At 40.3% G+C, this 488,580-nt stretch overlaps 3 protein-coding genes, 1 long non-coding RNA gene, 2 other non-coding genes and 1 pseudogene across 13 annotated transcripts in view; 4 read left to right on the top strand and 3 right to left on the bottom strand.

Moving 5' to 3' along the window:
* Nucleotides 1-21,905: 21,905 nt before the first annotated feature.
* LOC103660772 lies at nucleotides 21,906-23,120 on the bottom strand (annotated as a pseudogene).
* Nucleotides 23,121-32,432: 9,312 nt separating this feature from the next.
* Nucleotides 32,433-36,428, bottom strand: LOC103660725. Its single transcript, XR_005835014.1, has 2 exons — nucleotides 36,351-36,428; nucleotides 32,433-33,200 (listed from the first exon to the last, which is right to left on the bottom strand). It is a non-coding gene; the product is annotated as a JRK like (transcript).
* A 44-nt stretch (nucleotides 36,429-36,472) lies between these two features.
* Nucleotides 36,473-69,317, top strand: CCDC82 (coiled-coil domain containing 82). Of its 6 annotated transcripts, none has more exons than XM_008688383.2 (9): nucleotides 36,473-36,578; nucleotides 36,875-37,055; nucleotides 41,377-42,125; nucleotides 42,601-42,805; nucleotides 53,458-53,550; nucleotides 55,899-56,023; nucleotides 59,229-59,399; nucleotides 63,439-63,624; nucleotides 68,828-69,317. In XM_008688383.2, the coding sequence occupies exons 3-9, from the start codon at nucleotides 41,391-41,393 to the stop codon at nucleotides 68,891-68,893; spliced, it is 1,581 nt and encodes a 526-aa protein (XP_008686605.1). In that variant the 5' UTR covers nucleotides 36,473-36,578; nucleotides 36,875-37,055; nucleotides 41,377-41,390; the 3' UTR covers nucleotides 68,894-69,317. The 6 variants fall into 6 exon arrangements, with proteins under 6 accessions (XP_008686605.1, XP_008686606.1, XP_040486909.1 ...); XM_040630975.1 differs by lacking the exon at nucleotides 36,875-37,055 and adding an exon at nucleotides 40,153-40,274 and having other exon boundaries at nucleotides 36,533-36,578; XM_008688385.2 differs by lacking the exon at nucleotides 36,473-36,578 and adding an exon at nucleotides 40,153-40,274 and having other exon boundaries at nucleotides 36,610-37,055.
* Nucleotides 69,318-73,496: 4,179 nt separating this feature from the next.
* Nucleotides 73,497-405,230, top strand: MAML2 (mastermind like transcriptional coactivator 2). 2 transcript variants are annotated; one of them, XM_008688387.2, is made up of 5 exons: nucleotides 73,497-75,327; nucleotides 299,164-300,654; nucleotides 392,493-392,696; nucleotides 397,845-397,959; nucleotides 401,408-405,230. In XM_008688387.2, the coding sequence occupies exons 1-5, from the start codon at nucleotides 74,815-74,817 to the stop codon at nucleotides 402,421-402,423; spliced, it is 3,339 nt and encodes a 1,112-aa protein (XP_008686609.2). In that variant the 5' UTR covers nucleotides 73,497-74,814; the 3' UTR covers nucleotides 402,424-405,230. The 2 variants fall into 2 exon arrangements, with proteins under 2 accessions (XP_008686609.2, XP_008686610.2); XM_008688388.2 differs by lacking the exon at nucleotides 392,493-392,696.
* LOC121102897 lies at nucleotides 165,980-188,923 on the bottom strand. Its single transcript, XR_005835015.1, has 2 exons — nucleotides 185,695-188,923; nucleotides 165,980-166,040 (listed from the first exon to the last, which is right to left on the bottom strand). It is a non-coding gene; the product is annotated as an uncharacterized LOC121102897 (long non-coding RNA).
* On the top strand, nucleotides 388,184-388,313 carry LOC121102962. The gene has a single exon (XR_005835119.1). It is a non-coding gene; the product is annotated as a small nucleolar RNA SNORA11 (small nucleolar RNA).
* A 31,661-nt stretch (nucleotides 405,231-436,891) lies between the features above and the next one.
* MTMR2 (myotubularin related protein 2) overlaps nucleotides 436,892-488,580 on the top strand; it is a 118,824-nt gene continuing 67,135 nt past the window's right edge. The window contains exons 1-3 of one of the 2 annotated variants that reach the window (XM_040630978.1): nucleotides 437,011-437,099; nucleotides 445,772-445,842; nucleotides 479,248-479,353. Coding sequence is in view for 1 of the 2 variants with exons in the window: in XM_040630977.1 (XP_040486911.1) it covers nucleotides 437,020-437,099; nucleotides 479,248-479,353 (186 nt within the window). In the remaining variant the exon portion in view is untranslated. Of the gene's footprint in view, nucleotides 437,100-445,771; nucleotides 445,843-479,247; nucleotides 479,354-488,580 lie in introns of both variants that reach the window. The other variant, XM_040630977.1, reaches the window with a different exon arrangement.

Raw genomic sequence — 488,580 nt, forward strand, 5'->3', positions numbered from 1 at the left:
AAGAAAGAAAGAAAGAAAGAAAGAAAGAAAGAAAGAAAGAAAGAAAGAAAAAACTAGTAACAGCCTTTGAGGGAATCATTGGAAGCCAGTATTCAGGAATGGCAAGATGGGTAATGGAGTGTCAGGAGTGGTGATGGAAACACCTGTAACGGGAGAACCACAGAGGCAAGAAAGTATTGTTTCAATACAAACTGCTTCCAAAGAGTCATGGCATTGTAAGTAATAATAGTGTTGCCACCCTTTCTCCCAGTGGGAGAGATAGGAAATTAGCTAGAAAAGGTACATTTGATAATAAAGGCAAAAAGATAGTTCTTGGACAGAAAAATAAAAGTGATGGTGCCTGGACACTACAAAAAAATCTTCACTTGCACTGATTGGACAATCAACAAATACCTATGTACTTCTATAACCATTATTCTAAATCTTCCTTGATAAATACCTTACATGACCCCATGAGTTTTGTAATATATTTTTAGATCAAATTGTTTGTATAGGCAAGGGCTGGCAAAATAAATTTTGCCTGGGACTTCCCATATCCTGCCTTCATTCACAAGCCATCGACCAGAACTAGTCTCATGGTTTAACCTGATTGCAAGGGGGTTAAAACTGTATGTATTCTGAGTGCCCAAAAGGAGAGACCAAATATGATAGACAACGGTAAAGTTTGTTTAACACAGTAACAAACAAGGATGAAATGGAGTCTGGAAGTTGTACGAGTGGCTACATTTTAACAATTATAAGTTGCTCTCGGGAGGCCAATTCCCTTGTTTATCCCACAACTGTTTCTAAAGCCTTATCAGATATGAAAGCCTTGCCTTAGCTGTGCTGTCCCACAATCTATCATAGTGCTAACCACATATATAGTATATAAGTCAGAGTCCCCAGGATGCAGGAAGCAATCAGCAGGAACACCAGCTGTAGCCTTCGACACAGTGGAGATGAGGATTCCTAAGCCAGGCAGCCAAGGAGACGAAGAAATGACACAAGTGATTGAAAAGAAACTGATACAGAATTTTTTTTTTAACTGACAGAGAAATTTCTAGAGATTCTCCTATAGACACTGGAGGGAAGAGGAGTCTAAGGTCCTGAATGAGGGTTGGGACTGGGAGCCATTATAAATTGGGGTATACCTCCATCAAAGAACCTGAAATCTGTCTTTGAACATCTGTCTCCTCTCCAGAGGTCTGCTCTATGGTTCAAATCCTCAGAGCTGGATCTGACATCTAGACTCCCCTTCACCCTTCTAAAGTCAATTCCACTGAAATTACAGTAGGCACCATAAATATGAAGTTGTGTCATCTTTTTCTGTGAAATTTACATTTTTGGAAGACTTTAAAATAAAAGATGGTCGTGATCTGATGAGCACTGGATGTTATACACAACTAATGAATCATTGAACACTACATCAAAAATTAATGATGTACTATATGTTGGCTAATTGAACTTAATAAAAAAATAAAAATAAAATAAAATAATAAAATAAAATAAAATGTGGTCTTCAAACACTGGTCATTAGAGATCGTGACAGGTGGTGAACAAGCTATTTTGGAATGGGTGGACTTCTTGGTAGTCCTCAAACCCCAACACTTGGACTTGCTCATCAGTATTGCACTGCTATATGCAGTCATCCCAAGATGATTGGCACCTTAAGTATTGATCCTGCCCTGTAACACCTAGGTCTGCTCAGCTTCTCTCACCGCCTTGTGTTTGGTTCTTACACACACTTCCTGATACTTGAGAAACGTAAAGGAGCATGCCTCAACAGCATTGATGTCTTGAAGAAATTCAGGCAGCCCCAATAATTCAATGGTCAGTAACCCCTTGGGTAGAAGTGGGGTAGGGTGAGGGCTCAGTGGGCAGAAGGCACAACATGGAAGACCAAAGGGACTTATGTGCTGATGTCATGAAGCAAGATTGCTAGGATAATTTTGTATCCAAGAACTACAATTTAAAAAAACAAACAAAAACAAACAAACAAAAAACAAACGAACGAACAAAAAGTTTGCATATTCAGGAGGAAGTGATTCCAACATGTAGTCTTATTGATTATATGCAGCAAGAGTACAAGAATTAAATGAGGAAGGGCACATGAAATAAATTGTTTGCAGTGCTTGCAGCTTCAAAATTTGCTGTTTAGTTCCTAGTTCAAGTCCTATAACCAGCTAGAATGCAAGTATCCCTGTGACATATAAAATCGATGAAGGGAAAAAAATGTGCATCTCAGAAGCAAAATCAACATGTGAAATAAATTTTCAAAACTAACAGCCCAGGCATAGTGTCCAACAGGAGGAAATAGTCTGAAGACCAGCACAGATACTGGAGGATGAGAGAAGAGGGACTTTCAGGTCACTGGAGGCAGCCAAGCAAGTGTTTATTCATTTAATCAACAAATATTTACTATGTATCTATTATGCAGGCAGTATGCTAAATAGGAAGTACCTAGAAAAAAAAATAATATATAATCTCTCTCCCCAGGATCTTACTGTCTGGAGTGGGTATGGGACAGCCAGGTAAAGTCTAACTATAATACAGTGTAATGAGTACTCTAACAGGGCGATCACAGAACGTCACGGGATTATGGAGGAGGGAGACTCGTATAGTTTGAGAGGTTTATAAAATGATCCCCAGAGGAAGTAATACCGCCCTGAAATAGAAAAGAAGTGTGGGGATGTTATCCAGTTAAATGTGGAGGAAATTGACCCAAACAAATGAAACAGCATGTGTAGAGGCCCAGAGACAACTAAGTACCTAGTATGTTTGCAAAATGAATCCATGTGGGTAGAAGATTATGGGGGGAGGCGTCAAGGGATGCACAAGATAAATGGAGGAGTAAGCAGAGGTCAGATTATAAGGCATCAAAAGCATACATTGGACTTTATCGTAATAGTAATGAGGAGCCATAGAGGAGTATTGAGCAGCCTTAGGTAAACATTTCTTCTGCTCTTTTCCAGAAATGTACGAGCATTTAGCACAGTCCAGGGGGAAAAGTGTCCACTGTAGCAGCAAAGAGGAAACTTCTCACTCCCACCACCAGTCAACATCTCCACAGTGCTACCAGCTCTCACCCCACATCATTTGATAAAATCGTGTCTGCGAATAGTAAATGACTTCATAAATTTATGTTCTTATCTACCCAGCAGCTCTCACCAAGCCTTTAGACACTGTCTTATGGGCAATGTTGCTGCAGTACCCTCATCAGAACACCATGGAGAAAATTATATTCCAACAGTAAAATGTCAAAGCTAGTTTACAGAGGAATAGTGTTAACTGTCAATCTACCAGTAAAAACCCTAGAAAATCTGTAGGCCAGTAGGGCAGAACACTACCTTGATAGAATCTTAATAATGTCTCAAAATGAGAAATTAGGACAGAGTATCTATAGAGTTTTAGGGTCATGGCTGGGTAGGTTTAAGGTGAGTCTTGTAACTTGGAAACTGGTTGAGATTGAGCAGAATTTTTTTGTTATTATTAAAATCATTTTGGATTGGTAGAGACAGAGAGGCAGAGGTCTTGAAGCAAGTCTTGATGAACAAGCTGTTTCATTGATTCTTTCTTTTCCTGTGACTGATTTTCTTTTCTTCCATAAGCAGGCATTTCCATGAGCTAAGTTATTTTTGCCTGGTCCCAGCACTGATTAACATAATGATAAGAAACAATGTCTACTCCAATGTCGTTCAACATGGACAAGGAAGAGTGCTGGTTTCAGTTCTCAGAAAGCCACATAATTTCTTTGAACATGTTCCCACTTAACTGGTAAAATCCAGGCTAATAAATGGATGGAGTTACACAAATTATCACAACATCTATCCTGTCATTATTAGCTACCGTGAATAACTGAAAATTAAATGTAGATAAAATTTAAGAAGGGTAAATAAGGGGATAGCAAAAAACCACTATCTTTTTGTTGTTTGGTTGGTTGTTTGTTTCAGAGGTAGAATTTAGTGATTCACTTATTGTTTGCTTCCCTCTCAATTTTCATCTTATTTTATTTTTCCTTCCCTTCCACATGTTCAATTGTTTTGTTTCTTAAATTCCACAAATGAGTGAAATCATATGGCATTTGTCTTTCTCTGAATGACTTATTTCACTTAGCATAATACACTCTAGCTCCATCCATGTCATTGCAAATGGCGAGATTTCATTCTTTTTGATGGTTGAGTAATATTCCAGTGTGTGTGTGTGTGTGTGTGTGTGTGTGTGTGTGTGTTTGTGTATATATATATATATATCTCACATCTTCTTTATTCATCTGTTGATGGACATCTGGGCTCTTTCCATAGCTTGGCTATTGTGGACATTGCTGCTATAAACATTGAGATGCATATGCCCCTTCAGATCACCACGTTTATATCCTTTGTGCAATTGCTGGGTTGTAGGGTAGCTCTATCAAAACCACTATCTTCTTAGTAGAGTCCAATTTATTACAAATACTTGGCTAGACACAGATTATGATGAGGATTAAAAGAGAAAATATAGGTAGATACTATTATTATTCTTCGGGAGAATAAGTGACATTTTTAAAGTACAAAAATAATCACAACACTCCGGTTTTTATAAACACATTGTGTTTCTTCATCCAAACATCCCAAGATGTGAGATCTTTCACGGTCTGGCCTCGGCCTCATCACCTGCAATACTCTACTCTCATAAACATAACGTTTCCCCAAATACACCCTGCTTTTTCTGACCTTTGATCATGCCGCTCTTGCTGCCTACAGGGTCTTACTCCTCTTCCAGCCTTTCCCCACCCATCTGGATAATTTTCATTTACCTTTCAACGGTCACCTTAGGTATAATATATTTAAGAAAATTTCCACAACAATCTCGATTATGTGGAGTTAAATGCCTCTCCTCTTCCTTTCTGTAGCACCCTGTGGATCTCTCTCTCCCTTAGCAGATTTCACTCTGTGTAATAATTGCTATCACACTTGTCTCTTGCCCCTCATTAATCCATGGGCTCCCAAAGCCAAGGACTTTGCTTTGTTCATCAGTGCTTTGCAACATGACCGATACTTACGTTCACTAAATTATTTCTATTGAATATAGTTGGAGAGTTTCAACCTCCTACATGAAAGGATATTGAATAGAATGGTTTTAAGTGAATCTCCATATTGTAGTAAATATGTTTTATGTGTGTGTGTGACTTTGTGATTTATGTGTGTGACTTTGAAAACTTTTCAAGATTATCTCTGGAAAAGATTCTGTGGTATTTTCTGAATTGTCATAAACCAAACGGAAAAGTATTGAGTCTTGAGGAAACTAAGCTTACTCCTTATGCATATCATGACTTAGCTTGTAGGGCTCTTTGTCAACCCAAAGAAGTCAATGCTAATTAGGACAAATTTAGATATTCTGGCTACCCAAGCAAGGGAAATAACAATATCCAATTAGGAGGATAAATCTCTTGAGCTGCAGGAAATATTATCAATGCTAAACAATCAATACACTGATAGCAAAAATAAAGACTGTACATTGAGAACCACAACCTAGACCTAGACCTTGGATAAAGGACAATTGTTTCATAGGACTGCCCAGAGAATAATCATAAAAGAGCTTTACAGATCTCTCAATGATATCGTAGAGAATTTAGTGCATTAGATATAGCGACACAATCACTGTCAGTTCTATCAACTATATGCGAAGTAGGAATATAAATATCTTTAAACGATAATATGCACCTATAATTATAAAGCAATCCACATTTTAATGTGGTGATACCACGTTTTGCCTTTAAAACCTCTGTAAGTTCTACTGGAGATGGACACTTAGTAGACAAAGATGATTCATCAGCCCTCACCTTCCCCCGCCCCACTCAGCTCTGGACACTAGTGCCCTTCATCTGTAGGCTCAGTTTTGTCTGGTTCATCAACAAGACACGAACTAAGAAAGAAGTATTTCAAACACTTCTGCCCTCCCCTAACATCTGTAATCTGGAGCAAGTCTGAATATGGAGAATTGGGCTGGGTCTTCCACCGCAGATCCCAAGCAGCAGTCCACAGTTTTCTGCAGGAGCAGGAGCTCTTTCTGGAATTCCTGCCCACTTGCAAGAGTCCATATGATTCATAGGCCTTGAGAATGTCCCATCTCCAGGATTTGGAATTGCCCAGTGTTATCCCGGATGCTGACTACAAGCTGAAGATTCCCCTAGATTTCAATCTGTGAATATCGTTTTCATCCGCCTGGTCTGCTATTACAGAATGCCACAGAGTGGGTGCCTTAAACAACAGAAATGTATTTCTCACAGTTCTGGAGGCTGGGAAGTTCAAGATCAATGTACCACCCTATTTGGTTTCAGGTGAGGACCTTCCTCCTTACTCGCTGAGGCTACCTTTCCACTGTGTCCTCCCATGGCAGACAGCAAGTGAGAGCAGACTCTGGTGTTTCCTCTCACGAGGACGCTAACCCCATCTGGTCAGAGACCCACCCTTATGACTTCATTTAACCTTATTTACCCCCCCCCCTTAGGCCCTGTCTCCAAATACAGTCACACTGAGGATTAAGAACTCAATATATGATTTTCGGGGGACATAATTCAGCTCATAGTGGAAATAAAACTAATATAAATCTAAATCATGCCTAAGTTCTCTATGAATATTCAACAAAAATAACAAATCAACGATGTCTAATATTTATTAAACGCATCCTTTCACCGAGTTATTTCTTATTTTTTAGGATAATATTACTGAGTCAAGTAATACTTCTCCCTGCTTTGCCGCTGAGGAAGGTGAAGGTTTGAGGTATAAAACACCCTAACCAAGGCCCCACAGCTACAAAATGACAGCGTTGGAATCAGAGCCATGTCTGGAGGAATTCAAAGCCCAAGTGAGATCTGTCCACTGTGCCCTCTTAGGTGAAAACTATAATTCAGATCAACCCTCGGTCCCAGCCTCTTCCCTCTCCTCAGACATTGTTAAAGTTTGCCTCACACACACACCCGAGCTTTGCCAATTACAGAGCTGACAGTGAGTCAATCAAAATGCATTTATTCGGCACCTGTGACCAGACATGGGGGGGGCACTAGATGACTGCGTATATATCTGTATATGTCTGAAAAGATGAACATAAAACCGGTCCGTGCGGATGGTGCTCCGCTGACTCGTCTTGCAGCGTTCTGTCTCTCTGACCCACGCTGTTCTTATTTACGATTCCACATTGCTTTCTGTGTTATAGCGGCTTCCAAACTGCCATCGCAGCCAACTTCCCGTCACTTCGTCTTCCCCAGCACGACATCTGCTCATTCTTGAATTCAGCAAATACTAATCGAGCCCCTACGATGCCCTGGATGCTGCTATTCCACACCCTTGGGACACATCCGAGAACAGGCAAGCCTCCCTGCTTGCTCCTAGCACCGGGAAACAGAAACGAACGGCCATACTGAATATATCATGTGTAGCAAAATATATAATGTGTAGAAATGACGGACAAAGAAAAGGCATCACAAGGTAAAGGAGATGAGGACTAAGAGAGGAGAATGCCAAGGTGAATCTCTTTGAGGAGATTTGAATGAAGATAAAGGAGATGACAGACGTTTGCGGGAAGAGTATTCCAGACAGTAAAGAACACATGCAAAGAGCATGAGGTGAAAGCAGGCCTGGCTTGTTGGAGGAACAGCCCGAGGAAGCCAGCACGGCAGGAGCCAAGTGAGAATTAGGGGGCACCAGATGGCAAAGGGCCTGTAGGCCGTTGTAAGGGCTTTTGTTTTTACACTGAGTAAAACGGAAAATCATTGCAGGATTCCGAGCAGAGGAGTGATAATGACCAGACTCACATTTTGAAAGTATCATCGTAGCTTCCAAATAAAGGGTGGACTGTGGAGATAAAAGCAGGGACGTCGGTCAGGGGCCTGTTGTAATCGTCCAATAAGATGTATCTGATGGCTTGGACCAAAGGGAATAGGGGTGGTGATGTGGAAAAGCGGTTAGATTCTGGATATATTTTGAAAGTAACAGAAACCTCATCTACTGACCCAGCTCTGCCGGTTCTTGAGCCAAAGGACAGGCTTATCCCTCAATGCAGGGGGTGGAGGTGCTTGAAATAATACTAACATATTAAGCACTTACTACCTGCCAGTCACACTAATAGCACATCTTAAAGCCCAGAAACATTTAACGACTTGAATTAATAAGCAGAAGAGCTGGTGTTTGAACCCAGAACATCCCCCATATAACCACTCCTCACTGCTGGTTAAGGCACACATCGTAGGCTTGAGATCTGGTGACTCGGGTAAAAACAGCCGGGGCCAATGCACCCACGGGGAATCAGGGGAACCCCTGAAGTACCGCAGTCCCTCACTCACCACAGAGGCAGAAGACCATAAATAAAGCAATAACAACTAATCAACTAGATTCTGAAATGAATGAATCTCTGGGCACGAGGTGACTCCACACTGGGATGACAGCTAACCAGAAATAACGGCGATTTTACACACTTCCCTGTGTTCTTAAATAGGGGATGGCACATGATTGAACACTTTCTTAATGACTGGAGACAACGTTATGAACATTCATGAGAGCCCTGGACTCCAGGAAGCAGAGCTCCTTACGCCATTTGGCTTTGGGGGAGGTTTTGGTATGATTCTTTTTCAAAAGCGTATATTGAAGCTTGAAATGAGGAAAAGAGATTAAGTCGCTGGCAGAACACAAGGAGCATTTCTGCAGCTTAGCCTCAGGAGAGATAAAGGGAATTGATTCGGAGTACAGCCGGGCGTTTGGGACTGCATTTCTGCCTCTGACCAGGAGGGCACGGAGATGATAGGAAGGCGCTGCTGGGGGCTGGGGGGAGCTGCTACCTTATGACTGGCATTTTCCTGGGAGGACAAAGCCGTATGTGAGACTAGAAAAACTCAAGTGAGGACCCTCCCCTGCTCCAGGCTAGGGATGTGCTTACAGGTCCCCAAGCTTTCCTTTCATAAACACCTGAGGTTCACCATTCATGCACCATGCGTGCAGTGCTTACAGCTGCCAGGAGAAACAGCACAAGCAGGTGATACAATATGGAGCATCTTGATGGAGAGAGGAAAGCAAGGGTCGCACATCGATGGGAAAAACACCGGAGTGAAGTCCACACAGATAGTGGCATTACTTTGTTGAAATTTGAACTACAGGGGTTTAACTCCCTCTTAATATATAGCTGTTAAGACTTCTAACTAACTAACATCTTGGATTGGAGTCATATTTTTTAAATGGATTTTTAAGAAACCGAATCATGGTACATTTCACAGCTGTAAATCCAGGCAGAATTCAAGACCCAGCCCCACCCCTGCCCCCAATGCATACAAACTTCCTCCCATTTATTCAAACAAACACTATTCCAGGTGCTGCTGTGAAGGATTATGTAGATAAAATAAAGGTCCCAAATCTTAACACAGGGAAAATTATCTTCAGTGGGCCTGACCTAGCAGGTGAGCCCCTAAAAGAGGGGGCGTCTGGGAGGCTCAGTCAGTTAAGGGTCTGCCTTCAGCCAGGTCATGATCTCGGGGTCTTGGGATCGAGCCCTGCATCAGGTTCCCTGCTCAGAGTCTTCTTCTCCCTCTCCTGCCTCTCCCCCTGCCTTCTGCTAACTCTGTCTCTTCCTCTTTCTCTCTCTCGCTCACTCTCTCTTTCAAATAAATAAAAAATATATTTTAAAAAAGAGAGAGACCGGTCTCCTCCTGGTGAAAGAGATTCAAAGTGTAGGGGTGGATGGAGGAATATCAGAATTTTCAATTTGAGGATTTCTTAAGGCAAGGTCTGTCTTGCTCCTAAAGTATGTTTTGCTACTAAGTGGCAATCGTAACAACTACGTTTCACTATGAAGTTGAGTTAAAACCAACTAGCAAAGAAAACAATTCTTTTTTTTTTTTTAAGGTTTTATTTATTTATTCTACAGAGATAGAGACAGCAAGCGAGAGAGGGAACACAAGCGGGGGGGGGGGGGGGGGGAGGGGGAGAAGCGNGCCGAAGGCAGACGCTTAACCGCTGTGCCACCCAGGCGCCCCAAGAAAACAATTCTAAAAATGATCTTAGTAAATATGTTATAATTTACTTAATATGAAACCATCTGTGAATAAATTCATTTACCTCCCAATAGTTTATCTATAACTGATCCCTCTTATCTAAACTATTGACCCGTTTTTTTGCTTTCTAATGAAGTCCATACTGTTTAAACTTTAAAAAAATAAGTTTTAAGTCTGGGGTGTCTGGGTGGCCCATCAGTTAAGTGTCTGACTCTTGATTTCGGCTCAGGATGGTGGGATTGAGTCCCCTGTCAGGCTTCGCACTCAGTGGGGAATCGAATAGAGATTCTCTTTCTCCCTCTGCCCCTCCTCCACAATGCATATGTGTGTGTGTGTGAGCTCGCTTTCTCTCTCTCTCTCTAAAATAAATAATATCTTTAAAAAATAGATTAAAAAATAAGTATTAAATTATATTGAGTAAGGAAAGGGTTAAGGTAGAGAGGCAGGGAGAGGTAGGGGGCCCCTGGCTGGGCTCTGAGACTGTTCCTAGCAGGCAGAAGCTAAGCCAGAATGAACAAGAGATAAAGAAACACACCACCTGGCCTCCGATGGGAGTATTTTTCTTTGGCAGCTACAACATATCATAGAAAATGGCCAAACCTCAAAGAATTAAGTCATTAAGGGTGTTATCAATAGTCTGTGCTCAAACCAAGATGGCACTAGAAACTCAAGGCCATAAGCTTCCCAGTCAGTTCTCAACGAAAGACCAGCCTATCAGCCCTCAGTGGTAGCCCTGTCGGGACCCTCTCACTCCTGAGAGTGGTTCTGTATCCTTGCTTCATAAAACTCTATTGCTTTACTCACTCTCCTTTGTCCGAGAGATACATTCTTCGACTCCGTGAGACAAGAACCTCCCTCTCCCGCATCAATATTATCAACAATCTTTATATTTCTACATACAATCCATTCATGCATTTTACCCAGAAATAAAATACTTTTAAAAGGCTCTTCAGAACTCAAAGGAAAAAGGCTATACAAAAATATAACATCATGGTTCATAAAGGTAAAAGGAATTATAATGCCTAATTAGAGAATTTTCATCAGAATCAAGGAATTTTTTTAAATCATAGACATTTCAAATATAAAATTTTGGCTTTTTGAACAAACAGCAAGAACAATGTAGATATACTGAAAATATTATTTAATATACTCCAACTTTTTAATTTTTTTCTGATAGGGATTTTTAAATGGTACGAGGAAAAAAAAATCCTCTCTAATTTTTAATAAAAAATATAAATGCATTTGCTGAATGCAATCTATATGTCTCCCCTTCCAGTCCATTGTTAAAGGCAGGGACAAAAATAAAACTATTCAGCTGAGGCCTTCCAGCTGTGGGGAGTGCCTGTTTCCTGTTGCTAAGAGATAGAAACTTCAAAGATAGAGTCCGGATCCTAGGATCATGACTCAGCAAGATTTCTGGCGTTTGTTACAAACTAATGAGGCTCCTCAGAATCTTATCCACTGGCAAACTGATTGGATGTTAGAGGACTTTACTTGCCAGGGAAAATCCAAACCTGGCCAAGAAGGTCCTGTGTTTGTTCAACTTCTAAAGTGATTCCCAGTCTCCTCTTAAACTTCCGAGCAAAGTGTTCTGCTAAAGCAGTGATGCCCTGTGTAATTAGGCAGGACACTTCCCTGCAAATAACAGAACATTGCTTAAGCAATGAAAGGGGTTTTGTTTTGTTTCGTTTTGTGTTTAGGTCACTCAGCTGAAAAATCTAGAGGTAATACTACTAGAGGCACAGCTAGATGGAGTGCACAAATACTGTCCCTCAGACTTTTCTCCACATAGCAGGCATGTGGTCCCCGAGGACCCCAGGCCTCACAAACTCCAAGCCTAACAGCTCCAGCTGTTTAAGAAGATCCTCTCTAAAATCTCTGAAAAGGAGTTCTGAGGAGTCTGGCAGCCCTGGTTATTAGGGTCACATGCCCAACTCTGTAGCTGGAAGAAAAAGGGTGGGAGGAGCTATGGCAGGCTAAGATGTGCAATCACACCCAAAATATGTGGGATTTGTTTCCTTTCGAGAGCTCAGGTTCTGCGATGATCAGGTCACCAGCTAGATCCCAAGACCTGCCTTACTGCCCACCTGCTTATACTCACTAACCTTTGTCTTACCTTTCCCCCTTCTCTCCTTCTGCTCTTCTTTCTGGCTTTCCCCTTAACTCAAAGGAAACCGGAATCTCCCCACCCAGGTGATGGTGACTGCTCTGATAAAATCTCCCAGGAGCCCAGACCCCCCAGACCCTTTGAGCTAAACCTGACTCACTCCTGCACAGATGGACCATGGAGTGACCTCTGGAATGACCTACAATTACCTTTACCTCATTATAATACTAAAATCTCCACCCAGGGAGGAGGCTCTGCCTCATTTACGTCACAAACATGCCTGTATGTACAGGCATGTTTCCTTAAGACGCATGCACGACCTCATGCCCACCTCTACACAGGATGACAAGGCTGCCCGTCTAAATATTTATCCTAACCCTAAACAAAAGGAACCCGTTTCTCTCCCTCTCTCTCTCTCTCTCTCTCTCTCTCTCTCAGAGTCACAGCTTTGGAAGCCATTCCCCCTGATCTCCTTATTTGCTTCAAATAAAAGTTTTCTTTGTGAGACAACCCAGCCTGGTGTAGTTTCTGACTCACCAAGGAGTGAACTCACTTTGCTTCAAATACAAGAAGGAGACCCTTTATATGCTGGGTGACAAAACGGAGAGAGGTCTCAATACCTCCAGAGAGGAATCCTCTCATCTGTCCCACTCTCGGGAGCAGCCATGGATGCAGCAAACCAGGGACATACCACTGACAGCCGGAACCTGAAAAAACCGGTCTGACGGTGGACGAAATCAGCCCACTAACGAAGCAGGGAGATCCTTGATATACCTGTCCAGCGGATGTAGTGTAGTCATCAAAGGGCAACTTCACTGCACCTTCAGTTCTATCAAATAGGATTTTTTTTTATTGTAGTTAAAGTTGAATAAGGACAAATTCCAGTGTCATGTGTACGTATATAAAGAACTGGATTTACCGGAAAAAACATACCAGTTAAGGACTAGAACTAAGAGCCTCTTAGTCTGCATTCTCTCACCATCACAAAGAGAGGTCCATACACGGGGGACATACCACAGGTCCCTGTCCCCCAGGGGAGGGATCCTGACTCTCTGCAGTCTTAAGAGGCAATCATAGTAAGTTTAGGATACGGAGTCTAAACAGAAAGGATGTCAGCACCCAGCAGCCTGAGTATAAATGCCAACACAGCTGAGGGTTGTCGGACAATGCCAGCTGCCATCACCCGATGGCTGGTGGGGAGTGGGTTGCTGGGGCTGCTGGAAGGGAGTACCTGTTACTGTGGGTTCAGGCACAGCCGTTCCTTCTGGGGGACCGGAACCTCTATCTCTAAGTCCCTGAACAACTTTCCATTTCCCTTCCAGTATTTACTTTGTCATTTAGCTTTCAATTGCAGGGTCAAAAAGTGCCGTATTCAAACCTGACTTGGTGAAATAAATATCACCCAAAGATGCTGGACATGGGGCAGAATAGAGAAGCCAGAGAGGTTGTCTCCCTTTAGAGAGCATGTAAGTGCTTGCTGTCGCTCTTGGTGTTGGGTGTGGGATCATTTGTTGTGGGACTGGGACATTTCCAGGACTGGCAGAGTGAAATGAAGGCAGGCAGTGGGGGCCGAGGTATGCTGGGCAGTCAAGGCATGACATGGTGTGGCCCGTGGCAGCTATTGTCTGACGGCTGTCCCATAGGACTCTGGGGTTTTACCTCCATCCTCCTCCCCCTGCCAAGAGGCTCAAGAGGCCTCACTGTTCCTTTTTCTCCTTCCTGTAGATTCAGTGATTGAGTTATTCAGAGGCTGACATGCAGCTGAAGCAGCTCCAGTTAGAATCATTGTAAACTGGAATTAATTGAAAATGTATTTGGTTACATCCCTGCTCAGAACTTTAGAGTGACTTCCAGCTAGATTAAATGCAAACTCCTGACCATGGCTGGTAAGAGCAGCAGGATGTGACCCTTACTTCCGTTTCCTCGTCTATCCCTCAGTGTGTGCTGTCCTTCAGCCCCTCAGCACACGCCAGCCCTACCAGGTTTCTCTTATAATACATCAAACTTCAGTTTTCTTCTTTGGGGCTTGGTTTTTTGATATTTATTGATTTTTTCCCTTGGTAACTTTTTTAAACTTTCAAACTTACAGAAAAGTTATAAGAATAATAAAATGAATCCCTGTATACCAATTAGCTAAATGCATCGATTGCCACATTTTGCCCCATTTGTTTTTCAATCTCTCTCTACACTTTGTATGTATGTGCCTTTTACTTAAACCATTTGAGCGAGACATTATGCATCTTTACTCCTGAATACTTGCATGTTTCTGTCCTAAGAATAAGGACATTCTCTTTCAGAACGCAATTAATCAAAATCAAGACATTTAACATTAATACCACACTATTATGTATTCCACTTTCCATATTCAAATTTTATCAGTTGTCTCAGTGATAGTCTTTACCGCAACTTGTTTTCCACTCCATTATCTCAATGTGTCATTGTTCTATCTCTTTATTATCCTTTTATCTGGGGAGGTTCTCAGACTTTCTTATTTTTCTTACTCAGGTATACATCACAAATATAGGCAGTATCTTTAATTGCTATCAAATATAGTCATGAATATTTCTGACATCACGTGACTTCAGACTCCCAGAACATAAATACGTCTTTCTGAAGGCTGTTCTTCCCAGGAATTGTTATGCAACCTGAAAGACCGTGATCATAATAGCAAGGTCTCGGGTCCCCTCTCCCTGGAATAGCCTCCAGGAAGCATATCATTTGCACTCTTGTCAATGCCTGGCTTATGCTTTCTTAAGTCTGGACTGCAATTATACTTCATTCCGAGGACCCCTGGCTGCAGCTGGCTCTACTGCCAACAATTAGGTGCCTATGGAATCACATCAGAACTGCTGATCCCCCTCTCTCACACTAGCCTCCAACTGTTGCGGTTCTCCATTTGGCTGTGAGGTTAGAATCACCTGAGCTGCTTTGAAAACTGCTGGTGCCCCGTGCCTATTACATAAGACTTTCTGGAGAGGTTCAAGTAGAGTTACTGCTCTCTCCTCTCCTTATATGCATAGATATAGATTTTGATTAATTCTCTTTATCACAGCCCAAACCAGGCTCTATCTGAACATTACTGAAGACAGGAATAAGTAAAAGGACTTACAACATTAGCAGGTGTCTTCTGTCAATCATGGGGCTTTTTCAGGGTGCCTCCATGTGGAGCTTCTGGCCTGCCTCCTTGTGGTAGAGAAAAGGTCTCTCGTATGAAAGACATTAGAATAAGTTGGCCTTCTATATATTTCATAATTTTTCACCAATCATTTCTTTTTCCAAAAGGTTCACAGATTTTTTTACATTTATTCATCCAACTAATATTAACAATTAGTTAATAAAATCAACCAAATTTTGTTTGTTGGTTTCTATCTTTGAGGTCGCATTTAGAGAAGTCTACCATTCTCAGGTTATATAATTATTCATTTATTTTTTTCCAGTAATTTTGTTATTTCAATTTTTAATAGCTAAAACATTGATCTATCTGGAAATTGGATGATGCATGGAATGGGGTAAGAATCTAAATGTATTTCTTTTTAATGTTGGGTCAGTTGTTACCCAAAAAAAGTGTGTGTCACATTCATTTTTTCCTCACTGTTGTGGAATATTACTCTCATCATAAACAAAATTCTTATGCTACATAACTTGTCTGTTTCTGGACTTTCTCATCTCATCGATCTGTCTTTTTCTTCCCCTGCCAACATCAGGCAATTTTAATTTTAATTGTATAGTTGACTTTGCCAATTTCCTTCCTTTTTTTTTTTTTAAGAAAAAAATGTTAGCTCTTCTTTAATACTTAATTATTGAAATTAACTTTAGAGCCACTTTGGAAAGCTGGAGTTTCAATGGCAATTGTATTCTATTTGTAGATTAAGTTGAGAATTTACTTCTTTACAATATCATGACTTTGCACCCCAGAACATCCACTTAATCAAGACTTCTTTTATGTTCCTTTCCTCATTTTGTAGTTTTAAGACTTGAGCCTTTTTGTCAGATTCATTTCTAAGTTTTTCTAATTTGATTTTTGAAAAAAAAAAAAAGAAAGAAAAGAAAGAGTCAAGACCTTAGTTGCCCTGTCTTAATTTCTACATATGATCTTATGCTCTTCAGCTACAGATTCTCCTGAAGATGGTTTTTAAGGATTCTAAACCCTCAGGTGGGAAAAAAGACTATTGTCCACAAAATACTAAACACTTGGGTTAATGGAGTGGTGTTATGATTTTTTTCCATTAGTAGTTTCTGAATTATCTTTATCTTATCTTCATATTTTAAAATGTATTTAAAATGTGAATGAGGAAACTGGTAAAAACCAAAAACTCCCATTCTTTCCATTCATAATTTCAGTATGTTATGTGTAGCTGTGGGCATTTACATTCTCTAAGACATTTTTTTGTTAGTCATTCCAACTAGATTTAAAAGCCTTGCATTTTTCCCCCCAATACCTTTCACTTTTATCTTTCATGTCACCAAGGATTAGGAAATAGTAAGTGCCTAGCAAACCATTCCTCAGTGAGTTTATCAGATCAGTTAAATAAGGCGAAAGATTGGGGGGGAGGGAAGAACTACAAAATGTGATGTGGCATTTCAAAATTATTTATGTTGCCTTGTTTTATTTATTGTTAATTTCTTTCGAAGATTTTATTTATTTGAGAGATAGAGATAGCAAGAGAGAGCAGAGCAGGAGGGAGGGGGAGAAAGAGAAGAGGCTCCCCACTGATCCAGGGACCCTGGGATCAGGATTTCTTGTTTTTTTTAAATGCAGTTCTTGTGTGTATGTCCACATCCCCAGCTAGACTGTAAGCACCTGATGAATAGGAACTGTCTCTCATATTCCCTACTTTTATGTTCTAGTTACACAGTTTGGGCACATAAGAGCCAGTTTAGTGAATGTTACTAAATCCTAGCTTGACTAAAAATAAAACCTCATATGCTAAAGAACCAAATCAGCAACTAAAAATGTCAAATACAGAACAGATAATATGTTTACATTCCTAAGCATACATTTTTACAGCCCTTGTCCCATTTTATGGATAGCTGAAAAGGTTCCAGTCCTCTTCAGGAAGGGATTTTAACAAAGTAAGCATTGAGGTGGTTGAGGAGCAGGGGATGGGGGGCTGGCTGGTAGGGGCCCTCATGTTTATTACATTGTAGAGTGCCAGAAAATAAAATCAAGGGCACTTATAAAAATTAAAAAAAGAAAGAAAGAAACGTGTCGGCAATAAATTTAAGAAAAGTTAGATACAAATGTATGTAGATGGATCATTTCTTGGTTCTAGTTCTGAGGTTGGTAAAGTGAAGGTGACCACTGAGCAACCAACAATCAAATAATCAACATCTACCACTTACTGATGAAAAAATATTATAGATATTATAGATTCAATTTTCTGTGTAATTACTTTCCCCATTCACGTGAATAATCAAGTTAGCTAGATTTAACCTAGAACTATGTAAACTCAAAATGTCATTAAAAAGCAGAGTCATTGGGACGCCTGGGTGGCTCAGTCAAGTCAAGTGTCTGCCTTCGGCTCAGAACATGATCCCAGGACCCTCCGTGTCGGGCTCCTTGCTCAACAGGGAGCCTACTTCTCCCTCTCCCTCTGCCTGCTGCTCACCCTGCTGCCCTCTCTCTCTGACAAATAAACAAATAAAATTAAAAAAAAAAAAAAAGCAGAGTCATTATTCTGAATCACCACAAGATGGTGATGTTGCTCCATTTAAAATGTCTTACACAGACACACACACACACACACACACACACACACACGCACACACACACACTGAACTTTCTCCAGAGGGCTTAACCTGTGTTTTCTTTGTCAAAAAATTAAGATTTCAAGATCATCCGTGTTTCCAAATGAAAGAGTCATGTAGGATCAAAACCATCTATGTAATAAAAAATATAAAAGTGATTTCTACCTAAAAATGTGACTCAGTGGGGTGTGAATCATATCTTTGTCTCTCTGCTGGCTGTATGTTTGTTTTTTGTATGGAGCTTCAAGATGTGTGTGTGTGTTGGGGGGGGGGTTATCTCCCAGATGTCCGTTATCTTCCCTCTGTTCCTCTGTTGCTCTATATGTATGCCTCCCCTGTGCTGATTCTCTGTGTCACCATAATTGTCTCTCCCATTAACTTGTGTCTAATACATGACTGAAACCTCAGTGTCAAATAAATGTGTGTGTGCATTCGTCTTGTGAACAGGTTGGTATGACATCTTTTCTATTTCTATTCTTCATCTCTTCTGTTTTTTCATTAAAAAATATTAATACAGCAGTGGTATCTGGGTAGTCCATAACTATGATCAAAAAATATTTTTTTCTTTTCCCTTTTCTTTGGCTCTATTTTCTCCTGTTTCTTTCCATAATATTCATGAAATGTTTGTTTTTTTATAATTAGTTATTATTGAACTGAATTAGGAAATAGGAAACTATTTTACATGTTTTATGTGTTTCTGTGGAGGGGGGTGGGGGGGTGTTCGTGGACTTTTTTTGTGTTCCTCTGGAGACCCTGTACTTGATATAAGAAGGTCCCCCTATTCAATTGATTTATGTGGTTTATGGACATTGACTTAAATAAAAAAGAAAAAAAAATCTCATTTTCGTCCACTATATCAGTCAGAAATTACAGTCTGTAGAGTGAATTTAAATTGGTTTTCTCTAAAATGTTTCTACAAGAGGATTGGCCACCTACTGGTTGAATTTTTATATTTTAAGCTAGCATGGAGCTACACTGACTAATTCCACTATCACATTCATGAAATAATGAAATGTTTTCTCTTTAAAAAGTAACTATGTCCTTCTCACCACTACTTTTTGACATCATACTGTAAGTCTCACGAGCACAATAAAACAAGAAGGAAGTAAAGCATATGATTTGGGTAGGAAGAAATAAAACTGCCTTTTCTCACAAGTGACATGATTACTTATGCACAAAATCTGAAAAGAATTGACAAAAAAATTATTGGAACTAACTAATAAATGATTCTAGAAGGTTGCAGGATACAAGGTTAATATATAAAAACCAGTTTCTTTCCTATATACCAGCAAAGAATAACTGAAATTTGAAACTAGAAACACAACACCATTTACATTAGAACAAACCCCCAAAATTAAATATTTGGGTATAAGCCTAGGAAAACAGGTACAAAATCTATATGAGGAAAACTGTAAAACTCAGATGACAAAAATCAAAAAAAGGTCTAAATAAATGGAAGGATATTCAGTGTTCAAGGATAGGAAGATTCAATATCATCAAGATGTCAGTTCTCCCCAGACTGATCTATAGATGCAATGAAACCTCAATCCATATCCCAGCAAGTTATTTTGTAGATATTGAGAAACTGATTCTACAGTTTATATAAGAGGCATAAGAGTCAGAATTGCCAGGACAATAATGAAGTTGAAGAACAATAAGAGAATAAACACTACATGGCTTACTGTAAAGGTGAAGTTATCAAAACAGTGTGGTATTGGTGAAAGAATAGACAAATAGATTAATGAACTAAAATAGTGAACCTAGAAATAGACCTGCACAACTATAGTCAACTGATCTTAGACAAAGGAGCAAAGACAATTAAATACACACAGGACACTCTTCAACAAATGGTGCTGGATCTCCTAGACATACACATGCAAAAAATAAATCTAGACATGGGCCACACACCCTATACAAAAATTAACTCAAAATCTTTTATAGACCTAAATGTAAAATACAAAACTATAGAACTTCTAGAAGATAATGAATCTAGGTGGCCTTGGGTTTGGTGAAGGCTCTTTTAGATACAACCCCAAAAGTATGATCCATGAAAGCAAGCACTGGTCATTTAGACTTCATTAAAATGAACAACTTCTGCCCTGCAAAAGACACCATTAAGAAACGAAAAGTCACAGAAAATGTTTACGAAACACAAATCTGATAAAAGACTTGCATACAAAATGTACCAAGAACTCTTAAAACCCAACAATAAGAAAACAAACGGCCCAACTAAAAAGTGAGCAAAATATCTAAACATACATCTCATCAAGTAAAATATATAGACGGCAAATAAGCATATGAAAAGATGCTCAGCATCAGATATCATTAGGGAATTGCAAATTAAAAAGATGAGACTACTACATACCTATTAGAATGGCTAAATCCAAAACACTGAGGGTGTAGAGCAACAGGGACTCTCATTCATGGCTGGTGGACTGCAAAATGGTATAGCCACTTTGGAAAACACTTTGACAGTTTCTTACAAAGCTAACCATAGTCTTACCAGATGATGCAGCAGTTTACCCCTAAATATTTGCCTAAATGAATTGAAATTTTATGTACACACAAAAACATGCCTACAAAAGTTAATAGCAGCTTTATTCGTAATTGCCCCAAATTGGAAGGAATCAAGATGTCCTTTAATAGGAGAATGTATAAACTGTGGTACATCCATACAGTGGAATACTATTCAGTCATAAGAAGACATAAGCTATTCGGGCAATGGGTGGCTCACATGGTTAAGAGTTTGCCTTTGTCTCGGGTCATGATCTCCAGGTCCTGGGATTGAGCCCCATGTTGAGCTCCCAGCTTAGCAGGGAGTCTGCTTCTCCCTCTCCTTCTGCCTCTCCCCCTGCTTGTGCTCTCTCTGTTTCTTTCAGATGAATAAATAAAATCTTTTAAAAAAGAAGAAAAAGAAATAAGCTATCAAGACATGGAAAGACCTGGAGGAACATTAGATGCATATTGCTAAGTAAAAGCCAGTCTGTAAATGCCATAGTGTATGATTTCAACCTTATGACATTCTTGAAAAGGCTTAATGATAGAGAGTAAAAAGATCAGGGGTTGCCAAGTGTTCAGAAAGAGTAAGGAAAAGAGGGAGTGATTAAGGAATGAAATACCCGGGGCACCTGAGTGGCTTAGTAGGTTGAGTGTCAGACTCTTGATTTCGGCTCAGGTCATTGATCTCAGGGGCGTGAGATCAAGCCCCGTGGGTGAACCCTGCTTCTAGCCCCTAGCCAGGCTCTGTGCTCAGTGGGGAGTCTGCTTAAAATTCTCTACCTCTGCCCCTCCCCACCTTTAAAATAAATAAATCTTTAAAAAAAAGAGAGAGCGAGAGAGATGGAACACCAGATTTTGGGGTCAGGAAACAATTCTGTATGACACCATAACGATGGATACATGGTGTTATGCATTTGTCAAAACATTCCGAACAGGGCAACACAAAGAGTGAACCCTAATAAACTGTGGACCTTAGTTGGTAATAATGTATATTATTGGTTCACTGATTATAACAAATGTGCCACCCTAAAGGGAGATGTTAATAATTGGATAAACTTCAAGGAGGGGGTGGCAGTAAAGAAAAACGGTTTTTGAGAACTCTGTACATTCTGCATAATTTTTCTATAAACCTAAAACTGCTCTAAAAATAAGATCAATTAATTAAAAAAAATAAGTAACCATGTCATATTTTATACTTTTTTTTTACCATTATCTTTTTTATTCCCTTTAATCATTCAGGTTTGTTCTGAACATTAAAATAGGCATGAAAGGAAAAATAATCACATTTTTTAAACTCAGTCTGTCCAAAGTATATGATAATATATGAAACCATGTCATACCTCTTAGGGAAAAAAAAGCATTCAAAAATTATTTTGGTATTAAGTTTAAAAGATTAAGACCAACTTCCAGGTAAGCCACGTGTAAAGTTTAAGGGCAAGTGTATTCATTCCAGTGATTTCACAGAAATGAGAGAATGGTGTGTATGATTTGAAATATTCAAATTCTTGAAGGTTTCTGCACTAGCATTTAAATAAACACTAACAAGTTGGCATAGTTTCAGTGGCTTTCAACTTCCCGTTGGATCTCAGAAATGTAGGGATGATCTTTGTCTGAGCTCCTTCCATTATTACAATGGCCTTCAGGGCTTTCTCTCTGGCAGCTTTTGTTCCCAGGCCCCTGCAGAGCCTTCCCAGTTTCCCAGACCACAGGGAGGCCACGCTGAGGGGATACAGAGAATGCTGCTTGTGGTAGGGTTTAATGGTTTCTCTGCCCATATCGCAGGACTCCTTTTCAGTCTTGCATGTACAGACACTCATGACCTGGTACATCACGTGCAACATGTACACATTGCTGTCCTCAAACACAGAGCTCATCTTCTCCTGGCTGAGCTCACAGATCTTCAGAAGCTCACTAAGGGATTTGTAGGGCTTGGCCCTCCAGAACTCCTCGATGACACTGCATAAATATCTGACCATGTCATGGATAGTTTCTGCCTTTGGGGGAATCACTGAGCTTCTGGATTTCCACCTTGGCCTTATCCTTGTCTTTGATGGTACACTCCTGGCACCAACAGGTGAAGAAGAGAGACTCTCTTAACCAGCCATTCTTGTCTTCTTGGGTACAGGAGGTCAATGCAGCTGGCAAAAAAACACCTTTCCCGGGCTGATATCCTGTAGTTACTTCTGCTAGGGTCCCCTTGTAGGTCACAATGACACTGGGGCAACAACTATGATTCATTAGCGCAATCTCAGGAAATATTGCTGATTCCAAACGAGAAAGCTCTCCATCTTCCATTGTGAAGCCATCACAGTTACCCTGTGCAAAGAGGACCAACAAGCTATCACTGTCAGGGATTGGAGGTGCTTGGAGTAAAAGTGATGAAGGGCAGCAACATCACTCAGAATCAAGTCCTTCTTCTCATTGTCTGATTTATCCAGATGTGATGCAAACTCCTTCATGGCTAACAATTTCTCTGAAGGAGTTTCTCTGGGTGGATTTTCTGATTGTCCAGAATCCTTACAGTCTCGGAGAGATGCCAGTTTTTCCCCAAAACAACATTCCAGCCTCTGCCTGGGCCAATCTCCTGACACTCCACATTGCAGTAAAATGCCTACTTACATGTTCTGCATTTGGACAATCCTTTTTCCTGGTGAAGCAGTATTCTCAGTGGTTGCCCTTCTCCTTGACCATGAGCATATAAGAATACGTCTGACAGGAGAAGAGCAAGTCCCCCACATGGAAGCTTGCCCTCCCTGCTGCTTGCCTGGCCATCAGAAGTGCTCCAGGCTGCCATGGTCTGCAGCCTTCATGCTGGCAGCAGGGTAGGACTGGTGGGGCTGGCACTAAGGGGCACCTGGCACCTCCCTACTGGGAGCCACAGCTCCCCACCAGAGCTGTTATTGGAGAAGTGTTACCCAGAGCTGTGGGGGGGCTGGGGGGAGGTGTAGAGGGCAAGCTATAATACTTTTTAATGGCTATTCAGAGTAGTTGTGTGAAATCAACTGGAGCACCATTATAACATTGTTAAGTTTCAAAGGAAACTGCATAAAGTGCCTAAGTCTAGATGGTCTAATCATCTAATAATATACTTACTACGTTTTAAGAGATTTTAACAAGACCCTTTCATTAACTATGGGGTCCAAGATCCCGTTGTGGGATGTGGAAAATGCTAGTGAACATGATCTTAATATTGAAAATATAGTTATGACCTCAAATTCCTTGATAAGGGCTATCCCAATTAGCCTTATACTTATACTTTTTTAAATCTTCGTCAAGTAAATGATGGAATGAATGAATAAATGTATAAGTCGGTTGTAAAACACTCATGGCTTAGTCCTGTCTATTGATTTCTGGTTTTCATCTACAGCCAATAAAGTGATATTCCTTATTCCTCCTCTTGATTCCAATGAGCAAAAGATAATCATAAGCCTCAACTACAAATTCTTTAATGCACCTCGACTAAAAATTTTAATAGGAGTCAGAAGATGTATATATCAGCATTTGAATTAGAAATTCCAATGGAAATCTATTATCATAGATGTTTTAAGAATATAAGTCTCACAACAAACCACTACATGTTGTTAATTAGATAAAAGAGAGGTTTGGTAACCATTTACATGAGTTGTCATAAAATACTAATCAATGCTTATTTGTGCCATCACAATTTGAGGTTGACCTCTAGATCGGTTTCTTAAAAATGGCAAAAAAGAAATGTTGAATTTTTTTGACAATAAACCAAAAAATTGCTTTGTAAAATTGAGCTTAAAAATATGTTTTAGGTAATTATATTTGTTAGAAAACTTGTTGTAGAAAACTATTATACACATATATTGCAATCTATATTGACATAGGGGGTTAATTTTCTTAGTTTATTATGATCTCACTGATCTCAAATTAACTAAAGATTATGTAGATTTTCTTCAAATTAGAGAAATATCTAAATGTCATCCTAGTTGTAAAAATTAATTTTACAGATAAAAAGAACACGTTTACAAGTTTAAAATACAATTCAAAACTTTGATTTACCTAAGTTGTTGGATATACTGATCTAGATGGAACAAAGGAAAATGGCCTTACTTGGAAATGTACAGTTGAGACTTATAAAACTTTAGTGATAGAAACCATATCTGGGACAAGACTACTCAGGGATTATGTGGCATGGGACAAGAGCAGGGTAGAGGAGCTATACAGAATGCTATGAAATTCTTTCAATTTCAATAGGAAGAGGAAGAGGAGTCTATGAAGGAAAATCAGAAAGAACAGCCAGGTTAGTGTTGTTGAAACATTCATAAACTCCCTCTATAACTTCTTCCATCTTACTATATCCACTTCCTTTTCTCATATATTAACATTGCAAAACAATAACAAATGAGAATCAGTGTGCCAGGCATACAGATTCTCTTATCTACAAAGGTTCTATGGTACATAGTTAATAACACCAAATAGAAAACAAGTACAATGCACAGCTTTTTTGTATCATCTCTTACTACCTGCTTAACCTTAGGTAAGTTAGTAAGCCCCTCTATGACTGTCTCCTCTTTAGTAAAAGAGATACTATGACATAAACTACCTGCATCATATCACAATATTGTTGTGAAGAATAAATTGTATCCATGTAAATCATTTAGAAGGGTGATTTGCACATGGTAAATCCTCAGTGAATGACTTCCATTATTATTGTTATTGTAGCATAGTCATTTTAAATAGACAAGAGAGGAAAGGGTCAATCTGTTGACCTAAGTGCCAGAAACAACCACAACTCCCTGTGAAGTTCAATAAAGAAGATTATTGAAAGAGAAGCATATTATCTGTCTCATTATGTTTGTTGTCTAATTCTTTCTGGATTTCCCTTAATTTTTTTTTTTTTTAGATTCTGTAATTGGATATATTTTGATGACAAAATGTGGTTCTTTGAAGCTAGAGAAGTCAAAGAAAAGATTTATATTCCAAAACTCACCATACTTATTGTAAAAGCTAGATCCCTGAGGGTTAAAGATGGTGTCTGGTACATAGTAAGCACTGAGTAAATATTCATTGAATGTGTAAATGAAAGCTTCTGAAAGTATTTTTATTCCTGTTTGGTAATTTGATCAGTGCTCTCCCTACAACCGTTCAATGTGAGTGAATCATGGAACCTCAGAACTAAAAAGGGCATCTCATCCAACAAATGGTATCATGACTGAACCACTTCGCTAACAGCTTAGTGATCTGGCAGTCAATCAAAATTTTAGCTCTACTAGTGAGAGAAAACTCTATATTTCTGGGGAATTCACTGTATCAGGAGACAATTCTAACACCAAGTTAAGCCTTTTATTGAGCTACAAACTAGATCCTTGTTGTTAGTTGATCCATAGGGAAATAAACAAAATAATTTGTTGTGTGTAACCAAGGGCTAAAAGCAATATATAGCTGTCTCTTGCTAAATTCCTAGTACTTAGAGCAATTTCTGGCATATGTAAGTTTTCTGTAAATATTCACTATTATGTTGTTAACATACACTTCATTAATTACTGGTTGATATTAAACTATTCATAGCCTTTTCTACATTGGCTCCCACAAACCACATTCTTCATTCTTCTCCATCCTACACATTTTGTGTTGACCAGAAGTGTACAAAAGGACACCACCAGTCATCTTTAATAAACTTTACTTCATTAGATGATAGAATTTATCACAGTCATTCACTCTTGGATTTTTTTTAGCAGTACATTTTTTTAAAATGCTATTAAATGCTATAGATTGGGAAAAGGTGCCCTAATCTGGTGAACAGAAAATAAATATCATGAATGTCTACTTTTATTTTGAAGCTTTTGTGTATCATGCTTTTTAAAAATGCTATGTAACTTTGTATATTGTTATGAACTAGCAAGAAATATGTTGAATCCTTGGAAAATTAATTTTGTTTTTAGAATACATGCAGGGCTTTTTGTCAACCCAAATCAGGTTTAACCTAATAATATCCTAATTAGGCTAAATTCATATATTTCAGCTATTTAAGCAAGAATGATGACAATAGCTTGATTAGAAGGCAACTCTGTCAAACTACAGAGTATATGATTGATGTTAATGCATCCGCCTATAAAAATTTTAAAAGACCTTATTAAAGACCAGGCATCTTTGCAGTTCAAGAAAACTTCCATTACATTGGGAGACATTTTTTTAAACTCCTATATTGGATATTTTAATACTCTTAGAATATAATCATTATTGAACATTTTTCTTTAACTACTTTTATTTGTATTTGAATTTTTTTCTGTTTTAAAGCCATCAGATCATCTCTAGGTAATATAAAATATGGTATTGTACATACGTATCTTAACCGTGTGTCAATAAGAGTATTTGTACTATGTATTTATATAATTCAATGAATAAATGTTATACACTACACGCATTTCTGGTTTTTAAAACCAATCTGAATGCTACTCATCAAAAAGCATCAATCTTGCCAAGCATCTCTCTTCATCATCTCTCATTGATCAACAAAGTCGTACAGCAACCTAAAATATGAGTCATTTTTCTAACGTACAAAATACATAAGGATTTGATTTCAAGTTCATGATTACACAAATTTGCAAGAAGAAATTAGGGGATAATTACTTAAATTTTTTGGTTATGAAGTAGGTAAATATTCATAGGTAGATAAATATTTGAGATGAATGAATAAATGAACAAATGAATGCATGATAAAGGGTTAGTCCCCATATCATACAACAATAAGAGAAAGCAGTGTAGTGCATTGAAAAAGTAATGCCAGAGCCTGATTGTATACATTAGCTCAACACACTGTCAATACCTAAAGTTGCAAATCTTGACCTCTATAATCCCTCCCTTCAACCAGAAACTCCTACTATTTCAATTATCATACTCTCCCACTCTTCTCTTCGTCTTTGATGCTTCCAGTCCTTTAATCCTTCCTATTAATATTATAAAAACTAGCATTTGTTCACAAAGTGTTTTACATTATTTTATTTATTCCTCTTAATAATCTGTATTATTATCCCCATTTTATTTTTTATTTTTTTTTAAGATTTTATTTATTTATTTGACAGAGATAGAGACAGCCAGCAAGAGAGGGAACACAAGCAGGGGAGTGGGAGAGGAAGAAGCAGGCTCCCAGTGGAGGAGCCTGATGTGGGGCTCGATCCCATAACGCCGGGATCACGCCCTGAGCCGAAGGCAGACGCTTAACCGCTGTGCCACCCAGGCGCCCCATTTTATCCCCATTTTAGAGATGAGACTCAGAGAGACTTAGAAACTCACCCAAGATCACACTGCTAGGATTTCTGATATCAGGATAACTGGAGATATTAGGTGCTTTATTCTCATATCAATCACATACATTATAGGGGGAAAAAAAACCCATAAAATTCAAAAAGAAGCAAGTATAGCCATCCTAAAAACAAGGAGATAACCATAAATTGGAGAACCATAAATTGTGTAGGAGAAAACTGTGTTCCATATAATGAAGTGGTAAAAGCTGGAAGCATAAGTCCAGATATAACCAACAAGAGGCCTAATATAAGGATCCAGGCACATAACCGCCAATTTCCAGGCTAGGCACAAGAGAAAATTAGGCCTGTATTCAAGAAGGGGCAGACTGTGGGGTAATTAACAGCACAATGCCCCTGGTAGCTGGTAAAGTCAGGAGGAATGGGAAGCATCCAAACTCAGAAAACAAGCTCCCAAGTTCCCTATCTGTAAGGTTATAATGTCCATTCCCTATTCTCACTATCAATGGCTCTGTCCAAACTTTAGCAGATGTTTCTATACTTCGCACAATATGTGCTGTATAAGCAGAGACCATAGTCTTTCAGGAAATCTCAGCTGCATGAGGAAGGCACAATGAACAATGCCCATTGGCATAGTACCGACTCCATGAAAGACTACAAACTCAGTAAAGGTTAGAGAAGGGTCAGAGATTGTAGAGAATTCAAACTGTAACTTTCAAATAAGTAAAATTAATACACCTACATAATAGATGATTTTATACATGAAAGAATAGGCACTTATAAAAAAGAACCAATTAGAAATTCTAGAACTGAAAAATGATAAGACCGGGACTCAAATACCAGTTTTCTGCTTCCAAGTTCCATGGTCTCTCCTCTGATAGTTATCCCTATAAAGATACACAGATGCATATACATGCTAATTTGCTTATTTAGCTTCCTTACTGCTCTGCTTCTATACATAGTCTTGACCTCATGGTCCATCAGAGGAGACGTCTAGTCTCTTGTCTCCACATCTTCTACTCTGCTCACCCTGCAAATTCATTATCTTGTGGTTCTCAACCTTGGTTGCTTATTGAGAGATATGTGAAAACTTGAAAACAAAACAAAAACCAAAAACCCACTATAACTACCATAGACTAATTAAATCAGATCCTAGCGTAGCACTCACGCACTGATATTCTTTGTAAAAGCTCCTTAGATGATTCTATAAGAATAATTGCCACTGTTTTTGTTTCAGAAAGGGCTAATTATTCACTAATGTGTGCCTTCCCCTTCCAGAGTATAAAGTTGTCACCTGGAAGCAGCTGCCTAGCTAGGGAGTCATTCTCAAGCATTGCCTGTATGAAGGTAGGGGCCAGGTGATTAGTTCTCATCATTAGAATGTGAACTGAAATAATGTATATCACTTCTGAGAAAAGGAAGTTTCTAAGAAGCAGTGCATATTCTTCATTCTCTCTTTTTCCATCTGCTAACTAGATGAAGAAGATCGTTAAGAGTCTAGCAAATGCAAAATCACAGGAGAGGAGCAGCCTAGCTGCATGAGTCACTACTTAAAGAAGGGTCATGCTCCAACCAAGTCCTTTATCATCACAAAACTGCTGAGAGAAAAACACTTATTGTAAACCTCTAAAATTCTGAGGTGTGTTTCATCAGCTAGAGTTACCCAGATCAATAGAGAAATGGGTACCTTAAAGTGTGGTGTTGCTGTGACAAAAGTCTCAAGTGTGTGGCATTAAATCAATGATCAGGAAGCGGGCATCACAGAAGTAACTACCAGAGGCTGTATAATTTGGGATAGTGGCCATTTTATAAATATTACCTTCAGACACTTGGAAAGCAAACCAAGTACCTGTGATCTTGTAGCTCTCCAGCAGTCGCTCTCAAGTGGGGATGACCTGGCCCCCTGGAGGACATTTGGCAATGATGGAAGACAAATAAAACTGAAATGAAAATTTCAGTTACTTTTCAAGACCGATTCAATTGTTATGACTTCACTCCTATCAGATTACGCCACTTTATGTGGCTCCTATCAGAATTAATGAGTGTTTTCTTTGCATTCCGTCAGCATTGTAACTCTAGATTCACTCCTTTTTCTACATGTCTGTGTTATAAATCTCTTGAAACCGATAGTCTTATCCATGTATCCCATACATTGCCTAAGATATGTCTTACACAGAGAAAGTATACAGTCAGTGCTTGTGGAGTACACATTTGTTGAATGTCTACTACTCTGCAAAGCATTGAACCTTGATCTCATAATCCAGTATTAAGAGCCACAGATCTTACAGACACTAGTTTTCACATTATTAGGTGTCCCCAGTGACCAGTATCCTTTGGGCATTCTTTCATACCCAACTTCTAATTGCACAGGACTAGTTACTATGTGAGGTTGCTGGTTGCCTAAAATATGGAAAGCAGAGTACATTTCTAAAAGAAACAGGTCTTTTAAGGTTAGGGGTTGGAACATGACAAACTAAATTTTAGTACTTGAGTAGAAACAAGGATACCAAGAACAGAAACCACTATGGCTGTCTGTGGGAAAGAATGGTCAGAGGCAAAGGCATGTATGTACATCAGAAAAGGCTAACTAAGAAAGAGAACAGAGATAAGAAAATAGATAATTATCTGTTTTGCTATTTTAGACCAAGGAAGATAAGCTTAATTTGGCATTCGGTTTAAAAATTATTTCAACTCCTTAGCCCATCTAGGTAGCTCTGACATCAGAATGCTTAATGGAGAGTGTACTACAGAGGGGAAGAAAAGCAACAATTTAAATTTCCCTTCCAAACTTATACCCTCTTCTCAATTGAAGATACAAATTTGGACTTCTGAAGACAGTGACTGGAGGTAGATTTGAGGTCCTAAACATGCAGGTAATGGAAATGGATGAAGTCACTCAGGATCAGTAAAAAACAAGAACAAAGACAAGCTTAAAATGTAAATGGTATACAAAGTACAAGCCAGCAAAGGAACAAACAAGCAAAACTAATCATGATGGTTTCCTCACACAGTCCCTATCACATCATGTTGGTTGTATTATACAAGTTTACAACTGAATGAATGTTTTATTTTTTTCAAATGTCATTTTTCCACCTTAATTTCAAGATCCCTAAGGACAAGAACCACTCTACCCCTTCTTTTTATGTTCCTAAACACACCTCCCCCAGTAGTCTTATGCATATAGTAAGGCCCAACCAATTTTTGATTCACTAAATTTGAACCTGGCAAAGAATTCCACTTCCCTCACCATTCACCCCCCAAAAGTCCAACTCTTATAAAAAGTAAGTTCCTAATTTCCCGTATCAATCCCTGCAGGTAAACCTACTCTCACAGAATTCTTGGCTACTAGGAGTATGGTTTTAAAGAAACATTGTAACGTACAGGTGGGTTTTCTGAGAACTGTTGTTCTATTGAGGCTCATCAATGGGAAAACCTGGCAAGACTGGTGAGAAAAGATTTTATATATTTATTTGAGAGAGTGAGAGCAAGAGCGTGAAAGAGCATGAGCTGGGGGAAGGGCAGAGGGAGAAGCAGGCTCTCCACTGAGCAGGAAGCCCGATGCGGGGCGCAATCCCAGGATCCCTGGGTCACAACCCCAGCCGAAGGCAGACGTTCAACCAACTGAGCCACCCAGGTGCCCCTGTGGGTAATTTCTTAATGGAGAAATTGAAAGCCAAACACAGCCTCTGGTGGGACGTTAAGGGAATAGGAATCGGGAACTAAGGATTTATGACCTTGGGGCAGATACAGTACCCAAATAGTTTCTGTCATCATCCACTAACCATTACCAACTACTGATCAAATGCATTTAACTTGGCACTGACTTTTAAACATTCTGTAAGAAAGAAGAAAAGCAGAGCTTTCAGGGACCATCTATGAATGAACAGCACATACTAGTAAGCCTGGGACTACGATGCTGAAACACACATCATTACAAAACGAACCTCACTGCAGCCCACATGTTCCTTTTTTCTTCTCTAACCAACTCTTCTTGTATTTCAACCTGTCCTTCCTTCTCTTCACCGTATCATCTCCTTTGGACTTTGTTCCCCTTTGATCTATATGGATCTGAGTGTATACATACTCATGTGGTTTTGATAGTAGCAGTTTTCAGTATCTTTGGTCTAGCAAGATTTTCGTGTTAGTACAATACTGTGCCAATTCCTCAAATCTCTTTGAGATTGTGTCATAAACTGAAGAGAAATATTTGTGTGAACTGTTTATTTTCCCAACGGTGGGTTTTAAAATTGTTTAAGTGAGAAAGGATCCTCGCTGAGCATGGCTAATCAGAAATCAAAAGACTGATGATCCAAGTTTCAAATGCTATTAGGTTGGGGATAAATGGAAATAAACTACAGGGTAATGGAAGAGGAAGATTAAACTCATAAAAGAGTAAAAGAAAGGGCAGTTGCTGCCACAAGTGTACAGAGAAGTAAAGTCAGACATCTGTGACATGTTGGGGGGTGGGGGGCTGGTGGCAGGAAATACATTTGGAAGATTGGAAAAGGTTAAGAGGTTAGCCTAGGTTGGAAAATATAAGCATAGGCTTTTGGCATCAAATATCTGGGTTTAAATTCTTACCTGTACCCAGGTGATCTTCAGCAATTAAGAATATGAGCTGAGCATCAGTATATCCACCATAATTTGACAATTATATAAGTATATTGCTTAGAACATAACATGGTATTCAGTAATTGGCAGCTTTTATACTTATGCTTAAGGATAAAAGGGTCCAAAACAGAACTATAGCCTACCAGTGTTGGCAGCTTTTAGAAAGGAGCAAATAGCTATACATCCAAAAAACAAGAGCAGTCTCTCACAGTCTAGAGAAAGAGTCACAAGATTCACACTCAAGGCCACAAAACAGTGAACCTTTTACTAGATATCAATATTTAAAACCACACAGCTTAACAGTAATGTTAATTTTACCACTAGGTGGCAATGATAACAGCTGAATTTCACGGACAAGATTAATTTTAAAAATTGAGCATATCCAGACAGAAATTCCAAGAAGAAGCTTTTATACATTTTCATATTAGAAAAATGAAAAATTATTTTATATACAATTGAATTTATAGCAGGATGTATAATTATGATTCAATATGTATGTTAATTTCTGAGGCTTTTTCCTCTGTGCACCGAGGCAATTCATGCAGTAATTTTTAAACAGTTCTCATCACAGAAGTCTTTTAAAAAAAATCTGGACATACATCATGAAGATAACAGAAATTAGGGAAAGCTAAAAGTTTCTCTGAAGTCTTAGAATTCTAAGAAAGGCACTATAAATATAAAATGCAAAATATTTCAATGAAAAAGTTAAACCTTTAAAAAAATGACTGTTAGAGAACATTTTTTAAGGGCCAAAACATGAAATAATATGGAGATCCACATTGCTTTTAAATTATAAGTTAAATCAATATTCACATAGGTAAAGTCTTTTCAATGTCTCGAATAAACATATTAAATTTACTAAGCAAATTTATCAAAATTCTGACTTAAATGGATTCTAGAAGAAAGAATACCTTTTTACAAGTGTCAAAGGAGTAAATGATGAAATTCCTTGGAATCTGCCACTTTCCATAATTATTTCTGCTTTCTTCATAAAACAGGTCACAATCTATGGCTTGTTAAAAATAATAATAACTTTATTCTTTTCATTTTTTTCCTTTTCATATCAAATAAAAGGGGAAGGTATGATAAACTTTTTCAAACTATAGACATTTCCAAGTACACAGTAAAAAAAAACCCATAATTTTAAATTCCCAAGATTCTTCCCCACATATAAGGTGGGAGTTCATAATACCACATGTAACATTACAAAACCTGTACTATAATTATGAATAAATAATTATGCAATTCATAACATTAAGACCCAAATAAAACAAGCTTATTTATTCCCCTGGTATAAATAACCTAAAATTCCCCGAATTTTCAACTCGCAGTTTTCTACAAATGAATAGATCATATCTTTTATACATCAGCTTTCAAATAGTTTTCTTACTAATTTAGTAATCACCTCCTATATATTTACTCCCAGAAAAAATCTCCCCCTCTTGCCACCTAAACAAATGTTAACAGAAGTATGATTTCTAAGTTATTTTTATAATTCATAGGTCAGTTTCCTCACTATTGGACTTCACTTTAAATTATTGCAGATCACCCTGAAATCTAAAATATAGCTAGTTCTCATTCTGTCAGTGTATACAGATACACAAAACATAACCATTTAAGATGTTAACACAAGAAAAGATCACCGTGGCAGCCCTCATAAACCACAGATTTCAGGAAAGTGCTCAATCTGTTCACTGTTATCTGTAATTTTTTTTAAGAAAGTTTAGGGAATGCCACGATAATAGAAGGGATAATTGCAGCTCTACAAAAGTGAATACATGTGTATATGTAATTTATATCTATACAGAATCAGCTTCCAATTATCTGTACAAATAGACAGAGATGATGCAAAACACGTAATCCTGAAACCACTTCAGATACATTTTTGTATCTGCATTTCATAGGGCTGTGACTGAGAATTGAGAACACAAAGAAAATTAAGCCACACTGCAGAGGTTAAGAGTTACAAACACAATTACCAAAACAATGGTAACAATGAAATGCCATTATTGACTTGAGGTTGTTGTCATCTTCTGTTTATTTCTGATGGTGGCTCGAAGTTTACGTATCACCAGTTTATCAGGCAGAATCATATCACCTTGTTGTTCTAGATAATCCAATAAATTTTCAGTCCATTGGAGAGCAGCTGCATGATTAATATGTTTCTCTGGAATCAGTTCTATTTCCTCCTCCTCATTTTCACTAGATTCATCTGTCTGGCCTTGCGCTCTTCTGATAATTTCGCTGTCAGTTAACACTTCATAGCCTGGTTCAGTACTGTCCACTTCCAGCCATTTTTCGATGTTCTCAGTAGTCACATTTTCCAGTCCTTTGGTATGTTGTAAAATGGTGGCCACAGTAGCCACAGAAACATCTTCTTCATCAAAGTCCAAGCCTTCTTTCTCCTCTATGGTAGGAAGAATCTTTTTCCATGCTCTGCTAATGGTAACTGGCTTTACTAAATTCCAAGCCATTGCTATTTCATAAAGTGCATCTAGCAGAGTCAGCTTCTTCCAGAATGATTTCAGGTCATTACCTTCCTCCAAGTTGTTCTGAAGAAGACCCGCACGGTAATTTCTCTTCATTGTCGCTATGACTCCCTGATCCGAGGGCTGGATCAGTGAAGCCACATTAGGTGGTAAATATTTAGCAAATATTTGGCCATCATCTGACCTGAGGACGTTTTCATTTGGATGTGTTGGTGAATTATCCAACAGGAGCACAGCCTTTTCCTGCAGGCCTTTAGATCTTAAGTATTCTCGAACCTGTGGCACAAAGATCTTATCAAACCACTGTCGGAAAATGGAAAGATCCATCCATGCACCTTTTTGGCTGAAATAAGAGACTGGCAGGTTTGAGGTGTCAGTTGACTTGAAGGAGCGAGGTTTCTTTGCTTTCCCCACAACACAAAGTTTCAGTTTGTGTAAACCGGTTGCATTGGCACAACACATGATAGTGACTCTTTCTTCAATTGACTTGTGTCCAGAGACAGTGCATTTACCTTTGATCACAGAAGTCCTGGAAGGCAGGCATTTCCAAAAGAGTCCAGTTTCATCTGCATTGTAGATCTGTTCTGGCTGTAAATTCTCTCGTTCAATAAAGTCTCGAAAGTTGTTACAAAAATCTTCCACAGCAGTCTCATCTCCATTTAATCTTTCATTTCGAATGTTAATCTCTCTAATGCTGTGCCGCTGCTTAAAACGAGTTAACCAACCAGCAGAGGGGTTAAAATCACCATCCATTCCCAAAGCATAAAAGAAGAACTCTGCCCTTTTTGCACAAATCGGTCCAGATATGGGATTCCCTTTTGCCCTTTGCTGGTTGAACCATTCTAGCATTGCTTTGTCCAGTTCCTCATACATGGATGGTTTCATAGATTTCCTCTTGGCCAGAAGACTTGTGGAATCAGAACTACTTGCATAAGTTATAATCTTTTCCTTATTTTTTCTTATATCCCGGACTGTTGTCTCACCAATTCCATAAATCACTGCCAGTTGTTTGGAAGAACCTCCGTCTTCAAGTTTTTTTATTATATCAAGCTTATCTTTAATAGTTAACACCACCCGCTTCCGTTTCCCTGACATGCTGAGGCTCTGGGACTCAGGGCCTCACCCCACACTCACTCTGAAGCAACCTACAGAATCCTTCCTTCTTTGACACAGACTCACTTTAACAGTCCTACACCCTGAATCTTGCAACCTTACCAGGAACCTGGTGGCCCTGACCCCGTTCCCGGATTTGCTTGGCCAGCAAAGAGACAGCAGAGGAAGATGAGAGAGGAGGAAGTTTGAGGGAACAGGCCTTTAACTTAGATGGGCAGTAGAGGAGGCCCCAAGCCACCGCGGATAATCCGGATTACAAACATTTGTTTTACTCCCCCAGTGGCCGCGTTAAAGACTATAACCCCATAGTGACCACAAACCTCCCTCACGCCCCGATCCAGAGTAAACGTCCGTCACTAGCCCCTGCCACACCCCAAAGTTACAGCAGAGAGCGGAAGAACCAGGGAGTCGGGGACTAGCCCCCTTCCACAAGGGAACGGTTACGTTTAATTTCTTCCCCAGAAGCCAACCCCTTCCACCGCAAGCCACACTTCCCCGCGCTGGACTTAGCCTGGACAGTCCTCCCGGCCCCTCACAGCCCGACGGGCCCCTCTCCCCACCTCAATTGGAACCAGGACCCGCACCGCTCCCTGACTAACGCGCGGCGACCGCTCCTCCCCCAGCACACGCTCCCGGATGATGCCCCCTCCCGCTGCCGGCCCCGCCCCTTGCTCCTCCCAGAGGCGGGACTTCCCCTAGTCCCCGGAAGGAGGAGGAGCGCCGCCAGTCTGGAGTGGGTACCTGGGGCGGAGGCAAAGGCGGAGGCAGAGGCGGAGGGGCTTTGAAAGGTGAGGGCGCGGGGCGGCACGGGGGCAGCTTGGGGCGGGGACGTGCTCTCGCTCCGGCTGCTAATGGTTTATTAACAGAGCGGGGGAGGCCGCGCCTCCGGGCAGGCGGGGAGGAAAAAATTCCCACGGGCACTCTGGGGTGGGCGGGACGACACCCCTCAACGTCGTTCTCCACTCGCCCGCCGCCTGGGCTGAGCTGCAGTGGGCGGCGTGCCAGTTTCCTCCGCCGTGGGGAAGTGGGCAGGACTGTTGAGGGGAGCTCGAGTGGTGATTTCGCGGGTTTCTGGCCTTTCCAGACCCTTGGTGATTTTCTGGGTGCGGAGCTCCTCTGGGGCCTGGGGATTTGTGTCGTCTCTCGAACGTCATCGTGAAGCTCCAAGGGTCCGGTTTCCTAGCTACCGTGCCCCCTCTCCGGAGGCAGAGTAGCGGACTGGCGGGCTTGCTGCGCTGGGTACCTGCGTCCCGCCAAAGAGCCAGGTTTGTAATCAGGAAAATGACTCTGGTGTTAATTTCGTAGAGCATCCTTCCTCTGCCACTCAACCCTGATGGATTTAGAGAACCACCTTCAGTGTTAAAGATTTTAATGAATACTGTAGTTGTCCCGGATGCCAAGCTGGCAGGATGCACTCTATGCGAAATTGTGAAGCATTGGTTCGTGATTCTAAGTGGGGCAAATTGGCTTTCCTCTGTATGTTATCTTCCCATTTCTTATTTCTGTCATGTTGTGCTGCCCTGTTTTCCAGCAATGGAAGAACTGTGATAAATTTATTCACAACAACGTGAAAAGAACTTAGAATCATACACTGTAGCCCTTAAATCATGTATTATGCCGGCTTGTTTTGGTGTCCCTAGTAATTTCATCAGAGTGTGAGCTCCTTGGGAGGAGAGACCGTGTTGTTGATTTCTTCTAGTAACGCCGCAGCTCTGAGCATGTGCTGGCACATAGTGTGTACATTCAGTAACCATTTCTTTGATCAATAAAGGTTTCCTCTCCAAACTGTCATATGAAAGGAAACATCAGGGAGGGGTGCTGTTTTACAAATAGGAATGCCCCCCTTCTGGTGGAATTTCAAGTAATGGCCAGGGTTCCACTGTCCTTCAAACTTTAAAAATGTAAACTGTCACCTGACAGGGCAACTGATTCCTAGAATGAATCTTTTCTTTAGGATGAGTTAACCTCAAAGTCTAGACTAAAGGATATTTGTTCTGATGAGAAATTCAAGTAGCATCATCAAAGTACCTTTTAGTTGTAGAGCTACTGTGGGTGAGAGAGCAATATGGATTCTTTAACTTAAGTTCTTTGGCAGACAGCATAGCTATGTATGTGCCTTGTATGTGATATTAACTATGAAGCACAAAGATGTGATAGTATTGATCGTCTTCATTTATTTAATGCTTTCTGTTTGGAGTCTCTTTGTTTTTCTCTTTGCCTAATGGTAAGGTATCATTAAAGAATCTTGATTAAATTCTCATTTCAAGAAATTGAGTGTATACTCAGCATATAAAGAAATTACATCCATTGCATGGATTCTTTTTTGAATTCCAAAGACCAAGAGATGGCTTATTCATCAGCCTACCTTCACCTTCTCATTTCTCTCCTCAGATTCAGTTCACATACCTTTTCCCTCTGTCATCATTCTTCCCTCCCCAGATAACATAGTAAAAGTATTCACAATTTTAAAAGAGGAGCCAACCATATTTAAATTATCTTCTTTTTCAATGACAGAATTTTTGATGTTATTGATAAAATAGTTTTGAAATATGAAGAGAGAACTGGAAATTTGGCAGTTGGACAAATGAAACTTGATTTATTTAAACAAAATTTGCTTCTTCAAATATTCAATACTGCAGTTTTCCCAAATAACTTTTTTTTCTCTCGATGGGGAATCCTTAAATTTTGTAATCGGTGTTATCAATAAGATGGTAGAGGGAAGTCTCAAATTTTCATCTCTTTTGAACATTCTTTTCTTGCCTATTGGATGGATGATTTCCGGAAGTGTCTGGCCTAACTCATGTGCACTAAAATTCTGTTACATAATTTTTTAAAAAGCATGTTTGTAAACTCTAAACTATTTTGATGATTATTTTATGAAACTAAAATTTAGCATGAATGAGAGATAAAATAACTTTTTAAAGGCATGATTTTTACTACCTTGTATAAATATAATATTGGCAGCAGTCATTGTGTAGGACTGGATGGGAAATCAGGAGAACTGGTTTCTAATCCCTGCTCTGTCACTAACAAGCTGTGTGATCTTCGGTAAGTCATTTAAACTCTATGTTCTTGGCTTTGATATTTATGAATGAAGGTAGACAGTATCTTCCTTTTAGAATCATTGTCAGGATTTAAAAAGAGTTATGACAATGCAGTAAAACATTTCTATACCTATAGGATTTTTAATAGCTAAACCATGTACAGTGATAGTTATTTTTATAGTGTCACATTCTTACTCCTTCTACCATTGTCATAGGAGTCACCTATTGATAGGATAAATGTCTTTTGACATGGTATAGCTTTGTGAGATAGTCATCTGGTGTAAATGAAACTGCTTTTGAGTACTAAGAAAATCATCTTTCATTTAATGTTCCTAATGTTCACACTTGCTTTAGCGTATCTACTGAAGCCATATTTGTCATTTGTTCTCATAAATGTTTTTTCATTATTTCTCCTAATTCGGACAGATTTATTAGAAAGACATTACAGTGCAATGCACAGGCACAGTTTGTGCAAATTTAACTATGTACTCAAAAAATACTTATTTGTACTATATGGCTTCACAATATAAGCTGCCTAGTTTATCTGATGCTTAATTTTAAAAAAATTTTTAAAAAAACCCAACAGTAATCTCTTTAAAACCTGGAGAAGAAACTGGGTGGACCTACTGTGAAGCAGTATGATATATAAAAAACATACTTTACAGAGTAATATAGAGATTTTTTTAAAGGTAATTTTGACCACAATTCTCATCTTTGCTGACTTTAACATAAGCCTTCTGTAATATGCAACCCAAGGGTAATCTCAAGTAACAGAATATTTTATCTGTTGACTAGGATTTGTTAGATTGCTGCTACAATGCTCAGTATATCTCCTGGCAGTTACTGTCATAAGGTCACACTAAAGCCTACATTATAAAGAAAATTTCTGGTGTATAATCTGAGCAACTGTTATTCTGATTTTATATGAGGTGTTAACCATTGTAGAAACTGTCACATTGCTTTTAAACATAACAGAATTTGTAGAATCAAATGAGTGGTATTTCCCCCACTCCCACCCACCCAAAAAAGGAATCGTCTTGGAAAGTTATAAACTTGATTCAGTGATACTGCCATTGCTCAAAAAATTTTGGCGCTCTATTTTTGGATTCCCTTCAAAGTTTGAAGCACATTTAAAAAATATCTGCAGGTAATTAATGTTCATCTTTTGAAATTGGATTTCATTTCTGGAAGCTGCTAACAGTCCCCAGACTAAGAAAAGTAAAAAAAAAAAAAAATATTTAAGCCATTCTTTGGGATAAAAAAGTGGAGTGGGGTTATTTTCATATTTTTATTTATTTTTTGATACTATATTTTACAGAAAATCTGCAAGAATATTCTGTGCCATGGTGCAAATATTGGAATAATTAGCTTCATAAGGTGATTTCTTTGAAGGAGATAGCACTCAATAAAATATATGAGTTCTTATACATATATTATGAGGTCAGTCTCATTACATTGTGATCATATGTCTATATTCCTTAGCAACTACAGAAGTACATATACGTTACTGTTCTAGTTATCTTACTTGTCTCTAATTGTTCCTTTATTATGTACTTGTGTTAATTTTAATGGAGGTCAGCCTTTTGTGAATCAGAAACTTATAATATTTGTTTTCTTTTCCAATATCATGCTGTGTTTCACCATGAAACTTTTATTTTTTTCACCCAGTTTTGGATTGTTAGTAAGTTTTCTATTGGAGTATATCTTGAAGTGGTTTAAAGCCACTGCCATTTTACTACAGTATTTAGAAGCTACAATCTTAGTGGATAGGTGATCTCTTAATTTTGCAATGCTGTCTTCTGTCAACTACTTCTTTATAACTTTCTTCATATAAATTGATTGATCCTTTATGTTATAATTCATACCATTTCTCTGTTCAGAATCCTTTGCCTTAGGATGAATGATTCTGGTAATCCTACCCTATTTTTCTATACTTGTCTCTTTTTTTCCAGCATAAAGCCTTTCTTCACACCTTTTTGGTCATACTTACTTAACATAACTTGTGCTCTCTCAGTGCCAAAGTTTTGACCTTACTATTTTTACCTGCCTGAAATCCTTTTTTCTGTCATTCTTTTTGTTGAAATATAGCCAGTACTTTAGAAGTCTATCAGATCATATCTGTTAAATAAAATCTTCACTGAAGCACTTGCTATTCTGTTCTTCCTGCATCTTTATAATTTTATTGCAGTTATTTTTATCTCTCATTTTGTACTAAATGAATACCTTGAATTTTTCTTAATATATGTTTGTATGTTCTACCCATGGATAATAATCTTCTGGAGAACAGGGCCATTATTTTTCTATGTATCCCTTTCATCACAAAATATACCATAATTCCGAATAAATGTTCATACAATTATTTCATAGATGTTCAATAAATTATTTGTTGAATAGCTATTCTAGCATCTTCACTCATATTTTATATGATTTTTACCTTCGTGAACCATTTTATAACACCAAATAAATATAGTTTGTACCATAAATGCATTCACTGTTGTAATCCGGTTATCATTATTATGTTCCTAATAACTTTATTTTGTAGAAGCTTAAGTGAAAATGGTACATGTTAGAAGACACGAAACAAGGAAAAATTCTAAAACTCAAGAGCGTGAGCAGAAATCTCGAGTTGATTGGAGGCGGACTAAAAGAAGTAGTATCTCACAGTTATTTGATAGTGACGAAGAGCTTGACAGTGACGAAGAGCTTGACAGTGATGAAGAGTTTGATAGCGAGGAGCTTGACAGTGATGAAGATCTTGACAGTGATGAAGAGCTTGATGGTAACAAGGGGTTTGATAGTGATAAAAAGCTGGAAAATGAAAGAGAACTTAGATTAATTAAAGTTGAAAGTGAAGGTAGTAACTGTGAGCATCTCACGAACACTGGCAACAGTTCAGCGTATGGAGAAGAAAAGAACAAAAACAAACATAGAAGAATTGACTTACCAGATCATGAAAAGCATTCAAGTCAAGAGGATGATGATCTCAACACACACACAGGACAAATCATAGAAGAGGACTTAGAAGAAGAACACATCAAGCGAGGGAAGAGAAAAAGGATCTCCTCTGTTATGTATGACAGTGATGAGAGTGACGATAGTGATATCCTAGTTAGAAAAGTAGGTGTTAAACGTCCACGTAGAGTGGTTGAAGATGAATGTTCTTCAGTGGAGATGGAGCAAAAAAACCCTGAAAAACCTTTAGCTGCAAGAAAGCGAGAACAACTCCAGAAACTGAAAGAACTCTCAAAACAAAGATCTCGTCAGAGACGCAATAGTAGTAGAGATTTTGAGGTGTGTTTTATTTTATTGGTTTTGTTACTGTTTTTAAATTTTTCCTTAAAGTATTTAATTTTCATGAAAATCAAAGTGTTGAGTCTGTTCTGTTTCTCAATTCTTGAATTTATTTTTCAATCAAGTATCCTTGAACATGTTTGATTGCACTGTTGTATCTAATATACTGTTTTATCATGAGCTTCAGTTTATCACTTTTAAAATTGAAAGACTGTTTAATATGGTCTTTCCTCTTTTTAACTTCTACTTATAATCTTAATGTCCACTTTACACATATCAGTTACCAAGGTATATTATCTTCTTCCTAATTCCAAAAGTTCAACATTTAACATGACAAGACTTTTTTTGACCTTACAATATGAGGTTAATTTCCATGGATCATTGTTTTGGTTTCAGATTTAATCTTTTACTTTCATATCCATACTGAACATTTAAAGGTACAAATTTACTGAAGTATATGCTTTAATTTAATTAGGACTCTGAAAAGGAATCCTGCCCAAGCAGTGATGAAAATGATGATGATGAGGATGAGGATGATTATGAATATGATGAAGATGGAGATGATTATATTATTGATGACTTTGTAGTTCAAGATGAGGAGGGTGATGAAGAGAATAAAAGCCAGCGAGAAGAAAAATTGACTACATCACAACTGAAATTAGTAAAACAGAATTCTCTTTGTAAGTTAATATCAAGAAAATGTTTTATGATTTGCTCTGATGATGATATTATATCAAGTATCAAATCAGCCTTTTACTATCATGTTCTGAGTCATTGATTAGGAACTATGGTTTTATTTTTAGCTAATTTTGTCATTCTGATAATAGTCTATTCTAGTAGTTTCAGGAACCCTTTATATGAAAAAATTATTGAGGACCCCAAAGAGCTTTTGTTTTTGTGGGTTATATCTATCAACATTTACCACTGTAGAAATACAAAACAAAAATTTAAAATATATTTATTAATTAACAGACTTAAACTAACATTAATAAGCTTGTTACATGGTAATATAAATAACATTTTTTATTAAAAATAACTATTTAAAAGAGAAGAATGGCATTGTTTTACATTTTAAAATAATTGTATTTAATATATAGCTTAATAGAAGGCAGCTGGGTTCTTATACCTGCTTTTGGTTTCAGTGTATTTTGATGTTTTGGTTGAAGTAGATGAGAACAATTTTGCTTCACACAGATAGTTAGCTGGAAAAGGGAGAAAGATTTTTTTAAAGTATTTTCAAAATAGTGTGGATATTTTTGTCACTACACCACAATTCAACAAGTGATTGTTTCTTAAAGTCAGTTGCAATATGGAATCTGAAACCATAAAAATGAGTTTTTAGTACTTACTTACATTGCATTCCATTAATCTGTCTTGCAGTTTGAATGGATCTTTTACCCATACATGACTTTGTAATATCATGCATTAGTCATTTGGAAAATATTGGTTCACTGGGTTATGTAGATTCACCAAATGTTCACACATTTCTTTATATAATATTTTCAAAATCACATTTGTCAATATTACCACCAATCTCATCAAAATTTTCTTAGGTATGGGGAAGCTGTCAAGTTCACAGCAGCAGATACAAGTTTTCTAAAATTCTAATTTCTACTTGAAGATCTGTTTTTTTTAAATCTTTGGCAACAAATACTGTGAGTTCTTGAAATCACAGGTTCCCTTTGTTCTTTTTTGAGAAAATTGACAAATGCCTGAATGTCCATGGTTTGTCAGTTGTTTACTCCTTCTTTCCTCCCTCCCTCCCCCTTCCGCCTTCCCTTCCCCCTCCCCTTCCTCTCTCCTCCCCTTCCTCTCTCCTCCCCTCGCCCTTCCCCTCCCCTTCCCTTTCTCTTCCACTCCCCCTCCCTTTTCCCTCCCCTTTCACTTTCCCTTCCCTTCCCTTCCCTTCCCTTCCTTTCCATCCTTTCTTCCTTTCTTTTTCTTTTTCTTTAAGTAAGTAAGTAAACTCTGCACCCAGCGTGGGGCTTGAACTCACAACCCTGAGATCATGAGTCACATGCTTGTGGTGCCTGGGTGGCGCAGTCAGTTTGGCATCCGAGTCTTGGTTTCTCAGCTCAAGTAGTTATTTCAGGGTCCTGAGATCAAGCCCTACATTGGGCTCCACCCTCAGCACAGAGTCTGCTTCAGATTCTCTCTCCTTCCTGTTCCTGCTTTCTCTCTCTTTAAAATAAATAAATTAAAAAAAAAAAAAAAAAAGAGTTGCATGCTCTACTGACTGAGCCAGCCAGGTGACCCTGTCAGTTTTTCTTTCAAGTAAACATGGTGTTTCATGATAAATGACACTTTTTCAGCTGCCAACTCAGTTTTTCCTCAAAGTATGATTGATCATAGTATGATGTAGCATGGGTGCTTTATGCATACTTCCCATTTCATCCCATTGAATACTAAAAAGATGTATGTTCAAGATTTAATAAAATTAATAGTTTTTACTGCTTCATCAAGGACATTCTTTAGTGAAAGTAGCTTTTTACTGAGTGTATAGCAATGATGACTACAGTGATTACTAGTGGTTTGGTGCTACTGCTGTGATTCATGTTAGGGAGCCAGCTGCCTTACCCATAGTTACTTTTTGTACCATTATTTAAAATGTCAACATGGTAAAAACAGCATGATTAGCTTAGTATTATTATTTTGACCTCCTAGATCCCCTTGAATGAACTTGGGGACTTATAGGTGTCTACAGACCACACTTTGAGACCCTGACAATTTAAGGTATCTTAAAAAATGCATTATTTTTCTAATCCCTATAATTGTGCATAATTCAAAGACTGTTTTTATGTTTTACAACTCTGGTAGAAACAGGCTGTTGAGTGAATATGTTTTTTATTTTTTTCTTCAAGAGTGGATTCTTTCCAGTTTTTTTAAATGGTCATATTTACTAAAATTATGTGTAACATGGTTCAATATCAATCTCATGATTTATGATAAAATAGTAGATTGAGGTATGAATTAAATTTCAAGAAATTTATCAGTTATAGAGATGCCAGTGATAAGCATCTATATTTCAAAAGTCAATGACTACTTTCCTTACATCAGTAGTCACTTGTTTGCCTACGACCTGGACACTGAAATTTTAGGTAAAATCAATTAGGACATATCCCATCATTCTGAATTATAATATGTAGAATGTGATAGAACATTTTCTCAGTGATACGTACTCATGCCTACTCCTGCTAATTAATGAAAATTAAAGTTCATCATTGCTTCTCTATCCTATATGTCTATGCTTACTTTTATTTTTTTTAAGGGACAATTTTAGATTTACTGAAGAGTAGAAAGTACAGAGAGGTCCTACATAACCCCCTCACACACAGTTTCCCTTATAATTAACATTTTGCATTAGTTTGGTTACACATGGTAAAATTGATGAGCCAATATTGATGCAGTATTATTAACTATAGTTCATATTTTATCTCAGGGGTCACTCTTTGTGTTGTACATTCTGTGGGTTTTGACAAATACATAATGATGCAACAGGCATCCATCATTACAGTATCATACAGAATAGTTTCACTGTCCTCAAAATCTCCTGTGCTCTACCTATTCATTTCTCCCATCCTCCACTGAACTCCTGGCAACCACTGATCTTTTTAATGTCTCCACAGTTTGCCTTTGCTAGAATATTTTATAGTTGGAATTACACAGCATGTAGCCCCTTCAGACTGAATTTTTTCACTTAATAATATGCATTTAAGTTTCCTCCGTGTTTTAATGTGGTATGATAGATTATTTCTTTTTATCACTGAATAATATTTCATTGTATGGATGTACCACAATTTGTTTATTCATTCACCTGCTAAAAGACATGTTGGTTGCTTCCAAGTTTTGGCAATTATGAATAAAGCTGCTATAAATATTTGTGTGCAGATTTCCTGTGGATACAAATTTTCAGCTCATTTGGGTAGATACCAGGGAGCTCTGAGCTTGCTTCTACTGTTGAGCATCTCTGCCTCAGAGAGAGATGAATCTCATTTTTTATGCAATACATTTTACCTTGTGTGTTCCTAATTGCAACTTCTTCCAGCTTTATCCTTGCAAGTTGTCTTTTCTCAGCTTGCAACCATATTCATGCCTTTCCTCCCTTGAGTTGGTATGTTTCATTAACCACTATTCAAAATTTTATTCTTTGTTCCAGTTTCTCATTAACTCTACAAAGCATCATTGGGCTCTTGCACCCATCAGTCCAGTGAAATTGCCCTCATTGAAGTTAGTGATTACTTCCTAGTTGCCAAAATGCTTTTTCAGTTCTTATGTTAAGGTTGTATTTGTTATGTGCTTTGCCACCAAGAATTGATCACGCTTCCTTTTAGAAAGTTCTCTTTTTAGCTTCTGTGGTAACATTCTATCTTGTCTTCCCCTTTATAATATTGCTTTCCTCTTTTTCCACTTGCCATGTAAATCTTGGTGTTCTAAAGGTCATCCTCAAACTCCCTTGCTTGTGCTTCTCTTCCCCACAACTTTAGCCCAGTCTATAGGCAAAAATTGCCAAACTTTTATTTCCAGCACAGATTTCTCCAAAGCCTAAGTCACAATTTTTCATCTTATTGAACATTTTCATCAGGGTATCTTTCAGACACCTCAGACTCAATATGTGTAAACTAAATTATTGAGCGGTAACATAAAGGAGTTTTGGGGTGGTGTAGAACTATTGTTTTTTTGGTTGTCATGGTGGTTACACAACTTTATGCATTAGTCATAGAACTGTACACCAAAAAGAGTGAAATTTATGGTATGTAAAAAAGTAAAATTCAATAAAGAGAGCCAAATAAATAGGCATTCCCTCTTCCAAAAATAACCTCAATAGTTAATCCACTTCACTTCTCTTTGTATTTCTCACACTCTTTAAGGTTGATGATACATTATAGGAACTCATTATTAGTTGGATAAATGGATGATTAAGATAAGTGTATTGGCTAAAGGCTCTTGGGTCCATATTTCAAGACAGAGAAATGTTAGATCTGATCAGATTTCTTAAAACATCAGAGGAAAACAACCCCACACATTTTAGGTGATAATGTATGACTTGTTTTTAATACTTATCAATGTTTATGCCATTTATGAATATAATAAATAAAATATAGGCGGTTTCCAATTTGTCAAGGGATTATGTTCTGAAAGTCGCTGTAGGTTAATTGTCTTTAAAAATATATTTTCTCATTAAAGTAATAACCTATGTAATGAATAATAAACACTACACTGTGGCTTTGGTTAAACTATAATTAGGCTAATATTCCCAGATTCATTCTCTTCACAACCTCTATAAGAACACTGACAACTACTCATAGTTAACATATGGTCACAATTTGGGAGAAAATTTTCTAATTCCAAATTCATGACTCAGGTGAGAATCACAATGTGTGGCCAATGCAATTTTACCTTTTTGAAGAGAACAGTTCTACCTACAGGAAGACATTTTGTCACTTCCTCATTATCTGCCATTTGGCTCTGAGAGATGTATTGGTAACACCTCAGAATAGTTTCCTCTTCCACTACACCTTTGAAGCAGTTGAAGACAATCATGGTCTTTTTTCCTTCTCATAAACCCCTGTATTTCTCTAAATTTATTTTGAGACTGCAGCTCCCAGAAAAGATATGATAAAAAGTAGAGGGATAGACTAGCAGTGGTCCACTGTATTCCAGACCTATAATGTTCACATGCAAATACTATTACACACAGATAGATAGGAATAAACTTCAGATTTGTGGATACTGAAGATTATATTGTTTTTCCAGTACTCTATCATATGTTCAAAGTGGCAGAGAAGAAAGTACAGACAGAAGATTACATCTCAGTCTACTAGTGCCTTGCTAGATAAATACTTGCCTAGTGTAGTGTACTGGAAATTAGACTAAAAGCAAACATTAGCTTAGTCTCTACCTAGGAATTAAAGAGAATAATTCTATCAACATAACACAGAGTGTGCCTAAGAACAGTCTTGCAACCATTTACATTGAATATTAAATTCTAGAATCTTCCCTTTTTTTGTAGGATAAGTAAAAAGTTCCAGTGAAATCATATTGTAGCACAAGGGAAAGGTAACAATGCCCTGAAGACTCAGAGGAAGAAAATGCCTGTGAAAAGTGTTTCATTAAAGGAAACAGAAGAAAATTGTATAAAGCATTTGCTTTACAAGCTGTGAAAAGGAAATAGGAAGCTGTAAGGAGAGAACAACTTGAGGGGAAATAGAGCTACCTAAGGATAAGTTGCTAGAAAATTAAAAATATAAAGCCAGAAATAAAATCTATACTGAAAGATGTAAACAACAGAATTAACAGTACAGAAAAATCTTATCAGTGATATCTAGGTTAATAACGTAAGAAGTTCTTCTACCATAGAGAAAATGAAAACAGTTCTAAAGAAGAAGATAATACATAAATGAATAGAAATGATTCTATTTCACATATTTCTGGGGGGAAGGTACAGAACAAATGGAAATCTAAAGGAAGAAATTTATAGCTTCAATCGGAAATGTAAAAAATTTGAATGTGCATGTTTTTGGATGGAAAAACATGGAGCTGTGAATTCAGAGGTGTGATAGAAGAAAATATTAAGCTGCTGGACACATGCATTTATGCATGTTAAGGAGGCTCACATCCTAATAAGTTGATGAAAATAGATTTGCAAATAGACATATGAAGGAAATATTTTTCTAATTATAAGAATGAAGAAAAAGTTATCTAGCCATCCTTTTTAGAATCATAAAAATGGCTTAATACAGGGGTGCTGGGTCAGTCAGTTAGGCAGCCGACTCTTAATTTCGGCTCAGGTCATGATGCCAAGTTTTGAGATTGAGCCCTGTGTCAGGCTCTTGCTTAGCATGGAGTCTGCCTGAGATTTTTTCACTCTCTCTCTCCCTCTGCCCTTCCCTCCACTCACACTCACTCTGTCTCTCTCAAATAAATAAAATCTTTTTAAAAAATTGTTTAATATATTAATTGGTTGCATTAGTATGTCAAAAGACAAAAAATCATATCATAATTTTAATAGATTCTAAAAAAGCATTTGATAAAATTCAATGCCCATATCTAGTTTAAAAACAAAAAAACAAGTCTTAAAAAATTAGTCATATGAGTATTTGTCCTTTACATAACAAAGAATATTTTAAACAATATATACTTCTAATGAAGCGGTAGAGATACTCTCTTTAAGGAATAAGGAGTACCTGGGGTGGCTCAGTCAGTTGAGTGTCTGACTCTTGGTTTCAACTCAAGTCATGATCTCCGAGGTCATGGGATCAAGCCCTGTGTGGAGCTCTGCGTTGGGCTCCACACTCAGCAAGGAGCTGGCTTGAAGATGCTCTCCCTCTGCCCTTCCCTGACCCATGTACGCATTCTCTCTCCCTCACTCTTTCTCTAAAATAAAATAAAATAAAATCTTTTAAAAAAAGAACAAGATAAAATTTTTTTACTCTGTTCTAGATGTTTTGAACAATATAATAAAAGTAAAACAAGAAATATAACTATTGAAAAAGAAGACATTATTTGAACATATACACACACACACACACACACACACAAGCTACAAGTTTCTGACTCATTTAACCATGGATACAAAATTAAAAGAAAGCATATGAATAGATTGAGAGCAGGAGGACATGTAGCATATATTTCCATAGTTTTCTTAAATTCTTTTTTTCCTATTGGGGGAACCTGTTAAGAGTAGAAAAAGAACCCAATTTCTTGCTCTGTCTCTTCTTTCTTACACTAGGCTCATACTTCCATTTCAAAAGAAAGTACACCAACACTCTGTGTGCTTCTATTTAAGAGAATATTTACAAACATTCTCTTGGTTCTTGAAATAAACTTAGCACTAGCAAGACCACATCCTTCTCAGGGTTGGGAAAGTTGGGAAAGAAAGCAGAGTCACTGCCAAGGAATTCCTGAACAGTATCTCCCTCTATCCAGCTCCGTGATGTGCTAGGAAGTTCATTTTCTGCAGATATATAAGAGAATATGACTATGGGGATTTGCAAAAGATCTCAGAAAGATGACCAGATTCACAATGAATATGTAAAATTCAATAGTTTTCTTGTATGCTATCAATAATTATTTAGAAGCTATAAAGAAGGACAATTCCATTTATAGTAGCAAACAAAATAAAGTTCCTAGGCCTAATCTTAGGAACAAAAGCATGACTTTATAGGTACAAGAATAAACTTTACTGTGAAATAGCAAAGAAAACATGAATGAAAGAGACCTAGCATGTTTCTGGAAAGCAATAAATAGTACAAGAAATTATTTCTTCTGAAATTAACATTTTTTTAAGGGGGTGAGGGGCAAAAGGAGAGGGGGAGAGAGAATCTTAAGCAGGCTCCATGCCCAGCTCAGAGCCTGATGCTTGGCTCAATCTCACAACCCTGAGATCATGACCTGAGGTGAAATCAAGAGTCTGACACTTAACCACCTGAGTCACCCAGAGCCCGTGAAATTAACTTTTTGATTCAACTTTGCAAAACAATGCTAAAGTTCACTTGGGAAAAATATATGAGAATAAATAAAATTAGACAACAAACAGTAAATCAGAAGGACTTGCCCCACCAGCTATAAAAATTACTGTAACATTTCAGTAAGTAAAGCAGTGTAGTACTGGCATGAAAATGACAGCCAGATCATTAAGAAAGGTACATGGCGCTGAGACAGAATCTTAACATATATGTGAAATTAATGATAAAAGATGCATGGAAAATCAACAGAATGACTCAACTACCCTATGATTGAGTATGGGGAAATTGACTGACTACCTTGGAAAAATCAAGTTATGCATAAACACAAATATTGTTGATTTTCTCCCGTATTCTTTGGCAACTTTTTTATAATCAAAGAAGAAAAATTTAAATGATAGTCCTAGGATGTTCCACAGAAGCTCATCCAATATAGGGATTTGAGCACTGAAAAAAGCTCTGGAGGAGGTCTGAGCTCTAATCCTGATTCTTCCTCTATCTAGTTGTGTGAACTTGGGTAAGTTCTTTCATCATTGGGTCATTTTTAAAAATTTTAAAATGAGAGATTTGAGGGGTGCCTGAATGGCTCAGTCGGTTAAGCATCCTACTCTTGATTTCAGTTCGGGTCATGATCTCAGGGTTTTGAGATCAAGCCCCACATTGGGCTCCATGCTGGTCATGGAGCCTGCTTGAGATTCTCTCTCTCCCTCCCACCATCCCTCTCTAAAAAAATAAAATAAAAAATACGAAATGAAATGAGAGATTTGAATTATTTTCTCCAATTTCCCATCCACGTCTAAAATTCCATGTTCTGAACTATATTATCAAACCTAACTACAATGCAGAACAACATCTACTTAGGGGATAGTAGCATGAAATCTGGAGTACACTATTTGGGTTCTAAGCACTGATTTCAACACTTACTAGCTGTGTGATCTTGGGGAAATTTTTCATCCTCTTTGTATTTATTTATTTCCTTAACTAAAAATAAACTGAGGGCATTGATAGTATCTCATAGGCTTGTATTGAGAAATAAAGCAATGCATGTAAGTACATGCAACAATGCCTGGCATATACTTGCTCAATAAAATATTTTTTCAATCTGAGATGCCAGGAGCTTAATTCCTCCACCACCCATCTATCCACTCAAGCACAGTGAAACTGAGGCCTTCTTGACTCTCTTGAAGGAGATTCTGATATGCATTGATTGGAGAGAGATTCTGTGGTTAAGCAAAAATTCTCCAGATGATTCTGATCCTCTGCCCTTTCCTTTTACTCCCAATTCCTAAGAAACACCATCAAGGTCTTTAAATAGAACAATAGTTCCCACACTCTATAGCAGGTGAGTAAGGTTGAGCATCAGCACATTCAAAGACTGATAAAATCAGTGGGATAAAAAATTCTATTTCAGTTTATTTGATAGTTAAACTTAGGAGTACAGGGGATGAATTTCATGTTTTTTCCCCCTCAACATGTCTATTAATATTCCTAGAACATTTTCCCCTTAATATAGTTTGGGAAGTGCTAGATAGAGTTTAAATGCAGTTTAACACTCACAAATTAAATGATATACCAATACTATATTATATCAAGAGGTTGATGAAAATCTAGTCATAATAGAATGCTATTGAAGTATTATTTCATTTTCCAATTACATTCTTCTGATTTTTAAAAAAAAATACTCATAAATGGCTGTGATCAGTTCTTTTATATATAGGCCCTCTAAAGTCTAAGGGCCCTGGTGCAAATTATCTGCTATTGTCATTTAATTTTATTAGTGCTTTATTTTGGCCACTTTAGTACTTTAATAATATGTTTTCTTAAAAAAGAATGCATACTAAATATTTTTCCTGAAATCTAAAGAGTTATACAGCCCTCTTAGTAGCTAAAATATAAGTTAAAATATTTCTCCATGTTAAAGCTCATTTTTGTTTTATTTCAGCAAAAGTAAGGTCAAAATTCACTCATAAATGTTAACATAGGTCTTATTTTGCTTAAATTTCTCACCAAGCATCACCCACTTTTCCTGAAATCTCAGGCTGCCCCTAATATTCTTATATGTGCCCAGGCCAGGGCAAATTTCTGTGATGACCGTTTGGATCAAGGAAGAGGTTGTGTTTGGTTAGAGAGTATTTCTACAGCCATAGTAAACCCAAGAGCAATGGGAAATAGTAGGGACCTTCTCTCTTACCATTGCATGGCCCATCACAACAGATTCCACGGACCACATTGGGTTAATGGGAAGGCAGGCTTATATATTCGGTATGAGAAAGAGAAGACAGAACTTTTCTCAACTGATATGGAAAATCCTAAATCTGGAGCAGCAGAAAGGGAAATGGAGTTTTTATAGCCATTGGGGTTTTGGCTAGGGTAGTAATTTCTTGGGCAATTTCATATGTACCATGTTTCAGAGAGAAGTAAAGACAGGAGTTTCAGGTTCATATTGAACTATCTACTTATAAAAGTTTCCTCTTGCTTTCTCACTCTAATTGTTAAGTTGATGATTAAACTTAGGTCCACAGGGGATGATTTGGGTGTGGGTTTTTTTTGGGTTTTTTTGTTTTTTTGGGTTTTTTTTTACAATGTATCTCTTAATATTTTCTGAATAGTTTTCCCTTAATAAGTTTGGAAAGTGAAGATTATTTGAAATAACAACTTGAAATTTTGGATTAGAAGCCAGTAAATCTGGAAAATGGAGATTTGCTCAGTGATAAGACAAGTCACCGAGGCTAATTAATTAGCCTATCCTAATTAATTAGGATAATTAAGTGACTTCTCCTACTTATAGTATTAATTTCCTAGAGAAAGGAACATATTTAGGGGATTGTTTTATTTACTATATTCTAATATATATTTAAAATTAATTTCAGATTCTTTTAGTGACCACTATACTCACTTTGAAAGAGTTGTGAAGGCTCTTCTGATCAATGCTTTAGATGAATCTTTTCTGGGAACATTGTATGGTAAGTTAATACAAATGGAACAATTAGAGGTTTTTTCCTTTTCCAATTTTTAAACACCCTACTAATATATAATATAATAATAATATAATATAATATAATATAATATAATATAATATAATATAATATATACTTAAGCAAAACCAAGAGAACCATTTTTAGGCCCTCCAATTGTTCCCTCTAGGATCAACTACAGCAGAAGCCCATTCACATGAAAAACTTGTTACTTTTTGATGGCTGAGTAATATTCCATAAAATATTACTCAGCCATCAAAAAGAACGATTTCTCAACATTTGCTGCAACATGGATGGGACTGGAGGAGATAATGCTAAGCGAAATAAGTCAAGCAGAGAAAGACAATTATCATATGGTTTCACTCATTTATGGAACATGAGTAGGAAGGTCAGTAGGAGAAGAAAGGGAAGAAGAAAGGGGGTAAACAGAAGGGGGAATGAACCATGAGAGACTATGGACTCTGGGAAAAAACTGAGGGCTTCAGAGGGGAGGGGGGTGGGAGAATGGGATAGGCTGGTGATGGGTAGTAAGGAGGGCACGTATTCCATGGTGCACTGGTGTTATACGCAACTAATGAATCATGGAACTTTACATTAAAAACCAGGGATGTACTGTATGGTGACTAACAATATAATAAAAAAATATTATTTAAAAAACAACAAAAAAAAGAAAAACTTGTTACTGTTTATTATTTGTGATATGTGGAAAGTACAAAAGAAATATGTCATGTTCCCCTGCCCTAAGAGAGTTCATAGTGAAGGTGAGGATGTAGGACATAGACCCAAAACAGCAGAGTAGTTCAACAGCTATGTGTTGTCCCAGCCTCTCTAAGCTCATTGAGTTTCACTGAAAGTTATGTGCTGTTTTATGCTTTTGTGCCTTTGCCCATACTGTTCCCTCTTAAAATATAATCCCTTTCTACCCTAGATTTTCCAGGTAAAATTGTTTTCACTGTCAAAGCTACTATGATCCACTCAAGTAATATTTTTACTCCCTCATTTGTGCTCTCAGTGTCCTGGTGGTACTGATGTGTATACACTTTTCATACTGTATTGAAAATGTATTTTTGCTTTCCTCCCTTCTAAGAGTACAGAAGAAACACACCTTAGATATACACTTATCCCTTGCATCTAGCACAGAATCTGGAAGTTAATAAAGACTATAAATATGTTGTATTGAATATCTACCTAATTGCCTCAGTGAGATTTCATTCACAGTTTATTAAATAAATATTTATTGAGTGCCTAAGCCTGGCTGGGGATATTGCAATGACTATGATGTACAAGATTCCTGCCCTCATGTTGCTTAAAGTCTAATGGGAGAGACAGACCATGAATGAGTAAACAAATACATGACATAATATAATTTCAACTAGCGATTAGTTCTTGAAAAAAAAAAATAACGTAGGTTAAGGAGACCCAAGAGTGGTAAAGAAAAGGAAAGTATCTGTTAAATGGGTCAGAGAAGGTCTCTCAAGAGACGACTTTTAAATGAATGAAGTCAGGGAGAAAGTAATGCATAGATCTATCTGAGAGCACAGTAAGTGCAAAGACCCTCAGGTAAAAGTAAGTTTGATGTGATAGATGAATGGATAAAGAAGTGATATATATATCCAATGGAATATTACCCAGCCATAAAAACAACATGGAGGGTATAATGCCATAAAACAACAAGAGGGTATAATGCTAAGTGAAGTAAGTCAGTCAGAGAAAGACAAATACTGTATGATCTCACTTACATGTGGAATTTAAGAAACAAAACAAATGAACAAAGAAAAAAGAAACAAACAGACTCATAACTATAGAGAACAAACAGGTGGTTACCAGAGAGGAAGTTGTTGGGGGGGTATGAGTGAAACAGGTGAAGGGGATTAAAAGTACACTTACTGTGATGTGCACTGAGCAATGCATAGAACTGTTGAATTAATATATTGTACACCTGAAACTAATATAATACTATATGTTAATTTTACTGGAATTAAAAGAAAAGAGTAAGTTTGATGTATTCAAGGAACAATTAGAAGGCCTCTGTAGTTTTTTCCTTCCCCTAATGCTCTGATGGAATTTTTTTTCATTAATTTTTTAAAAATTTCAAATGCTTCTAACCAGTTAACCAAGTATCTTTTTAGAACTATGGTAAGAAATCCTTAAGTATTCAACTATTTAAATATTTCCTATTACTGTTTCTCAACCATGGCACTATTGGTATTTGGGGAGGCTGGATAATTCATTGGTGTGGGGGCTTAGATAGATAGATAGATAGATAGATAGATAGATAGATAGATAGATATTTCCAAAAGGGCTAAGTGATTATTTGTTGTTGTTCCCCTGAACAGATGGCACCAGACAAAAATCGTATGCACAAGATATGTTGACATCTCTTCATTATTTGGATAACCGCTTTGTTCAGCCTCGTCTAGAGAGTTTAGCTTCCAGAAGTCGTTGGAAAGAGCAATATAAGGTATATAGTTTAATTTGTTTTTGAGTCTCTGGTTGGGGGGATGGGAGTGGCAGACCTATCAGGATTTCAATATCCAGCTATTAAACTGAGTATTGACTGAATACTAACTGAATAATCTTCTAAATTATTGGCATTTTTTCTTTGTTAAATAATCAACTTGTTGTTTCTCACCTTTTCTAAAGGCTGCTATTGTTTTAATTATTATAACACTTATTATATGTATCCAGTAGTTAAGTAGTTCTAAATGATGAATAACTTTAGAACATCTCTGGGGCTTAGCCCATCTATTAAAATGAGGAGGTTATCTCACAGGATATTAATTGTTTTTTCAGAAAAGAGTTCCATTGATAAAGAAGTTTGAGAAACAGTGGGTTTAACTTAAACTTAACTGGAAGACTTTTCAAGGAACATTAATGTGTCAATTTATACTGTAAATCTTCAAGAGGGTTATGTAGAATGCAATGCTATCCAAATTTGTGTTTTCCTATGAGACTCCTTTTCATGAACTACCTTTTATCACCTCCTAGAATAATTGATTTCCGTAACATAATTTGGGAAACACTGGCCTAGGTTGTCTTTGACATCCTTCTCTACCTTAAGGTTTTGTAATTATTTGTAATTAAGATTTTGTAATTCTACCAATTTCTGGGAAGCATCTTTTTAATTTTAAGACTTATTGTATTCCATGTTATCTCATAGGTTTCTATTTTATGATCTCTAATAGTAGAGGCTGTCTTATATGATTTTTAATGGTTTTTTCTTAATATCCCTGCTTCTAATATTCTATCTTGTAATGATTAGCAAGAGGGAAAAAAAATGGCAAGGTAACAGAAGTTCAAGTTCCTAACAGTCCTTCTAGCACTTAAATCATTAGCTACACTACCTCATTTATGTCAGATTTGGTTTCATCTACGGCCTGTTCAGTCTTGAATTACCTGTTAAATTAGCCACAGATGGTTTAGGTTTAAGGGACAGTTATGGGATTACAGAAATAGAAGCCTTCAGTTCGGAGGATGGCTGAGTTTAGGGCCACCGTGTATGTATTTTTGACTTTGGGTGGGTTTTTAACCTCTCTAAACTCCACTCTCTTCCTCAGATACAGAAAATATTTACTTAATTTAAAGGGAAATATTTACTTACTTGGCAGATAAAATACATAGCACAGTTCTTAGAACATAGTATAAATATTTTCTTTAATAGAAAAATAGCATGTATTTATTGATCATTTAACTTTGCCAAGTAATTTTCATGCAATGCAAAGTATCTTTTGTTTCATAATAGTATTTTTATTATATTATGTTATTCACCATACAGTACATCCTGGTTTTTGCTGTAAAGTTCAATGATTCATTAGTTGCATATAACACCCAGTGCACCATGCGATACGTGCCCTCCTTACTACCCATCACCGGTCTATCCTATTCCCCCATCCCCCTCCCCTCTGAAGCCCTCAGTTTGTTTTTCAGAGTCCATAGTCTCTCATGCTTCATTCCCCCTTCTGATTACCCCCCCTTTCTTTATCCCTTTCTTCTCCTACCGATCTTCCTAGTTCTTATGTTCCATAGATAAGAGAAACCATATAATTGTCTTTCTCTTCTTGACTTATTTCACTTAGCATTATCTCCTCCAGTGCCGTCCATGTTGCAGAAATGCAAAGTATCTTATTTGATCTTCAGAGTACCCTCATGAGGAAGGCACTATTCTTTCCTCTGTTTTAGAGTTGAGAAAACTGTGACTCTGAACACAAGGTTACACAGCTAGTAATTAACTAAGCCAATATTTAAACCTAGAAATCATAAGTTCCTAGTATTTCTTTGACTCCAAAGCCCATGCCACTATGCTATTTTATGCTTAACTATACCATGGTATATTATGCTGAATTTGGATTACCTGGTGTTGAAATAATAACTGTGAGATACAAGAATACATTAGCTTAAAAATTTAGAGACATAGATAATTCAATATGATCTTGGAATGAATTCTTAGGAATTAGCTAAATTATGCTGCAAAAAATAAATAATATGACAGATCAACAATGAAAATCTTAATAGCTTAACCCAACAAAGCTTATTTTTCAGTTATATTATATGTCCAGTGTAAATCCACAAGAATGTTCTGTGTATTGGAGTCACTCACACAGCCAAGCTGATAGAGCTTTCGTCTTGGATGTGTTTCCATAAGTACCACAGAAACGAGAAGGGAAAGTGGTTTAGTCACTTATTCACTCTCAATGTCATCCTGTTAGTGACATGTGTCCCAAACTGCTATGAAATATGAGAAATATTAAAAGTAGAAAAAATGCAATGTAGTTGTGAGTCATACAGTGTTAAAAAGGAAACCATTGGTATACTGAATATTTAATTACTATTAGGCTGATAGAGAATACAAATGTGGATTAGTAACCCTGCTAATATGCTTACTGTATGTAGTTCAAATATTATGGTAAAACCTAATCTACACTACTAATTATGACAGTAGTATCTAGCACAGGCCTAGAGTGTGAGTAAAAATATGCAACCAGAAGTAATTGCACAGCTTAATAAAGCTTATTTATGAATGCCAAATATTTTCTCAGTTTGCTTACTCATTGCTAATTTAGCTAGTAGACTGTCCATATCAGTGCTGGCCAACTAGCAGTCTTAGTTCGAACTTGCTTATTTTCGTAGTCCTTTAGTAAGTAGCCATAAGATGATCAAATCATTTCTAGAATATTTTGTGGGAAATAGGATATAATTTACTCCATAGAGACTGAATGTGGTCTGGTTTTTCTCAATTTTTGACTAACCTCAATGAATTCATCTTTTTGTTATAGTATCCTGAATTTTTGCTGCTCTGTTTTTCTATTTTTAACTATAATACCTCATTTACACTAACTAGAGATGAGAAGAAGGAAAAGAATTAAAATCTGTGAGGAACACTACTTAATAGTAACTCAAAAGTAGGAAACTAATTTTTTTTTTCCTAGTCTGGTTTCTTTTCATTTAACAGCCTAAATTATAAATTCTTTTTTTTAACTTAAAAATATCTTGTCAAATATCTACTATGTGCTCTGTGTTAAAGTAAGAAAAAACAGTGTTTTGTTCTTATATCCTACCTCATTATTGTGATTCCAAATATTGGTTTTAATTTGGTTAGGTTCTTTTTATGTTTTATTTTGTTGTTATTTTTTCCAATCTTGGAAAGCTTCATTTTCAATTGTTTTCAGGAGAGGGTGGAAAATTATTCTAATGTAAGCATCCATTTGAAGAATCCTGAAAACTGTTCCTGCCAGGCGTGTGGCTTGCATCGCCACTGCAGATACTCGGTGCATTTATCAGGAAAGTTGTACAACACCAGGACTATGGAAACAGATGATTTCATGTCACATGATAAACAGGTATTTTTTCCTCTCATTTTAGTTTTCAGTATTTAGCTTTTAAATACATAGCTTGCACAAATAACCCTGTTATTTTTACAAATGGAGAAAGCACTAGGAGAAGGGAAAAGAGTACAAGGAAAGAGGGTATAATTTTTGAATGTGAAAAATATGTCTTGCATATGTTTATGGCACAGGATACTAGGTAGAAAGTTTTTTTCCCTTTAGCAAAGAGGAGGCACCTTTTTAGGCTGCTCTGGGTCTTCATCACTAACCTTGTGAAATGGTGTTTACACTTTAATAAAACATGATGAGAACAATAGCATTCAGAGCAGCAAGTTCCCATGTAAGCACTTAGACTCCTGGAGGGGTCAGTTGGTGTGGTTAGTTTTTACTACCTGCTATTACAGGAAGGACTTTCAAAGGTGGTTCAACATAATATGTATTTTTCAATCTACAATATCTACTGTCCACCTTACCTAAAAGTACCAATGGACAAAGAAACAAGATTAACATTCTTCCAGGAGACAATTATGAGAAGAAAATAGTTTCACTTACTTGCACAATAAACCGTATTTTAATTTTAAAAAATTCACTCCTAATTCAGATACTAAACTTGGTGTAAGTATCCATTCACCCGAACTGCGGGGAGGGGAGAAGGGTGTAAGATGAGGATGCGAAGGCAGATAACTGGGGCAAGGGAAGCTAAAGTCCCTTTGGCGTCCAAAAGAGAATTTAACCCAAGTGGAAAATTTTATGGCAGATAATTTACCAAATTGACAGTCCCCAGGCAAATAATTGAAGATGCCTGTCATCTTAATATGAGAATAGAAAGAAAATGATGTTTCAACTTAGAGTATATCAGGAGTGTGTCAAAGTCTAGATAATCAACACATAGTTAAGGTGCTATTAATTTTGAATGAAAAGATTAAACTGAAGAAAATATTGGAAATATTTGAAGAAAAGTATTTGATAAACAAGCAAAGCAGTACAGTGTGAAGAGAGAAGTGCAGGTGCAGTCTACTTCTATTTATTTTTTAAATCTTTATAAAAGTATTACATTTATAAATACAAAAATATTAATATTGAGAGCTTCCTCTGGTGAGTCTGTATATCCATGAAGGGTGTGTGTGTTTGGGGGGCTCTTAGAGTTTCCTCTAAATATTGCCAGTCAGTTATTAAGCTAGAAATAGATTATTAATCTAAATCCTTCTACTGTATTGGGTAGTATGATTCATCAGTACTAGTGGCAGTAATTGACCAGATCCCTCTAAACAATCTGCAAGAATCACTTAGAAAGTTTGTATGGGGATAATGAATTCAGAATTAGTCTTTAATGTATCATTTGACAAGTTACTATAAAAACACATTTCTTTTCTCAACATAGTCAATATGCAAATCTCCCCATTGTTTAAAAACCAATCTATGATTTTTTATGAATTAAGACACATAGAATCCTAATAAAAGTGTTTAATACTTTAAGGATCATGTCCTTTTGTATAGGTGAAAAATAGTGCTGTACATTCACTGTCTTCGCTGTCCACAGCCAATCCTAGAAAGGGAAGTGAGTTAGAAAACCATTTCTGGAGTTCTGATATTCCTGTGGAAGAGTAAAGATTCTGTATAAAATAGTTATTCAAATATCTAAAAAATAAAAGAGATCTCACAAAATAAAAGCAAAGAACTTTAATACACCAGTCACACAATGGAGAAACATCAAAGTTAACAAATATATTAGAAAATTATTATTCTCCATCTAAAGGTATACAATTCTCCCTCTACCTTAATATGCCAGTTGATAGCCCTCAAAGTAACAAAATATTTTTAAATCAAATGATTAAATGCAGTTCTGTCATGGTTGCATTGAAACTAGCAGTTTCACGGACAGTAAGATTCCTAGAGACAAAGATTGTGATACATCTTTTTAGAATACTGGATAATTACATATAGCCAGAATCATAAAACTATACATATTCAGTGCCCATAAGTTTATGTTAGGCAAAGTATCCAATAAAGGCAGATGACACAATCATGAAGTTCACTAAAGCATTTGCCCTTTTCTGTGAACACTTACTAGCAATGGTTTAGGCTTTTAAAATGTGATCACATTTTGGGGAAAAATAGTATGAGAATATTCTAAAGGTAATTTTGGGTTTTTGATCTACATAAGTTTAAGTAGCTGCCAAGAAGGTAGGAATTAGAAATGGAAAGAAGTAAACTATAACGTTAAATATTTTCAATGGGTATTTTTGTTTCATACAGGTAAAAAAAAAATTAATAAGTATTTTTAAATACCTCTCCTTCCCTCTTCCCCCAACTTAAAAATTTTATACAGATAAATTCCTCAGTTTTGTGGAAAAATAAAATACAGCGTGCTGGAAATTGTTTAAAAATTTTATCCAGAAAGCCATAGGAGACTTTATCCAGAACAGCCATAGGAGACTTCTCCCACACAATCTACTTTGATGACAGAAATGGAGAGACAGAGGGTACCCCTAGTGGCCACTGCAACTATTGTGGTACCTTTTTCACTCAAACTAAAAAAGGAGGTATTGGCAAGGGAATTGTTAGCATTGAAATGACTGATTTGATGATAATGTTGAAATGGGAAGGTTACTGGGAGTAAACAAGCAATGTACAATAATACCTGATTATTTCTATTGATCTGAAAAACAGAAAGGTTTTCATAGAACTTGAACAGAAATCTGAACCTGGTTTTCTTCAACATTTGAGGATTTTAGAAAGATTATAAGACGTCCCAAATACCATCTTCAAAAAATGATGCATCAAACCTGATTGTTGCTGATCATATGTAACTTTTATTCAGTTTTGCCAATACACTCTTCATTTTATTACTATTTTTTTTTGCCAATATACTCAGATTATTATACTCATCACCGCTGTGAACCCTTGTAGTGTGGCTTCAGAAAAACAATACAGTTCTTTGTCAGATTGTCAGATAGAATACAAGTTACACAGATCAATACTGTAACTATACCACTTGTAGTGAACTCATGAAAGTATAACCCATTAGTGAATTTAGGCACAGAGACAAATACATAATTTAATAAGACTTTGTCTATTTCCTCAGGTTACTCCATGAGAAGCAGGTTGATCATATTATAAAGTTTTTAGTTGTAATGTTTAGTTTTTGGTTTTCCTATTTTAGTTATCACTGTATATAACAAAGTACATATGCAAAACATTCTGAAAGAGGAATGTTCTGGTTGTTGATTTCACAAGAATATTCTTAATCATAGAATCCTGGAAGTCTATATAAACATAGAAATTAAAATTCTAGTAGTTTGCTAATAATAAAGTATTAATGTGTTATAATCATATCAGAATGACTAATTAAGGAAACAAATATGACTAAACACAAAGTTATTTTTTACCTGACAAAATTTTTTGGAAAAAATTATTCACTGAAAAGCTGCCAATACTTAGTATTGGTTATAAGAGTTTGTTTCAGTTTTATATTTTGCTTATAAGCTAGAAAATTATTGTAATCCAGGCATTTTTAACTCAGTAACTATGTACATACAATTGCTTGCATGCTTTTTTTCTTGTTTTTCATCTTGTTTTCAAGTATGTCTGTCCTTCTGCATTAAAAGCCATTTTTCTTCACTGTCTCAAACTTGGCTAGCTATTTTCTGAAGACTTAGTTCAAGCATCACCAACTCAAGGACTCTTCTCATTTCTGAATTGGTTTAATTGTCCCTCTTCTATACCTTGATAGCATCTCTTGCCCAGCATTTAACGCTTTGTTCTATAATCATTTGTTTCTCTCCCAAGACTATAAGCTCCCCTAATACAGGTAAGTACATCTTTCACTTAATGTATCTACAGTGCTTAGCCCAATACTTGAAACATAGCAGATGCTCAGTTTTTCTTATCTAAGTTATATAATGAGAGAAGGTAAGGGAACCATTGTATTAACATTTTAAAAATTAATAATGCATTTATTAGATTTTGCTAATATACAGCCAGAAAGGCTGTATAATCATTACTATATTTTTTACTTCATATGTCAGATAATAATGTTTATTTCTTGATTTAGGTGTTTACTGTTGGCAGAATTTGTGCTGATCGTACCAGAATTTATCATAAACTGAAACATTTTAAGTTCAAGCTGTACCAAGAATGTTGCTCCATTGCAAAGACAGAAGAAGTTGAAGACGAACAGGTTAAAGAAACAGTGGAAAGAATTTTCAGTCAGTCAAAAGAAAGTGGCTGGATTAAGGAGGTAAGGTGAATATAGAAGAATCATCTCATTCATAGATTCTGGAGCCTAATTATGATCAGCAAAAGGATACAAATGACTAGAAGACAGTGAAATTTAAAAGAGAATCTCTCCTTTTCCCTGTCTTTGTATTTTCTCTTCTTCCACCCATTCCTTTCATGCTTATCATTGTCCAACCCTGAATAGGTGCCCTGATGTTCTAAGCATTCCTTCAGCTCATCAGATAAATTGAAATCAGCAATAATACCGTCCTGTAATGAAGGACCTCTGTCCTTTCACTTTTATATATATGGTATTCCTTACATATATATTAAGTCCCCTTATTTTCTTTGACAAATTGTGGGACTCACCTCTGCTTGTCTGCTTCCTATTCTTTAGAACAGTTCTTGTGACCCGAGAGTGAAGAAGCACCTGGTGCCAATCTGAGGAAAGGATCTCGGCTGCCAGTTCTAATACCACCCACATCCTCTTCTTGAGGACATGGGCTGAGCAGTGAGCACTGTAACTGAAGATCAAGGGGAATGCAGAGGTTTCAGGCCACGGCACTGATTTTGACTCCCCCAAATCCTGTTGATCGCTAAATTTGATATCAGGGATAAAGTGGGGGTTTTGAAGAGTGCACTGGATTCCCGAAGATCTGCTGGCAGCTCATAAGCTCTGGTCTGCTCACAGAGCTTTTAGAATTGTTTATGGTACTTGGAAAGAATGCTAATATGATTGCAATCTTCTAAAACAAGTCTAGTTACGTGAATGTATGAAAGAAAACATATAGTAGATTTTCAGGCAACTCAGATCAACAGTATATTTAATCTTACAAAAAAAAAAAAAAAGCCTGACTTGAGATCTGTTGCCTGGGTTATTTATATCATAGGGAAATTTGTAAAAGAGGAAGATAAAAAAGAAGAGAGCTTAGTGAATAAACTTATAAGCAAAGGGAAAGAAAAAGAGAACAACAGGAACTTGTCAGGACATGTCATGTTCCACAGAGGTCTCCCAGTCCAGAGAGTGACATCAAAACTGGTTTCCCTTCTGACAATTATCCTCCCACCACAAGCCCCAACCCGGCTATCTCTCTGTCTCCCCCCCACCCATCTTGACCTTTCCGTAGTCTTTCTCTCATCTTACTCTCCTCAGCTTTTTATCTTTTACTTTGCTTCAACTTCTCTCCTGGTGCTTTCCTCCCTGTCCTCCTCTGTGCTTTTCCGTTTACCTTAGGAGGAGTCATTACTTATCCAGTAAGTCCCATCTTCATTTTCCATGATGACATGAAATTCTTAGCTGCTTTTATTGGTGCATTTAAGGGTTGCCAACACTCTAGTGGAGTTGAAAAACCTACTGGGACACCACATTTTTTAAAGAATTGTGTACTAGGTATAAAAAATCACTGTGCATGTATTATACATATTATATAATAATAGGATATATGGGGAAGAAAGTTAAACTTCTTTTTTTTTTTTTTTTTTTTAAAGATTTTTTATTTATTTATTTGACAGAGATAGAGACAGCCAGCGAGAGAGGGAACACAAGCAGGGGGAGTGGGAGAGGAAGAAGCAGGCTCATAGCAGAGGAGCCTGATGTGGGGCTCGATCCCATAACGCCGGGATCACGCCCTGAGCCGAAGGCAGACGCCCAACCGCTGTGCCACCCAGGCGCCCCCTTTTTTTTTTTTTTTTTTAAAGATTTTTGAAAGTTAAACTTCTTGTAGAGAAAAACTAAAAGCATTTCCAGATCATGTACAAGGTTTCTAACAGAAGGGACCTGGAATAAGAAAAAATATTCTTAGGAGGAAAAAAAGCCAAGTGTTCTCTTATGCTTCAAGTACAACACTTAGCATTGGGGAGTTAAGATATTTCAAGATCACGCATGTTAAGGACAACATGCACCTTTTTTCCCTACATGCAATACCAAAGAGCTTCATTTTCTTTTTGGGATGCTCCTGCTTTAAAAATATCTGTCTATAGATTTTTTTCAAAAGATGTCCTAGAAACTAAAGTTTAGAGCCACTGTAAACCCATATGCAGCTTTCTGTGCTGTGATTAAACTTCAGAATTAATCAAGTGCTCTGACATTTCTCAGCGTCACTCCACCTACCCCTCACAGAGTGTGAGTGTCCTTCTGTGACAGCATCGCATTTGCTTGTGATGTACACCTTCTTCTTTGGCTGCAGACTCATGGCCATAGCTACCCTAACTAACCCCTTTGAATGCCAGGGCTCAGTGCTGCTTGAGTGGCCCTATCTGTGGCCCTTTTTGCTCTTCCTAATTATTATGTCAACCCTTTCTTTTACCTCACGCAAACTATCTGGCCCTGGCTTTCCCCCCAGCTTGTATTACACACCTTGCTTTTTCCCTTACCTGCCCCTTCCTCCTCCAAGTGTTTTTCTTCCATTGCCTCAGGACATCTCAGCATTTCTTCCCAAAGACCTGCCAAGGAGACTGACTTCATTCTTCTTGTTCCTCCTCCTAACAGTTGAGCTAGGATGATCTGTTTTTAACTTAGGATGACATTAAAGGGTAGGAGTTACTTGAGTGTAAGAAAAGAATGAATGATAAGAAAATTATAATAAAACCAAAACATATAATAAATATAATAAAAATAATTGTCTCATTCTAAATTAGACTGAAAGAACATATTATCATATGCCACTGGCAAAATGCTAACAAATGTTTCTTGTTAAGAAGAAAGTGAATGTGATGATGGGATTTCCAGAGAAGTTGAAGATAGGGTTGTTGGGATGGGGTGGTGAATACATGAATATCAGGAAGTGGGGAAAGTACATCAATAAAAGTATGAAGTCTCAGTTTTACAATTGTATGTGAATTTCTAATGTATTACATAAAGATTGTTACATAAGAGAGAATTTTAAATAATGATTTGATATCCCACCCCTTCCTGAACCTCTCTTAATGTGGTCTCTTTTTCTTTCCCCCTTTAAACCTTTTTTTCCTTTTCTTTTTCTTTTCGCTCCTTAAACTGATGTTTCTCAAATTGTAGCCCTAATACCTATGTCAGAATCACCTAGAAGTTTGTGGAAAATGCATAGTTACAGGCCTCACTGAAGACTATTGAATGAGAATCTTTGGGGGTGTTAAACACCAAGTGTTTAACAAATTAGGTGATTCTTAAGCAAATTAAAGATTGAGGGCCTCTGCTTAAAGGTACATGTCACTCTAGGTTCCGTTTTGGCCTCTTTATAGCTCTCTGCCTTGGCAAACCCATTCCTTTCTTTGCGTCTAACTGCTGTTTCTGAGCAGAAGACTCCAAACTCCTTTTATGTTCTGACCTCTTTCTCACACTCCGTTTCCACAGTTCCACCGTTTTAATCAGTAGGTCCATCCAGGCACTCGAAGGGGTAACATAATAAGATTCAAGCTCTCCAGATTTTTGGGAAAAAAGAAGGATGGAACAGAATCTTTAGGTGGAGAGAATGACCAGGAAATATGAACTGCCTTCTCTCTGAGTTTCACTTTTCCTTTGGAGGGCTTTTTTTTTTTTTTTTCCCTTACTAAAGCTGTACCCTGCCTCTCCCCCCACTCTTTAAATCTCAGAAATAGCATACTATAATGGTTAAAAGCATGGATTTAAATATTTTCTAGCAGTAGAATTTGGAGGCAAGTTACTTTATTTCTCTAAGTTGTCTCTTTAGTAAAATAGGAATTAAAACAACAATAATAGAGTTTTGATTGTGGAAATTAAATGATCGACACGTTTTAAGCATTTAGTATTGGACCTAGCAATTAGTAAGTGATCAATTAATGTTAGCTATTATTAGTAATAAAAGCAAGGAGAGGTTTTCCTTCCTTTTCTTCATATAGCTGGGATAGATTGTAATTTTCCAGAAAAAAAAATTAATAAGAGAAAAAAACAATACAAAGAAAGATAATAAAAAAGCATAAAACCAATCAAACTTTTAAGGTATAGTTTTCTAATTCTAGGGTACTTTACTTCTATCTAGTAGAACCCAAGTACTTGGTCAAAAGAATCCCTAAGTTGTGCAAAGGTTATTTCCCCTCCTGTTCTGATCTTCATTCTTTCCAGAGCAGGTGATCCAGTCAGAGATCTTTGAGGGGAAAAAAGTTTCATGGCCCTGTCTAGAAGGAAAACACACTCCTCCGATACTTTTCCATAGGTTCCTATTACCACAAAAGTCAGGGTCATCAGGATCCTTTCTTCTTCACTGGGAGTAGAACCAGAGTTCTAAGTGGAATAAAGAAACCATTAGGTTAGTTAATCTCAACTGAAGTCAGCGCTTTGAACTTTTCAAATCATCTGTGAAATTTCCAAATCATCCTGACTCTTATCTTGTCCTACCCTGGTCTTGACTCTTCATCTTCATTGGCTGTCATTCGAATTTGGGATCTCATTACCGAACTTATTACAATAGACTCATAACCAAATGCCAAACTATTCTAGAATGGATGTTTTACCATTTTTCTTAAAATACACTCCAGATCATGTCAATCTCTGCCTTAACACTTTAGCAGTTTCACATTGCCTGTCACATTATTGCTAAATTCCTTCACCTAGCATTTCATACTTTTTATTCTCTGACCACAATGTCTTTGGTTCAGTCTCATCTCTCTCGATTCCTCTAAAAAACCTCAAATTGTAGTCAAACCCCATACTTTCTTGCCTTTTCACTGCTGTATGGACTGTTGCCCCCCCACCCCCACCAAATTTTTGCCAACCAAATCCTTTCTCCCATGACAGTTTAAGTGCTTCTTTTTCCTGATCACCTCAACTAACCATGGCTACTCTTTTGAACCTTCATACAGTGTCTGTATAGTTCTTTATGGCACATGTTATTGGTGTATTACCACTAAACTCTGGTCTCCTTAGGGACAGGGAAAGCAATTTTTTTGTACTTAGACAGTCATTAGGAAGTATTCAATATATGTTATGTGTTCAACAAATTTTTGTTGAATAAGTTATAGAAGTTGTTATACTTCTATAAATATGATAATAGAAAAATTATATTTTATAAGAACATTATGAGATTAATAATAATGTTCAGTTTGATCTCTTGCCAATACTTTATGAGTTAGAAATGCTTATTTGAAATTGTGTCCCTTGTTTGTAAGATTTTTGTTCATGATTATCTAAAATGAGAAGTGAAAGTGTTCCTGTTTGTGTCTATAGATAGAAAAGGCCTACCTTATCTTCTTTGCTTTGAGTAAAATAACTAGCTTTTTTATTGTATACACAGAAATATGGTCAACTTCAAGAATATCTAAATTGGGCGGATTACTTTCAAGATGAGAAGTTTGACTGAATTGTAACACATTTCCTTCAGAGAAGATTTTATAAATTCCTGTAAATGTGAAGATCATGAGTCTTGTTTCTTTGTATCATGTGACATATTTATATATTTTGTGTGTATTTTCATGGCAAATGCCTTGTTTAAAACATATGTTCATCTTAATTTCCATGAATGGCACTCTACAGTCAAATAAAAGTTTTATCTGCTGTACATAGAAGACATAAGCCTAATAATTTTTAAGAGTATTTTAAAGTGATAAAACAATGCCTTTAAACAGATGTTTATCAAGTGAATGAGCTGTTCATGTCCTGTCAGCTTAGTAGACAAATACTGTATTTTAAAAATGAATTCAGACTAACATCTACGTGTATTTATTATTGAATCCCTGCCCAGATGTGTTTATTATCGTTTCACAGTATTAAATGATCTGCACTGATATATTCTTTACTACTGTCATTATCTAAATCAGTGGGCCATGGAAGAAACCTAATGTTTCATTCAGTTCAATCCCCTCGAGTCAGAATCAGACTGTAGTTTACCCCTTCCAAAGAGGAGTGCTTTTCTCCTTTTCTAAAGTTTCCTTTAGAAATAGATCTCAGGCCTCCAGACTCTTTGAACCCTCACATTCAGGAATAATTTTGTGATATGTATTTTCATGCTTCATAATGTGCTTTCTATTTTTTATTCAATTCGTCTACATGTTAATGATTAAGATGTATTTTATTTATTTTTATCCATAACCTTTCCCATATATGTATTTATGTTAGGATCCAAAGACCTCAGAGAGACAAATTCAGCCAAAAATAGTTTAAAAGCATACTTTGGCATCTGCATTGCTTTGCACATTTAAATTTTCCCATAATATAATAAAGTGAAATGGTTTCATAGTGACCAAATGAACCCTGTCTATTCTGTATCTTTAATTCTTAAAGGTAGTGTCATAGTAGGATCTATTTTACAATGCAGTTTTCAATAGTTGTTTCTGACCTCAAGTGTTGATCGAACCTGGCTTCAGTTATTATGCGGTTCATGCATGGAGTTCAGTGTATGTGCATACATAAAAAGCCACATTTTATTAAGTCCTTACATAGAGATCACTTAATATTTTCTTCAGTTTTCTGAAATTATCCCTATTCTTATTGTAAGCAAAACGAGTGGAAAAAGCTCACAAAGCGCTGAGAATACTGATGCTGATGTTTCATGTGAGGAGTACATACTTTTTTGAAAAGTGTGAAATAGAAATTTCAGTCCATATCTCTATTCTTATTTCTCTGGCACATGGAAATAATCATTAACCAAAATGAAGCCATAGTTGAAAGTTGAAGATGAAGTGACAGTGTCCGAAAAGAAGCAAGGCAGAATTAGAGGAAAAGTAATAGTCAAGTTAGAAGGGTGAAGGATCATGAATGACTTGTAAAAAGGTAGGCTAAGGAAAAAGAAAGTGAATGCTCTGTAAAGTATCTCTAATGCCCCTGGAAGCATCACTTCTCATACATGTGTGACACTACAGATAAGTTTGAGAATGCTGAACAGGGAGAGTTCCTTCCACCTGGAGAGTTTTTCAAATTAATTTATGTATCGTTTTAAATACCATGCATTTAATTTGTAAAATATTAAGGCACTATTGATTAGAGGGACTTAATGATGGCAGCTGACCCAGTTCCTAGGTCAGGCATCTTGTTGGCGTGAAGCATTTTTCCCGTTGGAACAGCACTCTGACTGTTGATCAGTAAATGTAAAAGCAGTTTTGCTGATGTCTGAGGTTACTGCAACCAAGCAAACTTCTTCAGTGGGTGTTTGAAGAATAAAAGAGGCTTTTAGGTATACAGTAACACCAAAACAATGGCAGAGAGACAGGCTGTTAGGAAATGAGAATGAGCATGGATTAGGGGGGCCCAAAAGCAAGTAGTCCATAAGAAAATGGAAATGTTGAAAAAACTGAATCAATCTTTACAGGTATTATGACATACTGTATTGTTTTATCATCATCATAACCATCAATATCATTGATTTGATACAACACTAAAAAATACTTTATAAACTTAAAAGCTCACATGTCTGTGAACTATTTAGGTCTGGGCCTTATTACTGTGGTGGTGGTAGGTGCTTTGGTGTTAGGTAGCCATGGTTAGTAGAGATGATGAGACAAATTGACAAGTAAAAGGAAAGTAATGCTTGAAAGAATTCATATGGCTACACAGAAACTTTAGGGTTCGAGAACAATGCCATAAAAAGGGCGGGGGAGGGAAAAGAGGAAAAAATAAATGTTTATTTTATTGGCAGTTGGATGTAATTGACCATGTTTTCTCACTTGTCTGCTCTCATCTTCAGATGGGTAGTTCTATTCACTACTCATTTCTTTTTTTTTTTTTTAAAGATTTTATTTATTTATTTGACAGAGATAGAGACAGCCAGCGAGAGAGGGAACACAGGCAGGGGGAGTGGGAGAGGAAGAAGCAGGCTCATAGCAGAGGAGCCTGATGTGGGGCTCGATCCCAGAACGCCGGGATCACGCCCTGAGCCGAAGGCAGACGTTTAACCGCTGTGCCACCCAGGCGCCCCTCACTACTCATTTCTTGGAGGTATTACAGGACTGGCTTAGACTCCAGCAGGCTGATTAGAGTGTAATTGCAGCTTTGCTATACTGAGGCAGCAAACCCAGTGGTTAAGAGAGCATAGGTTTGACATCAGTGTTGAGGTAGAGTCCTGAGCTGTTACTTCCCAGTCACATGAACTGGAACAAGGCGTTTAATTTCTGTGAGCCTCAGTTTCCTCATTTCTAAATGAGGTTAATAATTCTTCTCTTTCAAGACTGTGGATTAAGGGAGAAATATGTGAAGTGCTGTGCCTGAAACAGTGATTAAATAAACAGTAGCTGGTATGAATGAAAATGAGGATGTGGATGATAATGATTTCAGCTTGAAATTAAATGGCTATAAAGGACAGACATATACAAAAGACACTCTAAAAAAGTGACTTACACTAGTAAATATGAACACTTCTTAAATTCCTGCTTGACAAGTTTTTAAGGTATGTCCTGTCTAGCATGGAAATCAAAGTTTATATCAGGAAGGAATAGCGGATTTGACTAAGGATTCTGTGTTACTAATGAAAACCAATGCTATGGCATGACTGTAGAGTGAACAGTGTTTTAAATTTAAATGTTACATTTTCTCTTTTATCAAGTACGATTGCTGAATGTGAAGTACCCATAGTAATGGAAGATAATGTCTAATGAAGACAACTTTTTAAAAAATCAAGTATAAAATGATCAAAAAACTCCTTCGATTTTTAATGATACCTCATGAGAGAGTTCTCCATCAAATTTGCATATGTAACAAAAATATATTTCTGCCTTTCCCCATATGAGTAGTGAGGAACTTAGCCTTGGAAAGGACAGATAGAAGTTCCAATGAAAAGTAAAAAAGTTACATTCCATCAGAGTATACTTGCCCCCAGTTCCAAACAAGTATTCCAGAACTTGTGAAAATAAAATGGACTAAAGCAGGCCAGCCTACTGGGAACTAAACTGTAAAAAAATCCAGCCTTACAAATGTTTGCATTGATACTTCCATTCATTTCTATCCATAGGTCAGTCTGGAGAAGGACCATGTTACTGAGATGGGAGAATTGGTTTAGATTAATGAAGTCTCATTGCTTGAGACCTCAAATCCAAGTTAGGACTCACAGCATATTTATGGTCCTGACTATCCCAATAGTGTGCTCACCTGCATTTACTCTCCATAAGTGATAATGAGAAGCAGAGTCCAATCTACAGTTTGAGATCTTAAAGGCAGGGTCACATGAAGATGAGGGGACAGGAGTCCGTGTAACTGATGTATTTGGTTTGTGTTATTAAACTTCTTAAAACTCGACTACTGCATACTCATTTTCCTCCTTATATACATAAACCAGATAGCCATGGAGACCTCAGGTCTTGCAGTTGTCATAGGTTATCTTGTATTTTCAAAGAAAAACCTTTATTTTCTTTTCTAGAACTGGTGCTGGTGATTTCATTGTCATAAAATATTTTATTTATCCTTACAGAGTTGCTTATAATCACCCAGGTTGACTTACCCAAAGACACACAAAACAGGCAGGCAGGTAGAGAGACACTCGCCTGCCCTTTCAGAGCTAGCAATGCGATTTCCTCTGTACCCCCGCCCTCCTCCCCCTCCCAACACGCACCCGTCTTCCTTATTATACTAATGAACATTTCCTCGGTGCTCACCCAGCTCTCGCTAGGGTGCTCAGTGGTGTCATTTACAACATATTGAAAAATGAAAATGATATCCTTCAGAGGGGCATAATGTAGGTCTGAAAGGGAAAATACATTCCCTGGCCGGGAATTTCTTAAACATTTAGAGCTGGTGAAGTAGTTGTGTAGAGGTTGGGGAATTTCCCCAGCCTTCCCCACTTAGCCAAGTGAGGCTAAGCGAGCCCCACAGACACGCGCAGGCTTTGGGATTTACCTCTTCGGCCACTGGGAGGCCCTCTGCGTTCCCCTTTCTCCGGTGCCTGGCTGCAATTACTCACTAGTGCAGTGGCACCAGCCTTCCACCAGGGAGCCGCGGATCAGCTCTCCCGCCCGCCCCCTCCCCCCGCCCCCATCTGCAGCTTGCTGGCTCTCTCTTTCTCCCTCTCTGTCTCACTCTCTCTCTTTCTCTCCCTCTCCTATCGGAGCACAATGAAAGCCTGTGTATCGCCGTGACTCCGGGCAGTGGAGCCAGTGTCAGCAAAGCGGCTAACAACAGACGGGAAAGAGAAAGGAAAATACAAGCTACTTTTTTTTTTTTTTTCCATCTATAAAGCGGAGCAATACAAGCGATAGAACCACATTGCTTATTGCGAGTCCAGACCCTCAGATCCACTGGCCGGGGATGGAATGTACAAAAGTGGACAGAAAAGTGGCTGGACATGACTCGGTGCAATTTGCTGGAAGTTTGTAAGTTTGACCATCGTTTGTAAATTACTCTCGGAAGAGTTTGTCTCTCTTGATACTGTATTAGAATAGAGCCGGGGGTGAGGAAGCGTAAGCGGGAAAGAAAAAATGTGTTGAAGGATCTCTCTCAGTGGCTAGCGACTTCAGACTGCTTTCATTTAAGACTAGGAAACCTTAGAGGGAATGAGGATTTTACCGGTGATTGGATTAGCTGAAGAAAAGAGCACGGTCCAAAAGTCCAATTACTGACATTGTTAACAATTGAAAAGCTATCTCCCTCTTTTGGGAGAAGACAACATCCTACAGTACCCCCAAAGAGGAGAAAACACCGGAGCCAAGGGAAAGGGAGGAAAAATTAAAAGCCAAAAGACAGTCTCTCTTGATTTTTGTACATTCTGAACATTGACTTCGAAAATTTTCTGAAACAGCACTTTTTTTTTCTAACCCGAGGAAAAGTAAAGGCTGCAGGTTACATAGAGGTGGTAGAGATGTGTTTCTCTGCAGAAACATCCCCATAGAAGATTTTCTGAAACAACTAGGTGAGGGGGAGTCCAGCTCTCTATTAATACCTCTCTCAATTCCCTTTGCTGTCTGTTTCTGTCTCTGGCTTGACAATCCCTGAATTCTTGCTCTAACCCCCAGATCGTGTGTTTACAAAGTACCTAGTCGCTCTTGTCAGTGTGGTGGGGGAGAAAAAACCCCACCAACTCTGTCCAACTTCTCGAGAGCTGTCAAATGCAATTAGAGTAAGTTGATAAGGGTTTGTTTCCAACTAATCCTCTGCGATTGGTTTCTGTTCTGTCTCCTAACCCTCTTTTTACTAACTCCCCTCCCCCACACCTTCTCCACGGCTCCCCCCCAACCTCTGAAGACCTCTATTCATGTGGCCCTGAACACTGAGCTCACATTGTCAAAAACAGATTTGCCTGCAATAGCCAGCAGTAGCCTCCTTCCACCTCACCATCCCAGAGGCAGCATTGTGTCCAGTAAGATGGGGGACACAGCGCCCCCACAGGCCCCCACAGGAGGGCTGGGGGGGGCCCCTGGGGCGGGGCTCCTTGGAGGGGGCTCAGTCACCCCGAGAGTGCACAGTGCTATCGTGGAGCGCCTCCGGGCTCGGATCGCTGTCTGCCGCCAGCACCACCTGAGCTGTGAAGGACGCTATGAACGTGGTCGGGCTGAGAGTTCAGACCGGGAAAGAGAGAGCACCTTGCAGCTCCTGAGCCTGGTACAGCATGGCCAGGGGGCTAGGAAGGCTGGAAAACACACCAAGGCCACAGCCACTGCCGCCACCACTACAGCCCCTCCACCGCCCCCTGCTGCCCCTCCTACAGCCTCTCAAGCAACAGCGACAGCAGCCCCACCGCCCCCACCAGACTATCACCATCACCACCAGCAGCACCTGCTGAACAGTAGCAATAATGGTGGCGGTGGTGGGATCGACGGGGAGCAGCAGTCACAAGCTTCGACCCCTGGGGACCAGAGGAACTCAGCCCTGATTGCGGTAAGGCACCTGGTTTTCTCATGATTCTGGCTGTGGTCCGGTGGCCTTTTGCGAGGGTAGAGCTTGCCTTGGCCTGAGGTGGAGTGGACAGCAATGAGAAGGGCCAAGATGTTACCTGACTACCTCCAAGGCCCTTGGGTGTGCAGTTTGTGCAGTTTTATACTCTTACTCGTTGAGTTCTGCTGATGCTCATTCATGGGTTTTCCTACACTCGTAGGGTGTTTCTTAGGCAGTAGATAGCCCGAGTTCTCCAGAGGCCCTCTGGAGTCAAGAGGGGGCTACAGGCCAGCAAGATCTGAGTGAGCCACTGAGGAAGGCCCTGTCCCCCCAGAGCCTCCTGTTTTGGCTAGCCACTCTGATTAGGCCCAGCAAGCCATTCCTCAGCCTGAATGCAACTATCAGTCCAGGTGACCTTCATCAAAGCCTTTTCCTTCTTTTCCCATTTCCCCCTCCCCCTTTGAAATGGCCTCTTCTTGGGTTAAGAGACCATAAGTGGCGATGTCTAACAGAGAAGTTCCATGAGTATCCCCTCAGTCAAAAGCGAAATGTGGGGGAAACTTCCCCAAGATTAGTGAGGGAATGTGTTTGAGAGGCTTACTCCTGATTTCCCATGGATGCCCCCACCGCGCCCTCCCACCTAGCTTCTCTTCCTCGGCACTACAGTCAGGTAGCGCCAGCCAGCAGCATTCATGACAGTGGGCAGGCACAAAGGGGCTGTTTACACGCTATCATCCAAGGAAGTACCTTGTCTTCGGCCACTCCTGCTGACAGGACAGCAAACCTGAAAGTTCTGATTAAGTTTCTGGCTGGGAGTTCTTCCTCAGAGGCACAGACACACCCCATCCCAGAGGGAGTATCCCTTGAATCATTGGTTCTTGGTGCCAGTCCTGGTCAGGTGACTGCCTGGTGCGCCGGCTTCCCCTGGAGCTGCTGGGCCAGTGGCCTCTGGGTAGAAGGTGGAGCCCTGCCCCGCAGCCCTGTAGGCTTCCTCCGTTTCTGAGGTCTGTGGGGCCCTTGATGTTCTGTGTCCGCTCACAGCACAGCTCCAGTGTACCCAAGCCAGCCCTAATGAAAGTCAGCAACAGGAAATGGCCATGCAAGTCTAAAAGTACTCAAAAAGCCCAAAGGAGAGGAGGGCAGCACATCGAACTCCTTTCCCAAAGGAACTTGGAAAGGAGCTCTAGGGAGAGGATGCCCCCCTAGCCTGGCCTATTGGATGCTTCTTTGTAGCTCCCCTTATCCCTAGCCTGGGTGTGTGGTTATGAAGTTTCCAGAAATTCTGGGAGCTAGGATAGTGGTCTTCTGCCCCACCACACACACATTTTGCTTGGGTTGCCTAGAACTGCAACTTCCTGGCACGAACTCCAGATGAAAAATAACTGCTAACAACTGCCCGGTGTTTGCTGTCTCATCCTAGAACGCAGTTAACCTGTGGGGTCCTGTTAGCGCTAAAAGGCCTAATTTCCCTTCCCTACCACCTGTTCCATCCCCACCTCTCCCTGGAATTCCCTAGGAGAGCAGTGGGAGTTTGTTCTGTGAAAGGGAGCTGCTAAGGTGAATGGGAGTGGGGGTGGGGGGAAATCACTCGAATGGAGAGAAGAATGAGGTTTGTATGCATGTGTGTGTCACTGGCATCTGCAGCCAAAATTATCTAAATGCCTTGATTGTCCCCAGTAAATTTATAATCTGTCTGCAAGTCTCCCAATAATACTGCTTTGTGTGCTTCGCAGTCTCCTGGTAAGTGTTTCTGGGGATGATACAGGGGAGGAGGCGCCTGGCCTTTTTCAGTGGAAAAGACTGATCTCTGTCCTGGGTGCCAAGACTGGAGGTGGCATTCACATCCCAGCCTCTGCAAGGAAGGTGGCATGTCTGCTTATGGCCGTGTTCTTTGGATTTTTGCTTTTTTCCAACGTGGAAGTAAAATGAGGCTGCCTCTTTTTGGGGTGGCAGGGGCGGGGGATTGGGATGCAAAATGAAACCAACCAACCTCAGTGGTTAGTGTGACTTTACCATAGCAATATCCATGCTGGGCGGAAGTGAGAGGATGGGGTCCTACCTTTCCCAACTGAAGGCCTGTTGGTGCAGGAGCCAAAGGTGGCTGTTGTACCACTCCTGTTTTAAGAGAGAGTCTGATTTCTCCCTCCTAACCACCAGCCATCTCCTAAAACATTGCCTTGGAGGAGACCCCTCTCCAAGCACAGTGATGATGAGAGGTGCCATGTGAGTTAGGAATAAAAAGAACAGTTTATTTCTGATGGTTGCCTTTCATTGAAAACGTGTGACATTGCAAAGGTTGATCCACCACCCGCCTTTTGGTTATTGGAAATTCCCTTCTCCATTTTAGCTTCTAAATTTGGAGCTTTGTTACTCAGCATGGTGCTCAGAGATGGTGATGCAAGTACTGTATTAACCTGATAACATTGTGTTTGAAGGGAGGCCTGGGCATTGGGGAGTGATTCATCAAACCCATTAGATCTGCAGGTCCCACTTCACGCGAGTTCCTCTTATTCTCAGAAACACTATTAATTTAAAGGGGCCTTTGCGCAGAATGAGTGGCAGAATTCTTTCTTAATTTTATTGCTGTGTCCGTAACCAGATTTATTTCTGTCTGGGTGTGCTGAATGTAGCACTTTAATAGTTAATTCGTATGCCATAAGTGGCCATAAAGGTCCTTTCAAAGAGAGAGAGAATATTGATCGTCTAAAATCAGATAAGCACCGCGTCCTCGGATGAAAGCTCTGTGTGCTGCCTACTTGCTAGTGCAACGCCTAGTGTGTGGTCAGTCGTATCTGAACGTGGAGGGCAGGGAACTTCTGGTCTGTGGGATCACGTTGACTTGAGGGCTTTTGTACTGCAGGAAGTATATAACGTCTGAGCTTTTTTCAATAGCCGAAGTTTCAAGAACAATGCAAGAATAACCTCCAAGCCAGTTCTAATTCTCTCCACATTGAGAGCCTAATTCTGCAGCCCTTACTCAGCCAATTTCTTCGTTTAGCTCAAGTACAAGTTCAGGGGAAGCCCCATTGCTGCAGAGACAGCAGGAACAGGGCCTTTCAGAGGGCCTGGATTATAGGGCTTTGAGCAGATATGCATTTCTAACCACTTGGAGCAGGCTTTAGGCACTAAATCATTTTCTGGTGAAGTATGTTTGAATCTTTGAATGAACTGTGAAACTGAATAATTGCTGGTCCATGGAACAGTACGGTTTAGAGCTTCTGAGGTTCATTATTAATCTTTCCCTTTTGCCTGAGACAAGCTCTTTTTTCTGTTGCATAGACTGTGTTGCTAGGATGGATAGATAAGTGGTTCCAAGTCATCTTTGGCTTCAGAGATGATCTTTTCTCTAACGTTGTGTGGAGGAAAGAAAGCAGATCAGACAAGGAGTCTGCCTCCTTGATTCTGTGCCTGCTTGCTCACTAACCAGCTCACTACCCTAGGACAAGTTACTTAGCAGTCATCCGTAAAACAGAGAGAACAATACTGCTGTCCTAGCTTGTTGAGAGAAGCAAATGAATCTACGTTTCTGAACAGGCGTTGGGGAAAATAAAGCACTGCAGAAATGCAAGGCATTATTACTAGTATTGCTAATAATAAACTACTAAGCAACGAATCATAATACCAGTTTTTCCAGGGATTAAAAGTATACTTAAGCTTTCAGTTGTCTGTTTTAAATGGTGAAATAGCTTTTATTGTAAATAGAGGGATTGGTATTTCAAATTTAGCGCTGCCAAGATAAGACTGAGTTATCAGTGTACTTAAGTGTTCCTGAAGGTCCCAGGAAATCTTAGTTAAAATGTACAATGTTGTGAAAGTGTTAAGTGTTTAGGGTCTTTGCACGCATGTCCTTTACAGGCCCTGGCACGGACCAGAGCAGCTTGGGAAAGGTGTGTCCACCGGAGCGTTTAAGGAATATTAGAAAAGTCGTTTGCACAAATGGCATGGGAAAGTTAAATATTTTGTCAACAATAGTCTAAAATGTTAATTGTTAGCTTAAGAAAGTCAAACAAGTTAAATCATTGCCAGAGTTCCCTGGTTATTTTTAACTGATAATAATCAAGTTTCCAATTGACAGTTCACAGTCTGAGAGCTGTAAGTGGGGGTTTGAGAACAGAAACAGTTCATTGGCCAGATCTGGGTGTCTCTAGCTGTCTACATGATAAATATCCTCCCCAGGACAGTGATAGGAGTGTTTACATTATTTATATATGCAGCGATCATTTCCTTAAGAACTGACCTATTTTTGTTCTGTTTTCCAGAACAAAGTAATAAAGGGAGAGTTCTTATCTCTCCAAGACCTTCCTACTACTTCTTTCAAGTAAATATAATTATAAGATCTCACAAAGGCAAAAGAGTTCAAGTGGGGAGAGAAGTTGGTACAATCCTTTTTCAAAAATGGACAGAAAGCTTGCTTTGACAGCGAGGGCTGTTATGTCAACCAAGATGCCTTGCTTGTTTGGGTCAGTGTTTGTTTACAGAAGGCATCTGTGTTCTTTGAAATAATGTCATTGTTAGGTGATGTTTTTCAAACCTTAGAGTTCTAAACCTTACAGTTTAATATTGTGTGGCTTCCCTATGCTTGTAAACCTTTTGTAAGTTACCAAGACAAACACGGGTTTTCAAATGTTCTAAGACATAATAATTAAATATGACTAAAAGAGCAGCTATGATTAGCTGTTCTTGTTTTTAATTGTTGTTGTGTGTGTGTGTTTTTAGCGCTGCTGTTTAATCTCAAAAAGCCTGGACAGAAATTTTAAAAAAATCATCCGTTCTGCCGTGCATGGCAAGGAAGCTATCCCGAGTGGATTCTACTTCCTTGTTCTTTATTCCAGGCCCTTATATATGTTCGTAGGCTGGATCATGTTTAATGAAAACAATTCCAAATTCTTTCTTCTGCATTTTCATGCTAATTTCCCTCACACTGTAACAGGCTCTGTGGGAGAATAGAGAGAAGTGCGGCTAAAGACATAGTCCCTGCTCGTTTACCAGTCCGTTTGGCAAATCAAGACCACATCGATAAAGGAGCAGTACAAGTACTAACTAGGTGGAACGGACCAAAACTGATGTAGAAAATCAGAAGAAAAAAGGAATAAATACTTATTGAGCCCTAGAATGTACCAGGCACTTTTATATTTTATATAATGCCTTAAAAAAAAAAAAAAACCCGGTGAGTAAGCAACACTTGCCCCACTTCACGAATAAGGAAACTGAGGCTTAGAGAAATAGTAAATGGAAGAATTTAGCGCCCAGATTTTATATTTTGACCTGTATTCGGATCCCACTTCACATCTACTAGCTTTATGAGCTTGGGGAAATAATTTCTTCTTCTTGGGCATCGGTACCTTTATCTGGAAAACAAAACCAGTGCTCTACAGCAGAACAGCGGGCACAGTGTCGGACACACAGTAGGTGCTCAAAATGTGAGTGCTGTTAGGAGCCGGTAGGAGAGAGCTTCAGACCTGGGGCAGCAGCAGGGCCTGGGAGGAGGGCGCGTGCGGAAATGTGGGATGGGGTAGCGGGGGGCAGATGGGTATCAACATCAGGTGTGGGACAGACAGGGTTGGGTGTGAGCAGTGAGGGGCACAGGTGAGGCTGATCCACTTCCTGGAGGGGCTGAAGCTCTGGCAAGAGTACACCAGCAGCCCTGGAAAATGGTAGAGCAAGGAAGGCTCAGAGGAGTCAGCATCTATGAAGCAATAATAATCCTTCATACACTTGAAGACAAGTATTACACTTCCCCTCCAGCAGCCTCTTCTCAGAGCACATTGCCTAAGTGTTCTGTATTACCTATCTTCCAGTCCCTTGAGCTGCTTAATGCCTTGCTATTTACACACTTCCCTTATTCCCGGTGAGTTATATACCGCAGGACATGGCCTTTGGCATGGAAAGGAGATGGTTTTAAAAGCATGCTCACTAGACACAGAAGAGAAACGAAAAGAAGCAGAACACACACCTCTCTTCCCAGGCTCGCTAGGCCTTCCAGTGCAAATAAGAATTGCCCTGTGGGTAAACGTGTCTCCTCTTGATGTGTAAACTTATCTTCCCAACAAATGAGTTTGCTGGTTTATGAACTTGGCAAAAGTCTTTTCATTAAAAAAAAAAAAAAAATTGTGAGCAGAAACTTCTGAGAAGCTGTGATTCCAGATGGCCTCTGAGATTTGCTTGCTTGCTTTTTAATGCACATGTGTTCTGTATCTTTGACTTGCCCTAAGCTTCAGTGGGATACCATTTTCCCCTATTTGGTGCATGTTCACACGGCACAGGGAAGGTACCCTATGGAAAAGATGGCAGAGGAGAAAAGCCAACACCTTCTGATTGAAGGTGTGATGATGTTGGGATGCTGACCATAGTGAATGGGCTCTCTATGGCTGCCAGCTTCAACCTTTTTCTACATGTATCTAAGGGGCAGATGTGAAAAATTCAAAGCTATTTCATTTCCTTGTAGAGGGGATGAAAAGAGATGTTCATATATTCTCCACAAGTCTTAAAGAAGGCTAGAGAGTTGGGCCCTACCAAATTGCTGAAGGAATGGCTATGAAAATGGTCAAATAATAGTATTTACATGCACTGTGCTCTCTACAGGTCTTAATGATTTTAGCAAAGGTCCTGAAATTTTATAACAAGATTGTGGACGTGGGTGCTTTATAGAGCTTGGAAATTATCTATTAATTCGATAAAGAATTGTTGTGCAGTAATTCTATGCCATGAAAGTTAATGTATCTATGGTGAGCAATTTGATACAGCCTTTGCCCTCTTAGTATTTACGGCTAAGAGGGGTGTGGATAGGGTTGGAAATAGAGGTGTGAAAATTGGCTTAAGGAGGCAAGGCGGCATAGCAGTTAAGAGCCTGGGGTCAGGGGTGAGACTAATTAAATTCTTCTGCCTCAGTTTTCTCAGCTGTAAAATGGAATGATTGTCATAGAACTACTCGGGGTTGTTGATTAAATGAGGTAATTGCCTGACACCTAGTAGAGGCTCAATAAAATTTAGCTGTTGTTGTTACTGTGAAAGGTGACGAGCCTGAGCCAGATTCGTGGTTTTTTCCAGCTCAGGATTCCCATCTTCAGAATGTGTGAGAGGCATTTTGTGGGGGCAAGGCTTTTCTCTTTAATATTAATTACAATGGTTAGTGATGGATGCCATATTATCCAGTATCCCTAAGCAGTTTTATATGGAGATGTCATCGGGAATAGATTTACATTTCCCTGGCATGAGTTTACTAGTGTTCCTCTTGAGAACAGGATCAATGAATAACCCTTCCATTCCTGGGATTCTAGGACCTCTGATCTAGAACTTGACTGGAGTGTTTATTTGACTTCTTCTGGAATAGAGGTTGGTTTTCCATTCAGTTACCTAGCAAGTGTGGCATGTAGGCTTTGTGGGTAAGTGAGAAATTTAAACCGTCTATTGAGAGTTTGGAATCATTAGAACTGATTAGTCCAAAATTACCAATTTAGCTGAATTATTAATTCAGACTGCTGAATAATTCTTAAGTGAATCTGGTCACCGAGACACAAAGAGTTAGAAGTTCCCTCCTGTGGAGATTTAAAATTATGCTTTTGAAAGCCAGATTCCTGGCTCAAGTCACTAAGGAATCAGTTAACTCACTGCAACCGCAAATGAACGGCAGCAGGAGTTTGTCCTCTTCCCACCCCTGACCTGGGGCGTGTGGAAAATTTCACGCCTCGATGTGGTTCTTCGCTTAGAGTCTCTTCCTTGCTCAGTACCACCTAAAGGTTGATTCCCTAAGAAACGCGAGGAAAATGTTGCCAAGGCGTCAAAGCAAGTTTTGTTGAGGATGATTCTTAATCAAAAGCATGATGTTTCTCTGCAGAAGTGACAGGATAAGAATAGGAATAGTCTTGTTGGGTGGATGATGTTTGGGCAAGGATGGATTTATTGGTCTTAACTCAGAGCAAAGAATGTAGTCAAAATTTTTTGGTTAGTGTGTTTATTCCCCATCGTTCACACTTAATCCCCCTCTTCCTCTCGAAGTGTAATATTCTTAGGAAATGTAGAGTCAACCTCATGTTGGGTTTGTTTTGTTTTATATTGTTTTAACAGTGTTCTTCCTGAGTCGTCATGGCAGGTTCATACGTTGATAGAGAATCATTAACATCGTCGTTTTAAAAAGTCTCTTCTGTCAGAAATGTGGCTGAGTTTTATTTGTGGACTTTTCCCAGCAACACCGATAACTGTCGTCCACATGCAGCCCAACACCTTGAATTCCTCATTGCGAGACAGAGTTCTCTTCAGGTGGTGCTCATGGATTTGAATGGAAAGTTAATTACATGCCTGGGTTTGGTTTTGTTCGTGTTGGTTTTTTCCTTTTCAGAAAATTTACTTCAGGCAAAAGTTTGCTACAACTTCTAATAACTTACCAGGAGACTTTTGGATACGCAGTATAATCTTTTAACGCCGTGGTAACCAGAGTGCAAAGATGTGGCTTAATTGAATACAGTATGTACCTGTACTGTGTCTTTGGAATGATGATTGCCATACTTAAATGAATGTGCACTGCTCATTTCTGGAGGTCTCAGGAGTCTCAATTACGTAAAAAACGAAAGCATTCTCTGGCTAAGCAGCTGAGAAACGAAGTTTTTTTGTTGTTGTTGTTCACCTAAGTGGACCAATACTTGCTAAACCAGCTATGGCTTGCACATTTGATTGCCACACTGCACCATGTAATTTCAGACAGCCAAAGCATGTGCTAGTGGTATTATCCCATTTGGTTGTTTCACAGAAGTGTTGAAAAAGTACAAAGTACAGACATAAAAGTAAACAGGAAAGAGCAGCGGTCCTCCTGACAGAAACAACAGGCAGAGGCAATAGTTGAGTGAAGTTTGCGCCCAAGTCCTGTGGCCACTGCACCAAAGAGAGCTTCCTTTTCTCGCTTAGGTTCTTTGCATGTGGATCTCTTTGCAGGCTCAGTCCCCCAGAGAGAGATTCTGAGCTGTCTTTGTGCTAAATTAAACATTAGTTTTCTCCTTGGGAACTTGATCTTCCACAGACAAGGCAACAATATCTTTCCGAGAGAGCTCCCAGCTAAGCATTTCCCTCAGGAAGACACCAGCTCAGGAGCCTTTTCACCTCCACTGTCTGCTTCTCGGGTGTGAGTGTGCGTTGCGTAGGAATTGTTCAGGCTAACCAGGTCTAGAAGCCCTTAGAGCAAGGACTTGTACTCCAATCCTTGGTATAATAAAGGGAAATGGTCAGAGCAGCACCCAGATCGTGGAAGATTTTAACCAACCGTGGGAAGGAGTAATTCCTTTGCTCGCTGCCTCCCAAATTCTGTACCCACAGCAATGAAAGGAAGTATGTTAAATACAAGCCATCTCGTTTCTAGCCATCTCTCATCTCCATCCTGCCCAGCCCCCAAGACGTCTAGTTCATACTGATCTGAAAATAGGACACTATTCTATCAATTTATGGAGTAGCATAAGGCCTTAGAAAACAGACCAAATTCTTTACTCAGAGATGAAAAAAAATTAAAGCCCATTTAAAAGAGTAGTAGAGGCTGGGCTAGACCCCAAGTTTTCTATTCCAGGTTATAAAGAGTTGTCCTTTTATTAAGTACTTTTTAAAAAAAGATTTATTTATTTAAAGATTTTATTTATTTATTTGTCAGAGAGAGAGAGCGTGAGTGTACAAGCAGAGGGAGGGGCAGGCAGAGGGAGAAGCAGGCTGCCTGCTGAGCAAGGAGCCTGACATGGGACTCGACCCTAGGATCCTGGGATCATGACCTGAGCCAAAGGCAGATGCTTAACCGACTGAGCCACACAGGCATCCCAAGATCTGTTTATTTGAGAGAGAAGGAGAGCACGTGTAGTGGGGGAAGGGGCAGAGGGAGAGGGAGAGAGAATCTCAAGCGGACTTTGCACTGAGCACAGAGCCTGACACAGGCCTCCATCTGGGGCTCGATCTCACCACCCTGAGACCACGACCCTGAGATCACAACTTGAGCTGAAACAAGAGTCCGACACTTAACCGACTGTGCCACGCAAGTGCCTCTTATTAAGGACTTTTTATAATCTATAAAAACAACAGGGGCAATCTGGGAATTTTTAGTAACATTTTGGTAGTAGAAGGAGCAAGGAGTTTAGAATAGTCTTGTTTAGAGACTACTAGATTGTCTTTTAAATGATTACAATGATTCTATCCCACATGCCCCTTTGTAATGTGACTTTATTCCTCCTCCCATTAAAACCTAGATGCCATTGCCCCCCTTGAATCTTGAATGGTCTTCTGACTTGTTTTAACCAGTGGTATCTGACAGAAAAGATGTTGTGCTATTTGTGAGGATGGGCTTAAGAAGCCCTCCTTGATTTAACATTTGTTAAGAGGGAAAGTCTTATGTTAAATGTTCTTACCATAAATAATAGTAAAATTAATAAAGAGGGCAGGAGAAAACCTTGGCAACTGATAGGTATGGTTATGGCCTTGATGGTGGTGATAGTTTCACAGATGTACACTTATCCCCAGATGACAAAGTTGTATATATTAAATACATACAGCTTTTTATGTCCATCATACCTCAATAAAGTGGTTTTAAAAAAGAAGCTTTTTGGAGCACTGAGGCCACCTTATAAGGGAGCTGGTGTAGCCAGCTGGAGGAGGAGTGTCCCCACGCAGAGGACCAGGGTACCCCTGTCACTGACCAGCACCAGCTGCCAACACGAGAGGGAGGCCGTCACGTGCCAGCATGTCCTCCAACTCCATGCAGCCCTATGAGTGAGCGAGCCCAGGTGAAATCAGCAGAGGAACCATCCAGCCAGCCTAGAGAATCATGGGAAACATCACATCATGGTTTGCAGCCACTATGTTTTTGGGGTGGTTTGTAACTTAGCAAAGGTTAACTGAATCAGAGCTGGGAAACCTTAGCAGGGGCGATGGCTCCCCCTTGTTAGACGTGTTACCCCAGCACTGCTTACTTAACATCTCTGAGACTCATTTTCTGCTTTTTCTGGTGGTAGCAACTGTGCCAAAGCTTTCGAGGATTAAAGGAGATAATACGCGAGAGCACCTAGCCTGTGGTCTGGCCCGTGGTGGAGTTGCACAAACATTCCTTTCCTGGCTTGCTCCTTTGTCCCTTCTCACTGGGCTCTAATTTAAGCCCCCCTTCCTTTGTCATCTCTCTTCGTCATCTTTGTCACTCTCACTTCATGTGCATCAACATTCTTAGAGCCTCCCCCAGCTCGCCATTCCTCCGAACAGCAATTTATTTTTTCCCTCCTGGATGACGGCCTGGTGCCGTCATTCCTCCTAACTACCAAATCTCCAGCGTTCTTGTTACGCTCCAGGGAACACACCTGCCTTCGGTAGTCTTCCCTTAAAATAGAAAAGGGTTAACCTCATAAAGATGTCACTCCCCTTGTACTGCTCTGCTGCCCTTGGGAGAGTCAAACAGCATAGCCAATATAGATGGGCAGTGTAATTGCATTCGATCTTCTAGGTCGCAGAAGACTTTGCTAGTTACAACGGCGTGCAGGGAAAAGAGTAAGCGTGTTCCGTCTTGAGGAGCAGTGTTTCTGAACTCACCTTTTCTTTCTTTCTTTTCTTTATCTTTCCTTTCCTTTCTTTTGCAGCACATTAGTCTAAGTCCCTCATTTTTCCCACCTTACACTTCCGCATATTCTACTTACTACGCTTACCAGTGATATGGTAAGAGAGTCCTGGCCTAGGAATTGGATGTCGAAGGCCTAGTGTCACTAACTAGTCAGCAACTTAGTCAAGTCTTTTTACTTACTTTCCTTCTTGGAAAAACAATAAGGGGCACCAGGTGAGTGGGTTGGATCACCTCAGAGGCCCCTTGTGGGTGACTACACTTTGAATAAGTTCCCTGGTATGTCATTTTTGGTTTTCACATTTCAGTCTCTCCTTTAAATGGGTCTGTCAGGAAGAACTGAAAGAAGGAAAGGTGACAAGGGGAGGATGTTTTGTTTTTTAAAGGAAATACGAGTGAGGAGGATCTGAAGTAATCTTGGGAGCAAGGTCCAGCTGTGGCGAAGGCCGAGCGCACAGCCCTGTTCATTGCTTAACACTCTTCCTGGGAGTCATGAGCAAATCACTCCATCGCTGACCCTGTTTGTTGGAGCTTTGGGTTCCAGTATGAAAAACACAGTTGTAGGCCTGGAGTTTGATTCATTAAATTTATTTTTAGAGGAAATACTGCTTTTGTTTGCCTAGATTATCCTAGCCACACTTGGAACATTTCTGTGGGTAAAGAATGAGTACCCTTGTGAAATAATTCATGAAATAGAAAATGTGAAATGAAAAGGGAAAGACTCTTATGGAGCCTGCCTTCCTTAGGAATTGACTAGTCTGTCTGTCTCTCATATACACTCAATTGAAAAGTGCAGATTAATGGATGGGATTTTATACATGTCACCACTTCATTTTAAAAATATGCTTCTGCTTTAAAGAGGAAATACAAAAGAGAGTCACTGAAAAATTGGTCTGGGGGAGGGGAATTCAGTCCACTGCCTCTTTTTTTTTTTTTTCTTCTTCTTATCACTAAAACCCTAAGCAGAGAGTGTAATCACCTATTTCCCAAGGGCAGCCCTAAGCCCTTAAAACTCAGATCTGTTTAGGGATTTAATAGAACTGGAAAAAAAGGAACGCACAGGATCTGCTCCAAACGAATCAACAAAGGAAAATTTACCTAGCCAAATAGTAAATCTAGAGGATTTCTTTGATAGCACAATTCCCTCCCTCCCTATCTCTTGATTTAGTTAGAGCATAGATCTGCAAACTTTATCTTTATGATTCCTAGAATCTTTGGGGTCTGTGGATCCCATCTTGGGCTCCAGGCCAGTCCAGTGCATTTTCTTTCACAAAACAAGATCTAACGAGCAGGAAGCCAAGAGGGTCATTTGGTTGTGGCTGTCATTTCATTTTGTTTCCAAGGGTAGACACACACAGCTTCATTGTCTGTTAGATTAGAGCCTTAGAGATGGTGACTTTTTTCTAGTAACTTTTAAACTCCTTAGCTTTTCTTTTAAGATTTTTTTTTAGATGAAAATGTCTTGGTATTATGCTATGCAACATTGCTTTTCTTTTTAAAAATACTAAGACAAAGGAAGTCAAGTTGCCTTTTTTTCCAATAGATTCTTAACTTTTGCTTAGAAAATAGACCCTGGATCCCCATCACACATATGCATGCACACACACCACCCCCCACATACACCCTTTTTTACCATGATTATTTTTAGTATATATGGACACAAATTGGTTACGTGGGTGACTTACCGAGAAAGTAGAATGAAGAAGTACATTAAAGAGTATGGGAAGGAAGATCAGTTTTAAAGGAAATTGCTCCAGAAGACAAGAGCATGCCAAATTGCAGAAACTGGGAAAGAGAACATTGTATCACAATGGTAAGTGTAGAGTGACAAGGGACCTCCATTCTGGTCCAAGTTTTACTGCTAACTAACAGAATCACCTTGTGGCCAGTCGCCCCTCCTTTGCTGCTTAGTTTCCCCATCTGCAACCCAAAAATGTTGGACTCCATAGCACTTTGCTTGGCTGGATTGTTCTTGTCATACAGGATTCAGCTCAAATATCACCCTAACTCACGTACACACATAAATGATCTCTCTTTCTCTCTCCTCCTCTCCTATCACTATGGAGGTGTTGTCTTCATGACTTTTATCACTATCTGAATTTATGTCCCTTCCTTGTTTTCTGGTGCATTTCCTATCTTTCCCCACTGGAACGTAAGCTTCGTGGCACCAGGAAGCTTGTCAGTCTTGTTCACTACATGTGTCCTAGCCCTCAGCAGTGTTTTGGTTCCACAGTAAATATTTGTTACATGAATGACCAGATCAGTGACTTTTAAACTAGAGATGTCTTTCTTTCTTTCTTTCTTTCTTTCTTTCTTTCTTTCTTTCTTTCTTTCTTTCTTTCTTTCTAGATTTTATTTATCTGAGAGAAAGAGAGAATGAGCATGAGTGGGGTGAGGGGCAGAGGGAGAGAAGCGGGCTGTCCACGAGTAGGGAGCCCCATGTGGTGCTCAATCCCGGGACTCTGGAATCATGATCTGAGCCAAGGGCAGACGCTTAACAGACTGAGCCACCCAGGTGCCCCAAAGATGCCCCTAGAGATGTCTTAGGAGTCTTTCAGGAATGGAGATACAAAAGAGAGAACAAAGAACATGTGGTGGGCCTCCGAAGTCCCCACCTCCTGTTTGATTACGCATTTTATACATCTACAGCACCAAGTTTTTAATCACACTAAAGTATATATATAGGCATATTTATAGGTATAGAGATGCCTTAATGTGATCAAAAACATGGTTCCAGTGCTACAACCATTTGAAAGACTCAAGAGTGTGATGATCATTTAAGATTTTTCCCAGATCGAAATTCCAAAGCCCAGTCTCTCCTCAGTAGAAAACTTTGGTACAAGCACAAGGATGATGGAGTAGAAGTTACATATACTCAGTGACTGCTGTATGCTGGGTCCTGTGTTAGTCCCTTATGCCACGCAGGAGAGACAAAGTTGTTCTTTGATGGAGTTTACATTTTAATGGCGGGTAGGGGAGGACAGAACGTTGAACAAACAAAAGAATGAGATAAATTTAACTAGTGGGACAGTGCACAGAACTTTGTTCCTTCAAACGGCTGATTGGAGATTGATTTGGATTGATTAAACGGAAGCAAATTTGGGAAACACTTCAGGAAGTAGAAAGTGATAAGCATAAACAAACAGCTGCCCTCTGAATAGGAGATGGGATCCTTGGCCAGTGCCTGGGCCCCTCCCTGCGATGGTCTGCCCTGTCCAGGCCACGTGCTGCTTTGGCCAGTTTGTGCAAAATGCGGGTTCCGATGCCCCTTAGGGAGGAAGGTGGTCATGTCAGCATCATCTGTGCCTTGGAGCTGTTGTGTTCATTTCGTTAGCAGGCATTGAGATTTGAGAATTAAAGAGAAACTATGGAAAGGCACCCTTTGAGGAAAAGAAGAATATTGCCCCTTTTTAGCAATAGAAAACAATGAGGAAACTAGCATCAGGACCAAAAGGAGGTGGAGGCATAAGTAGGTTCTCAGTGGGCAGGCCAAAACAGTAACTGGTATTTGCAATCATAATAATACCCTTTTATATGTATGCAACCCATATTGCCTGCGTGGAAACCCTATGCTATAAATAAGGCAAGTGGACGGGGCGCCTGGGTGGTTCAGCTGGTTAAGCGTCCATTCTTGATTTCGGCTCAGGTCATGATTTCAGGGTCATGAGATCGATCCCCCTGCTGGGCTTAGTGCTGGGTAGGGAGCCTGCTTAGGGTTCTCTCTCTCTCCCTCTCCCTCTGCCCCTCCCCTCTATAAAAAAATAAATAAGGTAAGTATAGCTTTTAAAAATTTTATATATGGGAAACAGACTCGGAGAAGTTGAGAAATGCTAATAATATCTTACTTTTGAATAACAAATTTGCAGCTTACAAAGTATGGACACACACATCATCTCAGTTTGTTCTCTGGGGTATTATTATGCCCATTTTAGAGACTGGTAAGGGACTCACACTGGCCTATACTAACTCCACTAGTGAGCAGAGATTCACCCTCCTGACCCCTGGGCCTGGCTGTGCAGGGCGCACAGCTGGCAAAGTTGGGGAGCTGAGCCCCAAATACATCACTGAATTTGCATCTAAGATGAGGACATTGAATGTCTTGCGCTTCCAGAAGCATACCCACACATGATTTGAAGCAATGACTCTCCTAGAAAGAATGTCAATCATGAATGGAATGAGGATGTCAGGCAACCAGGGCATATCAAATCTAGAATAAGGGAGGCTGAAAAAAAGGGAGTCTTGTTTTTTTGTGGTTTTTTTTCTTTTTTAAAAATTTATTAATTTGTAAGAATGAATACAAGGCAAGGCAAGAAAGCTTTTTTAATTTATGAAAGGCCACACTTTGCTACCCATATTTCTTATGGATCTAGTGAGCCAACTCGTAGGTCTGGGGAGAGAGGGCTACAAGGTTGTTAAGAATAGAAACTTGATCTGGAATCAAAGAAGCAGATTTGTCTCTGTAAGCGAGATTGGTCTAAGTTTTTCTCAGTGCTCTTGCTTATTTTGGAATGAATATCTTAGATGGAACTTAAGGGAGAGACCTGCAGCTCTTTGCTGAAAAGTGATTTTTAAATCCATTCAGATCCAAGTTGAATCTGTTTTTCATGCCGATGGGTGTTTTCTCATTGCCAGAGAAAATGCAGCAGTTCATAATTGACAGGATTTTGCTTCGGAGTGGAATATACCTTATTTATCTTTGTATTTCTGGGGCCTGCAATAATGCCAGATATCTAGTAAGCAAGCATTTTGTAAATGTTTGTTGAAATTAAACTGTGGTGAGCATGAATTTTTAAAGGACCCTAGTCCTTTCTATTTCTGTGACTAAACATACCATACACCTGATGTGAGACACTGATCTTCAAGAGACCGTTTTGGTTCAGTGTTTTGTTTTGTTTTTAAATCACAGTCATTAAGTGTTTAACTTGTCGGGCACTCTTCTAAGTGTTTTTAGAATATGAACTCAAGTGTCCTCATAATCACATGATGAAGCCGGTACAATCTTATTTCCATTTGACAGATGAGGAAGGCACATGCCCAGGTCACTCAGCCACGAGTGGTAGAGTCAGGATTTGAACAAAGCAGGATGATGCCACTGCTCGTGTGTTTAGGATGGTTTCCTACTGTGTCGCTACACAGGTAATATCAGACTCCAGCTCGCTCCTGACCCAGGTCTGGGTTTGGAAGCCCAAGTGCAAGAAGACATTTGAAAGTCAGTAGTGATTAGGGGCGCCTGGGTGGCACAGCGGTTAGGCGTCTGCCTTCGGCTCAGGGCGTGATCCCGGCGTTATGGGATCGAGCCCCACATCAGGCTCCTCCACTATGAGCCTGCTTCTTCCTCTCCCACTCCCCCTGCTGTGTTCCCTCTCTCGCTGGCTGTCTCTATCTCTGTCGAATAAATAAATAAAATCTTAAAAAAAAAAAAAAAAAGTCAGTAGTGATTAGAGCTAACTCATTGTCTGAGGTGCAGATGAAATTCGGAATGAATGCGTAGGGGCTGCAGATGAGTCTTTGAGACTGTTTCCAGCCTCCTGGTTTTCAAGAGGTGGAACACACTTGAACGTGTAGGGTCTGTGAGTGACGAATAGGTTTTGACTTGTATGCTGGGGGACGTTGGTAGTAACCACCCAGAGGGCTGCGAGGAGGGTTCTAAGGTGATATCCAAGCTTGGTGGGAAGAGGGCCACGGTGGGTTCATTACTGATAACCTGCGGTGGGCAGACAGAAGGTAACATGGCTGACAAGCCCCTGGAATGGATTCTTTAGGACCAGGAATCCAAATCTGGGGGATCTCGAATAAAGATTCCTGGTGAAATGTTAACTCTTTCCTTGGAGGAATACATCAAGATCAGATGACACCACTTTATGAAGTTTTGTTTAAATAGGTTAAATAAATTGTAGCTTTAGGTTGTAAGTGCCTTGAAGACGGGTATGTTCGTTGAAGATGTTATAACCTCTGTTCTCTCTGAGAGCTCAGAGAAGGTGACTGAATTTTTTTTCAATATTTTGTAAAGTGCAGTGCAAACTCAGCTTCATTCCCTCCCTGACTTGCAACCAGATTGCCCCTAAGCCCCTCTTATGTGGAAATTCTGGAGAGACCATTGCTTAAGATCAGTCTTCTGAGGGAAGTCCATTTTTGGTAGAAGCAGAGACAGAAACAGTGTAGAAATAGGAAAATGATGCCCCAAACGTGAGATCCCCAGAATTTTGTTTTGGGAATCAAATTCTCTGATAGCTTTGAAAAAAAATTTAGCAAATATGTATTGAGGTATGATATCCCAGTCTCATTTTAGGTGCCAGAATAGAGTAGCAAATAAGACAAGTTCTGTGCCCTCTTAGGAAATATTTTCTTATCAGTAGCTTCCCTAGAAGGTAAGTGATACAGCATCTTGAGTATGTCAGTTCTCTGAATTAAATGCAGATTTTTGTGTGATGGCCTATATGCGTGTTCAGTGTGGGCCGGCTGTCAGGGTCTCCAAACACTCAAGGGCTAAAGAACCTGTCGGTGAGGCTTGTGGTGGCGGGAAGAAGAATCCACCGAAACTAGGCCTAGTGTAATTCTTCACTCCACACAGAGCAGCCAGTTGTAGGAGATCCAAGTATTTCCTTTCTTTGTGTATCCGTTCATTCTGCTTTCGGGAATCTGCACAGAAAGCACACGTAGCTTGCTTCGTGCCTAACATATGTCCTTCACCTTGGACTTCTGTTACCTATTTTGTTAGCTATCTAAGCATTTTCCTCTTTTCTCAAAGGCAAGCCGTCCTCGAGCAGCAGCTGAACTCTTTTTGTTCTGTTTTGCATTTTAGTTTTGAGCCTAGTCCAGTGATTTGTTGCTTTGCTTTTCAGTGACCTCCCACCATTTTGAGGCTTCCTCCCCTCCCACCTTGACCTCGAACTCCAAATTTATGTCTCCGTGTCGTTGTGGGGAACGTCTTGGTGAAAAGGATAAAGCTGAATTGGAGCTTCGTCTCGGGGATTTTCATAGTAACACTGACTCTTTATTATTAGCTGTGCACTCCAGGCTGTTAGAGTTCATGTTTTGGCAGTGGACCATCAAACACCCTATTTTTAAGAGCCTTTAACTTAGTTGTAAACATGTGCTGGGACTGGGGCTCACTTTCTTTACTCATATTTACCAAGAGCAGTTTAACTGTTGAAAAGTTGTTATTAAAAAAAAAAAAAAACTCAGACTTCAGGATTATTTTTCCAGTCATCTAACTCAAAACTATGCATGATCTAAAAAAAGAAAATCTGGCATTTAGTTGCTTAATTTGATGGTCCAGTCATACTGGTAATTTGAGGGGGAGGAGAAATGGAACTGCTAGGTCCTTTTACTTTGACAGATGCCCATCACACACGCATGGAGGGAAGGATGGCTGCTACACATATTTACATGATTGAGCAGAACAGCTCAAAGAAAAGCAGTGCAGTATGCTGAGGAAATTGTTTATGCCCTGAAAGTCTTCTGTATTTAGAATAAAAGTATTCTGTAGACACATCTCCTGGGCGCTCGACATTCTGGAGACTTTACTAGTTCCATTAGGAAAACATAAATAATATCCCAAACTCTCACTGGCTTGTAAATACAGAGATGTATTCAGAAATTTGGTGAAGGGACGATTATCACAAATATATCTATTTCTTTTATCTCTGGGAGGAATCTAGGCAAGTTCCCCAAAATACATATTAACCTTCTGAGGAGACGGTGACTTACAGGAGCTTCAAGAATTTAAGTGTTCAAAAGGAGGGGTTGAACTTTGACATCTTCCTCTTGTGATTTAAGATTCTCAAGGTTCCACTGTTCAGTCAGCTGAACAGAGCGGCTTTGGGGCTGTGGTGATACTCTAAGTAGTACCTTTCATAATGACTCCCTTCTCTCAGCCTCCTGGTATTCCATCAGACCCTTGATTGTACCTCCTTGTTAGTTTTGAGGTGGGGCATTAATTGACAGGTGACATTTGCCAATCAGTATGAAAAGGAGTTAATTCCATCTTATTCCATTTTCCCTCTTGTTGAGCTGCAGGTATTCCACAGATACATCCTAACTTACAACCGCTATTTGATGGAAAAGCATCCTGCCGTGAAATCATCTTGCCTAGTTTGCATGTCTCTTATCTCCCTGGGCCATCCCGGAAAGCTCCCTGTAGCTTCTGCAGGATGCGCTGGCAGTTCTTCCTGATGAATGTTACTTGCACAACTTTTTGAGTGAGGTGCCACTCTAGGCACTTCGCCGTATTCCGAAAAATCTCAACTGGTTCTGTCTCAGGGCTGGCCTTCTATATAGGAGTTGTTATATGCTCATTGACTTTGTGGTGCTTATTCAATCCGAAACTAATTGTTTTGTTTTATGGGGTATATTTCCTCCACTATTGAACGTAAGTTGCTAAAAGTTTAAAATAGAATCAAAAGCAGGAAGATTTTTTTCCTTAAAAAATTGCAAGAATATTTCTTCCCTCCCTTTGGGGAGGTGGATACTGTTCCCGACCCTGGGCCTTTTTCAGAATAAACACAACTATAATGCTGCATCTGTGCCCTCCTGGAGTTACATATGTGCATAACTGTTCCGTGAGTAGCAGAGAAAAGGGGCCATAGGGCATCAGAGGAAAGAACACATATTTATGTTTTCAGAACTTTCAGGAGGGAGAAGAATCTGCAGACTTGAGCCCTTAGAATTTCCCGTAAAAATTCTTATTATGGTTTTTGTTCAAAAGTTAAATGCCATTTGCCATGTTAATAAGATGACAAGATTAGGTAATTGTATTCTCTGTTGATGCATAACAAATTACCCCGAAATGGAGCAGTGAAAACAGTATATGTTCCTTTTTTCGTTCTTTTTTTTTTTTTTAAGATTTTATTTTTTTATTTGACAGGGAGAGAGAACAAGCAGGGGGGAGCAGTAGAAAGAGAGGGAGAAGCATGGAGCCCAATGCGGGGTCTGATCCCAGGACCTCGGGATCATGACCTGAGCTGAAGGCAGATGCTTAACCATCTGAGCCACCCAGGCGCTCCACAGTAAATGTTTCTTATCTCACACAGTTTTTAAGGGTCAGGAATTCAGAAGGGCTAGCTCAGAGTCTCTCATGAGATTGCACTCAAATCATTGGCTGGGGCTGCAGTCACTTCAAGACTTGAGTGGGGTTGGAGGCTCTGCTTCCGAGTTCATTGACATGGCTGTTGGCAGCACTCGGTTGGCTATTGGCCAGAGGCCTTAGTTGCTTGCCACCTTGGCCTGTCCTTAGGCTGCCTATGTATTCTCAAGTCACAGCAGCTGGATTCGTCCAGAGACAGTGTTCCAAGAGAGTGAGCCACAGTCTTTCACAACCCAATCTCAGAAACAACAAACCTTTGCTTCTGCCCATACGCTGTTGACCACATAGACCAACCCTGACACAGTGTGGGAGGCATATGAACAAGGATATGAACACCAGGGAGTAGGTCTCGTTGGGGGCCATCTTGGAGGCTACTGAATGTAGTAATGTATAAACATTGGCCAGTAGCCCAGGTTACCATGTCCCCTACTGTGATTTTGAGGAAGGTTATACCACTGACTATTCTAAAATTAGGCCATCCATTCATTTCACATGTATTTATTGAGTGTCAACCGTATACCAGGCACTGTTCTAGGCACTTAGGATACATCGGGGAGTGAAACAAAGATCCTCACCCTCATGAGTCTTATATTCTGTTTTATATTTTGCTTTTCATGTAGCAAATGCCATGGGTCAGGGAGCCCACGTGATTAAGGTAAGTACATGGACCTCAAACCATTGTTTCATGTTGGCTTGCATTTGACCAACTTCAGCAGGAAACTGGGAGGGCTATTTTCCTTATCTGCAAGAATAAGGGGAGGCTTTTTGAAAGACCTAGTAACAATACAATCTCTCCAGTGATTACATTCTTCTGTTAACTGTCTTAAATGATTACTTCTCTGTCTTTGATAGCTATGTGAGGAAGTCAAGTCCATTACTTAAGAATTAAGGGAAGTAAAGTCCATTACTTAAGAATTAAGGTTTGGGAGTCAGACCCTCGGATTTGAGTCAGAACTCTCCTGCTTTCTTACGGTGTTACCTGGGGCATGTTGAGTGACTCCCCTGAGGCTCAGTTTTGTCCTCTGAACAATGGTGATAACAGTAGCACCTGTCTTGAAGTCGTAAGCAATAAATGATGGAAAGCGCTTATCATAGGATTTGCTACATAGATACCGCTCAGTTTTACCTGCCTTTTCTTCATTCTGACTGCATCTGACTGGCCCTTCCCAGAGGTGCTACCAGAAATGACTCCCTAGTTCAACGCAAACTGAACCATCCAAGACAGCAGGGGGTGTAGTCATGTCACTCCAGAGCATCTTTCCCAGCCCCCTCCCTTGCCAGAGCTATGGCAGCCAGTAGTGTGTAAGTCGGAAGAATAGCTCCGTTGGGGGTTCATGACTTGTTTGGAAGCCTTTGATTTATCATCATGAGTTTACCATTTAGATATGTAAAGGTGCTTTCAATATCCACCTGATGGTTTCCTACTGATGCCATTTCTCTTGCAATATTTTGCCAAGTCATCTGTCAGCACAGTGGCCTGGAAAGGAAAGACTCATGCGCTCTTGGGTTCCTGTCTTAGTCGGTCAATCCCAGGCACCTGAGCCAGAAAGGCCCCTGATTTTCCTCAGCACGGCACTGAGCAGGCAGCTGCTTCCTGCCAAGGAGGTGCCTGCCTTCCTGAGGCTGGGAAGCTCGTGGGCCCACTCTCAGCTCCTCTCTCATCTGCCTTCCTGGAGTGGTACCATTAGAGAAATTGGCAGTGACGGGGTAGAGACCCTTGTACCGCCAGCCCCAGAAAGAATATACAAAGTGAGCCAGGGGTATGTTTTGATGGGGGGTGGTGCAGTATATTTTTAGAGATACCTGGTAGCTTGGAGCTCTGTGCATTTTATTTATATATATATAAGTAGATTGTGTGTGTGTGTGTGTGTGTGTGTGTGTGTGTGTGTGTATCCTCCTAATTTCCCCTTGCCTCCATTGGGCAGGAAGTGTGTGCATGGATGACATATAATCCTTTGAATCATTGGAAGACGTGAACAAATGTGACCAATTTCCAGGCAGTCATGGGCTCTGGATCTGTTAAGAGGAAAAGCCATCTAAAGACACAAGGGTGGAGAGGGCTGGGGAGGAAGGAACAGATGCTTTGAAGACAGGCAATCCTGGGTTTGAATTCTGACTGTAACATTGTTGGCTCTGTGACCTCAACAGATGATATTTTTTTAAACCTATCTAGGCCTGTTCATAGAGAGGATGGAATAATATACCAGTCCGTGAGAAGCACATAGCACTTGGAACAATTTTTTTTAAAAAAAGCAAAAAAAACAAGGTCCTAGGAAACATTTCTTTTCCTCTCTGAACTCTTAACAATTTTCTACATTAATCAAGTTAACACATCATTTTGTTTTTATTAAGAGTAGATATTTGCAGCTTCTGGGGCTCTGGTTCTCAAACATTACTGTATATAGTCACTGGGGAGTGTGCTAAAGGCTGGACTCCCCCAGCAGAAATTCAGGAGCTCTGGAGTTTGGGGATTTCTGTAGAAGATTCTCAGGCCACATTTGGAGACACAGACTTGGGGGTAACTCCAGGTCTTGGAAAGTTTTGAAGTCATCTCGGCTTAAACATTTTAGATGTTTGTGGAGGTCAGATACGAAGCACAACCTTTGAGCTTTGAAGATACTGAGCCGTACATGTTTTAGAACTGTCGATGTACTCCCACGTGCCCTCTGGGCACTTTAGAAGGCACAAAAGCAGAGATTTGCAAGGGTGCACCTTCCATTCTGTGGTAAAACTGCCGACTTCATGTGTGACCTGGATGGAACAACTTGGTCCTTTCCACAGGCACCATATGATAACACAAGCAGGAACAGGACATCAAAGAATATGTATGGAATGCAGGCCTGAAGCTGAAGGACAAGTAAAACCGGAGGGCTTGGGGAGATAGCGAATGCCGNGGTGCTGAGGGCTTACCTCAGAAGTGATTGTGACCGCCCACTGGGGTGCAGAGCCTTGGAGCCCCAGTGGTAGAGGAGTTGTCCATAACTCTCTGACCTTCTGTGGATGTTGGATTCATTTTTAATTCCTTCTCAAGATATAGCTTGAATCCCCTATCTGGTCACTACCTTGGCCCAGGTTGGTAACCCCCTCTCCCCTCAACTGATGCAATAGCCGCGTAACCCAGCTCCCGTTTAGAACGTACCGAGTAGAGCAGCAAAGGTTGCCTTCTTACTACATAAAATTGTTCACATCTTATCCCTGCTAAAAACTGAAGTGGCCTCCCGTTGCATTTAGAATCCGAACTCATTCATGTCTGTAAGTTGGGCATAGGCTGTGTCCTGCTCTGCTTTTCAAGTGGAGCCCTTGCCTCTCTCCTCCAGCCCTGTGTGGAGCACCCGACTCCTGGAAGATGCAGGGTCTTTCCTTCCACAGAGCTCTTTATCGTGTTACTGCTCTAATTCGTCACGTGGCTGGCTCCTGCTTAATTTTTACATCTCAACTTAAATGACAGCCTGACTACCTACCTCTTCTGAAGAGGTTTCTCTGTTATTGTTTTCTTTACGCTTATTACAATTTGCAGTGCCTCTCTTTATTTACCTTTTTTTGCCCGTTTTGGTCCATCATCCTCTTTAGAGCAGAAATCCATTTTGCTCTCGACTTCACCAGAGTACCCGCAGTACCACCCAAGCGATTGGGCATACCAGTTGCTCGTTGGGTGAGCAAACAAGTAATATGACTTCCTGTGTTCCACAGGATAGGGTATGAAGAAGAGGTGGCAGGAATAGCTGCTTGTTTCCCAAACAAATTCATCCTTCTAGAATATTACATGGAAGGAAATTGCAGGAGTGTGCAACCAGTGACTCACTCACCCAAACTGAAATTCAAGGAACCAGAGATCCTTTCGTTGTGTTTTCCAGGCCTGCTCTTGTCAGGTGAGAGCCAGGCTGGGTCGCTGTGCTAGAACACCGGTACCGCACAGTTTATTGGTGCTTTCGGCTGCCTTCATGCTAACGTATATAACTGCTGATCTGACTTTTGGGAGGAAAGGAGTTCTGGAGTTGGGTCATTTGAAACTAGAGTTTGCATCAACAGGACCATAGATTTTCTCACAGCCGGCCCCGTAGTACATGCTGACACTTAGGACAAGATGCACAGCCCAGCTCAGGATGACAGGGAGGTTTCGTGCCAGATGCCCTTCGGGACATGCCAGATTGCTCTCTTCTCTCTTGGGCCTCCTGCGTACCCGGAAGGAAGAGAGTGAGTCATTCTGACCTGTCAGAGTAGCTGAGTGAATGCTACATGAAGATAAACCATGAACATTAAAACTTTTTTATTTATTTTTTTTAAGATTTTATATGTTTGTGTGAGAGAGAGCATGAGCAGGGGGGAGAGGGAGAGGGAGAAGCAGACTCCCCACTAAGCAGGGAGCCTGACTTGGGCTCCATCCCATGAACCTGGGATCATGACCTGAGCCGAAAGCAGACTCTTAACCTAAAACTCTTTGATTTCAAAGAGATAAAATCTTAAAAGGGTCTGTGAAAGGACTAGAAGCATGGAAGCCATTCACAAGATCCTAGGTACAAAACCTATTTTAAATTTAAAGTTTGAACGAGATAGCATTCAAATGAATAAAAGGTAATTCTACTTCATACAATAAATAGTATGCTTATGGGAAATCTAATTCCAGGAGGTAGTAGGCTGAATGAAAATATAAGTGTGAATTAAATTAGATGAAAAATGAATATATTCATATAAACATATATATAAACATATATATATATAAACATATATATAAGATGAAACACAAATATATAAATACATAAATAATTATAATGGGTTACTTAGGGAGTGTTTGGGGATGTCATTTCCAATCTTTGCAGTTTATAACAAGGACAACCACGTTTTTCCACAGAACATCCCTTGGTACCATTTCGCCACTTATCTTTTCAGTAAAGGTTTATTCAGCACCTTCTGCACATATGGTACCAGGCCATGACCAGGGTCAGGTGTGGCCAGTTTTCCCTGGGGGGGCAAAACCTGTCTGGATGAGAATGTCTTTTATAATTTATGCCTGATAGGATTGAGGAAGGTGGCCCAGGTTGCTGAAAATAGGTTAGGGATGCCATACCATATATTTTGGAAGCTTCCCAGTGCCTCCCGTGTACTCTGATAGAACTTCTAGAATTGACACCTGTTGTTTTAAGTAGGACACATGTTTGGTCCTTTCAATTATGAATAAGAACCCAGTTTCTCACTGGTTGCTGGGACATCTGCTTCCAGCTCAGATCGCTGACTTCGTTTGTCCTCTGGGCTTTTAGTCTGGATGTCGGGGGCTGAGATGGAGCCATGCCTGCCCCTGCCACTCCTCTGGCAACTTCCCCTTGTGGACCATATTGTGCCAAATATTTATTCTGGGTACAAAATGAGTCTCCGTTATCTTCTAGACAGAATAATGAAACGGTAGTTGACACGGGGCAAGAATTTGGGAGGCATCTTGGAAAAGGGAGAAGAAGGTTGAAGTCATCTGCCCACTGCCCTGTTTCCCTGTGTTTGAGGTTATCTGAGCAGGAGTTGAAACAAAGAGAAGGCGGTGACAGTGCGGCTGTGTGGAATGCTCATTATGCCTCTTCGATACGGCGCTGGTCACCAACCCACGGGAAGGATGCTGTCATTGTCTGGGAGTGGGTGAGGCCTCAGGAAAAAATCTGTGGTATGAGGAAATGTTAAACAAACTGGTCTTGTTTTTATTAGGAAAGAGGGGGATAGCAAGATGACATGAGGGGGGATAGCAAGATGACATAAAAATGATTCCAAACTACCACTCAGAGTTAAAGGTGCTGTCTTTGAAATGATCCAGAAAGACTCTGTGTTGGGGCCTGGCAGGCCACACACTCTAGCCATCAGCCCTGTGGCCTGGCCCAGGGTGGGGGGAGGGCGAGTGGTACAGGGTCACTTTGACTCTGTGCCCTTCTGTGGCATCATTTTCATCTTTAAAGCTCGTCAGCCAGGGCAAAGCTGAGTAGGTTCTGCTCTGCAGTACTGGTCCCAGAAGGCCTTAGAAAGCGTCCTTTCTTCATCAAGTTCTGTTTCAGTTTGCCTCAAGTTTTTTCCTTTGCTTTTTGTATCCCACACCTGCCCCCAGAGACCCCACTGTGGGAGGAAAACAAGCAAATTAAAAAACAAAACAAAACAAAAAAACTGGGTGAATTGCTGTGTGCTCCAAATCAGAGGACTTCAGAGCATGTTTTCAGGATATACAGATCGCCTGATTTCAGGCAGAAGAATCACCTGGAGTGTTTCATAAAATGCAGGTCCTAGGGTCCTATCTCAGACCTTGAAAACTGACATTTCTGGCATAGGGCCCAAATACCTGCCTGTTCTGTAACTCATAAAAGCCTGCATGAGACAGGTATTTTAGTGTCTTTTATTCATGAATGTGTCCCAAACATCTAGATCACTTCCTAAAAGCACCTAAGATAGGATGGAGCTCTGTAAATATTTATTGAATGAATGAATGCACCAAAGCCTTGTAGGATTTGTTAGGATTGCTTTCTAGTTAAACAGTAGCAGAAACCAGTGGCAGGAGAGACAAGTCTTTATTGGGAGGAAGACAGACTTGAAAAGAGGAAGGAGAGAAGTCAGTTTGAAGAATGGGGCAATTTCTGAGAGGCTAGGCCTAGGTGGGGCAATGAAACCCAGACTTCGTGCCACAGAGCTTTGGGTGGCCCTTGACAGATGAGGAAAGAAGCTTGAAAAAAAAAAAAGGGAAATGTAATGAGACAGTGGTTAGAGCGATGGTTCTTAAACTTTATGAGCCCCCAAATCCCCTGGGAGGCTTGCTAGCCCACTGAGCGCTGTCCCCCGCCACCCTGAGTCTGTGATTCGGCAGGTCTGGGATGGGAGGGTTTGCATTTGTGACAGCTTCCCAGGTGACCCTGATGCTGCAGGAAACCTGTCTTGTGAACCTTAGAGTTAGATTGTTGCTTTCAGGAGTCTGATGGGCTGAGGTGTGAATCCTGACTCTGCGCCTTGCGACCTGTGGGGCCATGACGGTTTATCTAGCCTCTGGATCTCCGTTTCCCTGACATGTGAAATAGGGATAATAACGATGATTAAGTGTTGCAATGCCTACTGAGTTGATTCATGTGAAATATTCAGCAAAGTACTAACACATCCAAGCACTTAGTATCTAAAAAATTATTACTTTGGGTGGGGGGGCGCCTGGGTGGCGTAGTTGGTTAAGCTTCTGACTCTTGATTTCGGCTCAGGTCGTGATCTCAGGATCGTGAGTTCGAGCCCTGCGTCGGACTCCACACTCAGCATGGAATCTGCATGAGATTCTCTCTCCTTCTCCCTCTGCCCCTCCTGCTCATGCTCGCTCTCTCTCTAAAACAAATAAATAAATCTTTTAAAAAAATTATTACTTTGTCCAATGCGACCCCTGTTAACTTTTAGGGGGAAATGAAGAGTGTAGCTGCTTTTCTGATGAAAGAAGAGATAGGACTTTGTAGAACCAGCATAATATTTAATAAGAGGATGGGCTAGTTCACATTCCAGTACGACAAAGCTATTTATTTCTGTGCCACATTATAGTAGCCAACTAGGTAAAATTAACTCCTGTTAGGGGAGTGCCCAAAGGCTAACTTCTGGAATAGGTGAAAGGAGATGTCCTGACTGGAGACGGATGGTGGTAATAGTTACACAAAAGTGTGACCATACTTAATGACACAGAGCTGAACACTTAAAAATGGTTAAAATGGTAAATTTATGTTATATGTATTTTACTACAATAAAAACAAATGTGGATGGCCCAAGTATCACTTCCAGCTCTCTCCCTGATGATCTCCTATAGGGAAATTCATTTTAGCGTGTAATTTAGCAACTATTGTTCAAATCAGCCTACTTAGCTTGAAGGGTGACTACATTTTGAAACACATATTGTATATCTTCTGGGGCGAGCTCTCAGGGCCTGCCATTGTCAGTGCATTCTCTAATAAATCAGTTTTGAAGATGAATCCAGTGATGTTTTAAGGTCCTAATGTTGAATTGCAATCACTTCTCATGCACAAAAACCCACATTTCTGGATTCTCATTGGGTAATTGAAAAAGAACATACCCTGGAGGACTTGGCCTTAAACAGCCTATCTTTTGCTTTGAACTTTTCATTTGTGAGATGATGAACTTGGTTGAAAATATAGGCCATTCCCTCATTCTAGTTACACAGGCCTTTATCTGGTGTCTGAGCCTTCTTTTGATGGCTACAATACTACACTGGCAAGGAAGGATACCTTTGTTCTTAAAATCAAATACTATACCAATGGGGGAAAAAAGGCCTCCTAATAAAAAGCACAAGAAGGATCTGGGAAAAATCATTTAGAAAAGCAAATGTAGACAACTTTCAATTGCCCAGCTCAAGTGAAACTGAACATCATAGAGGTGGTCCCCCTGTTATAAGCAAGTTGGATTCCAAAAGCTAGTCAGTGTGCTGTTTATAAGGTGGCATGCATTTTCCTATAGCACCATCTCTACATGTAAGACTGTATTTTGAGTTCCAGCATGGTACCTGGAAAATCAAGAAGAGATGTCCTCGCTGGCCTCGGCCATGAGCGTACTGTCCAAGTTACCCAGTCTCTAGCTATCTACTACTGCTGCCATCCCCATGGGAGGAATGTTGCAAGTTCTGCGTTCCTACCTCAGGGATGACTAACATTCAAGGTTGGAAATATTCTAGAATTCACAATTTGATTTTATAAGACACTTTGCAGAACTATCTTAGATAATAAGGATTTCCGATGGCTTCCTAAAGAAGAATTAAAGTGTGTTGTGAATGTCTAGCTGCTTCTATTTCTTCTCACTTTTCAACTTCTTCTTTTGTTTTGTTTATCATTCTCCTGCATGCCAGAAGTAGGCTTATATGATTTCTCAAAAACTCCTAGCCAACAGAAATAAATATAGTGAAACATAGTAGAGTAGTGAACTATTCAGACCTGGATGTGAGTTTCTAACCTTCCTTTTGCTGTGAACTCTTGAACAAATTACCTGACCTCTCTGAGCTACAGTGTCCTCATATATAAAATGGAATAATAACTCATAAAGGGTTATCGCGATAATTAAATGAGATAATACATATGAAGTGCCTAGACATAGTTGGAATTCCATAAATGTTAGTCAATATTGTTACATGCTTCTTAGGCTCTTATTGATATTTTTCTGGCTGTAGTTAATGCACTCATCTGCATTTGCATAAATGATACTGAAAAAGGTGTGTCATAAGCATTCCATGCATTTGCATAGCAAGTTATAGTTTATAAAGCAATTTCTTGTTTGATCCTTACAACAACCCTATGGAATCCGAAGAGCTGAAGATATTTCTTCTTTTCACACATATGGGAAAGGGGTAGTGACTAGGTTTGGATTGGCTTTGGCAGACCAAAGAGTCAAACCAGAGTCAAGACTCTTAGGTCAGTGCTTTCTGTTATGTATGAGAAAGGGTCTCAGAATTATTGATTCCATAGTATTGCCAACCTAAGGACTAGGGAGAAAAGACTTAATGTGTCCCTTGCTTAAATCATTTGCTTTTTAGAAAACATATCCAAGAAGCCATGCTTTATGAACAGAGTTGGAATGTTTATTTTTCTTCCGTGTACTAAAATTTTTCAACTCATGTGCAGCAATGTGGTAACTCGAAAGCTCTTTCCAGGGATTTCGTGCTTTTGGGAGTTTCAGGTTAGGTTCACATGGGGGTGGAATTTGACATACTCTAGTCATCCCCAAGGGAATAATGGGGTTGACGAGATGGTGGACATCTTGATGAATGCTTAAGCAAAATGAACCTAAAATGTTGTTTCAATATTTTTATCACTTCTAAGTGACTTTGACTTTCCACATCCCGATTTCTAGATTAGTTTTAAAAGAAACACAAAAAACCTTCAAACTTCTGGCACAACAACAGTACTTTTGGTGATTTTCTCTGGATTTGCACATCTCCATTGCATTATTGGTTCTCTATATATCTATAGTAGAATTTCCTTTTTGACATAATCACAGCATAAACCGAACCCTTGTTATGACTTACGGGCTCCGCATGTGACAATAGTTTTTAAAAGAGTGAGAAGCAAGTGTTCTCCTTATTCGTCATCACAGAAATTTTGGGGACTTAAGAGTCTTGCAAATCATCCATTTGGGAGGTAAAATATCATAATACTTAAGGCCTTGGGCACTGGAATCCAAGCTCTCCCATTTATTAACTGAACAAATTGAGGGAAATGATTTCCTTCTAAGGCTTTAATTCCCCCCTTGCTGAGATGGTGACGTGATAGAACCTGCCTAACAGGGCTTGTGCGAACACGGATTAAGTGTGAAGGTGTAGAGATGGTGCTCAGTGGTGGTTAGACACCGTCATCCAGACACTCATCCTCCAGATCATCTCAGTAATCTAGATACTGGGTCAGATGCAGCTCTTTGTACAGATTCCATGGTTGTAGGTGAGAACAAATCACTCATAATTATGAGCAGAATAACGTCCGATAAACTTGAATCATGCAGTTATGGAGTCTTTCTACAAAAACACATCTATAGGGTTAAACCAAAGGGCAGTTTGAAACTTTGGCCTCTGAGTGTGAATGCATTGTCAAGGATCTCACAGTAAAATACAATAGCATTCCAGATCTCAGTATGATGTCAGACACAATGGATTACTCATTTCAGTGGGAGTTCATTCTCTCTGAAAACCCAAAAACATTCATCCAGAAATTTCAAGACATACTGATGAAGACATTGCCAGCTAACTCCACCGGGGACACTTGGTTCTATTTCTTTCTCTCTCCCTTAGCTCTATATTTTATTGAACTTAACCAACGAATTATTTTTGTTCTATTTTATCTCTTTATGTTGCAGCATTTTTACATTTGGACAGGAGTATCCAGGATGGAAAACAGCACATGTGTTGTTCACTGTTTATACATGAAAGATTCATTCATTCAACAAATATTTGCTCAATAGTTATTGTGTCCAAGACACCAGGTTCAGTACATGATCCCTGACTTCAAGGACTTTAGATTCTAAAAGGGAGTCGGAGTAAAAACAAGCAAACATATCAAAAGGTACTATAGTAGCAAGTAATTTTTGACTGCAGAGCCCAGTTTTCTTTAGATTTAAGCTAAGACATCAAGATGTAGGAATTAGCCATGGAATTAATTCTGGAAGGTACATTCAGGAGTAATAGAGCAACTCCAGTCCCTGCCTCAATACTTTATGTCTATGATAGGTTTCTTGCTGATAAAAATTACAACATAATAGATTGTGGAGTTTGGAAATGGTTGGATAATAGGGAATAAAACATAATTGAGTATGTACCAAGTGAAAAGTTGATACCGGAATTTATAGCAATACCATAATTATTTAAATTGTCACTAGAATAGATTTTGTGGGCTAGCATTTAAATGCACAGAGTCTTGAATGACACAGCAGTCGCCCATATGTATGTAAAAAAGTCTTCAGTTACATTTCAGAATTCTGCTGCTGTTTAGCAAATCACTTCATTTTGTTTCCCTCCTGGTTTAGGATATCATTGAAATATCTTGGTATAATTACTTCCATACTTTGTCATTAGTATTTTGTATTCTTTTATTTCATGAACTAACTCTCCAAATTGTAGCTGTGCTGAAATGAAGCTCCCTCTGAAATTTGGTTCTTATTCTGAGGTACGGGGTGGGAGGGTCCTCAATGTAATGTATAGCACTGTATAAGGTTTGAGTCTGGAATTATAAACTCTTCCGTGAGCATGTGCAGGCTTCACCATAATTCAGAGCGGAACAATCAGCATTCAGAACCACACGAAGCTACGACTGTCTTCCTTGCTCCCTTCACCCCCCAGTAAAGTGATCCCTACCCATGAGTCATAGACCATTCATCCCTTGGGCTTGGTATTCGTTCTGCTCCTGAACTCTCATGGGCCATCCGTGGACTGAAAATCAAATTAATACACAAGGAGAGATTATCATTGCAGGGGATTTGTGGGAGCCCAGACACTTTTTATGAGAAGAGACTGTCACCCCCAAGGATGTTATTTGAATCTGAAAAGAGGTGGTTATAAAGGAAGTGGCGCTGCTTTAATGTGCTGTAGGGAGCAGCTCTACTGCTAGGCGGCCTTCCCAGAGGAGCAGAATGAGCATTTGCTGGAGAAAGCAGCTGAGGTTGGAAAACAGTTCCAATTTTGCAGTTTCAGGAATGTGTCGGAGCTGCAGCTTTAAGATGGCATTTCCCCCCCCAGCTGCTGTGGGGAAAGCCCGGGCTAACGTGAATGGGGGTTTTGTATGAAGGTTGCGGGTGAGCCAGAGCCACTTGGTAATCAGGGCAACAAGGCACATTAATCCTTAAGGAATATACTTTACATACAGCCTCTCTCTTTTCTCTTAAAGGGAAAGAGTAAGTAAAACTTCCCGGTGCTCCCGTAGTTATCCTGCCTTTGATCTCATTTTAAGTTCAGCACTAAAGGCAACTTGATCTCCAACGCTATCTCCTTTCATGGATGATAATTAGCCCAGTTCTAGGAGGCTGGTTGCAATGATATCCTTTGCTGTTAGAAAGGGGAACAGGAGTAGGGATTGGAGCAATTGTTTGCTGTGTTGATGACTGTGATGTTGCCATGGGAAAGCTCAAGACTTCAGGAGAGTTTGTGTTTTGTTGGGCGAGGTGCCAAGCTGTTGTGACTTATTACGGGCCGTGCGAGTGAGCCATACAGAACAGTATCCTGTGTAGCAATTCAAAGGGCAGGAGCGCTTTAATCAGGGAAAGATAGAGCACTGAGTATTCACATTATGCTTTATTTCAACTGGAACTGATAAACAAACCCAACATTTGGGTAGTCTCTGGGTTTGGTCTTTTCACTTTGGGGGAAAAACAAGTCAATTCTTCCTGCTCACCCCAGCTGAAAGGCAAAACAAAAATGCTTCTGCTTTACATATAAAGACCCCTTGTAAAGAATGGAGTGTTCTCAAATAACAGCTCTGCCCACAAATGCTAGTTCATCTTGACTCAGCCTCAAGAAAGGCAAAACTGTACAGGCTAAGTTGATTTGGTGTGAAAACACACACACACACACACACACACACACACACACACACACAAAACCAGGGGAGGAGATTGGGAAGGTTGCTTCTAAATGCAGACTCCAGACACCGCTTTGCCTCACTTCTAGAGACTCAGCCGTTTGTGCCCCCGATCCCATGCCTAGCACAGCACTTGGCCCAGCCTCGATGTTTAGTCATTGTCTAGCCATACTGAAGACAAGGAGTTTTCGTTGGGGTTGGATGAAAAGTTGCTATATAGACCCATAGAAAGGAAAACTCTGGAGCTTTGTGAATGATTTTGGCCTTTCGGGTCACAAAAGACTGGCCATAGCCCCACTTTTTGCCAGTAGTCAACATAGCCCTGATTCTTTAGGAAGATGCCAAGTCTCCATTTCTTTTTGTGCTGTGTAGACATTGCCTAGAAGTTCCCTTGATGCCAAGTCTTTTGAAGCCTCTTGATCCATTCCAGAGAACTCTTGGAAGAAGAGAGAACAACTTCACAATTTCCATTTTTAGCCTAAAACAGATGTCAACATGTTAACTCTTCTTCATTCGGTATTGTGGGCCTGGGCCTGTGTAGTTATCACAGAGGCACAACAAAGTGCCCCATGTTTTCTGGATAGATTTTCAGTGAGAGACTTGTGAGAAATACACGTGTTGCAGATCAATGAAGCAGCTATGTCTTATGGCGTAACGGGAAGAAAGGTATTTTTTCATATTTAAAAATATTGGAGTGAAAGTGGCGTGTGATACATTTTAGATCCTCATTTTCTGTTTTCTTAAGATTAAAGGCTTTATTGGGTAGATGAATAAAGGATGCGTAAGATTTTGGTAGAAGATGATTTGTCTTCTCAGCATACTTTTTTTTTTTTTAATGTCCATTTTCCAGGATTGTTTTCTCTTAGCTTTTGGAAACACTTTTCAGAGTGCTTATACTTCTGTTTGTTGCTTTGTAGTTTTATTTGGTTGCCAAATTGGCTATTTATTTTCACCCAGTTTGACCTTAAAGAGACATACTTTACATAGAGGCAGATTAATTTTCAGTTACTATATTTCCAAGTTCTGGTAACATTCGGAATAGTTTATCATATAAGCTGTGGACATTTTTTCTAATACAGAAACAAATTTTCTTTGTGTACCAGATGACTCAAATAGTAACTTACAGATATCTAGGCCTTTGGGAATTAGGGAATTGATGAGACATTACGCCCAGAGGTTTTCCATATAGTACAGTTTCACATGTATGTTAATAAGAATACATCCTGTTTCATCGTCATCATCATCATGGACTTTTAAATAGACTGTTTTTTAGAGCACTTTTAGGTTCACTGCAAAATTGAGGGGAAGGTAGAGGGATTTCCCATATGCTACCTGACCCCACACATGTGTGGCCTTCCCTACCATCAACTTCCCCACCAGAATGGTAAGTTTGTTACAATTAATGAACCTGCATTGACACCTCATTATCACCCAAGGTCCATAGTTTACATTATTTGGGTTCACTCTTGGTGTTGTACATTTTATGGCTTTTGACAAACATACAATGACATATGTCCTCTTTATAGCGTCCTACAGAATGGTTTCACTGTCCTAAAAATCCCCTGTGCTCTGCCTGTTTATCCTTCTCTCCTTCCTAACTCTTGGCAAGTACAGATTTTTTGTAGTCTTCATAGTTTGGCCTTTCCCTTTTTATTTTAGAACACAATTTCTTTAATTTTAAAATATTTCACTAAAATTTGAAAGTTGCTTAAAAATGGATGAGCGGTTTAAAAAAAAAAACAAAACCTCGGAACCTGTTTTTGCCTTAAGGATTTGTTACAAATAGACTAATTCCTTCACCAAAAGTGAGAATTCCTTGACTTAATAATATATCAGAATGCTATTCTCAGTCAAAGGAATTGTAGCTTTCTGAGACTTCAGAATTTTCAAAAAGTGATTGAGTCAGTAGCTCCTTGACTAGAAGCATAAAGAGCGTAACACATAAGAGCATAACATGGCACAGATGCATTTAGCCTTTTCTTTTTGAATAAGTCCTCTGTTGGGGATGACTGTGGTGCAGTTTCATTGTGATCGGGGCTATATTTTTGGAGAACTATAGCAGTTAGCTATTCAGGTTTCCATAGCTCTTCTGTCGTTTCCAAGAAGAGTTTTCATGAATACATTAATTACTCACAGATCTATAAAAGGTTATTAAGGAAATTAGGGCCAATAGGAAGCATTAAAAACGTCTGAAGTGGATACCATAAAATGTAAAAGGATGATCTGGATTTAAACCAAGTCTTGGTGCCACATTTCAGTACTGGATGGAAGGGGGAGGAGACATTTCTCTCTTTTCTGAATTCACCTCAGCCCATATCCCACTCCGTGTTCAGACGACTGCAGTACTTCCAGACTGGCCTTTTACCCCTTCACAGATCCTCTACCCTTTCACCAAATATCTAAAATGAACTCCTTTTGTATTAAGTTCCTACTTAAATGGCACCTTCTGCCTAGAAAATATTTTAAACTTCCTAACTGACCCTGAATTTTATGGATCCCAGACTCAGGAGGATTCTAAGCTTGTTACTGGAACTGTATCTGTGATAGAAGCCAGCCAGACTTTTCATTCTGAGGGGTGAGAGAGTGAACCCTTTATCCATGGCCCAATAGAGCCAGAATCCCCTCCTCAGAATTAGGACTTTGTGATCAAGAAAGGCTCGGAACTGACTTGCAAGAACTGGGGTGGAAGAAACTTCCACAGATTCAAAGGACTGGAATGGGTGGGTCGGACGAGGATCAAAGGCCCTGGACGAGAGAGAGAGGTGCGTACGTTGATGGGGACCGAGGACCATTCTGGTCCCTGGCACCCACTTCCTTGCACATAGTCATTGCACAGGAAGAATTTGCCATGGGATTGGCTGAACACAGAGGTAGTTCTTACGATTTTTTTTTTTTTTTTTTTTTTTTACTTTCTCAGATACCTAGGTCAGAGTTTAAGTGGGATAGGGAAGGTGTCAGCTCTAGAGTAGAGCCTAGGGCAAACCCAGGAGTCATAGAGAAGAACTCTGCCCCGTTGTGGGTGCGCACAACGGCAGCTTGGGCAGTATGTCTGACTTGGTGTCATTCTGTGTCCCTTTAGGCCTCTTTTTCTTGAATCTGTTCTTATAGGACATATATTTTATCTTTTGTACTCAGCCTGTCTTGTTCAAGGGCTTATCATATAGTCATTATCGCTAAAGTATACTCTTAGCATGGAAATAATTCAAAAGAAGAAAGGAAAACAGACCCCGTTACTTTCCTTTATTTAAAAATTCTTAGGTGCACTGAAAGGAATTGTTAGAAGGGCTGTCTCCTCAGTTTTTTGTATTAGTATATACTTGTATCAGCACTCATGGAAAACCAGTTCCTACAGACTCCTTGCTCTATGGACCATTCCTTAGAAAGAAATTGCTATTTTACCACAGAGATAACTATAATTCAAGCAAGATTAGCAAAGGAAACAGCATCAGTTGGACTTAGATTTTGACACTGGAGTAATTTCTATATTGGTAAATTATGTGATACTTACATAAAAGTTAAAGAATATACCACTCTTTGAGGAAATAATTCAAGATGCCTGAGTAGAAATTATCTTTCCTAGAGAATGTGTGAATCACATGCTCTGTCGTTTCAAGGAAAGTAGAGAAATCATTGGTTGAAAAATGTCAAAACTACACTGATGATGGACATTGACTGGAAGTTTGATAAAAATGGGTCCTTGAATTCATTATAAATTGGCAGAGGCCTTTTAGAAAGCATTTTGGCAATATCTTTCAAGAGCCATAATAATATCGGTGCCCTTTGACTCAATAATTTCACTCCTGGGGATCTCTCAGAGGAAAGAATCCAAAATATGGAAAGAGCGATATGCATGAAAATAATCATTGTAGGGTTGTTCGTAATAATAATAAAAACTATCAGAAACACCCATGTGTACAACAGGAACCAAAGTAAGTGAATCTTACCTATGTAAAAATATGAATATAAAAAAACCTGGGGGGGCGCCTGGGTGGCACAGCGGTTAAGCGTCTGCCTTCGGCTCAGGGCGTGATCCCGGCGTTATGGGATCGAGCCCCACATCAGGCTCCTCTGCTATGAGCCTGCTTCTTCCTCTCCCACTCCCCCTGCTTGTGTTCCCTCTCTCGCTGGCTGTCTCTATCTCTGTCAAATAAATAAATAAAATCTTTAAAAAAAAAAAAAAACCTGGGGAGTAATACATATAAATCATGGAAGTATTAAGATGGTATGTATTCATATATATTTTGGGGTTGTAAGCAACAGATATGGACTATGGCTAATTTAACGAACAAAATATATTTATTAGAAGGACGTGGGGTTGTTTGTAGAATGCACAGAAAGTCTGAAAAACCAAACCTTGGGAAGGGAAGGAATCAAGGCAGCTCTGAGGCTCCTGGTAGTGGGAACCAGAAAATCTTGTCTGTAGGTTACCCCTCAGAGGGCAATCAGCTCCACCTGGCTTCTGTGTCATTGTCCCCAACCTCCAGGGAATGAGAATTTCTTTGGTCAGTCTTGGATCACATACCCACTAGGTGACAGGCGAAGAGGGCACCGTGATAAATTCTCCTGCCCAGAGCAGACACAGAAGGAGGGGTGGTCTCCCTGGGTGAAGTAGGGGATTGACATACACAAAGGGGAGTTGACAAACACAAAGAAGAGAGAAGAGATGCCTAGGAGGCCAGTATAGCCGATGTATGGTACATAGAGGGGCTTTCTTCCCATCTCTATGTAATCTGAACTTCCTTACATTTTTAAGTCAATGAATTTTAATCAAGGATTAAATGAAGTAGCATATGAGAAAGGACTCTGCACAATGACTAGCACATGCAATAAAAGGGCATATTAAACTCAGGTAAAGGGTAAAATGTGTAAAGAACGAGGTCGCAATAGCTCTTCAATGTTTATGTCATAGCCAAAAAGCAACGGCTAAGTTATATATAGTGGCAGGTGATAATGATTGTAAAATGTGTGAATTATGGTTCAATTTAGATTTTCTTTGCCAGGTGTTATTAATTTGTATAAGTAAAAGTGTCAACACCTGAATGTATTATCTTGAGTATGAGTCCAAGAAACACAATTCACAAAAGAGCTGATTAATTTGCCTAGGTTTGGATTTATTAGGATGCCATCAATCATGACATATATACTTTAATTTAGAACGGCTAAAGGATGTATCATATAATATAGGAATCTGTTAGTATATATAAATTACAGTGAAAAGCTCCGAGAAATGTAATATTTGTTTCTGTCAATTAGTCATGGGCCATCCACACGGGAGCAAAGTAGTCATTCTGCATTTACCACATACCCTTGGACTACAATTGATTGGCTTGACCAGGGTCTGGATGAGAGCTAGTTTTCTGCTGGACTTTGAATGACTGATCTAGTCTAAACAGGTTACTGACAGGGCTAGGACTGGAGCAAGGCAAGAGAAGCATGTAGGGTGTACTCATTCTCAAGTCATGCACTCATTGAGTATGAGTGGCTTACGTCCTGTGCCTCACGTCAGTTCTGGCCTTGGTGGCAGAAAAGCTGGCATGTACCTAGATTCAGAATTTTTAATTTCTAGGAAAAGGAATCTATGTTAGACTGATAGCTGTATGTGTGTGCATGTATACTTTTTCCTGTCAGATGTATAATTCATGGATCCTCATGATACCTGGGATCCTCAGTCAAATGGTATTAAAATCTTTTGTACCAAGGGATTGGTTCAGAACCATGCTGCTAGTTATAATAAAACATACTTAACTGTTAAAATGTCCATATTACCCACAGCAATCTACAGATTCAGTGCAATCTCTATCAAAATTCTAGTGGCATTTTCCACAGAAACAGAACAAACAATCCTAAAATTTGTATGGAACCACAAAAGATCCTGAATAGCCGAAGCAATTTTGAGAAAGAATAAGGTAAAGGCATAACACTCCCTGATTTCCAACTATACTACAAAGCTATAGTAATCAAAACAGTGTGGGTCTTGGCATGAACACAAACATACAGGTTAGTGGAGCAGAATAGAGAACCCAGAAATAAATCCATGCATATACGGTCAATTAATTTATGACAAAGGAAGCAAGAATATACAATGGAAAAAGGTAGTGCCTTTAATAAATGGTGTTGGGTAAACTGGACAGCGATACGCAAAAGAAGAAAATTAAGCTAGTACCTTATACCATGCACAAAAAATAACTCAAAATAGATTAAAGACTTGACTATAAGACCCGAGACTATAAAACTTCTGAAAGAAAATGTTGGTGATGAACTCTCTGGCGTCAACCTTGGCAATGATTTTTTGGATCTGACTCCTAAAGCAAGGGCAACAAAAGAAAAATAATCAAATGGGACTACATCAAACTAAAAAGCTGTACAGCAAAGGAAACCATCAACAAAATGAAAAGGCAATCTACTAAATGGGAGAAAATATTTTCAAATTTTGTTTCTCAGAAGGGGTTAATATCTAAAATATATTTTAAAAAACCTCACAACTCAGTAACAAAAAATCAATCCAACTTTAAAAATGGGCAGACATTTGTCCAGAAAAGACATAAGAGGGCCAACAGACATGTGAAAAGATGTTCAACATTACTAATGATGAGGGAAATGCAAATCAAAACCACAATGAGACATCACCTCACACTTGTCAGAATGACTTATCAAAAAAGACAAATAACAAGTGTTGGTGAAGATGTGGAGAAAAGGGAACCCTCATGCCCTGCTGGTGGGGATATAAATTGGTGCAGCCACTATGGGAAACAGTATGGAGATTCCTCAGAAAATTAAAAATAAAACTACCACATGATCCAGCAATTCCATTTCTAGGTATTTGTCTGAAGAAAATGAAAACACTAATTCAAAAAGATATATGCACTGCTACATTTCTTGCAGCATTATTTTCTATAGCTAAGATATGACAGCAACCTACCTATGTGTCTACCGATGGCTGAATGGCTAAAGAAGATGTGGTATGCTTACACAACGGACTATTACTCAGCCATAAAGAAGAATGAAGTCTTGCCATTTATGACATTTTACCCCTTGAGGATAAAATAAATCAGAGAAAGACAAATACTGTATGATTTCACGTATATGTGGAATCTAAAAAACAAAACAGAACAAATGAACAAACAAAATGAATAGACACAGAGAACAGACTGGATGTTGCCAGAGGTGAGGGGGATAGTGGAGTGAGTGAGGGGGTCAAGAGGTACAAACTTGCAGTTCTAAAATAAATAATTCGTAGACATATAATATATAGCATGGTGACTATAGTCAATAATATTATATTGCAAGTTTGAAAGTTGCTAAGAGTAAATCTTTAAAGTTCTCATTAGAAAAACATTTTCTAACATTTATTACATGGTGACTGTGAGTCAGGAGTGAAACTAAGCATTTTACATTTAATCCTCAAATTAAGTCTATGAGGTAACTATTCCTATTATAAAGACGGGGAAACAGAGGCGTTGCAGTTTAAGTAATATGACCAAGATCCCAGAGTCAGTAGCAGATCCAGGACCTAACTCTGGGGTCTCTCTCCAAAGTCCATGCTCTCAAACACAGGGTTCTGCCGCCGTTATCCTGGCCTTTTACCCAGTTATTCTCACGCCCCTCCCCCATGCCTTCCTACTCATCCCTAAAAGTTTTTGGGTCGTAAATTCTCTTATGATGTCATCTAATGCAGGGATCCTCCCTTTCTTCCAACACTTATCTTCCTTTTGCTGACTTCCCTTCCCACTGTGCATACTGAAAATTCTTTTCCATTGTTTAAATAAAACAAAACAAAACCCTTCAGGCCTTCAGTGAAACCTGGTTCTCCCCAAAGAACATTTCCTTACTTTTATTCCTCTCAGATAAATGACGGGAGAAACCCTGCGAGTGTACCTTGAAACCATTAGGAAGCAGTGTCAGCGTTATCTCTGTTCCACACCTCTTTCAGCTTCTCCCCCCTCCTTTGAAATTTGCACCACTTAGTTTTCTTGTCCTCAGTGAGAGTTCTCAGGGCCGCCTGCCTGTATCCTGGTCACTTCTGCTCTAGACAGCTGCCTACTCTTCTCTTCTTCCCAACTCCTGCCATCGTCCCAGCAGATTTCACCATTCCCGAAGGAAACACTTCAGACACTCCAGCTGTTAGCTTCCTGACCTCCAGTTTCGTTAGCATTCACCTCGGCTCCACTGAGGAAGGATTCCCATGGCCTCACCCTTGACCTTATCACCACCTCAAACTGTCCTACCAGTGAAATCTCAAACCCAGATATCATGCCCTCTTATCTACTTCCACCTTCCCCATTTCCTCACTCCCACTAAACCTCCGTGTCCTTCTTTATGAAGACCTCAACTCTCTTGACCTGTGTGCTGTTTCTTACTCTCTGCGTGTCCTCTTACTTCCCTGTTCTTGATTACTCAAACTGAATCTCCCAGTTGGCAGTTGGGATTACTCCTCTCTCATCAACACTTTCAATTTCTTGACTTCTTTATCCCATTTTTCATTGTTTGGGTTTTGAGTTTCCAGAAGTGGCTCCTGAGGGATTGAGCACAAGTAATTTACTCAAGAGGGGATACTGGGAAGCACGTGTAAAGGCATGGGCCAGTGAGACAGAGAAGGGAAGGAAGCCCTTGCAGGGTGTGCTAAGAAGCAGGTTGCTACTATGGGCAGCGAGGGCTCAAGCTGACCATGAATGTGTCAGAATCACCCTTCCACCAGAGGCAAGGCAGGTAAGATGTTTATCCACCAACATCCGTGGGCCAGGGGCTGAGAGTTCTTCCAGGGGAACTTTTTCCCTATCATTCCTTGCTTCCCTTTTGTCTGAGGGCCAAGCCTGCTTCCAAAGCTGGAGAAAGGCCCCAGGCAGAAACACTTAGCTGCCTGTGTTGAGAAGCTGTCAGCATACACAAGAAATGTGAGTACCAGGAATATCTGGATGAGGCACTGGCAGCATCTACTACATTCATCTATCATGCAAACCTCTCAATACCAGACTGATCTGGAAAGCTGCCTTCTGATTCCTGACCGTACTTTTGTGCTATTATTAATATATGGTTTCTGATCCTGGCAGGACCCATCATTGACATTCTATGATCTTTTAACTTGTTGCCTTTCTTTCATTTCTCTATGAAAGAGAAAACTCTATATTTAGAGTGAGGTAGGGTGAGTTCACATTCTGACTCTGCTACTTTGTGGATTTGGGCAGATATCAAAGTTCTCCAAATGACACTTTCCTCTTCTGTAAAATCAGAATATTAATGTCAACTTGATTTTTGTTATAAATCATTTGATGAAATAATAAATATACATATAATAAGATGTGCATATAATATATATAACATAAACATATTTCATATCATATAGATCTGTAGATATATAACCTGTCACAATGACTAACACATAACAGGAACTCATTAGCTCCTTACCTGCTCAGTTATCATCTGTTATACGATCCCAATATTCTTAGCAAATGGCCTTGACTCGTACAGCTCACAAAGAAAACAGACCATCTACTCCTAACTCCACAACTTTTCAACACCCTCCCAACAGAGAATACCTATCCTGTGTTTACACATTCCTTGAGTCTCGCAGGGAGGGATGCTCTTCCTGTTCAAGGCTAACCTTTATCTCAGCTCATTCCTACTCCTCCGGAAGTTCATATCATCAGTTACCAGCATCCCCCTGCTAAACTCTCAGCCTTACCATCTTCACTATTTTTCTTCAGAGGACTTTCTTTAAAGTGTTATAATCACTTGGCTTGTATATACGTTTTCATTTTTACTTTAACCCAGTCAGAATATGTAGCATACTGTTTATTCACTGAAGCAGAAGATGTCCTTCTATCACATAGCTGCCAAGATGGCAGTCTTGCAGAAAGTCATGTTGTTTTCAACATGATCATACAGACCTGCGAGACAGAAAACTAAAATGTTTCTATTTCCTGAGTATAGTAGGCTTCTGGGAAATTGGGAGATGCTATGAGAAGATGAAGATGGGGTATAGATGATAGGTAAAAGGTGGAAGTTAGGGCAGGGCGTAAGATTGTCTTTAAAGCTAATCTTTAAAAATTAAGGAACAGAAAATCCATAAGTGCCCTTAAAAAGAAGTTTTAGCATGTGGGGTATTTCTGTATTTTCCTCCATTATACAAAACATCAGTGGCATACCAAAAATATTTTTTTATAAAGTGATTAGACTTTAGGATGGTGAAGACAAAAAACAGGTTGACAGACTGTACATAAAATTTGTAGGAGTTGCTTTCTATAGTAAATAAATATACTGAAGAAATCTGTTCCTGTTATAGGTACCAATGTACCATGAGTATTATTTTTTTTTTCCCGCAGATACTTGTTGAGTGTGTACTCTGTGTACTTTCTCATTAATGCTCTGCTGTGCTCTACATAGATTATGAAAAGGCAAGAATAGTAAGAAGAAGTTAATATTAAACTATACCATGTATAGAATGAGTAACTGGTCAGCTCAAACTTGTTCTTTTGATATCCCAGTTGCTAGAGGCAAGGTCATATCACTGTTTCTCCTTTAATGGGAATTAATGAAGCATTTTCTGATAATTTGGGCTCCAGTGTTGACCAGACTTGTAATTGATGTAATTTCATTGGTGATAAGCTTTGCAATTTTAAAAAGTGGAAAGTGTTCTTTACTGTTTTTAAAGAAAGTGGTTAACAAAGGAGAGAAATATTTCAAGTGACATTCATAATGGAATACAGTCCCAAATCAAAAGCTGCAGAGAAATCTTGAATTTTAATCAATAGGTGTATTTTGGTAGTAGCATTATTATTTTGGAACTATTTGCAGATATTGTAAGATATAGCAAATACCTATATTAATATTCTTGGGAACCATGTTTTCAGCCCAATATCAAATCAGAAAATCCTGTAAATATGAATTGGAATTCATGATTATTTTTTCCAAAAACATAATTCTGTCCACTGAAGAGGGGAACAATGAGTACCCCAATGCCTAAATGTGGTCTCTTAATACCATTTTTACTAAAAGGAATGAGGGCTTTTTCACTAAAAGGTATCAGAGCTTTTTGGAAGAAGGGGCCATTCCAGAAATGTGGCCAGAAATGTACAAGATGCACATGGGTCATCTTGTGTTACCAGTAAGCAAGGAAGACATTAAAGACTAATGTTACTAATGTTACTAAATGGACACAGAAGCCAATGTGAGGAGACATGGCTAAGGATGCAACAATGAGGTTACCAAGAATAATTATGGTTACGGTTATTTGAAACATACTGAATATATAAAAATCCGTATGTTTAAAATGAAACAAAACAAAAAACCTCATTGTTTTTCAAATTATTAATCCGGCAATTGGCAATTAAAGAGAAAGACCTAAGCATTTGGCCTGCCTTTCCTTTAGTAACCATATTTCTGACTATCTGAACAATGTAGTTGCAAAGAAGGTTTCTCACAGAAGTTTCTTAGCCAATAACTATAAATAGGGAGAATTAGAAAACCACCATTTTGCCAACCCTTATGTAATTGATTCAAACAAAATCATCAGTGAATTAAACTGTTAGATGAAATATTGATAGAGAATTTTTCAAAGGCTGGATCAGGCTGTCGCTACATGAGTTCACTGATCAATTATAGCTTCACATATACAGTGGGGCACCCTAACATTGTGTGCCTGCTGACATGGTATAAAAGAAACAGCACAACTCATAAAATATTCTTGCCAAAACAAAAAGTTGAACTGGAATCCAAATTCTGCTTCATGGGCAATATGGAGATAGAGGGGTAATTTAAATGATCCTTGAGGAAGTAAAGAGATAAATCTGAATGTGAGACATTTTATAGGAAAATTTATCTGATTTCTTCTGTAAGTCAAATGTATCTAATGAAATTAAGATTGGGATCGAAGGGGGAGTGCTGCTCTAGACTATAAAAACGCAGGACATGTGCTAACCAAATGTGACGTGCGGACCCTGCCTAGATCCTGATTTTAGGAAACTAATTAATACCAAACAATCTTTGAGACAGTCTGGTAAATTTGAATATGGCTGTATTTTAAAGGACATCAGACGATTGTTAATTTTTTAAGTAGGGTAATGACACTGTGGTTATATAAAGAAAATATATTTTTAGAGATGCACACTAAGTAAGTAGGGGTGAAATTATATCTGGGATTTGCTTTAAAATACTTCCTCACCACCAACAACATAGAGCATTGATCGGAGTGCGACAAAATCTTGATAATTGTTGAATCGGGCTGATAGGTGTATGGGGATTTATTTTAGCATTCTCTTTATTTTGTGTATGTTTGAAATATGTTATATGAATCTTTCAAAAAAGGGAATGGTCAGAAATATAGGTCTACCTTTCAGTTTTAATTAGAGTCTCAAATGTTTAACATTTGAAATGAAAAGGTATTCTAATAAAGCCTTCAAAGCCTCACTCTGGAAAGCGTTTTCATTGACTTTGACTCCCCATCTCAGCTGGGGTTCTGGCCCAGCCTCAGCCTTTCCCCATGCTGCAGTGGTTGTCGACATCAGTGATGCTTTTGCCAAAAAAGCTCATAGAGCCTGCAATGTGTGCAGATGGGTGGACAAGACTCATTACTTTTAGTTACAGAAAAGCTTGACAACATTGCCTGGGCACCGCAATAAGGATTCAGTTCATGTGAGGATTCTACTGGGGTCTTAGAGACAAGCAAAGGAAGCATTTATTCTCTTTTTCCTCAGTTTTCCCATCTTTCCAGTGGATGGTCATGCTATTTTTCCTTTATCATTCAAGGGCCAACTCAAATATCTCAAATACTTTCTTGGCCACCAATCCAAAGAATTCTTTTCCCTTTGCCCATTGAGATGTGTAACAGCAAGGCTTGTAATTCTGCATTCTTTAAACACTACTTGGAATTCATCAGTGAGTAAAATTCTCCCTTCTTTTTCTCATTCTCATTCTATATTTCACCGTGAACTTTTTACCTGTTGGTTAGGCACTGTAGGATGGCATTTTTCAACTTGTTGGCCATGACCCATTAGTTGGTCATGAAAGCAAATCCGTGAGTTATAACCAACATATAAAAAAATGAAATAGAATAGAAGTTAGTGTGTTGCATATAGGAAGAGTATTATTTTCTGAAATTTGTTCCAATTGTGTGTATGTGTGTGTTCTGGGGTATGATCTCAGATGTATCTCTTACTGTGGGTTATAGTCAAAACAATTTGAAAGCCACTGTTTCAGGGGATGCAAAGCCTACAAAGAAGAATGTGTTACAGATGAATGATTAACAATACACTTGAGTATTAATATTGAAGCTACTGCTTTATAGTTTGTATTTACCACCACCATCAAATAGCCCTATGGTACATGTATGTTCGTGTGTGTGTGTGTGTGTGTGTGTGTGTGTGTGTGTGTGTGTGTTTCAACAGCAGAACAGTGGTAATTTGATTGAACCACAATGTAGTTTAATACTCAGTTGGGATTTTATCAAATAACATGACTGCACATTTAAATTACTATTGTGCTGCTAGGTTAAGTAATAACATAGGCTTCTGAGGGTCTTGGAATAAAACAGATTCCAGATGATGGGCATTTAGTTCTCAGGGCTTGTATTTTAAGAGAATTCTGAGGGCTGCAGCAGCATATCTTAGTATGTATTGAGTTCTGTTTACAGCTCATCTCACATGGGCATGCAGGAAGCAGTTTTGAATGTATTTGGTGTGAATCTGGGCTTACAAATGAATTTGAAAAATGTCAATTCATTTTTGTTTCTAAAGATAGTAAAGCATTTTAATCCTAACTGTCTCTGTTTTTATTGAAAGTTTATTCACCTGTGGTTTTTTTTTATTACTCTTTCAAACTCTCTTAAAATATCAGTGTTTTCAGAAAAACTCTGACCATTGCAAAAGTGAATTCGTAATAGAAATTAAATTTGCATATTTCAAAGTTAACTCCAAACTAAATAGGGCTTTCATTCACCTGGCGTTACCTCAGTTTGGTCGAGTGTCTGACTAAATTTTACTGGGACAAGATCATGTGAAAATGTATTTCTATAGCTGGGAGAAATTCCTAAATATGCCGTAATGATGATGCTATAGTCCTCTCCCTGAATTCTATCTTGGCCAAAGGGAATTAAGTTAATTTGTTTTTCAAATACCTCGCTTCTGAGTATATTTTCTTGATGGTTAAATATACGAAGGCTCAGAATTAGGTAGCCTGAGTTCCCAAATCCCATGCTGTAGCTTTGTGACAGACAGCCCTTTCCTTCGCCTCTGAGCCACATTTTCTTCATCTGTAAAGTGGAGATAATTACAGTGCTTATGCTATAGTGTTGATAAATCTAGACAATGCATGTAAATATGGTAAGATCTCAATAAATGCTACCTTTTTGTTTATTCTAGGAGAGATCCTGTTCTTACCACAACCATATTAGAACTAGGTAAAGTTAAAATTCTTGACCTGTGCAATGTTTGTTCGCTGTACCTCTGAATACCGTGAGCTCCTTAAGAATAGTGATCTCTGTCATCTCTTTCCTTTGGAATTCCCAGCAGTTCTCCCTGTAAAACTCCATACAGAAGGTGCTCATCATAAGATGTTGATCGTTGAGCAACAGCTAATGAAAATGTGCAGACTTTCACAAAATGGTGATTTGTTTCTTTTTCTTCCACCCCAAGTTTACCATGTGGCTTTGGTGTTATGGGCAACCACATCTTCGGAACTGATTGATGCACATTAAAAGAAAGAAATAAATAAAAGCAGTAAATGTTCTTTTATAGTGGGTTACATCTGATAAGAGAACATCCTTGTTCCAAAGGAGAGAAAATTCAGTCTCAGCTGTTTGTAACGTGTTTCTGGAGCTGATATTGTTTGCAAAAGAAAAGTATTTGAGCTTGGCATTTGTGTAGGTTTCCCTTATGAGGTACTTATTTCTAGGGGACAGAACTGCATTGGAGCAAGGAGAATTAAGAATGAACATATCAGTCTTTTGAAGAACTGTTTAAAAATGAAAGCTAAGCTAATGCTGAAAATAATACTTAAAATTCACTGGTCTCCCTCCAGAGTAATTTCTGAACTTTGGGCATTCAGCATTTATTTTCTAGCTGCAACTGGATAGTCAGCTTTTGACTGGACAGCCAAGGTTAAATAAAGAGCTAAGAAAGTATTTGGCCACGCCACTTAGACTGCTAGACTCCTGATGTTTGGGCCATTTAGAATTCACCAGATCTTTCTATAGTTTTCTTCTCTGCTTCTCTGCTACATATATAAAATCTGCAATATTTTCATCTTTTTGTTGTTGTTGTTGTTGAAACATTGACCAGTCTGTTCGGATGTGACTCTGTTTTACTTTAGCTTCCTCAGATTGGGCTGCCACACCCGAATGGCATGCTATCGAAATGATTATTGTTTTGCAGAATGTTCCTGTGGGCTGTAAGGCTGTGTCTAATTTTTTTCAGCCTGACATTTTTGAGGGTCCCTACTGCTTGAATCTTAAAGGTTGAAGTTCTGCTGTTGTTGCTATTTCCTTTGAGTTTGCTACGCTTCAGACTTGCCCTTTTTAGTAAAGCATTTGACATTTTTATAGTTATTATCTTAATGTGCATCAAAAGTTGTATGATTTAACATGCTTCCGATGACCAAAAATGCAACCCTGTGCTCTGACTCTCCTTTCAGCAGATGAGAGACTGAGGAAAATTATTCACTCTGTCAAATGGTTTCAAAGATACAACATAGGGAGCGTCTGGGTGGTTCAGTCGGTTAAGTGTCTGCCTTCTACTCAGGTCATGATCCCAGAGTCCTGGGATCGAGTCCAGCATCGGGCTCTGCACTCAGCGGGGAGCCTGCTTCTCTCTCTCCTTCTGCCTGACACTCCCCCTGCGTGTGCTCCTCTCTCTCTCTGTCAAATAAATAAATAAAATCTTAAAACAAAGATACAACATAATTTTACAAGATATGATTACAGTGGGTTTTTTGTTTGTTTGTTTTATAAAAACACTGTGCCACAGGCTCACACTTACATTGAATAAGTGGATTAAAATGGACATACTCCAGATTTTTAGTATGTGTAACACTTTCAGTGAACTGGGCAGAAACTTTGATTATGGATGCTTGAACAGTAAACATGTAGATAGTTGGGACATGACAAAAGTCACATCATGTCCATTTTCATGAGAGATTCTTTTAAGGAATACATGGTTTCATATGACTTCATAGCTGTTGTTTAAAAAAATGTCCATATCCTAAGTTATGGAGAACGTTTTCAAGCATACTATATGTGGTAAATTTTTACTTTTTATTTGAAAGGCAGTATAGTATTGGAAAAAATCTAATGTAAAATAGAAAATCCACACATAAAGATCTAGTCCTATAGTGGATATACTTTCTCTAAGTTGAACTGACCCAGGGATGCCCCCTTTGTAGTTTGGAGCTGCCTTCTGTGAGACAGCTAGACTTTGTTCCCCATTTCTCCTCTTGCCTTTATATCCCATTCCCGTAAACTCACACTGGATTATGAAAAGAGCAGATTTATTTATGAATTTGCCTACCATCATGATAGCCATAAATTAATGCACTGAAAAGAACAGATGAATAGAAAAAGATTAGGTCGTTACTGCAAAGGGACGGGCTAGTCTTAGAGTGTTGCTGGGAATGACTAACCCAGCTAAATGAGTTTTTGGCAACAGATGTCAAAGGAAATTTCTACATAGGAGAGGCATGGTGGAGTACAGCAGTGGAAAGAGCCTGGCCGTCAGAGTCAAATAGACCCGAGTTTACATAATGACTGCTCTATTTAATAGTTACAGACTCTGGCAAGATGAATTAACTACTCCTGTTCTCAGTTTTCTTATCTACTAAATGGGATGATACTATCCACTCTACATGATTGCTGCTAGGCTTAAATGGAAAAAAAAAAAAAGTATAGCAGTTATTCCAGTGCCCAGCCCATAGGGAACATTCGGTAGATAAAAATTCATTTCCTTTCCTCTACAGAACTCTCTTCTTTTTATGGAATTTCCGTATTCTTGCTACCCAATCTATTATTTTTAAGGCCCCTTAGAGTGCTAAAATTTTATATGATTCCATAAAGCTGATTTTGTACATTGGCCCAATTCCATCATATGCTGCCTTATTGAACAGTAAATATGATCAGCTGGGAGAGGAAGGAACTGATTGAGCTGAATTCCTTCCGGGGGTGACAGCAGTAATTTTGTGCTACAGGCTAAGATGGTACATGGTACCAACATGCAGGAGATCATTTGTTATATGCATTTACTAAGTGGTGAGGCAACGTTAGTACACAGGTATTACTAAAAGTTCCTAAGAAGAATGTTTCTCCTAATTTATAAATGTTAAAATAGAGACTCGCGTGCTGCATAAAGATATTCTTCAGTACACAGATCAATGGCAGGAGAAAGCCAGCCATCCCAGGATCCAAAGGTGATATACATCCGGAGGTGAAGGTCATAATAGCAAGTAATTGTCTTTTACAATGACAGACATGCTATACCCTTCAAAGAGACCATGGTTAGCAGTCTGAGTAAAAAGTTGGTGCATGTGCTCCCTCCACACACACACATACACACGTGCAATATACGTATATGTATATATATGTGTATATATACACACACACACACACACAAATATCACACATATATACATAGACAAGATGCAGAAGGCAGATAGAAATGATAAATATCTGGGGCGCCTGGGTGGCACAGTCGTTGAGCTTCTGCCTTCGGCTCAGGGCGTGATCCCAGCGTTCTGGGATCGAGCCCCACATCAGGCTTCTCCGCTAGGAGCCTGCTTCTTCCTCTCCCACTCCCCCTGCCTGTGTTCCCTCTCTCGCTGGCTGTCTCTCTCTGTCAAATAAATAAAATCTTAAAAAAAAAAAAAAAAAAAAGAAATGATAAATATCTGCTTCCAAAAAGAGGCCTTCAGTAAAATAATGCCAATAAAAGTGAAAATAAAAACTGTAGAATGAAAGGGAAAAATAATGTACTAAAAGCAGAGTTTTAAGTAACATAAACTAAAATTTCACTCATCTGGATATTATGTTTCCTAAAACCTCAACAACATAGAATATGGCTAAGAAACAGCTAGTAAGCTTGCGAGGAACTATTATAGATGCCAGCCACGTGGTTATCAGAAAACCCAGTTCCATTTTCCAAATCCTTATTTACCTAACAAATTTTTATTTCATGTTTTCTTACCTTCAGAAATTAGATGAATTCATCCATAAAAAGTATACTGTGATACAACCTCAACAAAAAGTGACAAGCCTGATAAGATGGAAGGAGTCAGAAAAATTATAAAAAGCAAAATAAAACAGAAAAGCCCAGTAATCAGAAACTATGGCACACGACACTGTATGTGAACTGTGGGAGCTTTGCCGTTTTCCGACATGGTACAATAATTATTGTTAATAATGGTGGTTCTGAGTTACTTAGACATAGGTTGTGTTGTGGTCAAGATACTTCTTAAGAAAGTAGGCAAGTATACAAGACCATTTCACAAAGGTCTCCACCCCAATTTGTGAAAGTAAGAAAAGCTGGCACTTCAAGGGTAAATAGCAAATATCTACAAATTTACATGAGGATCTTGAAATCTTGGTTGTCTCACAAGCCAGCTTGGCCGCTCTGCTTCCATCGGGCGAGCCTGGCAATTGACCATCTATGGGGATGAACTGTGCTTATTCTCAGTCTCGTATAAGAAGCAGACTGGAAGCAACACAGTTATTTTGGCAGCAGCACTAACATTAGTAGTAGCAGCAGCATCAATTACTATTTAATGAGCCACATTCTCCCCACTGTCTCTTTCAAGCCACCAGGGTACCATTTTGTGCAGTAGAGTGGTAAATCAAATGGTACTCTACTGGGCTGAAAGAGTAACTGCATCTCCCTTAGAGTTCAACTTATTACCTGAGAGCCAGAAAAGCTTTGGGGAGAATAAAGGCCATTAAGTACCCCCAGGGTGTAAGATATTGCCCAAAGCACCAACATTTCCCCATTATTTTATGGACAAAATGGACATCAGCCATCAAGAAGAGGTGGTCGGAGGGTACTTGATATTCATTCTCTGCTAAAGGCTAACAAAGAAATAAAAATCCACTCTAGGTTTCAGAAGAGTGAGAAAGGTTGGAGGATTTTTTCCCGATTCCAATTATTAATTTAGTTTGGATTTATGCCCAGTCTCCTCCCAAGCATTAAGTAGTTTTCATAATAAAAGGAACAGTAAATGATAAAAATGCTTCAGAATGATCAAAGAAAGGAAGTTCTGCCCCTCTGAATATACGGGTATACCCAGTTCACTGAGAACGTTAGACACACCAAATAAGTACATGAGGCCAAATAAAAAACACGCTCTGAAAAATCAATAAAATTAATGTAGCATTAGGACCCTGTTCTACCTATACTTCATATTCTACTGTTCTCTCAAAACTGTCCCAGGTTAGCTAGGTTTATGAATTTCTATTAATTTAAATAAATACCCAGAGTAAGATGTTTAATGACTGTATGACTATAAGTATAGCCTGCTTTTAAGAAAAGTCTGATGTTTTCAGGTTTCTAAAGGAATCAAGAGGGCTACGTTTATGGATATATTAAAAATCTGTATTCTATATTTCAAATCTATCAGCAACTACAAATGATTTATTCATTCATTCACACGTGAGTTATATGGAAGTCCACAGACATTTATGAATGCCCACTAAGATCCTAGGCCATGTAAGTATAAGGAGTTTGTTCCTTGACATGAGGAATCGATATTTTCCAGTTAATTTTGTCTAATCCGTCCAATCCTATGAAAGTGCAGTTATTTTTGCCTTATCGACTCACAGTCAAATCAAAACGAAGTTCCGTAGGTGAGATTAGGTTCTGAGTAGAGTTAACCAAAAAGTTTCAATCTAAACACAGCAGTCTTATCCCAGTCATGCTTTTAAAAGGGAAGTAGAACTGAGTGCTTTGCTATCCCTCCAAGCCTTTTTCTAGCCTTCTGCCATTTCATGACTAAAGTACTCAGGTTGAATGTAGGTGTCAAAGACGGTTAGAAAATGAAACAGGCTTTATCCGTATCACTTCTGCCTTCCCNTACGACAACTCTCTGTCCCTAAGGGCACCACCACAACCATGTAGTTGGAAAAATACAAAGTTAGTTATCAAAACACACATACCAAGAATTCAACACGTGCTGGCTTGGCTTATAAGTGGGAACATTGTATTTTTAACTGAAAAAAGTTTGATTCTGCGTTTAGGTATCATCCTTCCAGAAAGGCCGTCATTTACACGTATAGTATGAACACCTTTAGAGTTTTGCCAAACTTCCTGGAGATCGTTAAAACCAATTTAAATTCATAATACCCACGTGTTTGTGTGCCACGTATTTACCAGCCTCATAGCTTATATTCATACTGTAGGTTAATGAGGAGTCAGGGCTTGATATTATATGAATAATCATGATATTACCATTTGCTGCTTAGTGGTTTCATTTTCACTGTACAGGCTAGTTGGAAAATGTGCTTGTCTGTTTTATACCTTGTTCTAGGTGATATCCAGTTAACATAATCTACAAAACCGTAGTCATCCTCAAGTAACAGTATCCTGATCACATTAGAAGATACTACACATTTGCTCTGAAGTCTGAATTCTTGCTTTTCTTTTTCTTTTTTTTTTTTTTTGCCATCAACTATTTCCATATATTAAAGAGGGATAGAATATTTCCTGTGGTTTTCAGGTGGTTTCCAAGATTTGTCATTCAGATTTATAACACCCAATGTAAATATTTCAGTGACAGAGTAAAAAGGATACTAATCTACTTAGTCTCAGAGTTCACGTGGGTCCCTTTTGGGATTCAGTGTCTCAGTTCCACAAAAATTGCAAGCAAAGTGCATTAATGATGCAGCTGATAGCCATTCCTGTCATGCATTCTCTGTGAGTTAGCATTAAAATGAAGGGTTGGTTTTTCCTTAACTTTTTAGCCCTTTTATCTCCTCACATGGAATTAAACAATACAATAATCACAATAATATTTGTGTTACAAATGTACATAAATAAATATACATAAAAAAAGTATCAGAAGAAGAGTATTATAATGGCAAGAACACCTAAAAGTAACACCAATGCTTGATTCTTCCACTCACTAAGATGACTTTGAATATTTAATGATTCTGCTTTATAGTTGTTACTATAAAATGACCTACTTTCACTAGATTGTCTGTTAAGACTGTTTCAGCCCTCCATGTTTTGACTCTAAAATAAATATTACATTTGAAATTTCTATACTCTGTTAGAAATGTTTTAAACCAAAACATATAGGACACACAATAGATGTTTCTCTAATGCATTCATGTGAAATTAAAGTTTCTTAGCTTATTTTTGCTTTAGGTTGTCAGTTCTAGTCAAAAGACGCCTGGTAAGGCATTGGCCACTAGAAAGGCATCCAGTGTTGAACTTTGTTTTGCTTTAAAAAAAAATTTATCCCATCCAAGGATGGAAGGAGACATATGCATTCACATAATCCCCCTTACATCCTCCAGAGGGTTTTCATCAGATGAATTTCCCCCAAAGGGCCTCTTAGCTACCAACAGTTTCTCTTTAGGACATATATATTTCTGACTGTGGTCATTTGTTAGAGAATTTTAGCAGATGTTGTTAATCAAATACATTTAAGAGAGCTATTGCTTTTCACTTTCTCCCATGGTGTAACACTCTTATAATAACAGGTTGTCTCGGGGCCCCTTTATGAAAATACCTGATGACAATAATCTTTATTCTTCCAAGTTCAGTCAGCATCTTTTCTGTCTCTGATCTGGTAAGTGCTAACTGCAGGTATCTTTGCACAATATCTCCATTTAAGTCCATTCATTTTCAGCTGGGGAACAGTCCGTTAGGCTGCGCTCTCTTGTGAATTCATGGCTCCTTTTAATTGGCTCTAGGGTGCATAACTTTCCATGACTGCAAAATTTGGGGGCCACATCGAGATCACTAAATGATATGCTGACCATGTAAAAATATGTCTCAATTGCCTAGTTCCACACTGGAATGGTTGAATGAATTTTTGTTCCAGACATTGATTAGAACACTTAAATGGAATGAAAATTGTTTACCATTCTTGCCACATACTTATTTTTCATGAGACCAGGTCATAAGTAGATGCATTTTGACATGCTGGGGAATTAGCGTAGTCATTTATTCAACAAACATTAATTAATAGTTTGCTTTGTGGCAAATCTATAATAAGAATGATAAAAATGAATGATATCAGCTACAATTTATTGGATGCCCACTACATCCTAGTTTCTAGGCCCTTTTTATATACCAAGAATAACAGCTTAAGAAATGATATCTCTTCTTCCCCTAGTGGAGTTCACATTCTAAGTGAGGAGACAAGCACAAGAGCAAATATTTGTGATCTGTGCTACAAGAGAAATATGAGCAGAGGTGGTTTAGCATTTGGTTGAGCAGCAGAGCATTCGGTGTCAGAATGTTGGTTTATGTGGTTGGAATCCTTGCTCAATACTGGCTTCGTAGCTGTGTGACTTTGGACAAGTTCCTTAACCTCTCTCTGTGGTTGAATATCTTCATGTGTAAAATGGACATTATCAGGGCCAGCTGATAGGCGGCCTAGGCCGTGCACTGCACAGCTCCATGCAGCCATATAGGCACCATTCAGTACTCAGTGGTGGGTGCTTCATAAGCTAGTGATGAGGATTAACAGAGGAAATATTTTAAAAGTGCTTAGACAGTGCCTGGCACCTTACAGGTTCAGAGTAAGTAGTGATTATTACTGTAAAATGATGAGTTAGGGGAACTGAAGAAATTGATTCTTCATCAGGGAAAAGTATTCATGGAGATTTTTTAAGACAGAGAAGACATTGATCTAAACTCATGTCATTCTTTTATCAATCCCGCCAGTGTGGGGGCTACTCTTCCTGGAAAACTAAAGCTGCATTGCTAGCAGAGTTCTAGTCCTACATAGTTGGAGCTCCAAATCTGTTTTTAAGCTGAACTAAGTGGTGTCCCAGGTACTTAAGCACCATCAAGGCCCTCAAGGCCCAGAATAGCTATTGTGATCATAAGGAAGCATGCAGATTCACTGTTAGATTTACTGTTATATTACCAAATCTCACATTTGGAAAATCGCTTATCAGTTCAGTGTTGAGGACCAAGAGAAAAAAACCATTATTCATCTGGAAAGGTAAAACCATTAAAAGAGGTAGGAAGACCAGAGTGGCGGTGGGTGGAGGGGAGACAGGCTAAAGATGGCGATATTTGATTTGGAATATGTGGAATTCGAGGTATTAGCAGGTGAAATAGCCAGGTGGAAACATTTGTGGAGCCGTTGAAATATGGATCCCAGCCTCTGGAAAATTTTCATATCCAGGGAGAGCAATTTAAAAGCTACACACACGTCTTTGAGGATGAAATTTGTGGGGGTGGAAAATCTTGTTAAGTAGATAAACTGAAAGAGGTATCCATTAGGAATTGCCTACATTTTGAGGGTATGGGTAGAGAAAAGGTTTTCCTTTCAACTAGTAGGCAAGGGAAAAAGGAATCTTAAGAACGAAGGTAATATATAGTGTCAAATGCTACAGAGAGATACAAGAGGATAAGGACAGAAAGAAAAGTTTGATAACTAGAAGGATGTATGTGACCATTAGAGGGCAAAGTGATGGGTAATTTTAGTCAAGCTTTGAGAATGGAAGATAATTACAGATTGAGCAGGAGATGAGGAAGTGGAGACCAGATTTGTAAAGAACTCTTTCAAGGATTTTGATGTCAGAAAGAAGAAAGTAGTCCTCAGGAGAGAGGTAGATACCAGAATCTCCATTTTTTTCTTTTTAGGTTAGAATAATGAATACACTTATAGGCACAGGTAAATGAGCAAGTAGAGAAGTCTGAAAATGTAAAAGAAAGTGAGGATAAATCACTAATGTACAATAGCTCAATCAAGAATGATTGGTGACCCTTGAATCCAACTAGACTTTGGAACGTAGAGGGCTGGTGTTGGTTCTAGTAGGTTCATGAGTCAACATGTGCCTCTTCTAACTTCTTAAATGGCAGTCTTCAATCACATTTCTCACCATATTAATGATTTCTCCAGCTTGAGACTCAAACTGAATAGTTCTTAGTTCTCTTAGGACAAAAGAAGTTATTCATTAGTGTTAATTTTCACCTTTGGAGAAAACAAAGATCATAGCACCCAGTCCCTGCATTTTATTTTTATTGGTGTAGGGCATCTTGATATTCTGTTTCCATTACTCATGTTAAGTACTCTGGTAGACAAAATAAAAAATAACACTAAAGTCACACATCTACCAAAAAAATGTCCTGGAAAATGAATGCCCTTACTAAAATTCTGGTTAAAAAAAAAAAAAAACGGATGCAGAATTAAAATAGATAAGGAGAACCGTGATTATGAGTTGATAGCAAGGCCAATGGAGAGTACAAAGCTGAAAAATTTTGCAGTGAACAGAGAAGAGAAAGATCTACACCTTGACAGTTACCATCTCTTTAGTTTATGGCTTATTTAGCTTTCCGTTTTATAAGTGATCAAAAGTTAAAGTTTGTGGATTACACAATCTTTTGTTTGCCCTTGTTGATGGATTGGTTCCTGCTTTCCTGAGCTTTTAGTGGAAAAAATTATATCATATAAGAAACTATCTCACTTGTTTCTATTCCCTGGCATCATATATGGAAAAATACAGCAGTTAGTTGAATTGTCTGCTAGAAACTAGCCTTTAAAGGAGAATATAAGAGGAAGAAATTTTGCAAGTGTATACTTTAAGGTTGAAGTAAAAGGGGAGGGATGACTGAGTTCACATTCCAATTTTTGAAGGTTATTTGCTAATTCATGAAGGAAGTTACAGTTACTTCTGAAGTGTAGTATACAATTTTTTAGTTCATTAAGATTTGAATTATTATGGTTACAGATTATAGGAAGATGATATGTGACCTTGGCTATATCGTCAAAGCAGAATTTTCTGCCTTATTTGAACCAAGAAGACTCACTTTTTCCTAAATATTTGAGTTGAATATTTCAGGCAAAAGTGCATTTCTAATTTAACATTAATTAACATAGAGTAATTTAAACAGAAGGAGCTTTAAAAACAGAAAAAGTAAAAAAAATCAGGAAACTGGGTGCAAGCTTCAACTCTGCTTTGATTTTGAAAAGCTGGCCTGGCCTGGTCTGTGTGAGTGGACATCAGTATACTTTGTTCTACCTAGGAGATGCATCCTTGAACAGTTGTATTTGAAACCAATTTTCAGATTGAAAAAGAATTTAAGCCCACTCCAATGGCTTGAGTTAAAAGAATTCTGCTGCGACTCCTCTTCCACAGCAAAGATTGCCTTCATAATGGTCCCTCCCCATCCCAAATACATGCACAACCATTTTTTTCTTTTAAATTCTGATTTGTTTTGTTGTGGTGGTAGTTTGTTCAGATCAAAAGGCCTTAAACTGGGGATCCACTCTTCTTCACTGCAAAGCTTAATGATATTCCAAAACATCGAAGGCAGATTTTAACATTTTTGGTAACCAGGGCTGCTAAGTCAGTTGATCAACATGGGTAAAAACCGTTGCTCCTTTTCTCCTAACTGGTGCTTCCCACCACCATGTGATTCCAGAACCTAGGGAACCCTGGTGGATACCACTGGGGTCTACCCTAGCCAGCCCTCTGCAGCTCCCTGCTTGCTTCTTTTCCCCCAGGCAGAATAGATCTGGAGCCTGGCAGGAATACACACCCTTGACAGCAACACTAGCATTCTCTGGACAAATGCTCAGCGTCTCATACACCACCTGCTCTCCCCCAACCCTGCCCCGACGTGGGGGGTGACTGTCCTCTGTTGCCTGACACTTCCCTGTAATCGTCCTCACGTGGCGACTTCTGGGAGCTCTGGATCCTAGCATCTTCTTTTGGTTGTTAAATATTTTTGAATAATGCCCCAGTGATATCCACATCAAATGTTCAGTTTTGGAATTCATTTTAAAACAAAACTCATAAGTGTGCATGATTTGAAAAGCTGCACATAGTAAGTATAATTAATTTTGATTTTAATGTCATTGTTTCTTAAATAATGTACTCACATTTGGAACTACCATTGCAAACTTTGGTTCCTTCATCTAAGAAGTAAATTGGTGTACTAAGTTCTTACAATGTATGCTAGGTATAGGGGTTCCAGAAGTAAAGATAAAGTACCTACACCACTGGGAGCTCACAGTTGAGAGTGGGAAATGTATGTGCTAAATAAGAGAGGTTTATACCACAGAATGGTATTATGTAGATCAATTAAGCAAGTAACATATTAGATTACACCAGAGGGAAAGGACGTGTAGCTACTACTAACCATTATGACCCAATATAATGTTCCAGATTGTGTTGCAAATAGAGCAGTACCCTGGGCATTGTATGGTGATCTGTAAGTAAGGAAATAGCTTGGTGTGCCATGCTGAATCCTCCGTCACAAGGAGGGTTCAAGCCCAGGCCCGCTTGACCATCTGTCTGGAATATTGCTGATGTACTCAGATCCCTTTCAACTGCAAATTTCTGTAATTCCCTGAAATCATCCCTGACCTCCTAGGAAGAAGATGAAAAATAGAGGATACACAAGTGGAACAAAGCAACCAGAAGAGTAAAAACAGAAGTAAGAAAAATAGAAATGAATCAGGGCATTGTACAGGTCAGGAGAAAGAAAGGATTCAATAGCAGTTTCAAGATTTGTAGGTTTTCACTTGGCAAGGACCAAATTACTGTGAGTTTAGGTGAGAAAATTACTGGCTATTCATTGCCTGCTTTTATTTATTTATTTATTTATTTATTTATTTATTTATTTATTTAAATCACCCATTTATTTAAGTTATTCATTTTTAATTAATTAATTAGTTAATTAGTTAAAGCCCCAACTCGGGGCTCAAACTCACTACCTGGAGATCAAGCCCTAGCCAAAATCAAGAATCAGACGCTTAACCGACTGAGACACCCAGGAGCCCCTGTTGCTTGCTTTTAAAGTCTTGTTTAAAAATATTAAATAATTGTAGACTATTGCCCCCTTTGCATGAGAAATAGAAGACCAGTTAAACTGGCATGCGTACTAATTTTTCTGTTTTCTTTTTACTCTACCTACCAACTACGCAGTGTCTTCTTTCCAAAATTAGTTTGAAAGCTCACAACCTATGTCTGAACTGGGTGAAATAGCTCAACAGTTCACACCTAATGAAAGAATGATTGTGTGGGTCTGTTAATGGCCGTGGAGAGCTCTATCTCTATATGGATCTATTTATAAATATATGTTACACATGACAGGTTCATTTAGTCTTGAACTGATCCCAGGGTAAAACAGCACAAATAATATATTATTTTTGATAAAGCACTCACTTGTGCCATTTTCTCTCTGACCTTTTTTTTTTTTTTTTTTTTTTTTTTTTGAGATGCAGAAAACCCCCATTATAAAGTGCCTAGTTCCTCCAGGGACACAGACATGCTGTGAGTTACAACACATCCTTGTCTGCACGGAGAGGTACATGAGACAGCTGCTACCCTCTCAGCAGGATGGCTTTAGAGTTCTGCAGTAATTCATGCTGCCAGTTCTAGATCGGCTGAACCGGGAGGTCAGCAAAGATACAGGTGAGCCACAGGTCTGGCACTCCCATAAAAGGAAAACCAAGCTTTCATGAAAAATGTACAAGGGTAATGGAGGATGTCTGATTGACTGAGGACCAAGAGAACTAAATTCAGTACCCTAGTTTTTGTCTAAGCCCCGAGAAGCTTGTCAGTTGTCACCTTTCTTCTCTCCTTGTGTCTTCCCTTACATTTTATACAGTGCTTTGTAGTTTGCAAAGGGACTTTGACATAGAATATTTTCTTGTTCTTCTGTGTGCTGAGTGTAGAAATGAACAAAAGGTCATCATAAGGACAGATGGGAGTTTATGCACTGCACATTACAAATGACCATCCCAGTCATGGGGAGACCCTCCTGATATTGCCTCTCTCCCTATAATGAAAATATGATCCATAACCAGCTTTGTGATGGATCTTCTCACTCTGTGCACTCTCCTGGGTGACCCCGTATAAGAACCAGGGTTTTACGACCTTCCTCCTGTGCTCTGTGCCCATATATTCAGCTGTGTAATGGCTATGTCTACTTGGATGACACACAGTCATGTCAATTTCAATGTCCTAAACTGAAGTTTCCCCTCCAGATCTGCTCTTTCTCCTATATTCTTTATGTCAGTAAATTATGGTCTTTCATCTCAGCCAGAGATACAGGAGTTCTAGTGGATTCCACCCTCTCAATCACTTCTCAGTTGTTATAATGACCCCCTTCCTATATGGTCTGCTTCTGTCCTCTCTCTCCTAGTCCTCTCTTCCCCTTTATCCCCACTGCCACAATGTTAGTTTTTCCAGATCCCACATTTTCTCACTTTTTTTGCTACAAAAATATCCCAATCAGTTACCCAGGCTCCAGGCTAATCCCTCCAATATGCAGCTGCCAGAAAGATCTTTCTGAAATGTTCTTATGTTTACCATAGGTTCAAATTCATTAGCAAAGCACACAAAGACCTTTGTGATAGAGTGTCACTGAACAAAACTGTTGGCAGCCCTAGAAAGACAAAATGCATTCGATGGTGCTATGCTGTTCCCTCAGCCTGGAACTCCCTTCCGATTTCTGTTTTTAAAACTCCTATTCATCCTTCACTACTCAGTGACTCGTGGATCATCTTATCAGGAAAGGCTTTGTGATCCACCTCCTCCCCACCTCACCAGCCTGAGTTGATTCCTCTTTCACCCCCTATTACTCATTCGGTAATAACGTTTTATCATAATCCATCATAGCACTTAGCACATTGAACTCGAATGACTGCTGGGCTGGGCTGTCCACACTGTAAGCACCTCCAGGGCAGAGACCTGTTCTGAGGTGCTTAACACAATGACAACAACAGAAGAAGCAGCATTTAGTAAATGTTGAACAGAGTCTGTTTTACTTTTTCCAGAGCACAAAGCATGCATGAAAGCGATTAATTTACTCCACATGGGAAGTTGTTGCCCAGGCTTACCAAAAGGTCAGGTCTATATAAAGTGGTGTTACTTTTATTTCCCCTTTCCTTTAAGGCATAAGAAGAAGAAAAGCACAATTTAAAAGTTGAGACTTATCTCTGATATGGAAGGAGATCACAGAATCAAATTCGTATAGCACCTAAGCTCTTCCCTAGGGCTGTGATTCTCAGAAGTGTGGTCCCCAGAACAGCAGTGCCAGCACCACCTGGAAACTCGTTGCACGTGCAAATTTTGGACCCACTCCAGACCTTCTGAATTGGGAACTGAGCGTGGAGTTCAGTGCTCTGTTTTAATAAGCCCTCTAGGTGATCCTGATGGTCACTCTAGTGTGGGGACTACTGCCCTGGGAATTAAAAACAAAAAGGAAAATAAAAACAAAAAACCCTACAGAAGGATATTAGCATTTGTAGAGCACCTACTGTATACCAGGCCATTTATTTTGTTTACCTAATTAACTTTTTCAGAATACCAGATTAGTACTTCCAAGACTTAATTCTACTAAGATACCTTTTAATCTATTTAAAATTATTTTAGATGCATTAGTCTTGAGTTTGCTATAGTATCTGGCAGGTAAAAATGGCACACTTCTCTCCAATGCTTTCTCCCCACTCCTTTCCAGGAGTGATTCCTCACTTCTTTACACCGATTTGTGTCCCTAAAGTGACACTGAAAATGTATTGCCTGGAATCATACTGCCTTATCTCTCATACTGTGAGTTTTTACAAAGCATAGGCCCTGTTTTGCGTGTGGAGGCCTGCACCCTGCTTTAGATAGTACTTTCCACGTGTGAGCGAAATACTTGATAAATATCAGTTGGATGAATGAATCAATCTTACAACATTTATCACAGTACTATCCAGATTTAGGTGTGTACTACACAGGGCAGGGATTAAAAGCTTGCTTTTTTTTTTTTTTTGCCTGGAAAGCCATGTCATCTGCTTTTATGGAAAAGAAGGGAGGAAGTAATTGTGGAAATGGGGAGCGAACCATGTTCTTTTTTCTCCTCTTCTACTTGCTAGTAGCCATTTCTCAAGTCACTTCAGCCTAATTGGTGTTTTAAAAACATGGACATTTAAGTACATGGGGTAATTTAACTACATGGAGCCCAGAAGCTAGCTTTTACCTTCTGTTTCCAGTATGGAATCTTGTTTGGTTGGAACTGTGAACATCAGTCCAGGTTGGCATGACCCTAACAGCTTTGGAGGTGCTCTGTTCAAGGACAGACAGGGACATTTCACTCCTTAAACGTGGCCCCCTGTCACATTGCTGTTTTGGAATTCAGGATTAAGCTAAAAAAAAAAAAAAAAAAAAGGAAAAAAATTAAAAAAAAAAAAAAAAAAAAAAAAAGTTGGGCACCTACAGAGGAAGACATTGTTCTTGCTGTCATCTCCCTGGAGGCAAAGAGAGTATCCTTTGGGGTTAAGAAATGGCATTGTGACTGTTCGGTTATCAGTGATGGAGCGAGAATATGCATAGTCTCCCATTAAGTACAATGAATTGGTTTGAGGGAGAAAAAAAAAACAACAAATTATCTCTTACACTATATTTATCCCCCAGTTACTGCCTTCTCTCGAAATGGAGAATGGATCAAGAAATTGGTGTCTGCTTTGCTACTATTTCACATTTCTTTTTCTGAAGATTCTGTACCTATTTCCGTCACATGATATATCAGAGCATCTCAGACTGCGATTTGCCTGCTATCCTCCTGGCTCGAACAGTATGAATTCTTAACGTGTTCACCATGTTAGACGTTTTCTAGTCATTGTGAAATACTCTTTCTGAAGGAGTGTACATTTCTAGAGGTCTGTATGGGTTAAAAAGTTTAGGTCTCACCCATAGTGAGGAACTAATGATATGGAGATATTGCCAATTATAATCCCACTAGGTAGTTAAAGCAGACATAAGCTAGATGAGTGAAAACTGAAAAGAGTCTTTATTTTCACTGGTTTGTAGCATAAGGAAAGATTTTTGTGTAAGTGCCACTATTTATATAGCAGAAATGTTTAAAATAGTGAAAATTAACAGGTCAGGCAACACAGTCTCTGCACTCCCAGTGTCCCATGTGAAAATTGCCCTTACAACGAACGAATACTGAACCTCCCATGAAGGCATTGCTTTTGTGGTCCAAATATCTACAACAAGAAAAAATAATTCCTTCATTTCCTAATAAAGAGGAAAATGTAAAAGTTAGAATGTGTTTAAGAAATCGTTCATCAATTATGTTTTTAGCCATTATTTTAAAGGGATTTGGGGTGTAAAAGTTATTTTCTGCAGCACTGTTTGTAAGATTTAAAAAGAGGGAAGTAGCCTCAGTGCCCACCCGCGGGGAATTGACTATTATCTCAATGCATCCATACATCGAAAAGTATGCAGTCGTTATAAATTAGGACACAGTCCATAAACATGAACATGGAATTAACTCAACAAGACATTAAATGAAAAAATAGGTTTCAGAATATCATGTGTAATATGAACCCATTTATGTGAAATTATGCATGTCTAATATATATGTGCTTAGGTAAAATGAGATTAATGACAGTTCAAAATATTTATAGTAATCTCTAGGTGGTTGGATGCAGGTGATATTTACTCTTTTTTTGGTATTATTTGGATATTTACAAGAAGAATGTATCTTTCTAACAAATTGAAAATAGAAAAATGTGAAAAAGAACAGCCTTATGAGCTATAGGTCTTTTGCAGCTTCTGTTTCAAATTACGTTTTAATTTTTCCCATGGAATTCCACATTTGCTGTCCTTTTCATTAGAAGTATGTTTCATTGATAGGTGACCTGATTTACTATTTCTGACTTTAAAAAAAAGTTCACAATAGAGGGGCACTTGGATGGCTCAGTTGGTTAAGTATCTGCCTTCAACTCAGGTCGTGATCCCAGGGTCCTGGGATTGAGCCCCTGTGGTCAGGATCCCTGCTCAGCGGGGAGTCTGCTTGTCCTTCTTCCTTTCTCTCTGCTCCTCCCCTCTCTCTCAAATAAGTAAATAAAATCTTTAAAAATTCACTATAGAAATATATACATGATTATAAAGAACAAGGAAAAATATGAGAAGTGCACTAACATTTTATGGTTAATAACAGAGAAATAAAAGTCTAACAACAGGAAAACAGTAGTAGAGAGAACTATAAGTAAAGAGATCTGTAGAGGAAAAAGTGAGAAACGCTTAGAAAGAGAACTGAGACTAAATGAAAATACCAAGAAAGATTGCAGCAAAGAAAGGAGACAGGACAATAGAATGATACTGTCTCATAACGAGCATGGATTAATAGTATAAAAATGTAAACATAAGGATTTGACTCCCACAACAGTGCTAAGAATTTAGTAGACTAGAAGTTTTTCATTTTATACATGAGAGGTGAAGGCCTGGCAAAGGCAAGCATCTGGCTTTATGTCACAGATTTAATACAGCGACTGGAGAGCTCCTTGCTTTTTAGGTACCAGGCAGCCCAGGACTTATTTAGACCGCAGTGTAATCTGCAGGAGTATCACCCCAATTTGCAGCTGAGAAAAGAGAGTCTCACAGTCGCAAAGTAGCTTTCCCTAACCCACAGAGCTATTCCATAGAATAACCTGGACTCAAATTTAGATCTTTTACCCCTAAATGCAGTGTTTGTTTTTCTTTTTCTTTTTTAGCACGATGGAGAATAATTTGCAATAGAAAGGAAAAAAATATAAATAAGATAAACAAAGGGGTAGAGATGCAAGCTTCAGAAGAAGTAAAATACTTTCCAAAATTAACAATCGTTTGTGTAAATATATGAAAGTAAATTACTTTCATTTGCATGAAATTGCTGTTTTGGGCTAGCGTAGTTTTTCCCAAGTCAAATATTGATGAAACCCAGTTAATTCTGTCCCTTTTAATCTAAGTCAGACTTTTCTTTTTAACTTTTCAAGAGGTAAATAAACTATTCTTCCAAAACCATTTACAGTCTCTTTGAGAAAGTAAGAAAGGCCATGCAAGAGAGACAAGATTATTACCTTGATTTATAAACAATACGGCATTCAGATTGTTTTTCATTGCTGTCAAAAGCGGCACCATACTTTCAATGCAACTTGATGCCAGGTTTGATTGTGACTGTCCTCTTGTTTCTATGGTAACAAACTTTCCTGCCATCAGCGCTACAGAGCAACTTTTTGCGTTGAAACAGGCAAGGGAAAAACAATAACCTGCCTCTGTATGCCTGATACACATAGTAAAGGCTGAATAAATGTTTACTGAATGGAAGAGTGAAATAGAAATAGTCTCAGCGATACAATGCTATGCTAATCAGATGTGGTGCTAACATTTGCATATACAAACATCTTCATGGGACAGAACAAATTTCAGCAAAACAGTAAGGTGTAGGGTTGTTTTTCCTTCACTTAGACCCAGATTGCAGCACAAAGAGAGCTAAGTTGAAGGCTTAAATAGCTTAATTGTGTAGCAAGTTAGAAGTTAAAGGGTCAGAGTAATGTTAAATAAATGAAGCTGTTTTGGAGAAAACCTGTAATGCCGCATTCCAGGTCTCCAAAGGCACAGTGCCATTTTTGTGTGTGTTAAATCAGTTTAAGGCCAAATACTGCTGTTTGCTGACTTCCAGACAGCTTCCTTATGTTTCCAGTCTTTGCAAAAGCAGCATAGCCAGGTACATGGTATCTAAATCTGGTGGGCTTCTTCCAAGATTTTGCCGGGAAGGTATTTAAATACATGATTTTTTTTTTTTTTACTTTCAGTTCATAATCTGACCCGTTTTTTAAAAAAACTTTAGGTTCTGGTGGTTGACCATGCACATTTTTAAAAATGTCTGAGAATTCTGACCCGTGTAAGGTGGATACCTTTTGTGAAATTACGGAAGACTTTTAATATGGAAGAGAAGGGTCGTATCTAGATGTGTAGCTCAAGAGTATTTAGATGGTGGCTCAATCAGCTCATTCAACAAGTATTTATTGAGCTCCTGCTATGTGCCAGGCACTGTAGTAGGCACAGAGTAAACAAAAATCCTTGCTCTCATGAAGCGTACATTCTATTGGGGAAAAAGAAAATAAACAAAAGTAAAATAAGTAGAATGCTAGATGGTGGTAAGTGCTGTAGAATAAAAATAAGGCAAAGACAGGGTCAATTTTAAATAGAAAGGTCAGAGAAGCCTCGCTGAGAAGGTGGCATTTGATCAAGGACCTGATGGTGGTCTGGGAGAGTGCCATGCGGATATCAGGTAGAGGAGAATTCCAGGCAGGTTATGCAAAGGGGAGGGGGTCTGAGACAGGAGCATCCTGCATGTTCGAAGAATAAATGGCAAGGTGGTCAGTATGTCTGTGAGCAGGGGAAAGAGAAATCGGAATTTATGTCAAGTCAGTTATTCAAGGTCTAGGAGAGGAAGTAGGAGGCAGATTGCATAGGACCTTGTAGACCATCATAAGGACTTTTGCTTTTGTTCTGCATGAGATGGGAACTCATTGGAGTGTTAAGCAGAGCAAAGTCAGTGTTAGTCTGACTTTGGTTTTAATGGATCATTCTGGGTCTTGTGTTTTAAAAAGACTGAAGAGAGAAAGGGCAGAAAAAGGAGATAGTATAGGAGATTTTCACATTAATCCAAATAAGAAAGGACGGTGTCTTGGAAAAGACTGGTAGTGGCAGAAGTGGTGCTATTTGTTGGATTCTGGATACCTGGTGGAGACGACTGTACTTTTGATGGGTTGGATATGAGGTGGGAAGGAGGAATTAGCTATGGTGCCAAGTCATGGGGCGCCTCACTGGCTCAGGCCGTGGAGCATGTGACTCTTGATCTCGGGATTGTGGGTTCAAGCCCCACATTGGGTGTAGAGATTACTTAAAAATAAAATCTTAAAAAACGATGCCAACTCCTTTCACTGGAGCAACTAGAAGGATGGGGCACTGTTTACCAGGAGACACTATGAAAGATCAAGTTTTAGGGAAAAGATTAGGAGCTCAGTTTTGGACATGTTAAATCTTAGACATCTAAGAAGAGATATCATTTGGATGTATGAGTTTGGAGATGTCTGGGTTAGAGATACAAATTTGACAGTTGTCAGTGACTAGAATCCAAGACAATATTTAAAGCTATGAGGCTCAATGAGGGGTCTGTGGACTGAGGTCTGGGACTCCTGACATCCAAAGGTCAAGGAGATAGGGACGAACCCCCAAACGGAGACTAGGAGAGGCAAGTGAAAGAGGAGAACTGATTAGAAGCCAGATGAAGAATACGTTTCAGGCAAACATGAAGAAAAACAAGAGCTTCTTGATGGGTTACATTTATCTACCAGAGTCTGCCAAAGTGAGTAGAAACAGGAGATCGTTAACCTTGGTCCCTTTAGCAGCAGCCATGCTTATGGCATAAGAGAGTCGTTTAGGCTGAACAGAGACCTGAAGCAAATGCACACATGATGATTCATGTGCCTGGATGTCCTAGCAGCCTCACCACATTCACACAATTGTAGACTCTTACGTCGGGAAAGACCTGGAAGGAAACCTAGCGTGAGCTGCAAGATCCCCACCACAAATTCATCCAGTGATTTTTTCTTAATCATCTTCAATAACAGGTGACTTCAAATTTCTGAAAGCAGTTTGTGCATCTTTGAATTCCTCTAATTAGCAGCTCCAATAAAATGGCTGAGTCATTAGCATGGTACACGAATGAAGTGGATTATGATGCCAACATTGTATTGATTCCTAACTTTTTGATGTCTGTTTCTGAATTTTCAGAGATTTAGCCCAATCCAAATACACATTCATTCAAGGCGACCACCATTTGCTTTATTTACATGCTAATCTTCCTCCAAAGTCAAGTTTTTGATTTTTCAAGTGTTTGTTTCTTAGAAGCTGTAAGGGAGAAAATACATTTACTGACTTTTTAAGGTGTATGCTTAATGCTGCTCTGGTAGAAGGGGAAATGGAAAATTAGATAAAGATATCCAGATACCATCATGGCATCAACTTTCATAATAACTACAGAAATCCTAGAGAGCAGGAGTGGTATCCTCCTAGTTTTAGATGTATGTGCCTGTCAGTAAGAGAAAGCCGCCTTCATGAAATCACATTTCAGATGGCTTCAACACGTGCCACAGGTTGAAAGTCTCTTCCTATAGGAAGAAGGGCTGAGTTGTTGCAAACAGTGCATAAAAATAACAAATGGCCTGAATGAGCAAGCACAGTGAGGCCCTGAGAGGTGTAAAAACAAAACAAAACAAAACAAAACAAAAAACAACCCCCAAGATTGGGCTTCTCCACCGGTACCTCCTACCATGCTTGAGGGACAGCCCCGTCAGAGGTAGGCACAACTCACAGTCCCAGGTTGGAGTGTGCCTGGCTGAAACCAGCCACTTGCAGGATGAGTCCCTGCAGGGGGGACAGAACATGTCTTGCTGCCTGCCAATGGTTACCTCTACGCGGAGGCTCTGTTCCTACCTCCGGGCGGCACAGGGCAGTTAATAACGCACCTTGAAGACCAAGCGCCAAGGAGCACCACTGCGGTCAGCAGTAGGTAATTACATTTCACCTGTTTAATTAAGTTTCACTTTCTTGTTGCCTTGGAGGAACTGTTAAGAAAGCGTTTTTGGTTTTTTTTTTCTTTTTTTTCTTTTTCTCTGATGCTTTTTTCTCTTCTTCTCCTAGCTGGAAACTGAGCAAGTCCACATTGTGTTGAAATGGATAGGCAGTGTTTGTGTTGGCTGAATTAAGCACATATAATCATATATTTCCTCTCCTTTGTCTCTTTGTGCCACAATCTTAATATGTGGGACAGACATTTCATTTAATGGAGACATAATTTTTTTTATTGTCTTTGGGCTTATTTAAACCAGCTCATTCTCCATTAGAATGCTTTTCTGTGCTTGAGATCAGCTCAACCCTGATGCCATCATTGGAATTCCACCATTCTCTTTAAATACCATGTATTTTCCCTAAAAGTCCAAGTAGCTGATGAATCTATCATATCTGCAAAGAATTCTTCTGCCTGTTTCTCCTCGGTTTTCTGCACATACTAACTGTACATGAGGAATGTGGCCCCTGGGTGGCTCAGTTGGTTAAGCACCTGCCAGGTGGTGGGATCAAGCCCCACGTCAGGCTTTCTGCTCAACGGGGAACCTGCCTCTCCTTTTCTCTCTCCCTCTGCCTCTTTCTCCCTGCTCATGCTTACTCATGCTCTCTCAAATAAATAAAATCTTTAAGAAAAAAAGGAGAGAAAAGAAAGAAATGTTACACCTTTCCTCAGAAGGCTGCATGGCCATTCATTCATTCTCTTAAAAATTACTTGTGGACCAGCTATGTGAAATAATATGTGATATGCTGAATGGGAGATTTACTTTTCGAGAAGATTATAGTGTAATAAACCTCAAATATTTCTGAATTTATATGCCTTGAAGATTGCATCACAGAGGGGCCTCACTCTTACCTTCACAAGTGTGGTGCTCACTGAGGCATGTCTGTTGGAACACCCCTAACCAAAGAAGAGTGTAAGCCTAGTGTCACCCAGGAAATGTAGAAAAAGTGCAACCTGCCACTGAACACCCACGTTTAATATCTCAATCAGTATTTGGCTTCTATCCTTGAGGTCAAGTCAGCATTTGAACCTTTTACACTATTTTGAGATATAATTAATTAGAAAGAGATGTGGTCCATTTCACTTTGTCAGGGAAGCTCAGAATGACACCAGTCTTTGTTCTTTAGAGACAGTCATCTTCTTAAAGCCCAGCTGCATACAGACCGAGGAGGGACACAGTCTCTCCTGCTGAGCTGTCTGGTCCTTTTCTCTTGAACGGGGGCTTCCACTGCGCAGACTTCAGTAGTGGGCAGCTACCTCCGAAGCCCTATCTAGTCATTCCCTTGAAAGACTACACCACTTGCAGGAGTGATTCGTGGAGAAAAGGTATTGTTTTTCCATCACACTTTCTGCCCCTCTACTAACTCTCCCCTCCTCTTCCCAGCACCGAGGCCAAGAAAGGGCTCCCGCTTTTTTCTCTGTTGGCATGGACTGAAATGCTTTGCACGGAAATGCTTTCTAACGCATAATGCGCAGACCCTCCTTTATTAGCTTTTAAGATATAACTTGAAACTTCAGGAAGGTAGAGTAGATGAGGAGAGATTCCAAGACAGAGAAAATAAAGCTGAGGGAAATTAAAACGGCTTGCCCAGTGTGACTAAGCGGGTCAGGAATAGAACCTGGCTCTTAATAGAACACATTTTTGTGTGGGTGGCACAAAAGAACGGGACATGTTAACAATCAGAAAGAACTCAAGTTCAGCCATCAAGCATATTTGTACACACTGTTGCATATTGTGTTCGAATGACTTATTTTTGCCTCAGTCTGTTCCACTGCACATTCCTGCAGAGGTAGGTATTGGTTGGGAGGTCATTTTTTTTTTACTCCAGCAGCATGCAAGCGTCAGAGTTTCCAGAGAGTGAACTGAGGTAGGGGTAGGAATGATGGACTTTGTGCCCTGTCACCAGTTCTGCAACATCTTGGTTTGTGAGGGGACTGTATTGAGGCTGGCGACCAGGCATGGAACCTGCAGCCAGTTTACCTGGGGATGAACAGTTGCTGAGGCAAATGTGGGCCAATGCAGGATGACAGCCCGTGCGGGAGATGCTCAGACGTGCTTGGTCATGGCTCGGGGTATAGGGTCTCGTGAGACTCCTTGTATGAGTGATCACTGTAACCAACACTTATTTCAGAGGAATTTCCAGACAGTAATTCAATTTCTCCTCACAAAAGCCCCCAAGAAGGAGGTATTTGTTACATGTATTTTATGAGGGTGTGAACAGGCTCAGGGAGATTGTGGCATGTTCAGAGTTATACAACTGATAAAGAAAGATCACCGGACATATTTTCAGTTCTCTTGACTCCAAATTGGGTGCTCTTTTAATGAGACCAACTACTTTGACTATTCAAAGGCGTCCCGTGGCCATCTCAGGCTCCCTCCACACCTGCAGAGCCCAAGTACAAAGTACAGTCTTTGTGCTGGGGGGGTCAAAGGTCAGGACCGCATTCTGCCTTCCCTTTCCTTCTCAAGCATCTCAGCTCTCCCTTGGGGTGAATGCATGTCAGCATTGCGGGGTCATCTCCCTCTGAGGCCCTCGTCTTTCACAATGGGCGTCGGACTTCCTTTTAAGGTGCTGTGTATGATTCACTAATAGTTTGATTTTTTGCGAGATGCACCAACATTTTTTGATTGAGAAACAGTTTAGAAATGCTGAACATATTATTGTGATGAAATAACAATGACTAAGATTGCTGTTAAATTGTTGGAATTATAATGGCTTTAACCTTTTTTTTTTTTTGATTCAGTGTGCTAGTTTGATTTGTTTTATTTCACCTTTTAAATGGCTTATTGGCTTTGAAACATTAACAAACCACGTTGTTCTGTCTTATGGATCTGGTTCCTACTTTTAGCAGCCATAGGAAGTACATTTAAAACATACCTGCATTAGACGCGGTATTTTGGAGACCATTTTTACTGACAGGTAGTAAAAGCTGAATAAATTCCAGGGGATTAAAGAAGTAACAGTACAACTATCTGAGGCTGAATTAAGTACTCAAGAAGGAAATTGTTTATGTAGATATTACAATACTGTGTATACTCAACGCGATCAGATACAGAAACTACAGTAGAAATTCCTAAACTTTTTTTTTTTCTTAACTCCTAGGGAAGCAGTTTACTACCAGATAAGAGTGTAATGATTACTATCAAACCTAGCCAAACAGAGATCAATAAGCACATAGATGCAAAATAAACAAATTCTTTGGTTTATCAATGGCTGGCAGGATGGAAAAGAAGCCAGAAAATGCAGGATGGTGATATCCAGGATGGTGATATTCTAATATGGCCCTTGCAACTAGTAGATCTAAAAACTTGTCATTTCTTGGGTGACAGGTGAGACAGAGCATTAAAATAAGGATGAAAAAATGGATTAAGTTTAAAACAATAAAAACAAATGGTGACCAGCAGGGATAAACAAGAGGAAGCAAAATGAGCAGTAATCAAAAGCCTGGGGGATGTGTTTTCACCTTGATTTCTGTGAACTTTATTTATGCGTCAGATCATGCTAATTGAAGGTTAAATCCATCTCTGCGTACACTAAAAGTTACTTTAAATCAGTGCCTTCAGAAAAGTAGACAATTGAATTTGTGACTGAACTCTGTTTTATCTTTAAGACCCTCGATATAACTTTAATAAGCTCAAGTGTCAGTTGGAGTGACACTTACTTTCATATCAGTGGTGCTCAAACTTCAGTGAATGCCCGATGTTCCAGGATGCTTGTGAAAAGTGGGGATTTCTGGGTTCCGTCCCCAGATATTCTGGTTCTGTAGACCTTGGGTGGGACCAGCAAGATGCAAGGACTTCAGATCACCTTTTGAAAACACTGACATAGAGACTAATGAGCCAGGAGGAAGGAGAATGCCATTGGTTTTTATGAATACTGACCCTCTCAAATGTAAATGTTAAAATTTTTGTTCATGGTGAGAGATTGGAAACGTGACATATAACATGTTGGTGACAAAAAGAATTCTAAAATTGCCTGATTAGGCAACTTGGTTGCTGACAATCAGCTTTTTTGAACATAAAGCTGAAGGAGTGACCTAATGCTACTCTTTATTTCACAGATGAGCAAGGTGAGTCTCAGGGGGTTGAAGTCTGTTGTACGATTTCACAGAGCTCTCTAGTCGCGAAGCAAGGTTATTTTGCTCTTCCCATTCATTATGTTGTATTTCTTTTAACATTCTCTGACAATAGTTCAGTATTATAGAGAGGTCCGAGGGTGAGCCAAGTTCCCTGTTAGCTGATACCTTTGCTTTACACAGAAAAATAAGGTTACAGACTTATATAAACATAAATGCAAACAGTTAACAGAAGCAGTTGTATGACTATGACAATATGATATGTCTTGTCCTTCATTTAAATCAATGTCATGAAACAGTGGATGGAGTCATGATGCTAAGTTGTTGCAGGCATAAAATTGGAAATAAATTATGAGGCTCCGGGATATGCTAAATTAGTTTTACCTTCTGAAGGATATTCAGTTTTGCTTGGGTGTTTCAAAACTGCCCTCTCCCCAAAACAGCTTTCTAAGAATAAATAGCTTCTTGTTTGATCTGCCTCCCGTGCCAAATCAACTAGGAATTGGGGGGAGGGGGACTATAAATGACTAACGGTGTTTGAAACAAATAGAGATTTTTTTTTCCCTCACATCACTGTGTTTCTGGAGATAGGTCATTGCTGGTATTAGTTTAGTAATTCAATAATATCATGGCTCAGGGTCAGTATCTCTGTCATTCTCTTGTCCTCATTCTCGTGGTCTCAAACTGCAGGTGTCACATTGGTGGTCAAAGTGGAAGGAAGGGATGGGTGAAGGAGAAGGGGTTGAGAAAAGGTGGTGTGAAAGAGTGTCTGCCACTCTTTTTTCTTTTCTTCTACCACCATCCTTCTGAACTCTTTGTTACTTTACTGCCCTCTCCCCACACACCACACAGAGTGACCACAGGCCCAGGCATTCCCGCAGTCAGAAGCTGCATGTCAGGGAGTCCTCAGCTGACAGGAACATGGCACAGGTGTCCTAGGTTAGAGTGTTCTGTTGTATAATCTTTCCCTGTGGATGTCCAGTGACCCTTCCTCCCTGCTTCTTTAAAAGAATGTTCCGAACATGGCAGACTGATGTTCTTAAAAAAAAAAAAAATCCGAAGTCAGGATCTTGAAAGCACATCCTAAGGCTTTTTCTTCAAGTCACCTTTATATTGAACCATAAAAAGATTAAAGACACCTTCTGTCAGACCGAGGCCCTGTCCTTCACATTGAAATTGTTCAGGAAAAGAGGTGCTGACACCTTTACTGAGAGGAGTCAAGGTCTCCCAAGCAGGAAACTGGTTTGATGACAATACACGGACTTGTCAGGTAAGCTGGCAGCTCCCCTTGGCATCAGAGTTTGGCTCTCTCCTTGACTTCTGACTTCTCTGTGTGTGTCGGGGGAATCTTATGAGTCATGGTCAGCCTTTCCAGCCTGATTGAGTTTGAAGGAGCCTCTAGATTGTTGCATAAAATGGATTTTGCAAACAGTTGTCTTGGGCATACCCAAAGGAGAAGGGCAAGTCGGTTCATAAATGGAAATTCTAGACAAACAACTGAAGTTAAAGACACCTCTGCGTGTAAACGCTTCCAGATGGAGACAAGTTTTTCACTTCACTCTCCACAGTTTTCATTTTAAAGGGTTATTGAGATGGAAGCGTTGGAGCAAAGTGCATTAGAATCATTTGCCCCGGCTCCCCTTCCGAGTGAGGCTGACTTACAGTTGCAGGGGAAAACACTGTCTAAAAAATAAATCTTAATTCCCTGTAGTCTATCAACACATGCTTTTCAGAAGAAGAAAAAGGAGAAACATCTGAGGGAAACAGGGCTGAGTTGGTGGAACATCTTGAAGGGGCCTGGTCTCCTCTTAGAAAATTAAAAAGACATGTGGGTAGCCGTTAGGAAGAGTCTGTGGTTGTTAAGTAGAGTAACATAAAGGGGGAACTTCAAGATACAAGTTTAAAACAACACTGCAATTATTTGGACCATAAGGTCATTGGGATTGTTTTCACCCTTTGAAAGTGTTCTGAACAGAGTTACAAATAGTTTAAAAAAAAAAAAAATCACTGGGCCAACAGAAAATGCCATTTGGCCCATAAAATATTCTTTGCTCCCACCCAGCAAGCCCTCCTCCCATTTCCTACCAGTCATCCTTCCCTCCTTCTACAGCTTCCTGTACAAAAGGCTAAGATACCAACATCTGCCTGAAGCAAAAACACACGCATTTCAACCAAATAAATAAGTAGGAAGGAACAAAAGTCTGAGTAGACCATGTTGCTGTTATTCCCACTGGCTGACTCCCATTAGGCCTCTCATTATTGTTATGATCTTTTTTAGGCCCTGGGCAAATGGGCCTCAGCTCATGGGTGATTTAGAATCTCCTGATAGTGGCCGGAATGAAGCATATAGAGAATCTTTTAAATTTCAGTTCTAAGCTCAGCAGATTAGACCACTGTATTCTTGGGCTCAGATGTTTGCTCAGTAAATGATGCTGGTCAGTGGTGGTGCCTGGTCCGCGGCCCAGCCATGTGGAGGGGATGACAGTGAACACGACTTCGCTCTTCAGAGGAGGCCTCTGCAAATCAGAGCTAATGGGACCCTAATGAGAATGTTCACCTCCCAGCTTCTCCGTGCCAGGGCCGTGGATAACAACAGGATGTGGGTTTCAAACACGTGCAAGTTTCTTCAAAGCTGCCTCTTTCAGTTTCATTCTTTTTCAAGACACTCAAAAACACAATCCATATATTTGAAACAAAAATTTTTTTCTTGCCATTCGTGTGCTTTTTGTCATGGTTCTATCCCATGTCAGGACTGGATTCCATTCACATGTCTACAGGTAACTGAGTTGGTACCCACATGTGTTTGATTGGTGCAATATGCACGTGAAAACACGGATATTTACGAAGTAGGCGGATTACGATGTGCGCTACTGAAGTTTCACTTTCTGTAAGTGTGAAAATGGATTGTATTTATCAACCATTGAGAGTATTCCTACGGGCTCGGTACTGCCCTACTCTGCACTGAGCTGATGGTTTTAAGGAACGGGAACAAAAGATGTTAAAAACCACAAGCTCCGTGTTGTCAAAATTAAAGACACTCGGTTCTAGGTTAATTTTCTGTAAAAAAAAGTTATGAAAATGGAGTTATGAAATTAGGATCAAAGAGACAAATGTGCATACATTTTTAAAAGATTTTTATTTATTTATTTGAGAGAGCCAGCGGGTGCGTGTGCACAAGTGGGGGTGGGGTGGGGGAGGGGCAGAGGGAGAGAAAGAGAGAGACACTCCCCACAGAGCAGGGAGCCAGACATGGGGCTTGATCTCATGACCCTGAGATCATGACCTGAGCTGAAGGCAGATGCTTAACCGACTGAGCCACCCAGGCACCCCAACAAATATGCAGACACTTTTATCAGAGATGAGAAATTAGAGCCTGGAGAAAATGAGAGGAAATCGACTTCCATTCTGTGTATCTCCCATTGTTATTCCAATCCCCGCCCTGTGCTCTACATCCAGACCCATTGTTTTCCTTTCTGTTACTGGCGGTCTTTCCTGTTCCATCTGTCTCTCCTTCCCTTCTTCCCTTGCCTTCCCTTGACTTCTCCTTTTCCTCAGACCTCCCGGATACAGGGTGAAGAGAGAACACAAAGGATGGTCAGGACTGGTGAACAGAGAAATAGCGTGGGGTTTTCTTTTCATCAAAGTTTTGAGTTATCTAACACTTGAAATATGCACATGATAAAAAGGAGGTGCCATTTCAATTCATATTGTCTTGAAAACGCAAAGACTCTTCTAGTGTTTCTCCGTAATGAAGACTTTGTTGGATTGTGGGCTCTGTAATTATACTGGCTGTACAAATACCTTGAAAGAGAAACAATTCCAAGTCATGTATCAAAAATTCAATTTGACGGGTATTTACAAAATGCATAACATGCCTATGCATTTTGTTTATTCATTATAATAACAAGATATAGTGAGTTTGTATTCTGTGCCAGCACGGTACTCTGTTAAAAGTCCAAAATTAAATACAACACAAGATTCCTACCTTCAAGAATTTACAGCAGAATGGAGGAGCAAATATAAAAAGATCAGTTGCAGGGTGACAAGAGAGCATTCTAAAAGCACAAGGAATTTTGGAAAGATGATACAAACCAGCTATCTCTTGCTTAATGGAGTAGACAGGCTACAGGAAATTTGGCAATAAAACAAAGTTTATATAAATTGAAACATTTTCCTACAACTCCACTATAAAATTGGAAACATTTTCCCACAGAAAAGCCTCCCAGAATGCTGAACGCGAAACTTGGGATCACAGAAAATATGATATTATGTCTATATTTGGCCTGCTGAAAATTGTATTTTTGCAAGGTAATCCCAGCTTTCATTGGTAGCTCCCATCCTGACACACACTGTTTTCTTCTTGGAGTGCTTTTCTAAGTCTGGGATTGCCAATGCCTTGGGACTTTCTTTCTTACTGGGATCTGCTCTGTCTTCACTCTCAGCCTCTGGACCTCTCCGTTTGCATCCTTCCTTTCTGTTGAGATATTTATGGCAGTTAATAGAGTCAGACAAGATGTATTCCAGCCTGATGTGCTTCTCAGGTTGCAGATGTGTAAGATGAGTGACTTCCTATCTCCATCTGTCTAGCTCAAGAATTAGGGTGACGAATGCCTGCTTCAGTCATTCATTTAATAAATATTTATTGACTGCCTACGGTGTACAATCAAAACATAGTTTCTGACCTCGTGAGCCTACCACGTCGCTTGGCAAGATGCATTACATACTTGTTTATTTGTAATGGCAGTAAGTGCTACAGAGGACACGTACAGCTTTCTACAGGTTTAGGGGACCTGAGTTTGTCTGAAAGATGAAAAAAAATGGGGAAGGGCTTCCCTGAGGAGGTGCTGTTTCAGCTGAGGTCTGAAGGATAAGTAGGGATTCCTCCAGGCAGAGGAAAGAGCAAAGGTTTGGGGGCAGGTAGAAACATGGTGGTTTTGAGGACCTTAGGAGTTGGTGTGGCCAAAGCCAAGAGAGCCCAGGGCAGAGTGAAGCAGGAAGGAACGGGGTTAGGCTCCTGGGCTCTGGAATCAGATTTCCTAGTTGGAATCCTTGGTCTCACAGCTGTGTCAGTCATGAATACCTTTGGCTCCAAGTAACAGAAAGCCTGCCTTAGCGAGGTTAATATATAGAGCATAACATATTGTCTCCACAAAACGGAAAGGGTGAAAAGAGGCAGTGTAGGGTTTTTGCGGGGTGCTGGGCTCTTTTCATCTTCTGCTCTGCATTCTGAGTTTGCTGTTTCACCGTCTCTGAGTCTCAAAGTGGTCCCAGGCATGATGGCCCATTGGAGGCAGGAAGAAGGGGAGAGATGTGTAATGCCAGGTTTTTCATCAGAAAAGCTTAAAGCTCAGAAGTCAGCTGGTGAACTCCGGCCTGCACGTCATTGATCAGAACACAACCCAAACGGTAAGGAAAGCAGGAGAGTGAGGAAGTGAATTTTCCATCTCTGCTAATACAGACAGCCCAGTGAGAGGGGTTTGGAAATGTGTCCTGATTTCCTCCATAAACAGTGTCTGACACAATCACTCTCTAGCTTTCTGATCTTATCAACTACCTCAGCTTCTCTAGTTCCTCATCTGAAAAATGGGGACAATAGGAGTCTTCAGCATTTCTTGTGCCTGGAACGTAAGTGTCTGATTGGTGTGAGCTCTGACATTATGCTCGACAGACATGCAGCAACCGGGACATGAAGAGCTTCGTAAATCATATTGATAATTTGTGTTTATCCTTAGTACAATGAGAGGGTATTAAAGGCTTTTAAGCAGGGAGGCAGTGTGATCATATTTGTGTTTTCAAAAGAGCCTTCAGTTTATCCTCTATCAGAAAGAGCCCGTTTGTTACCCTGCAGAATTTCGGCACAATGCTTCACCTAGACCTGTCTTTGCTCTCGGCTGGCTTTTCTTTTCGTTCTTCTTTTGGCAGTCTAAGTTGTTTTGAGATGTGTGAAGTTAGAATCTCATGCAGGTGTTTTGAGTTTCTTTGATTTTTTTTTTAAAGAATCTTTTTCACTTGGGGCAATTGAATGCCGAATACCCACAGGCCTTTATCTATTTTACATCTATTTGGCTGACAGTGCACCTACAGGATAGGAAAAAAGCAATGCAAAGATTGTGCTTCACCTACTTGAACTCCTGCCCTGCTGTTAAAGGCGACAGCAAGCTTACGTGTTTAAAAAAAAAAAAAAAGCTATAGCATTCCTTTCGCACTCCCACTCGCCCCTGAGGTTCTTCCACTTCCTTCCTATGGCTTTTTTTAGAAGCGAGTGTGTTTTTCTCACGTCCGGCAACAAAGGATGTTTTGTGCTGCTACTGAGGTTTGTGTGTGTGACTTACTTTAGAACTCTTTCTAGAAAGTGCTATTACTATTTGCATAGAGTTAGTAGAACTTTATCTTGAGTGAAAGTCTCAGATGGCTATTTTTGTTTTTGTATGTAGATTTGCCACTATTTCACTTCAAAGGCATTTTCCCTGTGTATTTTAAAATGATTGTAAAAGGAACTATCAAAATTCCTTCAGAAGTCCCACACAAGTTCTTATCTTTAAAAAAAAAAAAGTTTAAATGATTCTTCCAGCTTGTTGTATTTATTCCTACATGCCTTGTTAAAGAGTTGATCATCTCTTACTTAGCTATGTCATAATGAGAGGGGAACACAGTGACTACCCGTAAGCTTTGGTGATTTTCATAGAGAAAAGTATTTGCCGCAGTCACACTGTCCCATGCCGGAGCTATTAGATGCTTTGACGTGAGGTGTTTCCATCTAATTGTAATTCTCTGAGTGGTAAGACAGGGTGAAATAAACAGAGCTCAGATGGGTGAGAATGGGGCCATAAATCCTGCACGAGAATTTACCTTTCTATTGTCAGAAAATATAAATCACTCGAAACACATGCTGGAACGGCTTTACCTTTTCTTGAGACGTGGGGTTTGCATCCCAGGTTTTCCTTCTCAAACAAGAGAAAGGTATTAAATGAACCCCGGAAGATTTTAGACACATTTGGGTGGCTGGTTTCTGTGTACTCCCAGCAAAAATCCCAGTAATCGATACCATAAAGAGGCGGCCGTCGCTTGAGTACAGAAGTAACCACCTTAGCTGCTTGGTAAACAAAATCGCGCTGGAGATGCCTGTCTGCTTTTAGTAAATGACAAGCCCCATAGTCTAGGTGTGACGGATTCTGCTCCATGTGGATTTCGTGATCTCTCTTCTGTTGGAGTTAGAAGGGGAGCTTAGATTCCAAGATCAATTTCATGTCTAAATTCCTTGGCATTTGTCATGTTAGATCAGCACATCTCGGGTGGCTTTCGGTGGTTATTTTAGCATTGATTTTCCCCTAGCAGAGTAAATCAAAGAAAGATTTAGAAAATCAAAGTGAGTTTTCCTTGGCCTTTTCTCAGAAACAAAGGGAAGCTCTGGTGTTGGTGGGGTTTTTTGTTTTTGTTTTTTGTTTTTGCTCATCTTCACTTATGATGCAAATTTACTCTTTGTGTGAGTCTCTTTCCTATGTGAATTATGTACTAGAGGCAGAGGCTTGGGCATTTCTTTGCTTGGAGGCACACCAGGAGACTTGGAGGAACTGAGTGTTAATTTCAAGAGAGAGACAAGGTGGACGTTGTGGCAGTGTCAGAACCCAGGCTTTCACATCAGCATCCTGGGATTGGGTCCCACCTGAGTCCCAAGCAACATTGTGCAAGGGACGACCCATAGTTCTTCACCAGGAAAACGGAGGTAATGGAGGCGCTTGGTTCGTAGTCCACTGTGAAAAAGGTAGCAAGCTTTGGTTGACTAGGGACATGACCAACACCACACTGCTTGCTGTACTGTTTACAGCTGATATGACCTCAGGCAGGTCTCACACCTGCTCTGTGCCTCAGCTGCCTCTCAGAAAGGTGGAGAAGGTGCTAGTACCTGCTTCTTAGAGCTGTTGTATCTCTTAAAGGAGTTAAGGTAAAAGGTAAAACAATTACATAAGGGTTTGCTTTCATATTTGTGGGGATCACATATGATGCATATAAATACTTCATACATAGGTAGGAGGGTGCTATTAACTATCACATTATTTAAAGAACTCAACCCAATGTGTGTAGTACATTTTCAGTATTCAATAAATTTTGATTGACTTATCTACTGTGTGTATCTCCGCGTGTGTGTGTGTGTGTGTGTGTGTGTGTGTGTGTGTAATAAGAGAGAGAAACACATATTCCCCAACAACATAAAACACACTTATGGGTCAAAAGATATAGGACAGAATGGATAGTAGTCAGGCCATACATCTAGGAGAGTTCTAGCTATACTATCTGGGGCTTAAATGGTTTGTTTGGTCCTTATTCGTAGGCTTATTTTTTTCCACTGATGCTTCTCTAACATTTTCAACTGTGGATAGAACCTCTAATACCCCATAAATCAAAGAGATATTCACTGCTGATTGTTTTTCACCACCATAGATGGTTGAAACATACTTGGCCTCTAGACCTGACGAGAAACCCAATTAATAATAATTACAGGCATTTTCCAATTCATAAATAATTTATGTTCCAAAAAATTCAGTTATGAAGCAAGAATTTAGATCTCATAATACACTTTCCCATAAATATAATGTTATGAGAGATCATTAAAATTAGGCCTATCTAATTATTCCAGTATCTGGAAGAAAAAACACCAGTACTATAGAGCCAGTCACCGTGTATGAATGACAATATGTGTTTTGAACTCTAGCTACAGAGCCATGGGAAACACATTCCCCCTGTGAAAATCCTGGGGATGGTGGGGTTGAAAAGATTGAGTCCCACCTGTCCCCCACCACTTTAGTTTGCTAAGGAGAGGTAGGAGTTTGGGGGACACGGTTTTCGTGGGGCAACTTCAGCCTTGGTTATCTGGGCAAATCCATGGCCAAAGAGAAAGAGGAGTCGTCAGGTGAAAATCACCTTTGTTATGTGTATGTAATCTGTAAAGACGATTTTACTGTTAAAACTTTTGGCCTATGTTTCACTGTCCCCTACCCTCCCTCCACCCCACTCCACCATTCCACAAAACAACCAGGGTCATGGTCCTGGGGGATAATTCCAGTTCTTCCCATCAGAATTCTTCCGCACATCCCCCAGGTTTGAAATCGAAAGGGCTTACAGATGAAGACGTCCCTAAAATCCCCCTTTTAAAAAAGGCAATATCAAAAGAAAAGAGTTTGCAATACCATTATCACCAAAGGAATCACTATTAATTCTGAATTGAGTCAGATTTAGTTGCTTGTCTAGGCCAAAAGGCCTCGCTCACTATTGGGTCTGTATGCAAAGGCAGCCTGGTAGAGAAATAGAATACTTTGCCATTTAAGATGTGTCTGTCACTTGGTGCTTGCATACAAAACAGAAAATGACAGTAGCTTTCTTTATGATCCAAGGCTGGCAGTGTGACATCAGGTTCTGCATTCATTCAACAAACATTTACTGAGCTTTTGGTATGTGCCTCGTGCAGTTGCTAGATGTGTAACACTCAAAAATAATCTGCTGAGGTTAGGCAGATGATAAACATACAAACAGGTAACAATATAGTGTATCATATGGTGGTAAGTGCCAAGGAGGGGATTAATTTCATATAGAATGGTCTTGCAGAAAGTCAGGGAATGAGCCATACAACCATCTGGGAGCAGAGTTCTCAGGCAGAGAGAACAGCAATAATAAAGCCTCTGAGCCAGGAGCACCTTTTTGACAAAGATATTCTAGCTGGATAGGAGTAATCTAAGGGAGATTGGTGGGAGGGAGTTTAGAGAGCCTACAGAGAGCCCTACATTGTAGGGCTTTGTAGACCATTAGAAAGATTTGCTCTTTTTTTTTTTTTTTTTTTTAAGATTTTATTTATTTATTCGACAAGAGACAGAGACAGCCAGCGAGAGAGGGAACACAAACAGGGAGAGTGGGAGAGGAAGAAGCAGGCTAATAGCAGAGGAGCCTGATGTGGGGCTCGATCCCATAACGCCGGGATCACGCCCTGAGCCGAAGGCAGACGCTTAACCGCTGCGCCACCCAGGCGCCCCGAAAGATTTGCTCTTATTCTAAGTAATCTAGGATATGTTCTGAAGCTAGAACCCATTGGAATGCCAATGCACTGGATGTGGGGTATCAAAGAAAGAGTGGAACCAAGGGTAAATCAATATGTGTGGTCCATATAACTGCCATTTATTGAGCTGGGGCATATTATTAGAATATCATGCTTGGGAACAGGGAAAGAAGGGCAGACAGAGAATCAAAATTTTCATTTTGAGCATGTTAAGTTTGACTTACCTATTAGCCATCCAAGTGAAGATGTCAGGTAGGCAGTGGTATAAGTAAGCTGGGATTCATGGGCAAGTTCCGGCCTAAAAGTCTACCTTTGGGTATTTAAGACCATAAGACTGAAAACACCAGAGAAGAAGTATAGATTAAGAAAAGAGATGTTTGGATTGAGTGCTAAGACTCTCCAATATTTAGAGGTCAGAGAGATGAAGTGGAGCTAGCAAAGGAGACAGGGAAAGTGTCCAGTGAGGGGGAAGACTTAGGAGAAGGTGGTGCCCCAAGAGGCAAGTGAAGAAAAGTTAAGGAGGAGGGAGTGTCTGTCTGTGTCAAATGCTGCAAAAAAATTTGGTAAGCTGAGGACTGGTAATGGATTATAAGGTTTGGTAGAGGCCATTGGTAACTTTCAAGCAGTGCTTAGACGGTTGCACTAGCTCTCTTGATTTGTAGTGTCTACCAATTTCCATGTTGTAAATACTCCCATCATAGCCAATTTCATGCTACTAGTAGTTTAAGGGAAAGCTTGCAAAATTCTTAAGTATTTAACAGTTGGCTTCTGCTAGCTCCAGCACATACTGCCTTGACAGGAGCCATTTTGGGGGAGTGAGTGGGGATTGAAGTATATTCGTAAGAGATGACACAAAAAATTGTGGACTGAGTATAGACAATGTTTTTGAGAAGTTAGAAATGAGGTGGTAATTAAATTGAGATGTATCATCAAGAGTTGTTTCTTTTTAAATGAGAGAACAGCATGTCTGCATACATATAGGAATGATCCAATTAGAGGGGGGACATTGATGAAGAAGGAGAAAGCAGTGAGAATTGCTGGAGTGAGGGCTATGAGTGGGAGGGAGGAAGGGGTTCTAATGCACAGCGGCAGGGGTGGGGAGGGGGGGGCTCGGTCTTAGCTAACAACATAGGTAGTTCCTTCATGGTAATAGGAGAGAATAGAGCAGCACTGTCCAAAGCAAATACAATGTGAGCCACATATGTAATTTTTAAATTCTAGTAGCCATGTTTAAAAAAAAAGGAAAAGGACCAGGTGAAAATAATTTTCATGACTATTTGAACCAATATATACAAATTATTACCACTAACGCATCTATTAAATATGAAAAAAATTATTGAGATTTTGCATTCATTTTTTACACTACATTTTCAAAATCCAGTGTATTTTACACAAAAAGGACCTCTCAACTCGGACTAGCTACATTTCAAGTGATCAGTGGCCGCCACATGTGACTAGTGACTACCATATTGGAGAGGGCGGGGATAAATAATCAGTTAAGTGCATGCACGCGTTGGTAAGAGGTTGAGGAAGTTCTCTTCTGTTGGCTTCTATTTTCTCAGTGAAATAGGAATCACTTCCATCCAGTGATTTAGACTAAGAATGAGGCAGAGAGGGAGAGGTGGGAAATAGTCATGAAGGAGGATGACAGAGTGAATGGACCCAGAAAACATACTAGAATTGGGGCAGCGCTGATGGTCTGCTTGAGGTTAGTGGTGCAGAATTTACAGGGTGACCAGCAACCCCAAGAACGTGGTTTTCTTCAGCCACCTCCTGTTCTGTGAGGCACAGCGGGGGGCGCGGGGGCATGGGCATCTGCAGTGTGGACAAAGTTGGTTTTAACTGGGGTGAAATTAATTGGAAAGCAGAAGCCAATCTGCCAATCCAGTAAAAACATGCTAAACCTTCCCCATAGGAAACTTGCCCTTTTCCCTTTCTTTTCTTTTTTTTTTTAAAGATTTTATTTATTTATTCCACAGGCCCTTTTCCCTTTCTGATCTAGGCTTTGTGTGTGGGGGTTGGGGTGGGAGTATGAGATGTTAAGCAACAGTGTGTGGAAAGAGTTTAAAAGCATAGTGACTTTTTCTTTTCTTTTCTTTTTTTGTTTTTTTTTTTTTTTTTGGCCACTGAACAGACTCAGAATTCTTCTCTTAGTAAGTCCTCCTAAAACTTTCTCTAGGGTCTTGAACCAAGCTGTATGTGCCACCTCTCTCTTTGCTCAGAAATCATCGAACTGTTGACTAAGGTTTATTATTTTTGCATGTTCTGAATCTGATACGTACTTGTCAAGACTAAATGGGTGTGTTGAACTGCCTCCCTATTTGTTGGAGCCTAGGAAGATGTTAATGAGGGCTCTCTGTTCCCTGCTTGTAACCTGAAAGCTGGCAGTCAACAGAACAAATCAGAGGGTTTCCAGCAGCACACTGAGGTCCTTATGTAAGGAGGATCACACGCAATTTTTGTCTTTGCAGAATTCCTCTCTGTATAATTATTCTTTTGATCATGCTACACATGAAAAGAAAAGCAACTGGGGGTATGAATCATGTCCTTGTTTCACTTGGAATTAACAATTGAGACAGGGTGAGGAGTCTGTGAGAACTGCTGGTCCAAGGGAGGTGGTTCTCTGTTCTTAATTGACAAACTTGGTGCATGTCCTCACTGGTGTCCTCAGAGCAGAACTTAAACCTTGTATGTCACATTGATCAGTCACCATGGGCTAGCGACATTCCCAGGTGTGATACCACAGTAAGAGCACAGTCGGAGTTCTCTCTACAATGAGTAAAGGAACGCTTCATTGTTCCTCCCCAAAGAAGTTAGGTACATTCGACTCATCAGGACTTCTACTGAAACACTGAAGGAATTTCTCACTGACTTGATGTGAAAGGGATTGAGCGCTTAATCGGTATCGTACCACAGATGGCTTTTTCCAAATGTTCAGTGTACTAGGGGCATTTGTGGGTACATTCAGGAGGTAGCTCCTATGTCTTCTCAGATGCCTTCCTTTGCACCCCAAACAGAATCAGTCACTTGATCACTTGTGGTTTATCGAATTTTATACATACTTCAACCACATCCCTGAACATGAATCCCTTTCGGAATGTAGTGCTTCCGCATCCGGTGTTTCTTCTGCCTTCCTTACCTGTAAACACCTCCTAATCCTTCAAAATCCAACAAATATTTGTTGAATGGATGAATGAGATGGTTTGTAGAGGAGAGGGCCTTCCCTGAATTGATCACTCTTACTTATGAGTCCCACACATTTGAGTTATGCTTCCTGTTTGGCACTAACTCAATTCTTAAGACCTATTCACCTGTTCTCTTTCCCGAGTCTGTAACTTTCTTCCAGCATAGGGACCATGCTTTTTGTGCTTTGGCTTCTGTAGTGCCTAGCATAGTACCTGGTACATAATAAGTCCTCATATTTTTTGTTGAACACTGAAATGCAAAGAATTAAGCATAATAGTGTGATTCAGGTGAATACAGAAATAGCTTGAATTGAGTCACAATTTTATAGCCCATACAAGCTCACATTGAAGTAAATCAACTTGAGGCATTTCAGATGAAACCTCAAAATGAGGATATATTGGTTTTAGCCCAAAGCAGAAGTTTATATAAAGGATGTAACCTTTTGCCCTCCATACTTGGGAATTAAAATAAAAAGAAATCTAAAAACCCATTTATAGGTAATTTCAATTTGAGGCTTATAGGTATGTAAAAAGGGTTTATTTGAGGTTTAATAACCAAGTTTCATGTGGGTTCTTGTTTGGGAAAGACAGCTTTCACATGGCATTAATATACAGTAAACCGTGATTTACAAAAACGTTCTCACATCCTGTCTAGGGTGAAATTTTAATTTGTCCAATGAACTTTCCACTGAAACAAAAAATGGTAAAACGGGCGAACTAATCTAACTATGCACGTTTTGTTTTGGAAACTTGCTATTCCCAAATGTTCCCCGAATGTATTTTTGAAAATTATTTGGAAAATTCAAGGAAAAATTGGTCTTTTGAGAAATACCTTGAATGTTATATTTTGTATGTCAAAAGAGCATTGAATTTCTTGTTAACAGTTTCGTTGAGTTTTTATTTCTTCTTCTGCTATTCATTGTTTCTACAATTCAGTATGTGAGTGTTATTATCTGATGTCTGACATTTTAAGATATTGTCTGTTCCTTACCTTTCAATCGGATAAAATAGATGTAGACGTTAAAAGAATTTTGGGGGGTGTGTACAACTTATTTCATTTGTTTGATCGTGTCTTCCAAATGATGGGCATTTCCTTATTGGGTGGATGGATGGATGGATGTGTGGGTGGGTGGGTGGATGGATGGATGGATGGATGGGTAGATGGTTCAATAGTGTGTGTATTCTTTGAGAGTCCAGGTGTTGGGTAACAGTTATAGCTTTGCTACCTGCTAACTCTCTGGCTTACAGCAAATTATCTAAATCTGTTTCTTCAAATGTACATAATCATAGCTCTACGTAGGGTTTGGGGAGTTAAATGAAATAATGCATGTAAACAACCTGCATCACAACTGGCACATAGTGAATGCTCAGAAGTTTAACAGTTGTTATTACTATTATTAACGTAACAATAAATGGCTTTAATATAGGATCCATTTTTTTTAAATTTAAGGGTGAATAATTACAACCTGGAGAAATTATGAATGTATTGATTGTACTACATTCGGGAATACCAGTAATTTTCTAATTATTACAGCTCAAACTCTTCTGTCTATAAGAATGTGAAGAGTATAATAACCGGAAGCTTCCTTATCTACTTACAGAATTACAGGCATAGCTTAGATATGAAAACATTCTTAGGCTTCACCCTGACTTACTAAAGCATCACCATTTTGTCCATTTTTAAACGTTTATAAATCCTACGTGAGCATTCTCTCCCATGACTCTGGGGCTCTTAAAAGGGGTGATCATATTTTAAAAGATCTGAAATAGGGTTGAGATCATTAGGCAGCACAGCCCCAAGTTGTCCTGATTTTTTTTCCTCCAGATTTCTCTATATTTCCTCCAGATTTCTCTATAGAAACAGCATGATTTTTAGGCAAAGGGAGAAGCCACTGAAGTCGGCCCCTGGGTCCGGTTCCCAAAGCGGGGTCCGGTTCCCAAAGCGGGGTCCGTGTCGCAAAGCGGAGTCCGTGGGGCAGATCAGAGGCAGGAGGGGCGGACTACAACAGGACTTAGGCTGTGCGCAGAGGAGGAAGGCACTTTCGGCTTTTCTCAGGGCGGTGACGTGTGGGTCACGCTTCTGGCGGCGTGGAATAAACACGGGTCTGAGGATGAGGATGAGGATGGGAGGGTGGTGGGGAGGCTGCGGATTCCGCCCGGAGTCTCCGGCGAGGCCTGCGCCGCGCTCCGCTCAGCGCCGCGGACGTGCACGGATTGTTTGCAACTGGAGCGGCGCCTCCTGCTTTCTCTCCGCCGCCCTTTTCTGTTTGTGCGGAGCGGGCCTTTTCAAGGAGGAAGCGCCTGCCATTTAAGGAGTGCGGGCCCTTCCCGACAGCCGGGCCCCCTCCCCGCCGTCGGGGGGCCTCCTGCTCATTGGCCTGCGGGCTGGCCGGGGCTTCTGCCTGCGAAGGTTCGCGTTTTAAAAATGTCTTCTTTTGTCAGCTTGAGATTTTCCAGAATTTAAAAGCGGAAAGGAAGAAAGGAGTACAAGGAAGCTATTAAAGATACATTAAATAAACTCTACTGGGAGCAAGTGTGTGTTTAAGAGAGAATCTGTAACTTTTGCGAGGGAAGTTTTGGTGATTGCTTATTATTTCAACAAAGAGGGCGGGCGTGCGTGTGTGTGTGTGTGTGTGTGTGTGTGTGTGTGTGTGTCAGAGAGTTTTGGTGATTGCTTATTATTTTAACAAAGGGGTGTGTGTGTGTGTGTGTGTGTGTGTGTTTTCCTTGAACTGGAGAAGCAGATGTTTAAAGGAGAAGGGGCAGGAAGCAGCTCTGACAAATGAAAGGATTTTTGATTGAATTCGTGAGCTAAAGTTTCCTGCCAGTAATTCAGTCAACCCTAGGCTACATAAAAGAAAAACCCACATAATTGAATTTTAATCGCCTAACTTTTTAACATACAGCCAGAAGGCAAGTGTAGCTGCCACAGGTAAAACTGAAATAGTGCTGTAAGCTGATTTTAGATTATTATTTATTGGTAGTTTTAAAAAATTACGATACCCTTGCTTCATGCTGCTCCTCCTTCATGGGTGCGTGTGCCAGAGGCGATTCCTTATTGTCTGTATAAGTAAAATCCATCGTGCAGGTTTTTTTTTTTTTCTTTGAGCTGTTTTGTGAGCAGGTGCAGATGGCTTTCATGAACTGAGCCAACTGAAATGTTCTGTTTCAGCCTGCAGAAACCAAAGTTTTAAAAAATGAACAACTGCGTTTTGTGCTGTACCTATAATTCAGCTGGAAACTGTTTTCCCTAGTTTATGATGAAATCTGCCACCTCTATTTCTTCCTTTTAATGAATTTGGTTTGTTTACAGCCTTAAGGAAATCTTGTCACTAAAATCCACCCTCAACACCCCTCCGGTATTTTGCAGTCTGATGATTTCACAACAAGGGCCATTGCAAAATAAGGGTAAACGGGCATTTTTTTTTTTTAAATCCCTGGAGATTTTCAAGAACTTTTTTCTTTTTTTTCTTCACAGTGTACTCAAGTAAACAGTATCAGGAAGACTCAAAACATGGGACTGTTGTACCTTCTCATACATAGAATATAGAATAAATTACTTTTCTTAGTCAAGTCTTATCATTTGAAACCAAGCAACAGAAGGTGGGGAGTCAAGACACCCTAAAACCTTTGGTTTGGTGCCGGCATTCATGAGTCTTCCTATAAAACAAAATCAAGAGTGAATTAACTCCTTTGGTGTTCAGGGGCTCTAGGGGCCGTGATAGTGATGGGCTTGGGCTCTCTGCTCCAGTCACACTCACATGGACACTGAGGCAAGGCCCTAAATCAAGTAACTATAGCCAAGAGCCAGGATTGCATTTGCTGTGCTGCAGCTTGAACTGAACAAAACCCAAATATTAGTGCTGTCACTGAACCGAACATGTCCCAAAATAGAGCTAATGAACTAGTTCAAACCAGAATGATACTTACATATTTTCTAAAATGATTGAACAATGCAAAACTAGGACTTCAGAAAGTTCCACGAACATAACCTGAAACAAGCTAAGAGCCCATTGACTGGATGTGTGCACTGGCAGTGTTTATGGGATCCCAGCACGAAACTATGGGATCCCAGCACGAAACGAAAGATTTGGATTCTGCTCTTATGTTGACCTTTACAATGAGGACTGTCCCAAGGACACTGACTCAGGCAGTGTTAAAAGGCATATCTGTTATGTTGTCAGATAGAGATACACACTTTGGCACAATTGACAGTTTGGACAAGATAATTCCTTTTTGTGTGGGGCTGCCGTGTGCATTGTAGGGTATTTAGCCACATCTCTGACCCCTACCTGCTAAATGCCAATAGGCTACATCCCTCCAGTTATAACAATCAAATGTCCCCGGATGTTGCCAAATATCTCCTGGGCTGGGAGGGTTGGGGGGCAAGAATCATCCCCAGTTTGAGAACTCTTGCAATAGGAGAACAGTCATCAGCCTCCTGCATTGTTTCAGAAAGGTTTTCCAGTAGATATTGGGAAGAAAAGCTAAACACTTAACTGCCCAGAAGGATCACCAAATAGAAAATAAAAGCTAATCTCTTATGTAAGTCCTCGTTTCAGAGTTGGTTTCCCTACTAAAGCAAGAAACCCTTTATGTTGGAAAGACCGTGTGTGGTGTTATTATGGGACAGACCTGGTGAAAATTCTGCAATGAAGACGTTTATAAACGTACACTATTATAAAAACTTTACCTCATACTGACTTATGGTGCTGGTGATAAAATCTTCTGGCCACACTTCCATCAGTGTTTACCCTCATATTCTGAAAAGAATTGCAGAAATTTTTCAGTGTATTGAGTCTAGTAGTGTCTCTAGTTCACAGGGTACGGAGATGCTGTTTGATCTGGGGTGCCTATGTACCCTACAGTGAATTATTATATATTAAAGTGCTATTTCAGGAGAATTAGACATCTTAATTATAACTTTTTTTTTAGTTTGTGTGCATATAGCGTATGCCTTTGAAATGAAATTTATAGTTATTCTGTGCTTCAATGAGACTTCTCGTTTTTATGTAACATAACAGTACCTTTCCCTTGGCAGTTTTCATTTGGTAGGAAGACTCATTTGTACATCAGAGCATTATTTGAAACAGTGGGTTTTGCCAAGATTATAATGTGGTAATTACATTTAAAATTGAGCTGTGCCAAAGCATTGCAAAAATAATAATAAGTCCACTAAATATATAACACTGACACAGACAGTTCATCAGCTTTTCTTAATACTGTGAAAAACAAACCAAATTTTCTATTTTTTGTCTGTGAAGAAAACCTGGGGAAAGAATCATCACAGTATAAAATTGAACAGCTAATCGAGTTTTCCAAATGGTTTATTTTAATGGTGATTTAGCATTCTAAGGCACAGACCCTTAGCTTTTGTTTAGCTTTTGTCTTTAATGTAGATTATAAATGAAAGCGCTGCGTAGCGACAAAGAATAAAGTTATTGGTCAATCTTTCCTCATAGACTGTAAGTCATAATGATGCCTATGAAGCCTATAATAACAAGAAACACTCCCTTCATCTCAATTGATCTCCACAACCACCCTGTTCAGAATCAATAGTTTTCCTAGTTTACCAATGGAAAAAAGTACAGCGCAGAAATGGCTGTGGTAGTGGCCAAGGGGGAAGGTTCAGAGAGTGAGGAATGCTAATATTTGAGAACTTACTTGTATAGCCTACATCACTGACAACCATTCTGCTCTATGACATACATGCCCTTATTCTATTTTCTTATGATAAAACACAGACTCTCAGTGGAGACTCCAAGTGGACAGCTTGTAAATGGTAGCCCTAGAATTCAAAACCAGAGCTTGTGACTTTGTTTTTTTTCCCTTGATTCCCTTGTACCTTGATTTCAAAACCTTGGAAGAAATGAAGGTCTATTAGTTCACACTTAGTAATGTACATAGGAACTCTTAACCGTGGAAGAGTATAATCACATTAGGTATAGCCCCAGTATTTAAGAAAAACAAAACTCAGAAACTCTTGATTCTGTCCCAGATATCTGTCCTTACTCTGAAATTGGCCATAACATCTGAAGTCTTGGTATCGCTCCATCCTGGGCTTCCTGAGGAGCGACCTTAGAGCAGTGAGAGTACTGACAGTGATGTCCTCCAATAGGAGTCAGGCGCTGTTCCCTCTCATCTCTTCTAGCACCATCACCCAGAAGAAGGGAGGACGTTCACCTACAGGCGCTGCATCCTAGAGCCTTTTCTGTCTCCTTCAGTGCATATAATCATTCAAACCTAACATTATCCACCAGCCATTTGGAAAAGAGCACAGCACTTACTTTATGGCATTCAAAACGATTGGGCCATACCCTATCAGTGCGTTCAAGTGTGGCAAGCTTGAGTATTTAATAAACCAGTCCCAACATTCCTAAAGATGGTAGCATGATCTATATCTTTTGTTGCAACCATAGTTGTGTCAAGTCTGTGCCTCTTAGGTCTAATCCTGGTGTCATATGCTGTTTCTGACTCAGACTGGCTATTCTCTGGCTATTCTTTTCCAACATAGACTCCTGAAGCCCAACATTGCTACTCACTCTTGTGGATAATGACCCTTCAACAAATCCCTAGTTAAATTCCTTCCTGCTCAGTTCTATTTCTCCCAGAAGCTTCTATCGACTATATCCCATCAATAACTCAATAATGTTCTACCGCATTTTGTGAGCAGGTTTTTTTTTTTTTAAATCTCACTGGCTCCATTCATACTAGACGCTTGAACAAGTTCATATTTCTTGACTTAGCTCTTTCAGTAATTTCTGGCTCATTAAAACATTAATAGACAAATGCTGTATATAGAATCTAGAAACCAAACTCATAGAAACAGAGAGTAGATTGGTGGTTGCCAGGGGCTGGGGAGGTGAAGGAAATGAGTGATGGTGATCAAAGGTACAAACTTCCAGTTATAAGGTGAATAAGTTCTGGGGACATCACATGCAGCATGGTGACTATAGTTAACAACCCCGTAATGTATACTTGAAAGTTGCTAAGAGGGTAAATCCTAAACGTTCTCACCACACACACACACAAAATGGTAACTATGAGAGGTGGTAGACATGTTACCTCACCTTATTGTGGTAATCATTTTACAATGTCTACGTATATCAAATCATCCCGTTGTGCACTTTAAGCTTATATGATATTGTGTTTCAATTATATCTCAGTAAAGCTGGAAAAGCACATTAGCTAGCCCACCTCAATATATCTTATCTAAAAAGGAAGTTTTGTCTGCAGCAATAGAAATAGCTACCATGACACCTAACTTCGGAAGAGGAGTCATTGATCTGGGGACTGAACCTAAACTTTGTGGGGGAGCTTGGAACAGTGACAACCACAGCAGTCCTGAAAATGCCACTACGGAGACAGCAAGGCTTGGACTCACAACGGAGATTTCATTCAAAATTGGGTTTTCTTTTTCTCTGGTCTCCCAAATTATTTCCAGAGGTTAGCCACTTACAGAAAAAATAAATCTTCTTTCACTTGAAGTAAAGAATGTGCTATTTGACTTGAAACATAACACAAATACTCCTTGGATCAGCTGTGTTTTGTGTCTGATGAGCTTAATACTGCTCTTCTTTAAACAAACCTATCACTGGTTTCATATGTGAGGTGTCCTAGCATGCAATGCTTAAATCAAACTTTATAATAGTGTAAATAACATTTTATTGTCTCCTCCATATTAATGAAACCCACAGCCAAACAACTAAAGCCCTGTACTAATTGCTTGTTCTCAGAGCTGGATATTTCAGGTCTAATTCTCCTTAGAACACAGCTGGCATGGGGTATGCGAAAGCTCCTTTGGTGACTTTAACCACTTAAGTACTAATTTGGTGGCATGGAAAGCATTAGGCTGTGTCCATACAAGCAGAACAAAGCAGAATATTGAGCAATTTTCCGAATTCTATCCATGTAGTAAGTCAACTTGGTTGATGCTTCTAGTTAAAACAGATGTTTGAGTTGTCAGGCTGCATCCAAACAAAGTGTTTGTTGAAATAAACATTAGCTTAGCAGATTTCTTTTATTGCAGAAGCATTGTAAACAATGAGCAAGGTGTAAACCATGAAAATCTGTGAGTCTTGAAGAAGCTAGGCATACTGTAAAAGATTATGTCATTTTCCAAATGGATTATACTCACAGCCAGGCTTAATCCATGATTATTGTATCAATGACTGAAGGAATGAATTGTTAAATTTTGTAACCATTTTGGCCTGTACTTGATCAATTAGTTAAATTTCATTTTCTTAGTATCTGTGAATTCTGTGCATATCTTTCCTAGTTTGCTTAGCTCTTTTATAAATTTAAATATTCTGCCCTGCAAGTAATGGCTGAAATAATCTCTTTCATTTGGCCCTGATATTCCACGCATATTCATTAAAATTATCCTATCTGGGTATTTCAACTTCACTACCTTATTGCTATTTCTGATATAAAAGTTTGATCTGTAGGAGCCCACAGCATAACTGGCAAGGTTCATAACCTTTCAAGCAATGTGAAAACTGCTGTTGATTGAAAAAACACACAAGTATTTATTGGATGCTTATTGTGCCTAACAGCTTGCTAGATATTATGGAAAATAGCTTCACCCACGGGAGCTGAAAACCTAATTGAAGAAAGAAAAGCAACACACATGAAACAATTATAAAGAAGAAATGAAATGTATCGTGTGGTACAGAGCCAAGGAGAATAAGGTGTTAATTGTGTGGGATAGACAGTAAATCTCAAAGGAGTTAAGGAAGGTAGAGATCAACACGGGCTGAGGTCATTCAGGAAGACTTTCAAAACAAACCAACAATATTTATAAGCCCCCTCTATGTTCAAAGCATTGTGAGGGCTGGAGCGCAGTGTGATCACAGAGATGGGACTTAAGCGGGATCTGAGAGGATGAGAAGAATACTGACTGGCCAAGAAGAGAAGGTAAAGTACTACAGAATACAGAACTCGGGGCAAGGGGGTGCAGGGCGCAAGGGAGAGCCACAGCTTCGCTAAGCAGCTTAACACTGCAGCTCTTCCTTTGAAACTCCTTAGACTGGTGCAGATATGTTTGCTTGGATTTTTAAATCCATGTTGGCTCGTGCTTGGTCTGCACAATATGAGCATCCAGTAGAGAGGTTTCTCTGTGCGAGAGCGAGAAAGGCAGGTAGCAGACGTGATAGACGGTGTGCACTAGTGCCTTTCTTTCGCAAAGGGAGGCATTACTGAAAACAAAGGCACCAGCCAAACTGCGGACTGTGTGCTAAATGCAAGGCACCGAGCACACCGTGGGAGATGTTTAGGAGAAGATGCTAACCAAACACTGACTGTTATTTGTAGGGTTGATTCGCTTTGGGTTTTGTAAAAACTCTCAAGTGGCTCCCTTTGTGGGGCACTCCTTTCTGTTTTGGAAATCTGAAGCTCAGTGAGCACTCATTATGTTTTCTAAATTCTGTGTATCCTCGTGCTTATTCAGAGTACCCTCCTATGGAGACCAAGAACCACTCATTTCTGGTTCGGGGGCAAAACGATACCTCCAAACACCTTTATTTTCTGGGCAGCAAAAAAATGGGAAAAAGTGTTTATTTTCAAGATAACAGGCTCTCTGGTTTGAAAATCATAGTCATTAGCATTGAGGTCTGGTGCATTTTCTGCACTCTACTTAGAGCACTTTAGGTGATTTTGTTTTTAAGGGAACATCATACCTCAGGTCTTTTATTCTGTGAAGACGGTGATTGTGAAAGGTCCTGGGGCTGTGGAGAGGGTGGAAGGAGACCATTGCTCTTCTGCCGCCATCTCTCTAGTGTGGTAGCCCTAGGGTGTGTGCCTAGAGAGAAATTGTGTGACACAGGCTATGCCCAGAGAACCCAGACTCGGACAGCGTACAGCCCTATCCCTGGTGAAACAAAGAATCGTGCCTTGGTCATCAATTCATGGCACTTTCTTGGTGTGAGTACTCCTGCCATTTCCCTCCGGATCCCAGAGCCGCAGCAGATAGAGAGCACTCACTTAACCAAAAGCACGACAGAAAAGAGCATTCCTCTCTGGCACAAGCCATGCGGCGCATCTGTTCTAGGAAGGTGTGAGCCAGATGTGCTGCCTTGTCTGAAACAGATTTTACTGCTGTTTACATTCTCTCTCCAGCTCTAATGCACAGCTTTCTGGTGTGTCCACGATACGGTAGCAAGGGGGTATCACTTAGTTGTTAAATGCCTGAAATGATGTGCAACATTTCACTGCAAACCGGCGTTTTGAGAAAGACATCTTTTTAAATTCATTTGGATTCCTATAAGAAATCATTATGACAAGAAAAGGTCTTAACCTCCTTGGGACATAGAAATTTAAAGGGAATTAGTAAGGAAAATATGATCACTTGGGCTAACTCTTCTTCTTTTATAGATAAGAAGTCAAACACAAGGAAAATGATTACTTCCCAAGGTCATAAAGCAGTTTACTGGAGAATTGGAGTCTAAAATCCAGGTATCCTGACTTTCAGTCTAAAGGAGTGATGCAGGAGGGAAATTATTCAGGAGATAGCAGAGTCTGTTCTGTAAAGGGCCAGAGAGTAAATATTTTAGGCTTTGTAGGCCATATGGTGACTGTCAAAACTACTCAACTCTGTCCTTGTACCTGAAAGTAGCCATAGACAATATGTAAACAAAAGTGTGTCTGTGTTCCAATAAAACTTTATTTGTAAAAACAGCCAGTGGGCCAGATTTGCCAACCTTTCCTCTTGATCTAAAGGAGAAAAATAAGCATGAAAGTCTCCTTGGGAGCTCCTTTATGAGCCACATCCAAATTTGATCTGTCATGGAGAATGTCAGTTTTTCAAAGGTCCAGAGGGTGCTATTAGTTAGATAAAATTGCTCTGACTCAGGCAAAACTGACTCTTTTTATAGCTTCCCTGAGAAAAAGTTCTTTATGAGAATTTCAAAGTATTGAAGAGTCATTCTTCAGGATTGTCCTTATGTCACTATTGTTCCACTTAAATGTGGAAGATTTATGTTTCTCTGTGCTTTCAGAAGTTAAATACACTCACGACCGAGGTCTTCTATTAGCACTGTTGGATTTTATTAACTCAAGTAATCTCTTAAAAATCTAAGCTTGTATCTTTTTTTCAGAAACAGGATTCCAAAGTTTTCCAGTTTAACAGCAATTTAAAAACGGATATGAAGTAAAAGTTTCTGAAAGATCCCTGTGTTTTTATGTAAAATTCCTTTTGGAACATAAAGAAAGCTTCAAGTTTTTAAAGTTTGTGCACACACTCGTGCACGCGCGTGTCTGTGTGTGTGCGTGTGTGTGTGAAAGAGAGAGAGAGAGAGATGGAGCTCTTTGGGAGGCAACTCAGAGGGACTGCATATATCCGTAACAGTATTTGGAATGAAAACCTTCTTTCCCATTAAAACTGTTCGGTGGATTCAGTGCCCTAAGACAGCCTGGGGATCCATGAGCGAGCCCTCACTAAGGGGAACTCCCAGGGTTCTTCTACTCTATGTAACGCACTTATTTGAAAAGTGATCTTTAGGAATGATATTGTCTTTCCAGGTCTCAGCCCAGAAGCAAGACTTAAACAGTTGATGGAAAGACATGCAGAGTAGGAGGGAGGCAGTGCTAACTGTGAGGAATGGGGACAGGAGCTCGAGTTCTAATTTTGGAGACTGCCCCTCGCCAGCCACCATTTCCTCTGAGCACATGCAGACTGTTCCTTCTTCCTGCCCGCCCCCACCCCCCATCATTTCCTCTTTTCCCTCTTCCTCTTTGCTGCTCTTCGCTTTCCTCTCCTCCTGCCACCAAACACTAATGTGGCAGGTGGAAAGGTGATCTGTCTGGAGTGAGCTGGGAGAAGATTGTTTTAGTTCTTTTCTATCCGCCTGTTAGATATTAGGAAGAAGGGAGGAAAGCACTTAAATATCTCATTTTTCCCCATTATAAATGTTGCATTTTCAAAGATAAAGTTTTATCTATCTGTAAAGATTATTTGGAGAGTAATTGAAAGGAAAGTCATCTATTTAAAAGTTGTGTTTGTTTGTTTTTTTTAAATTAGGAATTAAGTACTGTAAAGCCTCACATTCTGTGGTTATGTAGTTTCTAGAACAAATTTGGGGTAAGCGACTTTACCATTCAAGCTTGCTTTTCTTTTAGAGATGGATATTCCTGTTTTTCTTCTGGTTTGTTTCAAAAGTTCTTATAAATGTTCTTGTTGCATAAATGATCACATTTAAAAATTAGTCTTTAAAGGCAAATAATTAAAAGGTTAATATTGTTCTTCTGAACCTAGGCATTTCACAGGATGTTGGGTTTCATTTCATTTTGTTTTGTTTTCTTGAGGCTTCCAGTTCAAAGCTTAAGTAAGGAGATTTATGTCTTTTTTGAATTTTGTTTTTTGTTGGGTTATAACTGACATATAATATTAGTTTCAGGAATACAGCATAATGATTCAGTATTTATATATATTGTGATATGATCACCACAAGAAGTCTAGCTAACATCTGTCACCACACATAATTACAATTTTTTTTCTTGTGATCAGAAATTTTAAGATCCACTGTCAACTGTCAAAAATACAATACGATATTATTAACTGTAGTCACCATACCGTTCACTACATCTCCAGGACTTATTACTTATTTTGTAACTGGAAGTTTGTTTAAGGAGGCTTCTTTCTTTTCTCATCATCTCCAGGTTTTATTCTGAAGGGAGTAAAGAGATGGCATGTTGACCAGTCTGTCCTAATTCTAATACTCTAACAACATAACCCAGCATTCTGGCCTCCACCACTGTGGACCCACATCCTCCTGTTAGAAATTCCCTTCCCCTCCTTTCCACCCACCTACATCCTACCCAGACGTCAAGTCCCCTCTTAAGACCATAGGCCTTTAGGAATCTCTCCTTGGATAATTGCCCACCGCAGTGATCCTTACTTGCTTGGAATTTCTGTAGCACTTTTCGATTGTGCCAAACAATCCTCACTTAATTACACATTATCTTGGATCACTCTCTAGTGGTTTAAAGCCTAGTGTTAAGCACATAATCTGTGTAGCCATTTGAAGAGAAAGGCAGATAGCTCATGGGGAGATAGGGATGTGACACTTAGGGAAGGCCACAAGCACCCACAGGGAAGAATCATCTTGGGGGAGTTGTTAAAATCTAACTCTGGCCCTCAGACTCCCAAGCACAATGACCGGAATGGAAGGACACTGTGTGTTGCTACATCAACCAGAGGCAAACTCACCCTTACCTGATTTATAGAGGCTGATTAGGATGCCAGGTTATTAGTTTTCAGTATGAAGTATAGCTGTCTAGTATCCATCCCTAGACATTCAAGTCCTCAGGCAAATGTATCATCTACCTCTGGGTAAGCTGTGGGAGTTCAGGTATAACTGAGTTCAGTTCAGAGCTCTCAGGAAGCATGGAATTGATGCAAATGTGGCTAGTCAAATGATTTGAATATTCAAAGGATTAGAACAAGGAAACTGGTGATATATTTTTACCATAAGGATATACCTGCCCACAGAACTGGGTGGGTGGTATCCTTTGGTAGGATAAGCTTGGAAACTAAATAGTGCTTCCTCGGATGATTACTCTGTGACTCTGTCAGTGATGCCGTGAGTTGCCAAACTTCTTTCCCACTGGCGAATTTTGTCATAAGATCTTAAATATAGTTGATTGGTTTCTAGTTAAGTCTTCGTCTCTTGTAGTTGTTTGTTGTTGTTGTTGTTGTTGTTGTTGTTTCATCTCCTCTCTGATCCATTGTGTGTAGGGAAATCTCATTTCTGTCATTCCAAAGTCCTCGGGGAGCAGGTCATTTTGGCCTTCTTTTACCTCCTACAGTAGGTTCCGCTAAATATTGATACCGCTAACTGCTGATAAACCATTAAATATTGAGTGATTTATTAACCAACTCCAGTACCAAATCCTTAATGGCATAGAACACACACACACTTATTTATTCAGCATTTAAGAAATAAGCAACTTTAGCACCTACCACATGCCAGCATTATTGAAGTTAATGGGAATATAGAGATGAGAAGAACATAGTTCCTTTTTTTAGAGATTTTACATTTAAAAGACAGGTGTATGAAATGATTACAATGAAGTGATTTGGTTGCTATGATAAAAAACAGATTGAGACACAAAAGGGAAAATAATCAATTTTACTTATGGGAAGCAGGAGAGTTTTCATAGAAAGAGAAATACATTGATTATAATCCCTTAAATATACCTTTTTTGTTGTTTATAGGTTGCCTTCAATATCAGTTCAGGTTATTAAAATCTTGACCTCTTTCTCATTCATGTCCATTCACTTGTCATTAAATACTCATGCCTTGTCTAAGTTTGGAATGAAAGTGTCACAAGACACATCTTTCACTATTTCCTGATTTACTAAACATGGAAATGTAGCTCAGGACCTGAGCATTCGGTGATCTCATGTGACCATGAGAACATGAATAAGGAAGGAAGTGCAGAAGTGAGTATGATGACCTCTTACAAAGCCCCTATCTGGCTGGAGAGGTAGGGTTTTAATTAGGTAGGCAAGTGTCACATCAATTCCACAGACATCAGAGATGCAAATTAAGCTTGGTATCATCCCATTTCCTGAGAGCCATCCCCAGAGATATATATGGATGAAATGAGAGAATCGGAGAACTCCACAAATCTCAGATTGGCCAAAACAGAGTCAGCATAATCTCACGGTGGCAGTCTTAAAAAGCAGGAAATCCAAGAGACAGTCATCACTATATGCTTTTTTAGTAAATCGGTTAACATCTCTGCATATTCATTTACCCATTGGAAGAAAAAGAGCTAGTATTTCTCGTGTTAATCTCTGTCTGTTGGATGCTACCAAGTAAATGAAATGTAGCCCTGTTCTTCCAACATTTGAGCTACTTCAGGCTTCTAAATTGAGAAAAAATGTACAAATCATTGAAAGAACAATATGCATAAATCTTTAAAAGAGCAGTAAGTGAAGTAATGCATTTAAACTGAGAATCAAGATGTACAATGTATATAAATATACATATAAATATTTGAAAGAGCAAAATGTATAAATCTTTGAAAGATATCTTAATGCATCTTGATGTCTTTTTGTACATTAGAAATGTTTGCTCACATGTTGCCTTCGTATCTGTTTTCTAAGTAGCACGAGGTTTTCTTTCTAAAAAGGGGACCAAGGGACAGTCATATTGTGGAACATTTTTCATTAAACAGGCCATATTTTATTAAAAGCGTTTTTAAAGCTGTTTCAATTTTCATGTTATCCTATTGAGGATAATGATTCTGAAAACTTGCTAACTGCTGATAAAAATACCATTTGTATTCTAAGTATAATACTTTCCTATTTAAGAAAAGTTTTCTCTGGTTCTAGGATACCAAAATACAGTAAATAAATTTGTGTTTTTCCATATCCACACCCACCTTCCTGCCTTTGAGATCTGTCTGTGATTTTGCAAGACAGAATGTTAATATGAGAGTGAACACCAAATGACTGTATTTCTCTGCAGCCCCAAGAGTTTACGATTTTCCAAAAATCGAATACCCCAAATCATCGGAAATTTCTGGTACAGCAGATGCTGCTACTTTTCCTGGTATAATGGAATGAAGTACTCTTTCAGGTGTTTATTCTCTACTGGTGTGAAGAAAATATTTGTAAATTCATAGGGCTGATTGATCAGCTCATATGCCTTGATCACTTATGTTCCAGGCTCCATGCCAGGTGTTACGGGGATATTACACATAAGAAGTCTACATTTTGATACCCCGGATGCTTACAGTCTAGTTAGAAAAACTAGACACATGGTGGGAAATGCTTTTTAACATGAGACACACGAAGCATCATCTAATAAAGGGGCGTCTAGATAGAGCTTGGAGACTCAGAGGGCTCCCTGTGGTTCCTGGGGTTGTGGAAGGCCTGCTGGAAGAGGAGATGGGCCCCAGAGGATCTTCCCAACTGTTTCCAACAGAAAATGAATTTGAAAACACTCAGATGTATAATTGCTCCTTCTAGAATACCGTTACAGTTTATTTCCTTAAGTATTTAACCACATTTTCGATATTGTATTGTTTTCTTTTTGCCATTCATAGATTTCTTGGCGGTTTGGGGTTGCGTTTGTGTTTTTCTTCCCTCTTGACTTATCTGAGAAATTCTGGCACTAGCAGGTTTGGGATGTTTTCGTTCAGACATTCTTAAGTTATTTGGTAAGGAGTAAAGTCTTTGTTGCATTTTTCTGCTTAGAAACTGCTTTTCTTTTTCTTTGTTTAAACCCTGAACTCAGTAAAAGCTCTTTATTTTTATAGATTGTTCTGTAAAGCAATGTCTTTGGAGGAGAGAGAATAAAAAATACTTTTTCTCTCCACTGGAAGTAGCCACATCTTCAGAAAATATTTAATACATTTAAGAGATGTCAGAGACAGCCTTACAAGAACATACATGCACATGGTTACAGAAAAGCGAGCCTAGTACTTTCGATGCCCATATCAGCAGGCCTCAGAATTGCTTGTGAACGACTGGAAACCATGGCCATCTGCCAGCCAGAAGCAACATCACCAGAATGGAATTCACAGTTACACTGTTAAGACTTATAAATACAGTGAGGGTCCAGGAGCCAGGACCTTCAGGCAAAGTCAGGCTTGTCTAGTCTGGTCTGGTCCGGCTGACTGAGCAAGCAAGCTCTCTTTTTGCATGAAGCCTTCCTCAGCTTCAGTGACTAAAGCCGTTTGTCCCCAACGTGAAAATGTCCCAAGGGATGGGGGGACAGCGGTCATCCCTTTTCTTGTCACACACTGTCGTCGTTGGGGTGGAAGTCATCCTGAGAGGAAAGTCAGGGGGTTGTGTGGTTGGTCTGGGGACTGTGTTTGGAAGTAAGGACAATGAAATCATTTTTGAATGTGAATTCATTTCCCTTCAGAGAAACTGTGCCAAATCCTAGCAACTGGGTACTGTCATAAAGGATGAAAGAAAGATAAATTAAAGAACTATACCCATAAAGGGTTGTAGGAAGCCACGAATGAAACCTGGCGATGGCCAGGTTGAGGGGGTGGTGAACTTAGCCGATGCCCCTGGGAGTGAGCCAGGCAGCAAAAGTGACAGGAGACCACCAGAGGTGACCGAACGAGGCTGTCCAGAAGCTAGCAGAGATCTTAGCAGAGATATACTCAATTGGTCCTCTCCGCTGCCCGACTCAACAAGAAGGGCAAGTGGAAAACCAAGCTGATAATGATTTCATTCAGTGGAGGCAGAGCCAGAGGCAGCGGCAAACGCCATCAAGAAGCACTTGCTCTCCGCCAGGTAGCAAGTGAAACCCATGGTCTGCATTTTCTTGCTTAAATTCACGACGATCGTGTGAGGAAACTGCTATTATCTGCGTTTTACCCATGAGGAGACTGAATCTTGGGGAAAAATCATGCCAAAGGTCACATAACTGGGTAGTGAGAGGATGGTCTTTGTTTGACTTCAAATATCTTTAACTTCAGAGCCCACGCTCAGGAACACACGCTGTTCTGCTCATTTCTTCGCTTCTTCACATATTCACGCAGGTATCCTGTAACGGCCGCGTGCCAGGCACTAGGCTAGAAAGAGGAGGGTAAGAGAAGACACCTCCTACTCTGTACTCTTGGCATGAAACTTACACTGTAGCCGTGTCCGAGACATGATAGTCACGGAAAAATCACATCAATATTTAATGGTGCCCTGTGACAAGTAACGTTAAGGAAAGACGAAGAACAAGAGAATGGCTAGGTATTAGGGTGAACATATCCCACTTAGTCAGGGAACCATGAGCTATGCTAAGTAATAGTAAGGAAAGGTATATGCACTAAGAAAATGTGGTATTATTTTGGGGAGTGGAGGAGAATTTTCCTAAGAAAGACTTATGCTTCAGATCTGAAGAATCAAAGGCCAAGCCCTAGCTGGAGAGGAGAACAGGCTGGGGAGCAGGAGGCTAGCAGGTACCAGAGCCCTGAGCCCACTGAGAACATGACAGCTGACCGAGTCTCTGAGTACTTACTGACGGACAGCATAAACCCCAGGCTCATCACTTTTGTTGTTTTTCATATTGTTCAATTGCACCTCAAATTTCTTGCTGTTTCCCAAATGAATTGATATGAAGACACTCTCACTGTTCTTTATGCATTTTGAATTTGTTAGTTTTCTGCTAATTTTTTTCTCACTCAGCTTTCAAGGTTTGAGGGAAACAAGAGCCACATGCTTCATTTTTGTTGTATTATAGTTTCTAAGATTGCATGCACTTTATGTTATATTTAATAAATGCATTTTTATGATAAAGAGAAAGAGTGGATAGTAAAAGTCAATTCAGAGAATGATAGAATTTAGTTGTTTTTAATGATATGCTCAATTAGGAATTGACATTGCCTGTAAAAAGAAGTCTTATCTTTCTATATTATGTGAACTAGGAAATAGATTCACTTTTAATTTTTGCTAAGTGAAGCTTTTTAATATTACTTGAAACTAAATGGAAAATTTTCCAAATTAATGCTCAGCAGTTTAGCATGTGGGGGGAAAAATCTTTCCTCTAAAGCAGCTTTTCCAGGGAACAGATTAGTATTAATTAGGGGATGTTTTACTAATGGAATATTTTTCTTGCCATTGATGTCATGTCCTTCATCCTGGAAGATAGCATTATTGACAGTGATTGCTCTTATGTGTGATAGACTATAGGCAGACAGATCATTTCACAGAATTCCATTTGTCACATACCCTGAGACAACTGACTTTGGCTTGAAAGCCTGAAGCTGTCTGTCAGGTCTGGCATTATTTGGGACCCTACCTGCTAAGACTGTAATTGGCTAGAGACTCTTCTCTAATTCCACCCATATTCTTTCTTCATTACACAAAATAAATCGTAGGGAGCACCTGGCAGGCTCAGTCAGTAGAGCATGCAACTCTTGCTTTCCAGGTCATGAGTTTAAGCCCCACATAGAGCTTACTTAAAAATAAATAAATGAATAAATAAACAAAATAATTCTTCAATAACTTTTCACACAATTAAATAGAACTCCACAGATTGATATCAATGTTTTTATTATCTGTAGTAGGTAAGACCGTGGAGAACACAGCAATATGACGCCTTTAAAAACATGCTCCCTATCATATTTATCTTTGCATCTCCAAGGCTGAGAGCAGTGATTGCCTGATAGGAGACAATTTAATAAGTATTTATTAAATGACTGATTGACAGAATGGATGACAGTCATGTCCACTGCAGTTAGTCAGAGGTGGGCTCCAGATTACGACTTTTGGTAACCACCTCAAATTTTCTTGCTACTTTTAGAAATTAATGATCATAGATTTAAAACCATGAATATGTACAGTGGAAATGCTCAGAATATTTCTATAATATTTGTATCCAATTACCACAAAACTTAGCAGCCTGAAACAAATTGTCTCACAGTTTCTGAGGGTCAGGAATCTGGGGAAAGTTTAGCAGGATAGTTCTGGCTCAGGATTTCTCATGAGGTTGCAGTCAGGCTCTCTGCTGGGGCTGCAGTGATCTGAAAGCTTGAGTAGGGCTGGAGGATCTGTTTCCAAGCTCACTCATGACTTTTGGCAGGAGACCCCACTACCTGGGCCTCTCCACGGAGCAGCTTGATTATCCTTATGACATGGCAGCTGGCTTACCCCATAGCAAGAGAGGTCCCTTTTATGATCTGGTTTCCCGAGTTCCGTACTATCACACCTACTGTATTTGATTCCCTAGAATAGAGGTGATTCATTAAGTCGAACCTACTACATTCAAAGGGAGGTTAATTAGGTCCTACTTTGGAAGGGAGAAGCATGAAAGAAGTAGTGGACATCTGAAACCACTAAAATATCTAAATATTGAAATCCCTCCAATATATTAACATGAATTGCATGCTTTTTTAAGTGGCACAATATATCAAATGTTCCATTTGTCAATAAGAAGTGCTTTTAGACAAAGTGCTTTTCCTGGAAATTAGCAAACTGTTTTAAAATGTTGTAAGTAATGCCATTAAAAAAAAAAAAAAACAACTCATAGTCATGAGAACAAGAATCCCCAGAACTTGAAGAATCCAACTAATGACTTAATTTTATCTATTTTCTTTTATTCCTCTGAAGTGGATTTCAACAAATTCAAATTAAAACAAATTAAGAACATCTCCTTTGTACCAAATACCATGTTACATGCTGTGGGAAGGGCGCGTATGAAAAAGAAACAGTTGATCCCAAAGAAACTGACAGTAGAGCAGAGATGATGGACACATACCCAAAACTTGGTAGAATACCAAGCTCTCTGTAATGAGTTTTCTAATCCAGCCACGGAGACAGTGCTATGGGAGTGCAAGGAGAAGAAAGTTAATTGACATTGGAAGATGAGAAGACTTCTTTTACGAACAGCCCCTTGAACTGGACCTAAAAAGATGAGAGGCCATCCAAATAGATGAGATTGTGGTGGGAAGGACATAGAGACTGGAACACGGAGATCTCCTGGGATGGGCACAGTGGGGAGGAATGCTGGAATCTAAGACTGGAAGAATGGAGCCAAGCAGGGGCATGCCTGGAGAAGGTACACTCTGGGCAGGGGAGGGCTACAAAGGGTTTTGAACAGGGGCATTATTGGATGAACGAACACACTGATAATTCAGGAATTAAAGCACAGGGAAATTACAATAACAATAACTATTTACTTTATGTTTACTATCTGCTAAGCACTTTACATGTGTTATCTCTAGTCCTCAGTGACACCTGACGGGTGTAGGTATTTTCAGCACCATTTTACTGATCAAGAAACTAAGGTTTAAATAGTTGAAATAAATCATCCTGCTATTGAGCTTTGGAGTTAAAATTCAAATCTGGATTGTCTGACTCCAAAAGTCCATGTTTTTAACACACATGTATAACTTTTTCCTTAATATATTATGAATAAAATGTTGGGAGCATGTTGCAGAGTCCACATGACTTGTCAAGAAGTAGTCTAGGAAACTTAATTATGAGACCCAAAGAACTTAGTATTCTTGTCTCTTACTTTTTTATCCCTATCTGTAAACTAAACTACTTACTGAAAACATACAGTAAATTGCCGGGGGAGGGGCGGGAGGGGGCTGGGGGAGGAGCGGAAATCCAGTCCTGTTGCACCTAAACCAATCACCAAAAGGAAATAGTTCAAAAGAACAGTACTACTGTAAGCTTCAAAAAAAGGAAAATACCTGAGCAGACCTGCCCCCTAACCTTTTCAGGGCTCAGGGCAAGACAGATGGAAGCCTGCATACCGTATGTCTAAATATTAAAAAGTTATAAATTAGGCTAACAAACAGTTAAATCAAATAGTCTCCCTCTTCCTGCCTTTACAAATATATGTTCAGAATTACAAAATGGAAAAGTACATAGAAAACTATGGTTCTTACATCACTGAAAGTCAACAAAATGTCCAATGACTGAATTGAAGTGTTACTGTGCATACCTGGGTAGTCTATTGTTTCCATGAACAATAAAATTAGATTATACACAATTAATAAAATTATTGTCCATGAAATTTATTTATTTGCCTTCATTTCTACAAATCCCTAGTCTTATCATAACAGAGATTTTCATGTAACTTGTTTTCTGTTGACCAGAGTGATCTAAACTTTAACATATTAAAAGTGAAATGTAACTTTATTCAAATGTACGCAACTTGAATATATTTTCATCACAGGTGTAAATTAAACAAGTATGAAAAAATGAAATTATTTTTGTGTTCTCAGAAGTTGTTTTTCATCTAAAATCTTCAATTTTCTGTGAGATAAAAGGTCAAATTCGAAGTATAATTAATGAACATAAAATTTAAATAAAAGTGATTAAATGAAGCTGAAATTTTTTAACTTAATCAAATATTTATATATTTAATATAAATATATTAATATATAAAAATATATATTTATATATTTATATATATATTATATAACTATTTTTATAAAGATAAAACTGTGAGCAATTGTAGCATTCAATATTGACTTCATTGCCAAAGAATCTCTATCACACAAGTCACTTCTGGTCTACTTATATTTAAGAGGAATAGGACTTGTTTGATACTATAAGATGTACTTCTGTCACAATGTGCAACTATTGGCAGTATTTTGTGCTGATAGGTGAGTACTTCTGGAACCAGGAATTAGAACATGAAACGAAGTAGCAGAATGGAATCTTGGCACTACTGGAAAATGATACCTCATTATCCTTTGCACTCATGCTGAGATGAAAGACTTGACAAGTTCATTAATTTGTCTTTTTCTTACCTAAGTGCTTCTGCTGCCCTATTCTCCCCACCCTTCCAAGAAGTGTCCTCTGACATTGGCCTCCTCACAATCCAGAAGACACCCTCCCATCTCAGAATGAAGCCACTTTGGGCTTCCAAGACACAGAGCAGGGGATGTGGAGAAGCAATCGCCTCTGGAGCCTGAACATGGCTGCTCACAACAGCAGAAGTTTGGAGTGACTCGTGATGCTGTTATGCAGCACTGAGCACCAAATTCCAAATGTGTGTGTTTGTCACACTCGTGGTCTTCCCAAGTGCAAGGCCCAGGCTCCATCCAAATAGATGGGGTTTGCAGGGAGAGGCTGCCAACATGAAGACTTCACCTGTAAACATTTCTCGCTACGAAATAGTCTGGTTTCAGTAAGTCACCAGATTGTACTGGGAGAAAAAGGGAGATTACAAGGATCCAAATGAATATGCGACAAAGTAGAAGATGGAAACTGGAAGGAAATGAGGTGAAATACAAGGGAATGAGATATTGGAAAAAGGGAACGAAAACCAGTCGAGAATGGAAACACCTGAAGAGCAGTTCTGGAAACTTCATTCCTTTCTGCTCTACAAGAGACCAGCTCCGATGTATACTGACCTGACTCTTCTATTCCCGTTTGCCAATGTGGCAACATTTAGCTGTTTCCTGTTAACACTGAGGTACTCTGAGACTTTGGAGATCTTCAGTAGCAGAATCGGAACTGGAGAACAGTAAAAATAAACAAATAAATACATGAAAATGAAAAATAAAAAAAGTAGCTCGCCTGAACTGCCACTCAGATCTTCCCTATACTGTGCAGAAGCAGAGAGAAATAGTGATTTTGGTTTTGTGGTTAAAGACAACCACTGTGCAGCTTCTTAAGTGGTTCATGGCTGTCCATGTGTTATCCTTATAATTGAAACAGTATTTCCCGCTTTTCCCAGAGTAATAATTTTAAAGGTGGGGTCTCGAACCTTGGGTACAGCCTGGCCTCCACAGTGTGACACTGTTCCCAAAATGACAGGGGCTGCAGAACAGACGGGTCAGACTGAAAACTGCAGGATTGGGATCGTGCTCATGGGGCCAATTCGGACACAGAGTTGGGAAGGGAAGATGCAGGGCTGTTTCTGAGCCTTGATGGGTTTGGAATGCCTTTAAAGTTATTCATCAATGGAAATAAGATAGGTGGGAACCTGGAAACGGGCTGTTCTCTGGGAGTAACAATGGGAATGGCGAGGTCAATTGCTGTGAAACCTAAATAATCAGACACAGTGAGCTCTCTCACCGGGACGGCCATGGTTTCTGTCACTGGCTTGCTGGATGGCTGCGTTATAAACAGTGTACTGGTGAAATCATTATTTATTAACGATCATAGTGATAATGACACTATACTACAAATGGGTAATGTATCTCGTAAGTGCTCAATAAATACTTACTTGTTCATTAATTGGCTCAACAAATCTCCATTGAGTACCTATTATAAAAAAAGTTGCTGCGTCCTGATACAAAGATGAATGTGTTTCAGCCAGAGACTTCCCAAGAGATTATAGTTCTGCAAATGTTACGCCGATGATGAACAAATGACCCAAGGTGCCTTTTTTTTTTTTTTTTTTAACGTTAAGGATTTTGAATTTGATTTTTGGAAAAAGCTAGTAGAGAACTCAGAGGATGTAATTGAAACTTCATTTTGTTTTTTTAACATGTCCCAATATTAAGAAAACCTTACTCTTCTCCAAGTTATTCTACTGATTATAATATAACTGGAAATAAAATGTTGAAAACCCAATCTCACACATGCTCCCGATGCCAAAAAAGTCACTTTTCATTCAGCAGAGCACTTTCCATGGCATTAAAAAAAAAAGTTACTATAAGGAAAAAGAATATATATGACAACAGATTACAGGAAAGAGGCTCCCACTTAGCTTTTAAGTTATGCAACTTCCTCACTGATGACTGAGAGAAAAATAAAGAGGCAGCAAATAATAAAGGGTAAGGCAGGAAGTGTGTGGTGACAGGAGTCCCAAAGGGCTCACCAGGCTGGTGCCACTAAGGAAACACATCTCCAAGGCAGTTGCAGTTTTCCTGCTTCTCACATAATCCCAAGCAGAGCATAATGCAGTGTAGGTTTAAAGGAGTACAGAGAAGTGGAGAAATAAGAATGAGGTCTTACCTTGCAGAGGGAGTGAGACTCACGCGTGGGTCTCCAGGCAGCGCTTCCCAGCACGCGGGCAGCTGGGAATTTGGAGTCTCTGCCAGCTCTCAGGCAGTGGTTCTTCCGCGTGTTCGAGTGGGGCCTGATAAGCAACAGACACCAGAGGGGGTGTGGGTTCAAAACAGATAAGACTGTAATGCTTCTGGTAATACTAACTGCCCACCACCATCCAGTGTTTACTAAGAGTTGACAGGACACACACATGAGCTCATCTAATACAACAACACTAGAGGTATTATTAACCCCGTTTTCCCGAGGGACACAAGTAATCAACTCGGGACTTGGAGAATGTGTTTGTCCAGCGTGACAAAGCTGAGAAGGGGCAGAGCAGCATTTGAGGCCAGCGAGGAGACTCCGGGCTCAGGCTGTAAATCACAGTGCTGGGCTACCACGGTCTACATGTTTTTCCTCAGGGAATTTGTAAATGAAACGTCGGTTACAATGTTAAGCAGAAGGTGTTAAATGCCACAGGAATGGTAGAAGGATAAAAACCGGAGGGATGTGTTGGTAGAGAGCTCACGTCTGAGGTGATGTGGGAAGTCCTCCTGAACAAGGGGAATTCACATCTGCTTGCTGAGGAATCAAAAGTGCTTCGATTGAGAGGTGAGGGGTCCACAGGAGCTGTTCTCGAGAGGTCTTGTTTTATCATCTTACTCGTCTTGACTGGCACTAATGAACATGAAAGATTTCAACAGAAATAAATACATTGAGGGCCCACTATGTGAGGGGCATTCTTTTTGCTGCCTTAAAGCTTTTTAACATTCTTTAAAGGACTGGTTAATCTCCAGTGTCTAGATCCATTAGACCCCAAGCCAGATCTGGGAACCGCTGTGGAACAGTCTCCACTTTCACACATACCCATGAAATGAATGGTCCCTTGGGAATTTTGCAGACCTGCAATCTGGAGATAATGTAATTCTGATCATAATTCAGCTGCCTCCAGATAGAGTTGCCAGATTTAGCAAATACAAATACAGGAGGCCCAGTTAAATTTGAATTGCAGATAAACAACAAGTAATCTTTTAGTGCAAGTATGTCCCAAATATTGAATGGGATATACTTATACTAAAAAAGTTATTTGTTGTTTATTGAAATTCAGATTTAACCAGGCCCTTCTATTTTTCTGGAAACCGTAGCCAGATAGGAACTGGGGGAAACATTCTGAGATTTTAATTTCTTTGGCATACATAAATACTCCTCTGTTTGAAAACATCAAGTCTGCTTGAAAAAAAAAAAAAGGAAAAGAAAGAAAAAAGAGAAAGTATTGCTAGGGTTGCACACCCCCATGATATGTGTTCCCTTTTAACATGAAACCAATGGAGCAGAAAAAGAGTTACATCACAAGATAATTTTGTGGAACCAGTAAAAAGCCTGTGTTTTTATACCATGCATATTCATTCAAGAAATTCTGACCTTAAAATAATAGTTAGGGTTGATCCAAGTAACTCACTTACTCCGCATCAAGATAAAAATACATTTCAGGCCATGTACCCTAAGGATAAAAAAGGACTTGCTGGGGCGCCTGGGTGGCACAGGGGTTAAGCGTCTGCCTTCGGACTCAGGGCGTGATCCCGGCGTTATGGGATCGAGCCCCATATCAGGCTCCTCTGCTATGAGCCTGCTTCCTCCTCTCCCACTCCCCCTGCTTGTGTTCCCTCTCTCGCTGGCTGTCTCTATCTCTGTCAAATAAATAAGTACATAAATAAAATCTTAAAAAAAAAAAAAAAAGGACTTGCTGAAAACTGGATTTCCAAGTAATGCCCCCATTAAAGATGACAAGTGGGGTTCACTGAGGAGGCATATGCCTTCAGATTGAATTTTAAGAATGACAATTGTTTTTAAAGTTGGAGTCAAATATCAGTCTTTACACCAAGTTAAAGTCAATGCTGCAGCTGCCTTCTGTCACTGACACTGCTGTGGAAAAATTCAAAAGGCACAATCAAACATTTTTCTCTAATGCATTTTTCAAAACAACTCGAAATCAATACAAGCACACCAAATGCAGAAAGCAAATATTTTTACCTATTTAACGTCCACCCTGCATGTAATTATTAAGTAAGATAAACTATGCTCCAGAGCAGTAATGCACTTCGAGAGAATGTAAAAGCATGAAAGGTAAAATGAAGTCTTGCAGAGGGAGAGACTTTAAATCACATTTAGACATAAATCCTTTCGGGTCACAGTCCCATAGATTACCAGCATCTGCTAAACCTAGATAGTTTATAATCACTAAAATTGTTTTAATCTTCCTATGGAAGGCTTACCAAGGAAGTACTGAATTACACTGGGTTAATACTTCTAAGAATGAACAGTCAAGAAATCGATGCATAAATTAATGCAGTGGCTACATAGTAAAGTCTAATGTTTGTAACGTATCTGAACCAGGCAGCGGTTATCAAATGATATAGCACTCCATTAGGGTGACACGTTCTCAGCATTGTAATCGCCTGGAAAGTTGCCAACCGTTATTCGCCCTCACCCACTCCTGCAATCATCTCTGACCTGTCATATTCTTACCTTCGAGAAGAGAGGATAAAGGTTGGGTTTGTAAAATAGGGAGGAAACCTTAAAAGCAAAAGCACAGATATCCCGGTGAGGGAAGATGCGAGAATACGTTATCAGTGGATGGTGTTCTTTGGATTGAAGCGTCAACTCAGATGTGCTACATCTCAGAGCCTGACTACCTACCGTGCCCGGTGTGCGAGCAGGGCAGGGCAGCGTTTAGTGCTGTGCGGAGTGCACGTTATGCACCCTGCTGTCACGTCACCCTGCCGGACGAGGTCTTAGGTCTTTAGGTGGATAGTGCATTTGTACTGTGTAATACTGTAGTAAGTGCATAGGAATGAACATTCGCCTCCACTGACTTTTCTGGGATCAAGGGAAGTATTCCAATGCCGTAGAGGTATAAATCGACAAATTATCGAATAGCTAAGTGAATTCTTGTTCTACTTTAAGAGGAATAGCAATATAACATGTAATAAGCAGTGAGTAAAGTGATTGTGTTCGATGCATTCATGCATCCATTAAACAGAATCTCTTGGTCTGGCTTCTCATTCCACACCCCCACCGCCTTGCTGTTGCATTCCCTGGTCTCTGGGCAGAGGCACAGTTCTCTGTTCACTCTACCACCTCTTTTACGCCTCTTTTCTTTTGCATTATCTTCCTGCCCCTGCTGGGATTCTCCTCTGCCCTCTTATTCTTCAAAACTTAATTCAAAAATCACCCTCTGATCTCTGCTTCCCAGTATCACCCAGAGTTGGGTGCCCCTTCACTGTGTTGCTTTGGCCTTGTATTCATACTCTCTAGCAGAAAGCACATAACACTGGATTCCAATGAGTTGTTTCTCTGCTTGCCCATCTCAGTGAGAACAAGAATTGTGTCTTTTTCTGCTTTTGATTCTCATAATGATACATGGCCTGCACGGGCGATCCGTGAGCGGTTTGTTCTGCGAATGAATAACGGGCAGTGCGCCACTGGCCTGGACACTCCGGGGGGAGGAGGGGTCGCATATAAGATGGATGCAGTACCGGGTGCCTGACACAGCCAGGTAAAGCATCTAAATCACAAAGCTCTGAACTTAATGGCACCAACAATGAAAATTGTAGCAGGGAAGAGGAGCGAGGGTGAAATTCCATGGGAAGGTTTCATGGAGAGGGTAAAATTTGAGGTGGGCTTTGACAAGGACATTAAAATGGAAGAAGGTGGCGGCCTCCTCTTCCTCGTAGGTTTGCTGGGGACTTAGACTTTTGGACAGAGAAGTCAGGACATTGATTGTCAAGAGAAGGCCAAGAATGAGTGCGGGCTTTATGTTGAGGAGCAGGTTAAATTCTTCCCATTCTTCATTAGGCAACAGTGGGCTCTTCTTCCAGTATCCAGTTTTACAACTTCTTCCTCTGCTCTAGGAGACATGCCTAAAACACGCCTCCTCTCACTGAAAACATGTGTAGACGCTATCTGTGGTGTTCCCATGGACTGGGGACACATCGATCTGCAAAGATGTTGGGAAATAAGTTTTTTAGCAAATGACTACGGAACTCTGCCTCAAAATACGCACTACTCCTCTTAGCCTTGACTTTTCCTGTTCTTCTTTTATAATTTTATGAAATACATTCCGGGGTCCCTTTTGGCCTAACGCTAAAAGTTAGAAAGCATCCCCATTACCTTTGTCATCCTGAACTGTGGCTTTTCAATTTCTGGATTCAGAAATGCCATTTGATTATGGAGGATAACAAGTCCAAGGGCGAAAAGCAGTGGGCTGAGGGGAGGGAGCAACCTGCAGAAGCCGAGGCAGCCCAGGGCCGGCAGTGCAGCTGGGCCAAATTCAGCAGCAGGTGTGCAGGCGGAAGTTCAGGGGGAGTCGGCCCGTCCAGGTGGTGGCAAGGTTCAGTGGGCCAGTCAGTGAACTGCTCACCGAGACGGTCTGTTTCCACCTTTCTGCACCACACCGAACCAGCCACTGACCATTTCCTCCCTCAGATTTGCTCATCCCAAAAGAGGGAATAACAATGTGTCTTCTTCAGAGGAATTACTGACCAGTGTCTCATTCGGGAGCAGCTAATAGAAATGGTAGTAAAGACTTTTCAACACAAGAAACGAAGCACACAAGTAAAAACAACAGGAAGTGGAAGAGAGAGCACTCTGTGACCCAAAATGTTCTGTGTCGTATGCTGGTGTCAGGAGGTTAGAAGGCTCCAGTGAGATGTGTTACTTAGGAGGATGGTAATGCCGAGGACCCAGTAACTGTGAACCCAGTACCCTGTCCCGGCTTCTCAAGGAGCACGTGCTTCTCCTGGAGCATTTCTGTCAGCGCTGGAATTGCCCCATCCTCAGCCCATCCCCTTCTCAACTTTGTACAAACATAAGTGGCCGATTCAGTCGGCTACACAAATGACTCATGATTTCGTGAGCTGTAAGCAGCAGGTCCTTAAGCAGCTTTTCTTAGCTCTGAGGACAGAAAAGAGGCACCCAGAGGCACATCTCTCACAGGCTAGGTCTTTTTGATTTGTGAAGTGAAGACGGTGAGGGAACAACCACACCCAAGCTCAATTATCCAAGATCAGCTAGAGAACGAAAGACGGAACTGTCTTCAGAAGGCACATGATTCTTTCAAAATCTTCAGCCTGTGCTTCTGAATTGGACCTGAGTTCAAATTCTCGGTTCTCGTGAGAGGTCAGAGCATGTACATTTGGGGCATTTTGGTACACGTGGATGCAATTAAGAATTTAAGGAGGAAAAGGCGACTCTGCAGTTTTGAGCACATATCAGCTCTCTGACAGCCTCTAAAATCTAGCTGCCTTTAGAGGGTGGTGTGGGCAGCCAAGCCCTGCTATTCAAGACAGAAATTTCAGCCAAGGATCTAGAAGCAAGTGTACAGTGTGTTCCACATGACTATGAGCGTTTCTCATCTGGAAGAGAACTGCACCAACAGTTCGTGGAGTTTTCTTGGCGATTTCAACCCTCTGCCTTGAAGCTGAGTTCACTGCTCCACATGGGTAGGCAGTCGGGTCCCGTTTTGTTATTTGCTTTCACAGAAAGAATGGGAAACCATAGAGGAAAATGGGAACTAATGTTTCCACAGAGTGTATACCCCTCATCTCATTTAGTCCTCATAAGACCCCTGAAAAGTTAGTGCTCTTTTCTCCTTTTCACAGATTTTTTCAAAACCCAAGCTCAGAAAAGTTCAGAAGCTTGTCTAGGACCTAGGTACCTAGAAATGCAAGTGCTGAAATTAGAATCCAGGATTTCTTGACTCAAAAACCTGTGTTTCATCCACAGCATCAGTTCACCAGAATAACTCGGGCATGCCGTCAAAAGTCCTATGCAGAAAATGTGCCTTAAAAAGGAATCATTTTTTTGTTATTCAACAATTAGGCTGCTTACAGTACATAGAAATTCTGAACATCAATAATAAATCAAATGAAGGAGAAATACCTTCACTATATATGCACACACACACACACACACACACACACTTTTTATGTATGTACATATTTTTTAAATTGTCTCTTTGATTCAGGACTGGGAATGAGCATTAGAATTTGCTGTTGCGCATCTGTGTCCACTTTAACCTGATCTATTTTGTCTAACATTTCTTTGCAAAGCTCTCAAATGCATTGTTAGCCTATCTGATCCTGTCGTCTAGAGACCGCAAAGTATTTCACATCTTACCCGGGGAACCGATCACTTTTAAGGAAGGGAGGGCATTCTTTACTGACATTTCCTAATTTAAATCCATTGAATGTTGTTTCAACTGCCATTTTAAGGGCAAAGAAAAAGCAATGCATCTGTAAAGAGCTCTGTCACTTTTCTCCATGTGATGACTAATAGTGGGGAACTTAAAACCTTATCCTTGGTATCTTTTGGAGTCCAGACAATTCAACGCTCTCTTGGGATGAGTAAATATCAGCCTGTTCCCAGGAAGATTAACTAGTAAGATGATGGAGGAAAAGCTGCTTCTTTTTAGAGAGCTACACTTAAACTGCCATCGATACTTCTTAAGAAGTAGAAGCAGATGATTCATTTCCATGGTGCTATGATTTCTAGAAAAAAGATATTTTATACAGTTTTAAGAGTAATGGTACTTTCTTTCCAAGGTGTTAATTTTGGTCTCAAGGTTAAGGTTTGTTAATGTAATGTATTTACTGACCTTCAACAGCCCTTAAAGGGGAGTAGAATTAGCAGCCCTGTGTTCCAGGGCATATGCTTGTAGGCAGTCCCCAATTTCTTTACCTATTGTGGAGGGAGCAATTCTCATCCAGCTTCCCTCCTAGCTTCACAAATAAAGGGGAAAAAATGAAAAATATTTGAGTACATTGGAAGTTCTGAGATTCCCAGTGGGAAGAAACAAAGTGTGAGTTTTGTGGATAGAAAGCCCCAAATTTGAAATTCAGCTTTGCTACCTGTCACCTGTCTGGACACATCTCCTCATCTCTGTGCATTTTGGCTGCCTCATCTGTGAAGTGGGCCCAGATCCTACCACCTGGGATCATTGTGAGGAGCAGATGGACTACTGGCCCTAATGAGCATGTCAAGAAACCAAGGCCCCAGCTCAAATGACTTACCCAAGTTCATCCATCAACAAAGACTTATTGGGCTCTACCAAGCGGTGTGTTTGCAGGGGTCCCAGAGCTACTGCTTAGATTAGCATGCGGCCTCAGCTCTTAAGGAGACTTTCTCTCAAAATTGAGAGCTCTTTTTGCTCCTTTGTTTCGGCGGGAATGGTCAGATTGCTGACTCTTTCTTGTTTATGGGCTGATGACTCATTTATGAGTTATCTAAGCCTCCTGTTCCTCCTCTCTTGCTGTTTTCTGCCATATCTATCATGGGAACGTTTTCTTTCTGCTAGCACTTCTCCTGGAGATTGTGAAAGAGTGGCAAGCGACAGTGAGTTAACTCCATGTTAGCAGCCTCATCTATCAAGACCGGGCCAAGCTCTGCTTCCTGAGCAGTCTTCCCGCTACTTGGGTTTCCGCATGGCCGCTGGCCTCATTCTGCTCTGCTTGTCCCCCTTGCTGTATTCTCTTCTCCCGCGAAATCCTTAAATGTTCGTGTTCCTCGGGGATCTGCCCTTGGTCTTCTCTCTTCATTCATCCTGCTGTCCCTGGGCGATCACATACGAGCTTGTGTCCTTGGTCACCTGATACCACTGATTCCTAAAATCCAGGATCTTTTCACACGGGTGCTCACATTACCACCAAATCCAGATGCTCCTTGAACATCTCTGCCTGTGTCCCACCAGCACATCTGACATGCTGTGTCCAAAACGACCCTGCCTGCTAGTCCCCCCGTTCCCTCTCTCTCTCTCACACGCACATACACACAGCACTTTCCTCTGCCTGTCATTCTCAACCCCTAGTGTGCGCTCCATATCCATCCACTGTCCAAATAATCTTCATTTTATCTTGAAATTTGTCTTGAGTCTGGACCCCTTTCTCATCTCTGATAAAGATGCACCAGTTCTCGGTCCTCATCTTTTTTCTTCCTGTGTTAGCATAATGGCCTTCAAAGTTCCTCTGTGGCCTACTTCTCTCCGGTCTACCTAATTTGCATTCTGTATTCTGCAAGAGATCATTTCAAAACCAAAATTTATCTCTGTTGATCTTCTATTAGACATATTTTTCTAGATCCTCATTGCCTACAGAAGGGCTACATATATAGCTCACGGCCTACAGAAAAGCCATACACACACACACACACACACACACACACACACACACACATATAGTTTCCTGGATTAGAACTCCAACCTCTTTCCACCCTCTCTCCATGAGGTACCCTGTGGACCATTGTGTTCCATTCACAATAATTAACTTGCTGCTTTTCCCTAAGTGCTTGCCCTATAAGAGCTGTGTGTTTTAAAAAGTAATCATTATATTTAAGCTAATCTGACTCCAAATTTCTAATTATTAGATACAAAGATAAATGAGGATTATAAATCTAAGTATATTCCAATAAATAGATAGAATGAAGTCAGCATAATGGGCAGTTTGAGGAAGGAGTGCATATACGATGCTATAGAAAAGGAAGAGACAAAAGAATTCCCAAACTTAATTAAACCAATTATATTTACATATGCTACAGTGTAAAATCGCATTAGAAGTTGAGTGATACATCCATATGTTAGTGTTATAAAAGTATCAAAGCATGTAGTTAATTATCTAATACGGTGCCTAGAGATAAGAAAACAATAATAATTATACAGCCATACCTCATTTTGTCGTGAGTCACAGATATTGCATTTTTTACAAATTGAGGGTTGGTGACAACCCTTCATGGAACAAGTCTGTGGGCACCATTTTTCCAACAGCATTTGCTAACCTCATGTCCCTGTGTCACATTTTCATAATTCTCGCAATATTTCAAAGTTTTTCATTATATTTGTTATGGTGATCTGGAACCAGTGATTACAACTCCCTGAAAGCTCAGATGATGGTTCACATTTTTAAACAATAAATTATTTTTAAAGTAAGGTCTGTACATTTTTTAGAAATAGTGCTATTGAACATTTGGTGGACTACACTAGGGTATAAAAATAACTTTTATATGCACAGGGAAACCAAAAACTTCATTTGACTTGCTTGATAGTGATACTCATTTTATTGTGGTGGCATGGAACCAAACCTGCAGTATCTCTGAGATGTGCCTGTACTAACGCACCTTATTGGGCACTTACTGTATGCTGGGTGCTGTGCTAAGTACTCCACATGCATCACTTAATCCTCTCAATATCTCTTTGATGTAGTTCTTACTATTGCTCTTGTTTAAATTTGAATAAGATGAGTCATAAAAAGGTTGACAAACTTGTGGGAGGGTGAAACAAGTTTTGGAGCTATTTGAACATAGCCCTGGTTGTTCTGGTGAAATGAATGAATGCCTTGTAATCACCTTGATGTTATACTAATTAGTAAGTAAATTGATAAATCATTTGATAAATCTGTATAAACTGTTTTGACACATCTAAAATGATAAGATATCTGGTACATGTACTCAGTATTGAGAAGAAAAGAGCAGATTCATTGAGAATCATCCAAGCTAGATATAGTTAAAAATTGGTTAGGTATAGTTAACTATTAGTTGTCTAAATTCACCCCTTTACTTTGCTTTAAGGTCTGCTTTTCTAGCCAAATCTCGAACACGTACTGTAAAATATGCCTGTTCGTGTTTCCTGGACCTACAACTCTTTCTTGAGTAGGAAAGTAAGAAAAGCTATTTCTTTAAAATTGGACAATTACCAGGAATGACCACTAATATAGTTTTAAAGTATAGTGTGAGATTTTGAGGTCTATTACTTGATGTGGGAAATAGTTTCCTGCTGGAGGGTAACTAAAAAAATAATCGATAGTTCTGTGGGCACTGTTCAAGTATAAATGTACTCAAAACAGTCGCAATTAAAAGCCTGCAGGTTTTATAATGCCTTTTCCCAGGCTAATTACCTTCAGAATAGCTGTCCATCCCAGTATATTACAGGCTGCCAATAAAGAATGCAATTTTTTTCTTGATATTTGACCCCCACCATTCAATTTATGAATAGCGGGTAAAGATGGATATGCCTTACTTAAAAGATTTGCAGGACATGGAATAAATTCCCTTGTCCCCAAAGACTTTGACCCTTAAGAACAACAACAACAACAAAGCTGTAGGTTTTAAAGAAGTTCAAATCTTTGGGTGCTCTCTGTTAAAAGTAAATACCTTTGAGACAGTAACCACTTTTCTCTTTAGAACTCCCCTAAGGAGTCAAAAGGCCAACAGCTGACATGCAGATTCCCAGGCCTATTCCCAAAGACTGAGTTGATGGGTCTGGCATGAGACCCAGGAATCTGCATTTTTAATAGGCACTTTGATGATTCTGATTTCAGTGGCTTTCTGGACCATCTTTTGAAAAAAACCTTGACTGAAAGGATAATCGAGACTCTGGTTGTTAACAAACTGGTGACATAGAAGCAAGAATAAAAAGAAAGACTGAAAAGTTAGCAAACTCAAAATTCATTTCATTTAAAATATCATCCTGACCTCGCCCTGCCTTGATTGTCTCTGAACTTTATTACCTCAGGTATCAACAGGTGAAATAAACGAAACATGAACTCCTTAACTGACTGTAAAAACTCCAGAAAAGGGGGGAAAATGACTTTTGTCTGTTTCCAAATGGTTGTTCTTTTTTAATAGCCCCAGACATCAGTGCTGAAATGCTAAAAATTTTAGAGCAGAGTGTACAAAACGTTCTTGAATTATATTTCATTCTTGGGTGCCAGGCACATTGAGTTTGTATCACAAAACACTGAAATAATAAAAAGCAGGTGCCCTGTCAAGTTTCTTTCATAATTGGGAAACTAAGAGTTGATGTATTTTGCAAAAAAAAAAAAATGTTGACAAAATAATCCCAGTAAATGCATCCAGTGCCTTTACTATATACATTAAATGAGGTACAGATTGGGGGAGAGAGGATATAGTACTTTAGAATTTGGTAGACAACAGATTAGGCTAATAATACTTTTTATGACCTGTGGGAAATAAATCTTTTTTTTTTTTTAATCACTGCAGTAAAAATGTGGCCAGTTGTTAAAAAGAGCTTGCTCCATGAGATGGAGACTCTGAGTTTGGAAGCTTAGAAAAAACCTCGCAAGAGTGCTAGTATGGAGAAAACAGGAAGACAACTTCCTCTCTGAACGTACACCATTTCCTGGGGAGGAAGTGGGACTTTAAAAAAAAAAAATGTTCTTTGTTGACTCTGTAACAGAGAGGCATCTATTTAGTTATGACTATATATGTTTATACAACCAGGACACCAACTTTAAAAAATAAGAAAATCCTGAAAGTAGCTTCTCTATTCGATAATGGCAAAGTTCAAAGTCGTTGGATCAGTTGGTTTGGAATTTGTTTTATTTTATGATCATCATTAATTTACTGACAGCCAAGCACCTAGTGCCTGGACAGTTTTTAAGGGACAGCAGTTAAACACCACATGGTAAAGTGAATTTCAGCACTGCTTTTATTTTAAATACCATGGCATATCCTGAGGCAGCCTCACCACCCAACAGGCAGAACAGCAGAGCGAATGGGTATTGCCTGGTGAACCAGGACCTGCCCTCACCAAAGGCCAGCTCTGCGTGCCTACGTGAGAAGGGACAGCACCAGGCAGCAATGCCAATGGGCACAATCTATGATCAGTTTAGTATATGGGATAACTACTGGCTGAAATTTGTTCAAAACCAACTTCATCTAAGGATGAAGCAAAATCATTAAGGTAACCACAACTTACTAACCAAGTTGGGGAATTGTGAGCATACACCAAGAACCACGAGAACCAAGAGTCCCCGAGTCTAAGACAGTACCATACTTTGACTTTACATAGTAACGTCAACATTATATTGAATTTTTGGACAGAATTTGCCCTGTAACCTTTAAGGGGCTGAAACGATGGGCCAGCAAATAATTGAAATGGCATCCTTTGCAGCAAGAATTACACAGCAGAAAGAGCAGTGCTCAGAAGCAGCCTAAAGCCACAGATTTCCAGATTACAATAGAGAATTCTAACTGGTACAGGGACAGGAAAACAAGTCCCTTTAGTGAGGGCAGAGTAAATCTCTTTTATGAAAACAAAAGGGGAAACGGATTTAACATCTTTCCTTAAGTTACCTTGAAAGAATGTTATGGTGAAAATTTACTGTGTTTTTTCAGGAGGTTGGATAATATCTTTCCCTGCCCTTTTTTATCCTCATAACACTTCATGGTGTATATAAATTTTGTCCTTCTTTTATTCACCAAACTTAGGATTTTAAAAAGCTCTTTCTAAAACCTTATGTTTTTCCAGTGTTCCTTTTTATACCTCCATTATTTCCAGAAACTTCTTAGTATTTGATAAACAGTATTATGGAGTTGCAGAATTGCCCCCAAATCCACACCTAAGATAGCCTTTACTCTTTGTAGTAGTTGGCTATATTTGTATGTGGTGTTTGCAGGCAAGAATAAAAGAAGAAAACATCTACATTCTTTGACTTTCTGTCTAAAGAGGACAGGATGATATGGATTGCCTGATAACTCTTGGCCTTCTGGCAATTTCAGTCTTCCTGCAATAAAAACTTTTCAGCAAAATTATTTACTTTTCTCCTGTATGAATACTCATCAATCACTATGGTTATCCATTTTGCCTGAAATAAGCTAATTTTAATGACATATAAGCTAAATTGTTTTCTGTGTTCACAAACCATTTGGAAAAGATTAAGTGATAAAAACCTTTATAGCTTAACCTTCTCAATAATGAATATTAGTTTCATCAAAACACAATTTAAGGCAAGTATTTAGAACCAGAAAGCTCATAAAAGGTACTTTATTGCCAAAGATATCAATTTTTCTTTAGGCGTATAAGTGAACCTTCTTTCTTCTTAAATGTGTAAAAATCTGCTGAGGTCTCACATGGAAAACGTGAACAAAACAGACGAAGGATCAAAACAAAATGCAGCTTTCTTTTCTTCAGTGTTCGGCTCTTTGGGGTTCTCCTGGCAAGGTGACATCTACCCATCAGTTTCTAAGTTAGAAGAAGGGAATACAGCCTCTCAGGGGCAGTGACATTTGGGCAGTTGCAAGAGGAGTCATCCAGCTTTCCAAGGAAGTTCAGCCTGTGAGCCCCCCACACGTGTCATAGGCTCTAGTTTAGGCAACACAAAACATACACTTTTACTCATTACCATGTCTTCACCAGCCTGACCCTTGGACATAGAGTGTAGGTCGATAAAAGTTGGTAAAACTGAATTAAGCTTAGCTTGAGCCTCTTGAGGGGAGTGACCATGTCTTATTTATATTTGTATCCCAAATTCAGTGCCTGAAATATGCCAGACACTAGACACTAAATGTATGTTTAAAGATGAAACAGTTATGGAATAGGTACAATGTACCAGGTATCTTGTTAAGGTCATGAGGATGGTCCCTGGAAGTTCGCACGCGGTCCTGTAGAACTGAGTGAATGAAATATATTGGTGGGTCTGTTGTAGTAAAGGACAGTTGACCCATGAATTGTGCGAGGGTGAGGGGCACTGATGCCCCGCACAGTTGAAAATTCGTGTACAACTTTCGACTCTCCAAAAACTTAACTACTAATAGCCCAATGTTGACCAGAATACTGACGGATAACATACATGTCGATTGACACATATTTTGTCTGTGATATGTATTATGTACTGTATTTTTACAATAAAGTAAGCTGGAGGGAAAAATGTTATTAAGATACTAAGAATGGAGAGAAAATGCATTTACAGTACATTTCTGTATTTATAAAAAAAAAAAAAAGTCTGCGTATAAGTGGACCCTCACAGTTCAAATGTGTGTAGCTCAGGGGTCAACTACTCTAAGGACCCTGAATAATCGTTACTAACAAAACAATAAATGGCAACAATTAGGTCACTACCATAATTGCTCAAAGAACAATTCACAGATTGGAGCATTCAATTATGTGGCAACCATATGGTTATGCATTTCACCATGTTGACATCATACTGTAAAATTCACACATTATATAAAAAGAAATCACACCAGGAAAGTACAGGCTACCACAAATAGTAGAGTGAAAAACACATTACTGAAGTTTACTGCTTAGTAACAGATTTAAGGATTTGAGCTTCTGATTCTTAAGAATTTAATTGACGCCAATTTTGAGAGGCCCTCTAATCAATGCAGGAAAAATGAAGGATAAAAAGAAATGAAATATAGTAGACCCATGATGAGAGAGGAAAAGTAACTGATTCCATTAGGTGCAGCTAACATGACCTCTAAAACATGTAAAGGCTCTAAGGCCCACTGTGGCAGGGAGTCCAGAGACCTTGGTCCTTGTTCTCTCTCTGCTAACTAGTTGTATGAACTTAAGCACATTTCCTCCCCTATAACTCGAAGGCACTGAACTATTTCTGATATGAGTTGTGGTTAAAACACACACACACACATACACACACACACACACACACACACACACACACACACACATCTAGGGTCTTTGCTGAGACCTCTTAATGCATATGCTTTTATCTTTATAAACATATCAATAGAATTACAGGCAGCCCATAATTCAGTGACCTCTTTATTATCCTGAATATAATTAACTCAATAGTACAGGTAAGACTGTGTCAGCAATTCCTTATTCATGTCCCTTTCCAAAGGATAGCTCTGCCTCAACCTCCTTTGTTTTTATAACACGTTCTCGTGTTTCTGTTGCAGAAATTGCCTGGAGCAATGTGTTTTACTTAGTGTGTTTGTATGTCTCTTGTCCACACTAGACGCTGAGTTCCTTGAGGGCGAACACCGTGACTTCTCTTTTAGAGTCCTTGCGTAGTGCAGGGATTGGCACCTAGTAGGAGCTCAATAAATACTGAATGAATATTTAATCAACGTGGTTGGGAAATAGCATATTTTGTGTATGTGTCAGAGACTTTCCATTTGCCCCTGTGAATCCGTCTCCACCCTCTTCCACCCTGCTCCGGCCAGAAAGTTGTTGCTCCTTACAAAACAGCCTGCTCTTCAGGACTCTCTCCTTGCTTCCAGAAACTTCCTCCTGCTCCTGTCCTTCAGACCTCGGGATGGTGACAGTGTCTCTGCTATTAGCCCTGGGTTCCTGCTCTATCCCTTGGGACTCCCTACTTCACCTGGATGATTAAACCATAAGCCCTCCATAAATTATCCTGCTTGGAGTGTACCACCTACTTCCTGTCAAGACCTTCACTAATATAGTAGATAAGAAAAGAAGATTTCAGTTTAAAGTGTGTTTTTGAACTCATATTATTAAGAATGATCAGACTGAATTTTTTGGTAAACGCTTCAACAAATAGATCCTTATATAGGCTAAGTATTTTTATACGTGGCTGACCCTCATTGATTCAGTCATTCCTAAGTATGATGTTATAGATTCGTTCCAGTGTCTACACCACAAAAGCATTTTTGCATTTGAGTTAGTAATTACTTATGTTTAAATGTATTTCTCTGTGCCTTGGGACCTCTTCCACTGGGATAAAGTGCCTCAAGGGAAAGAGTGCAATCTTTTAGCAGTCTTATGGCCGATTGATCTCTGAAAAAAAGAAATCTGGATATTTGTAAATTATGAATGCGGCCTAATACGTATAGAGCCAGGTCTGACAGAACACTTTGCACATTTTTAGGCCTAATCTGATAGGACTTGTTACATTCTTTTCTGGAAGCGGCAGTTCCTAAGGAAGCATATAACCAGTTGATTAGTGTGTTCATGGTGAAATAATTTGAAGAACCATTAAAATTTCCATCCTTTAGATAGTGTTAAACATATTAATTCAGGCAGTGGTCCAGATATACCATGCCTTTATCACTGATTTGTAAACATCATGAAGTCGGAGACTTTCTTTTTTAGGATTTTATTTATTTATTTGAGAAAGAGAGAGAGACAGAGTGAGAGGGAGGATGAGAGCGGGGTAGGAAGCAGAGGGAGAAGCAGATTCCCCACTGAGCAGGGAGCCCGATGTTGGGCTCGATCCCAGAGCATCATGACCTGAGCTGAAGGCAGCCGCTTAACTGACTGAGCCACCCTGGCATCCCATCAGAGACTCTGTTTTGCATTCTGCTGAATCCCCAGTGCCTAAAAGAAAGCCTGGCATCTAGTAAGTGTTCAATAAATATTTGTTGATTAAACTAATATATTAGAATTTGGGTGTATTACTGTATAGTCTTTTGTAGTTTTGACTATATTGTCATTTATAAGTGATAAAAAAGATAGTTTAAGTTGATATTTTCAACTGATATTTATTACATTCTTACCTCAGCCAAAGCGCTGTATTCAGTGTTGCCTTTGGGAGTGTACATTCTACAGGTGAAAAGTACCCTTTTGAACACAAACTAGTCATTGGCGGAGCCCACCTCACGGCTTCTCTCTTGCATCAGAATATTTTTGCTCAAATCAAGTTTTTACCTTCACTCTCCCAATCTCTGATTTTTTGCCAGCTTTGCAGAAATATGTTGAAGCAATTAGCACTTTCCTAAAGAGTGTCTGATTCTATTCTGGGCTTCCATGGCTGGTGACCATGTTGTGCCTTTTCATGTGTACTTGATTACTCCAATAAAACTGCTGGAAAGTTATTCCCTTTTGCATGATTTTTTTCTATCTCATCCACAATAGGGAAGACAGAATCTTCCTCCTTGTCTATGATTTGCAGTGAGGCCATAGTTCCATTAAATACTTCCCCAAGTCCTTTTATTAGGTTTTCATGTGACTGCAGATGAACTCTACGGGCTTTTATCTTCATAGACATTTTGATTTATTCACAAAGACTTTTTACTTATTTGACTACAAGTAGGTCCTTGATGTGAGTCATTCTTAGGGAGTAATCCTAACGGTCCCAGAACTTGGAACATATTGAATAAAACTCCAGACTCAGGGTAATTGTTCCTTATTCTAAATAGACTTCTAGAGGATACAGAGTTTATGAGGGAATGGCACATGGCAAGATATTGTTATAATTGGGGAACTCACATTCCCTTCAGGTAATTAAACCTCCTACTTTGTCCCCTTCCCCCATCCTCCTACTCTTTCTCCTTTTTTTTCTTTTTTTTTGAGTGCCCAGAGATCTACTTCCCTTTTTAAAGTCACATTTACATGTTAGAGAGAAATGCTTTAGAGCCATTAAATAGGTACAAGTAATTATTCTAAATAGTTGTATACAATTAAGTACATGTCTTTTGTTCTAAAGAATTCATCCTCAAAATAATTCTTTACAATGTATTTTCAGATTTCATGCCATGCATCCATAAGCGAATAAGGCCTTTATTTTCTTTTTTATTAAGGAAAAAAAAAAGACAAGAAAAACCAGCCATTTGTTCTCAAAAGAGGTGAAAGTCATTGTAATCCCATGAAATTTTGCTTCTAAATCAGAAAACCGAAAAGTTCAGAAGTAGTGTTTGCCATCTTGGTTGTTTTTGTTACGTGGAATTGTCTTTGCAATTTTTTCCCTCCTTTGTCACCTCTTTGCTCATGCCACGTGAATAAGGATTAGTGCCACTGCTCTCTGCTCTGTACACTGTTGCTTTATCTCTTGAAATGGCCATTTTCAGCCAGACCCTTAATGCCATTTCAACATCTCTTCACCCTTTTTCCCCCTCCCCACCCCCACACGTTGCACTACTGCAGATGGGAACTTGTCCAGAAGTCCCTAAGATGTCAGCAGGAAGAGCCGGCAGTGTGGGGCGTAACGGTGTCCTGAAGGAAATAATAAATTGCAGGAGTGTTGCTGTGAGGAACATACTAACTTAGGACATCTTTCTCTGATGAAATCTGTCAGGCTCTTAGTTTTCCAAATGTGGGAACTTTTGTGTTTGTTTTCCTCTTAGACACAGGATAATTCCCAAGAGAGATTCCATTCATTCCTCATAGAGAAACAGAAGAAAAAGAATGAAGTCGAGCTAGGAGCTTGTTAGGAGAATTGTATTTACTCTGAGATCTGATTCAAGAAATGGACTTGGACCATCAGCATGTCCAAGCTAGAACTTCCCCATTTCACATCTGGGCCCATGTGGAGCTCAGGCATGGGTTCTCCTGACCAGGGATCCTACAGCTACCCTGACCACTAGTGGGCTAATGAGTGTATACGTAGAGATTAATGATGGGCAGAGTTATTAACTAGGGTCATGTTTACCGAGTTATTGTGACTAATCTTTTCATCGGTTTGAACTGAGGTTCTTATTACATTCTAGTAGATGATAATAATATAACTGAATTCCTCAGCTGTGTGTGAAGTACTATCACTTTGCTTTCTTAATTTACCCAAGTGGATTCTTGGCCACCATCCCCCCCTTTATCCCTCAAAAGAGAGTTTTCAATAAAGTTTTCTTCGTGCTAAAAAATTATTCTGTTCTGGATGGAACTAGAAGCTGAACCCTGCTTAATGAGATGGTTAGTCTTCATTTTGGCATTAATCCAAGCTGATGAGACATGCAGGGACTTTTGCATTAATTTTTTTATTCATCTTTTATAGAAAATGTGGAGACTTCTGGGTGGGTTTGGCTCCCTGCCAATTAATGTTGCCACTGTTTTGCCGTGATGCATATTCACATGAGTCAACAGAAACCTTTTTGACTAAGCACAGTTAGATTTAGCAAGACTGCATGCATCAGGGGATTGGATGTGGGGGAACTAGAATAAGAGGGGCCGTGAGACCTCAGACAGAAGCACTGACAAATAGGTTCCCAACACAACAGAGTCATCAACAGCCCCACTCATCTCCCCAGAACAAGTTCTACATGACAGACAAAGAAGTGCTCAGTTTGTCATGACTTGCTCATAGACTCACAGCCCCGGAAGAATGTGGCACCTAAATCTTAGAGAGGATACAGCCTCTTTGAGGAACAGGGCCCCAGCCTAATGCCTCACGTCTGTCTTCATCCATCCTCAAAACCAGTCTTCCTACAAAGATCCCTGGTGATTTTTCGTGTACCATTTCAGTGAAGGAGACATATCTATGATTTAATAGCAGATCAAGGGAAAAGGCTAAAAAGCATTTCATAGTGTGGTGTGGTCAAGGTAGCAAATTCCTACACTGCATTAATAGAAATAAATTTTCCAACATAAAGAATGTGTATCAATCAGACATCGCTTTGGTTGTGAGTGACAGAAATTACATAAAAGTAAGTTAAGCAACATACATGTTTATTTCTCTCTCTTGTAAGAAAACTTCCAAGGTATGATTCAGGAGAGGCAGACCCTTCGCAGATCAGGGATCTGTCTACATTCCTTCTCTTTTGCTGCTCTACCAGCTTCAGCTTGTGGCTTCTGTGAGGTGAGACGAGATGGCTGCTGGGGGCCCAGTCAGGAAGAGGAGGAGGTGAAGGAAAGGGTGGATGTTGTTCTCCCCTGTGGAACTTTGCCAGTGCTCTCTCCACTTGCCAGAAAATAGTGTTCTCTCTGTGGGAAGTGAGAAGCCTCCTCTACTCTGTCTTGTCCACAGAGCACCTGGGGTGTTTTTCAGTTCCAAGAGCTACACTACAAAAGAGATATGAACAAATAAATTCAGAGATAAATCACCAGAATGGTGTGAGGACAGAGACCCTGCATCTATCCCAGTGTTGTTTAAAAGAATGGAGTAGACCATATCCTGTGAGAAAAAATGAGGGAACTTTTGATGGTTAGCCAGGAAGTTACTCCCTTCTCAGAAGAGACATTGGGAAGACATGATACCTGACTTAGGACATTTAAAGAGCTATTAGGTATGTTCCCAGTTGGTAGAATTAGAACATGCCTTAAATTAGTGAGTCGTACTTCAGGTACTGTGGAAAGGAGCATTTTCTGATCTTCAGAGAAATCCTGAGGTGAATGAGCTATGCCTGGGAGAGTGAACTGGCCTTGATGTAGATGAAGGGATTGAAGGAGTGGCTGTGGGGTCCATTGATAGCCTTTTAACGTGTCATCCTGGCTGTGGTCTTCCCAGCCACTCAGGCCATTCTGCACATTGTCATTAGGGATCTTTTAAAATGCAAAATAGATCATATAACCTGCCAAATCAATCCCTCTCAGTGGCTATCCATTGCCTGTCTAACCATGCAGTTCCTCCTGACCTGGCCTTGAGTTACTTACCTGAGTCTCCAGACAATTTCCACTTCCTCGAACATGTCAAATTTCTCTCCCTTCTGGAATTTTACCCATGCTGTCCCCTCTCCCAGAGCGCTCCTTTCTCCTGTTTTCACGCTCTACCTGGCCAACTCCTCCACACTCTGAAGTCTCCACCCGCACCCCTCAGAAGAGGAATTCCCATGACTTCTGACCCTCCTGGGATCAGCACAGCGCAATCACTATTTACTGTGTACAGTTGCAGTTACTGCAAGTGCTGATTTAGTGATCTGTCTTTCCAGCTAGACTGTAAGCTTGCTGTAGGTGGAGTCTGGTGTCTCCCAACGAGCAAACTGCCCAGTCATAGTAGGTGACTGACAATAATATGGAACGTTCGTGGAAGGTATTCAAGTGTCCTCCGAGAGGAAATGGCAGGCTAAGGAGGAGAGAGAGTCAGTAGAGGTAGGAGTCATGAGGAATGGAACACACATAAAAGATAGTCCTTTGCCCCGGACCCCCTTACGTTCTTTCTGGAATGGTGGAATTGAAGCATGTGAAAGAATTGCTTCTCTCTGGTTATTTGGATTGCCTCCCAGCCCCCAAAGAGTCAGAGCAACTGTTACAGCAGAATTTGAAATAGTAGCTGTGTTAATGGAGGTCAGAATTACTGAGACTGGATTTACAGCTCCAAAAATTGACCCAGATTTATTTTCTATTATTTAAAATTACTTATGTTGAGGGAGGAGCCAGGGCTTCTTGGTATATAGACTATTGCTGATGTGTCCCTGGACTTACACCTTGTTTGGCTTTTAACTTTTCTGGAGACCGTGACCGTGAATCTCAGTGAGTCGGGCAGAGTGCACGGTTCGGACCACACGGAGAGCATCATTTGCATGTGAGCAGCTTTGGCCGCCCAGCCTGTAGTGACCTGAGCTGGCCACCCATCTCTGCCTTTTCTTGGAGTGATTTTTACAGGCACTGAGTAAACTCCTGCCCTCAAATACCTACTGCCATTTGCTTCCTGGTGCTTAGCATTCCACATTTAGAGATGAGACTCACATACAAGGACCAAAAGAATAACACGTTAATTTAACTTCACATGAAGTTGTATTAAATCCTTTTGAGAAAGAGGGGACCATTGGCTTATGGAAAGCCTAGGTGGGGAGGAAGAAAGGGGAAAAGTTTGAGACAGGAGAGGCTAGCAATTCTAAGAGGCCTGGGCAGGCAAAGGATAAACTGCACGTAATTTATAATTGTGCTTAACCTTATTTACCCCAAGCATGACAGACAGGAGCAATTTCTTGTCTGGGGCAAAGAGGGCAGCCAAGGAGTATTTCAGACCTAGGAGTGGGCCTCCTGCTTCCAGCATGGGGACAGGACACCCTCCGTTCTCCCCTGGAATTACGCGATGGGATTCTAGCATCTGTCTTTATCCTTCAATGGGTGAGATAGACAGCCCTACTTCTGCTTGACCACTGCTTCATCTCAGTGGTCAGTCCCTTCGTGCTGTCTTGTTGTGTAGGTCTCTTTGCTTGTTATCTACAGACTATCAGGAAGCAAGTGACTGGGCAAAACAGGATAGCACTTCCCCCAAGAGAAGGGGTTTTATGCAGCCCAGAGCAGTTGTCATCTTACAAAAGATTTTTCAAGTAGAGTTCTTTTCTGAGAGTGATTAGAAATAACTAACTTTTCCTAGAATGAAAATCACCCCAATGGCATGAGCTATTTATTTTCTCAATTGCTGGAAGAAAAGCACAGGAACAACAATCTTATTGTCTCTTCCATTTTTCCTTTTAAAGGCATGCAGTCGCTGATAATGTTGTGTGTACAAAGCATTAATTAACGAGTCACTTTTTTACTTATATTTACCCTCTAAGAATTTAATTGTTAATTAACTTTGTCATGCTCAGTTTGTTCATCTTTGTTGTAAGGGTATATGCTGTGAAATTATACAGTTAAAAATGTATAGATGATCAGAGAAGTTGAACTCACTTGACATATATAATGACAGTGTTTCGATCCTATGAACAAACCCGCTGGTACAATTAATCATTAACCTACTTGCTTTAGGGATTAAGGGGGAGAAAATGTTAACTCTTTTGTGACTCACTGCAAATCAACAAGAGAGGAAAGATGGCAGAGCAGGTAGATTTTGCTGTCTAAAAATTGGCAGTCGTTTGGCTATCAGAGTATAATTTTCAAATAAACTGCTAATACCTCATTTTCAGCCACACACATCTGGCCCTTGCCTTTTTTGCTGAGTCATTGGAAATTGTCCATACTGTGGACGTGCGTGTCCCCGCTGCTCTGTGCAACTTTCTCTTCATTTGCATTGGATCCTAGTAAATCACGCTTCACTCTTTTTCTACCCTGCCTGTATGTTCCATAGCAGAGATTAGTCATTATTTTCTTGGTGAAGCAGACACCCAAAGGCACAGATAATTTGTGCTTAGTTTTCTGTGTTTGTGAGCTGATGGAAGAATCACCTTGATCTTCCTCAGTACTTTCCTACTGGAGGAAATGTAAAACTTCTCCATCTCTGGGTCATTCCTAGAAGCTCATACTCTGAGCTTTCCTTCTCTGGTCACTTACTGCCTTTGAGCGCTCTTGGGAAAATATTCTTACCCCTGCACTGGAGTTCCCCAGCACTATCAAGTAGTGAGTTGAGGGGTTTCTGGAAACAGGTAAAATCTAAGAAAGCGCTGAAGCATACTCTGAAGATATATTAATGATATTCTTCTCAGGGATGCACCAGCCTATACAGGACTTTGTAAGACAGAAATAGATATAGATAGATATAGATATAGATATAGATATAGATAATATAGATATAGATATAGATATAGATATAGATAGATATAGACATAGATATATGAATGATCAATAGCATGGAGTTTTATCAGAAGTTAGATCAATAGGGGGAAAAGCCCACAATTGAGGGAAAACATGAAATAGAAAGATTTAGTTTATATAGCTTGGATGTCTACATAGTTCAGAATATTTAGCTCTTTGAATTTCCTTTTGCCCACACAGAAACAACCAGAAAAAAAAAAAACAAGTTCAGGGTCTGAATATTTTTAATCTCTTATTTCCCAAGCAAGCATGTGTATCACAGAATTATATCTTTTATCTTAGGAATTTTTAAGCATTTTAATTCTAAATATAAAACCTCACCTATTTGACAGTGTTCCTTTAAATGTCAGAGAAGCTGGAGAGGTTGAGGGGCAGGGAGGGATCATGAATTGAACCTCAGAAGGATTTTAATGCATTCCCTTCAGTGTCTTTTCTTCCTGAGAATAAAGGGAGGGAAAGGAGCCAATGGACTCAGCCCTGTAGCAACATTTTTCCCCAAGGAATTTTGTATTTAGTTCTTGTGCCTTTGGCTACTAAAGAAGAGAGACACATTTAGCTCATCTGAACAAAAGAAAGCAACATTTCAGAATGTGGTTCTTTTACTTGTAAGTTTTTCTAGATTTTATCTCATCCAACTCCAGATTGTAAACTGAAGAGAACAAATTATTTAATGCAACAAATTTATTCTCTCCTTGCAGGAAACTACTTTATGTTAAGGTGGTTTGTTTTGTGCTCAGACAAAATGAAATGGAGGAAATTATCTAGTGGCTTCCAACTGGGGAGAGAGCCACACCACATAGTTTGAACCTCCAGCTACTCCCTTTCCCAAGCTATCTAGAGAATGCCTTAAACTCGCACCTTTGCTTTGACTATTCAGATGTAAGTTTCAACTAGGTATACACAGTGTCACCAGATCAAACACTGGGACTGAATTGACACATTAATAAAATAAACTGGTCTAGTTAATCCATACCTACCACCCTCCCCATACCCCCCTCCACTCTGCCACTCCGGCCCCAATTCAACTGACCCTTTGTTTGCATGAATTTACTGGACTGAGCACCTGGTCTGCTGTTATATAGCCTGGTCTTCCTTTTATTTCTGTTGACTATCAGTTTTTGTTTCTTATTTTGAGGCCAGTTCTAGGTTGTTTATCCTTTGATGGAAAGATCTGTGCTTTGTCTCCTTCAGTTCCACTTAGACAAACAGTAGGGGTGTAAAAAGCATGCTTGAGTCCAGGTAACAGGAGGCTTGGAGCCTCTCCCCTAGGACTGTCCCCTCTGCAGACACAGCTACAGTGAGAATTGGAAAGGAACAACAGAAAGAAGGAAAAGACCACATAGTGGAATTTGTCAGCTGCCTTTGTCAAATCCCTTAAAATGCAGGTCAGAGTAGTATATGCAGATACCTAAAATGGTAGATTATCTGGTTAAAGTAAATGGACAATCAAATACATGTTTCCCACATTCTATTTTTTTTTAAAGGGGTAAAGACCAATGAAAAATAAAGATCTTGCTCTTCAAAGATAAATTTCCATTTTGTTAGAAAGGAGAGTGCCTCATTTGAAATTGATAAATATATTGCTGCTTTAAATATGTTCCAGAAAATAGTTTGTCTTTTTGAACAGGATTAGCTGTTTTATTACTATTTCTTCTTACTTCTGGAGCTAAAGATGTTATATAAATAGGATAGCTCAAAAAATCTATCAGCATGTCTTTAACATGGTGTTCTGCCAAGTGAATATTACAGTCTGATCAAATTGACAGTGTCTTTCTAGCTGGGGAAGCACGGTGGCACACAGTTCCGTTCCCCCAACATCATGTTTTAATCAATGGAAGATGGCAGGAGCCAGAGAATGAACACAATGGTTCTTGAACCACTTACCCAAGTTTTAATGTACACGTAAGAGATGATTCCTGGATTTCACAGTACTGTAAATTATTCTAAGAAATGTGCTCCACTAGACTTTTTATTTTAAAATAATTTGATTCTAGTGCACACAAGGACAGGGTCAGATGGCCTTCAGGAAGCAAGCCAGGTAAATTTCCATGATTCATGATCACTAGGCAATGTCTAGTTGGAGTTGATAATTCATGCTGGCCTATGTCCCAAGTATAGGTCATCCTGAGTATGGATAACCTGACTGCCCTTCCTAAGACTGGAAGATAGTCTTATTCTGCTTCCAGATAATTGAAGGCTGAGAGTAAGTAGCTAGAAGGGGTCATTCCAAGGAATGCTAACTTAGAGACAAAATGCTTCCTAATCTTTGGAGAAAAGATTTAGCTGTGCCAACAAGCTTAGCTATGTCAACAAGACTTGGGTTGGAAGATAAGGGATATGATTATAAAATTGCAAAATGCCTCTTCATAGACAGTCTCCTTTTTTTTTTAAAAAAAATTATAGGGTCTTATATTTAGAAGCATCCTTAGAGGTCTTTGTGCCTTAAGGATAGTTTGTGTCCAGGTAACATTAACTCTTGATCTAAGGCTCTTTGCTGGACAGACTCTTTATTTCTTAGATTCAGTTTAGAAACATATCTGTCACTATGACACTCCTTGTTATGAAGGACCACAGAAGAGGATTGTACGGACCTTGTCTTGGACAGTCTGGCGAGTGTTTCATGTAATTTTTCTCAAAAGTGAAAGCAAATCTCACCCTTCAGAGAAACTGTGTGGTTCCCTGACTGTCCATCTTTTAGTGTCACAGGTTCCCAGCCTTGTTCTTTAGCGAGCCTTGACACTTGGCTTTGCAGACAGCTTAGCCTCACTTGATTTTGAAGCTTCTTTTCTCCTCCCCTGGACTCTGATTATTCATGGGCTGAGCAACGGCAGAAGCCCAAATTTCACATAGTTATCTGGATTTGTTTGAAAATGCCTTGTATGCCACCCAGTTGGATATCAATCCATGCAGAGATTTCTGCCCAAACAGCTTCATCTGTGGCCTTCCAGCTGGACTTTAACATTGTCACTGAACGAACTCAGATGCCCCAAGGTGGTCCGTTTCTCAGAGCCAGCCTCTTATACCTTCGTGTGGTGGTCCAAGATAAAAATTTGGGTCTACACCCAATCAGTTCAAACCTTCTTCACATGCTAGAACTTTGGGTAATTAAAAATAACTCTTGGGGCACCTGGGTGGCTCAGATGGTTGGGCATCTGCCTTTGGCACAGGTCATGATCTCCAGGTCCTGGGATTGGGCCCCACGTCGGGCTCCCAGCTCAGCAGGGAGTCTGCTTCTCCCTCTGCCTCTCCCTCTGCTTGTGCTTTCTCTGTTTCTCTCTCTCTCAAATGAATAAATAAAATCTTTTTTAAAAAAATAAATAGCTCTTATGAGGGGCTCCTGGGTAGCCCAGTTGGTTGAGTGTCCAACTCTTGGTTTCAGCTCAGGTCATGATCTCATGGCTCATGGGACTGAGCCCCACATCAGGCTCCGTGCTCAGCGAGGAGTCTGCTTGAAGAGTCTCTCCCTCTGCTTCTCCCCCGACTCAGGCGGGTGCATATGTTCTCTCTCTCTCCCTCCCTCTCTCTCTCACAGAAAAATAAATCTTAAAAAAAATAACTCTTATGCTTCCTCTACAGTACTTCTACTGCTTAAATTTCCTCAGTCCTTTGCATCTTTCTTATGTAATAGTAGTTCAGGCTCTCTTCACCTAGCCTTGAGTGTCCTATAAACAAGTATCAGTTTGGCTCTCTTCCTTCTCATAGGGGATCCAGAAAACTGAACACTGTACTCCCAGTGACGTCTGACAAGAACAGTGTAGAGGAGGACTAACCTACATCCGCAACCTCAGATAACGTTAGTTGTTTTGGCAGCCACATCATATGATTGATGGGTATTGAGATTACAATCAACTAGAACTCTCTGGACACCGTTGTCTCTTTCAGAATAGGCCCTCAGTAAAATTTTGATTACTTAAATTAAATCAGGTCCTTTTTATACATGAGCCCCTGCTAGACTGCTTCTCTCCAATCCTGTTCATTTTGTACAATTGATATTTTATGTCCAAGTTCAGAGACTTGCATTTATCCCTATTAAATAGGACTGGTTCATGGTTCCACCTTATTGAGATATTTTTCCTCTTGATTCTGTTACTCAAAATATTTTTTATTGCTCTCAGCTACATGTCATTGATAAATTCACTAAGCATGTTTTTATAAATCTAACTAAGTCATCACCATAAATTATTAAACGAGACTGGGAAGAGGTGGGAGTTCTGTGGCATGCTGTAAGAACCTTATGGATTGTCATTCTTCCATGAATTGGCTCTAGATATGGATGTGAAACTCATTACAAGTCCCTCTAAAAGAGGTGGACAGTAAGATCATGGATTCTGTGGTCTAGCAGACCTGGGTTTCAAAATCTAACCCTTCCTCTCACTACTGGTGCGACCTTGGACAAGTTCATTAAAATTTCTCATCAACAGACTGCTCATCTGTAGTAATACTTCCTTACTGGGTGGTGGTGGTGGTTGTTGTTGTTTGCAGAGTAAAAGAGGTAATGCCCCAAAATTAAGGACCAGAACGTGGCACATGTTTGTCTCCCCAACCCCCTCCTTCCTATGAATTGTCTGCATGTTGTATGCAAGGGTACCACCAATTCTAGGTGCATCATCATTAAAAGTAAAAATTCAGCGATCTATTAAAATAACTTCGTCAATGGTGGCTTTTTAATTCCCTCTTAAATTTTCAGTGTGAAATCATTTCCTTGGGAAAAAAAATAGGGGGTAAAAAAATAGGAATTCATATTTTTCTTGCTTTCTTTATGTCAGCTGGTACATACATCATTAACCTCAGTCATATACATTCCTAGTATGCCTTGGCTCTGAACTTTAGAAGAAAAATTCTTGCAGTCATCTTTAATATTTTATAATAATAATAGATTAAGCCAACTGAATAACAATATAAACATCCTCATTCCATCTTTTAAAGCTACTTACTCCTGTGATGTATTCTTTTCTGAATGAAGGGTTTACTTCCTACAAATGTTCCTGGATAATTCAACAAAGACACCTACAATCATATCTACAGCAAACAAGATAGTGAGTCGATTTGGAGTTCTAATAGCTTGCGTGTGTGTCTACAGAATGGATATGATGAAACATGACATGAATTAGTAAATCTGTCAGGAGAAAAACTGATTTGCTGTCACAAATGAACCAGTTTTGCTGTAATTTCAAGGCCATAGATTTTCAATTACCTGAAATTAGTCATAGTGGTAGGAGACGACTTTTCTTTCTAGTTTACCCCCATGACAGTGTTAAAGCCTGTTCCAGATATTTCAAGTAGAGAATTTAAAACATCCATTTTAAATTAATTTTAAAAGCCTTTGTTCCCCTAAGACTAACCCCTGGTAATCAAGAATACTAAGATAATATATAAAGATTTACCAGGTAGTAAATTAATAAGCACAAACTGTACTATACAAAATGTCTACTAGTTAAAAAAAAATTCAATAAGAAGCCTAGATTGGGCCCTATTGGCTTTAATTGTATAATGGAAATCCATTTATATGCATTACCAAACTCTCATCAAATCATACCTCAGGGCACTAATAGGGAAATCACCTCTTATATTAAACTAGATATGTCAGGAGAATAATGGGTGCAGAGGTGGTTATTTCCATGAGTGGAACCAGATGTACAAAAAAATCCAGTCCCTAGCTCTGAGCTAGAATCTTCTCTTGGCTAATAGGATGTGACTGAATTCCAGAAATGTTAGTTCGGTTGAAAAAGTAATGGTTTCTCATCAGTGTTTCTATGGGCATCTAAAATCTTTTGCTTGTAGGATTTCTTTTTAAATGAGCAAATGCATGGCACGTTTGACGCTGCTCTGACTCGCCCTGTAGAATGCTGCCTCATAAGATTTTCCTGTGACACTTCCTTTCGGTGATGTTTCGCATGTGCTTTTTCCCTCTGCCTACACTGTGTTCACCACCGAGTTTCCACTGTCAGTCCCCTCCCACACACAATTTCACTCACGCATGGGCTCCTCGAACCTCAGAGTAATTCAAACTACCACTCACAGTTTCGTCCACATTATGGAGAAAAAGTAATTGACTTCCTCAAAAAGGGCATAAAGTTCATGTAAAGGATTTCATATTTTCAAGAACATTTTCTGCTGTTGAGTCTTATTCCTGTTTAGTGTACTTGCCCCCATCAGAGGATATGGTCTCTCTTTATTCGTGGGACCCCCAAGCCAGTTTTCTCTGTTTGACTGGTTTTCCCATCAGAAGTTCTTAATCATGAGTCAATAAAATAATACACTACAATCACACCCTCAGGGAAGGGAAAGATTGCCTCAATACCTAGATTATTCGAGAAGGGATGGGGGCCAGGGGAGACTTGTTTGCTTTCTATTTTCTGTTCAAGCAAGAGCTGATCTTAAAAACTGAACTAGGACAGTAATAAGGACTGCTTAAATCAGACTTCATATCTGTGTTATAAGCTTCCAGCTTGAGGAAGCTTAAGAGAAAGAAAACCAAGGTTTCAAACATGTGCTTGTTTCTAAGCACAAACTTGGCAACTTCTCACATTGCTTTCACTAAACCTAAGAGTTCTCATACAAGTGAGGTCTGTTTTCATCACTTTCCAGCAAAGATTAAATAGCAGGGTGCCGTAGCGATGACTCTGGTTACTAAGACTTTATTGCCAAGGGAGAAACATCAGAGGGACAACTCCATTTCACCAGAGGCCAGGATACCTCAGCCACATGAATGCCAGGCTGAATGCCAGGTGAATCCATCAGTATGCACAGTGCCGGAGTCAGGAGCAAACGCCTTTTCTGGAGTACTGAGTCCATAGAGCAGTGTGAAAAATATCAGAGTAGAGGACAAGAATAAGTGGCCCATTCCTGAATATGACTTTGTCGTTTTAAAATTCTTAGTCATTTTGGATAAATGATACTGGGAGTTCAAGGGTTTACTTCCAAGGCAATTTGGGGTAGTATCAACTGTGATTTCATAAGTACAGTTAAATTAATACCCCCATTCTTTTGTTTATTCATCCATCCACGTAAAAATGCAGATGTTAAATAAAATCTTAAAAGTGGGGGCACCTGGGTGGCTCAGTCTGTTAAGTGTCTGCCTTTGGCTCAGGTCATGATCCCAGGGTCCTGGGATCAAGCCCCACACTCAGCAGGGAGTCTGCTTCTCCCTCTCCCTCTGTGCCTCCCCCCGCTCATGCTCTCTCAAATAAATAAATAAAATATCTTTTAAAAAGATAAAATCTTGAAAAAATAAAATCTTTAAAAAATTATTTATTTATTTATTTGAGAGAGAGAGAAAGCATAAGCGGGGGGAGGGGCAGAGGGAGAAGTAAGTTCCCCATTGAGCAAGGAGCTCAATGCAGGACTCGATCCCAGGACTCTGGGATCATGACCTGAGCCAAAGGCAGACGCTTAACCGACTGAGCCACCCAGGTGCCCCATAAATAAAATCTTTAAAGAAATAAAAAAATAAAAATAAAAATGCAGATATTTCTAGAGCACCTAATGAGTGTCAAGGAAATTCCAAATACTTTTCTTTTGCCATAGGTCATGGGTTGATTTGGAGTTCTGAGAAAAACAGGAGCCGAGAATCTATATTTGAGCAATAATAGCTAAAATAAAAGTGGCTTTTATTAACCACCTACCATGCACCACTCTTTATATGTTATCTTATTTATCTGTCACAGCCAACTTCTAAAGAAGGTGTGGAGAGGCGTCTGGGGGTCTCAGTCGGTGAAGTATTTGCCTTCGGTTCAGGTTGTGATCTCAGGGTCCTGGGGTCCATCCCTGCAATGGGCTCCCTGCTCACCCGACAGTCTGCTTCTCCATCTCCCTCTCCCTGTCCCCTGGCTCGTGCTTGCTCTCTTTCTCTCTCAAATAAATAAATAAAATCTTTTTAAAAAATAACGAAGATGTGGAGAAGGCAGTCAGATGATGCTCTGGAACAGCTCGATTCAGAGCGGTAAGAAAAGCCCCTCAGAGGATCACCGGATATACCAGCAGTTTGGGATAAGGTTAAAGGAACGTAAGTCAGCACCAGAGCAGCCCGAGATAGACCAGCTCCGTGGCAGGGAAGCCTGTAGGTGCTATTCTTGCGTGTTTGTTTGTTTGAGCTATGATTTTAAAATCAGCGAAGCCTGTTTCTTTAAATCTAGGGGCATTCATCAAATCATACTGTGCTTGTGTGCTTATGGTCACCTTTGTGAAAAGTCTGTATCCCTGTGTGGAACCGTGACCTACAGTTGTTAAAGGGTGGGGCTCTGAAGCCAGAAACCATAGTGTTCAAATTGCCTCTCTGACGCTCCCCACCTGTATAACCTTGGGCAAAGGATTTCAAGTTGGCTGCGTCCGTTTCTGGTCTGTAAAATGAGGATAGTAATAGTTCCTACAGAGCAGAGTTGTTGGGAAATGAGATGATGCGTGTGAGTTACTCAACATGGTAGCAAACATTGGCAAAGTCATTATTCTATCAGCCCCTTCTGCCATACCCATACTGCTTTTATAATACAGTTTGGTGCATCTCTTCTCTCCCGGGACTCCAAAAAGTACTCTGTTTCTCCCGTGATTTGATAGGCAATTTGTAAAAGCTAATATATAATTCATTTAGGAGCAAAAGCTAATTATGCGATATTGCTGTATAATTTCCTCTGGTGTGCAGGTACCTGGTGCAGCTTATTAAAGTAAGAAAGCAAATTCTGCCGCTTATCAGAAGGCAGAACTTTGTGAGTTCTGCATCTGGGCTTCTCAAACCGTAGTGTGCCTGTGAGTCCTAGATTCTGACCCAATAGGCCGGGGGGGGGGGGCGGTGGAGACTGAGAGTCTGCATTTCCAGCAAGTTCCCAGGCCATGCCAGCACTGTGGGTCTGCAGCCCATGCTTTGATCTAGACCCCGAAACTGCGGCAGTGACTGAATGAACAGGGCTGAGGAGTAGGTGTGCACATCCTCCAGCCATAGGTAATTTCCTTGACAGCCGTGTTTCTGCGGAAGACCCAGAGCTCAGCCCCCACAGACGTGGTCAAACCTCCCCAAAAAACAGCACCATCGCACACAGACACCTGTGGAAACATTGAGAAAAACCTGCCATGAGACACCTCGTCAGCCCCTAACTGCTCAACCGAGAGAAAGCTCCTTGGTTTTAACACTTTGCTGCGCCTTTTGTAAAAGGCCAATTTTCCCAAGGCCCTGTTATTTCCAAAACCTCTTGTAGCAGAAGTCCCTGAGGCTAATGGACCCCAGGACAGAGCATCACAGACTTGACTTGAGCTTTGTCACTGCCATGAAGAGTAGCTCTGCTGACAACAGCTTGGCCTCTGTGGACCATTTCTCACTGCTACACCTAATAGATTTTATAGCAAGGCACTCAGTCTTTACGTAGTGGATTTGGGTGCCAACTGGACCAATAAAACGCAAAGACCGTGAGGGAGAGGGACTCTATGTCTCCATCTTCTCCAGACAGTTCCACTTCAGGGGAGGGAAAATCACAAATCCTCCCCAAGTGATTCACTGCCAAAGAGCAAATACTGGAAACACTTTTTTATTTTATTTTTTTAAAGATTTTATTTATTTATTTGAGGGAGAGAGTGAGCGAGAGAGAGCATGAGCAGAGGGAGGAGCAGAGGGAGAGGCAGACTCCCCACTGAGCAGGGAGGCCAGTGCGGGCTGGATCGCAGCACCCCCCCAGCCCATCATGACCTGAGCTGAAGGCAGGCGCTTAATGGACTGAGCCACCCAGCCGCCCCCTGGAAACACTTTTTTTAAAAAATTCTGGAAATATTGGGCAAATATAAAAGTAACAACTGCATATTCAGGGTTCCATGTACTCCATTTGCAATTCTAGGTTTCATGCAGACACTGAATTATAAAGTGTTGAAATCCTGTCCTTCACCATGGTTCATGGGTTTTTTTCTAGCATCGTTCCTGCGGTATTGCTCGCCCTGACGCCATGACAGAAGATCAGCGCTGTGCCGGGAGCAGCGTCCTTCACGGCTGCCCCTGCTTCACAGACTGCAAATGCAAACTTCTCATCTCCACATATTCCAGGGAGCTTTTCCACAGTCTGTCCAAAATGCAAACTTACAAATTTATTTTTGAATCCTACACCTAGTTCTAGCAAATATACTGGATATGGTCATCTCTCTTAGATAAAATGACAGTAAAAGGTACAATAGGAATTCAAGGAAAACACGCTTACTCGGGTATAGAACTAGAGAAAAATAATAACATAAAAAAATGCAAAGTTGGGGGAGGGGTATGTCAAACTCTGTGATTTCTGTGCAGTTTCGCCATAAACCTAAACTTGCTCTAAAAAATAGAGTTCTATAATAAAAGAAAGGCAAAGTTCATGACTTTGCAAAATATAAGTAGATACCTTGAATGCAAAAGCTTGAAGAAGGATGTTCAAGAAAAGGAGCTTCCAGAAAGGTTTCTGTTGCTGTACCATAATTAACTGGTATGACGGGAAAAAAAATCCTGTTCCTATAGTAGAAGGTAAGGAGATCTCTCACCCTAGTCCTTCTCTTAAACAGGAGGAAGCATCCTGGAATGAGAGCATGTTGAAATGTAAAAAACGGCTTGCTTTGAGTGAGGCCTGGGTTTGAATCCCAAGTCTGCCTTCCGACCAGCCGCGTGGCTTTGGGCAAGCTACTTAACAGCTTTGACCTTTCGTTTTCTCATCTGTAAAATAGTTCATATTGGCATGTGCGGGTTACATGAAATATTATAAGTGAAACCACGAGCCAGAGTCTGTGCTTGGCAAATGTTAGTTGAAATTAATCGGCTTCTAGTAGCAATGCCCGGCTTTTGTGGCTTAATCCTGTGAGGAGGGTTATCATGTCAGTGAGATAGAAGGTCAGTCAGTGGGAGAGGAAAGCTGGAGAGGGATGGCTCCTAGCAGGTAAGGAAATGCCCAGCAGTCTGCCTGCCACACTGGGGGCCCCAAGTAGATGCTTGTTGAATGTACGGGCTCTGCACTGGAGTGCCTAATATTTCACGTGGCTGGTTGATTTTATCCTCAGACGTGTTACTTTGATGATTATAAAACATCACACTTTCTAAAGCACATTTATAGCTATTTAATAAAATAAATAAACCCAAACCTGGGAGGTAGATAGAACAGATCTTAGGCTCTATTTTGTGGAAGTGGAAACTGAGGTATACAGAGAGTCACAGACATACACACAAATCTAGTAAAAGAACAGAATTAGAACTCAGGTCTTCTAACTTATGATCAGTTTTTCTACTGTATCTGTTGAAAGTTAGGGAATCTCTCTTTCCCAGTACCCACTGGGGGGGAAGTGCCATTCTAACCACTTAAGAGAGCATGGATGAGACGTAAGCTGGAGTCTGTGAAGTGTACAATAGAAGGGGAGATTTTTGCGGGCTTAGTCAGTGGTTGCTTGTGATAGCGTATGAAGTAAGATAGCAGAGGACAAACATAGAAAAGAACTGGTCAATGACCAGACATTTCACAAAAGTAGCCATTTCCAAATAGTTTTACTGTTTCTTTTCAGTTGGGGATTTAATGGTCACCGATGGCTATCAGCATGCATTGCCGAATGCATAAGGCCACTATAGGTAAATTTTATTTAGGGTTTAATGAGAGTTCTTCATGGTGTCAGGGCTGATTTGACACTTGGCCAAAAGCAACTTTTTTGCATCTTAGACTTACCCCCAAATAATATATTGTAAAGGCTTGATGGGGCTGGGAGTGGTGTGTGGCTGGGCAAAGAGAGAAAAAAGTAAAGAAAGGTTTTCTTAGTAATGGAAGTTTTTCTTGGTTATTATAATAGTTATACAAAATAAACTAGCTGATGTTTGTATAGGTCCAGCAGAAAAGTAGAATTTTTGTGTTTTTGTAATTATGTAAGACTATGTAAACATCATCTTAATCTGGAGGGTGGTCAATGCCCACTAATAGATGGAGCATTGATGGGGATAAGACAAGGTGGTAGGCTTCTGCCTTATAGGACCCCAGTGCTCAACCATTAGGTTTGTCATTTTTCTGGCGAGTACATCTGCCTTCTTAGGCAAAACTTTAGCATACACAGTACAGCTGTAACTGTATAATAAATTACCCCAAAACTTGGTGGCCTAAAACAATGACAACCTTTATTTTACCCTGGAGCCTATAATTTGGCCTGGGCTCAGTCAGGGGTTGGCTCCGTTCGGGTGCAGCTGGAATGGCCTGCAGGCTAGGGGGCTACAGTCACCTGAGAGCTCCCTTGCTCACATGTCTGCTGGTTGATGCTGGCTGCTTGGAGCTGTCAGCCAGAACACTACATGTGGCCTCTCCCCGTGACCTTGGCTTCCTCACAACATGGTGGCTAGCTTCCAAGTATGAGAACCCCAAAAGAGAGAGCCAAGTGGAAGCCGTGTCCTCTTCGTAACCCAGCCTTGGAAGTCACATAGCAACAATTCCACTCTCCAGCCGGCCAGAGAGCAGTCACACGCTTATGCCCTGAGGTGAGAGGAGGGAACACAGACCCCACGTCTCAGGGGGAGGAGGGTCAAAACACAGTGTCAGGGGAGCCCATCAATGGAAGTATTGCTGCAGTGCTTTGGAAGAAGACAGTGTGTCACGTACCTGCAGCAGCCTTCCTTTCCTTCTTTGACATCACCACGTCCCACACCAGGCCCTCACCCAGTACCTTCTTAGGCACTTCTGTGTCCTTCCCCTTCCCCTTGTTAAGTGTTATTCCAAAAGGCAATCCCAAACCTCATTACTCAGGTTGAGACTGGACCTTGGAGGTTCTGTAGTTTCGGGGTCACAGTACCTGCCTCTCCCTGCTCTGAGCCATGGATGGTCACCTGACTCAAGGGGGCCGTTCTCTGAGAAAACCGCGGTGAGCTGGCAGTGGGAGGAGAATGGGACAGACCCATCCGGAGAAGCAGACCTGTCCTGAGAGACGGCATGAGGCATGGAAGAGACAGAAAAGGAGAGAAGAGCAGCGTCTCAGGTCCTGATGACTCCTCAGGACTCCTCCCAGGCCACATACACCGTGGCGGCCTCGGGTAGGGATAACCATCACTGGCTTTTTGCATTTTATTTTTGTCTTGTAGCCACACAAGCCTGAAATATCATCCAGTCTCTTAAGACCTGGAGCAAGGAGGTGACTTGTCTAGAGTCACAAGCTGGTTAGCAAAGGAGCCTGCACTTGAGTCCCGGCCATCTGATTCCACAACCAATATTAGATTCTTTCCTGAGTGTAAGGATTAGGTGGAAAGAAGCAGAAATTGTGAGGTTATGAAGAGTTTGGGTAAGGGGGTTAAAAAAAAATCAGGGAGGAGATTAGAGGGTAAAGGACAAAATTTGAGGATGGCTGGGGACCCTGAAGTCCAGCCTCTCTCTCTGATGGGGGTATTTCCCCCCTTCTCTGGCTTCTGTAACATCGCCTTCTTTTTGGACATCTGAACTATTTCTCTCCCTTTAGATAAGGATGACCGTCAGCATATCTAGTTATAAGAAGCCCAGGTGAAGCAGACTTTTCATTTGAAAAGTGTTTAGACGGTAAGGTCACTGTCAGCACGTGCAGCACTGTGTTGCTGGGAGGAAATACGATGTCAGGCAGAATAGCGTAGACTTGACAAGACAGTCACACAGACTTAAGCACTCAGGGACAAAAGCAGAATGAACCCTTTCTCAGGACGCTGCCTAATCAAATCCGGGCATGTGTACAGCCTGCAGCACTGTAAGGATGACCATTCCATTGGGCCGTGATTATTAAAATTGGATTCTTTTTGCAGGAGAGGGTCAAAATTAGAATTCTGCAGAGCATTATCTTCTTCCCGCAATGGCCATGTCATTTTTATAAGAGATTGTGTTGCCTGGAAATCCTCCTGATCCTTTTGTTCTTCCTCACATCTAATCCGTGTTCAAGTTAGCAGCAAAACCGGGTCCCAGACATATCCAGAGAAGCACTAGAGACAATTAACACCTACCTCTTGGAACACTGGGGACAATTAATAAGATATTGTGCCGCAGCTGTGTATGTTTTATGTTTACCACAATCGAGCTTGATTAAAGCTGGCTTTTGTGACATCCTCTGATTCCTTGTGGTGGTGGTAGTTTTAGGAGATTGGTTGCCCAGCTCCATTTTTCACCTCTCAGGCAGTCCCTCCTGCAGCCATTTCCTGATACGTGCCGGGGATTCACTGATGTTTCCCTGTGGCTGGCGGAACCGCAGAGGAAGGTCAGCTCTAAAATATATTTATCCCACCCCCGGCTCAGCCTGCTGACTGGTGGCCCCTCACTCAGCCCAATGTTCTACGCCTGCTCTCTCGCCACAAGCATTAAAAACCAGGCGCTGACTGTAACCGGGGTCCTCATGATGGCAGCCAGCCTCACTTTGTCACAGAATCGAGGCCTGCGTCTTTCGCCCTTCCCTGGAAGCCGCCAGAGTTGCACAGAACCACGGATGTCTTTTATTGTTTTCCTAATCACTTTCAATGTGTTTTCCCACAGTTTTTGTTAAGTGTGGATGTCTCAGCCTGGCCTTGTCTGGGGGGAGAAAAAGGAGGAGGAGGAAAATTCCCACAAAGGGTTGTTATTTTAATAGGTCAATTTATTTTTTTTAAGTTGGAGAATATAAAGTTGTAGATCTCATCAGGATTTAAATTGTATCCCAGATGCAGTCTCTTATTTAAACACACACACACATACACACACACACACACACACACACACACACACACACAACCAAGGTCTCAGGATATTCACCCTTTCCCACTTCCGTCAAAAATTCCCTCAAAAATACCACTGTCTGTGTATTCCAACACGAACAAATAAATTATTCCCAAGCTCTATCTCCTCTCATTGATGTTTATTTCGCTCCCATTCCCCTTTCTATTTCGTCTGGATATTCTTTTGATTAAACGTACTTGAAGTTACTAATAATGTCAGGATAAATGTTTAGATCAGATACAAAGATATTTGAAAACAATGGAAACAGACTCAATGGCCTTGCAGCTTCCCCATGAAGAAGGTGTATTTCTAGGTGTGTTTTATGGCCTAGAAAGGCACAGCCCCAAGTAAAAACCCATCCCCCGCACTGTCAGAGTTTTAGTTTTAAACATCGACATACCTTGTAATTTTGGCAGTGGCCTGTCATTCGGATAGTTGTCTGCAAATGCTACTAATGTTATTTTGGATAAAAACTGTCTCATTACCATGTACGTTGTGAAAAGAAATGAACCCACATATCACCTGCATTATTCCTTCTCTTCCTGTGTCATCCCTGTCCTCTCGTGATGCAGTTGAGTTCCCAGGGGACTGTAATGTCCCTGAAAATTGACAGTCACATTCTATTATAACATATTTTTCCCATTTAATAACATGGTATAGGTAATGATTCATAATCCTCAAAGGGCCTCCTGCCAGTGACAACTGAACTCACGTAAATGAGAACACCATGCAATTTGGTGGTGACTACACTTTTATGGTTCAATCAAGAGTTAAAGCAACAGTGTATCTGGAGAGACTTTCAGGAAAATGACATTCTCCTGATACATTTCCATGTCTGGTTACATACATAACTCTTGCCTCTTCAGACCACTGTGGCCTAAAAGAGGACCATAAAGGGCATACTTATTCCGCATTAGACTATAAGTTCCATAAAGGCAGGAGTATTTTCTCCCTTCCGCTTCTGTATTTTTAGTGCCTAGAAAAGGGCTTGGCATGTCGTGTGCACACCCAGGATTTTCGCTGCCTGGTGACATGTCACTCGGGGAAACAGCCTTCGGTTTCGAGCTTCCATCCATCAGTATCACTACATCTAAACTCCCCAAGGCCCCTTCAGCTGTGAATTAGAGTGACACTATTCATCCAGCCCTGAAGTAGCAGATCTACTTCCTTCCCATTACCTGATGGCCCTCATTGGGAGCCCCTGATGGCCTTCCCTGAGTCATCACCTCGCACAGCTCAGTTACGACTAGGTGACCTCACTTTTCAGTCTTCTCACAGACTCCTCCTACGACCAAATCCAAGGCTGTCTAAGGGGCAAGACTTTGGGCCCTACCTAAAAGGAGTCCTCTCGACTGACCATCAACAGTGCCCCAGAATAGATCCTGGGCCCCTCAGCGCTTTCCTACTTCAGGATGGGGCCCCTGCCTTAGTCCCTAAAACACTTTTTTTTTTTTTTTCTCAGAATCTCTGTTAGGATTAAGTGTCATAATGTCTGTAAGTCACCTGCAGACCTGTGGTATCTGCCAGATGGTAAGCTTTCAATAATTGATGGCTTATTCGTTTTTATAATGAGTTCTACTTTAAAATATATCTTTCCGTAACTACAAATTATTACAAATATTAAGTTCCTAATATCACAGGTATGGAGACAACAGTAAGGGGTTGTAAGTGTGGGCTTGCCAGGGAATTTCACTTTGCTTCAAGTGCTGACACTGGCACTGACTTCCTCCATGACCTTGGGCACGTGGCTCGACATCTCGGAACCTCATCTTCATCTGTAAAATTTAGGTCACAGTACTTACCTCACACAGTAGGTAGGTATAAGCTTAGGGGAGGTAATGCCTGTGATTCCATGCTCTATACAATAAAGCATATGCAAATCGAGGCATCCTTTGATGCAAAAGTCTGTGAATTGGAGGTATTCACAGTAGGTGAGTTTTAGAACTGAGATTTTGGAGAAATTGACTTTCCACTTCTTTGCTGTGTGAAGAACAAATGTTGCTCAGGTGGAGGAAGAGGATGGTGAAGTTTCTCCTGCCTCCCTGGAGTGTGTGACAAGGTCTGTGGATCCCTTCACGTGTTCTGTGGAGCCAAAGGCTAATACAGCAGTTTGCTTTTGCACACCATTAAAAAAAAAAAAAATAGAATTCAACTACAGCCAGGGAAATTTTTGTTGGCTTGCATTTGAGATATGTTTTTAAATTGCAGAACAAAGTTTAATTTGGTTTGCATTTCCCCTGATGAGGAATAGCATCTCTACTGCAAGAAAACCTGACACTCCTTTATTCTTGCAAGGATAGTAAAAATTTTCTGGGTCACAAAACAAGCAGTAGAGGAAGAAATGAAGGTGCATGCAAGACTCCTAAAATAAATATTCCTCTGTGGTAATTATTAGAAGGCTTGGACTAAGAAGTTGCCAACCCCAGGAGTCTGGGCCCTCCCTTCCCTCTAGTTCTTCCCTCGTTGCTTTGTTGGGTGTTGCTTGTGTAGCGTGCTAGGCAGGAGCTGCTGGGCCCCACGTTTTCCAAAGTGCTTGGAAGTGCTGAATGGCAATTATAAAACAATGCCTTAGGGTTTGTGGGCTCCAAGAATATTACTCCAAATCAAGAAGGTGTTCTTTAAAACAAATCCCTTGTCAGAGAGAAGGACAGTAAGTGGTCAGCACTCTGTCCCCATGTATGTCTTCTGCCTCTCTCAGGGGAGGCGACTGAAATCAGAGTGGTATTGGAGTGGGGCAGGAGCTGGAGAAAGTGAGGAGCTGATCATGCTTTCAGAGAAAAGGAGAGAAGAGAAAGCAAGGAAGCCTCTTACCTTCTCCATGTCTCTGCAGCCTGTGGCATTGCTGACCACTTACTGTCTTGCTTCCTGAAGTTCTTTCTCTGCATAGCTTCCCGGACATTCAAGGAGCTGGTGCCTGCCCTTCCTCTCAGGAGTCCCTCTGCTGACTTCACTGAACACTGGTGTGCATATCACCTCCTAGGGGTTGCTAGCCTGTCAAGTTCCCTCTCAGTTCACCGTCCTTCCCCAGAGCCGCCTTCTCCGTGTGGATGGCTCTCAACACCTTGGCTTCTGCAAACCAGACTTGGGGTTTCTGCCCTGAGCGCTCTGGTCCCTTCTCTCCAGGGCTTCCCAGTCCCCTCCAACTCAGTCTGTTAAAACATGTAACCCTGTCCCACTGAAAACCAGCTTCTCCCTCCCATTTCTTATTTACAAGATCATTTTCATTTGAATACTTTTTTTCTTCTTTCTTGCTTCCTGGGTGTCACAGTACCAACATCGAAGTTATTCTCTACATTTGAGTCTCTTCCTTTGGTGGTGAAACGTTTCCCCCAAGACAGTTTGTGGCCCATAGCTGCCGTCCGTGCCCACGTGCTCTAGGACCATCTTCCCAACAGCCTCCTGGATTCCAGAGCCCGTCCACGAGGGGGAGGAGTGGCATGTTTGCATGGGCGAGGATCTGGCAAGGGATGGCTTGGAAATGCCAAAATTATTGTGCTGGGGTGAAAGGAGGGGAAGGATGTTAGGAAGGAAATAGAATCGTATCATCCATGGCAATTGGCAAAAAGGATGCCCATTTAGAAAGACGTCTGCCGTTCGTACTTGGGTTCCCATGCAGAGTGTGGTGTTCTACGTACTGAGAGGCTGGAAACCATATGAAAGGGAATTACTCATGTTTTTCCGTCTGTACACATGTGCTTTTGCTGGTGTTAAATTCTTGGTGTAAGAGTCTCTCATTCCATAATGTACACACAGAAATAGATTCCCACCACTTTTTAAAAAAATATATTATTATTAAAACCAGCTGAGTAAATTCATAGGGCGTTGTAGAAAGACAAGTGAAATGTAAACCCACATTTTCTGGGGTTGTAAATGCATTTAACACATACACTGCTTCATATGAAACGTATTCCACTACCAGTATTGCGTTCTTGTGTCATGGTTTTAAAGGGTAACATTTGAGGCTAAAAGTGCATGGCTTATAAAGGGAGTTTCACCCTAAATTTTGAAATATAGTAATCACTGTCTCACAGGCACAGAGCTCCCCTTCTCAGAGAAAAGGACAGGAGCAGAGACCAGTTTGAAGGAAGAAGCTGTTCCCTTGCTTCTATAACTTATGTACCTCTTTAAAAAGGAGCTGGCTTAATCTTGCTTCAGAAATGAGCAAAGAAGTCACCAAAGCAGAAGGCTCTCCGAAGGCCACCGGTCTCGGGCCTCTGGTGTACGTTGTCAGGTGATGAATGCATCTCAATTAAGGTTTATTACCTATTTTTGCTTTGCAGATGAGCCATGAGCTACCATGGTGGGGATTAATTGAAAACACTACTCAGCTTTGGCAATAGAGACAATGGCTTGCTATGCAGGTTTGACAAGTCTTTTAGTCATTCAACAAATATTTATCGAACGCCAATTATGTGACGCGCACAAGCCTCGTGTTTTGGAATCCATCCGTGTATGCAAACGACAGATTCCAGCCCTGTGTATTCGGATGTACTGTGTTTTGTATTCTAGTCAAATCAGTGCCTACTTATTGCCCAAGCATCCCTCTCCACAAGGCGCTGTGGGAGTTACCATTGTCATACCACAGGCCCAGAAGGCTGGTCTCTGCCATTACTGAAGTGGAGATCCCGCTGAGGTTGTCAGAGGTAGGGGTTGCCTATCAGCCCTCTTTCTTCTGAGGGGCAGTGTGGGAGAGGGGAAAGACGCAGGCAAAGGCCTTCCACAGAGCCCCCCTCCCTCTAAAGAATGCACAGCTTCCTCGTTTCCTTCCTACTTTCCTGATCACCTTTACAGAAACCCCATCCCTTGACTAACCTGCCATTCAGTATTTGGTTTCTGCCATCACCCTGTCTCCAGCTCTGATTTGACTCTTTTTTTCTAGACTTTGGGGGTCTATGTAGCCTCTCCCTGGAATTTAACTTTGATTAACATTGAATTAATGTTATTAATCCTAAACCTACACTGACAACCAGAAGAGACTATCCTTTGTTTATACATACTGTCATTAATTCATTTTAAAAAACCACATTTACTGAACACCAGTCATGTTCAGGCATTTTATTAAGGCACTGGGCACAGAGATGCTCTCATGGATTGCAGAACAGAATGGGAGGGTCAGAAAAATCAACCAGTAATTAAATACAATATCTTGGGAACCCAGGAGAGGAGCACCTACCCTGACTGGGCAGAGTCTTGAAGCAAAAGGGGAAATAAGGCAGAGAAGCACAGCCAGGTCAAGGCAAAGCCATGAACACATATGTGATGAGGGGACATATCACCATTAGACAGATCATAATAACAGACAATGAATATGGCGTCATTCTCCTCAGCTCCTCCGCCGGACAGCCTCGTTCACTCCTCCCTCTGGTAGGTTTTATCTCAATGGGAAGGAGGAAGAAAGAGACCGAGGAGAGAGGAGAGGCAAGTGGGGACAGGAGGCTACATGAGTTTGCACCCACTGAAAAGTAGCCAAAGTGGAAACTACATCCCGAAGCTCCTCCCTCCCCTTCTCTGTCCTTGGGTTGCAGGCCTGTGTCCTTGGCCACCTGGTAGTCTGTTCATCAGCCACCTTGCCTCTCAGTGTGAGGAGAGGGACACTGTGCTCACCTTGCTAGCTTCCTGTCAGCGGGCGGAGGTGGAGGGATCCTGGGGGTTCTGGAACCAGCTTCAGTCTTCCAAAATGCTGCATCAGAAAACAAACCGGATAAGGGATAAGACTGCAGAAATTCACTGAGAGTCCAATTTTCCACGCTTTTCGTTAGAATGATAAAAGTGATTACTGGCGCTCTGGTGAAGTGGAGAGGCATTGATTAGCCATTACCTGTACCTTTGATTAATTTTTAAATGGGAAAACATTAATTATTACCTAATTAATGCAGTTGGGTAGAAAAATCTTTTTAGCCCATGAAATGGGCAGGGGAGGGAGAAATAACGAAAGGCTAGGATTCACTTGTTTGCTAAAAGCTTGGAAAACGCAAGCCGAGGAGACCTTGGAGTGCAGAACTATGGCACAGGGCTAAAGACTTGCACTTGGACTCACAGGAAAGTGTCTGTGTGATGCTGATTCATCACATTCTCCTCAGCTGGGTCCTCCTGAAACAGATAGGCAGAGGCCCTTTTACTGTGCACCAGGCTCTGGATAATGGACAGCAAAATAAGGCAAGGCAAGAGTCAATGCTTCCTATAAGGGAACATGGGAATAATAAAGTTTTACTTTATTTTCCATTTCTCCTTCTTACCCTATGGAGAGCTGTGAATCTGACACCAATCCCAATATGGTGGGTAGGGTGGTTCCCACACCAACAAGCAATTCAACACCAGCCAGTTATCCTAAGATTCAACCGGTCCTCACACTGCCTGGAGATAGCATCAGATCCCACAGGTTAAAGGCTCAGTCCCACAGGACTGCTCCCCCCAGCTTCAGACCCACATTGTCACCTGTGCTTCTAACTGGGCCCTCTCCTTGCATTTGATAAATTTGCTGGAGCAGTTCACAGAACTCACAGAGACATTTTACTTACTAGATGGCCGGTTTATTATAAAAAGATATAACTCAGGAACAGCCAGATGGAAGATGACTAAGGCAAGGTGTGGGGACAATGTATGGAGTTCCCATGCCACTCTCCTCAAATCTGCACATGTTCACCAACCTGGAACTTGGGAACTCAGTCCTTCGGGTTTTTTTTTTATGAAGGCTTCATTACGTAGGCACCCTTGATTAAATCATTGGCTATTAGTGATTCAACCTCCAGCCCCTCTTGCCCCAGGGGTCAAGGGGTGGGACTTAAAGTTCCAACCCTTTAATCACATGGTTGGATCCCCTGGCAACCAGCCAGAGCCTTAAGTAGGTCCAAAAGTCATCTCATTAACATAACAAGAGAAACCTTTATTGCTCCTGTCCTTTAGGAAATTCCAAGAGTTTCTGGAGCTCCGTGCCAGAAACAGAACAAAAGACCAAATATGTATTTCTTATTATAAATCACAATATCCTGGGGCGCCTGAGTGGCTCTGTCGGTTAAGCATCCAACTCTTGGTTTTCTGCTCAGGTCATGATCTCTGGGTTGTGGGATTGTCCCCAGTCAGACTGCATGCTCCTCGGAGAGTCTGCTTGAAGATTGTCTCCCTCTGCCCCTCCCCCAAGTCGCACCCCTTGTGTTCACAAGCGTGCAGGCGCGTGCGAGTGCTCTCTCTCTCAAATAGATAAATCTTTAAAAAAGAAAAAACAATAAATCACAACATCACAATAGCATAACAGAAGTAAAGACAAGAATGGGTGTTGGATTTCCAGAAAAAACAGACATGAACTCACTCTTACTAGCACATTTAGATTTGTTCCGAGGGGTGTGACCAGATGACTTCTACAGGTGGCCTCAGCAAGACCTTTTAGGAAGGAGTAGCTCAGACACCGCTTCCTGGGTTGCCATCCCCAGGACCCGAGGGTGAGAAAGCATAGCCTCTGGAGAAAGTCCTAGATGGAGCAGGTTTGCTGCAGGCAGGGCAGGGGAGAAGAGAATGGCTTTTTGTTTCACACGTGCTTTATTGTTCCTATTACAGCTGAGTGTGGGCTCAGGATGCACAGTGGAGGTGGTGCTCTCTCTTCCCCTTTAAAAACCCAGGTGTGTTGCTATTGATTGACATTTGGGAACTGACCCTGAGGTTAATACAGAGTAAACTGTTCTCTCTTAGGAGAGGCATTAATTCTTTCAGGCCTTCAGTGAGTGGTTTGCAATTCCCAGCAGCGAACAACAGAATTAAATGATTCTCGAGAAACTTTAACCCTGCCCACTTATCATATAAAGAAGAGGCTCAGAAAGGCAAAGTGACCCAGCCAAATGTCACAGGGGTAATTTATGGCAGATTAATAATAATAAATTAATCCAACATGAAACTGATGGCGAAGCTCAACCCTGACTCGCAACACCTATATACCCTAAACAGCATTGCTTGGTTGCCGGTTCGTGGGAAATAACCCAAGTGGGATCGCTTGGGATTCTTCTCAGATCTCCGGCCAGACAGTATGGCTTTCTAATGCAGATGTCCAGGTAGCCGATCTCCACACAGTATGTTTTGGGTCTGCATTCCTACCCTGATTGTCTTCCACAGAAGAATCCTGTGAGAGTCACATGGCACTGTGTCACCTTGATCAGCAAGACCTCTCCAGTCCCTTTTCTCATGGGACAGTGTGTAGTTCTGGTACCCTCAGCAGGGAAAGGAGTCTAAGGCATCTTTCCAGGGCTAATATTTCTCAAAGTTTGGTCCAAGGACCATCTGTCCACACAGTACTTATTAGAAATGCAGATTCTGAGATCTCCGAAGTCACTAAATCAAAAAGAAGGCAGGAATATGAGTTTTTAATAGGTTCCTTAGGGGACTTTAAAGCACACTAAAGCTTAAGAGTCACTGCCCTAAACTGTCTGTTATCTGGCCTGACCATTCTCAATCCTGTGAATGAGATGATTGATCTCAGAATAGAGGGGGTGGGTAGGTAGCTACATAGAGATCTTATTATATTTCAATATCCATCCACTCATTTGGTCAGCTTTTATTGAGATCTTTCTATGACTAGGCACCATAATGGAATTGATAAAAACAGAGTACCCACTATATTCTATACTAATTGCTTTCATGTATCAACTCCTTTAGTCTGTACAACTTTTTTGGTTACTGCTGTTACGTTTATTCAATGGAGAAACAAACCGAAGCAAGAGAGAGAGGTTAAGAAAACTTGCCAAGGTGACAGAGCTCGTAAATGGGAGAGGCAGAATTTGAACGCAGGTAGTCAGCCCCAAAACCCATGATCTTAACCACTATGTTAAATAACCTCCTCAAATATAGGGATGAGTAAGACACAGTCATTGATGCAACCCTTCCACCACCAACGCCAGGAGTTCATAGTCAAGTAGAAATCCAGACTTCAGACGTATGAAGAGCTAATTACATTATGGTTTATTAACTGCCATAATAGTGGTATGAACAGAATGCAATGATGGTAAGGAGGACATTATTAACTGCCAAAGATGTCAAGAAAGGCTTCACAAAAAAAATTCATAGCTCCATGAGAACAGGGATCCTGTCCGTTTGGCCTCCTTTAGCACAATATTTTACAAATATTAGATGCTAAAAATAATTATGTTGAATGAGTGAGTGAATTAATGAATGAGGTTATTCATTTCAGCTCATATTGAAGGATAAGGAAGACATTTTTTGACAGGTAGAGGGAGGAAAATGCACACAACCCCAAGAGGTAAAAGGTTAAAAATAGTTTCTTCTGGGAACAGAGATTCAATGTGAGGAAAGTAAAGTGTGCCAGGGAGGGGCGGGGTGGGGGTGGAGTGAAGCAGGAGAGGGAAGAAGAGCCTGGGAGTGAAGACTTAGGAACATGCCAGAGAATTTAGATTTAGTCCTCTGGGCAGCTGTCTTTAGACACAGGAGTGACAGGATCAGATTCCTTTAATGGGAAGACAGCTCTGGTGGCCATGTTGAAGGCATAAAGTGGATTAGAGTGAAGAAAATCTACCAGGAGGAAGGCCATCCAGAAGGGGCTGAAGTCGAGGGTGAAGAGGTTAGGAACGTCTCAACTGAATGAAGGCCAGGAGCAGGGGGAAGACAAAGGGAGGCCCCACACCAGACACATGCCTGAGGCAGTCTAGGCAGGACTCAGGGACCAAGTAAATATAAATTATCCACATAAGACTCATGGTTTTCTAACGTAAATGGTGATGCCATTAGCTGAAATAAGAAATGTAAGGAGAAGTTTGAGGTGGAGAGAGTTGAAGGGTTCAGTTTTAAACAGGCTAGGTTTGTGTTGTCTGTCAGTCTTCCCAGCGAAGGTAAATTCCCGGAAGGCATTTTGCAAGATGGCCAAGGAGCAAGTTTGTGAATGGAAACATGGTCTTTGGCACCATGAGCATCAGGAGGTTGTTTGAAGCCATGGGAGCAGAGAACATCCCTCAGACAGTGTGCAAAGAAGAAGTGAAGAGGACTAGGAAAGTATTCATAAAACATAGCTTTTTGGGGGTGAGCGGTCAGTGGGACAGACCAGGCAGCAAAAGATACTGTCAGTTCATGCCGGCCTAAGGAAGAGTCCCTTTGAATTTATTCAGAAGAATTTTAGGAAAAGGAAACTCTTCTCAAAAACTCTGGACAGTTCACCTCATGCCAGGCTGAAAGCTAGAACACAGTGCCTTTGTATTGGGGGCTTTGGGCACCAGCTCTCCTTCACCTATGAAAATATATATGACATCTTCCCCTCAGTGGATGCCAAAGAGCCCAAGAACGCAAAATTCTCCACCTCAGCTCATCTATTAGCTCCTTAAGCCTTCTGTGCTGGCAAGTTAGGAAAGTTTCAAAGAGCAGGACTTACAGCTCTCTCCTTGGAGTCCCCTTTTCTTCCAGCTTCCACTGGGCAAGGAAGCCCTCCACCAGCCCCAGTCTGTGCTCTGCCAGAGCAGAGTTAAAAACAAGACGAAAAATCTATTAAGTAAAATAACCACTTTCTTTTAAAATTAACTATATAAACATTATACATTTATCGTTTAACTGAATTCAATTGAGTGTTTGCAATAAAACTGACTCACTCGATTCAGTTGGGGGTTCTTAAGCTAGTGTGTTTTTGCAGCCTTAGTGAGAGTTTCCCTGGGGCTGCCCATAACCTGAAGGTCCTTCACAATTTGGAGTGTGTGTGTGTGTGTGTGTGTGTGTGTGTGTGTGTGTGACAGAGAGAGAGAGGGTGGGGGGAGAGGGAGAGAGGAGGAGAGAGAAATGCTGATGCTCAGTGGGGACCCTTAGGGATATTACATTTACAAAGGATATTTCCTGTGTCCATGAGTCAATTTTTAAGGTGACTGGTGTCCTCATGGTCTTGCACTATGCATGATACCTGTGCAAATATCCTGCCTAAGGCAGAGCAATTTACTAAGTCATAAATACTAATGCCAAATAAATATATGGGGGAAAATGTTCAACCTCAATTGATGTCAAAGAAAGATAAATAAAAGCAGCAATACAATACTGTTTTTCTCCTTTCAAATTGGAAAAGCTGTTTTTAACATTATAATACTCTAGGTTGCCCCAGGAAATGGGAAAATAAGACTCTCATACTCCACTGTGAGGATGTAATTATGTACACTCTCAGAGGACAGCTTGTCAATATATATCAAAAGCCTTAAAAATGTTCATAACCTTTGACCCAGAAACTCTTCTTTTTAGAATTTATCCTAAAGAAACAAATAATTATATACTTAAAATAGGTGAATTTTACAGTGTGTGAATTATATCTCAATAAAGGTCTTTCTTAAAAAAAGAAGCAGAGATATGCAAATATAAATATTACATTTTATTTATAACAGTGAAAAATTGGGAAGAAGTCTAAGTGTGTGTCATAGACCACATCCACTTAATAAGCTACTACAGCCATTTTTATAAACAACTTAACGTCATAGTACAACCAGGGTTCTCCAAATGGGCTCCCCAGATGGGCAAAATCAATTATCCCCTGGAAATTTGTTAGAAATGCACATTATGGATCCCCACCCTAGAGGTAGTCCATCAGTAACTGGAAGTGGGGCTCAGCACCTTCTCTTAACAAGCCTTCTAGCTGATTCCAATGCTCACTAATGTTTGGTAACTACTTGGGAAAAAAATGTTCCTGGTAAACTACAATGTGAAAGAAAGCAGACGCAGACCACAAGACAATATGTGATGATGTGAGTCCAATTTATTTGAAAAATATCTGTGCATATGCATGCCTACGTGAAATAATGGTAAGATATATGTTTAAAAATTAGCAGTATTTGCAGATTATAGATCTATAAATCTGTTTTGTTTTCTTCTGGATGACTTTCTTTTTCCAAATTTTTATAATGATAACATATTATTTTTAGAATAAAAAAATATGATTTTATAAAGTTCTTGCCCTTGGAAGTTGTGGGCACCAGACATTTAGGGAAATATATTATGTCAGTTCAGTGAAGAGGAAAATAGGATGGGTAGGACTCTCCCCTAATCAGTTCTGTGGGAAAGCTTATGGTCCTTAAAGTATGTTTTGTTTTTGGTTTAGTTATGAAAGTGCCCCCTGTCTGTCGTAAGCATCGTACTTATCAAAGGGTATATGATGAACAGCGAGTATCAGATCTTTAACTCGACTTCTTTTGAGACCGTAATGGAGTGGTTTTCTCCTTCTTCTTTTTCTGTATTGTGTCCAGGGATTTGTGCTCTCCTGCTGTGGAAGAGGTCAGTTTGGGGCTTTGTCACAATCTGTATCACTCTGAAGAAATCAAGAGCATCTTCCACATTCTTGGGAATTTCAAAAAACAGCTAAATAGTGAGAGTGTTGTAGGCACCATACCAGGGCGGGAAAACCTCCAAATACAGCAGGTGTCATGGGCCTTTCGTTACAGGACAATGTGACATAGGGGGAAAGGACAGGCCAAGTCCTTGTAACTAGTTCTGTAGCCTGGGGCAAGTCTGTAGTATTCTCTGGGTCTCGCTTTCTTCACCTTTAAACTGAAGGAGTTGACAAGATGATCTCTGAAGTCCCTTCTAGCTCTGAATTTCTATGCTTTTGTGACTAGATTCACAGAGATAGAGTGACCCATAACCAGAAGGCAATATAATGCTCTTTGATCTGTTTCATGCAGCTTGGCTTTGTGAAAGCCCACGGTATTTTCAGAAGCTGGGACATTCTTTCATGGGCCTCTCTCCCATTCTTGGCACTGAAAATCTATTTTGAGATCTTACCTGAGCAAATTATCAATGAGAAGTGGTATTTGGCATTCAGGACCCTTTCCATAACAGCACCAAAGAGTTGGACAGCCTGTGGATAAGAAATGGTCCTTTCTAAAAATGTGGAGGGAAAATGTATAGCCCTATGGCACAGGTCACAGGAATATGAAATACTTATTAGAGAAGACAAGGTCGTCCTTTAGATCAGTTAGGATTCCTGTGTTCTAACTCTAGCCATGACCTTGCTAAGCTCCTTATCACTCTCAGCTTGTTTCCTCATTTGAAGTATTTCCAGTTGATCTCTAGCATTATTTTATTTCTGAAGAGAATAGGAGTTTATGGTAGGAAGAATGATGTTGTGGGCATAAAGACAGTAGTCATACCTGAAGGAGTTCTTCAGGAAGTCGCTAGTCTAGAAAGAATTGTAGAGCTGGAAGGGGTGTAGTCTGTCCTACTGAGGGTCTGAATGATTCTACAATATCCAGCTTTTCCTTGACAGGGAACAAGAGATGAACGCAACCCCCGGTTTGGGGAGGAGATTTCTGCTCATCCTTTAATGGAGAACATTAACAGGGTTCACTCCACTGTAAAGGAAGCCCTGGAAGTTTGCTTGGCGTGGAGTAATGTGAGTAATGAAGTCTTGGCTCCAGCCAGCATTCTAAAGCTGGGGTTTTGCAAAAGTTGCAAATCCCCAGAGGAAATGCTGGAGCACAGAAGGCCTGCATATCATGGATTACACTAATCCAGGCAGGAAGCGATAATGACATAGTTATAAAAGCAGTGTTTTTCATGGCTAATTGGGAAGGATGGTCATTTAATTAAACTCCGCCAGACCCTGGGCTTTTTGTGTCCAGGATAGCCTAGGAGCCCTTCCTAGACCCTCTGGCTCAGGGAAGTTAAGCTCGACTGTAAATTCTATGGGGGCAGGATCTTTATCTTTTTATTGACTTCTAATACCAAATACCTGGTACCGTTCCTGGAACGTAACAGGTGCTAGACCTGGATGAGAAGACTTCTGAGTATCTTATTAGCCATATAAAATGCTTTGTTTTAAATCAAGTGGTGGTGCCAAGACTTGATTCTATAAGCCTCTGTGGATACAAAAAAAAAAAAAAAAAGTGTCAGATCTGATTCTGCCTGTAAAGTACTGGATATGCTGATTTTAAAAAAAAAATTATAAAATAGAATAAGAGAATGCCTCTGTGAGGTTATGAAAATACCTTTTAACATTATTTTTCATCTCTCTAACCAGACAGAAAGTTGGGGTCTGGGATATATTGTCAGGATTAAAATCCTTCTTTAATTAAAAAAAAATCTTTGAATAGCTTAAAATGAATATGATGTCTGCACTGTATAGTAGAAGGGAGTGATGTATTGAGGGCCAGAACCACTGGATTTCAGCTCGTTGGTAGTGGGACCAACCTGTAGTAAGATCCAACCTCCCTCATTTGCAAAATGAAGGGTAGATGCTGCAATGGTTATATTTCTCAGAGCAAAAAAAAAAGTGCCTTAAATTCTTCCTTCAGTATGGAATTAGAAAATTCCAATAACTTGAAGATATTTGGAGGGTCAGCTTCACATCCTCCCTTTTCAGTCTGAAGGGACCCTGTCATCAGTCCTCTAACCTGCTCCTGTCCCCCATCTGGTGGATTCCAAGACTCCTTTGTCTGTCCTACAGAGTCAAAAAATGAACCTATTAAGAGACTGAAAAAGATCTGGGCTGTGCTGCCCAAGGAATCATACTAGGAGGGAATGAGATTTATGAGATGAGGTAATAGAAATACAAATAGAAATACATTCTGAAGGAACTTTTTCCTCAAATGCCTATTTCCTTTGTGATTGATTTGTGTGGGGGAGGCAGAGGAGATTTAATTTCCTTGCCTTCCCCACCACGTTCCTCCTGTTTTAGGTTCCAAACATCCCCAGTCACAGAACACAGGCGTCTTCTCAGCCTGGTCCTCAGGGACGCTCACCACTTTCAGCTCTGCAGTGTCCAGACGCTCCTTGCGGTGACATTCCTCCTCTCCACCGACTCCTGAGAAATTAAAATGGAAGAAGATTTATCCCCCTGGCAGAAATTGGGGTCACTGGTATTCAGGGAAAGGTGCAGTGCCTCTCAGGTTATCCTGCAGCCGTTTGTCAAACCTTGTAATTTATAGGCAAGCATTTTCACCAAGGGTCACTCCTAGAGGGTGCAGACAAACTACCCTCGAAGCACTCACCCACATTTGTGTTTGTCATAAATAATACATCCTGTACGAGTGCACACCTACTGTGTGGCAAGATTCCATGCATTATTTCATCTAATCCTCAAAACAGATCTGTACGTTAGGGATGGTTAGTCCCCATCTCAGAAATGGGGAAACTGAGACCCACGTCAACTAGAACTTACTAAAGGCCATGGAGTTTGCAAGTTTCACGGTTGAATTCAAATCCAGGGCTTTCAGACCCAGAGGTCCTTCCTGTCAACCAGACTCAAAGGACAATGAAGAGTATCTTTGAAGGGAACACAAAACTAGAAGGGTGCTTTATAGAGAAAGAGTCAGGGACTCCTCCCCTTGATGTAAATAGCTCTGGGGGATCCTGGAAATATAAACATCCCAGGGCTTTTGTGGACCCAGAAGATCGTCCTCTCTTCTGCCTGGTTTCCTCCTGATTTAACAAGTGCTTATTGATCTCTTTCTGTAGTGGAAAAGCACCGTGGTAGGCAAGAGCGACACAAAGCTTATTAAAACGTACCTTCTTTCCTAACTCAAGACAATAAATACTATAGTGCAGGACATGCAACTCACCATAATGTGATATTATTTCATGGAAAGTGAATTAGGGGTACACAGCAGAGGCACGGGGCAACGGGTGTCTTAGTGTGGCCTCTGGACCTGCAGTGAGCATCACAGTCAGCCAGGGATTTATTAGCAGTGCAGATTCCAAGGACGTACCACCCTTGGGTGTTCTGGTCACTGAAGTTTGAGAAACACTGGTTTAGGCACTTGGCTGGTAATTGAACTTGGCTTGATAGGAGATGGGATATGGGGCTGACAGCAGATTTGTCTGGCTAGGTCATTTGGGGCTGATGATTTAAAGGCGTTGAGCTTCTTGCTATGCAGACTTCATCCAGTGGAGGAAGTGTAGATGGCAAGCCATTTGCTGAGGGTTACATTTTAGAGAGCCCACCGCCTGGCAGCAAGATTCGGGGGGCCGTATGATCTCAACCAAAACTGACCATAGATTCCTCTTCTTTTTCCTGCCCCTGTTGTTCTTTCCACCCCAAGTTTCTATGACAACTGTTATGATACAATTTGCATTTATGAAAATCACATTAATTTCACCAGAGCCTCAGGGATTGCTTACAAATCAGTATTTTTCACATCTGTGGACCATAGGAAACAACAGCAGCCCTTTACCCACAGGAAACAGAGGGAGAATTTTGCTCCTGTGTTAATTAGAAAGACTCAGTGGCACACCTTCTGGAATTTTCACATTTTTCCTCTCTGTCTGCTAGTTCTCTCAAAGAAGACTTTATTCTCCTAACACAGCAAATCTTATTTTCTTTCCCAAAAGGTAAGACTGAAAAAATGATGCCTTACCCACATCCCTTTATTGGGGCATTTGACTAAAATTTGTTCTAAATCAGAATTTGAGTAAGAGCTGGGGGTCACTGGGGAGCAATTCCCGTGGCTAATTCTCCCCAAGGTCAGCTCATTCCGGCCCACGCTACCCAGAGCCCAGTGATAGCTTCTTTGTGAAATTAAAAAATAGACTGCATATATAAATTACGACTTGCCACTTCCAGCCAAAAGAAATCTGCTCTGATTTCAGGAATAGTCTTGTTTCCCTATTGTTAGAGTTTTCAAAAGGCATTTGGAGTGAAGATCTGTGCCAGCTCTGGACTCTGTCCTAGCAGCATCTCAGGAGCCAGCCTTTGAGAGCATCCACTATCACACTGGACTTTCCCCGTGCTGCACAGGAGAACCGAGACAGATGGCCAACCTGGGGAGCATCTTGCTTTCAGAGCCCATATCCGTGTGTGGGCCTGGTCACCCCAGGACCAACAAACAAAGCCGGGGGAGGACGACTGGGTAGGCTGCCGTGTTAGAGAAACCACCACATGTCAACAGACTATAAGAATTAGGACTCTTCCCTTTGCAAGTAAACTATGATTTTTTTCACCCAATCTGGGCATCTGTGGGACTCTGTAGCACCTTTTATCCATGTAATTCATTTTAGCAGTAATCATATCCTCTCTCTCAGACAAACACGTTTTCTGTTCAGCCTTGCCTTCCACACAGGACTTAGAATACCTTGAGAATGGGAAATGTGATTTATATTTCTTTTGAATACTAAAACCACAGCCCTGGAAACACAATAGATAATTCTCCTTGAACTGAATTAAAACAGAGTGGGATACAAGAATTGGGGACCACCTCTTGGAGTTTGACATAGGTAATTTTAAGGGAAAAAAAATGAAGGACAGGAAAGAAAAAACAAAATGCAAATGTAAATTATCAGGCAGTGAGTTTACAGAAGTTATTATCCAAAGAAGGGATATAAACAGCAAATACATAGGTTCTAAGCTTTGTCTTTGTTTAGATTCTTTGAACTCTTTTGTGAGGCACACACTCTACGTATATATCTATCTTTACATAGATACCAGGTAGATATATTCAGGTAGAGATGGAAAGATGGGGTGGAAGTCAGATCATAGATAGAGGTAAATAAAATAGCCAGTTACTTGCAGGAGTCAAATTCTGTATAATAAGGGACAGCGTAAAAGGTACTTATTTCTAATACTTTCATGCACGCTGCATGAGCATGTTATCCGTGTCAGTTGACTGACTGGTGATGGTGGGGAGAGCTAATATTTAGCTGCGAAAGGCTGATGGCATTTTGCCAAAGTCCTGTGAAGGTTTGTGATGACAATTACTCTCCTACCATAACACTCACCATTCTTCCACAGACCACCAGCCATTCGACATGGGCTGATAAGCACTGCTTTATATCCTTTATGGGATTTCATGGGCAAAGCTCCATGGTGTTGTATGGAGATGTTCAGAAGAAGTCCTTGACTTTGGACATTAGAGTGTCAACTAGAACAGCAGCTCTCTCTGCTGGGGAGGCTCATGCCTCCTAGGTCTGACCATTCCCACATGAGTCTTTGCTTCTAGAGCTCTGAAAACTTCACTGCATTTTCCAAATGCCAGCTTGGAAAGACGTAAGAAACACAGAATGTTTATCAATCTCTTCTTGTGGTGTCTGGCTTTCTGGCACTTTCTTCCTCTGCTGAATCGTGACAATGCTGCCGGGGAAACAATTGGAACCCTCTCCCCAGTGACTGCCGTCACTAATACAGCGCCAAGTCCGCCCCAACTGCCCGATTGAGACATGGCTGGGGACTTTACAAGCACCGTAATTATGGAGTCCACCCACCACTGCAACTGGGAAACAGGGCCAAGAGAACATCGAGTTTAGGATTCTATCGTGTGTTGTTTTTCCTGCCTCATAATATTAAAGTTTCAGCTCAGAGCTGAAGCGTCGCATAAAGAGACCTAGGTTTGGTTTCACCTGTGACCTGTTTCTCAGCCCCAACAAAGTAGGTAGAGTTGTTGATTTTCATCTTAGTACTTCTGCACAGACAGTGACCATTCCTTACCTCCTTTGGCCCAACTCTTAAGGTGGTTTTCAGAATTGGTTAATATGTCCTCAGATCACCCCCATGAGGAAGTTAAGTATCCTTGTTTTTCTGGTTGGAAAAAATGAAGCATAGAAAGCTTAGGCAATTGCCTTAGCCTGTCAGAGGCTGAGGCATGACTTGTCGCTGGGGAGCTGATTTCCTCTTGCTGTCTTGGAGGGTGCTGTTGTCTTCTACCTTGTACCGTGGAGGGTGGTACCATGTGCCGTCCAGGCAGCCATACAGGTGGTAAGAGCTAGCCTTCCACTCAAGGAGACAGTGGCTCTGAAACTACCCCCAGAGATGCCTCTTTCCCAGCTGACAGTTAAAACAAGTGACCTTCAGCTCAACTACGGAAAGTCCAAGTGACTAATTTAACGAACCTTTGGTGTGTGAGGGGTGGAGCACGGGAGGGTAGCAGGAGGGAGGCTGCCTGGGCCAAAGGCCAGTATGAGCCATCTCCAATCCATGGTGGGGGGCGGAGGTGGGGGTTGAGTGTGAGATGAGACAGAAGAGGTCAGGAGAAAACAGGCTTCTCTGTGTGGTTAAGGAAGAGAGTCTGACCATGTGGACAGATGGAAGCCCTGGGTTACGGAGGCGAAGCATGTCAGCAAACCAGGAGCATTTCCTGTCTGCAGACAGGCAGAGGGCCAATTCTTCGATGAGCTGGAAACAGGAACCAGTGGGGGGTGGTCAGCATAACCCTTTCTCTCTGTGGGTTTTGCATCGTGAAGTGAAGAAGCTTGTTATGTCAGTGATCCCGAGAGCTTGTTATGTGCCTACGAGCCGTGTTTTCTTTTATGTTTCCTCTTGTAATCCTTGATGGTACTCACCCCTCAGACGCCACCCTGCAGACACATCTCGGGCATCCATCAGCCAGGAGTCAGTGTTCAGGCTGCGATCATTTTGCGCAGCTATGTGGCTAGATATGTTTAGGTCATGAGTTAGTTCTTGAATGCACACATTGAAGAAGAGGAGGGGGCAGGGCAGGGACCGTCCCTTCTCTTTCCTTTGCTCTAAAGAAGCGGCTGCATGTCCAGTCAGCGTTCTTCATTGAGCAACTTCATAGGCACAAAGCCGGGTTCTCAAATGACATGGAGGTAACGACTGAGCCTTGGACCAGAGTGGTCTACTTAGCCAGAGATTTTCCTCGTGTATTTTTCTCCTTGAATTGTTAACAACCCTATGAGGTGGGTGGTATTGTTTGGAGGAAAATGCGGTTCAGAGGAATGCATACAGGGTCATAATAGAGTCTGCCCCTGCTCAAAAGGACCATTTGAAGGAGCATAACCAGCAAGAAGGCAGGGTGGAACTGTGGAGTGCTCTGGGCGCCGCCAGCACTCCCAGGACCTCATCTGACCACCCTCTGTTCACCCTTTCTTGGTCAGCTTGGGTACTGACCTTCGCTGGAGTCTTTCCCTCTTGAGTTCCAAACAAACTGAGAAACATTGCCGTTAATAAAAAAGGACTAAGGTGGGAGAGGTAGCCTGCCAGCTGGACTCCCAAGTTAGGTAGACCTGTCTACCCAGTCTTGGGCACAAGAGGGCCCTGTTCATGAGGCTTCCTTTGCGGAGAAGCAGAGAACTGCTGTGTGCGCACAGGCCACAGGCAGGCGAGAGGGCGGATCGGGATCCACACACCTCTGGCGGAGTAGATCAGGGGGCCAGGAGGCCAAAGTGTTACAGCTGTGGGGGCTTCACATATCCCTGGCAGTATCCCTCGGGAGTGAAGAAGAGTCACTTCACCTAAGACTTCCTGCAGGATAGCTTACCTGGAACCTGTGGATGAGATCAGGTGCCCTCCCCACTCCCGGCAGCGTTTTATGCATATTACCGTCTGCATTATAACTTTGTGCTCATGTGCCTCTCACTCCCGAAGGACTATGCACTCTAAGCGAATGTCCTGGGTCCATTCATTAACAAAGTCAGGATGAGCACCGATGAGACACAGCACCAGAAGCTCTAAAGGAAGAAAAGCTACAATACGTCAATAAAAGCTGCAGAGGCAATTGGCCGCTGATTCTGTTTATCAGAATGAACCTGTGGGAGGGAGTCAGAGGTGTTTGTGCGAGTGGCCATGCGTAGAGTACGTGGATGTGCTGGTGATGAATTACAAACGTGTTGCTGCTGGTGGATCACGCCAGCACTTAACAGGGAGCCCTCCTCTTGCCTGCAGTGAGCTACCACTCACAAAGTCTGATCCCCGGAGCGGAGCAGCCAGGTACCTGGGAGCTTGCTACAAACGCAGAGTCTCAAACTCCGCCCCAGACTGGCTGAATCGGGATTTCTGAGGGTGGTGTCCCGGCATCTGTGTTTTCACAAGTACTCCAGGGTGATTCTTAGGCTGGTTCCAGTTGGAGAAACATTGTTGCCCCGTGCCTCCTTCTCCAGTCTAGGAAGAACAGATTTGCAGAGTCAAAGAAGACCACAGTGAGAGTTCTCATCTTTTGCAAGGCATTGTCTTAAACACTTTAAGTGTATTGTCTTCTGTATTTCTTGCAGTAATCCCCTGAAGTGGTTACTATGTTCCATTTCATCTTATAGATGAGCAGACAGAGGCCCTGCAGGACTAGGATGAGGTGTGTGAAGCACTTTCCTTGGGAGAGAAATTTAGAAGGGCACCACCAAAAAAACTCAGTAATCAAGATGAGTAATATTTTAATATGTTATTTTTTAGAATCAAAATTAATGCTAATAAATTCATGATGAGCAGAATATCAATAAAGATCGAACGGGCAGAATGGTTACAATAATTTGCCAAGATGGTAGGGTTAGTAAGAAGTAGAATAAAGACTTGAACCCAGGTAGGTTGGTTCCAGAGACCACATGCACAGCCCCCATGCTGTGGACCTGCTGTCAACTAATATCACAAAGTTTTGAGGGGGCAAGGAAAAGTCCAGGCTGAGAAGCGAGCATCACTTGGGCCGAAGGGTTGCCTAGTTGTTATGAACTCATTGGGACCTCATGCAAAAGAACAACAGCAACAACAAATCTAAAAACAGAAGCAGAACATTCAAAGGAGGCCTAAATTTCACTGCTTGGCTGTCCATGAACTTAGGTACAAGCAGGGAAGATTTCCAAAGCTTTCCTCCCAATTTTCCTCTGGCTGACTCCTGCTGGGAGAATCAGTGGGTAGGACTACCCTGCATTCTGGCTGTAGGAATGTGATAATTAAAGTCACTTATAACTGCGGTGCCCTCCTTGGTTCCTCCACCTTTGGAGAGCTCGCTTGAGCATTTCTCTTGCTTACTTCCAAGCTGTGAGATCCTGGCAAGCTGCTTGTCTTAAGGGCTTGTCATTGAGAGCTGGTCACCTAGAATGCCCCAACATGTTTGAGCTGCATTGTTAAGCTACATTGGTATTCTCCCAGCAAAACTGCTCTCCTTCTTTTAGCAAATCAGCATTCTGTGAACATGGTATTTCCTAGCCTGAAAACATTGCACGTTTCTGCTGCTCCCGCCATGATTCTTCCTTGCTTTATATAAATTGACTCTAAGGAATATTTCTGGTAAATGTGTTCATATGTCAGGAGACTGAAATGCAGTTACAAATTGTACATGATATGTTGAAGGAAGCATCAGAGGGCTTAAGGCTAGTTCCTACTTTCTCTCTCTTTAGTTGAGAGAGAGGAGAGGATGTGTTTTTTTACACCTAGAATTTTTGCCAGCCACGTGATATTTAAGGTAAGTGAGAGTTACAAAGTTCAACATTTGAACTTTTACACATTTGAACAGAACTTCAGATAACTGGTCAGTTTCTCTGTCCGCTGTATTTTTTGGTAGCTGTCGTATTATGAAATAAGTTGTTTCTCAGACTTGCTTCTCAGAATTTCGACCGGATGGAGGTCATTTTTTTGGTGACAAAGTAAGTGCTGAATGAGTTTATACTTTTTCTGTGGTTGACGGCAATAGGTGCTCACTCTTTTCACCTTTTGAGTACATACCTTTCCTTTCATTAATTTATGTATCCTACAAATATGTATTGAGTACCTATTAACTAAAATCATGAGGGACAATTACATGGGTAAGCGGCAGTCCCTGCCCTCCAGCGGTTTATAGACTCCCAATAGTCAGGAGATGTAACCGGTCACTCCACTGCAGGGTAGGGCAGACTAAGAAGAAATAGCCTAAATACTTTGGACTTTCAGAGATGAGAGAGACACACCTGGGAAGAATCTAGAAGGAAGCTGCCTTTCAGGTAGGCCATGGATCAGAAGAACTATAAGGGAAAGTGCTCCAGGTGAGGACAACAAAGGCAGAGGGATGAGAAAGGATGGATGGAACATGTTCTAGAAAAGGCAAGTGTCCCCTTAGGTTAGGAAGGAAGTAGAAATTAGATGAGGAATTTTGAACTATATTCGGGAGGCACCAGGGAGCCAGTGAAGGTTTTGTTTTTCCGCAATGATAGGGTAGAAGTAGAGCAATGCTGTTGAGCAGTGCTTTCTGGATTTCAGCGTGCGTTCCCCGGGGATTTTGTGAAAATGCAGGTTCAGGGTCAGTAGGTGTAGGGAGGGGCTTGAGAGTCTGCATTTCTGAGAAATTCCCAGGTGATGCCAGTGCTGTGGGACTACAACACAGGCTTTTAGCAGGGAGGCTTTAGAAATGGGTTGTGATGGGAGATAAACTGGAGCAGAGGAAGCCCGGACAGTGTGAGACAGGGCTCAGGACGGTGGCCCCACAAGAGGGAGAGTAGGTCTGAATTGGAGAAGAGGGATATGTAATGGAAGTCAAATTTGTAGGGCTTGAAAGCTACCTTATGTAGAGAGAGGGGGAGTGTAATCCATTATGTACAACCCTAGCACCCCCAGACTGTGGGGGTGGGTGCTGTGAGCACACCCCTTCCCTAACACTTTGTGCCATTGTCATCCTGAACTACCTACAAAGAGTTGGTAAGCTGTCTGGGCCTGGGTCATTTTGCTGAATCTGAAAGAAGTGGTACTGTCTCTCTCCATCCCCTCACCAGGCTAGCTCCTACAGAACCCACAGGACTCCAGTCAGGTATTACCTCTTCCTGGAAGTCTTCCTGGTGCCCTATACCACCCCCTTTTCCCAGGCTGGATTAGGTATCCCTCTGCACTCCCACAACATCCTGTGAGGTCTATATCAAAGCAGTGTGTGCTCAGATTACATACCTGTCATTGACTCTGTGTCTCTTGAGGGCAAGGGTTATCTCTTTCAGATTCGTGACCCCAGCATTCCAACATAGTGGAGACCCAATCAGTGTTTGATGAGTGAATGGGTGAGTCATAAGGAAGAGCAAAGCTTTTCTAGCCACGGTGGCAATGGCTTTTGTTTTTGTCATTGTTGGTAAGATAGCAAAATAGAAAGGACATTGTGTAGACATTGAATTAAACTTAGTTTGATACATGGTAATTTCAAGGTGCAGAATATATCCAAGTAAAGCTATCCAGCAAGTAGTTAGAAATTTCAAAATACAGCTAGAAGACTATTCTGAACTGGCTACGATGGCTTGGGAGTCACATGCGCAGAGGTGACGTTAAGAAAAAGGTAGGGGGTCAGATAAAGGCAGAGGGGGGTCTAGAGAGTCAATCAGATGCAGGGGGAGACAAAGGGAGAGAGACAGTGAACAGAGAAATGGAGACAAGAGTGAGACAGGGGTAGACAGAGACAGATTGAAGGCAACAACTTTATCCTTCACTTTTGAAAGCCTTCCTTTTGTTAGACCCAACATGAGGCAAACATTGGGTGTATTGCATGTCATGGCACAGGGGCAGTGTTAATCATGGGGTACTTTAGGAACCTGCAAGAGGGAGAGTTTAAAAGGGAAGAAGTTTGAGATACCCAACCCTGAGTGAGACCTATGTGTGAGGTCAGGATTCAAAAACTGACTTCATATCCATGCAGCACAGGCCTGTTTTATGCCTTTCTAGCTTTCTGCTTGCTCAGAATCCCGTTCATCACAATGTAGATGACTTTAAAGCGTGGCCCTGGCTCTCTGTCCCTTGCTTTCTGAATCACTTGATGAGATAATCTAATCAGCACACACACACACACACACACACACGTTCTGCCTTCTGTCAGGTAGCCTGTGAGCATTTAAGAATTATAAGACTTTTCAGGCTAGAAGGCCATTTACCTCCCTTCAGATATGACCCCCAACATTTCATCCTGAGCAGTACATCAAAGAGAAAGAAGTATCCAAATGCAGGCCGGTGGACACCGCTCAAATCATAGTCTGGGTCAGCACCTACAAGGCCTTTAGACAGAATGATCACATCCAAGCTTTTTTTGCCCCTTGTTGCCCAAAGCAGCATTTTAACAGACTTCTATTGTGTTTTTTTCCATTCAGTTCACTTAGAGGGTGACATTTTGCCCTCAAATTCATATGCATAGTTGCTCTTAGAGATGTTCAGAGCTACATTCCTGACAAAATCAGACCTTCTGTTTTATCTGAAACAACCCCCCAAAGAAAATCATTGGATCTAAATGAACAGAACAATTCTTTATGTCCATGGGAGACAGGCAGACAAAACCCAATAAAACTGAAGAAAGAAAGAGACATGGCGATGATTTGTTTTTCATAATTACTTATTCAGAGTAGAAAGGAACAGGGGAAGAAGGTTCCTTTTAACATGTCTCAACGTGACGGATGAGGTGTGCTCGTCATGTGTGTGCAGGAGAGATGAATGCGGGCCAGTCTTGTTAAAGGAGATGGTGCACGCTGGGCGGAGATCTGTTTCTATCTGGAGCGCTGGAGATAAACACCAGGCGTTTTACTCCTCATTTTCATTATGCATAAAGCCCCTCGCTGTCCTCTCAGAGTGGCAGGTGATGTGACTAGCATGCATCAGACCTTTCTTTTCTATGTCCTGTAGCGAAAACAATCCCCTTTTCAAGACACAGAATAGGAGTGCCCCAAATGCGTGTTTTCCTCCTAACAATACTCCCCAAATGTGGATGTGATAGATTTGGAAATCATACTAGAGTGCAAGAAACCTACTTGTTCCCCGAGTTCATTTTCTCCTCCTTGTAACTCAGTCACAAAGTTTTCTTTGGTGCAAAACTTGCTCAAGGAGAATCCCAGCCAAAACTCAAGGGATCAAAAGAAAGAAGGAAACTTTTGGTGAAACTAGCTTTGTTTCTTCACTTATGCGCAAAGGATCGACAAACTTTTTCTACCTAACACACGCAGCCTTTGCTCACAGAGCGTTGAATCGAACAGATTCTGACTTGAGCTATAGAAGCAATAAATTGGATCTGTGGTTAAAAAGGAAAAGCTAACAATATAATTTTTCACATATCTGAGTAAGGGAGGGTTTAATGCATTCATGAATCACTTCCTAAGGCTATTATGAATTCAAGGATAAAGATTTTTAAAAAATGGTAAGTGTGGGAAGTATGAGAGTAAGGATTATGCCATCAACTTGTATGCCCCTAAGTTATAGTCATGTGAGGACCCAGCTTGTGTCCTAAGCCATGTGAATATGTAAATTAAAACGCTGGGACTGGGGGATCACTGGGAGAGTATAGTCCAAGTTGCTCATTTTATAGGAAAGGAAGTATTGACAAAAAAGTTTAGCTATATATATTACCCTTCCTTTGAACTGGCAATTATTAAATTCTTCAAAGCTTTTTAAATTTCTTTTTAAATCCCCCCCTTTGTAAAAAAGATTTTATTTATTTTAGAGAGAGGGAGAGAGCACAAGCATGGTAGGCGGAGGGGCAGAGGGAGAAGAGAATCTTTTTTTAAAGATTTTATTTATTTATTTGAGAGGGAGAGAGAGAGCACGAGAGGAGGGAGGATTAGAGGGAGAAGCAGACTCCCCGCTGAGCAGGGAGGCCCATGCGGGACTCGATGCTGGGACTCCACGATCATGAACTGAGCTGAAGGCAGACACTTAACTGAGCCACCCAGGCACCCTGATTTTGTACCTTTAATGAGGAAGTTTTGACATTAACTCACACATGTGTATTCTACAAATGGTTTTTGAATAAATAAAGAATAGAGAGGACATGATCTCTCCCCTGAAGTAACTCAGTGTTTGACCCAAAGTGTCACGATCCTCAGGAAACCACAGGGCTTTTCATTTTGAGCAAAGAGTATGCCAAGGTTGATAGCCTGGCACCACTTTCCTTAACACGTCCACATTAAAAATTAGGGCTGCCAGCTGCATCTCTTAGCCTGTAAAGACTCTCAGAAAAAAAATCTGTAACCGACAGCATGTCCAACATGGAACTATTTCTCTCCTACACACACAAATGGATGACTGGGAATCCTCAAGCTCGGCTGACACGGTCTCCCTCACTGCAGCATTTGAGGTGTCCCTGTGGTACGACAGGGTCTGTAGAAAATCTGGATGCTGCCATTTACTGAGTACCTACCTCATGACAGGTGGTTTATACATACGTCTCATCTGATCTTCAAAATAGCACCACGATGTGGGGCTGTGCCCACCACATTGTTGAAGACACGAGGGGGCCCGAAAGTTTAGGTGACAGAATCCCACAGCTGGCAGGTGAGAACTCAGCCCTGTCTGACTCCAAATTCCATGGTTTGGCCCCTATTCTGCCTCCTAGAGCCACTGCTGATAGTAATATTGTATCTCGTTCTTCAAAGTGATTTTAACTGTGAGCCAGGAGTAAGGACAGATAGCAGACCGTCCTGGAGAATGGGTTCTTCCCATTTTATCTCATCAAATGCTACCAGATCCCATATCCTGTCTGAAGATCCACAGAGATGAAAGTCCCTAGAAGAAACCTGTCTGGCTGCCTTCAAATCGTGGTGAAGCTTCCGCTACCCGTAACTCGAAGGTTTTCACCCTGATGGTGGTCCTGCGTAAGACGCCACCCAAACATGGGGATTTGCAAGTGCCTAGCTTTTCCTTCACCGTGGTTAGGGGAGTGTGTTGAAAGTCATCCGTATTTGATCATACACCACATCTGTGTGTAACACACTGCTCTGATAGCAGTCCCTCACATTTATATATAAGCACACAATTATTTTTTTTTAAAAAGCCCTGACACAGCACGATTTTGTCAGGGTGATCCCTTTTATAGACCAGGAGACTGAGCCTTAGCAAGGGACAAGTGACAGGTTCCACAGCTAATACGTGGAAGGGACAGGAGCAGAACCCCACATCTCTTAACTCCTAGACAAGTGTTCCCCCCACTTATGCCAGGCAGTTGAAAATTCCCAACCTTATCATGTGCTTCTCATCTTTTCCCTGAAAAATCACAAGGCAGCATGATGTTATCTGGCCTATCACTGTAAATATTTTAGCATTTAAATGAGGAGGAGAAATGAAGAGAGAAAATGTTTCTGTAGAGATTTTTTTTGCAGAGATAGGGTTCTTGGTCTCCATCCAAAGCTCTTCAGCATTTAATAAGACTATTGTCCACAAGTTGGTACAGGGTTTAGCAATGAGCTGGTAGCTGTGTGGCTGTCCCAGGCTCCCTCCGGGTCCCCAGGGGCGAAGAGGAAGCAAGGCTTGGTGCTGGGAGAAGCTGCCTTCAGGCCCTGGCTCTAAGCTGCCTGTCGCCCCTGTCCTCCTCAAGCTCTACGGGCTTTGAAACGTGGGTAATAATTCCTGTTTTGCCCATCTCGCAGAGCTGTTTTCAAGACTCCAGTGAGGCAATGTATTGAAAATTCCTTCAAAACCATTCGTATTACATGCCATGCAAACATAAGGGATTATTATTAATATTATTAGTGGATCACAGATTCCATGGCACTGAGAAAACAGCGGAATTAAAAGAATGTAGTACACTGGGAGCTTGTCAGCACAGCCTTCACTCTAAGTTACACTGACTTTTCCTCAGTCGTTCTCTCCAATCAGAAATGGGGGAAGTATTTATGCTAAAGGCTTGTATGGGAATAAAATGAAATGTCAGTGAAGGACCGAGAGTGGTACTTGGTATATGTCTGGCCCCTTTTCCGGAACCTCCTAGGTTGAAACCCACCTCATCAGAGAGCCTGTCTGATGACCCCAAGGAGGAGCGCAAGGGTTCTTCTTATTTGTTACTATTTCTGTCCTTCTAGGTTCACTCCACTTCCTGGAAGGCCCCAGTAACAGTAGAGCTATTCATCAGAGAGCAAGCCCATGGCTCCCTCTCTCCAAAGGTCAGCTGCATGGGGGTTGTGGCACAAATATTTGGGGAATTATTTAGTGATTTAGGGCCCAATATCAATGGGACTGAGCTGATTAACTTACTTCCTCCACAGAACCCACTGCCACCACTATACTGGTCCCAACCTACTCTCCCAGCCTCCTTCCCCTCAAATGGCCCTCGTGCTGGACTTACTGGAAGACTTGCCCAGAGCTAAGCACGCCAGCCAGCCCTGGAATATAAACACAGATTCTCTTTTTTTCTCAGTAAGCATTCTTCTTAGCCATGTTATGAGAATCCTTCTCTAGCCATATATGTTTGTTTTAGGCCCCTGGAAGCCTTAATTATGGTTCCTCAGCACCCGCCCAGCAGCCCACTTTCAGTTGCTAATCACTTTACCTGGTCGGTGAGAGGCCTTATCAGTTAGGTTGCAGAATTGAGAAGAGAACTGAGCTCTGAATGGAAAGCCCAATGCTCCTATTTCCCTGTCACAGTTTCTGCCCTGAAATTAGGAGACCCTTATTAGCCCATCATTCCATTCTGTCCTGTTCCTTCACTCTCCCCAGCCCTCCCGAGGGAGAACATCAGGATGACATTCAGGACAATTGCACTAACCTCTTCAAACACTGCAGTAAGGTGTTTGAAATAAAATGTGTAATTATGGTAGTGGAAAGCTACATCGGATTCCAAACAAACCTCATGCTCCCCCGGCTATAATTAGAGAGCGAGGTTTGCAGCACACATTTTCCCATGAAAGCCAGTTCACGTGAGGCTTCTGCTGTTTGAGGGGGCTCCTGGAGTTGGAGACTGTGATGAATGATGCCACATCGGCCCCCTTCCCGATTTGAAAGACTGTCTGGTATCCTTCATAGAGTCTACCAGCACAAAATATGGGCAAGGAACGCATGTTCGGGGTTTGGGATGATAGTTTTCTGATTTATTTGTCTCCGAACGGTGGCAGATTAGAAACAAGGAAGGAAAGTTACAGACACCCACAGAAACCCACAGACCAGAGTGTGCAGAAGTAAAAACTGTCTCTTCAACGCTGGCTGAGCCTAAACGAGAAACCCTTGCAGCTTTGAATAAAATTAGATATTGTTTTGAATAATCTCACAGGTCCCTGCAATTTACAATCCACGATAACAGGAGTAGAAGCGAGGTGACCAGGGGCTGCAAGGCTTTCCTATTTTGAGGACCGTCCCTGTGAATCCTCTCCAAATGTGAATTTCCCCACTGCCCTTGGAGGGCTTTTGTAATTAGGCATATTTAGCTGTACCATGTTATACTGCTACAGGAAGAATCCCATTTGTCAGCAGTTTTAAACTTTGCTAAATAAAGGCTTATTGGCAAACGGCAGCGAACACTCTGATAATGACCCAACTTTAGAAAACACACACCCTGCTGTGTTGTATTCAAGCCACAGTTCTATTGAAATAAAAAAGAGAGACAATGCCTGCTTTCAGACACTAGAAATCCTTTGTATTCCAATAAAAGTCTAAATTAATGTTTTAAAAGGTTATTGCTATTTTTTCCCACTTAGCTGGCATCATTTATAAGTCTTATTTAGACAAGGTCCTACATTATTTTACTATTTCTTTTTGCACAAAAGCTAGTATTTGATGGCGTTAGATCATCAGCTTCTGGTTTTCATTAGACAAACCTGAAATACCCTATTATTAAGATTAAACAAAAAAATAGTTGTTTTCTTATTCCGAAACCTATTATTTTGAGGCTACTCTGACCAGAGGAGAGTAAATCAGCTTTGCAAAACCTGACGGAGAGATACTTCAAGAGGAGCAGCATAACCTCATCAGCGCTGCATTTAGGTTGCTTTTGTATATGTGGTCCCTTCCTGGTACTGAGCATGGGAAAGAAGGATGATTTAATTCTTTGACGTTTGCAATACTTTATTATGAAAGAACTTTCGAAGTGCAAAACATATGGCAACATACCCTGTTTGCCTAGGTAATTTATTCAGCATCCTGGGGAGGAGCTCCTGAGAATCCACAGTAAAACGCCACTCAGACCTAGGGTTATGAGGTCTTCCGTCTCCATGTCACTTGTACTTAGTGTGGTTTTACTCAACAGAAGTCACAGACTGAGCCATCCACAAAGTGGGGGGTAGCCACGGTGGCCTAATGGGAAAAAGAAGTCAAGTAGCAGTCACAAATTAGGACTAACCATCCTACCCATTTCAACAGGAACCCTAGCCCCCTCTGATTTCTCCCTAATAAATCAGACATCTCCTATGGACACTTCCTCCTTACTCTTACTGCTCCATCGGACCTTAACTTAGAAGTCATCTCTCCAGGACACCTACCCCAGCCTACCACAGAGAAGTGAGGCGCCCCTCCCACGTGCTTGCAAACTGTAATAATCCTAATCCCACGGGGATCGTCTCTTGGACTTGTTGCTTTCTCACACTGGACTGTGAGCAGCATGATGTTAGGGACCATAGTTCTTCATTTTTCTGTTTGCTACAGCAAGCCCACGGCATGCCGCATCCTCGGTGTTTCATAGTTGACTAAGGTAATATCTCCTCACCTTAGCTGCCTTGCTTGTCTCATTGCCTTCGCCACTTCCCCCCCGGCTCTGCTGTCAGTTGCTGTCATGCTGGCTCTTGCCGTGCCCAGGCGGCGGCCGCATGGGTGACGTAGGCCAGAGGACCAGCACTGCTGCTGCCCGTGCCGTGTGTTGCCAGGGCTCCCCTGCTGATGCGCAAGGCCCTCATCCTGAGGATGCATCATTTTATCCTTTAGCTTATTTATTCTCTGTGTCTTTGTACCACAACCCTCATTTCTTTTTTTAATTTAAATTCAATTAGCCAACATATAGTACATCATTAGTTTCAGATGTAGTGTTCAATGATTTATCAGTTGCATGTTAACACTCAGTGCTCATCACGTGCCCTCCTTAATGCCATCACCCAGTTACTCCATCCCCCCCACCCACCTCCCCTCCAGCAACCCTCAGTTTGTTTCCTGTAGTTCAGAGTTTCTCATGGTTTGTCTCCCTCTCTGATGACTTCCCATTCAGTTTTTCCTCCCTTCCCCTATGATACTCTGTGCTGTTTCTTATGTTCCACATATGTGTGAAACCGTATGATAACCATCTTTCTCTGCTTGACTTATTTCACTCAGCATAATACCCTCCAGTTCCATCCACATTGATGTAAATGGTAAGATTTCATCCCTTTTTTGATAGCTGAGTAATATTCCAGTGTGTGTGTGTGTGTGTGTGTGTGTGTGTGTGTGTGTATCACATCTTATTTATCCATTCATCTGTCAGTGGACCTCTGAGCTCTTTCCATAGTTTGACTGTTGTGGACATTGCTGCTATAAACATTGGGGTGCAGGTGCCCCATCAGATCACTGCATTTGTGTCTTTGGGGTAAATACCTAGTAGTGTAATTGCTGGGTCATAGGGTAGCTCTATTTTTAACTTCTCGAGGAACCTCCATACTATTTTCCAGAGTGTCTGTACCAATTTGCATTACAACCTCATTTCTAGAATATTCTAGTCATGGTCCTCAGGTGGCAGTAGGGGAGGTAATCTGAGGGCCAGAGATCTGCTATTCTCAGAATCACCCCTTCTTCTGTTGGTGCTTCAGACTCCTGTACCTTGGTTCTCATCCCTGAGAATGTGTTTTTTCTCAGGGTACTCTTTGGCTCCTCATTTAAATGGACCTTTGTGGGATTTCCCTTCCCTATTTGCATTTGATATACCCAAATATATCCAATTCTGAGGTGAAGCATAATGGCAGCTCTAGCTGGAGCCTCTCCTACTCTGAAGAACTGTCAGTAAGCAAACTTTTGCTCCCTTGCATTTCAGGAGAGATGTCAAGGGTTCTGGTGGGATTTCCAGGTAAAATACAGGGCATGCAACTAAATTTGAATATATATAAAATTATATATATATATAATTTTAGTACAAGTATGTCCCAAATATCGCACGGGACATTGCTGTACTAAAGAAGTGCTGCACTTCAGCCCTAAACTCAGCACCTCACGAGAAGTGGTAATGACGTTATCATATCATCCTTTATCCCCACATACCTAAGCTTATTATAAACCTTTGAGTATTTAATAACTAATTTATATTTTAATAAAAATATAAATTGTCAACAGTATGGTGAATTCAGGCTGGATGTTGTATGAGTCATACTTGTACTAAAATAATCACACATTGTTTACGTGAAATTCAAATTAACTGGATGGCCTGTATGTTTCTTTGCTATATCTAGCAACCCTAGACCTGAGTCAAAGGCCTTAAACAACCGTTTGAAGGACAGGGACAGCGATGTTCCCAGTGTGTCCCTAAAATGACAGTTCCTAGGGTGACCCTTGATGGAACAGATGGGACCATCAGGTGTAGGTGGCCTGTTGAACCAATAGGCTTACCGAGAGAGACTTCTTTCTAGGTCCTAGAGGAAGGGCAAGTCACCTAAACAGCAGTCTCTGCACTCTGCATATGTCTTAAAATACCCATGTAAGACATGGTATTTTAAATGAAAGATCTTTGGAGAAATACTGAACCACAGAATGAGAAAAGTCTGGAGGCTCCCTCTGGCAGCTTTCCTTCAGGCTGTCTCAGAGTGGAGTTGAGAGGCGCTATTTGACAGACGAGGTCTGATTTAAAATCAGAAAAACTCAGGGAGTAGCTTCTGAGATTGCTCAGAGGGAATCCCAAATCCATAGTCTTATCTTCTGCTCTGCATTCTGCCCTCGGGATTGGCTTGGAACCATCTCAGCCTGTTCCTGTTGGGCGGAAGTTGGCACTGCAGCCCCAAACTAAGGATCTCATGAGGGGAGTGATGGTATTTTTCATGTTATCCTTTATTCCTCATCTATTTGGGCTTATTTTAAACCATTGAACATTGGGGGCATCCGGGTGTCTCAGTCGGTTAAACATCTGCCTTCTGCTTGAGTCATGATCTCGGGGTCCTGGGATCGAGCCCTGCATTGGGCTCCCTGCTTCACCCCTCATGCTATCTCTGTCTCTGTCTCTCTCTCTAATAAATAAATAAAATCTTAAAAAAATAAACTGTTGAGGTTTGAATAACTAACAAGAAAAATATAGATTGTCAACAGGATGGTGAAATCAGGCCAGGACAAGAATGTGAAAATCAGCTCACATAACAAGGTAGACTCTTCATTTTCTTCCCTCAGTCCTGGCTTTTGTGTTTGCCACGAGTCTGACAGAGTCCCAGATGAACCATGCCAATGCCTGGGCACTTGTAACAAAACAAGAGGAGATTAAGAGGGATGAAGTCATCCATGCAGGCAAGGAGCAATTAACCACATGAAGAAAGTGAAACATCCTCAATGATAAACCTCAGCAGCAATTTACTCAGGTTTGGGAACTTTTTGTTCTGAAGATTTTTAGTAAGATTACCCAGTTTTCTGCAGCTTCCTTAGTTCAATAGACTTTTTTTTTTTTTTTTTAAGACAGAATTATGTAGTCCTTACTGCCCACATACCCAGGTCTTTCTTGCATCATAGAGATTAGATGTGGGTTGAAAGAACGGGAATAGGCAACAGAGACAGAAATTTCAAAGGTCCTTGATGTTTGTCCTTGCACGAGCATTTCATATTATTTTGGTCTTTGTCGTCATCTGGCATTGGCCTGAGAGATGGAGCTTCTGTATTGTTGTTCTGAAAGACAATAGTTGCGGCTGACAACATGATATGACTAGGTAAAGGGAAGATGTAGCCCCAAAGTCTGATCCCCTGCTATCAAATTACCTTTCTCTAGGGTCCAAAGATTCTTGTGGGGCTCCAGTGTGGCTCAGTCAGTTAAGCGTCCAACTCTTGATTTCAGCTCAGGTAATGATCTCAGGGTCATGAGATGGAGCCTTCCATGTGGCTCGGTACTAAGTGTGGAGCCTGCTTAAGATTCTCTCTCTCCCTCTGTCCCTCCCCCACACCCTCCTCTCGTGATTCTTTTTTTTCTTTAATTGAAGTGTAGTTGATGATTCTTATGATTCTTGGTAAAGAATTTAACGTAGTTGGAGATTGGTAATTCTCTCTTACATACAAAGAAAGAGGAATTGTTATTTATTCAATATTTGGGATAGCAGCCATTAGACACCACAGTCTTTTAACACAGATGGTGGGCGATAGGCCTAATGTATCTGTTTGTATACAAATTTGTGTTAGCAGAACTATTTTGGTCCATAGTACATTACAAACAGATATGAAAGAAAGTTTTGTGAGAACATGGTTCTGGCATATTTCCCTTTCATGGAACTATAAGCATCAAATGACTTACTATAGGCAATAAAAGTTGCAAAATAATTAAATAACTGTTTTCAATAATGCTGGAAGTTACTGTATGAAAAAATGTAACCAACTACTTTTTACTTCCTTGGGATACTGAAGAGAAGACAATTTAAATTTTAGAATGAGTTGTGAAATCTCTTTGCTATGAGCATTTTATCGTAGAGGCCAAGAACCTTTGCCAAGTGTTTGAGAAGGGTAGGGAGGGGGCTCAGAGATACAGATCAAGCACCTAGGACAGTGTAATGTTTTCAGGAGGATTCATTGGTCCCACTGTTCTCTAACTAGAAAACTTCTTGATGCCTCCCTGGACTTTGGTTCAGAGGTTCTTCAGCTCAAACATTTCCCAGTGAGGATGCATTATCAAACCCAACCCCAGAGGTTCACCCCAGCAACATTATTCACCAACTCCCCCATCTTTCTCAACCTCCCCTGAACACTGGCTGACCACGTGGGGGTAAGGAAAACAGGAAGACTGAAATAAGATCTCCCATTAGCAGCCATTAGGAGCTCCACATTCATAGCTCAGCAGCCACTGAAATAGATTTTTCATAAATTTCCTGAGTAGCCTTGTGGAACACAAGATAAAGAGCAGTTATTTTGCTCCCTCTTTTACAGATGGCATAAATAACTTCCTTTGGCCATAAGCGTTAAAGTTAGGAATGGAACAAAAATCTCCTAGTCCAGGGACAGTAACATGAGCTCAGGTGGCTGCCTGGAAATTAGCTCTTGAAGAGAGTGACTAAGGAGCAGGTTTCAGGGACGGAGCAAACTAATATGGGTATCAGCATGGATTACAGTAAAGTGTATTTTTCTTCATTTTTTGAATTCCATTTTGATTCCCTTCATTATCTTGCAGTGGTCACATCTTTGATTGCAACAGAAGGATCTTAAGTCACAGAAAAAGAAGACTCTTGTGTTTTTATTTACCTAGATTAAGGACTTTTCTTTTGACGCTCATAAATCCAAGTTGGGTAACATGTATCATGGCCATTTCCTAATCATTCTGTTCAAAACAGAAATGACAGAGACCAAAGAGCAGTTCCATAGACACTGCCTTGATGAATGTAGGAATATTGTGGGGGAAAGTGTGGAAGGGGGAGTTATTTCATGGAAAGTGACCACCTTTTGATAGGATTGGCCCATAAAAAAGATTGTTAAAAAATGGAAGAACCAAATATCAAAGGCCAGTATATGTAATAATTTTCAGATTTAACCCAATTCAAATTTTATGATTTGCTTATGATAATATACATTAGCCAGATGATTAATATTAACTGTAAACACCCACACAGTTTCCTCCTCCCTCTTCGTCCGACACCCACACGCGTGCGTGCATGCACGCACACACACGTGTAAACACACATGTTGTATGTGTAGTGTTTTAAAATGAAGACTGAATGGTCAGTGAGTTTGTGGCCAGTACAATACTTGTTATTCTTCTTCTATCTGAGTGGCAAGAAACAAAGGAATTCCAAAGCTGAGATCATGTGAGGGAACTCTTTCTGGCTCCCAGTAAATGTGTCCTCCAGTTTTCAAAATGCACAGGCTAAAGTAAACTTAGACTCTTATCCAAAGTCTGCTGAGAAAACAAAGGAATTAGGTTTTCCCTAAAGATTTTCGTACACCAGTCAGATTTGCTCCTTTTGATCCAGGCATATTAAAGACAGTAAGAGAAATTTAGTTTGGGGAATTACTATTTTAAACAAAGGCCAAAAGCAGTGGTGTCTGTGAAGTCTTCTCATTCCCCTCCAGTAACTGAGTGCAAGGTAATTGGAATTCTGTTTCCAGTGAATACGGTTTATACGATTTCACCCTACAATTTAGTAGTATGTCCTTTAGACCTGATTTCTATGATATTGAAGTATATACAACATTTCCCCTCCTTTTAACCCGGCTTCTACTGAACAATTTTCTGTGTATGTGAGATCTGCACCATGGGCTGCCTGAACTCATATGGAAAATTGACGGCACTGAATGAGAATTGTTGTAGTTAAGCTTCCCTGATGGCACTTTTTAAAAACAGCAGTGGAAAAAAATAACAGGGCACCAGTCAGATGTGATTTTTGGCAGACACTTCACTCAAGCTGCTCAGGGTATCCCCAGAAATTATAAACCCTCAAAGGTGTTCAGGGTACAGTAAATAAAGCAAGATACAATTATTTTAATGTTCATCCTCTGGATGCAGTTCTCTTCTCCGCAAGTCTGTAGTAACATGGATTTCCATCTGAGTGAAAGGTCAGCTTTGAAGTAAGTGTAAAGTTATTTACAGGAAATGAAGCAGAAAGCAGGCTTTCACGCATTTTGAAATGTCTCTATTATTCAGGAGAAAATGAACTGTGTCATCAGTCCGAAGAAAAACAGATGCCTACCTTATACTAAAGTTAAATAAACACCTACCATACGAGAAGTATGCCAGTAACTCTGAAATTTGAAATTCACCGAGGTCTGTTTTCCCCAACTTTGCATTGTGCAAGCAGGAAATAAACAAGTGTGAATTAAGGTTCTCAGTAAATATGTAGCAGTTGTAGTTTGGGGGGAGATGGGGAAGACTGCCAAGAAGAGATAATCATCACGGGCTTTTTTTTCCCCCAATATGGGATGCTAACTAGACATTTGTGATAACTACATAATCAACAACATCTTTAAATATTTAATTTCTTGTCAGTTGTTATCTAAATTGACTTCAACTCATGTTTATGTAAGTGTGTATGTATTCCATATATACATAGAACTAGATCTGTCAGAAGGAAGTGGCAAATTGAAGCAATTAGGTGGCTCATTCTGCAGAGGAAAAGGAGGAAGAGGAGAAACCCGATGGTGAGGAAAAGGAAAATTGAGAAAATTGTAACTTACCACATTGATTTATATTTAGATGTAGCTTGGACTTCCTCAAATGATATGTGTTGGACTCTAAGTCTTGGACTCCTTCCTACTTCAGAAAATGGATTCCTAGCTATGTTGAGATGGTCACATACTTAAGTGAGTTTCACTGGCACCTTAGTGCAGGACGTCTCAGTTCCATGTTCGTCCTCGCTTCATGGGATTAGTGGCCAAAGCCTAGTTCATAAGTAATAGAGTGCAACAGATATCCTCTAAGGACCGACTATGTCCCAGACCCTTAGCGAGCTGTAGGGGGTCCACCCTTCATTTTGCTATAACCTGTAAGGTGTTTTGTTATGAAAAGGATCCTGTAGTCTGATGCCCAAAGTAGTAACAGAAAGGTAAAATGCAGTACAAAACGTCTGGCTTCTATATTCTGTGGCCTGACACCAGAGTCTCCTGAAATCAGGTGGGTGTGCTGGGATTAATTGGGCCAACAGACCAGACAGGTGATTCTCCAAGGTGCTGTGGCAGGAAAACACTATCCCACAGTGGCTGAACACTCAAACATTAGGATCAAGAAGACTTGGGTTTCAAGGCATGCATCTTTCATCCATTCTTCCCCACATCCCAGCCCTGGCCACCACAGAGGGAGAATCACATTGTTCAGAGGGTGGGTGCTGTGATTCAGACATGTGTGTCAAGGTCAGGGGTGAAGAGCACCACCATGAACAGCAAGCCAGAAGAATCAGGCCTCCGGGGGTGGAAAGGAACTTGCCAATTCTCATTGGACATAGAGCTGCACACATTATAAGAAAAGCTGATCTTTAAGCAAGTACTCAGTTACCTTCCTGTCCCCAGCCCAAACCATAGAATCACCACCACTGTTTCTAAAAAGTTAAAAGGATGTGAATTGAAACCTTGTTTCTGCCACCTACTAGCTGAGTGAACTTGAGAAAATTATTTGACATCTCTAAGTACCAGCTCCCTCCTCCCCTGTAAAGGTGTAGTAATAGTAAGACCTAACTTATAGGCTTGGCATGAGGATGAAATGCGATTGCGTGCGTACATTTTTGGTGCTGTATCTGGCATCGGTAAATGTTCAGTAAGTGCTGACCGTTATTATCACCCCTCCGTCTGACCTGACACCCTGCAGGGCCTATGGTCCTAATGCCTTGCACATGCCTGAAACCCAACTTTTAGAAGGAACCCTGGCTGTTTATTCTAATACACGATATAGTGGCAAATAAGGAAACAGCAGTCAGTGGTATTTGTGACTTTCCATGGTAACCATTTCTGTTTACCCCTCTTAGCTGGAGGAAATAAAGACAGTATTGGCTGAATTAGTTGGAACATGCCATTCAGTTCTTACCACAATGTGGTAAGTAAGAATAGGGAATGTAATTATAAAACTTCTATGTATCAAGTACTTGGAAACGTCAAACAGAATTTGGGGAAAAGAAGGATAGATTAATTTACATATAGCAAAACTTGGTTGACTCATTTTTTATTTCAGTATAATATTTGGACAAGAGTTTGACTGACTTTAAATATATAAGAAGCATGATCTTCTAAAGCAAATAATTCCAGAACCTTAAAGGCCCTGGAACCTTTAACCTGGTAAGGGAGGAAGATCATAAACAAGTAAGTAAATACATAAAGTATTTCTAGTTTGTACTCAGGGCTCTCAAGAGGATAAATAGGGCCTTGTGTCCTGCCACTTACTAGCTGTACGATCTTGAGTAAGTCAGAGGTCCACAGAATAATAGAATTTGAAGCCATCTCAGAGATCCATTATGAAGCCTTTTTGAACTACAAAATACTAAACAAACATGATTATTGACAATACCAAATTGTAAACTGTTCTTACCTGGTAATATTAGCAGCCTTTAAAGACTTCTATTTAAATACTCATATTTCTCATTTGAAAGGCAATAGGTCCCATAAAAATGTAAAACCCACTTCATTAGATATTCTATATTCTAATATTTTCATCATTTAAAACTGGTTTCCTGTCAAATGGACTGACCTAGGTCTTTCTTAGGGGTAAGAATCAAGGTGTATAATGATTGTACGAGCTAGCACTCATAGGCAGATGATTGAGGAATAACAGATCTGAGTGCTTCTGAAACATTAAAATCAACAAGAATATAATAATGATGATGAATAAAAAAATAAGAAAATGTGACAAATATTTAATTTTTAAAATGTACTGAGCTCCTTTTTCCCAGGTGGCACTCAACAAAAATTGAAATCAGAATAGAGACCTCTAGGAAACGGAGAGAACAACATATTTATTTCATTATTAATAGAACCGTTAACCGTTTCTTGTAATGGCACTCTTGTAATTTTCTCGTATGCTCAATACTGAAATTAAAAGTATTTCCATTTGATAGGAAATATTCCATTTAACATCAAATACATTCCTATCTTCACTCCTCTTCATTTAAAATTCTGAGTGTAATCTCATATTCACAGAGCTTAATTAATGTCTGTGAAATGCTTTAAGTACCTTGGATGAAAATGATTAAGAAACATCTTTATCCAGGAGAGCCCACTTGAGGCTGTTTTGTCTTACAGATCTTGTACCTCATACCTCCTAGCAGGATATCATGCCTATAGAAGGCACTCGTTATATATTTTTGAATGATATATAATCCTTCAGTAGTCAAATTTCAATTTTTACTCTAATATTTTTTCCATAGGCATCACAGAGTAGCAGCATCTTGGGCATGCTCATCATGTCTCAGGATTTAATGGAAGGTTTGTCAAGGCTTCCAGAAATAATTCACACTACCAAACACAGAAGAGACTGATGTATAAACCCAAATACCAATTGGGAACTTCACAGTGAGAACTGTCACATATACCCAAATGCACTGATGAATTTATCTTTTCTTATATGTAGGGAGACAAATTACAAGCGAAGTTAGATAAGGAATCAGAGCGATGGTATTGGGTAGAAACATTGCCGTGTCTCTTGTTGGAAAGGTAAAGCAGGCTATATCCATCTCTCCTATGGGTTTCCGTGTGCAGAGTGGCTGGTAGCTCTGTCTGTGGACAAAGCTGGGACATGGAACACATTACTGTTCTTTGAGATCCCCTTTTTTTGTTGTTGTCATGCTGACCATTCATGTAGTGTCTCTTCAAAGCGGGTAAAATCAAATAGTTAGACTATAACTTTACATGTAAAAAAAACAACTATATTCTCCTGCTTATACCTGACCTCTAAGATTGGAAGGTGCTTGACGCTAAAGTAGACTCACTAAGGCGTGGACTCTGGCAAACTAGGGTCTTTCTTGTTCACCTCTGAATCCTTGGCACCTTGCAGAAGTTCTGCCACACAATAGGTCCTCGGTAAATATCTGTAGAAGAAAGGAATAAATAGGTAAGTTACTATTACAAATGCCTGACCTCATTCTGTATATTCTTTTTTCCCCTAAGTTCCTACTCAGAGGCTTACTTTTTTGGAGATCTTTTTCTGTAAGTGCCATGGGTGAGAGCAAAATATGTATATGTACATGCTATTAAGTACACATTCTTCTCCTCTGCCGAATATATGATCCTTGCCTGCTAGGCAACTTTAACCTTAAAATGTACAATTTATTGGGTTTTAGTATATTTTTTAGTATATTTTAAAAATTGTGCAATCCTCACCACCGTCTAACTCCAGAGTATTTAAAACCCCATGCCCCTTTCTTTGGATTCTTGAAACTACTAATCTACTTTCTGTGAATTTGCCTCTTCTGAGTATTTCATATAAATGCAATCGTAAATACAGAGTCTAGCTTGGAGAATGTTCCACGTGCCCTTGAGAAGACTCTGTGTTCTGCTGTTGTGCAGGGTGTTGTGGACACATCACCGAGGTTTAGTTGGTTTCCAGTGTCATTCAAGTCTTCTGTTCTCTGGTTGGTCATCTGTTTAGTTATTCTATCCATTATTAAAAGTGGGGTAATGAAGTTTCAAACTGTTGTCATTAGATTGTCTGTTTCACCCTTCTGTGGGTTTTTCCTTTGTCTATTTTGAGTCTCTTTTTTAGGTGTGTATGTGTTTATAATTGTTATGGCTTCTAGACGGATGAAGCCTTTTATCATTCTTTGCCTTTGCCTTTACTTATGCTGCTCTCTTTCCCAGGAATGTCCCAGGAATATCTTTTCATCTGTACTTTACTGAAGTTGTACCCATTCTCCACGACACATCCATGCTGTTTATTCTGGAGTAGTTCTAAGTCTGCTAGTTCTGCTCACTCCTGCTTTCATGTATCTTTATCCCTGTTATGGGATCTGTGTTTTTGTCTTTCTACTCTTAATTCAAGAGACTGTTGTACCTTTGTATCCACTCCATACCCATGATGGTAGGTGTTTAATAAATATTTCTTAACATCAAAAAGAGAGTAGCCTTGTTTTGAGTGATCCTAATGATTGGTGTAAGATAATAGGTAGAAGTCACAAGGAAATGTATTTTAGAGTTAAAGAACCTTAACATTTTTTTTCCCCTTGTGGAGGGATCACAAGCCTTGAATGGAGGGATGGCAGATGTTCTAACCTCAGCAAATTATTCTTAAATGCAACTGAAATCCAAGTTAAAGATCTTACTTCATTTTTCATGTGCCTGGATTTAATCGTTTCTCCAAGATTAAAACAGCAAGCCATGGTACATATCATGGCTTGGCAAACTTAGAGCATTTTGGAATCTTCTTACTTTCCCCTCTCTAACTTCTTGCCAAATGCAAGATTGTGATGCGGCATGAAGTAGAGAAAGCTGTTGAGTGAGGAAGAAGAAAAAAGTGTCACATATCCCTCTTGGGTTTCTGAGCCATGTTATGATTTCACTAGAAAAATGACATTCTGTTGGAAGTCCTCTTAAAAAAAGGTTCTGTGGCTTAGTGATGTCGGTGGCTCCTCTGGTTTAGCTTTCTGCATGAGAATCCCTGCACAGAATTGGCAGCCAACCTCCTCCTCTTTGGAGTCCAGGCAGTCCAAAACTGCATTGTTCCACAAGCTTATGTCTTCTATAGCCATAGGACAATTCATCTGCCCATTATTTTGCTCAGTTATGCTCTTGGAATCATAAACTATCTGGGATATTACAAACTTGAGATAATCACTTTGTACTCCTCAGTGGCAAGAAGATAACATCCATTACATTCAGTAGTTCTTCGAGTTGGCTAATCATTGGAACCATCTGGAGAGCTTTAAAAATCGCTAATAGCTGGGTCCCACCCCCAGAAAACTTAGTTTAGTTTATCTGGATGGCAACACACCTGTCAGGACTTTCAAGTTTCCCTAGATGATTCTGATGTACAACTAAGGATGCAAACTAATGATCTATAACAGTGGTTCTCAATGTATGGACCCGCAGCAGCAGCATCACCTGAAAACTTGTTTGAAAAGCAAATGCTAAGGCCCCACCCCAAACACTAAATCAGAAACTGTGGGGGTGGGGCCCCAGTACCCTGTTTAAGAAGCCCTGTGGGTGATTTTGATGTCCTCCAAAGTTTGAGAACGACTGGTCTAGAATGAAGACTTCTCTTTACTCATTTTAAGAATGTTTTTTTGGAAAGGGTAAGTAGGAGTTGAATCAACTCAGTGCGTGGGGGGCAGGGGTGTTCCCTTTTACAGGCTGGTGTAGAGTAATGTGAATCTCAAATTCTTACAGAGTGGTTGCCCTACATTCCCTTTTTCCAAGTATAATACTTGGTAAGTCTTCAATTAAATACCGTCTAGTGTATTTGTACCATATAGATGGTTAATCTAGATAATGTATAGCACATCACCCTACCAAATAAAAAAAAATCCCAACAATGGATTGTCCTAAAAAGATACACCATAATGTAAAATATCAGCTGGAGCCATAGGAGAAGGAGGCTCTATGTTTTCAATAAATAACAATTTCAGACCTCATACCTGTTCTGTATGTTTTTCATCAATGTCACATGTCAGTGGAATTTTGGTTTGCCCTGAGCTGACTGATTTGGTTTTGATTTGTGCTTCATTCATTCTTAGAGAGTAAAGATCAGTCTAATGCTATTTTGCCCTGGGCTGAAGACATTTCATTAACTCCACAGTTGAGTGATTTACTTGTTTATTGTTTGTCTTCTGGTTGGTTGCTGGGTGGTAATTGTCCATTGGAACCACAATGCTGCCAAAGGTGTTGGAGGGGGCTAGGAGAAGCAAGCCCATGGGCCTGATGAATGGGAAGCTGTATGACATCTTGGCGTCAGCCAACTCTAACGCCTTTGTGAGCGAGACGGATCATTTACATGTCAAGCAAGAAGATGGTGTGGCCGCACTTCACAGTTGATATGTGTGATGATTCCACTAAACAAATGATGAAGCAGACTAGGATCTTCCTGCTCAAGATATGATCTGTGGACCAAAACACTGGTATGACCTGGGAGCTCTTTAGGAACCCAGAATCTCAAGCCCCACTTCACACCTGTAGAATCTGCAGGCTAATGAGACCTCCAGGTGACTTGTATGTATGTGAAAGTGTGAGGAGCACTGAAGGTTATTTCGTGTAATGATGTCACTTTTCTTCTCGGTCCATGGAATAGAATGCGCCGCTTCTGAAGCAAGCAGCCTGTCCTTCTCTTCATTCTGACAGCAGGAATAGCTGACCAAGAAAGGAAGTTTAGGTTGAACAAAGGTTTGGTTCATTTTTATAGCCCCTAGAGGAAGAACAATACTATACAGAAGCTGTTAATGATGGGCTGGATTCGAAGGCAGGAATCTGTGCCAAAATCCAAATGTGTTTTTACTCTAAACTTCCCTCCAGATGTCCAGTTATATTGCAGAATTTCCAGCTGGTAAGAACCCCACAGAAATGGCTGGTCACTAAAATATATTTAAATATAAAATATATCCATATTAACTTTATTTTCAATTTCTTCTGCTCTTCTAATAATTTCATTAACTTTCATTAGGCAGCAAATTATTTGGTGCTGATTGAAAATGTCTAGTTGACCTTGATGGAGAGATTTTAGCGGAGATTGTGCTCTGTTTAACAGCTCACACAGGTAACTATGGCAACTCTCCATTTCAGTTATGAACATGTCATACAAATCCTAAGTGAAAACAGCTTCAACCTATCAGTCCTCTTTAATAAGTAATCCAATAATAGTGGGCCATTCAATGCAGAGAAAAGGCTTTCTCTTAACTGTGCAGTAATTGAAGTAGCACCAAGCAGGGAGAGCTGTAGTTGTAACATCATTGGCCGACCCGTTAGCGTGATTTCCCTGTGTGTCGTTCAACAAATAACCCTTCCACCTTAAACAGATGAAGGGAAACCACATATAACTGCACAGGTAATTCTGCACACCTGTACTCTCTTCCGTTCAAGTGAACCTTCCAAAAGGTTTCATGAAACAGTGGCCGTGGCTTCCCTAATTTGCAGATGGAGACACTGAGTCAGCAAGAGATGAAGAGACTGCTTGCTCTCTGGCGGCCTTCAGGAACCATGCTTGAAATCCCTGCACTGGCCTTCCTGCTCCATCCTTCTCTCCTGCGCACCATTTACTTCCCTATGTCCTCACCCACACGCACCACCTTCCAGCTCAGTTGCCTGCTCAGTGGCTCCCCGCTGCCCCACGGTACAGTGCCCACGTGGCATTCAAGGCACGGTCTGCCCCCTGCCTGCCTGGTCCCCTGGTGTAGGGACCACACACCCCATATCCGGTCTCACTGATTCTCAGATATTTCTGGCACTTTTATTCCTTCGTGAGTTCATTTGTGCCCATCCTTACCCTGAGCCTTTGATCTCTTAGTCTCCCATATTGGAATCCGTCTGATCAGCCCAAATGATACGTCCTCTGGGAAGCTCTTCCTCATCACCCTTGTCATAATTAGGGGCTTCCCCTGTCCTCCAGGAACGTGTAGTTTATGCCTCTGTTGCAGCTTTAGCTATGAGCTGACTCCTGTGGGGGTGGGGCTGTGAGCCCCATGAGGGCAGGGACCGCGTCTGTGTTGTGCTGTTCGCAGCTGCATCCTCAGGGCCTCACGCAGAGCTCAGCACATGAGAGGCCCTCGGTCAATATCTGCTGAATGAATGAATGAGGGAAGGTATAAATTAGGTTTATATTGGGTTTGTATCCCAGCCAATCTGCAGCGATTATACATTCCTGTCCACACTATCAAAGTCCTTCCCAGTCTCCAAGGTCTAACTCAAACACAGTATGCTGTCAGATGCCTTCTCCAGTTTTCAGTCTAAGGTAACCTCTCCCCCCAAACCCTAACATGGTACTTGCTTTCTCTCCTACTCCTTTAGCTGGTTTCACTTTCTCTCACAAAATTTTACCTTTGTTTCCACACAGCTTAACATTTCCCCTAGCCTCTAAGTTGCTGCTCACCAAGGGTCACGTCCTGGACCCCTCAGACCTCCCTGTGTAATAGCTCGTACCTCATAGACGCTCACGTATTGCTCACAAGTCCGCATATCAGTAGAAGCATTCCTCTCTGAAGGAAGGCTTTCCTGGTGTCCCATGGAGGGCTCTGCCTGACGTCTGAGCCCCTACTCTGCATGTGCGCTAGAAGTCTCTGTAGGCTGGAGACCGTGGTGGGCCTCTTCCCACCGGTGCAGTCAAACTCGAACCTATGCCCTTTGCTTCCTAGCAGGTAAGCATCCTTTAAAAAATGCTTTGATCCCTTATTGTTCTCTTCAGCCTCATGGCCAGCCTCCCATCATTGCCAGGCCTAATATAGTGCAAGAAAAAAGCCATTCTGGAGTATGACAAGGAAAGGAAAGAGGAGATGATTAAGGGCCTCGTTTTATGCTTCTCTCACTGAAGGACCTTTACTCATTGCCTCTCACTTCGCCATTAGTAACATGTCAAGGGCTGCTGGGGGTCATAAATAACACAAACTGTTCATGACACAGAGAATAGACAGATAGTACTGATTCATTTAGGATTTCATAATGTGTGTGCTGCGCCGTGGAACCCGCCCGCCACCTCCCCCATCTGCAGCCCAGACCCTGGAGAGACTGGATACACAGATGAGAGGGCCTTCTTCGGGAAAATGGGCAATGGTGCAGTTGGGATCAGAACCTGCCGCCACCAGCAGCCCCCCATCATGTTAGAAGCGGCCTTCGTACCTGTCCTGCCCCTTCTCCCAACAACTCCCCCGAAGCTGAGACTTGGAGACCAGAAGTATTTCTGCACCGTGTCAGTGCCGTGTGGCTCAGGGGCCTCACAGCCTAAGGGTCACCCTGTATAAGGCAAAGTGCTGCTGCTCAAAGAGCCATAAACAGCCTCTGTTCAGTGTCTATCTCTCCTCTCTGTTTATTCGCTTCCCTGTCTCCACCACTAGGAATCTGGATAAATAATGAACTTTCCAGGTCATTCAAGGGCAGCTCATTAACCCCCTTAGGAAAAGCCAGCAATGGCATTTCTTCCTAAGTGGTGGCTTAATGGCCACAAGCAGATAATGCTTTATCAAGAGGCAATTGTAGAATAATCATGGGGTTCCTGTGATCGGTAATAACGGACCCAGATCAGGGGCTAAGTGTCCGTTCACATGGCCATCGCCCCTGCTTAACAAGGGTGGCAAGACGGGAAACGAGGAAGCAAGAGAAGCCCAGGGTTGAGAATATCTTTCGACAGCGCCATCTGACTTTCATACCCAGCAGCTTCTTTTAGCAAGCCGTGGAGGGTTTAGCGTTTGATTTCTGGTTTCACATTGACTCTTCTAAGTATTTCTGTGACCTGTGACCCTCCTTCCCTCCCCTGCTCACGTCCTTTCACTAAATGTATGCACACATATGCATGTGCTGCCTCTCTCGCTCTCTCTCTCATTCACCCACACGTTTGACCTGAAACAGACAAAATCATTGTGATGATGAGAAGACCTAGTGTCTATAGAATTTTATCCTTTTAAATGTCCTTAACCACTTGAGTTCGGCCGAGTAGATGTTATGATGGACATTTTACAGATGAGGAACCTGGGGTTGATTTGCTAAGAGATGATAGTGAAGCCGGGACTGAGGCTCTTTCGTTTCTCCTCCTCAGGTGGTCCTCCTGCCAGGCCCCACTGGTGGCAAACCATAAAGAGAGCGCAGGGTGTCCCAACTGGCTTATGCACCGCTCTTGCCAGCCTCACTGTGAGTGCTCAAGGGCAGAATCAGGTCTCCTTCATGCCTGGCTCCCAGCTGCTAGCATAGTGCCTAACTCGGAATACTATGTGTGTGTGTGTGGGGGGGGGGGCTGCAGGGAATGGAGGGAGGATGAATGCCCTCTGGAATGCTGGCAGAAGCAGAACCTCAAGGGGATAGGGAGGGAATCAGTGGCCCACAGAATTGAGACAGTCATTTGTATGTCCTGTGGCTTCCTGTAGTGACTCCTAACCCCTGCCTGTGAAGCCTGTGTCTTTCTGCCTCCCTTCTTCATCTTTGCACACTGTCCCTCAGCTTAGATAGTCCTCCTCTGCGTCAAGGCCACAGTGGCTCCTTCTTCCCCTGTTTATCACCCCAGCACCTGGTGATCCCAGAGAGAACCCTGAGTGGCTGTTACAAGCTTCGTCTTAGAGCTGAATCTAAAAATGTTGTATATGAATTCGTCTCCCCTCTGGAGGAGAGTTCCCTAGCATGTTTGGGGCACTGTATGTGACCCCAAAACTAGTTGCCTGTGGACTATTCAACATGTCCAGGGCAAATGGTAAATTGCCAACCTCTTTAGTCAACAAGCATTTCTGAGCTCCTGGCAGGTGCCAGACATGACGTGAAATGCTGGGACACAGTGACCAGCCAGACAAGCTCCCTGACCTGGAGGAACTCAGCCAAGTGTAGCGATGGGCAGATGTGTGATTACCAGGAAAAAAGACTTTAAATGTATCTTGGGCACACCTCGCCCAGATGAATGCTGGTGATACTTTCTGGAGATCTGGCAGTTCCTGCCTGCAGGGGGCCCTGAGGACTGCTAACAACCATGGTCAATAACATAGAGGGGTCAGCATCGAGAGAAAAAGTACTCGGAACAGTGAGGGCAGTAATAGATCATGCGAGAGACAGAGATGGGCATCTCACCATCTTGGACTTCAGCTCCTCCTTGATTGGCCCGTGAACAAATGTATCCGAGAGTGGCAGCCTAGATCTCCGGCAATGAATGAACTTGAATAGATGGGTTCAGCCCACGCATGGGTCAGCTCAGGTCCCTGGAATGGAATGGCATCCGTCAGAAATCCTTGCTCACCATGCCCATCAGGCAAGCGGCTATCAGACCTGCTGTTCCAGCGCCGACACCATAAAGGGCATTCGCTACGCGTAACCCAGGTTTGCGCTTATGTTTCCTCTGGCCTGGCCATGATCACAGCTCACGTTTCACTTACATGGGGCTTTCTGAATACGAGACCGGGCATGTAAAGAATGGGATAATTGATCTTTTCCCTCCTTGCTGGAATCTGTGGTTGCATTCCCTCTAAACCACACAGAATTCCAGTTTGCTGCCTTGGGCTTTACAGGGTCCTCTGTGAGAAATAAAAGCCTACAGGTGTGATGGTTTACGACAGCCATGGAGATAGAATTTCTTGTGACTGAATGACTTATATTTTCTCTGGAAAAACAAAAACCACACACACACACACACACACACACACACACACACACACCTGCCTCAAAGATTTGCCGGCATCCTACCTTTGTTACTTATGTTATATCCCCCTTTGTCTGATTTTCTTTCCCTCCCTTCATGGCTGCTCCCACAGACCCATACGCAGTGGGGCTCGTAAGTAGACTTGAGGACTTTCTGCAACTTGGGGAGAAGGCAGAAGAGTGTTGAGCAGCCTCGGGGGGAAAAAAAGACCCACAGGTTTTCTCCCCTTCAGTAGAGATCTTGCCTTAGAAATCCAGAGAGATTATCTGCAAGTCAGGAGGCCAAGGATGGCTGTTTCTACCCGTCTGGAGAATTGTCTGGCTGTCCGGGCTGTCACCCCAGGGCACCTCTACCAGGTCAGCGATCAGAGCAATTAAAATCACCGCAGACAGGACTACGGAATGGGCACAGAATTAAGGGTGGCTTGGCTTCCCGTCTCTTCCTTTGCAGTCTTCTCTCCTCTGTTCTTAACATTGCCAGAAAGAGTGCCTCGTGTGGTGATGTGAAGGCCGCCAGGGCACTAACCCATTAATCATAGCAAGTCTATGTTAGTGCCGGATGAGTTCATTATGATTAACAAGAAACAGTTTGGGAAGCTGAAATTTAGATTTGAAGTAAAGTGAAAAATACTATGATGCTTCTTTGGAACATGTTTATGGTGGGTTTATGCACACTGCACCAGAGGACATGTCTGCTAACTGCTTTTGGCCATCAGCTAATAACACACTACATAAATACAAGTCTTTCCTTCCTGGCAACGGGGAACCATGCCCACGTGTGTTAATGGCCTCCCCCAGAGCAAGCAGTTCAATCCATAATTGAACAAGCATTGACCATCTTCTCTGTATCAGTGGAAGCACACTGTAATGACTATTCCTGATATCCCTGGAAGTCTGCTGATGTCTCACTAGGATCTGAGAGTCTGGCTTCCGTTTGCCATGGAGGCAATTTTCTCATGATCTGGGAGCCTCCCAGGAAGCCAGGCTGTCCTGGGGCGAAGGAGAGGATTTGCATTCTCTGCAGGCTGGCTGGTGTCCAGGAGTGGGGGCTCTGTAGGGTCAAGAGTGAAACAGCTTCAGGAACATTTCTTGCTGTCTCTCCTTCCAGAAATGGGCCTAACCCCTAGATTAGCATCCAAATTGTCCTTCACTCCCTCCTGACTCTGGCCTTCTCTAGATGAGTATGTCCTCATTAGTGATGAATCTGGCTACCTGCCTGGGGGACTTCTGTTTGCACCATTTTCTCATTTTGTAGATTCAAAATCACAGCACTTGCCCTAGAATCACTGAGGAAGGCAAGACACTATCCCTTGAGCAGTTTGCAATAAAGAACTCAGTACACACGAGGATCTTTATAATTTGTTTAACTTTGTTCTTCGGTTTCTCCTTTAGTCTCTGAGGATCCGGATCCTCTAGGTCAGCGGTTTCAACTTCACTGATCATCATAATCACCCAGGGACCCTTTTAAAAATACGCATTCTTAGGCCCCACTTGGCTGAGATTCTAATACAGAAGGTCAGAGAGAGGAAAAGAGTGAGGACAAAGACAAGAAGAGGAAGGAGGAGATGTAAGTGGTTGAAAATTGCTCACCTGGGCATTTTGCCCTGCAGCCCCACATGAATGTGATTTATTTTTTATTTTTCATTTCAAAGAGTTGATGATATAATTACCGCAAAGCAATTAGACAGTGGAAACGAAATGAGTAAGGGACCCGGAGACAGGCTTATTGAAGAGGATGAAGGAGTCAAGTATGGCCAGCATGAGATCTCCCCGAACTAGGGCCCCTGGCTTTGGTCCCAAGCCGCTAGCTTAGCCTCTGTACATCTGATCAGTTGCTGTGCGCGGGTAGCTTGAGGGCATGACTTTCCCAGTGCTCAGTGTTTATTGAGCACTTACTGTATTCCAGGGACTACTGAAGACTCGAGACAATCAGTGATGAACAGATTTAGGGCCTCTGTCCTCTCCTGGAGCTTACCTGCTCGTGGGAGGGGAGAGACAGAAAGGACTCCTCAGATAAATAAGATCGTTACAAATGGTAATGAGTCGTTTAAAGGAAACAAAGTGCTGGGATAGAGAAGGGGGGTTGGGGCAGGTAAGTCAAGGGTAATTAGAGGAAATACGGTAGCTCTAAAAAAGACAGAGCTAGGTGCGGACAGAGCCTGGATTCTAGATGCAGCTTGGACAACTGTGGGCTCTGTGAGAACTTCAGCAAGTTATCCAACCATGTCTGTATTCTTTTCCTGTCGCTGCCATGACAAATTGCCACAAAGCGGATGGCTTACAATTTAAAACACAAATTGATTCCACTGCAGTTCCCGAGGTCAGAAGTCCAAAATGGGTCTCACTGGGCTAAACTCACTGTGTTGGCAGGGCTGCGTTCTTTCTGGAGGCTCTAGGGTAGCATCCGTTCCCCGGTCTGTCCCGCTGCCACAGGCTGCCTGCCCCTCTTGGTTCATGGCTCCCTTCCATCTTCAGAGCCCACAGTGTAGCATCCTCACACGGCACCCTGATTTTCCTGTTGTCCCTTATATGGACCCCTGTGATTACATTAAGTCCACCTGCCTCCCCGTCTCAAGACCTTTATTGAATCACACCCGCAAAGTCCCTTTCGCCATGCAAGGTGATACATTCAAAGGCCCTAACGATGAGGACATAGGCATTTTTGGGGGGCTTTTGTCTGCCACAGTGCCACACCTTCCTTTCTTGACCCACCTCACAGGGTTTTCATAAAAATCAAATATCATAAGGGCCACTGGAAGTATTTTTACAGGTTGTAAGAGTCAACAGAGTTATAGGAAGTTTTCTAATTATTTTAATATATGGAGCAACCATGGGAGGGGTCAGAGAAAAAGCAGAAACATGGAATGAAACAATGGGGAAAATTTTAAGGAGGAGGATGCATTTACCTCGGAGGAAACAAATCAAAAACGGAACTTTCAGGTTGCTTCTGATTATTCAGAAATATTATGCTGAGGGTGTACCTCAGAAATCCTCATTCCACTGAAGACCAAGTGAGAGGCCCTTTTCCTGCTCACTTCTTGCTCATTTTGTTTCTCCCCACCCTGCAAGATTTCAGTCAGCCCTGGAAGTTGGCCTCAACTCCATGATTATAAATCCGTCTTTCTGTGTTGTTTCCTTTTAGTCTTCTGTATGTTCTTCACAATTTAACAAACATCCTTTGAAGAATTACTATATGCCAAGCTCTGTCGTGGGCTCTAGGAGCCGAACGGTGAAAAAGACTTTGTCCTCACAGAGCTGCTAGCTTGCATACTCTCCTGAAGCCATTACCACTCCTGGGCTGGAGTTCGAGTTCATCGTGTGTGCCTTGCCTCCTCTGCTGGACTATGAACTCCCTGAACACAGGAATCATACACAACGCAACTTGGCATCCACTGTGGCTCAGCCCGGTGACTTATAATTGGGGCTTTAACAGATGTTGGTTGAATTAGACCAAGGACATTTTCTTAAGCGTCGAATGTATTTCTTGCCAGGATGGGGGAGGTTGTGTCTTTGATCTGTATCTATTTGAGAAGAGAAGTCTCTCTGGGACGGTTTGGAGTTCCCTGTTAAAAGGCAGGGACTTGCACCAAATTATTTCTCAGGTCCTTTCCAGACTTATTATTATACCTCCTGTCGTTCCTTGATTCCGTGAGTTTTTTCATTGTCTGTTAAATATGATTTTTAAGTATTTACTCACTGGGGTGGGGTGGGTTTTTGGCAGAGTACAGAACATCTTTGTGCCGAGGCTCTTCTAGTCTGATCGAAGTAGGAAATGGTGTATTGTCAAGGCGGTAATGGGGGAGGTGTTTAGGATTGCTCCTTTGCCTGTTTCATTGTCGGGACAGTCCTCCAGAATGCTTCTGTCGCATGGCAGGTACTGAGAACACCAAGGAGTCCAAGGCCGTGTCACTCTCTGAAGACAATCCAGTGATGGAATGGCAAGGCTAGTCTGCGCCCGTGCCTTATCAACTTTCGTATATTTTGTTGACCTTCTGCCCACATTTGCTCATCAGATTCACTTCCTCTCACATCTCCACTTAGCAAAATTCCATTCATCTTAAGTTGTCTCTGTTTTGTCCCATAAAAAGAGGTTAGACTTCAACCTTCTAGGCCAATCCAGTGCATTCAGATACCTCAAGCGATGACCGTCAATTCAATTCACCGTTTGTTATTACTACTTATTAACTGCTTACTGACATCTTTGCCCTTGTTCCTTAAAAAGAAAATGCAACTTGGCCCTGGTTTTGTTATTGTTATTTTAATGTGCTCTGTATTTTATCTCTCTGTATCTTTCTTATGGCGACTGTAATACCTTGCATTTGGTAGGTACTCAACGTAGCCCTTATTTAGGGATCCCTTGAAAAACTGAAAATTGAAATCCTCATTCTCTTTGCCACACATACGAATCAGAACTGTTTTCCACTTAGGGATGCACATTCAAGCTAGAAGAATCACTCGTTTGGTAAAAGCACTGTGGAAACCTGTTCTGTTTTTCCACCTTCTTCCTCCCAATCCCGCAAAGATTCTGAGAGCATGGCTCCATATGTCCCAGTGGCTGAACACCAGAAAGTTTAGCAGTTGAGCACAAAACCTGTCTCTGAATTACATACACAAGCCAGGACCTCCCACTTGCCATGATGTCAGACCAGGGTAGAACACGAACACAGAAAAGGTACATTGTGCTACAGGCTGACTCTCTTTGGGTCCCACTGCCATACAGGGAGGCCAACTGAATCTGAATCCTCACTGTCACAATATGTCCCTTCTGCAGCTCAAGCTGGAATATCTGAGCAGTGTCTTTGTCATCTCTGGCCTGTCATCCTGGACGGTGAAAGTTCCCCGAGTCCCCTTTGTGAAACCATCCAGTGGGCCAGCTAACTCAGTGAGAGTCTGACTAGGAATAAAGAACATGTAGAGTTTCAGCAGAAGTGCATTTTTCAATCTTCACCCCGCAGTGTAAAGGGAGACGAAAAGGCACTGCCCCGCCTCCAGCCGAGAAAGCATATGTTATTTACGGGAGCTCGGTGCCTCTCTGCTGCCTGTGTTGCTCTACCAGAATCCCAGCGGGTACCTGGCTTCCTGGCCTCAGACTTGTCAGGGTGGGAGGGAAAGTTTATCAGCCTTCAGGAGAGCCCTCAGGCCCAGGGTCTGACTTGCATGGTTTGCGAGGTAGCTCTGTGGGTTCATCAGAGCCGGTTTCTACGGGGCTTTCTCAAAAAGCTGCTCAAACACACACTAAGACTCCGGTCTGAATGTCTGGTCCATTTTGCCTCTCTCTCCATCACCCAACTTGAGATCCTGGGAACTGGAATGGTTGGAGGCGCCCTCCTCTTATTCAGACATCTGCTCCCATCTTAGGGCCTCAGACCGGTCTTCGCAGACTGTCCTGTTTGACATAACACATTCTCTTCTCTTGCTCCACTTCCTGTTTCTTCAGAGCATTTATCACTTCCTGACCTTTTTTTTATTTACTCACCCATTGTCTGTCTCTCCCACTAGACTCCAGGGAGTCTTTGAAGGAAGAGACTATGTTGTCTCCTTGCTCACAACCAAATCTCACATGTGTAGAACAGAGCCTGACACATAGGTACTCAATGTTTGTTGAATGATTATATTGACCAGACCCTGCAGGAGGTAACAGATGAAGCATATACTGTCCAATTTAATTAACTTAATTAATTTAAGTTCTGAGCCAAGATTACTTGGAGGCTGAGTGAAGTAAAAGAAACAAACAAAAACAAAAACAAAACAAAACAAGAAAGCAACCTTCACTTCACACCATGAAACATTTCATATACCCCTGCCTGCCTCACCACCTCTTCTCTCTGTATGAAGTTCCCAGTCGTGGCCGAAGCCAACATGTGAACCTGAATGTCCTCTCCTGCCCCTGGCTTCCAGAACCTCAGCAGAAACACAGCTCTGACAATCTGGGTTTCTAATGATGTTCCACATTCCCTGTCTCTGCTTCACTGGAGATCCTGGTCACTGTCTTTTTAAGCCTGGTGCTTACCTCTCTCTGCCTCCACCCTTCCCATTCCTGTTTACTTCTTTCCCTGTTGGGATTGGAGTTATTGGCTCATTCCGCATTCTAGCCATACTGAATCCTAGCCATGTGGCTCAGCAGATGGGGCCTGAACCCCTCTGCTGACAAGGACACCCTAAGAAGGGCCCTGCAATCTGCCATTGAACTAGCTCTCGGGGGAGTCCAGTCAGTAGAGAGACAGTCTGACTTCTCAGTATTCACATTTCCCTTCCATGGTGGGGGTCTCTCTGAAACTTTATATGCTACTTTATTTCCAAAAATATTTTGGGCTTTCCCATGCACACAGCCAACAATAGAAATCAATAGGCATCTAGGGAGGGCGTGAGTATATGAGAGCATAAGCTACAGAAGCCAAACACAGAGAAGGGATCTGCAAAACCAGAGATACTTGGCGTTGGTTTGCACGCATTCATTAGATACTGAGGTTCTGAGTGGGGAGAGAGAGAGGAAGGGGTAAGAAGGAACAGGAGTTGAGAAGATTAGGATAAAACGATGACTCCACCTGACAGAAGTTAAAATCTGGTATGTCTACGCTGATGCCTCACTGACAAGTGTGGTACACATCTCAGTTGCAAAGTGTTTGTAATCAGGAAATGGGCCACATTTCCCTCAGAAAATAGGATTTTTTTAAATTATTTTTTTTTTTCAAGATCCTGCCACTCTGGTGATGGTATGTCAACTTTCTAGAGCAAGAGTTCACCCAGTCTTTAATTTTTATTTTTGGTTTTTCCAGGAGGTGTCTCTAACCACACCTCTACCAGTGACTCCAAATATTTTCTCCCCACGAGGAAACGAAACCTTGCGTACCTAGGTATACAGCTGCCTTCCTGTGGTTTCGGCAATTCCAAGGCATCAGGAGACTGGTACTACCCCCCCCTTAAGGGGTCAGAGAGAAGGGGAGCAAGGGGAGCCTGTGTTCCCTCGGGGCCAAACACCTGGATTTAAGCCTCCACTTTTTCTTTTCTTCCATCATTTGTAACCATTTCAAGTGCAAACCCGTAGAACACATTCTCTTTATTCAAACGCTGGGGCTGGGGAAACATTAGAGGCAGAGTAAAAGCTGTTCAGTGTGCCTGGATGACTCAGTCTAAAATAGTATTATAGCTTGGCAGCAAACCCACTTCAGGGAAGCTGGTAGGAGACTAAAATAAAAGTTAAATTGAGGGGGTAAATCATTTTATCAGGCTTAGGATTTTTACTTGATGTAATGAGATTCTCAATATAAAATGAGTTAATTTGTCTGCCTAAGGGCATAGATACTTGAAGAAAGAATTTGAAAATACAGACTCGGAGTAAGTAGTGGTCTGAAATAAAACAATGCAGAACAGTGAAATTCTCCTCATATAAATTTTGGCACAATATATTTTCTTCTGAACTGCATGATTAAATGAGAGTATCCCTTGCTTGTCACCAAGAAGGAAAAACTACAAAGTGTTTTATTTTTCTTTTAAGGACTTTTCTATTGTGTTCTATTTTCCTCTTTTTCTTCCTCTCATTTATCTTCTAGAAAAACTGTGCTTGTTTTTGCCCTGCAAAGTGCAGACTGAATTCAGATTGTTCATAAAAGATGAAGCCAAACACATTTCTGCATTCTTGCCTATTGCTCTATGATTTTCCATGACTCAAACATAGAGTGGGCCCCCAGTGCAGAGGGCAGATCCTTTGCTGACAAACCCACAGAGGGAAATCAGAGGGAAATGCTGAACATTTCTTCTCGGCAGTTGACCCAGTGGCTTTTACACTCTCTCCCTCTCGGCTTCCCCTTTTCTGGGTTTTTCAGAGGATTTCCATGAGACCGGGTATGTGTCTTCTTCTACAGAAAGCAATGAGTTAAGCCTTGGGAACGTATTGCCAGTTATTCCTTCAAGCCAAGAAAATATGGAAGGAAGGGATAGCTGATGCATCAATATCACACACATGATCATGGAGAGTGAAGGTTGGGCACAAGGGGGAAAACCAGAGGTCTCCCCTCCTGCCTAGGAAGTAGAATCACTGAGGGGAGAGAAGTGTGTAAGAACAGTCTTCTTCTGCTTCAGCAGATGGCTTCTATGTCCCGGTAACACTTCATAGATTGTAATAAGGTCAGCACAAATACTAGTGGTGACATTTGAGGTAGGTTAGAGAGCATAGCCAGTGGCTCAGCTTTTTGGTCCAGCTGCCCCCAGGAAAGGGGAAGAGATGGACACAGGTGCTTGGGCAGAATGCTGCTAGCCCTCCAGGAACATAGAGCAGCAGGCCCAAGGCCACCCTCTTGAGATGGACATTGCTTTGGGTCTGCATGCTGCCCAGGATGGCATCTGACTTCTGATCGGAAAGAGCTTCAGGCTCTTTCTTTGGCAATGTCCTGAGTGAGTCTCTTTACTTCTTCATCGCCCCCCCCCCCCCCGCCCCCGCCAAGGCCCTGCTGAGCCTGGTCACTGAGGAATTGTTGACTTGGTGTTTTTGTAGAGAAACAGCCATGATATGTATGCAGAGCCCCATTTGATGGAAGCATCCATGCTTTTGTGTCCGTTTCAAAAAATTGTTTCTTTGCACTATTTAGTTAATCTTTTCCAACTGATATGCTGATGTTTCTCTCTGGACTTCCATGGGACACAGGGATCTGCTTGTTAACAAGCAGCATTTGTAAGTACTCAAGGAAGAACCCCGTGATAGGTGGTTGTTGCTATAGCAACTTTTTTTAAGGAAAAAAAAAAAAAGCCTAACCTTGCGAATGGACACATAAGAAATTATAAGAAATTAAATTTTCTCCCTCAGAGAAGAATGGAGCTAGAATGCCAAAAACCTCTCTCAGCCTCATGAAAAGATTTGTATGAACGATTTCCATGCTTTGGATTGGGCATAGCAAGCTGTGGGCTCTGAATTCCCAGAATAATGTTTCAGTGTGAAAATCAAACAGTTCTATTCTCTTACAAAGCATTTCTTTAATTATGGAGGAGATGGCCAACATGTGGGACAATGTCACTGTCAAGCACCTAGAGGTTATGCGTATGCAGCATCTTACTTAAAAACCTCACATTCATATCTTTTAATGTATCCCACCAATAAAGATGTGCCATTTCCTTTTCAGAGCTGTGGTCTTTGCAACTTGATGTCAGCTTTTTCAGCTCTCCCAGCAGGGAAATTCAGGTGAATTCCAAACTGTGATTAGAGAGATCTGAGTGGAGTTAAAAGGAGTCAAACAATAGAAGAGAAGCTTACCGGCACAGACACATGCACGCAGACCAACTGTGTGCAAAGATAAATTGCATCTGCGTATGACCGTGTTAGCTCTTGTCAGAAAGCAGTGAATTTGCTACGGATAGGTAGAGGTCAATGGGAGAGAGAGAAAAAAATCTCTTTCTACTGCCAAAAGTAATAAAGAGAAAGAAAAAGGCACCTGTGACACTCCATATCATGGAGGAAAAAAGAATGTTACTAAATGATATTGAAAGTGTAAAAATATGATGAGAAGCAAAAGCAAGAAATGAAATGATGTGCGCTTGCTAGGTGAACACAGAGAATGGAGAATGGCCTCCATTGATGCATAGGTGGATCAAGGATTGTGGGATTGTTCTCGCCCCCCTCCTCCTCCTATTTTCTGACTATATTTTCTTTGATGGAGAAAATGATAGGTTTGATAATACATAATGATAGGCATCCAAAGATCAAACTTCATTAGATCCTTCTTATTCAGTAGCATGAAACTGTCTGGTCAAAAGCAATCCCATATGTGACCTTAATTTAACAAGTGATTAGACCCAATCCTGATGCTTTGAAATATCTTTGGTTATCAAGATCAAGCAGGATAACATTTTAAATAGGCTTTTACTATCCTTAGACTTCCTGAAAATCTGCACTACTGGAATTTTCCTTGAAGTCAGCTAATGCCATCCATCTCTTTTTCACGTCTTTCTTGGGGTAGTTTTTCTGTTCCCCAAGTGGGATTTTCCCATATTCATTTGGACATGAAACCCAACCAGAAGAACACCTGATGCTTAAACCTCTGCTTTCTCATTGACACCTATGTTTCTTACGGCCTGGCTTCCCTCATGTCCCAGCTGGCTTCGAATGTACACCAAAGTTCCTATTACACATAATTTATTTAACCACTTCAGAAGAAACAGGTGAACTCCAGGCTTTCCATCTAGTATTTGAGATAGGAACTGCAGCCACCCTTCATCCCTTACTGGAATAGGGAAGAGAAGAAAATATGGAAGAAACGGATGAGATAAAATGGAAGAATAAGGCCAGGTGACAGAGCCGTCCATTCAAAAATGTTTGTGTACCTACAAAATACAAAGTATTGTACTGGCTGCTATAAAGGATACAAAAATGATACGGCAGACTTCAACCCTATGACTCCCTGGGGCTACTCTTCTCTCTCCCTACCATTTAGGAAAAATGATCTACCCCTTGTTTCCCTTTTGTGACCTCGCATTCCATCCTCAGCATGTACTATAGTTGGACATCGTCCTCCAACCACCATCAAATGCCAGATGTGAGAGATACAGCTCTGTCTTTGTTCCAGGTGGCCTCTGCTCATTCGCGAGGTTGCTCTCTCCCTCCCTGAAGCTTTCTTCTTCTACCCTTGAGCTGCTCATCTCCTGACTTTATTCCTCTCTTCCTCTCTCCTTAACTTTTTTTTAAAAGATTTTATTATTTATTCGACAGAGATAGAGACAGCCAGCGAGAGAAGGAACACAGCAGGGGGAGTGGGAGAGGAAGAAGCAGGCTCCTAGCAGAGGAGCCTGATGTGGGGCTCGATCCCATAACGCTGGGATCACGCCCTGAGCCGAAGGCAGACGCTTAACCGCTGTGCCACCCAGGCGCCCCTCTCCTTAACTTTTGATATTTCCCAGAGTTCCATTCCCATCCCTTCCCTTCTCACTCCTCGCTCTTTATTTGGACACTCACAGCCCCATCCATTCAACTAATGCTTGGTGCCTTTCTCCCCATCTATAGAGACTGGTCTGCAGTACTGACTCTCTTGCTAGCAAGGGGATGTCTCCACTTACCTGCCCCACAGCATCTCAGATTCAACAGATTCAAGCTCAGACCCATCATTTGCTTCTCTACCATCCCGTTAGGAAACACGTTCCTTCCCCTACATTCTTTTTCTCAGCAAATGATTCCATCATTCACTCAGTCACGAATCTAGATATCTGTATTTGGCCCTCATTCCTTTCCCACATGGGATTAATCACAAAGTTCATATGATTTCTGCTTCCTAAATTCTTTCCCATTATCTCCATTTCTACTACTGCCACCACCTTAGCCCACGTCCAGTTCTCACTATCTCTTATTGATGCTGAGACATCCTCATTAGCCTTCTGGCTTACGCGGTCCTATCTCTAATCCACCCACAACTATTTGGTTGTTAGAGTCTTTTTTTCTAGAACACATTACAGGTCATGTCACTAACTTGCTTAAAATGCTTTGATGTCTACCCATGGTCTTCAAAATTAAGACCACATTCCTCCACATGGTGACCAAACCAGAGAAGCCATGTCCCACGTCTTACTGAGCCTCACCTCTTACCTGCTCTTGCCAGCCCTGCTTCCCTGTAGCCTCGCCTGTGATGTACGGTTCCCCGAGGACCTAGTTGTCACTATAGTGCTTCTCTGAAATAATCCGCTGGTGTGAAATGGGAGTTTCCTCCAGAGAATACATTTCATAAAGGGCACAGGTTTTCACAGCCAGGCAAATCTGGTTTGATTAGTAGCTGGGCAACCTTTTGTGGTCTGATTTTTCTCATCTATAAAATGAGGCTCTTGATATCTTCTCTCAAGGTTGTTGTAAGAATTTAATAGCAATAATAATAAAAGCTGGTATTATGGGGCACTTTCTATGTGTTGGGACTGGTTTAAGCACTCTACATGTATTCATTGAATCTGGGCATCCACTTTATGGTATCAGTACAGTTGTAATATCTGTTTTGCAGATGAGAAAATGAAAGCACAGAAGTTAGGTGACTCGCCCATGGTCAGCCGGGACTACCAAGGGGTAGTGTCTGTAAAGTGCTTCCTATGGAGCAGTCGCTCAGTGAATGCTCTTTGATCCTTTCCTTGCCTGCTGTATGCTAAACTCTCATCTAAGTCTTGTGAAAGGACCCTGAAAACTAAAAAAAAAAAAAAAAGGCTAGTATTTATGAAGCCATTATTTGCTGCATTTTGGGTCCAGGCTTTATAGACATTGTCTCATTTGAGACTCACTACAACTGAACTGAACTATTATCTCTATTATACAGAGAAGGAAACTGAGGCTGGGAACATGAGGTAAACTACCCAGAGCCTCCTGTCTCATGGAGGACAGTGCCAGGACTTACATCTGAGTCTCTGACACCAAAGCTCAGACTCTTGACCACAACAACATGTTGCCTCCAAAGGCGTTAGGAGACACATAACATTGTTCGCCATCTTGCTGGGGGGGCTGCAAAAGTATCATAACAGTTACAAGCCGAAGCATTAAATACATAAGGAAAGTAAACCATGAATAGAGTGGCCTACTGGGGCACCAAACAATAGACCAGTGATCACAATGAGGCTCTGAGAGGGAGTGAGTTTTGAGCTGGGATTTGAGAATAGTGAAGCAAATACACCAGCGGAAGAGAAAAATCCATTATGAGGTTGGAATGGCATATGGGGAGACATGACAGACGCAGAGAACGGGTCATGGACAAGGAAGTATTTTATCACCGAAATCTAACTAGTGGATACAAGATATTAATTGTGAGCCGGGTACAGGGAAGAAATGTATGTTTGAGGGTGGGGGCTAAAGTCCCAGGGGTATCACTCCTGCTGAGCAATTTCCATGGTTGCTGTTGGTGAGCTTTCTTAGTTTGAATCTGTCCCATATTGTGTCTAAAAGGCAAATGGAATAAATAGCAGCAATATTTCTAAGGATTAGGAGCTTCCCGAGTTAAGGCTGTGCTTTTATGTTTTCAGCAGACTTAACACAGTGAACAGTTTTCTTTGCGGAATGGTGCAAAATGAGCTCTTTTCCTTGCCTGATTATCCTGCAGCCATTCATAATGGGGTGGACAGTTCTGTCCCATCTGGTAGCAGTCAGTTAGCAGATACCTGAGGCCCAGGTTAGTGATTCTGCTCTCACTTTTTTTTAAGATGATGAAGGTTGATTTATCATGAAACGAATTCATGGAAAGGAACTGTAGCATATTCTTGGTTAAAGATTTCAAGAAGAACAGAGGCATGTCCTGGAAGACAGTGGTTCTCATCGTATGGGAGAAGGCCTTCTATCCAGCCTACTGCTTTGACACAGAGAATTACCCTTGATGCACAATTTTGACTTGCTTAAGGTTTTATTTTCCAGTATAGCTAGGTGGTGTTGCTTTTTTTTTTTTTTTCCCTTCTTCAAAGAATATGGCCACACATGAAGAATTGGAACCTGTCAGGTGGAGAATTCATCTCAGTCATATAATTACTGGGCTGAGCAAGTTAGATCAAAGTGAGGGCATTGGATAGCTAGGACATTGCTTCAAAGAGTAGTTAAACTGCAAACAATATCAAGGCTTTATTGTCCCCCGTTGCATGTCATTTAAATCATCGAGAATAATTTCCCATAAATGTATGGCAAATAGTGGGATGTTAATTCCTACCTGGAAAAGTCTGCATTCAGACCTTCATGGAGAGCAAAGGAACTTTTCTATCTGCCATTATAAATTCTCATTTCCGGGCATGAAAGGCTTAAATTGCCGGGAGTGTAGGTTTTGGTTTTGGTTTTTTCAATTATAACCAAATATCTCTGTAAACCTCTTCATGTTTCATAGAGCTAGTTAAGCAATTTCCCCCTTAGATGTGTCTTTGATGTGAAAATAAACACAGGCTGAAGTGAAAGCCGAGGTCCTCTCTAAGAGAGTATCTGTCTATATGGTTCATAGTCACTCAGGCTAACATTAGACCAGAGAAAACACACATCAACACTCTATATTGAACCTAGATACAGTTGCTATAAGAAAAATATTTCTTCAAAAGTTTCAAAAGAATGATGACATCAATGCCAAGAACATCAAAGGAGCTGTTTGGCGCTTTCAGGTACTTTGCCAAACTCCCTCTAAATGCTGCTTAACATTCCTTTGTAATAGAATTCAAGCTGGGCCCGAAATTGCGGGGTCCTGTTAAAAGGTCTGCCCATCCTGCCTCTGTCTCCAGGTGATTGTGTCCCAACTGGTTAGCACGTTGCAGGCCCAGGGTGTCCAAACATGATTCGGATGGAAGTTTTCATTTCAGGATGTTTTGATGCTTTGAGGGGAGAACCGGGGGCCATGTAATCTCTGGACCTCCCCTGGGTGTGTGGGGTAGAGGTATGTGCAGACAATGGAAATCCTCTTAGCACGCTGCTGTCACAGAACAGTGGCCTCTCTCGCCATTCACAAGGCTCCTCTTTCAGAAAGGCCGCGGAGGAGCTGGGTGAATGGCCACACAAGGAAAGTTGAAAGAGAAACCAAAAGAAATGTGTGCATTTAGCCTCTGCTTGGCTTTTCGATTTTAATCAAGCAAGAAAACTATGCATTTACCTTATGAAAACTTTAGGTTGAATGTAATGACTGGCTTTCTTACATCTTTGCTTCAGTTGAGAATTATTCATTCCGAGTAACAGAAGCTGTTTTGAAGTATCTCAAGCAAAGGAAAGAAAGAAAGAAAGGAAAGAAGAAAGAAAGAAAGAAAGAAAGAAAGAAAGAAAGAAAGAAAGAAAGAAAAAGAAGGAAAGAAAGAAAGAGGGAGGAGATTTCTTGGAAGGTACGGGGTGTCTGAATTACAGGAAATATAATTGAGTCTCCCAGAGTACTGGGAGAACCAGGAATTGGAAAGTTTCAGGAATGTCTGTCTCTGTCTCGCAATGCGGGTTCTCCTCCTGGCTTCGCATCTCTGTGGACTTGCTTTCTAAGTCTCTGGCCCTGCGTGGCTGAGAATGACTCTAGTACCGGCATCCCCACGTACCTCTCATTGCAGGTGCAGGGACACTGCCAAGAGGGTCTTGTTTCAATCCCTAGTTACTAGGAAAGCAGTGAATTGGTTCAGCTTGAGTCGAATGCCCATTTTGATTCAGTCTGCTGAAGCTGGAGGAAATGGGATGTCTCAGGATCAAAAACCCTCTACCAGGGGATGGGGGTCAGATTCTCAGAGGAAGGTGGTGAGCAAGGACAGACGTACTGGATCACATGTTCACTTCCATCTTAATTATGTAGATGATATATGTTCTATGTAAAAGAAAGAAAGAAAGAAAGAAAGAAAGAAAGAAAGAAAGAAAGAAAGAAAGAAAGAAAGAAAGAAAATACAGACATATGAATACAATGGGGGAAAAAACCCTTCATTATCCTACCATCAGAAGGTACTTCATCATCTTGAAGTGTTTCCTTCTAGATGTTTGCTGTTGTTTTCTGACCTCGTATTTTTTTGGGTTACACTAAGGATGAGTTACAGTGGTCAGGAAGACAGACACAGCTCCAGCCTCCCTCTCTAGGGCTTATTTTGTAACATGGAAGGTGGACTTAAAAATCAGAAGCCAATTCATAAAAATATTTGGAAATCGTAATGAGGACTGAAACAATCAAGAGTTTGGCGTGGAAGGCAACAGTGAGAAGACAGTTCAGCTGGGTGGCCAGGGAAAATTGCAGCCAGGGTCACATTAAGGTAAGATGTAGAGGAAAAGAAAAAGCGAAGTCTGCTAAGAGGGGACCAAGTCAAAGGAAGCGCAGTATTCCAGTGAAAGGGAACAGTATATGCAAAGACCTGAAGCTGAAAGCACCTTTTGTGTTTTAGAAATTTAAAAAATAATAATAATAATAAGTTATATAGCCGAAGCTTGGGCAGGAAAAGGAGATCCCTTTTGTTGCTATGTGGAAAGCAGATTGGGGTGGGGAGAGGCAAAATTCAGAGTCAAATTCTCAGAATGTGATTGAACGCTGCTTGGGAGCCTGCTGTGCTGGAAGCAGCGGGGGACCTGAGGAAGGATGAAGAATAGGATCCAGAGAAAGAGGCCAGGAAGGATAAGGACCTTTAATACCTGTTTAAGTCAGAGAAGCCACTGAAGATGAAGGGGACATGCTGCTATGGAATTAGGGGTGCCTGTGTTTTATGTTATTTTACCAAAAGGTGAGAGCTCTTTAGTAGTCCTGTTCAAACCCCAAAATAATTAATAGACAACCCTGGAATGGTATGAGGGCACTCTCTCTGCCATCTGGGTTCCCCTGATATTCAAATTGACCAATGTTTTGGAATGAGTCCAAGTCCCACCAGCATAAGAAAAGAAAAGCAGTCTCTTAAAGCACCCATGCTCTTCTTACCTCTCCAGTATCTTTCAGCTCTACAGTGGGACAGAGAGTTGCTGAGAATCAGCCCTGGGCTGTATAAAGAGGGTGTTTCCATGGCAATGGCAGAGAATCATAGATGCCCCATAAACGGACTCATCTCGTGTTCCCAGGCCACTGAGTACCCAGTAAGTCAGATCACCAGCCAGTCCATGAGTGCTTCCCTGGGCTGGGGCTGGCCTGGGCTAGTGGGAGTAGATGAGCCACCCACAAGTATTCTGTCTTCCACTGACTTCTTGGCATGATGTTGTAATGAAAAAACTCACGAGTCAATTGCAAAAAACAGATCATACTGAGAGCACTAAAATCCTGAAAGCAGGGAGAACAGGAGGGAAAGTAGGAGGGCAAGGCCTCACCAAGGAGATGGAACCCTTCGAACTAAAGCTTCCAGACTGGGCCCTCCAGCTAAAGTGGAGAGAGAAGCCACGTGATTGACGATGCTTGCTACACTGTACATTCTGCTGAGGAGGACATTTCGAGATTTCAAGAGAATTGCCAACATTTTATACATAGCATTTACTTTGGATTCACTTCGATATGTTTTGGGCAAAAGTGAGTCATGGATAAAGTATTTCATGCACAAAGCAGTTGGGTTTGTCAGGCTTTTATAGAATATTCTGTTCATTTTTCTGCTAAACCCAGAGAGCTGATCTCTGGAAGATGGTCCCTGCGGGCCCCTGCGTTACGACAATTGCAGCGACTCGTCTGGATGACTAAGGGTATCGTCAGCAGGATAATCACGCTGGTTATCACTGAGCAGATCTGGAATGACATTAAAATAGTAGACAATGTGGGAAAATCATTCTACTTTGAACTTTTTGATTTAATTTAAACATGTCCCTGTTGTTAAACAACAGGTTTTGTTTACACTGTCACTAGCAGAATATCTGAATATCACAAAACATCATATTTATTTACATATCGGGGGCACTTCATTGGGAGGGAAGGGAGAGGGATTCCTTTCCTCCCTCCGTGACTGGAATCCCGTGCACACCCTACTGAGCAACCATCACACTGCATTACCACTTTTTGCTTTATTTCCAGGCAGACTGGCAACCTCTTTTTTTGTTTTTTAATTGGTTCTAACATCTGTTGAGCATCATGTTCTAAGACCAATTTTCCAGTCTCTTGATAAGCTTTAACCACTTGGTCCTCACAGCAACCCTATGACATAGACGGTCTCAGAGTATATACTTGGTGCCAAATAAATACCTGTTGAATGGATGAGTAAGCAAGTTCCATTTTACAGATGAGGAAAAGCCCCTCTTGTTCTCTTCATTTTGCCTTTGTCGAGGTTCCTCGACAATGGGAAGTATCACACAGACTTGGGTTCAAGTTCTACCTCTCCTACTAAAAGAGAGCTCTGGGTAATGGAGTGCTGCTCTGAGCTGGGAGCCCAGATGGAGCTTTATGTAGGGAGGTGAGTGACTGGTCCGAGTTTATACGATAAACTGGAGGAGGGCCCCATGTCCATCGAAGGGTGAATTCCATGCCCTTTCAAAATCCCACATCCTCCCATTTGCCTCCATAAAATAGGATGTCTGCCTCTCTTTCCTCTTCTCTCCACAAATGCTCTGTAGGTTGAGGGTAAACTTGCACCATTCTCCAAGCAGAACTGGTGGCATTGTCCGCACTGAGAAAATGCTGTCATGAAACACCCTTCTCCCGCGCTTGGGAGGAGGGTTTCTGAGGCACGTTCCAGCCCTTCTAGTTACTCTTCCACAAGCCAGCCAGCAAAGATGGGAAAGGGGCAGGGAGGCATTAAAGAAATTTTGAATATGGGGCATTTGGCGTTAATGTCTTTAGAAGGACGGTGTGTTGACTTGTTTTCTCTACAAAGACCCCAAATTGGCAGCGTTCTTGCTTCCATATAATACTTTATTTTGGATTTCATGAAGAATAGCTATTTTCTTCACTCAAGTAGTCACAACTTTAGAACAAAGTTATGGAACCAGTTTCCCAAATAGATCTAACAGGCCTTCCCTGATCCCTTTCACCAAAAAAGAAAAAAAAAAAGTTCCTACTTTTTCTTTAAAAAGTAGAAGTGGAAGTTTCTGAAAAGCATACAGGATATATGCCCTGACTTTCTTTCAGCTCCCATGCATTTACTGGTATAGGGCATGGAGTCGAGCTGGGGCTAAGCATTGCACCCCAACTTCGGAATCCCTTCGGAGGCTCAACGCAGACTAGAGTCTGTCACAAAGCCTCACGCGCCCCTTCCCTTGGGTTCACGCGGATTACAATGTGGTTCCAGTTCTCGGGGCTTCACATTCCTCTGACTTCAGGGTTCAGAAGAACATGAGCACTCAAGCCAAACTCTAGTAGAACCATTAAATTGCTTGGGACTTGGAAATGAACACGTTCCCACAGCCACAGCCTTCTTCTTACACCAGTGTTTTACTGCTCAATAGTTAGAAGGATCCAACTTCTCAAACTCCCAGATCAACCCACAAACTAAACTTTGAACACCTATAATATGCTCAGCATTGTGGTGGGTACCGAGGGGAACCCAGTCAAGCATAACGCAAGGTACCCACCCTCAGCTTAAACTCTGGTTGGGCAAACCTAATACTTTAGGGGCAGAAAACAATACCTCACGATACCAGGTAGCTCAGAACTCTGCAAGGGCCAAATAAGAAGGGGGAGCATTCAGGTGCCTTTAGCAAAAGACTTAAAATCCCATCTAGTTTGTTGGGGGCAAGAGATTCAGGGAGGAGTTAACTCACCTCCTGGTCCTGGGCTGAGCTCTGAATCTACTATTCCAGGATCCCAGACTTTTTTACGTCAGGAATCAACTCAAGAATCATAAGTTATTTAGAGGGTTGGTCTTTCCCCACCCTATCAGTACTCAGCCATGAGTAAAATGGCCTGAGGAAAGTTTACAGATGGTGAGACCAAGATATTCATTCGCTGGAGTATCTCAGCGGTGGTAAATCTGCTTCTTGTGCTTATGCACAAGAGAAAGACAGAAATCTACTTGGGGGAAAAATGTGACCTATGGACTGAATTGTTACCTTTGTGTGGCATATTCCCTGTTTCTAGGGCAGCCCAGGAGACAAAGAATGCATTTATTTTGTGGAAAGGGATAGGGAGCAGGGCAAGAAACAGAAACCAGAGGATTGCGCAATAATGGCATTTTTAAATCCGTCCAGGAAGTTTATGTTTCGAGTCCTTTGGAAGAGCAAAGTACAGCTCTTCAAAAGAAGAGTTACTGAGGGACCCCGGCCCTTGATTCCACTGTGTGCTGGATTTTTCTCGGCCATAGGCATTGTCCCAACACCTCCATCCCCAGCCCTTGGGCCAGGCAGGTCACTCTGTCTGGACCCGGCCCTGAGCAGGCCTTAGCCTTCCCCCAGCAGAGACCACAGGCCTCAAATAGCATCGAGGTGTTCACATAGAATGAGAGCAAGGACGAGAGTGAAAAGAAACAGTCTGCTGGAGCTCAGCAAAGTACAGTGATTTCTGTGTAGTATGCAAACCAGACCAGACTTGCTGTGTTGAAGTCACTCCCAAAAGAAGCCCTTTCCTTGGCTAGCCAGTGAAAGGGTGATATTATGTGCATAATCTCACAAATTAAACATAACCGTTTGGGTGCAGATTTATTGTACACAAGGAAAACTGCTTCCCAGCCCATCTAGGTGACGGGAAAAGTGTAAGTATTAACGTGGTGCTCATGTGAGGCCTTAACTTCCTGCCACTGGCTTTATCATCTGCACATTTCCCTAAGGCCAGGATGATTTGATAGGGTCTGCTTCAGAACTCTCTCTGGGTGCTTACTAAATCTTTCTGACTGACCAAGTGACCCTTTGTCTCGTCCTTTTCTTCTGTTGGAGCCTCGAGGGTGATGTCCCGAGCTTTCACCATCAACCTCTAACCAGTGATGTCACCAGCTTCTCCCTGCCATCGTCCCTGTGTGTCCCGAATGCCCTTACCCCTGCCCTGTGTGTGCGATACATCTTTGTTCTGTTATCCTTTTTTTTTTTTAAGATTTTATTTATTTATTCAACAGAGATAGAGACAGCCAGCGAGAGAGGGAACACAAGCAGGGGGAGTGGGAGAGGAAGAAGCAGGCTCATAGTGGAGGAGCCTGATGTGGGGCTCAATCCCATAACGCCGGGATCACGCCCTGAGCCGAAGGCAGACGCTACCCGCTGTGCCACCCAGGTGCCCCCGTTCTGTTATCCTTTGGTCTTGGTTCTCTGCGTCCGCCGTGTCCAGAACAGTGTGATCCTGTGGCGAGCTGAAGGCTGAAGGGAAAGCAAGCAGTGTGGTTGGTGATGAAGAAGGAGGAGACTTTGAGGCCAGACAGAACAGGGCGGGGGGGGGGCATCCTGCCTCCGTATCATTCACTATGTAATCTTCATGTCAGGAGCCATGATTTCTTCACTTATTAAATGAGGATAGGAATACACATTCAGAGAGCCATGGAAAGATTAAACAAGATTCCACACAACTCTTATTTTAAGAGTATCTGTCTTAAAATAAGCATTAGTACACAGTGGTTATTAGGTGAGAGCTTAAGGTGGGCCTCAGGTGCTCTTCTGAGGGGGCCCCTTCTTCCTTGCACAATTTAAAAAATTATATTTTATCACCATGTTGACATAAGGATAAATATATTACTGTTCTGTACAGAAACATTTCTTCATATGAAAAGTTCCATTTCTCTTCTGTTTTAAGAGAAATTCAAGCATTTTTGGGGCCCCTACGTCTACCATGGGCCCTGGATACTGAGCCTCACAGTGCCTAATGGGTAAGGCAGCTGTGGGTGGGAGATTTGTTTGGGAGATTCTTCCCTCTCCTGTTTCAATATTATTGACTGCTCTCTGGAAGTTGCTGGCCTCTCTGGCACTCAGGATATATACTTCTAGCTTCCCCGATCCCGGCTACCCCAGCCACTCGAAGGGTCTGAGTGTAGAATTGCTCACTCCCCTCGTCCTGCCTCTCCTTCTCAGTTTAAACCCAGGTCTTCATTCCTCTGACTGAGTCTCATTTGTTGGGACTATTCTTGGCCTATAAAATGGCATTGAATTCTCTGATGAACTTTTTTCACTGAGGTATTAGTGACTGTGTTCCTCCTGTATTCATTCTAGAATGTTTGCATTATGTTACAGAACCTTTAGAGGCTCTCTACCCTAATTCACAGCCATATATGTGATGGAGAAACTTTAGTCCAGCAAAAGGTACACTTCAAAGTCAAGGTTGAACTTGGAGAATTGTTGATCGTCTTGTTCCAGTAGCTTGATATCTACTGCGGCTGGGCATTTGATGGGTCCTGGTAACATAACTTTTGATTAGGAAGTTCTATGAGGCAGGACACAGACTGTCCCCAGAATTCTCTTGGTAAAGTGTCATGCCTGATGGAGTCCTAATGGAATCCCTTTCATCCAACATCACTTCAGGAGGACTTCTGCTCCCCATCTAAAGTCATCCCTCCAGCTGTGCTGGTGGTGACCCCACACATATACCTAAGAAGCAAGTCTTATTCCCTCTCTGCTTGTTATTTCCTAGGTTTGGGCAGGAAAATGTTCTAAGAGATGACGCTGTTTATAAAGGGTACCATTTACTGCACAGCATAGGCTCTGCAGTGCAAAAGCTCGCTTTGATTTCTGGCTTTATTGCTTTTTTTTTTTTTTTTTTTAAGAGAGAGAGAGCACACAAGTGGCGGGGGCAGGGGAAGGAGAATCTGAGAATCCCAAGCAAATTCCCTGCAGAGCACAGAGCCCGACACGGTGCTCGATCCCAGGACCCTGAGATAGTGACCTGAGCTGAAACCAAGAATCGGACACCCCTGGCTTTATTGCTTATTATTTGCATGACCTTGAAGTCTCAGTCTCCAAACCTTTATTTTCTCTTCTGTAAATTGGGGGGGGGGTAGAAATAATATCAGCCTCATGGAGGTGTTGTGAGAATTCTTAGTTATTGTGAGAATTAAATGAGACTATCCATGCGAAGACCTTACCATGATGCCTACCACACAAACCCTCAATGAATGACTGTGCTACTACTACTACTACTACTACTATTATTGCCACCACCACTGATTCTGTCACAGCCCCTCCAGTCCTGATGGCTTAGAGAAAGTGCTGGTGCTGCTTCCCAGACTCTGCAGGGCACTGCCCAGGGAGTGGCCTGAGCAATGGGAGAATCTGGCAGAACAGGTTCTTTGAAAGCAGTGGAAAGTAGATCAAAGGCAATCACCCAAACCTGGAAAAAGAATGTATTCCTTTGTTCTTTATGAATTGTGAAAAAACTTTCAAAATGTAACTTATGCTGGGAAAAAAATTGTGGCCCCTCTTGAGGTAACATGGCTGAGCCTCTCTGGTCTGTGTTCTTCCTGACCCCTGAGGCCAGATGGGGGCCACTTTGAGTTTCTGCTGAACGTGCTGATGGCTGACGGTGTTCTGGGATGGAGTAGCGAGCTCAGCAGTTAGCAGACATGCAGAGACAGCAGAGATCGTGCAGTGGGGAGCTTCACACCTAAAGGCAAAGTATACCTGTGCCTTGCTGCAGATTGCTCATCACCCAATGTGAAATGTCATGGGACTTGCTTAGGCCTCTTGACTGAAAATAACAGAAGCCCAACTCATACTAGCTCAAGCAAAAAGGGGCATTTATTCTAAAGATTACACAGTGTATCAAGGAAAACAAGGCGAGAGGCAGACTGATCTGAGATTGAAACGCAGCCCTCAAATTTTGCCAAAACTTGTGTCTCCCTTCTCTGTGTTAGTCTTCTCTCTTTTTACAGACTCACCTCCTCTGAGGCTTTGGTTGACATGTTGGAACAACAGCACGCAGGTTTTGTAAATGACAATGCAGTCATCCAAAGAAAGCCTGATCTCACTTTCTCCAATTCCACAATTCCTATGGCAGGAACTGATTGGCTCAGTGTAGGTCAGATTCCTTTCTCTGACTACCAGTCAGCAATGGGAAAAGGTAAAAACTGGTTCGAAGAGCATGGGACGTCCACCCTAACTTATACGACTCATGAGTGAGCAAAACCACAGAAAAGGGATTATTGAAATAGGGATTGATGGACTACATGACAAGAAGTATGCTGTTCACATTTGGCCCTAAACTGCATCCTGGCCATTCCCAGACTCCTCTCATTTCACCAGAGTTCACGGTGTTTGTCTACTCTCTGCCCTTGGCCCCTGCACACTGGGCAGACCCTAGCCCTAAACAAGCTGATTGCAGCATAATATAGTGGAAATGCCACAGGCTGTAGAATTACACAGACCTTGAGTTAAAGCCCAGGTCTGCTGCTTACTAGCTGTGTGACCCTGTGCAAGTTACTTAGCCTCTCTGAGCTTTGGTCTCCTTATCTATAAAATAATAGCTATAAAACAATACATCTCTAATGGGGTTGCTGTGAAGACTAAGAAAAATAAAATAAAATAACCATATTTAAAATACTTGGCACATAATAGATGCTCAGTTATGTTAGTTTCATTTTCTAATTAGGTTACCTAGAAATCTTCAGGAGGTAGTAAGTGAAAAGGAAGAAAAAGAAAAGTGGTAGCATTTTGTATCTGGGAAGTATCCTGCCTCAGATATTTGACAATTATCCTGAGCAAACATTAAATAATTTAAGTGGGTCAGCTGCACTGGGAAAGCCACACTTGGATAGATGCAGTCTCTCACTTTAGAGGCAAACCAACAAGGATCTCAAGATCAATGGTGAATGTTTTGTTTCTCTTTAATTTATTGGTGTGACTATATGGTCCTTAATTTCTTTCCCCATAATATCTAAAGTCCATGTAATACAATCTAATCCCTGAGTTAGTGAATGAAGGCTTTAGCATTTGGTTGTGACTGGTGCGGTTTGGAGAGGCTTTCCTCTTTGAGAATGTAGTAAGCCATTTTTTAAAAAATAAACTAGAATTTATTGAGTTCTGACGATAGCAAGCACTGTGCTGAACTTCTACATGCATGGTCTCATTTCTTCTTAAGAATTCAGTGCTATCGCCCCCATTTTCCAGATAAGGAAATTGAGGCTCCGATACATAGAGTGGCAAGGTCACTCAGCACTCAGTGATAAAATAGGAATTTGAGCTCAGCTTAGCCAGCTCCAGAGCCTGAGTTCTTAACAATGCACAGTACCAGTTCTCTGCACCTTGGTTTTGGTTATAAGTTTTCGAGACAGGCAACATAAGAAATGAATCCCCAGGAACATCTGTGCTTAGAGTGTCTCATTTGATAAAGGATAATCTCACCCACACGATGTTGCTGCCTGGGCTTGGATGCAAAGGCACGGAATTACAGCAAGAAAAATAGTAGAACGACAGATACGCTATCTCCTTGGATACAACAGCTATTTGGATTACTTACTTAGAGGATAATAGTGATGAAGGGTTTCGCAGATGAATCTGTGAAAAAGAGACATTGTGGAAATTGTGTCCCACCTTTAGACTCTTCAGCATTTCCCATCTTGGTCAAAGTTGTGCTCACTCCAGTTGTGTTGCTGTGTGGGGTCGTGTGTGCATGTGTGTGGAATATTTTGGCCTGCTCCAGAAAACCACATTTGGTGACGAATTGTAGGTATTATCAATGACTCCTGGTGATACATGAAGTAGTTTCCATCCTTTGACCTATGTACCGATCACGGGAACCAATGTGATCTCTAATCACTAATCGACCTGCTCCCTCCAGAAACAGTTTATTCTGTTTGGTGAGTTTCATTATATTCCAGACTGTGCTTCATCTGTACCTTTTTCTGTTTGAATTCATCCTGTGTGTAAATGGAAAAAATTTTTGAATATTATGTCTCTTTTGACTAAAAGCGTATCTGGATTAATATCTCATATTTTTCTTTTTTACTTTCCCTCTCTTTTCAGCTCCAGGGTTCCTTGAAAAGAAAACAGGTGGTTAACCTATCTCCTGCGAACAGCAAGAGGCCCAATGGCTTTGTCGACAACTCATTCCTTGATATCAAGAGAATCCGTGTTGGGGAGAACCTCTCTGCAGGACAAGGGGGCCTCCAAGTAAATAATGGACAAAATCAGATGATGTCAGGGACCTTGCCCATGAGCCAAGCACCCCTGCGGAAGACGAACACTCTGCCACCCCACGCACATCCTCCTGGAAATGGTATCTTTAACATGGGCTTGAAGGAAGTGAAGAAGGAACCCGGAGAGACTCTGTCTTGCAGTAAGCACATGGACGGCCAGATGAGCCAGGAGAGTATGTTTTCCAGTAGGTTCGGCGAGGACCCTGTAGAGCAGCTGATGGACCCAGAGCTGCAGGAGCTGTTCAATGAGCTGACCAACATTTCTGTGCCTCCCATGAGTGACCTGGAGCTGGAGAACATGATCAATGCCACCATCAAGCAAGATGACCCATTTAACATCGACTTGGGTCAGCAGAGCCAGAGGAGCACTCCCAGGCCCTCCCTGCCCATGGAGAAGCCAGTGATCAAGAGTGAATACTCCCCAGGCCTAACCCAGGGCCCCTCCGGCTCGCCTCAGTTGAGGCCCCCCTCTGCTGGCCCGGCATTCTCCATGGCCAACTCCGCCCTCTCCGCTTCCTCCCCAGTCCCTTCTGTCCCTCAGAGCCAGGCTCAGCCTCAGACATCGGGAGCAAGCCGGGCCCTGCCGAGCTGGCAGGAAGTCTCCCACGCCCAGCAGCTCAAACAGATCGCGGCCAACCGGCAGCAGCATGTTCGGATGCAGCAGCACCAGCAGCAGCACCAGCCTACCACCTGGCCGGCCTTGCCCTCCTCCACGGGGCCATCGCCAGGCCCATTCGGGCAGGAGAAAATCCCCAGCCCTTCTTTCGGTCAGCAGCCATTCAGCCCGCAGAGCTCCCCCATGCCGGGGGTAGCGGGCGGTGGCAGCCAGTCGAAGGTGATGGCTAATTACATGTACAAGGCCAGCCCGGCGGCGCAGGGAGGGCACCTCGACGTGCTCATGCAACAGAAGCCTCAGGATCTCAGTCGAAGTTTTATGAACACCCCGCACACAGCCATGGAGCCCCGTCATGGCAACACTAAGCCTTTGTTCCATTTTAACTCTGATCAAGCAAGCCAGCAGATGCCTTCTGTTTTGCCTTCCCAGAGTAAGCCTTCTCTCCTACACTACACCCAGCAGCAGCCCCAGCAGCCGCAGCAGCCGCAGCAGCCGCAGCAGCCCCAGCAGCCCCAGCAGCCCCAGAGCTCCATTTCAGCTCAGCCACCGCCGCCGCCACCACCGTCCCAGCCCGCCCAGCCCCTGTCAAGCCAGCCTTTGCTGAGGTCCCCCTTGCCGCTCCAGCAGAAGATCCTGCTTCAGAAAATGCAGAACCAGCCCATCACAGGCCTGGGATATCAAGTCTCCCAACAGCACCGACAGGTAAGACCATAAGTTTGCTACCCCAAATGCAGAGGACCCGGAGACCACTTAGCCTGGTCGTTGGGCTCTGTTTGCAACATTTGTGTTGGGGTGGAATCAAGACCACAAAGATAGTAGTGGGCCTGTCGGGTTCCCACGAAGGCCTCATGAAGCCCAGCTCACACGGGGCATCTGGAGGCAAGAGCTAGTATTTCCTTATAGATCATTCCTGTCACTGGGATCTGCAGTGGTCAAAGGCTCTTGATTATTAAGAATGTTGCATTATAATTCATGACCTTTAGTGACATGTCCAGTTGGCAGTAAGATTCGGATACACCTGGTGTTTATTCCTCCAGTCAATAAGTCGGTCATTAAGTCCACATGCGCGTCCTGAGTACCTACCACGTGCAAGATGTTGTGATGATGCTGAAAACTGAAATAAGTCCAGACATGATATTAAGAGTATTTAATGACCTTCTACATCCACACCAACCAGTTGAAATGTCTGAATGCCCAACGCATCCTACTAGATCCTGCTGTGACTCCCTGCAGGTGCCTTAAATAAGACATGGCGCCTGTTTGCTGGCACAGTCTGGAGAGAGAGACAGGCTTTAAAACTCTCATTTGAATACTAAGTGGAAGGGCTAATAACATGAGAGCACAGAGGTTGGGTGTCTTACCCTGCAAGGGGAAATCAGGGAAGTCTTTTGGAGAAAGTAATGCCTGCGTTAAGTGTTAAAGGATGAAATCATCATCACTACAAACAGAAAAAAAGTATCTGTGGTTACCTTATATCCTGTGATTAACATGAAGCAGGAGTCTTATTCTGCCCCAGAAGTGAATAGTATGAAGAGGTAGCTCTATGCCTCCGGAGCACACACTGGTGAGGAAGCTCCGATCCTCAGGGAATTTGAGAGCGGAAACTCTTCCTGGAAGGAAGAAAGTCTGACTGTTGCTTCGTGCATGTAATTTGGTGGGTCTCTGTTAGTGGCCAAGCACAAAGACAACACGTTACATGTCAGAACAATATGCCAGGGTATTATGACGGCACTGAGCCTAATTCCAATCACATTCCTAGAGTAGTTTTCATGGCCACTGCCCAGAAAGAATGCCATAAGCACCACAGACGGTGGCCAAGCTAACCTTTGCCCTAGATGTGTGCCAGGAGAAAACTGCACTCAACCAGGATTCAAGAGCTCTGCACCGAGTGAAGCTCTGAGCTCTTGTCCGCTTCAGAAGTGTGGGGGTTTGAAAAAAAAAAAAAAGTGTGGGTTTTTTTTTTTCTTTAATTGTAGTTGATGAAGAATGGACTTGAGTAGGGTCCTGTGTGTATTTTACAGTGTTTCTTTTTAACAGGTAATTTGGGGCTCATTGATAAACAAACGGTATTGTGGAACTACTTCCTAATGGCACGGGTAGCCATTTTGGTTTGGATGAATCTAGGCTCAAAGTCTTACTCTGACATTCACTAGCTGTGTGACCTCAAGCAAATCACTGGACCTCACTAAGCCTGTGTTTTCTCACCTGTAAACAGGGGTGATAATAATATATCCTAGATATTTTTTAGAATAAAATTAAGGGGCACCAGGGTGGTTCAGTTGGTTAAGCGTCCAACTCTTGATTTCAGCTCAGGTCATGATCTCAGGGTTGTGGGATCGAGCCCGTGTCGGGATCTACGCTCATCAGGGAGCCTGCTTAAGATTCTCCCTCTCCCTCTCCCTTTGCCCTCCCCTGCCCCCAAATGCTCTCTCTCTCTAAAATAAATAAGTAAATCTCTTAAAAATGAGATAATTTTGCACCCAGAGTTTAGAATAAAGTTGGCGATTATTATGATTATCATAGAAAGAACCATATATGATATCAGAATATTTTTAACAAGTATTACTCTTACGTAGGAGATGCACTGTAATAAGTCTCAAATTCTAACATAAACAGTTTTGGAGGAATAAAAGGAAACTATCCTTCATTCTTTTACTGTCCAGCAGTATGGTGAGTGGGTAGTGATTTACCCTCCCTAAGCCCAGACCTCTGATTATAAAAATGGAAATAGTAAATAATGAGACATTAATAAGAGGTAGTGTTTATCATTTGCCCTGTAACCGGCATGACTTCTGGCTCTCTTCCTTATGGTATCTCATTGCACCCATATGAAGGAAATGCCATCGTTCTCATCTTACAGGGGAAGCAATTGAAGCATAGAGAGGTTAAGTAACTTTTCCAAAGTCACACAGATAAGAAGTAGCAGAGCCAGGATTCTGACAATCTGTTTTGAAGGTTGTGCTTTTAGCCACTGGCTATACAGCTTACAGGTAGGATTTGTTGGGAAATGAATGACCACTTATCGACCATTGTGAAATTCTCAAAAAGAATATTTCCTGTAATACTGAGCCATATTTACATAATCTACAGGGTGATGAAGTCCTTTGGGGATAAAGAAAGTCTTAAATCTCTAACCTACAGAGTTGTTAAAGAAAAGAATCAAAAAATATCTGTGTGATGGGTGACCTTCCTGAGGGTGAACATTATGGAACTAACCAAAATAAGCTATTTACAACAGGAAATAGATCTCTTTGGTCACCCCCTTAGCCCTACTTTGTGGGAGCCTTCCTGACATCCTCGGTCCTGTTTCGGGCTCCATTGCTCCGATCAACAACTCTACACCACACTCATGACCTCTCTGTCCCCACTGAAGCTTCCAGAACCCAAGCACACCAGTGGACACTGATGGCCAAATCAGCAAACATCTTTCAATGTTTTAGATGATATTTAACTGTTTCCAGTGCCTATGACACATGATGCCAAGATAATTTTCATCTTTTCAAAAAAGCTCTTGAAAAGTGGTATAAGTGGCAGCAACATTTCAAGCCAAAGGCCCCTTCTATACAGGCTGGACATGGCTTTATCCTGACTTTGTGGTTTAAATCAAATTGTTCCTTTCTGCTCAACAGTTCCAAGAGGGAGGACTCTGAAGTCTTGTGTCTGAGTTGTAAGCAAGTGTACCAGGGCTCTATGGTCAAATAAGTGTTGTACTCTTAAAAGCATTCACCTTTGGGGTCTGGACTCCTGCTAATAAGGGTGCTATTTTTCAGTACGGTTACAGAGTTTTTCACTGGGGATTGTCTTCAGAGCTATTAGCATACTGAGTGGATTATTACCGGTGCAGTAATATTCATTCTGTCAGGGTGATCTTTGAAAACAGTCAAGATGGGGATTGCTGCTTTGGGTCAAAAACAAGGAGTCAGTGATAGGACTGGATTTCAAATATGACTTATGAACTTTCTCTGAAGGTAAATAAATGAGTTGCTTCCCAAGATGATAATCTTGAGAAGCAACTTTCATGTGGATGTGCATGTTTTTAAGATTTTTCTAATTCGTGTTTCTCATCTAGGATATTACTAAGTATTCTCAGCTCAGGGAGGGTAGTTTTAACCCCACCATTTATAGTAGACAGTACAAATGTGTGTTCTCGTTTCTAATTAGCAAAATCTCTGTTACTCATGACTGAAGCCATAGGAGGGGAGAGATTGGGAATTAAGCAGTTCTTAAGTTTATCAACTAGAATGTCCTAAATGAAAGCACTGGTCATGAATTTTTTTCTGCCTATCACACTCACTTTGTGTCAAACATAGGAAGACCTATTATGGGATTTTTCTAGTTGGAGTCCTTTCACCTTGGAAATGGTGGGAATCTTGGCTTTCTGCTACAAGATGGTAGATTGAATTTGTCGATCAGTTGCTTGTTATTTACCCAGCAGAGTGTACAAAGATGGCCTTCTCATTACCCTTCAGACCTCTGCACCCAGACAGATCTGCATGCTCAGGCAAAGAATATACTGGGGGGAGTCTGTGCCCCTCTCTCTTTATTGGGTACCCATCTCTGTTCTCCTAGATGTGAATGGTGCCTGAGAGATGGATGCAGCATAATCGAATTGTGGAGACTTCTTTATCGTTCCATGCCTGGGGTGTTTTCAAGTAATCCCTTCTCCGGATGCTGAGAGAACAAATGGTATTTGGTATTTCACAAAATGTCCTCAGTGACTCTGTCTTGCTAATGTTTGGGGCTTGGCAAATGGAAATACCTCCTAGCTATAATTTCCTTCCCTTTCTGATTCGAAGGTTATGGGAGAGGGCAGGAGAGGTATATAATGCATGCAGTTCTGATTTATCTTCAAGTCACTGAATACTTGTTTAAGGTGTGAAAGAGTTATTGGTTCACTAGGGCTTGTGAGAGTTCAATCTAAAAGCTCTAACCTCTTGAACCAAGAAGTGATCTTTGTCAGAGCTGTATGATCAGACACTTTAAAGTGTGATTTTTTTTTCCTAACATTAGATCCATGAAACTCAAGTGGATTCTATATTTGGTTTAGAATTATCCCATCTCTAAAAATTCTGAGAGGGAACGCAGCCAGTGAATGGATGGTTTGTTATGACCGAAACATAAATTTGTACATTTCCTCCTTAGTTTAAAGCCAAGCTCCTCGATCATATATTAAGAACCTCACTCCACTCTCTCTGCCGAGCCAAGTTTATCCTTCACTACTTTACATATCAATCCTTGGCATAAATCAGGAAAGTCTCATGTTCTCCCCCTTCTTCTTTAAGGTTATTTTGGATATATCTGATTTTAAAGATGAACACCCAGTTAAGGGTGAAGGAATCACTGGACCTCTAATATACTGACAAATCCTTATAATTGCCCAGTGAAAGTGCCAGAGAAGAGCTAGGACCTTGAATCAGCTGGGAATGCCTTTTCTAGTGGGAAAATAATCATGAATCCAATGTTCTGCAACAGTATAACATCCAAACCACCCCTTTGCTGGGGGCCACAGATTGGCTAAAGGGTCAGCCAGTTAGGCTAAGGCTGGGGTTCAGGTTTAAGGACAAGACGAGGTCAAAAGAAGTCAGGAGCATGAAGGGCCAAAGATAAGGCCAAGCCAATGTCCTAGACAAGCTGGGACAAAAAGTCAGTCAATACACTCAGAATCCAGGAGTGAAGCCAAAAGATGGTAATAAACCTGTGGTCATGGGTCAAATATAAATGACATAAAATCTAAAGCAAAGTTAGGATAGAGACCCAAGAGATGCTAGGTGATCATTGCAAATGACCCTTGACAATTTGGTGATTTCCATTATGACTCACTTTGGCTGGTTATGATGGCAAGAGGGACAAGGTCTGATACAGGCATACTGAGGATTGTCCATGGCAGACCAGGATATTATGTTTGCATGTTCATTTTATCTTTGATATTTCATCATTTACCTTTTCAGTTTAAAAAAATATTTTTTTTAATATTCCATAAGACTAGAGCTAGGGCTAAGATCCCAAATAAATTTCCAGACATAGATGTTAATATGACCTGTACTGAAGAATCTTGATTGGCAGAATTAGCAGGAGGGGGATTTTGCATGTGTCTTGTTCGTTTCTGTTAGTTGGTTTGTTGGCTTTCACATTAGCACCAACTGTATGCTGCATGCAAACAGCCCAAATGGTAGATATTATCAACCCCTTTGAGGGCACTGAGGCTCAGAGAGGTTGAATAACTTGCTCAGAGCTACAGTTAGTAACTGGTCTGATTTTCAGCCTAGTGTTAACTGCTGTGCTGCCTAAGTGAAGGAACTAGGTAGAAGTGGTTTGGGTGTGTTAACAGGACCTTTGCTAGGATATCTGTTCGAAATTTCATTATTGTCTACATGCCCAGTTTATTTCTACCTCAGGGAAAATTTAAGCCAATTCTGATGCAGGGAGGGATCTTCAGGCAAATTCACTGAAGTTGCCTTGTCTTAATCCACAGATCTTTATGTTTCCCCATCCGCCCAACCAAGAGCATGAACAAAAGGTCTCAGGCTCAACTGAGTACTGCCCCTTCTGATCTCTACCAGTAGTTTTTATTCATTCATTCATTCAAAAAATGTTTGTTGAGCTTCCTGTATGTCAGGCACAGTTCTGGACACTGATACCACTACTCAGAACAAAGAAGGTATGGTAAGGGAAAAAAATAAAATGAAAAAAATGTTTTTAAAAAATTAAATAATCAGAGAGTATTTTCAAATTGAGCTGTTTTCATCATACTGCAGGCTTGGTTTATTCTTGCTTCTGTTGCTAGGCTGATTTGCTGGGCTTCTTGGTACCTCTGATCGCAGATAAATATGGAGAATGACCAGGAGAGTGGTATGTGACTCGTTTTTTGAGGAAAAAATTCGATACTTTGGTTAGCTTTTTTAAATGATAAAGAAAATTCATTCCCTTTCTTGTTCTTTAACATGATCCATCAAGATTTAAGAACTGTCCAGGGTCACTGTTAGAGTTTCACCATGGGATAAAGCCATAATTCATGCATGCATTCATATGATGAGAGTTTACTGAGCACCTACAATGTGCCAGGAGTTGGAGATTAAAAGATCACATGATGCAAAGAACCCTTTTTGCACCCATCTAAAAGATCAGGAAGGCATGGTCCCACCCCTCAATGAACTTTTGATCTGAAGGAGACGTCTGTCCCTGACACTTACTGGATTCTTATTGGGTACATATACTACAATCTGATCTGTATAATAACTGAACCTAAATCACATGGGCCTCTCCCATAAGTCTACAAGTTCAACTTTGAATGTGTTATTTTAACTTTTTACAGAGTAGAGCTCTATTTTGCCTGATACCCACTTTTGTGTTTGTTTTATTTTGTCATCCTAGTATGTAATAGCCCAGAGCACAATAGAGTGAATTGGTGTAAAGCAACAATTAACTCCAGTATCCCTCAATAAAGAAATCAACACAGTAACAAGAAGAACATGTTAGCCTTGGAATCATAATGCATAGGGTTTTAAATCCACACTTAGGGGAATGACTTCTATTATTCTCATTCCAAGGTCTTTGTCAGTATGTTGCATCCATCAACAAGAGCTGTGCATTTAAAGCATTAATGTGTAATTCAGCCTGTTGAATACTAAGTTTCCAACTAGGGAAAAAAGGGGTATGAGGTTAAGAAATAGATTTGATCCCAGGGATGGAAATGCAAGAGGGTTAATGGAAAATCTGACAGACATTTAACTATAATGTGCATTAATGTAGGTGACTCAAACAATCCCCTTTGCACCCATTCTAATTAGTTCTGCCTTTTCTAATCAGATGTCAGTTGTTATCAGTTTGGTAGAGGGGGTGGTGATTTCTTTTTGTGAAATCGAAAGGAAGCAACAACCCATTTTGCTGGTGCAGTAATCAGTAAATTTTCACGTTAATGGTTAATTAAAGTCAGGCACAGAAACTTGAGATTCAGAAGGTGTTTATTATAAGGAGTCCTTGATTTGAAACAAAAGACTGCACAAATGTTTAGACTACCAAGATCAGAGAGATGTAATGGGAGTGAATCATCTTACTCTTTTACACTGCGTTTTAAGCAGGGAAGACCAAACTAACACACACAGAGCCTAGGCAGCTCTCTGGATACTAATTAGAGAACTCCAGCTGAATATTTGCATTTCATGCAGTGAATCTGAACAATAAAGTGGCACTTTATTCTCCAAGCAATAAATTGAGTAGAGCATAATAGAGGGAAGCCAATGACTACTTTCCTGTGCATCCTGAAAAATCAAGTTTCAAGGTCCCCGAGGAAGAAAGAATGGGGGTGGTTGACCTGTTTCCCTTTCTTTCTGCTGCTAATTCCCTCCACCCTGAATCACTGGCATTTTCCACAGTTTGCTTTTCACAGGAGCTTAAGTTCAGCTCCACCTTTAGGAAACATGAACTTCATAAACAGGGAGCTTTTTTGGCCCTACTTCTTGGTAGTCCACAGGTCTGTGTGGGTGCACACATGAGCACGTGGGCTTCATGCTCCGGTCTTGGACTCCCATTCCTACTCTGTGTCTCTGGATCTCTATCCCATTCCCCCTCCCCTTGGCTGTACCCTCTCCTCTTTCATCCTTTCCCTACAGATCAGTTTTTGAACTCGCCTCTTTTCTCTGACCTCCTGGAGACCTGTTCTATGGCAAGCCTTAAGTGAGAGTGGGGAGAGGAGAGGACATTTAGCCACTGAAGTTATTATTGGCCACAAGGATGAAGAGACTTTTCCTGGAAAAGGATTCTTGTTGGGGAGAGCCACGAGGCAGGCCCATCTCTCTGTCCCATAGGCCTCTGGCACAAAGGAGTGAATTCTGAATGGACATACCCATGGGCAGAACATATCCTGAATAGCTTCTAACCATTGTCCCTTCTCACGACAAGTGCTGGCTAAACTGGCCTGCCTCCTTCCAGTCTCGCCACCCTGCAACCAGAGTGAGCATGCTAAAATAGGAATGTGGTAATGTCTGTCACCTGCCTGAGGCCCATAAATGATCTTCATTTTCTCAGAATAAAATCCAAATCATTATGTAGCTTATAAAGCCCTATATGACACAGCTTCTGCCAAGATTTATTGGTTTCCATTCCCAGCTTTTTTATTTCTTGACTCCCACCCACTCATTCACTCATCTTTACCTGACAAGTTCACACACACTCTGCACTCTGGCTCCTACCATAAAAAGTGTACTCCGATTCCTGAGAAGTTCCATGCTTTCCCTCACTCTCAGGCCTTCAGATGTGTTGTTCCTTCTGTCTAGAACATTCTTCTGCTCTCCTCTGCCCAGCTAACCTAACTCTACACTTTCTCAGTCTCAACTGAGACATTTCCTCCGCAAGGTTTCCCTGGCTTCCCAATCTGGATTAGCTCCCATCCTATACTCTCTGGTAGCTACCTCTACTTCCTCTCTTTTAGCTGATATCAGCCCTCATCTGTCTTTGTTCTTATGTGTCTTCCTCAACTAGACTGGAAGTTACTGGAAGGCAGGGATTGTGTCCATCTTGTTCACCATTGTATTCCAACCTCTGACATGGCTACGACATGGAAGGCACCCAAAACATATTTAGTAAACAGCGAACAAACGAATTACAACATTGACCCATCATCCATTCTTCTATTCTGGGGAGTTATGGATGCCAACACATCACCCTCTCCTCCCAAGAAGGAAGGAACAGGAGCTACCATTTCCACCTTCCTCCATAACAAGTCTGCCCTTAAAAAACCATTTGCCCATGAATCTGCATCAACAGTTACAGTTTTCTGGGATAGAAACTAGAGAATTCACTCTCAGCTGCTCCATGGGTTAAACCTGTGGAAGGGGGTTGTGCAGAGGCACTCTTCTCGGAGCCTGGACTGACCTATATCACGGGGAATCATATGAGTAAGAGTCAACTAAGAGAATTTTATCAACAATATTCCAAATGATTCTTTTATGAAACATGTATGGAACATCAATAATTTACCAACATGACCAAAACACAATCCCTACTCATAAGTAATGGACAGAAACAAGGGATTATATAGTGTTATAAGGTTTCTGATAGAAGTGATGATAGGATATTCGGAGAATGCAAAGATAAAGTGCCTGTTACAGCTTTGGGAACCAGAAAAGGCTTCCTAGACGAGGCATCAGCTGATGGCCACTGGCACCTCTTCCTCACCTCTGCCTCCATCTCTGCTGTTCCCTGTGTGCTCCCATTATTGCAAACCTCCCTCTTTCTGACTCCCTCGTCCCTCCCAGTAATGGGGTGGATGGCATGTCTAAGAAATTCTGCCTTGTTCCGTGCTCCATAGGGCTGAGGCCAATGGCTGGGGTTCCATTTATCTCCGTTGCTTTGGCCAAGCGTTGTCCCTGGAAATGCACCTCCACCCCAGATGCAGTCACTCCCCAAGGCTCTCCTTCACTGGACCGGCTCTCCTTCTGATGAATGTCTTTTGCCCAATGACTCCATTTTCCCTCCAGGCCGTGGCATCCTGCTCACCTGCTTGGACAGTTCCAAGGTGTCTTGAAACCCCAGTCTCTGCCCTAACTGCCCATGTTGCTGTCATCACCCCTCCTCAAGCTCTGAAACAAGTAAAGTTTGCTTCTTCCTCCTTTAGCGCATGCAACAGAGTGCCAACACTTTGGTACCATCCTTATGTGGTATGATAATTTTGTTTAGGTATCTAAACCAGGAACCAGGAATTCCTAGAGTTGGAACAGTGGAATTTCTTTCTCTTCTCTGAACTCACAAAGCATTTTGTATCTCTCATTGCATTCATTGCTTTCTACCTGGAATTCTAATTAAGTCTATACGTCAAGCCCTCCACTAAACTGCAAGCTCCTTGAGACCGGAGTCTGTGTATAATTTATCTTTGTAACTCTAAGGGCTGAGTACCTGAGAGAAAGTCCCAACATAAGGACACAGAAACAGAAGGAGAGGAGGGGAGAGAGGGTAAGGGAAGGGAAAGAAGCTTCGGTGTGTGTGTGTTACAAGTTGTACGGTCTTGAAATCAAAGGAAAAGAAATAGGTTTGAATAACTTCTGACATCGATCTGAATATAAAATGTACATTATTGAGAATTTGTGCATTGTTTACTCTAATGATCAGAGAGCCTTGGTCAAATTACTCGAATTCTCTGTAACTGAGCTGCGTTATCTATACAGTAAGAATTATGACACTATTTTGCAGGATTGTTGAAAAAATTCCATGAAATAACCCATGAGACTTACGACAAATGCAGGGCCTGAACCTTGCAGGCAATTCAAAGTTAGCTTCATTTCCTTTACAAACTAAAGACCACCAGAAACAAATCCACTAAAACAATCCAAATTAAATGTTACTAGACTCTTGCAGTGGTTGAATTCCAAAACTGAGCTTCCATTTAACTTTGAGTTTCCAGGCAACTAAGGCAAAAAGAAATTATGTGGGGGATATAGAGGTTCTTTTTCTTTAGTATGAAAGAAAGCATGCCAGTTCATCAGCGGAGGCAAACTATTTCCTGGAAATGAATTCAAAGGTACATTTATCATTGGGGGAATTAGGTAACACGATGGACATCTTCCACTGAACATTTTGCAAAGACACCATGACACTGTTTACTTTGAAGTTTCTGTTATTAAGCTGCATTATAAAATTCAAGGCCAAAATGCTGGATTTTAATTCAGTGAACACTTTTCCCTGGGAAGCTGAGATAATGGGGTACAGATGTCATGTTTTCTGAAGCTCTCTATCAATGGTTTTTGCACTTTGTTTGAGCAAGAATACGTCTCTCTTCCCCTCCCCCTTTCAAGGTTTCCCTGAGACACCTCCCTGGAATTCAGATACCTTCAGGAAGGTCTTCAAACCTGGGTTCTGGCTTATCCCAAGGTAGAATTTAGAGACTATATGGGAATGCATAATTAAAATTCCCGTTAGACTGCCTCACTCCAATCTCAGTCTCGAATGAGGCTCTGGCAAACCCAGGCATCGTGTAAAGTAGATGAGACCTGTGGAATGTCTACCTCCAGGTCAGCTTTCAAGGAGAGCATTTCAAAAATCCTTTTAAGCTATAATCTCATCTCTCCATATAGAAGAAAACTATAAACTTCAGATGTGACCCCTCTGCTCACCAGACCAAGCTCATTAAAAATTACCATGAAAACATTCAGCAGTTGGTATAGTTATTTTTCAATCAACAAATATTTAAGCACTTCCTGTACGCAGAAAACCATGTCACCTGCTCTAAGAAATGTACTGAAGGAGGTGTGCCATGTGGTGGGGGCCACAGGGGAATGAGAGATAGAAGGCGAGGATTCTGGACCTAGACTCATTGCAGAGTATTTTACCTTTAGTAATAAGACTTTGTTTACTCTCTTTGTTACAGTGTTATCCTATAATCCTCGAATTTTATGACTCTAAAATGCAATTACTGTCCTCATCTTTAAATTTGTTCTTTTTATCAAAATAACACAGGCAAATAATTTAAGAAGACAAGTCATGCTAAAAGGCAAAAGCTATTCCTTGGCATCCCCTTCCCTTAGCCCTCACCCTGGAGGAACCACTTCCATCATTTTGAGTTTCTTCTTCTGGTAGTTACCATCAGATCGCTAACTTCATGTCTGCCTCAGACCTCTTGGTTTGGTCCATTTGCATCTATGTATTACATCTTATGCAATAGATGAAGATTTTAGTCTTTGTCTTCCCCTTCGCCACAAGGTTATGTCAAAAATTTGCCTAAGTCCCTATCAGTGTCTTCAGAACTATGAAGATGTAAGTAACGTTTACAGCTAAGACAAGCCAGAGTACTGTAAGCATAATTCCTCTGAAGGAGCTCAGTATTTAACTTTCTGTTCATTTGTGAAGTGTGTTTGAATCACTGGCTATGTCTTCTCAGGCCACCCAACAGCTCTGTGAAATATCTGTCAATTTTCCACCTGTAATTCCTGTCAGATAATCCGTTTGTTGTTTCTTTTCCTGGATGCATCTCCCCAGAAGCCATCTCTCTCCAGTCCTGATGGAGTTCTCTAGACCCACAGATACTGCTGTCACCCTAGGACTTCCTGCCTCCAAGCTGGGAATGCCTTCATTTCTTTCCTTAATCAAATTCCCTCTTTCTGGGTTCCATATGTGGCTCAATTTACTTATTTAATCTCTCATTTTGGTGGGTTATGTCTGCGGATAGCTTCCTGACAAAGGATGTATGAAAGGTAAAATGTTGAAACCTTCAGAGACACCATAACTCATTTGAGACAGTAAGAAAAATCTCAAAGCATCAAGAAAAAACACTGTTGAATATTGATAATGTCCTCCTAGGTACATTTGGTGCTACAGAGTGTGCAAAGAAGGGATGAGAAAGGAAGCTTCATTTATTGAGCACCTACCTTGGGCTAATTGGTTTTTCCATGACATTCCTAAGAAATAGGCATCATTTTCCATCTTTATCTATGAAGAAGTCAAGAGCAAACCACCTACTAATGGGCCTAAATCACACAGCTATCAGGTGGCAGAACTGGAATTCAGATCATGTTTGTCTGCTTCTCGCCGTGCTCCGCCAAGTGTGTCTCTCAGCCAGAAAGCATAAACGCACAGTCCTTGCCCTCAAGAAGTTTGCCCTCGGGGTGCCTGGGTGGCGCATTCCTTAAGCGTCTGCCTTTGGCTCAGGGCGTGATCCCAGCATTCTGGGATGGAGCCCCACATCAGGCTCCTCCGTTAGGAGCCTGCTTCTTCCTCTCCCACTCGCCCTGCTTGGGTTTCCTCTCTCGCTGGCTATCTCTGTCAAATAAATAAATAAAATCTTAAAAAAAAAAAAAGAAGTTTGCCCTCAACCATGTCTTTAATCCAAATCAGACATTTGCTACTTTCTCACCCACTACGCTACCCTCTTACTGTGTGTGTGTGTGTGTGTATGTAATTTCATTCTGATTAATGCAATATCTATTTTTGTAGTTTCATGTACATCAAGTTTTATTATAATATTTTTCTGTGAAATTCTGGAACAGAGCTATTTCCAAAGATTTCAGTTCTTGATCCCACTCTATTTATTAGGGATTAGGCAGTTACAGTCTGATCTAGTTGCCACTGAAAATGTGTTCATGGTTTTGCCCTTCTCCCTGGTGGATTTTGGGTTTTATGCCAGTCAGTTCATTTGCTGACATTTATCACATTTAGCTCCTGCCTCAGGGACATCCAGGATTATTGGTGGGGAGTGACTCCTGGCCGTGGCCCATAGCAGCAGTCTTCTCCAAGCTCTCTTCCCCCTGGAAATCTGTATTGGTATCTGTCACCAAAACAAAACAGAACAATAAGTACAAGGGGTAAAAGCATAGGAAGGGATTTAAAAATGAATGAAAGAGGATAGAATCATTGGTTTTTTATAGATCAGTTACTGACCGATGCGCAAACAAGTGAGATCGCCGCATTTCATTCAGGACACTCGACATAGCTCTCAGTAAGCGAGGGGACTGACCGCAGAGTCAGGGGCCAGACTGCAGCATGGGGACTGTGCCCACTGCCTTCTCTGGAAGTGTCTCCGTTATGGCACTAGCACCAGTGCTCCCAGAAGCAGAGACATGAACCCTTTCCTCCAGTTAGAGATCAGAAGCAGGTAGCTGTCCTCTGAGCAGTCTCTACTTTTGGGTACTGGGTTCTAAAAGTTTTTGGTTTGGTTGTTTGGCCCTCCTGGTGCATTTTGTCCATAGGAACAATTTAGATGAAGTTCATCACATCCTGGGCTGGCCTAGGCCAAGTCTATTTGACTCCTCTGGTCATTGAGCTGTTAGAGTACTGACCATGACTTCTCAAACACTGCATTGCAGAAGAAAAAAAAAAAGTTGTTCAACGTGCACTGATTGAACCAGGCATGGGGTGGAATCAAGCATACAATCTATTTAGTGAAACAGAATTCCTGAGAGCACTTTGCTCTGAAAGCCACAGAGAAGGAAGCGACTTCCTCCTCAGCCTGGCTCCAGGGTCTGAATGGGGAGACGAGGAGGATTTTTGGCTGGACCTCCATGGCAGAGGGAAGCAGGCCTTCAGACCAAGGGAAGAGGGAAAGTGAGATTAGCCAGAACATCACCAGTGAAGGGGCAAGAGCTCTCTTCCTTTCTAGTGGTCATTTATAGATATTTACAGATTGGGGGCTACCTGAATGCCTATCAGTGTCTATGTCTATCCACACCAGCTTTGTGGACCGAAGTTTGTTGACCTGATTTATCAAGATAAAAAGGTTTTGAGCCATCTGTCTATTTCCAAAGTCTATACAGAGCTCCAGGCACGAAAGGTAGCCAGGCCCAGGGGCTTCACCAGGCTGTGCTCTGGACACCACACCAGCCTTGGGAGGCAGGGCTTGGTAGCTGAGCCCGTGTTTTGCATATGTGAATAGAATCCACAAAACGATTTGCTCCTTTTACTACTATTACAGCCATGATGATTCCTAAAATAAGTTTGACCTGTGTGGGTGATGAAATAGAAATTGTCTACATAGTCAAAGCCAGAGGGTCAGAAAGATGGGATAAAAAGTCAGAAAGAGTGGTCCCAAGGGAGAAATGAAAGGAAATTTGGGCCAAAAAAATGCATTTCTGACCATCTCTTCTGCTGTGTAAAGATACTTTATAAGGCAATTTAAACTCTGACAAATTGCCTATTTCTGTTTGCAACTACAGATGAAGCCAACCATTCTCACACATTTCTCCATTCGTTTTTCCTCCTCATGTTTCATTCAATTTTTTGGGGGGGGGTGGCTGTTGTAGAATTCTTTCACATTTCTCTGAACACTTGAAATGGGGTCAAATCTAAATGAATGTGAATTCAGCATGGATCCCAAGGCCCAAAGGTCAGGCTCCACTTGGACAGTTTTGATGTGTAAAGCACTGCCAACATTCATTTTTGTAGAGCAGTGAGAGAACTGAGTTGTGTGCTGGTGAAGACTGACGTAGACCTCATTTCCCTGTACTCAGAGGCAAGAAGTTTCTAATCACCTGCGTGATTTGGGGAATATTGAAGACCCCTCATCGGTCCACTTTGGGTGCACACATTCCAAAGGAGCTAGATGCACATGGGTGAGAACCTCGCCAGGCTATTCCTTGGGAGCCTGAGGGCAGCCCTAAATTCCATGGGAATGGGATTCTCTGCCAAATTCAGATGCCGGAGGCTTCCCTCAGGGACCACAGCCCATCTTAAATGGAGGAAGTTGCTGTGAGAAGTTAAGCAGGAAGTTCTAAAGGGCTATGCTCCCCCGTGTGTGTGTGTGTGTGTGTGTGTGTGTGCGCGCGCGCGCTCACGCGTGCACGCACAAGCATGTTAGTGGAAAGAAATAAGCCCTCCATCACTGTTCACATCATATACACGTAGAGTTTAAAGTTTCAGGGAGAGAAAACAGTGGACAGAAAAGGAGGGGAGCTTGTTTATCTCTCCAAGGCTAGCATTCCCGCTCATACATACGTTGCAAGATACCTCCAGGTCTGACACGTTTGTCTTCCCCCCTAAATGTCTCTGAGATTCCACTTGGCTGGGAATTCAGATGACTGTGAGGGTCACACCTCTCAGTAGTCGAGTCAGAATAACTTTCAGTGGTAATTCTTTTAAAATGAAGAATTTCTTCACCTCCTCCTTGCCTTGGAGTAGGAAAGAGAATTTATTCACAAATTGGTGCTTACAGTGGAGCTAAGGGACCCCCGAAGCAGGGCCGACGAGGTTCACTTCAGTACCCAAGTTTAGGGGAGCATGAGAATAGTGCTTCGCAAGGCCAAATAGCTCAGACATGTTAGCATGTGATAAACATGAACGGTACTGTCGGAACCGAGCACTGAGAGTAAAAACATTTTCACATCGACCACTGTAGCAGATGACACACCTAGCCACAAACCTCACCAGCTTTTCCAGTAACCTGAGAAGACAAAGAAAAAGAGAACTTGGGGAAACTCCTACCCATCAGTCAGGTTTCCCCTTAAACGTCACTTCCTTTAGGAAGCCGGTCAGACAGATCCACCCCCACCTGACTTCCCCTCACTCAGCTCTTCTCGCTCTTTATGTTGTGCCTTCCAGAATTATCTGTCTTCTTCACTAGACAGTCTTCACCTCTCAGCCCCCAGCAGCCAGCACTCTCCCCAGCCCTTTGTAGGTACTTAAATATGGGCTCGATGATTGACAGAGCACTGAGGGGTCTGTGTTAGGTCTTGGAGGACACAAAAATGAAGATAGAATCTCCACCCTGTCTGGAGGGAAGACAGGTAATAAGAAGATACCACACAATTTAGCAAACTTGGTAACACCTGTAAGACTTTCTCTCAAGGAGAACAAAGGGAAGGTTGAACTTTTGAGCTCCCTAGTGATAAAACAGACAACTATATTAGCTACTTCTGAGACTCATTAACTTTACTAACAAGATATAGTGACTCGAATCCTATTTCCTGACTTTGCAAGTTTGCTGCAGGGAGAGCACAATATCAATAATATTAGGCAATGGATTTAACTGGGGGGGGGGATATTATATCAGAAAACATGAAATATTATCAATACCTTCCCTGGGAAATTGATCAGCTCTGTGGTATCTAACATTACATTTCTAAACTGTAGAACTGAAAGCTAATACAAAATTGGCTTTGTAGGAGGGGTTTAAAGAGTGAATAAAGAATCAAGCTTAAGTTTCTGCTTGCATTTCTTTGTTGCTACTTCTTCTATTATTCTGTCATTTAATTCACTTTTTTTCAGAGCAGCAATCAAAGCAAAATAGGTTCCGCCCACTCACTGGCCTCCCGTGCTCCGTGCAACACTATTTATCCAGCAGCGTTGGTGTGCCTGGCAGAACACACAACAGAAAGGAAGGGAAGGCTCTTCCCTGAGGGTTTGCTAGTTCGATCAGAGCACCCTTGACAACGATCACTTGCGATCTCAGAGACACCTAACGTTTATTCCGGTGTCAAAAATGACTTGAAATCTTTTTCATATTGGGATGTTTGTGAGGACTCCTTTCGTCCCTTGCACGGTGTCCAGTGGGCCCTCTGTGCTTAACAACAACAACAACAACAACAAAAGTTAGAACCCAAATACTGTTGCAAAGGTGAATGACTACAGATGGCCTTGAAACCGCCATCATCATCTGCACAAAAAGTGGACAGACTCCACACTGACCTCTCCAAGGGCAGAGTCTATTGAAGAGGTCGGTCTTTGGGGCCATTTGCCTGTGTTGTTTTTCTGATTTTGTTCTTTTTAGAGAGAAATTATATTTGTTAAATGTCGGCTCTTATTCTCATGTGACCAAACAAACTGCAAGCAAAAGCATGATAAACAGAACACAGCATTTCAGTTGTTTCTATGTGACTTTGAATTGGGTGCAGACAGCACGTACTTTCTTTCATGGGTATAGTTTGAGAATAGGAGCTTATCCAAGGCCATGGGGCTTTGATGCCATTGAGCAAGCAGGGTGGCTGCCTGCAAGCCAGGTAACTACTCTGCCTCGTTTCCCCCCAAATCACAATGAAATAGATGATCAGACCAGATGTGTGGCCCCCAGACTTTCATCTTTCAAGACCATATTTATAATAAGGTTGCTGACACGGATCTGCTATATTTTGTTTTCCTGTGTAAGGACATTAAAAATGAAAAATCACCATCATTTCATGAAAAAAATATATATTTTAGCATTTAAAAAACTGAGAACATAATTGCAGAGTAAGTGATCATCCTTTAAATTAAATGAATAAATTTTAGCTGTTTGATAAACTCAGTGAGTGATCCGTGTTTTTTGGTCCCATTAGCAAATAAAAAATTCCTTGGTAGTGGATATGTGTCCCTAGAACACCATCAGACCAGATGATCTGCATGGCTCCTTCCATCTGTCCCACTTCAAGCATAATACTGAAACATACAAATAAGTAAATAAGTAAAATGCCAACTAGAGATGTATCCCCTTCTCCTTTGCCAGGGTGGAGGTGTTAATGTTTTCCAGCACCCCGCTAACGAGAATGTGTGAGGCACTGCCAACCACATCATCCGCTTCCACCCAGGATAGTAGATCTGCTTCACTCCATTAAATTGTCATTGTTTTCAGCTGCAGTGACTCTTCTAATTAGGAGTGGATCTAGCAATAAGGAAATCAAATGAAAAGAAATGGAGAAGATGCCAAAGGGGCAAGAGAATATAAAAGCAAGACAAAAGCTTTTTTTTTTGCAAGGCAAAATTGATGATTTTGCCCAAAACACAAATGTAAAAGAAAGGATTTATAGCACAAAGAATGTAACACAATTCAGTTAAGTTATTCAGTCTTATTGTAGTATTAATGGTGCAGCCAGGTTTCATTGTATAAATTAGATACACAGTCTATTCCCTAAGATAGTACTTGGTTTCCATAATAGTTTTTAAAGTCCTCCAAAATTGGAAATATAAATATGGAAACTCACAGTGGTCAATATTTTGAGCCAACTTTAAGAGAAAGGGGTTTGGACTGAGGTCTAAGAGCATTTAACTGAAACAGAGCCACGGAGAAACAAGTTTAGTCTTGGAGGCACGTGTGAGGAGGGGACAGATGGAGTTTATCATGTTGGGAGGATTGTGGATTTGCCTTCTTGTTTCCTTTGGCCGTGCAGGGCGAGAGGCCGGCTTGGGCATTCATGGCTATAAACGCGCAGTCACGCTGGCAACCAGAGATCGCCGGTCCTGTTCATGGTCCTGTTCATGGTCCTGTTTTTAGAATGAGATGGGTCTTTTAGAAAATGATCCTTTCTTCGACAGAGATCTCTTCCAATTCCAAAAAGCAGGAGGCTCTCCCCCGCTTCCTTTTTTTTCCTGGCTGCATACCACCCTGACTGAGGAGGAGGCAAAGATAGCTTTATTTCAACTATGTAAATGTTCAGATTTAGGTTCAATGTTTCAGAGGCGGTATGAATCTTTGAGATGTTTCTAATAAAATCGTTACTCCCTTTTTACATATGTGAGAGAGATTCAGTGGCTTTTCCAAGTTCATCCAGATGAATGCTGGACCCCAGTAATCAATGGCATCTCCCCATGATTATATGGAATTGAAATATGAGCAAGCACATGGATAATTCTATGTGAGAAGCATGCAAAGATCCATCGGCCTATATGCCCTCAAGATACACCCTGAAGCAAGGTTTAACTGTACAGAAATGTGGCCTAACTTCTAACAAGATCTTTAGTCAGCAAGTAGACTAGGCAAGATCTCTGCAAATTGGAAATGGTGAACGCCAGAGGAATCAGAGGAATTCTGTAGCTACTTGAAATATGTGTGTGTGTGTGTGTGTGTGTGTGTGTTCGTGTGTGTGTGTGTGTGTGTGTGTGTGTATATATATATATATATATATATATATATATATATATACAGGATTAAACTAATTAAATGCATCTCTGTCTCCCCCAAATCTTAACACTTCACCTAATGTGGTTTCTTTACTTTTTAATGCAATATACATTTTGAGGATTTGTGGTCTATTTGGTTCAACAGCCTAGGTAAATGAAAGGAGGATCTGCTGATGCAATTAGAGACAGCTGCCTGGAGGGGAGATTTTCTAGGGCTGTGACTAGTCCAATTGTCTGCCCAAACAATCTTCAAAATGGCCAGCGGTGATATGTCATGTTGACCTCTTTTAATCTCTCTCCGTACATTAGCCATGTGCAGGACGGACGGGGGTGGGAAGAGAAAATGGGCCCTTTAGGGTAATACAGATGGAAGAGATGAGGTTTGGTGACTGAGAAATTAAAGTATGCACCCAAATATCCCTGTTTTTTTCAGTCCATCTGTACAAATGAGGTTACATAAGATCGAAACTAGAATCTCACAGGCTACAATCTTCCCACGCTGCCTTCTCACCTGAGACGTCTAATTGTACACGAAGTTACTTCTAGTCCTCACCTACACCCCGGTTGTCTGTGAGTCCAAAATAAGTGTTTTATATGCTTCTTTTGAATCAGTAGGAGCGACTGCTCTGTACCAGCTGCTGCCGCTCGAAGCTACACTTTGGACCCTCCCTCTCCCAGCCTCCACTGCCTGGAGCGACACATGTCCACGGCTGTGGCTCCCAAAGCAATTCCAAGTTTGCTACAGCATCTCTTCCCTTCCCACACGGCTCCTTCCTTCCCAGAGTCACACTCAGCAGGAGAGCTGGCTCAGGACACTTCCAGAAACCAGTGGTCATCTTGGCAATACCCCTTGTTCTCCAGTTCTGTTGCTGAATCAACCTGTTTATACCACACTCTACATTTCTTCAGGAAGCATATCTTTTTCCTCAGATACTTCCAATGTGTCTCAACAGCTTAGTTTCCATCAGACTCTCCTACCATTCTGAATAACTGAACATAAGTTAGGGAGAGAGTTCAAACCTCCACCCACCTCAGTCACCGAGGAGGCCCCTTAACCTCCCTGTGAAAACTTCATGCTCACCTGTTTCTTCCTGGCAGGTGTATTCAAGTCTCAGCCACCAAGAGATGCTGAAGTAACAACAAATTAATCATTGAAGACAGAAGTGAACAACAGACAACAGTCAAACACTACTATAGTCAGTGTCCCTGAGGCTGAATGAGATTTATCTGTTGTCTGCACTGAATATAGAGCTGTGTGGTATCCTGTGGTTGCAAAATAAATTTGAAAATCTGAATTAATCAAGAACCACTGATCTAAGCAATACGACTTCCCTCTCTATACTGTGCTTATATCTTCTATCGTACAGCATTATTTATCTGGAATTTTCTTTGTTCGTTTCGATGAAAAATAGAATTGTTTCAAATAGGTAGTCACTTTAATACAGAAAGAAAGAGGAGAAGGAAGGAAAAGGAGAAGAAAAGAAAGAAGGAAAGAAACAGGAGGGTGGAGAGAGAGAGAAGGAAAGGAAAGAAAGAAGGAAGGAAGGAAAGAGAAAAAGTAAGTTAAGTCTTCTTTTAGATTTATAGTTCTTAAGCTGAGGTGCACATTTTTATAAATGCCCAGGCCAGGGGCTCCTGGATGGCTCGGTCAGTTAAGTGTTGGACTCTTGATTTCAGCTCAGGGCATGATCTCAGGGTCGCGAGATCCAACCCCTCATGGGGCTCTCCTCTCAATAGGAAGTCTGCTTGAGAGTCTCTCTCTCCCTCTGCCCCTCCCCCACCACCCTCTTTCTTTCTCTCCAAAAACATAAAATAAGACAAAAATGCCCAGGCCCATCCTTGACCAATTAAGTCAGAATCTCTTCAGGTTGGGCCTGGGCATCTCCTCTATCTATCTATCATTTATCATCTATCTATCTATCTATCATCTATCTATCTATCTATCTATCTATCTATCTATCATCTATCTATCTATCATCTATCTATCATCTATCTATCTATCTATCTATCATCTATCTATCATCTATCTATCTATCTATCATCTATCTATCATCTATCTATCTATCATCTATCTATCTATCTATCATCTATCTATCATCTATCTATCTATCTATCATCTATCTATCTATCATCTATCTATCTATCTATCTATCTATCTATCTATCTATCTATCTATCTATCTATCTATCTATCTATCTATTTTTTTTAAGCTCCCCCAGGAGTTTCTACTTTACAGAGTTGGGACCTGTTCTAGGGGAAGTATCGGGAGAGGGAAGTTCACAGACTTGCTTTACTTCCGTCTTTGAAAAGTCAGGTTTTTCTATGTAATATTGAAGAGCATCAACCCAGGACAATTATTGTAAGAGAGAAAGTCATTGGGAAAACATTATCTTCTTTCCAATGGCTGTGTAAAGCTTCTCGTAAAAACAGCTAATGAACTTGAGAATAAAATGTTTCCTAAGTGAAGTGATACATGCATTATTATTGTGACTCAGGGTACTTAGATAATTAAGAAGTAACACTTTTGTTGACATTTAACTACATCTAGAAGAAAACTTGTTGGACCAGAAATGTCAGCGGGTGAGAGCTTTAAAAAAAAAAGACTGACTCTGGCAGGTATTTTTTTCATAAGCTTCATCTTTTCTATGAGAGAATTTTCCATTTATTTGGCCCTATTTATAAGCATGTTTGATTCCGTCATCACCCTCAGGCCAACAAAGTAGGAAAAAAATGTTAAAATTCTGTACAGAGGTCAACAAGACCTTAAATCAGCAACTTGAAACCACAAGCTTGCAAAATATGGCATTCGAAGCTGTTCTTTGGGAATATATAAGTAATACGGGTTTGAAATGAAAACTAAAGACAGGTAGTCATGGATATGTGTTTTTGTGTCTCTGTTCCAACATTTATACTAACATGAAATATCATATTCAAAGAATTCAGTAGACCCCAATAAATAATCATTTCCTCTCCTTTCTTGGATTCTCATAAAATATCTTTGAGGCAATTTTATTTTAAATCCTATTTACCAATGACAGGCTTAAAAAGATGATTTAAAAACAAAACCCAAATGGGATAAAATTTGAGAGAGAGAGGTGTTTCATTTGTTGAATCCTGCTTCTCCTGCATAGAGTAAGGGGATCATGTGACAACTTTGGATTCTTAAAGGGTTGTTGCTGACATAATAGACTTGCTTTCTGAAATAGAAACATTACTGTTATAAGACTGTGCTGTTGGCTGCAAAGAAACACATTTGCTTTGATAGAAATGCCCCCTTGTTATTTATTTAAATGCGTGTTCTGTTGTGTGGAGAAAGGCATTTTGTAAGACAGTCCGTGTCCTGAAGGGTTGTATTTAAAATGGTGTCAGGCTATACTGGACAGATGAGCATTTATACCAAAGATGCTATGGCCAGAAAAGGATGTATACGAATGGCAATTTAGCAGCAGAAGAAAAAGTTCTGAAGGGCAAAGCTAGCATACCTTTTAGGAAGGCAGGTTAGTTTGCAGTATGCTGCAAGGAACTCTGGGAAGTCTGGCCATGTGTTCTGTCATGTCTCTTCCCCACTCAGAACCCTCCACTGGTTTCCCATCTCACTAGGGATGAAAGCCAACATCCTCTCAAGGCACTCCAGGATCTGGCTAGAAGTGCAGGAGAGCGTGCACGTGCGTGCACACCACCCACCTCCTCCCACCCTAGCTTCCATTCCCGTCCCAGTTTCTCCATCCTCCAGCCCCACCTGCCTTCCCAGAATGCATCAGGTTCCTGCCCATCGCAGAGTCTGTGCTTTTGATCCCTTCTACACCTCTCTATCTTCCTTACCAGGTTTTTCTCTACACTTTTTTATTACCTTTGGACACACTGTTCAGTTACTTATGTTTAGTTTATATCTGTCTACCCTCACTAGAATTAAACACCACAAAAACAGAGGCTTTTTCATTTCTGTTCACTGTTGTCTTCCCAGCACCTCAGATAGTGTCTGGCACTTAGTAAATTCTCAGTCAACGGTTTTGGAACAAATGAATGGCTTTTCATCCTACCCTTTATCTAATATAATCCATTCCTAGAGGTCTGGTCCCAGTGATTCAATGGAATGTGGTCTCACTTTAGGTCAACTTTGACTCAAGGAAACATCATTAGATCCATCACCAATAAAGAGAATGTAGAAAGTGTCTAAAGTTAGGTGGTTCAGGGCTAAGTATTGCATGTTTTGTCCAGTCCGTCTATAACATCATATTCTCCCCCTGTTCCCTTCTCCTTCCCCACCCTTCCCATTGCCAGGAGCCATAGTGTAGCTGCAGTTACTCAGTGACTGCTAAATAGGGACAGGGAACCCTTTGGGACTGAAGACTTGATCCTCTCCTCCTTCAGGAAACACTGTCCTTCCCTTGATGAAGATGGGGCTCTGCCTTGTGCCCTCGGAATGGCAGTGTGAGCTGGTCCCAGTGAGTCATTCACATGACAACACTATTTACACACTTGTTGTCACCATTAGTAAGAGGATCCTGCAGCACGGGCATCCTATCTGCAAGGTCCAGCACTAGAAGAGCAGAGTAAGATCTCCCCTCCTCCCTTTGAGGTTCATTCCTAAAGAAGAGCCACTGGTTTTGTTAATGAAATTGCACAGCAACCTGGGAGGGTAACAAGGTGATCACTAGTTGAACTTTCCTTTGAGGGAGTTTTCAATCTTCTTTAGGAAAATGTTGGGGAGGGAAAGGGGAGCAAGCCTAGGAGGGTCAAGACCAGTCGAACCAACTTCTGTTGTGCCCGGGCCAAGCACCAAAGCAGGTAGAGCGCTGGGAGACCACCATATCCCAACAGCACCAGCTGAGCAAGGCAGCACAGAAAGTGACCAACGTACCAGCTTCATAGTCACACAGACAATGGCTCGAGTCTTGGCTTTTCTCCCCCGCAATCCCTAGCAGTGTGTATGTCATCAAAGTACTGTGCCAAAACTGCATCTCCTCATCTGTAAAATAAAGGAATATCTACCACTCTTGATGACTATAAGGACTGAGTGATAGCACTTATGTTAAGCAATTACCACAGTTCCTGGCACATAAAGGTTCACAAGGAAAGACAACTTTCCAGAACCAGACCAGACCAGGATCATCCTTGAAGAATATTAGATTTATGGAATGAATCATGATTCTTCTTGCTAGAATCCCTACGTTGTCATCCCAGAGAACTTCGGGAAACAAACAGCTAAGCTAAGATTCTTTATCTTCTTTCGTGTGTGTGTGTGTGTGTGTGTGTGTGTGTGTGTGTGTGTGTCTGAGAGAGAGAGGGAGAGAGAGAGAAAGAGACAACGGGACAGAGAGAGACAGTGCTGTATGCCAGTGAGGACGAGTATGACTGTGTCACTTTGCTCTGCCACAACAACCAGTATCAGTTGTTAACTTGGGCGCGTTGGAAGAAACTCTTTATCTTGACTTTGGAATAAATACTTAATGAAACTAGGGCAATTTTCTTAGTAACTTTCCTTAGGTCTTCTTTTAAAAACATGTAGAGAGGCATTTTTATATCTATCAGACATGTATTCAGAACATTTTCCAAATTAAAAAAAAATCCGTTTTGTCCAGATACTTTATGTTCTGGAAATAAGCGATGTCCTGTCCACTTTGACACAAAAACATTCCTTCTAGCTTTTTAAGAATACGGTCCCTTGTTGAGGTGGTGGCTTCCTGGTTTAGGGCATGAATTCTAATCATTTCTGAAATTTCAACTTTTATTCCATACTGAGAGTTCAAGCAAAATGACAAACAGTGAGGGAATTTATAAAATAAACTCCTAGATGAAAAGTGGAAAACTGTGAGTTGTTTCCAAGATTTTAATAACAATAATAATTAAAACCAATTAAATATTTTTTCAGAGCCAGGCACTGTTCCAAGCACTTTACATTGTTAATTCATTTAATCCTCACAATTTTTCTAGAAAGATACTATTATCCTCCACATTTTACCACACACTGAGGCGCATGACAGTTAGTTAACTTGCACAAGATCATGCAGTTAGAAAGCTTATTCTGCAGTCTGAATATATTGCCTTCTACAAATATAACAGTAAATATTATTATTCACAGAAAAGGAAAATGAGGCTTTGAGAGGCCTAGAGGTTTGCCCGAGGTAGTAGCTCGTAAGGGTAGAAAGGACTCAAACTTAGGAAAGTCTAAGTCCAAAGCTTGAATTCTTCATAAATACAGTTTATAACTGTCTTTCGACATTCAGAAAAACCATCAGAATCCTTTACATAGAGGCGCCTGGGTGGCTCAGTCGGTTGAGTGTCTCTTCAGCTCAGGTCATGTTCTCAGAGTCTTGGAGTCAAGCCCCACTTCTCTCCTGGCCCCTCCCCCTGCTTGTGCGTGTTCTCTCTCTCTCTCTCAAATAAATAAAGTATTTTTTTAAAAAAACAAAAAAACAACCCTTGGGGTGCCTGGGTGGCTCAGTTGGTTAAGCGTCTGCCTTTGCTCTAGTCATGATCCGAGGGTCCTGGGATCAAGCCCTGCATAGGGCTCCCTGCTCAGCAGGGAGCCTGCTTCTCTCTCTCTCCCTCTGCCTCTCCCCCAGCTTGTGCTCTCTCGCTCTCTTGCTCACTCTCTCTCTCAAATAAATAAATAAAATCTTAAAAAAAATCCTTTACATAAACATTTCCTCAAACATCCCTTCTCATAGAATTTGAAAGGACATTAGAAGGTCTCTTGTCTAAGCAATCACCCAATGTACACATCATTTTCTAGGGTAGACTTGCCCGATGGTAACCCAGCTTATGCGTCCATCATCCATTCTCCAGGAACACAGATGGCCCTTTACTGAATCATCCTGCTGGTTGGGAGTTTGCTTACACATTGAGCTGCTGTGTTTGACCTAATTCATGTTTCCTAACTGGTGGGGTACCCTGGTACTAACCTGGCAGTACATGAACCACGTATCTTTAGGAAAATAGAGTTACCAGGTGCCTTACAGTGGTGTCCCAATCATGAGCCTTGGAGCCCTTAGGTAAAAATGTCCTGGCCACTCTTGGCTGATTGTACAGACATGAACTCATCTCACTTCTAAGTACACAGGCATCATCTGAGCACAACCAAAGCCCTTGGTTGAACTCTCTAGTTCTGCAGACACTGTATTTGGGGGAGGGGGGGAGAACTTAAGGACTGGACTTGGGTGTGGAATTTAGAGACTCTTATTGCAATTAGAAACAATTCTAATCACATGAACTCAAATACAATTATGAAGAAAGTCTCAGATTGGAAGAAACTAATATATTCACAAGTATTTGTGTGTGTGTATGTGTGTGTGTGTGTTAATGAGCATTTACTGGGTACCTATTTGCCATAGATTTTGGAGTGAGATAGACTTGGGCTCAGATCCCAGCTCTGTCATTTTTTGAGCTAGGTAAACTGGGTAGTTAATAACCTCTCTAAAACTTGATTTCCTCATCTATAAATAGGAGTAATAATATATATTATAGGTAATAATGGGACCACTGTGATGATTAAGCAGCATAATGTATATGTAAAGTATAATGTATGGAGCATACATACCCCACTTCAGGCCGTGGTGGTTATTATCATAGTAGCTGTTTATTCACTTACTTAAAAAGTAAAATTTATTGAGTTCTCATATAGTAGGGTCACACGTCCAAGCTTCATGCCCCAGGCACTGTAGGTATGGTGCTAAAAGTAGGGACAGCCCCTGACTTCCCAGACCTGGCAGTCTAGCTGAGAAAACAGATGCTGAACAAGTAGTAAAAATGAAGAACGGGTTATGAGAGGTGGAAGCATAGGAAAGTATGGGGGTGTATAACTTTGTCTGAGGGTTAGGGAAGGAGTCCCTGGAGCAGATTATGAGCCCTGGGGGAAGAGTCAACCACAGGCAGATCGGGGGTGGAGGTGGGGGGACGGCATGTCCCAGGCAAGGGAACAGTGCACACAAAGCCAAGAAGTAAAAGATCAGAAATATGCTGGGAAGGAAAGGTCATGTGATGACGGAGAGATTGACGGAAGGGTTGGGCTCAGACTGGGACCAAATTGTGAAGGACCTTGTATAAGCCATGTTAGAGAGTTTGTTTGGGTTTTATCTGAAATTCCCTGTAAATTCATTGAAAAGCTTTTATGGGGATGGGGGTTGGCTTAGGGTAATAGAGATGAGAGACCTTTAGAATCTCAAGGTGAGAGAGGCTGAAGGGGAGGAAAGGGGACACTAAGTTAAGTACACAGTTAAAGAAGACCCAGGAAGAAAAAACACTCTTAGTTACAAAGTTCTAGGTGAGAATTTTTTTTAAAGATTTTATTTATTAGAGAGAGAGAGAGAGGGAGAGCAAAAGAGAGAGCACAAGCAGGGAAAGAGGCAGAGGGAGAAGCAGGCTCCCTGCTGAGCAGGGAAGTCTGACGTGAGGCTCCAACCCAGGACTGAGTCGAAGGGAGGCTCTCAACCAACTGAGCCACCCAGGTGCCCCTAGGTGACATTTTTGAAACTGGGGGTGACCCCATCTCATGGAGATGGCATTTGAGACAGATCTTAAAAGCGAGCACTGTTTGGATAAGGAGAGCTGACGGCGGTGAGCGGTGCTCGGCCTCCCGGATACCCTAAGAAGTAAAATCAGCAGCCATACTCTAAAAGTCCTCCTAGCTGATGTTAACTGGGTCCCCACTGCCCTTCCTCCCCCACTCCCCATCCAGATTTCAGAACTGCTTTGAGGGAAAACTCTGCCACCCTTATTGTAGCCCTAAGACCCACGTCCTGTAAATTTCAAATCATTACCATGTGTTACCCCTCCTCCCTTCTTCCAAGGTTATTTGCAGCTGGAGGCCTGTGTAAGCTTACAGCTTTGCAGAGCACTTCCTATAACCCCCCTCCAGCTGTGAACTTTTTACCTGTGCGCCACGATGGTGTCTACATGCTTATTGAGAAGTTAAAACAGTACAGGAAATACTACATCATCCCACTGGCATTACCAGTGAAATCGCCGAGTGTCTGGACCTTATGAGGTTGAGCCATTTATTACAAATGCCACATCACAGTTGTAGCAACTTTTTGTTTCCTTTGAGTCATTCTATGTAACACAAACCAAGGCAAAAAAGTAGCCTGTGCCAGCCGTCCCAAACTTTTAATTTACTCTATCTTTATGGATTAAATATATGAAAAGAATATCAAAGCTGTAGGACTTCTTTTTAATTTGATTACTCAAATAGCCATTTTTCTTTTAAATAAACTTTTTCCTTTAAATACCGGCCCAAGTGGAACTTCTCTCTCACGGTGTGATGGTTTCCTATCTTGTTATGAGACTTGCATCCAGCGAAGGCCCGGGCTGCTCAGAGCTTTCACGTTAAACATCTGATTCACCATACTTGGAACATGGTGGGTTTTCAGTAAATGTGTCTCACGCTGCTTTGAAGAGCTGTCTGTTCCCCGAGGTTAAATACTGGTCAGGTCACACTTTGGATTTGTTTTCAGTCAGAGTTACTGTGACTACGGCAATCAGTTAGTCAGTCAGAAAGTGTTCCTCGTACGCGGCTCCGAAGCTCGTGGTACTCCAAGCAACGGGATCACCACATGACATGAAAAGCAAAAGCTTTTGCTCATTGAGAGGAAAATGGGTTTTTCTTTATTTTATTTCATTTCTATTTTGGGGGTATATTTATAGTAAGTAGGATTAATTTCAGACATTTCCTCCTAACACATAGAAACATGAAGACATGGGGTGGGGGAAAGCAAGAGCAGGAGGGAGGAAGGAAAAACAGAGAAAGGAATGAGAGAAGGGAAGTTTTGTTTGAAATGGATATTATTTACCTGAAAATATTTCTTTTGAAATTCGGAATTACGGTTTTTTTATCCCTTTCTGGAAAGAAAGTGCCTTGACTTGTAGGGTTTGTGGATCCTTCACTCTCTCCTCATGCGGTGACGTGCAGATGTCACCACTGGCCTGGTGGTAGACACCTATATTCCAGGGAAATGAAGCCGTTTCGGTTTTGTCTACGTGAACAACCAATGCACTTAGCAGGGAACTCTATTCATCGTTTCAGACTTGCTTTCCACTTTTCTATTTCCTCCTCTGGTGACCTCGCTTAGAAAAGAAGACCTGCATTGCCAGACTTTCCTGCCTCTGGGTCCCTTAAAATGGCCCTGTCGCCCTTCAGACACACAGTCTGTCATGTGAACTTTTGTCCTTCACCCAACTGTGGAAATCGTACCATCTCTTCATCCAGAAAAACCAGAGGGGAAGAACAGTCCAAGCAGACAGTTTCTTGTAGTCGAAAGAGTAGCTGTCGATTCTGCTTAAAACAAATCCAGAGAATTTCTAAATGAATCCCTGATGTGAGCATTTTCTTGGGAATTTGACAGCCTTGTAGAGTTCCTTAAGGAGAAATTCTAGAGCAAAAAAGCATTGTTCCAGAATCAACAGATACACAGGACACGGCTGCCTCTTCTTTTCCCCCCCCCCCCAAGTTTTTATTTAAATTCCAGCTAGTTAACAGACAGTGCGATATTAGTTTCAGGCGTAGAATTTAGTGATTCATCGCTTCCATACAACACCCGGTGCTCATCACGAGTGTCCTCCTTAATCTCCATCACCTATTTCCCCCATCCCCCACCTACCACCCCTCTGGTAAGCCTCCGTTTGTTCTCAATAGTTAAGAGTCTGTTTTATGGTTTGTCTCTTGTTTCCCCCTATGTTCAGTTGTTTTGTTTCTTAAATTCCACATATAAGTGAAATCATATGGTATTTGTTTTTCCCTGACTGACTTATTTCACTTAGCATAATACACTCTACCTCAATCCATGTCCTTGCAAATGGCAAGATTTCATTCTTTTTATGGCTGAGTAATATTCCATTGTGTGTGTGTGTGTTTCCACTGTATATGTGTGTGTGTGTGTGTGTAGTGTGTGTGTGTGTACACACACCACATCTTCTTTATCCATTCATCGTTTGATGGACATTTGGGCTCTTTCTGTAATTTGGCTATTGTCAATAATGCTACTATAAACATTGGGGTGCCTGTGTCCCTTCGAATCAGTATTTTTGTATCCTTTGGGTGAATATGTAGTAGTGCAGTTGCTGGGTCATAGGGTAGCTCTAATTTTAACTTTTTGAGGAAACTCCATCCTGTTTTCCAGAGTGGCTGCACCAGTTTGCATTCCCACCAAAAGTGCATGAGGGTTCCCCTTTCTCCACATCCTCACCAACACCTGTTGTTTCCTGTGTTGTTGATTTTAGCCATTCTGACAGGTGTGAGATAGATTCTCATTGTAATTTGATTTGCATTTCCCTGATGATGAGTGATGTTGAGCATCTTTTCATATGTCTATTAGCCATCTGGATGTCTTCGTTGGAAAAGTGTCTATTCACGTCTTCTGCCCATTTCTTAACTGGATTATTTGCTTTTTGGTTGTTGAGTTTGAAAAGTTCCTTATAAATTTTGGATACTAACCCTCTATCAGATATGTCATTTGCAAATGTCTTCTGCCATTCCATAGGTTGCCTTTTAGTTTTGCCGATTGTTTTCTTTGCTCTGCAGAAGGTTGCTGTCTTGATGAAGCCCCAATAGTTTACTTTTGCTTTTGTTTCTCTGGCCTCTGGAGACATGTCTAGTAAGAAGTTGCTGTGGCTGATGTCAAAGAAGTTACTGCCCGTGTTCCCCTCCAGGATTTAGGTCTTGCCTCCATTTTGAATGTATTTTTGTGTGTGGTGTAAGAAAGTGGTCCAGTTTCATTCCTCTGCACGGGGTTGTCCAGTTCTCTCAGTACCATCACAGTTGCCCTCTTCTCTTCGGTTTCTCTCATCGAGGCATCTCGATATATTTCAGATCCACAATAACTTGAGAATCAAAAAAGCTGACCTCAGGTCCCACTTCTCAGGAGACCCAGAAGTCACCCTACCTCTTGGGTTCTCAGTTTACCCCACCACGCCGCTGAAGAATGACTGGAGACTGGTCTCACGACAGACAGAGTATGATATTCAGGTCATGCATTCTCTGCACGACTGTTCTGTCATAGTTTTGAAAGTAATAACTTTTAGATTCCAGCCACAAGACTACCATCAGCAAACCGAACTTAGCAGTGATTGTGAAAGAGGTAATTTTATTCCCAAAGAACTCTAATTTTCTCCCAGGGAGTAGTAACAGTGAATAGGCACTTCATTCACAAAAAAGGGGCCTCACCTCTAACGAATTGCAGCACATTTATACTCTTGAAAGAAGTGCAATACCGTGTAATTTTCACTTAAATTCCCATTTTCTCCTCATTAGTTCTTTTCATTTAGACCCAGGGCCTCTGTGTATGCATTAATGTTCTTGCTGAAATGTTATAAAGTGGTTATTTGGGTGATTTTGTGCTGTGTAATAATATACATAGCAATGTTTTCTAAATAGAAAAAAATCAGGATATATGGTCTGAAAAACTCAGAATCACAGAGACACAGGACAGAAATTTGTAATTGAAAGATGACATGTGAAACAACACAAGAATGGGTTCCAAAGAGATTGGATTCTATTTGGAATATAGGAAGCATCATCAGTTTATTTTAGTGTAAAGTGTACTGGCTTTCTCCAAAAATTTCAATTTCATGTTTTGTCTACTTATAACTGTACCTAAAAATTTCATCACACATTTATTTAGTCATCGCATTTACAACAATGGCCAGTAGGATAGTGGAATCATTGCACAGAATTCTTTTAACCCTCAGCTCGTAAAGGCCCCACCTCACTTTGCCACTTCTGCTTACAGTTTCAGTAACACACCACACGTGAAGCTCTTCCACCCGTCCATGCTGTTTCCTCTGCCTGAAGTACCCTTCCCCTTCCCTCCTGGCTGTACTCAACCGCCTCGTCCCAGCTCATGGAGCATCTCCTTGAGCAGAGTTCAGTGTTAGGTTCCCATAGCACCTTTTAGCATATTTCTATTTTACACTTGACACATTGATCTGGTTGTTTCCCTGTAATCCTGTTTCTCCCATGCAATGTCAGAAGCTCAAGGACAAGGGCCACTTTCTATCCATCTTAAAGTCCTCGGTGACTAGGAGAATGTCTGGCCCTTGGTCAGCTCCCAATAAATGTTTTTAGAATACATGAAAGAGGGGAGTCATATCCACTTCTATGTTCATGGCATCATGTGGGCTTCTTTGTGCTTTCCTTGACCTTGTTATTCACCATAAAGCATACATAGAGAACACACAAGTAGGAGATTAGAAAATCTGAATCAGCGCCTACAAAGGCACAAGCAATGAGCTAAAATCCAGATTGATTTTTTTCTTAATTTTGCTTTCTTTTACTATGCAGCCCTCATCTTATAACCCAGTGGTATTGGGGGGTAGAAATTTAAAGTGATTTAAGAAACTTCATCAACCATATTAGTCATAGTTTTGTAGAGTCACCTTCTTGGGCATGTGAATGTCTGTGATAAAGAGAGTCAAGTCCAGAGGCTCAATCCCCCCCCCACACTTGCTAGCTTACCCTAGGTAAATTACCTAAGCCCCTGTGACTCAGTTTCCTCCTGTGAAATGAGATAGTCGTGTCTACTTCACAGTGTCTAGTAATCACAGTAGGGATTACCTGAATTCCGGTTACTTAAAGGCTTCGACATGGGACTTGTCGGGAGGTCACACTGCAGTAGAATCTGGGACTTCTGCACCATAAATTGGTGGGGCGGGAGATATTCTAGCAAGGGGTTGGGCAGAATTCCATGACAGAAATAGGGAAAATTGGGTACTACTTAAACGAAGTACCTCGAAGATACAGTCTCACCCTTGTTGATACTGCTTGGGCTTAGACGGTCCCATCATGGCTTTCTGCTCTGGGGATAACATGAAAGGTTCTAGTCTGAGGCTGACTGCAGTGTTGGCCAGCTCACCTAGGGGCATGGCATCCCTCTCTACATCATCCTAAGCTTAGGAGTAATCAGAAAAAAAAAAAAAAAAAAGATGTAATTTTGGTCCCCAAATCCACCCGTTGAAGGCGTACACATCAGACCCTTACTTGAAGCCTTACTGACTCTGACACAGATTTAAGATATAATTTTTGATAAATTTCCTGAAATGACTCTTGGCCCTGCAAATTAAAAGAGATTATGAAATCACTGCTAGAAGGAAGGGTAACTTGCAGTGAAAATCGTTAACTGCCTGATCTTATAACAGAGACCTGGAAAATTAGACACAGAACAGGATCACCGTCCAGTATGATAATGGATGTTCCTAAGAGATCACTCTGAGTCATGTAAAAAAAAAAAAAAAAAGAAGAAGAAGAAGAAGCTTAAGTCATATTCAATATCCTTTGTTTCCAAAGGCAGTGAAGTATAAAATATACTTTAAGAATGATTTCTGTTCAAAAGCTTTTATTTCAGTGGTCTGCAGAATTTACTTATGTGGAAGACCTTCTTTTCTGCCAAAGCCAAATAAATGAAGTGTCTCTGTATGTAGAGAATAGGAAAGTGGAACATTTGTTGTAATAATGTTAATCTTTTTTTATATATATACTTGTTAAGAACTATAAAGCTGGTTTTATTTTTTTTTCCCCAAAAAAGATTGAATAGCAAGCAGCAGTATACTGTGAGCTTCTTAAGGATCAGGGACACTTTATTTTGTTTACGAAGTTCAGATCGGGCCCTGGCATCAGAAGTTACTTGTGTTCGAATGGAGAGATAGATAGGTGCTGGGGAGCCTGGGAAGCATGGCTGTGTAACCGATCCCAATGTGTAAGTTAAAAAAAAATCCAAGTTCTAGTCTCACTTCTGCTACTGTCCATCTGGGGAATTTGGGGCAAAACTTTTACATCTCTGGGCTTCGTTGGTCTCCTCTGTAAAATGAGGAAGTTGGACCAGATCATTTTATAAAGTCCCTCCTGATTCCAACAGCCTGTGATTTTATAGGGGGAAAAAAAAGATCAGTTCTTTTTTTGCATGTGACACGTAATTGAAAGTCTGGACTAAGTGATGACGTAGATCAATACACCAAACTGCAAATTTCATTTCAAGGACATTGGTGTTCTTGGAATACAGTTAGCATCCTTTTGGCTTTGTCTAAAGCACATACTCTGCAGTCAAAATGGCTTGTCCACATTTTTTTTTTGTTTTTGAATGAAAGGATTTGTGCCTCCCACATGTAGGGCTTGGCGTATTGTAAATGGTAGCCTACACATACGCAAATGAGAACGGGGAAGATAATTAAATCTGAGGTGGAAATAGAGTAGACTTGTGAATGAACAAAGGAAGTGTGTTTCTCTGGAAGCCAAGATGTCAAAGATACATTTTATTAGTACTGTACACTTTCAGATTTCATGTAAATCAGTATTCAGCTGCTTCAAATGTTCTAACTCTGCATTTCTGAAGAATCCATTGTGTATACTAACTGTAGAGATGGCAGGCATTTTTAAATTCTAAACTTGGGGAGAGATTCGCTGACATGCATGACGCTCTACACGGAGAATCAAATGGTCAAAATGCACTTTATTTTTGAGCTAAAAGTGAGAACAAGCAGATTCATTTCTAAGACTGCTTCCAAACCTGGGCTCCTTTTTTTTTTTTCCTCCTCAGAAAACAGCTATGGAACTAAAGGGTGGAAAACGCAACTAAAGGCTTCTAAAATGCTTCCTTACCGCATACCTTTGCAATGGCTCAGTTTTGGCAAACTCAGTCCAGACCCTACCACTATCCAAGCTCCCACTGTCCTTCCTGATGACTCACACTCACACTTGAGTGCTAAGAGGCTTCTCTGTGGCTGCAGGGATGCCCCGTTAGAACAAACATAAGCTGAAAGTGAACCCAAAAGTCATTTGGTCCAATCTCCTTATATTACATAGGTGGAAACTGAGGTCTGGGGAGGTGACGTTATTCACTCAAAGTAACACAGCAAGTCACACAAGTCTCTTGATTTCTAACCCATTGCTCTTTTCACAGCCACGTTGATTCCTGAAAAACAAAAAAATAAATTAAAAAATGAAAAGAGAACCAGACCCTTAAAAAAAAAACAACAACAGGGTTATAAAATTATTACTTTTTTTTCACATGATCATCTTTCACCTTTTCACATTGTTGCTTTTGTCTTGTCAGTTTCTTGTAGAAAGATGACTTACTGCTTGGAAATTCAACTTGGCATTTTCTTTAGACAAAGTGATCTTTTAAACGTAGCCAACATTTCTTTTGGAGTATGACTCCATTTCGCATAACACGTCTTAAGATTGATGTTTACTAAGTTGGTTGTTTAAATCATGTTCGGAGCTTGGTTACATGGGCTGTTTCTTTGTCTCTGTGTCTCCCTCTCTCTCCTTTTTCTTTGTGCTTGACACAAAAGGATGGGGCCCCCAGGATCATCTGGAAATGGATCAGTGTATTCATGTGTGAGCTTTACAAAGCACTGGAGCAAAGGTGTCATTAAATGTTAGAAGTCATTCAATCACACCCATGTCTTCATATAAAGTAAGGAGGAAAAAGGCTCTTTTTGGTAACTATCCATAAAGCTCTGTGTATTCAGTCACCTCTTACTTCTTGTGGGAGCTGGCTCCCATTTTTGCTTCTCTGTCCCTCAGAGGAGGTTTGAGATTAGCATTGTCTTTTTTCTGAATCTGACCTTAATACTCAGCTCTTGTTTCATGCCGCAAGTAGCTCAAGTAATAGATTTTTAAAGAGAGCCTCCGAGTTTAATTCTGATAATGTTTCCTTTCAAATGACTGAGGTTTTCCTGTGTATCCATGTGTATCCATGATGCTGCTACGGGCCTGGCAAGAGAAAAGAATGACTCTTACCTCAATAAAGGGAATTAATTGTCTACCCTTAAGTATATTTCTAGCAGTCTTTTTTTTAGGTATTAAATGTAGAAGTCAATTAAGGGAAGTTTCAGTGTATCAGTATCCTGTTTGTCCTGAAATATAAATGGAATTTTTGAGAGTTTTGAAGCAGATGCCATCTGCTGGATAGTTAAGATACTGTAATTACAAAAAAAAAAAAAAAAAAGACATGAATAGAAAACCTATGGAACTGTGTGTACCTTAAAGAACAGACCAATTGCCAATTTAAATAAATGCTAATTCCCAGACCCTAAGTAGAGTGCAGTCTCCCTAATATACTGTCTATGGTCTAAATGTTTAATTTATTTTTCTAATCTGAATAAAGATACTCCTTCCTATTCATGTGCAATGCTAGATCCCCCAAACTCTTCATTTAGTTTGCAATCATGAGAACAAATGCAAAGTAAGTGCTCATCTCCAGAGAAAGGATAGCTTTGCAATAATGCATTTGGGAGCCCCCAAAATTAAAACCAGAGGTAATATAAGAAAATGGAAAGAGAGACAGAGATGAAATAAGGTTACGGAGGAATAAAGGGTGAGTATATCAAATGAAAACCACATGTAAGACATAAATACAAGCTAAACAGCTAATTCTTTCTCTGAGGGACCCTTTAGCAGGATTGATCTCTACCTAACACCCCCACACTCCCCACACTCCCTCATTAGAAGAGCCTGTGGATAAAGCAGACACTCCTTAAATTACCGACCTCCCTTAGAAATTATATATTGCAGTCGTATGCCATGTAACTACCGCCAATGCTGGGTCCCAACCTGGACTCTCCCTCTAACCATCTGAGCAAGTGGTTTCTCAGTTTTACGACTCAGTTTCTTCTTTTGTTAAATACCACTTGATGAAGTTTACTGTCCCAGTGAGCTATCTTTTAAAGTTGAGATGCAAATTAATAGTATTTCCATAAACAGAAGGCTCTCCACCGCTCCCCCTCCCCGCCATCCTCCCAGCCACCAGGGAAAAAATATCCCCATCTAGAGTTACAACTTAGAATTAGGACACTGGCAAGTAAGAGATGTGAAAGAATGGTGTTTCTCCACAAGTAGAAAAATATCTTAAGATGTGAGAAATTTCAGAACTCCAATCTGCATCTGGCTAGGAAGCCCTGTGGGGAGTTTGTGGAGAGGGAGCTGTGAGAGACCCATACATTGATGTAAGGTCGTTCATTTGTTTCTCCCAATTTTAGAATATAAAACAGTGAAACAAACTCCAGAAATGTCTTACATGAAGAACTCTCAAAATGAGGGCACCCCAGCTGTCAGCTCCATCTCCGTTTCTGAATCCCAGATACACATATATGGCTAAAAGGGAAGGAGCAGACAAAATACCAAACAGATGAAGAGAGAAAGAAACGATGTTCCCAAACATATTAATTGTTCGCCCACATGACTTTGCTGGTATGTTAATGTCTCGCATCAGCCTCTGCTAATGAGAATATTGCCCCTTATTTCCCTTTTAGTTTATAAATGGAGTAGCATTATGTAATCACCCTAATGAGGTAATAGAAACATAAGTACACAGGAAAATTTGATAGGGTTTTCTCCTAATTCATCCTCTGTTGCATTGGTCACCCCCATCCCATTAACCCTCCCTGTCCCCTCCTCACTTCCCCCACAGACGGGCTGAGTCTCCAGTCCCAAAGGACATATTGTTGGCTATTATTTATAATAAGTCTCTCTCCTCTTGGCAGGATATAGAACAGCTGTTGGTCTATTCTCTGCCACAAAGACCAAATTCCCTCTTTTGCCCTGGCTGATTGGAAGAAAGTCGGGGAGAAGAGCAATTTATAGTTGTGTTACAGCACCTCTGTTTTCTTTTATGTTTATTTATATTGCTTCCATTTCTGTCTGGGATTTCTGAGATAATCAAGATCACTTCTGCTACAGAATTCTCATTTGAGGAGGCTGTGGTGGCAGTTGATGGCATTTTTCTTTATTGAGTGAGACATTTTAGAACTCCAGGCTGGAGGGAGCGGTGAACATTTTCTTCTGCGAGAGTTTGAGAATCGGTGTTGTTGTTGTTGTTGTTTTTCCTCACGAACTGCTGAATGTGTTCTCATGTTACATGAACAATAAATGACCTTGAATTTCTCAAGGGAAGGCACCTTGTCTTCCCCAACCTTCTGTTTCCAAAATGTAGCACAGTACCTGTTCAGTAAATGTTGGGTGAGTGAACCAAGCTGAGCGCTCAGTGGGGTTCTAGTTTGTTCTGCATTCGGTGTTAATTATTGTAACAGACAGCACCTAATCTCACCCCAGACTTCCAGGCCAGGCAAGCCCCATGACCAGAGGTGGGTCCTTTTCCTGAGATCTTTTATCTTGGATTATTTTTGACTCCAGGCCACATCCCAGGCAAAGAAGCACAAGAACTCTGTGTTTCAAAATCTAGGATAGGTACTGAATCTTCAGAGACACCTGCAATCTCCGGAAGAAGCATGTGGGAAGAATGTCTCTGTTATTTTAGGAGCTGACAGAAACTCACAATGTGGGAAACTGGTCTGAGATCCCAGGCCCAGAAAAGATTCAAACGGCCCTGACAGTAGGTATCAATGTGACCAAAGACAAGACAGTCTGGTGGACAGAAAGGAATCATAGTCCGGCATTAAGGTTTTTCCTCATGACGAGTGTTTAGAACTTTCACAGATTGGCTGCTGGTCAAGGCCATGTTTAATATAGACCGGGCCAAAGCCGAGTGGAGTAGATACATCTGAGGCAGTGGGATGTGGTGAAGAGATTGACTTCTGATTTGCCTGTTTACTTCTATATGAAAATAGCCTGGTAAGGATGAATAATGGCCACTGCCTTCCACAGTCTAACCAGGCCCTTTCCTGGAAGAGAATTGGAGAGCTGACAATTTTCATGTGGTCGGTGCCTTTCTGTAAGGGTTCCGAAGGCGCTTTCAGATTTCCTTGTCTGTGTTGGTAGATGTGTCCCAAGCGTCCCGATGGACCCAGCTCTCCCTATGTTCTCTGATAATCCACAGCCCACCCTCTGAGTGCTTCCCCAACGTTCTTGACAGACACACAGAGAATATATACGACTAAAGAGGACACGAGGTGCTAAAGCCAACGCGATGTCTGCCTCTCCGGTAACGTTCAGCATTTTGCGGTAAACATGAAAAGAAGGAGTAACAATAGCTGCGGTTTACAGAGTGCTTAAGACTTGGCGGGCACAGTACCTGTTGCTTTACGTACATTTTTTTGTCTCAGAATCTGGGTTCAAAGGGGAATTATTGAAGCCCTAAAATGTCACAGTGCTCACTAGGGCCCAGGGGCGAGCCCGGCCTTCAGAACCGGAAAAGGAAACTAGTGAGGCTGCATGGGAGAGGAGCGTAAGCTTTCTCTGGAGAAGGGGGACCCTGGCCTGCTGCATGGCTAGATCTGCCCCTTCACGCATCTCCCTGGTTGTCCTGAGGACTCCTTACCTCAAACACATTTCAGTTGTGGCCTTTCAGGTGTTGTAGGAGATGGAGAGCCAGGAGAGCCTTCACAGAAACTTCTTGAGTGAAGTCGTTGGTGAGGACCACTATTAAGGTGCATATCACATTAAATACTGTGCTGGTTAAGGACTGGGATCTGGGGTCTGGCTGCCTGAATTCAAATGCTGTACTCGACCTGTAACTTTGAAGCCACCTCTCTGTTCCTCGATTTCATTGTCTATAAGCTACGTAGGATAGTACCTACTTCACAGAGTCCTTGTCAAAGATTAAATGAGTTGGTGCACATAAAATACCTGATATTTAAGAAATATTGGCCACTATTATTAACTTCTACTATTAATAATCAATATATGCCTCCTTTCTTTCCCTAAGATATGAGGGCTAATTGAAAAAAAGGACCTTGAATATTTTTTGTGTCTAACACAATGCTTGGCATGTTGTGGATTCTGGTTAAATGTTGGCTGATTGGCTAGATGGCTGGCTGGATGAATGAGTTCGAGTTTACAGATAAAGGTACTGCAAGACTTCATTCGAATGTTCAAACCCCTGCCCAGAAGTCATGCCTCACAGGCTACCCAGAGACTATCACAACGGCATTAACGAACTTACAACATTCAGCAGGCAATTTCTGAGGCTTGCTGAGACGTTTAGGCTCACAAGACTACTATCCACCACATCTGACATCAGCGTACTCAGAAGGACGTAGGATAGGAACCATAGCTTGCTAGCGAGCAGCATCAGGCATTCTTCTGTAATTAGAGCCCTACCAGTTCCAGTGCTAGATGATGGAATCCATATTGGTCAGGTGAAGGAACTGCTTTTGCTTAAAAGCCTTCTATCCCGCAACAGTCAATAACTCTTGTAATAACTCCAGAGACAGAGTTTGCAGGGTCCTAGCAAGGGACATTCTAGTTACAAGAATTGCTGCATGCACAGAAGTCCAAAGCATGGCATTCCCATCAGGTATTTACAGTTCATTTGTAGTTCCCCTAGTCCAGATGCCATCGGCCAATGAGGGGTCATTTTTACCATATGCAATGTTGCCTAGTAACATAGTTGACACATACCATCTTTATCTGTTTCCAGGGCAACCAAGCTAAGAAGTTAACCAAAGGTCAGATTCTCATGCAAAAAGGGAAGGAGTTTTTCTTAACTCTTTGCCCACACCATCTAAATAGTTACTTACAGCAGAGCCTAAGAAACCTATCCAGTGTCCCTGTGAACAACTCACTCTCACATCATATACCTGCCTCAGATATTTCCCAAAATAGAATAGTAAAGGCACAGCCACATCCACTATTCTGCACCCTCTCTCCAGCTCTATGATCCCTGACACCATGCCTGCCTCTCATGTCGTCCCCACCACCCCCGATCACCAGTCTTATCCTTCAGAGCCCAAGTATAAGCAGCTCTTTAACGTACACACTCATTTTTGTAAATACGCAAGAGACCTGTGTCATCCTAAAAGATTATCCCAGTCCAAGAACCATACCACCAAGAATCTTTTGAGTTTTGCCCTTCCTTACAGAGTTGTTATGAGGATAAAACGAGATCAAAGAGGTAAAGAGTTGAAAGGACCATAGTAACGTCTAAGATAGCTTGACTGTTCAGAGAGTGGGAGTGAATTCTAATCACAGTTGAATGGCATCAGAGCTACTTAAGTGGAAAGCACAGAGAAGTCTTGGCTTCCCTGATTTAAATTATTAGTGATGATAATCATCCTTACTCCAGTGGTCAGGGAGATTTTTTTATGCAGTAAGAACTACTAAACTCTCAGATATTTCACCTTTTAAACAGCCACAAGATGGTAGAGAGTTTGGCTAATACCAACGTGCCTTAGGAAAAAGATGAAGTACTTCATGAGTGACAATAATACTTTCTATTTATTAAATTATTAATATGTATGCCAGGCACTACACAAAGCGCTTTACTCATAGTCTCTTGTTTAATCAAGTATTGCTAACTGTATCTCAGCAGAAACCAAAGCTCAGAGAGATCACAAGACGCACCCAAGGTCACTCAACAGAACGTGGCTGAGCCAGGAGCTAGGTCATGTTCAGTGTCTGTCCAAATCCCATGTTCTGTGTCCTGTGATATCTTCATGGAGATGGCGTATCAATTATGCATTATTTCCATTATGCCAAAACCTATAAATGCAGTGGGAACAGATTTTACATTTACTCCTTTTGTTGGAGGAAAAAAAAAAAAAGAAAGAAATTGAAATAGAAAAGAGAGTTAAGTTTAGATGAAAATATGAGACAAAGGGAAATCCTCATTTTATTTTGATTTCTTTTCTCTCCTCTATTTTATATTATTACCTATTCTAAAATGGAGCTTATAATTCAAATGATCCACAAAGAGCATAAAGTACAAAGGGGAGTAAAGAAAGAGCATTGCATGCAGACTCTGCAGTTACAACCCCACAGCTGGGCCTGTCAGAGTCCTTTTAAAGAAATGGTAATTACAACTCATTATCTACCTTGAAGATGTGCTAAATAACGTAGGAACAGGTTCCAAATCAATACAATCCTATCTGAGATATTAGAATCTCACTGGTTCATTATAGTGGAAAGTTTAATAGCTATCCAAAAAATTTCAGCGACATGTTTTGTCTACTTATGATGTACTTGGACATGTATTCCTGCCAAGAGAAAAATTAACCTAACTTCTTCCACTATGGCCAGCACGTTCCTACTTTGTTCTGATTAATTCACAGATCCGTGCAATGAAAGAATTTGCAGTTGGCAAGAAAAATTCTAAATTGGGCAGTTTAATTGTCGAATTTTTAAACTCTCACGGGGTGTGGGGAGAAATGTAGACACTTTGGCATTTTAAAGCTGTAAGTGGGTACTTTCTTGTAGGTTCTGCCAAACTAAGATAAGGAAATGAAGAAAAAAGAAAGACTTTGGCCTGTCAGATAACATAACTCTTTCTTTGGGAAACTTGAAGAAATCCATTCAATCGCACAATTTTTCAGCAAAGGTATATTTGATAAAATTGTATCATTTACTTTCTTTCCTTCAACTCCTCTTAAGATATTCTCCTAGAAAACAGAAAAATAAAATGGCCTATGTGTATAAGAAATTTTTTTATTTAAAATCGTTTTCATCCTGTCTGAATTAGAGTACAAAAGATTAGTTTTATAGAAAATACAGGGTGGATTTTTGTTGTTGTTTTTATTTAAATTCAGTTAATTAACATATAGTGTGTTATTAGTTTCATAGATAGAGCTTAGTGACTCATATCACTGAGTTTTATATAACACGCAGTGTTCATTACATCATGTGCCCTCCTTAATGTCCATCACCTGGTTACCCGTCTTCCCACCCACCACCCCTCCAACAACCCTCAGTTTGTTTCCTATGATTAAGAGTCTCTTATGATTTGTCTCCCTTCCTGATTTCATCTTGTTTTATTTCCCGCCTTCCCTTATGCTCCTCTGTTTTGTTCCTTAAGTTCCACATATCAGTGAGATCATATGATAATTGTCTTTCTCTGATTGACTTATTTCACTTAGCATAATACCCTCTAGTTCTATCCATGTCATTACAAATGGCAAGATTTCTTTTTTTTACTATTATTATGTTATGTTAGTCACCGTACAGTCTTTTTTGATTGCTGAGTAATATTCCATTGTATCTATATACCACATCTTCTTTATCCATTCATTACAGGGGGGATTTTATGAGAATGGTTTCATCCTCCTAAGCGTTATTTATTGGGGACATCAAAAGAAAATAGAGAAGGAACAGGGTTTTTTTTGTTTTCTTTAATCATGTAATTTGATAATGCATTTTGATTTTTATACATTCTTATTTCTCAATCCAGCTTTCTTTGTTTTCTATTAACTTGCTCACCCATTAAGTAAAGTTTAAATAATACTAATTGCAGTGTATATGAAGGTTAGCCAGCTTTCGAAGTGGGGCACCCCATTATGACACCTGGTCTGGAATGCTGGGGTAACTGGAGTGGACTGACTGTCCAAGCAAAACCCAAAGAATGGAGGTAGCACAGAGTGGAGGGACACCATGAAAAGTCCCAGCTTCTCAAAACCATCCTATCTCTCACTTCCATTTTTTCTCCTACCGACTAGAAAAACTAAACCCATTCCTCATTCATACCTTAACATGACTTCTGTTAGCCAGCTTTTTTCTAATACTTGCTGAAGAGCATCGGAAGGAATGGATGGAAGAAGAGCTAATCATTACCTTTCACATGCTCACTACATGCCAAGAGATGTACTAGGTGTTTTATTTAAGTTCTCGATTATCTATTGAATCCTCAGAGCATACCTGTAAAGTGAGCTTAATTAATCCCATTGAAAGTGAGGAAACCGGCTCAAAGAATGAAGTGATTGGCCCAAGCTTTCTTATTATAAGATGCCAGATCCAGGATTTGAGATAAAACTGCTTGGAGTTCGCGTTGAGAGGTGAGCTGGTTGAGTAGCAAGAAACTGAAAGGAGATTTCACATAGGGTATTTGGGGGGAAAGTATTCATTTATTCATTCGACAACTATTTGATTAGCTGTTAAATGCCAGCCCCCTACCAGACACTGGGGGAAACAGGAGTGAACAGTAAGTACGGGGACACCCTACTCCTGTTACTTTGCTGAGAACTGAATAGGCACAAGCAATAGGGCCAGACATTAGGAAAGAGGGGAAAAGGCAGGTAGAAGGTGCCCGTGACAAATTTGGGTAAATATCTTCTGAGAGCTGCAGCTTACACATCCACTCTTCCCGTTGTGAGGTTCTGAACTGGGCTTGGGCCGAGCTCTTTCTCAAGAGTAAAATCTAACACATTTATTGTTGGAGAGTGGGGGGCTGTGATTCTAGGGACGAAATATCTACAGAGAGCTTTAATCTAGGCCCCTGAAGTAGAACCTCTGTAATCATCCTGGCTGGTCTGAGGGCATCCATGTTGGAGGTAATAATCTGGATTCGATTTCTCCACTGTATCTTCCTCTAAACAGACCCTGGCATTTAGAAGATACTTCACAAATAATTAAGGGGGAAGGGGGGGGGGACAAAAGGGAAAGGAAGGAGCAACTCTTCCCGGACCTGTGCTCAGAGTCTACCTGCCCTCCTCAGGGACCTCGCATAGAAATATGTTTGCTTCCACAAATCCAGGGGCTGAGATTGTCCTGTGCACTAAAAATGTTCTGAGTAGCTCAGAGCTGTGCTATCATGTAAGTCCATTTTTTGGAGGCATTAATCTTTTAATTTGAAGGTAAGTTGCGTCTTAGAAATGTTGAGGTACAAGGAATGCATTTGTCTGACAGATGTAGTCTACCATTCATAGTTTTGAAACTAGAACATTTTGCTGACAAAGAGAAATGTATTTTTAAGCCTGAGTTCTTTAAAAAAAAAAAAAAAAAAAAAAACTTCCATCCTAGTCCTCTAGCCAGGCTATTTCTGCCAGCTCCCCGGCTATGAAGACAACACATTCTTGCAATTCATCACTTCCCTTGGCTCAAGCCAGCCTTTAAAATGGTTGGCGGCATATGCTTCTCATTAGCTCTGCCTCTGCCTCACCTGGGCTGGTCAGACTCCTCTCTCTTGCCCCCTGCCTGCCCCCTTCGCTTCGCCTCCTCCTTCCCCAACCCCAGACCTATGCTCCTGCCAGCTTCTCTTACCAGGCAGCGCTGCCTGCTGGCATGGCGGGAGTCAAGCTAAGAAGGAGAAGGAAATCGTTCCGTTCTTTTGAAAGTAAATTTTGCGGTTCAACAGCCTTTCGTTCAGAAATGAGACCGAGGAAAAGAGAAAGCCAAGGGCAAAACCAAAAACAATAACAGAAATGGAAAAAAACAGAAGTCTGCTGACTGGGAGAAAAAGAGAGAGGGGGGCAGCAAAAGGTTAAGAGGGAAAAATTCCCATCATTACATCACTTTGGCAGCCAAATGTTTCTTTAGGTCACCAGTTTTCTGTTTTGATTTATCTTCGGGGCTCTACAAGGAAGTTTTACCCATTTGGAGGGTATTTTCTGTTTAACGCGGTTATCTGAGTGACAAAATACTCCTTCCACTTGGTGAATTCTGGTGCCCTCTGTGACCCAGTGCATAAATTAAGATTTAGACTGAATCAAGATTTTTGGGTCAGCCCAAAAGAGACTTTCCACACACACCAAATCCTTTTCTTGCTTTCCCTCTCATGTGGTAGCTTTTGATGAACACTTTCAATCTTTGCCTTACTTTCCAGAGGAATCAAGAAGGTAAATTCTCTCACTCTGTCTGCACACTATAATTGGACAACTCTGATCCCAGCTTATTCATGCCACAGGTGGGCAACTTTTCCGTTGCTTGTGGCAAGCTTGTGGTTGTTTGTGGCAAGAAAAAGTGTTGAAGGGGTAAAGGTCTCCATCTCTGATGGCATTCAACGTGGATCATTGAAATCTGAGTTTGGAAGGGACCTAATCCACACCCTTCACTGCACAGAGGAAGAAGCTGGGGCTGAGAGGTGACCTCCCCCTGTCATACAGGCAGGGAGTGGTGGGGCAGGGACTCACCCAGGGGTCCTCAGCCCCTGCTCAGTTCTCTTTGCTGGAATACGCAGGCACCACCCTCTTCTACAAGTCCCTTTGTGCGCACATAGAGACAGAGTTCCGCAATTGGCAGATCTAGAGTGGCTTTTTTGTTGTTGTTCTAGATTTAACAGTTAAGACATAACCAAAGGAACAAAAATGGCTTTGCTCAATATTGGTGACCCATGACACCCATATGACAGGAGAAAACCTCCAGAGACAGAACCACCCTGAGAAAATTAGAGAAAGTTTTCTCGTCCTCAGGGCGTATCCACCCGCTTTCCCCTCCCCCTCCATCCTGGGTGCAAGGCTTCAGTAAAATGCAAGCTGGATCTAGTTCAGCCCACACTTGCTCCTTTAACCAGCTGCCCTTGTGTGGGCAAAACTTCGGTGACTGCATCTTCGTGGTCGTGGCCAGAAGGTGTTCATGGACCAAGAGAATCGCACCAGGGCAGCCATACCCAATTCACAGGAAGTCATCCTGATGTTCTCACCTGCCACAAGAGCCCTCTTGTGATAGTGGATGAAGGAGCAAAAATCTCCTCTTCAAGGACTCGAACAGCTCTTTTTTTTTTTTCTTAACACCTCTCATTTCCAAACAACTGAGCCAGATTCAGCCCTGAACAAAATTGTACAGACAAATGTGCCAAGACACCTCTTTTCCTCTTGTTCACCTCTTCTCAGCGGCCAGATGCTTGTCCACCCTCCCAGCCACCTGCCCTGTCACTCCCTTCTGGCTGGCGAGCACCATCCTTTCTAAGGTGTTAGCTGATAATGACCTCATGCATTCATTCAAAAACTGTTTACTGAGAACTCACTATGTGCAGAGATGAAGGTTTCACCCTTCCTAGAGTAATTCTGTTTTAATAGAAATTCCCAAGCCTAGCGCAATGTGAGGTGCATAATATACACTCAGTATGTAGTATATGAGAAAGGGAGGAGGGCAGAGAATGGGAGGCATTTTATACCCAAAGATTGGTGGAATTCAGGGATCAAATCAGGCGGCGCCCAGGGAAGGGAAAAACTGGGGGCAAGGAACCTTTATAACCACCTACACGTCATTACAGATAGGCCTTGTGTTCTGTTCCATATTCTTCAGAATACTTGGGACATCAGTGCAGCCACATGAAAAACTGGTACAAGCGCCTCTATTCTGCCCCCCAAAATTCTTTCAGACCTGCCTCCCTCTTGCCCAGCCAGATACCCCGCACTTTTGAGCCCCTGGATTCTGTGGGTCCTGTTCTGGTCCCACAGCTTGGTTTCTGCCTCGTATTTAGCCCTTTGCTTAGCAACAGTTTTGGATTTCAACCTTGGCTTCAGCCTTCATCCCAGTGAGAGCTGAGGTGTGATTTGGGGAGTTTTCTCTGGCTCTGCATGTTCCACGCCCACCTTTGTTCCCTGGCCCCCCACTCACCTGACCAACGTAGCTGCTTAGCTCTGTCTATTTATGTGAATTAAGTCTATAAATGAGAAGTCTCAGAGTTACTAAAACCACTTACAGAATTCTTTTGTTGAGTGCTTCTGTTGGAAGTCTTCCTTTGGTTTTCTTCCTATTAGAGATATTTATTATATGCCTTTCTACTCCTTTCAACTGGGAGTTCCTAGAAAGAAAACACTCTGCCTTAGTCACCTCGGTAATACCGTGAGCACTTAGCACAGTGCCTAATACATCATATTTGCTCCTGAAATGTGTTTTTCTTTGTTGAAATATTCGACCAGATATTCTCTTGTCCATTTAGTTTTCATTGTTGTTTTAACCAGAGGAAATTAACAGGGATTTCTCACTGATTCTGGTCTTCCTCTGATGGGAAAATTTTTATAATAAATGCAAATTACTTTGCCATCTGTGTGCAGCATACGTTCTGGAACCCTTTCCCTGTATATGGGGAAAGCAGGTTTCCCACCAATGACCATTAAAGTACATTTGGCAGCCCTCACAGCTCTTTCTCCATAACCCAGATGGCAAAGTTTTCTTCTCGTTTCCACTTGAGGGTTTTTATAAGGCTTCTTTATGTTGCTCTTTCTTTTCAAGTACTTTTCTGTTCCTGGACAGCGGGATCGGGCCTTCTGCTTGGACCTCCCAGTCCGTACTCTCTAGTCATTGCGTCGGTCTGTGACAGGAAGCCTGTTTTGCTAGTTAGAACCCAAATCCATTTGCTAATGTGTCTGATCTTTTGTGTTTCTGCTTATAAAACAGTATCACGGTTAGTTGCCACTCTTTCCCTCTCTAGATCGTCACATAAGTCGAGCAATACAAGTTAGCTGACTAAAAAAAAAAAGATGGTGATCTTTGTGGGTCCTCCAGCGAACCTAGTCCTGCATTAAAGGCTGGGCCTGGATTAGAGAGCATTAGAGAATTGGCTGGTAACTAGCTTACTATTAGCAGAGCTTTGCTTTTGCTCTGTAACACTGGGTCAACAAGATGGAGAAAAGGTTTCACAGAGACACAAGCCTGACTTAAAGAAAAAAGGTAGGAAGGGAGCCAGTGGGGAAGGATTTTGATTTCTAGGTGGAAGTTTTGGACTTTATCCAGCAGGGAACCACACGGGGATTTTAACAAGAGAGTGACATGATTAGATATGAGTTTGAGAAGCCGCTCTGACATCAGCGTGGGAGACCAGTGGGGGGTCCCAAGTCAGCGTAGTAAGGCAGTGCAGTCGTGGGGAAAAGAGGAGGGCCTGCATCAAGGAACACATTGGGAACCGAAAGGACAAAGAACAGACTTAGACATTTCAGGGGAAAAAATATGAATTTTCTACTCCTTCTCCCTCTCACTCACTCTGCTACCTTGGCTTCCTCCCTGTTTCTCACACATCAGGCACACTCTTGCCTCATGACCGTTCTCACTGCCCAGACTGCTCTTCCCCCAGATTACCATGGCTCACTTCCTTAGACCCTTCAAGTTTTCGCTTGAATATCCCCCTTCTTAATGAGCCCTACCTTGATCACCCTATTTAAAAATCCGTATCTTCACCGACGTCATGAATCACAGTGCTCACAGCAGCCATATCTACAGTAGCCAACAATCCCGAAACGTCCAGATGCCCATCAACAACTGAAAGGGGAAAGTGTATAGTTACGCTCTGGAATGTACTAGACAGCAACCAGGATGAGCAATTAGTCTACAATCACATGTGACAACATGGATGAATCTCATTAACATAATGCTGAAGGAAAAGCACCTGATTAAAAAAAAATACCTAAGACCAATTCCATTTACATAAAAGACAAAAAGGGTCAACACTGAGCTGTGTCACTGGAAGTAAGGTAATGGTTACCCTTGGTGGGGGAGTTCGTTACCAGAAGAGCCCAAGCAGTGCTTCTGCCTGTAATGTTCAGGGTTTGTTCTGCGTGCTGGTTTCACAGGGTGTGAAAATTCAGGGACCTTAATGATATGTCTACTTTTCCATATGTATATTATACTTCAATAAAAATTTTTAAAATGCAACCCTTCCCTTGATACTACTCATCTCCCGCACTCCATTTTTCCACCATATGTACCACTTTCTAATATATGCTGTAATTTAATGTGCATCGCTTTCTTTCCCATTAGAATGTAGGTTCCACGGATGCAGGGTTTTGTATGTTTTGCTCACTGCTCTGTCTGTATCCCCTTGAAGTGTACCTCACGCCTAACAGGTAATACAATGAAGGAGTGAACTACTGAATCGGAAAAACGTGAATAGAACAGGCCAGGCTCAAGATACAAGTGGAACCCTGGTTTGAGGACCAGTGTTGCTTTGGTGGTTTCTTTGGCTTCTAGGCAGCCGGCCCAGATTTTGTGACAATCTCTTTTCCATACCTGTCTCAAGGCTACATCTGGACCTTTAATTAAGCCCTTTCCTTATCCTAGGCTATTAATCCCATTCGCCCCATGTCCAAAACCTTCCCATCTTCAAAGCCAAGCTCAGATGACCATCTTCTCCAGAAAGCCTTTCTTATAGCAGCCTCAACCTAAATTCCTCAGCCCCTCCTTTTTACTCTTTCTGTGGTACACTTATGGAATTGTTTTCATTCATTCGTTCATTCATTCATTCATTCATTCAACAAATACTTACTGATCAGCTACCGAATCCCAGGTACTATTTTAAGTTCTAAAAATACAAGGTTGAACAAGACAGACATGTCTCTCATAGGGTTGTAGTCCAGTAGGATAGATCAACAGTGAACAAACAAATAAATATGCACAATTATTTGGGGTGCTTTGAAAGAAATTAAGCAAGGTAAAGAGTTAGAGAACAATGGGGTGCTATTTTAGATAAGGAAGTAAGCTGTGAGGAAGAACATTCCAAGCAGAGGGAATGAGTGCAAATGCTGACAGTGAGAGTAAACTTGTATATGAGTCTTGTGCGTGAATTTGTTAGGATAGGTTTATGTGCCTGTTTTGGATGGAGAAAATTCTGAGTAGCTGAATTTATTTAGGTTTAGTCATTTTTTTAATCTATTTCAAATTGTTCTTTTGATAAGCATCCCTAAGCTGTGTTCAGTAGAATACATCCCAACCTGAATTATGCAAAATCTCATAACAACACACGCACACACACGCACACACAAGTTCTGTGCCCAAATAAGTATAAGAAACAATGAAGAGTCATAATGCACCCCAATATAATACAGGTGTTTCTGAGTCTTGCAAGTAAAACAAACAAACAAACAAACAAACAAACCAAGCCTTTCTAATCCATTATTTTCTGGTAGGTGTTTTCCCCATGGAACATACATTAATAATGCACAAAACACTAGCATTCCATAGAATTCAGTTTGGAATATGTTGTCTCAGATTCCTTCATTTTTTTCCTGTAAGTAATACTTATTCCTACTATTTATCTGACTCTGTTTCATAATTTCACAAATAAAATATTGATACCAGAATATTGCAGTATTATTCCAAGTATGATACAAGAACATAGATTTTCAACCTTCTCTTTACTGCGCTCATATCCTATGTATCGCCACAGCCCCGCCCTGCCTCATTTTAGTCTCCATCTAGTGAGCTCTTTACACCCTTAACCAAGCGGTCTCTCAGGATATTTGGTCACCCTCAGGATTAGGGGTTAAAATATCAAGGGGCAAGTCTGTAAGCCTTGAAGTGAAAAAATAGCAGTCAAAGAATTAGAAACAAGGCTCGGAATGCCCGGTGAGAGAAGTGCTGGATGGTAACATCTGTCCAGGCTCTGTGGGTGAACAGCCTTTGAATGCAGCTCCCTCTGGAAAGGCCATCCAGAGAATTGGCGATTCTGACCTGTTTTTGGTCTCTCCCCCTTCTGTGAATTGGCCTGCACTAGATGACTGGTGACAGCCTTAAAACTCAGAAGTTCTAGGATCAATCTATGTTCCTTTACTCCCTGATTGCGGACCTCATTAAGTATTTATTGGTTTTCCATGGTCACCAGCCAGCCACGGAGACATGCTTCCAGTGACAAGGCTACATGTACAAGCAGCTATCAAGTAAAATGGTAGCTGTCTTCCAACTGTGTGTGAGTGTGTGTGTGTCTTAGAATTCAAGTGTGTATGAGCGAGAAAGAGAGCGAACGAAAACACCTGGACTTTTGAACAATAACCGCCAATGAGCCCGGAGCCACTGGTCATTTTTAAAAGGAGAAAAAGAGCATTTCTTCTTTTATGGTGGGTGTGGCCTTAACTTTCAGGTTTAAAGGCATCAGGGAAACTGTAAAGCAGAGTTTTTTTTTTTTCAGAGGCATTAGTTGCTGTGAAGGAAAACAAGCCAGAGTTTTGCTTGTGGGCAGAAACATCCCAGAATACATCTGGTGATTGGGCAGAAAGTGAGCACTGGCAGGAGCCCAGGCTCCCTGGCTCCCACCTACGGGGCGGGCACAACCCAGGCGGTGTTCTCAGACCCGGATCACATTTCCAAGATGGATCAGGTTCAGCATTGTCGTCTTGGCTTTCGCTTATCGAAGATGGTGCTCAGGTCTAGGGTGACCGTCCTCTGCTGGGAACGGAGGCTACGAAGGGAATGCTTTTGGATGTTTGTATGGACCTCAGAAGGTGTTTTACCTTCCTTAAATAGGCAGTGTCACACCCGGATGTGAGAAATGTACTGTTATTCCTAGAGAACTCAGGAGAGTAAATATTATTTGGGGTTAACCATTTTTGGGTCTTTGCCTGATAGCACCTTGACTCCAGAGGTGTTTTTGCAATGCAATTCTTGGTGAAGTCTCTAGGTTTAAATGGTTAGACGATTCAACATATTCTGTACTCTAGAGATCTAATGTTCCTAACCTGTGGCCGAACAAGAAAGGGATAATGCCGATCCTAAGAATCACACTTTACCCCTATTTACCCTGCTGTTGTGTGTGCCTGAAATCTCGTCTTCCATACCTAGTGCTTGCTCATCTTTGCTGCAGCTGTGACCTTGGTGGTGACCAGGCCAGTCCCAGGGGCTCTGAGTCGGGGATGGTTATTCCATGTCATTACCACCATACTCCAGCACAGAGTAGTGCTAAAAAGGTTTAAGATGAATGAATGATAAATCACTCCTAGTCGCGAGAGGAAATAAATCTCTCCAGAGTGTGCCGAAAATACAGAGAAACCTCAGGCATCCTGTCTTGTTTCTATGTCCCTCTACTGTAGACAGGATTACCTTAAACCCAGCTTTTTGTGTTGGTCTAACTGTATGTGATGTCATTCTAGTGGCCTTACACCGCTCATTAGATGAGGGATTTTCCGTTTGTCACCTGCCTACTTTACTATAAAACTACGTGTAAATCTCTGAGAAGTAGCTATCTTTTCCTCAAAATTCCATTTAGTTTTATAAACTTGTGGTAAAGTCAAAAAATAATATACTCATTCATTATTTTTTCATGTTCATATTCATTCATTTCATATGCATTCATTTTTTGAGGCTCTGTTATGTGCTAGGCACACTTTTAGGCCTTTTTTCATGTCTAATCCCTACATCTATAGGGATTAAATATAGTGATATATACTAATATTTTATATAACTCACGGTATGTATTATAATCTTGAGTTCCCAGATGCCAAACCTACAGATCAGAGAGGGTCTGTAACTTGCCTTGGCCACACGGCTGCAGCTAGGACTAGAACTCAGGTCTCCAGATTCCGAGTCTGTTCTCCTCTCTGTGCACAGGAGACAGTGTTTGACTTCAGGGAACAGAAATCTCCTCCTCCTGTCTTTAATAAAAGGAGATGTCCTGGGGGGTTCCAATGGCATCTTAGAGAAAGTGACGTTGGAAGGACCCTGAGACTCAAGGAGATGGGGATACGGCAGCAAGTCATCTTCCCTGTGTCTGTGCTTCTGGTTCTGAGATGTCCTAGTATCTCTCTCCATTCCTCTTGTCTGGTGACTCCAGCCAACCCAGGGCCTCAGGTCACCGTGATGCCTAATCTTTACTCCCAAGGACTTCGTAGGCCTAGGAGTCGACGACCAAAAGACCCAGCCTCCCTGTCTTCCGTGGAATCCACACTCTCAAAAACCGCCCCAGGAATCTGACTGACCTAGGCAGAGCAGACTGTCCCGACTGTCGCAAGGAAATAATGGGCATGCGTAAAACACACGCTACTGTTTTTTTAGATATTCTGCTTCAAATGTTGCATTCTGAATTACTTATACTTGGCTCCTACTCGATTTCTTCCAGTCCGGTTGTTTGTTTTTCTCATCGTGCCCACAGGTGATGGTAAACCTCCCTTTGCTTGACCTGTCTCACTCTTGCCTGGATTGCCTCCTTACAGGCTAACACACAATCTAAAAGAGGAAGTCTTTTTTCTCTGTGGTGGCTATGCAGACTCTTCCTTCTTTGGCAGTTAATTCCAATTCCACTTTTTCTACTTAGCTTCCCATATCACCCAGTGATAATATGACTCTGTCCTTCAATCCAGCCCCTTTGCCTGTGATGATGGCTCTGGTCCTGCAAAAAAGAGAATCCATTTAATCTTTGAACCTCCCAGATACCCCTGTATGGTCTCCTGTGACCAAAGATATATAATATAATATATATTACAAAGGTATATATTAAAAGCCTTGTGGTTAGAGTGATTGGGATCCAGGACTGGCCCCCCAGTCACTGGCCTGCCTGGCCCGATGTGATCTAACCAATGACTTTGGTCCCCTGACATGCCAACTAGGCAAACATCTGACCTCAGATTCATGATGGATGGTCGGAGGCCAGTGCTAAGGAGTAGCACCTCTTTTTCCCTTAGACTGTGTCTTTAAAATTTCTCATCATTTTAAACTATTATGGGTACTCAATAAAGTATCAAAAATAATTTTGGCTTAAGGAATTCCGGGCAGAACTTGAAAAGTTTCAGGACTTTTGTTATTGCTTTTCGACTTCTACAAAGCCTTTTTGCTTTAAATGAGAAGGAGGTTTATAGTAAGCTGATGGAATCACTTTTAATTCAGTGGTTTAATATAGAACAAATGTTTTTATCAGAGTTTTAAACCAGAAATGGCACACAAACATACACACACATACGCAACATCAAAGTATTTGACCGACTGCCCTAGCTGGCTAGCTGTGCTGTTTTAGAAGCAGGCAAAGCACAGGGAGACGGAGGTCTGATGGTGTGTTTCCTGGATCCCGTGTGTTAGTCATCAGATACAAAGAGTATAAAACCCTGGCTTTGCAAGTGTTCATTATGTTATTATATATCCTTATAAAACCGATTCCCCTTAGGCCACCTAAAGGACTAAGATGTTTGGGATGTTGAACTATTTAGCTGTAATTATAACAATTAAAATCTTATAAAATCCATCAAATACAATAGATTCAATGCTTCCCCTTAGTCTAGTTTAAGAAAAGGAGTTACAAGGAGCTCTCTCTTCTTTCCCAAAGGAGCTTAAAATTCAGGGAGTGGCCAACCGTAGGGGAGATAAGAATAAAAGGGAAGAAAAGATTTGCCTTAAAACCCTTTATAAACTGTTTTTATTTTCATGCTTAACAAATGAAGCCTTCATCATCTTTGCTTCTGGGAAGAGTTTCAAGCCTGAGAAACACAATTGGAAACCTGCCGTATTGCAGCCCATCCCCAGTTAGTCATTCCAACGGGATCCAAATCGAGTATGCTCCTGTCCAAGAATTCTCTGAAAAAAGCTCATGATAAGAGATGGAACCTAGCCACGTGCAACCTGGAGAGCTGCACATTTCCCCTCTGCCACCAGGTTTTCCAAGAAGTAGCCCAGGTCTATTCTCCTGCTCTGCAGCGAGCTCTCTCACCAGGCCACAGCTCTGCCCTGGTCCATTTCCCTACTCATGCACCATCTTATAAATCACAATCATAATCCCCTGGAGCCCTTACATTCAATATTGATTCAAAAAACATTTCTGGAGCATTTACAATGACGACCAGTTCGAGGCTATGTATGCGCAATCCTTGTCTTCAGAGGGCTCCCTGTCTTTGAAGGACTCATAGACTTACCACTACTACGTAAGCACAGATCAATTTATTTATTAAACATTTTTATAGCACTCCTGCTAGGCATTGGAATGGATATTGTGGTGGAAACAAGTAGGGCATTGTTCTTTACTGCCCCAAACTTACAGTTTAGGAAAGGCAAGACACAGAGAAAGAGCTCCAGTAAAAGGTGGTCCGTGGCAGGTGTTGTAGAAGTGATAGTCGATGTCCTCAGGGCAGATAATGGTTTGGAAGCCAGCTTGGATACAAAGTGAAGGTGAGAAGTGCCAGGAAAAGGAATTTGAATGAATTATGAGCGCCAGCCATCTTGGGAGATTACACCGGCATACTCCTCACCATTTTTTTTTTAAAGTTTTGAAACAACATATATTAATTTTTGACTTTAGAAGTAAAACAAACTAGTAGAGTTTTGGAGGTGGCTTTTTCCCATTTTATAAATTAAGCTATAATCTACACACTACAAGATTCACCTTTTTAAGGCATGGTTTCCTAAGTTCTGATAAAAGCATAGCCATTTAACTACAGCCACAATCTATGAATAGAACGTTGTCATCACCCTGAGAAATTCCCCCGTATTCCTTCGTAGCCAGCTCCTCCCCCCACCCCTTCAGTCCTGGCAACCACTGGTCCGTTTTCTATTCCTATGGTCTTGTCATGTAAAATGTTGTATAAATGAAATCCAGCCGTTTGTAGCTTCTTGTATCTCACTTCTTCCATTTGTGACACCTTTGAGATTCACATACTTAGCTGTTTGTGTTAAGTTGATTCCTTCTCAATGCTGAGGGGTATTACATGGTGTGAATGCATTGCAGTTTATTTATCCGTTCACCAGATGAGAGAGATTTGGGTTGTTTCCAGTTTGGTTTTTGGGGAAACATAGATTTTTCTGTCAGTTGGGTAAGTACCTAGGCGTGGGATTGTTGCGTTTAACCTTATAAGCATCTGCCAACCTATTTTCTAAAGTGGCTGCGTCAGTTTCTGTCCTGCCTTCAATGCTCAGCTGTTCTAGCTGGTCCACAGCCTAGCCAGGAGACTTCATCCCAGTCATTCTTAATCTGAAGAAATAAACTATGGACTCACTTTCAGAGAAAAGGAGAGATCGCATCTCCCCATCTTGGCCCATTCGTATGCAAAGAGCTAGGTAATTTCACACCTAAATCAAGCAATTGGGAGGCACCTGGGTGGCTCAGTCAGTGAAGTGTCTGCCTTCAGCTCAGGTCATGATCCCAGGGTACTGGGACTGAGCCCTGCGAAGGGGCTCCCTGCTCAGTTGTGAGTCTGCTTCTCCCTCTCTCTATGTCTCTCCCCACTCTTCATGCTCTCTCTCTCACTCTCTCTCTCAAATAAATAAGTAAAATCTTTTTTAAAAAAATCAAGCAATTGGAATTTATTAAACACTTTGCCTGTACCCAAAGTATGCAGTACACCACGGGAGTGTACAAAAAGTACAAAACCGGATCCTTTTATCCAATCTTTATTCTGCATTTCCCCAAGCTGTATTCTGAGGGAAAACTCTTAAAAAAAATCAACCATTTAGTTTATCAAATACATGAACGAATCCTCCTTCCTGAGCCTATCACCGACTCTGAGATGTGTTGCCGTGAAGAAATCAGTTTGGTTTGCTTAACTGACAGTCTTCCAACTTACATAGCCATGAAATTTTTATCCAACAGAGTAACTGTTTAAATTTCATGAATCCATTTCCGTTTCGAGTGGTTTGAAAAACACTAGTATATAGTATTATTGGAGAAAGAACACACACACACAGCTATTAAATGGGAATCATAATGCCTATTTGATAGGTTCTTATGAGGATTCAGTGAGATGACATATGTAAAAGTATCTTTTAAAAGGCCTGGTAAGCAGTAGACATTCATTAAAATATAGATTAAATTTGGAGGAAGAGAGAAGAAACATTGCAAAGTGTAGTGGAGGAGAAAAGGCCTATGATAATCACACCAGTTTCTTGAGCACTCATTCGTACCAGGCACAGTGCCACGCTCTTTGTATATATTACCTTTCTTAATCCTCACAGTAACATCAGGAAATGTAGGTGCAACCATTGTCCCCTGGTCATATAAACAGTACGGGTCTGATCCAGAATTCAGACCCAGATCTAGATCACTCCTAAGCAAACTGTATTTCCTCTCTCAAGAGTAGGAGTGTTCTAGGGGCTCAGAAGAGGGAAGGAGAGGATGCATACACTTTTCTTGATTCACCCTTCTATCAAAGATAGGAGTCAGTGTCAGTCAAACTGAGGTCTGTAGCATCATTGTCAACATTGCCTTTGGGGGTCTTCCTGTATCCTTGGCTTCCCAGCCTTACGTTAGCACACTCAAAGCGGTGAAATTGCCCTAGGAAGTGTTCCTGCCTGCTAGGCTGAGTTGAAGTGGAGCCCTGGCAGTTAGTTCTCTGTCAGGTCAACCATCCTCGGCTTCCTCTGGAGCTGTTCTACCATGGAGCTCTTGGGAAGACCCGAATGATCTCCTTCATCTATAGAGCTTGAGTTCTGGGCTATTTTGCCAGATGGAAACTCAGCTGTAATTCTGTGGGTGGGTATGCCATGATGTAGGGATGTTATTGTGTTTCCCATTTGGATGGACAGTTGTCACAGAAACATTTGTTAAATATTCTATTTTTTTCCCATGGACTTGTAATGTCCTTTCTGTCATGTGACAACTTTCCTTCAATTTGTGAGTCTATTTCTGGACACTCTCTTCTATTACTTTGATCTTTTGACTTCTTCTAGAGCCATTTCACATTGTTCAAATGACAATGGCTTACAAGTCATCACATACCTGGTAGAGTAATTCCCCCTATCTTATCTTTCTTTTTCTTCAGAAGTAGAGTCATTATTTTTGAGCTTGTATCCTGCCATATGAATTCTAGAGTGAATCTGTAAAAAAAATTAGCAGCAGAACAGCTTTTCCAAACGTAATATTTTGTGGTCTGCCAACATACAAAATGAGTAAAAATTCTTGCCATGGGATGGAGTCTCTGGAGGTGACCTTTAAGCCCTCTTTCAGCCCCTGAAACCATTTATTTACCAAACTTCTGAGGTGTCACTGAACATAGAAGTGAGAGCTGCACGCCAGCGAGTGACTAATGGTGGGAATTTCCAGCCCACAGAGAGAACAATGTCAGAGGAGAAGGTGGGAGGACAAATTGGGGTGGCACATATTCGCCCAGCCCATTCTGGGGAGTTTTCCCTAGGACTATCCTTGACCTGTGTTCAGTAATTGGAAAACTACATTATCTAGCTTTGTTCACAGGAAATAATAGTTTTGCCTTAATTATGACTCATTATAGAAACTGGGGAAAAAATGATCTCCCGCATAGGTGAAGAATCCCTCTGAGATGACAAACAACTGGAAACCTGGATATTGTCCTTGGAAGACAGACTAGTAGAATTTTTACGTTGTAAGACTCCCTCAGATCCCAGTCCACCCCTATCAGGGGAATATGACTGCACAAACAAGATGAGCACCAGTTAAAAGGTAATTTCCTGAGATAGTCTCATGTGGAACAAATTGAAAATCCACAGCCCTTTAAGAAGGAATTTTTTTTTTCATTACTTGATCTTTAAAAAATTGTTTCTCTCTTCACTTCCCTAGCAGATGTTGCAAATTTCAGAAACAGGCAGGGACCTTTGGACTGAAATGAAAAATCGATCACTTAAAAATGTAAAATTCAGTTCAAAATGTTTAAAATATAATAAGTGGGGCCTGGAAAGAGTATAGCCCTGACTTTGAGGATTTCCTTTCTATGTTATTCAGATGCCATAAATCTAGCAAAGAGCAACACTGGCCTGAATGTGATGAATAACATTTTTATAACTTTTTTTTTTTTTCAGGAAAATGGTCCATGTGTTGGGAATATATGAAAATTGAGGGCTACTGCTGATAAGATCTAGCATATTATTATGTGTTTAAAGAAGTACCAGGGGGTACAGTAAAGGATGCAACAATTCTATAAATTCTATACACGTGTCACATTTTACTCCAACTTTTTTAAGAACATGTAATTCTTTTTTTCTCTCTTCTTCCTTCCTTTTTTCTAACTCTATTCGCTAGATATCAAACTTTGCTGATTTTTTATTTTCTTTCCTGTAAGAAAGAACGTTAAACACATGCTCCTGCATTTCTTCATTCTACCAGTATTTATGGAGAGCCGATTATGTGCCACTTTGTTGACCACTGAGGGTAAAGGAGGAAACAAGACAGTTGTAAGCTCTTCTGGTGTTTAAAGTTGGTAGGAGATGACAGACAAGTCAATGGGGCTAAAAGCATGATGAGTGTCATAATCAGACACATTTAGGAGACACTATCCCGGGGATCAACCTAACCTTGAGGTCAGGAGGGCCTCCCGGAAGGAGTGGTGCTAAGCTGACCCTCAAAAGATGAATAGGAATTAGCCAAGTGCAGAAAAGAGGACAACTAGTAAAATGCTTAAAGAGAAAGAAAGAAAGGATTGAGAGAACACTCATGCTGATGAGCACTGAGTACCGTGTGCGACTGTTGGAGCACTGTAGCATACACCTGAAACTAATATAGCACTGTGTGGTAACGCTACTGGAATTTAAAATAATAATAATCATACTGAAACAAAACAATTAATTTTTTTAAAGAAAGAGCAAACAAGAGTCTTTGGGGCAGAGACACTGACAAGCTCAAAGCTACTGAGGCAAGTAGGAACATAGATGTTTGAAGGAGCAGATAGAGTAGTAAAAATTATGGGACGCCCGGGTGGCTCAGTTGGTTAAGCATCTATCTGTCTTTGGCTCAGGTCATGATCCCAGGGTCCTGAGTTGGAGCCCTATGTCAGGCTCCTTGATCAGTGGGGAGCCTGCTGCTCCCCCTGCTTGTGTGCTCTCTCTCTTGCAAATAAATAAATGAAATCTTTAAAAAAAAGAGCAGTACACTTTACTATTTTTAAAACTTTCAAGATCCAAAGCAAGTTATCTAATACTTATCTCAACACGTGTCCTCAATCTGTGGATAGTTTCCCCTACATTTGGACAAATAAGAAATAGGGCTGCAGATAGCTAGACTGATTGGTACCTTGTTTATGGAGGAGTCTATTCACACACAAATAACGAACAATGAGCAAGAATGCACTAGGCTCCCCTTACCTTTGTATTTCTGCCTCTTCCACCTGATGAACTCCCAGCCCTCTTCCAAGACTGGGCATATCATCTCCCCCAGAAGGATTGCTTCCTTGACCCTTCTTCCTTATCTTTCTGAGGTGAATTTCTTCTGGGTCCCACTATACCCAGTTCTTACTGCTGACAGAGCACTTCCCACACGGCATTTGTCTTCCAGCTATCCCCCTGCTCAACTTTTACTTCCTTAAGGTCTGAGACAAGAATGAGGGAGAAAGGAGTGGGGGGCCTTGGAGTCAGAGAGTCCACTCTTGGCCACATGCCCTGTAGCCTTGAGAAATTACTTAACTGCTCTGGGACTCAGCTTCCTCATCTGTAAATGGGGATACTGATGGTATATACCTTAGAATTGTTTTGAGTGTTGGAGAATAATATACATGAAGTGTTTGACACAGGGCCTAGCTTTAACTGCACACAGTAGAAATTTGCTGAATAAATGGAGGAGGAAGCGTGAGGTTTGTTCACAGGGTGGTTGGTTCAGGATTCTCTTTCCACTGTATCCAATTCAGTGATCAACATCCCATGATCTCAATCCTGGACATTGACCCCTTAGCTAGAAACTCTAGAGGCACAAGTGTCCCTCAAACAGGTACTGATGGAAATAGCCTCTGTTACACGGCTGCCTGACGAGTCCACCTTGCCATCTCTCACCGCAGAGGCTCTGAATCCAGACATCCAGCTTCCTGTCCTTCCTACAGGCAGAAGAGAAAACGTCTACAACATTGTCCATTCACTTGCCACTTACCCATCCATGCAACACGTGTTAAGTACCTACCTTGTGCCAGGGACCGTGAGAGATATTAGTGATGTGATGGAGACCTGATGAGAAGTTCTACTAATTTATTTATTTACCAGCATACTCAACAAACGTATTGTACACGAAACCTTCTTTTGCCCCGTGGCCACCCTGGACCATCTCAGTCCTACCTCGTGTTGCGCCGATTATACCCCTGTATCATCCCTCCTGTCTTTTCCCTTCTCCTAGATATAATAGAAAGATATTTTTATATATCCTGTTTAATTTTAGTGTGTGTGCTGAGCACACAGGTGCCAAAAGGAATACTTCAATCACAATTAAACTCTGTAGATGAGGTTACGTAAAGACTAAGGGAAGACCTCTAGCCTCCTGCCTTGTCTGAGTGCTGTTGACTGCATGGATCAGTCCTGAAGGCGGGGAGGATCAGGTGTGTCTATCACGCCTGGGTCATCTCTCCCCATTAGAAGCTGATGCTCTGAGTGGTATTTCTAAGAGGGCAAAGCACAGATGAATGATGGCCAAGAACCCATGGCAGATGTAACTGTAGTCTCTCTTGGGGGGCATATATGACTTCAGTTTACAGAGGGTAGTGACATTGTAGGGTTGTTTCATGAGGTTACCTTATGCTTTTCCTCAAAGTGAAAGCCACTTACGTTTTCATCCAGCAAACATTTATTGAGGGCCTGCATGGACACTGCTGACTAATGTGTGGTTTCTCTTCTTTCAATTCGCTTGATCTAAGGGGAGAGGAGGAGACTGAGAAGTGAACAAGTCACTACAGAACTAGATGGTGGTGAAGAGTACAGGTCTCTGAGTGAGCGCTGCCTTTGAAACCAGTGAGTGACTTCCTTGTAGTTGAACTGGGGTAGTTACTCAACCTCTGTGAGCCTCAGTTCCCTCATCTATAAAATAAGGATAGCAACAGAAAACAACAGCATTACCTTAGAAGAAGTTTTGTTGAAGAGTCTATGAGGTTATCCCTGCACAGTACTGCTCGTGGTGTCTGGAACATTGCAAGCCCCTCATATATGTGAGCTGGAGTTTGTTCTTTGTTTTTATGTCTGTTATTACCAGAAGCTATAACAGAGTCTTCCACAGAGTGCTAGGGGGACACAGACAGGATGTGACCAACTGGACCTACACAAAGGCTTCCTGAGGTGGCATCAGAGCTGGGCTTTGAGGGCTGAGTAAGAGGTGAGCAGGTGGAGAATAGGGGAAGAGCATTCTAGGCTTCCAGAATCACATCCCGAAAGTCATATAGACATGAAAATTCTGGAACAATTCAAAGGACTATCCAGGGAAGTTCTGGAAGTTGAATGGGTGAGGATGGCCAAAATGGTACTTAGGAAGCCAATAAGAAGCCAGATAAATTGACAGGAAGCCAGAGGAGGTCTTTTAATTATTCCATTTATCTCTACCTACTACAGACTATTCAGCCAAAGACATGGCTTTTAGCAATGTGGATGCACATCTGCATACTCAGAATGTGTAAAAACTGCACTGTAGGAAAACAGAAGAATTCTGTGATAATAGTTAACATTTGTTTGAACTTCAGGGATTACAAAGAAACATGATCTGTTTTAAGCCTTATGATATCTGGGGGCGCCTGGGCAGCTCAGTCCATTAAGGATCCAACTCTTGATTTTGGCTCACGTCATGATCTCAGGGTCCTGAGTGAGATTGATCCCCGCCCCCCATATCGAGGCTTAAGGTTCTCTCTCTCCCTCTCCCTCTGCCACCCTTTCCACCTGCACACACTCTTAAAAAAACAAAAGCCTATAATGTCCTTGTGGTTTGGCCTTAATTAAGATTTCTAGTTCATATAGAGAGAAACTGAGGCTCAGAGAGGTTAAGCAACTTTGACAAGACCACACAGTTCAGGGTAGGGGAGTTGGGGCAGTAAACCCATCTAACTCCAAGGCCCAGGCACTTTACAGAAATGACCTGCTTTACTGTTACAACTCTTCCATTGTCAGTCTAAACATTTCCACCTAAGACTCTTAACTGTGTGTTAAAAAATAAACCTTTCCCTTCACTGTTTGGTTCTCTGAAATCTCCTTTAACTAGCTTTTTCCTAGTCTTTGCTTCAGCTTTTTTGTGTCTTTGATATCTGGATTTTCCATTTTTATGACTATCCTGTATCTTAACTTTCTCCAAGCCTACACACCTGAGAGTGCCTGCCAGACTAATCCATTTTCAAGGTGACTCCAGCCTTATTTAGCAAAACTGCCTCTCTCCCCCCATCTTTCCTGCTTTCCCCCTGCACTCTATTATTGTCTGCCTTGGGTGTAATGTTTGCTCTAAGCCAGAAAAGGTTTGGGCTGGGAACAGCTTGTGTAGGAAGAACCTGCCAGGTGGAAAGGCCTTGAAATGAATGGGCACGCCTCACCAGGGCCTCTTGTGAGAAAGTCCGGAGTCTGTCGGCACTTCTCTGAGAGCCCCGTAGGTCCCACTCCCACAGATGGGACGTCCCATGTAACAGTGTGTCCCGCTGTGCTCTAGAACATGATCCCACATTCCACATCAGTCTGCTAACTCGCTGGGTGGTCCAGGCTCCAGTCTGGGGAGCCTTGCCAGCTGCTGATGCCTGGCTACTGGGCAGCCGCCGTAGCTTCCACATGTGTGGGAACTGAGCTGAAAGGCAAGGAGGCAAGGCGGGCTCAGCAAGTGGGTGCGCTGGGAATTAACTAAGAGAAAGGAGGGCCTCCAGAGGCCCCAAAGCTACCTAGCAACAAAATATGCAAACAGTGACTCCATCATATGGCAACAGTGCCATCTGTAGCCTGTCCCCCTGCACATCTGCCCATCTCAACTGCAAATTGGGGAGGGGGGGGAGAGAAGCAATGTGGTTGAACTTCCGATGGAGGAAGGTCGGGGCTCGCAGTCAGTAGCATAATTAGCTGAATGTCCTACCAGGAACATTCTGGCACAGCCTCAGCAGAGATGCTTTATGCTCTTCTGACTGGTTTCCTGGACTTTATGCTCCTCAAGTCTCTTCCTCACAGAACCTTCCTTCAGCTCCGCACAGCCCCCCACACTCACTTTTCAGGTCCAGGAGATGCCTGCTGGTCTCGTCCATCTGCCTGTCTGTTCTATCCTCGTCACCGTAACACCGCCTGACATTAATACAGCTCTACTATGTGCTTCTTCAAACATTCTGTCAGATGATCCTTACAAACCCCACTCAGCCTCATAATGGGCCCCACTAGGGACATTTTATCAGCTTTCTTGTACACCTGAACAAATAGGCTCAGAGAGGCTAACTGATCTATCTGAGGTCTCACAGCTAAGAAATGGCACAGCTGGCACTTAAACCCATGCTTTTTGGCTCTAAATCTAGTGCTCTTTCTTTTGTGGATATTTAGAGGAACAGACAAACAGGACTCTGAGAGTGGACTAAGTCCAATGACTGTCACATATGCTTATAGGGCCAAGTGACCCTTTTCAAATCAGCTCCCCAGCGTCCTTCTCTACCCTCCCCACCAGGCGAAAGACTAATCCTTCTAAAAGCCCTCTGCTCTCTGTTTGCTACCGTAATCCCCAAGATCCCATCTGTTATGTCTCTGAACACAAATACACATGGCCCATTTAACGGCAGTGATTCCAGGAAGAGCGAGAAAGGCAGGAAACTGGGACAAAATTCCCTGATTATAGCAGGTCAGGCATTGGGGCTTGGGGACTGATTCAGGACAGGGACTAGCAATGAGATCATCGTGGCAGAAAGAATACAGCAACAGATAAGCAGTGGGAGCACGCATACTTGATCAGCAACATGGAATTCAACACCGTGTCTTCAGGGTGCCCTGCCCTGTGGGTGGATCACATGGACGGAGAAACAGGGGCAGCGACAGAGATCCAGATGAGCAGACAGGGTGAGCTGGGGCCATTGATCAGGGCTCAGAAGCATAATCGCGATGCCTGGGAAGGCAAGAGCGAGACAGTGCCTCTCACCCTAGAGAGTCTGGGCTGTAGACACTGGAACTTAGTCACAGAGCTGTGACAGGGGTCCTCCAACCAGAACCAGCTTCAAGGTTTGAACTTGGTCTCAGGAACAAAGGCAAAAGCCTTGTTTTCAGAACCAAAGACTTGGTTCAGGGCTACACTTGAAATCTGGCTCCTGAGGGAAGAGAGATGCTGAACCTGGGAACAGGCAGGATGGGGCATTCTTCAGTTTGGGGCATGACCCCCATAGCCTGTATTAATCAGAATAAGCGAGGTTATGCTGCAGTAACAAATATAATCGAAATCCCAATGGCTAAAACACAAAGTTTTCTTTCTTACACAATATGTCCACAATGGGGGCAGCAGATCTGTTCGTGGTAGCCATTTAGGGACTGAGAGGGATGGAGCAGCCACCACTCAGCATTGCCAGTTGCTGAACCAGAGAGAAAAGAGTCTTCAGAGGTCTTGCATTAGCAAATAAATTCTTAGCGAGAGAGTGACACATGTTACAGCTCACAACTCACTGGCTAATCACAGGTCCTCCCAAGGAAGTGGGAAATACGATCCTGCCACAGGCCAGTAGTCAGAGAGGCACATCCGGTGAGCCGCCCTCAGTGAGGCTCTGATGTATCAGACTCATGATGGGTTATTACCTTCAACCTTAGTTGGGAAACTCAGTTCTAGAAATCTGGAAAACTTAGATTTTTTCATTCAATTAACGGGCATTTTTCAATCATTGCTCTATGTGACGCTATTCTGATGGCCGTGTATACAATGAGCACATACAATACTTCCTTCAAGTCCCAACTCTTCTTAAAATACACACACATGTGCATGTGTGCATGTATCACACACACACAAAAAAGGAGTAAGCCAATAATCCTCGGCTCTGGAGTCTGTCCTTTATCCATTTAGCATAGTTGTTCCTACCCTACAAAGACCACACTTCATAGAGGATTGTTTCTGGTTTTATACACTGAAGTCTAGCTCTAGACTGCTGGTGACTTGAAGGTAATTCAATTTGAAAAGGACAAACAGCCTCTCTCTCTCATTCAGACAAAAATGTACTCCGTTAAACTCTACCACTGACACCTAAAACTCCCATTTCATTCACTTTTCTGGCCAAGGCATAAAATATGCCTGTGGAACTCCAAACGTTTTCTGGAAGCTGGCATACAATAAACCCCTACCACCTTAGTTCCCAGTCAGCCTTAGTATGCACACAGCAGCAGTCACCTGGCATACCCAGAAGTATGGTCTATGGACCAGCAGCGTCAGAATCACATGGGGAGCCTGTGAAAATGCAAAAACTCAGTACTGCAGTGCTCACCCGCCCCCCACCACCAGCAAGACCTACTGAACAAGACTCAGCCTTTTAACAAGATCACAAAGTGATTCATATGCATATTAAAGTTGGAAAAATACTGACCCGACTGAGAACAAGAGAAATTGACAATGAGATAGATTATTTTTTATACCAAAAAGGAGATCTTTATTAATCTGAGGCATGCAGTCCTAATGGGGGAGGCAAGTATGGATTAGACTTCAGAAGCCAGCAGGGGGGACAGAGCCCTGTGCTGAGAGTTGTTTAAGAAAAATGAGAATCTAATGAAAGATGGGGAGAAACACCAGAAAAAGGAGTTTTGAAGGCACATTTTAGCCCCCCCTTTATACTCTTTTGCCTAAGATGGTCTAGGGAATTATGCTGGCCTTTGTTGGAGTTTAGACGTGAAATGAGAATTCAGGCCCTTTCCTTTTCTCCCTGCTAACTCAGTCTGTGCATATGCAAAGTTGTTCCATCTGCACGCACTCCCCTTCGCTGACTTGTACCTCCAGCATCGGCCATGCAGGGACTGAGTCCATTGCCTAAAAGCTCTCTGTAGCCTCATTAAATGGCACTTAACTACCAAATAGCATAAACTCCAGAACTGGGAGACTCAGAGGGACAACCAAAGTCTGCACTTTTGAGTGATGAACGTGGTGGGAAATTTATAAACTAGCAGCTGGATTTTTTTTTTTTTTTGTAATTTGAACGACAGTTTCACCTAAAATGGACGACCATGTCCAGTCATAGCCTTCCAACATTCAGGCCTTCTAAATTTGACCTGTTCCCCAGCTGAGTTGTTTCCAGTAGCTTGCCAATCCACTACTGACTGCTAGGAGTCCAGTTTTACATCCACATTATTATTACTGTTGTGGCTGTTAGCCTTTCTCTGCTGAAGGAGCTGTAATGGGCAATTCAAGTGTGTTTTTATAGGACTCAGAAAGTTGAGTTACCATAGCCCAAATAAAATTTGCTAGGCCAAGTTCTGTTATATCTGACTGAGTGAATGGCTAATTTTTTCCATAACATTTTTCCATAATGTGGCTCTAACTGTAGTTTATTCAAAAACTTGTCTGTGATTTTTGGAGCACATCCAGTAGCTCATTTCCACCCAGAAGACCTCAAGGTGAAGAAGCTAATAGCTTTCTGTTCAAAGGTAGTAGAGACCAAATCCTATAGATATTATATTCAAAATGATTGCTGTGATCAGGATAACTAAAGACTGTCATCAGCATTATTATAACTTCACCAGTAATACTTATTAGTGATATTATTTGCTATATAAGCAAACAATATACTACACCACATATATTATGAAGCAGATGAAATAAGAGTAAGAGTTTACATTACTAAATCACTTGCCATTTTTCCTTTGAATCATTTTTATAGGCATATAACCCAAAACAAACAAAACCCCTCCACATTCCATTCTGCTACCTCTCCATCTTCTTGCCCCCATTCTCAGCAGTACTCAAACCCTGACCTCCACTTCTCTTCTCATTCTATTTCAAGCCCATTCCAATCAGGTTTTTGTCTCTAGATTTCCAATGTAACAGCACTTGTCAAAGCCAGCAGTGCTGTCCGGCTGTCCATTCCCGTCGTCAGTCCTCAGCTGTCATCTTCCATGACTTATCAGCAACACTGAAGCTCTGGATCCCTCTCTTCTTGACACCCTTCCCTCATTGGCTTTCAGAGCACTACTCTCTCATGGGCCCAAGTCTCTTCTGCTGGTTTCCCCCTCGTCTACTGGTTCCAAACAATGGGGTGCCCTGAGGTCAGTCTTTGGACCTCTGTTCTTCATCTATACCCACTCCCTGGGTGATAACATGCAAATTCATGGCTTGAAATATCTTCTCTAGGCTGACAACCTGCAGGTGTATATTTTCAGCGTGGATCTCTCTCCTGAACACCAGATTCATATATCAAGTTGCCTACCTGACAGTTACACTTGGTTGTGTGAAGCATCTCAACCTTGACATAGGCCAAGTTAAATTCTTTCCTTCCAACCCACTCTCTCTCCTCCTCAAAACCAAAAACAAAGCAAAACTATGTTTCACAGTCTTCCCCATTTCAGAAAATGATCATGCTGTACCTACCTCCCTTTGCTCAGAACAAAAATCTCCTAGTTACCCTTGATGCCTTTCTTTCTCTGTCCACATTCAGTCCACTGATGAACTTCATTGGCTCTCTCAGTCTGTCTGACACGCAGCCACTCCCCGTGGCCACCACTCTGGTCCAAACCTCTCTCTCCCCTGAGTTATTCCCACTGCCTTACTGGTCTTCCTTTCCCATACAAACATAACTGATAAAATGATCTTTAAAACATAAATCAGATCATGTCACTTCTCTGCTTAAAATCTCCCACTGTCTTTCCATATCGCTCAAAGTAAAAGTTAAAATTCTGACAATTGCATACAAGGCTCTCCAGAATCACCCACCCTGCCACAACCACCACCACTCTTCCCTTCTCAGCAGCAGCCACATCAGTCTGCTGGCCATGCTTCAGACATGCCAAACATGCTCCCACTTCAAGACTTCAGGAATTCCTCCAGCTCTCCCTTCACTCCAGATGTCAAATGTCATCTTATCCCAGAGGTCTTTTCTGATCACCTGACCGCCTCTGACCCATACCTTCAGCATAACCTATGCCCCAGTCCTGCTTTTCTCTTGCTTCGTAACACTCATCATTATGTGATATATTCTTTATTCATCTGTTTATTATTTGTCTTTCTACACTGAAATGTCTGCTTCATGAGGACCAGGGCTCTGTTTCATTTACTGCTACAACCCCAATATATGGCACAGTAGGAACTCAGAATATTTTTTGAAAGGAAAAAAGGAACAAAGGAAGGAGGAAGGGAGGAAGGAAAGAAAGAAGAAAAATCCATTCTCATATTCTCCTAATCTAAAAGTATGGTTCCGTTTTTAAGATTTTATTAATTTTTCAGATCAGTGGTTATATAAACCAAGGCACACCTGTCCATTAACTGGATGTCAATTTACCATTTACTAACAGAGGGATATTGTGCAGTTTAGTTGACTTCTCTAAAAGCCTCATTTTCCTCATCTATGAATTGGGGAGGGGAGCAGAATAGTAAAATATACCTCAAAAGACTTGTGAAGATTAAGCAGGGTAATGGCTTTCGATGGCTTGGTAATATGCCTCAATCTTAGCAAGCCCTCAGTACATGTTGATTATTATTATTACTATCATTATTGTCATTACTGGTTACTTCTTATATGTTTCATCTTACTAAATTATTTTCAAAATTACTACAGCTTGGGGTGCCTGGTGGCTCAGTTGGTGAAGCTTCTGCCTTCCACTCAGGTCATGATCCTGGTTCTTGGAATCCAGCTGCCTCAGGCTCTCTGCTCAGTGGGGAGTCTGTTTCTCCCTCTCCCTCTGCCCTTCCCTCTCCCCCTCCCACCACTTGCTCTCTCTCTCATTCAAATAAATAAAATCTTTGTAAAAAATTACCACAGCTTAGTATTGTTTTCAGAAATTGTAAATTTTATATAGTTTCCATGTATCACAAGAAAGGACAACTGGAAATATTTTGACTGGTTGTTTCCCATCCCACCTCACCCCCCCCACACTTTTTTTTTTTTAATTTTTTAAATATTTAAAGAACTGTAAATATTTAAATATTTAAAGAACTCTTTTCCCTAGAATGTTTGGCTCTGTTCTTCCAGCTCTGTGTTCTAATTTGAAAACATTCTCAGCATACTAACAGTGTATAGTGGATCTACCCTTTTTTTCTCTTCCTAAAGCCCATAATTCCATGCAAATGCACCGTGAAGGGCATTCTGGACATCTGTATCTGCATGGACACAAGGAGGCTTCTACTTTTTTCCACTGTCTCTCATAAAATATTATTATAGTTACTACATCCCCACAATTAGTGTTCCTCCTAGAATCTGAGTATCTCTGTCGGATAGGATGGTGCTCCCTTCAAGCCTGGGGAGGGAGAGGTTCAACACATCAGCAGGAGCCAGGTGTAAAAGGCTTGGCAGAGAAGCATCATGTCTATCAAGGGTCCTGAATCTGGTGCAGGTGGAAATGTGATCATCTGATCACCAGGCAGCTTCCTGCCCCTGGGAAGAACAGGGTGGTCCCAATGGCTCTGATCTCTAGTACCCATCATCTAGCGTTCTTCTCCCTTCTCCTTCACTCTCTTGCTCTCTGCCCCCTCCCAACAGGAACTATACTGCCATTCTAGTAGGCAGTGTCTGTTCTCACACCTCCTCAGACAAAAGCTCCAGATTCAGGTAATAAGTTGAAGTACAGCATTTCATGGAATGACACTAAGTCTGTCTATACAGACAGAGAGATGCAATCTGAAGTACCGACAAGAGCTGACCTTTGAGGGGTGCCTGGGTCGCTCAGTCGGTCAAGTGTCTGTCTTCCGCCCAGGTCCTGATCTCAGGGTCCTGGGATTGAGCCCCACATCGGGCTCCTTGCTCATCGGGGAGTCTGCTTCTTCCTCTTCCTCTGCCTTTTCCCCCAGTTTGTGCTCTCTTTCTTTCTGAAATAAATAAAAATCTTAAAAAAAAAAAAAAAAAGAACTGACCGCTGGGGCCAATCGATTTAAGTAAAGTTAACTGTTGAGCAAAAGGACTTTAGAATCAACCTGATGATGTACTTAAAGGCAGCCCTAAATGCTGTGTACGTGCTCCCTAGGGACTGCCCACCTTCACCTCCTTTGTTAAGGCTCTGGAAGCCACAAATGTCGTCTCTGTGTAGACCTCTCCTGAAATTATGTTCTTCCTTTTAAACTGTAATGACAGGAGAAGTTAAATAATAATTATAATAGATGCCAGTATTAACTGAGCCTTGTTAATATGAAGCACTTCATATGCATTATCTCCTATAATCCCTACATTCACGATTTCCATTTCACTAATGAGAAAAACAGAGATCTTAAGACTTGAGTAACTTGTCCAGGTTTTAAACTGAGTTCTAAGTACAAAATCTACATTCTTAACAGCTATGCCATAATGCCTGCAGGAAATTAACTTCTTTTTCAGTTCACTTTGGTTTATGTCTTCTCTGTAGTATCAGGGTATCTTCTACGCATTTTGACATGCAAGGGTCTTAGCTAATATGCCTCCATGAAATTGGCTTTGCTTTTTTTTTTCTTTTTTGCCTTCTTAACACTTTCATGTTATTATTCTTTTCTCTTCCACATTTATTGGATTGGTTCGGTAGAAAATATGTCTGCCACTTCATGCTTTTATTTTAGCCAACTGGAGTACTGTGTTTACAAAATGCTTTTTTACATATAAGATCTAATATACGAAACTGGGAATTAAGCATCATACTATTTTTGCAGATGAGGACACTGGAGTTCAGAAAAATGAAGCAACTTAATGTCATACTACGCCACCATCAAATACAGGCCCTTTATCTCCAAATTGTATACTCGTTGCACTGGACTACATCGCTTCCTGTTCCCATATTATGTGCCAATAGTATATGCTTACCCCTGCTTTATAACAAGGACTCTGAGTTAGTTTTGTTTTATTTATTATACTAATATTACAGCAGGGCTCTGAAGTCAGGCTGCCTGAATTAGAATTTTGGCTCCATTGCGTACTATCTCAATGAATTATTTAACATCTCTAAATATCAGTTGTCTCATCTGTAAAATGGGAATAATGGGGTGCCTGGGTGGCTCAGTCAGTTAAACATCTACCTTGGGCTCAGGTCATGATCTCGGGGTCCTGGGGTTGAGCCCCACATCAGGGTCCCTGCTCAGTGGGGAGTCTACTTCTCCCACTCCTTCTGCCCTCCCCCCCTACTCCCAGCTCGTGCTCTCACTCAGGCTTTCCCTCTCTCCCAATCTCTCTCTCTCTCTCTCAAATAAATAAATAAAATATTTTAAAAAATGGGAATACTAAGAGGGCTCTCATAAAAGTTTGTTGCAGTTATGAAAAGTGATAGGACATAAAGTGTCCAATACAGTGACTGATGCATAGTGAGTTCCCAATACATGATACCTATTATTGTTATTTATGGATAATGACTCAAATAAACATATATGGAAATTTCTTTGAAATTTGCATACCCCATGATTTAGAAATTGCTCTAATGTTCCATGCCAGCCACACACAGTTTTAGAGTCCCTTAATTTATAATTGATTTAGGCATTTGCCCTAATATCTTGACATAAGCCCCCAAAGGTTACAGGCTTAGCTTCTAATTGGAGTAAGATTGAGGATGAGCAGACCAGTTGAAGCCAAATATTGTGTTTTAAAAGTGATTTTTGTGAGGTGAAGACAATTTACCCCAACTCTAGAGAAATACAGAATCAGTTAGAGTAGATTACTACAAGTTGAATTGAGTTAAAGCGATCAATTGGTTGGTTTATACAAATGTCGTGTAAAACTATCTCAACTCCATCTTGGCTTTCCTCCTGTAGTCCGTCATTGCTTTCCTTCACAGTTCAGAGTTCACTGTTGTTAGTTTTAAATGTTGATCCCAGGAAGCTTCAGTTAAAGGGTGTTCATTTTCTGAATGGGGCTTTCTAACAGGCTGCTTTGATCTAAACATGAGTCAACGACCATTATGTCATCCCTGTCACATACATTTGGGTGAAGAGCTTAGCTACCAATAATAAGGTGGTCTTTTTGTTTGTGGAATGTCATTGTCATTTTCCCTTCCTTAGTGATCTAATTCAGCTTAAGAACATTACAACTGTACACTAAAATGCTACGTACACTGGGAGAATTGCATATTTCGTATCTGTGATTGGATTTCATGCTTTAGTTTTTATATTGTAGACATACTAGTTAAAATCTACTTGAGTAACTGGAGACCTGCCATTACTTACTTCTAACTGATGTGGAAAGAGAAATTGATAGGCATAAAGAATCCTTAGGATTATACCATTTTGGCTTTTGTTGTTGTTGTTGTTAGAAGTGATATTTGTTGTTGAGAAACAATATATCTGTTCTTAACATAACTGACTTCCCTTGGTAAGTTTGTTGATGTTATTTTCATTAAGCCTTGCCCCTCACCTCCTAGAAACCTGTGTTTCATGGCTACTCTTTCCTCTTCACCTGACCTCCTAGTTCATAGGTAACATAGTGTTATTTGTAGTGTTATTTACATGTTAAAAGAGAAAAAAAAACAGAACCTCCAAGTCAGCCTATTAAGATGAATTCATATACCATTGCATAGCCAGCTAAGATAGATAAATAGTACCTAGTCAACGAATTAAAAACACACAACAAAAGAGAGCATGGAATGAAACGATGGCGATGTCAGTTAACATTACAAATCGGTTGCTTCGTGAAACAGAATTATTTGAAAGAGGATTTCTGAAAATATTTTTATTGCATTTTAAAGCATGGCGCTTTGTCAGCATAGAAGCTATTTTTATGTAGAAACAGTAGTAAAGGTGTCTTATGTACATGGCACAACTAAATTATATCAACGTCTTGTGTTGCTTAAGGAAACAAACAGATTTCAAAGGTTTATTCTAGAAAACAGTGTTTAATCAATTTCTTATACGGTCTTTGAACATAATCTAGTAAGCAGATGTGGAGTTAACGGCTTATTATGTTCTCACTCCCTATATCCATTCAGAGTCTGCCAGGCTCAGAATAAAAGTCAAGACATGTGCACATAGAAACTCTGTAGATGTTTGTAGCATTTGAAATTAAAATAGTGAGAAGGCTGCCTGGGTGTCCCTTCAGACATGGCACAGTGGAGCACGGGGACAGGAAATATGCCAGACTGCCTCTGCAGGAGGCTGCCGAGAACACGTGCATCAAGGAACAAGGAACTGCTTAATGATTAATCACTGTCAACCTTTGTTCTCGTTAAAGACTTGATTGTCGGACAAGGCTTGTAATGAGGGACTGTTTTGGTGTCTGTTGCTATGAGATGGTGTTCACTGATCCTCAGTTGATGTAAGCCGCTGTTCCCGGTTTGCCCAAGTCGAACGCACTTGAATGAAAATGCTCTAACAGTGCCTGCTAGTGGTGCTTGAAGAAGAGGCTCTGGACAGTCTGTTTCCCGAACTTACTCCAGCCCCAGAATAGAGGACAGATATCCAAGAGTTTGGCTCGGCTGACTTCTGGTGTATGAGATTTTAGCAAAACAGTTTTGACAAAGTTTAACAATAAAAGAAATAGAGGTAGATTTTATGGTAGTGATGGTAGAAAGACCCTTCTCCAGCCACACACACGCACATACACACGGACCCCTTTTCTTTTTGACAAACACAGATATTTGGAAATCAAAATTTAAAGTCGTGTTACCATTTCTTTTGCCTTCTATAAATAAAACATTGAATCGTGCTTTGCAAACCAAATCCTTAACCACCAAATCATGTGAGGCTGAAGTGTGTGTTGGCATTTTTCTAAAGGCTAAGAAAAAAAATCCCACTTATTCTGTCATTGACTAGCTGGCTTATGGACTTTTGCATAACCATTTTTTGAATCTTTATTTTACTGCTATAAAAAGATCAATGGAGGAAAAATACTATTTTTAAACATAAAAAATGATTCTTCTGGGTTGATGTGACCTTAAAAAACTCTAAAATTCTTATAAACCTCACTGCATCATTATCATGAAATTACTTCTAAAATATATCCTTCTGTGGAAGGACTAAAAGATACGGAATAACTAAAAGATTTCTCTCTAACAAGTAAAACCTGCTATGGTTTTTTGATGTCTGCATGAAGCGACTTTTCTCCTGATTTACATCTTATATAATAACTATTTGGCTCAAAATATCACAGGCCCTTATTCTTCCTTCCTTTTGCTCTTTTTCCTCCTAACTCATCCATGGCATAATCTGCGGATAACTGAATGTTCTGCAGATACCAGAAATGATCTCGCGTAACCCAGGGAGCTGCCCCTCCAGAGTGTCCCCTGCATACAAAGGTAGACAGAGGCCTGGGAAAGCCCTTTCAGTCTGCCGCTGTGTCTCTCAGTAGATTTGCTCTAAATCCTTCCAAACAGGAAAACCAGTTTTTATTTACATCTCTAAACAGATATCCAGTTTGCTTGGCAAAACAGTCACAGTATATAACCTATAAACCCCAATTTCATACTCTCACCTATGCGTTTATATACGTATCCACATGTGATTAAAGATACGGAATGGAAATGTTCTCTGACGGCAGGATTTATCTGCTGGGGTTAGAATGAGGAAATATCCTAAATTAAGACAGAAATCAGGAGGTTTGCAATGATACTGGTAATTATAACTGGCTTGGTCATTTAAGACATATTAACAGTGTGCAGTAAGTAGATCGTCCCCAGTGCTGCAAATTGTTCCCGATTCAGTTCATGGAACTGCAGCCCTCTGAGGAATATCCTTTAATAAGCCACGCTTTATAAATTCTGGTAGGCCTGACTGTTTTTTTATCCTTGACCGTAGATATAATTGTTTTTTTTATCCTTGACCATAGATAGAAACATTAAGGAATACTCGACCATGTTGTGCGGGAGAGCCTTGAACAGACGTCCTTGGACAATATTTCTAGTGGCTAGCCTAAAATCCTGGCAGGAAGAACACATCGAAATAAATAACTCTCTATACAACGATGTGAATTATTATTTGCATTTAAATAGAAACACTGCAGCCTTCCTTTACTATAATAGATGCTTACGGTTAAATTACCACACTTTTCATGGCTTCCCTAAGAAGTGAAGGGATCATACATCAATGTCCCTGTTTTCTTCTACCCTCTAAAGACCAGTGTAGTAGTAGGTACCCAAGTTAATTCCACTGATGTTAACTTGACTAAAAGTTATTCGCCACATACCAATAGACTCTCTTCGATCTTTGAAAGTGATCAATATGGTCAAATTACTAAAATAAACTATATTATCCAAATGTATTGCTTTTCCTCCTAAAAACAGTGATCATCTCACTTACTTTTATAACCAAATGCCAGATAAGACCCAAAGATTAATATCTTCTTGGTATGAAAAGCTATATAGCAGGGTATATGAATGAGTGGTGTATTACCTAGGAGAAAACCATGAACCCAACTGCAAAAAAAAAAAAAAAATTCAGATAGAATAAAAAAAATACGTGTGAGAAAAAATATTCAGATTTAATTGAGAAGTAAAGGGGAAGTTGTAGCACTAGGGTATAGAAGAACTGCTGTACATGAGGATGGCAATCTTCAGCATTGAGTGGGCTGTTTATTTCTTTTAAAGGAACTGAATTGCCCTTCCTTTATATGGTCTCTATAGCCGGGCAGTTGTGCATTAACATGACATCGACCAATGTTATTTTGTTTCTAAAGAGCTCAAAATGCTTCAGCTTAATTAACCCTCAAAATACTGATTAATTTAATCACATTTCTAAAATGGAATACTAGGGTGCCTGGGTGGCTCAGTCGGTTCAGCATCTGCCTTCAGCTCAGGTCATGATCCCAGAGTCCTGGGATCAAACCCAGTGTCAGGCTCCCTGCTTGGCGGGGAGCCTGCTTCTTCTCCCTCTCCCTTTGCTCTTCCCCCTGCTTGTATTCTCTTACTCTCTCTCTCTCTTAAATTAAAAGGAAAAAAAAAAAAAGAAAGCAAGACCTGGCAAGGATTAAATAAATGTGGTGAACTTCAACTAAAAATCTATCAGGTAAATCAGGTCCTTAGAAGAGATAATGAAGCTGTGTCTTACCAAAAACAACTGCTTGATTCAGTTAATTTGTTTAGTTAACTAACATTTTCAAGCCAATTATTTGGTCATATTGGAGGCAAAGAAGATAGTTGGTGGATTTTAAGTCTCTACCATATCCAGTATTGTGACATTTCACATACTTGGCCCACATTCTGTTAAGTTTGTGGACAGACTAGAAATTTTAAAAAAAAATTATTTTTGTGGGCTTCTTTTCTTATGTGGATGGCTAGATAACAATATTTTTAAATTATAAAGGGAATCCAATTGGCTCAAATTTAGTCACAGTTTTGATTTAAATACTCAGAAATGCTCAGATATATACTAAATGAACTGCTATTTGGATGCAGCTGGCAGCTGAAGAGCTGTTGCAGTCCCAGATGTATATCCTTTTAAAAAGTACCACATGGATCTGGAAAACACAAAACAGTGTAAACACTGGTAACTGTACAATAGATCGGTCTCCCCTCATGCATTCTCCTGATCAGCCGTTAGGAACATAAGCCACAAATGTTTACCCAATTGAAAAATCACTGGACAGTTGTTTTCAAATCAAGGATCTGTTTCCAGTTACAAGTAACAGAATCCAATACAATCAACCTACCCAGATTGCTGAGAAAAAAAAAAAAGTTTAAAAGTTCACAGAACTCTGCATGTGCTAAATTTAAGTTCAAGGTTTTAATTAGAAACAAAAAGACTTGTATGGTATCTTGAATTGACAATAGTAACTATTCCTAAGTGAGGCATTTTGTATGATATTTGATACTGATACTTGTTATTTCACTGAAAACTTTTGATATATATGTTACTTTCTTAGTAACACCTAAATAATTGCAAATCATATTATAGATTAAGTTTATCTGATTTTCAAGTAGTTACATATTATTTATTTAACAACAAATATATTCCAAGTATAGATTTTATGTCAGGCTTATGTGTGCTAATAGAAATGCATAGATGAATAAAAAAATCCATGTTCTTGAAGTAATAATAGTGTAGTAAGAGAAAACATACATGTAAATAAATAACTGATATATTCTATAACAAAGATAAATACAAGATGTGATTAGAACTTAAGCAATAGCAGTCAACTATGTTGGACAGTGCCAAGATAGATCTGTCTTATTCTGAATTCTCTATTCAGATGAATTGATGGGTTCAGCTTGTAAACCCAAAGTTATACTAGAAATCCTTGTAAATGAAATAATGTCATAAAAAGTGGTTGATGTCTAAAAATGGTTTAGTAGTCTCCACCATCTTGTAATCCAAACAGACACAGAGAAGCTAAAATACTGCGTCTCTGTGTGTGTGTGTGTGTGTGTGTGTGTGTGTGTGTGTGTTTAAGACATCCCCAATCTTATTACTCAACAGAATTAATAAAAATTTTAGGTACCTTCTTTCTAGAGTTATAACCATAAAGTAACAGCAGATCTGGTAGTAGTTGTACAGCTGATTTGATCAATGTAGACAGATAATCAAACCAAAGAAAGTTGACCTTCCTCATTCTTTTCCACAGTGGACTTTTCATTTGAGGTTATCATTTTTCTAAAACATTATTTCGGTACTCTAAAGATCAAAATGTGTTTGTATAGTTTGCATAAATAAGATTTGGTAAATAACCTGATTTTCTGGGAATTGATCCAAGTGAAACCTCTAATCTTTTGAAGTTCATCCCTTAGTGATTCTTAGGGAGAACTGAGCTTTTTTGAAGTCCCACTGAAGTATTTAGTGGCTTGCTTTACTAATCCAAGGGAGACTTCAGGGCTACATTTAACAGAGAACAGATGGCTCCTTTTTAAATGTCCTTTGTGGTCATTATACATTCAAAAATAGCTAATCATGTTACATTAGAGTAGATGGACACATTTGAAGATATTGGCCACAATCACTATGTTGTGTCAGCACATCCAGATTTCTATGTTTATTAGATAACCTGAAATCATCAAGGTATTCTGTCATTTCTCTTAAGAGGAGGTATGCCAGAATATGTGGGCGACTTTGTAGGTTAATATATTTTGTATGTTTTAGCACAGAATGGATATTCAAAGCATGAAAATTACCTCTAGCAAAATGTTTTGTAGATTTTTTTTTCAGAATCAGAGGAAAAAACAGACTTTTTACAGAATTAGTTCAGAAAAGTCCAATGTTATTGGCAAAGCTATATACTTCTGTGTTGTGCCTTCCACACTGAAGTATATGAACAGATCCAGAATTAAGGTTGAATTTTCTCAACATTCCCATCCCCAAGCCTCATGTTTTGTTTACTTCAATCACTTCAGAAGAAAAACCGGTGTGATTTCCTGCTCCTCACCCCCAACCAGATCAATCCAGTATTTGTACATTAGAGTGGCAAAACCACTGCATGTCATGCTGTTAAGTTGCGTTGTAGACTCAATGAAAAAGAGAAATTGAATTATTTCATGACAGTGGTATTTATTGTTAGCTTGATTCAATAAAAATGGAATTTCAACAATTCTAGCACTAGAATGGAATTTAGAGATTATAATCTAACTTCCATTATTTTAACACTGAAGAAAATAAGGCCTAGAGAGGTTAAAAGACTACAAAATTAGCAAGGTTCACAGGTCACATGAACCAGATTCCTACAAGAATCAATGAAATAATGTCAGTGTGTATAAGTAAGAAGAGTAAGGGAAAAAATTGTCAAAGAAAACCACAGTTTAAAATAATGCTAACTTTTCTTGCATTCTTCCTATGAGCTAAAGACTGCCGCATATTTTACCTACTTAATCTTATTCAAGCTATATAGGAATTGTATGAGGCAGGCAGTATTATTTGCCCCTTAAGAGTAGAAACTGAGACTTAGAGACTATCATAACTTGCCCAAGAACAATTAGTAAGTCATGGAGGAAATATTCAAACCTAGGCATTTTGACTACAAAGATTACATGTATCACCATTATATAGTATTTTGTCATGGGATAGCACAGGAGATATGTGAGAATTTTCTTAGATTTCTCACTTCTCTATCTTAAAGAGATAAGAAGCTAAAAGTAGTCTATAAAATTTTCATTAAGGTGAAATTCTAGCGTCAAAATTCTGTATTATTTTTTTAATTATTATTTCCAAAGGGAAAATCTTACATTCCTTCCCAAGTGTTAGAAGCCACCTAGGGAAATCAATTCGTAAAAATTTAGACATCATTTTGATTTAAGAACCAGCCCTTTAAACAGTATTTCCTTCCTTCTGAACTGTGGTATCACTTACCCTTTCTTCCTTCTCTGTTAACTACTTGTCTACTGGATTGCCTTCACTCTCAATGAGAACAGAAAATGTTGATATTTATCTCATCCAAAACCATAACACCTTCCAAACACTTCTGGAGGAAAAGCACAATTTAGGGTAGAAAACCGGTTCCTAACGTATGTCACTTTGAAATGAGTGTTTTCGTACAGAGGAGTTATAAGCCTAATGTAGTTACACATTATACCAAAGGGAGAAGAAGAAGGGATTAATATCAACACGAGTTATAGCACAGGCTCAACAAAAGATAAAATTACCCTTAAACACAATTCCCTAATCTTGTTTTAATTGGTGGAGGCAGTAGTGAAATGCTTTGCTATTGTGAAGCTCAAATGACTGAGCACATCTCTGGATAATTATTGCTTGTTGGTTTATTGCTGGTATTATTATAAACAGCATGCTGTCCTCACTATCTGATGATGAGAAATTACATTTTGTTTAGTCCAGTACCTTAATGGGTGTGTTTGATATTCAGTAAATATCAGACTTACTTAAGAGGAGATACTGACATTTATTTCAAGTCTATTGCATACCAAATAGCACTTCACTTAGTATAGCACTTCACTTCCTTTATGCCATTTGTTGAGGTAATATTGAGGAAAATATTATTACCCCCATACAAGTTAGAAAAAAGCAGAGTTGGGATTTGAACCCAGTTCTGCCTGATCTCAGAATCCACTTTTCACTATTGCTGGCTACCCACTCAAATTGCTTTTAGAACAGAAGGATATTTTAAAAATATTTTGCCAATTACCTTATTCTATTAAGTCTTTAAGGTTCTTTGCATTTTAAAGGCATATTTTTTTTAAAAAGACAAATTTCTTAACCTATCTCCTCATCTTAAAATGGGAATCACAATTAAAACAGAATTATTGAGGAGATTAAATGATACAATAAATACCAAGCCCTCAACACAGGGCCTCGTACATAGCTTTCAAAAAATGATAACTATTGGTAGAAATTGTACGCCAGTGGTGTGCCTTCTTCTTGCCTTCCAGCATATCTACTACCCACCACCACCACCACCATCATCGTCGTCATCATCATCATCACCATGTTCTCCATTATCGCTCACCACTAGCCTTTTTCCTTTCTAAAACATCCTTTATGTTCTGGGCCGTTCTAAAGTGGTACACTCAGAAAAGCAACACTGGATTTAACAGTGTTGCTTAACCTTTGCCTCTCTGTCCTGCATTAGCTTTCCAGTTGCCTTTGAAAAGAGCTAGCATTTTTATCCCATGTGACAGCAGAAAGCTCTGACCCCATTTTCTACTTCACATGTCTTCTTCGTTTATCTATGTATTTATTTATACAAAACACACACACACACACACACACACACACGTATGAAGGGTCTGCTATATACTGGGAAAAACATGATGAACATCCCAGCCTTCCAAGCACTTCTAATGGGAGGTAGATATAAGCAAACAATAGTTGTGATACAGAGTAAAAAATGGTCCCTAATGAGCCAGTACCAGTTATTACGGAAGCACAGAGAGGGACACTAAACGGCGCTAGGAGGCCAGAGAAGACTTCCTAAAAACATGACATCTGAACTGAACCTAGACAGAATGAGTGATCCCTTGATAGAGAGGAGCAGGGGAAGAGGGCTTCAGGCAGAGATGTTGTGAGCAAATGCAAAAATGCGGAGAGGAGGAGCTCTGTGAGTTTGAGGAATTGCAAATAGGTTAATTTCACTCTAGGACAGAGTGAAGAAAGCATGGCGTTGAGAGATGAAACTGGAGAAAGATGCAGAGGCCAGGTCATGGAGGGTCTTCTCTGCCATTTTTAGGAACTAGGACTTGATTCCGAAGGCTGAGAGGAGCCCTGGATAGTTTTAAGCTGGGAGTGCAGTGTAGAGAACGTATCCAAGTGGAAAATCATTTCGTTACTTTCATAAACACTAACCTTTGAGGGGCAGGAGGTGGAGTTCTCAACCTGAGGTCAATGGATGGTCTGTGGATGTTTAGAAAACGTGTAAACTCTCTGGAAATGTAGACGAAATTGTTAGTTGTATGTGTACTTGGGGGGAAGGGAGGAGAGGCAGAATCCATAGCTTTGTGAAACCCTCAAAAGACTGTGTTATCCAAAGAAAAGTTGGAAACCACTGCTCTAGGGACAGAAAGCTAAAAGCTAACTTGTAGAGCAGAAATTTCAGGTCTGCCACAAAGAGCCCTTCTAAAGTTAAAGAACTTCTCTTTTAAGAAAAATTTCTCATTCCTTCCCCTGAGTTACCAAACTCTTCCCACTCCACCCTGACCCACTGACGTTTTGTTCCTGGCCACTCTCCCACCTAAATGCTGCTTCCTTGCTCATGGAACTGGTCTTCCGTGCCAACCCATAATAAGTGTCCACCCCAGAGGCCAAGAATAGATGCAGTGTCCTGGTGACTTGAAAATTAGGTAACATCTGAAGGATGAACTCTACAGTGACCACAAAATTCATTCTGATCATTTGAAACAAACAGATCGTAAACATATGATCAGGGTTTCCCTGTAGGGTAAAGGAGGAGGTTCTGAGCAAGCAAAGAAAAATGCCCTATTAAATGGAAGGAAAAAGCAGCTACCATTCATAATTGCAAAGGACAAAGAAAAATACTAATGCAAATACAATCTTCTGTGTTTGCGTGTTCCACCTTTCCACATTTTTCCTGCCCCACCCCTCACCCCCACAAGCCAGATCGATCAGACAAGCTACAGTTCTCTTAGGCAGATAGATTTTGTTCCATTGGTCTCTCCTTAATACGTTTTCCAGGATTTGGATGTGTGTTCTTCATCTTTTAGTTAGTCTGTGACCTCGTGCAAGTCATTTTGTTAACCTTTCTGGGCAGTGTCTTCATCTGGAAAATGACGCTGGATGCTTTTTCAGTTGCCACAGTTGGTAATGGTGGCTGGAGTGGAGGGCGATTGTAAACAGATCTTGTGATAGCTATTTCTCATTTCCAACTTGCCAGTCCCTTCCAAGATTGCTGGGTACTTTCTTGAAGGCATTTTATCAATTTCATATAAGCATCCCTTGGCCAGTACAGCCAAATAGAGCAAGGGTCAGGAAACTTTTTCCATGAGGGCCAGATAATAAATATTTTAGGCATTGTGGGCAATAAGGACTCTGCCACAGCTCTTCAGGTCTGTGAAGAAGGCAGCTCTGTCGTGTGAAGGCAGCCCCAGACCACACAGAAAAGCATGTGTGTGGCTATGTTCCAATAGAACTGTGTTTACTAGGAAAGGTGGCGATCTGGGTTGACCGGTCATGCCACAGTTTGCTGACCCTTGAAATGGAAGATGGGCAGCCTGAAGACAGGAGTGTCTCATCCCTTCAGTCTTTCAGTTTGAAAGTTGTTTCCTGGACAATTTCCTGATAATTGTTTTGCTGTCATTATTGTCATCATTGTCGTTGTTGCCGTGAAAGACAAGAACTGTTCCATTATTTTAGCCCCACACCGCCACCTCACTCTCTGTGCCCCAAATAAATAACTTAGTGGGGCTGCCAGTTTGCAGGGAATCTGAAACAGTTCAGACAACTTGTTTCTCAGGCATAGAGATAAATAAATGGCTTCATAAGTAGACAGTTGAGAAGATGAATAGCCTGGAGGAACAGTTGAGCAGTTAGTTCATTGAGACAGGGAAAAAGAGGGAAAGAGAGAAGGGGGGGAAGAAAGATTGATTGAATAGCAAACCAGTTTATGAGATCTACTGTACAAACTTGCCCAGCTGGGTACTTTATCTTGAATTTGTTTTGCAAATTGCAGATGCCTAGCCCTGGAAGCCAAGAAAAAGAAAGGGCAGTCATCCCACGCCAAAATACTCTCATGGATCCCAAGTAACTTACATTACTTCATTTTTGTGGGGAAAAAAAATCATTATATACCCCTTCCAAAATAAGAAAAACAGAGAGCCATTTTACCCAGATACCCAGAAGAAGACAAATATTTTTTAGAGTTTTTTTTTTTTTAAATATGAAGAGAACAATACCTGCCTGGTAACTTTGCTTGCTTTGTGAAACTAACTATGTCACACTGTTCAGTCCACAGAACTGTTTTAACAGCAAAAATGGCTGAGTTCAATGAGTCTTAATATTTTAACATACTTCAGTGAAACCGGGGATATTTTTGTTTGCTGCTTGAGGACAGGTCTAATTGGACCCTCGTCTACCTTTTGCTGAAATCAATCCTGCTTGACAGAGCCTTTGCATTCCATTAAATGAAAGAAAGTGGTAATCACAGCATTTTTATTAGTTAACATCTTTTTAAAAGATCTCTCACATACTAAGCATGAATTACAAAGACATTTTATCAAAGTAAGACCCGTGGCCAGGCATGTCCTCGGATATGTGGTACTAAGAGTTATCAGATTTTTTTTTTCCATATGGTTCTTTAAATTTTGATCCCTGAAATTTGAAAGAAGAGGTCTTGGTGAATGAGCTGCTAGGACTAGAATAGTGGAATTTATTTCTAATTGTAAAATTTGGACATTTTTTCAAAAGGACTTCAACCTGGCTTTGAGAGAAATAGAGTTAATAACAGGAAGAACAAGTCATTTGTCCCCTAAAGAAAAGGGTGCCCATTTACAAATTTCAAGTGTCTCCTTAATTTTCTACCAGGTCCTCTAGACACATGGTTTGCCTCCTTGCTGAGTTAGTGCTTCCCATAGTAATCTGTGGACAAGATACTAAGTCAACAAAGTAACAGATTTGGGAAAGCATTCTTTTACCATGTTTTCCAAACATTAAAACATGCTTCTAGCTTCCTGTGAATGTAAGTCAACCTCACACTGCCACTTAACTTGGAATTATGTTTGCCTTGGCAAACAGGTTTGGTCATCACACACCTGATTTACTAGTGGTTTTCTAACATCCTTGAGACCATTCTGGAAGATAAATTTTCCCTCAGCAGTCCAGTTGGAAAACTTGAAAGTACAGACAAGCTGCAAGGTTTCTCAATAGGCTGCCTGAACTGTGATCCCCAAGGCCTAGAAGAATGCATAGTAGATGCTCAAAAAATACTTGTTGAATAAATGAATCAGGTAGAGTGAAGATAATAATTCTAAAGATATAGCTTACTTATTGGCAGAACTTTATTAGAAGAACACAGATATGCTTTTATTGGCCTGGCAGTCCTGTGCTGGATTAAAAGCAGGAGCAAGAATCTTTTTTCTTTTCAATTTAATTTTTTTATTATAATAATATTTTTTATTATATTATGTTAGTCACCATACAGTACTTTTTTAACCGTATCTCAGCGCTGGTGTACTACTCTAACTCAGTGGCTTCACTAATATTATAATGGACTTTAAACTCTTAAATACATACAGACACACACATGCAAATGTGAAAAACTGTAAGTGTGTATTAAATGTAAATGTATATTAAATCCCGGGAGGATAGGATCAGAAGCCTATTTTGTAGATTAGCATCAAATACTGTGATTTTATTGGTGGAAAGAGAAAATACATACACTCATAAAATGAAAGATCATTCAGGTTCATGATTTGAACCAATCATATGGCTGTTATTAGCTGCCAAATCAGCCTTCAAGTCCAGTTTCTCTAGAAAACTGGGTTTTCTGTCATAAAAGACTGCATCAGTGGAAATGACCTAGATCATTCACAATCACTCACACACACACACACACACACACACACACACACACACACTCTTTCATCTACAGGCTGAGGATTGCCATTTTTACCATGGTCTTCACAAGCTTTAAGGAGACCATGAGTGTTGAAATAGAACCAGATTGATTTGTATTAGGCCAAGTTCTACATGGGCTGAACGGAAGGCAAAGAGTGAGGCTGAATATGGAAATCAAAGCCAACGCAGCAGAGCATATTTTTCTTTCAAAATATTTTATGTACTAAAGTTTGCACAACATCTTGGCAATGACAGCAAGCCTGTGTAAGGAGGTGTTTCATGTTTCATAGCTAACATAAGGGCAAAAAAATGTAGCAGCAGCCAAATATTACTTCAATCATGAAATGAAAGAATGTGTACGGTAGAGTACATGGTGAGGCCCATGGGCCAGAAGCTACAAGGCTTAAAAATCTTGTACAAAATTCCAGAAGAGAGCTTATCTCTTATTTTTATATCCTTTGGTATTGTGAAGGAATGAAACTAAATTTAGCACCGTCCATCTGTTTGATTAGAGAGAGAAAGGGACGTAGTTACATTTTCTTGGTATGCAGATCTTTTCTAAATCTTAGAGGAAGCTAGTTTTCCAGATTTCCCTGGAAATTATTTTGAAGTTCGCCAATTTTGCCAACACTAAGCATTCTGCCCACCTCTTTCTCTTCATTTTTCCCCTTTCTAAGTAATTTTTTAATCTCTAGAAAATAGAAAACTGCCTAGCATATTGTAGATATTCAGTAAAATTTATCGAAATTCATGAATGGATAGATGGACGGATGCATAGGTGACTAGATTAGGCATTAGACGACCTGGATTTTAATCTTAAAGCACCAGTAGATATCATACTATTTAATGGAAATTGTTGTGCATTGCTTTTTCCTGCAGTAACTTTGAGTGAGGATGTACATAGGGTATGTGATGTGTGCATCTTAGATTCCCAGATAAACTATAAGCCAGAGATCTTAACCTCAAATGCCTACATAAGCCAGGCAAGTAATAGAAATGAGGGAAATGGGCAGATATAATAAAATAAGAAATAGTGGGGACTGTGGCTCACTGGAAGGCACAACTCGTGTTTAAAAATATGATGGGAGCATGGGGTGTGCTCAGAGCAGGGAGCCTGAAGAAATGGCTTCTCTGTTTATAACACACCCAACAGGAATCTGGGTTTGATGTGAAAAAGGGCACAAAACGTGTGGCCTTCCTATGAACAGACACCCTACACATGTCCCACCCTGCACCTCTACATGGCTTCTGGATAGGACCAGCAGCCAAAGGCTTTGTAGGGCTCAATCCTGGAGGCAGAAACCCTGGGAATGAGCGTGGGTGTGAGGCATGGGCTGGAGGATCAGGACAGCCCCCCACAAGAACTGAGATGCAGCCTTGGGGCTGGGAAAGGGCCACCTGGGAGCCACTGGTACAACAGGTCTGCCTGGCTGGACGCAAGCGTTTATCGTCCTCTCGCACTGATGTACCAGGAGTACAAGAAGTACTCAATAGTAGCCCACCCAAGTATGAATTTCTCTGGGGCTTGAGAGCCCTCCACGAGAACAGCGAGATGAGTGTGCTGAGATTCATCACCCAGCATCAGAACTGAGACCCCAGGAAGGGAAGGCTCGTTTCTTGGAGGCTGTGGATGATGCATTCAAGACGATGGAGGTGGACATGGCTGTGGAACATGCCAGAGCCCAGATGAGGGCCCAGATGAACATGGAGATTTTAGCATTCGCTGGGCTGGGATTCCCTTGGCCTTCTGGGCCAGGTACCATCCGTACATTCTGTATGGTGACCATGCCAACAGAACTGCTGGGAGAGCTGGCATCTGCCTTGGCTCCAATGGTGGGGCCAGCACCACATTCTAGATGGGCCCAGCACCAGCTCCACTGTCCAGACCAGAAATGCCGCCAGAACAAGTGTCGACTTCTCCCAGATCCGACAACGCTGATGACCTGCAGCAGTCGCTCACCAGACCAGAGAGCTTCCTCAGTTTCCTTTTTAACACAGCACTCTGGGCACCTTCGACCTGCCCATCCAAGATGGCACGCGAGAGGAAGCTGTCTTTGCCCTTCCTGCTTTCATTGTGTGCTTTTGTCGTGTTTTCATGTTTTTGGTATCAGTGTTACATTAAAGTTGCAGAATTAAGAAAACAAAAAACAAAAATAAAATATGATGGGAGCTAAACACACTGCATATGCAATCCGAATACACTTACAGCATAAACTTCTTCACAGACATAATTGTTTCTAAAACATCTCTGCCATAGGCAAAATAATAAAGAAGACAAATATTAATTGCTAAAATGTAATCGAGTACCTACAAAGTGCCTAGAACTGTTCTAAATTTCATCTGGTTTAGTTTTATGTCATTAATATAATTACTTCAGTTTTACAAATGAAGAAGTTAAGGCGCAATACTTAGTAAGTGTATATTGGCTCCTCTATTAATAAATAATTGGATATTAAGAAATAAAAACCAGCACAGAACAAAACAATGTATCAGGGCCCTGAGCCAAACCCCTAACCTGGAAGAAGGAAGCCCCCTCCAAAAGATCTTCCATCAGAGAATGGCTCTCAGCTCCTCTTCCGACATCTCCAAGTAGGAGGATGTAGTCATTTCCCGAGTCCATCAGTAGCTCAGTCTCTGCAATGCAATGGAGACCTCTGCATTTCTGATGAGTCAACACGGAACAGCTCTGTGCCATCTGCAAGTCCTGCTTCATACTAAAGAAACAAAACAGACTCCTGCTCCTGTGTGTGGAAATACACGAACAATTATGAGCAGTTCTCGCTTATTAAGTGCGAACTCTGTGCTTCACATTATTGGCATTGTATCATTTCCTCTCATTCTCACAGAGACCCCATGAAGTCAGTACTGTTATTGTGCCCATTTTACAGATAAGGATGTTGAGGCTCGTGGAGGTAAATTAACTTTTCCCAGATCACGCAGCCAATAAGTGCCAGACCCGAGATAGGAATTCCGACAGGCTCATCTACAGAGCTCATGATCTTGTGCACTGTGTGACCGTGCAAAGAAGACTGAGAAGAAAAATGCATTGAATTTTTGTGTATGTTTGTCAGCCGGCTTCTTAAAACATGAAATCCTCTTTTCACACACAGTCTTGCACTAAACTTCAAATTATTATATCTCAGAAAAGAGCAGATGGTTTCCATTCTGCTTGAGGGTGGAGAGTGAAGGGCCAACCACTGCCTCCACTATATTCTCTCTCACCTTGATTTCTTCTAGCATCACTTTTGGTCATCTTTACTCTTGTCTGACCCCTCCCTCCACGTTTCTCCCTGTTATGGGCTCTGCTTCCCTCTTGTTTGTGTGGGTGGACAAAGATTCCACGCTCAGTCCTCTGGGTACTTCCTTCTCTACCTGCCCCCCAAGAGCGCTCAAGGCACAGATCATCCACTGCCATTGTGTTAATGACCCTCGCGCGCTTGTCTCCAGGCCCACATCCCTCGTGGCTTGTAGGACATGTGGGGTGAACCTTTTCCGCCAAGAACCAAGACGGATTTAACTTGGAGAGAACTGACTGGGCATTGTGTGCAGAGGTGTCGGAGGCTGGTTATTTAAAGCTGCACGGAGGATGTGTCTGCTCGGAGATGGCTCCTGGTATTTTTAGTGAAGTGGTGAGGAGGACCGCCCCCCTCCCAGACCCCACAGCCTGCCCTTCTCCCCACCACACTCCCCTCCACGTGCCTGACTGAGGGTGCTCACCCCTGCGGAGGGTGCTCAATCACCAATTGCTCCATGGGCAGGTGGGTCTGCACAATTTAGAAGGACAAGCACCTTCTTCCTCAACACGTCTCCCCTTAGCTGAGAAACAACAGGTACAGTGGTTGAGAAAGAATTCTGAAGTCAGACAGACCTGGCCTCAAATCTTCCTCAACTACTTGTGTGATCTCTGAGCTCAGGTTTCTCATCTGCAAAACTGGGACGATAATACTAGTTCTTGCTCATTGTTTCGTTGGGAGGATTAAATGTCATCAATCACTTAACACATTGAGGCCTGTAGTAAGGTTCTGTGCCTGGTCATCTTTAGGATTATTTTGCATCCCTTTGCTTTTGGGGTAGTTGGTGAGCTCTGTAGCCCTAGGAATTGCTAAAGCAAGGCCATATTTCCTATTTCTCCGGGCTGTGGACTGGTGGCTTTTTTTTTTTTTTGCATTGTAGATAACTAGAGAAAAAGAAGGAGGTAAAAGGGAGGAGACTTTCCACAAATGGAGTATATATGACTGCTCATCAGGCATCATGAGAGTTGCTTTATCTTTTTAATCTCTTGTAACTTCATAGTCCAGATGGGGAATGAAGTTGGATTTTATTGCTCCTATAATCCAGTGTTTCTCAAAGAGCATACCCTGAACCAATGAGTATTAGAATTTCCTGACCAGGGACCCAGTCTAGAGCCTCAGAATTTCTGGAGCAAGGCCAGAGCATCTGTTTACCCAATGAATATCATCAAAGTGTGAGGACTTTTGACTTAGTACGTGTATCATATCTAAGACTTGATTCTGTATTTTCTTGTGTTTTTACATGTAAGCATGCCATTTCTTCCTTAATTAGATACATTCTTCAAGGTGGGAAGAGTTCTTGTAACCCCAACAGTGTACAAGCCTGAACACGGCATTGGGAATTTATGAAAACACTGGGTTAGTTTTAGCTTTCTGCCCTGCAGGGGCAATGCCTTAATATTGGTAGAGACTTTGAGTTAGAATGGCAATTCACCAATAGCCAATATTACCACTATAAACATTGAGTTTCTAATCAATACTTTCTCATTGTCTGTTGGGTGTTCTTTTATTGATTGATACACTGAAATTCCTGATTTCCCGACCAGGGACCAAAATTGACAAGTCTCTGAAAAGTAAAGTCCCTTCCAGGTTTCAGAGTGTTTGTAAAACAGAAACTCACAGGTCTTCCCATCTTATCACAGAAAGCTAGGCCCCTTCTGACCAAAATGGTTATTCAACTTTTAAACATATGCATTAAAACAATTTTCGTTGCAGGATCAGCAATGATATGTGCTAACTTTAAGGAAAAGGAAGAACTTGTTACTTTATGATGTGTTTGTTCCTGAGCAATTGAGAGGTTTGCCATATGTTTTTATGGTTGTTTTCTTTGAGGTTCCATAAACGCCTTCTGGAATGTGGAGGCTCCACCATCAGAATCATATGGGAGCTTTTCCAGTGCCCTAATGTCATTAACCCAGCTGCTTTGGTTGCTGTAATATGCATTTATTTCTCCTACATTTAAAAGGCAATTCTCTGATCTCCAACCCATTTAACCATGTTTGATCTTAAGATGAAAAATGTTCGGAATCTAAGCTTATGATCTTTGTGCTACATTTTTCTTCTTTTAATTCACAGTAGCTTCCCCCTCCCACCCCCTTCTCTTCTTTAGGATCAACACTCTGTGGTAGGCCAGAACACAGGCCCCAGTCCAAGTCCCAACCCCTGCTCAAATCCAAACAGCGGAAGTGGTTACATGAACTCCCCGCAATCACTGTTGAATCAGCAATTGATGGGAAAGAAACAGACTCTACAGAGGCAGATCCTGGAGCAGAAACAGCAGCTTCTCCTCCAGCAGCAGATGCTGGTTGATGCGGTAAAACCTTCTCCTAATTTCTACTGAACGTACCTATTGGCCTAACAGAGGGAATTCATGATTTCCCCTTTCCGGTCCTTGCCCTTTTCTCTGTGCCTACTTAGGTGAGAGCAACAAGAGTATCCTGGCTATAAGAGAAGCTAATTCTGTACCTAAGTTAAAGTGCTGCAGAAAAAGAAAAAAACCCACTTGATTTACCAGCTGCTGGACAGTTGGAATGCATGGCACCCCACCTAACTAGCCCTGCCCAGCCCAGGAATGTTAAGAACCAGCAGCATGGGTATTTGAATCAGGCAAAAGGAGCCATTTTTGTGCTGCAAGCCTGAGGGGCAGAAATTGTGGACAGAACTTTAATCAGCTTGAATCCAAGTTGATTTTAGAGATAAAAGGAGTTTCCAAAACAGTTGTAAAAGCCAGCATGGAGTTTCAAAACTTAAGATTTGGCTTCCAAAATAAAGCATCTCAGAAGGGGGGATGTTTTTAAAGAAAACTGAGGATATATTTCCAACTTTCACCATCATTAAGTGGCCTTAAAGAAAGGCAAGGTGGTTATTTCCCCAGCAGTACCAGAGCATTAGCCCTGCTTCTCTCTCCCTTCCGTGTCCTCAGCCATACACTCAGGCACGGGTTCAAACCCCTCTGGCCTCCGAACACCAAGCCCCATCTCCAAGTTTCATTCTCTCCCTTCAGACGATTTGGCCAAATGAAAGAAAAAAGGGGCAGAGTTAATCATCTCCAGGTTGATAGAGTCAAGGTACACAGAGATGTGAAAAACAAAATAAAAATTGTTTATGCTCAAGGAGCTTTGTAATAAAACTCAGAAATCTGGGGTGTGATAAGTGCTATCATTCATTCAGTAAATATTAATAGGCTATAAATGGCAATAAATAAGGTAGACCCTGTCTTTGTCCTTAAGGAGCTTAGAGCCCACAGTGATGTGAAATAAATAGATGATTGGAAGGTAGGTGATTAAATGCTATGATGTGGCAAGTACTAGAAATGGTTTCAGAGAGGAAGTTATGTCTACTGAAGCCTTGACGGTGAAGCAGGTGATGGGAGAAGGTGGGGGGGGGGGCACGGGGCGTTCAGCCAGAAGAACCGCATATTCAAAGACTCAAGAAACAATACCGTATACTGCATGTGATGCAGTAGGTGGAAGTAGAGGATAAGGAAGTAATAGGCAGGGAGGCCAGAGGTGAGAGGCCAGAGGTAGAGCTTGATAAATTTACATTGTCTGAAAAGCAGTGGAGAGGACTTTAAGGATTTGAAACAAGGAAGCACTAAACTCAAATTTGCATTACAATAACATATGACCAGAGTAAGGGAAAATGTAATGGAGGAAAGACAACATTCAGTTTGGAGAGATTAAAGACAGTCTCCAGGAAGAGGTACAGTTTGACTTTGACTTTGACCTTGAAGACTATAGGATTCTGATAGAGTAGGTGAGGAGGAGCCAGACAACAAAAGGTACAGCCCGAGTGATTTTTTTCCTTAATATATTTATATTTGTTGGTGGATTTGAGATTATATTCTGAAATATTTAATACACAATGAAAAGTGTAAATAGTAACATAATCATCCATAATTTTTAAGGAATGACAAACAGAATAAGTTTGGGGTCTAGAGCAGGTAAGAAGAAATAGTGAGAGATGAATAAGGAATAGTGAGCAATAAATTTACAGGTGACCTTGAGTACTGCCCAAAGGTATCAGGTGTAGGAGTGCCATGGACTGGATCACAAAGTGACACAACCAATTTCTTCTATAAATCTTCTGTAAGTTTTGTAAACTATGGCTGTCCCACCAACTCACTCCCTTTTTTTGATCTCTGTCAACTAAATAGCTTAGAAACGAGGGCGGTAGGAGAGAAAAACATACAATCTAAGATTGAGTCTCATTATTCCCATCAGTACTTCTAATGTGTTGAATTGTAACGTGCAGAGGTTGAATTTCTGAATTTTCAGCTCTGATTAAAAGGCAAGGAAACGTGCCCCGAGGGTCATGTCCTGGCACTGGCCTAACTCTCATTGGGCCCCAGTTGAGTCACTGCTGGGACAGGTGCAAAGGGCAGTGGCATAAGCTGTGAGAGATGAATGAGAAATGGGACTGCTGTTTTTGTGATTTTTATAAACCATTCACATTTCTCTTTGTTTGGACGCCATTGAGGGTGCCTGTGCTTTTTAGCATATCCAGGAAGAAACAGTCTTTGATATGGCTTTATATTAGCATATGCTTTGTAGTCATTTCCAGTCAGTTGGCAAGGCCAGAAAGGCTCCTAAATTGAGATGTTTTCTCATGAAAGTGCGTTATCCTTACTCCCCATTATTCTACCACCAATGAAATACAAAGAGGAAGGATGAGTAGTACGTAACACTAGGGGCATCACGATAACCAACACATTTTGTGCACCTTCTGTGTGCCAGGTGCCACGCCAAGCTTTTATAGAGGTAAAGGATTAGTCCTTGCAATGGGAATTATGAGGGAGGTCCTAGAATTATCTACATTTCACATTTTGAGATGGCAAAACTGATGCAGGACAGATAAGCACAACAGAGATTATTTCTATAGTGGGTTTCAGGTCCAGGTTATTGGGTTGAATTATTGGGTCCAAGATCATGAGACATTAGTTGAGAATTTCAGTTTCACGTTGCACAGAAACAGTCTCAGGGACAGCCTTTGAGTTTACACTTACACAGAATGGGACTGTCATCCTCTTGCATAGAATGGGAATGAGAGCAGTCCGCATTCCATGTTGCAATCTGGTCTTTGCTACTCCTCAGCATGAGGTGACAACATGGCAGTTCCATAATAGTCCATATGCCAGGCCATTAAATCTAACTCATTTGTGAACAAGTAGTTCAAGAAACTCAAGTTTCCAGAAATGTATTGTTAACCCTTTGAACAACCTAATTTAGCCCTCAAAGAAATAAAAAGTCAGTAAGTAGATTGAATATACACAAAAATAAGTTCAGATATGAGATCTAGTCTTTAATGGGGAACCAAGAGCCTGATCCTCTCTTCTCTGTCTCTGTCTCTCTGAGTCTCTCTGTCTCTCTTTGAGTCTCTCTCTCTCTCTCTCTCACACACACACACACACACACGCACAAATCCTGTTTTCTTCAATATAAACAGCAGAAACACCTAATTACATAAGAAAAAATGATAGATGCTTTTGAAAAAGAGAAGAATTCAGAAAGTCCCATGCTTGGCAAAAATATCAAAACTGTCAGCTTGCACAATAGTTTACAACAGGAATGGTTGAACATCACCACATTTGGGTTCATGGAACATCTCAAGCTGTTTCTTAAACATTTAGGGTTTGGGCAAAACCATAAAGACATTCACCAACCACTTTTTCCCTTAATTTGTAAACCCATATTTAAAAGAAATGTAATCCATATGTTTCTGATTCATTTACACTTAGCTCATCAAAATTGTGTTTTATACGAATACTTGATGCCCAAAAACCCCTGTGAGTCTTTCAAGTTTTTTTCTTAGAAACAAGAATTTGAGCTTGGTTTGTTGTTGTTTTAAGGCCATTTTTTTAAAATAGTAGATTTGTTCTACTTAGAAGGTTTGGAGTTTGATGGGAAACTAAGAAATACATGGTTCAAGTGGGGTCTAAGTTGGCCAGTGCACATTTGGCTTCCATCTAATTTATCCAACTATCTTTACACGGTTTTCTTTTTTATTTAGTGACTTTCCTATAATTATATCATTCTCTGTCTACCTATGCCAGTTATGTTTATCTTTGAAAATGGGGGTTGCTTTGGGGTGCATACAGAGGTGCAGTAAAGCAATTCTAAAAACTTCCTGATCCATGTTGAGAAAGAAAAAACACAGTCCCTAATGTCCAGAACGGATATGACACTCGCAACCAGGCCCTTTTGGTTTTTGTCAGACATAAACAATCTGATAGAATACCAACCTGAGATGGGGTTACTCTGAGACTGTGATAAAATGAGACAAAATAAGGCCACTTCATAATTGTATCTAAATACAGACACAAGGTCACTCTGTAACACCCAAAATACAAACGCCCCTTTTGCTCAATAAGCAACTGCTACTTCTTTACTCAATGATAGAATCAACCTCACTTTGACAGCTTACAACGTAGAACAAATCATTACTTCCTTAGGCCCTCCCTGAATCACCCAATCAATGCCCAAATCCTAGGATAGATTCTTTCTACCGCTCTGGTACTGAGACACCACATGGTCCCCCATGATGTGCATTCTCCCTTGCTGCAATGAGTAATAAACCCAGGAGGTGTGTTCCTGGTGGTCTTTGGCTAAAGGCGTTGACAATATAAAAAGAACGTACCTATTTCCTCTCTTAGCTCCCAAACTCACCTACTCTAGAGATCTGAAGGTGGCAGATTCCAGAAGGAAGAAAAGAAGTGGGCCTGGGAAACTTCTGTGCTTTGAGAATGGGGCACAGAAAAACAGAGAAGCAAGTATTGTATTGTGTGGCAGGGAAAGTCTTTGACTCAGGATTCAGTTTCTGTTGTACCACTCTGATCTTTGGTAAGTTACTTGGCCTAAGGAAGCTTCCATTTCTTCACCTATTAAGTGGGAATAATCACACTACTTCAAGGGTTGTTTTAGAGAAGGGAAAATGAGGCAATATGTGTGTAGTGCCCCTACCAGTACCTGATAGGTTATATCCTGGCATCTCCTCCTATCTAGGGTTGCCAGATTTAACAAATAAAAATACAAAATTCCCAAATGTCTGTATTTTCTCTGGCAACCCTACTCCTATACCTTCCACACTCCATGGGACCAGAATTAAATAATAGTTACCAAAGCATTATCAGGTGGGCTACAAAATAAAACTAGAAACACCATCTCAAAAATCACAGGAATTTAGCTCTCACTGAAATCTAATTGCAAAATAAATGAGATTAGTTGCTAGACCCAAAACACGCGTTGAGTATTAAGAAGAGGTAGAAATTACACTTCCACGCAGGAAATTTATTGAAATTGAAAAGACTGGTCTCTGAAGCAACAATAGTAAATAAGGTATGTGATCCGCAACCGTGGCAATGAAATTGTTCTTACAGTCTTACTTTTTTGAATGATAGCCTGTAGGTGTTTACAAGTGGGAAAGAAAGCACGCAGCTTCATACGTTTTCATTTGTGTTTTCAAGGAGAAGATTGCTCCGCAGGATCAGATAAACAGACATTTGACAAGGCCACCCCCAGATTACAAAGACCAAAGAAGAAATGCGAGCAGTATGCAGCCAACTGCTGCTCAGTATTCTGGTAAGTATTCTTAAAAATCAGTAAAAATAGGGACACCTGGGTGGCTCAGTAGGTTAAGTGTCTGCCTTTGGCTTAGGTCATGATCCTGGAGTCCTGAGAATGAGCCCCACGTTGGGCCCCCTGCTCAGTGGAGAATCTGCTTTTCCTCCTCTCTCTACTCCTCCCCACCCCTGCTCCTGCATGCACTCTCTCTCTCTCTAATAAATAAGTAAAATCTTTTAAAAAATCAGTAAAAATCATAACTGTAGAAGAAAAAACTGTTCAGTTTTTAACATTTCCTCCTCTCCCCTCCTCCTATGGAAGTGCAGCATCTTTCTTAGAATCCTGTACTAGCTCCCATTTAACTTGCAGATCAAGACCGAACGTGAGTGGTTTTTAGTCCTTTCATCATTTCTTGCTGATTCTTGTCCTCCATTCACATATCTCAATGCCCTCCGAATGACCTCTGAGAGCTCAAGAGAGCTTAGATATTTCTAACTCCTCGGTTCAACCATTCTCCCCCCAGCAAGGTATCCTGACCCAGATCATGTAAGGTAAGCAGACATTCCTCCCTCTTGGAACTTGCATAAAGCCCGATCCTCTTGTCTCCATGCGGCCTCAACATGGCTGAAAGACAAGACGGAGGTCCATTTGGAACATGACTTCTTACACCATGGCCTGTCAGTGGGTTCGGGGGAAGCTAGGAGCCCTTGGAAATATTATACAAAATTCAAGGTGGGTGTTTGGGCTTTTCTTTTGCCATTCACATAAAAGAATTTCAAGAAGGGCAGTCTCAGGCTGATTAGGTGGCTGTACAGTGTTGTCAGGGGTCCAGGCTTCTTTCGTCTTTCTGTTCCACCTTCTTTCACATGGAGCTTCAACCCTAAGGATTGCCTTGTGGCCACCACACCGCCATCCTTCACATCGTATTCCAGGTAAAAGGATCAAAGAAGGGAAAGGCAAAATGCCCTCCCAAATGAGTCAGATTCTCTTTTTAAAAGAGGTTTCTTGAGGGGGCGCCTGGGTGACTCAGTTGGTTAAATGTCTGTCTGCCTTCAGCTCAGGTCATGATCTCCAGGTCCTGCGACTGAGCCCTGCATTGGACTCCCTGCTCAGTGGGGAGCCTGCTTCTCCCTCTGCCTCTTCTGCTCCCTCTGCTTGTGCTCTCTCTCTCTATCTCTCTCAAATAAATAAATTAAATCTTTAAAAAAATAAAATAGTTTTCTTGGACTCTCACCTAATAACTTCTACTTCTAGCCAGAATTTATTCATCTGGACCCCTCCATCACCAAGGAAGTTTGGGAAATGTGGTTTTTCAGCTGGGCACATTGCTGCAAATCAAGGGTCTGTTTCTAAGGGAGACAGGGAGGTTGGATGCTTGGTAGGCACCTGCAAGTCCCTTTCACAGGGTTGTATGGGCGTTTTCGTAAGGGAGGGATCCTAGGCATCCAGTTGCCAACCCCCAAACAGATAAGAATCAGTACTCTAGAGCATTGTACTTCCCAGGTCTTCTGAGAAGGAAATAAGCACCAAGCACAACAAACTCTTTTATCATTTTTTACTTTAATCTCAGTGCAGTAATAATCACCTTGCCCAGATGTTAATATTAGAAATGATGTATGAAAAGCACATGGAACAATTTTAACCACATATTAGGAACTTTAAAATATTAACTGTGATTACTATTTTGTGACCTTTATGGAAATTCTCTCTATTGTGGTTGTTTAAAACTATTGCTCTCCTCTTAAATCTTCTCAGGGCATATTGTCAAAATAGAGAGCAGCTAGAGGGAATGCATTTTAAAACCTCTAAAGTTTTCTCATAGCATTTTCATAATAATCTGTTCCCTTCTCATGAAACCCTTAGATACCAAGATGATGTTGCTTACTCTCATCGGCTGTCTGTGAACTCTCTGCTATTCGAGCACTCTGATCCCTCTTTATCAAACTCTTCCTGCTCTCCCAGTGCAGGGCTCTGTGCTCAATCTGGACATACAGGGAGATACAAGAGACTGTTCAGCCTTCAAGGGGTCTGTAGTCTAGTGGGAGACATTTTAAAACAAATAGCAAGGACTTCAGCCTCTCAGGCTGTGTGCCATGCTAGCTATCCCCAAGCAGTTCCAGGGTTCCCTGGAGCTACAACAACAGCCATGTTCTTCTCATGCAGTGTTGTTCTGATATTTCTGTGTGTGTCTAATTCTTGTTTCTTATTTATCTCTGATTCTCTGGGCCTCCCTGCATCTGTGCAGGGAGAGTACTTTAAAAGAGATCTTTCTCCAAGTTACATATTTGCTTCAGTCTCTCATTTACTCATTCATTCATTCAATATCAATCAAATACCTACTTTGCACCATCCACTAGACTTAAAGAATAGGACAGTGAATAAAACAGCCAAAAATGTTTTCCCCCGTGGAACTTATCATCTACCAGGCATTTATTCTTATCTTTCTGACATTCCATGTTTGCTTCTCAAGATGTCTTCCCATGATGACTTTGATTTCCTCAAGTCAGGAAGATTTTAACATGTTGACTAATCACTATCCGATATGTGGTGCCCCCCTATTCGGCAGCCTGTGACTGATGGTTCCACTTTGAGATTCCGTGGATTTCCCAATACAAAAGCTAAGTGCTAAATGAAAACTTCAAGGAGCAAATCCTGCTGGAAAGAGCAGGCTGGAGTGTCAGGCAAAACTCAGTGAAGGAGCTTAGACTTTGACCTGAGCTTTGAAGAAAAGGTAGGGCTCGGTGAGTTAAAAAGGGCATCATATGAGAGGGAAATAGCATGAGCAAAGGTGGCTCATGGCATGTGGATAACTATGCAATAGTAACTATACCTCCTGGAGCAGAGGGCTTTCCACGTGGAAATCATCACTGGAGCATGGACACCTTGAATTCCAGATTTTTAAAGAGATGGGAATTTACCCTTTGGACACTTGGGGGCCACTCATGGAAGCTTCTTGAATGGGGATGGTACGGATGAATAACTGGACGTGATTTTCAATGCCATAGGTGTGGAATATTAATCTAGTAGCCGTGTATAGGATTCATCCACACTTTCTTATTTGGACTCTGGGGTAGCCAGTAGCCTGCATTTCACAGCAGCTGGTTACTCAAAGTTCTAGTCTTTGGTCTTGAAACAGAGTAAAGCTAATTCAGAATGAAACAAAGATTGACTATCACCTCCCTTCAATGACTCTAGAAGAGGAATGAAGTAAAACCTAACAACTACAGTCATTTTATTGTAGCCTTTTTCTCTATAATATGTAAACTCTTGACCAACGGTTGACCTAGATAATACTTCCCTCCAAAACCTGTCTTACTTCTTTTATATAAGATGCTGTGATGATTATTTCTCATTATTCATTCTTACACCTGAAAACAGTTTCAGAGTGGATAAGTTATTGCAAATTGCTCTGAAAGAGGAAATAACCTATGGTTGTAAACTAATATAATTATCTTCTTTTTCTCAGGTGGCTCATCAACCGTGAGTTTAAACTCTAACCAGGCTTTGGCAAACCCAGTTTCGACACATGCCATTTTGACTTCGAATTCCAGCCTCATGTCTACTTCCCATGGGACAAGAATGCCATCATTACCCACAGGAGTTCAGAATATGGGGATGTATGGAAATCTGCCTTGCAGTCAACCTGGCACGTACAGTGTCACTTCAGGAGTGAATCAGCTGACCCAACAGAGAAACGCAAACCAATTGATAGCAAACCAAAACAACCCTCTGATGCCACGACCACCTACCTTAGGGGCAGGTAATAATAATAATGTGGCCACTTTTGGAGCTGGACCTGTTAGCAATTCACAGCAATTAAGACCAAATTTAACCCATAGCATGGCAAGCATGCCAGCACAGAGAACGTCGAATGTAATGATCACATCCAGCACAACAGCACCAAACTGGGCCTCTCAAGAAGCAACAACCAAACAACAGGAAGCCTTGAAGTCCACGGCAGTCCGCTTCCCCACGGGTACACCTGCAGCCTATACTCCAAACCAGTCATTGCAACAGGCAGTGGGCAGCCAGCAGTTTTCCCAGAGGCCAGTGGTTCCTCCTAACCAGTTAACACCAGCAGTGCAGATGAGACCCATGAACCAATTGAGCCAAACATTAAATGGACAAACCATGGGTCCACTCAGAAGTCTGAACCTCAGACCCAATCAGCTAAGCACACAAATTTTGCCTAATCTGAACCAGTCAGGAACAGGGTTGAGTCAGTCGAGGACAGGCATAAGCCAGCCACCATCCCTGACACCAGGCAGTTTCCCGTCACCCAACCAAAGTTCCAGGGCTTTTCAAGGAACTGACCATGGCAGTGACTTAGCTTTTGACTTTCTCAACCAACAAACTGATAACTTGGGCCCTGCCCTCAACAGCGATGCTGATTTCATTGATTCTTTATTGAAGACAGAGCCTGGTAACGATGACTGGATGAAAGACATCAATCTTGATGAAATCTTGGGGAACAACTCCTAAAGGAGAAGAGGGAGAGAATTAATAAATTCCACGCACTAAAAGGCTGTATTTTACAAGGACTCTGTAAAGGCCAAACTCTTAACTTTTAGTTGGACTAAGTGAAGATACCTTGGCTTAAACGTGGAAGCAGAAAGTAACTGCAGTGCTCGGTTCAAATGCTTGTTTTAAATCTCAAACCTGAAAGTAAAATATTGGGATCACTTTTCCCTGTCTAAACTCCAGGACACAGTATCCAGTTTGCCCAAACAGAACTGTGGTGTTGATGTGTAATTAGTTGTGTAAAATAGGCTTCCCAAGCTCCTTTCCTCCCTGAAAGAAAAGTCATAGAGCTTGTAGCTTGTTAAACCCCATATCATATGGAGGTACTAGTTCCCAGCAACAAGCAACAAATTCCTTCATTTGCTCTAATAGATAATAAGTGTGATTTAATCTTCCCACTCTTGTCTTTTCATTTAATTTTCCTAAAACTTCCAGGGTAGATTGAAATGTTATAGGTTTGTTTGGAGTAACCAAACAGTGCCCCAAGTAGAGGAAAGCCAGAGAAACTAGAGAACATCCAGTGGATTGTAGAGTTTCTTCCCCAGATTCACCTCTCACTTTGTCAGTTTTCCCACATATGCCATACTTCCGCAACATGCCATGTCTAGTAATGAAACAAGATCGCAGAGCTTTCCAACTTTATTTGGGCTTCCATAACCAATTCTTGAATCCATTTCCAAGTCTTAGATACAATCACAGCTTGTCCTAATCATATTGAAATATTAGTGCATACCCGTCTGCATCCGATGTCACTATTTCAAAAAGAAAACATCCCATTGGACATGGCTACAAAGGAGTTTAGCCACAAATAACCTGGGGGTGTTGCTTATTGTGATGATTGCCTGCTGGTTAGTTCCCATGCTGAGTGAAATTGAGCCTTGTCTTCCCTGCTTATTTTGATGACCAGAGACTGATCTGTAAGAAAACGGAGATAAGAAGGTATCTTGTTTTGATTGGAGATAAAAAAGAGAAGATCAGGACAAGAAATGGTGGGTATGGTTGCGTACAAATCTATTTCACAGGGTTTGAAGGAAGGCATAATTGAAAGAGAAAACAATCTGTCCTGATTTAGGCATATTTAGGTAAACAGCTAAAGAGAATGTGATCTGTTCCAGTAGCAATGTATTCATTCTTCGCTCCCTGATGTGATGTATCTTCACCACATGCTAGAGGGACCCTGCATATCCCAGTTTTCTCCCTCAGGGCTGAGCACTGTATCAAAGAAAGTTTTTGTTGAGTCATGTCACCTCAGCACCCACACACAGATCAGCTGTAAAATGGGGAGGATGTGTGCTGATTTGGAATGGATGCAAAATATCATTTTTGTTTTCCTCATTACAGAAGAACAGAGGTTATCTTCAGCCTTTTTAGTTATACACCCACATATTCAATTATTAGGTGTAATTTAACTGAACTTGTTTAATAACTAAGTCTTTCAATATCTGTTCTAAAAAAGATCATATTTTGAAAGTTCTGCCAAGCCGTCTCTCAATCTTTAAAATGTCTAGAAGCACTCTCTTTCTTTTACACAATACCAACGTCACTGGCCCAGAATCTTTTCTGTGCTAGGTTGTAAATATGAATAAATGACTTGTTTTGTAAACTTTTGTAAAGAATATTTTGGTAGAAATACTTAAAACATATTCTTTGGGTTATATTTATACATATGTGAAATAAATATACTATCAAAAGGTTATATTTTATACAAAAAGTAAATTGTTACCTTTTGTATGCTAATATACAAAGTTTTGTATAATATGATGGTTTATTTTTAGCTCTACACTTAAACCGTAAAAGGTCAAGTGGGAACTTTTGAAAACTATCAAGAGGCTTGTTAGACAAATTTATATTCTGAAACCTCAAGAAGAAAGCATTCCAGGTTTCAATTTTTTCTTTTTTTTTTCCCCGCTCCCAAATTATTTTTTAAACCCATAGTTCTTTTGTCTTATTTGATCCTACTGCTGTGCACATTGTATTGGTTCTTGTTGCATGTGGTCTACTGTGTGTTTTCCCATTTTTTAAAACAGTGTTCCTCCATGCAAAAAAGGAAAAAAAATGTACATATAAACACTTTTATTTTATGACTCCTCCATGTTACTGTATATATCTGCCAGTACTTCCCAGTTATACTCCTGTGATTCAGCTTATTTTTACCCTAACATAAATAGTATGTTTTGTAGTAGCTATCAAATTTAAGAGATAAAGCAATCAGAATGTTTGGATTTTCTTCTACCTTAATGTGAATTTCATAATTAATGTCTATTTATTCAGCTATTCATTAAAATACAGGATTCTTTGGAAAAACATGGTGTAGTCTATAGTTTCTGTTTGTTTGGCAGCCTATGACCAAAGATGACGTAATTTTCCTGAAAGCTGAGATGATGACAATTTGATAGACAAAATGGAGCCAAAACTTGAAGATTTACAATGTAAAAGCTGTTGGAATCCAATCTCCCATTTATTGAGATACCGGACTACTTAATTGTTGGCATTGTTTGTCATTCTGACATTATACAGGAGGTAGAACTCATTTTTCTTTTCTTTTTTTTTATTCAAAGACTAGAAAGCAGTTTAGGCAAATAATTCATTCTTGGCTTTGTGTTAAGCCCAATGAAGGGAAATAACCCTGTCTAAGTGAATGCACTAATATTACTTGCATTACTGTAACTGTACCCATAACTGTAAAGATCTCAACTTGTAAAACAAGTATTTTGTATTGTGTGTAATTTCATGTGTTAAAAAATAGTTTAAAAAAATTCGGAACTGGTTCTCTTGTATGAAATCATACTTTCAGTCACCAACAATATTGTTGCTACATCACAAAGTTCTGAGAACTATTAATAGCAATGGGCAGATTTGTTCTCTGGAAAGCTTCTCCTACTAGTGAAATGCTGTCTTGTCTCTTTTCAATGTTCTTTAGTTCACTTAGAAGGTTTGTATTAAAATCCTATATGCACAGCACCACTAAGTACTGAAGAAACCCTCCCTATTTCTCAGGCATGGTGGGCCTTTGCCTGGACACTTGGTCAGGCTAAGTCTGAGTGAACACAAGGCCAGGTAAACACAGCTTCACTGAGGAATATTTACACATTCCTTCTTGAGAGTCAAAGAGGTTAAGAAAAAGGTGGGAGGAGGCAATGAAACCTTTCTCACCAAATGTTCTTGCTCCCCTGTTGAAGTGTGTTGCTGGGGTTCCATTGTCCCTTCCCCCCTCTGCCAGAAAGATGTGTGGCATTATCCTTTTTATTCGTGTTATTAATGGAGCAAAAATAAAATCGACATTCTATATGGTCCCCATCCAATGACTCTAGAAGTTTGATAGTAAACAAAATCAACATTGATAAAAATAAATAAAATACACACAAATTAGAAAGAAATGTGTAATTCTAAAATTGCACCCACAGACGTAGACTTGAGAGAAGAGATGAGAGTAAAAACAAGTACAAATAAACTGGGAGCTCCTCTTCTTCCCATGCTGTGGTTGCCAGAGGCAGTTCAAATTCTTAAACATTTTATGTACTATTTCCATTTGATGTCTCTGTAACTATGTTTCCTCACCCAAAAATAAGAGCGTGGGCTGAAATAGCTCTACATTCCTTTTCAACTATAAAATTCTGATTTTTTTTCAAAGCTAAGTGGAAAATTAACAACAAAAAACCTCAAATAGCATTATTTTTAAACTAAAGAAATCACTGTTCAACCTTTTGAAAAATCTTCAGTTTATCAGTCAACTTTACATGACAAAGCAGCCATCTCCTTTAAAATTAAATTCCATGGAAAAGAGAACTTCTGATGGTAAGGCAGAACGAGACTGTTCACAAACAGGCAATGTCCATGATTATTAGCCTGCTGACTAAATACAAATCAAGTCCTGAAGATTGAAAGCTGGAACGTGATATTAAAAGGTCATTTTCCTGTGAGATCATAGAATTTCATAAAGAAAATATTTGCCTGCTAAGAAGGAGGAAACCAATACTTTGAGTAGTGTCCGCCATGGGTGTATATTAACGAACATTTGTGAGTTTAAATGATAGTGTAACATCTTTTAAATATACTTCCTAAGTTGCTATAATAGACAAAGTACAGTTACTTTGCCTAGGATCAACTTTACTGGCAGCTTGAACATAACTAAAACATCGTATCATAGGAGTTTACAAAACACACTGACCTTAGATTTTTAAAAACAAATGCTGTAGTCATTGCCTTGCGTGCAGTAACAATGAAAGAGGGCTGGGGCACCTGGCTGGCTCAGCGGGTGGAGCGTGCTACTCTTGATCTCAATGTTGTGAGCTCAAGCCCCACGTTGGCTGTAGAGGTTACTTAAAAATAAAATCTTAAAAAAAAAAAAAGAGGACTTTTATTTACATAAATAGCATTTAAGTTCTCTTCTAACTGAAGTCACGTTTAGCTCCAGGATATGCATGAGCCTATAGACACTTTCTAATAATATTTAGGGTTCTTTCGGCAAATGGGAGGGAAAGAAGAAGGAAAAGAAAAGGAGGGAAAGAAAACATCTCAAACAGGCTTAGGGAAAGGAATTCACTGGTTGACACAACTGAAAAATTGACAAGGTAGTTCTGGGTTTAGGCACAGCCGAATCGCACAAGTTAACCATGTCATCAATAATTGGTTCTTTTCTGTTTCTCACCTTTGCTTCCCCGTGCCTTGACTCCATTCTCAGGCAGGCTCAGATCTCAGGATGGCAAGACGGTTGCGAAAAGGTCCAGGCTTACATCCTCACAACTCCAAGTCCAGCATAAACAATAATGAATGCTTTCCTTTAAAAAAAAATCGAGCTTTGCATCTCAGCAAGATTTGGACAAGAAGAGACAGTGTTTTAATTGGCCAGGCCTGAGTCAAATGCTTATCCCTGAAGGCAGAGTTAATACCACCAAACCATATGAACTAAGAGTAGGAAAGAGGTGATTTCCCCAAGGAAAATCGGGTTGCTCTTGTGGGTAGGTGGGGGATGCGGGGAGGGATAGAAAGAAGGAAAAGAAAGAAAAGAAGAAAGGAAAGACAGGAGGGGGCATGAGAGAGATCAAGCAAGAGAAAGAGATGTACAATAAAACCACAAATGTCTACCGTCCTTTTCTGACTGTTCTATTTCCACACACACTGTTTTTCCCATATTTTCAATTTCAAAATGTCACTAACCCAAGCACTCACCTTCTCCCCATAAGGAGGCAATCCAAATGTCACCTGCTTACTGCATCCACCTCCTATTCCATCACACCTGGTGAGGTAAACTCTTTTCTGCCAGGTCAAGATGGACCAGCAATCTAAGCCGAAAAGATGTTTATTCCCAAAGTATTCAAGTGCAGAGTGAAGAAGGTAATGATGAGTTCTATTTGGAAGAGACATGAACATGTGTAGATCACTTCCTTCTTAACAAGAAGAATAAAGACTATTTTGTCTCGAGACTTTTAAGTCAATGACCTGGGGAGGAGAAGTACTAAAATCTCCCCTCTTTCCTCAGGATGCATGCCAGCTGCATTTTACAATGGGAATAATCACCCCTTCCTCAGGGGGTCTATTACATTCGGTGCTGGGGAGGGGCCCAGGGAATCAGACTTGAGTTCTCAAGTTCCAGTCATATCTCCTGCTACGAATCCCATCTGTTTGACTTGGCATGGAATAATTTTAGCCTAGGACTGAAAATTCAACTTTTCAAAAAGTATCCCTGGTTTTTAGTCAAGGAACCAAAAAACCACTTTAAATAGTCCAAGTGTCAGAGAGATTTTAATGCAAGGCATTGGTTACACAGATGATGGATGAGCTGAGAAGCCACATAAAGGATGCTGAAGCCATCCTGAGATGAACAAAAGCATGAAGCCACTACCACTCCTAGGATGGAAGAACAAAAAGACAAGGCGCCAGGAATCACTAAGCAAACCCTGCAACATTGGCTGGCCTGTTGGGTAGGAGCCTGATCTGGTGAGGAGTTTCAGTTGCAGAGATGCCACTCATGACAGAGAAGAGGAGGAATACAATTCTTCCCTCCTTTCTTTCTCCACTGTCTAGGTAACGCAGCTCATTGGCTGAACTCAGCTGGTCATAGCTCACCCAGAGGGCTGGGGAACATAGCCTGGAGGCTTACATCTCAGGCTAGAAAAAGGCAAAGAATAAATCTGCCAATAAACAGCCCCAGGTCTAAATACAGCATGCTTGCAGATTTCTGGATCTCAGCCACTATAGATTGCTGACCTAGAGCAAAAAGCAGATTTCTTAGCAAAGCCCGATTTTCTTCCCTACCTGCTTTCAGATACATTAATTTCAATCTAAATTTGTCTATTTGTTATATAATGGCGTCAATTAGGAAACTGTTCAATTGCAAGTATTTGAGAACTCAACTAATGGAGGTTTTAAAAAAAAAGGTTTTTAAAAAAATACTTTACTGACTCCTAGAAACATGTTTTTCAAATTTTTTTGTTTATAAAATTAGGTTATCATTTACAATGATGTGAAAAGAAAGCATTATATTATTGTATAGTTATCAACATCTTTTTTCTTTCTTAATGATGCATAAAATAATGCTGTGTCTTATGATCTATGGCATCTTGGACTTGATGAAATGCAATGCTGCAAATGTCTCATGCAACAAGGGGTCTGAGTTGGGCAGTCCTAGCAGTCCTAACAGTCCAACAATGTTATCAAGTAACCAAGCTATTTCCATCTTCATTTCTGCCATGAAACAGCACAGAAATTTTCTTCCTCATTATTGTCAAGTTGTGAGGACAAGATAGTTAACTCAGCAACATGCCTATGTTCCAAGCCAGAAAAATGGAAGGGAAAAAAATATGAAAACCAAAAAGTATTGTCTATAGCAAGCCTTTACTTTAATTTGGGAAAGGTCATCCTACCCAGAGACTTACCCATGCTCATTAGTCATGACTGAGTCTATGGACTTTCAGATCTTCAAGAGAAACTGGGTGTCAAGGATTTAGTGTTATAACCTCTATAGCAGAGGATGACAAGAGAACAAGTGGTTGAAAATGATGGTAAATAAAAGTATAAGACATTCTTGGGAATGATAAACACAAATTCAGGATGGTGATCATCTTTGAGGGAATTTAGGGAGGTGTGATTGAAAGGATATACAAAGGGACTTAAATTATGTAATTTTCTAAACCGGTGGAAACTACATGATTGCTGCATTTTTTAATGTCTTTTTGTATACCTGAAATAGATTATTAGAAAAGAAAAGAAAGCTAAATTAAATTATTTGAAGTTCTCACTAAAGGCATTCTGCTATAAACAAATGAATAAATAAATAGTGATTGACTTAGATTTATGGCAGTATGCAGATGAAGCATACTGAAAGGTCCTCCTGACTAAAATAACTAAAATGCTAGATTTAAAAATAAAAAGGAAGATTTCAAAACTTCCTAAAAAGCTACAAAAACAAAAACCATGTGGTACTGGCATGAGCAAAGACATAAAGATCCATAGAACAAAACCGAGACTCCAAAAATAAACTCTAACATTAATAGTCAAATGATTTTCAACAAAATGCCAAGACAGCTCAAAGAGGGAAAACAGTCTTTTCAAAAATTGTGCTAAGACCAGCAGATATCCACATGCAAAAGAATGCTATTAGACCCCTACCTCATACCATATACAAAAGTAAACTCAGAATGGTTCATAGATTTAAATTAAGAATAAAAACTATGAAGTCCATAGAAAAAAACAAATGTAAATCTTTATGATCTTGGATTAAGCAATAATTTCTTAGATATGACACCAAAAACACAACCAACAACAAAAATAGATAAATTGAACTTCAATGAAATAAAAAACTTTGGTGATTCAAAGCCACTATCAATAAAGAAGAGAGCTGTGTTAGGGATCTCCAGAGTAAAAAACCCCACAGAACTAATAGGACATATATCTATATCTATATCTATATCTATATCTATATCTATATCTATCTATATGTTTATATCTGTGTCTACATCTATCTATGTATCTCTATCTATCTATCTATCATCTATCTATATCCAGAGAGAGAGAGATTTATTATGAGAAATTACTTCACACAGTTATGGAAACTGAGAAGGCCCATGACCTGCCATTTACAAGCTAGAGACCCAGAAAAGCCAGTGGTGTAACTCGGTCTGAGCCTGACAGCCTGAGAACTAGGGGAATGATGTTGTGAATCTGAGTCTGAGGGTGGGAGAAGACGAGATGAGATGTTCCAGCTCAAGAAGTGAGACCAAAAAAAAAAAAAAAGCAGGGGATGAATTCCTCCTTCCTCCTTCTTTTGTTTTATTCAGGTTCTCAACAGATTGAATGATGCCCCCTTACACTGAGGAGGGCAATCTACTTTCCTGAGTCCACTGATTCAATTGCTAATCTCATCCAGAAATGCCCCCAGAGACACATTAAAAAATAATGTGTAATCTGGACACCCTGTGACCTAGTCAAGTTTACACATAAAATTAGCAATTAAAATAGACCATAGAATGTGATAAAGTATTTGTAAATCATATATATGATAAGGGACTTCTATCCAAAACATATAAAGAATTGTTACAACTTAATAATAAAAAGATGACAAAATTTTGGGGCTCCTGGGTGGCTTAGTCAGTTAAGCATCCATCTCTTGATTTTGGCTCAGGTCATGATCTCAGGGCTGTGAGATCAAGGCCCACACTGGGCTCTACTCTGGGCATGGAGCCTGCTTGGGATTCTCTCTCTCTTCCTCTCTCTCTCATAAATAAATAAATAAATAACCCAATTTTTAAAAAGGCAATCATAATGAATTTTTCACCAATGAAGATACACAAATGGCCAATAGCATGTGAAAAAATGCTCAATATTTACAGTCATTAGGGAAATGCAAATCCCTTCACACATACTAGGATGTCTATAATCAATAGCAAGTGTTGACAAGCATGTGGAGGAATTAGAACCTTCATATACTGCTGGTGGGACAGTAAAATGGTACAGCCATTTTGAAAAACAGTCTGAAAGTGCCTCAAAAAGTTAAACATAGAATTTATTTGAAAACATATATCCACTCAAAAATTTATCCATGAATATTCATAACAGCATTATTCATGACAGCCAAACAAAAGCAGAAACATTTCAGTGTCCATCAATTGATGAATGGATAAACAAAATATTATTATAAAGGATTATTATTTGGCACTGAAAGGGATGAAGTACTGATACAGGCTACAACATTGAAAAACCTAGAAAACATTAGCTCGGTGAAAGCAAACAGTCACGAAAGGGCACATGTTAAACGACTGCATTTCTAGGAAATGTGCAGAGGCAAATCCATAGAGACAGAAAGTAAATTAGTGATTGTCTATGGAGGGCGGGACGGGGGGTGGGGGGAGGAGTGGGAGGAGAGGAGAATGACTGCTAATGGGTAAAGAGGTCTTTTGGGGGTGAAGAATATGTCCCGGGGCACCTGGGTGGCGCAGTCCTTAAGCTTCTGCCTTGGGCTCAGGGCGTGATCCCTGAGTTCTGGGATCGAGTCCCACATCGGGCTCCTCCGCTGGGAGCCTGCTTCTTCCTCTCCAACTCCCCTGCTGTGTTCCCTCTCTTGCTGGCTGTCTGTCACATAGATAAATAAAATCTTTAAAAAAAAAAATGTGTCCCAAAATTAGATAGTGGTGATGGTCGCACAATTCTGAAAGTACTAAAAATCACTGATTGGACACATTAAAGGAATAAATTATATGACCTGTAATTTAAATCTACTTTAGAAAGAAACAAAAATACGGAGGCGTTTAAACAATAGGTCAGTGAGTTGCCACCAAAGTAATTCATATACATACCCAGAAATGAAGTAAAACCAGGAATCCTTGGACATAAGCAAGTACCGATGCCAGCTTCACCTTCAACAGTTTCTGTTGAACTCTGGAAAACTTGAACGTGCATTGTGGCAACTTCACAGGGTGTGGGGGACAGGATGTTCATACTAGGCACATTAAAGGTGAGGATTCTGTCATAAGATCCCCTATAAAAACTGCTACTCCAACAGAGTAAGGGTGAAAATGAAACAAATCCTGGCATGTTACAAAGGGGAAAAATTATTCTTTGTAAACATGTAACCGAAAGTCAGCATTCATATGAGTTTGGACTTATATTCATAAAAACGTATGTATTCAAAAACAACAACAAAACCTGAGTGTAGAATTTCGTGTGAAGTGCCCTCCTCCTCAGTTGGGTGCACCTTCAGGAAACAGAGAGAAGAAAAATGCAATTGATCTTATGAGGCTTCAAAAAATTCCCACAAATGTACAGGGAAAACCAGCATCAGATCCACTATCAAAAATCACAAAACACGTAAGCAAACAAAACACCATGAGGGAGAACCAGCATAAGCAACAAGCAGCCACAGAAGAGTCACGAAATTTCAGATACTGGAAATAAGAGACATCTATAAAATACCTAGATTTAATATATTTTCAAAAAATAAATAGAAGCTTAGAAATATCACCATGAATTGAGTATTGTCCCTAGAGACTGGAGAATTCTTTTTAAACATCCATAGAATATTCATGAAACGTGATAACATTATATGCCAAAAATAGCCTTGTTAAATTTCAAAAGATCAGTATTGTACTGACCACATTCCCTATCTACAATTCATTTAAGTTAGAATGAATTTTAAAAGATAATTTGGAAAACTCCATGAAAATTAACTGGAAATTAAAAAATTAAAAATGGAAATGGAAATAAAAAAAAACAACTCACCTATACAACTCAGGGGACAATGAAAACACTGTAATAAAATACATAAAATACTTGTAACTAAACAATAATAGAACATGTATGCTGCTTAAGGAGTTCTGGGAGAGAAATTTATTCCCTTAATTGCCTTTCATTGGAAAAAAGGCTCAGAATGAATTTTAAAAATCCACCTTAAGGAGTTAAAAAAAGAATGTAGGATGAATCTAAATAAAGTAGGGGTAAATAATAAAAATAGAAAAAATAATAAACATAAGAACAGAAGCAAACATATAATTGAGAGACTTAACAAAGCCAAAGTCTGGTTCTTTAAATTAACAAACTCCTGGAGAGACTGATCAAAGGGAAAAAACAGTATTAGGAATTAGAAAGGAATACAAGTATTAACACTGTAAGGATTAAACAGATAATAGGATACTATGAATTAATTTATGGAAATAAATTTAAAAACTTAGAGCTAATGGATGAATGACCACAAACCACAACTCACCAAAACTGGCTCAAGAAAAAAACAGAGAACCTGGATAACCTGAAAATATTAAAGCAATTGGGACACTTGTTTAAAATCTCGCTCTCTGGAAAAGAGCAAGACAAAGCAACATTGCAGGAGCATTTAACTAAATAATCAAAGAATAGTTAAGTCCAGTCTCACATGAATTTTTCCAGAAAATTGAGAAAGAAGTAACACTTTCCAACTTATTTTTTAAAGCTGGCATAATCTTGATACCAAAACAAGACCTAGGAGGGCACATGATAGGAAATTACAGACTAGCCACACTCATGAACATAGTTTTGAATATCTTAGACCAAATTTTAGCCAACACAATCCACAAAAAACACTGTACATTGTGACCAAGTTGGGTCTCCCCCTGGAGTACAAGTTTGGTTTAATATTTTAAAATTGATAGGGATAAGACAAAGATGTCCACTGTTATCACTTCTCAGTCTACTTAGCACAGTAAAATGAGAAAAAGAAATAAAATTCATAAAAATTGCATAGAAGAACCAAAGAAACATTATTTGGATAACCACAAATTGATATGATTACCCATTTAGAAAACCCTCGAAGAATCCAACAAATTTTCTTGATATTAAATTAATACATAAAAGCAATTTTTATACACCACCAACTATTAAAAAGTGTGACTTGAAAATCATGTCATTCATAATAACATCAAAAACATTTTAAAAATCTAGATGATATATATATATATATATATATATGTATCATATATTATATAAAGCACTACATGGATAAAATTGACAAATTCTAATTTTAAATAATTTAAAGACCAAATAAATAGAAAATTATACCATGTTCTTGGTCAGGAAAATTTTATATTATATTGTCTCCAATTTTATCCAGCACAGAGGAATTTGGTATTTCCATGCCCAATGATAATAGCACATAGGCAATTGCAACAAACTAATCTTGAAAAAAGTATGATGACCAAGGATTCAGTTCCCTCAAAGATGAAGGATGAGGTCATCCTACATTGCAAGCATCCAAGAGAATTTCTAGCATACTGAGAGAAATGTACGATGGGTGCTAAAGGACAGGGTGAATATCAGTTATAGCTTTAGGGCCAACTACAGACACAGGGACTGTACTTTGAGCCATTAATCCACCTACTGTTAAGTCTTTTACTATTTTTCCCTTTTTCAGGGACCTGCATCTTGAACCTTGAAGAATTAAGTGACTGGATAGAGTAAACGTAAGTGGGGCTTGAGTGGACCTGAGCAGGACAAGGGGTGCATTGAAGAAGATCCAGAAAGGGTCCCACTTATATTCACTTTACCTGTCCTGGAGAATTTCGGGGCAGGATGATTGCTTCCTGCCTCTCTCTGCCTGGGGGCATCCTTAGTGGCTGGAAGCTAATGCCCCAGAGGTGAACTTTAACCAATTTAGAACAGGAATTGCTGGATAAATACTCTAGCTTCCTCCTCCCTCAGTGGATAAATCTCAAGTGTGTCTCACACTGTCTTTCAGAGGTCCCAGCAAGAATAAGCCCATAGCAATAACTAGATCATTCACACACCCTCCTTCACTGTGCTTCCCTGTGTCACCTCCTAAATAAGCTACTTACACCTAAATCTTTGTCTTAGGATCTACTTTGGGGGGAGTTAAAATAAAACAAAATCCAAATGTCCATCAACAGTGGAATGGGCAAATTGAGGTGTTGTCATATATACAATGGAATATTACTCAGCCATCAGAAAGAACGATAACACATTTGCGGCAACATGGACGGGACTGGAGGAGATTATGTTAAGTGAAATATGTTAAGCAGAGAAAGACAATTATCATATGGTTTCACTCATTTATGAAACATAAGTAATAGGAAGATCAGTAGGAGAAGGAAAGGAAAAATGTAGGGGGGGTACACAGAAGGGGGAATGAACCATGAGAGACTATGGACTCTGGGAAACAAACTGAGGGCTTCAGAGGGGAGGGGGATGGGGGAGTGGGATAGGCTGGTGATGGGTATTAAGGAGGGCACGTATTGCATGGTGCACTGGGTGCTATATGCAAGTAATGTATCATGGAACACTACATCAAAAACTAAGGATATACTGTACGGTGACTAACATAACATAATAAAAAATTATTATAAAAAAAAAAGTTGAATGCTACACTACAGTAGAAGGGAATAAGCCAAGCACATCAGCATACTGTTGAGGGGAAGAAGCAAGTCACAGAAAAATACTTACAGGTCTAGTCCATTTATTTAAAAAAATCATAAAAGGCAAAACTAAAAATATTATTTAACGACATATATGGGACAACAAAACTGTAAAGAGAAATGAGAGAATGATTATCATAAAAGTTAGCCTAATGGTTGCCTCTGGGATGTGGAACAAAAGGGGCTCTTAAGGTACTGGTAATATTCTATTTCTTAACCCGGTTGTTATACATCAGTGTTAGTTATATTTTTATTCCTTAAATGATACACATATTTTTTATTTACACATTGTGTATTTGATGTTTCATTATAAACAATGTTTAACGCTGTCAAATTGCTATGTGGAAGACAGAAGGGGAATAGCAATCAATCAGCCAATCTATCATTAAGTACAAGGATTTTGCACTTGGATTGCTTTGAACATGTTTTAAGTTTTCATTCCATTTTAATGAAATCAGAACTTGAAATCACAGAAGATACATTATGTATGTGATTCATGCAAGAAAGACTTCAGAGACCTCCCATTAGCAAAACCATACTAAAAAGAAACGCCTTGGTACTAACATCAAAAGATTTATGAATAAAGGCACTTTATAAGCTATAAAATGTTTAAATTTTATGTTTTAAGTTAAAACATTCAATGTATGTATATTTGTATGCAGGTAGTGCATGCATACATATGAGTGATTTTCTCTTTAATCCAATTTTATTTTCTTTCTTAAATAACTGACCAACTATCAGTTCTATTCATACCATATAGGAGGACATCTACTCTATTAAACATTAAGGAAATGAACTAAGATTTTGATTTGCGTAGGGCTTTGTTTAGGAACAAATGGGAGATGAGAATAGAATAGCATAGAGGTTATGCATGCTGAAAAAAATAAGCTTGATCTTTAACTTTTATTCCTGAGAAAATATAAAACTTAAATATTAAGGAAGATTATCTCCAATATGAGTGACTATAGAATAAATCATCTTCAAAGTAGTTGTTACTCATTACTTATTCATCATACTAACTTGAAAGCAATATGTCACTTTTCAAACTACTGAAGCAAAGTTAAATATGTATATAGAGAGATAGATATATAAACCTCATTTATATATATGTGTCTCCATTTGTATAATTCTGCCTTTCAACACTCACTGGAAAAATAGATGATTATTCTACATCTGGTCTTTTGGTTAAAGTTAGCAGCGATTTTTTTGTTAATCTTTGGAGTGATCAGGAGATTTGAAGGATGTCTTAATCCTGCTCTGAGTATGTCTTTGTTCATTTCACAAAACCAATAAGAGTGCTGTTGTGAGGATTAGATTTTCACAATTCGATCCAGATGACTACTTTATTATGGAAAAATATTCTCTGCATCCCTATCTAATCCAGAAAGTATATTCATAGAGAAGGCACTATAGCTACACTATAATACAGTTGCAAATATTAAAATTAAAGGTTATAAGAAGAAACACAGCTGTTAAGGGGCAGTGACTGAGTGAATTCATTTCAGTGTTACATATCTATGATGATGTGGATTATTCAAGATTTTTTCCAAAACTCATTTCAAAGGCTCTCACTTTAGCATTTCAAAGGTGGTGGATAATATTTGAGGAAAAAAAGTTTCACTTCTTTTAAATACAATAATAATAGAGTTTGAAAGCTAAATATGCAAAGGCTTATAAAATAATGTGTGCCAGGGAGTTCTGAATGTCAGTTGTGTGCACAGATGTCTCAGTTGGAGCATGAAATATTGGCATGTTTCACAAGCAGTTTTTCTTTCTGGAAGAACTTACTTGCACTCATGGAGTGACATGAGCTTTCTTTATGACATAGAGGAAAACTGATAATCTCCAAAAAATGGGTAAAAATGTGGATCTCCCAATTTAACTGATAATGGGTATGAGTTATTAAACAAATAAAACTTTTCATATGAGTATTATATGCTTTTTGCTTTTATTTTAAAAAATTCAAAATGTATCAGGGCCTATTTCACCTCAGAGAAGTATCAAACTATCTTAAGCTTTAAAAGTTAAAACATGTAGTGCTCCATTCCTGAAAGTCCAGATTTTAGAAAGAACATTCATTTAACTCTACATTTTTCCAAAAATACGATGGACTTCTACTAAGTGATTTGTAAAATAACATTCTCAACTACTAGTTTGGGGCTTTGCCACATACAGTCAAACAAAGGTTTCCATTAGTTGTGTAACATCCAGTGCTCATCAGATCATGCGCCCTCCTGTGTTTGTCTCCCTCTCTGATTTCTTCCCATTCAGTTTTCCCTCCCTTCCCCTATCGAAGCATGGTGGGTATTCATCCTTTATGATGGTTGAGTAATATTCCGTTGTATTATATGACTATTTCTTGTAATAATTTTTAAAAATACAAATGGGTGACATGATCAGAAATAAGCACAAGTTCCTTTGGGAGCACTTAGGGTTAGGTCTGGGATGCTTCCTGGAAATGATATAGGAGCTTGAGATGAATGAGTTAGCAGGTGAAGACAGGCAGGAAGGGCAGTGCAATGGAGCCAACTGTGGGCTGGTACCTTGCTCTTAGAGGACTCTGATGTTCATGTAGTTATGACAAACCATGAGAGACTCTTGACTCCAGGAAACAAACAGAGGGTTGCAGAATGGAGCGGGCTGGGAAGATGGGGTAACTGGGTGATGGGCATTAAGGAGGGCGCATGATCTGATGAGCACTGGATGTTACACAACTAATGGATCATTGAACACTACATCAAAAACTAATGATGTACTATATATTAGCTAATTGAATTAAATAAAAAAAGAAATAGTCATATAAAATAAGCCACTGCACTTACTATAAAAATGCTGTTGAGAATGTTATTTTACAAATCACTTTATATCCTTTATATAAAATTTAAGTGAGCTATTTCTTGTATAATTCAGTGCTATAAAAAGCTTTTGTCTCGGGGCGCCTGGGTGGCACAGCGGTTAAGCGTCTGCCTTCGGCTCAGGGCGTGATCCCCGCGTTATGGGATCGAGCCCCACATCAGGCTCCTCCGCTATAAGCCTGCTTCTTCCTCTCCCACTCCCCCTGCTTGTGTTCCCTCTCTCGCTGGCTGTCTCTATCTCTGTCGAATAAATAAAAATAAAATCTTAAAAAAAAAAGTCTGTATTTAATTTGTCTTAAGTCCTTCAGAGTATATGAATAACATTTAACAACAGCATTGTGATGGTAGAATCCAAACTTTGAAATTTAGACCCAGAGATCTGAAGATCTCTATTTGGGTAATACTGTTTGTTTTTTCATCTTTGTTGTGCTGCACAGATATTATATCTTGAACTATAAGGGTATTATAAATCATGAATAATGTGAAAACATTACAAAGAAATGAACATGCATTTTATTTCATTATTTTTTAAAGATGTATTTATTTATTTTAGGGGGGAGGGCAAAGGGGAGACAGAGAGAGAATCTCTAGCAGACTCCCCACTAAGTGTGGAGCGCCACCCCACAATCATGAGACCATGACCTGAGCCAAAATAAAGAGTCAGCCACTTAACTGACTAAGCCACATACGGACCCCTGAACATGCATTTTAGAATTAAGCTTAGTGATGGACAGATTGCCTGGAAGAAGAAATAATACATATGGATGCTGCTTAGAGAATATATTCTTCAGAAAGTCATCACTCACCCAAAACATTGTTAAGAGTGAACGCCATTTTCCCTTGTGATTAGCTGGTGTTCTCATGAGCACTATCAAATCAGGTCAAGAATTTTCTTAGAGGCACCTATGAAACATATTCATTCATTTATTCATTCAAATATATATTTATTGAATGCCCACTTTGTGCCAAGCACCCTTCTCCACTTAGGACATATCAGTGGGCAAAACTAGCAAGGATTCCTAGCCAGCGGTGACACTTGATATAACAATAGACAGAATAAATAAGTAAAAGATATGATAAGCAGAAGGTGACAAGTGCTATGAAAAAAAAATGAGAAAAGGATTAGGGAGATATGAATGCAGGTGAGTATAGGAAATTTTTAAAGGATATTCAAGGTAGGCCTTGAGAAGGAAACATTTGTTTTTTTAAAAGATTCATTTATTTATTTTAGGGGGGAGGGACAAAAGGATAGGGAGAGAGAGTCTTAAGCAGACTCCCCACTGAGCACAGCACCCCACATGGGATTTCATCTCAGGACCCTGAGATCATGATCTAAGCTGAAACCAAGAGTCCAACATTTAACCAACTGCACCACCCAGGCGCCCTGAGAAGGAGACATTTGAACAAAGGTTTGGAGGAGGTGTGAGAACATTCATATGAAGAAAGAAAGTTATTAACAAAGAGATGCCAAAATCATCTGTCTCTGACAAGAGAGAAAGAAGCAGAAAGAGATGTCAAGTTATTCTGACTCAATTTTTTTTTTAAGATTTTATTTATTTGACAGAGATAGAGACAGCCAGCGAGAGAGGGAACACAAGCAGGGGGAGTGGGAGAGGAAGAAGCAGGCTCATAGCAGAAGAGCCTGATGTGGGGCTCGATCCCAGATCGCTGGGATCACACCCTGAGCCGAAGGCAGACGCTTAACTGCTGTGCCACCCAGGCGCCCCTTGACTCAATTTTATCTTCAAATCTGAATGTTTCAAAATGATTGCAGCCCTAAGTGAAGACAGGGAGGTTTTTGATTAGTTTTCAGTCCCAAACACAAACTTTATTTAAAGTCAGGCAGAAGTGGTTGTTCTCAGACACCCCCTACAGTTACCATGAGTTGGAGCAGAAATGCAGTAGATGACCTTGAAAGTAACAGCAACTCACACCACATAAATGTGCTATACATTAGATATCTAACATTAGACACTGCAAACAGGTACCAAAGCTTGACAGTTCATACAACATTTTCCAGGAGATTCAATAACAATACATCAAGATGTAATCTCTTCCAGGACAAATTCATCCTTCCCAAGATGCCAGAAATCTTTTATCTGCTTCCCAATGCCTGAAGTCATATATCAGGCAGTCATGAAAATGCCATGAATACAAAAGTAATTTAAATGAATCAAAAATGGAAGGCAACATGTCCACAGATGTGTAGCTTCGGAACTGTGATCAAATGGACAATTTAACTTACTCAATGTAGAAGCGACAGTTGCTAGATTAAATCACAATCATAGAGATTATATTACCTGAAAATATGAGATGAATAGATTCAAACAAGAGATTTTTTTAAAATGTATTTTCAGATAGCTCAGTCTATTGATATTGTTTAACAGTTCCCCAAGGTCAAAAGAAAAAACTAGATGCCAGGTTCTTCAATTACTGCCAAAATTCCAGCAGTCCTCAATCTTTGTTCTTCTTTCATCTGTTCACCTATACTGTGTCTCCATTCTTTTAATGAATTACATAGAGAATTACCATCAGAACACACATAATGTGCCAGGTGCCATCCTAGATGCTTTTACGTGTATCATCTCACTTAATTCTCACATTCTGATATGTATGTGTGTGTAGTCACCTGCACATGATGTAGGGAGATGGGGGAGAACACAGAATCTGAGCGACATTTTTTAGGAGCTCAGAGAGAATGACTGCTCTAAATTCACACATGTAGGAAGTATTAAAGCCATGGTTCTGCTCAGGTTTTGTAGCCCTCTTGAGCGATCTGCTACTTCAGAGAGGCCACTATGATAATTACTATTTGCATAGCACTCTATTGTTTACAAAGTACATTTATATTTTATTTATTTAATTATATCATGATCCCTAAGATCATTTGAATTATCTTGGTTTTCTTGAAAATTATCAATCTATGGTATTGATATAACTTTGAAAACCCCTCAGAATGCACGAAAGCCACGTACCTATCTTTTGTGTATGAACAATTACAAACTCCACTTATGTGACAGACTCATTAGATTGCCTCTATCTCATGAAAAGGGAAGACTGGATTTTCAGTAAATACAATAATACAAAATATAGCAAATTACTCAAAATATTTCCTCCACTATAGAATGAAGATAATATCTACCTACTTACTTACCTCACAGGATTGTTGTAAAGACAAAGTGTGATAATATTGTATAAAAGAAATATGCATACAATCAATACAAAGATAATGCAATATAAAAGAGCTTTGAGAATTGTTATAATAATGTTTTACATTATTTAATGATGATTACTATTAAATCTAATTTTTAGGTAGCTTTATAATATACTTACTTCTTTATTTTCATTGCTTTTCAGCTTACATACATACGTGCTTGATATTAAAAGTTTATAACATATCAAAACATATAGAGGAGAAAGTTAAAATTTCATTTCACTCTTATCTTCCTCAATCCAACCAATTTTCCTTTCCAAGAGATGATAATCATTACTAATTTGATACTTGTTCTTGCAGATTTTTAATATGCATTTATATTCATAACTGTAAATGTATTTACTTTTTCTAAATACATACCAATCCAATATATTTTACTTGACAATTTTTTTGTTTGTTTGTTTTTGCTTAACAATGTATCCTGGAGATCTTGAATAGCTATGCAGTAGTGTAGTACTCTATAATGGATAGTTAAGCTGTTTCTTTTGTGTGTGTGTGTGTCTGTAATAAGTGGAATGTCTGGATCAAAGAACATATTATTGATTTTAATAGATATTGCCAAAACCTCTCTAAATATGGGAGTCCCAAATTATACGTTCTTCAATGGAATGTGAGTATCTTTCTCTGGACTTTTGCAAATATTAGTTATTATCAATGACTCCTGTGAGTGAAAAATAAGTCCTTGATATTTTAATTGTCATCTCCCCTATTGTCAGTGAGGTGTAACATATTTTAATGTGTACATTATTGGCTAATTGAGTTTTTTTTCATGAATTATCTTTTGTGTTCTCAGTCCACTTTTCTGCTGAGTTGTTGCCGTTCTTATGGCTTATAGACACTCCATGTATTATGTTCATTTTTCTTCTTCTTTTTTTATATGTAGTAAATGTCTTCTTCCAGTCTATCACCTTTCTTTTATTTTCATATATGGCTTCACTCACCAGAAAACTTTTTTATGTATTTATATAGTCAAACTTGTTAATGTTTTCTTTTTTCTTTTGGTTTCTAGTTTTCTGTCTTAAGAAAGTCTTTCTTATCAAAAATTATATATATCCTGTATATGCCCCTCCCCCTGAGTGTGGCAGGACTTGTGAATGTGATGGGATTTCACTTGTGTGATTAGATTGCATTACACAGCAAAACCGGAAGGATTTTGCAACAATCTGAATTATCTTGGAAATAGATTCTTCCAGTCAAGCCCCCAGATGAGACCACAGCCTGGCCAACACCTTGATTTCAGCCTGGTGAGATCATGAGCAGAGTACCCAGTGAAATCTTGCCAAGATGTTTGAATGACAGAAACTGTGATAATAAACATGTTTCAGGTTAGGCTGCTAAATTGATGATAATCTGCTACACAGCAGCAGGAAATGAATGTAGGTGCATATCCAAACATCATATTTCTAAGCTTCTCTCACAGTCATATGGCCTGTGACTAAATTCTGGCCAATCATATAAGGGCCGAATTCAGGTGTGCAACTTCTTTTTTTTTTTTTTTAAAGATTTTATTTATTTATTCGACAGAGACAGAGACAGCCAGCGAGAGAGGGAGGGAACACAAGCAGGGGGAGTGGGAGAGGAAGAAGCAGGCTCATAGCGGAGGAGCCTGATGTGGGGCTCGATCCCATAACGCCAGGATCACGCCCTGAGCCGAAGGCAGATGCTTAACCGCTGTGCCACCCAGGTGCCCCCAGGTGTGCAACTTCTGGATCAATATCATAAAATTAAGTGATGGGCATACTTCCAATTCTTTTGGATATACACTCAGAAATGCAATTGTTGGATCATATGGTAATTATATATTTTTTTATTTATTTCTTTTTGTGGTAAAAAGTACATCTTAACCACTTTTCAGTGTCCAGTACAGTAGTATTAACTATGTTCGCTTTGCTGTGCAATAGATTTCTAGAAATTTTTTCATTCTGCAAAACGGAAACTCTATACCCATTGAACGGTAACTCTCTTTCCTTCCCTGCAACCCCTGGAAACCACCATTCTACTCTTTGTTCCTCAGTTTGACTATTTTAATTACCTCACATAAGTGGAATCATACAGCATTTGTTTTTTTGTGACTGGCTTGTTTCATTTAACATAATGTCCCAAGGTTCATCGATACTGGAGCATGTGGCAGAATTCCCTTTCTTTTTAATAATATTCCATGGAATATATATACCACGTTTTGTTTATCCGTTCATCTGATGATGGTCATTTAGATTGTTTCTACCTCTTGGCCATATAAACAGTGTTACTATGAACATGGATGAACAAATAACACTTTGAGACCCTGCTTTAAATCCTTTTGCATATATACTCTAAAGTGGAATGCTGGATCCTATGGTAGTTCAATTCTTAATTTTTTTGAGGAGCCTCAAATATTGTTTTCCATAGCAGTTGCACTATTTTACAATTCCACTAACAGTAAACAGGATTCCAATGTCTACATATCTTCACCAATACTTCTTATTTGGGGGAGTTTTTGATAGCAGTCATCCTAATGGGTGTCAAGTGCTATTCCATTATGGTTTTGATTTGCATTTTTCCAATGATTGGTGGTGTTGAGCATCTTTTCTTATATTTATTGGCCATTTATCATCTTTACAGAAATGTCTATTCAAGTCCTTTGCCTGTTTTCTAATATGGTTATTTGATATTTTTTGTTGTTGAATTGTAAGTGTTCTTTATGTATTATAGATACATGTCTTTTATCTAATATATTCATCAGCAAACATTTTTTCCCATTTCATCAACTGTCTTTTCACTCTACTGTTTGTGTCCTTTGAGGCACAAATGTTTTAGGTTTGATGTAATCCCATTTATCTATTTTTATTGCCTGTGTTTTTGGTATCATATTCAGGAAATCATTGCATTTCCTTGATGCTGCCCTGATGCTTATTTTCTGCCTTGCAGAAGTGCCTAGAGCATACTGTGCGTGCATGAACTTTCTGCTCTTCAGAATGAAGGCATCTCAAGCTGTTCTAAGGGGGAAGTTTATGACAATACAGGCCTATCTCAAGAAGCAAGAAAAATCTCAAATAAACAACCTAACCTTACATCTAAAGACGCTAGAAAAAGAAAAAAAAAAACAAACCCAAAACTAGTAGAAGGAAGGAAACAATAAAGATTAGAGCAGAAATAAATGAAATAGAAATGAAAAAAATAATAAAACAGATCAATGAAACCAGGAGCTGGCTCTTTTAAAAGAACAACAAAATTGATAAACCTTTAGCCAGACTCATCCAAAAAATAAAGAGGACTCAAATAAAAATCACAAATGCAAAAAGAGAAATAACAACTGACACCACAGAAATACAAATGATTATAAGAGAATATTATGAGCAATCATATGCCAACAAATGGGACAACCTAGAAGAAATGCATAAATTCCTAGAAACATATAACCTCTGAACACTGAATCAGGAAGAAATAGAAAATTGAACAGAAAAATTACCAGCAATGAAATTGAATCAGTAATCAAAAAACTCCCAACGAATGAAAGTCCTGGACCTGATGGCTTCACAGCTGAATTCTACCAAAACATTAAATACCTATTCTCAGACTATTCCAAAATATAGAAGAGGAAGGGAAGCTTTCGAATTCATTCTATGAGGCCAGCATTACCTTGATACCAATACAAGATAAAGGCACTAAAAAAAGAGAACCTCAGGCCAATATCTCTGATGAACATACATGCAAAAATCCTCAACAAAATATTAGCACAAAATCCAACAATACATTAAAAAATCATTCATCGTGATCAAGTGGGAGTTATTCCTGGGATGCAAGAGCGGTTCAATATTCACAAGTCAATCAACATGATACATCACATCAATAAGAGAAAGGGTAAAAACTATACAATTATTTCAATAAATACAGAAAAACATTTGACAAAGTACATTTATTCATGATAAAAACCCTTAACAAAGTAGGTTTTGGGTTTTTTTTAAGATTTTATTTATTTGAGAGAGAGAGCAGGAGAGGGGGAAAGGCACAGGGAGAGGAAGAAGCAGATTCCCCACTGAGCAGGAAGCCTGATATGGGGCTTGATATCAGGACCCCAGGATCATAACCTGAGCTGAAGGCAGATGCCTAACTGACTGAGCCACCCAGATGCCCCAACAAAGTAGGTTTTGAGAGAACATACCTCAACATAAGAAAAGTGTATATGAAAAACCCACAGTGAGCATCATACTCAATGGTGAAAAACTAAGAGCACTTCCCCTAAGGTCAGGAACAAGACAAGGAAGTCTACTCTCACCCTTTTCTTCTTCTTTTTTTTTTTTTTTTAAAGATTTTATTTATTTATGTGACAGAGAGACAGCCAGTGAGAGAGGGAACACAGCAGGGGAGTGGGAGAGGAAGAAGCAGGCTCCCAGTGGAGGAGCCCGATGTGGGACTTGATCCTGGAACGCCAAGATCACGCCCTGAGCCGAAGGCAGACGCTTAACGACTGTGCTACCCAGGTGCCCCTCTCACCCTTTTCTTAAAAAAAGGTTTTGTGTTTTTTAAATTTTTTTTAAGTAAACTCTACACCCAACGTGGGTCTTGAACTTGATCAAGAGTTGCATGCTCTACCAACTGAACCAGCTAGGTGCTCTACTCTCACCACTTTTATTCAACATAGTACTGAAAGTCCTAGATACAGCAGTCAGACAACAGAAAGAAATAGAAGGCATCTAAAATTGGTAAGGAAGAAGTAAAATTTTCCTATTTGCAGATGACATTAAACTCTATATTGAAACCCTAAAGACTCCATCAAAAACTACTAGAACTGATAAATGAATTCAGTAAGGTTGCATACACAGAAATCTGTTGCATTTGTATACACTAATAATGAAGTAGCAGAAAGAGAAATTTAAAAAAATCAATCCCATTTATGTTTGTTCCAAAAATAATAAAATACCTAGGAATAAACTTAATGAAGGAGGTGAAAGACCTTTACTCTGAAAACTATAAAACAATGATAGAAGAAATTGAAGATGACACAAACAAATGAAAATGTATTCAGTGTTTATGGATGGGAAGAACCAATAATGTTAAAATGTTATACTACCCAAAACAATCTACAGATTTAATGGAATTCCTATCAAAATACCAACAGCTTTTTTTTTTATAGAACTAGAACAAATAATCCTAAAATTTGTATGGAACCATAAAAGACCCCAAATAGCCAAAGCAACCTTGAAAAAGAAAAACAAAACTGGAGGTATTATAATCTCAGATTTCAAGATATTCTACAAAGCTGTAGTAATCAAAACAGTATGGTCCTGGCCACAAAATAGACACATAGATTGATGAAACAGAATAGAATGCACAGAGATAAACCCGTGGTTATATGGTCAATTAATTTTCAACAAAGGAGGCAAGAATATGCAATGGAAAAAAGTCTCTTCAACAAATAGTGTTGGGAAAATTGGGTAGCTACATGCAAAGGAATGAAACTGAACTACTTTCTTACACCATACATAAAAATAAACTAAAAATGGGTTAAAGACCTAAATGTGAGACCTGATACCGTAAAAATCCTAGATGAGAACACGGCCAGTAATTTCTCTGACATGGGCTATAACAACATTTTTCTAGATCTGTCTCTTCAGGAAAGGGAAATAAAAGCAAAAATAAACTATTGGGACTATATCAAAATAAAAAGCTTCTGCACAGCAAAGGCATCAAACAAAATTAAAAGACAGCCTCCTGAATGGAAGAAGATATTTGCAAATAACATATCTGACAAAGGATTAGTATTCAAAATATATAAAGAACATATAAAACTCAACACCCAAAAGATAAATAAGCCAATTTAAAAAATGGGTGGAAGACATGGACAGACATTTCTCCAAAGAAGACATCCAGATGGCCAATAGACACATGAAAAGATGCTCAACATCACTCCTCACTAGGGAAATGCAAATCAAAACCACAATGAGATATCACATCATACCTGTCAGAATGGCTAAAATAAAAAATACAAGAAACAGCAAGTGCTGGCAAGCTTAGGTAGAAAAAGGAACACTCATGCATTGTTGGTGAAAATGCAAACTGCTACAGCCACTGTGGAAAACAGTATGGAGGTTCTTCCAAAAATTAAAAACTGAATTATCATATGATCCAGCAATTCTGGTACTGGGTATTTACTCAAAGAATATGAAGACATTAATTTGTAAAGATATATGAACCCTATGTTTATTATGATATTATTTACAACAGCCAAATTATCAAAGCAGCCCAAGCAGTCCATCAATAAACAAATGGCTAAAGATGTGGTATATAGGGGCGCCTGGGTGGCTCAGTCAGTTAAGCATCTCACTCTTGATTTTGGCTCAGGTTAGGATCTCAGGGTCCTGAGGTCGAGCCCCGTGTCAGACTCTGAGCTCAGCAGGGAGTCTACTTGAGGATTCTCTCTCTCTCCCTCTCCCTTTGCCCCTCCCTCCACTTCTGTGTGCACATGTGCATGCGTTCTCTCTCTCTCTCTCTCTCTCTCTCTCTCTCTCTTAAATAAATAAATAAATCTTTAAAAAAAGATGTGGTATCGGGATGCCTGGGTGGCTCAGTTGGTTAAGGAACTGCCTTTGCCTCAGGTCATGATCCAAGGGTCCTGGGATCAAGTCCCATATTGGGCTCCTTGTGCAGCAGGGTGCCTTCTTCTCCCACTGACTGCTGCTCCCCCCACTTGTGCTCTCTCTCTCTGACAAATAAATAAAATCTTTAAAAAAAGATCTGGTATATATATGCAATGAAATATTACTCAGCCACAAAAAGAATGAAATCTTGCAATGACATGGATGGACCTAGAGAGTATAATGGTAAGTGAAATAAGTAGGTCAAAGACAAATACTATATAATTTCACTCACTTGTGGAATTTAGGAAAGAAAACAAATGAACAAAGAAGAAAGAGACAAACCAAAAACAGACTCTTAGAGAAAAACCTGACGGTTACCAGAAAAGAGGGTTGGTGGGCAATGGGTGAAATAAGTGAAAGGGATTATGAGTGCTGTTATCATGATGAGCACTGGGTGATGTATAGAATTGTTGAATCCTCATATTATACACCTCAAACTAATATAACACTGTATGTTAACTATACTGGAATTGAAATTAGGAAAGAAAGAAAGAAAAAAAGAAAGAAAGAAAGGGAGAAAGAAAGAAAGAAAGAAAGAAAGAAAGAAAGAAAGAAAGAAAGAAAGAAAGAAAGTGAGAAAGCTTTGTAAGCATATTATTGCAATAAATTTGTGAAATATAGCTTTCTTGAAAAATGCACAGATTGCAGACTGATTTACTTAAGTATACTAGCATAATTTGCCAGCATCATTTGTTTTCTGGAAATCTGGGAGAGGAACATTAAATTTTGGTGGGTGAGTTTTAGGGGACTTCCAGACTAAAGAGGAATTTAACTGAGAAATTTATAAAAGTACACTATAGCAAAGGGAATTTTGTGGCCAATTCCCAGTCAACATTTAACTCAAAGGCTTGTTGTGAAAATGGCATGAATAATTCATGGAGAATCACAGCATAGTAATTAAGAAGATGAGCATCAGAGTGAAGTTGACCTAAACTCTAGTCCCTGTTCTACTTCCTGTGACGTTGGGGATATTTAAACTTCCTAGACATCAGAATTTTTTTCATCTATAAAATAGGGATAATAATAATACCTTAACAATAAGATTCTTAGAATTCATGTTGAACTACTTCACATAAAATATACAAACTTTGCAATTATATAGTCCCATTTACATGAATCCCTGACAAATGCTTTCGTCTGATTTTCATGTGTATTACATACACATACATTATAAACTCCACAGAAAATGCTGTAATGTTTGCTTTAAACAGTCTTATGTATTTTAAACAAATTAAGAGGGAGAATAGTCTTACACTTACCCAGGTATTTCCCCCCCTTTTTTTAAGAGAAAAAGAGAAAGAACATGAGTGAGGGGAAGGGCAGAGGGAGAGGGAGAAAGACAATCTTAAGCAAACTCCCCACTGAGCATGCAACCCAACACAGGGCTAGATCTCATGACCCAGAGATCATGACCTGAGCCGAAATCAGGAGTTGGACAGTTAACCAACTGAGCCACCCAGGTGCCCCACATTTCCCATCTTCACCCTGAATGTCCATCTTTAGCAAATTTTGTGTTTCTGTTGCAACGTGTTGTCTTAATTGTCCTTCATTTATTTTTTTTTTTAAAGTAAACTCAATGTAGGGCTTGAACTCATAACCCTAGATCGGAGTCACATGCTCTACCAACCAAGCCATCCAGGTGTCCCTGTCCTTCACCTAAAAAAGTATATTTCATTGTCATCTTTGAAAGATGTTTTTGTGCGATATATATATATATATATATACACACACACACATATACATACATATATATATACACATACACACATACAGATTCTGCTTTTATATATATATATATTCTGTTTTTACTTTTTATCTTTAAGCAAAACATATATATTCAAAACAGAATATATTCTTTTTTATATATTCTTTATTTATAATCTAAATTTTCTATATTTAACTTTGTATATATATTCTTATATATAATTTAAATTCTCTATAAATTCTATAGGTAATATATAAAATATGTTTTATATATTCTTTATATGTAATTTATATATTCTCTATATATGATTCTTTAAAATTCTATTTTATCTATAAGCACTTGAAGATGTTGTTCTACTATTTTCTATCATCCATAATACTGGCTGAGAAATCTGTGATTTTTAGAATTGTGGTTCCCTTATATGTAATGTGTCATTTCTCTCTTGCTGCTTTGATGATTTTCTCTTTATCTTTGGTTTTCAGCAGTTTAATTACGATGTGCCTGGGCATGGTTTTCTTTTATTTATCCTGTTTTGTGTTTGCTGAGCATCTTGAATTTGTAAATTTCTGCTGTTGGACATATTTGTAAGTTTTTGGCTATCATTTTTTAAATAGATTTCTCTAATTTTTTCTACTACTTCTAGGATTCCAGTTATTTGCATATTAGGTCTTTTGATATTGTCCCACATGTCCCTTGGGCTCTGATAATATATTTTTTTTCTGATAATGTTTTTAAAATATTTTTTCTCTTTTTCATATTGGACAATTTCTATTGATTTGTCTTCATGTACTTACATTTTTATATGTTAAATCCATTTTGGCATTAGGCCCAGCCAGTAAGTCTTTTATTTAAGTATTGTACTTTTCCTAAAATTTTTATTTGGATCATATATATATTATATGATATTATATATCATATATATTATATCATATATATTATATCATATATATATGATCCCTCTGCTGAATTTTACTATCTTTTCATTGATTACAGTATATTTTTTTTTTTACTTCATTGAACATAGTTATATTAGCTGCTTTTGAGCCATTGTCTGATAATTCCAATACCTGTGTCATCTGGAATTTAGCCTCTCCTTATTATCTTTTCCTTTAAGAATACAACCCATTTTCCAATTAGCTTTTATGCCAAATAATTCTAAATTTTGTCCTTGACATTATGAACATTGTTTTGGAGTCTCTGGATTCTATTTTATTCCTTTATAAAGTGGTGATGCTTTTGTTTAGCAAGAAATTAACTTACTTTGAAACAAACTGAAAATTTTGTCCTGCATATAGTGGGTAACAGCTCAAATCTTGCTTCATTTATTTTATCTGGAAGAGTAGGATACTCTATTTTGAGTTCTTTTATCTGAGCTGTCTGCATTCTGCCTTTGTTATTCAAATTGATTAGGGCTTACCCAGAGATTGCCTGAGTTTATATACAGAGTTTAGAGTGTTTAGAGTTCTCTGGTTCTCTTTTTTGAAATTCCTCCCTTCTCTAGCTGCCCTGGGCTCCCTTCTCTTGGTTCCTCAGGCCAGAAAGATAGCAGGCTTTCTATGTGAGTTTTTGTCATCTTGTACCATACCACAATTTTTGTCTGTCCATAGGTCAAAGCCACTCAAAATGGGAAATGCGCTCTGTGTGGGTCACTTCCTACACATTTTGGTTCTGTGTACTTCTGTCTACTCTCTTGACTCCTCAGGTTGTTGTTTTACTGTCTGGAGTGTCCAGTTATCTGTAGACAATCTGTTGTCCACATCTGTTGACCTGTAACAGATAAAGGTCAATCTGTTATAAGTCTACTTTTCTATACTAGAAGAGGAACTCTCAAAACCAAAGTAATCAACAAATTAAATTTTTGCATATAAATAATAAATTATAAGAATTATGCATGCTTGGGGTGTCTGCGTGGCTCAGTCGGTCAAATATCCAACTCTTGGTCTTGGCTCAGGTCTCCATCTCAGGGTCAGTAGTTCAAGCCCTGTGTTGGGCTCCACACTGGACATGGAGCCTACTTTAAAAAAAGGAGGGGGAGGGTGCCTGGGTGGCTCACTTGGGTAAGAGTCCAACTCTTGATTTTGGCAGCTCAGGTAATGATCTCAGGGTCGTGAGATCAAGCTGTGCATCTGGCTTCGTGCTGGGCGTGGAGCCTGCTTAAGATTTCCCCTTTCCCTCTGCCCCTACCTGCCTAACTCCACACTCCCTCTCTTTGAAAAAAGAAATTATGCATGCTTGATCTAAGGATTATGTTTTTGGCATGTGTGTTTAAGAGATTTTCCCCTCCACTTGTCCATTCCTAACCACCATTTTACTATCATAAGAGAAGTTTATTTCCTTATTCTGATTCGGATTGTCTAATAAACACTCTTTGATAAGCTGATAGGCAACAAACCTATAGATCCAAGTCAGTGCTATTCAAATTGTGGTTTGCCAGTCAGTGCTTCTGCATGAACTATCTATTGCCTGTCCATGATGAGAGGAGAGCAGGATTGAGAATATGTACTTCGAAACCTTCACTTAACTTTCATGAAGTTATTTTATATCTGTTATACATAAGAAAAAAATTGGCCTTGTATTTTGCATGTCTTCAGTTTTTAAGTTTCATTTATTTAGTAGTTGATTTTTCTTATATTTTAAAAAAGCATTGGTTGATGATAGCTTGGAAATTAAAAACAAAACACTGGCTCTTCCTACAGATAATTTGAGAAACACTGGCCCAGATTTCAAATAAGAAAATTACTCTTGGGAAGGTCTTAAATTAACCATTTAATAGGAGAGACTGAAAGAGGACTTTAACTACCTCCATTTTGACCTCAGTCTATACTTTTTAACTGATTAAGTTCTTCTTTCCAGCTTATTTCTTAACTAAGGCAAAAGACCCTGTGGGCAAAGCCTCCCCTGATTGGGAACAGAAACTACCCCCTCAAGCGTAAGGACTGCCCTGAGCCAACAAGATTCCACCCGTGGCCCACGATTGACTCCAAGACATTGATCAATTTAACCTTTTATGCCCACCTAGACATACCCACCGACTTTGGCCCCACGTTTTCCTTATATAAACCTGGAAGTATTTTCAGCACTTTGGAGATAGTTGAGAGGATAGTCTGCTGTTTTCCCAGTGTTGACCTCACTGAAATAAATTCTTTTCTTGTTTCACCACCACTAGTTTCTCTGTCTTTGGATTTTGTCAGCTGGGAGTGGCTGAACTTGGTCTGTTTGGGATCCCTGGAGCCAGGTGTTCTTGCACACCTGTGCCCCGGCTACAAGATGAACCTACGTTGTAATTTAATTTTAGCAATAGTTCCTGAAGACCTGGGATAGGCTAAAGTGTTCTTTTAAAAGACAAGAAAACTGGGGTGCAGAAAGTCCTAATCAAGGTGATTTCTCTTGGGTATATGACACAGCAGCCAACATGTCAGAAAAAGAATTAAGCACTAATTTAACTTTCAGCTGAGATTAAAGTATTCTTTGCTTGTTATTAACTCTCAGAAGTTACTGCTTTAATATTTAGAAGTAAAACAGTAAGTTCAGAGGAAGAACAAATAATAATAGCAACAGACCCATTGACTGAGATCCTTCTGTGCAACCAGCTCTGTATAGAGAAAAACAATCTTCTTATGTGGATATTTTTATTCCCATTTTAGAGATGAGAGAGCAGTGTTGGAGAAGCAACGTAATTGAAATCATAGAGCAAGTAGGTGACAGAGTCAGAATCCCAATTCAGATTTGCCTGGTTCTAAAATCTCTACGGTAACATTATTTTTTTATTTTATTCTATTTTTTTTAGATTTTTATTTTTAAGTAATCTCCTCACCCAACATAGGGCTCAAACTCACAACCCTGAGACCAAGAGTCACAAGCACTACCAACTGAACCAGCCAGATGCCCTGCATTATTGTTCTTTTTTAATCACCAGATAGACTCATATCCAAATTATTTCATCATCAGGCAGGTGGTTTCAAGTGCTCTTATTAACACAGTCCTAGAAACAATTGGGCTGTAGAAAGTGCTTGGGTCTCTCACATCAGTCTTCACCAAACTTAGCTTAGAAAAATCTATGTCAAAGTATCAGGTGACAGTGAGTCAGCATTTTGGAAGGCAGGTAGAAACCAGGAATCAGTAAGCAAATTCTTTTATGAATCATTGCAGATGTTTATGCTTGTTAAGTGTTTCTAACTGCCTATTCTCTTTGCTTATTAGAGGAGTACAGTTAAAGGCCTCTTTAAAAATTATATAAATTAAAACTATCAGCTGCCATCCTATCCTTGCCAAGCTGGAGGATGGAAAGGCAAAGCCTTTTGTGCTTAAAAACATTTTATTTTAATAAATATGCTGTACACAACTAGGTTAGGTTGTTCTTTAGGGGAATGTACTTGCTAGTTAATATTTCACTGGACCTATACTTTAAGATTTTCTTAAAACATCAGTTGTCAGTATAAATTAAATTTAGTTTAAATGAACATAATTCTATTTATCCTAGCAAGGAAGAATTTTTTTTTGAATGACTCATTGTTATTTTTTGAACGATTGTTATTTTTTTTACAGAAATAATCTTTGCATCATTTTATACTTCACATGAGGTGACTGTGATTCAGTCTGCCAGAAAAATTTCTTTATGCTTTCCTTCTTTTGTCCTCCCCGTGTCTCCCATAACAGAAAATTACCAGAAGCATTTCCCCTTCACCCAATTCCTATTCTCTTATCACAGTTCTATCTCTCTACCCTCCCTTCCTGCTCTGCAGGGGAATTTGAGAGGGCAGGGAAAGATTATGCTAAAGTTTGTCCCCTATCCAATGCCACCACATACAATAGTATATGTGTCTAATTCTTTTTGCGTGTTTATCAGTTCCCATTTTCCTCTTCCATACCTCCTTGTGTGTACTAATGCCAAAGCGCTTTGCCCCTGCATACTTCCAGACCACACAGACATCAGTCCAAGTAATAGTAGGGCTGAAAATTTCTGCTTTTCTAGTGCCCCTTCTACAATGCTGGGCTGGTGGTGGAATGAAGATAGAATGAGAAATATTAATTTTTTCCTACCTGTCCTGTACTTTCTCCACTACCTTTCCCATATCAATTACTTCTTACTTCTCTGCCACCCTTCCTATATATTCCTGCCCTATAGCTACTGATGAAGTTGGGGAATACACGTGAGGTTCAGTGGGGTGGGGTCCGGAGCCAACGACCGAGAAAGAATTCTTGAGACGTCTTTGGTGCAAATGGTGGTTTATTAAAGCACGGGGACAGGACCCATGGGCAGAAAGAGCTGCTGCCCCGGGGTTGTGAGGAATGACCTATTTTATACCCTCAAGTGGGAAGGGGGCTGGGGATAGCGTAAGTCTCTAAGGAATTTTGGAAGCAAAGTTTCCAGGACCTTGAGGGGGCTAGCTACTGTTGGGAAAAGGTCATTTATTACCGTCTAATAAAACCTTAGTCCTGAGACCCTTCAGATGTATCTCAGTGGGCCATATGCTTGGGGGATGATTGCCAATACGTACCTTGGGGGGTTAGAGATAAAGGAAGTTTCCAAAGGAATTTCTATACATTAAAGTAGACTTACAGGATCTTGGTGGGGGGGGGGGGGGGTCAGGCTAGGACTGCCTTTTGCCCTTAGCAAAGTATTAACATGGAGGCAGCTAAATTCCTAGAGGAATGTCACCATGCCTGTTTCAAGGACTTGTCAATGGGCTGTAGATAGTAAGGACTGTTCCTTTGTCCTTTAGGGCAGCCAAGAGTGCCTGAGGAATGTTGCATACATCCCATGGGGGGCGCGGGGGGGGGGGGGTTTGCAGGGTTTCAGCTTCTGCTTTGTCTTCAGCTTGCCTTCCGTTCCTTCATCAGCTACCATTTTCTGAAGTTGTATTAGAAACTGTTTATATTCGTTAATACATCACATCCTAACAACCCTTACGAAGTAGGTAGTAATACTAACAGCTAATATTTGAGTGTTTACTATGCGCCAGGATTTGTTTTAAGCATTTTACATGCATTAATTAATCTAATCTGTTAAGTTATTATTTTTCCTATTTTACACATAAGGAAGATGATGTTCAATACCTTGGGTTACACTGCAAGCGACCGGCAGAGGCAGGATTTGAATTCGTGTCTGACTGGCTAAAGCGACCTTTAATCACTATTTAATAATTATTTAACTATTATTTTCAGCCCCAAATTTGGTGAACACTTTGCCATCTTTAGTATCCCCATCCTTTATGTGCCCTTATGTTCTCTTCCTCTCTTCATGCCCCACCCCCATCCTTTCTGCCCCTTCATCCTACTGTTCGCCCGCACTCCTTTACTACCCTGTCTTCTCCACCATTCCTGTCTCAGTCATCCCCATCCCTAAGATCGTTGTCCCTGTCTTCTCTTGAGACCCTCGTCCCTAGTATTCCCTATTCCTCTCTCTTATTTGTAAAAGTCTCCCTCCTCCCATGGGATCCTCGTTCTCCCCGCCCCAGCCTCAGGTGACCCTCTCACCCCGGGAAGGGCCACCTCCCTTTCCCGGAGCGCAGAGACAGCGCGGGACGCGCAGGAAGCGCACGTAGCAAGCGCAGCGCGACGGGGCTGGGGTCGGAGGGGTGCCGCGGGGTCCTCCCGCTCCTCGGCAGCCCCCGGCGCGGTGCAGTCTGGGGGAACATGGCCGCTTCCGGTCTCCCTCCCGGGCCGGCGCTGGCCTGACCGCGGCCCCTGCCCGGCGCACTCCGCCCTCCGCTCCTCCCGCCCCGCCGCCGCGGAGGTCGCTTCAGCCTTTCCCTCCCGCTGCCCCCGCCGCGCCATGGAGAAGAGCTCGAGCTGCGAGAGTCTTGGCTCCCAGCCGGCCGCAGCACGGCCGCCCAGCGTGGACTCCCTGTCCAGGTAACCAGGATGCCCGGGGCCCCGCCCAGCGCCCGACGGGGATGGAGAGGGGCCCGGGACCCGCTGGATGGTGCCCCAAATCTTGGACTTGCTTCCCGAAGGCTGCGTCTAAATTGCTTTTCTGGGACTTGGGAGCCACTTCTTCCTCCCCCTTCGGGGTTTAGAGGCTGGGGAAAAGGGAGGTTAAAACTCACTGCTGCTTTATCGGTGACTCTACCTTACGTATAACCATCTCTTTTTATCCCTGGTTGAGACAGCCCCAGCTCATTAGTTTCTCTTGTTTCTCATTCCCTCTCGGATTATTTTTTTGGACAGCCCTTCCCCCAGCCACCACCCCTCATTTCCTCTCTGCCTTTCTTTACTATACGCTTTTCCAAACCATTCTCCAGTCTTTCTTCCATTTGTCCGTGTGTCTTTGATTTTGGGATTCTTGCCCACCCTTTCTTCTTTTTTCTATAACTTTTCTTACTTAATCTCTTTCATGATTTTCCCTATACTCTGACCCCTTCCTCCTCATTTAGCTTTAAAAATGTAAATAAAAATGCCCACTGCACGTTTTTTCTAAATCTTCCAGCTGAATGTCATTATCTAGGAATCCGAGTAGTCCTTAACCCCGAGTGAATAATGAGTGGTAGTTTTCTTCCTTCTTGGGCTACCAATTCTCCTGGTTATTTCTCTTGTACTAGATGGAATTTTTTCCCCCTTGGAATTTTGAGGAGGACTTTAGTATGCAATTTTGTAGACAGCTGTTATGAATATTAGCTAGACAGGTTTTAAAGTAGTGATTTAAAATTTTAGGACGAAATAATAGAAGACCTGTGTTTGTTATGTAGCCACAATGAAATCAGGTTCTTTCCCGTAAAAAATAGTGTAATTATTATTAATTACTAGATACTAATCTGTAAAAACACAAATTTCATTTTCCTCTGAATAAATTGAAGTTTCTCTCTTTTAATTCATTTTGGACCCCACTAAATATGGGTGACACAGCTATGTTTTCCTATTACTGTTCAGACCTTATGGGAAATTATTAGCTGATTCCGTCTTTATGAATTAGATTCTCTTCCTGAAGCACTCATAGCAACCTGCCCACACCTTTTTCAGAGATCTTAACACACACAGTGTAATTGTTGGTTTAATTGACTTTTTACTAGGCTGTAAGCTACTGAAGGACAAGAACCATATCTTACTTATCTTCTTATCTCCAGCATTTAGCAGAGACCCTGCATGTCAGAGGTGCTCAATAATTTTTTCTTTTTTGAATCTGTAGATGTAATTATCCAGGAGAGAAGAATTTTTCTTTGCATTCAATCACGTATACTGTACATTTGCTTCAGGTATTTTAAAAATTTTATGTTTATTACTCTGAAATTTAGGAAGCAGAGGATTTAACATTCTCAGTTGTAAAATTATGGAGAAAACAGGTTGGAAAATTGTAATTTTATAGGAAAGTTAACAAATGGCATCTATGGTTCAGAATAGAATGTAAAGAAAACAGATGAAGCAACCAGTAATCTCACCCAAGCAAGAGGATTTAGAGCCACAGGAGGCAGTATAGTCTGTTAGAATGAAGAATGTACTGGAAGTTAGGGGGCAAAATTCTATCATTCTTTACCTTAATAACAATAATGATGCATTCTTATCAAATACTAAGAAATTCCCTTTACGGATTTTTGAAATTATACTAAATAAATACTTGTTATTACAAATTAACATACCTAATTGTGCCCCTTAAGCACATTTAATTACTCCCCAAAGAAAGCCCAGTAACTTTATATATGCATTCTAATTCTTAATTAAAAAATTATGTTACTGATGTATGAATTTGAGAAAACTCCTTGAAAGAGTTTTGACTAGAATGTGTTAGCCTCGTCCTCTCTGGACAAAAATATAAGTATGATCTACTTTCCATTGGAGAATGCCAGCTTTCATTCCTTTCCTCTGGAAGGCAGAAAAAAATACATTTATTGACTGTCTAGCATGTAGAATTCACCCGGCTAAATTTTTTCATGTCTTTTATTCTATGAACCATTACACCTGGTTTATCAACAGTATAGAATAGCTGCATTGTAGATGTTTGGTAGAAAGCTTAAATTTAAACTTACTCTAGGCAAATAATCAATTGTAGATGATTCTAATACAGAGGCAGGGTAGACAGCCATGATTATAATAGCTATGCTAAGCGGCTATCCAGTTGTTTAAGTTTTTACTTCGATAGTCTATGGTAAAGCAGAATATCGATGTTTGGACTGTATTGTCTCAGCCTTTTGCAGAAATGTTGCCCTTAAATTGTAGTTTATTTTTATGCCTTCTGTTTTTTACAGTTAGGAAATTTTCCGTTTCAGATTTTCAATTTTCAATTAGGAAATTGCCATGTGAATTTGTTTCAATACTTCCTATACAATAATAGTTAATATGTTCGGTGTGTTCCGTATGTCTTTTACAGACTAGATTGACGTAAATTTCTGCAGAGTTTAGCTCCAAGAAAAATTGTTTATGCAAAAAAAAGTGTGCTTCCTATTTGTTTGAAAATGCAAACTATGTAACTGCGTGTTTCTCTTCAATTTAGCAAAATGACTTCAGTCAGATTTGTAGCTGAAGTTGGTAATACACACCTAATTTCTTCAAGTACTATTAGATGAGTTCAGTTTAAATATTATATTTAAATGTGTTAATTTGTAAGTTGTTTTATGCTTTTCTGGGAAATAGGAAGAATATAAATCTGAGAGATTATACACTAATCCTTCTGGTTGCCCATTGGTTTTTTTGAAAATGACACACTCCATTCAAGGTGGGTGACAGGCTTTTGTGGGATCTGTAGTTCACACTAAACATATGTGGCTCAGTCAGTTGAGTGTCTCACTCTTGGTTTTGGCTAGGTCATGATCTTGGGCTTGTGAGATTAAGCCTGGATTTGGCCTCGTTCTCATTGCAGAGTCGGCTTGAGATTCTCTCCCTTTCCCTCTGATCATCCCTACCCTCCCCGCCCCAGCGTGTGCACACACTCTCTCTCAAATAAATAAATAAAATTTTAAAATGTATGTTGAGTCTTGATATGTCTGACCGTTTATCTGTCTAATCTGTGGTTGTCTCAGAGTTGCTACTGCTTCTGGCTTTGCCTTCTAGGTCATCATAGGCTTGATGCTTTGGCCACAGAAGAGTGATTTTATTTTTTATATGATATCCAGATAGCAGTTTCCTAATCAGCTAGAGTTATGTCATCTTGCATCCTTAAAAAAAAAGTAATATTCTTTGGTGAATCTTGCTTGGTGTTAGTCTACTTCAGCGAGCTGTTCAGCAGCTCTTGAATATCCTGTGTTGTTCATTCTTCAGTGTGTCCACCCCAGAGAGAGAGAGAGAGTTGTGAAAAAATTCACTTCAGCACACTGATAATCTGGCTGTAATCCATAATTTAATTCTTGTTGCTCTTGCTCTGATTCTTGACATAAGTATGATTTATATAGATAAAACAGTATTGTAGGCGAGATATGATAGCTAAGGTAGGCCTGAGCCTTAGAATTGTATAAGTTATACAGCAGAATTTGTCACTATATTGGTACTATTTCTGCCTTCTTGGTCTGGTTTTCCATTTTTTCAGTTTGCACACTGTTATAAAATGCACTGCCTGAGTGGGTTTCTTTGATTATTTTTTACTATGCATAATCACATGCTAACACATCTAGTGCCAGGTAGGTGTCTAGTAAATATTTGAATAAAGAAATGTTGACTGAATGTTCACTGCTCTCTTATTTGCTGTCTCCACTCAAAGGATTAAAAAGGGTTTTCTTTTGTTGAATTTGGCCCACAAAGACACAACTTCAAGTTCAAGCTAAAGTTGTTCTTGCATGAAGCCTCTTGACACACTGAGCTGATTTTATTGGCTACATTATCTTTTCTGTGCCCAGCCGTATATTTTCACAACATTGTGTTCCTTTAGCCTACCTGCTTTACCATCTGCTACTCTTGATTATTTTGGTCTCTTTCTAACTTATCCTGTCAGTCATTTTATTTAATATCTGTTTCTTTCATCTTTTATATACCCTCATATGCTCTAGTTATTCTGGGCACCACTTGTTTGTCTCAGATTATTTTGGTTTATCAGTTGATTTGTAGTCTATAGATTCATTAGTATTTATATTTATGTATTTATATGTATATACTTACATTTAACTTAGATTAAAAAATCAAAGTCTGGTACACATAGAATATAATCAAAAAGTAGACTTCAACTAATTACATTTTTAAGTTACATGTCTTCCTTTAAAATTATCATCATCTGAAAACAGCAAATCCTGGTTGTTTCCATGAATTTTGATGGTATTTATAGTCTGAAAAGGGAGAAAAGTTTTTAAGATTTCTGAAGCACATTTTTTGGTAAGATTTCATTTCTAGTTTCAGCCTCAAGGTCACTTAGAGCTGATATGTTGGTAGGAAATGTGCTTTTGGGTTGTTTTCCAGTAGTGGTGATGGATTTGTGTCCAGTCACACATTCTTACCCACTCCCTTTGTGACTCTTGGCATGTCTTCTGAGGCAGCTGGCCAGGATTAGTGATAGAAACTAGTTATGGAACTAGGTGAAACTTACAGGTTGAACTTCCAACCTTGGCAATAAAATTAGCACCTTATGTCAGACATTGGACATATTTACTTATTTTGTATTTCATTATTCCAGGACCCTAAAAGAATTTTAAAGTTCCGTCAGATAAGATCCAATATTATTGTGAACTTTAGTAATTACTGTGTAGATTTTTCTGAAAGAAAATTTAAAAAGATTAATTACTAGTCAAAAGTATACAAGTATACTAAAGTTGAGATTGGATCCCATATGTGTTTTTTTTTTCCTTTCCTCTTTATGCTGTCATCAGTAGTCTTCTATTAATGTAGATCAGTAGTTCCCAGATCAGTAGCATCAGCATCCTTTGCAGATTTGTTAAAAATACAGATTCTCTGGTTCTACCTCAGATGTAATTGGATGAAACACTCTGGCAGTGGAAGTTCTCCAGGTGATCCTAAACTAAAACTAGAGTTTGAGAACAACTGCCTTAGGTCTTTTACTAATTTTTTTCTAGTAACCGCATCAATATTTGTTGAAAGAGACTAAGTTAAGGTCTGTATTACAGCTATCATAAGCCTATTACTTGAAAGCATTTTTGTAGAAATATTGATTGAAGTAGTGAAAGGTAAAAGTCATCTCTTAGGGATTTATGATATCTGATTTTTAGGAAATTTCCTGAGGTTTTTTTCTTTCTCAGCTATGAGTAACACATCAGGAATACACGTGTTAGGTCTTTTTAAAAAAATAGGTCCTTGGGGCGCCTGGGTGGCTAAGTTGGTTGAGTGTCCAACTCTTGGTTTCAGCTCGGGTCACGGTCTCAGGGTCATGAAATCAAGCCCTGCGTGGGGCTCTGTGCTCAGCAGGGAGTCTGCCTGAGCTTCTCTCTCTCCCTCTGCCTCTCCCCCACTCATGTGTGCACTCACTCTGTCTCCTCTCTCTCTCTCTCTCTCATATAAATAAATTTTTAAAGAAAAAAAAGGCCCTTGGTGAAATCCATTAGTGGTAACTTAAATTAAAAAAATATTATAAATAAGTAATTCCAGGAAGCCATCACCTGAAGCAGTAAAGTCTGGATTACGCCCAAGGGAAGGAAATAACCCAGATACAGATGTCCAGAAATCAGTAAGTTTATTTTGTACAGCTGCCAAGTTCATGCTATTGTATTCAAAATCACCAGGGCCAAAGGTTGCATGTGATTCAGGACTTGACCAGTGGAAATTCTCTAGATGTTAGTAGAGAGTATTTTTTCTTTTTAAGAAAATTAGTTTTGAATAGGTAAATCACTTGCTGTCTTTGTCCCATTGTTTGATTTAGTTAAATCTGTGGATAGGATTAAAAACTATTGAGAGTTGATAGTCAAGGACAAGGAGTGATTTTATGTCTGCTTCCCGAAGGAAGTCAGGTTAAAATGGAACTATTGAAAAAAAAAAAAAAAGATTGGTACAAGGTTATTAAAATAGAAGGGACTAGAGAAGATGCCCTCTTAATGAAAATCATAATCTCTGTTCCCTTTCCTGTGGTTTTATTACACAGAACTAATTGTGCTGTCCCTCTTACTGTGCTTCTCTGTATGTGCTAGTGCTGCCATCACTGTGGACCACGAATGGGCACCTTCACAGTTCTTCCCCTGCCATGCACTTAGTACTTACTCATGGCAGCGAGACTTTTCAAAGACTCTTACTGAATGAGATTAACTCTTGGGCTCTTTAAATACTTTATAGCCTAGATGAAATAAGGGCCGATTAGCTATGTTTTCAGTGTAATAAGAATTCACTTTTAAAATATGTTTTCAACCAAATACTTCAAACACCCTAAATACTGATATTTGGAAAATCCTCTTTCTTTTTTTTTTTAAAGTTAGGGTTTAGATTTGACAGACTATAACAGAAAATTCAAACTAACTGTGGCCTAAAACAGATGATTTTAGTTTTTCTCCCATATAAGAGCCCAGAGACAGTCCATACTGATCTGATATAGTGGACCTGAAGTATCAAGAACACAGACTCTTACTGTGATGTTACCTCATGAACCAAAATTGCTACTGGAGCTCTAACACTGCATTCATTGTAATCAGAAGGAAGGATGAAGGGAAGAAGAAAGGATGTTCTTTTTCTTTAAAAGATACTTTTTTTAAGGTTACATATAGTCTTTTAAGCTTACATCCACTTGGCCAGAACATGGTTCCATGGCCATACCTAGCCACAGGGAAGGCTAGGATGTGTAGTCTCTTCTAGGAAGCCAGAATTGGAGGTTCTATCTAAGAAATAGTAGAGAATGGGTATTGGAGACAATTAGCACCTTCTCCATAGCATATAAATGAATAATTTAGCAAGGAAGACATTTTCCAGTTAAAGTTGACAATACTTCACTTACAGCAGAGACATTCTTAGACTTGCAGAGGCAGTAACCAAAGTAGAAAATACACTGAGAGACATGATATATTGTAGCAGACCAGAAAGGAAAACTGTATCTTGGAACACTAAACTGGAGGTTTTTAACTTTGTACTTTTTTGTGTGTATTATCTTGGGCCAGATTTTTATAATCCTAACCTGGGATCATAACATAAAAGGGATACATTTCATAACTGTCAACTCATTAAGTGAAAGGCAAATGGAAATCAAATGAAGAATGATCAACTGTGCTATTTCATTTTTTATTTCATTTGAAGAGCGTAAGCAATTACCCGTGAAGTAATAGTGGCAATGAGGATGGTGGCCAAGACTGCTTTCTCTTCTGCTGTTTCCAATTTGCTTTCCAGCCTTGTATCCATGTGTTTTATCTCCCCCCGAAAATATTGCCTCAGGTTCCACTTAGATATCTTCTCTCATTTCATTTCTAAAAGTTTGGTCTCCATAGGGGAAAAAAAGCTGGCCATTTGGGGCCATGTTAGTGTATGAATGCTTTTGCCATTATTTTATGTGTGCTTTTGTATGTTTGACCTAAAAATTTGGAAATTCAGAGAAATTCGTGTTTATGCATTTTTGTGTTTCTGAACTTAAATATTAATATTTTAAGCATGCAATGTCAAACATAGGTGTTTAATCATTTGGGAGTGAGTAGAAGAGGGTAGAAAAGTCTCTTTTGGATTGGTATGGCATTATTCTTTGGGCTCAGAGGGCTTGAAAGGCATGAGTTACAATATATCCATCTCCTTTCCTAGCAAGTTTGCCTTCACAGATCACTGTAAGGGAGCAGTTTTTCAAGTAGGACTTTGTTAGAAGGCTGTGTATTAGCAAAAGGAAAAATAATTTTGGCTGAAGACAGGCTGGTGATTTCAAGCCTTAATTTTCTTGAGCCAGGATTCCCAGCAAGGTCAAAAATAAAATTTTACATGATACAGATGTCTTCTGTTACTGGTATTGGATAATTTTCTTTCATTATAACCAAAGGCAGTTTCTAAAAATAGAAACACCTAGGATAAACTTTGCTTTTCAAGTGGTACACAGTTCTGGAAGGAAATTAATATTGTCGTGATTGTTAATACTAATAAAATAATAGCACTTATCATTTTTGAGTGCTTGCTGGGCATGGTGCTAAATCCCTTAATAGACATTTTCTCATATTATCCTCGTAATTTTATAAAATAAACAGTATTATTGTTTCCCTTTTAGAGATGAAAAAACTGAAGATTAGGGAGAGCAGGTTGACGTTTGGACCCAAGTCTGTTTAATGTCAGGGTCTTTGTTAAGAACTGATGATGCCTGAAGATCTAATGTTCTAGGTCTAGGTGCAAACTTGGTAGGTAGAGGGTGGTCCCAGGGCAGGATGATTGGGTGGTAGTGGCAAGGAAATGACTTTCTTTAGTATACACAATACATCAGTGAGTTCAGAGTGTTCATATTTGGCGAGAATTTTCTCTGGCTTTGAATATTTTTTGCTTCTGACAGAAAATAGGATGATTTATTTTTCTTTGCTTGATGATTAAGAGGATAGTGTCATTAGAATGATATGACATTTTGAACATCAGATACATTATGAAGCAGGTAAACATGGTACCAAAGCCTCCTCCCACCACTCCCTCCCCCCGCAAGCTTTACAGGATAATTTAAAATACTTTACTGTAGGGTTCCTTAAGTATCTGAATTCCCCTAAGTTCCTTTGTGTGTTTGTTTACAGTTAATGTGTTAAGAGCCATTGACATTTGAAGATCATCAGAAGTGAAGATAAAACATCTCAAAAATTATAATGTAAGTGAATGGGAAAATGGAGTTAAAAAATGGACAAAAGTTAATATCGTCACCAACATTTCTGGAATCCATATACTTTTATCCCAAATGAAACTTATGCGTTTGAGTAATCAATAACTTCAAACATTAGTCCCAATTCTAAGTCTCAGTCCTTAAAATTCTGTGTTCTTTTCTACCTGGAGTAAACAATTGCTATGTTTTAGTCACCAGTAATTTTCCATTAAAATTCTTTTGGCTTCCGTGTACTGTTTTTCCCCTTTTTCTCTTTAGTAGTTTGCTGTTTGACAACAGCTCATGTTATATTTAAAATTGTATGCGTGTAGAGACTGAGGTCTTTGCTCTTTGGCTGTTGATTTGTCTTTTACCCGATTTTAATTTTACTGCCATTTTGTATGTTTCTTAGCCAAAAATATGACCAGTTAGCTCGCTAGCCTCCTTCCTTCCTCCCTCTCTCTCTCCCTTTCTTCCTTTCTATAAGTATTTGTTTAGAATCTACTATGGGCTGCACATTATGCTAGATCCAGAATTCCTAAGACCTTGGTGCTGAAATGAGTTGTGTCATCTTTTTATACAGTTAAGGACATTAGAGATCATCTGGTGTGACTAGGACTTGTGATGAACTTAAGCGTAGTTGAGGACCACCTGCATATTTCAGTCACCTGTGGTGCTTGGGAGACATTTAGCTTCCTAGCTTCCAGCGCAGACATTCTGAACCAGTGGGAGTGGGCCCAAAAATCTGCACTTAAAGTGATAGTCCTCAATCCAGATACTTTTTGAACTCTATATGTTTGTAGGTGCAGGAAGAGACCTAGAGAAGTTTAATAACTTACCTAGAGAAGTTTAATAACTTACCCAAAGGTATAGTATGTGTTAGAAGGCCAGAGATGATTGGTGGTGTTTCCTCCAAAGTCACAGAGCAAATTAGCATTAGAAGTGCTCTCCTGACTCCCAATTCTAGACTTCACTAAGTTACATAGTGACTTTTGTTGGGCCAGGCAGATTTACTGTGTCTATATAAAATCGTAATGCATCCGTTACTGTTATTGAAAAAATTAACTAAATGCACATATGGGGGTTTTGTGCATGAAAAACATGGACTATTTCTTTGTTAGATATGTGACTGGTTTTGATTTTGAAATCATTGGGTAGAAAAAGACCCTAGTAGTCAGGAAGACCCTAGTAGTCCAAGTAGAGGACCCCCCTACTCCCCAACCCCTGCCATGGTACTATTCGTACTTGGCCTTTAAGTTTTATGCTCTGAGAAGAAGGGATTTGATTTAATTTTTGAATGATGGTAGCTAGCATAGTGCTTTGCAAATAGTAGGTGCTTGCTCAACTGTAATATGAATAATTTACTGTTAAAACTTTGTTTTTTCCCCCTTTGGATTCTATGAGGTACTATTAGAAGTGGTTTTATTTTCTTGGTTCAGAATCTGATACTTTACATACCAAGCCAGAGATCTTAAGCAATTGAAGTTATTTTATATTTTTAATACTGATATTATTGTGGCTGATAGTCACAGTATTTCTGAGCGACTGAAATAGTCTAAATTATTTTCTGACCATAAGATTTTGACTTAGTTTTAGTATTGTGTATAGTTTGTATTGTGTATGGTATACTGATAGTTACTGAATTATAATCTTACATTAGTAAAAGTAGTTATTCAATTTTTGGGAGACATTCTGTAATTCTCAAATTTATTAGTAAGTTTATTAAATGCCATTACCCGATTTTCTGGATATTTTGAGACATGTTTTAATTATAAATTTAAGAAAAGTAATATTTTAAAATCACTTACTCATTTCTAATAAGTTTGAATATTATGAATTTTGTTTCCATTAAATGTTTTTTGCTCTTTTTTAACCACAGACACAAAATCATAAATACGATAGCTCTAAAAGGGAACTTTATTATGTAGTCTAACTCCTTCATATTTTATGTTGGGACACTAAAGAGTGTCTGAAAGTGGAAGTTTTATGAATGTTAACATACGTTTGTGAACAAAAAGAATAACATGATATCTCTATGATGATATGTGTGAAATGCTTTCAAAACTGTAAAATGTCACATAAATGTAATGTATTATGATTACTGTTATGATGATCATATGTCTGCTGAGTTTCCTTGTGACTTAATTGAAAATATTCACTATAGTTTAAAATCAGAAAGTGAAATACATATGTTTGTTTCTTGGTCTCTTCTCTTGTTTCCTGTGGTCAGGTTTTATTAAGTCTCCTTAAAGCACATGGTTTTAGAATAGATACTTTGCAGGTTACCTAAATTTCTCTTTCACTGTGTTAATCTAATCGTGATTGTCACCTTATGAAATTACACAGAATACTCAGGGTGACATTTCTATATTGGAGGAGTTCTGTCAGCCATTTTCCATGGAAAACTGAATGAATGCTCAGTAATATCCCTCAATGTTATCAAAGTAGCTAATAGTAATGTTAACACATTTTGGTATAGTTTTTGTAGTTCCAGAGCTGTTTGACCTACGTCAGCTCCATTGTTTCTCATAACAGCTTCTTGAGGTAGGTCTTCACTTGACAGATGAGTAACTGAAGCTCAGAGAAGTGACATGACTGTCCAGTGTCTCCTGCTTATCAGAGATGGAACTGGAACTTTGACTCTAAATTCTGTTCTGTTTCCACTGCCTAGCACGAAGCATAACATGGAACTCTTTACATTTCATGGGGTATATATCTTGCTTGTTAAAGGAAATTCTGAATATTGGAAGATTGATGACAGGTTCACCTGGTCCAGCCAGCCTAAGTATTCAGTGCATACTTCTCTTCAGAAGTCTGACTCATGTCGCTACTCTTGAAGTACTAATAAGAGATGCGGGTATCTTTTGGATCAAAGACTCATTCTCAGCATGGTTACCAGTGTGTGCTGCTTAAAATTATTTGAGTATTTAAATGTTTAAAATAGTGGTAATTTTAGTCTTCAGAAGTATATTGAACTGGATGAACTCAAAAAATGTACTCTGATACGATACAACACAATGTACTGAAAAGTCTTGATTCCTTCTTAGTCCTTGGTTCTTTAGTTCTGATTCCACTTCTTGACTGTGACTGTGGATGTGTCACTTGATTTCTGTGAGCCTGATTCTCTTATCTGGAAAAGGGTAAAATGATATCTACTGTCCTGTTGTAAGGCCTAAACTGCAGATTGATGATGACAATAATAAGAAAAAAACAAAAACAAAACAGCTAACAGCTATGTGGGCATTGTTTTAAGTATTTTATATGTATCAATTCATTTAGTTCTCATAACAATCTTGCGAAGTCTAGGAGTTATCATTATTCCCCCTTTGTAGATGAGGAAACTGAGAGGTGAAGTAACTTCCTCAAGGTCATACAGGGTGATCGAACCAGAATTTAGTACCAGGCAATCTAGCACTAGAGTTGGTAGTTTGTATGGAAGATAATGTATGGATGAGAGCACTTGGACATTTGGAAAGGGCTATGCTTATGTTCAGTATTAATATTTAAAAAAAAGTTTAAAAAGCGAGATGTGTTCCTCATCCTTACTATACAGACAGAGGAAAAAAAGGCAAAAACAAGCAAGAAAAAAGTGCCTTGTTATGATTTATGATTTTTAACCACAGAAACAAAATCTCGTAAATTTGGAAGAGCCTTCAAAATTATAGATACATGACTGAATGATGCGAATACATTTGATTTTTAATTTAACCTTTCCAGGCTAGAACGAGAAAAAGACATTGAATGCTTTTCCTACTGAATGTTTTAACTTGATGACTTCAAAACAAAACAAAATACATGCGTAAATTTGTGGGCTTTTGAAGTTTGTGCAGAAAAGTTTTATCTCATTGCACTGTAGGAGTGACCAATTAATAGTAATGATTAGTTTTCTTTGTGTAAGATAAAAAAAAAAACCTCTCTAGATAGCCTGAAGAATGGATATGTGACTTTCTGATTTTAATACTGAATTCAGATTTGCATGCTGGGATAAAAAAAATTACGTGTGAGGTCATTTATCAAGACATGAATTCCCTATGTGTTTCCGTTTGTCCAGGTAAAAGTGTTTTTGAGCAGGCATTTATTGCATAGGTCAGCTCTCCTTTTTTAGTATTTCTGACCTTATATTTCAATTTGGGATAGAAGTGTTTGTTTCTAAAAGGAAATGTAATTTCAGAATCGTGCGCTTTGAGTTCTAAAGATGTGACCAATTTTTAGTTTAATATGACATTTTCTCAGCTAAGCTGAAATATAAATAACTTTTCCCCTCTAGGCTACTTATGAATTCATATAAGTTTTAATTTTAGCACTTGTCTGAGTTTGAGTCTGATTTAGAAGTTATGAGAAATTCTTTTAAGAGGTTGCTGAGGGTGTAGGGATTGGCACTGGGACCTAAGTTGCCTCTTACTCTGTTTTTACCCCATCCCCAATGGACACACTCCTTTTGGCTAGAATGCTTTGGCTTTTGCTTGTTTTACTTATTTATATTTCCAGATAAGAACTTTGAAGAAACACAACTCTGCAGAAAAAAAGAGAAGTATGTAAGGCATTTCCTTTACAGCCTGGTTTTTCACACTTGCTGCTGGATTACCAAGTTATATGGCCTGACTTTTATTTTGGGAAATATGGTTGATAAACCTGAAAACAAAATAATGCAAATTAAACTGTACCCAAGGTCACATGTACCTTAGAACCTTGGGATTTTCCAGACTAAGTGCCAACGTGCGCCAGCTGTCCCAGAGCTCAAATGCTCTTTGTTTGTCTGAAGAATGCAAAATGTACTCTCTCATCTCTATCAGTCAGATGCCATGATGATAAGATCTATCTTTTATTCTACAGACTGGTTAAGCAATTTCGGGTTCTGGTGTAGCATTTCAAAAAATCATTATAAGCTGTAAGTTAATTTGTTTTTGGTAGTTGTTTTTCTATTTTGGGGATCCTGCAAATATTCTGACAATAAGCCTTTTGTTTCCCAATGTTTTATACACACTGCAGGCCTTTTATTATTTTTTTAAATAAAATTTTGAACAGAATGACTAATAGAGCATGAACAGTGGTTATGACACTGTGGTCCTTTGTATAAGTACTGAAAGCAAATTTGCATTCCTCGAAAAGCTCGTTCACAGTCAGAATATAGACCACATTCTTTAATGTTCTTGGGCAAACATGTTATGTATGTGCTCAGGACATTACTTACAAGAGAGTACTTTTTAAAAAGAACCTTTTCTTTCCATGGAATATTGAAGAAAAGTTAAATTGGCGGTAGGAGTGAAGCGGTTTAAATAAGGCAAGTGGTTTAGATTTTATTGTAATGACTATGGTCATTAAAACTGGAAATAAAAGACATGCAGCCTCTTCCAAACCCTTTGGAGGCATTTGTTTACTGGGATATATGAAAACATAGGTGACTTGTTTTCAGGTTGTTTTGAATTAAGAGTGTATAATGCTTAGTATGTTTATCTGCACCTTAAGTTTTCAGACATACTTTTTCACTTTTGGTAGAAATGTTTTTATTGGGTTTTGAAATATTAGATCAGGAGAGGTAAGAGTAATATAAATATATTTATGGCCTCTGTTAGGGCTTGGGTTTTATACTTCTGTTCATTATTGTGAGGTATGTCCGAATGTACTGTGAATGACAATAAAATAATGAGAATTCCATTAACAGTCCAGCAAACCAGTAGAGCCAGAGTGGTTCAGTGCATTGCTAATGGTAACATTGAAAAATGCAGGTAATGGTTTTGTGATTGAAGCTTTTGGCAGTCTTCTGTTTGGATATATCAAAAGTTACATAAGATGTGTCTGTATTGTGTAATATATGTATAAATAGAAATATATAAAATATGAAAACATAAATATATTTATGTGTATATAGAAACAAAAATATAAAAGCATAAATATAACAATTTTTGCATATATAAAAAACTTCACTTTGAAATTTGTTAAGTGATTCATCAGACTCTTTTTAAGTTTAAAAGTTTGTACATTCAGTTATCTTAATCAAATGAGGACAGTTTACAGTACAGATCTAAATGAAAAGTACTTTTAGGGCCAAGTGCTTTTGCTCCATTTTAATTTAATTAATGGATTCCTTCTTTAAAGGAGACCCTTACTTCTGATCTCATCTTGTTTTCTCTTCTGAAGAGGATACTCTTGTATATTTCCACAATGCTATTTGTTGAGCACTTCCTACCACTACCAGTTATTTAGCACGAATAACTTCATATAGATCATGTTTCTGGTCCTTATTACAGTCTTAGAAGATATCATTATTTTATAAAGAAAGAACAGAGATTAAGTAACTTACCTGAATTATTATTTGCTAAGTGGTGAAATCAAGTCTCTGTGACCCTAAAGCTTATGTTTTTGGCCACTAAGCACTTCAACATCTTATTCTGTGTGTTGTGTCCTCTTCTGTGTTCCTGTGGTATCCTTTATATTCCTCCTCTCCTATATTGTACTATTACGAGGTACTTACAGATCTGGCACCTTCATTATTAGACTGTAAGTCCCTTGAAGAAAATGAATCTGTTTTCAGCTCTGTGCCCAGTACATAATACATTGTTGATGTTAGTGAACGTCTGTGGAAGACGTAGATGGGAGGTGTGATAAGGGAGACTCAGGAGGTTCCTGCTTCCCAAATGGAGGGGAGACATGGGAAGAGCAGGAGGGCAGATGGCTAAGAGGCCTCTAGTTAGAGACACATTCTTAGTCTCCATCCTTCCAAGGAAGCTGAAGGGTACTTTGAGTCATGGTACTATTTGGAGGTGAGAGGTGAACCCTGGTCTCTGGAGGCAGATTTCTCTACCTTTGCAGCATTAACAGTGATGCTTGTAAGTTTAGTAGTATTGAGGCATGAAGTACTTCTGTAGTAGGTACCAAAATTTATTTGTTTGGACATAATTGTCTTAATTTGCAAGTTTTTAGCTTGATTAATTCTCAGGAATGAGTATAATTTTAAAAAAATCTCCTAACTGAAACAAAAAATAGAAAAATGGAGAGGACTTTATCTTATGTACTGATACTTATTTGAAAAGCACCTAGAGAGTAATTTCCTGTCCCCCTACCAATAATTAGTTTGTATAACTCTGTTCACCTAAATGCTGTGCTTTGAAATAGTAGAACTTTTGAGACCAAAAGGGTGGAGCGTTGTTCTTAGGAATAGTGTAGCAAAGGAAAAAAGACATTCTGTTATAATAACAGCAGACCAGTAAATGTGTGGGAATGACTAAGAGTCAGATGATGGGATTTCTGTTTTGCTCTTGTGGTGGAAGGAAAACTGTGTCACTCTGGCTAAGAGAGTGGCAGGGCTATTAAAAAACAGAGTATGACTGTGCTGTTCTGTATTGTGCCTTTATCTTACTCACTGTAGACCTAAGTTCTGTTTTTCCGTATGTATGTGTGTATGTATGTTCATTTGGTTATTTTGTAGAACCAGAAGTTAGTATTTAAATAAGATTGATTTGATTCTTTTAAATTAGGAATCAAGAGAATAATCTGGTTTAGGATGGAATGAGGAGTGGGTTAAAGAGGGGGGAATTCTGGTGAGAGTGACTACCCATTCACAAGGGCCATTGCTCTGAAAATTTGGATAAATGCATTTGTGAATGTAAGTTGTTTGCATGTTCATGTAGCCTTTAACTGCTCTTCCTAAGAGTTGATAACCAGTCAGAATTTAGTACATTAGACTATAATTGTAGTTTTATTCTAAGAGGTATTTTGAGCCTCTTAGGAAATGGAGTCCATATATGAATAAGTATAAAGAATAATTGGCATTCTTTACATGCATATTCTACAGTGCTAGTTATCTTTTGATCAGTTTTGTTGCTTTTGAGAAATAATCTTTCTGTAACAACTTGATTAATTTCTAAGATGTGGGTTTTATTATAATATTTTTTGACACAACACACTTGACTTATCTGAATAAAAGTATTAATGCTCTTTGCCTATCCTAGAGATATGATGACTGTTTTTGTTTCAAAGTACACTTAACTCTCCATTATTCTGAATCTTTTTTTTGCTACTTTTTAAAAAAATTTAAATTCAATTATTAGTGTATTATTAGTTTCAGGGGTAGAGTTCAGTGATTCATCAGTTGTATGTAATACCCAGTGCTCATTACATCATGTGCCCTCCTTAATGCCCATCACCTTGTTACCCCATCCCCATCCCCCACTCCAACAACCCTCAGTTTGTTTCCGGTGGTTAAGAGTCTCTTATGGTTTGCCTCTCTTTTGGATTACGTCTTGTTTTATTTTTCGCTCCTTTCCTCTATGCTCCTCTATTTTCTTAAATTCCACGTATGTATGAAATCATATTATAATTGTCTTTCTCTGATTGACTTATTTTGCTTAGCATAATACCCTCTAGTTCCATCCACGTTGTTGCACGTGGCAAGATTTCATTTTTTTTTTGATGGCTCAGTAATACATTATTCTGAGTCTTATTAATTACAGGTTATTTAGGGCCTATGAATTTTCTATTCATATATGGCTTATATATTTAACGTTGTCAGTGTTTTGTTTTTTGTTTTTTTTTTACCTCCATTGAAGGACTGATAGGAACAGAAGGGAATCATGATTATAACTTAATTTTATTTCTTTTTTTTAAAACATTTTATTTATTTATTTGACAGAGAGAGAGAGCACAAGCAGGGGGAGTGGCAGAAGGAGAGGGAGAAGGAGAAGTAGGTTCCGCTGAGCAGAGAGGACCCTGGGATCATGACCTGAGCCCAAGGCAGATGCTTAACCAACTGAACCACCCAGGCACCCCTTAATTTTATTTCTTAATAACAACTCTTGACTAGAGATTTGGGCAGAAAAGTGCCCACACTAATTAAAAATGAGGAACAAAATCTCATGTTGCTGCAGTTGGGTGAGGGTCTTTCCATGGGGAAAGTTTATGCAGTATAGCTAAGAAATGATGTGGAAGGACAACTCTTTGAATCACATTTACAAGTTGGACAATACTTCATTTATATGTGTGTGTGCATGTGTGTGTGTGGAGGGGAGGGAAAAGTTGGGGGCATTTTAATTATCAAGAGATGAAGGGATATAAAAAACGGTAAAACCCAGCTTAACACATATTTCCAGTATTTAGAATTGAACTCTTCAACTCATTTGTGATCCCAGAATTTTGGGTTTTTGCTCTTAATCATAGAATCTTAGCTTTGAGCTTTGAGACCATCTTGTATTAGAACTTAAGCTTTTAGTCTTCCTTATGACTTGAATGTCACTATTGAATTGAATTCTTTTGGATGTCATCGAGTAACATCATTCACAAAGGCCTCATGTCTTCAGCACTTCCTGTTCGTTTGGAAGACCACACTTATGATGAAAAGAGGACTTGGATGTAAGAAATGATGCTTTTTGTAGCCAGCCAATTAAATGGAGTATGGATAATGGAGAATAATGGCTTAGTTTGGAAACGTAATTATATTTTTCAGTTAAGCATGCATTGGGAAAAATCTGTGTGTGTAGGGGCGGGGGAGGGGCATTTACTGACTAAAGCAGGTACTATGCAATGGATATAATTTTATTTGAATAGTGACACCACAGTTCTTCTAATCTTGACTGAAGTCTCTCAGTGAAACTGTTACAAAATAAGGGACATTTAAAAATGTATGTGGACCACTAACTTATGAATCTTTATATATCATGTTTTCATGTGTGTGCCCAAATTTTAAGTTGGCTTTTGTCAAAAATAAGATAACATGATTTTTTTCATATTTTATGACATTCCCCCCATTCTTTTATTCTTTGTAATGATAGAATTGAGCATCTCAAATATTTATTTGTTTTTTCCTGTAAGTCAGTTTTTCCTTTAAGTTATTCTAGTATAAATAGATTGGGCCTATTATTTTATTGATGCTGTTATTAATATAGTGGATATGTTATAAATGCTAATCTCTAAAGAGTTCTGATTTTCATTTGAAAAGTTTTCTTGGTGAATAAGAATTTATTGAGTTTGTGCATTTTATCAAACTAGAAAACATACATTTGCTTGATAATATTAGCAAAGAACCAGTAAGATGTAGCTATGAATTAAGGATGAATGTGCTGAATGAATCTGGAAAGTCTTCCTGAAAAGATGTCTTGTTTCTTAGAAAGCCCCATACATATTTGTTTTTTGCTTTAAACTTAAGTCTTAAACATTTTAACAGTAACTTCATTTTCCACATTTTAGCACATTATCAGTTGCAGGATTCCCCCCCCCCCCTTTTTTAGCAATGGGATTTACCTATAAAAGAATCTTACAAGCAGATAGCATTTTCAGTTGTTTTTTTATAGCTACCCAGTGAGATAAGAAGAGCAAGTATTTTTATTTCTACTCGTAATGTGAAGTTAAGGCTCTGAAGGTCTAATCAACTTTCAGTGACTTATGAGCCCAGTTTTTTTCTTTCTCTTCTTGTAGTTTAAACTCGCATTTCCTATTTGGAGTGAGAGAGTAGCTTATCTGTGTGTTAACATTTGCCATTGTCCCTTGCTTCATATTGTGAAAATGCTTTTTTAGTATGATAACATAGTCCACTATTAAATGCTTAACTGTAGACATCCTTTTTTGGTTATGAAATAAAATAGTATGTGGCATTTGTGATGAAAGCAGAAAGGATCTATGTTTCCAACAATGATTTAATAATTGGGGTGGATTGCTAGAAGGGAAATATAAAATTTCTTTCTCTAGAGGTTATTTTTGTTTGCTTGTCTTTTTCTTTTAAAGATTTTATTTATTTATTTATTTATTTATTTGAGAGCAAGCATGATTGGGGGGAAGAGCAGAGGGAGAGGGACAAACAGACTCCAGGCTGATCGTGGAGCCTGATGCAGGGCTCGATCTCACAGCTCTGAGATCATGACCTGAGCCAAAATCAAGATTCAGATGCTTAACTGATTGAGCCTGCTTGTTTTGTTTGAAATGAATTGTATTAAGTTTTCTGTGGCAGAGACTGTTTGATTATGGACAGTTTAGTTTCTTGGTTCCTTAAGGATCAAATTATTAGAGTCTTATTTGTTTTACTCCTCCAATCCTGTGTTTGACCTTATTCTGAAAAACCAGTGTTCTCTGATGGCAGTAGGAGGTGTCCAGTTCCAGGCTCCATTAGGTAAAAATAGTTTACATAGTTTTGGTGTTTCTGTTTGTCAGGTAATGTGCTAAACCCTTTGCATGCATTATTTTATTTAATCTTTATAAGTAGGTGAACTCTTCCTGGCATATGGTAAGCAGTCAGTAATTATTAACTAAATGGAGGAGATATAAAATAAATAAGTAAAACACAAAGTGTGTCAGATGGTAATAAGCACTCCAGGAAAAATAAAGCAGGAAGGGAATAGAGAATGAGTTTAGAGTGGTTTGCACTTTTAAATAAAATGACCAGGGAAGGTCTTACTAAGAAGGCGACATTTGAGCAAAGAAGCTGAAGGAAGTGAAGGAAAAAACAGGGGAAATATGGGAGAAGAGAGTTAGAGATAACTGAAAGAGTAAAGGTCTTCAAGTAGGAACTTGCCTGGTGTGTTTGGGGACCAGCATGGGGTCTGTTATAGTGCAAGGGAGCAGAAGGAAGAAAAGTAGAAGTTAAGATCAAGGAGGCTAGAGTGGGAGCTGATTGTGAAAGGCCTTCTAGGCCATTTTAAGGACTTTCGCTTTTATTCTGAGTGGGATGGGAAGGTAGTGGAAGGTTTTTTGCAGAGGAGTGACAATATCAGATGTTTCAAAAAGGATCACTCCAGCTACTGGGTTAAGAACAGACTGGGATGAGATCTGAGGGGATCTGGCTGCCTAGGCAGATGTCCCCTTCCTCCCTCACCATTCCATGTGCATCCCTCCCAAAGCTGTTTTTCTCAGTTGAAGAGGATGACCTTCCCTGATATAGGAGGAGCATTCTTCTTAGGTCAAGGGTATATAAGTAGCTGTGCTGCCCTGCTTGAACCTCCAAACAAGCTCTCAGGGTCCATTCATAGGAGAACTTAGGGTAGTTGAGTTTCCAAGACTCCAGATACATCCAAATGAGGTGCTGCATGAGGCAGTCTGCATTTCTCAAAAAAGAAAACAAACAAACAAACAAAAAAACCCCAAACCCCACAAAAACAAACAAACAAACAAACAAAAAACAGACTGGGATGTAGAAGCAAGGAGACTGGTTTATAGGCAATTGGAATCACCCAGAGGAGGGAGATGATAGAAGAGGTAGAGAGAAATGATTGGATACTGGACATGTTTTGGAGGTGAAGCTGCCAGAATTTCCTGACTGCAGAGTTTTTGGCCCAAGAAAGTATAGAAGGACAGGATTACCATTTACTACAATGTTAGAGCTGGTTTCAGGAAAAAGAGTAGGGATTAGGAATCTTAGGTGTCCACCTGGAGGTGATAAGTAGGTTATTAGAATCTGAAATTCAAGAGAGGAATCTAGGATAGCACTATAAATTTGGGTTCATCAACTTAATGCTGTTAAAGCTGTGAGACTGGGTGAGATTTTTAAGGAGGGGAGGTGTACATAGAGAAGAGGTCGGGGACTGAGAGTTCAGGGGTACTCCAATATTAAGAGGTTGAGAGAAAGAGTGGCTAGTGGTTAGTAGGATAGCCATGAGTATAGTGTTTTGGAAGCCAAGCGTAGAAAGTATTTCAAGGAGGAAAGATCAATTATGTTAAATGCTGCTGATAGAAGAGGACTAAGTATTGAGAACTGAGTTTAACAAAGTGGGTGTTCTTGACCTTGACACGAGCATTTTTGCTGGCCTGATGGAAATGGGCTCAAGAGAGAATGAGAAATGAGGAACTGGAAGCAGTGAACGTAGACAACTCCTTCAAGGAGTTTTGCTAGAAAGAAGCTCAGAGGAATGAAGTGGTATCTGGAGAGGTTGAGAGAAAGAACATGTTTCTATGCTTGTTGGAACAATTGAGTGGAGAAGGACAATTTTATGATGCAGGAACTGGAGGGCAGAATTGCTGGAGATTTTCTTGTGTAGATGAGAGGAGCTGGAGTTCAGTGGAGGAGGTGGCTTACATGAGAGTATGGACAGTTTCTCCAAAGGAAGAAATGTACGTGGGTTGTAGTTGGGGAGCTTATGGAATATCTCCTTTGATTCCGTCCATATTTTTCAGTGAAATAGGAATCTAAAACATCTAAATTGCAGGATGGAGAGGGCAGTAGAGAGTGAAGAAAGAAAAGACCAAAAGAAAGAAACACCTGAAATAGTTGTTTAGAAGAATGGGAGAGCATATGGACTGGGGAAATATGGTGTGACTGCTGAGCAGTGTTAAGGGCCTCGTTGAGGTAAGTTAGAATTCAAAGCCAGTCCACGCTCTCTGGTTGTATGGTTTTATCTGGACTGATTCATCCGTGTGGGTGCCGGTCTGAAGTAGGCAGAGAGTTGACCTTAACTAGCATTCAGGAGTTGCCAGGTTAGTACCATGAAGCAATCAAGGGCAAGGAAGTGATCATCATGAGAGGCCAAGAAGTTAATAATTGGGGAAAGATAGAAATGAGGACATGAAATAACAGTAGTAGGAGTAGTGGAGGTCTTGGCAGGATTGAACAATTAAATGGATTAGCTGGTGTGCTAGAGAGAAGGAGCTGGTGGTCAGACAGCAGAATGTTTGAAATTTAAATTAAGGAGTGCTTACAGTTAATTGGTACTACCAGTGTTTAGGAGATGATTGTAATTTCTGAGGTAGAATGGAGGACAAGATCATTGGAGGAGAGGAAGTCCAGGAACTGAGAGGCTCATTGGATGTTGGATGCTCATTGATAACTGGATATTGAAATCAATAAGAATTATGGCAATTGTATTACTATTAGAATGATGGTGAGTCTGTGAGCCTGAAGCTAATTCTTCAGGGAGTGAGAGAGAGAGACTTAGAGGTTGGTATATGATGTCCACAAGGAGGGGTCGTGGGTCCTGTAGACTGATGGCATGAGATTGAAGGCTTGGGGTTGTTGCTAAGCACAGATAGGAAGAGTAGTCTTCAAGGGGAATGAAGAACAAGGCCCAGTTTGCAGCCACAGTGGTGGGAGAGGGGTATGGGACAGAAAACGAGGCCTTATTTTTCCATCTGAAAGATCTGTGGGGAGAGCAGTGTCCTTGGGAAGATGAGGTATAGTTGGAGTGAAAGGTAAAGAGGCCATTTGAGAGAGAGTAGAGGAAATTTTGCTGATGTTTGACCATAAAAATCCAAAGAACAGAAGTTGGGGATGAATGGAAGATGGGATCAGAAGAGGTGATGATGGTCTCGCAGTTCTGACTTCTTGTGGGAACTGTTGAAAACAGAGCTAAAGGATATGAAGAAGTTAGTTCTTACAGTTTTTTTTTTAATGATTTTATTTATTTATTCGACAGAGATAGAGACAGCCAGCGAGAGAGGGAACACAAGCAGGGGGAGTGGGAGAGGAAGAAGCAGGCTCATAGTGGAGGAGCCTGATGTGGGGCTTGATCCCATAACGCCGGGATCACGCCCTGAGCCAAAGGCGGACGCTTAACCGCTGTGCCACCCAGGCGCCCCAGTTCTTACAGTTTTTAAGATGGAGTGTGGTAAGACTGTTGAGTGTTGAGGGGGGACGGAGAGGTAAGGTCCTGCATGGGTCACCCACAGCTTTGGGGGTTCCTCTTTACTTTTCCCAACGGTGATGGTAAGACACTTGAATTTCTGATGCCCTTTCTGAACTCCTTCCAATGGAGGGCAGGTACTGGGGAGAGTGGGTGGCCTTTCTTGGAACGCAAGTTGCTGAATAAATGACTAAGTATTTGAGGTAGATTTTATCATCTCCATTTTACACATAAAGAAACTAAGACTCAGGTAGAGCATCCTGCCCAAGGGCATATGGCTACTGGGTAGTGGAATAAAAGGAAATGAAGCACTCGTACACAGTGAAATAGATGAGGAGTCAAGGAGCAGTAACCTTCTGTCAGATAATACTAGATTTTCCTCTTTATTTACTTCAGATCTTGCAGTTATATTGAATTCTGAATGAGGAATTTAAGTAACAATCTAGTCTTCTCATATAGACTGTGTTCCCTGTGGTTGTTGTCCAAAACTTAAAAGAATTATGAGACACGGGCCTCAAGGTACCGTTTTCTGTTAGTCTCATTCTTAACCCACTTCTAAATCCAGTTCAGCTTTATCTTCTCCAGGGGGTATTCTTTGATTGTTCTTAACTGACCTTCATCCTTATGCAGTGAGCTCATGTGGAAGAAATATTGTGTTGTGCGTGTGCACACACTTATATATGTGTGTGTGTGTTTTATCTCCCCTGTTAGAGAATAAACACCCTGAGCGTATTTCTCCTTTTGGTTCTGTACTGCATATAAGAAGCGATATGATTTAGTCAAAAGGGGATCTGGTTCTAAATCTGGCTCTGCCACTAATTTGATAAGATATTTCAGACCATCCCCTTCACTTTTCTGGGCTCTACTTTATCTGTATAAATGAGAGGAGTTTCACTAGAATGATCTCTGAGGTTTTTGGAAGTGATAATATCCTATAATTCACTGGCGAGCTATCAAAAATAGTTGGTTAACTGATGCCTCTACTTGCATTTGAAAGAAACAATTTGAAAAATATTATCTGGTGTAATTCTAGTTACTTATTATACAGCTTAGTGTCATGGTAAGGTGCAGGAGTCGCCAAGCAAGATCAGAGTGAGAAATAAGGCTGGAGAGAAAGTGGGGCTAGATGGTCCCAGTAGCAGGTATTTGTGGACGTGGGACTGAGAAGACTAAAGATATGTTTGAAAATCTTTTGCACAGAGGTGACAACTGAAGCTGTGGGAGTCTGTATTTCTGCAAGATTGAGTACAGAGAACAGAGCCAAGGTTATTACTTTCAAAGAATCTGTATTTAGAGGGTAACTGGAAGAAAAGAACCTAAAGAAGAATATTTGAATATAGAGAACGCCAGTAAGTTTTAATGACAAAGGAAGTTTAGAGAGAAAGGCATCCCAAGAGGGAGGCAGTGATAATCGTATCCAGTACTGCAGACAGGTTAAGGAGGGTGAGAGAAGCGAGGCGCCCCTGCCTTAGTTCCTGAGGTCAGTAATGACATCCAGAGAGTGGTATCAATAGAGTAATTGAAGGTGGAATTCAGTATGTTGTTAATGATGCCGACATAGATTCAGCAACTCACCGTTGAGTTCCTGCTAACTGTCCAGTGTTGTGTAAAGCCTGTGCACGTACATATGCACGCACGCACATGCACACACACGCACACGCACAGACACACACAGACACACACACACTTTCCAAAGAGACCAGATGGGATAGAATGAAGAGCACAGGAGGGAACACTGGCCTTGAACTTGAGAAGAGACATGTCATCTATCATCTAAGGAAGAAGGAGTTGGTTTGGATATAGATAAGTTTACGGAGAGAGGGGCAAGAAGTTGAGACAGTTCATGCCTCATTATGTCAGTTCTTTTCATTCATACTAGATTTTTGTTGCTAAAACGTTATATAGACCATGGTGACATAGTAATTGATTTAACTTATATTAATAAATCCATTGGATTTTTCTATTTTCCTTTACTCTCTAGTGTTGCGTACTCTTAACTATTGGTTTTAAAACACTCTTCTTGGCTTTCACTAAACATTTCTTTTGATTTTTCCATTTATTTTTTTCCCATACTTCACCTCTCTACTACTACTCCAATCTCTATTCTGTGAAAATACATGTAATTCCACTCACTAAATCTCACATCACTTTTGGCTGTATATGCTGTTCCTAGGCTACATGATTGAGTTTCGTGGATTTAGCTAAGTAAATGTAGCTGTAACCTCTCCAGGGAATGTGAAAACTGGAAATGTCTTGTGTTGCCACTTACTTGATAAACACATTCATGTGGGTATTTTGTGAGAACCTTGGATTCAACAACATCAACACATCACAATCTAGTGCATATTTCCACATATCTCATTCAGACTTTTTCTTCTGTATTTCCTATTTTTGTCATTTTGTGGCCTATTTCAGTTGTCCATTAAGATCTAATTCAGTAACCTTTTAACTAAGTTTCTGTAGAATTTTTCCCCCAAATTTTTCCTGCTCTCTAACTCCAGAGGAATATATAACACTTCTTAGAAATGTTAGATGGATCCCCTTTCTCTATATCCTCTCCAACATTTGTTGGTGGGAATGCAAGTTGGTACAGCCACTTTGGAAAACAGTGTGGAGGTCCCTTAAAAAGTTAAAAATAGAGCTACCCTATGATCCAGCCATTGCACTACTGGGTATTTACCCCAAAGATACAGACGTAGTGAAGAGAAGGGCCATATGCACCCCAATGTTCACAGCAGCATTGTCCACAATAGCTAAATTGTGGAAGGAGCTGAGATGCCCTTCAACAGATGACTGGATTAAGATGTGGTCCATATATACAATGGAATATTACTCAGCCATCAAAAAGAACGATTTCTCAACGTTTGCTGTAACATGGACGGGACTGGAGGAGATAATGCTAAGCAAAATAAGTCAAGCAGAGAAAGACAATTATCATATGGTTTCACTCATTTATGGAACATAAGAAGTAGGAAGATTGGTAGGAGAAGAAAGTGAAGAAGGGGGGGTAAACAGAAGGGGAATGAACCATGAGAGACTATGGACTCTGGGAAACAAACTGAGGGCTTCAGAGGGGAGGGGAGTGGGGAATGGGATGGGCTGGTGATGGGTATTAAGGAGGGCACGTATTGCATGGTGCACTGGGTGTTATACGCAAGTAATGAATTATGGAACTTTACATTAAAAACTAGGGATGTACTGTATGGTGACTAACATAATATAATAAAAAATATTATTATAAAATAAAAAAATAAAAAAACCCCCCAAAACCAAAAAAAAAACCAAAACATAGGTCATTTTGTAACAACACACCCAATAAAGACCAAACCCTATACTTGCAAAAAAAAAAAAAAAAAAAAAAAAAAGAAATGTTAGATGGCCTCCCACTGCCTCTAGAATGGAGTCTGCAGGTTTCTTCATGAAACATAGTTCAGCCTTTCTTGCCTCCACCCCTACCCACAGAGCCAGTCACACTGGCTTCCCCAAATCATCTGTTTATTTATGCTGTTCTCTGTCTTGGATGTTTTCCCTCTTCTGCTCTACCATCAAATCCTGTTAACAGGCCAGTGTACCTCGGAAATGACACATCTTTCAGGTCGGCCTCAACCTTTCCCAGTCACATTGAATTTTTTCTTCCTTTATTCTCCTATAGTATTTTTTTAACTGCCCTAATAGCATTCATCACAATCAATTCCTAGATAGTCAAATAGGAGTTTGCCTTTCCCCTGAGGCTACAGATTGGGAATACATGAAAGATGGCTGTATCACATGTATTGTCCCAGTGCACTCATCCAACCCTGAGTAAGCAGTAGCTCAACACTGCCCGAATGAATGAATGAATGAATGAATGAACGAACGGATGAACAAATGCATGGCCAGGTAAAATCTGACTGAAATCTTTTGGCCTACTAGTGTATGAGGTGCTGCATGTTTTCCCTGTGGATATCTTGAGGTCACCTCAATCTTAAAAATTTTGAGATGGAACTCTCAGCTCCCCATACTACCTCCTTTTCTTTTTTGCTATTTTGGCACACTGGTTTCTGAGTCAGCAAGACTTGGATCATACTTTGACCCTTTTCTCTCCCTTTTTCATCATGTTGAGTTCTTTGCCAAGTTCTATTGATTCTGTCTCCATGGTGTCCCTTGCATCCACTCACGTTTCATTTTTATTGCTAGGTTAGGCCCTTAGTTCCTGTGACTTGGGGAGGTCTAATAGATTTTCCTGTCCTTATCATCTGTTCTTTGACCTGTTCTTAAAATAATCTTTCTAAAACACTGAAACTTTTGGGGCGCCTGGGTCGCACAGTCGTTAAGCATCTGCCTTCGGCTCAGGGCGTGATCCCGGCGTTCTGGGATCGAGCCCCGCATCAGGCTCCTCCGCTATGAGCCTGCTTCTTTCTCTCCCACTCCCCCTGCTTGTGCTCCCTCTCTCGCTGGCTGTCTCTGTCAAATAAATAAATAAATAAAATCTAAAAAAAAAAAAAAATAAAACACAGAAACTTTCAGTAGCTTCTCACTGCTTTTAGAACTAAATATCTAGATATCCACTTATTTATCATGACCTTCTATAGTCTAATCAAAACCTACCATTTCAGGCTTATTTTAATTGTGTGTTATAAGTATCCTGTACTCCAACCAAAGTGATCTATGTCTTGCAATAGCTTTAATATCCCATAATTTCTCACTTTGTCTTCTTTTTCACAGTTTCTTTGCTTAGTGAAATTGTTGAGAAGGTGTTGAATCTCTTCTATATTTTGGCTAACCTCAGATACCATCTCTTTCATAAAACCTTTCTCAAGCCCATAAATTAAAGCTGTATATGAGCTTTTCAATTCCAAACCTCCAAGTGCTTTCTTTTTCTCTCATTCATTTTTTTTTTTTAAGATTTTGTTTATTTATTTGTCAGAAGGAGAGAGAGCATGCACACACACACACAAGCAGGGGGAGTGGCAGGCAGAGGGAGAAGCAGTTTCCCTGCTGAGCTAGAAGCCTGATGTGGGACTTGATCCCAGGACCCTGGGATCATAACCTGAGCCAAAGACAGACGCTTAACCAACTGAGCCACCCAGGTGTCCCTCCCATTCATTTTTCTTATTCTACATTGTGGGGTGTGTGTGTGTGTGTGTGTGTGTGTGTGTGTGCGCATGTACGTACTTGAATTAAGTGCATTAGAGTGAAAAGTCAGCAGAAGCAGAGAGCTTGTTATTTATCTCTGTATCTTGAGGAGTTCCTAAAACAGTAGGACCTTGAGTATAATGGGAGTATTCAAGAGTATTGATTACTCTTCACCTGAGATATGAGATAACCAAAACCATATGCTAGTGAAAGGAGATGAGAATTTGTAGTATCAGAACTGAGAAAAGAGCATTTTAAAACATTTAAAATTTTTCTTTTTTACAATTGGATCATTAGTAATCACAGAAAGAGCCATTTTACAGGATTCATTAGAGGCAGAAGCCAGATGGCTAGGGATTAAGGAGTGAGTGGGTATTGAGAAAATGGAGCCAGTGAGGATAGACACTTTGTTGTGATGTGGAGGGTAGTGAACCTCGTAAGAAATGGAAAATGATCTGCAGATTTGGAAAGAGACTTGTGAAGGAAAACCACAGGTGGCGTTCAAAAGAAAAATGAGTGTGCTGTCAGAAACCCAAGTGCCAAAATTACTCCAAATCATACGTTTTCATTTTTCACCTTGGCGGAGGAGTACTCCAAATGAGTCAGGCCTCTGAAGCTAATACCAAGTTGCAGTGACCTGAGGTCACAACACAAGGTTAGAGTAAATGTGCACAACATAGAATAAGAAGCCTTGTAAACATGACCATGTTGGGCACTGGCAAGGGTGATGTTCTCGAGTCAATTGAGTTTATATTTCTCTGTTCTGGTTCAATGTGATGAAATTAATTTAGAAGAGTTACGGAGCTGGTTATATATATATATGTATATATATATACATATATATATATTTTTTTTTTAGGGGGTCTCCTCCCTAATTATTACACATATGTGTTTTAAATGTAGTAAATTTGAAGAAGAATCATTACTTAGCTAAATTAGAATATTTTTCTAATGCATTTTAAAAGATCTGGTTTCTGGTAAAATCACTCAATACGAAAACAAAATTATTTAAAGAAATTGTAGCTTATATTTCTTGATAGGATGTCATTTCTGTTTACCTATAAGCAGGGGTGTTGAATTTACACAATGATAGCCCAGAACTCCTGAAATAAGTGTAGCTATTGCACTTAGTTTCCCTTTGATTTTATTATACACAAATAATCTCTTAAAGACTTTATTGTAAGAAATACACTATTAGAATATTTCTATTGTGTGAGTATTAACTTCATATTTAAGACTAAGGCTGTGATTATAGAATTAGAAAATATAGATAGATACAAACACATACACTTTGTGGACAGTCAATTTAATTTTTCAGTATTTATTTAGATACTGTATGGATATAACGAAAGGTAGAATACTCATTTCAGAAGCCCTAGACTACATTAGGACTAAAAGGGATCATCTAAGGGGTGCCTTGGTGGCTCAGTCGGTTAAGCATCTGCCTTCAGCTCAGGTCATCCCCGGGGTCCTGGGATTGAGCTCCCTGTTGGGGTCTGGTGCTCAGTGGGGAGTCTGTTTCTCCCTCTGCCTCTCCGCCTGCTCGTGTGCATCCTCTCTCTCTCAAATAAATAAATAAAATGTTTAAAAAAAAAGGGGATCATCTAGCCAGGGTTTTTAATCTTAAAGTCCCTGACATTGAAAACAAATAAGAGAATAGCGTTGAGATTCTCAAAGAGGTAGAGGACCACCAAAAAGGACCACTAAAATAGTCCAATTGTTACTTTTCACAGATAATGAAACTGTAATGGGGAGTGGGGAATAAGTCATTTGGCCAAGGATGCTGTTGTTAGCTGGATAGTACTAAAATCCTGGTTTTTCAATTCCCAACTATTTTTTTTAACCATCCCAATGGAAATAACACATAGCTGCAAACCAATTCCTGGCAGTTAAGGATTATTTGTCATTCACTTAAGACATAATCTTTTTAAGGAAATGTTTGCCCCAGTGTGCTAAGAAGTGTTTAAATGGAAATGGAACACTATGACATATAAAATAATATATACACAGTAACTCCAGAAGGCAAATGAGATCATTTATCTTTCTCTCTCCTTCTTCTGTCCCCTCCCTCCCTTTACCAAGTTTCTTTTTCGTTTTGTCTTGGATATTCTAGTCTGGCCTCTGATGAATTTGATTAGAATAATCCAATCTTTTGATCATTCTCATTCATTCTTTCAGTCATTAATTAATTCAACAAATATTTCCTGAGTCCCTGCCCTGTGGTCCTGGGAACAGCATAGTGAGCAAAATTGACATGGTTCCTTCTATCTTGAAGTGTATGGTCTTATGGGACATAGATGTTAATCAACATTTAAAAAGAAATGTAAGACCAGGATTTCTTAGTTAGAAAGAACTAAAAACATAAAGTGCTATGAGCCAACGACTACTGAGGGATCTGGTCTGGGGCATCTGGTCAGAGTTCCCTGAAGAGGTGATGTTTCAGTTGAAAACTTAGGAAGGAGTTTGGCATAACCATGCTCCCTGTAGAGGGGCCAGCATATTTAAGGATCTCAAACAAGACCAGTGCTATTGAACTGAGGAAGAGCTAGGGAGAGAGAGAAATGCAAAAAGGAAGCTGGAGAAGATGATTGGGAACAGATCCTGTAATGATTTGAAGGCTCTTTGAGGTAAGAGGAAGTGGAAAGCCATTGGGGGATTTCAAGCAGGGAATCACATTGACTAGTTTGGACATTTGGGCTGTTAAGAATAATGCTGCTGTGAACATTCATATACATTCATGTGTATTCATGTGTTCTTTCATGTGGACATATGTTTTTATTTCTCTTGGGAATATATTTAGGAGTGGAATTGCTGGGTCATTTGGGAATTCTGTTTCACATTTTAAAGAACTGCCAGACTGTTCTCCAAAGTGGTTCTTATCATTTTATAGCCCCACCAGCAGTGTAGGAGGGTCCCAATTTCTCCATATCTTTGCTGACATTTGTTATTGTCTATCTTTTTGATTATAGCCACCCTAGGTGGCATGAAGTGGTATCTTACTGTGAGCCCCTTGCCTTTTCCTAGCAAGGCTTTTAAGTCTGGCATTTAGGATTGTCAGGGGTCTGGCACCAGGCTACCTTTTGCCCTTTTATCCACTTAGTTTGAGTAAACTACTCATTGTCCACAAAATATGCCCTATACTTTTTCAAGCTGTTTTTTTAAAATTTCTTTTCATGTATGCATGTGCTTGTGATTTGCAAAGCCCTGATCTGTGCCTCACAATCTTTAAAGACCCAACTAGATTTTTGCTGTCTTCTTCATTTTACCACATTGAGCCATATGGAATAGTTGATATTTGACCATTTTACCTGTAGAAGTAGCAATTTCAAATGCTTCATTTTAATGTATTTCTTGCTTTCCTCTAATCCTGAAATTGTTTCCATTTCCTTTGAGCTTTTTCTCCTTGTTTGTACTTGTTTGTACCTCTTATGGTATTGATGTGCTGATGTGGTATGATGTCTCTTATAAAGCTGAACTCTCAAAGGAAGGCTATTCTATAACCCAGTGTTTTGTACATAGTAAGGGTTTGGTAATTGTTAACTTTCTTTAAAAGGAGTATGTGCACTATATAATGAATCAGTATGAGCAAAATGAATCAATATAAACATAGTGTATCAGTATATACATAACTATAACTGAATACACATGCAAAGATGTTGGAATGCCTAGATTTAGTGGAAAGATCCAGTAAGAATAACTTAGGACTGGTTTCTTGTGGAAAATGAACCTTCAACAGAAGATTAAGGTAGTTAAAAAACCACAGGTGGTCAGAAAAGACATTTGGAGAGTAAATTAAAAGATACTCAAAGTAGAAAGTGGGAAGAGTCTGATTCTCATGACCAGTGGCAAGGAACAGGTTTGTATAGCTTTAGCGAATGTAAGCATGAGCTAGAATTAGGTATGGTGGAGAGCTCTGACACTCTGAAAGTTATGACGATGAGATTTAATTCGGTTTGGCGGCAGTTGAGTGCCTGTATAAGCACCTTTGTCATAATAAATGCAAGGGCTAAGGAATTGCTGGAGTGATGCTTGAGGAGGCTTGTTCTTGTAGATTTGAAAATATAGCAGGGACAGATGAGACTAACATCTCTGAGGTGAATGTAGGTATGAGCTGGTTCCGGCTTCTTTAGCTAAGCTTTAGTGCTAGAATGAGACATGAAAATGGGAAATAAAAATTATATTCAATGTGAAAGAAAAGAAGGGAGGAAGAAAGGAAAATACAAACTGTTTCTTCTTGGAAATTAGTTTGTGCATTGGAGTATCTACTAAGTTGAGGCAAACAGTTCTGGGAAATGTAATTCTCTGGAAAACAAAAACAGGCCAAATGAATGAATATTCATCATCTACTCACAGTTTTCTCAGAGAAGTGTTTTTCTTCTTCTTATTTACCTACTCTGGAGCTGGACAAGGCTGGCTTTTCACTTACAAGCTGGGTGACTTTGGGCAAATTACTCAACATTCTCTTTCTAGAGCACTTAGAGCTGTTTTTAAGAAATTGGGAGAAAAGCCCAGGGTCACACATTTCTTATTTGATGGTGTCAGAACTATAACCTAGGCCAATTGTATTTTCATCTAGTGATATTTCCATCTTTTACCACTGCTTTTAAGACTGCTGCTTGTCAACAGCTTGGTAGTTGAGTTCAAATAAATACTGAGTTCTTAAAATTACTAGTATATTTTTCTTTTTTAAAAAATTCTAAAGCTATTATATTTTTAAAGAAATTTTCAAGTACACACGAAAGAGAGAGTTGTACAATAAGCCTCTGATTACCCATCATCCACACTGAATAGTTACCAAGAATTTGTCATATTTGCTTATCTCCTTTTCTTGTTCTTTTTTTTCCTGAACTCTTTTGAAGCAAAAGATGTCTTTTCATTCCTACATACTTCAGTGCACATCTTTAAAAAGTAAAAACATTTTTTTCACATAATCTCATAATCACACCTGATAGAATTAGGAACAGTTCTTCTTATTATGTAATGCTCCTGCATACCGCAGGATGGCTTAACCAACAGTAATTTATTTCTCCCAGTTCTGGCGGCTGGGAAGTCCAAGATCAAGTTGCCAGACAATTCGGTTCCTAATGAGGGCTTGCTTTGACTGGTTTGCAGATGGCTGTCTTCTTGCTATGTCCTCAAGTGTGAGGGGGTTGGGGAGGGGAGGAAATGGGGGAAAGAGGGAGGCAAGCTTTCTTTCTTTCTTTCTCTTCTTCCTATAGGGCCACTAATCTTATTGGATTAGGACCCCACCATTATGACCTCATTTAACCTTCATTACCTCCTTAAAAGCCCTGTCTCCAATTACAGTCACATTGGGGGTTAGAACTTCAACATAAGAATTTGGGGTGGGGGGCGCCTGGGTGGCTCAGTTGGTTACGCGGTTACGCGGTTGCCTTGGCTCAGGTCATGATCTCAGAGTCCTGGGATTGAGCCCCACATTGGGCTCCCTGCTCAGTGGGGATCCTGCTTCTTCCTCTCCTCCCCACTTGTGCTCTTTCTCCCTATCTCTTTCTCTCTGTCTCTCAAATAGATAAATAAAATCTTAAAAAAAGAAAAGGAATTTGGGGTGGGGGTGCAATTCAGTCCATAGCAATGACAGACTTCGTTTTTAAATGACATTCACAGTGGGGCACCTAGGTGGCTCAGTTGGTTAGGTGTACTTGATTCTTGATCTCAGCTCAGTTCTTGATCTCAGGATTGTGAGTTTAAGCCCCACATTGAGCTCCACACTGGGTGTGGAACCTACTTTAAAAAAAAATGGCATTCATAGTGCTAACATGCTTGCTTTTATGGTGATGATAATATTCATTTTTCTAATACTTCTAACATAATACTGTCCAAGAGACATAATTACTTCTTATTTTGTAAATACCAGGTCTTTAATTGTAGTTCTTGCTATTTTTTCCTCCTTAGTAAATCTTTGGTTATAGTCACTGGGGGAATTTATATTCTCACTTGTAATATGTCACAGTCGAAATAGTATTAATAAGAGGTGACACAGCAGCTGTGCCATTATAATTGTATTTATGCAGCTAATCTGACTTGAGGGGTAATACATATGCAGTAGTATTCATTTGTCATAAATAATAACTAACACATGTGCCAGATATTCTTTTTTCAGACATTTTCCATATTGAGAGCAAGAAGGTGAAATGATCTGTGGTAAAGGAAGAATCTTGGAATAGTATACAATAACAAAAATATTTGAGAAGAGGAGCTTATAGATGATTGAATCAATAAAGTATACAGGTATTCTGATAAAAATACATCCAGTGTATAGTCAAGGAAGAAAGAGTCATGCCTGTAGGATGAATAGGGGCAAAGAGGGCATGGAAGTCTATGAAGGATGTTGCAGGCAATATCAACAGGGGTAGCAAAGGACAGAGGTGTGAGGTGGCTAGGAGATACAGGGAATCTGCAGGCCATTCCCAATGGCTTCAGATGAGTTAAAGCTACAGCTAGGTATGTAGAACAAGGGACAGGTTATGGAAGACTTCAAGTGTTATGCTCAAGAGTTTGGGCTCAATTTGGGAGGGATTGAGGAATTACTGAAAATTTAAGTCTGGGGAATGATATAATCAGATCTCTGTTTTTGAAGGATCACTTTCATATTGGTTTGGGGTGTTATTTTGGGTGAGTAGGAGAAAGGAGACAGGTGATGTGCTCTTACCTGTAAGAGGTGTTGAATTAAGCAGTAAAAATTAGAATGGAAAAACGGATGCATCCGAGGTGATAGGGAGGTGGACTCTATAAGACTTTGGATTGATTGGATGTGATGGGTTGCTGAGCACTGCCATGGGCCTAGCTCATGTTTCTAACTGTGAGTCTTAAGGAGCCCCAGTTTGAAGATCTCTTCCATAATAGGTAAGCTTTAGCACAGAGAAGGTAGATATATTGATCCAAATTTAGGGATTAGCAGAGCATTGATGGCCAATGGATAGGATATAAGGATGCTGAAGGTTTGCCAAAGAGATTATAAAATACTACTCTATTTCAGGTCAGATAGGGAGAGAGTGAGAGGGAGAAGGAGAGCAAAGAAGCATTAAGGATAATGACAAATGGAGGGGCTGAGGGATGATTTGTCTCCAGAGTGTTGAAGATTAGATGAAGGAAAAGTTAAGAAAGTAAGATATTTGGAAAGGATACCATAAGTCTGTGGACAGAGACTAGTTTCCTTGAGTTGAAGATTGTAGACACTGAGTAGTTCCCAGAAATGATGAAGTCCAGTGTATGACCACAGAAGCACATTGCTGAAGTGGGAATGTGGATGAGGGGTGTAGGAACTGAGGAATTTTGAGATAGGTTGCTTCTGGTTTATCCTTGTGGATGTTAAAATTCCCATAATGATGGCTTTGGAGCAGAGAGAAGCTTTGGAGAAGATAAAGTAAGACAACTGAAAAAGTCCTTAGTGCGTGAGTGAGGAGTAATTAAAAGATAGGTGGATGACAGTAACAAGGAAGCTGGAGATGCAAATGCCAGAAGAAGAAGAAGGAGTCTTTTACACATGAAAGTGGGAAAGTAGTACTAGTGTAGAAACGAGAGAGTGGAGCTGTAGAAGTGCTGGTTTCACCTTTGGGTTTTGTTAGATGCTGGAGCAGAGTGGGTTCTTGGGAGGAGGAGTCAGCTGAGGCAGAGAGGTGGAGGGAAATTCAGTTGAAGATGTGAGGCTTTGGAGTCACTCTGAAATAAAGATTCCAGTGTAAAGGTTAGGAAGAGTTAGTAGCTGAAAGAGGACCTGAGCAGGGAAAATGGATGGAGGAAAGACATAGACAAGAAGGTCTGGCATTTTTGCAGAGGATGACAAGGATAGCAGGAATGTTTGGACTGACTGCAGTGAAGTTTGTGGGCCTAGGGTAAGTGAGGACCAGAGTGGTATTGGTTACTTAATGAGGTTAGCAGACTGCAGTCTTTGCTTCGAGTTCAAATGCCTTGCCAGTTACAAGATTCTTATCCTCTAGCAGTTTATAATTAAAAAAGAGGTGGCCATGTAACCAAAGAACTCTGGTCTAATGTGGAAAGTGTTAGGTGTAATTATAGAGTATAGGCAGAAGTCTGTGGAAGTGCAGAGGAGTGAGAGTTTAGTTCCAGCTGGAACACCAGGGGAGGACTTCTTGGAAAGCTTGCTTTTTAACTGGGTCTTAAGAGTCGGCAGGATGTTAATAAATAGATGGGGATAAAGAGGCGTTCTGTTTTGGAATGGCATGAGCAAAGATGTGAATTCAGGGAAATACAGAGCTTGTTTGTGGAATAGTTCATAAAAGATCAACATAGAGAGTCTGACCTCAACATAAGTAAGGGAGCAATGGAAAAGAGCAGTGGACATTAGATTGTATTATACCAGTGGCCCGTGGCGATCAGAAGCATGCAGAGAGTCCATCTGACAGAAGAAAAAACAACTGAAAATAGAGCTCTGCGTTCTAGAGTGTCTGTGGCACCTCCAGTCCGAGTGGCCATAAAGGGCAGCACTTCCTGTTTCTAGCAGAACTTTGAGTAGTTCTTCTGTTGTGTGTATGCGTATGTGTGTGTCTGTCATCATCACAAGAACAGCACTAGGATATACCCTACCCCCGTCTCTTTCAGCCTCTCCTTGCTTGCCTGGCGTTTAAAACCCTTTGTAAACTGGTTATATTGAACTACACGTTAGTGCTTATTCACATATTACACAGTGGGTCATATCTACTACCCATGTTTATGCATGTCTGGAAAGGGAAGTTAATAATTAAAAGCTGTTTTCCTCACTTCTGCTTGAAGGACTGATTCTTTGAATCTGAGACTGCAAGTTATTAGTTACAGAACCTAGTTTTGTTTGTTATTTTATTTCCCTTAGATATATTTACTTCACACTTTGACTTTGATGACCCTTTGTTTTCTCAGTGGGACATGCTATTATATCTTCTTTGTCAAAATTATTTTTTCTAAGTAATACATTACCTGTAATTCTGAATTGTGTTTTATTACCTTTAATTTTATCTTCTCTCAGAAGGTTATATGTATAAAAAGTAGTATTGCACATTTGAACTTGTCCAAAATAGACTTTATGAGGTGCTGATTGCCATATCATTTAGAATTGTGTTTGGTTATACAGAATATAAAACTCCATTACCATGATTTTAAAAATTGAACATCAGGGGTGCCTGGGTGGCTCAGTCTGTTAAGCATCTGACTCCTGGTTTTGGCTCGGGTCATGATCTCATAGGTTGTGAGATCGAGCCCTGTGTTGGGCTCCATGCTCGGCGGGGAGTCTGCTTGAAGATTCTCTCTCTCTGCACCCTCTCTCTGCTCATGCATGCCCCCCCCCATAAATAATAAATCTTAAAAAAAATTGAACTTATTTTTTTTACATAAAAAAATTCCATAAGTAGGGAGTTGGTGTGGATTTGACTGCTCAGTGATACCATGAGAACTTTATATTCTTTCTGTTATTGGCTCCCTGTTCTTGACAGGCCAGCATGTTGGTCATATTTAAAGGTTAAGGGCTAGCCTGCTGTTCCTGCTCACCTTTATTACAAAAATAAAAGGTTTCTGTAACTATTAACATAGTTCCTCTTAAATCTCATTGACCAAAGTTGTGTCACATGGATCTCCTAACCATAAGGGAGCCAAAAGCAAGCATATGTCATGTTGGGCTGGGCACAAACTGCCTTAATCAAAGTCAGGAAAAAAAAAGAGGTATATATGTATATGGAGTAGGCAACAAATAATGTCTCTCAAAAGCCTAAACGTTGATTATTTTACCTGTTATTTTAACACAGGTCGTATTTAATTAAGAAGTTGACTACAACAACAAAGAAGAAAGGAAGAAAACATTCTCAGTCTGTCAGTTTCTCTATCCTTACATTATAAAACTAGATACTAGAATTTCTTATGACTGCTCCTTTGTGTAATATTATAAGTTGTTGGGTGTAAACAACTACTGCCGTACCTTGAAATAGTTAATAAAATAAATGTATGTTTGCATTTGGAAAAAATATTATGAAGTGTTCCTACTGGAATGCTGTTTTTTTTTTTTTTAAGATTTTATTTATTTATTTGACAGAGAGAGAGACAGCCAGCGAGAGAGGGAACACAAGCAGGGGTAGTGGGAGAGGAAGAAGCAGGCTCCTAGTGGAGGAGCCCGATGTGGGGCTTGATCCCAGAGCACTGGGATCACGCCCTGAGCCTAAGGCAGACGCTTAACGACTGCGCCACGCAGGCGCCCCTGGAATGTTGTTTTTAATCCATTTAAAATGAGTTTCTTTTGGGAGAGATAATTTTCACATTGTATGAATATATAAAAACATTTTGCAGGGTATCTGGGTGGCTCAGTCAGTTGGGCATCTGCCTTCAGCTTGGGTCATGATCCCAAGGTCCTGGGGTGGAGCCCTGTTATGGGCTCCCAGCTCTGTGGGGAGCCTGCTTCTCCCTCTGCCTCTGCCTGCTGCTCCCCCTGCTTGTGCTCTGTCTCTCTCTCTTTGTGTCAAATAAATAAATCTTAAAAAAAAAAAAACATTTTGCAGATGGCATGATCTTATGAATGGAGAACTGCAAAGGCTCTACCAAGAAACTGTTAAAACTAATAAACACATTCAGGAAAGTTGCAGGATATAAAATCAACATGCAGAAATCAGTTGTGTTTCTATACACTAACAACAAACTCTCCAAAAAAGAAATTAAGAGAACAATTCCATTGCAGTAGCATCAAAAAGAGTAAAATACTTAGGAACAAATTTAACCAAGGAGGTTAAAGACTTGTACAATCTATAAAACTATGATGGAAGTAACTGAAGACATAAATCAATGGAAAGTTATCCTGTGTTAATGGATTAGAAGAATTAATCTTAAGATGTCCATGCTGACCAAAGTGATGTACAGATTCAACGCATTCTCTAAAAATTCCAGTAGCATTTTTCATGGAAAAAGACACTCCTAAAGTCCTTGTGGTACCACAAAAGACCCCAAATACCTAAAGCAGTCTTGAACATGAAGAACAAAGCTGGAGGCATCATACTTCCTATCTTTATTTTTTTATTTTATTTTATTTTAAAGATTTTATTTATTTATTTGACAGAGACAGAGACAGCCAGCGAGAGAGGGAACACAAGCAGGGGGAGTGGGAGAGGAAGAAGCAGGCTCACAGCAGAGGAGCCTGATGTGGGGCTCGATCCCATAATGCCGGGATCACGCCCTGAGCCGAAGGCAGACGCTCAACTGCTGTGCCACCCAGGCGCCCCCATACTTCCTATCTTTAAACTGTATTTCAAAGCTGTAGTTATCGAAACAGTATGGTACTGCATAAAAAATAGACACATAGATCAGTGGAATAGGATAGAGAGCCCAGAAATAAAACCACACATATATAGTCAACTTGTCTTTGAAAAGGATGCCAAGAATGTACAATGGTTTTGGATAAATGGATATCCACATGCAAAAGGATGAAATTGAACCCTGATGTTACACCATACACACAAATCAAACCAAAATGGTTTAAACATTTCAATGTGAGGCCTGAATCTGTAAAAATCCTAGAGGAAAACAGGGGAAAAGCTCCTTGGCATTGGTCTTGAGAATGATTTCTTGGGTTTGACATCACTAGCACAGGCAATAAAAGCAAAAATAAACTAGTGGGGCTATATCAAACTAAAAAGTTTCTCTACAGCAAATGAAACAACAAAATGAAAAAGAGACCTAGAGAATATGAGAAAATATTTTCAAACCATAGATCTGAAAAGGGAGAAATGGGGAGATATTGAGCAAAAGGGACAAAGTATTAGATATAAAGTGAATAGTTCCAGGGACCTAATATATAGCATGGTGACTTTTGTGAGTAATACTGTATCGTATACTTAAAATTGCCAAAAGAGTAGATCGCAAGTTTTCTCCCCACCAAAAAAAAAAAAAAGTAATGATGTGAGGTGATGGACGTTTACATTAGCTCGATTGCAGTACTCACTTCTCAGTGTATTCATATATCACAACATCATGTTGTACCCCTTAATGTGTCCTCCACAGTTCTTCTTTAATAGTCACACCTCAGTAAAGCCTAAAAATGTAACAAGAGAAAATGAAGTGACAATTTCTTTTAGAGAAGATGATTTTCACATTGTGTTGATAATTTAGTTATTGTTACAGGCAGGTTTATGGTGGACAAATTTTAAAGGAAAAATCTGGTTTTTAAGTACCACATCTCAAGATGGATTATTTTATCAAAATCTAATGAAAAATTTTGACTTTGGGTGTGAGGAAGACTTTCAGTATGTTGGGAGTGAATATATTTTAATCAGAAGAATATATTTTTAAATCAGAACTTTAAGCTTCAATTCAAAGTGAGATTTTTTCCACCGTTTTTTTTTTTTTTTTTTTACTTTAAATAATTTAACTTTATTTTACTGGTAAAAGGAAATGATGTAAATCATTCCGTTTGTGGCAAGGGTATATTGTCACTATGTTTTGGAATTTAATAAACATAATACATGTTAACAGTATACATAGGCACTGAGGTAGATTTTGTGGAAAATGAAAACACAATTCTCCCTTTTGGGGGTAATTAAATTCATTAAATTGTTATTACTTAACGGAATGGAAGAAGTAAATATTTAAGACAGGCTTATATAGAATTCGATTTAGTGGAAAGATACAGGTGCAAAGACAAGCTCATCTTTCTATAACTTCTGTTCTGTTTCTCTGGCCATGTTGAACTCTTGTACTTTCTCAAGTGTCCTGACCTCTTTGATTATTCTGCATCTTTGCAGTGCTTTTTGTTTGTATGTTTTTGGTATTCCCTTACTTGTTTGTCAGCTTGACAATTTCCTATCTTTCAAGACTCTGCTCAGAGAACATCTTCTCTGTGAAATCTTCCCTGAACTTCTGGGGTAAAGTTGGGTTCTTCCTTGTCCTTTTTGCCACAGTGCATTTTCTGTTTCTTTCTCTGTCTCTGTGTTTGTAGTGTGTTAACCTCGAAAGTAAAGCTGTCAGTTATATTACCAGCAAAATGGATTTATTCAGGAATAACAGACTTGCAATTTGAGACATGCAAGTTATGGCAAAACCATAGGCAACTCCAGAGAACAAAGGAGAGGAACGCACTTTTATGTCGTAAAGGGGGCATTCAGAGGAGCAGTTATAAATTCATTGGACTAAACTATCTGAAGTGTAGTGGCTTTATTTGGGTGAGTTGTGACAGTCTCTCTTTGGTGGGGCTGTTGCCAGGCAAGGAGAAAATCTTCCTCTTACTGGGGTAGTAAAATATAGGCTTCTTCCTGTTGGGAATGCAGAGGGCTGCAAAGAATGGTAGGGTGTGAAAGTTCCCCCTTCTTGCCTCCTGACTATTTTAAAAGAGGCTTCCTTTATTCAGTTTCACAGGGGTTGGAATCATTATCACAACACACCATTTATTTACTTGTCTGTCTCTGCCACAGTTTGTGAGCTTCAAGAACATGAGGGTTATATTTATCTCCAAATCTTAGTGGTATAATGGTTTTGTATATTGGATCATTCAGTGTTCATTGGATGAATGAATGGATGGTTGAATAAAAAGAAAGAATTAGCCCAGAGTTTATTCAGGAGTACTGGGAAAATCTTTCCATAGGGAATGTGGTAAGAACACTTAACCCTGCAGGTGTAGAGAGTTTGTAATTTATGAGTATTTGGAAATAGGCTTGAATAGGCAAAGTGGGACTGGTTGGCAATGGAAGTTTTAATAAATAATGGCGTTATAATTAGTAAAATTTCTTAAGTTGTTTTTTAAACCCCTCCTTTTTGAAACATACTGTGCTTTTGTATTTTGTAGTGCTTCCACTTCTCATTCAGAGAATTCAGTGCATACAAAATCAGCTTCTGTAGTATCATCGGACTCCATTTCAACTTCTGCGGACAACTTTTCTCCTGATTTGAGGGTATGTATGCTATTTTTCTGAGGTATTCTGATGTATTTTTTGTTAGCTGTTTCTGGCCAACACTATGAGTATAACCTTGCACTACGTAAGCAGGAGATCTTGATCGAGTAGTCTCCCAAGACCTCAGTCTTCATAAAATATCCCAGAACAGACCGGCAGATTTGGAATAAGATTTGGAATAAGATTTGGAAATCTTATTTATTTATAAAAGAAAAATGTGCAATTCATTTCTAAGTTTGATAACTTTTAAGTTCTTTACAAAAAGATAATTAATGGATTTTATTGTGGTATAAAAGATTTTTGTGATTACTCCCATAATGATGGCCAATAATAGCTAACCTTTTTTGAGTACTTACCATGTCCTGAGTGTTGCTCTAAGTCCTGTAATGAAATCTCTCTTGTAATACTTCTTCCAGTTCTGTGAGGTAGAGACTATTTTCTTCTCCATTCTAGGGATAATAATAACTCAGAGAGATTAATAACATGTCCAGAGTCTCATCACTAATAAATTCTCTGGCTAATCTTCTAGCTCATGTAGTCCACTCCTGGAGCTAAGTCATTTAAATATTGTGCTGTAGTTGCTACACGTCTCATTATAGTTTAAATATTCTTGTATTTGTTCAAGGTCTTGTAGCTATGAAAGTAACCACGCCACTGATATCCTGTAGCACTTTGTATGTTTTTCAATTCATCTGCCTTTCTACAGCTGCTTATCTTTGAGAGATGGAGAAAATGAATTTCATGTGCAGTGCTAACCCTTAAACTTTACTCCCTAACCCTTAAACTTTAGAGTCTTTTTATCCTGATCAAGTGGCTCCTTTCCCAGTAGTTATACTTTCACAACTTTAATGAGAACATTGTTTATATTAATGAAGTAATTTGCTGTTGAGCATATACTGAGACCATATCTTTTTCTTGTATTTCATTTTCAAAACAGAATCCAACAAATGTAAGAATACAGATGACAAACATCTGTAAAGGCTTCTACTTTTTTGTCCTTATGTGTTGTGAAATGTCATAAAATAATAGTTTGGGTATAACCTGACTTTAAACGTGACTAAAAATAATAAAGACTTATCTTTATAATCTGGATATATGTTGTGCTAATTATGAAAGCTTCATAATATCTTTAGCTATTATCTTGATGCATAACATAAAGAGCAGCATTCATCATTAATAATAATGAATATACATCAATTGTTCCCTCTCCTTAATTTATTGCTATTTAAAAACATCTTTTATATATGTATCTAACTTTTGTTTTATTCATTATGTTAATACATGTCCACTGAAGGCCTGTGAATTTTTTGGGGCTACTTCTAGGCAGATTGTATTAGCTAAAAACATCATTTGTTTTTTATTTTTTTTAAAGATTTTATTTATTTACTTATTTATTTGAGAGAGCAAACGAACAAGCACAGGGAGAAGAGCAGAGGGAGAGGGACAAGCAGACTCCATGTTGAGTGGGGAGCCTGATGTGGGGCTCAGTACCTCAACCCCAAGATCACGACCTGAGCCAAAACCAAGGGTTGCATGCCCAACTGACTGAGCCACCCAGGTGCCCCACATCATTTGTTTTTAACTTCGTGTTGTGATTGATAAAGAACTCATGCTAGAAATGGGAGAAATGTCACTTTTCCTTCTTGCTATGCCTGCATTATTAATATTCAACCTGCCGTTTCTTGCCTAAAAAAAAATATAAATAAATGCTTCAAAATAAATCATTTGTGTGTTCTTGTGAGGGTTAATTTAGTTAAACTACTTAACCAGGCACACCGGTGAATTGCAGTCCATTGCAGGATGCTGAAAAGTGGCCTATGATCTCAGCTTGTTTGAAGGCAGGTCTCCTTCATTTTCTTGGGACACCATATTTATAAATAAGAGACTGACCTAGATTGGGACAAAATGAGGGTCATAATGTTAATTTGCATATTAATCATAATTTATTTCTTATTGGGTATTTTTTAAAAATTTAGAACATTTTTTGATTTACAGAAAAATTGCAAAGATAGTATGGAGTTCCTATATATTTTATCTCCAGTTTCCCCTATTACTAATATCTTACATTTGTATGGTACATTTCTCAAAGATAATGAACCCATGTTGATAACATTATAATTAACTAAAGCCCACACTTTTTTCAAATATCCTTAGTTTTTACCTGATCTCCTTGTTTTCGTTCTAGGATCTCATTTAGTATACCACATTACATTTAGTAGTCATGCCTCCTTAGGTGTCTCTTAGCTGTGACAGGCTTTTAGACTCTTTTGTTTTTGATGATTCTGACAATTTTAAAGAGCACTTGTCAGGTGTTTTGTCGAACGTCTGTTATTTTACCCATAGACTGGGGTTTTTTGGGAAGAAGACCACAGAAGTAAAGAGCCGTCTTCATCACTTCATCACTTCATCACATAAATCACATGATTTATCACTGTTGATGTTAACCTTAACCATTTGGTAGAGGAAGTGTTAGGGTTTTTCACTGCAAAATACTCCTTTTCCCCGCCCCCTCCTTTTTATACTATACTCTGGAAGGAAGTGGCTACGCACAGCCCACATTTAAGCCCACCTTGTTGAGAGTGGAACATCTACATACATTTTTCATAATTCTTCTGCATGGAGATTTGTCTCTTCTTTCTTATTGCCTTTATGCAGCCATTTATCAATATTTCCTTATGGATATCTATTGTATATTTTGGATTTTAATTCAGTACTACTTTGTTACTCAAACTGTTCCAACTCCAAATTGAGAGTTATTTCAGTTGGATCTTCTGTCCCTTTACGTATTCCCATCCTTGTGGTTGATTTGTTTTGTTTTGTTCTAAGCTCTTTGCTACTTTACTAAGTAAGCACTATGGGATACTCCAGGCTCATCTTGATATTTCCTGCCTCAGTCTTAAAATCGTCATCCATTTCTCAAGGATGATATTCCCAGGTTTCTTTTATGGAGATTGGTATTAGAAACCAAGATCTGGGCACTGGGTGTGCAGGTGTCCTTTCCTTTTCCTTTCTCTTTTTTTTTTTAACCAAAAGGGAACAAAATTATTTTCCTTCTGAAGCAAAAAGTCATTTGCATGCATTTTATTTGGAGGTGATATCATGGGTAGGGTGATCATATATACATATTTGTCTAGAGTAGCCTTATTTTATGCCTGCTGTCCCATCAGGTTTAACATTAGAGTTAAAGAAAGTACCAAATTATTGACTTTCTTAGCACTGTAGGGTACCAAGGAAATCTTTTGAAGTTATACATCAGCTCCATGACTGTAGGAATCCTCTCCATTCGTGCCTTATGAATTTAGCATCTTTCACAACGTAGAGGGTCCCTCAGAGACTCTTTGAGTTGTTAATGAAGAGACAGTTGTTAAATGTTAAACTAAGGAGAAGATGGTTTGGGGCAACAAAGGTTAACTGTACTTTCCATAGTAGTATGGAGGCTGCCTGTTACCCTGTTCCCTCATTTTTAAAGTTATCTTTGATTACTAGTCTTTTTTTCAGTTGTGGAAGGGAGATGAATGATTAACGTTACATTAAATGTTAGTATCCTTTAAAAAAATGCAGCTTAATTTCAAATATGTGCTTTTTTCAGAGGTGGGGTGGAAAGAAGAATGTGCTTCTAATACTTGAAAAAAATCTAGCATGCTACCGATAAACATTTATATATACCTCATCTCATTTAACTTTCACAACAGTCCTGTGAGACGGATATTATTACTCCATGTGACCAGTAGGAAACCTGGTATTCAGAAGAGATTAATTAAGTCCTGTGCTTCAAGGCACACAGTTTGGTGTTGCCCTTACTTGGGCTCAGGTTGGTCATATTCCTGTATGGCACATTACCCAGAGCGACTCTCCTTCTGTGGCTTTGCTGCTATTGTCAAATGTGCAGTGAGCTTTTCTTAAGTGACAAAGAATAGCTTTAATACATTTTTTGAGGTGGCAATAGCAGTTTTCAATATTACTTCCTTAATAAATGAAAATTCCTTTTCTAAATAATCAGAAAAAGAGGCTTTTTGTAGTAAAGATCTAATCTACCCTCCTCAATTTTGTCAGTTGATGGATATTTTGCTGTTAGTATGTATACCTTTAGTGGCTATAAAATAGAAGTGTGCTAGTTAATTATAGGTGGACGTAACTGCAGACAGCTGTGTGTTGTTTTCTGCCTGATCGTGGTTTGGCTCTATGCGTGACATGTGGGGCTTGGCATGGTAGTTGTGAAAATCATCATTCACAGATGATTTGAAGTTGGTTAACCTCTAGACTTTGAGTTCTCCATGTTGCCTCAACTGTTTATCCCTGCCCTAAGCCTTAACCTTTTAAAGCTCCCTTAGTAACAGCTTTTAAATAGAAGTATAAGCAACACCGTGCCTTGAAAAGCTAATCCAATTTCATTACAAATCTTAAATCAAATTGTAGAAGTTTTCTACTACGGGTATTATGCAGTGACATTTTCCTGAAAGGACAGTGTGTTAGTTGATTAACAGCTGACTGTGAAAGCTTCGGTTGGGGGTTTCTTATTGAAACAAGATGTGTTGCTTCTGCATCAGTAAAAGAGAATGGAAGATTAGAGGGGGTATGGAACTATACTAGATATCTGAAACTTGTATTTATTCAAGTGGAATTCTCTTTGTATTTTTCACCTTTTTAGCATAGCTTGTTGCAGAAAGAGTCATAAACAGGTAAAATCCAATACATGTGTTTCTGAAAAACTGAGCACAAATTCAGCCTTGGTAAATTCAGTTGTGGTTCCTCAGTGAATAATTGTAGAGTGTTTCTGTTTGCTTCATTTCCTCTTCACTTGGCAGTGGAACTTATTTAATTTCATTAAAAAATTTCAAAAAAATCCTTTCATACAAAATTTCCCCCTCCCCCCTTTTTTGTCTGTCCCTCTTTCAGGTAAAAATTTTAATGCAAATGCATTTATTTTTTATAAATATGCAGTTTTTAAAATTAGACTTTCTTAAATAAGAACATATTTTTAAAGTTTGACACATAGTGGAATTAAGAACCTAGGAAACCGGTGTTTGTTGATTTATTTGCTGACTGAAATAATTTCCATGAAATGCAGGATTTAAAAATTCAGATGCATAACTCTCTTTATTTATAAAGTGTAATTTATATAGCATTGGGTTTTAATTAAATTAAGTTCCTTAAATGGTGGTGACTAAAAGATAAATTAAAAGTTGGGCCATGCAACATTTCCTTTGTGATGTCTGCGATAAGGCATTTATACCAATGTTGGTCTGTAATTCAGATATTAAAATGGAATTGTATTTATGTCTTTTATCTCTATTTTAGAAGGCCTATTTGATCTTAGAATATGTTATGTGACATATATAATTTATGTATATATAAAGATATGTATATGAGATAAAAATTGTAATATTTTGGGTTTTGTTTTTAGCCATCTTCCCTTACCTTATAATATTTAGTAGGCTTAAATCAAATAAATTTGCTTATCTTTTTTTGTTATATTATTCATATTTTCTTTATGAAACAAAGGTCAGAGGTAATTGGATTATTTCTTATCCAGTGTGTGCATGAATGTTGTCATGTTCTGAAAATATGTAAATCTAGTCAGAATGAATTAAGACTCATAGAGCAGACATTAAATAGACAGTGAACAATGTCTGTTACACATAATCATTTCAATAGCCAGAGGAAAAATGATTGAAGTTAGAGCTTATTAGCAGAAGTTAACACCACTACTGCTCACACCAGCATTAACTCTTGAGAGCCTATGAATTGAAAAGAACAACTTTAGCCAGGTAAAGAGTATCCATTAAAATTCCACAGTAAGGTCTTATACTTAATGGGGAAATATTAGAAGCATAGCCTTTAAACTTAGAAACATGATGCTAGAATTCTTAGCCAGTAAAATAAGAAAAGAATAAATAATATAAGAAATGAAAGCAAGCAAGCAAGCTTTTTTTATTTACAGATGATTGTCTAGGAAAATTTAAGAAAAATCTATATGCAAACTATCAGCACTGTTGCTGGATATAAGATAACTTTAAAAAGATAAACCATGCTTCTGTACCTTAACAAAAATGTTTAGACTGTGTGATTTTAAAAAGGTTTCCAGTCACAAGAGCAACAAAATTACCTTACTCAGGGAGAAAGTTGTAAACTTTATTAAAGAACTTAAATCTAAATAGATGAGTAGACACAATCACCTGAAGATATCATATATTTTCAGTATATATCTGTTAATGCGATAACATAATTTCAGACCAAATTCAAAAGCTTGTCTTGCAGAACTTGGCAAGTTGATCCTGAAATTTATATGGAAAGGTAAAATGTCAAGATTATTTAAGAGGAAAAATGAGGAGAGGAGATTCACTTAATTAGTTTATAAAGCTGAAGTAATTAGAACAGAAATAGATCAAGGAGACACACGACAGAGTTCAAAAATGACTGATATTTGTAGGGGCTCTGTATATGACAGAGACTATAACAAATCAGTGGGGAAAGAATGAACTGTTTGGTAATCAATGCTGGGGTAGCCATATTGAAATTAAAAAAAAAAGAAGTTGAGTTCCTAATTCACACATATTCAATGAATTCATTAGAATAAAAACCTAAAATTGAAAATCAGAATATTAAAATTTAGAAGAAAATATGTGATAATATCTTTATTACTTTCATCAAGAAGGAATTCTTAAATGAGACCTAAAAATGTTAACCATAAAAGATTATTATTAAATAAAAAATTTTAAAAATTTTACTTATAAAAAAATAAGTTTTATTGTGCTAAAATGGTAAGTAAGGACCTTTTCTTGCTTATTGATTACTGTCCATCTGACCTCTCTCATCTTAAGCTCTGCCCTTTGTTATATGCCTACTGTTCATAGAACAGTACATGAATGAATGTTACTTAAGAGCTCTTTCATATTTGTGGTCATTTGCAGCACTGGAGACATTTGTCCTCTCATTTGCTTTGTTTAGTTGGTGGAAAAGTTTGAGGAGCACTCCTAATCAAGTGACTTTTGAAACCACTTGTTAGCTACATTTCGGAAACGGAAGAAGGATATTCTGTGTTTTATTCATAATTCCAAATAAAATCTGTGTACTTATTCACTAACTCACTGCACTCTCTTGAAATTTCCCGGGTGTTCTGAGGAAACACTGTCCAGTAACACATGGTTTCTGCCAGCAGGAAGCTTAAAGTCATGTAGTGGGAAAGGAGCTGAGCAAATCAGTGATAATTGCATGATAGATACTATGAAGAAGGTATACTATGGGAGCAAAGAGGACAGAACATTCTAAAACATTCTAAAGCAGAATGTTCTAAAGTTTATAAAAATAAATTCATTGGATAAAAAAAAAAGACTATTGCTATAAGCCCCTTGAGGGCAGATATATTTATCTTTTTTTTTTTTTAAGATTTTATTTATTTATTTGACAGAGATAGAGACAGCCAGCGAGAGAGGGAACACAAGCAGGGGGAGTGGGAGAGGAAGAAGCAGGCTCATAGCGGAGGAGCCTGATGTGGGGCTTGATCCCATAACGCCGGGATCACGCCCTGAGCCGAAGGCAGACGCTTAACCGCTGTGCCACCCAGGCGCCCCCAGATATATTTATCTTATTCCCTGTTGTATCCTTAGAGCTCAGTATCTAGAATGTGGAAGGTACTCAGGAAAAATTTGTTGACTGAATCAGTAGAAGAGAATGAGGAATATGAAGTTGCTTATTTTCCTTTCATTCTTTTTTTTTTTTTTTGATTTTATTTATTTATTTTGACAGAGAGAGAACACAAGCAGGGGGAGAAGCAGACTCCTCGCCGAGCAGGACCCTGAGATTATGACCTGAACTGAAGTCAAATGCTTAACCAACTGAGCCACTCAGGCACCCCATGCGTCCTTTCATTCTTAATAGTCCCCTAAGTCTTTTGTCTGGTAGGCTTGCCTTTCTCTGATTTAGCTAGTGCACCATCATAAGGCTAATCTTCCTCTGAAATCACTTCCATAATGTGATACCCCTATTTAAAAATTCTTCAGGGATGGGGATCGCCTGAATGGTTCAGTTGGTTAAGTGTCTGACTCTTGGTTTTGGCTCAGATCATGATCTCAGGGTCTGGGATTGAGCCCCACGTTGGGCTCCCACTCAGCAGGGAGTCTGCTTGTCTCCCTTTGCCCTTCACCCTACTTTCTCTGTCTCTCTCTGGAATAAATAAAAAAATAAATCTTTAAAAAAAATTCTTCCAGGGGATCCCTGTTTCTTACAGAAAGTGTAGACTTCTAAGCTTGTGTTCAAGGTTCTCCATTTTTGGTCCCATCAAAGCTATCACACTGTATGTCCATCTTTCCCAAAACATAACCCCATCTCTATAGATAGGGATTCTTTTTATAGTCTCTTAATTGGCGTGTGCTCATTTCCACTTCTATTCATGCTGGCTCACACATCTGGAATGTACTTCCTTCTACTAGTGAAACAGATCATGGTCAGTATGTTAATAATAGACTCAGCCCCATTAGGTGATTCCAGTCCATTATGATCTTTTTTCCCTGATTGAAGATAATATGGATAATAATCAGAGAGATAGTGTTGAAAAAAACTTTGAAGAAATTATGTGAGGAGAATTTGGAAGAGAGACAGAAGGTAGTCACTAATTCGTTTCTGTCATCGAAGAGCCACCAAAATCCATTTGAAAATGTTCACAGTTGTCTCATATCTATCCTTAATAGAGAAATGATTTCAGTCCAACTCTCATGATTTCTGTTTTACTGAAATTTTTCTCTCCAGAGTTACCATTATCTCTCTTTTGTAAAATTTTGTTGTCTTTTATAACAACACTAGTTGTTTTTTTAATGAAAATAGTATAATGAAATAAAAATTTGTGGGAACTAGAAATAGGATTAAGGAAAAAAAATCACCAGCACTTTTACTACTCTTACTCTTAGTATTTAGTATGTAGAAACTCTTCTTTAGAAATTTCTACTTTGACAGCTGTAAGGTTGGGTATCAGAGTAAATCTCCTCAGCTCTGCTCACTACAAGCTCATGATGTCAGCAGTTGGCTAGGATCTAGTAAGTAATGTCTTGCCTACCATTCTGTTACATCTGTAATTAATTTGATGTGATTTGAAGATATTATTAACCCCCTTAAGGCTTAAAAGAATAAAAGTTCTGAATGTGTTAAGATTAGTAAAAAGAGCCAAATAATTATAATAGAATCATAGAGATTATTTAAAAATCAGAAAGTATGAAAAAAAGATAAATGTGAAA

This window comes from Ursus maritimus, unplaced genomic scaffold (assembly GCF_017311325.1).
Source record: "Ursus maritimus isolate PB19 unplaced genomic scaffold, ASM1731132v1 scaffold_16, whole genome shotgun sequence".
NCBI lineage: Eukaryota > Metazoa > Chordata > Mammalia > Carnivora > Ursidae > Ursus > Ursus maritimus.

Excerpts from the sequence above, each read along its gene's own strand:
- CCDC82 (XM_008688383.2), top strand. The coding sequence starts at position 41,391 with ATGGTACATGTTAGAAGACACGAAACAAGGAAAAATTCTAAAACTCAA. Across the intron at positions 42,806-53,457 it reads AGTAAAACAGAATTCTCTTT|ATTCTTTTAGTGACCACTAT; the intron begins GTAAGTTAATAT and ends AATTAATTTCAG. Across the intron at positions 56,024-59,228 it reads GTTGGAAAGAGCAATATAAG|GAGAGGGTGGAAAATTATTC; the intron begins GTATATAGTTTA and ends AATTGTTTTCAG.
- MAML2 (XM_008688387.2), top strand. The coding sequence starts at position 74,815 with ATGGGGGACACAGCGCCCCCACAGGCCCCCACAGGAGGGCTGGGGGGG. Across the intron at positions 392,697-397,844 it reads AGCAGATGCTGGTTGATGCG|GAGAAGATTGCTCCGCAGGA; the intron begins GTAAAACCTTCT and ends TGTGTTTTCAAG. Across the intron at positions 397,960-401,407 it reads AACTGCTGCTCAGTATTCTG|GTGGCTCATCAACCGTGAGT; the intron begins GTAAGTATTCTT and ends TCTTTTTCTCAG.